At 33.4% G+C, this 526,761-nt stretch overlaps 10 protein-coding genes and 6 long non-coding RNA genes across 57 annotated transcripts; 5 read left to right on the top strand and 11 right to left on the bottom strand.

The window, feature by feature from the left end:
* Positions 1-35,347: 35,347 nt before the first annotated feature.
* LOC100881701 (uncharacterized) lies at positions 35,348-67,449 on the top strand. 4 transcript variants are annotated; one of them, XM_076534628.1, is made up of 7 exons: positions 35,348-35,770; positions 56,920-57,040; positions 57,159-57,512; positions 57,588-57,680; positions 58,850-63,907; positions 64,027-64,850; positions 65,410-67,449. In XM_076534628.1, the coding sequence occupies exons 1-7, from the start codon at positions 35,735-35,737 to the stop codon at positions 65,527-65,529; spliced, it is 6,606 nt and encodes a 2,201-aa protein (XP_076390743.1). In that variant the 5' UTR covers positions 35,348-35,734; the 3' UTR covers positions 65,530-67,449. The 4 variants fall into 4 exon arrangements, with proteins under 4 accessions (XP_076390743.1, XP_076390721.1, XP_076390730.1 ...); XM_076534615.1 differs by having other exon boundaries at positions 35,349-35,770; positions 58,850-60,379; positions 60,443-63,907; positions 64,027-67,449; XM_076534620.1 differs by having other exon boundaries at positions 35,350-35,770; positions 64,027-64,982.
* Positions 67,450-67,597: 148 nt separating this feature from the next.
* On the bottom strand, positions 67,598-86,700 carry LOC100881810 (uncharacterized). 3 transcript variants are annotated; one of them, XM_012279309.2, is made up of 4 exons: positions 86,495-86,700; positions 73,568-73,718; positions 69,796-70,009; positions 67,598-68,203 (listed from the first exon to the last, which is right to left on the bottom strand). In XM_012279309.2, the coding sequence occupies exons 1-4, from the start codon at positions 86,513-86,515 to the stop codon at positions 67,831-67,833; spliced, it is 759 nt and encodes a 252-aa protein (XP_012134699.2). In that variant the 5' UTR covers positions 86,516-86,700; the 3' UTR covers positions 67,598-67,830. The 3 variants fall into 3 exon arrangements, with proteins under 3 accessions (XP_012134699.2, XP_012134697.2, XP_012134700.2); XM_012279307.2 differs by lacking the exon at positions 86,495-86,700 and adding an exon at positions 77,155-77,345; XM_012279310.2 differs by lacking the exon at positions 86,495-86,700 and adding an exon at positions 77,155-77,319 and having other exon boundaries at positions 69,796-69,994.
* LOC100881917 (RYamide receptor) lies at positions 83,501-100,263 on the top strand. Of its 2 annotated transcripts, XM_076534703.1 has the most exons (10): positions 83,501-84,538; positions 90,878-91,001; positions 93,944-94,134; positions 95,863-96,011; positions 96,417-96,529; positions 97,027-97,241; positions 97,315-97,415; positions 98,546-98,636; positions 98,904-99,022; positions 99,391-100,263. In XM_076534703.1, exons 2-10 carry the CDS (start codon positions 90,893-90,895, stop codon positions 99,647-99,649), a joined length of 1,347 nt encoding a protein of 448 aa, XP_076390818.1. In that variant the 5' UTR covers positions 83,501-84,538; positions 90,878-90,892; the 3' UTR covers positions 99,650-100,263. The 2 variants fall into 2 exon arrangements, with proteins under 2 accessions (XP_076390818.1, XP_076390824.1); XM_076534709.1 differs by lacking the exons at positions 83,501-84,538; positions 90,878-91,001 and adding an exon at positions 93,419-93,868.
* Positions 100,264-103,549: 3,286 nt separating this feature from the next.
* ave (sterile alpha motif domain-containing protein aveugle) lies at positions 103,550-104,875 on the bottom strand. Of its 2 annotated transcripts, none has more exons than XM_076534786.1 (3): positions 104,615-104,875; positions 104,025-104,138; positions 103,550-103,926 (listed from the first exon to the last, which is right to left on the bottom strand). In XM_076534786.1, exons 1-3 carry the CDS (start codon positions 104,615-104,617, stop codon positions 103,750-103,752), a joined length of 294 nt encoding a protein of 97 aa, XP_076390901.1. In that variant the 5' UTR covers positions 104,618-104,875; the 3' UTR covers positions 103,550-103,749. The 2 variants fall into 2 exon arrangements, with proteins under 2 accessions (XP_076390901.1, XP_003700644.1); XM_003700596.3 differs by having other exon boundaries at positions 104,400-104,840.
* A 224-nt stretch (positions 104,876-105,099) lies between these two features.
* LOC100882025 (cell division cycle 7-related protein kinase) lies at positions 105,100-107,302 on the top strand. 4 transcript variants are annotated; one of them, XM_012279306.2, is made up of 8 exons: positions 105,100-105,293; positions 105,362-105,572; positions 105,659-105,752; positions 105,828-105,970; positions 106,044-106,199; positions 106,271-106,578; positions 106,719-106,818; positions 106,943-107,107. In XM_012279306.2, the coding sequence occupies exons 1-7, from the start codon at positions 105,257-105,259 to the stop codon at positions 106,787-106,789; spliced, it is 1,020 nt and encodes a 339-aa protein (XP_012134696.1). In that variant the 5' UTR covers positions 105,100-105,256; the 3' UTR covers positions 106,790-106,818; positions 106,943-107,107. The 4 variants fall into 4 exon arrangements, with proteins under 4 accessions (XP_012134696.1, XP_012134695.1, XP_012134693.1 ...); XM_012279303.2 differs by having other exon boundaries at positions 105,101-105,293; positions 106,700-106,818; positions 106,943-107,302; XM_003700676.3 differs by having other exon boundaries at positions 105,105-105,293; positions 106,044-106,158; positions 106,248-106,578; positions 106,700-106,818; positions 106,943-107,302.
* On the bottom strand, positions 107,142-111,486 carry unc-45 (unc-45 myosin chaperone). Its single transcript, XM_003700597.3, has 5 exons — positions 111,116-111,486; positions 110,133-110,580; positions 109,678-110,007; positions 109,149-109,589; positions 107,142-109,065 (listed from the first exon to the last, which is right to left on the bottom strand). Exons 2-5 carry the CDS (start codon positions 110,553-110,555, stop codon positions 107,437-107,439), a joined length of 2,823 nt encoding a protein of 940 aa, XP_003700645.2. The 5' UTR covers positions 110,556-110,580; positions 111,116-111,486; the 3' UTR covers positions 107,142-107,436.
* A 3,477-nt stretch (positions 111,487-114,963) lies between these two features.
* On the top strand, positions 114,964-466,593 carry LOC105661785 (uncharacterized). Of its 18 annotated transcripts, XR_013039150.1 has the most exons (5): positions 114,964-115,154; positions 115,640-115,785; positions 289,422-289,780; positions 289,860-289,969; positions 291,860-292,308. XR_013039150.1 is itself a non-coding variant. In XM_012279318.2 (4 exons), the coding sequence occupies exons 2-4, from the start codon at positions 115,764-115,766 to the stop codon at positions 311,812-311,814; spliced, it is 222 nt and encodes a 73-aa protein (XP_012134708.2). In that variant the 5' UTR covers positions 114,964-115,154; positions 115,640-115,763; the 3' UTR covers positions 311,815-311,963. The 18 variants fall into 18 exon arrangements, 3 of the variants coding, with proteins under 3 accessions (XP_012134708.2, XP_076390867.1, XP_012134705.2); XR_001095029.2 differs by lacking the exons at positions 289,422-289,780; positions 289,860-289,969; positions 291,860-292,308 and adding exons at positions 437,429-437,607; positions 465,111-466,593; XR_013039152.1 differs by lacking the exons at positions 289,422-289,780; positions 289,860-289,969; positions 291,860-292,308 and adding exons at positions 437,429-437,607; positions 440,998-441,136.
* Hr39 (nuclear hormone receptor FTZ-F1 beta) lies at positions 116,283-153,562 on the bottom strand. Its single transcript, XM_003700598.3, has 8 exons — positions 152,918-153,562; positions 127,020-127,545; positions 126,346-126,782; positions 125,852-126,190; positions 124,789-125,467; positions 123,203-124,086; positions 122,173-122,464; positions 116,283-121,755 (listed from the first exon to the last, which is right to left on the bottom strand). The coding sequence occupies exons 2-7, from the start codon at positions 127,357-127,359 to the stop codon at positions 122,198-122,200; spliced, it is 2,946 nt and encodes a 981-aa protein (XP_003700646.2). The 5' UTR covers positions 127,360-127,545; positions 152,918-153,562; the 3' UTR covers positions 116,283-121,755; positions 122,173-122,197.
* Positions 158,033-191,958, bottom strand: LOC100882687 (GTPase-activating Rap/Ran-GAP domain-like protein 3). Of its 11 annotated transcripts, none has more exons than XM_076534633.1 (18): positions 181,602-182,125; positions 172,592-173,251; positions 170,624-170,690; positions 168,556-168,639; positions 167,829-167,910; positions 166,876-166,994; positions 165,243-165,307; positions 165,107-165,173; positions 164,678-164,780; positions 164,098-164,196; positions 163,452-163,664; positions 162,624-162,895; positions 161,901-162,213; positions 161,188-161,630; positions 160,684-161,020; positions 160,307-160,393; positions 159,961-160,230; positions 158,033-159,590 (listed from the first exon to the last, which is right to left on the bottom strand). In XM_076534633.1, the coding sequence occupies exons 2-18, from the start codon at positions 172,906-172,908 to the stop codon at positions 159,337-159,339; spliced, it is 3,192 nt and encodes a 1,063-aa protein (XP_076390748.1). In that variant the 5' UTR covers positions 172,909-173,251; positions 181,602-182,125; the 3' UTR covers positions 158,033-159,336. The 11 variants fall into 11 exon arrangements, with proteins under 11 accessions (XP_076390748.1, XP_076390754.1, XP_076390762.1 ...); XM_076534639.1 differs by having other exon boundaries at positions 172,592-173,204; XM_076534647.1 differs by having other exon boundaries at positions 172,592-173,042.
* On the bottom strand, positions 208,287-214,541 carry LOC143264778 (uncharacterized). Its single transcript, XR_013038707.1, has 3 exons — positions 209,423-214,541; positions 208,784-208,854; positions 208,287-208,720 (listed from the first exon to the last, which is right to left on the bottom strand). It is a non-coding gene; the product is annotated as an uncharacterized LOC143264778 (long non-coding RNA).
* LOC143265055 (uncharacterized) lies at positions 228,317-279,068 on the bottom strand. Its single transcript, XR_013039166.1, has 3 exons — positions 277,597-279,068; positions 230,598-230,891; positions 228,317-230,432 (listed from the first exon to the last, which is right to left on the bottom strand). It is a non-coding gene; the product is annotated as an uncharacterized LOC143265055 (long non-coding RNA).
* Positions 289,455-293,197, bottom strand: LOC143265052 (uncharacterized). Its single transcript, XR_013039163.1, has 3 exons — positions 292,740-293,197; positions 291,750-291,865; positions 289,455-289,573 (listed from the first exon to the last, which is right to left on the bottom strand). It is a non-coding gene; the product is annotated as an uncharacterized LOC143265052 (long non-coding RNA).
* LOC143265056 (uncharacterized) lies at positions 331,542-332,864 on the top strand. The gene is made up of 2 exons (XR_013039172.1): positions 331,542-332,293; positions 332,396-332,864. It is a non-coding gene; the product is annotated as an uncharacterized LOC143265056 (long non-coding RNA).
* Positions 398,436-401,761, bottom strand: noc (zinc finger protein no ocelli). Its single transcript, XM_003700600.3, has 2 exons — positions 401,078-401,761; positions 398,436-400,705 (listed from the first exon to the last, which is right to left on the bottom strand). The coding sequence occupies exons 1-2, from the start codon at positions 401,162-401,164 to the stop codon at positions 399,350-399,352; spliced, it is 1,443 nt and encodes a 480-aa protein (XP_003700648.1). The 5' UTR covers positions 401,165-401,761; the 3' UTR covers positions 398,436-399,349.
* LOC143265053 (uncharacterized) lies at positions 441,165-454,938 on the bottom strand. 2 transcript variants are annotated; one of them, XR_013039165.1, is made up of 4 exons: positions 454,294-454,938; positions 454,015-454,108; positions 443,571-445,203; positions 441,165-441,289 (listed from the first exon to the last, which is right to left on the bottom strand). It is a non-coding gene; the product is annotated as an uncharacterized LOC143265053 (long non-coding RNA). The 2 variants fall into 2 exon arrangements; XR_013039164.1 differs by lacking the exon at positions 441,165-441,289 and having other exon boundaries at positions 441,478-445,203.
* A 25,426-nt stretch (positions 466,594-492,019) lies between the features above and the next one.
* LOC105661783 (uncharacterized) lies at positions 492,020-501,735 on the bottom strand. Of its 4 annotated transcripts, XR_013038494.1 has the most exons (4): positions 497,661-498,193; positions 495,617-495,879; positions 492,230-495,203; positions 492,020-492,123 (listed from the first exon to the last, which is right to left on the bottom strand). It is a non-coding gene; the product is annotated as an uncharacterized LOC105661783 (long non-coding RNA). The 4 variants fall into 4 exon arrangements; XR_013038498.1 differs by lacking the exon at positions 497,661-498,193 and adding an exon at positions 501,653-501,735 and having other exon boundaries at positions 492,020-495,203; XR_013038495.1 differs by having other exon boundaries at positions 492,020-495,203; positions 497,159-498,193.
* Positions 501,736-526,761: the final 25,026 nt, after the last annotated feature.

The following is a 526,761-nucleotide window of genomic DNA, read 5'->3' as shown; positions in this document are numbered from 1 at the left end:
TTGCCTGACATTTAAATTAATATCGAGGTATGTACAACGACGTCAGGAGTTAACACCATAGGATGTGACATTTTCCTTTAATTGCAATTATTTATAACGATACCGGGATAGCAGTGCAACCATTCGGTTGAAATGTGAACAACCGTGTCAAGGTGGTCTCAGAGTTAGTAGAACGCACTCTTATGGATAATCGTTCTTCGCCATTCTCTTTGACGGACACAAAAAGTTTGCCTTGAGTTTCAAACGAGCTCATTCAGTACGTTGTGATTTCAATGTCTCGATTAGGCAGATTGTTTTATAGTTATTCATAAATGAACAATCAAACAGGTGTATCGAACGTTGTCTGAACTCTATCCCGCCATTTTATCATCGGTGGTGCACAAATATTTTTATGTACATTTTTAGTATTTTTTGTAAAAACAGAGTTGTAGATCAAATTAAATTAACAGTTATATTAATTAAATTAATAGTTTGTATGTTCATTTTTAGTATTTTTTGAAAAAATAGACTTGAAGATCCAATTAAATTAATAGTTCGAATAAAATATTTAAGAGAGGTGTTCAATTAAATTGGAAAAAGGAGATCTCAGAACTCAACGTAAATGTTGATATCATATTAAAGTAGAAATGAAGTTATTAACCCCTTGGCTACTGTGGGCGCCTATAGGCGCTTAGAAATTTTGTGTTTGTATTACTGAGAGCACCTATAGGCGCCCACTTTTATACCAACAGAGTTTTTTCCTAGCGATTAAAAAGTTTTTATAAAAAAGAGTTATGACGGCGTGTTATAACATTTGTCATTTGTATTATCCTTTGTATATAAAGGAAGGATAAAAAACTGTATAGAAAGGCTTTAGCTTTGCTTTTTATAAATAAGAATATCTAACTTTTTATTATAATAAATAAGACCATAATCACATTTCTCAGAAAAAATCACCGTAGCGAAAGGGTTAATAATTAAACAATATATGAATAATTAAACCATATTAATAGTAAAGTAAATATTCGATTTTACGTACGTGCATTGTTATTGTACTTGAATATATTTGGTGTTATATCCTACTCCTCCCGTCGTTATTAATGTTATTATAATCATAATTATTATTAATTATAACATTGGTAATAAATAAATTTTCAAATATTGTAAAATATAATGTACTCTTCACAATAATATTTCAATGAAATTATAAATCTCAAAAACGCTTTATAAAATGTTTCCCTTTAAAAGTAGCTGCATTTATTGTAGAAAGAAGGAGAAAATCCGTGCTTGTTAGTAAAATTCTTATCAGCATGAAACCCTTACTTTGGAGATGTATTATTACTTCAAAAGCTTCCAGCGCTACAGAATATGTGCCAGATTCATCGGAAATTAAGCAAAACCTCTTAGCTAGGACAAACAACAGTTATTACACAACTGAGATTATAAGAATATTTAGAATGCTAAGAGATAATTGTGGGCATAAGCAATCTAATAAAGGACGCAGTAAAATAAAAAAGATACAGAGAAAACAAACATCGTGTATCATTCAAGGATGCTTCCTTATGTTGTAAAAAAATAGACTATAGATTTATATGAATGTTGCCAAGGATCAGTCACCATTAATGGCGACCAAGAAAAAACACAAATTTAATTAATTACTCTTGCTCAGAGTATTTACCGAGTTTCCTCTAATATCACAAAGACAACAAAAAATGAAGGCTAAAGAACAATACGATTATATATAAATAGGAACAATGACGCATCTCTCAATAGAGAACTTGGCAATGTAATGATTGGTTAAGTAATTGTTCAGATAATTTCTTTTATTTGGCCTTATAAGCATAGATATTTAGCTTGAGAAGAAATGAGGCTTTGTAATAAACCCTGAATCAGAATGTATGGACGTGTGATAGAACGTCAAGATGTATTTCTTTTTAAATTAACCATTATGTTCACATGACCGGGTAAAATGAACGAAACATACGAATTTAACTGATCAATGATGTATACGATTTGCATGCTGATAAGAGATTAGGTGATTAATTCGATTGCCAGCCGTGAAACTCATCGAGCAACACGATCTTCATCACGAAGATGATATTAAAGATGTATTCTGTGTCCCTAATGATTTTGCAATAGTTCATGTTATATCGAAGCTAGTAGGCGGTCCATTCTTTCGTGACATTAATATATACTCTCTTTGTTCTATCGTCCAGTAATAGCTTAATGCCATTTCGAGTAGTTCGCCATCGATCATTGGCTACTTATCTTCGGACAACTGATTTTCTTCTTTAAAATTTTTTGCATGGACGACATCTTTATAAACTTTCCATGTATCAATTCGAATATCTGGGAAAATTTGTTGAGAGATAAATGTTGAAAAATAAGTGATCGATAATGAATGTCACAGGAGTACAAACGTGATCAACATTAATCCTTTGGGGATTCAGTTTGATTGAGATATCAAAGTTTAATTTATTATACCTTAGATTTTTGATATTTTAGAATATCTTAAATTTTTGTCTTTATTTTATTTTGCTTGTTATTTAAAATAGAAAGATGGTAAGTGGAGTATTCCAAAACCTTTGTGGGTCGAGACCCACTTTCGAAAATGGTAATTTTCTGTGTCTCATTCGCAAGTATTTTCCAAAATCACAAAGTTCATTTTCATTTTCAACACGTTTATTTTCAGTGTGAGAACGTGTTATGTTTTAATAAGAATTTTATATACGTTATGTTACCGCAATTATAATACTTTCGAGGGAACTTGATATTCATGAAGAACCAAATAAGAATGGACATGACCCTACGAAATTATTTTCAATTCCCGTACGCCTACACATTAGAAACGTATCATAAATATTACCCAATTTACATAACATGGTATTCATTTTCTGTAAACCTTTGAGAGTTAAAAGTAGTGTAGTACACATTCATGATTTTTATCAGTACATATTATTATGTTAATTTAAGTTTTTGGAGTTCCACTTTTAGAATTATTTTTTTAATAAATTCTATGAAAATAAAATTAAAATAAATGCGTGATAATTATACAGTATAAAATCAAGTTCAATACAATATATGTAATAATATTTAATAAATTACTGATTGTTAGAAAAAATTCAATTATCACATTGATTTTACTAATTTACTTGATGTTTTTTTTTATTTCTTTCCAGTTTCTTGACTTTAACGAAATAAATGTTTTATGTTGATATTCGTTGATTGATTTCAAAAGAGTTATGGCTTTCTCTTTTTCGATCTCATGCTCTCGAGTGCATAATTAACAATTTATTCTTGTAAACTGCTATGTAATTATCAAACTGTAAAAAGTCAAGGTTGTACAGGATTTGTACACAGCATGCTGGATCCTGTTTTAAATTAATCGTTATGTAATTCCTAAAGGTCATTGTTCGTAACAAAAGATTCGGGAAAAGGTGTGTTAACTATAAGAACAAAGTAATATTTCCTACGAGGTGAAATATCGAACCTTGTAATGTAAATCGATAAAACAGAATTTTTGATCAGTTTACTGAAAAATAAAGTCTCGTACGCAGAAAATGAAAAGTTTATAATTCAATTCCCATTTTTCCATGAAAATTTCATTTCCTGCATCTGTGAAATGCAAAGGCTTGAAAGGTATACAAAAGCAATTGTGGTAAAAATTAAATTATTCTCTGTAGTCAAAATTCTCGTAACGTAAAAGAGGTCTAACTTCGTCGAAACAATTTGCATGTTGCGGTTTTTTTTCGTGATTCTCCAAAAATTTGAATGCAACGCGTAACAAGAGAATTTTAACCGGTTTCGTGGCGCGAATCGCAAGGTTTCCCTCGAATTCGTGGGTCGCAGGCCACTGACCAACACCACATTCTCCTTTTTTGCAACTGAACCAAAAAAACGGAACAAGCTTGCGGATTTTCCTGGTCCAAACTGGTTTTGAGTGCAGGGACCTTTTTACGATTGTGGCCCGCTATTTTAAGAGCTGCATCAAGGGTTATCGTAAGATGCGGAACAAGAACAAATGGATCCTTTTTCCTGTCGACCAAGAAACATTGTTCCGATAGGATAGAAGCATTTTACATTACAATTTTTTCTTTTTTAGAACGTGAATTACAGAATTTGCATGAAAATTAACAAAATTAACGCATGAAGATTGCAAAAATTTCTGCATCAACTCAACAACAATGAATTTAAGATTCATGTTTAAACGAACAATTCAATTTACAACGAAAGCTTTCTCCGGACAAGAAAACAGTCTGTGAGCATGAATGTCAAGGTTGCTTGCTGCTCTTGATCTTCGGATAAAACGTGATGTAACGTGTCTATAGACAAAGAAGAACAGGCCCATAAATTTTCCACCCCCGAGTACCATCGTTAGAGATACGCAATGAAGACGATAATTAAGACAATCCAAATGCATAACGAAGCCACAGTACAATAGCAGATATATCTTGCAAGCATGTTAATCATTGAAATATTCATGGCAAATGATCGTCGATATTGTTACGGTGGATACTGTTGTGTGTGATGTATTCCGATGTATTTGTACAGTTAAAAATTACTAAACAAACATTTCTAGTTCTCGTGTTTGCTATGATTATTTGTTGTTTATAGACGTTATCGATTATTCATGGTAATTGAAATATATTAATTTAATGTATTATTATTGTCGACACATGGATGCAGAGTAAAATTAATTTTTAAGCTTCTGAATTAGCGTTGAAAGTCTTTGTTTCCAATTATTTGCTTCTCACGTTTGATTACAGTTCCTTTTTCCTTGAAGACGGTTTTCCTTGAACACATGGATTTATATAAATTATATTTTGATCACTGAAATCTATAAATAATCTTGAAAGATTAAAACCGAATGGCTTACAGACGCGATTATCATAAAATCGCAATTTAAACGGTGATTCGAGCAAACCTGCATCTCAACGTACATTTCATCAGCACTCGAAGAAAGAAGGAAATTAGCAAGCCATCACCAAAAGAACATAAACAAATTTCTATCGTAAATCTTCGCGAACAAATGACATGTCCAATTCGAATAGCAAATTCTCATCAATCACGGACGATCCCACGCGATTACAGCAACCAGAAAATGAAATCACCAGGTCTTGCGGACATCACGACCTATGTCGACGTCAGACTCTAATTTTAATCGTATCTCCTGCTACCCTTTTCATACGTTTACACTTGACTTAACTGTCCTGTAAAGATCAGTTTAGCGTCTAACAGGTAATCGAACAATAGACAATTAATGTTCTCGGATCACGATCGTAGCCCACGCTCGAGAACTGGCACCTTTTCAATCTTTCTGACGGTAATTAGTCGTGACTTTGTGCATCTTTGCATCATTCGCGAAACCAGACACGGAGCGAATGTCACAAGACAACGATGAAGAAGAAGATCCGGCTGCTTTTATCTACTCATCGGTCAAATGGCCGCTCGGATTCGATCGCCCGGTCGATTATAACAGGTTGATGACATCGCGATTTCCCCTAGGCGTTCCTTGATCTTTTACCGTAAATCTTCGTTTCTGTCGGACACATACTAAACATGTGATATAGGGTGCAACCATGGACATCGATTTTCTGTTCATGAAACAGATTTAGGTTGTAAATGTCAATTGTTTGCTTGCCTGTGTAATTGAAGGAATAGATACAGAGAGGTCGATCGTTTTGTCAATGTTGACAGAAGATTATACGTTATTGCAAATTAGCATAATGAACGAGCTACTCCTCAATTTCCTCTCTTTTCATTGTTCACAAATCAGTGTTCACAAAATATGAACTCGTTAAGTAAAATCTTTTCAGATTTAAACGTTCTATAATTTCAACTTTTTCGCAATGTATTAAGCAATTCATTAAATTGTTAATTACAGAAGTTACTAATTTATGAAACAAGTTATCAAACAATTTATAAGATAATTTATTAAATAATTTGTCAAAGTAATCGAAGAAGTTATCAAAGAAGTTATCTAACCTATCACATTATTCTAATTTAATTCTTAAATTAGATCTTCACTATTCTAAACATATTATCAAACAATTCAGCGAAAAATTTGTTAAACAATTTATTGTTTATAATAGATTAGATGATGAATATGAAAAATATTCCTAAAATGTTAGTATTCGAGGCAATATTTAAGTGGAACAAAAAACTCGTGAAGAGAAAGCACAATGCGTTGGTTCGCAATAAAAATTACGTAGGTGTACAGAGTTTTACAATCGATTTTCTGGTACGGTATTCTAACGGGTCGTTTGCGTAAACTACAAGTTTTACGACATGTTTAGAGACCATGCAAACACGTAAATTTCCATGTCAGTCGTAAGAGAAGAGTCGTGTTCTCTTGATACCCACAGAATTTTTCTTTGTATCACGAATCTTAGAGGTTTATACAAATTTATCGTTTTAATGAACGATTCATGGAAATATGTACCTTTGTGCGTAATTTTCTTCACGTGGTTCTGTAGATTTGTATTTGTTGAATTTCCATATTGAAAGTGGCAAAAATAAATACATTAAGAAGTCGATAATGTATGCCGATATCGGTAATAAGAAGTCGATAATTATGAATGTTAGTTTATCGATTACTTACATGATGCCACTCGTTTTAATTTAGATTCTCAAATGTTAAATAAAATAATTTTCATATTTTTTTTCGTTCTTGTTTCTTTGTGAATTTTCTATATTGCGCATGCATATAAAATATCGTGTTATATAAGTGTCCCTTTCTCATTCTTTCTTGAATAATAAATTTATAAACTTCGTTAAAAGTTATTAGCGTTTATTTCTGTTATTCTATTTATATTAATAATTTCACTTATTCGTTAAAATCCATACCATATTTCCATTAGATTTGTATTAAATAAAATACATACGTTATGCAAGAGAAATGTTTGATCGTGAAAGGATCTGATCCGCATACGAGTTTAATTCTCTACAAACTGATAAGCGGATTTCTCTACAATTGTTAAAGCTTTAATAAATCTAACTTAGTTGATTCAAAAAACTCAGTACAGAAAGTTTATAAATGATAATAGTGTTCCCAAATTGCATAAGAATTTTACTGTTTTTTTATCTGATTTTGGAATGTCGGAATTTTAAAATTTAGAAATTTGGAAATATGGAAGTTTTGAAAATCTGATAGCGTGAAAATTGAATACTGAAATTTGAAGTACCAAAATTTGAAAACTGAAAAGTTTAAAACTTTGAAGATTTCAGTATCAGGAATTCATACTTGAAAATTTCAAACTTTCAGAAATTGTAATTTAAAAATTTGAAGATATGGTAATTTGGGGATCTAGTAACTCGAATACTTGGAAATTTTGGATTTTGCAAATTTCAGAATTTAAAAATCTAAAAATGTGTAGGTCAAAAAACAGTCCAATAAAATACTTTTGTAACCTTCTTGCAAGAAGACTAATTATTTTCAATTATCCATAGCAACTCCGTGTTTCGCATAAGAATCGAACAGATTACGTATAGACGAGTTTAAATTAATGAAACTTTGATCGAGAATTTATATAAGCATTTCTCCTTAAGAGCGTTAATCTCGTTTCACCGTGAATCGCACAGATCGATTGTATCGATATTGTCGGCTGGTGAACGGTCGACAATGGCAGGTGTAAAAGCGAACTCCTGTACATAAATTAAGACACAAGCGAACAGCATCGACAGACCGACGAATTAAAATGCCGCACACTATACCTCGACACGTGTATTAATGACTTGACGGCTGGGAAGTTCAATGTTTTCCTTTGATGTTGCTTGTACTACGACTTGTACTTGCAAACGAGGGAAGCATTAGAAAGTGACTATAATTCACTGATCCTCCCACGAGGCAACCGTTTTACTCGATATAATATATCAATTATCGTATTAATCGACGTAATGAATGTCATAATACTACATCCTATTATTATCAGTTTCTGTTAGTATTTAGGTTAATTATTATGTATCTCGTTCGTGTAATTATCCGATATTTTAATGTGGATGCTTTTACGGACATGTCAATTATCATTGTTCTTATGGTTTGATTATTTAACAATAATTAGAACTGTAATATGTTGATGGTTATTGTTGTCCAGAGGTATATTCGCAAATGCAGAGATTTAGGGATTTGGGTACGTAGAGATTTAAGAATTTAGAAATTTTTGTACTTTGGAATCTAAAGATTTGAGAATCTGAGGATTTTTGGATCCAGAAATTTGGGGATCTGAGAACTTGGAAATGTGCCAAAATTTAGGGATCAGCGAATCTAGGAGTCTAACAATACAGACATAAGGTACACCTACAATAGAATAATGAAAACGATTAACTAACCATAAACGACTTGCTCTACATTGTTAATCAAAATTGTCTGATAATCGTCAAAAACGTATTCCAGTGGAGGCGCTTATTATTCGCTCCTTTCATAAAGTGTAAACACGCTCTCTACCCGGAATAAAGAGACAATGAAGTCAGCCAGGTAGTGGAAGATTCAAATGATTCAGGTTCATTCCAGGTATTATACGTGCCTTTCTAATTAGAATTTCGCAGAAGCAAGTTTGAATACGTCACGCGGTCGACCCTTGACAATTTCACGGTTTCCTACATCACAGTTGGTTGACTTTCATCCTAACATGGAGATGTTGTTGGGAAGAAGGACGATCAAGAAAAACCGCATTGTTAGCAAGAACAAGCCGCGCATCACGACTGTGATTTGTCGTTTACCATAATCAGCCGAGCGTATTATAATCGTTTGGACGTGGCGAAAAAATGAACGATCGTTTCAGAATACCAGATCCTCCCCATCTTTTTCCCTTTGTTATGCGGTACGCGTAGATAATGCTTCATGGTGGAGAAGGCTTTGTGGCAGTCGGCAAATATCCGAATGCAATTTAATTTCCTGTGACCCGTCAGGTTAACGGATTCCGAGCTCATCGAGGGTCACTAGTGACCTTAGATTTTTATATCTTTGGATTCTTGCGTAGACCTCTATAATCTCTATGTAGACGTACAGATCTCTATGCAGAGGTACACCCCTATGACATCTCTCTACTCTGTACAGATTACTACCTCGTACTCCCATAGTCCTAGAATACTTAGTATTTCAGATCTCTATTTAGTATTCTATCTCAGATTATTTAGTACTCTAGATACGTGTATGCCTAGATTTCTAATATCTTCGAAACATTTAGAGTAGATTCTTATATTAGTATGCAGGGTGTCTCACAACTAGTGTAGGTTCCTGAAATGGAGAGGCTGCCGTGGTTTTGAATAAGATTTCCCTTTGCAAAAATGGGGTTTGAAGCTAGGTTTTTGAACTATTAAGGAAAAACATGGACCAATTAGAGCGCAAGGATTACGCATGCGCAGACGCGAGAGTATAATTCAAAATAAATTCAACACAGTAATAATTCAAAAACAAAGTTTCAAACCCCATTTTTGCAAAGGGAAATCTTATTTAGAATCACGACAGCTACCTCGCATTTCAGGGATCTACACTACTTGTGAGACACCCTGTATACTCCTATGTCTCTGTGTCCCTAAAAGCCTAGACTCTTAAATCCCTAATGATATACATAAAAATATATCTGTATAAAGAATATATTACTATATTCAAAATATAGTATATACAAACTATATACTATATACTATATACAAAATAAGATACTCGAAAAGCGTTGCATGCTGGTGCATCTGAAATAGAGATGCATGAGGACTACTGAATTTCAACGAGATCAATTGAAACTGATATCAAAGAGGTTACATAAAGAATAAATGTATATGTTAATAGATCAAAAGAGATTTTTATTATTTAGTTAATGTGTGTATTGTTATATTTTTTTGTGAAGGCAAAGGTTAGGAACATTTTGTTCATTTTTAGGAACTTCAGGAGGCTTTACAGTTTGGGTATTTTGGTATGTTGACAATTGGGAATTTAGAGATTTTATAATGGAGACATTTAGGTATTTGGATGAGTACGAATTTTGGGATTTAGGTATTCGGTCATTTGAAAATTTGGAGATTTAGATATTGCACAATTAGGAGTTTGGGTAGTTTGGTATTTGGACGGTTGTGAATTTTGGGATTTAGATATTTGGTCATTTGAGAATTTGGAGATTTGGGTATTGGACAATTAGGAGTTTGGCTAGTTTGGTATTTGGACGATTGCGAATTTTGGGATTTTGATACTCGGTCATTTGAGAATTTGGAGATTTGGATATTTGGACAATTGGGAATTTGGAGAGTTAGGTATTTGGACGGTTGCAAATTTAGGGATCTAGGTGTTTGGATATTTGAAAAGAGAACTTAGGTATACTGATATCCTGGCATTTAAGAATTTAAGTGTTTGGTTATTTGAGAATTTAGAGATTTAAATATTTGGACAATTGGGAATTTGAGTTCTGAACCATTGTGAATGTAGGAACTTAAATGATTGCGAATGTAAAGATTTAAGTATTTGTACAATTAACAATTTGAGAATTTAGGTACTCTGATATCTTGGCATTTGGGTATTTAAGTGTTTGGTCATTTGAGAATTTGAAGATTCTGATATTTCGACAATTGGGAATTTAAGTTCTGAACCATTGAGAATGTACTTGAATGATTGCGAATTGAAGGATTTAAGTATTTAGACAATTGACAATTTGAGGATTTAGATATACTGATACCTTGGCTTTAAGAATTTCAGTGTTTGATCATTTGAGAAATTGGAGATTCAGGTACTTCGACACTTGAAAATGTCTTTTACAAATCCAAAAATTCGGAAATATAAGAATTTAGAGATTTGTCACCGATAAAATAAGGAATTTATAAATTCTACAAATTAGAAATATTGATAAATTCTAAATATGCCCAACAAGAGTATAATTCTTCGACATCGATCAAATTATAGACTTGAATTATAGACTTGATTCTAGACCGAATAAGAGAAAATTAGAGAAGAAAGATGGCAATTGTGGCGGTGAACAAACGTATCCTGATTACTAATGGAAATCGGTTTGACCGAAGGTGAAAAGATGGTTTCGGTTCGCGAAACGAAGAAACGAACGAGTCTCGTGGCACGTATCGAGGTCGTTAAAGGTTCTAGGGGAAAAGGTTAATTATCCCGAGTCATCGCGAAGAATTCCGGAAGATGTTTGGCAACTGTGCTTGGCGTAGAAGCGAAAGTCTTACTCCCATTGGGCTGCTCGAATCGAGGTTACTGGTCAGCCTGCAAAACAACTGTTTAATGCCTTTGTAGCTAGCCTTTCGGCGTGATATTGAATAATACTCGCGTTAAACGTGCACGAGTTAATTGCCGGTAATGACCGTGTTACGACAGCTTCCGCTTTCTATGGTACACGCCCCTTCAGTCGCTCTTACGTTCATACATTTTTTCACTTTTCCCGTCTGTCTGGTTGGTTAAGCGATTTTTATCTTGCTGGAAGATGAACAGCTTCGCCCTTGACCCGAAAATATTTCCGTATTTCAATCGGTAATTTAATGAAGATTTTAGGATACTGTTTTGTTATTGAATTTTTGTGAAATACTTTTTGAAGCTTAGGGGAGAATACAAAGTTCAGGGAGGATCTACTGAGATTTTAAGGAGGATATAGATTGAGTCTAACGATGTGGATTGAGTTTAAGGAAACCTTAAGACAATAATGATGGGACGATCAGTCAGGTTCATAATTTGAAAAATTTTCAATTTCAAAGTCTGGAAGTTTCAAGATGTGAAATTCTAGTACTTGTAAAATTTTGAATACAAATTTTCAGATTTCCAATTGTCCAAGTGACCAAATTAGAAAATCGAAAATTTCTAAATTTTAGTCTCCTAAGTTTGAACATATTCCCAGCTCCAAACTTCCAAATTATGAGATTTCTAACCTATCTACTTCAACAATTTAAAATCTAAAAATTGTTATAGAAATTTATAAATTTTTAAACACAGAAATTTCCAAATCATCAATTTTTTAAATTGCTAAATTTGAAAATATTTCATTCGACGTTTACAATAAACAGCTCTATAATCATATAAGATTGTTTATTGTATTTATGATACAATATGATTTCATATATATTATGCAACAATAAATTAACATGATAAAAAAAAGCGTGTCTGGTTTTTTCAACCGAGAACAGCGATCTGACATGAGCTTAAACTCTTTGTTAGAGAGGAACATAAAAATGAAGAAAATAAAAGTGATGAGGAAATCCCAGCTGACAGGTAGCAATCACGCAATACCGTAAATTAGCTTTTTAAAGTATGTAACAAGCTTATGAATATAATTTACTCGGTTATTTACTGTGCAGATTAGATGTAGCTGTCGCTTCAGGGTAATGTTCACGCATGATATCACCTTCAATTTATTTGAAGTAAGCATTCCGTATGTATTCTCCGGAAATAGTCACTTTACTAAAAATATAAATTTTGATAAACATTGTCCTGATGTTAGAATTTAGGAATTTGGGAATTTTAGAATTAGAGAATTTGGTGGTTGAAATTTTGAAAATTGGGAAATTGGAGAATTTTAGAATTAGAGAATGTGGTAGTTAAAATTTTGGGAATTAAGAAATTGGAGAATTTTGAAGATGAGAAATTAAGGAACTTAGAGAACTCATAAATTAACAAACTTGCAAGTTTAGAAATTTGACAACTTGCAAATGAGGTATTTAAAATCGGTTGAAAATTTGTAAATCGGGAAATTAGAGAATTTTGAAGATAAAAATTAAGGAAGAGCACTCATGAATTAGCAAATTTGCAATTTCAAAAATTTAACAATTTACAACTGAGTTATTTAAAATCTTCTGAAGTCAAAAATTGTTGAACTTGAAAAATTTATTTATGCTATCAAAAATTACTGAATTTTCAAATCTGCTTGTTTGTGATTCATCGTCGGCCATGGCGCCCCCCAGGTGAAGTTGCACCATAGAAGTTTCACTTCAATAAAATAATTAAATGCTTTCAAAAATATTAAGACACAACCCTCCCCTCGAATACGTAACAAGATATAAAATAAATCATCTAAATTTCTCATAAGACGCCGAGGGGTTAAATCGATTCTTCTTCGGTATAAGTACAATGTTCACCCTTGTCCGTCATTAGTTATCGTTCGATTTTAAAAGTGCAATCGTTACGTAAACCGAGGAGGAGAGTCGAGTAACCGTACGCGTAAGGTGTATCATTAATCGCTGAAAGAAAGTCACATTAATTAATCTCATGTAACATTATTCAGGAAAGAAGCAGGAAAAGTAACATGCTATCGGAGTGCCACCTAATAAATATGTAAAACGTTTCGCTTTCTCGTATTCGATATTACGAAGCGTCGAACCTATCGATTTCATCGTCCGCGTACGTGCACCCGTATATTCTTTTTCTGGTATTCGACATTGACATTTCGAGCGTAAAAATTTGGGTTGAACCCGTTTAGAATCAACCGTGAAAATATTTATCCATCAAGTTCACCGATCCGTGAACCAGCGGGGTGAACGAACCCCGTTCTTACAGCACGCATGGAGTACACGCGAATCCGTGTGGGTTTGTTAAAAATTCACGCACGGGGGTCAAACGTGTACCGCATATATCGTGACAACTAGTAACAGCGTGTTTTCCGCTACGAAATATTCAGCCGCGTATCTCGTGCGATCACGCTTCCTCATTTAATGCGGACGTGTTCCATCGCGGTTTAAAGCGCGGGATCTTCGAGAAATAAAATTGTAGGAATTTCGGAATTTCTGAGAGATGAGATCGCTATCGATTTAACTGTTTTGTACCGCGAATTGGGGAGACGTTTATAAGTTTTTATAATATTAATATAAAATGTAAATAGCATGAAAATGGATTTTGTTATAATATATTTCTGAAAGGATACACTGTGAACATAAAAGTAAAGTATGGAATTATTAATTCTTTAAGCAAATCAATATTTTATAACGCACTACTTAAAATGTACATTACAATTCCTGTAAAATTGTACTTTTATTACAATCTTTTAATAAAAAAGTAACTGAAATAAAAATATGTGGTAAACATAAGAGTAAAGTATGATTCCTAAGAAAATCAATATTTTATAATGCATGTACCTTATAATTCGTATAAAATTGTACTTTTATTATAAACTTTTAATAAAAAATATCTGTATAACTCTTCATAAAATCTGCTGGCAAAGTTTCGCGTAAAAAGTTGTAGCTTACTTCGTATCCAAAAGGAAACATCCAATTACAGTTTCGTTTTTACTACAATTTTTTCATAAACCATTTTAAAGATCGTTTATTGCGTTCTTAATCTCGTTTATAAAATATTCTGGCAAATTTTTGTGGAAAAAAAACTGGGACATTACGTCTGAAATTGTGAGATTCCATCCGAATCGACAAATTGAATTTGAGATTACAGAACTTTTCATTAGCTGGAAACGAATTTACGTAATAAATAATCAGAATCGTGAATATAAACACGCTTCAAGATTTCTTCAAAATTCCATACGTTGAGTCCTTATCGTTCAACGTGAGAAAATGAGAATGTACTGCCGAAAGTGTAGCAACGTGTAAATTAAAGAAGCAGATACTTTGTTTCCTTACATTATATTATCCTTGACATTAATTAACATAGCTTTTAGGGAATTGAGTAATCTGAACTAAGATCTGTGGAAGAATTTATGGTTGTGCGCATATTATGGTATTTCTAAGGTTCCAAGAAGAGGTATTTTTATCCTCTTCTTGGAACCTTAGAAGTAAATATGAAAAATAGGAAATATGCTGGATTATATTTTATGACAAAATATATCATAGAGCAAGATGGTATTTTATTCGAGATGAGATACATAACCACTGAATTATTTCAAACACTTCGTTAATTTTATAAGTAATCTAAGAAATTTTATTTCATGTTTAATTTATACTTCCTTAATTTTATAAGTAATCTAAGAAATTTTATTTCATGTTTAATTTCAATAAATAATTTGTAGTATGGAATTCTTGCATTCTGTGAAGAATAAATAAAATATAAATTTCATACTTACTGAAATCATTGAAAATTGTAATTATAATTTTTTGTGCCTCCTAAGAAACGATATTATATGATAATATTTTAAACAAATTTTCAATGCAGAAAGAATTTATTTATTATTCTAAGAGTTCAAAAATATTGAATTGAAAATATTAATATTCCTTTCCAACATTGAAGAAATCATGCAACAAAGGGTTAACGAACGTGATTCACCTTAGGCAAAAAATGCTTACGCCACTGCGTATATAATTACCATTTTTATGATTTCACCACAAATTATGGGACGTTTTGTATAAAAAGGAACAAAGAATTCCAAGAATGATAAATCTCCCGAAATTCGTGTTCGAAGTGTTACACCGTCTACGAATTTTAAATCGTCTCCCAATCTTAATCCCTATTTCAATATAAACTACCGAAAATTCCCACTTGAAATTCGTCATCGGCAAAAAAAGGAGTCGAAAGAGTTTCAGCTACCGTACTACGCATTCCAGAATGTCTCATCAGTTTGTAACATTCATGTATTTGCTAAAATTCAGCTCTCACGTGTCGTCGAAAATCTGCCATACAGAACTCCGCTGATTCGAAACAATAAAAAATAGAATGATTTGTGAATTTGTTCAAATAAATTGATTCAAACAATTTTTGTGCAATGAAATTTCAACAAAACTATATGAATTGTTGAAATTGGACTATCGCTTCCGAGTATTGATAATAAAGGTTTGTTTAAATGGTATGTTCTGTTTTTTATGTTGGATAAGGTTTAATTGGTTTTATCAATGATAGGATTTCTGCACTGTTTCGAGATTATTTCGCATAATTTTTTGTACGTTATTTATCATGAGGAGAAAATGAAGAGAAATACTTCCTTGTGAATAAAAAGATATAAAATAAAGTATACATAAAATAAAGAATACGTAAAGCATTCGTGGAGCACCCTTCGGGTATTTCTGGTTCACCCTTAGAGCATTCTTAGAGCACTCTAATATTTGTGATAATATTACATATAATTCTTTCGATCACACACTTAAAATTATATAAACTATAATAAAAAGATTATGGGTAGTACAGTTATTACATAGATCGTAGTTAGAGATTGTTTCCTACAGCTATCGAAAGTATTTAGCGTATGTTCTTGTGCGTTGTAATTTTCCACCTTGCTTACTACTCAAGGTATTGTGTTCGTGATTATGACAGTATTTGGCGCATATTAAAGTTATCTACGTTTGAAATGCCGGAAAATTAATCCTATCCTTCCAGAAATACTAAATTCAAATATGCTCTATTTCAATGTTGTATACGTATAATCCTTAGAAATTTAGGTATTTGGTATTTGGGAATTTTCAAGTTTAGGGATTTTACAATTTCCAGAATTTGAAATTTGGCAATTTGAGGTGCTGAAAGTATGAAATTTTGGAGTTTGCAGCTTTTGGATTTTGAAAATTTGTAGAGTTTAGAATGTACAAATTATAGGGTTGTGAATAATTAGGAATTTTAAATTGAAGAATTTTGAAATTGAAACATTTTTGCACTTTTGAACGTTTGGAGTTTTGGGAATTTTAGAATTAGACTACAGTAATCATTTGATATAAGCAAAAATGTCCTATACGATATAAGCAAAAGTCCAAACCCGAAAGATTTGCTTATATCGAATAATTATTGTGCATGGAAATTTGAATTCTGAAAATTTGCAAACTTACAAAATCTAAGTGTGTGAAAACCTAATATTTTGAATATAAAGAAACTTATTACTTCAAAAATTTGGAAATCACGAAATTTGCATACTTGGAAATTTGATGACGAAATAGTTCAGAAAATGGGTTTTGAGAAAATCAAGATTTTGAAAATTTGTATTTGTACTTGAGAAACTTTTGAACGAAAATTATGCAGCGATATTCGGACCTGCTTGCAGTAAACTTGAAATCCATCACCGCAGATCATGCGTGCCAGTACATATGTAAAAATTCAGCGACACCCAACGTTCGAAAAACGGGCTCCATAAATAAAATCTGATCCGGGTCGTGAGACGTAACCTCGGTACGCGCAACGAATTGTTAAGTAATTACGCATTCGACCGTAGAAAAAGAATACCTGACTGTGATTCTATAAACATGGATTTTTCAAAAAAATCGCACTTGATCCACTTATGCGAAATGTGCATCAAGATTTTGTATTTACAATAACCGTTTTCATAAAATGCATGACATTTTTCCTGAATTTTCTAATGCTTTTTGAATAAATAGCAACGTGGTTGAAGGAATATTATCTGTGTACATGTTTATTTCTACATCATGTGCATTGATGTATGCATACATAAAATTTTTCAATCTGAATATTTGCACGTTACAATGTTTAATATTTCTTTATTTGCATGTGTAGGATGTATTCTGCAATTCGTAGTTCTGGAATTTTTATATCTTTGATTTTTACATATGCAAATCATAAAATTTATCTTTCACTCGCTATGTATTTAAATTGCAGAGTTTGGAAGTATGAAAAGTTGCAAATCTTCCAATTCTTCATTTGTGAATTTTTAAGATAAATTTTCCAATTCTCAAATGTCCATATTTACGAATTTCCAAATGTACAAATTACAAATTTACAAATGTACAAATTTACAAATTTACAAATTTACAAATCTACAAATTTACAAAGTTACAAATTTACAAATTTACAAATTAAAATGCATACAGATTTATGTCTGTATCGTAATAGCCAACAAAAAATGGAATATAAAATGTATTTAATAAATTCTATCTCTGTGGTGTACTAAAAAGTACATCTTTATTATATTATTAAATATAATCTCTGTACTATCTAGTTATGCTAAGTTATCCCAACTGAGCACAATTCAGCACCACAAGGAACAATTTTGCTCGTTTTGAACGAATTATGCTCATTTTCGCACGATTCAGCCTCTAAATATAGATAATACTAAAATACTAAAGATAACATTAATAATATAATATATTAATAAAGTACATCTATATTATATTATTAAAGTTTGTTCCAGTATTTTTAATTACTCATTACGTAAATGATCCAAATCTTCAATACAATTTTTTAATTACCATAATAATTACAATTCGCAGAAATTTATCCATCTTCCAAAGAATATGAATGGAACTGCAATTTAAATAAAATTCCCTTTGACATTTTAAATCCTTTCAACTAAACAGACAAAGCAAGTTAATATAATATGCACATATAAGTTGAAGCCTGCACGTTTAAGAATTCAATTGTATTTTCGTTTGAACTAATTTATCAAATTAATCTTGCTCTCGAAAAATATCGTATCACAAATACAAATTTAATGCAAAGGTATGTTTCACAATCGAGTGAGTAATTATAACACATGACGCTAAATGAATTCTCATTAATGCAAAACAGATGGTATTATGCTGTTGAATTTTCATTTCAATGAAATTAGCAGAGATAATCGTATTGCGAGGTCGGTAATCAAGTTTGCTCGATTTTTATCGGATTTTCGTATGTTAATAAAGTAAAATCTATTTCTTGGCTATTGTTTTTCTGATATTATAATTTTTGTTCACACGTATAAAATATAGCGGTTCTTTTAGAATTGCATTTTCAATATTCATAAATCAAGTGTAATTAACAAATTTTAAAGAAGTCCTTCCAAGTCGTTTTTCTTAAATAATAAATTCATTTAGTCTTTTCAAAGTTATTGTGTTTTTGTGTTATTTTAAATATAATCTCCTATATTCCATCAAATGCGAAATCGATTAACTTCATTGAGTATAATTTATCGAAAAAAGGCAACGACCGCGTGAACTGGTCGTCCTCCATACCAAAACTCGAAAATCCATGTTAATTAAAATCTCAGATCGCGATCGATCAAAATAACGGAATCGTCTATGAGATAGAGCACGGTGATAAATAGTCTTACAACATCCCATAAACATGTACCATTTTAACAGGAAAACATAATTTGCCCGAAAATTGCTCGGATGTTCTTGAAAAACATAAACATAACGGTATTTGATTATTTTTATTACCTGTTTTGCAGTTGTTTCTACTTCTATTTCGACCACGCTAAAAAAAATACATGGCTCGGGATCGAATTGCTGAATTATAACCTCTATATCTTTTTCTCATTGACGACATGGAAATGTCGTCAAGGTTTGGATTATCATGATCAGTAATGGCCCTCGATGAATATAATTAACTCTTATATTATTTGGGATGTAGCAGTCGTTAATAGGAGGTGCAGGCGTGTGAATGCTTGCTGCAGTGAAACTGTAATGGAGCTGTGTGAAAGATTGCTGTAATACCACATTTAATTTTTCTATTGCATATTTGTCGACTGGACTGAATTTTTGTACCTTAAAATTTGTATATTTATTAACCTTTTAATTTTGAAGATTGTAAACTAACGTTGAATACTTATGAGGAAGTTCAAAAAGTTGAAAGTTTGTAAATTCACAAATTTGAACGTTTCTAAATATTTATATTTGAGAATTTGTAATAAACAAGTTAAAGAAGTTGAGAGTTTGTAAATTCACAAATTTGAACGTTTCTAAACATTTGTATTTGAGAATTTGCAATAAGCAAGTTCAAGAAGTTGAAAGTTTGTAAATTCACAAATTTGAACGTTTCTAAATATTTATATTTGAGAATTTGTAATAAACAAGTTAAAGAAGTTGAGAGTTTGTAAATTCACAAATTTGAACGTTTCTAAACATTTGTATTTGAGAATTTGCAATAAGCAAGTTCAAGAAGTTGAAAGTTTGTAAATTCACAAATTTGAACGTTTCTAAATATTTGTATTTGAGAATTTGCAATAAGCAAGTTCAAGAAGTTGAAAGTTTGTAAATTCACAAATTTTAAAATTTGAAAAAAGTTTGTAAACCCCTTGAAAATTTTAGAACCTAAAAACCGAGATCTTAAGAATTTAAAAACCGAGATCTTAAGAATTTAAAAACCGAGATCTTAAGAATTTAAAAACCGAGATCTTAAAAATTTGAAAACTTGATGATTCGAAACCATGAATACTTGAAAATGATCAAATATCTCTTGAAATTTCTAAATATGAAAATTTGGGACCCGATCTCTACATCGGCGTTGATTTACACATATGCATAGATTACGCTTCACTTGTTGCTTTCAACCCATGATGTCGCATAAAATATTCTTTCCCGGAACCGATCGATTCAATCGATGAAGAAATACACTTTATTTACAGTTAAGACCGATAAGCCAGACAAGGAATTAAGATCACGTTGCTGGTATTTTACAAGATAGTGGTTGTTAATAACAGTAACTGGAATTTGCTAAAAATGGAATCGTCGAAACATTTACGACTCAAAAAGCAAAACCACATCGTTAATTAATTCGAAAAATTAATAGAAAATTGCAAGGTATAATTATGATGAAATTCTGTGAGTCGATAGGTAATTTTGTGGACATAAGGATTAATAACGAAGTTATGATGTTTAATGAAACAATGATATTTCGGGAATTTGAGCTGATTGCAGGAGGTTTCAGGATTGTCAAGTACACACTCTGCGGAATACATATTGACATTATCGATTTCCATGACCTGTGAAGCTAAACAATTAATGTACATGTTTACAATTCCCCAGATATTACGCTCTTTTAAACGGGACTTGGTTTTTATTATTTTCGCTATTGCCCGTCAACTGATTCAAATTATTACGCAAATATTTTATGTAACAACGTATATTAAAAATAATTAATACAGATACTTTTTCACCTTTCTCTGCTCACATACATATTTATCAAATTTACATTCCTCATCCACAGAATTTTTTTTAATAAATTATATTTTGTATGTTTTTTGATTGTAAAAATCTAAGTTGTTCTATGTCATTCAGGCTTTCATATTAACAATTATAACAATTGATTTATGGCTACATTTACAAAGAAAACTGATTTCGAACATGTATACATTACTAATCAAATATTAGCCGAATTTCTTGGATGTCGTAATTGTAAATATAACCTAACAAATATGCGACTTAAAAGAATCCTAATTTATATTTGTAAAACAATTCAACTTAGTCGTCTACATAATCAACCTACGTGACATAAATCTTATTACATAAAATTTATCAATGTGACTAGATCATCCGAATAAGGGTGGATCTTCGATTTCAAAATCCCTAGTAAAACGTCCGTTTTCCCTAATTACACACGACCTAACGCATCGCAGTCTTGTCAGACTTGCAAAATGTCGTATGTCATGCGAATAGTAAACGAACATCTTCCTCTAATAAGGCGCTATCCTGGCGAACAATTTCCAGGGAAAAGGTGCAAGAGGTGAATTAGCACCGATGACAGCTTGAAACGTGTAGGACTTAAATGTTTAGGGACCTGAATCCATTCCTGGCCAGGTCAAAAGAGGAACGATTGCGTGAACGATCAATGTGACAGATTGATCAATCGCTGGCTCATCCATCCTTACAAGTAGCGTCCTCAACTCTTCGTGACGCATCTCACTTTCAAACTCGATTTTATTGAACTCTTTTTTTTCATCGCTGCATCCAACATAGTAGTACTGTTGCAAACTGGGCTTATTTAGCTCTGGACGTAATTTATGATAATTTTCTGTAAGATGCGTGCTGCTCTGTTTTTTTACATATGCAGTAGGTTGCTGTACACCAAATTGAGGTGTTAATGAAGACACAAACTTCACTTTGGTCAAAAGTGTATGCTAATATTAGGAATTCGAGCAACACCTTGTCTGACAAATCTTAACATTTTTATCTCACCTTTTTAGTATAAACTACGGTGATTGAGAAGTGTGTCCATAAAAGTCATAATGTACTTTGCAATTTGTTTCGGCTACAAGCTTAATGTTTCTGACTGTTTTAAAATTATAGAAATTTAAATTACACTCCTTTCATCTACTACTTAATTTATCAAATATACCAAGAATGGGGTTCTCAAAAAATGTATTGCCTCAGTGCGAAGTATGTGGTAAATGTATTTTTAATTTATTATTATAAGTATAATTTCTTATAAGTTATAAATAAATGAAAATGTATACAGGGTGTGACATATTGTAATATTATCCTAGAAACAATATAAAATGTATCGTTACAATTTGTTATGAGTTGATCTACTGAGTACCCTAAACTGGTCATCAAACATAGTCTTTGCCATTCAGCAATTAATACATATTAGAAAGTCCTCCACGTTTTTGTACATCAAAACATTACGCTTTAAGAGCGAAATGAAATAAGAAATCTTGGAAACAATTTTTCAGATCACCTGCATGTTTTTCTCGCATCAACACGTAATATCCTTATGCAGCTTCCACGTCAACATCTGTTACAACCGACATACTTTACGAGCAAGCAACGAAATTTAGCGATTGCATCGATCAACCGTAAAATATTTAGGAGTTTCACGGAGCACATCGATCTGTTGGAAGATTTCACCAAACCTGTTCGCCCACATGAACATGTACATGTCAGGCCTTAACCTTCCTTTGGAAAGACAATGATTCAGGTGCAGTGATAACTGATATACCAATATGCGTTTCAGAAGAGTTTATGACGTCAGATTTGTGAATTTCGCGTTGAAAATGCGGGCAGGGTCACGATTAATTATTAATACATATTTTCTTGCTGGTATGCAAACTTAAATCTGCAGGTAATTACGTTGTAGTAATTAGGTGTCAAAGTACATTTATCTATAAATTTTCATATTCATACATTTTTTGATTTCTTGGTTACCAATTTCCAAGATGTAAAATTTTCAAATTCTAAATTTCTAAAGTTCTGAGTATTTAACTTCTTAAATTTAATTCTTGCATTTACGAGATATAAAGTTAGAAATTTTTAAACTTTCAAGTTCCCAATTTTTCATTTTTTAAATTTTCAGGCTCCCATATTCATAGTGTTTCAAATCGTCAATTCTCAAAATTCCAAATTCCTAAATTATCAAATTCTCAACAACCCAATTTTTTAAATTAAGAAATTCCTAAGTCCCCAAATTCTCAAAATTTGATTTTCGAAATTCACAGTTTTGTCAATCTCCAAATACTAAATTTAACAACTGTAAGTCCAAATATTATAATTTTCCCCTCCTCAAATCCCAAATCCCACAATCGCCAAATCTCCAAATTCCAAATTGTACAATTTTGTCAATTACCAAATTTCAACTTCTCAAATGTGTAAATTTCCCAATATCAAAATTTCATATCATAATCTTTATATAAAACGGCTTAGCTGTTTCCAGCCGACAATTATGTGAGAAGATGCCAAGGTGTACCCTTACACATATGGTATCAAAATGTTCATCTATGGCCACAGGTGTGCAATTTGCGTTATTTTTTGATATCCACTATCACTGATGAACAAGGTGATGTCAAAGATGGCATACTATGTTAAAAAAGAAACTTAAAATATCTTAGAAATTACAGTTTTTTTTAATCATTATATCCTAATATTTTTTTATTCAGAATATTTCAGAGAATCGATTTATCTAAGAAAAACTATATACATAATTCCATTTTGACAACTTTGTCATTCCTCGCATTGATAAACAATAAACTCACTTTACTCGCGTAGCGAGTGTACACTGCTAATTTTCCAAATCTGAATTCTTCAATTTTCAAATTCGCAGGAATTAACAATGTTTCAATACACGATATTTGCCACGTTCGAAGCTACAACCTGATCAATACGTCGATCAGAGTGAAATATGCGTAACAAGACCAATAATTGCGACTGGTTCTTTCTTTATTTCATCCGCGAAAGTTACTCGTCGGTTATGTGTCAAACCAGTTGGCTCATGTAAATTACTTCGTCGGATATTATCGAGAAGAGAGGAGAGTATCGTTCTATCCAAGCATCTCAGAGAAAGTGATTTGTGTCATGATGATCGATCGCATACGATTCACGGTTAACCAGAGATACAACGGGCTTCTTATAGCAATGTCAATGAAGCAATGGCGGAAAGTTCAGAAAAGTTTCTTCAACTATTTTTATTCATTCATCATAGTATTTGAAACATCATTTGGTGTATTTCATAATATTGTATACATACAGGGTGTCTCATAACTAGTGTAGGTCTCTGAAATGGAGGGTAGCTGACGTGATTCTGAATAAGATTTCCCTTTGCAAAAATGGAGTTTGATGCTTCGTTTTTGAATTATTAAGGAAAAACACGGACCAATCAGAACGTTAGGAGTATTACGCGTTGGATTACTACGCGTTGGTTAACTACGCGTTAGATTACCACGCGTTAGATTCCTATGTTTAGAATTACCATGCGTTGCATTACTACGCGTTGGACTAATACGCGTTGAATATCCACGCGCTGGATTACTACGCGTTAGATATCCACACGCTAGATTACTACGCGTTTGATTACCACGCATTAGATTCCTACGCTTAGAATTATCACGCGTTGCGTAATTACGCGTTGGATAACTACGCGTTGAATATGCACGCACTAGATTACTACGCGTTGGATATCCACACGCTGTATTACTATGCGTTGTATTACTACGCGCTGGATTACTACGCATAGGATTACCACGTGTTGCATTCCTACGCTTAGAATTACCACGCGTTGCGTTATTACGCGTTGTATTACTACGTGTTGAATATGCACGTGCTAGATTACTACGCGTTGGTTATCCACGCGCTGTATTACTACGCGTTGGATTACTACGCGTAGGATTACCACGCGTTGCATTACTACGCGTTGGATAACTACGCGTTATCCGAAGCTGTCACTCTCGCGTCTGCGCATACGTAATCCTCGCGCTCAGATTGGTCCGTGTTTTTCCTTAATAATTCAAAAACGAAGCTTCAGACCCTATTTTTACAAAGGGAAATCTTATTCAGAATCACGTCAGCTACCCCCATTTCAGGAACCTACACTACTTGTGAGACTATATTATTACATTCTTGTCTGAAAATAAAATTTAATTTCTTAGCTATAAACTACACTTTAGTTATCGACTAATTTTTATAGAGTATTATCATGATTAGTAATATCACTATGCCTCGCCTAAAGAAATGATGCTGATCTAGGGACGTTTTATCACCTTCGTAACTATAATTAAAATTAAGTTTGAACAGTTATACCATTATATTTCTTCTAAAATTTGAATTGTACAGTAATATTCATTAGTTATAAACATACTTGAATAGAAAATAAATAATAGTGTTTATGAGATATTCTTAAAATATATAGAAATACAGACTGTTAAAAATAAACTACATTTACTGAGAAGATGAGAAGGTTATTTTTTGAGGGGTGAAGGTTTAATCAGCTGATGACTGTATTCTTTTCAAGAAAGCATTCAAGGCGAGTAGTCCCGGAAAATGGAAAATATGAAGCGTATCATACTGCGTTGTTGTTTGGCAATTAAATATTGATTCAATCCTCTCACTAGCTTTCATAAAAATACTATTTGCTTTGATAAAAACTGAGGATCGTTCTTCTTTAAATATTCTCTGTACGGAAAACGTGGAGAGAGTTAGCTTTTCAAAGCTTCGGAAATGAAGCGGGTATTATTAAAAGTACCGTGCAAATGTATTTTATAGGAACAAAAATCGAAAACGGGGATTGCTTTAGCATTACTAGAATTGAATGATATTATTTTAACATTGTATCCTCTTTCTTTTTTCGTCCAATTAAAAATATTTGCATTCATCACTAATTCAACAGCACGAACGTATTTCGTTACTAACGATCCGTCGAGGTGATTCAAAAATTTATTAATAAGAGGAAAAGTAGATTAATGAGATACCATGAAAATTGTACCGAATAACAAAATTAAAAAGTGATTTAGGGTATGTATAAAGTAAACATAATGGGAAATTATTTTTCGAAAATTGTCAAGAATTGATAATTAGCAAAATTAGAAGAGTTTTAATTTGTGGTATTGTCAACACCGATTAATTCCTCGATCTCTAAATTATGAATTTTCCCTGGTAAAATTTAACAATTTTCCAACTTGACAAACTTTCAAATTTCAAATGTCAAGTTTTTATGTACAAAAATTTCTATGGCGTTCGCGTAAAAATTATAACGAAAATTTATGTAAAATAGTCGATTAATCTTTACTCGGTACAGCGCTCTTCCCTATTTCTATTCATCAATGAAATAAAGCGCGAAGGATTAATATGCATAATTTCTCAGCAACGAAATAAAGAAAAGGATAGAATAAGAAACTTTCTAGACTCACGTAAATGGGATTTAATGCGATACGATACTCGTGAAACGAGAGTGTGCCTAGTAAATTTCCGCATGCCAATAAATTTGGAAGAAATTTGGGAAAGGTGTGAGCCGAAGAATGTGTTTTGATATGGGATAATCCAAACGCTGACGTAAGAATAATATCCGCAATACGCAATCACTTTCTCTGGCAATAAAATTCATTGTCAAAAAGAAAAAACAAGAAACATTCCGACAAGGATTCTCTCCATAAATTATCGCATCAATTTGTCTAGCTAATTCGATAATTAATCGTTGTAGAAGTTGACTGAAATTTTCACTAATCACCTGACTCGTTGAAACATTATCTAATATTACATTATTATTACATATTATTTACTTATTATATATAATTTTGTTGTTATATATTATTGTTGCTGTTCTTACAACTTTCCGTTCATGAACGTTTAATAACGTATGAAATATGCTACATTTATACAAATTTTTCAATAATTTATTCCTATTGAATGTAAGGTATGTTATTATAAAGTATTGTGTATTAAGTTTTAATTACGTAGGTTGTCAATCTTAAATACAGAAGGAAGTATTTAAATATATACTATCATTTGTCCGACAAAGATAAAGTATTTCGACAAATTCATCATGTAAGTTTAAAATACAGGGTGTTTCACAATTAGGTCCCTGAAATGGGGGGTAGTTGTAATAAGGAAAAACAAGGACCAATCAGAGTGTGAGGATTACGCGTGAGCAGACACGGGAGTGACAAGTTGGTAGATTACCACGCGTTAGATTCCTACGCTTAAAATTACCACGCGTTGCATTACTACGCGTTGAATATCCACGCGCTGGATTACTACGCGTTAGATATCCACACGCTGGATTACTACGCGTTAGATTACCACGCATTAGATTCCTACGCTTAGAATTGCCACGCGTTGCGTTATTACGCGTTGTATTACTACGCGTTGAATATGCACGCGCTAGATTACTACGCGTTGGATATCCACACGTTGTATTACTATGCGTTGTATTACTACGCGTTGGATTACTACGCATAGGATTACTACGCATAGGATTACCACGCGTTGCATTACTACGCGTTGGACTAATACGCGTTGAATATCCACGCGCTGGATTACTACGCGTTAGATATCCACACGCTGGATTACTACGCGTTAGATTACCACGCATTAGATTCCTACGCTTAGAATTGCCACGCGTTGCGTTATTACGCGTTGTATTACTACGCGTTGAATATGCACGCACTAGATTACTACGCGTTGGATATCCACACGCTGTATTACTATGCGTTGTATTACTACGCGTTGGATTACTACGCATAGGATTACTACGCATAGGATTACCACGCGTTGCATTACTACGCGTTGGATTACCACGTGTTGAATAACTACGCGTTATCCGAAGCTGTCACTCTCGCGTCTGCGCACGCGTAATCCTCGCGCTCTGATTGGTCCGTGTTTTTCCTTAATAATTCAAAAACGAAGTTTCAAACCCCATTTTTGCAAAGAGAAATCTAATTCAGAATCACGTCAGCTACCCTCCATTTCAGGGACCTATAGTAGTTGTGAGATACCCTGTACAAACTTGAATCAATCGAGTAAATTCGATAAATTACAATTAGAAATAAAAGTGTTTATTAACGCAGTAAACTGTTATTAGCGCAATTTAATTAAAAGATACATTTCAATCTATAGCTATTCGCTATTTAATAAAAGTCAGTTGTTAATTAGAACCTCGATTAAAATGAACTTTAATTTTTTATTAAAATCTCCCAAATTTAAGATTAAACTTCAGTTAGATGTCTTAATCAAGAAATGTTTAATTGTCGATTGCAATTTAATCAATTGATTCTTCATGTGTAAAGACGATATTGAACTGCAATCCTCAACACAAAGACATTCTTCAGTTACTATCCAATTATTAGATATTGGATACCTTAATTACGAAATGTTCAATTATGTATTAATTCTACAAAGAGTAATTGGGAACTTCGAAACGTATTTAAGGTATTGTTAATTTGGTAATTGCATTCCGAACAGGTTTCCCGATAATTCCATTGAAGGCAAATCATCAAACGGAAATTAGAACGCGAAAAAGGAGCTTTTTCTTTCGGTTGGTACGTGATGGCAGGTCGATCGAGGACGGAACAGATGGAGATCTCTATCACACGAACGCGTAAAAATTCGTATCAGTCGTATCATGAACCACGTTACGCATCCAGCATGCAAAAGACTATGAAAAGTCGAGTCGGAATGGCAAGAAGTAGTAGAAACTTGAGCGGGAAGCTTCAATGTCGTGGTATAAGGTCGAATTACAATGGGTTCTCTTCGTATGTGGGCCAGTGCTAAAAATTGATGTCCGTTTTGTTGACCCACGTGAAAACGTGGCTTCTCCTGCTCGTTACTGCGCGACTTACTGTTTTTCAATATTGCGAGAAAGTCAAGAGTACGTGATAAAAGGCGTGTTCGATCCTAGTCTACGTGTTCGATTTAGATAGACAGTTGATTTATCATACTTCGAGTGTGTGAGCAAATTCTGAGATTTCCTTTTCATTTCGTTCATTTTGTTTGTTTCAAATTCGTACTTCGATTTTATTCCGAACTGCACGATAGGTGGTTTATGTAAATTTTATTGTTAAATAGTTAACAACTTATCAGATAGATTTGTTGAATTTTAATTTATTTTTGATTTAAACATTTTCGATATAATAGGTAATGTATATGAACTATGTTAGAAAATAATATTTTTTCAAATATCTTGAATTCAAAGACGAGGTGTACAAAAATTTTAAATATCAGGAAGTGCTGATTTATTAAAAATAATATAATTATTTTTCACATAGTGAAATTCTAAAATTTGATTTATCTCTGAAAAATGTTTTAACCTTATTCATACAACCGATCCATAGTAAACTTAAAAATACGAAACATTACAGATTCTATTATGAACTTTCGTAGGTCCAAAGAAATAGTCTGTACGGAATAAACAAACCTCTATTATCCTCTATTGCTTTCTAATTTCATGGTTGTCGAATAAAAGAGGGCGAGAGTAAAAGAAGACGAGCTAGGTAAAAGGTCGCTAACGTGTCTTTCTATTTAATTCAGATGACACCTCTTGCAAAATTGCTTGAACTTTAATTTGTTGTACAAAGCCACGTGTTCGTGTAGAAAGATAAACTATTGAATTATCGATTGAACTATCCATATTTAATTAATTTAAAAATTTTGCTCAGTTTAAAAGTTTGAAATTCCGTATTTTAATATTTTCTGAGAACCGGTACCTTTTCTCCTGTGCAGTACCGGTTCGCAACTTTGGGAAACGATGATACAGATGACTGCAATTAACACGTGAGTTGTGCATAATGGGTATACGTAAATGCAGGTAGTTTGATGTAACTTATGTGGACACTGCGTTTCCAGGAGATCCGTGTGCATCTTGCATAACTTGATTTTAAGGTGTAAACCTTGACTTTAAAACTGGCCACAATGACACTAACATGCACGGTGACTGCACTTTCTTCGTGACGGAATAAACCTTCTTTCGCGGAAACTGATGACGTTATCAATTAGCGGGTTTTGTAATTACTTCTCGGTGGACGAAGATCAATCGTAACCCAGACCTTTAGGTGTTTAATACATTCAGGTAACAAGTTTATTTTATTTGTATTTTTTTGAAGTTTCACACTTTTAGGATGTGTTGATGAATAAAATAGGTAAATTCAAGTATAAATCTGACATTCCTAATTTACAAGTTATGAAGATTCTCAAATCACTAAATCTCTCAAAACGTTATTACTTAAAAATATTGGCTAACTAACTGAAAACAGTTCTGAAATCACCAAACCTCCCAAAACGTTATTACCCACAAACATACCCAACAATCTAACTGAAAACAGTTCTGAAATTAGCAAATCTCCCAAAACGTTATTACCCACAAACATTACCCAACTAACTGAAAACAGTTCTGAAACACATAAATATGCATACACATATTATCTCAATCGTAATTTCTCTTAGAAATTATTTCTCATGCCATTGTAACACGCTAACCTATATTACTCATAATGTTGTCTGTGAAAATTGATCTTAAATAATTCAACAAGCGGGAGAAGAAGCTTGTTGAACAAAGAACAGACAATGCGTCAGTTAGTCATCAATTAGACGTCGATTGAGATATTGTCGTGTTACTCTACAAGGGACACTATTAGCGAGGTACCATAAATGGACTGGCAATGACAAGAAATATACTGAATTTATTAATTAACGATACACGAAGTCAGATTCCGTTTCTTCTGTTCTGAGAAGTGGAGTTAACGGTGCCTGAAATGGCGCTGAATTATTTCTTTAATGGCCGCGACAGAAGGAAATAAGCCTTGCTTGAAACAACCAGGAAATTCTGGATTAAACGTTTAGATTAAATCTAAACTTATCTTAATTTAAATAAACCTTAAGTCTAAATTAATTAGGGAACTGTAGTCGTACATACAGCTATGCTTCACAATTCTTTTTGTTAAATAAATGACAAAGTAACCAATTAGAAACAAGCATATTTTCTATTAATTATTGTTACAATAGTATTGATAATATTAATATTATTGATAACATTGATAACATTGGTAACATTGGTAACATTGATAACATTGATAATATTGATAACCATTTTCTGTTTAAAAAATTTATTTGAAGAATTAATAACAAAAAGTTACAATAAGATGGTATAAATTGTTTAATTCAAAGTTACAATTTCTTTGTAATCGCAGAAAACATTTCCAGCGATTTTACTGACGATGAAGATCGCAATTCATTTTAGAACTCTTTGGTACAAGATGGCATATTCCTTTGCAAGAAAGCGATTCATAGACTGAGGAACGCTGTACCAAAGGATTTAATAAAGATGTACGATAAAAAAGAAACTTTAACTTCCGATAGGGACGTACAGTTCTAGCCTTGAGCCATAAGTTACCGCTTCAAACAAGTTGAGGCTCATATCAGAATTGCTAAGACCTCTTTTAGTCCTCGCGCACGAAACAGAATTGTTTTTACAGGGGAAAATATAAATAACGAGGAAAGTGAGGCTTTGGAGTGTCAAACTAAAATTTACACTTAAATCGAAGGGAATTTATTTTGAGAAGCCTATGGCTTATAAGGAGTATTTTTCTCGAATAAGACATGTTTGATTCGAAGGATTTGACAACTTGAGGAATTGAAAATTAGGAAATTTTTATTAAACTAAATTAGGAAATTTTGTGAAGTTAATTTTATTAACCTACTTACTTCATTAACCTTAATAACTTAGGTTATTTAATAAGAATGTTCGTGTTCATTTTACAACTTCTTTTCACGATTGTCTTGGCATGATGCACCTGAATACACCTGATGTTCAAGTGCATGCAATATGGAACATAGAGAAACCTTCTACACATAGAATAATGCGTTCCTGTTTACGTAACATTTCAATCGAAGGTCGAATCCACGGTCTTCCCTAATTGTATACCCACCAAAACCGATGAATCGAATATATTGAATTTCCGAGGGAATCTTTAAGGAGATGATTCATCGTCGTCTCGTTTTATCTGTGAAATATCTGCAGTCCTTGCGAGCCTGGAAAGGCCACGTTATGGTTCGAATCACGAATTTCGCATTGTGAATACAGTCAAAGGAATTCTGAATGGTTCCGATAGTTTTGTGACATAATCTCTACAGTGCTTTCTTCACTTCGTTAGTGTATGAAGAGTTTGGAATTTGAAACGTTATAGACTTACGGAGTGTCTGATCTTACGATTTTTATCCATAATATAAAATGATAAAGTGATATTTGAAACGGTATAAAATGTGTGAAATTTAAAGTATTGCTGACCAGAAAATTTGGAGAACATTGTACAATGTAAAAAAATATAAAAAGAGAAAGCATGGTAAGATTCATTTATTTGATAAGGTAGATAGAAATAAGAATTTGAGATATAAAAGTAGGTTGAGAACAATGAAAAAGAAAAGGAAGCTATACGATAGTCGTCAAAACTTTCTATGCCACCCACTCAAGTTAACAACGACCTGTATCGATACCATAAAACTGCTTATAAATTCTGAAGGTTTCGATAAAGTAGCACAGAAAAGAATTAAAAAGTAAATAACCAAAGCATTTCATTTGATTCATGCAATAAAATCAAATAGATTGCATTTGTGAATTATTGTTCCATTTTATTTCGGTTCAACTGTGTAGCATGTTATGAAACATAATTTTAGGTAAAATTGAAATGGATGAATAGGGAATTACTGTTGCGGAAAGTAATTTAATATGCACATATATGAATACAGAATATATTCTGAAGAATATAGAGTATTTGGAGGTGTAGAAATGTGGAGAATTCAGGGTTTCGAAATGAATTTGGATCTAGTTTAGGTTTTCATGTTTTTCACAGTATGATAGAAAAATAACAGAGCTTTTTAAATAAAAAGAAAAGAATTAGTTATTTTGCCAAAATTAATTTTTTTTATTCAAAATACATTCTTTTCGCATCAATCCACCGCTGGGTACGCTTACACAACGTTAACATAGATTTTTTTATGTCGTTTTGCGGAATCGCTTCAAACACCCTCGTCACAGCTGCTTGGACTTGTGTAACAGTGTCATAAAACATTCCTTTCATAGCTATTTTCCGTTTTGGAAAAAGGAAGCATGGAGATAAGTTAGGCGAATTTGGAGGATGTTGGAGCACACAGACTTGTTTTTTCGCCAAAAGTTCACGAACAGCGACAGTTCTGTGACATGGTGCATTATCATGCAACAGAAACCAACTTCGCGGCGCTCGATATTCGGGTCTCACACGAACGATCCTCTTCCACAAACGTTCCATAACACCGAGATAATATTCGCCATTAACATTTTGTCCCTGTGGAACGAATTCCCGCGGTATAATTCCTTTAGAATCGTAAAAGCAAATTAACATTGACTTCTCTCGTGACTTCTGGAATCGCAACCTTTTTGATTTTGGAAAGCCTGGAGATTTCCACGTAGCACTTTGGCGCTTTGTTTGAGGTTTATACTTGAAGCACCAAGTCTCATTACTAGTTACAATTGATTCCAGGAATGTACAGTTTCGTCTAGCTGTTTTAATAAGATCCTCGCAATATTCAACGCGAGCAATTTGTTGCGCTTGTCCGTGATTTTGTGATACGGTGACGAAAGGTTCTGTCGCATTAAACGCTATAAGTTCACAATTCGTTGCTCGATTCCAATAATGATTGTTGAGTTTTATAGGGGAGGTATACTGTTTTCAGATAAAATATTGTTTTAATAGATGGTGCTAGTAGTTTTCGGTAAATTTAAAAAGTTTCATTACTTTTCCGATATACTGCGTAAATTCTAGAAATGATAAAGTTTTTAAATGTAATTTAATTGATCATTAATTTTCTAAGCTTGAGTGAATGGAGTATTAAATTCAACTGCTTAATCTTCATTAAATAGTCCAGTCAATATAAATTGTTTGAATAAACCAAGATTGTTATTAATGTCTCGGCCGCACGAAAATCGCAAACGAATTTATCGTGCAATTAAGCTTCTATTTATCACGGACATTTTTTCTCGTGAAACCTCAAAAAAGAACCCAAAGTATTCGACATATATCGAGTCTTTTCATTCAAACATAAATAGAAATAAATCGCATCGTGCAATTAAGCTGCTACTTATCGCCTTCCGTTCGTAATTTCGGGGTCTGCAGAAAAAGAATGTCCAAGAATCCACTCTTCCTCTAATTAGAAGTATCTTATGTCGGAAAATAAAAATAATTATTGATCCTCCTCGTTTACGTCATGCAATTATCTTTCTATTTATTGCAGACTATTTTACTAGAATTCCGAGAAGGTGTAAGTACAAGACGAATACTGTAAGTTAAGACAGAATTACAGTTAAAATCCGAAATAAATTTTGTCTCGAAATTAAGCTTCCTTTTATCGCATTTTTGCGTCGAGTTTACATAATTGGAAGAAGAAAATCCGTAAAGAATAAGGTCTAACTAGAATAGATTCAGAGTATTCAACAGTCATTTATCTTTCTTAGCCCATAAACAAAATCGGAAAGAAATTGCATCGCGCAATTAAGCTTCTATTTACAGCGCGCCTTCCTTCTCTCCAAGCCCGAATTTTAAAAAGAACAGCAAGAAATAAGTGGCCAAAAATTATCCTATTGATCATTTTCCAGGCCTATAAAATTGAAAATAAAATGTGTCTTACGATTAAGCTACTATTAACTACATACCTTACATCTTCCTTTTCAAGCTTTAAGACACCCAAGAAGAAATAACCCAGATTGACCTTTTTCACTTAAGCCAGGGCACAAATTCAGAAATAAATAGTGCTGTGCAATTAAGATTCTATTTACCATACGTTATATATCTTCTTTTGTATATTTCATTCTCAAGCTGAAGCTTTTAGCGTGACGCACAAGAACTGGCTTAAAATCACCTGTTGATCACTTAACGGTACTTCGCAAAAAAATCTATTAACGAAATTAAAGTTGGGTCTCGCAATTTAATCAACCACTTCGAAAAGGGGTTGTCACCACTCCTTTTAGTTAATTTAGGATAAATTTTAGTAATTTTTATGACCCTATTTTTAGAAGTATTTTATGAAATATCAAATTTTTAGATTTTTCAATTGCTGAATATCTATATTTGTAAAATTAGGAACTGTTGAATTTGTATTTTAAATTTCTAAATTTTCGAATTTCCACATTTATAGAATTTCTAAATTATCCTAAGGTTCTCAAATTTCCCAAATTTCAAATCGTCCAATTTCCCAAAAGCTTAAATCTTCAAATTTCTGATTCCAAATTGCAGAGTTCCCAAATTTCCATATTTCCAAATTATCGAATGATCAAATCCCTAAATTCCTTTTTCAAATCACCCCATATACACATACCAAGTTCACAAATTACCAAATTCGAAATTAACAATTTTCCAAAGACCCAAATCTCCCAAATCCTTGAATCCTTGAATCTTTGAATTTTCATATCCCCAAATTCGAAATTTCCACCTATCCTGTCCATCGTAACTTTGAATCCTCAAACCCTGAATCTCCAAACTTGCAAGCAGTGCAAGTTCACTCACAAAGATTGCCATAACCTTACAGAGTTACAACCATAAAAAGGAAGCTAAAATCATTGACCGGCCATCGAATCGGCACCGATCGTAAAATGTGGCCAGAAGCGATATGTCACGAAGGTGGTCGATGGCATCGTTTCTCGTTCGCCAAACGAGGGGTCCTCGAGACCAACAGGGATCACGACACCGTGGTCGGGAACAGGTGGAGGGGATAGAAGAGGCACGCAAGAATTATCCCTGAAGAGTCGAAACGGAGAAGAATGGGGAAAAGAGAAGACATCAAGGAGGATGGGCACCAAGTTGGTAGGTTGGTCTGGTTGCCGACCCCCACCCTGTATATAAGCCTTCTTCTGCCGGCTTCGTCTTCAGTCTTTCGGTTCGAACGGCACACTGCGTGTACAATCCGAAGAGATCATCATCTGTTCGAAACTTGCGATTCGTTTGGGACAATGGCTTGTTAACGGAGCCAACGCGCCAGGATGCTCGGCCGTTTGCGCGCCGCTTTCTTCAGCCTGGTACGTGCCCCATATACATACACAGGATTACGCTTCGCGAGAGTGCATCTGCTCGATTAGACGACGATAGTGAGATTAACGTTCGATGACGTATTGGTATGTCACAGTTTGTTAAAATAGTACGTCAAAACTGTGCAGGTACACGTATGTGCCGGTTAAGAATGTACTTCAAACGCATGTATCTTTCGCGATTCAGATGCTATGCAGAAGCATCCATTAGGGTGATACTTAAAAGTCAAACTTTTAAATGTTGCTAAGACTTACAAGTACTAATTAAATATTATTCCATTTGCCATGAGGAGGCATAGGTGAAGTTGTCTTACCTTGTATGAGATTTTAGAATATGCTTATTTGTATTTTTAATGACGGATGCGTGTAACAGGTAATTTCTGAAATTGTCAACATAGCACCAGAAGGGGATACATAGTATTTATTCATAATAGTTAAACAATTTTTATGGAAGTATTCTTGAATCAACATTGTCTAATGAATTAATATGAATGTAAATTGTAGATTTATTTCGTAATTTTGAAAGGTTTACTTTGTATTCTATTGGTAAATAAACATAAGTATGATATGCAATAAAATAATTGCATATTTTCTCTCGAGAAATACTTATAATAGCTGAATCTTCAAAATTTATTTGAAAAATATCAAAGATATTATTTTAGACATGTTACTTATACGTGTAATTAACTCTCATAAAAAAATATTTTTTTTTATCAAATAAGTACTACCCTAATTTATAAGCTTCAGATTCTACCTGAATAACTTTTTAGAAATTGGTTCAAACAATTTGAAATTTTGTGAGAAGTATGACAAATTAGACTATTGCGTAATGTCTGAAGAGATGACAACAGTTAGAATAGCAATTTTTATTTATTTTGATATTCATGTGTTTACACCTTCTGTAATTGCAGTTAGAGAGATACTACAAATTGTGTGGAACGTGTAGAATGTTTCATACATGGTATTTGGCCGTGTGTGGAATTCCATACTAGAAAATTCGAAGAGCATTTTTTCAAGTTTGCAAAAAATCCTAAGCATTCTTATTTTCACAAATTTTTTAATTCTGAAATTTACAAAACTACAAATCTACAAATTTACAAATCTAGAAATTTACAAATATACAAATTTGCAAATTTACAAATTTACAAATTTACAAATTTACAAATTTACAAATCTACAAATTTACAAAACTACAAACTTACAAATATACAAATTTGCAAATTTACAAATTTACAAATCTACAAATCTACAAATCTACAAATCTACAAATCTACAAATCTACAAATCTACAAATCTACAAATCTACAAATTTACAAATTTACGAATTCTTAAATTCTATAATTTAATTATCGAATTTTCAATTGAACACTGATACCAAATATGTGAAACTAGATTCACGTGGCAAATTCCTTGAAATTAAATCAGTAACAATGAGGTTAAGCGTCTACGTTAGGATCTCCTGAACCTAACCTTGATCAAATTATCTCATACTGTTTAGATACATATATGTTACTACTAAACCTGAAGCAGACACTTTTCTAAAAATGTTTTAAATCTATTTTATAAATATTTCTTTTCATGCTTGACGTGTTAAATTAATTTTTCACAAATATTGCGATGAAATTAACTATTTGGATGTAAAATATAAATTTCCGCTCAGTAAGAAAGTTTGTTATATTAACAATCAGTTGGTTGTTCCTTGTTTGCATATCAAACATGATATGTTTAAAATGAAGTTAAGTGAATATTAGATTCCGCTCTGGTAATGAATTTACATATCGTAGAAAATTGAATTGTACTTTAAATTAAATGTTACGCAAATGTAATTCTCAAACATTTCATCCAAAGTTAAACACAATTTCAGTACGATTGTGCTGCGTATTATATTCGCAATTAAAAGCATGCTTTTTCATTGTAAATTCAATAAATGTAATTAAAACCTTCTGATCAAAAGAAAACCAAAATCAAAAATATCGAAGCAACCAGAATTATATAATTTCAAATATTAAGTATTTTATTTGGCACATCAATCACGATGACACTTTCGTTTTCACTGGAAGTGAAAATTTTTACCGGAACGATTTCTCACACTATTCATTAACGTGATCGCAAATCATTTTCCATAAATCATGCAAGCGGACATTAGATAATTTACCAGTAGTTATATAAATTTATAAATTTTCAAGGAATACAATTTTCAAATTTTCTCATTTTTAATTTCTCAAACTTCGAAGTTTTCAAATTTTTATATTTTTAATTTATCAACCTTGAAATTTTCAAATTTTTTCACTTTTAATTTCTCAAACCTCGAAATTTTCAAATTCTTCAATTTCCAATTTTTCAAACCCCGAAATTTTCAGTTTTTCATTTTCAATTTTTTCAATTTTTTAATTTCCAATTTCTCAAATCTCGAAATTTTCCAATTTTTTCATTTTCAGTTTCTCAAACCTCGAAATTTTTAATTTTTTTAATTTTCTATTTCTCAAACTCCGAAATTTTCAAATTCTTCAATTTCCAGTTTTTCAAACCTCGAAATTTTCAAATTTTTAATTTTTAATTTCTCAAACCTCGGAATTGTCAAATTCAGGAAACTTAAAATTTGTATATTTAGAAATTTTCAAATTAAAATATTTAGGAATTTTCGAGTGCTATAAGTATTTTGTGTATACAAACATATAAGTATATTAATGACTTACCTAGTGATTGTCCTAACTCAGGTCATTGACCTAAATGTTTGACCTAACCCAGAATTCAAATACCCAATAAAAGGCAGTATTAAATTTGCAGCAGGGCTCGTAGAGACGAGTATCAACAATCTATGATTAAGAAGGCAAGCGGTGAATTTATTAGACACATAAGAGACAATGATCGTGCGTCGATCTCTTATGGTATGCATCCTGTAAATATAGCGATGATAGGCGTTTACACCTGCGCGTTTCTTGCATGAAAGCGAGATTCATGCCACGTCTCGACGAAATACCAACGAATTACGAAATAAAGGCATACGTCGATTCGACTGCAAATAGAAAATCGCAACCGGGTTAGCGATGATTCTCATGCATCGTCCACTGCAACACGTGTCACTTTCAAGACAAAAGTGAAAATAGTTGTCCCTCTTCGTTTCTAGTTTTCCTTCTCCTTCGTTAAAGTCTATCAATGAATATTATCAGCTTTTTTATGGAAGCACAATGGCTACTTATGCGAATTCAATGGACATTTCGAAATAATGAAATCATGCAATTTGCATAAAACTTGAATACTTTTAACGTGGAGCTTGGATTTCAAGGACTGTTAATTATTATACAGGACGCAGTGAGAATGAACATACAGTAACTGTGTTTATACAAAAGCTATCAAGAAAAAACGGAAAACTTTAATCGGACGTATTTAGAAAATTATGAAATTATCAAATAAAATGTTACTCGAAAAGAATATCACTTTATGTTTGATTTTATCAGAAAATTAATTACGAAGGCATAGAAGATGGCATAAAAGTTAACACAGAGGACAAATTTAGAACATGAAATGGAGAACCAGTTGTTCCACATTGCGAACTTTTCAGCAAATCAGAAATATTTGAACCGAAAGATGAAAATGTTTCACTGAGACTGTTGAATGTTTGCAGTATTTGTAGGAACGATGTATAATTTTTTAATGGAATTGTGTATCATCCCACAAAAGAAAAAACTTGATAAGTGAACATTTTCAAGATCAATTTTTCTATTGATTTTTTCCAAATTGATTTTAAAAGATAAGAAGATATATTTTTGTGTAAACGTATGGGTCATTAAACTTTCAATAGATGATAAGTAACATTCGATTCATTGAACATCGTACACGAACCAAAGCGAAGGATGATTACACTGACATAATGGAAGAGTCGGTATCGTAATGGCAGGGGCTCGAGCACGCGAGAGTTTCATTGATCTTGGCACTCGTTCGCGATGTCGTTGCACTACATTTCATTCATAACTCTCAATGCCGCGTAATAGTGCTATTATGTTCAGGTGCAATGGCGTGTTGTTGTTGGAGCATGACGCCATTCATTCGAACGCTCGTCGATTGCCCTCTCATCGAGATAAAACTCTAATATGTATAATAGCAAATATTGATATCGTTAGCTGTAATTATTTTTATATTTTAACTGTTTTCCAAGAACAATAAATACAATATTAAATATCCTGCACGGATAAAATTTGTAGGTGTACATATTGTAAAATATGGGAATCATTATTATTTTGATGATACGTAATAATTCATATACAAAACTAAATAATTATCACATTATCGATGTCGCATTTTACCATAAATATTTTCTTTTTTTATTATATTATTTCTTGTATTTTACTCTTCTTTGCGAAGCTTCTGATTTGGCGCGCTTTTTAAATTCATCGCAAACTTACTAATGTATGTTAATACGTTATTGCTACATTTGACTGCCATTTTATTTTTGGTCATTCAAATATTACTTTTAGGAACTTGTATTTGCAAGTTCGTACAAGTTTACACAAGTGTACATAGTTTAAATAAAAACAAGAAGAAAATGTTAAGAGTTCATGTATTAATTAATTTTCATAGAATATGCAAATAAAGTATTACGGAAAATAACAGGGCACCCTGTACACGTAATTTATGAGACTTATAATAAAAGTTTGACGCGCAGAGTCTTAGAAAAAAAATAAAGGGCTTGTGAAATAATAGTCAATGGCTAACACAAGATCTGCTCATCTGTTAGAGAACTTCCATTACGAATAGATCCCTTCTATCGAAAGTCTGGCAATGATTGACGACTACCGGTTGAACTATAGTCTGCTCCGGCTCTATCTTCAATCAGTAGAAATTATCTCTAGATACAATCCGTTTCTACTGTTTACAAATCCAGCTAGATACAGCGTTTAACTCTTTGATACGGCTAGTTAAATACAAAAGCTCAGCTAATTTGTTCCGGTCCGTAGCTGCCCGTTTGCCGCGCTTTTACGATACCGCCAATTGGCAAATTCACCTGCGCCATCAGTTATTAATTCCAACTAACGTCTTTATGAATTCCATTCAAATTCGTGTCTTTGACCTCGTAATTACGATCATTCACGTCAGTACCCTATAGAAGATGTGATGGATAGTTGGCGTTTGATTTCGTATCGCATATTGAGAACGGCGAATTAAGCTTAAGAGAGATGCTATTAAACGTTCTGGAATAATTTATATGCTTGGAAACTATATGCACTTTACAAAGCAGCATTCCTAATTCATTGACATGAAGAAAATATGTATGAATTTGAAAATTTCAGAAATGAGGGATTTGTGGATGTGGAGATGGAAGAATTCAGGAATTTGAAAATTCCACTTTTTAGATTTGTGAATTTACAGATTCGAAATTGGAAAATGTGGGAGTTCAAAGTTTGAAAATACCAAAATTTCGTGTTTGAAAATTTCTGACATTAGAAAACTTGACTATCAAATAGCTATCAATCGATTAGGAAGTATCGAGAGTGTTATTCGCTCATCAATCTTCTACAGAGTTACAGTATATAGAAATATAAGGATCATTATACAACAATACAGAGAACAATCTTTCACAAACGTATGTGCTCTTCTCATATGTCCGAACAGATGATGACATATGTGAAGTGTATGTCCAGTAAACATGCTAACAGTAGCATACCTTCAGTCATACTAACAGTTTTAAAAGGTTCAAAGAACATTGTGACCTTAGAAATCCATTATCTTTTATAAATTCATAAATGGTATTTATGAAACAGGTTTCTCTTTTATATTTTCATATATTTTACTTATTTATAGAAAACGTTTACATCCCTTAAATGTCACATTAAGTTAAAACCTGAAATTATTCGACTGATATATTTCAATTTGATTTAAAATTTTGTATTGGATTCATATTTCGATTTGATATATTTCAAAATAATATTCGTCTTTTCCAATTTGTTAATTTTTTCACAATTAGACTTTCATAAAATCACGAATTTAAAATGATTACTTGACCTAATGAGACCTAACCATTTCGAAGTGCTGCATATCATTAACAGCAGTAATTGCATAAAATTGACAAAAGTGCTCGATCAAAATAGGTGACTAACAAGTTCTACCTGTTCCTTTGACGCTATTGAAGCATCAAAAGGTACAAAGAAATTGCCGCTCGAACGCCTTAATAGAAAGTAATTTGTAATTTGCAAACGCACCTGGCTGCCAATTCGTCGACGTGTCTCGGTGAATGTAAAACGTTTAATACTATGACTCGATACAACGAATATAACAGAGGTTTCAAGAGACCGTTCAGACACATTTCTAAAAGGTGATCATCAAAGCCAGTAATTATGTTTTATGATTTATAGAGTGTACGATGATCGATACGCGACGAGATCGCGATTACCCTTTTAAACACCGCGCCGTGTGGAAAATATCAAATAGCAATGAACTTTCCAACGCAGTTTCCAAAAGTTCAAATTACTCGAAATTAAAATGTTTCAGATTTCAATGGTACGAATACCTGAAATTGATTGTTAAAATTTAATTACTGCATTATTTTGTCAAAGTTTTGTTGCACTGCGAAGTTAATTGCTATTTCATTCTATTTCGTTAATAAATTGCGGTAATATTATTTCATCTGAATAAATTAAATCGAGTAATGGCCTAACGACATTTCCAATGCCATAATAATAATCTTCGTACCAATAACATAGCAAGGAAATTCAATTATATAGAACAGTTAAACGATTGTTAATTAATTTTGATGGAACTAAGTTATAGATAAACGGCGAAACTGTTTAAAGAAAATTAAATATTATTATTTTTAGCAATTCCATAGTGACCTAACCTCTATAATCAATCTAACATTGATACAATTCTTTGATTAATATTAATTAATAATTTTAGATGAAATTTTAAATAAAATTTTAAACAAAACCAAATCTATGTTGAGATTTAAATTTTTGTTATATTTTGATCTGTCATAAAAGAAATGTAATCCCTAAAAGTTAAAACCACTTGAGTAGGATAAAATTTATTATATTATAAAAGGATTAAAGCTGAGATATTTTCGAACAAGATAATAATCGCGAGTGATTAAAGGTAAGTTGAATCTCCACGTGACATTAAGTCGTTCGATACGATACAACATTTGTTTTAAAACAGCTTACTCAAGAATGTATAGATTAGTATAATTAATAGTATTCAATTACGCGCTTATTAAGCAATTCTGTGCAATTTAGCTGCACAACGTCCATGTAACAATGTTAAAAGGTTAACTGCAAAGAGAATTCTATCAGGGAAACATATCAATCATAAAATGGTATTGTATCCTCTAAAGATATCTTTGAGTACTATTATTTCTAACTATACAATATTGATTACAATATCCACTATTATTTCTGACTATACATCGCATTGTATTCTAATAAATATCCCACATATCGATTTCAATAAAGAACCCGTATAAACGTTAACTACCTTCACTCGAAAAATTAAAAACATTCCATTCCCTTTACGTTTTACTGAAAAAAAGAGCTGCGTACGGAAAATTGCAGACCTATGTCCATTCAACTCGCAAAAGAAAGGATTCCTATAGTTGGAATTTTGTAAAAAGAGGCAATATCTATAGAACAATGAAAAAATGTATAACTACAGATTGAAAAGCTTATTTCTGTCAATATATATAGATTAATATCATTAATGGAAAAATATAGGTTCATTGCCATTGTCAGAAATATAAAAATTTCTGACACCAAATGAACAAAGAAAGTACTTTAAAGTAAATATTTATTTTTCAGATAACATTTCAAAATCCTATATCTACAATTTGTCTGTATCTTCCTTAAAAAGAAACCAGTGATATAGTTGAACCTTCGCACACTTGTTGCCACTCCGTGTTATCCTGACAATGAATCCGTGTAGATGATATCTAACCTAACTTTCTTTTCGTAATCCTCCCAATAATGCAAACGCCTCCATCTTGCCTGAATAGTACCCCCGTAAATGCTGGCCTTCTGATATTAAATTACTTTTTTCTCCCGCAATCGACCATTGTTTCGACGAACAATTAGTACGATTACGTTGATGAAGGAAGGAAAAAGGGGGAGAATGTCGCGTTCAATGGCGATTGCGAGATCAACGAATTATCTTGATTTTTGGAACAAACAATCCCTTGGTGTTTACGCGTCACTGTTTCAAGGACTGGAACGGTTCCTGCGAATGACACAACGTGCATGTACTAACGCGTGTGATTCACCTATTACAAAGTTAATCTTTAGAAAATTCCTAATGTTCCTTTTTTATACAGATGCTGGTCTGGAAGCTTTACTTTCTTCAGTTTTCATTTGGTCTTTTATCAGCAGTCTGTAGCATATTAACTGATCAGACGATTTTTTCTAATTATTCAAGTATATTCGTGTGAACATACTTCACTTTATTTGAATCGAAACGAATCTGAATGAGATCGTCAATAATTCTATGTCCAAAATTATATACCAGGTTACAAGTTTAAATGAGGTTAATTAGAATTTCAAATGATAATATAATGATAATAAATGAATGATATAAGTGTAACATGTAAAATATAGGAGTGTTATACAGGGTGACTCACAATTAGTGTAGGACCCTGAAATGGAGGGTAGCTGACGTGATTCTGAATAAGATTTCCCTTTGCAAAAACGGGGTTTGAAGCTTCGTTTTTGAATTATTAAGGAAAAACACGGACCAATCAGTGCGTGAGGATTATTACGCGTTGGGTTACTACGCGTTGGTTAACTACGCGTTAGATTACCAGGCATTAGATTCCTACGCTTAGAATTACCACGCGTTGCATTACTACGCGTTGGACTAATACGTGTTGAATATCCACGCGCTGGATTACTGCGCGTTAGATATCCACACGCTAGATTACTACGCGTTTGATTACCACGCATTAGATTCCTACGCTTAGAATTATCACGCGTTGCGTAATTACGCGTTGGATAACTACGCGTTGAATATGCACGCACTAGATTACTACGCGTTGGATATCCACACGCTGTATTACTATGCGTTGTATTACTACGCGCTGGATTACTACGCATAGGATTACCACGTGTTGCATTCCTACGCTTAGAATTACCACGCGTTGCGTTATTACGCGTTGTATTACTACGCGTTGAATATGCATGCGCTAGATTACTACGCGTTGGTTATCCACACGCTGTATTACTACGCGTTGCATTACTACGCGTTGGATTACCACGCGTTGGATAACTACGCGTTGAATATGCACGCACTAGATTACTACGCGTTGGATATCCACACGCTGTATTACTATGCGTTGTATTACTACGCGCTGGATTACTACGCATAGGATTACCACGTGTTGCATTCCTACGCTTAGAATTACCACGCGTTACGTTATTACGCGTTGTATTACTACGCGTTGAATATTCAACGCATGCGCTAGATTACTACGCGTTGAATATTCAACGCATGCGCTAGATTACTACGCGTTGGTTATCCACACGCTGTATTACTACGCGTTGGATTACTACGCGTAGGATTACCACGCGTTGCATTACTACGCGTTGGATTACCACGCGTTGGATAACTACGCGTTATCCGAAGCTGTCGCTCTCGCGTCTGCGCATGATCCTCGCGCTCTGATTGGTCCGTGTTTTTCCTTAATAATGCAAAAACGGAGCTTCAAACCCCATTTTTGCAAAGGGAAATCTTATTCAGAATCACGTCAGCTACCCCTCATTTCAGGGACCTACACTAATTGTGTGATTCCCTATATATAAGTATTATATTCTATATTATATCGTATTTCAATTTTTCTCACATTAATCATAATAGCACTATAGTTGTAATAAACTATGTTTGTTCAAACTACGTTTATGTGTACGATGACTATGTGTTATCGGTACCAGTAGCACTCTACTGTTTTTTTGATGTTCGAGTATACAAATTTTGTATAGACGGTAACTTTCTCCGAATAGAAACCGATCTGAATCACCCTAAACTTGGCTGAGCGCGTGTATCTGTTCGAATGAGGCTGGTAAACTCGAGATAAACGATCACTGGGCCAGAGGCCTGGCTACGAGCGATATCGACGTGTTCTATTACACAATTCGTCGTTGACTTTCACTGGACGATGATGCGCCGATTCCTGTTTCGCGATGCACGAGTCACCGATCAAAGATTCACCGATTAAAGACCCATTTACAGAGATGTGAATAAGCTTTTGGTTCACTTTATTTCGCAATCGGTAATAAACAATATCACAGTTTGTAATGAGTTCATGAATAATTCTACTAATTATCGAACGTACGTGTGTCTTCTTATAAAATGCAGAAAATATGAAAGGGATGTTACCACTTTAAAATTATTGACAATTTTTTCCGTCATAAAAATTCCCTTTTTGCTGTGCAAACGTGCTTATAGCTTACACGTATGTAACGTTGTTTAATATTTTCGTTAGTTATCTAGATTAATGTAAATACTACATGGAAGCTAGAAATAAGTAAGAAATATCATGTAATATGTATTTTGAATTCGTTTCGATGTCCTCTAAAGCTATGAATAAAAAAATGTATGTTCCTATTTAAAAAACTCAAGGTGACCTTGACTTTGCCAAGAGAACAAACTGTTTTCAAAATTTGCTTTACTAATATCTATTGCGCACGTCATACCTTGCAAATATTGTTCTAAACTTTTTTCGTAAGGTGGCTGAAAATGGTCAGTAGTGGGAGAAAAATCGTTAGTAGCATTACTGGTAACACGCTGTATATAAAATTTAAAATTCTGTTAAAATGAAAGAATTGGAAATGAAAATTCTTTTAAAACAATAAAATCAAAATTTAAGATTCGATTAAAATTTAATTCGTATTGGCAGGTATCTCGGACCCGTTATCGACATTAAAAGGAATTCATAAATCAGTTAGATAGCTTGTGAAAAGAAAGGACGAACAATTTACATAATTGATAAGATACTTAATGAAATATTAGCTAATGAACGTGTTACGTAAAAGGAAAGGAAAAAGTAACGGGAGGAAGTCTGAATCTTCCTGACAAGGTAGATTAATTTCAGATTTATCTGCGGCAGACGGTGGTTAAGCAAAATCTGTATGTAAATCGTCGAGTAAACGAAAACAGAGAACAAGTTTAAATGAATAGAATACGACGCGTAGGAATTTCGAAATCCATAGACGCAATCTTCTGAAGGAGCACTTTTTTCTCAGCGAGAAATTATGAGCATTTCGCACGCTTTAATTAATGATATCTGTCAGAGTGTAAGAATTTCAAAGATCGCAATCTTTTCATAATTGTCTAACGCGATTATCTTTTGCAAGGTAATTTTGCAACAACGAAAACATTGTTGTACGTCCTTCGTATACGATCACTGAATTTTTAAGAATCCCAAAGACAAAAGTATATTTTACTCTCATAATAACCACAAAAAATATTTCCAATTGAAAAAGATTATTAAAAGAAAAAATATCTTAACATTGCATGTTTGAAATATTTCGTAGCTAATTAGCTACAAACTTTGTTCATTAAATAAATTTATAGCAAAAGGATTTTGTAATATATTATTTCGTGCAGCACGTTTGCAACGAAGGCAAATATTTTTCAGTAATATCCGGAACACCCTGCGTACAATGCATTTTAATTAAAAGATAAGGTACGCAAAATGTTTGTGACTGTTATTAATTAAATAGTTTTTACTTGATAAAGGTTTTTTTACTTGATATGCAATAACGCACGTTGTTGCCTGAATGCTTTTACTATTAGATCGAGTCATAAGTAACTTCCGTTTTTTTATCAGACATTTATTTCGTTCTCATTAAACAACAAAATTATATTATTTTATTATATATTCACCACTATTTTCTATAACCTTCTCCCATTTTCCTGGTAGTTTATCAATTCCTTCCTTGTAAAATGTGGTTGGTTTGGACTGGAAGAAGCTTTCAACAGCCTGCCTGACTTGCTCTTCAGAATTGAAGCTTTTTCCATTTAAAAAGTTTTGTAAGGAACAGAAAAAGTGGTAGTCTGTCGGGGCAAGATCTGAGAAGTAAGGTGGATATGGTAAAACAGACCATCCAAGCTCAAGAATTTTTTCTTGAGTTACCCTTGCTGTATGCGGTCGCGCGTTGTCGTGTAAAAGAATGACATTTCTGCGATTGACGAGTGCAGGGCGCTTTTCTAGGAGTTTCTCTTGCACTCTTTGCAATTGCTGAATGTATTTATCCGCAGTAATCGTTAAATTTGACTTCTACAACTCATGGTGACTTATACCTTCATAATCTCACCATACACACAATAAAATCTATTTAGCTGCATCGGAAGTTACTTATGACTCGACCTAATACTTACAAGGACTGTTAGGACAATATAGAGAACAATAGAATACATAATATATACAGTTTACATATTTACATAAAGGTGTCGCTTACATATATGAAATGATAAGGTAGATTCCTTCTATGAATACAATTAGCTATTACATTTACTTTCCCAACAGTGACTAATTACGTCGTAACGAAACATTAACTCGTGAAACGTTAAATCATAGAAATAGCAATGGTAGCAACATGATGTATTATTGTCGTACTTGTAACTTTCAATCACTGATATTTGATTTCGCCAACAATTTATGCTACCGAGGCATTTTTTCTAACTAATTGATTCCCCTTTGATAGCAGAGCAAGTCATAACATCGGATACCTTATCTCCCGTAAATTTCTCATCGATACGACGCAACATGATGCAATAAACGCATAATATCCCGGTTCCCGGGCCGCGTTATTTAATACGCACTTACCACAAAATTGCTTTTCCAAGGATCGACAGGCTTTCGATCGCTCGAGGTGATCCTGGGACTGTCCGTTGCTCACGTGTGTCCGCACGAGGATTCACCATTCTTTGCGATTTTTTTATGATTAGGCAAGGACGAACGATACGTGTAATTTCAAATGAACTATTCGATAATCTATATTTGATACAGTCTCCGTGACATGATCGATATGCGTGGAGAATCTTTAATGTGGTGCTTGACCGATCAGGTGTCGCAGAGGCCAGGATGGCGTTATGGGGTTGAGATGCCGAAACCAGAGAATTCAAGATTTTTAAAACTTTTAATTTCTATACTTTCAAATTTGTAGGCTTTGCAATTGTGGAATTTGTAATTTATCGAATTTCTAGATAATCGGTCTTTTAGATTTTCAATATTTGAAATTTCTGAATTTTCAAATCTTCGATATTTCAAATTTCCAAGTTTTCAACTTTACGAACTAATAATAAACTTGTAATTCTCCAAATTACCGAATTGCTAAATTTCCAGATTTCCAAATTTTCAACTGCAAATTTTCTAATTTCCAAATTTCCAAATTTCTAAATACCTAAATCTTTAAATTATCGAATTTTTAAATTTCTAGATTCATAAATTCTCGAATTCCTAAAATTCTGAAACTCCAAATGCTTGAACACCTAAACTTCCAAATTTCTAAGGTTTCAAAATTCTAAACGTACCAATTTCTAATCTTTCAAATTCTTTAATTTCTACATTTGTTAATTCCTAAATTTTTAAATAACGTGTAATAAAAATTCAAAAATTTCTAAATTCTGAAATTCATAAGTACCTAAGTTTCTAGATTTCTGTATTCTTAAATACCTAAATACCTAAGTGCCTAAGTACCTAAGTGCCTAAGTGCCTAAGTGCCTAAATACCTAAGTACCTAAGTACCTAAGTACCTAAGTACCTAAATACCAAAGTACCTAAGTACCTAAATACCTAAATACCTAAATACCTAAATACCTAAATACCCAAATACCTAAATTTCTAAATTACTCAATTCGATAACATCGGAAACAGAGGTTGTAGATACCCAACATACACGTGGCATCTGCAAATATTTCTAAACATTCCTACACTCTCCCTACCCCAAATTCTCCCCAAGACTAAAATTATATTCCACGAATATCCTAATACATGCTCCTTTTACGCAACAAGACACATTTCATAGCATCATGAAATTCTTTCAGCGATATTCTTCGGCGATATTAATCTTGACAATCGTAGAGGGACATAAACGATTAGAGTCCAATCGCTGATTTACCATTGTCCACTAAAATATCCCGACGACACGAATACCAGAGAGATTAAACATAGCCGGCGACGTTTGATTCATGACACAGGGCAGATCGAACGTTAGCATATATTAACCTTTCCCATCGCACAAACGAAGAAGAGGCATATCCGTGTGAAACGTCAGGTCCGTCAAGCGGGTCCGAGAGAAGACGACCTGTACCCGGGATTCTCACTTTCCCTTTTCGTGGGTGGAACAACACACGATCGTGAGATCATCGATCGTAACAGGAACATTCCTATTCGCGTCACTTTTGACAATGGATGAATTTTTTAGCCCGAGTGCTTCCCGCCTGTACGACCGGTTCATCGTCCCTGAACGTTCAGATTTCGTACCTTCTCGTTCATTATTCATGGGTGAAACTACAACGATTGATTTCTCGAACACGTCACCGGGGGAAGTAATTCGAAAGCAATTGATTCGACTGACGGTCGAAACTGATCAATATACGAACTCTCCGAACCGGAGTCGCATGTTAACCGTGTAATTTGTCCAAACTTTATCTAAATATTTATCAAGTATTTCCTAGCTCAGATTTATTTTGCAGGTTTTATGTTGACACTTAAGTTGTAGGGTTGCAAGGTGGAATAGAACGGAATTAGGGATTCAGAATTGTTTGCATTTGAGAATCAGTTTGATTTCGAGTTTCCAGGTGCGGCTTTACGTTAAGAGTTGACTTGTAGGATTGCAAGGTGGAATTAAACGGAATTAGGGGTTTAGAATTTTTAGCGTTTAAGAATTTGATTTCAACTTTTGACGATATCGGGGTTTTAGAATTCTGAGACATTGGGATTTTGAATTTTCATAAAAATCAAAAATTCCAAATTTCAAAGATTAAAAATTTCTAAATTCTAAAATTCTAATGTTTGAAGTCTCAGGAAATTCTAAGTACCCAATTTCCAAAATTCCAAAGTAAACCCCATAATTTTAAATGAATATTGCAAAATTCAAATCATATAAAATGTCCCAAACTTTCCTAAACTCTCATAATTTAATATTCCCCAAATGTGTGCCAAAATGTACTTCTGACGTTCTTTGTACGCGTACCATTGTATCCACAATGGCATAAATCGCAAAGCACATGTTCTACGATGCACCATTAATTAAATTCAGTAGGTTTGTTGACGGGGATTGAGTACGCTAAAGTAGCGTTTCAATTATCTTTCACGATACAGACTATCATCAATCATGAATTTGCGATTACAAACTGGGTATCATAAGTTACGCGGTAATGTAAGAAATAAAAAGCAGCACGTTAATCACGCTTTAAAATAGTACTTTCGTGCATGAAGTTGCATATAAGTAATTGCCATGTATTATACTATATGGTTAATGTACTAATAATCAATATATCCAGTCATAATTAACAACGCAATTTATATGTTGCGAGATAAAAAACGATAGAAAATGCAGTATATCTTTCGGACATAATGTACGCGCTACACGCAATCAGTCCATTGTAGTTATTGCAATAACCTAAACCGCATTGCAAAGTAATCAAATTCCCGCCGGAATGTTCGGTATTTCGAGCTTGCTTCATGTAACTAATGAAAAGTTCCTCGATGCAGCCATAATTCTTTTTTTAAACATTTTAATTTGTGAAATTCCACGATTTCGTTAAATGAAGTCTTTTATTATTTCAAAATATCGTGCATTTTTACGTTATTCGCAATTTCGAACATGGAATGTATGTATATTGTAACGATGAAACGTACGTGAATTTTTTAGGAATATGAAATTTTATATTTGTAGATTCTTGTATTCTCAATTTCGATGCTCCGTGTTTTCTAATAGGTTGTACTTATTTCCGTGGATCTCTCCATCCTTGGATCCCTTTAATGTTAAGATTTCTACAGTCTTTAGTTTCTTTAATCTTCAATCTTTAATCTTTAATATCCACATATCCCTATATCTACATATCCTTATATCCACATATCCCTATGTCCGTATATCCCTACATCCACATATCCCTATATCCCTACATTCCTATACCCTTGTACCCCTACATCTCATATCCCTATATCCCTATACACCTATATCCCTACACCTCTATATCCCTACACCCCTATATCCCTACACCCCTATATCCCTACGCCCCTATATACCTACACCCCTATATTCCTACACCCCTATATCCCTATATGTCTATATCTCCATAGGCATCATTCTCCTTGTAAAATGTAAAAAATAATTTTTTGAATGTAGCCTAGTACGTATTACAGTAAAATATTGTCAAGCAATTATGTTTACGTTGAAATTCCGTGTTTAGATATTGTCAGGTTGTGTAAAATGGTTTTTCTATCAAATCCTCAAGTTACATTGCAATCTTCAATTTTTCTTTTTCCTGCAACAGGTGCTTGTCAACCGCTCAATAATTCTTTCACCATATTAACAAGCAATTATATAACATGATCACAAGATGAAGCCATAATACGTGAACGTATCGAGACATTATTCATTGATAATTTACATGTTAATCGCATCGACGTCCGATAGTTTTACCAGAATTGCGATAAAAGTGCTTCGTCGTAAACTTACAAGAAGTTCATTAAAACTCGAAAGAAGTTCGACGACGAGCATGAAGTAATAAACTTGATAATTTCAGAAGACATGACTTTGGTGAACTGTGTGCGACGCATGCTTGAAATGTCACTAATAAGTTTAAAGGACTAAAACTGTATATTATGCAAAGAGCCATATTTTTACCTCCGCTGTAAAATCGAACGTCAGGAATGATGTTGATATATGATTAATAGACTTGGTGATTTTCGACTTTGCTCCGATTTCATTGATCAAAGAAACAAGATTAACACAAGGTTTTTTTAGGAATTTTTTTAGGAAAATTACAAAAACCGTCAGCATTTTTATTTTATCTCTTGTACTAACTTTTATCCATTCAACGAGGTAAATATATTATATATTGAAGTCTATTCTCTTCAAAAGCTTTGAAATATTGAAATTTGCTACGTGGTATACCTATCTCTACGGATGTGCGTCAATTTGACGCGATCGTAATGTAAATAAAATTTTTAGTAATTAGTTTTACCCATACAAAAATTACAACAATAATAAATATAAATGTAACGACAATACCTTATAAGCGACGGACTTCGTTATTCCGGAGTCGCACGCGGCCAGCTCAGCCGGTATGCCGGGTTCGGACCCGGTGTCGCGGCACAAATCGCAGTTCGCAGGGTAGAGGGAACTAATGAGTGTAGAATATTGAAGCAATGTACTAAAATATTATTGAAGTGGTTATTTTCCTTTAAATATATGTATTCATGCGTCAATTTGACGCGTGTTCGTAGAGATAGATATATAAGAAATGTCCGTAAACCTAGTATTAAAGCAGTAAATAAATTGTTTATCTATATAGATTTAGTCTAATAAAAGTGAAATATTTTAAAGTTGTAACGATTTTGAAGAAAATGACTACCGCATACTTAAAGAATTGATAATAAATTCTTGTTATATGACCTTCTCAGGGATATTCACGCATGGTAATAAAGATCCCTCATTATTGCATATTAACTCATTGGGACTTTGAAAAATTACCACCTCGTAATATCAAAGAGAAAAACCTTCTCTGTATATTGTCGATTTCAAGAGTATTTAACATTCTTAACTAAAAAATTAGTAATTCCTTTCTCTTCAAAATTTTATATTAGAAATCAAATGAAATAAATGAAGTTGCATATAGCTCTATTTAGTAATAAAATAAAGTTGCAAATAGTATGTTTAATGGCATTTAAAAGAATTCAAAGGGATCTTTTTCTAATTCCACTTAATAACAGTGATATAAATATTTACTATAATTCTCTACAATTTCAAGGAAATTTTGTTTACAATTCTCAAGAATAAAATATAAAAAATTACAAGTTTTTATTTCTATACATATCTAGTAATTTATATCAATTTTAACTTATTTATTCTATTGTTAAATATCAGTAGGTAAAATTTTGTATCCACTGTAGGTTAATATTACTTTAAGTGCTAACTTGAACATTACTCTAAGTGCTAAGTTGGATATTACTCTATATAAAAAGAATCTATTTCTTTAAATAGTCTATTTAATATAGTCTGTTTAATAAACAATTTACCTTTAAAAATGCACAACCGAAAGAATTATTGGATCTTGACACACATTTGTCAAACATTTTATTACGAATTGGTCGAATGATGCAATATTCCCCTAGATGGATTACTTGACCTTTGATTTTTAATTATTCCACACAGTGATGCGAAGAAGGACAGTTTTCGCGTAATAGTACGAGAAAGACCTCGCGGTAGAATGACTTTTATGGGCCCCCTGACACCAAAAGATTAAAAGCCATCGTCAAACTCGGTGTACAACAAAAAACTATACAACCTGCACTAACATGGAATTGATTGATTAATGAGAATAGACGAGTCACGATTATTCTAACTCGAGGATTTATTTCCTATTTTAGTAGTGTCACGTCGTATATTAAATGACCGATTTCGAAACGTCTGTAAAACGTCATTCGCTGACATAAATGAACGTTAAAATAACACTGCATCTATATCACATTAAAGACTGAAGTTTAACGAAAGTTATTGCATTTGATACCTTTGTCACAAAATAATAGATTCTCGGTTGCAAACATTGATCGATTGTAACGCTTTTAAGAGCTAACAAAAATTGATGATGTGCCAATTACTGTTTTTAGTTTGAAACTCAAAGTTTGTTGAAAATGTTTGTACGAACCTTTTAACAAACTTTAAGCATTAAATTGATACACAGTATGTCGGAAAAGTAACGGAACTTTTTAAATTTAAGGATAAAGTACTAGCGCCATCTATTAAAACAATATGTTATCTAAAAACAGTATACCTCCCCTACAAAACAACAATCATTATTGGAATCGAGCAACGAACTGTAAACTTATAGCGTTTAACGCGACAGAACCTTTCGTCACCGTGTCACAAAATCACGGTCAAGCGCAACAAATTACTCGCGTTGAATATTGTGAGCATCTTATCAAAACAGCCAGACGAAACTGTACATTCCTGGAATCAATTGTAACTAGTGATGAGACTTGATGCTTCAAGTATGAACCTCAAACAAAGCGCCAAAGTGCTACGCGGAAATCTCCAGGCTTTCCAAAATCAAAACGATTGCGATTCCAGAAGTCCCGAGAGAAGACAATGATAATTTGCTTTTACGATTCTAAAGGAATTATACTTCGGGAATTCGTTCCACAGGGACAAAATGTTAATGGCGAATATTATCTGGGTGTTATGGAACACTTGTGGAAGAGGATCGTTCGTGTGAGACCCGAATATCGAGCGCCGGGAAGTTTCTGTTGCATGATAATGCACTATGTCACAGAACTGTCACTGTTCGTGAATTTTTGGCCAATGTTTTTTTATATCATCAAGCTTTATTAGAATTTAATAAGTTGCACTAATTCCAAACACCAAAAAAGTTCAATAAAATTATGTGACAAATATAAGATATTAAATACAGGCAAAAAATTAGGAAAACTTGAGAAATTTTGTAATCAAATTATTGTGACTATACGAGCCCGTCGATAAAGTTTCTACCAGACGGTAAAACACCAGATAACTTTCAAATTTTATTGGTATTCGACTTTCACCGAAACGTAATTGATTCTTGATCAAAGAAAGCTAAGCCTAAATAATGTAAATGTCTCGTGAATATTTCATGTATTTTAAATTCGAAGCAACCGTGGTTCTCTGTAATTTCAGTTGAATTGATACGCAATTTTCGATTCGATACGCGTTGCTTTGTTCATAAAAATATTGCACTTTTAGGATGAAACATAGTTGCATAAATATTATAAGACACGGATTAAGCGATTGAGCTGACATTTAAAATTATGTGTCACGTTGTTGGATAATTTCTACTAAACTTTTAAAAGGTGAACAACATTAATTCAGCTAGGGACAGTAACGCAAACGACAAGTCCGGATAGCATTTTCGATACTTTACTATGTAATGAGCTCTTTCGATCTAAACTGAGTGGTGTTTAGATAGTTAAAGCCACTTTACGATTTGAATAAGAAGTAGATAAAATTTCAATATGTCTAACTTTTTCAATTTTCAAATTCCATTTGTTCCTCTTCGTTTCCAAGCGCCCTATATTTTTATACTTTTAACCCTTTGTATTCGTATACCACACTGCAGGAGACAACACCAAATATCTTTGAAAATAAATCGACTACAAAGAGTTAAACTCCCAAAGAAATAAATTTCAAAGTTTTCAAACGACTAAATCCTCGAGGTACAAAATTTTTTAATATAAAAGTCTGGATATATGAAAAGCTTAAAGTTAAAACATTAGTAAAGTTAAACACCTAAAATTTTTACAATACAATATCTTTCATATTCAAGCTTATCAAATATTGAAGATAGAAAATCTGGCAGCTGCAAATTCTTTAATTTCGACATTGGAAAATTAAAAAATTGAACAATTGAACAATAAAAAAATTGAAACATTGAGACATTAAAAAATTGTAAAAGTGGAAAATTTTATCATTTGAAAATTTGAAAATTGGAAAAGTGGGAAATTGGAAAATTTGATCATTTGAAAATTTCAAAATTGGGAAATTGGAAATTTGAAAAATTGAAAAATTAAAAAATTGAACAATTGAACAATAAAAAAATTGAAACATTGAGACATTAAAAAATCGTAAAAGTGGAAAATTGGAAAATTTTATCATTTGAAAATTTCAAAATTGGAAAAGTGGGAAATTGGAAAATTTGATCATTTGAAAATTTCAAAATTGGGAAATTGGAAATTTGAAAAATTGAAAAATTGAAAAATTGAGAAATTGAGAAATTAGGAAATTGGAAAAATTGGAAATTCGAAAATTTGAAAGTTGAAATCTGATTTCAATCTGAAAGTTGAAATGTAAACCAATGTTACAATGAAAATTTGAAACAACCTTAGCCATTAATGCCTACTAATGAATGCAACTTCAATCACCGCTAATTACCTAGATAATTAACTGACAGTTTATTTGTAATAGGTGATTGCCACATCGCTGTTGCAATGCACTCAGCAGCAAGGAAGCAGGCAGAACAGAGAAGTGGTACTGAACATCAGTGATGATCAAAAAACTCAATACTTGAACCAAGACTTCTACTCAAGTAAGTATCCACCATCACTATCGCAATGAAACGAGTATTCCGGTTTGCGAGTAAACACAATACAATAGCTATGAAAGGGTTAACATAATTTAAAGAATGTCGAAAATTTGTTTACCAGATGCATATAATTATGGTTACGAAATCAGCCCGAGTGGACAGTTTCATCACGAAGTACGTGGGCCAGATGACATAACATATGGATGCTACGGGTACATAGATCCATATGGAAAATTGAAAACAACGTTCTACATAAGTGACGGGTGGGGATACCGTGTGGTACAACCCGGCAATGCAGTTGAATTATTCCATCACGAGCATGAACATCATCACGATGATTCGAATCATGAAGACCATGGCGATCATGATCATCACGATCATCATGGTGTAATTACGGAATGGAGGGACTTGTTTTTCCCTGAAATTTGCAGACACTTTGATGGCACAGGTAGCGGTCCAGTTAAACCGCCTGGAGGTAAGTAAAATATACGTATTCAAAGCAAACATCAAATTAACATGTTAATTGTCAACACATGAAATATGCATACAGGTCCGGGCACGGATGGTTCAAGCATTGGAGCAACACCGGTACGACCAGGACAACCTCAATATCCACAACCACCAGATTATCCTGCACAACCCGGTTAGTATTTAATGAAGGAAATAACAGGTTCGTTAAGATGGATTAAAAAATAAACCTTTCACGTATACAATTAAACAATATGTATATCGCGATCCAGTAAAAGGTCAAAACCGTCTAATAAGGCTTTTCTTCTAATAAGGAATAAAAGATGTTACTCATATAACAAGAGGGTATAACACACAAAGCAAATAAAATGAATACGAGGTGTGACACAAAAGTAACGAGACTAGTCCAATAAATCATTGTACCAGCAGAATCAGTTTTCCGTGACATTATCACCTTCAAAGTAGTCCCCTTCAGCATTCGCACACTTTTGCATTTGGTGCTGCCATTGCTGGTAACAATTCTGGAACGAGGTTTTTGGAAGTCCCTTTAGGAGATTCTCCATTTCTGCCTGAACCTCTTTAACTGAGGTGAAATGGGTTCCCATTAAGCAAAATTTAACTTTAGGAAATAAAGAAAAGTCTCATGGAGACAAATCAGGTGAATAAGGAGGATGCCCCATCACAGTAATATTTTTACTGGTCAGAAACTACTTGGCAGACTGTGCCGTGTGAGCGGATGCATTGTCCTGGTGCAACCACCATCCATCGCTTCATAACTGTGGCCTTTCTTTCCAAATTTTTTCACTAAATCTTTTTAGGACTTTAATGTAATAGTGTTGGTTAACAGTCTGACCACTGGGAAACCACTCAATCATTACAATTCCATTAATGTGGAATTTTGATTTTGACATGCGTGCTTTTTTGGGTTTTGGGGATCTTGGAGACTTCTACTCCATTGACTGGCGCTTACATTCTGGGTCATAGGTAAAAATCCAAGTCTCATCACATGTTACAAAAGATTTCAACAAATTTTACAAAAAACTTGATGTTTATATGCTGTTCGATTTTTACGTTAGACATTTTTCCGGCAGAATGCAGTAGCACGTGTTTACTAAATAACGTAATACTTCCAAATGGTATGACCGATTCAATCGAAATTGGCAACATGGATAGAGGAGGTATGAAGGATGATGCCACAAAAAACAATTGCTGCCAATTCCATTATTTTTTCAAGCTACAGACCTAGTCTCGTTACTTTTGTGTCACACCTCGTATGTCAATTGAATAGTACAGACTTGGCGAAGAAAGACTTGGAAACTATACCGACTGATGTTCAATTTCTAGGATATCCAGGATATCCAGGAACGCCTGGAATACCGGGAACACCAGGCACACCTGGAGCACCAGCCAAACCGGGAACACCACCGCAACCGGCATATCCTGGCACACCTGGAACACCAGGAATACCGGGTATACCAGGAACACCAGGTACGCCAGGCACATCACCACAACCTGGATACCCAGGAACACCCGGAACACCTGGACACCCTGGAACACCTGGAACACCAGGGACACCAGGAAATCCACCACAACCTGGGCATCCTGGAACACCTGGAATTCCGGGAATACCTGGAACACCAGGAACGCCACCACAGCCCGGACATCCTGGAACACCGGGACATCCAGGTACGCCAGGAACACCAGGCACTCCAGGAACGCCAGGATTCCCACCAACACCGGGACATCCAGGTACACCCGGAACATCAGGCACACCAGGAATTCCAGGATTTCCACCGAAACCTGGACGTCCAGGAACACCAGGACATCCAGGTACGCCAGGCACACCAGGCACACCAGAAACGCCAGGAATTCCGCCAAGACCTGGACACCCTGGTACACCCGGCACCCCAGGAACACCAGGAACGCCAGGATTCCCACCAACACCTGGACATCCAGGTACACCCGGAACCCCAGGAACACCAGGAACGCCAGGATTCCCACCAACACCTGGACATCCAGGTACACCCGGAACTCCAGGCACACCAGGAACGCCAGGACTCCCACCAACACCAGGACATCCAGGTACGCCAGGCACTCCAGGCACACCAGGCGTACCGGGAACGCCAGGAATTCCACCGAGACCTGGACACCCTGGTACACCCGGCACCCCAGGAACACCAGGAACGCCAGGATTCCCACCAACACCAGGACACCCAGGTACGCCAGGCACACCAGGCACACCAGGCACACCAGGAAGGCCAGGAATTCCACCGAGACCTGGACACCCTGGTACACCCGGAACCCCAGGTACACCAGGAACGCCAGGATTCCCACCAACACCTGGACATCCTGGTACACCCGGAACTCCAGGCACACCAGGAACGCCAGGAATTCCACCAACACCAGGACACCCAGGTACGCCAGGCACACCAGGCACACCAGGCGCACCAGGAACGTCAGGAATTCCACCGAGACCTGGACACCCCGGTACACCCGGAACCCCAGGAACACCAGGCACGCCAGGATTCCCACCAACGCCTGGACAACCCGGTACACCCGGAACCCCAGGAACACCAGGAACGCCAGGATTCCCACCAACACCTGGACATCCAGGTACACCCGGAACTCCAGGCACACCAGGAACGCCAGGACTCCCACCAACACCAGGACATCCAGGTGCGTCAGGCACTCCAGGCACACCAGGCGCACCGGGAACGCCCGGAATTCCACCGAGACCTGGACACCCTGGTACGCCAGGCACACCAGGCACACCAGGAACGCCAGGAATTCCATCGAGACCTGGACACCCTGGTACACCCGGATCTCCAGGATTTCCACCGAAACCTGGGCACCCTGGTACACCCGGAACCCCAGGTACACCAGGAACGCCAGGATTTCCACTAACACCTGGACATCCTGGTACACCCGGAACTCCAGGCACACCAGGAACACCAGGAATTCCATCGAGACCTGGACACCCTGGTACACCAGGCATTCCAGGAACTCCAGGTTACCCTCCGACACCTGGGCACCCTGGTACACCACCACAGCCAGGACATCCTGGGACACCAGGACATCCAGGTACGCCAGGCACACCAGGCACACCGGGAACTCCAGGTTTCCCACCGACACCTGGACACCCTGGTACACCAGGCATTCCAGGAACTCCAAGTTACCCTCCGACACCTGGGCACCCTGGTACACCACCACAGCCAGGACATCCTGGAACACCGGGACATCCAGGTACGCCAGGCACACCAGGCACACCGGGAACTCCAGGTTTCCCACCGACACCTGGACACCCTGGTACACCAGGCATTCCAGGAACTCCAGGTTACCCTCCGACACCTGGGCACCCTGGTACACCACCACAGCCAGGACATCCTGGGACACCGGGACATCCAGGTACGCCAGGCACACCAGGCACACCGGGAACTCCAGGTTTCCCACCGACACCTGGACACCCTGGTACACCAGGCATTCCAGGAACTCCAGGTTACCCTCCGACACCTGGGCACCCTGGTACACCACCACAGCCAGGACATCCTGGAACTCCGGGTCATCCAGGTACGCCAGGCACACCAGGAACGCCAGGAACTCCAGGATTTCCACCGAAACCGGGACATCCAGGAACACCGGGACATCCAGGTACACCGGGAACTCCAGGTTTTCCACCACAACCTGGACACCCAGGAACACCAGGAAGACCACCACAGCCAGGTCATCCTGGAATTCCAGGCACACCGGGCACGCCGGGAACGCCACCGCAACCAGGACATCCAGGAACACCAGGAATCCCACCACAACCCGGACATCCTGGAACACCGCCACAACCTGGTCATCCCGGAATACCTGGAACTCCAGGATACCCCGGATATCCTGGAACACCGGGAGCACCGGGAACGCCACCACAACCCGGACATCCAGGAACTCCAGATACCCCAGGAATTCCACCAAGGCCTGGGTACCCTGGTTTTCCTGGAACGCCGGGTACGCCAGGCACACCTGGTATACCCGGTACCCCTGGAATCCCACCACGACCTGGACATCCAGGAATGCCTGGCACTCCAGGTACACCCGGTACACCTGGCACACCGGGTATACCAGGTACCCCTGGAATTCCGCCACGACCAGTACATCCTGGAATCCCAGGAACACCTGGAACTCCTGGCATTCCAGGCACCCCAGGTACACCAGGAATACCGCCACGACCCGGTCATCCCGGAAAACCAGGAAAACCCCCACACCCTGCACACCCCGGAATACCTGGAACACCTGGCATACCGGGCACACCGGGAACTCCTGGATTTCCACCACAACCGGGCCATCCCGGAATACCAGGTAGTCCAGGATACCCTGGATATCCTGGGACACCGGGTACACCCGGAGCGCCACCGCAACCCGGTCATCCTGGAACACCGGGAACGCCACCGTATCCCGGACACCCTGGTACACCAGGCGTACCACCACAACCTGGATATCCAGGAACATCACCACAACCCGGACATCCTGGAATACCTGGAACTCCAGGCACTCCAGGAATACCAGGTACACCAGGAACACCACCGCAACCTGGACATCCTGGTACACCAGGAATTCCAGGACACCCTGGATATCCCGGTTATCCTGGTGCACCAGGAGCACCGCCTCAACCCGGATTTCCTGGCACTGACGGCATACCTGGAACACCTGGGCATCCCGGAGCACCATCACAACCTGGATATCCTGGCCATCCTGCATACCCTGGAAGTCCCGAAGGTCCTGGTACCCCTGGAACGCCATCACAACCTGGATACCCTGGATACCCCGGTTACCCTGGCACACCTGGTACTCCTGGTGTACCTGGAAAGCCTGGAAGACCCGGCAAGCCTGGTAAACCTGGCAAACCCGGCAAACCTGGCCATCCTGGTACTGTGCATCCGACTCCTCCGTACCCGGGTGAAGGTAGTACGGAAACGGTCCCTGGAAGTCCTTCATATCCCCCTTATCCTGGTTCCCCTGCTGAGCCAGTAACTCCGTCCTATCCGCCGTACCCCGGACATCCTGGTCCTGTTGGACCACCTGCTTCTCCCGGAACGCCTGGCATACCCGGACACCCAGGTAGACCAGGAAAGCCTGGTAAACCTGGCCACCCATCCCATCCAGAATATCCTGGTAGTCCTGGAATACCTGGCACACCTGGATATCCTGGAAGTCCCGGTGTACCTGGTTCCCCCGGAATTCCTGGAAAACCTGGAAAACCCGGTAAACCTGGAAAGCCTGGAACACCACCTGTTCCATCGCATCCTGGCCATCCTGGATTTCCTGGTCATCCTGGAACTCCAGGTACTCCTGGAACTCCTCCCACACCGCCCCACCCTGGTACTCCGGGTACACCAGGCATTCCCGGTATACCTGGAACACCAGGCACACCAGGAACGCCGCCAATTCCACCATACCCTGGTACCCCCGGTACCCCTGGTATACCAGGGCATCCTGGCACACCTGGCACTCCTGGAACTCCGCCAGTACCTCCATATCCGGGCACTCCAGGGCATCCTGGAATTCCTGGTCATCCTGGAACACCAGGTACTCCTGGAACTCCCCCCATACCGCCCCCTCCTGGTACGCCAGGCACACCCGGCATTCCCGGTATACCTGGAACACCAGGCACACCCGGAACGCCGCCAATTCCACCATACCCTGGTACCCCAGGCACTCCTGGCACCCCCGGACATCCCGGAACCCCTGGAATTCCTGGAACGCCGCCGATACCCCCATATCCTGGCACTCCTGGTCATCCGGGAACTCCAGGTACTCCTGGAACTCCACCAATTCCACCATATCCTGGTACCCCAGGCACTCCTGGCACCCCCGGACATCCCGGAACTCCTGGAATTCCTGGAACGCCGCCGATACCCCCATATCCTGGCACTCCTGGTCATCCGGGAACTCCAGGTACTCCTGGAACTCCACCAATTCCACCATATCCTGGTACCCCAGGCACTCCTGGCACCCCCGGACATCCCGGAACCCCTGGAATTCCTGGAACGCCGCCGATACCCCCATATCCTGGCACTCCTGGAACTCCTGGTTACCCTGGAACCCCCGGTACTCCTGGAACTCCTGGTCACCCTGGAACCCCAGGTACTCCTGGAACTCCGCCGATACCGCCTCGCCCTGGTACTCCGGGCACACCAGGCATTCCCGGTATACCTGGAACACCAGGTACCCCCGGAACGCCGCCAATACCGCCATATCCTGGTGCCCCAGGAACTCCCGGACATCCTGGAACACCTGGTATTCCCGGACGTCCAGGCATTCCTCCTACTCCACCACATCCAGGAACTCCTGGTCAACCAGGTAAACCTGGTCATCCTGGTACTCCAGGCTATCCGGGTTTCCCTGGAACGTCACAACCAGGTATGTAGTTTCATTAAATTCTTCATTTATATACCAACAAACAGTATTATAATACCATATGCTGTGACTAAAAATAAGATAAGAGTTCATGGTCATTTAGTAAGCTGTAATGATTTTAGGTCATCCTCCGTATCCAGGATATCCACCGTACCCTGAAGGTCCAATAGGAGGTGTTGGTCCCGATGGTCCCAACGGTCCATGGCCGAATGGCCCAGATGGTCCCGCAGGTCCAGGAGGTCCTGAAGGACCTGGAGGTCCCGGAGGTCCTGTTGGTGGTGTCGGAGGGGTTGGAGGTGTAGGCGGCGATGGAGGCGTTGGACCTGATGGGCCAGACGGTCCGTGGCCAACTGGGTCTCCTGGTCCTGACGGACCATGGCCAGGCGATCCAGATTATGTCCCTGGAGTAAAGCCTACATCTCGACCTCGACATGAAGGGCCTGTCAAAGTAGAATACCCTCTAAAATATTACGAACCTACTACACCAGCTACCGAACACTTCGACCAACCATTTTACGGAAGCTACGGCCAAAAGCAAACAGATCGACTAACTTCACACTCCAAAATTGCGTCAGAATTTACCAAGAACGAATCGTTGGATGAGACTTACGAGAAGAACGTCGAGCCCACAGCTCCAGTGTATCCAACTAAAATAAGCAGCCCGTTCGGTGTGAAGGATACGCGATTCCAAGATCAATACAGAAAATTCGGTTACCATTCGGGTCAAGTAAATCAAAACGCGGACGAAGTTAACTCCTTGTTGGAAACGCAGCGGAAGGAGGCCCAGAAGTATTCCGGTCAAGAGAACAAAAGCAACGTCGACGGTGTGAAGAAAGTCTTTCCCGCGGAAAAACCTCAAGGCCCCTACAACGCGAAATACTTCGGTCAAGAGAAATACCAGGAAACTTCCCGTGAGGATCGCAAGTACACTCAACAGGTTACTAAAGTGAGTCAACCTATTCGATATAATCCGATCGTTCAGGTAGAGACAAACAAGTCCACATATGAAGGCACCGGTGGTCATCCAAATGTAAAGTATCAATCATCAAATGGGGGCAATGCGGCACTGATTAAACAGGTAAACGAATTATCCGAGCCGATTGAGCAAAATCCCGGGTTCGGTGCAATAGGAGTTCATCCTCCGACCAATGCAAAGCCCTATCAGCAATCAGTAGGGCCAGACCCGCAAACCTGTCCTTGTTACCTTCTCGATACAGCCAATGGTACTATGAGCACCACAAGCACGACATCCATTCCCCTCATTGGTCAGCTTGGCTTTATTCCCGTGGTATTCGTACCATACTGTCCGGGCGTTGACGAAACGGACAGTCAAAACATGAAAGACATGTTCCCCTCCGCAATGCCTATACCGTACGCGTGCGACGCATGCAATTCGCAAAGCGGAAAGCTCGAAATGAAGCTTCTTAGCCTGAATCAGCTTGGCAGCGTAGAGACTTTGAAGGAGGCGTTGCGGCAAGCGAAACTTGGATTTTTGAATGTTTCAGTTCGGGATCGAACCGACAGGCGAAGATCGAAGAGTCGGAACGTCAAGTGAAGAGTGCGATTGTAATACGCGGACTTCAGGTCGACCCACAAAAATTTCTCGACCACGCGGAAACGCGTAAACGCGAGAACATGCCCGTCCATTAGCTGCTGGACAGCTGACGGATGGCCACACGCGATCCAAAAGTAAGAACACTTTGGGGATAATCATAATCTATGTATCGGTGTAAAATGTTAAAAATTTTAGAGATGGGTAGCAAGGTGTTGGATGGGCAGTTAACACTGTGAACGGTTAGGTTCACGCCACATAGGTGGCGAGTTCAAAGGAGGAATCAGAAACGAGAAGGTTAATTCTCACTTTACAGCTTCATGAGATACCACAGCTTTCTACCTTATAGCGTTTGTACCCGCCATCTAAAGTAGTGATTAACTGCTTGTTCAAGACTTTGATGGTACTAGGGTGTATACGAGGTGCGATCATTAAGTTCCGGGACTGGTCCTGTATATGCAGATAAAGTCACCTGTTTCAAATTTGGCTACTATCCCCTTCAAAGTACACCCCTTGGGCAGCTATGTACCGACCCCAGTGCCTCTGCCATTTTTGGAAAGCTTCCTAGAAGTCCTTTTGTCGAAGCGTGTCGAGCACCTGCTGCGATTCGCGTTGAATCTCGTCCACCGTGTCAAATCACCGCCCCCTGAGCTTTAATTTGATTTTGGGAAACAAAAAGAAATCACAGGGTTCCAAATATGGTGAATACGGAGGGTGAGGAAGGACGACCATGTTCCATTTTTTTTTTGTCCCATTGTTCCAATTTAGAGTCCATCGTGATTTCGCAAAAGAGAGCGTGCGTATGCTACCATAAACTTGTATAACACAGAATTCAATGAAGATATCGCTTCCAAACTTCGTGTCATATGTCTCGAAGATTGTTATTCGTATGTCCTGCGAGCACAAGTCAATCGTGTGAACCGTTTGGTCACAGCAGACACAATCCCGGAACTTAATGATCGCACCTCGTATAATAACCAAGATCTCCCAAATTAAAATTTAGAAACTGATATTGTTCATCACTGATTTACAGTTTGAATTGAAAAAAGTTTTTAGCCATTTCAAAAATTGTGAAACCCACTTGTGCTCCAATGTCAGAAAATAGTAAGATGCCAACTTACAAGCCTTGTATCTTCTGCTTCTTCCGTTTTCAAAATGACTCTTGTTACGAAGAACTCTGATTACAGTAAATTTGAACTGGTAAACCTAAACATAGTCGAAATCGGAGCCGCTTAACGAGCATTTTCATACTCATGTGTGGGTTATGGTTATCCTAGGGTATTATAGTACGGCAATCAGTATAACAATCCTTGTGCGTTCGTTTTCAGTGCTTTAATTGTGTTAAGTGTTGACGATACTTTTTATCGTTATCAACTTTTCTTCAAAAATTTTTTAAACTAAACATATTAGATGCACAAGGATGAATTATACTTTTTGGGAATTTTTCTTCATCTCGCCAGGTCACTTTTAAAGGCTACATTTGTATACGTACCACGATGTGTTTGGAGGTATTTTTTAACTATGGCTGCTATAAGCAGGAATTCGTCTCATCATCAACTATTTAATTTCAAGAATACTGTTTCGTCTCACTCGATGTTGATCACGTATAAAAATAAGAATCACTTTTCATGATTACACTTAATACATTGAATGTAAAATATGTAAACATCGTGCGAAATGAAAATCGTCCATTGCGTTATCTGGTTTAATGTATGCTTGAGATTAAATATCGATCATACAAGTGCTAATACATATTTTTATAATCCTTATTGAGCACGTACAGAATAACCGATCGAATTTTTGACATACGTTTCTTTCTCAAAAGTCGTTATCGAAATCATCATAGCTAACTGTACATGCTCGATACGTGTTTTAACAAAATAATTATATTTTTTATGTTGGATATAAGGTACGTACTATCTTATTCGTTAGCATAGAATTCGACGAATTTTCACTAAATTATACATAATTGTATATATTATATATTAATATTGCGTTCATCCGATGTTCCTTTACGAATATGAATCATGTATTTTTATTAAATAAAACTAATCATTAAACATCTGAATCATTCACATCACAAATATTTTTACCTTAACTTTCTCATAATGTTTCATAAATAAAATTCTGTCCTAGACGAATCATAGTTTTATTCTCTAAGTTTTATTTATTATTATCAATAATATATGTATATGTACATTACTTATTAATAACGGTGAAAAATTAATAAAAATTATTAATACAAATTGAAATTCGTAATTAATGTACGTTTCGATGCCACATATACAGTTGCACCAGTATTAATTAATACTGCTGTAATGTTGCCTTCTTCGATATTGCGACAATTCACAATATCTCTCTATCAATAACACATTTAGGAATAACCTCTGTATCCTGACGGATAACCAGCATAACTGCCACGGTAACCCGAAGGATCGTAACTGCTTCTCAAGTTGTACGAGGAACCATAATTCGATCCTCCATACCCGGTGTATCCTGTCCCATACCCATAACCGTCTAATCCACCGTATCGACCATAACCGCGTACGCCGTATCCATAGTACCCATCATCGTAGACACCTGAACCATAAGTTCCTGGACCATAGCTATTACTGTAACTACCATAACCACCTAATCCACTCCCGTAGCCACCGTATCCTCCGTTGTATCCCCCGTAGCCACCAGATCCATAGCCTCCATATCCTCCATAAGTCGGATTGTACCCGGCGTTACCATAATAACCGAATCTGAAAGCAGTCAAAGTTCAATTGTTACAATTTGACAGAAATATGAGATTAATCGGAAAATTCGTAAAATGAACTTTCACACATATGTATATTGTAACAACTATTTTCTACTCACAAGGGACATTACCCAATCGACACACGCCTATTTTGATGCGCTTTGAGTATCATATAGAACGCAAAAAAATATTTGACACGTATTTCTTTTTATCGGCCATCGTCCATGCTGAAGGTGTGAAAATAGCCCCCAATGTTGGGGTGCAAAACATGTTTTCTCAAATATCTCAGGAACTATTTTATTACACTTCGCACTATTCAAACTATTACACTTCGCACAAGTACAATTTACGCGTTAACATCTTCCATGCGTCGAATACTGCCACCACTATGCGCCCATAACGCGGATCAAATAGGATATCTGACATGAGCAGCATATTTTTATGAAGGCATCTATGGACCTTCAAATTCTTTTTTTAAATAAATTAGTGTAAAAAATGTAATATAATACAATTTCCAGAATATTACGTATAGAAGTCAGTCGTGCACCGAACGGAATGTATAAAATGTACGTATAACTTCAACGACAGTAATATTTTTTCCACAAGCGAAATTAAAAATTCCAATTTATCCGTATTTTTTCTTTGGACCCATAGTTTATGTATGTGAAATTTGATGAAAATGGTACAACGTTTTATTAAAAAAATTTGTAAAATAATGTTAATTTTTAACATATTTTTTAAACAAATAAATTTTTGAAAAATTCACTTACGCCATATTATTGGCCTTCTAAAACAGAAAAATTTGCACTTTGAATTTTTTGTCTAGGCCGAATAGTTCCTGAGATATTTGAGAAAATATGTTTTACAACCCCCAACTTTGGGGGCTATTTTCACACCTTCAGCATGGACGATGGCCGATAAAAAGAAATACGTGTCAAATATTTTTTTGCGTTCTATATAATACTCAAAGCGCATCAAAATCGGCGTGTGTCGATCGGGTAATGTCCCTTGTCAATATACTCTTGGAACGATCATAAGAACAATTATAAATATTTATTTTGATATTCCTCTGGCACTATTTAGTTTTATTAAACACTCTGTATGTAACCTACTATGTAGGATGTATTTATACATACTATGTATGTATTTATGCACTTTCATTATGTTTTATTTTTCAAACACAATTCTCTTTTTCTCTTTCTAATTACTATTCGATTAATACAAATAGTACCTAATATTTGTTTAATACTACTTTCATAGCAAACGACAGATGACACAACCTAAATACAAGATGGCGTCCTATGTACAAAATGGTCAGTTCGGACCTCCCAACTGTTATGCCCTGTACGATTAAAATATTCAAAAAAGAATCTATTATTATTTAAAAATGTCGTTATCAATGGCCAAAAATGAAATTTTAAATTGTCCGACCGATTGTCAGAGATTTAGATTGTCTGAATTGACTTTGTTCATTTTTCTTTGCAACAGTCTTTTCTCCGTTTCAAGCAAGTGAAATATCCTCAAGAATCTACCTCACTTGACATTTTTACGAGAGCAATCTATTATATTGAACCCTGAATTGTGTTCAAAGCTCACCCTATATGGCCACCTCCAATGATTCCTGGCCCTCCCAGTGAATATCCTCTGTAGCCTGGATTTACGTATCCTGGGCTCAATCCTGTACCACGGTATGCTGTACCAGGGCTATAAATCGAATTTCCAACGCCCAAGTAACTCCCATAAGGCACACCTCCGATGTACCCAGGTTGACCATAGTCCTTGCTAATGTGGAATGCTGGAATCAATGGATCTTTTAAGAAAATTAATTTTTCTCAAGGAACATTAATAGATGATTTAATTAGTAACGTGTTCTTGTTAAATTATTTTGGGATTTCAATTAAGTTTATGTCACGCCCAGATTGTGCTTTCTGCGATTCTATTTCATATAATTATTCATTTCTTAATTATCCAAGTAATTTGTTTCTCAGTGAGTATTTGGAACTTGTGAATTATAGAACAACAGATTGTAGTACTTTGGGTTTTCGGGACGTAGAGCTTGAAATTTTCAAGATTTTAAGATTTTTTAATTATAGAGTTGGAAGTTTCAAATTTTCATAGTTTGGGACTTTGAAATGCTGTGATATCGGTACACAAGAATTTTGGAACTTTGGGACTTGAAATTTTGGAACTTTGGAAAATAAAAATTTGGTGAATGTTCAAATTTTGAAGTTGCCAAATTTCTTAAACAAATCTCTTTACAAACAAGACAATTACTATTTTAAAACAGTTTAAAATAAATATTTTCGGAACCAACGAACCGGTATATCCTGAAAATGGAGCAGCAAGTTCTTAATACTAATGGAATTGCTTTGTTTTGCGTCGTACATGATCATGACAATTAATTATAAAATAAAACATACTTGCAAAAAGATGTTTCGAAATATGTCGTTCCATGTTAGTAAAAGAGTCTTTAAACGTTAAATAGCATCTTTTCTTCTACCAGATAAAAAGATCTCACTGACGTAAGAAATATGCGACCTAGGAAGGTTATTTTACAGATTTTACTGTGTACACAAAAGAATAGATAATAACTTAAACCTTGAAATGTGTTGAAGAATGGTAGAATGCTTTTTCACACATTTGCGTTCTCCATCCATTGCTTTCATGTTGACGGAAATGACGCGATGTTGAGCGATGTATTCATGAATCATCGTACATGCTTTTCTTCGAGATACATTTGAAATTTTGCATAAACACTTTCGAAATTATTATTTGTCATTCAAGTTTATGCTCATGTTGGCTATTGGTTGAATATAGGACACGGAATACGTTTGTATAACTAGAAATTTGAACTTTTTAATCTTCTAAATTTCTAAATTCCTGAATCTTTAAATTTCTAAATTCCAAAATTCCAAGATTCCAAGATTCTAAGATTCCAAGATTCCAAAATTTCAAAATTCCAAAATACCACGATTCCAAAATTCCACGATTCCAAAATTCCAAGATTCTAAAATTCCACGATTCCAAAATTCCACGATTCCAAAATTCCACGATTCCAAAATTCCACGATTCCAAAATTTCAAGATTCTAAGATTCCAAGGTTCCAAGATTCCAAGGTTCCAAGATTCCAAAATTCCACGATTCCAAAATTCCAAGATTCCAAAATTCCACGATTCCAAAATTCCAAGATTCCAAAATTCCAAGATTCCAAAATTCCAAGATTCCAAGATTCCAAAATTCCACGATTCCAAAATTCCACGATTCCAAAATTTCAAGATTCTAAGATTCCAAGATTCCAAGATTCCAAGGTTCCAAGATTCCAAGGTTCCAAGATTCCAAAATTCCACGATTCCAAAATTCCAAGATTCCAAAATTCCAGGATTCCAAAATTCCGAGATTTCAAAATTCCAAATTTCCGAAATTCCAAGATTCCAAAATTCCAATATTCTAAAATTCAAAAATTTCAATATCCCAAGATTCCAAAATTCCAATATTCTAAAATTCAAAAATTTCAATATCCCAAAATTCCAAAACTCAAAAATTCCTAAATTCTAAATTTCTAAATTTCTAAATTTCTAAATTTCTAAATTTCTAAATTTCTAAATTCCTAAATTCCTAAAATCAAAAATTCCTAAATTCCTAAATTCAAAAATTCCTAAATTCAAAAATTTCTAAATTTTTATGTTTCAGTAACAAATATTGCACATATCCCTATAAAAACAAAATTAAGACATAAATTCCAGAATAAAAAACAGTCGATCATCAAATAACGTTGTACGTTTCTCAACAATAAATTGATCTCAACATAAATATCAAGATAAAATAAGAAATTATTATTCCAGTCCGAAAGTCATAATACAATAAATAATAATAGTCTACAAATAACCAGATATAAAAGCAAACGTATCAATACCCGATATTATCGACTCTCCGACGAATCCTTAAAATTAATAAATAGGTATAAAATCAAAAACTTCCTATTTCAATAATAAATTGCGATACTTGAGAGAATAATGCATCTTAACCTGAAAAGAGTATTAAAAGATGCAATGTATTTTTTTCGATAGAATCTTGGAAACAAAAGGCTGCGTTCTGTAAGAATATCTGTAAGTCTATCGTTCGTGGAAAAATGCGGCACTAATCAAGACACATGCATCACATATGCAAATTCCGTTTTCCCGTTACGTGAATCATTCTAACAATGATCTAATGCAGAACAACGATCAGCAGCATTAGAAAAATACGGCACGGATTAACGAAGAACCTTCGAAGAATCTTGTACCATTAGCATGTTATTATATCGAATGACACTTTTTACAATGAAATCTGTCTGAGGTGCTCGATCGTGGGAACGGTAGTGACACACTTATTTAATACGTTCGCTGCGAAAATGTTGGATAACGATCGATTACGTCTAGGAAATAGTCGGCGGGTAATTTTGCTCCGAGACGAGACGAGTACACGAGCTCGCGTAATTATGCAGTTATCGGTATCCTTTGAAATCAACTATTTTCTTGCAATTCTTTTCATTTCTCCTCTCGTAATCGTGACTTCTGTAGACTTCTGCCATGATATGACAAATGGAGACCAATTACTTTTAAAGAATTCATTGAAACATCTGTTCAGAAGGATATCATTAAGAAGTCTAATTTTGGTACATAAAGTGCATCATTCTCGATGTTTGCGAAGAAGTGTCTTTTAATAATTTGGAGCTTGCAAAAAATATTCATTAGTGGTTGCCGTTTTTGAGATGGATACTTTCACGATGCGCAATAAAAGCTCCCTGTTTTTCAGCGTAGAACACACACAGGTATATCAGGGTATTAATTTCTGTAAATGATGTTCAGGAAAGAGATAACATTTTCGGTATAAAAGCTTCCTATCGTGTGTAACAAAAAATATTTTTAATCCGACGAATCCGTGTGTAGGTCTGTAGGTAATTAAAAGCGGATCAGGAAAAAATTGTTATTTGAGAAAAACGTGTTTGAAATTTATAAAATTTTCAGTATGAGTGTAGAAATTTGAAAACTGCAGCTTGCGTTTGTACAGCTATATTTTCACAATTAGCGTATTTCTTATTTCTTTTCTTCTTGTTATTCCGAAATATATTTCGACACTCTATTGTTAATACTTTTGTTATGTTTACATATAGTACTAGAAAATCATGTAATTACAATTTATAATTTTTCTTTAATTATTAAGTGACATTATTTGTCAATACAAATGTATAGTTAGCTGAATTATAAAAGCATGTGTAATTAAAATATCCTAAAAGAACTAAATACCTAATTTATCCTAAAAGGACCAAAAAGTATGATTGTGAATTCGCAACAATTTAAAATGGAAATTAGTCAAATTGTATACTTACTTCGATCGCTTGCAGAAGCTGTTAAATCCTTGTCACTATCCTTGAACGCAGGGCTGTTTATGGGGGTTAATTTTGTGGTTAGCTTCGATTCTGACCCTTCAATAGCACTACTGCCCAGAGTAAATAAGCAAGTAAGCGATAATACCTGAAACTGGAAATGAAACTTGTTAGTATATAACAGTAAAATACTTATATTATTAATTAACCCCTTGCCGTACTTTGACGAGTCTCGTGACGCACTTAGAAATCAACTGTGACAAATCTTACTCAAATGTTTAATACCCTTCAACTTGAAATTTAGGTCCGACAATAACTTGCATAATTAAAAATCGCTGAATATAAAATACTCATAACGTTTTAATTTTCTTTATTTGTTTTAACATTATAGCTAAGAATAATTTTGACTGACGCATCTGGTAAATAAGTTGTACGGCAACAGGTTAATTAGATAATTAGTGGCCAACTTAATGTAACCTAATAATTAAGAAACTTTTAATAACATCAGATTGCATTATTATATTATTAGTTTAGCTGTTTAATAATTATCGCGTGGTATATTGAATACAGCTATAATCTATTGCTACAGTACATGTTTAAGATTAAACGAGAATTTAATTATTATGCAGAGATGCTTGACAAGAAATTTTAATTAACACAGTAAATTAACAAAAATGAACGCTTATTTCCTGTGAAAAAGGATTTACGAAATCAAAGGAATATTGGATTTTGCCCTTTGCCTTTGTTGTCCGGTTGATCGTTTTAGAAAATCAATCTTTTCTTTATTTAAAACTAAATATTGTAAAAATATGGCCACGTTTTTAGGGAAAGGAGGATTACTTCCTTCGGGTTAAGTACACTGTACATTTGCGTAATGGTGGAGATAAGAAATGAATTTAAACAGAAAGTGAAACTCTTCGTTTCCGCCGTTTCTTTTTATCCTTAAATTTGGATACCTGGCATGATTCATTTTTAATCTTTATTGAATAGCTCTATTTTATTGTAATATTCAAAATGTTAGGCTATGTTTACTTTCAGTCTTTTTAACACTAGATTTACGGACATTTCTTATATACCTATCTTTACGAATCTGATGCTTGAGCAAATGCATATATGTATTTAAAGAAAAACAACCACTTCGAAAGCCATATAAATAAACGCTACAAGTAAGAAATGAAAATAGGTGTCTACATCATGTTTCTATTGTTATCAAATGTCATAATTCTAATTAATGATTGTGTGTAATAATTAATTCTGTCTTTAGTATCTTTTAAATGTGTATCTTTGCATAATGCTAAAATTTGCATTTTTGGGGTTGAACTGTCAATGGCAGCAATATTTTGATTCATGAAATCTCAAAATCTGAAGATGCGCATAAATCTTGAAGAAGAATAAATTCAATTTTGAATTTTTAATGAATTCAAAATATTTATATTACATCTTGTGATATCCTAACTGCGAGAAGAATAATAAAAATACCCTATTGTGAGTAGATTAACACTAGGTTTACAGACATATCTTATATACCTATCTCTACGAACACGCGTAAATTTGATGCACGAACGAATACATATATTTAAGGAAAAACAACCAGTTAGAAATATAATTAAACACTACAAGTAAGAAATGAAAATGTGAGATATATATTTATAGAAAGTTTTTATTATTTAATAATATTTTAGTACATTACTTCAATATTCTACATTCATATTCTTACTTCCCTCTACCCTGCGAACTGCGATTTGTACTGCGACCCCGGGTCTAAACCCGGCATACCGGCTTAGCTGGCCGCGTGCGACTCCGGAATAACGAAGTCCGTCGCTTATAAGGTATTGTCGTTACATTTATATTTATTATTGTTGTAATTTTTGCATGGGTAAAACTAATTTACTAAAAATTTTATTTACATTACGATCGCGTCAAATTGACGCACATCCGTAAAGATAGGTATACCACGTAGCAAATTTCAATATTTCAAATCCTTTGAAGAAAATAGACTTCAATATATATTTACGTCGCTCAATGGATAAAAGTCATTACAAAATAAAATAAATGCGAACAGTTTTTGTAATTTTCCTAAAAAAATTTAAAATACGTCAAAGTGACACGTCCCGTAAATCTAGTGTTAATCTTTGAACTGTGATTTAGACTTACAAAACATATATAACAATATTTTGATTAAAGTTAGGGGTAGAAATTTTTACACGAAAGGGTTAGGGCTCGAAAGTAATATTAAATATTATAATGCACAGTTTAAAAATAATTATGTAGTTATTAGCTTATATTATATATAAGGATTATGAAATTAAAATTAACTGGTTGTTGCCTGAGGATTAACTCTTTGGGGTCAAGTGGGTAGAAACTGCCCAACTTTGTTTAACCGTTAATGCATAGTAGGATACAACTCGTCTCAAAAAGTTGACGTTGCTTTCATGTCAAATAATTGAAATGAACATTGTTTTGTTCATATTCAAAAAGTTCTGTGCAACTTTTTGTTTATTTCCTCCTGCTCCGTACAGTTAATGTACAATTAATAAATAATAGTTAAAGTAACTGAAAATTAATGTAAAATATTAAATGAGGTACAGAATTAATGTTAAATGAGGTACAGATTGTAACCGTATGGAAATTGAGCAATTAAATTTAATTGAGTAGTTTTTAATTGAATAATGGATGTTTAATTGTTATTACCTACGAAGGTAAAAAAGTATCTGTTAAATACAGGAAAGAGTTAAATCGAGATAAAAAATGTGGCACAAAAGACCTAACCTCTGGAGAACACGTTTTCTTTTAAATTTCAGAAATTCTGGGAATTTTAGGGATCAGGAAACTTCAAAATTTCAGAATTTGGAGATTTGAAATTTTGGAGATCAGGAAACTTCAAAATTTCTGAATTTGTGTTTTTGAAATTTTGGGGATCAAAAAATTTCAGAATTTGGAGATCAGGAAACTTCAAAATTTCAGAATTTGGAGATTTGAAATTTTGGAGATCAGGAAACTTCAAAACTTCAGAATTTGGGGATTTGAAATTTTGAGAAACAAAAAATTTCAGAATTTGGAGATTTGAAAGATATTATTTTATAATTTATATTAATTACGATAATTTATTACATATGACATTTTCGTGATTTTGTTAACTTATCTTCATTTAATTATCTGACTACAATAAACACGTGATATCAATCATCAATAAATCCTCATAATTAACGTATACGTTAATAATGAATGTATTAAATTTTCCACTCGACATTTAAATCACTCAAAATATTCTTCAACCCATTTCAAACTTCCAACCACGTTAAATCCGCGATATCAGTGACCTAAACGCGACACTAAACGTATCCAAGAAGATATATAATTCACTTAATAATGAAAAAGCATATGAAAGAGACTAGAAAAGCACCTATCTACTTATGTGTATTTATCCATATCTATCATCCGTATTTAGTCAAAGGAGGAAGAAGAAAAGTAATTACAACCATTCAATTTCCTCTCGAAAAGAGCCCTTTGTTAAAATCTCATTCCAGCCTCCTACACAAAAGCTAAATTTGCTAAAAAAAGTCTGCAAGCTAAGGAAAAAGGTTACTTACAAGATGAAGAAGGACCTGCATTTTTCTCTCGAACGAAATTTCACACGAAGACACCTGGCGTGGGAGACGATGTGTTCAGATGTGTTCTGCTCGACCGACGTCGTTTGAAACCTCTATATACGCGTTTCTCGAGCCCCTCCTCGTTTTCCTGGCCAAGCTAGGTTTGTTTAAGCTTGAGCCTTACTCAGGAGACGACGTTGACAAGGCCGTTGAAGAGAATCGCTCTGTGTTCTGCGCGACACGCCTCTGTTCGACCCATGGGAAACCGCGTTTCCTTCTTTCCGAACATACGTGTATGCGAATCTATGTACATATAGTTCAAGAGGTATACACACCATAAAACACCTATGTTATCCTTCGATTTCGGCTACGTCATGCAACGAGGACGCGAAAATTGACTTCAAGTAGTTCAAGATCAGGAAACTGACTGATGAGCTTCAGAAATCTTCGAAGATGGCGAACACGACACTCGATGACGCGATAATGATAACTTTCTGCTTTTAATATTGGGTCGAGGTTGATAAAATTTAGATGAATCGCGTGTGAAGTGCTTTTTAAATCGATGGAGATGGGAACGATTGGAAAAGGTTGCACGGATATTTCCAGGACATCACTGGATAATTCCTCTTTATATTCTTTTTAAATTTGGGGTTACTAAATATCCAATTTCAGAATTTTCATATTTCAAATATAATATAATCTTCGAAATCTTAATATTTCTAATTAACCAGTTTCTAGATTTCTGACGTTCTAAATTTTTAAATTTCGCAATTTTTAAGTTTAGTCCTTTGGAAATTTGAAAATTGCAAGTTTCTATATCTTCGAATTTCTAAATTAGAAATAACTTTTGCATAATTTCTAAATTTCTAAATTAAATGAATGCGGTAATTCGAAATTTCTTCACTTCTTAATTTCCTAAGTTTCTCAATTTCTTCATTTCTTAATTTCCTAAATTTCTCAGTTTCTTCACTTCTTAATTTCCTAAGTTTCTCGATTTTTTCATTTCTTAATTTCCTAAGTTTCTCAATTTTTTCACTTCTTAATTTCCTAAATTTCTCAGTTTCTTCACTTCTTAATTTCCTAAGTTTTTCAATTTCTTCATTTCTTAATTTCCCAAGTTTTTCTATTTCTGCATTTCTTAATTTCCTAAGTTTCTCAATTTTTTCATTTCTTAATTTCCTAAGTTCCTCGATTTCTTCATTTCTTAATTTCCCAAGTTTCTCAATTCCTTAATCACTTAATTTCTTCACTTCTAGATTATCAAATTTGACAACCCAAAAATTTTACAAAATGTATGACAAAATATCACTTATACGCAACTTTGTGTATTAATGAGTGAATCGAAGAGCTTTTTAATTTACTTTCTGCCTGATATCATTGCCAGACAATTTTCAGCAAACATACAAAAAACCGACGACTCAAACAGAAATAACTACCAGCTATTTACACTGCGACTGTTAAATTACTGACCACTATTTACTTCTAAGTTATTAACTGAGACTAATTACTATTTGCCAGGGTTGGTAAACGGGCTACATACACAGGAAACATAAAACGACGTCACTGGTCATATGTTTTTTACAGTATCAATATAATAACGTACAGTAATTAATGATGCTGGAAGAGACAATGGATACGTATTTTACAAAAAACTTCTGAAAAATACATTTTTATAAGACATTAAGTATGAAGTTGATTAGGCAAATATTGCTTTCTAGAGATCTATCATAAATCACGTGTGGGAAGAAGTCCAATTTCCTTTAGGGTAGATTTTTCTCACAAATTCTTTTTGATCGTGTAGGACTATGCAGCGCAAATAAATGAGGAGAAACAAACTCCGTGAGGAATTGGAAAGTCAGAATAGCTGGAAAAAAAGATATCAGGTTATGATGGATGATTCTACCTATTCTACCGAATTCGACAAATTATACGTATAGAATTAAACATTTGCGTCTAAATAATATATGTAGTTTTTAATAAAATCATTGAAAGTGATGAATTAAAGTATTACATGCATTAGAATTTAGGAAATTTTGTTATCTAATGATGTGGAGATTCAGGAGCTGCCAGATTATGAATCTCGTGAAATAGTGATTTCGGGATTTAAAGATTTGAGAATTTGAGGATTCGGAGATTTGAAAATTTTAGAATTGGAAAATTTGAAGATTTGAAAATTTCAGAATTTGGAGATTTAAAGATTTGAATATTTGGAAATTTAAAAATCAGAAAATTTGGAGATTTAAAAGTTTGAAGATTTGAAAATTTAAAAATTTGGAGATTTGGAAATTTAAAAATTTGAGAATTTGGAAATGTGAGGATTTTAGAATCTAAGGATTTGAAGATTTGAAAATTTGAAAATTTGAGAGTTTGGTGATTTGAAAATTTGAAGATTTGGAAATTTGAAAATTTGCATATTTGAAAATTTCTGTGTTTGGGAATTTATATAATATTTGGGAATTTGGAGATTCAAAAATTAGGGAATTTAAATTTGAGAATTTTGGAATTTATGGACATGGAAACCTTAGAGTTTAAGAATTAAAAAATTTAAGAATCTTTTAAGAATCTCTAAGTTTAAGAATCTTAGAGTTTAAGAATTAAAAAATTTAGAAACCTCAGAAATATGGGAATTGTGTTTGGGAATATAGAAACTTGAGAATTTTTGAATTTAGGGATTTAAAACTTTGAGAATTTTGGAATTTGGAAATTCAAAAATTAGGGAATTTAAATTTGAGAATTTAGGAATTTGTGAATATAGAAACTTGAGAATCCCAGAATTTAAGAATTAAAAAATTTAAGAATTTAAAATTCTGAAAACGTAAAAACTTAGAAAGGGAACGTAAAAATTCAAAAACCTAAAAATTTGAGAATATAGAAATTTGCGATTTCCTCGCTTTCTCCAACCGAACACATAATTATCCCTAGTAAAAAAATGCTAATTATGTAAATAACGAATAAGTTTTAGACAATGTCCGTAAAGCTTATTTTATTAAAAAGCTGATATAGTGAAGAACATAATCAAGAAAATAATCAAGTTAAGCAAACTCGCTTTGCTTAAAAGTCAATCCGAGTATAAGGAACAGTTTCCAAAATGTTTGTTTAAATAATTTATACGAACGAAAACCAAATATGCATTTTATGAATACTGCTACCAACCTACTATTCCATTTTCCGTTAATATAGATCATTTTCGTATAAGACGACTTGGCAAATAAAATGCAAATATATTTAAATTTTCTGCCATTCATAATTAAAGCCTATGCTATTCCATGGTTGGAACTACACAGTTTTGTTCGTGGACATTCAATTGAGAAATGAGCCACTTGTAGAAACTGAATATCCTTTCAAAGACATTGGGTTGCGTCAATATAACAATTAAAGAATTTATACTTGTATAAAATAGATTAAAAAACAGTACATTCATATGATAAATATTCATGTGCAATAACGTGTTGTATCATTATTAAAAATCTGGAAAATCAAGTTTTCTCTTCATCAAATAATATCGTTCGAAAATTGTGTTAAAAGAAAGAAGTACAAAGAAGTATAAAGAATTCCTTTGGAGAAGTATTTTCTTTCATTGTACCGCAAAATATTGGCAATCGACGCTTACAATGTGCGATGTTTTGTTCCATAAAGTTGGTACGTAACAATGTCAGAAATTTCACAAAGTCAATCGTTGAAATGATTCTTTCGGTCGATAGCGATAAAGTTGACCTAGAATAGCTCACTATACAAAGACACTGTTACAAGGTTTACTAAAAAGTGTTGCAACAAGAGGTTTGATGTGACAGACACGCCTTACAATACTAACACCGTAGAGTTGCTTAAGTAACATATGTCACGAATGCATACGTCTCGTGGATCCGGTTGTTTTGTCACATAAATGTTGCATTGTTCTAAAATAATCTTTGTTCGACGTACGCTACCGATATACACTGGTACATATAAGGGACTGTTACGTAACCAATCACTGTAAATTTTGCAACATTTTACTACAATAAAAATACATTATTTCCCTTCGCCTCCGGTAACGTCATTTATGATGTTTAATAAAGTTACAGCTCTGCGACTTCGAGGTTCGATTTTTCTCGTCTTAAAGTAGTTTCACGAACTAAAGTTTCATGAACATTTCGCAAACTAAATACTTTTCTGAGTGAATCACCGTATTGCTTTTGGATTTAAAGGATTATACTAGTATGAACTGTAACTGTACACATTTCAAATTTATTGACGTTGCTATTATTTAATCTATAATATTTGTTAAGGTACATATCGGGTCAATCGACAGATATGAATTTTCATTCTGTTCAAAGTAAACAATAAATTCTATAAAGAACTTAATATATATGCTGAATGAAACGAATCTCCAACGGTTAGTTTAATCCCCTAACAGAGCGTGTCCAGTAAACTCAGCAGATTGATTTACATTTGGTATATATTGGTATATTTACTAAAAACTCTTTGAGTTTAAATGGATCTACTGTATATTTAGTAAAAAGAAAATATGTGATATTAGTAATCGTTCAGACCAGCCTATTTACATTCGTAAGTTTTTTGAAAACACGTAGGTAGAACCACTTGATCAAAAAATGACTCGGCTAACAGTTTAAATATGCCGGTAATATTAAAATTCGATCAGCGCCATCTAGCGGGTGGTGTTTTGAGGCTACTCCTGGTAATAGGATCACAGAAAAGCGAGGAGGTATCCGGAGTATTAGGGTTCATGCGCATCGGCACGCATGCGCAATAGAACCAAACTCGCGCCACCTCTAACATGGCGTCCAATAGAATAAACTGAATTAATAGTGAATCATATAGATTAACCACTGGCTTTCTCAACACCCTTTATACACTTTTATAATTGAAAAATGAACAATTCAATTCTAACATTCTCGTATAAAATTCATTAATACACTCTCGTAGTAATATCGTCCTTAGTGACAATTATTAATAAATAATTACCTTCAAATAAAATCATACCAAATATTGTGTGAGAAAATAGATTATAAATTGTAGATCATGTTACGATGATAAAAGTAAATAAATTGTACGTCAATAACGAGTAATTAGTGTTTCTACACCATTAATTTAATTTATTTTGTGAGACGCCATGTTGTAGAGGCGGCGCGAACTTGGTTGTACTGCGCATGCGCGCAGACGCGCGGATACTTCCTGAATATTCCGGATACCTCTTCGCTTTCCTGCGATCCTGCTACCGGGAGTAGCTTCAAAACACCAAACGCTAGATGGCAATGATCAAATTTTAATTTTATCGATAGTTTCAGAAATGAAAAATTAACGCATTACCGACCGATCTCGGAGACTTTATTTTGGAGTACGTCGCTGCATCAGTTGCAGAGATGTACTCGGTATGAATTTATTTTGCATAATTATCTTGTGCATTATACAATACTCTATTTACATGTCATGCATATATTATACATAACAGCAGTAAGAATTAAAAATACAAAACCAGCTTGAAATAATCAATTTTATGTGTAAAGTATTATAATGAAAATATCGGTATGACATTTTTTAAATGTTATGGTATATATTTATTTTCTGTGTTTTATCTATAATGTTAATATTATATACTCTGGTTTACATGATATGCTTTGCTATACTTATTCCTACAATAATTTACTTTCATCAGGCTAACGTAATTTATGGGAGAATACATGTAATGTGTGAACGTACGTTATACACATGCAAAAATATTGGCTTTCCAGGTTATCGGAAATATCTGAAAGTTCGAAATTAATCTTAGAGAATGCTACGGTTTCTATTGAGAAAACCTTGTTGTTCCCTTTACATTATGAAAATACATTGTTCGTTGAATTTGCAAAGTAGTAACGTTAAAGCAAAAGCTTGAAAGCATTTCTTGCTTACATCCCAGAAATCTCATTCAGTCTCATTTTTCACTAACAAACATTTTACGAAAATGAACACAGAAACTCGATTAAGAGTTCGAAAGTTTCAAAGAGATGCACACTTTCTGCAAGACTTCGTTTCTGTTCGCTTATCCCGATTTTGCGGCAAATCGGAGCTCACGCGGTCAAATTCGCATCGTTCATTGTTCGGTCGAAAATAAATGTTAAAGTCATTCACGAAGATCTTGAGGCCATCGTTAAACCATTCACGATTTGCAAGTGCACAGAAAGAAACGAATTGATCGGAAAGCAGTCGGGTTAACGTTCATGGAAGACGAGATTACTTTCAGAGAGACGCGCGATAGGGTCACGAACAACGGCGCAGGTTCCACGACGATCTCCTTCCACCAGGAAAAGCCCGCCGAAGTCGACCGCCCCACCGTGGACACCCCCACCTTCTAATTCACAGTGTTCACCGCGAAAACCGACCGCATTTCGTCTCCAGTTTTCGCAAAGCGTGTTAGCACCAAAACGCAACCGTCCACGCGTTACCGTCTTCCGCGTTAAAATCTTCGTGAAGCGTTTGAATTTCTTCGATCTCATAATTCAAGGCTAATCTTTCAGCGACAAAGAGTCATAATTCAAATGCAAAAGATGGACAGATTAACGGAACCGAAGGAATCGAATTAAAGAGACAGCGAAACCGGTTCACTGTTTTTTAGGTCGTTGCGCAACCGAGTCGGCCAAGGTTCGCTGACAGAAACGCTGACGAATAATTTGATCGTTACTGTCTCGAATGGATGATCCGGAAACAAACGGAATTTACAAACGGAACGAAATCGTACGCGCTTGTTACTAGGGAATCAAGAAACTGAATCCTTTGATCCCGCTGTCGATAGCCGAACGTCGAGCACAGCTGACCAAATATACCGTTTGTCCGCGTACACTTCTGTTTGCGTGTTTTGTGAGGAAATTGCATGAACCCGTGTTTTTTCAAAAAGCCAGCATTGTAGTATTTGTGACACCGGCAATTAATTGTGCTCAGGGACTCTGAAAGTGTCAGACTTTGATTAAGCTCTCTCGTATCCTTGGTGACCATGCTGCAAGACGAAACTATGTTGAAGCTTTTAAGCTCGATGCAATTGAAACTTTGCTTAGAATTCGAGCGCCACAGCTCGTTGTAATTATCAACATCTTAAATTTGGTACCGTCTCGCTCTTCCCCTTTTGGTCATCAATTTCCGTGACACATATCGACCGGTTCGTTTGATATCGAGAGTTACCCCTTTGACAGTTCTTGAAAGCATGCGAGGAAATTATATAGCGCGATCAAGTTCTTGAATGAAAGATCACAGAAAATAGCCTTTTGAGTTAAAATGCATAATGTCAGAGTAATCAAGAATTAAAGAGGATTGAGTGCTATTGTTGGTGCAGTAAACCGATTTCTAAGGGAACATTGTTGAAGTACTTTAAGAGCAATCTCTGAATGTTTTGAAGAATTCACTCGGCCGTTTGGTGAGTAGTATTTGTTGCATAACCTCTTGTACCGCTAGTTATAAAATCCATAACTTTTCGATGACTATTACATTAAGAGTACTTTAGTTCCCAAAATTGAATTGTTAGAGCATTCAGTTGTACAAGAACTTAACAAGAGCTTGTTAATAATAGAACTACCGGTTTGACATATCAGAATTCGGAAACTGAAAGATTTGTAAAGGGAATTTGGAAACTTGTAGTTTCAGAAATTGTGTAATTTTGTAATTTTGGAACTTGGTAATTTAAAAATTTGAGAAATATAAAAATTTGGTAATTTCTTAATAGTTCAATTCTTACGTTTAAAATTTTCGAACGCAGTAATGTGGAATATATTTGTAAAATGTTATTTCAATATGAGGTGCCCCAATTTGTTTTCACAGAACAGTGCTGGTATACTTTACAAGTAAAAATTATACTTTACGTATAAAAATGCTTGATTAAAAAAATTGTACCAGAAATCTCTTCATCGGAGTGCATCTACAAAAACTAACCTAACCTACCCCAATTTGATGTATTAATGTGCAACCCATCTAAGGTGATACAAAACAAGTTGGAAGGAGTAGGACTTTGTCTAAACTGACAATGAATAATTACCCCATTACTTAAGCATTATCTCAGCTAATTAACAAATGCACCAAAAACCTTTTGCTAAGAGTACTTAGTAAAGTGTTTTCGTATCATTCGATATCACTATAAATAAAATAATATGTACTTAATGATATTTGCACATCTCATACTTTGTATTATTAATTTCGTGTCGATGAAAACATAGTCTAATAAACGTTAATTTTTATATAATATAAACATTTGAAATTTGAAATCGCTGATGAAAAATTGATTTTGTCGCACGTAGTTCGTTATCGCACACTGCAGGTCTGAATAAAAACATCCCATTTTTTCAGTCGACAGCGTAGATTCCGCGAGTAAAATACGAAACGCTCGTGCCATGAATCTCGGATACGAAAAATATGATCTTAGAAATTCTTAGAAAGGAAATAGCTTCTCCAGATACGGTACCGGAATTTACGGCTTTCCAATTATATCCATTTGTCTTTTGTGACTTTCATTTTATGTCATATCCTTCACGAAGAACATCGAAAGGATCCATATAAAGAATAATACAAACAATGTTCTTGTTTTAATGCAATTATGTCAATAAAGTAAAATAATGGTAACATGTATTTATTCCGATGAAGTTGAGTAATAAAATAGTAAACAAAATTCATAAAATTAACGAAAATGAAGTGAAATTCTGTAATTTTGATGCGTGATATTATTTTGATGCTTCATGTCATACTTTCACGATAATCGCAGACTAATGAGAAGTGCGAAAAAAGGGGAAAATAAAGAGAAGTCAAACGATTTTGCATTTTATCGATAGCATAATCAAATATTGAAATACAAAAAGGTTACTGCTTTCTCACCCAAAGTTTTAAGTTTCTGGGCTTCCTTGCGAGAGATTCTTACAACACACTTAAGAGTACCTTCAAAGGAAAAAAAATGTTAACTTTTACTTGAAATGATGTAGGAAAAATTGTAGAAAATAGTTGCAAATATGAAAACACAATAGAAATTCATCTTCAGGTTTTAATCGACAAACGTGTATTATTATGAAACGCTCATAAACACGTTTAATAACATATTTTACATTCATTGATATATTCGATTACCTATCTCCCTCAGGAGCTTTTAAACGCTACAAAATAATGATACTTCACATTAGTTGGCATTTAGCGTCAAACGGAAGCTCAACTACTAATTATTTTATGTTTAGATGATTAAATTTTTTACCTTTTGCATAATATTGCAGCGTGCATATCTACTCTAGAATATATGTCCGAAAATTTTTTCGAACATTAAAAATAATTGCTACGTGATTGTAAAAAATCCAAATATTTCAGCACAATTTGCTGATAATAATATAACTTAACTCACGTTTTTGAAGTCAGGATACATCGAAGTCTTGATCGAAGTTGTAGCAAAACGTGCGAAACAAAAGATTTACTTCATTCCAAACGACCTTCGCGCGTTGTTTTTCGGACAAATGTTTATAAACCAAGATTACAATGCAATTCAATATGACAGGGATCCTCATTTTCGAAGTACATCGTTTCAAAATGACGTGGTTTCCATTCCACGAGACTGCATGAAATCTTTAAACGTTTCGAATCTGTTAGAAAAGGACAATTACAATTACAGCATAATTTTGGTAAATTAAAGGAAGTGTGGCTAAATTATATTGTAATCTGTCAAGTAATAAAATGTAGTGAAATTCCATAGAATTCAGAAACAGTCATCTTCTGTTACCATTGCATAACATTCTTCACCATAACGAAGATTAATGAAGAATATTGGTCATAATAAAAAGTAAAATCACCTGCCCTTTATAACCGATTAAGGTTATAAATTAGATAACACATAATTACGCAATAATACGCATTAGTATCTTATCGTTGCGGGTTCTTAAAAGCAAATGTTTTTTATTCAAATGAAGCTTAATGTTTCGTGTGATCCACATATTTAATTCACGTTTAACGTGCGTTTAGCTCGTAATTAAAAAATTGTTTCTTTTAAATGTAGTTGTTTGAAACAGTCAGTTTACATGTTTGCTCGGTGAAGGGCATTACTTTACTTTGTAGCAAAGAAATTTTCTTAGTACATATACATCAAAGACGTTTTTGATGCAAACTCGATTACTTACTCCGTTAATTAAAATAAACTGATTTATTTCATGCTGAAATATACAATATTAAAGTACCGAATTTTAAAAGCAGGAAGTCGGACGTACCTTGATGATGAAGTACGCCTAAATTCATTATGAATGAGCTAGAACTAAAATAGCAGTAGATTGAGTAGACAACATTTAAAAAACAGATATCTACTATTTCGAGAAGTTATTAAGGCAAATAAATTAAGCAATTTTCTATAATTCGTAAACATTGTTTATCTTTAACTTTATAATAATGTACTTCATAATTATTAAAATACACAATTTTTATATCAAATATGAACATATCGAACAATTTTGAAATATCTTGAAAGTTGCAAAAATGAAAAGTAGGTTACATTAATTAAAGGGAAGGAGCAGTACTAATGATTATGTATAATTAAACATTGTGGCAGTACTAATTAAACATTGTGTAAACTTCTATTATAGATTATGGTTCACATAAAAGAGAAACCAAGTGCACATAAAGAATAGTACAAGTCTAGAAATCAATGAACAATTGTTTAAATAAAGTGGTAAAGTAAATAAAATAGTAACTAAAAATAAAAATAAAAATAGTATATAAAAATTAAGTAAGGAGCAATAGAAAGTTGTGCTATACCATCCAACTAACTTTCATTTAAAATGATTTAATGTCAATCACTTGTTAATTTTTTTTTAGTCGTTTAAACAATACATTGCCCTCCGTACTTTGTATTACGTCGCCCACATGGTGTAATCGTGTTATCATGCACAAAGTGCATATTGTACACAGGGAGCCATGGCGATAACAAGGTATTGTCGAGACGTCTCTCCTGTGTCGCATATGCATACAATACATAAAGGCTCGTTGCTAACCAATATGATGATTACATTACGTTCGATACACCTTCCTAACAATTATCTCATTTGCCCCTTTTGTTTAGTGCGATCGCTATTCCCTTGTTCATGAATAATTGTTGAGCAATTTCAGAAAAAGAGGTTCGTTGTATACGTATATACCATTATTGATTAATGTTTTACATTACCTAATGTTATATATTCGTACATATATAACTTAGTGTTAAAATATCTGGAAATTAGGGTGTTCATCTTGAAATAAAATACTATGCATATTTATATTATGTATCATTCATAAAAAATTCTGTCGATAACATTAAAATTCGATCATCGCCATCTAGCGTTTGGTGTTTTGTAGCCGCTTCTGGTAGCAGGATCGCAGGAAAGCGAAGAGGTATCCGGAGATTCAGGAGGTATCCGCGCGTCTGCGCGCATGCGCAGTACAACCAAGTTCGCGCCGCCTTTCCAACATGGCGTCTCACAAAATAAATTAAATTAATGGTGTAGAAACACTAATTACTCGTTATTGACGTACAATTTATTTACTTTTATCATCGTAACATGATCTACAATTTATAATCTATTTTCTCACACAATATTTGGTATGATTTTATTTGAAGGTAATTATTTATTAATAATTGTCACTAAGGACGATATTACTACAAGAGTGTATTAATGAATTTTATACGAGAATGTTAGAATTGAATTGTTCATTTTTCAATTATAAAAGTGTATAAAGGGTGTTGAGAAAGCCAGTGGTTAATCTATATGATTCACTATTAATTCAGTTTATTCTATTGGACGCCATGTTAGAGGTGGCGCGAGTTTGGTTCTATTGCGCATGCGTGCCGATGCGCATGAACCCTAATACTCCGGATACCTCCTCGCTTTTCTGCGATCCTGCTAGCAGGAGCAGCCTCAAAACACCACCCACTAGATGGCGCTGATCGAATTTTAATGTTATCGACCTATTTTTTACGAATGACACATAGTATAGGTATTATTATTTTGGAGCGTTTTATCACAAAAATGTTCTCTACTATCAATGAGAAAAAAACCTCGGAATGAAAAAGAATAATTAGTTCAATTTTTTCGTCAAACGTTCGATTGAATACTACGCAAATAACGATCGTCAAAGGTACAAAAGTTGTAGTTAGAAACTCAATCGCACAACATATAGTTTGAACCTAGCACACATTGACCATCGCCGCTATTGAAATGTGCGGAATTCTTCCATAAAAAAAATTCGCCGACCTCAACTGACGATCGAAAATGTTTGCCGAATACTACACATCAAATATCCGAACATGCTTGTTCATCCGTAGATACAGTAAAGGAAATTTTCGTTTAGTTGAATAAAACAAATGCAAATAAATAGCATAGATAAAAGAAGCTGCACATACCATATTTTATTATACTATTTTGTATTTATAAAAAAGATGTTTACACGAGAATAACTGTTAGCAATTGCATTTGCAGTTGTTTGTACTTTTTATATATCTTATCAATAAATAACATCTTGTTGAATAAAAACACTATTTTTCTCAAAAATGTAATACTGGCATTTATAAAATTATTTATTTGAGCCCTTTATTTGTCAAGTTTTATACTTGACCTAATATCTCAGTTTTACATAAAAAGTTAATGCAATTATTTTTGTCGGAACTATAAATTGATACGCACAAGGGTCTTTTCGCGGTGCTTTTATGTCATCGAATGCATGTTTCGAATTCTGTATCTACATATGCAAAGTTCTCACATTTACATGCAAAGTTTAGTATCATTCGACCAGGGAATAGTATAAAGAATTCACCTCCGAGCATATTTTTTCTCTTTTTCGTTCTAATGTGCAAATTTTCATAAATTCGATAAAATTCACACTTAACCGGATTACGATAACCGGAAATTGGAGAAAATGGAGAACAATAAAAAGGCACAGAAGATTTCAGCCGTCTTATAACCATGATAATACTTTATCAAACAGTTTTTCCTACACTTGACCATAGTGATTCCATTAATTTTTTCTCGCGGTTCTATCGGAAATCTGAAATAAAAAGAACACTGGAGTCAAGGAGTGGTTAACAAATGATTCCACGGACGTTCGATTTTTAAGATTTCTTTTTAAAGATCTATCCAATCTTCTTCAAACAGTGTAAAAAAGCTTCTCTCTAAAGAAGCTTAGGTCTAAGAAATAAAAATAGATACTGCACTTTCTCAACTTGATTATCTTGAAGTTCAGAAATTTTGGAATTTGATAACCTGGTAATCTGAAAATTTAAATGTCTAGTAATAGAAATTCCGAAAAATTTAGTTCAATTCTCGAATCCATTCTCCATATAATTGACCTCCATTTTCGTGGACAATGCAATTTGCACATATACTCCATATAAAACCGTGAATGGATTTTAGAAAATGTTTACTCCCCTTTTATCTCTGGAATTATTGGAAATTGCCCACAAAAGAAAGTCCGCCTCTCGAAAGCAGCAATATGAAGTTCTATGAATAAATCATTACTTCTCCAACTTGACACTTAACGATCTCGCTTTATTCCTTGTCCGTAACGAAATTTTTCTCGCTTGTTTGTTTCCTTTTTGCCGGCTTTCATATTGCGACTTTACTTTTAAAAGCTGAGACAATGCGACGCGATGCATAAATAATTGTGAAGTATTAGCACTTTGGTTATCGAATAAAATATCTATTTTAATTAATATTAATAAAAATTGATATTAATACATTAATAATAGAAATATATTATTTCTGATCTATTGCAGGTGGGCATCATCATCATGAATCATTCCTGGTTCGAAGAAGGCTATAAGTTTAGAAATTCCGTAATATTTACATCGAACGATACGTTCCAGTTTTACCAAAATATTACAGTGTACGAAAACTTTGGTACGAAACATAATTACTACTGATTAAGTTGATCTTAAGTCAATATTATTATAATCCAGTTATCTGTAATTACGCTTTTATTAATAATTATCGACATAAAACACAATTTGTTTCTATTCCAAAGTATTATCAAAATATTACAGTGTGCGAAAACTTTGGTACGAAACATAATTACTACTGATTAAGTTGATCTTAAGTCAATATTGTTATAGTCCAGCAATCTATAATTACGCTTTTATTAATAATTATCGACATAAAACACAATTTGTTTCTATTCCAAAGTATTATCAAAATATTACAGTGTGCGAAAACTTTGGTACGAAACATAATTACTACTGATTAAGTTGATCTTAAGTCAATATTGTTATAGTCCAGCAATCTATAATTACGGTTTTATTAATAATTACCGACATAAAATACAGTTTGTTTTGCTGCAAAATTCCGGAATTAAATTAACAGTTTATCAAAATATTGCTCTGTTAAATATTTGTTGTAGTTGAATATCTTTTGATCGCGAATTAAACGCTTTACAAGTTGATTTTACCCGCATTTTATACCTGTAAAATGAAGTTTAAATGCTGCATGTGTCAAATATTTGTGGTAACAATTTATTGTTCGAAATACGCAAGCTCTAAAGTGAATAATTTAAAAGATAGGATAATGCAGCAATCAATTTCATTTTATTTTTATTTCATTTCAGAATGAAATAGAATGAAATTTCAATCAGAATGAAATACTTCAAAAACGGACAAATGATATAATATACAAGGTGTCCCACAACTAGTGTAGATCCCTGAAATAAGGGGTAGCTGACGTGATTCTGAATAAGATTTCCCTTTGCAAAAATGGGGTTTGAAGCTTCGTTTTTGAATTATTAAGGAAAAACACGGACCAATCTGAGCGCGAGGATTACGCATGCGCAGACGCGAGAGCGGCAGTTTTGGATAATGCGTAGTTATCCAACGCGTGGTAATCCAACGCGTAGTAATGCAACGCGTGGTAATCCTACGTATAGTAATCCAACGCGTAGTAATACAACGCGCAGTAATACAGCGTATGAGTAACCAACGCGTAGTAATCTAGCGCGTGCATATTCAACGCGTAGTAATCCAAGGCGTAGTAATACAACGCGTAGTAATACAGCGTGTGGGTAACCAACGCGTAGTGAATCTAGCACGCGCATATTCAACGCGTAGTAATCCAACGCGTAATAATGCAACGCGTGGTAATTCTAAGCGTAGGAATTTAACGCGTAGTAATCCAGCGCGAGGATATTCAACGCGAATTAGTTCAACGCGTAGTAATGCAATGCGTGGTAATTCTAAGCGTAGGAATCTAACGCGTAGTTAACCAACGCGTAATAATCCTCTCACTCTGATTGGTCCGTGTTTTTCCTCAATAACTCAAAAACGAAGCTTTAAACACCCTTTCCGCAAAGGAAAATCTTATCCAGAATCATGTCAGCTACCCCCCATTTCAAGGACCTACACTAGTTATGAGACATCCTATACATACTTTAAAATGAAAGAAATTCAAAAATTTCATTTTTTTTAGAGTTTGAAAAAATTTAACTACTACAAAGTTTCCATTTCCATATACGGTAATATATCGCAAACCAGTTATAATGCATACTTTAAAAATAATTGGAGTATGCATAAAAAGAATTGTTCTACTACTTTCGAATGTGTTGCATGTTGATATTTCTATTTTAAACAAAAATACCAAAAATTCAAGGGAAACGTCCAAATTTAATTTTTCATTTCTCCACAATTCTCGGAAATTTCGCAACGAAGAAATTATTAACGTAATGCTTCTAATTAATGTAAATGATATCACTGTTAACACATGTATCGATCAACGATGCAGACAACGATAGATACGCAATGTCGAAATATAATTACACTTGGACGAAATGGAACGCATCGAATAATTCATTGATAGTAATTACGATTAAATTATTGGAAATTCGAGGACTGTATTTACTCGAACAACGTATTAAAACTCTTAAGTACAAAGGAGATTTAAATTTGAAAGCAATTTAAAGTTGAACGATAAAAGGAAAAGTTTGATTTATAATCGACTATTCGAGGAATCGGAAAACAATTTGAGAATAATCGCGCAAGATAAACGCTTGTACAATTAAAATTTAAAGAATTAGTTACTGTATCATTTCACGTAAGAGAAGTCTGCATTTTTAATAACGCATATAATGCGTTAGGTGTGACTCGAATTAAATGAAAATAACACCAATCGTTACTTTATAAGTAAAAAGCATTTAGTTAATTAAATCAGGTTTGTATTAGAGGTAAAACAACCTTGCTTTCATGATATTAAATTACTTTTTATGAACGAAGTAACTTCATAACTATGCAAAGAATATGACGATACTTTTCATTAATTTAACCCTTTACGCCCTTTAATTATAAGACATAAAAATTTAAAAGTCTAAGAATTTGAAAATTAGAGGTTGTTGCAGTTATAGGAATTTAGAAATTTGGGAATTTCAGAATTTGCAGACTTACAAATTAAGAATTTGAGAAAGTGAAAATTTAGAAACCTGGGGATGTAAAAATTGTAAAATGTGAGATTTTTGAGAGATTGAAGTTGTCGAAAGGGGTTTTCTAGAATCTAGAAATTTAAAATTCGAAAAATTCGAAAATTATATTTGTGGTTTTAGGAGTTTAAAAATTTGGAAAATCCGGAATTAGATTTTAGATTAAAAAATTTGCGAGATTGAAAAGTCAGAAAGTTGAAAATGTAAGGAATTGGAATTTTTTGATTTGGAGATTGTGATGACTTCTAAAACTTCTACAAGCAACATTTTTCTACCAAATTACCAGATGTGTTTAGAAATACCTCGCGACATGGTACACCGACTATAAAATATCTAAATTACCTCAACATAATTTTAATATCATAATTTCTCTTATTTCTAATTTTAGAAGTACCAACTACTATTCTCGTGGTTCTCAGTATTTTGTACGGAACTATATCCTTTTTGGCAGTGATTGGAAATTCCCTTGTCATGTGGATCGTTATTTCAACGAAACGTATGCAGAACGTGACAAATTTTTACATAGCCAATTTAGCACTGGCGGACATCGTTATTGGTATTTTCGCAATTCCTTTTCAGGTAAGAAACTCTATTTCTACGTTTTTATGGCTCATGATTAAATCTGTACCTGAAAATAGTAAAACTTCCAAAAATACGTCCGCTATTGACGTTTATTAATTATTCTCATGAAAAGCCATGATATTTGATGATGGAAAACCTTTCCAAATTGCTTACGCGCCAAGCTTTTATTGGCAAAAAGAGATTGCCAAGAAATTAATTATCGTGGAATTCTATTGGCATGATAGCTAAATTAACAGATTAATAAAGAATGCATAATTTAACGTACACATTTGTGTGTAGAAACCATTATGAATTCTTTATTAAAATAATGCATTATTGATCATCGCTTTTATTAAATAAACGCTGAGCAAGATCGATCTCTGCTCGACCGAAGATATGTATTCCTGCCAATTAATCATTTCGTTGTAGATAAATACCATCAATTAATGCGAGGAATAACTGTATTTAATGTTAACCAGTTGCTTCTGTATACACAGTATGTCGGAAAAGTAATGGAACATTTTAAATAAACAGAAAAGAATTAGTTACTGTGCCAAAATTAATTTTTTTTATTCAAAATACATCCCTTTCGCATCAATACGCCGCTGGCCACGCTCACACAACGTTAAAATAGATTTTTTTATGTCGTTTTGCGGAATCGCTTCAAACACCCTTGTCACAGCTGCTTGGACTTGTGTAACAGTGTCATAAAACATTCCTTTCATAGCTAATTTCAGTTTTGGAAAAAGGAAGCGTGAAGATAAGTTAGGCGAATTTGAAGGATGTTGGAGCACACAGACTTGTTTTTTCGCCAAAAATTCACGAACAGCGACAGTTCTGTGACATGGTGCGTTATCATGCAACAGAAACCAACTTCCCGGCGTTCAATATTCGGGCCTCACACGAACGATCCTCTTCCACAAATGTTCCATAACACCCAGATAATATTCGCCATTAACATTTTGTCCTTGTGGAACGAATTCCCGAAGTATAATTCCTTTAGAATCGTAAAAGCAAATTAACATTGTCTTCTCTCGGGACTTCTGGAATCGCAATCTTTTTGATTTTGGAAAGCCTGGAGATTTTCACGTAGCACTTTGGCGCTTTGTTTAAGGTTAATTCTTGAAGTACCAAGTTTCATTACTAGTTACAATTGATTCCAGGAATGTACAGTTTCGTCTGACTGTTTTGATGAGATCCTCACAATATTCAACGCGAGCGATTTGTTGCGCTTGCCCGTAATTTTGTGGCACAGTAGTGAAAGGTTCTATCGCATTAAACGCTATAAGTTTACAATTCGTTGTTCGATTCCAATGATGATTGTTGTGTTTTGTAGGGGAGGTATACTGTTTACAGATAACATATTGTTTTAATAGATGGCACTAGTAATTTTCCTTAAATTTAAAGAGTTCTGTTACTTTTCCGACATACTGTGTAATATTTGCAAATATTGTGATAATTAAAAACAGAAAGTTTACAGAGGAATTGTTATAATTTCATAAATATCGTAAAGTACATCATTACATAAACATTTTACTTTGATATTTTTCATTGAAAATTTTTCGAAATGTTAAATAATCATCTGTTTAAAAATGTAACTCTGTTCCATGGATCACGTTTAAATCAATTTTATCAAATAAGAGTACTGCTTTTGTATTCTATATTTAATTTTGCAAAGATTGCATCGGAAAAATATTATTGTACAAAGTGAATAGTAAATGATAATTTATTTCATTTCTTTTCAAGTTCCATGCCGCTCTGCTTCAAAGGTGGAATCTCCCTTACTTTATGTGCGCTTTCTGCCCTTTTGTACAAGCGCTCTCTGTCAACGTTTCAGTTTTTACACTGACTGCGATTGCAGTTGATCGTCATCGAGCCATCTTAAAACCCCTCAGGTATGTTTGCTAAAATCTACTTAACATGTATTATCGAACCAATCAATACTGTAAGGCGAACGGAACGCTAAATTGTGTTCTGCGTTTTGCTCTACAAAACGTAACTAAAAGTATGTTTGATATTATACAATGAATAAACACAAAAGGATGGAAGATGAATAAGACATTATTTGAATATCTACATTCCAATTATGATGTACAAATTGGACAAAGGATCAAAACATAGTACAATACATAAATGAATTTAATTTTCATTTCATCGTCCATTTATTTGGTTAGTCGTATGTCTCTTCAATTTTACGAATGAAAAATTGTTCAGGCAGTCAAAAGAAGACAAATTTGTTTTGCTTTCATCTCATTTAGACGGAACGCTTTACTTCTCAAATATTACATTTTTCTGTTCAGCGCAAAACCAAGGAAATTGACCGCCAAAATTATCGTCGCTGGAATTTGGTTTCTTGCTGTGTGTTTGGCTGCGCCAATGGCAATTGCACGTAGAGTTGTGATGGAGCCAGAAGGTCCTTGTAACAAATTCAATTACTGATACAAGCATCAATCAAATATAAGCCAAAATCAGTCATGAGTTTTCTCTGAATAATTTTCATAGGTCAGTGAATTCGTCTCGAAATGAACTGCAAACCTAACTAAACGAAAAATGATACCTCAGAAGATAATCTGTGAATAAAAAGCAATCTCAGCTAGATAATATCTGTGTTCATAATAACATGAAAGTACTAGATAATAGTAATTGTTGCTTGATTATTTCAATAATAATTTAGTAAATTGTCTTCAAATATGACATTCTGTATGTTACTAATTCTAATGTTCCTTAAAGGCCCATTCTTTGCAATATATCGAGATCTTATGCATGTCAACAGCCAATAGTCTTTATGGCATCTGATGTAACTTTCTTCAAAGAATTATAACATACTATCATTTTGGTTTATATTTGATTGATACATTTGATCCAAGATTTAATAACGAAATGTGCGTTCGATCGTTTTCTTTTCAACAGGTCGAGGTCGATATAAACCGTTCTGTAAGGAAGTAAATATGTCCAAATCTTCAATATTAATTTACTCAGCGATATTATTTTTTATGCAATATCTAACACCTCTCTCAGTCATTTCTTGCGCATACGTGAGAATGGCATTAAAATTGTGGAGCAATAAAGCACCAGGAAACGCTGAAGATTCTCGAGACGCAACTTTAATGAGGAACAAAATGAGGGTAAGATCAAATTAGTAAAGACACACTCTACATTTGTATTATTCATCTAATTTTTAAGTTCGTTTGATTTCAGGTAATCAAAATGTTAATTATAGTTGTAGCACTATTCGCAATATGTTGGCTGCCGCTTCAAACGTATAACTTCTTTCGATATTTTTATCCACAGATTAACCAGTAAGTATAACATTATTTTTTATATGGAAGGTCAAGATCTGTTGATACAATAAAAATGGTTTCTCTTAAAAATGGTATTCTGTAAATTGGTCAAATAATCCCAAAATTCTTGTCAAAAATGTACTATTAATTCTTACTTTTCTATAGAATTTGTTATAATTATGTACTAGTCACTGTAATCATATGTTTATGAACTACAGAATGTTATCTGTAATACTACATATGATTTTTCTCCCACTTGCAGCCACCTTACGAAAAAAAGTTCAGAACAATATTTGCAAGGTATGAAGTAAACAATAGATTAGTAAAGCAAATTTTGAAAACAGTTTGTTCTCTTGGCAAAGTCAAGGTCACCTTGGGTTTTTTTTAAATAGGAACATACATTTTTTTTATTCATAGCATTAGAGAACATCGAGACCAATTCAAAACACATATTACATAATATTTTTATTAACATATTACTCGATTTACAGAAGAAAAAATGTGAAGTACATAGCTTTTGACTTTGGTAGTGAAACCATTATTCGATTCCGAAGAGATTACTGAATGTAACCACATGACTAGAATGTAAGACAAATACACTTTATTTAATTACATGTTCAAAATGTATGGCGCCTTCCTTCACGTAATATTCCAGTCTTTTACTTCACACTTCCACTTCTGTAAATAAAAATATCATGTAATATGTGTTTTGAATTCGTCTCGATGCCCTCTAAAGCTATGAATAAAAAAATGTATGTTCCTATTTAAAAAACCCAAGGTGACCTTGACTTTGCCAAGAGAACAAACTGTTTTCAAAATTTGCTTTACTAATCTATTGTTCACTTCATGCCTTGCAAATATTGTTGTAAACTTTTTTTCGTAAGGTGGCTGCAAGTGGAGAAAAATCGTGAGTAACGTTACAAGTAACGCCCTATATATTCGTTACAATATAGATATTAATATTAACTAGAACACTATACATATTTTTAAATGTAGAAGAACACATTTTTTACGTTTTCCCTTTTCTGTCGTTATTTCTCTGTATATTTGTGTACATAATAACCTCGACTTGAAAATGATGTCAATATCGTATAACAAAAGAATAAACTGTATATGTAATAAACAGAAAAACAAAATTAAAATTGCAGATATGAGTACATCCATTACATATTCTTCTCGTCCGACTGGCTGGCTATGTCAAACAGCTGCTACAACCCATTTATTTACGGAATATATAACGTAAGTATTAGTCAACGCTACTAAAATTTGGAAAATTATAAAATTAGTTTGACAGTTAAAAAGTTGGAAATTTAGAAATTAATAATACAGGAATTTTAATATAAAATATGAATACATTTTAAAACTTCAAATTTTCCAACTAACAAATATGAAAATGAATAAATAGAGAAATTACAACTTTTCAAACTTAGAAACGTAATAATTTGGTAATTTATCAATGTCATTAATAACGCATTATTATGTGACTAAAGCATCATTTTATTAAAGGAAAACTTCAGAAGAGAATTTCAACAAAAATGTTCATGTATATTCCAAAGACGGTTAAACAATACAGCAGGCGATAACGTAAACACGGATAAGACGCAAAGTAGCCGAACCTCAGTCAGGTATGCTTTTTAATATCTGCTTATACACCTTTTTAATATCTCCTTATATTACATGACGTGAACATTTCGTGGTAACTAAATTTTCAAACGAACGTTTACATAAATTAACAATTTCATGTTTGCGCACTCAAATATTTGACTGAAAATAAATCGAAACCACTAGATCATTTGCTTTTAATTAAAAATACATCATTTTATTTTATACAGAAAAACAATTGTTTGATGGACGAATTTCTGAACGAATACCGATAACAAACGTTTTATTATTGAAAGCGTTTCCCAAGCGTTATACTTCAAAAAATATTTCATCAAAAAAACTTTTATTAACAGAATTCAATTGATACAGTTTCAAAATGTTCATATCGCAGGTATGAATGGAAACGAACAATTTCTAGCAGTTATCCAGTTGTTTCAGCATGTTACAAAGGCGCTACAAGAGAAGAGCCTAATGAATCGCTTATCGACGAGCATCAAACGAGTGCGCGAAATAAAAAAGGTATTGGCTATTACATTCGTAGTAGAAATCACTGTTCGTTACCATCGAACAGAAACGAGGAATTATCTGTATTTCCGACGCGGAAGCTCAAACATGTTGAAGATTCAGGAGTGAAAGAATTATGTTTGTAATGATAGAACTTAAACGAGTCAATTATTTATGCGAGTAACGTAGGAAGATCCTCTTTACCTACACCGTGAAGTTATCACGATTAATTTTATGCAAACGAAGGGACGATTCATTTTCTGCACGACGAAAGAAATTTTAACTCTTCCGGGGCGTATAATAATTCTTGCAACTCTCAAGAATGTATGCTTTAATTTCATTGGAATTTCTTTCTTATTTTTTAACTATTTACAAATCTTAACATTTTCGTTACCATAAAAGACTATAATCACTGATGGAATCAAAAGATTTACATTTAAAAATAACAAGTTTACATTTAAATTGCATTTTTATATTACAATTGAAAGTGCAAATGTTTGTACTAAAAAGTATCATATTGCAAATTTTATGCATGTCGAATATTGAATTAGTTAATTGAGTATTAAATATATAAATGTTTGATCAAAATGTTGTCTTCAGAGACAACCTTGGCAAAAGGGTTACAGAGAGAGAAAGATTAACCATCGACGTAAATTTTCTGTGGAATCCATAAATATACAGGGTGTTCGGCTACTGGTGGGCATAATTTCAGGGGGTGGTAGCTGGGGTGATTCTGAACAACTTTTTCCTTTACCAAAATGCTGGTTAAAGCTTAGTTTTTGAATTATTAATGAAAAACACTGACCAATCAGAGCGCGAGAATAGCGCGCGCTCAGATGCGAGAGCGACGGATGCAAGCGTGACGGTTGACCCTGGTCGTGAACAAACAAATCGCGCGATATCGGTAACATAGTTACCATCATCGGTAATATGTCAGCCGGTAAGTAGTTATAAAATTCACAACTATTAATAAGTATAAATTTATTAACGAAACTAATTGTATGGATGAAGCGAAAATAAAGGTAAAGATCAAGCGCAGTTTTTTTAGATAATTAAAAAAAATGACTATTTGTTTAACGACATAAAATTAAAGAATATTTGGACGCTTACCTCATGAGTGAATTTACGATGCGAAAATTCTTCATTAATTTTGAAGTATATCGTCGTATGACAAGAAACCTATTTACTCGCTAAAATCCACAAGAGCATATCAATACCCGCTCTATGGGATTGTCAAGTAAAAAGGGTGACTGTCATATTTGATGTCTTCCGTATAATAATAGTACAATTTCCGAAATCCACACTAAACAAACACACAATCACATAAGCACCACGATTGTCCAGTCCTTAGTATCGAAACGTTAAAAATATCCACCTTTTTTACACATCAATTCGTTTACGAAAGTTCCTCGCCATGTACACATTACACATTATGCGCGATGAGTAAAGAATCAGTTATTGCAAGATGTATTATTGCGATCGCATAACTCGTATTACCGACAATATTAAATTTATTTATTTATTTGTTTTGATGAGTCGAAAAATTTATGTTTATGACACGAATTACTTTTAACGAATATGCACAGATGCGTATTTGCACGGAACATTTTACTATAAAGTTTCAAAATAAACAAACATCACAAAAGAAGAGCGAAACAGTGACTCTATCTCAACGGGAAAAAAATTCCACAATAACCTAAGAAGCTCGCTCGTCGAGAAATGTAACCTGATCAGCCTGAGGAGGGGTATAGTGCCAATGCCAGTTTTTTGTTTCTAAAATTCTGTACAAAACGTCAGTTGGTTGTCGATAATCGAACGAGAGTGCTTAGAAGAGAATGGTGCACATTTCAAACATTAAAGTAAATTAAATATTATCGGTAATATGTGTTATGCGATCGCAATAATACATTTTGCAATAACTGATTCTTTACTCATCGCGCATAATGTGTAATGTGTACATGGCGAGGAACTTTCGTAAACGAATTGATGTGTAAAAAAGGTGGATATTTTTAACGTTTCGATACTAAGGACTGGACAATCGTGGTGCTTATGTGATTGTGTGTTTGTTTAGTGTGGATTTCGGAAATTGTACTATTATTATACGGAAGACATCAAATATGACAGTCACCCTTTTTACTTGACAATCCCATAGAGCGGGTATTGATATGCTCTTGTGGATTTTAGCGAGTAAATAGGTTTCTTGTCATACGACGATATACTTCAAAATTAATGAAGAATTTTCGCATCGTAAATTCACTCATGAGGTAAGCGTCCAAATATTCTTTAATTTTATGTCGTTAAACAAATAGTCATTTTTTTTAATTATCTAAAAAAACTGCGCTTGATCTTTACCTTTATTTTCGCTTCATCCATACAATTAGTTTCGTTAATAAATTTATACTTATTAATAGTTGTGAATTTTATAACTACTTACCGGCTGACATATTACCGATGATGGTAACTATGTTACCGATATCGCGCGATTTGTTTGTTCACGACCAGGGTCAACCGTCACGCTTGCATCCGTCGCTCTCGCATCTGAGCGCGCGCTATTCTCGCGCTCTGATTGGTCAGTGTTTTTCATTAATAATTCAAAAACTAAGCTTTAACCAGCATTTTGGTAAAGGAAAAAGTTGTTCAGAATCACCCCAGCTACCACCCCCTGAAATTATGCCCACCAGTAGCCGAACACCCTGTATCTATTCTCTTTCGTAAATAATATCTCTAACCATTGCTCAAACTTTTTAGCTGTACCTTTTCAATGTACTTAATTGTCCGAAATTTCAAAGAACATTTGTCTGAAACTTATTGATGTGTAAATATGCGTATCATGTGCTATCTATATGTCATTTTTTTAATTAATCTCCTTACAATTGATAAAAAAAGGACTTACAATTATAGAACACTTAATGAGAATGAAATTTTACCGTTTAAATGAAAGCAAAATGTAACAAGAATATGTAAAAATAATTGTGTAATTAGAACAATTAACATACTATTATTGAAATTTATTAGTTTACAGTGAACTCGATTTTGTTTATTAAGATAATACATTGATTAAGGGACACAGCTATTAAACTGAATGTAGAATATCTACAGAATAAGTATGGCTGTGAAATTTTTATTAAAATAATGACTTTCAACCCACGTGAAAGTTTTATACAAGTTAATTGTTATAAGTTTAAAATGTTTCCTGTGTAAAGAGGCTTTATTTTGAAACAAACAAAATAGTTCCTTATAAAGTTATAAAAATTAGTTTGGATAGTTTTGAAAAGCTGTAATATTAATATAGAACATTTTTGTAAATATGAAACTTTCTTTTTTATTACCGAAAATATTTTGTTTTAGCTTGAATAAGATGACTTTTATTATAATAAAATGTATTGTTAAAAATTATATTTTTAATTTGACGAAGTTAAAATTAATAAAGAATTAAAAATGTTGAAAATTATACTACGGTAAAAAACTATATGTATTTACATGTTATAGAAATAAGGCACAGAATAATTTATTTATGGCATAATGTATTATGTGTGTCCATCAATGTAATACTGTTGACAATGTATATGTATATTATATGAAATTATAACAAACAGGGTAATTAGAATCTCAAATAACTAGAAATACGAAAAAATTACAAATAAAATAGACATAATGCATTACTGTTCAAATATAAACAATTACTAATTATTGCAAGTAATGTATTTAACACAAGTAAGAAATATTTCTAGTCAATAAGGAAGTGTTTGTTCAAAAACAGCAAAGTGGATAACAATGTGTAATAATATAATTATTCTTGACAAAAATTATGTATTTATGTATAAAAGTGTTGTTGTGTTATGATAAAATTTTATCTCTTAATAAAACCAATTTTTGTTTAAATAAAAGATAATGAAATACAAATCATTATAAAATATTGGAAAATTTGTATGTACATAATTACCTTCCTTACAAAAATTAAACAATGCAGTAATATTGTTTCCTATAATTTCTATTCCAGCTCCTTCATTGCATTAGTATTTTATTTAAAAAAACAGAAATACAAATAGAATATCAAGTACTTTATTAAAAACATGTACAAAACTACATTATTTAATTGATACAATTATTTTGAGAGATTAAAATATTGCTAATAATATAATACCATTTATAAAAATGATAAAAATTATCTAGTTAGTAAATATAAAAAATAAAGTTCTAGTCCATTTTAATTATTAGGTATAATTAGTTTGATAAGCTTATTACACTAATCAAAGTTCATGTTATTGCGGCGTTCTATATCTTTAATTTCTAACATATCTGTCTTAAGATGCAGTTTCATAATTTCTCGCCAAATATCCATTCTGTGTTGTTCATTGTCAATTCCAAGCCTCAATAAAATATTTTCATTTATTCTTAGCAAAACTCGTCCTGTGATATCATGCTTAAATAAACATCAGTAACATTGACCATGTTCGAGGTACAAAAATGCAATAGAAACATATATCTATGCCGCAGACCTTAAATCAATAAGATACTTACATATAAAAATTTCTCATGGTATAATTGATAATAATCGCTACAATGTCTCCTTAACCATTTTTGTACATCTAACACATTCCACAAATAAACTGGGCGAGGTCGTGCAGTTTTATTCTGCAATTTTTTTATATGTATTTTGTTAATGTAATATTAATTTATTATAGTCAGTTTCTTGTTAACATAAAGGCTGCTCTACATGCTGATTCTAGCATTAATGTATGCTGCTTCCAAATCTAATATGCAAATGGAATCTACATATACTACGATTTGCATCGTAAAGCTTGGCAGTTAGTGCATGAATTGAACATGTTTCAGTGTATAGAACAGCCTTAAGCTGACTTATACCAACAGTCAATGACTAATACATTCACATACCTTTGGCTTATTAGTAGAATTTACTACTTCTTCTACCATTATAATTCAAAATACAAAATTATAACAAGTACACATAAATTAAAAAAACTTGTAATTAATAGTATGTAAATAAAAGCAGTAAAAGTATTCTATACAGATTATTTGCATCCATTACATGTACAGGTTACAAACATTGCAACATCATAAATTTCATAAAGTGTAAAAAATATGAATACCATTTAAATTTTTATGATATAAATGCACTAAATTACGCCGTAAAAATCCAATGCACAAAAGTGGTGCAAAAACAATTCAAGATGTTTGTCATCATAATATTAGTGTGTGTCATAACATTACATCAAGTATCGCCATTTTACTACCAGGCAGGGTATGCATTACAAAAAGTTACTAAAGTTAAGAAACTACGTAAAATATCCTTTTGTAATCCAATTGATGATGAAACTTGTATTTCTAAAACTTCATGTATAACATGACTAGTAATCTTTTCTTTTGTATACTTCCCATACCATCAATTCTTTTTCTTATTCACATATTTTTGGCCACTATGACCCGATTTGAACCCTCGATGGAAACGTAGTCTATAAGGGACAACTCCAAGTAAAAATGGGCTAACTGAAGTTAACTGAGTTGCGTGTAGCAAGCATGTTCTGTCGTTGAACGAGCCATACTGTATTATTTTATGTTTTTCTTGTCTATATACATATTTCTATATACAATGTCTGACAGTTGTAGGTTATTATATGCATAACAATTAATTAAAATGTTGAATGGTGAAGTTAATAATTTGTTAAAATAACTGACCAAAAAGGTGGTACCGTATTTGTAAAATTATGTGCACGATATAATACATTGAAACTATGGAAAACAAGACTCAAACACAACAAGATGACAATAGTGAGAAGCTTATTTTACTTTGCAAAATTTAGAATACACAGAAAATAAAATTAAATATATAATTACAGAGACTGACAATGCTATTACTAAAAATACCATTCCATTAATAAAGGATTTATTTCATGTGCATGGAAAAGTTGGGGAAGGGACTTTCAGTTCTGTGTTTTTAGCTACTTTAAAATCTTCTGATGGTTCTAAAAAATTTGCATTAAAATATTTAGTTCCTACTCGACATCCTGAAAAGATTGAACGAGAATTACAATGTATGCAACAGATAGGGTAATATAAATTTGTAATATTGATTATTAATGTATAAAATATATAAAAAATGTCATTAATTAATATATAAAAAAATCTTATTTTAGAGGAAAAGACTATGTGGTTGGTTTAGAATTATGTTTACGTAGTTTTGAAACAGTGATATTTGTGATGCCATATATGAGACATGATAAATTTTCGGTAAAATGCTTTTATATTCACATTTAAATTATTTTTTAATGATCTTATAATTTTGTTGTTAATGATTTTAAATAGGAATATGTACAGAATATGACTGTTCAAGAAACAAAAGATTATATGACAGCATTATTGACTGCATTAAGAAGGGTTCATCAATTTAATATTATACACAGGGATGTAAAGCCCAGTAACTTTTTGTATGATAGATGCAATAGAAGGTGAATATAAATAAATTATTGCAATATAGTATTACGATAATATACAATTTATACCATTTTTTTTTATTTATAGGTACTTATTAGTGGATTTTGGATTAGCACAAGAATATGTACCAGAGGAAAAACCTAAACATCATAAATTAATTAACTCCGATGTGCAGTCTGTTAAGCGGAAAAAATCAGATGAAGTATTAATTATTTGCAATAATAAAGAATATATTTCTATGAAGTAATGTTCATTATATATTTTTAATATGTGTTAAATATATGTTTTTAGAATAATTTAAATTTTTCTCTCAGTACGAGAAAAAAAGTTACAGGAGAAAAATGTTGTTGTTTTGGAAAACCAAAAATATGTTCATTATGCACATCAAGACCAGAACAGACAGCTCCAAGAGCTGGTACACCAGGATTTCGTGCTCCTGAAGTTTTATTGAAGTATCCTTCTCAAACACCGGCAATTGATATCTGGGCATGTGGAGTGATGATGCTATGCATTCTTAGTGGTACTCAACCATTTTTTCATTCTCCAGATGATTGCACAGCTTTGGCAGAAATAACAACTATATTTGGGTCTAATAAAATGCAACAGTGTGCACAAAAATTAGGTATAAAATATAACTGTTTTTTGAATTCATATTTTAAGGCACTTCAATTTTTTTATTTATTTTTTTTATTTACAAATTTTATTTATTTTTCATACTTTGAACATTTTGTTTACTAATTCAGGAAAAAAAATTATCTTTAGCGAAGAAATACCCGGAATTGATATTGTGTCCTTATGTCAGAAATTACAAAAAAGAAATAAGAGTTTATTAAATAATAGCAATCATAATTTGTATGAAAAGGTATTTTTTAATTTATCATTTATTTTTAAATGTTATTATAAAATTACAATAAAATATAAAAATTATTTGTAAATAACAGTGCTTAGAACTATATATCAAATAAATATTTATTAAACGTTTTAAGGTATCATCGGGCAATCAATTTCCGAAAGAAGCTTATCACCTTTTGTTGAGTTTGTTGGATTTAGACCACAAAACACGGTTTACTGCAGATCAAGCTTTAAATCATCCATTTTTTAAATCATAATATGTATTTATCAGAATGAAAAATAACGCTAAGCTTACTATTTTTTTATTAATTGGTATTGAAAAGATATATTAAATGAACTTTGTACATATACATATATTTGTATACAACCATATATAATACATAATTACTTATACAAAATAAATAGTTTTCAAACATTAAGTAAGTAAGTAATGTGTTATGCAACAATATTGTATAATATTAAGTTGTTAATAAATGCAATATTTTTATAACTTATCTATATCTAAAAAGGGAAATACTTAAATACATATTGAGTCTTTTGACTATGCTATTTACTATGAAAGACAAGGCACTTAGTCACATAAAATATATTGTTATTGCACACTTTATAAATTAGCGTATACTGATATTTATTCAACAGTTTCCAAAGTACTTGTATTTGCCGATGTTTGGTTGTCACTTTCATATTTCCTAATCAGTTCCCATTTGGATGCAGCTTCTAATGCCTCAGCTGCTAGTTTCTTTACTTGTTTATTTTCTACTGTATCACTTTTTGTTAGAGCCATTAAAATTTCCATAACATCAGTTTCAATTAATCTTGCTGCAACATCCTTTGTACTTTTAATCATGTTTGAGACAATAACAACTCCTCTATGTTGTAAATCAGCATTAGGATTAGCAAGTAGAAAACGTAATGATTCTAACCAGTCTTTCGAATCAAATATTTTTATACAAGATTTAATACTGGTTGATGTCAGCATTGCTAGGGCTCCTGCTGCTGCCATGCTTGTTTCTGTATCTTCGTCCGCGCAAAGAATTACCAAATATTTAACTCTGTCATTTTCTTGTTCATAGTATTTTATAGTATCTTCGCACATCATTAAATTATTTACAACTTGAACAGATGCACGTTTTAACATTTCATGATCTTCGTACATATAATTCTCAACTTTCTGGAAACCTCCTTCTTTCAATATTCGTTTTCTAACGTTATCATTGACACCGGCTAGATTACACAAAGCCATTAAAGCTTCAAAATTTTCAAGTGCACAACATTCTGGATTCAAAAGATTTACAAATGGCCGAACTACTTCCATTATTCTTTGTCCAGGAAATGCAACTTCTGGATTTATCGTAATTCCTAAACGCGCAAGAGCTTGCGATGCTTGCTTTTTTCCCTTATCTGTTCCATCTAAAGCTAATGGTAACAGTGCCTTTGCTCCACCTTGTTGTACAACGATTCCTCGTACTTCATGTTGACTGCAAATTGCATTAAAAACACGTGCAATTAACTCTTTACTATTTTGACTTTCTGTTTTAGACAGTGCAACCAGTGCACTTGTTACACCAGCCTTAGCTAGTGTGATTATTCTCTTGTTTACGAAATCTATATCATCAAGCTCATGTTCTTCGGGTATATGATGTTTTGCAAATTTAGCTAATTCTATCATTTCCGGTATAAGTTCCTGTTTATCATAAGCATTACACAAATTTACCAATGTTGTAACAACACCATAAAGTACTGATTGATCTCCAGTTTTAGCAACTTCAATCATTGCTTGAATCGCTTCTTTGTCTTCGATTAATTTTTCTTTAACTTCAGCATCGAACGTAAGATACGACAATCCTTCTACTGCCCATTTTCTCATATCTTTTTGTTTCTTAGGGTTAATTAAGAATCTTCTACACGCTTCAGCTAATTTCTTCGTTGCTCCGTCAGCAAACGGCCTTATTGTGGCATCTGTACCACCTGAACTGCCCAATTTACACAATCCTACCAAAGCACGTACTCTGATAGAATCATCTTTGGATTGGTACAATTTTTTTAATATATTCACGCCTTGATTTATAATCGCAGTTGCTTTATCCTTTTTCGATGCAGCAGCTACAATACATTCGCAAGCAACCTTTTGTTGCAATATATCATCTGTGCCTGCCATAACAAGTATCATTTCTAAGATACCTTCTTTAGCAATTATCGCATTTCCAACATCCAATGGACCAAGTAGTAAGGTTGTTAATGCAACTACAACACGAACCTGTTTAAAAAACAATAAAATTTCTGTTAAGTACCATAAAAGAGATTCTTATTATATTATAATAATGTAAGAATAGTAATTACCTTAGACTCTATATCTGGTGTAAGCAACTTATCTTTAATATACTCATCAATAGCAGTTCTAAATTTATCTTTCGCTGCATCATAATACATATTTTCATAAATCCTTGCCAAACAGACACTAGTTACAGTTCTAGTAGACGGAGTAATGTCCATGGCAGATTCATATTTGTATTCTTCAAGCTCACTCGCTACTTCCATTAAACGTTGCAAACCACGAAGTTCGATCAACCGTTCTGCCCAATTTAACGCGGTATAATGAATATTTCGCATAATAAGTTCTATAATTGCATCTCTAGCTAATCCAGAAATTGTTCTGCTTGTTGTGCTGTACAATAAACAAGATAAGATCGTATCAATCTCCTTATTATATTTATCACATAATTCTTTTTTCGGTTTTGAATCTGGTTTATTCTCCATTCCACTGTAGGTATTAAGTATAGTCTGTAACATAGTTTTGAATCTAGTTAGTAATAATAATTATTTCTACAGTAATAATAAATTTTTATATCTACTAGATATATATACCGACCTGTAAACAATATTGAGCAGCATTTACCCTTTCTGAAATTTTACTGTTAATCATTTCTAAACACCAAGGTATTCCTATATCTTTTAGAATTTTTTCAGTTCGATCAATATGATCTTTACATAATTCTGCAATGATTCGAATTGCGATTGTTATTATTTCTTCATTTTTCTCAAGTTTGAGCATCTTAATTATTTTAGAAACAATTCCATCACTAAACATCACTTCTGCTCCTGCTCTTTCACGAGCAAGAACAAGTAAATTATTCATAGCTGTTTCCCGTTTTTCATTATCCCCTTTCATTTCAAAAGCTATATCCATCATTTGTGATACCTATAAACATATAGTTGTAAAATAATTATAATATACATACAGATGTTTTTCAATTACTTCCATATTTTTCCGGAAGATTTCATAATTAGTCCAACATATTACATAATTAATAATGATATACAAACCTTGGCACTGACACGAGAGTTTTGCCTGTATCTTTCTTGAACAATTTCATGCAGTCTTGCAGCTATAGGTTGAATTGCTTTATTGCCAGGATCAGCTGAAATTATATATCTTGCATCACGATATGCTTCCTCATATCTTTCTAATGCATCCAATGCTTGACATCTACGAAACAATGCCTTAGGATCATTTGGACATATTTTAAGTGCTTCATCGCAATCTTTAATTGCTTTATTGTATTCTGCTTGTTTTAGATATGCAGCAGCACGATTCTTATAATATATTGCTTTTTCAGAATTTTCTTCATTTGTAAGCTTTAGTGCATTTGTATAACAGCTCAAAGCTTCTGCCCAATTTCCTTTATTAAATTCTGCATTGCCCTTCTCCTTCCATTCATGTGCACTTATATTTGTTGTTTTTGTCATGATGAACTTTTTAACTCAAAAATATCTGTAATAAAGAACAAATTTTAAACAGACATGCATTATACAAAATAATACATTTTATAACTTCAATGTTAAACTATATAAGGTATCTTATTTTTTTTCATGCACTTCAAGAGCTTAATCTATAGATAATAGTTAGAAAATAATAATATGTAAAGTTTGTCAATAATACTTTAATACAAAATTACAAAAATATCCTGTATGCATGAAATAGGCATTAACATTTTATGATAAATTTGAGGTATTCCACTGAACAGATATCAACCTATTCTTTGCAAGAAAATGTTTTTTCTAACACAAAATAAAACAGTTCAAAATTAATAAAATAAAATAGTTAAAAAATTAATCATTTACTAATAAATTTTGTAAGACATTTGTTTATTTTTACACATAAATTAAATCATCACAGTTTACTGAGAAAAAACTGGAGTATCTGTATATCTGAATTAATTCATGTTAAGCATTAAATAAACATGCTCTTTAAATTAATGATTTAAATTACTTAAAAAGATTATGAACAATATTAATAAAATACTTACTAAACAATGATTATTATTTATTGTATCAAATTCTTAAACGTATTGAAGATTCACTCGCTGAATGTAGGTTAACAGCAGCTCTTCCCAAAAACTGCAACGCGATACTGAGACTGGTGCCGCTTCCACATCGTATTAAAAAAGACATAGAACTGCCCAGACGTTACTAGATTGTTCATCGTTTATTTTAAGCTGTTTATTTCACAGATTGGATAAAAATACCGTCGTTGGGTAAAAATAGGACCATGCTACTTAGTGCATATATGTAAGAATGTATACAATTTCATGGAAGAATGGAACCGTTTCGCGCAGCTCAACTGAGCTGAGAAAGCTTCTACAATCTGTGCTGCCACAACGTGATACATTTTTCATTTATACAGTAGACAAAATGTATGTACCTAGAGTTCAATTCTTAGAATGAAGAAGATATACAAAATAAAGGACCACTAGATGGATTGTTCGGTCTTAGAAATATCATAAATGCGCATGCGTGTTATAAAATTTGCAGAACAAGATGCGCACAACGAACGAAAATTACTCGTTCGGTAGCCTGTTCTCCAAATAAAATTGAGTGTTAGGTAGACTCTACTTTGTGAGTTAGATTAGGTTCAAAATTAATAATTTATACATTAATGATGTATTTCGCGTTAAATTAGGCTTGAGTTAGATTAGAAAAGTGTTAGAATGAATTAGGAACACTAATCTACCGGTATTTTATCCAAAAATTACTGCAGAGAAGAAATTCTGGAAGATTCTGGAATTTTTGCAAGTGTTTCGTGTTAGATTAGGTTTAGATTAAGTTAGGAGAGGATTTGCATGGATTTGGAACGCTAACTTAATTATTCTTGTTCTGCGATGTAATTTGATGCATTTGGAAGGTAATTAAACCAATGTAATCATTATTTGAATTTTTTCAAAAATTGAACATGTGGTGCCATCTCTTCGGCGAACAGAGTGAAGTACACACTTTTGAAACTGTAGTTTATTTAGTTCTTACATTCTACCGCAAAGTGGCACCACATAAGCCGGAAATGTAGAGTTCTTCTCTGTATTTTACAGAACCCTACTCTTTCGACGTGAAAAGGCAAAAATGAATTGAATTCTGCACTTGAATTTTATAGTTTATTATTTATAATATTTATTATTTATAATTATTTATTATTAATACAAAATATAATCGCGCATTTATTCAATTGTTGCACGTCCCACGAGAGAATGGGATTTTTTACGCGCCAAAATGCACTTTTGGCGGACATTAAATCGGATGTGTCGTCATAGGAGATATGGTGATCATCAGTCAGTCAAGTGCCGTGTGTTAAAAAGAGACCTGTTATTAAAGCCGTTGGACATGAAGAGTTCTGTTTGCATTTGTGAAGAAGTGTTTAAAGGTATTGTCGCTTGGTCGTATTCAATATTATTTAAAAAAACAAAATCATTCACTATTTATTCGGTAATTAAACATTCACTCAAGAACGAGTGTTAAAATAAGAGGCAGAATCAATTTCGATAAAATTAGTTACTTTTATGAAATCATAAATTGATTATACTAGGTCTGTTTGATTGAGGCGCTCCACGCCTAATCTAACAGTGTTGAGCGAGCGAGTTTTCACGCTAAAGCAAAAATATTCAACCGTGTCATCCGGTTGAATTGGTTGAATGGTGTAAAAGGAAAACGTAGACAAAAAAGTTGAAAAGTCAAGTACACAAACGCGAACAAATTCAATTTTGCATTAGAGTCTACGGAGATATCGTTTTTCGGTGATTATTCCTCCGTGACATGCGCGGGCGGCGCGCAGGAGGAATATACACGATATTGAGTATGCAAAATCGTTAATTACTCACTTTCTGAGCACAGTCTATGAACTTTTATGATTAAAAAATGTTCAGTGATTTCCTAGCTACTTTCTCATATCACATACGTTCACATTTTTATTGTAAATAATTAGTTATTAATTAATATCCAACACGAAGTCGGCGGAATACATCGTCCGCATCAGCTAATATGAAATAATTAACAACACATTTTCTAAACACAGTTTATGCACTTTTATTATAAAAGAATGTTCAGTGATCCCTCAGCTACTTTCTCGTATCATATTTGTTCAAATTTTTAATGAAATTAATTAGTTATTAACTAATAACCTAAGGCCAGCCACGGTGACAAGCGGTATACACGAGGTCATTTTGAATAATTAATTACACGTTTTGTGGATATATCTTGTGCACTTTTATGATTGAAGAATGGTTAGCAATGCATTATTTACATGGTTCGATAATAAAAGTTCATAAATAACGTTCGGGTAATGAGTAATTAATTATTTTGTGTCAGCATTCCGATATGTACTTGAGCCGCCTATGTCAACTCTTCTGCGCATGCAAAGTGCAATATTTCGGCACTTTGGCGACGTAGTATGGTTCCTAAGGCATTTAGAAACAAATTTCTATTAGGGTTTGATGCGTTTTGATGCATAATAAAGCCAGGAAATGAATTTTTGTCGAATTCGGTCCAAAACGGTACAGGTGGCGCCATCTAGCGGCGAGCGGCGGAACTACGAAAAACTAAAATCTCGATTTTCTCGAAAATTAGGGACTTTTCCGAAATTCTGAGATATACAAATTGTTCCTTGTCGCCTACGGAATCGAACGAATATAATTATAGCCTGCTAGGACCATTATTAAAGAAAATAGAAAAATAGTCCATTTCATGGACTAAAAAATTGCCGTCCACCTAGCGGTGAAAGTTGGAACTACAAAAATAGAAAATTTCGATTTTCTCGAAAATTAGCGAACTTTGAGCACTTCTGAGGCTCAGAAAGTGTTATGTGATCGCATTAGAAGCCAAATAATGCAATAAAAGTTTCCTGAAAGCTTTAATAAAGAAAATAAAAGAAATGTCATTTTATGGAGAAAATTTGTGGCGCCATCTAGCGGCGAAACTGCAAACTAATCCGAAAAACCGTATGTCCGGCACGCAGTAAAGGGATCAAATAAAAATTGATTTTCTGAACTTAATAGGCAAAAAAATGAATAACTTATTCAACAAATATTGCTTTAGAATGTCAAAAGTAGCATACTACGTCTTCAAAGTTGCGAAATATTACTTTTTATAATTTTCCTTAACGCGTGTACGGGCATACGGTTTTTCGGTCTAGTTCGCAGTGTCACCGCTAGATGGCGCCACAAATTTTCTCCATAAAATGGCATTTTTTTTATTTTCTTAATTAAAGCTTTCAGGAAACTTTTATTGCTTTATTTTGCTTCTAATGCGATCACATAACACTTTCTGACCCTCAAAAGTACTTAAAATTCGCTGGTTTTCGAGAAAATCGAAATTTTCTATTTTTGTAGTTCCAACTTTCACCGCTAGATGGACGGCAATTTTTTAGTCCATGAAATGGACTATTTTTCTATTTTCTTTAATAATGGTCCTAGCAGGCTATAATTAGATTCGTTCGATTCCGTAGGCGACAAGGAACAATTTGTATATCTCAGAATTTCGGAAAAGTCCCTAATTTTCGAGAAAATCGAGATTTTAGTTTTTCGTAGTTCCGCCGCTCGCCGCTAGATGACGCCACCTGTACCGTTTTAGACCGAGTTCGACAAAAATTGATTTTCTGGCTTTATTACGCATCAAATCGCATGAAATCCTAATAGATATTTGTTTCTAAATGCCCCAGGAACCATAGTACGTCGCCAAAGTGCCGAAATATTCATTTTTCTATTTTCCTTGTATGCGCGTTCAGACCCTCATTTCTTAGGCTTAGTTCACCCGTTTCGCCGCTAGATGGACGCCAATTTTTTAGCCCATATACTGCACTATTTGTAACGGTTTGCTACTGCGCATGGGCTCAAAGTTCAAAATTGACCGTTGATTTCCAGGAGTGTATTTCAGCCCAGAGTTAAATATTTTTACCCCTTAAACCTGGACGGCTCAAGTTGGTCTCAATATGTCCAAGAATATTTTTTGAACGAAGATATATGTATAAAACTGTATATTTATTCTGAAATAGTGTTTTTAAAATGTATGTTTGAATATCTAACGGTGAGTGTTTTGCAATATTCGCAATAACGAAAATTCCAAGCGCGAGCAAATTCAATTTTTACATTAAAGTCTATGAGGATCGGGTTTTTCGATGATTATTCCTCCGTGGCAAGTCCGATTTAAAATTTTTTTTCTATGTCCATCTGGATGTGCATACGCATGTGCGTGCAAAATTTGATGAGAATTGGTCGAGTTGTGCAAAAGAAAAACGCGGACAAAGAAGTTGCAAAGTCAAGTATAAAAGCTTCGCTTGCCTTCGCCTCGCTCGCTCAAAAATATAGGATGACAATTCCTATATTTTTGTGAAAATTTAATTAACATTCAAATAAATGATTTTGATTGAAATTTGCTTCACGCGTTTATTCGCGAAATTTCGCACTTCTAAAATCGGTACCCGGATACCTGGTTACCTAAAGAGCATGTAAAGATTCGCAAAACTTTCAACTTTAAAATTGCTTTCTGATAATTTTATTTTTGAATTACAGTGAAAAATGAAAGTTCTCAAGAAAAGCTGATGAAGTATAGTCTTCCTATTTTTATGGCGGGAACGAGAATAATTAATCATGGAAGCAAAAATGGCTGCTCTGGTACCGATTGTTAAGGGACAAAATGGCTGACGCTATCTCTCAAGGTAAGTACCTTTGAAATTGTGTAGAAAATATTAGAAATTGAAATATTACAATGTATTGAAAACTGAAATATTACAACATATTGAAAATATTACAAATTAAATTTATTTTTAAATATTATGAAATGAATTTATTAATGAATGAATTTATTATTAAATATTATGAAATGAATTTATTAATGAATGAATTTATTATTAAATATTATGAAATGAATTTATTAATAAATGAAATTATTATTAAATATTACAAATTGAAAGTTTGAATGAAAAATGATAATGCTTTAATCGTACATCTCATCGAAAGCATAGAAACTTGTTTTTCAGTTAATTAATCAAAATTAATGTCAATGGAGAAACGATTTATTAATTAAAGCATATTTTATCGTAATCAAACAATAAATAAATGATTTCTCTTCTAAGTGAACGTATACTTCGATCTAACAGCCATTGAAAAAATCCGTCGAAACAAAAATTTCACTGGAGCTAATCAAAACACAATATTTTATAAAAATTTCTTTATTTTTTAATGATCATGTTATATGTATAAAACTATCCTCTAATTATGTAGTTTGAATAGCCATCTTTCTATGTGGGGAATATGAAGTATCCGTGTCGTTATACTTTCACAATTTGGTTTTTCTTTTCGATCGATTGATTTGTTAATCATATACTTTTTACAATAATCTAGTAATGTACCCGCACTAAAATTCAAGTGTAAACATGATTTAAACAAAAATGTATTATCAACAATGTATAAATTAATATTTTTAAAAATAATTAATGCAAGTCAGTTCGTCGTAAACAATAAAAGATGATCAATATTTTCTTATATTCTTTTAATCAAATTTCCTGTTGTGTTTGATATACGCGAGCATTTCAATTATATCTAGGGTACGATCTTTTTAATTGCAATAGGCGTGTATGTATTAATTATTGTTACAATCTATCGTATTTAAACTCCCTGATAGATATGCAGGATGTCTCATGAAACCATCGCAAATCAGTCTTCAAATTAAAAAAAATTTAATTCAAATTTAAAATTTAGTTGAACAATATATTCAACTCAATTCTAATATGTTGTCAACTCAAAGTATACAAATTTTTGTTACAATCTTGTCAATATCAGTTTAACGAGGGTGTACTATAATCAATCTCTTGCACATGCATCAAAAATCTCTTTTTGAGAAAATTAATAAAACTCAATTGCTGAATGAAGAAACCTTGAGTTCCTTTTATAAGAATAGTGGTAGTTGAAATGTTTGAAACACTTCTATATAATTTTACCCCACGAAATTTTTGTCCTTCTACCATTTTACAGGTATAGTTTAACCCAGTTTCATGAAACACCCTGCATATATATTACAAATTTCACAGCTTTATTTGAATATTGTCACAATTGGCAACAAAATTTTGATTCATTATCCTTTTTGTACAGTACGATTAAAACTTTTCGTATCAAAGATCCATTTATTTTCCTTCCGTCACGGTTAGGTCAACTCCATGAGCATAACCAAGCTAACTTTAAGAAAAGGAGGAAGACTACAAAATTTAATCTGAAAATTTCATCAGATTTTGTTATTATCGTATAAACGGATTTTATACAATATCTATAATAAAACCACTTTATTTCATTTTCAAACTTTTCCAAGAGCAACATTTTATTTTCCATTGGAGTGGTAAAGAGAATTCAATTTGTTTTGGACGGAGGAAGTGCTTTCTTGGCCATACTCATGTTTAAAATGTATAACATATTTTTTATCATAAAATTTTATTCCAATGTTGCTTAACATTTTCCATCGTGTCATAATTCAGCAGGAACCATGCTTGTACATAAATGTGATGGTGTCTCTGTGTAAATGGACCCTTAAAGTCAATTTATACTAAACCGTAAAAATCACCGTAACATTACCTCTTCACATCGAATTCTCATCTATTCGAAATAAAAAATTTTTTGCTTGAAATCGATGAGAAAATTAGATATACACGTTAGAGTGACATTATGGTCTACCATAAATTGCTTTCTAATCATATGTACGAAAATAATGAGCGTATTGTTATCAAATTTCCGATCGATCGTCAATTTGATAAGACCATTTGAACTGAAATCGTTGCAATAGCGCAACAAAATTCATTTAGTCAAACAATAAACATCCTGTAAACGTTTTTTTTTCTTTTCTTTATCAAACATAGATTAGTTATTTTTTTTTAACAAGTTAAATATCAACATCTTTATAAACTTATTTTGTGCTCTTCCGTTTAAGTCGATATTATCTATAGTTATAGATTCTCTCTCTTCCTCTCTCTCTCCCTCACTTTATGCGCACTTTCTCTTTCTCTCTTTTCTTTTCCTTCTTTCTTTCTTTATCACACGTTCATTTGATCTGGCGATCGTAATCTTTTTCTCTTTCTCATCCATCTTTCATGCATTCATTACAAAAGATATTATTCTGCATCTTTGTATTTACAACAATGTTTACTTTGCATTTCCTTATATTTCAATTGGTACCGTATTAATTTAAGATAAATTTCACTCGTTTCTTGTTAACAATTTCTTGACGAATTAAGTTACAATCATGATATAACGAAAAGTATAATAATCCTTGTCTAATTATGAAACAGCACCAATTAAAAGTGAAAGCAACTAAATATTGCTTAGTGAATTCTTTTGCAGCTATAAAATATAAATATTACTTAATTCCTGCTTCTGTCATCGTTATTTGATTGTTCATTTAATATGTAATAAAAAAAAAATTATGCGGTCAGTTTTGAATAGATATTCATAATACACACTGTAAGGGTGTTTAAAAATAATTATACTTTTCGGTTTGATACTGTTTGTTATTTGGTAGATTAAATTCATTAATAAGTGAAACGCAGAAATTGGAAGAATTAGTCGATGTTTTTTAATAAAAAATTTGCTTCCTCTTTTTCGTGAGCTTGAAACTTATGTTATTGAAGAAAAATATGTGGAATTTATGCTTGGAGGTTTGATAAAGTTTTCGCAGACTCCTTATTTATTATTAATCTTAATCAGACTGTCAATTATTAATTTTATATACGTATTTACATTGTTTTTATTCGCTTTTTGTATTTAGTTTTTCTTGTTTCTATGTTGCATCACAAATTACAAAAGGATTAAAATACTAAATTTTATTGAAGGCACAAATATTTCATTTTTTATAATACTTCATTAATTACTGTCTAGTAATACTTCTTTCAACAGAAGAATTTCTCATAAACCATTGCTAGAAATTTAATTTTAAATTCCATGGTTCGCATACCCATTTCAAAATCTTGTATATCTTTCAGCGTAATACATTCTTCTTTTTTTAAATAATTACAATAGCAGTAGCAAAGCAATTTATTTTAAAGTTTTTGCTTAGTAAGTTATTACATATTATCTAATTTGGCATTAGAAAAGTTGACCTGCCAAATGTATATTTATATTTAGATCCTTTTCATTTATCAAATAAGTAGCAAAAATTGTTTGATAAAGTTTTCTTGGATTAAGAAAGCTTGGAGACCTAAAAAGAAGGATTCACGTGTATAATAACGATATACAATTACACTCTATCTGTATTTTATAAATATATTTAATTTGAATCGCATCATTATTTTAAAAAATTGTTCCCCAGCATATATAAAAATTGAAATATTTAGAAAGTAAACTGTATATTTGATGGCTATTAAATTACTATTTTTTCTTTAAATGTATACAGTAAATGTCTGATATTTCGTAGGAAAAATTTTTTACAAATAAAGTGCTCTACTATGCATACCATATTTATGCTCACACAGTGTCTCATTAAAACAAAACACAAAACGTTACATTAAAAATTGTTATCTTTAAAAAATATATAAAAATTTATTAATAATTATCGATCGTTATTAACTTAACATTTTATTAAATGATAAATTCAATACTTCGTTTATATTTAAATTCTGTTTTCATTTTTGAACTGCACTTGAGAAATATGCATTTTTTAATGTAACCGATGGAAGTTATGTTCTTTATCGCATTTAATGAATACACTGTGTACAACAAAGAACGACTTTTATATAAAGAAATCTAATATAAAGATGGGAAGACGATTCTTATAAGTTACATTACAGATCAAGTATTGCATATTGCAACATTCTTCTTAATGAATCAAGAGAAACTTAACTGCTGCTTTAATAAACAGAATAAAATGTTGATATGACAGTCTCATAATACCAACGACAGAGATGAGTATTCTTTCTTTTAAACACGAGACTTTGGCTCCATTCTACAACTGATTTACTTAAAGAAAAACAAACAAATTTATAAGTATTTAGATTTACAAATTGCACAACCTTATAATTAAAACAGTATTTTTTTTATAACATTTCAAACAAATATTTCAAATCCAAAATAAAGTATTTGTTCGTTCTTTTTTTTAATACACTTTATGTACTTTAAGAAAATTTTTACTTTTCGAATATTGTAAATGTAATTTTACATTTATATTCAAAAATCACTCTTTTCCATTAATATAATAAATCGAATGTATATCAATTTAAATATTTTACAATCAAGCGGATTGTCTGTGGTTCATGCCATGCGCGAGGAATGTTGATTTCATTTTAATTTTACTTTCAAGTAAATAATCCACACATAGATAATAAAATTATTTACTAAAAGAACTGCATGCTGTCGTCAAACAATTCAAGATTCTGTGCAACAATTTGTGTGACTGCACAACTTTCAACAATTGTAATAATCTTTTTATTACAAATCATATTTATTAAAATTTAATAAAAATTTTTCTGTATGGAAATAATGAATTACATATTAAAAATATGTATTTCTGTGTAACGGCAGTTATTTACTCCATACGTATAGCCTGAATAACAGATGCGTTACTTGATTGCGAAACTGGTTTGATACAACAGAATATTGTAAAATTTTGCAACAAATAACCGTCAACTTTATAAAAATCGAATATACATATAAGAATTTCTACAAAACAGAACATAATTTCGAAACAAATGTTTTCAAACAAAATTTATTTACAAAAAGAAAGATTGTCACACGCGTTCTTCGTGACAGAAAAAAGGAAATGTATGCTGGAGCATACAAAATTTGTCATCCGTCGTTGGCGCGTTATTAAAACATACGAAAAATACAAAATATGTATTTATACGATAGATAAAAACCATAATGCTCTGTTGACAATATGTTAGCTAAACATTATTATCTAATAATTATTACACGATTAACTGCTCTATAAGCAAAATGGTCAACTCATGATTTAAGTACACTTTCATTACCGGGATATAAGACATTCTGTGCCTTATTCTTAAGTAAACGCAGAACAATACAAAATACTGGTTGTGTTATTATTATAATAATCATCAAGTTTAAAACTTTGTATTCACGGTTTACTTGAACAGATTGAACCTATCTAATAAAATTTAGCATTTTTATGCTATTTGATACCAACTCCCTTTCTCTTTCTCTCTCTCTCTCTCGCTCTCTCGCGCTCTCTCTCTCTCTCTCTTGCGCTCGTTCACTCGTTCTCTCTTTCTCTCCCTCTCTCTCAATCTTTCTATCTCTGTACATCAATATTATTGTAAAAGTAAATGCTCTGCATCTCTCCTTCGATTTATACTTTCAGTCTGTTTTGCATAAAAATATGCATGCTGAACATTTCGAGCATACCATAGGCCGCTTCGAAATTTGTGTATTTCAAAGTGGGTTCGCATTATGCAATAACCCGCATGGAAGCATTTTAAATAAAAAAAGAACAAAAAAAGAGAGAAAAATAGTTTTTCATCCGCTGTATGTGACAAGCAGTCAACCTCTAATTAGTTCTATAAGAATGTAGTCCCTTCACCCTGAACTAAAGTATCATGGACCATAATGTTTATTGATTTCTTTCTAGTTTTTCTGCTCCTTGATTATCTAACATATCCAATTCCCTAAGCTTATGAACTCTATAAGCATGGAATCTGAAAAAATAGAACAAAATATTATCTCTAGGTTAATTTTTATATGTATATTGTCTACTATATTTATTATTTGTTACTATTAATTGTACAGGGTAATTCACCTGAATGTCTCATCTACATTACTTGTTAGTTACATTAATACTTGAAATCTGTAATGAATGAGAGAGTCAGGAAGTAAACATTTATGGATATAATATCCGTCAATGCAGTCCTTTTGTGAATAATTAATTGTCCTTAAGGAACAATATCTTGATAATTATTAATTACTGAGCTCATACTCTCTAAATAGATTCTACACAATACCTTTTTAACTTTTTTATGAAACAAATAATGTAAGGCATTAAACTGAATTACACTGTATAAAATATTATTTAGCAACTATGAAATCAATAAATTATTGCTTTGCAAATAACTCACGGCATTATTTAGTACTGGTGATAATTCAGTGATCTCCTCTTAATAATTCCATCAACAAATTAAACGAGCTGCCTTCACCTTCTGCACGTTTTGCAGTTAACAATTCTTTTCCTGCCTGGCATGTTCTTTGTAAATCTGGAATTCTTAACAGTAACTCGCCAAATTTGGCAGGCATCTCTGGGTACCTTGCTATGGTATATTGTTGTAATGCCTGTAAAGCCTTTTCCTGAGATGCTCTAACCTTTTCAGGTTCCTTCAATTCACTTGTATCACTGGTCAACAACACTATCACCTTTATGCAACAGAAATTGAGAAGAAATTTATTAAGTCTGAAATATATATTAATTCAATGTTAATAACATGGTAATTCAAAGTAATAATTAAATCTGTAATTACAATAGTACAACTTACAACTTACAATTTTAAAAGAAAAAAAAAATTTCAACAATGAAATTAGTGATATGTATTTACGAGGAATATTTGAACAATATTATTGTTTAAAAATCAAAGCTCTGTTAAGGGAGAACAACACAGTGATGCTTATATAGAGCGTGTTCTTACTTTCAGAAGATATACAGGCTTCATTGAAATGTCAGTGATAAGGTTTAAATGTATATGTATTTGACACCTCTTAAGAATCAACATTTACTGATTATAAACATAGGAATTTCTTTGAATATACGTGCGTATACACGGCACAGCGATATGAATGTAACACGTGTCTTTGATATAACGTTATCAATTCAATTTGTATTTTCAGCCCATATTAAAATATACATAGGATAGTTTGCTTGTAAGGTGCTATTTGAACAATAATATTTTCTATTTTGTTTATAATTTAATATTAGTTAAAACATTAGTTAAAAATGCCGATGTTTGCTAATTGTCACTGTGTTTTCCCTTAACATATTGTACAATATATCTTTATTTAAAAATAATTGAAAAGAATATGAAAAGGTGTTTGAAGTTATAAAAAAAAATTTTTAATTTTATTTTACGATCAGTTATGAATGTTTTATTGAACAATTACCTTCATCGCTACATATTCGTACTGATCCACTCTTAGCCTTCTCAAATTGTTAGTAAATGCAAGCATCCTCTCGATGCAAGTCGCCAAGCCAAGCTGTCTAGCCTGCTCTAATGTAATCGACTTGCCCAGAGACACTCTGATTTCACCGGGAGTACTCATACTGCGAAAGCAGCACGAGAAGAGCAATAGCTCGCACCAGGAGTTAATTAACAGACAGATTTGATCGTCAATGGAAATGTTTTTAAACAGCGGCAGACTCTTGCACCATTTCACTATTTTATACAGTCGATGATCAGCAATGTTACAAAGGTTCGATAGAAAATCAGGATGCTGGGTAGAATTGCCATTCGTATTGCTACCAATCTGGGAACTACTAGTAACAGATGTAGCTCGTTGTTCGTTATTAACAGCAGAAACATTAGAACATGACCTGTCGTCTCTCCTGTTGTTGGAATTTCCATTTCCAGCTGTTCCATTGGAGGGACACTCAACACTTCCGTCACTTCCTGTTCCGGATCCAGAACCAGTCCCGGAACCAACTCCTAATAACATCGAATCGTTATTTCTGGTAGCATTCATTCCAGCTTGAATTCCAGACATGCGATCATTGTCATTGTAATGCCACAGATGTTCTACGTCCATAATGTCTTGCAAAAGTTGCGGCACCACCTGTATCTTGTGCGAATGATTCGAGTGATGTCTACTGGGATAGTGATGTTCACTTCCCGATGGAGCTGGACTACAATTCCCTCCCGTGGCCAATTTGTCACTAGTCATACCGCTCGCAGAATTACTCACAAGACTTGCTGGAAGAGTGTACGTACACTGATAGGTACTTCGTCCGCCCCTGGTGCGATCTTCTCTAATAGCCTCAAGCTTCATACCTATTAACAAAATTATATTTTGTTTTAAATAGAAATAAAAATATATTGGAGTTTAATATTTATCTTATGGGTTCTTCCTATCGCTAGAAGAACCCATTGATGGAACCTAATTACTATGTCATTAGTCAGTCTATAGGTACTAAGATGTTGAAAATTAGTCTTGACATCTATATCTAACTCTATACGACTATGTAGGATGTGATCACCTATGATTATAGCAGTGAAATCATTAGATCTCCGCATGAATCTAAGCTTAATCTAACTTTAATCATAACTTTTGAACAGGAGGGTACCGACGATTTATATCCCTAACGATCCCTCGAGTTATAAGCTTCTTATTGATGTACCATACTTCCTGCAAGCTATTGTCCTAAATACTTCGGCTAGATTACAATTCTTATATAAGTACATGATTACTAACGAGGTGAAGCTAATAAGATATTATTTAGGAAACTGAAATTTATAGCGTAGCATGATATAGATATAGCAATTAATTAGTGTCTCGATTTCATGTATAATTTATTTTTCGTAAAACATAAAATCTCTGGTATTAACTCTTTCATGCTGAGTACGTATGAAGACATTCATGTAAACTGATTTTTCTGAATCGTTATTGACATAATACATCATTTGTGTAATCTTCATGTGCAAGTATATTGAACTAAATATTTAACAACTAAAGATAATGTTCTCTGAACATACCCATATTGAGGCACTTGTCAAAACGACAGGCTGGGCACTTCTTTCTGGTGGCAACGGTCACTGGACAGCCCGCGCCTCTAAGGCACACATAATTTTTCCGGTTTTGGACGGTGCGTTTAAAGAATCCTTTACATGATTCACACGAGAAGATTCCATAATGGAAACCGCTGATCTTATCACCACAAATTGGACATGGACTATTGATCAGTTGTTGTCTAGTGGAGATACTGGAAGGAGCTGAGGGTATTCGACAGTCTTCTTGATCATCAGGAGCGGTATGTCCTTCAGGGGAGAGTTCAGAACCCGGTGTGGAGGAAGAATAATGATGAGCAATGGACGAGGCTGTTGCTGGCAGATGAAGTGGACTTCCCTGGGCCACCTGGTGCTGATGATGTTGCGGATGTCTTGGTTGTTGGACGGGTGAATGCGTAGGTGGGCTAAGAGAACCGTAGCTGTAACAGCTGCTTGATGCATCCGAATTGTTCCTCGACAGAGAATGCGATAGTGACAACGATAAAGAGGAAGTTGAATTGTTGAAGCTGTGTCGCGAGAGAGAAAGCGACGAAGACGGTACCGGACTTCCTGCTCCTAAAGCAGAATGGCGAGCTGCGTGAGGGCTCTGTGTTGGCGAACTAAATACGCTGTATGCCGAGTGAATTGCGGAATCTGGAGACGGCACCTAATGAAAATATTTAGGAGAAATATTAACAAGTGTTAAATTTATTACATTACTAGTATCACGAGAAGCAAACTTTAACATAATTTTTATCTCTTTACGTTAAATATCAATAAATATTAAGTAACCAAGAGGCGTCATTATGATTTTTGATGACCTTAGCTGACCCATGTTTTTCTATATAGAGTGATGTTCTGAATATCTTTATGAATATTTAAGAAATGAAACTGTCTTACACAGTTTACTTAATTAGTTGAATTTGAAAGTGACTGAATTTAGTTTGTCACCGTACAGTGCTGAAATTCCACACGAAAAAATCACTAATGACACCCCTAAGATGACTGATTCAAGAAAATCTATACACTCTATCAAAGTGATTTCTGTTACCTGTGATCTCGTATGACTATGTTTAGTCAAATGATGTCTAGGATTTAAAACTGGACTGTGATTTGGAGTAGAACTATTGTAACCACCCAGTAGTTTCCCTACGAGAAGAGGCAAATCATTTTGTTGTGTTTGTTCAAGGTTCTCTATGTTGCGTTGTTGTTGTTGTTGCATCTGTTGACCATGTGCCAAAGGTAATCCAGTATCATGAAAAGAACCAAACGCAAATCCAGGACTAGACCTAAAGTCAGGTTCTGGTTTTATAGGAAATTTTTGCTCTATAGGGCCCGGACTCGCACCGCAAACTTGGACACCTTCCATGGATGTGTCCTCATGTGTATCCTACAAAGAAATAATTGCAATCAAACTTGAATCTAGTTTATTCTCTGTTTATGTATGGATCTAGCAATGGCTACGTTCATAATAAACCAGAATTATGAAAACGACAAAATTCTAGAAATTAAAGGACTATATTTTAGTGTGAAATTCAATGTTACCTGATTTGTAATTGTATTGGAAGACATTTCTTGGTCAGACAATTCACCTTCCCATGACATGGGTCTCTCTGGTTGTTGCTGGGAGATATCATTTCCATCGTAACAACCATTTCTATCTTCGGCATCTCCGTCACCTATTTTCTCTCCACCCTGGTTCCCCGGCACGTCTCGTTTCTTCTTCGTACGCAAGTTCACTCCACGAAAATCAATCTTGCTTATTTCTACGTCGCTATCTTCTGCATCGTCATCCGCAGTGTTTTGAGACTGAAGGACATTAACTCCAATGCCAATCCCGATGCTGTGCGAGGCGTTATTGATGCCGATCCCTGTGGTGGATACAACATTCGCATTTCCACAGTCCAATACGGAGCCACAGCTTGAAACTACGGACACTGTGACGCCATTCTGGCCGGTTAGATACTTACAAATGCCTTTGCCTAAAAATTAAAAGTCGAATTTATATCTCAGCATTTTAAGTCGCACTCGTTATATAATTCTATTTTACGTGGCACGCAGACTCTTCATATGAAGTTAGTTTTACTTTTATCTTTTTGTTAGTTTAACTAAAATTAGTGGCGATGAACCTTTTTGCAAGTTTACATAATGCCAAATTCGGATACTTTTAAATTTAGAAATGTTCAAACGAACAGTGGTTTTCTGGCATAATTAATTACCATCGTGTATATCCTGATTGTTCGGTACGTTAATCGTGGTGACAGAAACGTTCTTTCCTGTTTCCGTGGAACGGGCAGCCGTGATCGTACACGAAGGTCCGCTAGGAGTCGAGGAACAGCAACTTGTCGAGGAAGTAGTCGAAGTGGTAGTCGTCAGGGAAGAGGTAGAAATGGTGCAGGAGACAGAGACGGAGGCGGAGCTGTCTGGAGCAGTGGAAGTACTGGATGAGGAGACGGATGCACAGGAGTTCGTTTTCCAGGACTGCGAGGCTGGCCACCAAGCGGGGCCTGGTCCTGGTCCTGGTCCTGGGCCCTCGCTGGGCCCGTTTTGCTCCGACATCCTCAGCTCGTTATTCTGTTACACGCTCGTGACGCGACCCGAAGTCTTTGAACGGTCGCGAAACCTTGCGGCATCCTGGGAAGAACCTCTCTAGCTGCGCGGTTACCAGTCTCCGCGGCCCTTGAGCAAACTGCCAACTTCTTTGGGTCACATCCGCTCGAATTCGAACATAGGGAAAGGCTCTGCCTGGAAATGGATAAAAATTTATTGGAAAATAACTTTTACTTTTAACTCTTTCTATTACCTATCAACTCATTCACAAAATAGATCAAGAAGGGGGTTCTGAATAAAATGTATTACAAGTGGGGGTGCAACAGAGTATGTGACTATTTATTATAAATAGTAAATAAATGAAGATATATTTAACCAATCCATTTATCTGAATTATTTATGAGGTCCAAGAGAAATATGATGCCGAGTCACATTCGACATAGGAGTGCAAAGGGTTAATATGATGCATGGTTTTTCATTTATTTGCAGTTATATGACAATGAGAAATTTAGAACAAGGAGATGGACTGTACAGTAGATGTCAGTAAAATTTTGAAAACAGTGTGTGGAGCACATTTCTTCTTTTTACCATATTTTAGATGATAAGACAAATTCGAAATGCATATTACTAATATTTTAATGTGTTACTTCTGTCGTGGAAGGTAGAATAAAGTGCATTAAATAAAATGCATATTTCTTATGATCTCACGTGGTTACATTGAGTAATTCCTTCAATGTCAAAGATTGTTTACACTGTCTTAAAGTCAACGACAAAATATTTCACATTTCAAGGTGACCTCGATTTCGTCATGAAAATAAACTGTGCTTGAATTATTTTTTTACTGACACATATTGTATGCACCATGCATCTCATGTTCTAAACACTAAATCAAATCATTTGAGCAAAAGATCATGCATCGCGTTACAACTAACACTGAGAAAACAATTTCGAAGTTACTGCATAAGGTGAACGTTCTCATTATGAGTTATTTAATACTGAAATGACTCATAATATTCTTTTACTTAAATTCTGACTTAAAATAGTCAGAATGACCGGTTTACAAGTCCCTTATTTAAAGAAATAATACAGGTTTAAATGTAGGTTAATGTAAGTTTATTCTTGTTTAGTCATTTGTTTATTAATTTTCTTAAGATCGTTTTTAGTTCTAAATAAATTGTATGTCTTATATGGAGGTTTAGCATTATCGTCTTAGCTTATAATATGAAGTCAAACTTGTGACGCACATTGCAGTTTAAATATGAAAAACTTAAATCCTATTTGCTCAAGGATTGAGTTTTCAGTATAACACCGAGTATAATTTGAACAGTTAAAGATTTCTGAAAATGTATATAATCTTCCACAAAATTTTAATCCGAAATGTTATATAGTAATGAACAATTTCAAAATACGGCATAATAATTTTGAAAAGAATATCACTATTCTTGTTTCTACACTGATTCAAAGGTGTACGTTAAGGTAGTAGTGTTGTATAATTTTCAAGCACCCTATATAGTGACCACGGTGAGTGCGCAGTGTCTGGATGATCAGTCAATTCTCGGATTGCAATCAAGCAGAAATCAACCATTAAGCAAAATAAGCACGTGCTTGGGACATCAAGGAAAGACGCCACCACAAAAATTTCCTACTACGGAATTAATTAATCGCACTTTTCGAACTCTCAGGTCTTAAAATTCAAAAATTCCAAAGTCATCTCAAAATAGCTCCAAAGTCCATCTTGGAAATTGCAAGGTTTTAAATTTCTAAAATTCCAAAGTCTTAAAAACCAAAATGTCTCAAAATTGTCTCATTCAAATGTTTTATTCCAATGTCTCATTATACTACAATTTAAAAATTCTAAAACCATGAAGTTTCAAACTTAGAAAACTTCAAAATCTGAAAATTCTAAAATTTTTATAGTCTGAAATCTGACGTTCTAATATCTTGAAATCATAGAATCGTAAGAACCTACAAATTTATAATCCTAAAATTCTGAAACTGTCTGCGTATTTAGAAGTTGAAGTTAAATTGATTTGAAGCAAAATTCATTTAAAAAAAAGCGTAAATATGTATCACAAAACTTTATGAAATACAAGGTGTCATGAGTTAAGTTCAATGCAGAAATCGACAGAAACAGAAAAGATTTTCGAATAAAAGCAGTGATCACGATCGAAGACATATTAGGTTGCAAGAGTTTACCGACCGTCTAGGGAAGCTATGGAAGTGATTGTACACATCCAAGTTCTACTAGTGTGCACAGACGGTCGTCCCGCAAGGCCGGTCCACTTCCGGTCCGGCAAAGCTGAAGGCTTTAATCGACCTTCATGCGGAAACGCAAACGCAAACACGCTGCGTACTCGCACCTTTTGTTTGCAGCTGATCACGCAACACGATATAATGCACCAGACGGAGAAAAACTGGAGCAAAATCGCCTTCTGTATCCGTTACAACTGCTTAATATGTTAACACCGTTAATTATTTCCAGAAGACACTACAAAGGCGTAGCTTAGTACCCGTTAGATAGGAGCTAACGTACTCTGAGACACAGTTTAAACGTACTACATCTTGACATTAGATCTACCTGCACATAATGCACACTTAAAAAACTATAATTAACTATTCCATCTTTTTTGAAAAGATGAACGTTCACTTTCTAAAAGGTGAACAGTAAATGAGAAAGATTGAACTTTAAATAAATGGAGTTAAACGCTGATCAAATGCATCACTGCAATTCTGCAAATTATAATAAACACGATACCATGAATATAATATTTAAAATTAGAAGATTTATGATTAAACATAACCCATGTAATTTATAGACTATAAAATCACGTTACGTGATTTGTGAAAAGTTTACAGGCGCAAAGCAATAAATAGTTTGCGGACCTCGACATAAATGCAAAACGTTTTAACTTTTTTTAAGGAGATAGATTATGAATCTAACATATGTGACTAACATCTTATACAACATATTGTAGGAATTGTGAGGTACGAAGGTAATAGTGCAGGTGTGTGTGCATTATGCAAGCGTTTGTAAATTGCGATTTCGAGAAAAAGTAAAGTTATTTCTTACTTCAGTTTACTGAGTTTGCATACAGTCCACAAGAAGTGAACCGTATAATAAAAGCGAAAGAGTAAAAGTACTGGTTAGAAAAATTGTGAAAAAATTGATTTAAAACTGCAATATTATACGTGTATATAGTAAAATGATTGTGTAAAGAGAACATAAAGAATGTGTTAACACATGGCAGGCTTGATATTTTATTACTAACATCCAGTCGCCAGCTCTGCCATTTTCAAACTATTGCGTTGACCAGATGATTCACGAGAAACAGAACACCTAAATATTTTTGTTAGATTCGAAGATAGTGTTAGAGCAAAAAATTATACTGTTCAAGGAGACAAATACAGTGATTTAAAATAATTTTCTAATTTTCCATGCCTTTTGAAGGTCAATTTTTAACAAGGAAAATGTATTTTTGACTTCGTAAGAGTTATACAATAACATGAAGTTACTTTTCTCTTCATTTAGACAAAGTTTTATTTAGAAAATATTTTTAAAAAGCAAAATGTACTTTTGACTCCATAAGAGTTATACAATAACATGAAGTTACTTTTGTCTTCATTTAGACAAAAGTATTTGTACTTAATATCACATATACTTAATTTTTGTAATTTGAAACAAGGAGTCGGAGATGTGACATTTTTAGGCATTCCGTAAACTCAGTGTTAAAGAAAGTGCTTGGTATTAAAATATCAAGTAATCAAAATTTTGTTTGCTGGCGAAAAAATTTATTTATTAAAGAAATCTCGAATGTTAATCAACAAAATAATTTCCATCATTTTCAAAAGGCAATTGTTCGTGTCCGTTCCTAAAAAAAGTCCTTCGCTTTTTAATTGGAAAACTTTGAAGTCATCGAAGAAATTTTGAATACTAGGTACCCCTAATATACATATAAAACGATAAGTTCCGGTCGAGTCAAAAGTAGCTGGAATTTTCGTGGCGAATTAGTCGCTCGAAGAAGATGAAGAGGATTAAAGAACACGGACATTGAGCATCAGACGATTGTATTGGCACTCTTGAAGGTTCGTAGAGGCCACGACGATGGTAGTTACAACTACGGCTGCGACGCCGATGGTAAGGTCAAGGCCCTCTACAAACGCCCTACCCAACTCCAATGTACCTTCGTGGTCACGTGACGTGACTCAAGGTCTTTTCTCCCTACTCTGACTGGCACACCGGCCATGCCACCCGCCATGCCATCCACCGCGATGCACCAACATCGCTCTTTTTCGTATATTTCAGCAAATGCACAACTTCGACTTCAACTTCTTGCGAAATTCTACTCTTTGTGTACAACAAACCGCTCTTAACTGTTCCTTTATACCGTAGAAAAATCAGGTGTACAGTTAGATGCTTGAGCACACGCTGCAAAGGGATCATTTATTCGATTAAGGAGTCTGTTCGTAAATGAAATTAATCCAGGGGTTCAGCGGACTCTTCAGAAAAGTATTTATTCCAAAAATTAAGAGATGCAGCATATTTTAACGTTTAGGAGATTGTTTTTTCTTGAAACAGAATGGGGAGACAATGAATACTAAACTTGGTTAAAAATGTCAGAATTTTAGATTGATCATTCTACTGTTGGTAGATGAAACAATTTTCATTTCTTGAGGAATTAATTTTCATTTGTTGATGAATTAATTTTTATTTGTTTTATATTTTGGAAATTAGTAGGGCTAAAGTTTGATAGCAGGGAAAGGAAGTTTCTATTATCGCATAGGTTGTTATGACACACGACTTTTATTAACGCAATGTGTAATAGTTACAGAAGATAATATGTTCCATGTTAAGTGAATTTCGATGAAAGAAACTAACCATTTTAAAAACGCTAATTTGGTAAATGTATACAGTTACTGACGGTTCCTAGTCAATGTATACATTCAATGATTTGGTTAATAAACATACGTACAAGAAACGAAATGTATATTTTGCATAGCAAAAGCACACATATACATTTCTAATTTATTAAAAGAAAAAAAATGCATTAATTTTGAAAAACATTTTTGCTAGTAATTATATGAATCATTTAGATACGTAAGATCAAAGATTATTGTATAGAAAGGCACAAGTATTAGAATATTCGTTTTTGTGATACTCGGATTTATTATAAAAAAATCAATCTTAACGTATCAATAAGAATTGATCAATAGGACGTATCATAAGAACGTGTCAATAGAGATTTCATAGTGTTTTTTTATTTCTAAAATTTGTAATACTAAAAGTAGGTCAAGATCGTGAAGATTAATGTAAAAAGTGGATTTCTACTAGTAAGTCTCACATATTATAAAAACGCATAGTCACTAAAGAAACAAACTTGTTATCACCTAAAGTGTAATAATGACAAATCTCATGAAAAAGTCAATGTTTACAAGATGACCATTTAATAGATGTTTTTCGTAACTGAAATAATTACTATGAAAAACTACCATTTGAGTTAAGAAATAATTTTCTAGCTCAGCGTATTTCCGTTTATTTTCAAGAGATTTGTAGTTGATTAAAAGCAGAAAGTTTTTGGTCCACTCTGTAGAGTAGACAGATATAATAGACAACATACTAGAGATCTATGTATTGTATAATAGACACGGTATTGCAGACATACATAATAGACATATACTTTTTTGACGTTACATGCAAGGTATTATTAATGTTCTCTGTGTAAAAGGCAGTAACGTGGGAATACCTATCGATATCTCGTAGACATTCCATTCCATTCCCATTTCATGAGTGTGAAACTCTATCAGAGGAGATAAAACAAATTCCAACAAATTAATTTGTAGTATTACAACTTTAATCAGCTGATATTTGATATATGCAAAGAAAAAGATTTTAATTGGGGCTTCATAGGAATTTTAAATTAATACGTCCACAAAAACTTATACCAATACATGTACGAAAGAGCTTCGCATATTCGTTCACATACAATAGACCGATGCAAAAGGTATTCTACTTTATCGGTTAATCGCACTATCTGAAAATGAATTTTCCGCTTGTCTATCGTGTGATAGAATGTTCGTGTCTCGATAGAAGGTGTAAGCATGGCAGGTGACGCGGAAGAGGGATCGATGACCTTAGGAGTACACGCTGGCTCTATTTTGAGCAGGTCGTATATTGTGCTATAGGCCTCGATCGAGACACGGAATGACCATGAAAGAAATACGGGAAGCCACGTTTATTTTCTTATTATGTTAGTCTCGTCATTATCCACAAAACATGGGTCAAGTGAAACGTCATTTGTCAGACAACACTTTACCAAGATATTCTGTCAAGAAAGTAGATTATGGACTTACTGTCTGACGACACTATTTGCTCAAGTTAAATTATTTAATCCAGTACTAGATTAATTTCTCTAATTAATGTAGAAAGGTTAAGATCTCTAATTGTAGAAAGAAAGATTTGCCATGGCGTAATTTCACGAAATCGGACGTTTATTTTATGATAATACATGTAACGACTTTGTAAAGAATTTGTGTAGTAACAAAAATAACGAAATGTATAGTTGTATATTTCTTAATCGTGCGTCGATCATTAACCTCCTAAGTGTAACGATTCGTCGTTAGACTGATCAATTTTTAGCGCATAATGGTATATTTATTAAAAAATCCTTACTTTTAAATTATTCTGTATGCAAGGTGTTACTTGTAACGCTACTCACAACTTTTCTCCCACTTGCAGTCACCTTACGAAAAAAAGTTTAGAACAATATTTGCAGGGTATGAAGTGCATAATAGATATTAGTAAAGCAAATTTTGAAAACAATTTATTCTGTTGGCAAAGTCAAGGTCACCTTGGGTTTTTTATATAGGAACATACATTTTTTTATTCATAGCTTTAGAGGACATCGAGACGAATTCAAAACACATATTACATGATATTTTTATTAACATGTTACTCGATTTACAGAAGTGGAAGTGTGAAGTAAAAGACCGGAATATTACGTGATGGAAGGCGGCATACATTTTGAACATGTAATTAAATAAAGTGTATTTGTCTTACATTCTAGTCATGTGGTTACATTCAGTAATCTCTTCGGAATCGAATAATGGTTTCACTACCAAAGTCAAAAGCTATGTACTTCACATTTTTTCTTCTGTAAATCGAGTAATATGTTAATAAAAATATTATGTAATATGTGTTTTGAATTCGTCTCGATGTTCTCTAATGCTATGAATAAAAAAAATGTATGTTCCTATTTAAAAAAACCCAAGGTGACCTTGACTTTGCCAAGAGAACAAACTGTTTTCAAAATTTGCTTTACTAATATCTATTGTGCACTTCATAACCTGCAAATATAGTTCTAAACTTTTTTTCGTAAGGTGGCTGCAAGTGGGAGAAAAATTGTGAGTAGTGCTACAGGTAACATCCTGTATTTTCAATAAAAAGATTATACGTCGTGAAATATGTAATAGTTGCCCGTCATCTTATGTTTCTTTTTTAGGTTTTCTATTGACCTTTAAGAGATCTACGGAATGAAATGTCAAATCAGTTATAAAAATTCTTCAATGTTTCGATTGCATCACAGTTTTTGCTGTAGAAAAAACTATGGTATATTGCTGCTGATGGTGGTTTTTTATTATTGCTTATTTAACATAGAAGTTTTGCTATTATCGATGAATAATATCAGTACCTTATTGCTACATCGTTGAGAATTAATATCGTTAATACTAATGGGAATAAATGAACATGTGACTTTGTATATCATTTAAATAAATTTATGTACATCATTCTAATAGACTTATCTCTGTCTAAAGTCTAAATCTAATCTAACTAAACAACATACATAATTCTATCATAAAAATTCTAAAATTAATTCTAATTAATTCTAAAATCAGTTTTTATTCAACCTTCTAACCTAATCGTGCTCAAATAAGCATAATTAGATTTGAATGATAAAATTATATATCAAACTAGGTTAGATTATGATAAGCTTTAGATTTAAATAAGGCTGAGCCAATTAAAATGATAAAATCACGCACTAAATTCTGCTTCGGTCATTCTTATTCAATTGAACGGTTCTTAATGGTATTATCGATAATTATCGATAACAGTACTTCTATCTTGCAGTTGTAAAAAAGTCTGTTCAGTTTTTTAAGTCTTATAAAATAAATAAGTGGTACGTAGGTTAGACTGTGGGTCAACCACTATTTCTAGTTATGGAATGCGCAAAACGAAGATTACTATGATTAATATTTGTTTTTGCTTATGATAAATGTAGTTAAATTTTACTAAACTTTATTTTCAATTTTTAAGTTTTAAAACTTGATAAATGTGACTGATAATAAAAATATTTCTAAATTTCGAAATATTGCTAATCTAAAAAGTTATGACTGTTTCCATAATTTTATACTGTTAATTTAAAATAGCTAAATTTTAATTATCAAATAAAGTATGTTTCATAGAAAGACTTGCATATCGGTAATGTGAAAGGTTGTTTCTATCGAGAACTGTGTACACTTTCTAAAGCGATATTAACGAAGGATAAATGTGTAGACACTTGTTTTCAGTACACACTAGAATGTCTACTAATTTAATGTTAGTCACATTAGGCACACATTTTCTAAAAAAAAAATACTAACATCTGCATTTTCTACAAATAAAAAAGTAACATATATAATTTTCTTTCCAATTAAATTAAAGTAAAGTCATCAATTTAAGTATTCTACAGATTAACAGTTTAAATCAACTGTTAATTAGGAACTCCTTATCGTCTCAATTTATTACGTAACTTTTACGAGATTTATTTCCTTCGTTTTATTTTAAATTTCACACTCGAGGTAACCACAGTTCCGCTATTTATTGCAAAGTTACAACTTTCTTTACAAGAATTCACAATTAAATTTCTTGAATGGTATTCTAACTATGAATCACACTATTACATTGAATGTATAAATTTTACAATTTTAACAAAAATTTATGCAATTTCTCTTTCATTTTTATCGTACTTTACACTTACTTATGTACACACTATTTATAGAACAAATAATATGTATTTAAAAATAGTTTGAGAAAAAATACTATACCGAGACAGAAAACTCGTTTATTTGTTTTAAGTTGCTTTTTATAGCTATTAACACTCTTATGGGTAATGAGAGTTACATATACAATCTTTTTTGTCAAATTTTTTTTACATTTCTGATCTTTCTGACTTGTATACACATGTCAGTAATTGTAAAATTCATTTGGATGCAATCGATTTGACTTTGAAAGAATCATTATTATATTGAATCTGTAATTTTTCGTTTTGAATGAATTTAGATAAAATTAGATAAACTCAGATAAAATTTGATGATCTCAGATGAATTTAGATAATACTAGATGAATATAGATAATTACTAGATGAATTTAGATAATACTAGATGAATGTAGATAATTATTAGATGAATTTAGATAATACTAGATGAATGTAGATCATTATTAGATGAATTTAGATAATACTAGGTGAATGTAGATAATTATTAGATGAATTTAGATAATACTAGATGAATGTAGATCATTATTAGATGAATTTAGATAATACTAGGTGAATGTAGATAATTATTAGATGAATTTAGATAATACTAGATGAATGTAGATCATTATTAGATGAATTTAGATAATACTAGATGAATGTAGATAATTATTAGATGAATTTAGATGGTACTAGATGAATGTAGATAATATTAGATGATACTGGACGAATTTAAATAATATTAGATGAATCGGGATAATATTAGATAAACTTAGATAATTTCAGATAAATTTAGAATTTGAATAAAAGAATTTGAATTTAAGCTTGACCTGGAATTCATAGGAATCTATAAATGAAACCTGTGATTTTAACGTTTGCACAGCATAAAAATGATCAAATTTATTAAAATTGCAAATGTTTAAGAAATAACGAAATTCGTTGCATTTTAAAAAGCTGATATTTGCAGTTACATCAGTGAACAGAAATAAAAAAAAGAAACGTAAGCTAACATTGTTTCGTATTTCATACAATGGATTTTCACGTGTATGCAACAAACAAATATGCGAAGATATTGCATTAGAAGCTTTCCTCGCCACTATGTCACGTACAATACATATGAAAAATACTGGATTCGACGTGGAATCTTTCTCTCTCTGTTTCACTCGAACAGTAGGCGCAGGTTTTCCTTTCACCCGAGCCAATGGTCCCAAGTAACCCTAACTGCGCACATGTTTAATATCTTTTGAACACGGATACGTAACCTGAACACATATTTTCTGTACCTGTGCGAGGTTATGACTGCGTGCCAACATCAAACATTCACGCTCCTTTATCGTTCTAACGCGTGAAAATGTTTTGGCCAACCGCATACTTTCCCCATCGCCGGCGCCCTTTGACTTTTAACTTTGATATTCGGTTTTACGACAAACTTGTAATTCGGGTCATTGTAATCCATGTCTAGAAATTTTTTCGTAGATATGTTAGGAAATTTGACGACATATCGTTTGGAGTAGTCATAACAGAGATACGAATTAGTCTGATGAATAGCGTTTATTGATGTTAATTTTAAATATGCCAAATACGATAACATATTTAACTTCTTTTTTGATAGTTTTTCATGTGTTATCAAATTTGAGATATAACCTATATGAACATAGACAAAAATTTAATAAAATTTTTAAATTATATTTGATAAGCTAGAAATTTCTAATACAGTAAATTTGGAAAGTTTGATATTCTAAATTTGGAGAGCTGGAAATTTTTAAGTTAGTAAATTGGAAAAACTGTATTACAAAAAAATACATTAACCATTCAGATTTTAAAGATATGTTACAAACTCTTACTTTTCTTTTAAATTTTTCTATCTTTCAAAAAACTATAAAATTTACAAAAATGCCTAAAACCACTTCTTATAATTAAAAAAGAAACAAAACAGAAATGTAGCGAACGTGTCAACAATAACATATAATATTTGTCAAGTTGAGAAACCAATTATAAAATTTTATTATAAGTTTAAATTTTTAATGAGACAAGTTTAAATAATGAACTTGTTCCCAATGAAAAAGCACCAATTAAAGAAACATATTCAAAAGCCCAGAATATTATTTCCAATTAAATTTTAAACTTAAGAAGCACACGTAGCATGAATTCCATAAGAAAGATGGAAGCGATTTACTGAGCGACTTCAATAATAAAACCTTAAGAAAACAGCAATATTCCTCGGTAATTTACATCTGCTGATTAACACTAAAACTACCAAAAATCTTACAAAATTTTTTAAAACAATTTTTTTAGAATCTTTACTAATCTTCATGAAGATAAGGAACTAATGTGTATATTATCATTTATTTATTTATTTTTCAACTTCATTTTTAATTTCAGAGTAAGTGTGCATTGCACTCCGGTAGGTTTAGTGTTAGCCAGACAGCTATTCAGTTTCTTATATAGTACTATTTTCCTGCTTATTTAATATCAACGTAGTATTAAAGGATGTGAACTTCCCTATAAAAAAAATATAAACTAATTTGTCAGACCTGTCAGTTATTTTGAATTCGACTATCGCGATTCAATGATCTGAACAGCTACGCAAAAATATCAAGAATGTTTATTTTTCATTTGGTGTGTGCCTCATATGGAGCACTCTGTACGTACACAACGATCGAGGATATTCAGTGGTCTGGTCTGGGTGTCAATTAAAATTATTATAGCCGGTCGAGGAGCATTTTTGAGCAGTATCAAAAACCGGTTCGGTTCGAGATCGGCTGCAACTGGCTGCTACCGTCTCATATACACTACTGCATTTTGTTTTCGCTTGCACCAATGAGATTGAGTCGAAACAACTTTGTAGCGGCAAAGCAGCATTCTCGGCAGAAGATACTTGAAAATGCAGAATATCGAATAGAGTACAAATTATTTTGTTCAGGTATGAACTTTTTAACTGTGGGAAGTCTTGGAGAATATTAACTTAACTAATGCTGAAGTGAATCTTTAGATAAACGATTATGGACGTAACAAATGAGCAATAAGAGCCTGATTGAAAAAGTAATAACGAGGTTGCAAGATCTACACGAGTTGTGTACTTACATATCTACATTTTAAGATTGAAATATTTGCAAACTTAAGTATTTGAGGATTTTTAAATTTTGATATGTGAGGTTTTTGAATATTTAAATGGTCACATTTTGGAATTTCTAAATTTGAATATTTAAATGTTTGAGTGTTTGAAAATTAAAAATTTCTAAGTTGAAAATTTAGCAAGTTTGGAATTCCTAAATTTTTGAATCTTTGAGTTATCAAATTTCTAAATATTTAAACTTTTATTCCTCCACATGTCCAAATTACTAAATTTCCAAATGTTCACATTACCAAATTTTTAAATTTCTACAATTCTAAATCTTTAAATTTCGGACACCAAAGTTTGTCGATCACTGACTTAATTATGAGAGTTTAACTAGCATAAATAATTACCTAGTACTAGTTTAGTAATATCAACCCCTATTAATGTATTACCTCCAGTTCACGCTTTACACACATGTTCATTATATCACTCCCAAAATTACATAACATTTATAAAATTCCGATATTCCAAATACAATACAAATCAGATAAATAAATTTAAAACTTCATTCAATTAAATAAACATTCAATTTCATATATTAAATTGCACCAATAAAAATTGCCCACATAAAGTCATACATATTAATGAAAATAATCTTTTTATTATAACACAAGACATCAACTTCGCGTAGGAAATTTAAAAAGTGGTTGGTATTTTAATACCCAGCCCATATATGCAGGTATCGATCATGAAATGGTGTTTCATTCATGAATCGATTAAATGAAAATCCACCTTAATCTGGATTATCCCATTGAATGTCGTATTTAAAGTCGCACGTTGGATTATTAATGTTTACTTGAGCAACAGTAAAATTAATAACCATTATGGGTACCACATATTTCCTTCGGTTAATTTTATAAAATGCAAGTTGCACCGCAGACGCGATTCAAGTTAAACCTACACGATCTCGCATACCATTCACGATGTATTCATGAAAAGGTGACAGCTTCCTGCTGTTTCAGTTGCTAATGCCTTGTTATCTGCCTTCCCATACTTTTGCTACAAGTAATTGAACACCGATAAGAATTCTGTTTAAGTTATTTAATATTTCTCTTGCAATTTCTTCACAAATTTATCTTTTTCATTAATCTACACACAATAGAGTATTTTTATTATTCTGTTCGCAGTTAGGATATCACAAGGCGTAATATAAATATTTTGAATTCATTAAAAATTCAAAATTGAATTCATTCTTCTTCAAGATTTATGCGTATCTTCAGATTTTGAGATTTCATGGATTCAAATATTGCTGCCATTAACAGTTCGACCACAAAAATGCAAATTTTAGCATTATGCAAAGATACACTGTAAAGATAGCATTTACAAGGTACTAAAGACAATTAATTATTACACACAATCGTTAATTAAAATTATGACATTTGATAACAATAGAAACATGATGTAGACACCTATTGAATAGCAGCAAATTTGGAATTTTTATAGTCGCGTCACTAACAATGGATATGATGAAACCAGATATGAAGACGTTCGCATGTGTCATATATCTCCTATCCTAATGGAACAACTTTTGGCACAAAAATGTATTCATAGTGAATACTGATTGCTCAATTTTAGAAAAAAAATTGGTACACAAGTGGTATTTTGGTTTAAGTGCACGAGTCGGGAAAGTCTTACAACCTCGTTGTCGCTTTTTTTTATTAACATACATGCGCATACGTATGCGGTGAGTCAGTTACGAACGGGTATAAGTTATCTCGTATGAACTATGTGTTCGCAACTTTTCAGAGCTTACGACTCTCGCAATACCTTGAATACACACGAAGTAATGTTGACTTTTTTGTGATCAGATTGTGACACGATTTGGTGACATAGAAGTACCATAAAACATCATGAAGCTTAAGGTTCAAATAAGACTACATGTTTTATATTTTACATACAAAATGGCTGGTAGAGGATTAATTTTAAAACAAAATGTGAAACAATTTGATGACACAAAATTGAAATAGCCTTTACATTATTTTAGATCATTTTACATACATATCAATTTAGAGCTTAATGTCTGTTTAAAATAGACGTTCACACATTTCGTCAATGTACGTATAAGGTACAACTATGAGACGATTCTCTGACAACCAATCAATTTATACTAAGAAAGATGTTGAATCATCCAACAAAAAAGTTCATGAAAGATCTAAAAAAGATCAGAAGAAAAACTCACACAATCATTTGCGTGATCGTGAGTGCGTCGAGCTTCGAATTAACGTATCATACCGACTATCAAATTGTCAATGCTGACACAGGTCATTTCATATGCATTAACCTAATAGCAGGAAAGTATGTGAAGGTAGATATTTTTAATTACCATGAACGTTAGAGATATTGTATACGTTCTCGTGGTGTATCGATCGAGTAAAAGGTTAAATATAAGTAAAAATGTAATTGGAAATTCGAGGAATTCAGAAAAGGTGAATAGAGAAAAGAAATAATAAGAGAAGAAAGAAGGAAGATTGCTGTTGAGTAGCTACAAGCGAGCGAGGTGCGGTCAGGCCAGTACGTCGGGAAAGGTTCATCAATATTCATAAGTCGCACTAGGCCTATCCGCGTCTCAAGGATCCAGGGAGTTTCCAGTACACCCTCCTTCTCCCTGCATCTTTTTTTCTCTTTTCACGTGCGGGGTGTGGAACTGCATATTCGTGAGTAAAGGTATTCATGCTACATACAATTCTGTAATGTGCACGTACGCGCATACACCTATTTACATTACACCCAAGATCATTATATTATCATTTCATATTACTGGTTTCGTGTTGTCTGGTATGCTATGCGAAGATACATTTAAATATACAAGGTGCTTCAGAAATAGGTGACTGAACTTTAGTGATCATCATTATTAGTAAACATAGGTCTAAAATACTTCTTACAACTTCAGCAATGATTAAACTAGTAAACATTCCTACACATCAATGTTTTAGAAACTCCAAAACGGAAATGTTTTAGAAACTTCAGTTTCGAAACGTGTATACTTTTTATTTTTTTGAAGAGGATTTCAACACTGGCACAAGGGATTTCGTATTACAATACGTGTTGTACCAACGCTCTAGGAAAGGTCAGAGACGTTAATTGCTGCTGCGTTTTAAATTTTATCGCATGAAAAAATAGACAAAAGAAGCGCGAAGCACTGTTAGCAATCGAATATTTAGATTCTACTTCGGTAATTTAACTGCTTTGCATAAATGTAATTTATCCATAAACTGTACCTAAAATCTCTTTACTTTACATATTTCCATTAAGTTAATCACGTCAATAATTTTATGACTATGCAGCAGAAAAGCAATTCATGTTATACCTAATATCTTTGACATGCTTATTAAAAATTAATGCATAATATTAAGAATAATGCAGTATAATATAAGAGTGCATAATATAAATAACAAGAAAAAAGAGCAACCGTTTTATGTAACTTTGTGAGCGTCAATGCTTTCGTTAGCACACCCTGTATAGTAAAATAGTGTTTACTCGCTCGTTTACTTATCCACACATTACACACATATCGCGTTGCATGTACACATAGAACAGCTCGAGTATGCACATATAACATAGGTATACACTCTACGATCGTGATAAGATCGAGAAACAGCTTGCGCAATCTTGAGTAGCGATTACCACGAGAGTCAGTGTTGTGGACAGACCCTTCGTTGCCACGCCGCCGGTTTCAGCTGCATGTTGCACTCTGTATCAACATCAACGAAGTATATACCCGTTACCTTGAAAGCTTTAGGGCAGAGACGGGCATCAGAGAAATCTCGCGAAGCAACATGATACATTGTAACCCAAACAAACAAGAGTAGTTTGTTATACGGTAGCCTCTTGTTAACGAGATCGTTAACAATTTGCCGGATCAGTTCTATTCGAAATATGGCGGATGAAGATCAATGAAAGAGGATCGTAAATTAAATCATTAGAAAATAACTTGATGACTACAAAATATTTCTTTGTGCAGCCCTAAATATTTCACCTTCCTTACAAGGTTGTAGTTTCCTTAAACTACTCTTGAAAAACACCTTATTTATCTCATTAGGTATGAATGTTAACAGCCTCGTACTGCAACTAATTCTTGAACAAGTACTATTAAACAAGGACAAGTACTGAAGTCCTTGGACTATTCAGTTTTTAATAGTTAGTGAGACATTACTGATGTTTGAGTTGGTCGAATAACGTGTAGCACTAACCTGGCCTTTTCTAGAGAAAGAAAGTTACCAGCTTGATACTCCACATTTACTGCACATTATGGTTAGATACGATCTTTTGGGAACGAATGTGAAATCGAACATGTGAACTATTTGACTACTTACTAAATAAGTACTAAACTAAATATACCAAATCCTCGATTCATTCGTTCCGAGTTTTCTTGCGAAGAGTATGTCACTGCGAGTCGATCTGCTTTTCAAATATTAGTTCAAAGGAAAATAAAGTTCTACACGTTTAAGAAAATAATATGTGGAGGTTATTTATTCATATGATATTACAGTAAAGCATATTGTGTACATATATAGGCGGAGTCTTGTAAAATGACGATTTTAAGAAACTCAAAATGACTGCAAATCTGTAACATTACTACAAACTCGTAATTCACTGCAAATTCATAAGTCGTAACTGTAAAATATTTTCAAGCTAATGTTACTTCCAGATAAGTGTTGTAATTGACTTGCTGTTTTATCGAGATAGTTCACCTTCAGTTAAATGTCCTAATATTGCCTTTGGTTGCAGTACAAAAATTTTGCATAAAAGAGTATTAAGAGACATGGTGTCCAAAATGAATACTTACCAAGATATCAAAATAAGTTTCAGTTCAAGTCTAAACTGTTGTCCATTACTATCAACATACTTTCGTAATCTGATTACAAGTAAATTATTACAAGTAACTCATTTAAGTATCTCTGTGGCTTACGCACGAATTCTCACACATTTTCAAGTGTCAGCGGTAAACTTCATTTTTCCCAGAATAAATTAATGAAGCGATGTTAAATCTGGCAAACGGGCTGATCAAATAGTGCTACCACCACATCAGCGATTGGGAAACATTCCATTTAATACCTGCTGTGCATGTCGAGCATTATGTGCAACCCATCGTGTTGATACATTCTTAAACGTATTAGAGACGGTACGTCTTTTAATAGACCTGGTAATACGGAAGAGTGGAATATGTTTGATCCATTAATGAAATACGATTCAGTGGTCTGCTGACCAATTATGTCAACCAAACATTGATACTCCGGTGATGGTGGATTTCTTGAAGCTACATTGAGCAGTAGTGCATATTTTTAAAATTTACTTTTCCACGATTTGTAAATATTGATCTGACTATTCACAGATTAATTGTACAAATGCATTTATGTCTTATATCGTTGCAGGAACCATTCACTTTGTCAAAATTTTGTCAAATTTGTCGCAAAATTTATGTTTATCAAGGTCCGTGTAATTTTTGATGTATTGATAAGTGATATGGATGAGATTTCTGAGAAAGAAGAATATTACTCTAACTGATACTGGAATTGCGTGAGATTTATCGAGTACCGATATGTGGATTATGAATAACATACTTCAACAAAAGATGAGTATTCTTTGTATTATACAATTTTATTAAGTTTTTATATATTGAAGAAACCTTCCTTTAGCATTTCACTGTCTTAGAGAAATCGAGTGAAATGGCTCATTTTAGGATATTTAATTTTATATAATATTTTAGCTCCCGCGGCGCTTTTATTGCGCGCGCCATAAACGTTTATCACATTTTTCACAATGACTAAACATGTCAATAAAAATAGCACATAATCTCACAATGACTTCAATTTTTACTATTTCTGAGCTACGTAAAGCGACAATGAGATAGGTGTTTACTGTTAACAGTATCTGAAATCTAACAAAGGCTGTGTTCAGGAACATAACCCGTCGTCATAAACGAGTTGCATTAGTCACAGTGACTAAACCTTTCTAACACAAGATTAGTAATTTGCAAATATTTCGATAACGATTGATTTCAGGTCCTATCCTCATACCTTCAAACAGAATTTCATGCTTCAAATCCAAGAAAAATATTAGGCATTTTAAAATACTGAAATCAAAATACCTTAAGTAACAAAAAAGCAATTGTTTCAAGGGTAAACCTTGAATGCAACTTCTACATGGAGAATATTTGTCTACACTGAATAATTTACGAGTTGTTTGAAGTCGTCACGTTACGAGACTCACCCTGTGCATATACCACATGATACGCATGGAATAGTGAGTCGAAAGCCGAGGTGTAGGGGTACCAACTTATGGTGGGGAAAGACCCATGTAAAAGTGGGGATTATGCAGCTATGGGTAGGGGGAACATTTTGTGATATCTTCTCTGCAATGTTCATTTACAAATGTTTCTTCACTTTTTACGTTTATTAAAACTGTGTTGTTTGAAGTTTTATCAAATCTTGAAGTTTTATTAAACTGAGACACTCTGTATAACAGATTTAAGATGCTATGTTAGACGAACCTTAGATTATGAGATCGTGTAATCCCCACGTAAAATTTTTAAAAGTTAGCCATAATGCGTGTTGATATATTGTAGTCTTTTGTTGTCTTATCAAGCTTTTGAACAAAGCAAATTCTTCTGCGCTTACCGTTCTAATAAACGAAATAATTACTGCAAGGAACCAGCTATTTGGAGAACTGCATCTGCAATTAATCCAACACTAACCTGACCAGTACAACCGATTATTATAGTTTTCACCTGGCTAGCGTTCAACTGTTAGGGGCATTGTACTAATAATGGCAGTAAATCGCGCGATTTACTGCCACGTGAAAATGTACCTTTTGGAATAAAGCAAAATCACCGAACATTTTGTAGATAATCTCTTCTGTAGATTATTTTTTATATAAATCTGTGGTTACTAGAGTAGACCTTTTTCTACTACTAAAAATTACTACAGTCAACTTTTTAATCACTTTTACGTGAAGATTTAAATTTAATTGGATAACGTAAGCCTTTGGATTCTTACAAATATTTAAAAGCAAAGGGATTTTATTTTATTATCATGACTGTAATAAATATGTAACGGCGGATTTCGTTGCCGATATCTAATCAATATTGATGAGTAACAATAGCGATAATGCTAACAAAATATCGACAAAAGAATTGGTCATCAAATTCAAATATTTTAAAGAATACTGCAATTCTACTGGAATTGTTTTGTCATGGATTATATCAAGGATTTATGAAATAGTCCCTGCTCAAAATAGAATATATACATTTCTTTAATCCGTATTAGTTGAAATTGATGCAAGTACATTTTAATTTTGAAGGAACAATGGTCAATATTATATTTTCCTTCCGATTTTTAGGTCTTAGGTTTTTTCCAACGATATCGATAAAAAATTTAATAAATTTTATCTCGTTTTAAGAATACACTTCAAGAAAGTGGATCGCAAATGATTTGAAAGACTTTGAAAAGACGCATTTATGAATTTATCAGTAATATCAGATAGCAGCATACGTTTCCATGAAGTTCGAAATATCAACGTTCAGCAATGTGGATGAGTAATAATAATGGATTTCCATCAACAATAAATCCAATTGTTTATTTATTTCATGTCAGTAAAGGAAGATTTATGTCCTCTAAGATATTTTTAAAAAAATATTTTAAAGACCTAAAATTTTTTAAATTGTAAAATGTTTCCGATTTGATCATTTTACACTATTAATATTTAATATTAATTCTTTACCTTACTAGCAGTTAGTAACAATCATCCAATTTTATAAACGTACTTTTCACGTATTCTCTGTATTTTTTTCATATCAGTTTCCATCAACAAAATGAAAGACTAACAATATTAGTTCGTTATCAACCGAAGGTAACTCAAAAAAAAATATTTTAAAAATTAAAGCAAACGCGGCAGATAATGTTACAAGACTGATTTCTTATTGTAATTATAATTACAGTTCTATTCTCGGTCAACAATTTCGTAGATAGATAAACATGATTCACCAGCTATTTTGAAATCAATTGTGCTTATTGACTTTGATAACAAACGTTATATAAAGTGCATAACTGCACAGGTAGCTGAAACATGAAGCTCCTCAAAAATGTCTAGTTAGCAATAACTCTAAACAAAAATTATAATTTATTATCCAAATAAAGTACACTCAACAAATTTTTGCACAAGAACGGTTTTATAAAAATTATAATAATTTTATAATGATTTCACGTCAAACGAATACATATTTTACAATATGTGTTTCCAAATGGTTACACAATATTTTATTATTTAGAACAGTATTTTTTAACACGGTCAAACGACAAGTCTGTCGTGAAATGAGAAATACATGACTAAAAGCATTTTTATAATTACCGGTACACATATGTTAGCACACTGCATACATTGCATCAAAGTTGACTCAAGGCGAAAGTATTGTTCATCTACAGTTAAAAAAAACCGTGCAGGTTTGTCACGAATTTTGACAAGAATCTTTTCACTGCAGCAATATGCATACAAGATAAAATAGCAGTCTTTAATGTGATGTCGATAACGTTATTGGCTGTATAGTCGTATACCGCTACAGGCTAACGCCCCATCCATTCGATCCCGTTTCCTTTTTTCTGTAACCGTCAGCCTCGAGCAAGCGATTTTCTCGTGCCCCACTCCTATTTTTCTCGTTCCCTCCCATTCGTTTTTATCCCACATTTTCGAATTACCGTATTTTCCGTTTCTGTATCGACAACCGAACAATTATCTACGTTAAACTGACAAGGAAATCTCACGACCTTCGGAATACCAATTTCGTTCAAACTTTGTACGATTGTAGAGTACATCGAAAGTCACCATTTTGCAAAATCATAGCAACTTTCAGAAATAAGAAATTTCGCAGTTATCAAGTACTTTAGCTTAAAATCGCTGGATTTATTAATAAACGTATAATTTGATATTAAAAATAAGTAAACGATAAAACGTAATTGAAACATTCTTTACTTCGATAAAAATCAATATGGACTTCAAGAGAAGCATTTTAGTTTAAAGTAAAGAACTTGTAAACTGGTCATTTGACCGGTTTGGTAGTTTTAGTGGTAAATCGAGTGCTGTGAGACTCGCGAGATTTATGTAATTTGCTGATAATAATTAAAAAATACAATTTTCAGATTCGACTGAAAATGAAATGGAAGAAACATGTATTTGCTTCAATTTTCTGTGAAAGAAGGAAAATTTATATTTCTCATTTTATTATATTTTAAAGAGTCTAAATTAGGAACTCCTTGAATTTTAAATAAGATTAAATTATTTGATGTGGATGTAATTTTTCAAACTCTATTTTAATATAATTCAATATAAATAATAAACCTTAATTTTTTCTCGATTAAAATTAATTTTGCAATTCTACAACCAGTTCACTTGCACGCCGCTATTAAAATTAAAATAATAAATCTTCCAAAATATTTTGAAAATTTAATCTCATAGTTGAACTCATTAGACTAGTAAAATACTGTAAAATTGTAGTCTTGGTAAGATAAGAGTTTCTACAAATTCTTTATCAGCAATTAAGTGGTTATTACAATTTTTATGATCTGTACATCAGATAATTACAACGGTAGACTTCCCGTGCGTTATTCATATATGATTATTTTCTCAATAAAAGCATGTCTTATTAATTTTTATGGTTTTCTGTTATTCCGAAAATAAAACGGGAGAGAAAGGCACAAGTGGTGGGAAACGAAGAAAAAGAAAAAGAATTGCTGCTAGACAGAAAAAAAGTGGATAGTAAAAGATAAGAGAATAGTTAAGCGCATAGTACAAGGGAATTAAGTTTCTCACGTTAAAAATTGAAATTATTTGAACGATACGATAGATGCAGATTTCTCTTAATGAACGTTGTTTCGTTATTTAAATCCAGCAGGAATGTAACGCAGGTAAAATGTCAGACTTTCGTTCGAAGTTCCTTGATCGAAGATAGTGTGTCTACGCGTTAGATTCCACAGTTCGACCTTCAGTTTGATAACGCTAGGATAACGTTTCGACGAACGTGCATTGATCATCGCAAGCATAGCGAACTTAACGAAGTCAAGTGAAATTTTACGCAGTGAAATAGAAGCTTGCAATAAGACTATTTTTTACACGATTTTGAAAACAAATTTTGTGTAATTTTTAATAAAATCAATTTTTATGATAAATAACAACAAAATTGTGAAAATAGGTTTGTTATTTGCTTTATGTTTTTTGTACACTAAAAATATTTATTTTTATGATACAAATTGAATCACATACTTTATACAGATTTTATGAGATATTTTCGGGAGGAGGAACAACATAAAAAATTATTTTTGCAATATTTTTATATTATTTCTAAGTTAAAGGTTTTTTATTTACTGACAGTAAAAATGAATTCCTAAAAATTGATTTTGGTCAAAGTAGAATGTCTTCTTAAAGGGATTTAACATTTACAAATACACTAAATTTTAAAATAAAATATAATAAAATTTTTGAAAAATTTTTATATTATTTCTAAGTGAAAAATTTTTTCATTTACTGGCAGTAAAAATGAATTCCTAAAGATTGATTTTGTGGTCAAAGTAGAATGTCTTCTTAAAGGGATTTAACACGTTTCCAAATACGCTATATTTTTTAAATTTTATTGTGACATGTATATGTTACACGCAGAACACATGATTATATAGTAGACTTATCAATAATACATTTTTCATCAAGCGCTACGTATGTATAACAGGGTAAATAACTTTAAACTATGACCTGTATACTTTTACGATTTCCCACCTACCGATCATATGCATTATCGCAAAATTATAATGCTGTATTTTGAAATATACATATGTATGAAGGTATCTTCCGTTAACCGAAGTGCGTCCTTATTAAAAAGAATTATTGTACATATACATTAGGAAACCCTTACACCTAACGGAAGTTATATTCATATACTTTAAAATAATTTTGCAAGTATAATTCTCGAATAATGCATGTAGGTACAAAATCATGCAAGCGTGATTTTTTAATCGGTTTCAGAGCCATCTGTTATAAGGAGAGTTTGCATGAAAAAAGTTTGTCTAGTGGAGACCTTAGGTGATCATATATTGTCAATACTAATGGTTAATATAAATTTCTATATAATTTTCTTAATTTTTGTGTTACTAAAGTGTTAAGGACCTAAGTCATCAATGTCTCTAAATTCAGAAATTCCTAAATAATCTGATATTCAAATTTTTTAATCTTAAAATTGTCAAATTTTGAAGTTTTAAAACTTCAGATTTCCAAACTCTCAAGAACATAAATTTCTAAATTCCAAAATTGTGAAATTTCCAAGTTTATAAATACTCAAATTCCTAAGTTATCAAATCTCTAAATTCAGCGATTTCTTAATGTTCTAACATTCAAATTTTTAACTCTCAAAATTGCTAAATTTCCAAACTCTCAAAATCATAAATTTTTAAATCTCAAAGTTGTGAAATTTCCAAATTTATAAATACTCAAATTCCTAAGTTATCAAATCTCTAAATTCAGGGATTTCTTAATATCCCAACATTCAAGTTTCCAGCTTTCAAAATTGTGAAATTTCCAAATTTTAAAACATTAAATTTCCAAACTCTCAAAATCATTTCAAAAATTTCAAAGTTGTGAAATTTCCAAATTTCTAAATACTCAAATACCTAAGTTATCAAATTCCACTCCTAAGTACTTAAATCCTCAAATTTTCAAATCTTCAAAATAAAACATTGCCAAGTCTTCAAATTCCAAATTTACCAATTCGTAAATCCACAAATTAAATCCTCAACATATATATCAATAGATCCCTAAAAAATGTACAATATACTGCTCCTTTAACATCTCCACAATATAATAAACATACAGTTATTTAGAAAATTGAGTATACACTGGCTGAAGTCTTATCTGTTCAATTAACAGAAAGGAAAATATTTTCCCGCAACGTGAAAACAATTAATCATTAATTAACAACTCAAACATCTGTATCACTTTATTAATCAAAACAGTACATTTTAACGTCACGTTGTGCAAGTTTACATTCAATTACATTAAAAATATCATTTTTTATAAATATTGCTCTTACAAAATTAATATAGAAACTTAAAGGAATCGTTGAATAACCATTGTACAAATCCTTATATGGGAAAAATGGTTATTATTAAACGATTCTTGTTCAATAATGCACTCATTTATTGGTTTCTTATTAATTGAGCAAATAAGTTTCTAGTACTAATAAATAAGACTAATAATAAGTTGATAGTACTTTCAGTTTTCAAAGCGTAAGTACGAAGCATTACATATAGCATGTACGCATCACAATAAATTCACAAGAACAACGTATTTTTAAGGCCGTTAGAGTATTAAGTCCCCTTAACGGGTTCACATATAACACGGAACGTTCATATGCAGCGCGTTACAAGAGAAAGAAGTTGGTGGCACGCGATCGAAGAAAATCCCCAGGCACAAGAATCTTGCGTTGAGGAGCACTGATCTGCAGTTGTATATCGTTGTGTTACCTCGATGGTGGGGATGGAGGTGAAGGGTGCAAGAGGAGGACGCGGAGGGGCTCAAGGCCGGTCACGCTGTCAAGCTAGAAAGCCTGCGCGCCGAAATATCAACATGACTGTCCAACTCGGTTAGCCTTGCCTGCTGCTCCGATTACCTCGCCGCGTTCGTAGACACGCGTTTATATCGTGTTCCAAACGCAATCGGCGGAAATCATGAAAAATTCGTGTGAATTCCTTTCGTAAAAGTAGAAAAAGACAGGCGTTAAATCGGCACAAAATAAAGGAGGGAGGGAGGGCGGAGAGACTAAATCGCGAGGCAGAGAAACGGAAGACACGAAGTTTTGGACAGGTGGTACGAGCTACGGAGGCTGACAGCTGATAGTTCGTGACTCTTGTATCGAGGGAAGTTACGAAACTCGTTACCACGGGAAAGGCTACGAACACGGCTTACAGGAAAGAAGTGGAATATACATCGGTGTGCGGAGCGTGCGTGTCGAATGCCTCCGCGGCTCGCTGGCAAGAAAAAGAAAGAGGAAGGACATAGAGAGACAAAAGGGACAACCGCTGAAAGGGAAAGACAGAGAGAGATCCGAGCGATCGGCGATCGATTGATCCGCGATTAAAATTCGCCGACTGTTCAATTATCGGGTGGACCACTGTCGTCCGATAACGCGATAAAATGATTTTCTATCAATGAAAACACGTTTTGCAGAAAAGAAAGACGTAAGGGGAATGAGATAAGATGAGGAGGGGGAGAAGGAGGAAGAGGAGGAGAAGCAAAAGAGACGAGAGGAACGATGAAAGGAAAGGGGATAACGAAAAGGAGGAGGGAGTTGAGGGGTCATCGAGAAACATAACCTCTGTACGCGTAACGACGACCGACTACTCTACCCAAACGATTTTAGACTTTACCTTCGTCTCTGATATACTTACTTCCGCGTACCCGCGTTTCTTACCTTATGCTCCGTGCAATTCGACGCCTGTGACGACGATCGTCCGAAACTTTCCTGTTCACGGACAGCGTCTAGGACACAACACTCTTGACAGTTTTCCACGATGATGTACGTTGCTGATACAGTTCTTTTTTTGATTGGCACACGAGGACAGATAGACCGATAGATCACACAACACTACCGACACTTTCGATACGCGACACTACGATTAACCTACAATCGGGCGTCTTCGTACGAAGTAACAGGCAATTGTAACAGGCTTGGCACACCTTCGCGTCACGTTACAACGAGTTACAACGAGAGCCACAGGCAGCTATAAGCACGGGCTACCTCGAACTCTCCGTCTCCGTCTCTGCTGTTGACTGGTGGCTACCTCACCACAAGCTCGTCTCGTACCTGTGTCTCTCTTTCTCTTTCTTTCTCTTTCTACGCTCGTGTGCGCCAGCCATTAGTACAGTGCATCGCCACCAGATGCTCGACGTTGCTGTGGCCGTGCGTCGATGTATGTGATGTAGTTGAATCTAGACTGGAAATTGATTTGAAATGGTACTTGAAACGTGTGTACAAAATAACAGAAACTGGAGCAACCGTTTCAAGTGAACTTTTTTTATACTGTTTTATCAACCAAGTTAAGCAAAACGAAGTAACAAATTACGGCAATGCTACAGGATAAAACAGTTTATTTAGATAGTTCTCAGATAATTCGTATTTACGATTTCTTTTCAAATCAAATGGATACTATCCGAGGAAGTGTTTGAAAGTAATCTTTATTTCGACCAATAAAAGGAATATAACAGAAAAAATATAAATTGTATATTCTTCCGAATGAAGGACGCTAATAAATTATAACTGAAATATTTGGTTATAATAAATTATTAATGTCGATTCTCAACTAACGTGTTTTAAGCAATTAATTCGTTTGTGATCGAAATTTGACGAAAGATTGTTGGAATGTCAACGTCGGTTAAAAGTTAACCTGTTTAATTAAACGTTCGGCTAAGTACACTGAATTTACTTTCCAAATGTTTTAGGAGAAGTTAACGATGTTTATAGGACAGATTATGCTTGATTGATTCAGGAAGAAAGTTTGATGGCTAAGTGTAATTAAAACGTTTCTAAAACGAACAGCATACACATTATCCGACAGCTTGATTCCAATATGGCGGATGCATGATTTAGTCTAACCAAAGGCGTCGCCACTAAATCAACCTGATGTCTGACTCACGCTCCTGTATCGCTTGTTTAAACCACTTTTCTTTTTTAAATTTTGTTACTTGCTTTGTATTGTTCATTGTTGGACGAATGATGTCATAAAGCATAGGAAAATGTTTTTGTGCATTCATTTTATTTTTGGCACTTTTTTTATATTTTTATTTGATAAGCTTGTTTCAAATTTGAGGAATTTGTTGAAAAAGGATCATGTACCACGATATAAGTTTACATAAAAATTAATTTTCTCTTCATTAGGATATAAGAGCTGGTTATTGGTACAGAAAAGTAACAATCGGTTGAGATGTGACACATATCTTTCATTCAGTGAGCTCTTCATTTGTCAATTTGGCTACAAGTTAATTTTTACTTTGTATCTCAATAAAAATTGTAATTTTAATATCTGTTACACAGGAATTATTAAGAAGTATACTTTTACTTCTTAACACGATATCTTTCAAATTGTTATCAATATTTGCATCAGAATACAATTTTATGTTTAAAGGTAGATTTATAAGTTTTCCTATAAGTCTATATAATGTTACAAATTATTTTCTCTGAAATCACAGCAAATACTGATTTTACTTTTATTTAAATTAAGTGGATCAGAATGACTAATTTGATGTATAAAATATTATTTTAAGGAAAATGCAAAACAGTCAAAGAGGACTCCCCTCTTTTTTTAAATGTAAGTATATACGTTTTAACATAGATTGTATTATTCATTGGAGGATTTTATGGAGTATTCAATGTGAAAATATATTAAATTTACGAGGACGATAACCGCAATTATTTTCGCACCAACTTATTTGCATTAAATACTTCAATTACGTATACAATACAAATTTGACTAATCTGCATTCTTATCAGTAAAAGCAAATGTGAATAATACCAACGAAAGGAAATTTAAAACTACATTTGAAATTACAATTATTTCTTCTTCATAATCGTTAAATCAGAAATACTTAAATCGAAGGTGTTTATTGAATGTCTGATATGAAATTTATTTGTGCATCTTTCTTCTCGTTCTTGTGCAATAACAGCGGAAACTCGCTGAAATTTAACCATGTTCAAGGTAGAAGCACCTTTTTTTCTGCGAACGAGAACATTAAGAGGAACTTGAGTCTCTTCCCCATTTAAAAAGAAAGATAAGATTACGGTTATTATAAGGTTCGATTGACGGCATAAGTCAGGTAAACGTGAATGATCGTGGTTCAACGCTCGAGACTAACCGGGGTCACCAAAGCATTTTCCTTTAGCTCTGCTTGACAGCGATTGGCATCTATAATAATTCTCGGCAGCGCGGCAAAACAGTTGCGGAATGCATTTGATTCGAACCCGTTTGAACGCGTTTCAGGAAACGTGAGCTATAGTCCTTTCCAACGTGACACGAGCCTTGATTTGATCTTTCTCGTTTCACCCTTTTATTGTTCAATTTATTACGTGCCCCGTAAAGTATTCAAGGTGTTGAAATGAATCGATTCTATACGCAAACTGAACTTGAATGTCCGAAACAAAATTCTAGATAAAAATAACCTGGAAAATTTGCATTTTTTAAGTATTTACTTAGTAAGATATACTATGTAGCTTTGGAAGCATTTACAAATTTCTACAATTTGATGAATTGTACATTTTTCATATCAAATTGATTTTTCATAATAAATTGAAAATTCTTTAGGGGAGAAAAATATAAAAATTTTTCCCGAAAAAAAATTTGTATGAACTTATTTAACTTTGAAAGATATGATGATAAAGAAAAATATGTCAAGAACAATGATGTATTTTAGTGGCGTGCTCTTATACCATTAATCAGTGGTATGATTTCATTAGATCTGTATCTTTTTAATTGCTTTTTATCATATCGTTAAATCTTTATAGTTGCGATGGGATCTCACTGCGCGTGGGGAGAACACTTCATTCTTTTATTTAAATATCAGTCACTTATGTTGGTTTATACATTAAAAAATTATATTGTTTCTAACGTACACTCATATTTTTGTATGTCGAAAATGTATCCTACTGAAACTTTATCTCACTGTAAAAACGACAAAACTGAAATTAAAATTGAGGAAGATAAACCTAAAAACTTATTGATTAATCTTTCCAAAGTTTTTTTGACAATTTCAAAATAATGATAAGGGATAAAATTCACTGAGCTAACTCATCAAAACTTTTTTGTCTTCAAGCTCATAACTGTATTAGATTATAGTGCTTCATTTGTTAGTAGAACAGGTTGTCAATGTACAGGCGTACAACTTTTTGATATCTTGCCAAAACCGTTCATCTTCAGTTATATAACTTGCAACATAGTTATACAATTTCCCTTTCTCATAAGAGTATTATTTATGTCAAAAATAACAACTTAGTGAAAAAATAATTTCTCCCCGATTTTTTACAGGAAATATTCATTATATAAAAATACTGTTCTAAGATCATTTGAACAATACAGAATAATATCAGTTTCCTGAAATACTAAAAAGCTGACTAAGAACAAAATGGAGGTAGATAATTAGTTAATATCTCGGTTGATAAATGTGCGCTCCGAAAATACGTGTGAATCGGGGCATACCCCTTTCACTCGGATTAATCAGCCCCTTATTCCTCGTACGTGCTTTCTTATAAAGCACGCACAGTACTTGACGGGTTAATTTGATGTTATATTGCCTTCTATCCATAATCTGATTGATTACAGCCGAGAATCCAAACGCTTTCAACTTTCACTTGCTTCGTTTAAAAATATATTGTCTCCTGATTGCTTCCATCATCGATGCCATCAGATCGATTTTATTTTTATGACAAAAGCGACGCCATAGAAACTCGCTCAGGTGATCGGCAAAATTCTCATGATGGAAGTGACCTCTTTCTCTCAACCATTTCTTTGCCGGTCGCCATTTAGACTCTAGTTTGGTGTGGGTGCCATTTTATAGTTAAATTACTTAAATCTAATGGAGACGAAATATCAACACATAATTCAAATTGCAACGTAACAGAAATTTATTAGAAATTAAAGTTATATACCCGCAAATTCCGTGCTTGTGATTTATTATATTTGTATATCTGCAGTTCCGCATAACTTTCGTATGGATTGCGGCCGGTAAAAACACTTTCTTCTATGAGTGAAATTAACGTTGACATTTCTCGATTATTATCATTCAACAGTCATTAGTCGTGGTGTCTAGCGTTTCTATTACCCTTTACTTCTCTTGTTGCGCTTGTACTTTCGTTTTATAAATTTTTCTTCGTCAATTTTTTTAAATATGGTTCTTATGAATTGAATAAAAAGACTTACACTTTTGAACAAAATTTCACCTTAAAGTTTGTTCTTTTTTGTGGAGGAATATTCATAGTATACACGACGTGTTTATGGAGTTGAAGAATTGAATTAATATAAACTAAATATTTTGTGTAAATATTTAGGTTGGACGTTTTTAATAGAAGGGAAAAATCAATAGCAATAAGGGATTTTTAGGATGAATTAATTCACAGGAACTAATGAAAATTGTAATATTCAAACGGAAAAATAACTAATGTACAAAAATAGGAATATCGAACTTTTACAACGAATTGGAGATAAGAATCTCTAATTTAACGAATTCCCAGTTTATATGTACAAAAAATGTTCTGTTAATTCTCGACAGACAACCATGCCGATATTATTGCGGTCGTTGTTAAAGTAGAACCCTCTTTTAACGCGAAAACACGGTATGCTGCACTATCGTACGAGAAATCTTGTGCAAGTCTTAAAAAACTGAATAATTTGTTAAATAGTTTGACACATGTATTTATTATTTATTGCAACTGTGAAAACATAAAACTTATCGGACAAGGGCTGTTGACAAAGTTTTGAAATTTTCAATGTTCCTAAAAATAAATATAATGGAATTATGTCACGGATTAATGTTTGATACATAGCTTTTTATCTTCCTTTTATTTTCAGTAGATACATACATGTAGAAACCGAACAATCTCGAGTGACAGAAAAATATCGCTAGGCGATACAATGGCGTGAGAAATTTCACAGCAAAAGATCAACGATAGTATACATTTTATTAGCTATTTTATTATGTACACGTATAGGACGCAATTCTCGTGGCTACAATTTGTTTTAACACATTCTGTTCCCAGGTAACAGGTGCAGCGGCCGCGATAAAAGGTCGTAAATTAAATCATTAAGTGGTAAATTAATCCATTTCAAGATTCCATATTCCACTTTACGTTTCAATACAGGGATACACTCTACAAAACACTTCTTTGTGCGACCGTGACATGGTACTTTTTATCCTCCCTTTTGGAGTTGCATTTTTTCACATTTGTGCGATTTTACGGCCCCTTTAAATATCGCCGCCTCTTTGCGCTGCTTTTTAAGACACAGTTGGTACGGAACGTGTTAAAAACAACCGTAAACTTGGCACAGCTCGTCAGACGAAGGGGTGTCATTAAGTTAAAAAGACGTTATTAGAAATCAAAAGGATTGTAGTTTCACTCTAGTCAAATGGACTTTAATTTTCTGAATTCTCTTAATTTATTATATCTGCTGTGGGAAATTTCTGAATTTATTAAGTCTAATATATGTTATTGTTAAATGTCTAAAAGTGAACTTTTATTCTATCACAAGTACATTTAAAATACAATGCTTTAATTTTCTCTTCATCTTATTTTCAACTTTTTGTTTTGAGAACAAACTAGTTTTTGTTCTTTTGTAACTGACCCTCTGGCGAAATTTTCTTAAGTTAAAATTGAACACAGCTGACTCATTTCTCAATCTTTCCTTCAATCATTTTCACGCTTTTATTCTATAAAAATGAGATTAAATTATTGGAAGAAAATATAAAGTACACGTTTAAAAATACATATTCCTCAGGTATGAATAGAAAGTACTGTAAACGAGTCCGATCTTTTATCTCAATGATACCCCTGCAGTCAAACTCAATACTGTAATCCAACTGACTTGTTACTGTTCCGAATGTTTAATTCAAGACCGGTGACAAATATAACACCGTATCGTCGACAAAAAAACATTTATCTAAAAGAAAGTTAGCATCAGTAGTCTTTCACTTAAAAGACGCCAAGGGCACTTCTTGCATGTAACATCTCGATTGCTCTCGCAACGGCAGTAAATCTAGCTACACGACTGCATTTCCTTTTGTTCTATCGAGGCACAAGCGTCAGGTACCTGCTATCCATCGAAACCTCTGTAAATCATCGCGATTCATTTATTTCCTGATCCGTGGTGGTATCAGATTCGTTGGTGTCGGTGTTGGACTGCTACTGCAAGATCTGCTCAATGCCCGATGAGGCTCGACGCTTAGGAAACTCTTGTCAGCTGCGCCAGTTGGTGGAGCGGAGACTATTTCCGGTTCCGCTGGACTGGGACATCGTCTTTGTGTACAGCTTGATAAAGAGCTTCTCGATAATGTCTGCAGCGGTATTTGGTAGATTCTTATTGGTTTCCAATCTCCGTGATTGTCTGCAAAAGTATAGGGTATGCGTATAGACATATCATTTGACAGATCTAGCATAACCAAGTTGTGATTTACGAGTCACGTTTAGCTATACTGACTTTCCTTCTGTATTGTAGACCAACCTTCATACCTTGCCTCTGCTATTTCTCGATATTAAATTTTCGAGTTACATATGTATTTATGTTACATATAGTGACTTGCAAACCGATTCGTGGGGATTGATTATGGGGGGAACTAAACCAATTGGTAGTAATGTGCAGCTGTTGTCGGGAAGACACTTGATCATGCTTTAGGTTCTGACCGTTCTGATTTATCGTGTTTTCATTACGCCATGAAGCAGCAAGAAATGAATCGTTTTTAGTAGACGGTACATACTTTGTAGATTAGATCGAGACGACGAAGATTGTGCGAAAGGAGACGGACTGGAAACCGGTTCTTCTTTGTCCGGAGGCTTAGTGTCCAAACGAATTCTTTCGCATTTGCCTGGTAGAAATTCCGGGGCCGTCGTCGAGAAGAAGATATCCTGTTTGGATGTGATTAAATTCAAATTGGGCATTGCGATCGTGTGCACTAGGTTTCCATTGATTATTAATCGTATCTCCATGGTATCGTTGGTGAAGGCAATCACGTAAGGGAAGGCACAAGCTGAAAATTGAATATTACTGAAGTAAACGCGTTATTTGTTGATCAGATTATTGCGCGAAGGAAAATTTAGGTTTACCTATTGCGGCCGGCACGGAATTCCAGTTGAAATCGAATTCTGTTGGCGCGGTACTCTCGTCCAATATCTTTTGAAAGTGGCAGGTGTCTGTGCAGAGACGTATCGAAATAATACATTAATTTTTAAATTATTAACATTGTACAAATGTTTTTCTTCTGTGGAAAAAATTTGTGATCATCAATGAGAATCCCTCTAATGTAAGACTGGTTTTTAAAATATACCTTAGAAACCTCAAGAAGTTCATCAAGTAGAAAAAAGTAAAGAGTAGATGAGGCTAAAAATATTTCATGCATTCAGAAACAATACAATATTATTGCATTGGGAACCATAACAGAAAGTGAACCAAATTGTACTGTTTATAAAAGCTGTTCACATACTATTATAACAAAGTAGTAGTTCGGGTTCCTCGTCCTCGCACAGGTTCAACGCAGCCACCAGATGAGGTTTTGGTGTTCCTTCGATGTGAAGAATTCTTGTGCTTCCAGAAGCGGAGATCAATTCAAAATGGTGTCGTACGCCACAGCATAGCGTCCATTCATTATTTGCATCCATGCTTTCAATTATTGTCACTATAGAGGGGGTTTCGGTTACGTTGAATTCCTTCACGAACAGAAAACCGTCGATGGTGTCCGTGTCGGCTGCAGAACACCATGCAGTCCACGCTGCGCTGTGTTTCCATTGAAGAACCGTTAAACGCCGTCCAACTACTACACACTGAAATCACATTACCTGGAAATTAGTACTACCTACAACTAATACTAATTTCAAAAGTAAATTCAAACGTGATTCAAACATAAACTGTTTCATACAACACCCACAGTCTTTTTGAAAATATGAGTCTGTAAAAATAATTTTTTTAGCGTATAAAATATGAAACGTACCATACGCAAATGGGAGCCACCAGGCATAGTAATACTGTATAAATTACATCCTCGTGTTCGCGGTAGTTTTCTCTCTTTTATATGTGCCCGTCCTCTTACAGCCAATGGTCGAACACGAACGTGAGTACGACGAATGACGGGTTTGAATTTCGCAGTGGCTCTCGTGAAATTGTCACAGTCATCGTCTTCGCTCTCGTCCACGTCGTCCTCGGCAGTTTCCTCTTCGCCGTTGTGTTCGTGATCCTGATCATCCTCGCGGTTATTCATTATTTCAGCAACTCTATTCATCGTAGTGTTTTCAAACTCTTTTAAACGAAACACGTAGACGTGGCTCTCTTTCCCTTTTTCACCGGTTCGAAAAAGTAAGATGCCGTGCTGCTCTACCACGTCTAGCTGCTTGATCTGCACGGACTCGTCGAAGATCAGTCTGTGCGATAGGCTGTCTGAAATAATACTTGAAATGTAGCTTCTGAAGATATTAAACTAAATACAATTCAATAGTGTATGTTCATTGGAACTTGTAGCGCTTGAAATCATCCATGGGTGGCTAATGATATTTCATAATAAACCTTGTACAAGACGTCACACATTTAAATTAAGTTATTAAATATTTATTTAAATTAAGTCGAACATTGTTACCGAAAGCAGCAATAAACTGATGGGAGCTTATATGGTAATTTTTATCAGAATTTCGAGAGATATGCAGATCTCACCTTCCACAAGGAACGTGCCATTTTCGCTGGCAAGAATCAGCTTGTTATCCAACCAAACGTCACCGCAGGCAACTTCATGGGGGAAGTCCGGATAAATGCACCGTGGTTCCCATGGTCTGGGTTTCAACGGACCCGCTGTGGCCAAAGAAGTTGGTGCGAGACCTCTAACGATCGCTTCCAACTTCAAAGCCTGGCCAACTTGCACCATCTCCACAGCCCGTGTCTCTTCGCGACGTCGACCTGGAGCCTCCACCACGTCCGACAGTGTTCGTCGGTTTAACATGCTCTGTGAAAATTCGACCGTGTTTCTATTCTACGGGAGGAGAGGGATCAGATACTAAACTAGAGTTCTTTCTGTTTTAATTTTCTTCTACATCGATTGCTCGTAGCTGAAACGCTTACGATCGGGCGTAGTCAGGTTAGGTTAGGTTTAGTTAGGTACAGGTATTAGTGCAAAATCGGTAAATTATTTTAGAAGGATTTTACTTTACCATAAAGGATACTAACTGTGAATTATTTCAATTTTCATTCAGGGAAAAACAAAATGCAACTTTCTCTCTAGTGTAGGGGTAAAAGCTACTTCTTTTTCTTCTACGGAGGTAAGCACTACTGTCTGACGCTTCCTGACTACGCCTACGAGTAAAAAATTCTGGTACATCTGCTTGAAATTTCTCGGAAAGGAAATTTTCTAACTGGATAGGTGCTTTCAGTGAACAAGCTTACATTGCTCTTACTCTCCTGGGAGTGCTCCTGGTACATGTCTCGTAGCAGGGCGTCCAGCGTTCTCTCACGCTTCTGTGCGAACGTCGGAGTGTTGAATGTGGCCTTTTCTCCGTTTATTAGTTTCACTAGAAGGAATTCCCTCAAAGTGTAAGGATCTTCGAAGACTGGCGGACAGGGAAGACTGGGTCCAAATAGGGGTACGCTTTCGTCGCAGTAGATCGCCACTCGCCATCCCCTGCTTGTTTCTTCGGCTGATACCACGGCGAATACGTCTGTACGTTGATAACATTAGAGTGATTTACAAATTGTTATCGACCAGATGAATTAATAATTTATCCTTGTCAAACACAATTGAATAGTCATGAAAGTTTCACTTTGCTACTATGTAACTTGAAGATTGCGATAGGTTTCTGTGTGTTAGGTTACTTTTTTATGCCTCATACAGTATTTTTATATTTATGGTTTTAATTATGAGTATCACAAAATTAGAACAGTATTTATTATAAAATTGTGTTGTCAATGGGTTCGTGTTTAACGCATTTAAAATTGATGTTAAACTATCTACTAATCAATAATATTTTTATTTGAACAAACCTTCTGTAATATTCATTTTTGATATTAATTGTGTCTTATTCATTGTATCTTAAAATTAAAGGTAATTTATTTTTTATATCAGGTTCATTTCGTTCATTTAAACGCAATATATGTTTCCTCTGAAGGAGGACACGTATAAATTTGAAAAATATTTAATTACTTAATTAAAGTAATAAAGTCCAGTTTTCGAGTTTGTTATTTTTTGAAGAAGAAAAGAGTTCACTAAGAACTCACGTGTAAATTGACTTCTGATGCAATTTGGGTTGAAAGTGTCTATCGCTTCGGGGTCGTCCGTGTAAATGATATTAACAATATCGTTGCCGATGTGCCGTTTCCTCTCGAGCTGTTGTGGATTGTCTTTTGAGTACGGAAGCATTGTGCTTACGTGGTACATAACTTCATGTCCTGCGTACACTGTATAATAACTTTCTTTTCCAGTCATGTCACCTGCAATGATACATAAATTAATGGAACATTAAAAGCAATAAAAGAAGGAAAACTGTGAAAAATATTGTCTGAATATATTGATTGAAATGATTTTTAAATAGCAACTTGAAAATGTTTAAATTATTTCAATTGTTGATCAAGAGTGTAAAATGGGATCTCAAGGGGTTGAAACGTCGTGATTAAATAATTTATTATCCTTAAATTTTAACATAATTTTCAAAAAGTACTGTGTTGAAAGAAAGTAAACGCTAAAAAAATTCCTTGCGTTCGAAGATGCTGAATAATATTAGTCTGACATTAAGAGACCTCGTAAAGATCTTTTGTCTCTAAACGAAAGGTGAAAGTTGCTTTATACTTTAGAAATCTCTATTTTTTATTGTATATTTTTATAGCGGAAGTCAAGGAATTTTCAAACTGATAGAAAAGGGGATACCTTTCACGTCCAAGCCACCTCGATACTTGTCCCAATTCTTTAATCGTATCCTTTCGCCGAGGATTTCGAGGAACTTATCGAACTCAGGACTACCCTTTTCTGTAAAGAAATACATGCAGATTTGTTTTCCTCTTCAGCAAACTGTATTTACAGTCAATACTATTTTCTATCTTGTGTTAGTTATTTAAAAAAGTAGTGTTAGCAATTGAGACTGTCAAGCTGAAGCCACACGAGTGATACAATAATTTGATACAATGATTTGATTTGAAATAATGTGATACAATCGTTGCTTAAAATAATAATCTTTTATACAAAAACGTTTTTATATATTTCAACGTTTATCGAACCATTTTGAAAGTGAAATGCCCCAATTCCAAGATAATGCAGGAAACACGAAGCATCGAGTATTCACACGATTCATTGAGTATTCTTGCTAATTCTGAATTTTTCATTTAAAATTACAATCTTCGTGTACAGTTTGAAAGTACGGCCGTCGAAATTAGCGTTCGCCGGACGTGCTTTTAAACGCTCGTATGTGCTCAACCTAAATCGATAAAATTTAAATTTTTAATGCATTTACCGTTAGATAACATCTCGTCGTCGGTGGTCTGTCCTTTTTTCGCGTATATTATACCGAACTTGAAATTCACCGAACCTTCTTGTTCTTCTAACAGCAACAAATCCTGTAATATGTAATTATGAAGTCTAACTTTACCTGATTTTCAAACTTATCGATTTCTAGAATGAATTAGACTTTTAAATTGTTTTAAATTTCTTATTTTTACGAGAAGTCCAAAAATGTAATCACCGATTTTAGCTTTTGAACACGGATACTTGTATGTTTACGAACATACTTAAATAAATAATTAAATAATAATAATTTATTGTCTAACAAATTTTTGATTTCATGCACGATGCTCAATAATTACAAGTTTATCTCTTTAATAGGATTTTTCGGTTAAAATTATTATGAACGAAGGGTTGAACTAAATTATGCTAGATCACTCACTTTTTGTATCTCCGGTGCGAAAACCTCGCGCGGAGCTTTGTCAAGCTTGTCTAATCCGAAGAAGTTACTGAAATCCAAATGATTAATCACCAACTACCTACAATTAAATTTAAAGTAATGGATCGATGATATTTACCTTAGGATCTGCCTAATTGTCATCGTCTTGTTCGCGGAGTACGGCAGCGATATCTTCTGTGCACCCTACATTGTGTGCCATAAAAGAAATGATCGTGAAAAAAGAATTTTACGTTTCTTCTAGGGAATTTGAATTCAGCAGGAAAATATTTGAAAACAAAAGGGAGATCTTGTTAATAACATTGCGTTGGTTAACCAGAAATTTCACATATTTTTAATTAAAACCAAATTTAACAATTTGAATGCAATAAAGCAGATCAATTTTATTGTAACTTAAATATTAAACTTTTTAGTGTTGGATAATGATATATTGTTATTGGCAACATTTGCGAAATGCAATTTGTATTCATTTATTTTCTCTTTATTTCGTAAAATGTTCTTTTTTGAATTTTGTAAATTCTTACTTTCTTAATCCTCTCAAATCTTACGTGATTTTTTTAGTTTCTTTTAGGTTTTCTTCATTTAGGTACAATTTTTTTGATCGGCACTAAAAGAGTTAACCTTTTAACCTACAAGTTTTTTGACAGGTGCGTCAGTCAGAGCTGCCTAATTATTACTGCAACGTTACAGTAAATAAAGAATATTGATATGTTAAATATATTTTGTTTTTAGCTATCTTTAATTATAAAAACTGCAATTGGTATCATACTCAAAACTCGATCTTTATGCAAATACGATTTAGTTTTGTCACATTTGAACTGTGACGTGCGTCACGAATCTGACTCGTAGTTATAAGTCAAGGAATTAGCTTTCATACATAAAAATGTTAATATTAATCTTTTAATTATTATTCCTTCAAAAATAAAAATATTATTGTCACAATATTGTTGTTCTTCAAGTTATATGAATATCATTGTATTTTAGTGGAGAAGATTTGACCGTGTACGACCGCAATGTTTCAAATGCTTGCGGTTTGAAGCTTGTATTCCTTGGTGTGACATAAAAAACTTTTGTTATGATCCTGAATTTTTCACATCATTATAACACCCTTCATTCCTTTTTACTACTTTTTGCTGCTAAAAGCGTTGCGAGTTAGAAAGATTTGGAAACCACTGACTTAAGGTATATAAACGGCTCGTGAGATTTTAATATCGATTATCTCGAATACTGGCCAAAGTTGCCACTTAACCTTATGAACTTGGGGAAGAGTCCACTTGAACTACTATTCTACAAAAGCGCATCAAAATCCCGGAGTCTCTTTCAGTCTCTATTCTTTCTTAGTTTTTGACATAATTTGAAATTTATGAAATTAACATGTTTTTCATTTTTTATTTCACCGCTGTTTAATCACATTTCAATGTTTTTAATGGAACAATAATTTATTCGAGAGAGTTCATATAATAATTGGGTGGTAAAATCTACAGGGTAATTATTATTGTTTAATCATAAAATAGTTTCAGTTCTGAAAATTTGCATTTTGTTCAAAATCAAAATTTTTAAGAACTGGAACTGTTGATTTGAACATTCTTTTTACTAGTTAGTAATAAATATTAGTAATTTATATTAATTCCTTTGTTAGAGGACACGATACTATATTTACTTGTATACTATATTTACACAGCATAATTTTTCAATATTAAATAATTTATTGAGAAAACAAAATCAAATGCAGAAAAAATAGTAGCGGTACTCACAGTTTTTGTCCATAAAATCACTCTGTAATGTGGCACACTTTGATCGCTGACTTCACTGGTGACAACCGACAGAAACAGAGGATTCCTCTCTTGATCAGCAGCGATGTAATTCTGATGCACTATAGAAAAGTTTTAGTTTAGTTTAGTGTTCTCTGAACTGTAGCCTAGAATCTAAAATTTTTATGAATTACTAATTCCTGCAATCAACGAATTTTTAGTAAATTTAATTTTTTTATAAATTTCTCTAAACAAATTGTTTTTGTGAAAAAAATCTAAAATGTAGTTTAAAGAATATTGTACAATTAATTTTCTGATGTCGGTTTTTTATCACAAAAAAAACAGCTTTGTTTTATTTCAGTTTGAAAATGCAAAGTTGAAATGTTCAACTTGATATTTAATGTGGACAACTTTATGTGTGTCAATATTAGGTACTAATATTAGGCATTAATTGACGAAAATTTGTGATTTGATTGATTGATTAATATTTAAAACTGATCTCATAAATTATTAGCTCTTAATAGAACTGATAATAAATAATACAGATATATATATATATACAAATTTACAAATTATCATCAGAATTATTTTCAACGCGTTTATCTTTGATATTTGAATTGTAAATTCTGTTATCATGTATAATTACGTATAATTAGCTTCGAACGAAACTCAAAAATGAATGTCTTCTCCAGAACAATACAAAATATCTCTTTTGATTCGTTTTTGTGCTGAAATTCATTCATTAACATGAATTAAAAAATGTTTCAAATAAGAGATGAGATCGGTTCTTTCAATGATTATTCGACAGTTTTTATACTATACGTAAAATATATTAAAATTTGTGTGAGTATATTCAGTAAAATCTAAACAATACAAATATCATTTTTAACATTTAACATTACTTAAAGTATTAATTATGGACAAGTTTTAAAAATATAGAGATATGCTGTACTCACATTTTCCGAGGAAATACTTAAAATACCAACGAGTTTGGTACTCAGGATTTTCCAATATCGGTGTACTTGGTGATCCGAACATCTGCGTTCATTAAAAGCCAATTACAATAAATTATAATTTATTTTTAACGAAAAGTATCTATATTAATTAAATGGGTATTTGACTGTGAAATAATAAGGCAAATATTATAATCCATATATCTCTAATCTGCTAAAAAACGGTGTTTTTAATAAAAGTTATCTAATTTATCAGTGAATTATAAATTACAGTAAAATTGTTTAAAAACTAGTTTATCAGTAAAAGATAATGAAACTTATCAAAATGATATAATAATAATTTTAGATTTCATAGCATCGTAATTGATGTCAGGACAAATTTAACAAAGAAGAGCACTAAAAAAATAAACCACAAAAATGAAAGATTTTTAAGACCAGAAAATTCCTATAATACTATTTTCTTTAATCTAACAACCTTATTTAGCATATTGCTTAATCCACTACTGTCGATTATGTTGTACAAAAAAAATATAATAGATCAGCAAAATATTACTGAAAATTATATAGAATTAAAATTGCAATATCTTATGGTTTAAAAAAAATAATGTTTAAATCAAAGACACTTGCTAGGTAAGAACACAAAGAGAAAGAGGCGAAACAGGAAGGTACGAAGGAAGCACTTAAGCAAAGGAAGAGAAAAGAGAAAAAGACATAATTACACGTTTCTTACTTCTTCTTTTTCTCCAGGAGAATCGCCATTTTCGACTCGAAATCTTCGTCCATTGTCATAGCCGTCTTGTTCAATCTGCGGCAACTAAAAGACGATTTAAGACCATGTTAGTGATCCCTCGAATCTGTTGCTACTTCAAAGGCCGTGTTCCAATTTCAAAATGGCGCGTTGTTATGCACGGAAAGTCGAAAAAATGAATGCCATTTCATGACCTCCTTTTCCCCACTCTTCTATAATTAACTTTTATTGTGCCTCATCTTGTCTGTCTCTATTTTTATCAACTATGTAGTTGGTACTGAAAGGGTGAGAACAGTTCTCAAAGTTAGGGTTGTAACTCATATTCGAACACTCTAACGCTGTTTATTGTACAGTGGCATAATTTCAGATCTCGTATTTAATTAACCTTCGTATTCGAACTAAACTTCTCTTGATCGCAAACTTCTCTCCTCTCAAATTATGTAAGGGCATCTCAAGAGTTAAGGAGTATTAATATAATAAGTTAACAAATTAAGGACTGAAATAAGTAATGAATAATTCAATGAAAAAATCGTAGCTCTTGAAATCAGTGTGGACTGTGGCATGAGAATCTTTGAATAATATGCAAAATTAATCTCTTCCCGTGCTTTGACGAGTCCCACTCGTGACGCACTTGCAACTCAAATGTGACAAAATCTTATTGAAATTTTGAATACTCTTCAACTTGAAATTTAGGTTCTACTATAAGTTGCATTATCAAGGATGAATATAAAATAGTTACATTTTAATTTTCTTTGTTCGTTTTAATATTATAGTCCTGAATGGTTAGTCTTGACTGATAAATAAATGGCACGGGAAGGGGTTAATTTAGTTCTGAGTATCGAGCTGGAGTTCTGTTATTGCTGAACTTATTATTAGTATCGAATATTAGCTGTGTCTATCACATTTGAAATAAACGTCCATGTATCGTAATTCGTAAAAGAGATGTAATACGCAATGATTTGATTTCGACATGTTACGTTAACATGCTCCAATCACGTGTGTATAGATGAAGCATCAATTGACTGTTGCATCTGACAGAAATCCATTGCATCTTATTATATGTATCAACTTCCATTATTAAATACGCAGTATATCTTTCAATAGGTATGCTTTTAATTATTTCTATATTTTGTATATGTAATGCACTTTTCATACAGAAATATTTTTTTTAACAGGTTCTGTGTCTTGGTTTTGAACAAAATATTTCCTATTGTCCAACAGTATACTTTATGTGTTGCAGTTTGTATTACTGTTTACTTTGCTTTCAGCGGTTTGACAATACATATAAGCAACATAAATAAGGAAAGTTAGAATTAAAGTTAGTAATAATAACACTAAAACCAAGAGAGATAAAGTTCAGAATTGTTTGTTTGGAAAATAAGGATTTATTGGTCAAAGTGCTGAACATGAGTCTTGCTATCTTCAAATGAATCTTGATGTTCGAGTATTCTAACAATTGTACTGTGATTGCTGTAAGAATTTACAGTACTAAAGTAATTTAAATGTTGTAGTTCCAAGTTTCATCAATAATTTTTAGTATAACCACTAATAAATGCCATATTATTTCAAAAAAGCGTAGCAAAGTTTAATGATAGTTGAAATTAGTATCATGATATTATTGCTTACTTTATTCCTTCATTTTAAATTTTAACACTAAACCTACTGGCCTATAATATGTAATTTATAATAAGGATCTTGTAAAACAGTCATTTGACCTGTTTAGTAGTTTTAGTGTTAATAATATTCACTTATTATTTAATGCAATCTAAAAAAATTATATCATCACTTTTTCTTATTTATTTCCACAAAACTTCAAATACCAGATAAAATGTTTCTGTACAAATGTATGCTTTCAAATTTAATAATTCTTGTAAACCCATTGTTTCTACCGACAATTACCAAATTAATTAAAAATATCCGTTTCCTTAAGAGGAAAGACATTTTACCTCGAAGACGTATAATGAGTAATTTTGTTATAACCGTTCTAAACTCTTCTTAATTAAAAGCGAAACACGACAGGGGTATTAATATTATTCCGAAGTGTACTTACCATTTCAACGCTGCCATAGTATCGTCTTGAAAGGACTCCTCTCCTCGAAATTGTATCCGTCGTAGACCTGCAACAATTATACACGCTCAAGGATTGTTAAGAAACTTGCTTTGCAAATTCGCATTGTATTATATATTGACAAAAAGCATGAGCAACAGAAATGAAAGAACATGTACAATCTTTTCGCAAAAAAAACTAGCAATAAATAGAATTTATAAAAAAGTAAGCAAAATTTTTTAGTTTACGTGGTTCATAAAAATAATTTACATTCTGTAGTAAATGCTATGTAAAAATAAATTACTAATAGAAGCAACAGATATATCTTCATCGAAAAGTGCAAATAAGTAAGGCTTTACCATTTTTAAAAAGCTACTTTTTGTTCATAAAAATGGTGTGTTAATAAAGTTAATTACAGTGAATATGCAAGAAAATGTTACCACAATTGTAACTACAATTTATCATTTTTGCAAGCAATAACCTTTGATATATTTTGTCCATAAATAAACAAAAAGTTTTCTTTTTAATTTTGACACTTTTCTGATATTAGCGATTTTGCAGTAGAATTAAATATTGAAACAAAAAATACATAGAACAGCGAGATTTGAACTGAGAACTTTTAATTTACAGATAAAATTGCAGATAACCATTCATATATGTCAATATGTTACACTACAGAATGTATAAAGAAGAATTAACTTTAATTTTTAATATCTCTTAAACAATTTTCTGTCTTTAAAAAAGGGTATCAGTACGTTCAACTGGATGAGCACTATAAAGTGTCAAAGTGTCATTAATAAATGATTGGAGTCATTAATTATACCAGAAGAGTTCACCTCATTAATTTCATTCGAATCATGCCCAATATCGATTTTCATGACTCTTCAATTCTCCTCATTGTTTCTAGTATACTAATATATACAACTTCATAAATAATACTCCGCATGAATTTCCAAGGAGTTAATTTACGAATAAATCATCGTTCAAAAAAAGAGGTGATAAAGTTGCAACTGAGTTACAGGTCCGCAGTTGCAGGTATAGTCATACCGTTACCTTCAACCATATTTTACACAACATCATTTCTGAGAAACCTGATACATCTTTCATTCTGTACAATGTGTAAAACCGTGCTGCGAAGTAATTTTTCACGTTGTAAGAAGACTATTTTTAACATTCTTCATAACCAAACTTCTGACAGACTTCTTTATTTTTCAAGGTCTTAGATTTTCTTGTTTATGGGTCATTCCATGCTAAATCGATCACTTTTGGACCTCACCATCTGCGATTTTGTTCTAATGAAAGTATGTTGTAGTTCACGTGAAATTAGGGGGAGTTTAAGTCATCATTTTGCTGTTTTTGTATTTGTTAAGGAATAACAAGCCTTCAAAGTTTGCAATTTTTGCCCATTTTTGCGAAAATAGGCTTCACTTACGAATTTTTTTCTCAGAAACTAGTCAACCGATTTAGCTAAATTTTTTTTTGTTTTATTCACAAAGGATTAGGCTATTGTTAAATATTTTTTGTGTGTTTTTTTCAATGAGGGGCGCAAAGGGTTTAAATTTAAAGAAAAGTTGGTTATAGTTCTTGAAGCTTCCCCTTTAAAATGAGCCCTTCAGAATAGTGGAGCCACGAATTGGCAGAATTAAGAAAAATATTTAAAAGTAGCCCAATCCTTCACGAATAAAACAAAAAAATATTTAGCTAAATCGGTTCAGTAGTTTCTGAGAAAAAAATTCGTAAGTGAAACCTACTTTCGCAAAAATGGGCAAAAATTGCAAACTTTGAAGGCTTGTTATTCCTTAACAAATTCGAAACATATTCCGATTGGAGCAAAATCGCAGATGGTGAAATCCAAAAGCGATTTGGTGTCCCTTATGAAAGATACCTGACTTTTCTAAAATAAACGCAATGTAGCATCATTGCTAAGAAAAAAGCGAAAGCAGTAGCGATTGAAAACAGCCAAAAACGTACACATGGTGGCTGGCCCGTCGTTGCAGATGTTTTTGGTGCAAAGCTGACAAGGCAGACACGCAAACCGATCTCGATCTGTTTCGGCGTATCATTTCGTGACCGATTGGCAACGTTTCCTCTTCGCTGTCGCTTTCTGTCACCGAACTCGCGTCTCCGGTGCTCACTCTTCTTCCTTTGCCGTGTTTGCATTTCTCCACAAAGGTAGTCGTCGATGAGGTCGAGGTCGCTGACGAGGGTGCTGCCGTTGACACGTTCGTCCCACTCGTCAACGAGACTCCTCGTAAACGCGAGACCAGTTTTATGTCCAAGCACAACATCTTCGTGCAGTCACCGGTTTAAATACTGTTTCTCTGCCCTTTCGGGTCGATTCGATACACCTAATGAATATTCTTCAACCCTGAAGTTCGGCTGGCCTTCAAACGCGTTTACAGTCGTTTGAACCGATAAGTCACTAGCTCGTGCAATTTAGTGTGTTCGAGAGTTAGTATCGCGAGGATTTGGGTGGATATAGTCGAAAAAATGTAATTTGATCGTAAATCTCGTTGACCGGTAAAGAACGTGTTATGTTCACGTTCGATACTTTTGGTGTACGTACTCGGAGCTTGAAATTGAACTTTAAGATATTGTTCAGAGTTTAATGTTTTGGTTCCTTTGTTGAAACTAGTTTGGGTAAAATTGTATTATACTTTATATTTTAGGAGGTGATACCTGGTTATTAGTATTTTGGATGACAAATTCGTATACTGAATTCTCAATAAATCTGAGAGTTAGATTATGAGAAAAATAGTATTTATTGGTATTAGTTAAGCAACTTAAATATCCTCACATATGGGTAGTTTATTTTGAAAGTGGTCCATTTACATTTATTTTGAGAAAATTAAAGATTAGCATGTCAATGAAAAAATATTGGTTAATCAAGGCTAGCAATTCAGCAATTTTACTGATTGATCTATATGTAATTTGATTATACAAATTTGTTTTAGGTGATTTAACTAAAATAATGTATATTCATGTAAATGGACTTACACTTTCAAAATAAACGGTTCTTATATTAACTTTAGCCTGATGACATATTTTTTAGTTTTTATAAACGAGAGCTGGCTTTTCTTGAAAATTCGCAATTTTACTTTTCAAATTTACTTTGTAATAATATTTCAGCATTAAGTAAACATGTTTTAAAATAATAGATTGAAAAGAAAATTGCACTCTTTTTCTTGGAAAACACAAAATTTAGTTGATAGCAATCCCTAATATAAAAAATCTCAGATTACTTACCCATAAGGGTGAATAAATGGACAGAGCCCTATGGAGAAATAAAAAAAGTATTTTTGATCAAATAAGCACGATCAAGTGCTTGTGAGAAAAATAAACCAGTTCCCATAGGGATAATATTTTTGGGGAAGAGGTAACCCATAAGAATTAATTTTTAAATAACGTAAGAGGCAGTTGAGAGTATTTGTATGCTTGCTTGTACAGACCAACCAAACTATGGATGGAAGCCAATATGGTATTGACCTAACTCGAGAAGTACACTCGAGTACAGTGTAGGCTTCTTTTGTATAAGAAAACATATGCAAACTTCATTACTTCAGAATTCCTACATTGCTAAATTTTTGTTTTTACAAATTTGTAAATTTGTGAAGCAATGAATTCATAAATCTTCAAATTATTAATTTCCAACATTTCCATATATCAAAATTCACAGATTTCTTCATCTCCACATACCTAGATCCACAAGTCTCAAGGTTCCAAAATCTTTAGGCCTCTAAATTCTTAGATCTACAAATTCCTACGTTTCTAAATTTCTAGATCTACAAATTTTTAAATTTCCAAGTTTCTATATTTGCAAATTTGTAAGTTCATAAATTTCTGTATCTCCGAATTTGTAATTTTTCTAAATTTCTAGGTCCTTACATTTTTAAGTTTCTAAATTTCCAGATCCCCAAATTTGTAAGTTTCCAAATTTCCAGATCTCCAAATTTTGAAGTTTTCAAATTTCTAGATCCTCACATTTCTAAATTTTGCTATTTCTGGATTCCCGAATCTTTGCACCACCAAATCACTATATTGTCATAACCATAAACCCCCCAAATCTCAGAGTCTCCAAATACTCGCGTCCTCAGATCCCATAGTCCCTAAACACCTTACGTAATAAATATCAATAACAACCCAATACGATATTAATAATGAATTTTCTACATCAAATATATCCACTATTTTGTCCACTTCCATTAGAATTTTATGAAAAAAGTAATATCTCATAACTGGTTTAATCTAAAGAGACTCTGGAATCAATATCTTCCTTAAATCTGAAGCTACCTTTCTTTCTAAAGTTAGTTGTAGCTCATTCCTACAAAAAAATGCAAAATTATACAGAAAATTTTAATTACGTAACAAAAATAGATTTCCATAACATTTTTCACTGAATTGCTTTTAAATATGTTGCAGAACTCTTGCACATTAAATATGTGATGCATAGTTGAATGTCAACAACAATTGAATAAAATCAGATGTAATATGTTTTTAAGCTATTTCCTGACTATAATGCACGAAATTTTCCCATTATTTATCCAAGCTATGTTGTACAGTGTAAAACGCTATACTGAACAGCATTATTGTATATGCATCATCGACCGATAGCGAGTCTCCTAAATTCCTTTTCCTGTACACTTGTTTGGCAAGCAACGTGTGCGATCCTTTGACCTCTTCCTGACCGCATTAACCCGAAGGTTAACAGCGTCGACAATGTTCTACGGTATTGGTGGCGTCAATAATAAACTTCCATTATTCAAACCTTTTGAACATCCTGGTTAACGGACATCGATATCGTTGACCGAATTTTCTTGTTCCGGGGGTCTGCAACCCTTTGCAACAACAAGGGATATGGAAGCGGAATCAATGACACTGGCGGGAGAACGACGACACGAAAATTAAAAACAAAACTGTGTGTGTGATCGCTATATGCTTTGCAAACTTCTGCATTACATAGAAACTACTACTTCTGTACATGGAAACGTAATACCGATACAGGTAAAATCGAATTAGAACTTCTGTCAAGTCTGTTCAATTTTTGATGTGTTGTTCTTGTGAAGATGAATATATCTTTAATATAGTTTATTATACTAATATAGTTTAACCCTCTGCGATCGTATTAAATTTGGTCATGGGTGTCGTCCAGACGGAATTAATTTCCCTTAAACGAGCAGCAATAACATAGTAAGATGATAAAGGATAAACAAGATTTATTAATTCTTTTGTGAATTTACCATCAATATAATCGATAGAATTGCTCACTTTTTGCATTCACGTCGTTACATTTGCATTTCTGAAAACATTTTCATTCAAATGTAACATCTAAAATATTTGGAGAAATCTTTCCTTTCGAAATGTATTTTTAAAAAGTGGTATGTTAGCACATGTTCCATAGTCCAATAATATTTTATATTAGGATCTGGTATAGTACCCATGTTAAAGATTACATCCAAGAAAGCTGTTGACTCTTCTTTCGTCACATCGATCCAGTTATTCCACGTTGATCGATCAGATAAGTTCTGCTGTTCTATTTTATTCTTGGCATATTTATTTGATTCCGATACAATTGTTTCAAGTAGTGTATCTGTGAAAAGGAGTCTGAAAAAGTGGATAGGTTCGGTGCAATGATCAGGTACATTAGGCCCAACAATCTTAGATCCCGTCGAAAAGTTGGTTTTTGATTGTGGTTGAATAAAGTATAAGATTAGTATGGTTCTTTGCTGAGGTGGCTGAGAGCAGACGTACGAACGCAAAGGGTTAAGGGGTGAGAAACACTTAATACAAGAGGTCTACATGGACAAAGGTAAAAGTGATACAAGTTGCACTCGATAATATGTTTAACAGATTATGTTTTCTTATTTATTGTTAATTAACGATCGATGGAATTGCGAAACTATTTTGTCCCGTGTTTTGATGCTCGGAAATAGGATTCCCAGCCTATCCTATAAGATTCCTACTTTGTGTAACAAGCCTTTGATTTGGTCCACATTTCAATGGAACCTTGGAAAATCTCGGTTTACTAGAAACTGTCGGAAAATGTAGTTCATCTCATGTTGATCAAAGGTTCCTATGGCAACTCGATTCATTGAGCTATATTAGCTTTAGGAGTCTTGAAAGTCGAGAAACTGTCATTATTACTAAAATCAGAACACTCGTATCTCGAAGTCCAAAAATAAATCTCGAGTAACAGAAATTTAAACATCGGAGGAAAATGGGTTTATTCTCTTTAATCGATATGACGATGTTGATCAAATCTATTTGATGCTGATGTAGTTCCCACCGCAAACATATAGCATTCTTACATTCAAAAGTCAAAATTAGAATATTTAAAATCACTTCTTGAAATTTTTATTACACGAAAAAAATTATATAGAGAAAAAGATTTGAAGAAATTATTGAATATTTTGGTGAGTTGACGGATTTTTAGCAGACACGTTTTCTGCAAAATCACATGACTTTTGAAAATACGACCTAAATAGTGTTCAGCATAGTTTCTAATCTAGAATTTCAGTTCCGTTAGTGTTTTCTCGTAACAAATAGCTGTAGTCGCAAATTTTGAAATTTCTAGACTTTCAAGTGTTGCACGAGAAAACTTTTTCTATACTGTCAATTGCAAATAGTAATTGTATTATTTATAACAAGTATACTTATTAGTATTTATCACAGATCTAAAGTTGATGTAAGAAGCTCTAAATGCTATTTCATATTTACTATCTCGTGAATGTTTTGTAACATTCGTATTCTTAGAATGTAGCAATTAACGTTGAACTGTATTGGTATCAATTACAAGAAAAAATTGTGAAATTAAACAATTATTTGCTGTAGATTGAAAGAGTCTTATTACAATCTTGCAATACAAGACCACCCGTGATGATAAGTGCAGAAAGAAGATGGCTACGGTATAATGGAAATTGCTACCTCAGATTTTCATTTACTTAAATTGCTATAATCATAATTTAGGTTAGGAGAAAATTGAACGAGGGTAAATAACAATGGAATCTTGTTTTATAAATGAATTCGAAGATTTTTATAAAAATAGAAAAGCATTCCGGATTGTGTATAACAATTAGACTATATTAGTCTAATATTAGACTATATTAGAATATTTATGTGATAGACATTTTTCTATAAAGAAATTTTGATTTGTAAAATATTTCTTCACTAGCACAATTAACAATACATGTAATTGTGCTTTAAAAAAGCACATGTCAAAAATTATTAAAAATTTTATAGTAACATAATACTGTAAAAGTATTACAGTAAATGAAAATTTGGATTATTTTATTTCGTCCAAAAATAATAGAAATTAATTTTATTTAGATTTATGAAAAACAATTGTCTTCAAAACTACATTTCAATTGTGACATTTGTAAATAACTTGCAATTTACAAATTCTTTCGAAAATTTCTGATTAAACTATAAAAAATTCTAAACGTACAAAGAAATTTTTGTAAGCAAAAAGTTTGACATTTTTTTCAAATGAAAATACATCAAGTTTAAATTTGTTTAAATTTAAATATACCAAATATCAGCAAAAACAACCGAATAAAATTATATTTATTTTCATAGTATATCTAACAAATATAAAAAAGAATTTTTTATTTTTATGATTGACGATTTTTATTTCCTAAATGGTACACGAATACGAAGCAACATTTTTTTATTATTTTAACAAGCAATGCACAAGCCCATACTGTGTTTCATTCGTTTTATTTTTTTGTATGCTTCTTGCTCCTCGCTTTTCCTATCAAAATTAAAGGAAATCAAGATGAAGTAGTGTTCGCTTTGACTGCGATTCCTTTCATTTAGATTCTAGAATTATCCTTGCTAAAGAAACTATGTACTTATACTTATAATTTCACGTAGATCAGATATCAAACCGTCCACAAGATAGAATATAGGAAACGTCTTTCAACTTTGACATTTTAATTAACGGATAAAATGTAACAAGTAGAGACAGTCGCTTATTTCGTTCACCACGGTAATTAATTTCAATTTTTCCAGCAAAAATGTTTCTCAGGAATATTCGTAAAAAATACTCGGTAATTGCGAAATATTTTTCCTTTCACCTTTTTCAAGTTATAAGCTCATAACCTTGAAATTTAAATAGTATTCAAACGATAATCTATTAATTTGTTTATAACGTTTTATTATATTTATTTGATAGAGTAGTTGTATAAAATCCTTGAACAATTTACAAGAAATATGAAAGTAAAGAATGTTCTATCTTAGGTCTTCTCTGTGCATTTTATAAAAGTCACTCTACGATCCATCACAGTTTAACTTCAATATTGAAAACTTTATTTCAAGTAAAGTATGATATAGAGTGTATTCGATCAAAAGGACTGTTTATTAATACTTTTGCATATTTTTATGAAAATGACTTGTACTTTTAAATTTGTATCTGAATGTCAATAACTAGTTGTCAAATTAAATTTACATTATTTAATGTTATGCAACATATATGTATAACATATGTAAGATATTACATATGCAACGTATGTAAATAATAATGTATTATTTTTGCATATTTTCACGAAAAGGACTTGTAGTCTAAAATTTGTATCTGAATGCCAGTAAATATGCGTCAGATTGAATTTATATTATTTAACGTTATGTAACATATATGTATAACGTATGTCATATACTACATATGTAACGTATGTTAATAATAACGTATTACTTTTGAAAATATTTTCATGAAACGACTTGCACTCTTAAATTTATCTGAACGTCAATAACTAGTTATCAGATTAAATTTATGTTATTTAAATAACACTGCATGTAATAAATTAGTAATAATATTAATTAGCATTAGGATAATGTAGAATCCTTTCCAAGTGAAAAATTAGAGGAGAGTGCCATCGCGTACTACGAGATGCTGGTAGTTAATTTAAAGCGCGCCAAAGAATTAGAAAACCTAATTAACTGCGGAAATCAGGTCAAAGTAAAATATTTTTTCATGAATGGTTATTAAAACAACTAGTTATTTCATTCTAACTAAATATTTCAGAAATAATTATTAACGTTATGTATGCATTGAAAGTACAAAAAATAATAAATGAAACTCGACTAGCAATTTCTCAGATAAAAATTCATCAGTACAGCGTGCTTTCATGGAAATAGGTGAAAATTGCAATTTTTTAATTTTCTATTTGGTAAATAAATTCGAAGTCTGCAAAATGATGGAAATTCCTCACGGAAACTTTGTGCGAAATATATTACAGTTCTTTTTGAACGAAACGTATAACTTTCAGGTCAAGAAGTAATTTATAGTAATTTTTCATCAGGCAAAAAACTAATTTTTCATCAGTTATTTTTATACAAATATTCAATAAAAAATTATGAAATATATTGCTTATCAAACGTTATTTATTGCAAATCTTCTAAAAGTCTATTTATTATTAAATATAAAAATATTAAGCATTTGATGAACATAAAATAAATGTTACAATACATGAAAGTTTTAAAATGAAATATTTGTACTTTGCTTGTGTTACATTTTTTCTTGAGCGCAAACTTTATTGAAAACTTTTCTCGAATTTATTACGTAACTTCATCTGCTTCTTTCTTTAATTTTAACTTTTTTAATCTCCTGATTTTGCGACGCTTCTATTACTCTTGAATCGCTTTTCTTTATTTATGGAATAAACTTACTTTTAGTATTACAACAAAAATTCAATTTCTTTTATATTATTTTATCATTTTTATGTTAGTTCAAAAATTAGTTATACGTGTAGGAAAAAATTGAAACTAAATAATAATTGATCATAGATTTTTAACATCAATATCATACATATAATAACAAGTCATTGAATTAACAAAACTAAACAATTTTCATGTCATGAAAAATCGTAATACCAACTACTTGTACACATAATACATACAATTTTTAATTGTCAATTTTCATTTTAGAAATCATTGCGAATATTTGTTAATATTCAATTTAAAAGATTTATTTTATGAAGTGATATAAAGTTTATGTCTGTCCAAATATTAATTTCTTCAAGATAAAAAATTATACAACGCATACCAGTATTTCTACGTATAAAAATAAATGAAAAATTTGCAATACAAATTTTTATCGAACTTTATTTTCAAGACAATCTGAAAGCTTCTTGAAATATTTATAACAAAATTTATTTACGACGGGAAAACAATTTAACAGATAATTCGTTACTTTTGATTATTGATTGATAATAATACTCATTACATTATAAATTAACACTGATTAATTATTTAATTAATGATTAATAATACACATTAATATTTAATCATGTATTAAGGATTACATAACATTATTCAATAACAAAAGTTAATATATTCATAATTAATCAATTATATTGTTATTAATTTACAAATCTATAAATATATCTAAATATGTAATGTAATCAATATCGAAAAAATATGTTAATATGTTAATATAAAATTCCATAAAATAATTTTGTCAGTATACCAGTACTGTTTACCGCGCATTTAGTCGTTCAATTAATTAAAATGTATCGAAATTATTTTCCCGGTAAACAAATTTTGTCACAAATATTTTGTAGAACTCTCAAATTCTTTGTGGCTGCACCATTAATACTGGGTCACCATGCATTAATTTAGGTAGATGACATAACTCGATCAGGGGGTTAATAGCCTTACGCGTGACTTGTACTCATGATCGTTTTCATGAAGTAACTTGCAATTTAACCCTTATGATTCGATACTAATTATGGCCGATGTGATTCATCGTAAGTGTATAAATTATAACCCATTCAATCTATAATCGAATTATGCGCCTATTACGTACAACTTCGTTAAATTTCGTACGATAAACCTCGGCAAATAAATTGCAAACTTCGTAAGCCATTCCAATACGAATTCTTCAAATATTTGCTAAATATTCTCAAAGTCTTAATTCAAGAAACAGTACCAAAATGAAATTATCAACGATTCCCGAAAACGTGTACTTATTCTAAAAAAAAACTGTTACCTATTTTATGTTGTCCGTCCCGTTACCATTACTTAACTCGAAGTCGCAATCGACACCAAAATTTTAAGTCTCGGCTATCAACTCTGCTTCGATTGAATTCGTAAGCAAACGTGTACAGTATCCAGCGCACAATCACCGAAGATGCAATCGAACGTTTTATCGGTGCGCATTGTTCGAAGCAAAGAGGTTATTGCCACAAATTCGAGCGGGGTCCAAGCAACGGATCAAAGAGGAATTTTCGGGACAACACACTGTTTCCGAATACGGACCACGACCTCGATTTCGAGCGGCGATTGAACGCGCCGTTGTCGAAAAGAAAATTATAAGGGAAGAACAAAATGCACGACGATTTTTACAGAGTATCTAAACGATTGAAATATAATCGATCACCGACGGGTTCGTCATGGATTTGTAACCCTTACTGACTGTCAGGACACGACTCCTTATGAACGAAAACGGAGCAAACCACGATGAGAGAGCTCGTATTCCTAGCAACACGACGACCCGACGACTGGCGCCGCGTCGTCGAACTCATTGGCTCTCTTTTCCGTCCCTCTCGACGTCATCCTTCCATTTCTCTCGCACTCGTTGTTTTAGCACTGTCCTGTCTCACCGACTCGGTTTTCTCTTTCGGTTTCAACGCGACTCGTGTCTGCCCGTCTTCCTTCTTCGCTCTTTTTTGGATTCTGCGTTTTCGACGCTGTTGTCCTGTAGCGGCGCACATTCGAACCGGACGGATTTTTCCTAGTTTTCTCCGCCGACCTGAAACGTCAAAACTAATCCCTGTCACGGCATCACAGAGTTCTACATTTAAACATTCAGAATTGTATACCGCATTCTGTTTTAGGGCCTCCTTTTAATATATGAACAGCGGGAACAAGAGACTGTAAATGCCACTTTTTGGAATACTGCTTTCTGGTTATGAAAAGAGTATTTAGACGAAAGAGGATGTTACGGAATTGTGGAGGGAAATCGCTATTATTCGTAGTTCTTATTAATAACGGGTTTTTAGATTTCGTCGATAAATAGTACAGAAACAGTTTCGGAATTAACATTTAACATACTAACGTACAATACACATATTAAGTATTTGAAGTTAATAATAAATTAGAAAAATATATATACGATCGATTAAATATAATTGAGCATAAACATTAATTACTTATCTCGATACAAGTCAATACAGATTTCAAGATATCTCGACAAATGTGATTTAAAATAACAAACTTGTAAATCGATTATTTGACTGGTTTGGTGCTTTCAGGGTTGAAGTAAATGACTCCATAAGAAAGTGTTTAAAAAACAGTCACCTTTTATTAACATGTACAGGTTTTTGTATAATTGCATTACATTTGTACATAATAACAGTAAAATGCTTGTGTTTAATTTTTATTACACAATAACATTTATGTCAAAATACTTAATTATTTAGAACTTTGACCTTACCCATCGCCATTTCTTTGAAACGTGTTGCCAAGGCCGATTACTCTAAACCTTTTTTTGTGTACTTATATAACCGTTGCTTGGCCTTATTGTAAAACTGTCCTCAGGGGTTTTCCTTTTTTCCCACATTTTCTTACATGCTAAGAGCGACTTCTTACCAAAAATCGATGTTCTGCCGCAACGTCGCCATTTGAATTCTAAGTAATTTTACAAAAACCGACCCAACGATAACTAATTAATTTCATACTATAATGAAATTATAGTTAATTTCATAATTATTACACAAACTCTAAATAATATGTATACTATTAACTCTTTGTCCTATTATATACAGGGTGTTACCTGTAACGCTACTCCTGATTTTTCTCCCACTTGCAGCCATCTAACGAAAAAAAGTTTAGAACAGAATTTGCAGATTATGAAGTGCACAATAGATACTAGTAAAGCAAATTTTGAAAACAATTTATTCTGTTGGCAAAGTCAAGGTCACCTTGGGTTTTTTATATAGGAACATACATTTTTTTATTTATAGCTTTAGAGGACATCGAGACGAATTCAAAACACATATTACATGATATTTTCATTAACATATTACTCGATTTACAGAAGTGGAAATATGAAGTAAAAGACCGGAATATTACGTGATGGAAGGCGGCATACATTTTGAACATATAATTAAATAAAGTGTATTTTTCTTACATTTTAGTCGCGTGTTTACATTAAGTAATCTCTTCGGAATCAAATAATGGTTGCACTACCAAAGTCAAAAGCTAAGTACTTCACATTTCCTCTTCTGTAAATCGAGTATTATGTTAATAAAAAGATCATGTAATATGTGTTTTGAATTCGTCTCGATGTCCTCTAAAGCTACGAATAAAATAATGTATGTTCCTATTTAAAAAACCCAAGATGACCTTGGCTTTGCCAAGAGAACAAACTGTTTTCAAAATTTGCTTTACTAGTATCTATTGTGCACTTCATAACCTGCAAATACTGTTCTAAACTTTTTTTCGTAAGGTGGCTGCAAGTGGGAGAATAATCAGGAATAGCGTTACAGGTGACGCCCTGTATGCATCCCACACGTGACGCACACTTCATTTCACATGTGACAAACCGGACTCATATCTTCCCTGCTCATTGGCAATTCTTGATTTCACAGATCGTAATTTGAATTGAACCAAAAATTCAAAGACAAAATGCACTCAACATTTTAACTTTCATTAGTTGTTTTAGTGTTATAGTAATAATTAGCTAGCTGTGAATGACGCAACTGCCTAGAAAGTTGTAGGTTAAGGGGTTGAACATAAATCTTTTTACTGAATTGTTAATTTTAGAGGTTTTCCTTTTGGACAAAGAGAATTAAATGTAAGGGCACACTATGCAGAGCATTGCCTACAATTTATTTATTTTTCAATATTTTTTTTATAGCAGAAATATTGAATTATCCTCAGAGTATGCTCTTTACAGCAGACTAATGTTTACTGATAAAAGTATATTGTTTTTAAAAAAATTCACAACAAAGTCATGTTTTTTTATGATTTTCTGTAGGCGTCCCCTTTAACTGGTCGAAATAATGTCGACTTGTTTATACATTGTTTGATAATTATCAGATGTTTTTCTGATTTAATAAAAAGTTGTTTGATTAGGGGAGATGCACTGACCACTTTAGATTTTTTATTTCAAGTGGTTTAGATGAAGGTCAAATTGAAATATCGTGGTTTATAATATAAATGACCAAGATTATTCTTCGATTAAAGGAATCGAATTTTTCTTAAATTTGATATTAAGGACTTATAACCAGAAAAAATACGGAGGATGTAATTTGTGGTGGATGAAAAATCGTCGTCTAAATAATTCTCTTTCTTAAACAAATACCTCTTTGTTGAATTTCATTCTTCAAAAATTGTCGTGAGAAAAGTACTTTTAACAATGCAAAAACAGTATTTAACATACAAAAAGAGACAAATTATTTACATTTAACCTATTTTTATAAAACTTTTTATTTTTAACACGGTTGTCAAACTTCTCTTTTATTTTCTCACGCAAGAGATAATGCAGGGGTTTAATACATAATTAAAGAGTAGGTGAATAACATTGAAAATACATATATGTTTAATGCAAATTTTATTACTCTTCATAGTAATGAAAATCTTCAAAAAATTGTCAAAACTAAAATTACATAACAGCATGGTAGAAACACACATAACAGAAAGATTCTTTAAAGACGTATTTAAATCAAGTTCCAAATTGACAATGTTAAATTCTATCAAGGAAAATCATGGAAATTAAAGATATATAAAATAGTAAAAATATACTTATTTCTTTTAATTTTATAACTTTTGTTCTTAACACTAGATTAAAAATAAAGTATAGAAACACATAAGCAAATACTCGGACATTAACCTCTTAGCCTACAATTTTCCAGACAACTAATTTCACAGCTAACTAATTATTCCTACAATATTAAGGCAACTAAAGAAAATTAAAATGTTAAGTACACTTTGTCTTCGGCGATCCTTGATTACACATATTATAATTTTAATTGAACCCAAAATACGTATATGTTGTATGCAGAGAAGATATGAGTCTGGTTTGTCACATGTGAACTGTAGTGTGCGTCACGAGTGTGGCACCATATTGTAGTGTAAGGAGTTACCTAACATATACAGCCATTGTCTACCTCAACAAAATATGACAACCCTTGCAACAAATGAGCGGCAAGAAAATTGTATTACATAAAATGTGAAAACAGAGACCAGTCATTTCGGATTGATAGTTCCAGTGTTAAATCTCAACTACTTTCTCTAAGAGTGAATTTTCCCTATATTTTTTGCGTTCTTCATCTCAAATAGTTGTATACATGGAACACTTATCAACATTTGGCTAATTTTGAATTAGTTAACCCATCGATTCAATTTCTAGTCTCGTTATTTTCTGGTTGAATAGAAGCAACGAGCTCCACTCAGCGTTAATTGTATTTTAAGCTCAGTTTCTGTCGAAAATTGCCCGGGTCGTAACTTTTCCTTGCTAGGTATATTCGCGTATAATCTCTGCGATCAAGTTTTCCTATGGTGTATTATCATTCTCGTACTCGTACCCCTCTGTTGTATCTTTTCTAACGTACGTTCCGGTCTCTGTCTACATATGCAGTAGGGACCCACTGCGGTCGATTTCCACTTGGTCGAGCGTGATCGAAATTGATCTACGCGACACAAAAGAGGTACCGACGGTCGGGACATCGGTCGGTCCGATAGCAAAAGAGTTAATTATAAAGAGAGGCGAGCGTCAAAATCCGATACGTCGTCATTAACGCCATCGACCGATGAAGCCTTGTGCGCTCGCTCGATCGCGAATACAACGATCAATTATCGGAAGGAGATCGATATAGGCCAGATAGCTTAGATGCTCGATTTCATATTAAAATAAAAACGGACCGGTTAGTTTTTATTTCTGGAAAGACTAGTCGCGGAACGATGTGTACGTGATACTAAAACTGATTTTCTTCGGATCGATACGCTTTATCAAATGTTCTTTTTTTGGTCAAAAATGGTTTCTTGTGAAAGAACTGAATCTGACACAATGGTTTCTTTTAATTTGAAATATTTAAATACCCACAAAATTGGACCTCCATAAGCTACAATAGTCTTATTTATTTAATAACATTTTTTTTGTAAATCAAGTTTTTTTGTATATGCAATATGAAATCATAACAAGTAATTAATCATTGATGAGAGAATTTTTTTTTAAACAAAGAATTAAGATATTTGTTCCAACAAAAATAAAATAAATTTCATCGATGGACATACATGTGTACCCATCGTTAATCGATAAATGGTTGAATCAGAATAAGTTTCTACAAACATGTAAAAATTGTCGTTAAAAAATATTTAACACCAAATGTAGGTCATACTAAGTTTTTCAAGTGCAACAATATTTATAGAAAAATTATAAACCACAGAAGTTAAGATTATTAGTGCGATTATATTTGGTCTGATGTCTCATTTATTAAGCATTACTTGATTTGTTGATTTGATGTAATTATTTCTGATGTCTTTTGTATCATTTCATTTTTAATGACGTGTTTCTTATTACTTTAAAGAAGTAAATATACTTTTTGCGAAGAAAACGATATACACATTTTGTTTGTTGAATTGATTACTTTAAAATTACATATATATGTTTGTAGTAAAATATTTTATTAAAATCTATAAATTGTGTTTATAAATGTAAATCTTGATAAAAGAGCAATCTTTGAAATAATAAATAAAATAATGTCCACTTCAATGTTTGAAGGTTTTGGTAAATAGATTTCTTTATTTGGTATTCTTAACGAAATGAAAGAAGCAGTAGATTACTAATGGCTACATTTATCTTACGTCGAGTTTTACGAGACACCAACTACAATGGAGGAGCAGTTGGTAAGAGACCCTACATTTTTGAGATCAATAAATTTAAACGTTTGGAATTCGCAAAAAATGTATAAATTATGATCCACGTTTTTGGAATAACGCAATATTTTCTGATAGAATAAATGAAGGTAATTAAAGAAAACAATGAAATATGAAAGATATTTTCTTATTTGAATTAATCTATGTTTTACAGTAAGCTTCGATACAACTATACATACAATGATAAATATTATGAATAGTATAATAATAATTTAACTTTTAAAGTAAAAAATTATTCAAATTAATATTTGTTTTGTAGTAAATTATAATACAACTATATTTATGATAAATATTATTAATAGTATAATAATAATAATTTGACTTTAAAGAAAGAAATGCAAAGATAATTTTTGTTTGTTTAAATAATTTGAAAAATATTTTCTGACCAAATCAATACTCAATTACTGATCAAATAAATTTAAGCATATAAAATGCAAAAAAGATTATCGAAATATCATACCGATATTTTTATTTATTTTATTTACTAAATGGTAGTAATTGGCGATATATTTTTGAAATAAAACGTACGATACGTGTCTAGTTTATCATTTTTCGATCTCGATGTCGGAGAATTCGTTCAAGATGAAATATGATGTAGTGCACGTGAAATTGAGAGGGTTTAAATCATTATTTTGCTAATTTCGAATTTGTTGCTTATAATACCTCGTAAAAGCTGGTATTTTCTAATTATCCTCTCATTTGACATTATTATTTTAGGTCATGTGAATACTCTTGAGAAAAATCATATACGTTTGTTGTAAAATATTATTTGTTATAATATGAGATAAAGTCTCTACTATCTTATATTTTCTATTCAAAATTTGTTCACCATGTAATTCTAGTAATTCATTTATATACACATAATCAATATAAATATCCTAACAATTTCTTTTTTATCTTATTAGAAATTTTTCAATTTGAAAAAGTATGTTACTTTAAAAATAAAGATCGACAGTAAGTTTCAACTATATAATTAAAGTGTTAGGAATTAATTTGCTAACATAATTGTGTCTTTAGATACTCGCAATTTTTTTTTAACTTGTTACCATTTTTAGAATAATCAGCATCTCTGAATTTTACATGACATGTACAATAATACTATTGCACAATTAAAGGTTTTTTTTCCTTAAAATGAAGTAGAAGCAAAAGTAGAAAAGATGGAAATAATACTTCCATATTACAGTCAATCTTTTAAATTTCTCAATAAAGCCTGGAAATTTAATTGACGGTTACTCATTCTTTATTAGATTTTGTTACAAAATATTGTAACGAAATTTTTCTTCTATAACTACCACAATTAATCAAAAGTTGTCATTGTTCTTCTCTACCTTGCGCGTAAATCCCTTATCGCAGGGAAATATCGAGTTTTCATTGTATATATCTCACGGTATACATGATTAATGGCTAGGAAATCTATTATTGAGTGTCGTATAGCTACAGGTGGGAAAAAGTGATTCCTGCTGGAACAAATTAAAATTTACTATGAAAATAACAATATTTCATTTATTATCCATTATTTATTCAATGCCAAAAAATTATTACAAATAGTTGTCAAAAAATTTATTCTGAACCTTAAGTACAGAATTGATTGTTTCGACAAATATTTCTGTAGAAAAATATTTTTTTAGAAAAGTGTTATCGAAAGTATTAACGCCATAAAATTATTACAAACAGTTGTAAAAAATTTATACTGAGCAATAAGTACAGAATCAATTTCTTTCGACAAATATTAGGTATTTCTATAGAAAAGTATTTTTTTAAAAAAGTATTATCGAAAGTATCGAACTGAGCTATTCTCTTCTATAAACAGTTTCAACGTCAGAGTTCATAGCTAATTAACCGAGCGTTAAATAAATACGGATATTTTAATCCAGTCTAAATATGGATCTATATATAATCACAGTCCCCAAGTAAATTTGTTCTCGCGTACAATGTGTTAAATCAAACCTACTTAATCATATTTACTTAAACGAAAAAATTGCATACATTTTTCCAGCAAGTTTATATTATTTTGTCCTGTAATTAATAAATTTCTTAAAAGTGTCCCCGTTATAGGACCTTTCTAACAACTCTTTTAAGTTATAAACGGTTGTTGACCATCTTTTGTTGTAAACGGAGATATTGACGACAGATGGAAATTGTGGAGAGGGTGAGACAACGTTTCATAATCCAATAGATCGAGTTTTTGATGCGTTAACTGTGATACGTGTAGGTGGGTTATTATATAAGAGTATCGGACATCTTCAACTTATAAAAGTTCATTGTTTAACAGATAATTTATTGACATCCCTTCCAGTTCATGGAGGTACTTCTTTGTTGTAATAGTTTTGCCCTACATTCGAGAATTTAGCACAAATATCACTTGCTGTTGATCATCGTAACTGTTATAATGACTTTTCTCTGATATAACTTTTTGGGATATAACTTTTATAAAGTATCTTGATGCTCGTAATAAATGTCGACCGACGTACACAATATTTAATTGTGCGTTAAAAGTCGGTTACACGCGTGGACAATTCTTCCTTTTCATGGAAATATGTATTTAAATGCATACAAGCAATTATTTTTCTAACAATTTAAAATCATTGTTTTATCATGTGTTCATTAATTACGAATAAGGAAGGGAACAAGTAGTATAATCACAGTTCTGCTTTGTCGTTGATACAATAATCTTTAGCTGTGTAGGTTTTGTTATTTATGTAATGATTTTTAAGATATCAATTAACGGAAAACTGAAACTATACGTTTTTCTTTTCGTAATAATATGCATAAACATCCCCTAATGAAGTAGACTTAATCACAGACGTAAGAGAGTTAGACATAACTTGAAATAAAAAATGACGAGAAAAACGATGTAAAAATTTGTGAATGCAACAAAAAATTAACTCAATTCGACAAATAGTTACTAAAATAATTTTGTATGAAAATAAGTAAACACTCACTGTAAATATTTGAGCTTTTAAACTAATTTAAACTTTGTGAAATTAGAATTTAACCCTCATATCATAATTTCATGTGTACTGTTTTATATTTCATTTGAAACATGCAATAGTTGTGTAGTAAGATTGCACTAAATAATTGCTAGCATATTTTTTTTGTAAATAAAAGTGGTTTGAAAAAATAAAAATATTCGTATGTATAATAATTCATAATAATAATTAAATGTAGATCTTGATCAATAATAATTCTCTTAAACAGTTAATATGTGAATATGTGAATATGTTAATATGTTAATATGTTAATATGTTAATATGTTAATATGTTAATATGTTAATATGTTAATATGTTAATATGTTAATATGTTAATATGTTGTTATGTTAATATGTTAATGTGTTAATATGCCATATAATAAAATTTCAGTCACATAAAAGATTTGTAACTAAAAAAATCAATATGAGAATACTATTTCCAAGACTATCAGAAACCTTGGCTGTATTAATAGAATATTTGAAAATTTAAAAAATCCTTTTACCTTAACATCACTGTAATGTTCTCATTTAAGATCCATTACCGAGTACAGCTCTCCTGTATCACCGTATTTTGAATATTACATCTCTCCAATCCAGAGGGTTCAACATACACCTTTGCTTCTTATATTTCATAACCCTTGTTGGACTTGTCACAATTATACTACCTCAATTTAATTAGATCGTTTGCAAATAAAATTCTTCTGGGTCACATGAAATGTCCTGATAGTAATGAATTATTTCTTACATAATTTAAAAAACACTCAACCTTTATCTGAACACATTTTTCACTTTATATGGTCAATCTAGTTGAACAAATCTTGACGTTACCCAATAAATCTTGAAATTAATTCTGCAAGTCTATCAATCTATTTTATGGCTGCTTAAAAATTCCCTGCATTTGTTAAATATTCATACATAACCATTTATTTCGATCTTATTTTATCTTTATATATGCTAAGGGGTGCCATTAACAAAATGTACGACTCAAATTTTTTCTCAACAAAACATTTTAGTCAACATTAACCTTTTGCACTCGAAGATCATTTTGTTTGCAAACAGCAGCTTTAAAATATTAATTAAAATGTTAAATGAGTTCTTTTGAGGTTATTTCTTTACTAATAATTTCCACTATTGTCTATTTCATGTACATCACACGAGCACTATTATAGAATTAGTTAAATAATACTTATTTCAAATTATTTTATTAAATTGAATGGTGCCTGAGAGCGCAAAGGGTTACCGTTGTGGTCATCTGCAAAGACCAACTCAGATAATTTAGCGACTTACCGTGCCGTCCACGGGAGAACTTTGGTACCCTCCAAACTGATACTTCTCAGTTCGTATTTGGTTCTATGTCGCAGCGGAGAGCCGGGTACGGTAACAGTCGTGTGGAGAACGCTCCTCATGCTCTTGGAGCTGGTTCCAGTAAGCGCGTGCCTCCTGCCGGATGCACCCTCCCGTGCCGACTGATTCGCAGTTCTCCTCAGGGAACTCATCTCCGATATCAAGATTTGTCAATTAACAGTTTTCACATTCTTCCGAAGCCTAACCCGCGGCAAGAAACCTTCACCGACAGTATTTTCACCGATCACACTTCAGCAGAATCCCTTTTACTGTGCTTCAAGCGTACTTGTAAACTACTAGGATAACCGGTTCAGCATCGTGAATTTTAGTGGAACTTTCGATGTCCATGTCGAATTTCTCTCGCGAGTCCGAATGTAAGAATCGGTGAGAGCTGCAACTTCATCGCACGTTCGGTTGCCAAGGTTTTTATCGTTGGGCCGACGGACAACTGAACCGTTGGATGAACCGACAACCATAAATGACTGCGCCACCTTTCAACCCCACCATCCAACGTAGGTCGCCACCATAACTGGTCGCAAGCATCGTATCTTGCTAACCCCACCATCACCACTCTCATCGATGCTTTCCTCTGATCATTGGACTTTTTTTCCCCGGCCGATACCCTCTTTACATCTACGTGCTTCACTGATTCGGGATCGATCTGCGACAGATCCGACCGGCTCCGGTTACCGGCTAGTTGCCTTGTGCGATCAAGCGAAAGCACGTATACTTTCGCGCGTTCTTGCGTTACTTAAACTTCACCCGAGGTTGCCTTCTATTATATTAAAAGACATACCCTAGCAATTGGACTTTTTTTTTAGTTACATCACGTTTTTCTAATTATAGCGTGTTCATTCGTTATTCGACTTAACTTGATGAATATTTTTAAAGTGCGATTTTGTCACGAAATTTGCAGTTTTTCGATACTCATCACTTTAATAGCCGCTCATGTGTTGATGGTTGCTTTAATAATTATCTCACAAAGAAGGATACTAAATTTGTTATATTAAATGTATCGTAATTGTTGTTGTTTTGTATCGTTTTGTTGTTGTTTCGCACATGTTGAATTATTTCATGAATTTACATAAAGTTTTGTCAAATTAATTCTTTAAAAATATTGTCTGACGATATTCGACTGCGTAGACGACCATTAAAGTGTTGATAGTTTGGTAATAATAAGAATCAAATGGGGATGGAATAAGATAATATGAACTTCGATCAGTTTGTGTTTAAGGAAGTTTAGAGTAAAAAATATTTGTTGTGGAACTCGTAATGGAATTCTATACCTCTAGGTTCGGTACGTGATGGTAAAATTGACCTCCATCTCTGAATTTTGGGACAAACTTTTTTATATTATCGCTTGAGAGGGTAACAAATAAAGATCGGTTTCTGAGCGATCGTTCTTCTTGAAAGGTTCATTGTAGATTTTATTGGTAGCACCAGGTAAATTATGGTGAGAGCAAGAATGAATAAGTAAAAAGTTTCATAGGAGATAGGAAAAAATGAGTAAGAAGAAGTATAAAATTTAATATGAAATTTTGTTGAAACTTGTTTTGAGAAAATCAGTTTTAAAACATTTCTCATGTATGGGACTATATTGTCATAATCGTCACAACTAAATAGTTGTATACTTTATTCACACGATTTAATTCAGTTACTGTTCGAGATTCGAATTTATTGAATATTCCAACTTGTTTCGGGTAAAACGTTAACATTTAATTCTTGGGTACAACCGCGTTTTGTTGTGATGTTGAAAATCATGACTGGCTTGTGAGCGAAAGTAGAGAAACACTTAAAATAATTCTGATCGTGAATTAAAATATAAGTAATTACACAGGTGAACTTTACATTCAAGTTTACATTCTTAATTCTAAATTATCGACTTGATATATGAAACACATAGAGACACAATAATTCATTGTAAATTAATTAATTTGAAACATTCAAAATATTTCGAAAGCCTATATTTTACATATGTATTATTTAAACTCTAATTCACTTAAAGTATAAGTTACGCGTACTGTATAATTTAACACAATTTTAAACAAATATTTTTAAACTAAACCTACTGTATTATATTATATACGATAATCAAACAAGCAACAGTAGGAAAAATAATCAAATTTAAAAGAATTTATCAAACCTTTTAGACAGAATCTTTTAGAATTGATATTTATCAAAAGCATAAATACGTTCCATTATAAAAATTAAAAATTTCTTATTTACAAATTTTATTTTAGTTTTTTGAAAATCATAGATATAACTATACTGAAATAGTACTGCAGGCGCCATCAAGCAACCAAGTATACAATTACTGAAACGAAAAATTGCATTTTGTTGTAAAACAAGGAATTTTTACGTTCAGCTGACGATCATAAATACAGTGTTCATTCCATATAAGCAAAAATGTCATTTCCGATATAAGCACAAATGTTATCCCCACCACTGGGGGGAAGACCCCTCGAGACGCCCGAGGTTCGCTCGCCGGGAAATGTAACGTGACCCGGGTATTAGTGTATCCGTGAGACAATACCAATGCAAATATAAAACTTTTTTATTTTTGACTTTTTCGTTATCAAACTTTTACCAATTAATTCTTGACATTTTTCCGATTAAAATGAGACCAAACACGACATAATTTAGACTATATTTACTGGTTTAATTGACGATAAAAGTTTCTCACGTCGAAGAGGATAGCGAGTCAAAAAGAAAGAGACGCTACGATCGTGGCAGTCGGCAAAGATCAAAAATCTGTTCGATTGTTTGCAATACTTGAGCATTGCTAATTTTTTTATTTTCCATCCATTTCTTTATATAACTTTCTCCATCATATTCGCGACATTTTTCTGATTAAAATGAGACCAAACATGACGTAATTTGAGTTATATTTACTTCCAATATCTTATTAGAGTAAAATCATCGATGTACGCGTAACACTTGAAATTACAAGTAAATATGTCCCGAAGTATGTCGTGTTTGGTCTCATTTTAATGAGAAAAATGTTACAAATATGATGGAAAAAATTTAAACAAAAAAAAATAAAAAATAAAAAAGTTTTATTTTTGCATTAGGAGTGTCCTTCTAGTAGGTCACTGTTTGTTTACGTTCGGTCTCCATCGCTCGAAATGTAGCACCTTTACGATATACGCAAACGGCGACCGTGATATTTTTCTCTTCTGTCCTTTTCTACGTTCGGCAAGACATCAATCAATGTAGGACCTGTACGATATAAGCACAACTTCACTCCCGAAAGATTTGCTTATATAGAATATCCACTGTAGTTCTACGTGTATCATAAACTCAAAAAGTGGGGGGCTAATGAGCATAGTAATCGACGCCTAAAACAATAATCAATCAATCAAAAAGTGCGGTTATGATTAATTTGAAGCATTATATTCGACGCTAAAAAATTATTATTATTTATTAAAATAAAATCGTGAGTTCTTAAAGGAATCCATAAGCCTGTTACATATAATGACATTCACAATACAACATTACGTTTGATTGTTTAAAAATATTATAAATATTAAATATAGACCTAGGATAGTCAAGTTTAAAAAGAACCAGTTAAGTGTGAAATATAGAAAACACTTACAAAGCAATGAACGCAGGTGTTTCAAAATCTTAACCACAAAAATGTGCGGGCCAATGATCGTAGCAGTCGAGGCCTTTATAAAATTAATCAATCAAAAATGTGGTGATTATTAGAGTCGTTGATACAGGAGAATTCTATTAGTATAGTGGTTATCACCAGAGTCGTCAGTAAAGAAAAATCCTATTAGTATTGTGGTGATCATCAGAGTCATCGGTAATGAAGAATTCTATTTTCACAGCCGTCGCTTAAGAAAAACCCTATTTGCAGTTATGAAAGAATGATCGATGTTTTAAATTTTAAGCAATCGTCGTTATCGTGTTCAATTTTACTTAAAAAAAAAATCGTTTTTAATTCATTCTGTTATAAAACTTTTAATTAGGAACATGTACGGAAATTAAAAAATCCAGAATTATTTTAAATAAGTCAGTAATATTGGTGGAGTTATTAATTAATTGATTAGTTAAATATAGGAAGACAATTTTTATATTTTGTAATCAATTAATTACTATTCATTCTGTAATCAAACTTTCGTTCAAGAACATGTATAAAAATTAAATTCAAAATCAATTCCAATAAAATTAGTTATTGTTGCAAAGTTATTAACTAATTAATTAAATATAGGAAGACAATTCCTATGTTTTTATAGGCAGTTCAAAATAATTCGCACACTATACTGTACCTCGTCGATGATACAGGGAATGATACAAGTCTGGCACAAAATGATCTTTCGAATCACCAAAAACTAATCTTACAGATGTCTTCTTTTGCAAAAACAGCGGATTTGAAAAATTTAATCGATATATAACATTTTTGTTATCTTGATTCCGATATTACACAAGAAAATTATATTTGCATTTGAGTATTTGATTCTTATTTAATGTCCACCTGTTGGAAATCTAGGTAACTGCAGCCTTTTATCTATCCAACGTATATTACGTTCGCAATCATCGAAACGTATCCAATTATGGTAACAAGACTACGCGAGCGGCGCGCAGGAGGAATATACACGATATTGAGTATGCAAAATCGTTAATTACTCACTTTCTGAGCACAGTCTATGAACTTTTATGATTAAAGAATGTTCAGTGATTTCCTGGCTACTTTCTCATATCACATATGTTCACATTTTTATTGTAAATAATTAGTTATTAATTAATATCCAACACGAAGTCGGCGGAATACATCGTATGCATGAGCTAATTTGAAATAATTAATAACACATTTTCTAAACATAATTTATGTACTTTTATTATAAAAGAATGTTCAGTGATCCCCCAGCTACTTTCTCGTATCATATTTGTTCAGATTTGTAACGAAATTAATTAGTTATTAACTAATAACCTAAGGCCAGCCACGGTGACAAGCGGTATACACGAGGTCATTTTGAATAATTAATTACATGTTTTGTGGATATATCTTGTGCACTTTTATGATTGAAGAATGGTCAGCAATGCATTATTTACATGGTTCGATAATAAAAGTTCATAAAAAACGTTCAGGTAGTGAGTAATTAATTATTTTGTGTCAGCATTCCGATACGTACATGAGCCGCCTATGTCAATTCTACTGCGCATGCAAAATGCAATATTTCGGCGCTTTGGCGACGTAGTATGGTTCCTAAGGCATTTAGAAACAAATTTCTATTAGGGTTTGATGCGTTCTGATGCATAATAAAGCCAGGAAATGAATTTTTGTCGAATTCGGTCCAAAACGGTACAGGTGGCGCCATCTAGCGGCGAGCGGCGGAACTACGAAAAACTAAAATTTCGATTTTCTCGAAAATTAGGGACTTTTCCGAAATTCTGAGATATACAAATTGTTCTTTGTCGCCTACGGAATCGAACGAATATAATTATAGCCTGCTAGGACCATTATTAAAGAAAATAGAAAAATAGTCCATTTCATGGACTAAAAAATTGCCGTCCATCTAGCGGTGAAAGTTGGAACTACAAAAATATAAAAATGCGATTTTCTCGAAAATTAGGAACTTTTCCGAAATTCTGAGATATACAAATTGTTCCGTGTCGCTTACGGAATCGAACGAATATAATTATAGCCTGTTAGGACAATTATTAAAGAAAATAGAAAAATAGTCCATTTCATGGACTAAATAATTGCCGTCCATCTAGCGGTGGAAGTTGGAACTACAAGAATACAAAATTTCGATTTTCTCGAAAATTAGCGAACTTTGAGCACTTCTGAGGCTCAGAAAGTGTTATGTGATCGCATTAGAAGCCAAATAATACAATAAAAGTTTCCTGAAAGCTTTAATAAAGAAAATAAAAAAAATGTCATTTTATGGTGAAAATTTGTGGCGCCATCTAGCGGCGAAACTGCGAACTAATCTGAAAAAAACGTATGTCCGAACACGCAGTAATGGTATCAAATAGAAATACATTTTCTAGGCTTAATAGGCAAAAAAATGAATAACTTATTCAACAAACATTGCTTTAAAATGTCTAAAGAAGCATACTACGTAGTCAAAGTTGCGACATATTACTTTTCATATTTTTCCTTAACGCGTGTTCGGACATACGTTTTTTCAGTTTAGTTCGCAGTTTCGCCGCTAGATGGCGCCACAAATTTTCTCCATAAAATGACATATTTTTTATTTTCTTTATTAGTGCTTTCAGGAAACGTTTGTTGCTTAATTTTTGTTCTAATGCGATCACGTAACACTTTCCGAGCGTCAGAAGTACCCAAAGTTCGCTAATTTTCGAGAAAATCGCATTTTTATATTTTTGTAGTTCCAACTTTCACCGCCAGATGGACGGCAATTATTTAGTCCATGAAATGGACTATTTTTCTATTTTCTTTAATAATGGTTCTAGCAGGCTATAATTATATTCGTTCGATTCCGTAAGCGACAAGGAACAATTTGTATATCTCAGAATTTCGGAAAAGTCTCTAATTTTCGAGAAAATCGAAATTTTAGTTTTTCGTAGTTCCGCCGCTCGCCGCTAGATGGACGGCAATTTTTTAGTCCATGAAATGGACTATTTTTCTATTTTCTTTAATAATGGTCCTAGCAGGCTATAATTATATTCGTTCGATTCCGTAGGCGACAAGGAACAATTTGTATATCTCAGAATTTCGGAAAAGTCCCTAATTTTCGAGAAAATAGAAATTTTAGTTTCTCGTAGTTCCGCCGCTCGCCGCTAGATGGCGCCACCTGTACCGTTTTGGACCGAATTCGACAAAAATTCATTTCCTGGCTTTATTACGCATCAAAACGCATCAAACCCTAATAGAAATTTGTTTCTAAATGCCTCAGGAACCATACTACGTCGCCAAAGTACCGAAATATTCATTTTTTTATTTTCTTTATATGCATGTTCGGACCCTCATTTTTTAAGTTTAGTTCACCCGTTTTTGAACGAAGATATATGTATAAAACTGTATATTTATTCGGAAATAGTATTTTTTAAATGTATGTGTTGAATATCAAACGGTGGGTGTTTTGCAATATACCCAATAACGAAAATTCCAATCGCGAGCAAATTCAATTTTTACATTGAAGTCTATGAGGATCAGTTTTTGCGGTGATTATTCCTGCGTGGCAAGTCCGATTTAAAATTTTTTTTTCAATGTCCATCTGGATGTACATACGCATGTGCGTGCAAAATTTGATAGGAATTGAGTGGTGCAAAACAAAAACGCGGACAAAGAAGTTGCAAAGTCAAGTATAAGAGCTTCGCTCGCTTTCGGCTCGCTCGCTCAATAATCTTTAAAATTAACTTAATTTTCAAGTTAATCCAATAATACTTTGGAGTTAAATCGAAATTTTACGTATCAAGAAGATTCAGTCGCATTAAATGAATTAAAATGAGGATCTATATTACTCACCTATTTACATTTCCTCACGTTGTTTTGCAGAAAGTTCTGCGTTTCTCCAGGTGATAAATAACAATCGATCAAACCGTGTCGAACATTTTATTGCTTTTAAAGTAATATTCCTTTTCTTCGCTCTTTTTTCTCATTTACATTTCTTGCAAAATGCTGTTTTACCTCAAAACAGAACGTACATTATCTCATACAGCATGTCTCAACAATTAAAGACTAAATGTTCTTTTCAAGAGAATTTATTTTATTTTTAATAGACATTGGCGTATACATTTTCCTTGAAAAATATAAATAATTGATCAGAAATATTGAAAAATTCAAAATTTACCTGAATATTCTCAAATTCATTATTATAAATGCAAGTCTGAAGATGTCTAGTAAAAAAGAATTTTGAGTACTTCAATCATGGGATGTTTTGTTTAAATCTATCGATTCATGCAAGTATAAATAAATATTTATTAAACGATAAAAACCATTGAAAGAGACATTGAAAAGGCGATGAAAACATTCCTCCATTTTGACTTAATAAACATTCGACTGTCATTATTGTTAAATATCTGCTACATAATAATATTTCTTAACTAACTATACAAGATGGCTGTAAGTGACAGAAATATCGTGAGCAACGTTACACCCTGTATAATATTTCCTAACTTACTACATAATAATATTAAAAAAAAAATAGTATTAATTATCCAGGAAGATATATCAAACTAATCAAGGAACTCACAAATGGCAATAAAATAATGCACTTATAATTCGTTCCGGAAGCCACGTATCTGATACGTACCATTTTTCTTCGTCTCCGAGAAATAAAATACATTAAGTTTGGCCATCTGTTTCAGAAATATCCTGTATGAGTGTAGATACGTAATCCATTCAGGTTGAATTTAATAGCACGTTTAGATGAGCGTTCGCCTGTTAACCGGTCGCACTTACACGCTTCTGCATCACATAAATTACCAAGGACATCCGTGCCATTTACAAAGCTGAGCCTTGATGAGTCAAATCGCCTGATTACCATATGTTTACCATGCGCCAAGTTCTATAGCAGCTGACCGCAATAATGTTGGATAAATTATAGACCCGTAATTCATTCTGGCTCTCGTAGGAAAAGGAAACGCTCGTGAAGTTTTCACTCAGTCGTTGGTTAATCGTACGATTTCTCACTTATATTAATACACCGATGTGTTCATTGCTATACTCGTACACCGATCAAACTGCACTCCCCGTATCGATCTAAATTCTAACGATATGCCTGGAAGATAAAATGTATGCACCGGGTAGAAAGCAATATCATAAAGTGTTACATCTTATTACAGTTTGCTACGATTGCCTCAACGATGTCGTGTAACGATCTTTGTGTATTACAAGATTAAGTAGCGCATGGCTGAACATTGCTTCTCTGGGAAACTGGTTGAACGCAGAAAATTCTTTCCAAATGTCGACTTATCGACTAGATGATTTCATCGCAATTTTGCAAGTTTTGCACGGGTTTTAATAAATAAATTGCGTGAGGTAATTTTGAAAATTAAGCTCGGTTACTTGTAAACACGCATGTGAAAATTATATGAAAACCACTTGCAAATTTGTAGTTTCAAAAATCAGCTTAAACAAGTTGAGCTATCACTCGTACGTTGTCTGAGTTTGGAACTTTTCAATAAAAATTTCAAAATTTCCTGTTGTCTCTTCAGTTATCTTGTGCCGGTTCGGATAAATGGAGTTCTACTGTTTTCGAGATAACAGGAATTACTTGAAATAATTTATTCAGCAAGATTACTTTGGAATGTTATTTCTTACTTTTCATTCAAAATAATCTGTGTCGAGATCTGACAAGACCGTGGCACATTATAACAAATGGTATGCATGTATCGCGTAGATAGCAGTGAAAAGAAGTGGTACAACTTATAAATCTAAACGCAGTTGTCTGCGATATTTATGAGGAAGTACCTAGGCGGCAGTTTCCGTCATTTATTAGCGCGAACTTATCTACGATTGGTTGGCTGGTTCGTTGCGATTGGAAACGTCGAACGTGGCTCGATATAAATTACGATCACTATCTCTCGCCTAGTCACTATCCATACTACTCAGATGCCCGTTCGAAATCCTGCTAATCCCGGGAGCGACTATCGATAACCTGGTTATATTTTGCCCGTCAACTCCCACTTTCCTTTCGAATCTCGTTTATCTGTCATTGCGAAACAATACCTGTGGATTAGTCACGATGAAATTCAACTGAGTTATTGGACAGCTTTTTTAAACAAAATTGTACAGGCTGTTTATACTTAAGAACATTTAAATGCTTGAGAAAGAAATTTCAACCCTTTTGTTGCACGTTTTTCATTTCGAAAAGTTCGAAGGATTTAAGTGTTCAAAAAAGAGATTTTAAATTCTTTCTTGTATGATTTTTTCTGTTTTGAAAGACTCAGAAAATTTAATTATTTGAAAAAACATTTTAAACTCTTCGTTGTATGATTTTTTCTGTTTTGAAAGACTCAGATGTTATTTAAAAAAATATTTTAATATCTTTGCTGCATGATTTTTTCCGATTTGAAAAATTAAAGAGATTTAAGTGTTTAAGAAAGAGTTTAAACTTAAACATTTTAGAATTTCTACAAGCAATAACAGTAAATAAGCATTTTCTATTTTAACAATTTATCTAACCTCTTCAAGAATCATATTTTAAGGTTAGAAAAAATTATTTCATTTTTGAGAGTAATTATTCTTTATTCAGTTTGACTCTACTATAAAATAAATTTTGAAAGAATTTATCATCTTTTCATTTATCTCATAATTTTTAAGAAATAATGGTATACGCACAAATAATGGTAATACATACATATGGAATCTGGTTTAATTTAAGCGTTCATGTTAGTATCCTTGAAGAGATTGAAGGAAAATTACATGTCATAAATCTGCAACATTACTCTTACGAAAAATTTGATTTACGAACAAATCCTCTTTTATAAACCAAACAAATAAATCAGTTATACGAGTGACATGAGATCAGCAAAATTGATAAAATATTGAATACTGCTCGTTAAATTTCAATTACGAAAAGCTAATATATTTTATCGGTACAATTTTTACCTAAAGTAGTGTAAAACGTAGCAGCAAATGATTCAACAGTTACAAAGTGAAAAAAGGAACGATACATCCTCGAGGTGGAATATCGATTCCCTAGAATGCAATCCGTTTCGAAAGGATTTAGCGCAACGCCGTTTATTAGCTCCTCCTTATTTATTACTGTTCATTCATTTAGATTGGGAATGCTGAATACACGGATCGAATATAAATTACGATCGCTATCAGCTATCTTGTCGTTACGTGTGCTACTCAGAAACTCACTCGAAGTTATGTTTACCCCGGCAGCAAACTTTATCACGTGAGAATTTGTTAAACGTTCATTACGTCAACCTTTATCCTTTTAATTTCGAATTATGAAGACTGCTTTATTTATTGTTAATTTATTTCCTTCACTTTTCATTACTGCCAATTTTAAAAGGAAACATTTATAATTACAAAATTATTATTTGCAAAATATAAGCTCTTTAGTACTCTTAAGAAGTAAAATAAAATTTGATCTTTGATATTGGCAATTTTTTCTTAAACGTCCATATGACGTTACGTCATATATATAATTTTTTATTATTAATTATAACTCCTTAATAAAACATTGAAGAGAATATGTTCATATAATATTTCTTTCTTACTTTTGCATATAGAACACGCTGGTAGTTTGAAAGAATTGGAATACCCTGTATATTAGAAATAAATTAAATTGCCGAATAATTGTAAATCAGCATTTCCCCAAAAATAAATAACAACAAACACGAATGTAAAGAACTGCGATAAAGTTTCGAGTTTACTGTTGAACACATTAAAAAACGTGACGTAAAAGTAAGAAATTATGCAGGAACTGCGGGAAGATTAATATCTTCGATTATACCATTAGATCGATCGTTCATCGTGTTATCTGTCGGCGACATCTGTTCCCGCGTAATTAATGTCAAGCGTCAATAAGAATAATGTCCGTTAATGACAGAAACTATCGAGTAAATTAAATTTTTTCCCAGTCGCATAACGCCGTCATCTCGACCTGAATAATTTATAAAATATCCGTGACGTGGGTCTAACAATAAGTCGAACCGGCGCGGCGTTCGCTTTAAGCCTCGAGGGCTTCGGCCTTTATAATTAGGCAACGAAACGAATTGTGCTTGACGTCCATATTGACTACCTAACTTCAACCTGACTAACGAGCTTTCTTTTCCTTCCTACACAGACACGGACACAGACAGCTATACACACTTGACTGCTAATAAATCGTCTATCCGTATCTTCGTCATTATCGGCAAACGTTTAACTTGGACGGTCGTAGGTTTCGCATACATTTGATCAAGTCAGCTTATGATTTATATTTTGTTAGAACTCGTTGAAACTCTGTGACAGTGGTATTGTCAGAATACAAAACGTTCTTGTCGATAAAAGATAGTTCTGCTGATGAATGAATATTTATTGCCTGGGAAATGGAGACGTTGAACATTTTTGGAAAATTCTAAATTCTCTCGAGAAATAATATTACTATTATTTATAGAAAGCGTGGTATTGATTTAAAATACACAGAACAGTGTGAAGAGATATTCTTATGTCTACACAAATTTTTCTTTTAAAAAGAGGATATCAATTTGTACACTTTATGAAATAATATTCTTAACGTCAATTTTATCTACCTATCTGACTTTTTTTGAAGTTTGAATGAATAAGTAAAGTACTTGTTTCAAACCGATTATGTTAGAAGAAAAATAAGTTACCGACTTAAATTAACTATTTAAATAATTTATTAAATAACAGACGGTTTCTTGCTAATTGACGTAATTAAGTCGTTGTTCATATGTCTGTTAAACGATAAATAATTTTCCAGAAGACGCATATGAACATTATTATTCCGTTTATCCCGTAATAAATTATAACATATTATTGGCACTTTTGTGTTACGTAATGCTTCCAATGTACTAATCGCAATAGTTATTACGTTCCTTGAGTGGCATTACCTTTTATCTCTATCTTACGTAACGCGAAACATTTTACTTTCTAATCGTATTGTCAGCTCGATACTGGCTAAAAATCCATACAAGGGTAAACCAAAAAATTATTTGAAAACGTTGCAATGAAATCTTACTTCCTTTATGTATAAATTAAATCAATTATTATTTTATGTAGTAAATTAAGAAAACGACATAATAAATCTTGGTACTTTAAAATTATTTTATTTTGAATTTCACAAAAATTTCTGTTTGTTTTTTTGGTTTTTGCCTTTAAATCTAAAATGTAACATTTATGTATCGTTATTGATATATTTTACTAATATATTAAATTGTGATAATAAAATATTTAGTGTTAAATAATTAAAAGCTATTAAATGCAACAATATCAATTTTTTTAAATTTAATTTCAATATTGATGTCTTCATACTTAAAATTCCCAGACACGTTGGAACCTTCAACATTTTCATTTAAAATGAACGATGAGACTTCCACATTATTTCTAGAGCAATCAATCATGTTCGTTAGCGTACGATAATTTAAAAGCTGTTCAATTTCATATTCTAAATAAACAAATCGTTAAGTAAAAGAAGCATGGTCTGTAAAATCAGCATAGTTTTGCATCAGCGATTACAGAGCACCGTATATAAACCGGCAATGCGGGAGAGTTGTTACTGACAGCAAATATGGCCGCCACCGTGGGTGCCTGGGGTTAGCTTAACAACTTCTCTCTTACCGGGCAATGCAGCACCTTTTTGTGAATCGCTCGAGCATTATTAATCGCTTGATGTGGATTTCAAACTTATTACGCCGGCTGACATGACAGACATCGCCTGAGGCCGCCTTATCTCTCTGTTCTTCACCCACAACCACATCACCGGCTAGTCTTCCCTTGCTTCTAGTGTTTCATCTGATGTTCGAACCAGGTGCTTGTCCAATTGTATCCACGCTCGTTTGCTTATGCTGCTTCAAAGTCGCGGTAGTTATTACGCTCACTGCTTTTTTTCTTCTTGTTCGTGAAAATTATCTCTGGTCGAGGGAAATAACGCCGGTTAGATTCAGAAGGCCAAGTAAAGGTGTACGTAGGAACACCTGCAAGGTGCTGGTGAAACGCGTTTCCATACGTTGGATGCTATCAAGGTAATTAATCGTAATTGATACGCGCGTACGAGTGCTGATTACACGGTGTAACGTGAAATTAATGTTCGCACATTGTGAGCTTCCTTTTGCGGAATCAACGCGACAGCGTTAGCTGAACATGTAGGTCGTTCTTTGCTGATACTGATCTCGTGACTGGTGTCCATTCATTATTCTCGTGTCTTAATTGTCTAAAGATGGTACACGCAGTTATAAGCTAACGCTAAGGTTCTTAAAGTATCACAATGAAACTCTTGGGTAAACATTAATTGTTTAATATATTCTGTGCTACATGGGATTTTATGCATTTATAGACGTGGTTTCAATTATATTAAAAATGATTAACATTAAATCATTAATGACTTGATTTTAAATTTAAATGGAAGAGAATAACAAATGTAATCACAGTTCTTTTGTATAATTAGACATTATGTATTGGGTAGAAGGTTTTATTTGAATTAAATATTGCAATAGAATTTTTGGACTTAACTTTAAATATTTGTTATAACTTCAAGTCTCACGAGATGTGTTAATCTTCGAACAATAGAATTCTGTTAAATCTCTTAAATCTCTTAAAATCTGAGTATTTAAGGATAAGGTAGGTTGTTTTCTTAAATGTTAAAATTTTAAGGATATAGCATTATGTGTGTAGTTAGAGGGAAGACAAATTTATTTAATTATAAATTTCATCGTACTATTTTAAATATTATATCTATTTTTACATACAAAATATTAATTATTAATTACTGACACTTGTAGTTCAATTATTGTTTCATTTAAGGAGACGAAAGATTCAGATTCTAAAACAAAGGCAAAAATTATATTTTTCACTCTTGATGGATGTAAAATTGCATATTTTTGAAAATTTCAATGAATAATGAAAACAAAATATTGCAGTAATTATGGGAAAGTTTTGTATTTGTTGCTGGTACCTGCATATATTTAACTAATAAATATTATACACTGTGACTTACATTAAATAATTCAAAGCATATGTATATGCTAGTCCCTTGATGACCATAAATTTTTTGACTTAATTTCCAGAACTTTAAGTATTTTTTTATATACATAAGAATAGCTCATTAACAGAAATATTTTTGAGGGTCTTATTTTAAGAATACTGTAGAATTATTTATTTCCAAATTGTAATTAGTATTAAATACAGTAAACAAAATAATGAACAATGTTAGGTCCTTGCGACTTTATCGACATTGCTACAGAAAGTTCATTCAGTGCCCGAGAGATGACGGTGTACACAAAATTGTTGTGATTCTACTTTATTGTGTAATTTGTAAACAAAGTTTGAGCGTGATTAAATTATGACTTAAACTTACGTTTTGAGAATTATTATTCATTAAAAATATCTAAAGTATAATCACGTATTTGTTATATGAGCTATTTATTTACATTGCACGTTTAATTTAGTGTTGCATTTTTCTTAAATCTTAAAAATTGTATCACCAATACATCAATTTTTAACAACTTTAAAACAGATGTCTATCTTCCTTTATTTATTGAAGGTTTCTATACTTCAATAATATGTGAAAATTAATTGGACAGAAAATTAATATACTCTTTGACCCCTTAGTCTTGAGTCTTTATGTCTAAGGGTAACTGAATGAACTCATTACTAGAGGTTATATACTTCATTCTTTTTACCGTAAAATACACACACAATAACTAATACTTCATGAATTTATATTCATATTCGTTTATAATATACTTAACAAAATGTATCAATACGTAATGAATGTAAGTAATTAATGCTCCATACATATACTTTACATTTATTATAGTAACCTAAAGATAGTGTCAACAGAAGAGGATACAGATAGCATATAACTTCTAAAAACATAGGTTAAGTACACAAATTAGGAAGAATAATTGAAACTATTTAGCAAAGACAGCCAGCTGCGGATGATCGCAAGGAAATTGGTAAGAGAAATTATTAAACTAAATCGAAACTGCCACGGCAAGGTAGAAGTCATACGGCTAACTGGGGCTGCCACGGCTCGACAGGACAAAGCAGGATACAGGAGAAGGAGAGTAGGAGACACCCCAAGAGACGTGTTCGTAGCAAACGCCCACGAACGGTGACAGCCAGCGAAGATTTATGATGCTATAAAATATCATTTGTATTTGATGTCAGAGCGAGGGCTTGATTAATGCACTGCCGGGCGCACAATGAATAACTGACGTGTTGTTATAGTAACATCAATCTGAAAGAAGCGCGGGGTAAGCCGGTACCCTGTTGATAAATTGTGTAGATTGGAGTTGCTGTTGCCGAGATACGATCAACGAGCCTTCTACGATTCAATCGTTAATGCTTCTTCGTGCATTACTAAATTATTCCTGCAAACAACCGTCTGTTATTAAGTTACGGGGAATTATCGGAATTATACCAGTTCTTACGACCCCTGATATTATTCTACAATCGATCATTTCTTTTGTAATACATTAACAGTGTCCGATATTCAACTTTTAAAATATTGGAACATCTGGTGGAGACTTGGTTAAAATTTCATTACATTTCGGGGAGCTTATTAGTTTCAGGGATGAATATAGCAGCAAATTGATCAGTATGTATATTGGACTAAATATTGTGTATTTAGTGATTTTGGGTATGGCACAATTTAATCCCTTGTGATCACCCATTTTTCTTTGTCGAGCTTTAAAATGAAACATTAAAAGTTTCTGCACTTTCTATGCAGATGCATCAATTATGGAGGATTTGTGTTAAAATTATTAATAAAAAAAAATGTGCATGTATAAATAAGTGTAAGCAAATTTTAAAAAATTGAATACATTTATTAATGTATAAATTTTAAAATAAAAAATGACAATCACGTCACAATGTTAATAGCATGTTAATACAATGTTAATTCAAGGTCAATAAAACGTTGAAACGATATTAACACATTATAACGTAAATATTTATTAAGTAATGCGTTTTCGGTGACTTTGATTTTTGATTTTATGAAAAACCTTGAGAAACGATTTCTGAACTTCTGTACATAAGTCAATGACAAACAGAATTTTCGCCATATTATATCCTAAAATGGTTTATTATAGTAAAAAACAAGATAAATTCAACACATATAGACCTCTTTATTCTTAGTTTTCAGCAAATTCCATAATACCATGAGATTTTCAAGCTCGTCCATAATACTGAACCTCCAAGGGGAATATTCGCCATAACCTCATGTTCCTAAGCTTCCAAAGTGAAATGTGTGTCGTGCGTTATCCAAGTAATTACGTTTATGATTTTTATTAAATTAACTCATAAAACCGTAGTATCTGGAACAAAATTGTCATATTTTATAAAACATAGCGTGACACTCAAAGGCAATAAGGTGATACCTCAACTTATACTTCAAAATTGGGACATCGATACTTCTGCAACTGAGAAGACTCCGTACAACCTACAAAAGCTATTTTTATTTCGTTAAATACATTATGAAGATATATATTTCTTTTGCCTAAAAAAATTCTTAAAAAGGACCTATTTAACACCTAGAATCATTTAATAACAGTAATTCTGTTTAATAACAGCAGCATTTTTTTAACCATGACTTTAAACACTACTGCTACCGATATTTTAAAATTTGATCCCCCATAAATATCTCGCAATAACAGAAAATGGACTTGTCCCACTTTCAAAATAAACGGTTCATACGATTGCGCAAACTAGCTTGAAAACACCGCAATTGGGACGCATAAGAGAAAAACTAAGCACCGTTAACAGAAAATGATGGATGAAATTCTCGCTTTGTAATTGAACGACGTGTCACTTAGCAAAAGGGAGATACTGACAAACTCATAGACCACTGCGTGCTATGGCTGGTCGTGTATCGATCTCGTGAACAGCATGAAAGTGTCACGAGGTTTACAATATCGTCGAGACAGGGAACTGCGTTCGGTTGTGCCCCTTATAACACGATCATTAATCACCTACCAACAATGATTTTATTCGCGGCGAGCGGTCTGTGTGTAACGTACCGTAACGCACCCCGAACGCTGGAGACGATACATCACCGCGATATGTAATATCGCTCTCGGCTCCACAAAGAAAGAGAACAGAAGAGGGCTGTCCTGTTCCGACGTATCGCCATCGACCGGTCGTCGATCGATCTTGCCGCGCGCGCCACTTTCAAACCGTGAAAACGCTCTCGCCACGGAATGCTAACAAGAAACCACGAAGCGTGAACGAAGATTGATTTCTCGTGCGCATTGTATTGCTGTGATTTATACCTTTTCTATCCATTTCAATGTTGTCATGCATATTCAATCGCGGCTGAAATTCTTCGGTGAATGAAAAAAGGATTTCCACCCCTCGTATCAAGTGAACGGGGCAAACAATTAAATGCTGAATAGTTTTCAATACTTTTAGTTACTTCAATTTTTACAAATTTTTGAGATTAACAATTTTTAACTTAATCTAAGGATATATGGCCAATGACACTTCTGAGGATTTTTGGGGGTGTGAGAATTGGGAATTTATTAGCATGGGATATGGCAAATTAGGATACTTGAGAATGTAAAAATTTGAAGGCGTGGAAATTTGAAAATATTATAATTTGCAATTAAAATATTTAAAAATATAGAAATTTGAAAACTTCAATCTGTTCACATAGCAAGTCACTGCAACTCCACAGCGAGTCTACCTTGCACTCGAGTGCTGGTGATATCTGCATTCAATTACAATTAACAACTCCGAGTGAAACGGATTACAGCAATGAGGCCCATGTTCCTCCATTAATACTTCATTAATTAATAAATATTTAATCGCGAACATTTCCATTACAACGTTCTGTATTTACCTATTCCAGATTCGTATTTAATTTATCGCCACCAATAACAGTTATCTCGAAAAAGAAATCCAAGTAACGTTGAACGGGGTGTGAATTATGGATTGATTTATAGTTAACTATCAAGTTGTCCAATGTAGCATAGGTTCTCCAAATTCGAAGCGTGAAGACAGTAAATGCTCGCTGTCACGCGATAAGCCTCAAGCGTCCATATCGAAAGCGTTTGGGGTTGTTTTATTGTATATGGGCTGATTATGCACGTAAATATTTCACTAGGGATGATTCTCGAAGAGTGGTAAAGGAAAAGAGGGGATACGGTAGAGGGGTACGAGACTGGTGGGGAAAATGACGGTAGGGAGAGGACGGGGATTTACGCGTGCAAGCCTGAACGCCCTTTATACGTCGTCGACGCCGTAATATATGACACCTATAGATCACAATTACGTGTAATGGCGCTCACTCTTGTATTCATGGCGATATTATTTCTGGTTGCCTTCCACGGTCGTCGTCGTCGAGCGTGTCCCTCTCTCCGTCTTACCCGTACGAGACTTTGGTCCGTATGCTAAGCAGCCGGTAATTCTAGTTTGATTTACTTGCCCGTCCACCCCGAAACTTTGCCATGGCCTCGCTTTCAACCCTGCCGGGAAAGTGATTACGCTGGATTGGGCGATAAGTCTTTTATGGTCTTTGTTCTTTACGAGTCACACGGTAGCCATAATTTACACGCCCTGAGCTACATACAGAAAGATTAGCTTATTTTCATCTTTTGACTCCACGTACAATTTTCATCGATCGATTTATTTCAGATCTTTCGATTAACAGCGAACTGTAGGGTGATGCTTATGACATAACAACTTTCTTGTATTTTGATATTCATGAAATACACATGAGATCCAATGTATTACAATATTATTTTTATACTTGCAATGCAATTTTATGAGGTAGATATTAAATTTTAATCTGTAACCATTGTCTCCAAAATGAAGTTCCAAGTACAAAAATTTAATTTTACATTTTTGCCTTGTACTGAGGATTAGCTGCATATACATTAGTTATTTGATACATTATTATACATATGACGCTATGTACAATTTATTCATAGTGTTATCTATAGATGCAGTTATCTGATATGTCTCCTTTCATAGTTAGGGGATGTTTGTCTACGTTTATGGCTGTACCCCTCAATCGTTTGAATTGGGAAACTGACTATTAGTGGGTACTCACCTAAAACAACCAAACCTAATACTGAAATATGGCACCAAATGAAATACACTAAACGTCATCGTTGTGTTTCGATATTAGTCAAGTACCACACTGAATGACTTAACGATACATCTACTTGAGAGTACTCAATTACAATTAGTTTCTTTCCCAATTTTATATTCGTTTATTCATATTGTATTTATGCCTCCACACAAAGCAAAGGTTAAATTTATCATGAGTGATATGTATTATTGTAACGAAGGAGTAAAAGTTCAAATGTACATGCTAAATGTCATTGCATTGATAATTCATGAAAGTTCAGAGTGCAAAATGGTAGAAATCAATAAAAAACGACATCAATTTTAGGGCTGTCTGTGAAGGCATAGTAACCAAATTGAAATAAACTAACCATCGCTTTCCCGATGACAAGCGATACGTCACTGTGACCAATTCACAATAGGGCATTACACCCCAAGACCGGGACAATAGTTATCTCCGGTCTGTAGAAACGTGTACGCGGTTATTATTCGCACGCGCACATGTGTCACCGCCGACGGCGACAAGTAGCACCATTGGTGCTGCCCTAAAACGTGGCTTTCGAGTAGCTGTTACGGAAACGTCGCACGGAACTTCACTCAATTACCGTACCGCTTAAAAGCACTTACATATGATGGTTAACGAACGAACTGTCCTTTGCGATGTCTTAAAACATTTTACTGAGTAATTAGGTGGAACGAAATTAGCGGAAACGTTGACATAAATGTTAATCGAGTAGCACAGTCGAACTTTCATTACTCGAAAATCTTTATAAGATTAGAATTTGTGAGGTTTTTACAACATAATGGGTTGGTAAGAGTGTTATAGGAATGAGGTTCATAAGAGTGCTGAGTTTGAATGAGAAAGATGTCCCATTGATACATTGAGTAAGACGAATTACATATTGAAATTATATATGTTATTTATTCAATATTATACAGAAAGAAATTTCTTCCTTCTATTCTTCTATTCTTCCTTCAATTCTTCCTTCTATTGCGATAACCTGAATAGTTTGAAATAAAACGTTAATTAGAATTCTACCTCTGTAATTTGAATTTAGAATAGTTTACTAGTTGAAGTTTATCTCCAATTTGAATTTAGAACAGTTACGCTATCACAAGTCGAAGCTCTACAAGTCGAACTTCTAACTTGTAACTTTGCATCTTGAAGTTTGTACAGGGTGATCAATAGGTGGTGGTTCAAGCGGAAAGGTAGTTATTCTACGTGAAAAAAGAAATTATACAATAAAATTTGTTATAATAGGAAAATTTTAAAAGAAAATTTAGAAAATAGTGCAGATGAATTAGAATAAATTAGATTTATGAATTAGATGAATTTTATTTTCAGCAAGACTATGACGCGAAAAATACAGCCTATATGCATAGTGCGTGAGTGGTTGTTAATACCAATACTCCCCACAGGTTAGCAACTCCTCCACAATTGCTTGACTTAAATCCTATCGAACATGTATGGACAAAACTAGAAAAAAATGTGCGAAAACATGATATAACGTCGAAAGAACACTTGAAAGAAATATTAAAAAGAGAATGGTGTAATATGGAACCTGACTTCGTTAAAAGTTTGGTGTTGTCAATGCCCGATATATTACGTGAAGTGATACGCCGGAAGGGTTATCATACAAAATATTAATTTATAAAATTCCTGCTAAAATAATTGTAGTAATAATTAAGTGTACGAATACTTTTGTCTTGGTGATTTCTTACGGTCTCGTAAATTTCATGTCATTTCAAGTTACTACATGATGTTATTGCCTTCGGTTTTGGGTCATTTGTTGCTGTAAGTAATGTTTAATATACAGCTATATATGATTAAATATACTTAATAATATATCAAATATTCTTGTTTTTATTTCTATATTTCAAGTGTACGAATACTTTTGTCCTCCACTGTACATGTCATGTAAAGAAAGCTTATACTGCACTCAAGTGTATTTCAACCTAACCTAACCTAACCAAGAACTTCATAACCTAATCTACTGATCCACAACTTCGCACATAAACATAATTGCGTCAATAATAATTACAGTAGACTGATATTCTACATTCAGAAATGAAATAGCATATTTCCTTAAATTTAAAAGAACAAAGTATACATCATACTTCGAAAAGATAATTGGTACATAGGACAGTGATCTGTTAAATGTTGGAACAACCGTGAGGAAAAAAGTGTGCAACCCTGCCAGGGTCATGTATGTTACGTACGTTTTAGCGATACGTGCAGACGCACAAACGAATCATTCACGTTTCCCGTAAATTGCGGATTCATGGTTTATCGGCGCGCGGCCGAAACGTTTTACTGCTCGGTGATGCGCGATAACGCCGCGCTGACAGCGGAATGTTCCGGTCAAAATGAATCCAGCGAGTACACGCGAGCCGCATATGCGGGAAACGTATTCCCCTGTGTTTTGTTTTTCGCAAGCGTGCCTGGAATATTGGATGTACCCAATGGCGTAGGACGAAAGAGCACCGGGAACTAACGCCATTTCCTCCAGAAACCGGAAAACAATTTCTATGCTGACGGCGTCGCGCGACTACTGTTACGAAAAAGATTTCAGTCGATTCGTTACCATAAAATAAAGTGAAAGAAACACTTTTATAAAAGGTTCCTTATATTAAGTGGTTAGGTTTCAATAAATAGTTTTCTTCTCGTTCTAACACTTTAAGAGCTTAGAAACTTGGGAATTTTTCAGATCGATTATGATCTGTTGATAGTTTTACTCTCGCTTCGAAAAGTATACCTGAGAGTGTTTATGTCGTTAGACTTTCAACGGTTCTACATGCTGTTCTCACTTCCTGTGTGTTTATGACATTGGCGTTGCAATAATTTGCAGTTAATTATGATATTTCTTGTTTCAGTATACATGCGTTATACGTACAAGTTAGCTTTGGTAGTAGTCCAGGTAATTAAACTGTAACGACCGTAATGGTTACAGTAATTTGAAAATGTAGTGTTTAAATTAATTGCAAATTTCATACATCTCTACGTAATTAAAAAGAAACTTTGTTTCACTATCCAATCAAAAGTGAAGAATAATTTCTGTGACACATATGTATACGTGTGATAATGAATACGTTAAGCAAGGTAGTACCTATAAATATTATAACAAGTTTTGAATGCATGAAGTTTAATCCATTATAAAAGTAATAGTGTGTCTAGTGCCCACGAAATCAGAATTCTCACATTGGAATTTTTATTCGCTAAATAATTATTCATATATACATTATAATCTAACTGCAGGTATCTTGAAATTTGAAACACAGGTTTTCAATGTAAATTTACTGATGTATCTACCATAAATCTAGAGAAAACCTAAGACATAGCTATCATAAAGTATCTAATATATTCCTAGAATTAATATCTGAGTCTCAGAGCTGGTGTGTATTAAGTCCATATTTGAATACTAATTATTCTCTGCATGTTTTTCGTATTAAATTATTCGTGTAAAAAAAAGTATCTCGTTCCAAGTCGTTTAGTTCTTAATGCAATTAATATAAAAATTATTTTAATCTTGTTCCGAAATAATTAAGGATTATCTTGATATCTTGTTCCAAGATCTTTTCTCCTTTTTTTCCACTATACAAAATTTTCCTACAGCAAGTTTTGTATTAAGTTATCTTCACTTATGAAGAATATTTAGCTGCGTTCCAATTTGTGCTTCAAATAAAAGTATTAATGAAATATGTATTAACAGCAAATTGATAAATTATAACAAGTTTCATTGTACCAACGGAGAGATATTCAGCAACCAACGTTAAATTATGCGGGTTGGTAACGCGCATGGAAACCGCATTAAAAATATTCTTTAATTTATCATGTATCATATTGCTATCTGGTAAAACATAAATTATTATTCGCTCTTAACCGAATTTACATCGTTTTGTTTGATTTACACGTAACAGTTATTAATTCAAAATTCAATTAAGGGTTTACTGGTTTTATTAAACCTGTAATGTTGCCGGTTAAACGAAACTGTTTGATATTTCATAAGTACTGGTAAATGTCTGTCCGCAAAGAACAATCACTGCTGTGTTTATTTTTAGCAATAGCTGCATTTATCTTTTAAATTACAAAACTGTGCAGGGTTTTACAAACGTGCGATTATTTGAAGATTATTTGAAAATGGTCAAATTCTGTTACTTTTTCGACATACTCTGTATTTATCCTAAAATAATTGTTACATTTTGTGGATGTTTCAAAGATAAATTCGTTGAAAATTTAATAACTATGCTCTATTTGATGTAAACTGAATTTACGAACTGTACAGTGTGTTTCAAAAATACTTCAACTTAAATTGCTCTTTCATTATGGATTTTTCTTATTTTAAAATTTACGTTAATTACATAATAAAATATAAAAATACAGCAGGTGAAATTTTGAAACATTACTTCGAACACTTTCCGTTAAAATAACACACGATGCTGGAATAAAGTTACGTGACAAGTTCGCGCCTAATTACACGAAATTGCGGGTAAGATAAATAAATGCTGTCAATTAGCAAAAGAAAAATATACAAATGTTGCAACTCATTTCAAATTGGAGGAAATAATATTTTTCATCGGTTAACTGATCGAACCAGATGGTTCGGTCTTAAATGCCCAACGCACTCAATAATCTTGTACTCCTTTCGGATGTGTATACTTTCAGAAAATTTATATTAAGATATCGCTGTAATCATCAGCTATTAAATTTATGCGAATATGCGTCAGAGGAAACATGAAAAAGGTGTGTACGCGATGGCTTTCGCGAAGACATGCATTGACATAAGTAGCTAAAAAGTTTTCAGTTTTAAAGGTTGTGTAACACCAGATTTATTTATTTCTTCATTTACTTACTTTCATACTTTATTAGCTGCATGATTTCAGCTCATTTTTATTTTGAAAATAATAGAAAGAAATAATTGGTGTGCAGAATTCAAATAAATCAATTTTAAATAATTTGGTGTCGTGTTCTAAAATTTACTGAAATTAAACTAATCACTCAAATCAAAGTAAAAGTTTCCTGAAAATATTGAGCTATTTTTATTTAAATACTTATTAATATCCATATATTTCATTAATGAATTCTAAAGGATCTTTTTAATAATCATTACATAAGACAGACATAAAAAATGTTCAATTCTCCATGAACACAAAGTGAAAGGCGTCTATTTATCACTGATAGTTGCAGTATCACATTAATACGTATCTAACGTAACGCAGCTCCTAACTTGAAGACAAACGATCCAATCTGTTAAGAGTTTACCACCCCTTGACATGTGCGCTTTCGTATTGGGATTATACAGGTTGTCTCACAAATGAATGATATGTTCGAAGGAAAAAGCATCGTAGACTTCGTCAACAAAGAGTCAAAGTCACATTTTATTTAATATTTTCAATTACAGTGGATAATGCCATAATATACATATGAATATAATATGTTGTGTACTTTGTTATAATGTGTTATTTTTAGAATATAATATATTATAATAATAAGTAATATAATTTAGTACAATATAATACAGTATAGTATAATGTATTATAGTATAGAATAATACAATATAATATAATTTACAATACAGTACATAGTATGTTTTGTTATAATGTATCATTTTTACAATATAATTTCAAATGTGCATTTACATTACACGTATGGTAACAATTATTTTTTAGTAGAAATACATATAACTAAAAATATAAACTGAGTACTTCAACATAAGTCGAACACTACATTATGCAAAAATTACAGTTATTTAATATTCTGACATTTTGACCATAAATTCATAAAAATCGAATGCCTACGAAGTACGTCGTTTAAATCGAAGTCAAGGTTTGGTTCAATCACCGAGGCCTCAAATATAAAACACTTAACATACAATTACCACACCTGCCTTTTAATATTCCAAGTATTACTACATATTGAAGATAAAGTATATCATTGTTAAATTAATACTGTCACATATTTTTAAAAATCTCTTGAATTTAATAATTTGTCTACTTACTGTACTCAATACGAAATAACCTGTTTTTGTTGAAAGGTAGCATGGCAGATTGAAATAAAAATAATGTATTTATGATGTTATGCAATTGTAATGAAATAATATTTAATATTCCGTTATTTGAATTAGTATCGTCTAAGAGATTAGATAGCCTTGATCTTAGCACCTTACAATGTTATACAAGAATATATCAAAAGAGAAAGCAAGAAAATCTGAGGTGGATAAATTAGGTATTTTCTTCTAGTTACCCTTTCTAATATCGCTGCGATTTATTCTATGGTGAACTATAGTGCATTCAGATGTCAGGAAATTTCACGTACGAGTATGATTTAAAGTTATAAATATTCAGAACGGCGCTTCATTTGATGATCCTTTGTCCACAGATTTCTGTATACTGAGTCACCATTTTGTGCAGAATACCTGAATCTTAACCAGAGTATTAATCGTATTTAATTATTTATAAGTCATGTCTCTTAAATTTGATATAAAAAAATAAAAGAGGTAAAAACCTTGGAACAAAATACCAATTTAAAATAACTTTCACATAATTATATTAAAAACTAAACGACTTAGAAGGAGATATTTTTTATCACGTAAAAATCATACAAGGTATATTTTTTCATTAAAAGTGTACTTAATACACTGTGACTCAGAGATTTAGATATTAATTCTAGGAATACAAATACTAGGTATATCAGATACTTTAAGGCAGCTATGTTTTAAGGTTTTCAAGGCATAATGGAGGATACATCAGTAAATTTACGTTGAAAACCCATGTTTTAGATCTGAGAATACTTGTCCTTAGATTATAAGTTCTGTATACATGAATGATTATTTAGCGAATGAAAATTCTAATGTGAGAATTCTGATTCCGTGTGCACCGTCTAATGGTGAACACTAGACACACTATAACTTTCACGACGGATTAAACTTCACGCATTCAAAACTTGTTATAATATTTATAGGTACTATCTTGCTTAACGTATTCATTATCATACGTATACATATGTATCACAGAAATTATTCTTCACTTTTGATTGGATAGTAAAACAAAGTTTCTTTCTAATTGCACAGAGATGTATTTGCAGTTAATTTAAACACTACATTTTTAAATTACTGTAACCGTTGCGGTCGTTACAGTTTAATTACCTGGACTATTACCAAAGCTAACTTGTACGTGTAACGCATGTATTCTGAAACGAGAAATGTCTTATAATTAACTGCGAATTATTGCAACGTAAATGTCATAAACACACAGGAAGCGGGAACATCATGTAAAACTATGAGAAGCTAATCATAATTGGTTTGGAAATTCTTCAAATTTTTATGTTGCGAATTTGCAATTGACGAAAGGGGTTCTAAAATTTTGAATTCTCAAGTTTTTAAAATTTAATGTTCAAGTTTATAGGTTTTCAAATTGGGAGATTTTTAGATTTAATAATTTTTGAAATTCTCTATTTAAAAATTCTCAAATTCTCGAATTCTCGAATTTCCAATTTCCCAAATTCCCAAATTCCCAATTTTCTAATTTTTCAATTTCCCAAAATTCTTAAATTCCCAATATCCCAAATTCCAAATTTCCAATTTCTCAATTTCCCAAATTCCCAATTTTGCAATTTTCTAAAATTCCCAAATACTCAAATTCCCAATATCCCAAATTTCCAATTTCCCAAATTCCCAATTTCCAATTGCCCAATTTTCCAATTTCCCAATTTCCTAATTTTCCAATTTCTCAATTTTCCAATTTCCCAAATTCCCAATTATGCAATTTTCTAAAATTCCTAAATTCCCAAATACTCAAATTCCTAATATCCCAATATCCCATATCCCAAATTCCCAATTTCACAATTTCCCAATTTCCCAATTTTGCAATTTCCTAAAATTTCTAAATTCCCAAATACTCAAATTCACAATATCCCAAATTTCCAATTTTCCAATTTCCCAAATTCCCAAATTATAATATTCCCAACTTTCCAATTTCCCTAATTACCCTAATTTCCCAATTTTCTAATTTCTCAAAATTCCGAAATTTTTAAAATTTCTATATTCCTAAAATTCCCAAATCCCCAAATTTCCGAATTCCAAATTCTCAAACTCCTACATTCTCAATCCACCAAACTCCTACCTTCTGAAATTTTCAACCCCCTCAATCCTCCACCCTTAAATATTCAAATTCCCTGAATTCCTTCCTTCCCAATACACAAACCCTCAAATCTCCAAATCCCCAGATCTACAAAATAACCTCCAAATGTTCGAAGGGCCTACCTAAACCTTAACTCGGCCCTGACTATTCCGTTGCGAACTTACATCAAAATAAAAATCGCACATTTTACAGACCCGCATACTCTATTCGATGAAAATTGATCACCTAGCAAAACACCCATATTGTTATAAGAAAATAGCATGTCGACTAAAAAATCCGGTGTTATTAATTCGCATTAAGTTAATAGGTGCAGGTGAGAAGGAGACAGATGCAAGAGAGAGAAAGGTAGATCGTAAACGAGAGAGTGAGAAACAGTGTGTAACTGTGTACACGTTCTCGCGTGTCTGTGTGTGTGTGAGAGAGAGAAACTATAGAGGGGAATAAGGTCACGCCAGAAAGTGAGTAATGAAGGCGGTTTATCTCCGAGGAGTAACTAGCGGTGTTCGTGTAATGGGGGCATTCATCAACGCGATCTCACATCGCCTTTCCGTTCGCGTTTCAGAGTCTCATGACGATTTGCACTACGAACGGACGGTGAGAAACGGAGCTGAAACGATTTCTTTCTGTGCGCGTCTTGGAAAACCCGTTGCCACTTTGCCAGGTAAGATTAATGTCGTCGAAGCGGAGTTTTCGGCGCCATTAATTTTTCTGGCACATTTATTAATTTTCCTTGCCCTTGCAATCGTTCAGCGCAGTTTAAGATCTCGACGTTAAGCTGACGGCCGATCCTACTTATTCTTATAATCTTCTTTCGCATTCTTCGAATATTCCTCATTTCGCTGGATATTATGAAATTACGCTCAACGTCCAATTCCGTTTATGAAATGTTGATAAATAATGGTGTCTACAATTTTGGCCCACCTTGCGTTTCATTTGTGCGTTCGCACGGATTGGTGAAAGTTTAGTCATTAATACAGATTTTGAAATTATCTCTTGACAAAAAAATATGGAGATTAATTCTCCAATTTAAGCTAAAAAATCTGTTAATACTTAAAGTTTGCTTCGCATCTCCGTTTAGGTTAAACTTGCAAATTATACTGAATAGGTCAATGTGGATTAAAAGAGTAAATAAATAAAAATATTTCCACCTTTTTAGTTAATGTTTTTTCCGATGAAAATGATTAACATTTGTACTCGAAGGTTAATGCGATATCATATAAACAAATTAGACGCATCTGCAGTCCTGTCATGAATAATAAAACGTAATTTGCGTTGTCATCCAAATTATCATTCAGACTGTTAACTCTTCTGCAAATTACATTTTATCTCGGACTGAATGATTAATCGGAATTTAATGCGACATTAAGTAATTGAATAAAAAGAAGAATTATTCCTAATTGTACTATAAATCATCGCTTAGAGAATTATTAGTCAATTTCTACTTTACGTAATGAGTTGTTCGGGAAGAAACCATTTTAAAGACACGATTTAACATTTTGGTATTAACAGGGTAAATATTGATAAAAAATGTTAAAATACACCTTTGATATTTTAAAAATGCCTATGTGCCTTTGACATTTTTAAAATGTCTGTTAAAATATACCTTTCACATTTGAAAACATTTGAAGATTATGCGTATTCGAGATACGCAATGCTTTTGAATAGTCCTGTACTTATTTCGTTCTACAGGGTGTCTCACAATTAGTGTAGGTCCCTGAAATGGAGGGTAGCTGACGTGATTTTGAATAAAATTTCCCTTTGCAAAATTGGGGATTGAAGTTTTGTTTGTGAATTATTAAGGAAAAACACGGACCAATTAGAGCGCGAGGATTACGCATGCGCAGACGCGAGAGCGACAGCTTCGAACCTAGTGGCTGAGCGCGCGTAATCCTCGCGCTCTGATTGGTCCGTGTTTTTCGACGTCAGCTACCCCCTCCATTTCAGGGACCTATACTGTGAGACAGCCTGTATATTAATGTTAGCGTTGAAAAAACGAGATACTTGAGTTAAGAGGGATTCTATGTTAACAGGGTATTCTGTACTTAAAGACTTTCGTATTTTGTAAAAATTAAATTTCTAATCTTACTGTTTTCCATTTGTAAAATTTCGTTAGAACTTAGACACTTGTCAACGAATTTTGCGAAATTTTTTAATGTACAAATTTAAATTATATTTTGAACAAATCCGATACAATGTCCAATAGTGTAAAAAATTAGATATCGGTTTCGGTATCGTTATTTCAGCCGTAAGTGATATTAACATCTATCAATTATTAACAAATACGATAAAATTGTCGAACTTGCTGCTACATTTTATTGTACAAATTTAAAAAAGAATGGCTTTCGGGCATTTATCGTTAATATCGTCAAAACGAGTAATAAATATTTATAAGTTATTGACAATTCATCGATGAGTGATATTGGAGCAACCGTGTACGTTATACATAAAACTTCATACCGAACATTTAACCGAGAAACAAAAACACCGTTATCCAGTATGGTGCGCGTCATTGTCAGTATGCGACACCAACAAGATAACAACAATGATAATAATAACAACAATAATGACGGAGCATCTACGAGCAACGCGAAATACACGCGCGGAACACGCAACGATCACAGCGGGCAGCCATATTATTACCGTCTTTTCGCAGTCCGCACCTCTGTAATTATAATTTTATTTTTATGGACATAAATTATACAGTCTGCCTAGCTGTGTCATTATATGGCATTTTAATTCAAGGCTGTAGACATAATGGTAACCCGCGCCACGGACTCGTTGCTCACCTGCCAGGTGAGGAGAAGAAGGAAGGGGTAAAGGAAGGGGTTTAAAGGGAGGGGCATTATGGCGGGGAGACAGCCACTTTGCCTCTCTCGTTACTCGTACGCTGTTACGTTTATTTTGCTGCTTCCTCTGCACTCTCATTTCCTTGCTTTCCGAGCTGACGATCAATCTGCATAACGCTCGGCCTTTTTTCAATTTGAATTATTACTCCGCTGTACGTTCTACGAATTGAAAACACGTCAGGCTGTTCCTTTACGATGTATAGAATCTCAATGTTACGATAATCTATATTGTTAATACTGTCAAAATCTGTATTGTTAACACTGGTTTTTATACTATTGAGAAAGTCCGTGAATACTTGTAATTTCTTTAGGAATGTTTGTACAATTTTGTATGTGAGATACGATGTTATTTCTGTGAACATTTACAGTTGAGATATTTATGAACATTTATGCAATTTTGTACGTACAATAAAATTATAATTTTGTGAATATTTATAAATGGGTTATTTATGAACTTTTATGCAAACTTATGTATACAAAACAATGGCAATTTCGTCAACATTTATTATTAAAATGTTTTGCTTAATTTTTGAGAACTCAATAAGATTGATTTTATAAGAAATAAAGAATAATAAGAAATTTTGAAATTTAGGTTTGAAACTGTTATAAGCAAATTTAAGAAGCTGAATTTTTTAAAGATATTATAGAGCAGTTTCTCTATAGGATGTTTCTTCAGAAAAGATTTTGTGATAATTGAATTATATTAAATTTGTTTTACAGAATTGTGCAAACAGATGTTATCTGCATTTTATTCAGAATTCACTGTTTTATTTTACAAACGATATGAATTATAAATATTTGTTTCTAGAACCGTTTACCGTTTACTAATTTACTATTAATTAAAATAAAACAACTAAAAAGATAAAATTGTAAAGTGGGTTTCGCATTGCGATTGCACGGCATCAGTTGCAATCTATATCTTAATAATATTTTTTGTGGTTGAAAATTCAATTAAAACGAAAAAGTAGATAGAAATCTCGGTAATTTTCATGTACTTCCGCTTCCTTATAGTCCTAATGACCATAATCACGATACCGATTAGATCGAATGACGTTTCATCGGAATATAATAATTACATAAATGTTTCATAAACGCAGATGAACTGTTTCACAACAAAATTACGAAATGAAAAGAAGTTTTTGATGACGGCTATTATCGTACATAACGATAATAATTAAACATAATAATAAAACTTGCTAAATAGCTTTGCACTTAACTGGTAATCATGAAAAACGTATTAAATTTTCATCGACATCGCGTATGTTCTCTCGCATTCGTGAATGTGTTCGACACCATACAACCAAATGATATCCGTCAAATGTTACATGACTGTAATTTAAGCGCAATTTTAAAAACGTAGTACAATGTTCCGAGTCCTAATAATTACGTTGAATAGTTGTGTATCGGCCCGTTGTTATGTTGTTACGACCGACGGAATTATACTTAATTTGCAGCTATAAGTACACCTTACTTTAGTTTACTTTTGACAGTAATACATAGTTTCTCGTAAACGCTTTACTTCGTTCGCTGAATTCTTTTGAAAACGATTATACAAAATTCGATGTTCTGTTTCCGGATTTTATATTTAGACCGGTTTGTAATCATTTTAGACGCTCCTGGCGATTTGGAGAAAGAACTTTTGCAAAAATCTTCGCTACTTGTTAAAGAAAGATGATAGGTTATGAGACATTAATGGGAGAATACTTGATTATATATGCAAAGTTAAAGTAATAGTTTATTTTTTAGTTCATGTTCCCAAGTGCAAATTTTCGTATCAAGAAAATAGACGAGGTACAGGTTTCTTGAATAACTGCTTATAAGAATAACATTTTAATATTCAGAATAACAGTGGAGAATAAAAGTTGAAATAGAGAGATAAAAAGAACAATATTTTCAATATTATTGAGTATATTTAATCATATATAGCTGTATATTAAACATTACACTTACAGCAACAAATGACCCAAAACCGAAGGCAATAACATCACGTAGTAACTTGAAATGACTTGAAATTCACAAGACTGCAAGAAGTCGCTGGGACAAAAGTATTTGTACACTTAATTATTGCTACAATTATTTTAGCAGGAATTTTATAAATTAATAGTTTGTATGATAACCCTTCCGGCGAATCACTTCACGTAATATATCGGACATTGACAACACCAAACTTTTAACGAAGTCAGGTTCTATATTACACCATTCTCTTTTTAATATTTCTTTCAAGTGTTCTTTCGACGTTATATCATGTTTTCGCACATTTTTTTCTAGTTTCGCCCATACATGTTCGATAGGATTTAAGTCAAGCAATTGTGGCGGAGTTGCTAACATGTGGGGAGTATTGGTATTAACAACCACTCACGCACTATGCATATAGGCTGTATTTTTCGCGTCATAGTCTTGCTGAAAATAAAATTCATCTAATTCATAAATCTAATTCATTCTAATTCATCTGCACTATCTTGTAAATTTTCTTTTAAAATATTTAAATATAAATGTTTACCCGTCATTTTATGTATTATTATTAATATAGAAAGTATTAATAATATAAAAAATATTGCTTTTATTTCTATATTTCAAGTGTACGAATACTTTTGTCCTCCAGTATAGATCCTATAGTGATTTGAAAGAATAGTAAAATATTCAAGGCTTTTTTACCCGCTATTCTCACATTTTTATAATCTGATGAATCATTAATAATTATACAACAAAAAATTGCTAACAAATGCAAATTATAGTTATAACGAAATAAACGTTATGTTTTAACATATTCGAGATGTAAGCGGTATTCAAAGTGTTAAATCTAATAAGAAAGCATTAATGAACGATAGAAAACATTAATAAATGTTAATATAATCTAATTTGCAAGCGCGCAAACACATCGATTAACGATGTCCGGTTCGTTCGTTTATCTCGCAATAATTCAACGTCGAATGAAAGGCGAAAAGGACAGAATAACAATTTTTGTGTCAATTATACAATTGTCCCCTTTTTGTATCGTAAAATATCGAACGATTGAACCTGTAGTTTGCATATCCGGTTTATGTTTCAATCTGGTTCCATCAATATGAATAAACACCGGTACGTGAGGTAGCTCGCTGCTGCATTAATATGTATTGCCAATAAATCGATATCGATAATTAAAATCTGTGCTTGCCAGTAGAGGCATCGTATACACGTTTATATAAAAGTTCAATTTGTTACATGTAACTGCACGAGATGACTATAAATATTGCGTTACCCTTTTTAACTGGGGACTGTAAATCCATGTGATTTATGCTCAGTTCGTCTGTAAGGGGTCGAGAATTCTATATATCACCGCGCAACGTACCACGTCGCAGGCTTTTCATATTTCTTTCTACTAGATAGAACGACAAATGCTCACTTTCCTTTACATTTAATTAACTTAATCGACGAGTATCAGATTACATCAAAATTGAAATTACATACATTCTTGCGAAATCGAAAATTAATTTCTTTCTTCGTCAAATTAATTAATTGCTCTTATAATTTAAATAAAATATTTTTCTTCCTTAGATATTACTGATCCATCTCTCTAAAATAGGAGTCCAAAACAATTTTTTAAAAATCAAACATTCTACAAGATAGGTTATGTACATATGAATTACTTCAGCAAACCTCGAATGAAATATTTCCGATCACTTTATTCACAATAAAATATTTCCAATCCGCAATAATTCATCCAAACAAAAAATTACTGTCAAAATTATTTAATCCTATCCTACACAGCTATAAAAATTCAGCCATTTTTATCGCAGTAACTTTCAGACGGTTGTTACGCATAAATTAACACAACATGATCATTAAAGTAGCGAAAACAATTCCCGGACCACCGTGGACGTATCGAGCATCTGGAACGAATGTTTCGCAGGACATCGTGAATCGAAAAAAAAAGAATATATTTTTACTGGCAGATGCGTGCTGACGTCGTTGTAACGGGGCCAACGGGTTTGAACATCAGTCACGAAAAAGAGAGATTAAAAAGAGAGAGACAGAGAGAAAGAGAGAGAGGAGAGAAGGCGAAAAAACGTCCGAGTAGATGGGTTGCCCGAATGAGTGGGTTGAGCGAGTGAATGACAGATAGACAGCAACCAGACAGGAGAGTGACAGCACGGCGGCGGGCTGACAGCTTGCCACTCTACCGAGCGTTCGTAACATCGAGTATTACCGGCTACCGTACGTGTTGATCCTTGTCCCATTCATCGACAAAAAGCGAACGAACCTCCGATTTCGTACCACCTCGGCTGACAGGACCGATGATCATTTTTAAGAGGACCAGCATCGTTATGATCTCGCTCGAGTTTCATGATGGCTGGCCATCCAAGATACTGTGCTCGCCGTGACTATCAATAATCTTTTTTTACGGCAATTTTTCTTATGAAATTAAGAGAGTTTGATCTTGACAACATTGTAAATTGATTCGAAACGTTCCTTCAATAAATTAAGACTAAACTTTATTTTAATGGACGCTGAATTGTCCGCTTCTTTGTATATTCTAATAATAATTGAAGAATAATTCTTAAAAATTTTAGTTTTAAGTTTGTGAATGCAACAGTATAGTTTTATAGTGTATTTGTCAGTTTATTTTTATGTAATATTGATCTTTATCCGTGATTTGTTAGGCGTTCATCATCGTTTGAAAATGGCGCCACAGGTGACCGTCTTGGCGCGAAAATTCAAATGTATTCATTCGATATCTTTTGCCGGTGTTAATTTTTTAGATAAATATTTAGCTAAATTCTAAATATTATGCAAGCAGCAATTTTTAAGATCTATTAAAATTTTTTTAATAGTCATTTAATACGCAATAGTAGTACTATTACAATGTTATAAAAAGTATAGATACTGTAAGCTTATGTTGCAATATTTATTCTGTAAATTAAAATACGAATGCCATATAAATATCCACGTTATAAATACTTTAGTAACAAATAACAAAAATATGAAAAATAAAGGTAAATGTCTTGTACATTTACAATTTTATACAGTAAATAATAAATATTATTTACTTATAGCTTGTATCTTTGTTACTTTATTTTTTATATTTCAGATAATATATTAACACAGAATCAAAACTTCTAAATTTTTAACGTGAACTGCACAATAGGAAATCGCTTCAAAAATAGAATAGTAACTGCTACCACAAATATAACATAAAATGTGAAGATGTGAGAGCTACTGCAGACATTAATCGAGCAGGTCACGTCAATGAAGCAATAATTCAAACATCTTATTTGACGCCTCACTGCTACTTGCCTTATATTCGTCTATAAAATACCGTTTTCTTAACAAATTTTACAATATTTTTCGTAAGATATCATACGCATTCACAGTACTAGAAAGGTTAATTTCTTCGTTTTATTGCGCACCATTTTGTAGATCGTAAATTTCGTTTAAATAGGATTAGCACGTTCTGCTTTTCAAATTGGCCGACGTTCGTTCTGTAAATAAAACGGTATTTTCACTTTTATAAACGTAATTTATTGGTTTTGAAAATCACGTACGCAAAAGAGTTTACGAACTGTAGAATTTTAGGATTGTTTGCTACAACCATTTATTTTTTACAAACGTTTTACATCGTCACCGCGGTGGCCACTCACAGACACTGAAATATAAATAAATATATTGTTCTATTTTCTTTGAATTCTTTTTCGAGGTTGTGTGCTGTCTATAATGTACATTACTGTGAGCAGTTCATGTGTTTTGCGAAGTACAGAATAGGATTTTATAACCGTGATACGATCAAATTGTATACCCTTAATTAAAGCAGTACATTATTCTTTTAAACTCAATGCAATTACTTTTCAGATTATACACAATTCGTTTTGCTTATTACCAGTCAAATATTTCAAAACAATGAGTGATATGAGAAAATGTTTTAAACAAAAAATATTTTGTATCAAATGAGAATCCTGCACATTTGATCTTGCGATGATCTTGAAACGTGATTTCTGTTTTTTAAACAAAATTATCTAAATGTTTTATAAGCGAACCCACGATCTGATGCGATAATTTAGATAAAAATAAATTACAAATCCTATCTTTTAATCATGTTAATTATTCTGGTATCTCATGAATTATAAATAAATGTTATCTGAAGCGTTATAAAAATGTATTTTATGAAATAAGGACAATATAAAACGTCAAGTTCAATTTATCAAAGACTAAGTTCGCTACAAATTTCATTAGCATTTTATAATTAAAATAAAAAAACTATTAATCTTCGTTTCACGAAGGCAGAAGTGTATCGTGTACAGGAGGCTTACTATCTCACAAACGAGCAATTGTATAAAATAAGGAATGCCAGGAACGTTAATTAAATACTTGTTTAATTAACCAAACTGAATGAATATATGAAACAATAAAAACAGTAAGACATTTTAACACGAACAGAATCATTCAGCGAAACAGGGTTATACTAAATTACGCACGCGAAACAGTCATTAAGACACAATCCGGATGTTGATTGCGAAGAACTGGGAATTAACGCACAAATAAAAAATCGATATGTGATCTCACGCGATCGTCATACAGAGAATTAAGCAGAATACTACGTGCAGTCGAATGAACAATTCTGAATGATATACGGGGTGCCATGTAACTTGTACAACGGAACAGGGGCTAATTACGTGAGAAAATAAGTCGACAATAAAATGCTTCCACATAAGGCTTGGTTTTTGAGATAATTGGAATCGTATATTTATTTACGAAAGATAACAATTATATTCAATTACAGTTTTATCCATTTATTGACTATATTTCACTCACATCAATATAATATTCAAAATTAGAAGATCTTTGAATAAAATCAATGCCTGATTTTTAGCAATGTCCTAATTTTTAATACGAATGTAGCAACAAAATCACTTCAATACTAAAGTGATACTCTATCCAGTAACATGACAAAAAAGCATTAATTGCTCTTATGCGAATATGTCTGTCGAAGTGTTAAATCCAAAAGCAGATATCGATTTCGTTCTCTGTTTGACTAAATGGTACAAACTGGCTGATTATTGTCAGATTATTTTCGGTGAAATGGGTCGCAGAGGACTCTACATCTTTTTTCGAACAGAATGACATAGTTTCTTCTACATAAATCGATGCTTTCAAGAATTCTATATAAAGAAGTATCAAAGTACAATGTTAAAAAATTCAACAGTCTGAGATATTTTAAATTCAAAATTAAGAGGAATATACATTCATATTTATATATAAAAGGAATTGTATATGAAAATTTTTACGATGACGAATTTTTATGTTCAGAAAAGTTAACTCAATAATTGTTGTACCTATAGTAAGGTCGCGCTAACTGATCGGACGCGATCAGTTACCGTGAGCGCAGTTCGAGCGAACGAAAATAAAGAATCGTATAGTGATTGCGATCGATCTAACCGCTGTCCAGGACTATGTATTTATGTACTACGTTCTGTTATACTATAAAATGTATATGGCTACATAAATCGAGACCGTTACACGTTTCTTTGTTCTTGTTCTTTCACAAAGAACTGCAGATAGCCTCAACAAGGGATTTTAACGATCAATTAACACTTCACTGTAAAGTCTAACCTAGAATTCTAATTCAATTTCGATGTCTATGAAAAGTCTAACTGAGCTCGACTTTGATAAGGAAAATATACCACATGTATAATATAAATAAAGTTGATCTTACATAACAAACGTATGTGAAAAGAGAGAACAGCATCAGAGAAAGAATTTTGTAGGGGCGGTATGCTGTTTTCAGATAACATATTGCTTTGATAGATGGCGCTTTTCCTTAAATTTAAAAAGCTCCGTTACTCTTCCTACTGTGTAGATGTTTCGTTATTGTATTATGCTTAGCAAAATTGAATCCCACATGTACACGTACTTCGACATGTGAAATCCCTTCGAAGTGGCATCGATTTCTCGGTTTTCTGGTTGCTAGGTACTCGCGCGAGTAAATCGCGGCGTATCATTGTCTCTGCAACAGGCCGTGAAAAGGGCTTTACCGAATCTCTGGCAGCATTCCCGGAAAAGTCTGCAGGAAAAAGCCGGCAAGCGAAACCAGCGAACAGAAGCGAAAGGAAGGAAGATGACTGCTCGGTTGAGTAATGGATCAATTTATTTGCTGGCTGTAGCTACGTACCGAGGGTAGTAGATACGTATATAGGTGGCGTATAACAGGCCAGAGAAATGGCTACGTTGGATCCCCCGAGTGTCGGGTAGAAAGATGTGGCTGCTGGATGCGGGCCTCTAGGAGACGATTTCACTATCCTTCTTCGACTAACCATCCTTTCTAACTGTCTCTTCTTTTCTAACCAACGGCACCCTTCCTTTTCGTCTTCTTTTTCCAACGCGTTCCACGGCAGTCTCTTTCGCGAGGAAGATCGTATTTATTTCCACGGTGGTGAGAATGGATAGCATGCCGGTGATCTATGTCCTGGTGCAGACACATCTCATTTACTCTGTGAAGCATAATTCCTTAACACTTTTTTGGGGAAAAGTGCTCGTATATCTTGGTTACGCCGAGAAGTCGCGCAAACTCCAACACGCCTGGCACGCTTGTACTCGCACTGTATCTTTCCTCGATATTTTATATTCTGACTCTTTTGGCTGGCAACTCGGCTTTGATACTCGCACCGAACATTATGGACTAATTACTATCTGCACAAATATTAATTAATTAAAATATGCCGATGCATTCAGTTGAAGGAAGAGCTATTTCGTATTTAACAGTAGGTTACACTTATTCAACTTATTTATCCACGTGTTCTCCTTGTTGAAGTTTAAATTTCATTCTATTAGAAAAACAGTGTCAAGTATAATGTAGATTTTCATCCGTTATAGACAGAAGATATAGAGACTGATTCTTGTGATATTGTATTACATTATTTTTATAAAGATGAGAACTCGAATCTTCCTATCTCAACCTATCACTAATCCATCTATTTCTATGAAATCATATTTGCAAGAATTTGTGTATCTCCTAATCACACATGTTCAGTTCCTATGAAATACCACACACTTGTGAGAATTACAGAATCCATCATGAATTTCAGCTGAATTATACCACTCATGTAAATTAGAGAAAACTCGTCTCACGATTCTATTTTAGTCCAAAGAAGAATTAATCAGTGCAAAGTCGGAAGTGTTATGAATCTCTTGGATCTTAAACTTTTGAACAAATTAAACTGTTTGCAAATAGGGCAATTTTTAGTTGCTATGTAATCAAGTTTCCCGAAGTTACAATTAGGTGGAATCAGTAAAGTATGATTACTGTCTACTTTATCTCTTTAACCGGTGAGTATTCTCGAATTGGATATTTCCTGCTGAATTCATTAATCTATACCACTCAACATACCAAACTGTTAGTCTTATGATTATGAACAGGTTCTCGTGATCGTTCGTCGGTTTTCTTTTTTATGGTAGATAGATAGGTGGTTCTGTTATCGGTATATAATTAGCGTAAATAGAAAGCTGATATACGACGCTGGTGTGAAAACTTACGTTTAAAATTCAGTGACAGATATCCTTGTTTTGTGGTAAAAGGATTATAATTATAGTTGTCGTGCGAGAAATATGACAAGTTGAAAATTCTGTGAGCACGATTCTTTGATTAAATCTGAACACTTCTGTTTGTCTATGGAGTTTTCATCACTGTTGATCATTATAGATCTTATTCAGAATTGAAAAATAAATGTTATAAGTACAATATGAAAATTGTTATAGTTATATTTATAAACTTATTTTAGGCAAAAAGACTTGGTCAATAAATATAATTTTTACTTGCTAACTGAGGTAGTGACTGATAAATTTAAAAGTGGTGAAATACAATGAAGTTGATATAAAATTATTTAATGGATAAGACAGGAAATAGTCTGCATAAATGACCGTACATTAATTTGTATATGATAGTGTACACATACTACGTTAACATCACATACTAGTAAATATACCAAAACCTATTTTTGTGAAATTCTATTTCTTGTGAAATGTTAATTTTTAGACATAGTTCATCATATTGAAATTTCATGTTCATTTTCAAACCCAACTCCACAAACTATTGCAATAATTAATTCAGTAATGGTTCAGTGCATTAACAATTTAATAACCATTTGTAATAGCTAGGCTGTGGGTGTTTATGCATTTATGACACATCGGAAGCAAAATAAACATAAATGTAATCCGTAATTTACGGATCTAAATTTCACGATTTATATTTTTCTTTCATATATCATATATGTATAAGCATCCGCAGTCTGGTAACACTATTTATTCATTTCTATCATATTTATACGAAGTTCGACACTATTGACAAGCTGTCAAATATCGTCAACTCTCTAATAAATTAGATAAAATTCATGGGTAAATAAAATTTTGATGTGACATTAAAAGTTATCTTTGGTAACATAGAAAACGTTGCTAGATTTATCATAAATAAATCAAAGATTACTATTATTCGAAGGTTGTATAAAATAAAATATCATGTATAAATGGTTAAACAGAAAAAGGCAATCGTGTGTCGAATTAGAAGGCTGATTTGTCGATTGGTGAACGCTGCAGGTGGGTATTTATGTAGCATCCAGAAGTACCAGCATCGCGATCATTAATAAATAACGGCATTATGCAAATGGGCAATTTGTCTCCGCGTACAGTGTGGCAGCACGAGCCCCCTCCTCCACTGTTGTAGTCATTTTAAATATAAATTGAAAGTACAAACGTAACGCGTGGCAATTTATTTCGGCTGAGTGTCACGGCGCGGTAGAGCGGCGGCTCACATTTATAATGAGAAAACAAATGATGCGTTACGATGTGTCCGCGTGACTGTACAACCGTGTATGAGCGCAATGATGGCCGGCCATTAATTTATCGCGCGACATGACACCACGAAACTAGGGCTCTCGTCAACGAGTTTTTCATGTTAATGTCATTTTCGTTGTACCTTCTCGTTGTACGTATTTTATCATGCGCCTAAATAGAGACACGGAGTCTATCTCCTTATCCTTCTTCCGTGTCACATTAGACGCTCATTCGTTGCTAACCAACGTCATTTTCTTCTCTTCTTTTTTCATGCGATGGATCAACGTTTTCAAACTTGTGGACATTTTCGAATATAGAGGAACTTTTACCAAGATAATCTTCGTGAAATAATTCGTTGTAAATAACATACATGAATTAAATAGTTAGGTTTAGGTTTACATATGTATGAATCAAATTATCCTGTACACGTGTATGAATAAAATAATTTATACATATATCTGTCAGGTAATTATGTTTGCACATATATGAATTGAATAATTATTTATACACATACGAAACAAATAATTATTCGTTTACTCAGATTAAATTTCTCGTTATTTACACATGTAGGGTGATATTAACTATTTCGTAATGACATGTATTATTGCATATTAACATTTAATATTTCATTGATCATACTTGATATAAAATTATTTCATTACTTGACATAAAAATTAATTTTCATGGTGTAAAATTTATTAAGTTTTCAGTGAAAGTATTGATTTCTCATTTAAACGATTGATAAAAAATATTGTTACAGAGAATTTGTATTTAAATTTTGAAAATTAAAAATCGATTACTGTCTATTGTACTCTTGATGTATCGACCATGAAAAGTCGATTTTACAATTAAAATTTATTTAGTCAGGTATCATCTATTATGATACAGTTATCGCTACATAACCGCATTTGATTTCTTAATTCATTTCATTTCGTCATTGTCAATGAATAGTTAACGAAATTGACGGTCGAAAGCCGTACAGTTACGAAGATAAATGTTTGCAAAGGATTTTGCAATGCGTATGACACATGGTTGGGGACGAATGATGGAATCACAGGTTTTTCGTTGCGATACCATCAACTCTATCTGTACACGACAACTATATCAAACAATGATGGTAAATAACATGCAATAAATCTCCCTGTGACATTTTCACCATTAACAGCCGCGTGTAATACATCAAGGTTGGCAAGTATAAATACGCTACACCGCAAGGACTGTTGTATGAAAAATAAAATTCTGTTGGACAAAGTAAAATATTTATTGGAAAAAGTTTTTTTTTTTAGAATGGTCGCATATTTCATCAAGAAAGTTCGTAACTGTTGTTACCAATTCTATTTCGATTATAATTGTCTTTAACTCAAAATGACAATAATTAACAATCGAACATAAATTCTTTTATGAACATAAGTTCTTTTTGATTCTTTAAAATTTAAACTGTATGTTAGTTTAAAGATCACAAAAAATATGGGACAAAATAATATACGGTAAAAATTAACTCATTATGTGTGGACATGCTATAAGTTTTTAGCAATTTTTATTGAGAAATAGTTACGATGTGGAAGTTACAGAGCAACGTTATATAAAAATAACAAGATAAGGAAAGATAGTTATAAAAGAATAGACATCTCTATTATATAAATTTTTTCTTGATTTCTGAAATAATTAAAAACGGAAGGAACGATAATAATCGCATGTAATTATTTTAACAATACTCACTCTCATATGACAAACAACAACGAATCTCTGTACGCATGTTTCTTCGCTAAATAGTGTAAAAATAAAAAATAAATTTCTTTGTTAAATAGTGTCATAATAAAAAATAAATTTCTTCGTTAAATAGTATAACAATAAAAAATAAATTTCTTTGCAAGAATACATGTATCATATTTTGTTACGAATAAATAAAATAAAATTTTTAAAATAGAAATGTATAGTACATGTGAGAAATTATAAAGGGTTAACTGTTTCCGAAAATACTCGAGAATTTGGTGTTCAACTAAAATTTTTATCATCTATTTAAACTCGATTAAATCTCATACGTGTATCCATTTCATGAAGCAACTTGTATGCAGCACCAGTCTGGCACATTATTCCAGAGTCTAGATTAGTTGTTACCCAAAGTTTGGTACTAACTTCGAGCCTAATAATCTCCAGATTATACTACAAACCGCGTACGATGGCTTGTTATACCGCATTTAACAAAAAGATGTTAAAATCATTTAACTTATAAATCATGCTTCCAAAATCTGGTCAACATTGTTACAGAATAATCTGTTTATTAACCACTTCATGAAATTATATCTATTTTTCCTGCATCTCTTTAATTTGCTTTTGTTGCAATAGAAAGCTGATTAAAAATAATATCAATGTAAAATTCTTGTTTGCAATCTGTATTATTGATAAAAAATGATAAGAAAATGATTGATAAATATGGTATGATACGATATTATTGATAAATATGATATGATATAATATTATTTATAAATATGATAAAAAAAAATATTAAGACTAAACATGAAAGGTTTCAATCTAACATTATTTTTTAAATTATTGAAGGTTAGAGACAGGTTCCGAACTTATATAAAATTTAAATTTATATTTGAGAGTATGAAAAATAAAAATAATTTATTTTTAGAGTAAATACTGGAATTATCGGTACAGTATCTGTCTCTTGTTTTATACTTATACCAATTTATAAATCTATTTATGCTCGCATTTAATAGCATTCATTTTAAATTATCGGAAATCAGAGATATAATTTAATGATATTTTTGCAGCAGCATTTAATGTGCTGGAAAGCAAATTAAGTATGATTTACTGTTCGAAGGAGGAAATTGTATTATAATTAATATTATCTTTTCCTGCTTCTCTTATTCCATGGGTAATTTCTCAAATTTGAAGTACGCAACAACGAGGAAAAGAAAGATTCTAACGTTAAGGAATTCCAAAGAAATGGAATTAACGCGACGTGATATGTATTTTGATTCTTATCTTGATTGAAACGTACTCCTTATATAATTACGTTGCAACGAATGTATAGATATCACGGAAACTGATGATTAATAACAGTAAATAACGGGTTGTTTCGATATTTATTCATAATATCTGTCACGACTGGCAACGTAAACGCACCATGACCTATTTACTTACATTTCCGGCGTACGAAGACTGCAGAATGTTAAATAGAGATTTTCAAAGTGAAAAAGAAGACGGCTAATGCGAAAATGAATCACCGCTTTTATCACGCCTCAAACATGTACATCATTACGAATCGTGTAATGGAAGATAAATTATCTTTCACGAATTAATAGAGTGTAAAATATAAAATAAATCACGTGGAATATATTGCAACAATACAAAATGATAATATCGAAATAGATGCTGGAATACCAGTTCCAATTAATGTCGCTGCGTACATGCGATATACAATTATTTTTAATGATCAGTTTGTGATTTATTTGGTCATCAATAACGATTAAACGGTTTGAACGTTACACGAAATATTAATATTCACCGGGAAATCAATTTCACTGAAATAGTGTATTTATTAATATGTGAATTGTAATTCGTTTTAGAAGGATTGGCAAAATCGAGGCAGTAAGAAATTACAAAAATATTAGTTTTCATACAATTTTTAACCAGTTTCACTTCAATTGTATATTCTTGCAAACATAAAATTAGTATCATGAAAATGATTAACCGTGCACTAATAATAAATGAGAAACCTACTACTTCATGTACTTTATTATTTTCTATAATTTTCTGTATTAAATTAATCGTTTTTATGATTCGCAGAGAGTTTAAATTTCCATTACTCCGATCATCGTATACAGGGTGTCTCACAATTAGTGTGGGTCCCTGAAATGGGAGGTAGCTGGCGTGATTCTGAATAAGATTTCCCTTTGCAAAAATGGGGTTTGAAGCTTCGTTTTTGAATTATTAAGGAAAAACACGGACCAATCAGAGTGTGAGGATTATTACGCGTTGGGTTACTACGCGTTGGTTAACTACGCGTTAGATTACCACGCGTTAGATATCGACACGCTGGATTACTACGCGTTACATTACTACGCATTAGATTCCTACGCTTAGAATGACCACGCGTTGCGTTATTACGCGTTGGATTACTACACGTTGAATATGCACGCGCTAGGTTACTACGCGTTCGATATTCACACGCTGTATTACTAGGCGTTGTATTATTACGCGTTGGATTACCACGCGTTAGATTCCTACGTTTAGAATTACCATGCGTTGTATTAATACGCGTTGGAGTAATACGCGTTGAATATCCACGTACTGGATTACTACGCGTTAGATATCGACACGCTGGATTACTACGCGTTACATTACTACGCATTAGATTCCTACGCTTAGAATTACCACGCGTTGCGTTATTACGCGTTGGATTACTACGCGTTGAATATGCACGCGCTAGGTTACTACGCGTTCGATATTCACACGCTGTATTACTACGCGTTGTATTACTACGCGTTGGATTACCACGCGTTGGATAACTACGCGTTATCCAAAGCTGTCGCTCTCGTCTCTGCGCATGTGTAATCCTCGCGCTTTGATTGGTCCGTGTTTTTCCTTAATAATTCAGAAACGATGCTTCAAACCTCATTTTTGTAAAGGGAAATCTTATTCAGAATCACGTCAGCTACCTCCTATTTCATGGACCTACACTAGTTGTGAGACACCCTGTATATTCTGTGAAATAATAATATTCGACTAGTAATTACTTATATGTACAATCAATTTTAATAGCAGTAGCTTCATATTTCGTTTTAAGCCTGTTTAGTACATCTATAATGCCGGGATAATAACATTCAAACAAAAGAATTTACTACACGTATTATCATAAATTATACAAAACCGGTATGTAGGATAAGCGGATACAGTATACGAAATCCTGATTATAATATTAAATTATTCTCCAAAACGTCCATTAATTGTCTTATTACTGCTAAATGCATTTCTTCCTATTCCATATTACTTGAATTTACTTCCTTCTCGGTATAATTTTATACTTCTCGAACAATAACTTCGAGGTGGCCGCATCAATTTGAAACAATATATTTTTGTAAACAATGTGCCAGTTTTTTCTTCGCATTAATTAAAAAAACTCATATGGGCATATATGCGACTAATTTATTCAGCATGTCTCAATTAGTTTGTTCATCACCTGTAATTATTAGTTTGAAATTTTTAGCGGGCAACAAACCCATTTCTTAATCCTGTTGGACACAGAAAAAATGTAAAATCCGCCGAGTCTAATTTGCATGACGTTTAATTTATCATCGTCAGTGGTTTAGTTGATTTAGTAATATCCACCTTGCACACAATTATCGCTTCGTAACGGTTCTATGCACGCACTAACGATACAGCATGATACGCTATCTACGTAGACACAATCGTGAATTACTATTATTTTAATAGACCGAACATATAGTTAATTGCCTGGATATCGTAATTATTGTGAAACGTTACAACGATCTACACTATACCGAAAGATACTATCTAAATATTACTCGCTGAATATTGAGCATTTGTTTAGCTTATATATGAAACCTAATCCTCAATAACGGACTTACTCCTTTAACCAGGGTAGAATATTTTTCTTTACGGTTTGTATCCTTTAATTACTTCACTAAATCAGTAGATTGATCTGTTGTTTTATTTATGCACATGTCCACGTTTCTTGCACCTCTTTAATTAACACGTTGACCGTATGGACATATGTGACCAGCATTTCACGTTCAGTTAAACTAATTGCTTGCAGAAAAAGCACTTATGAGGGCTCTTAGCATTGAGAATGATATACAACAACAGATTAAAAGATGAAGTTGAAGGAGTACTCCTGTACTTGTGTCATATGTGACATATGTGACTAATACTGCAGCTGAATTAACTACTTTTAAGAAAAGTAAACGAAAGGAACATTTGAGCTGCAAGTTTGATATACTAGTAAATTAAAGGACTAAGTACCTTTGTTCTTAATAATCTGTATTATAATACAGATAATAGTGTGTCTGGCCTAAATGTGAGTTTGTGATCAATGTATCAGCTTAACATCGTTGTACAAATTTATTAACCTAAAATATGGGTCAAAAGTCTACGGTGGCCATATCGTTCATCGAACCACAAAGCAAATGAAAACTCTAACAAACTTTTACTCTGTGACATTTATACGAATTTTTAAATGTAACTTCATATGTGAACACAACTGTATCATCATAAATATGTCATCACATGGAAAATTATTTCAAACGTGACATATAGAATTGTTTCTAAAATCATGAATTTAACGTTTTTAATCATTATTTTGTTAAAGTTTCTTTATCGATTCCTGTAACACCACGATAAAACAGAAAAGTCCATAGTTTGGTTGAAACATACATAGGGTGTATCTAAACATTCGATACGTTAGCGTCGTGATGTCTGGAAATCAGTTGTTAGTAATTCAAATGAATTTTATACTAACATTAAACATTTGTTTCGTTCCCGTCGAGAGTAGTAATTAATTGCTCCAATCGGCAAAGGCATTAAGAAAACACGGGCCGCTCGTTAAGTATGCATCGTTGGACGTTTCCCTCTAAGGAAATGTGGACGTTCGGACAGTAACGGTTGCCAACAGTGCAGAACTGCTGGATTGCATGTACTGAAAGGTTACCGGCAATAAAATACTCCGTGTCTAAAGGCTATTAATGTCTCGCTGCAACGCCAGGCATCGTTTCCATCGACACTTTATTTCTATGCGTACTCGCGTCAAAGGATTGAGGCCTTTCTACCGTGATCTTGTGGCATTAGTCACTGACTGATTGCCGGTTTTACGGGGAAACGTTTCAAAACCTTGCCGGGAAATAACCTCTGTAGAAATATTCTCACGGAGCCCCCACTCTACCATTATCTTGTAACGTTTCTAAAAATATCAAGTGACGTTCTTTCTTTTAACAATGGCAATTGATAATTGGTGAGGAGTGAAAGTCAGGTTGTGGGAAGTAAAATTAGAGAAGCATCTTTTTATCGAATTTTATTTATTTATAAAATATTTGATCGATAATTATTGAAAGGTAGTAATAAATCAGGCTCTGAATAATAAAATTAGAGAAGTAACTTTGCATTAAATTTTATTTGTTTATAAAATATATAATCGATCGATATTTGGAAAGTGGAAGTTATTCATATCAGTTAGAGAAGCATCTTTCTATCATATTTTATTTATTTATAAAATATTCGATCGATAATTATTAAAGGGTAGTAATAAATCAGGCTGGGAATATTAAAATTAGAGAAATAACTTTCCGTTGAATTTTATTTATTTGTAAAATACATAATTGACCGATAATTATTAAAGAGTAGAAACAAATCAGTCTAAAAGTACGAAACTAGTCAAGCAACTTTCTGTAAAATTTTATTTATTTATACAATATATTATTACAATTTACTTACATTATTTATATTGCAGTTTACTTAAAAAAAAAAGTAAAAAATTAGAACATTTTCATTGATATTTACTGACATTGATCTTCATGTAAATACTATTTTAATAAAGAAAAAGTATTTTCCTAAAAAGTGACACTTCAAACTTTTTGTTTTCACTTTTCGATTCCTTGCACGAAGAATGTCAATGAATTAATAAATTATTGAAAGCTATTGGTTTTATTTGAAGTTATATAATTTTAGTAAATGAAGTGTTCTATGTAATAGTAACAATGACTGGATTAAAATATTAGAAACTTGATGAGGTTTGCATTTCTCAGTACTTATGTAATTGGAAAGATTGTAAAACAAAATGGAAGAAGCTATGATTTTGAACTATACATCTATAAATTGCATTACAGAATTACTGATGCATCGAACAAAATTTCTACATATAAATCATATGACGCATTGTATATGATTGCCGAGAATCCCTTGATTAATCGACACAATTTTAATTGGATAGAATATTAACAACTCAGCAACTAAATTTAATAATCGTTCTAAGTGCACACGTAAGTATTACAGATTGCTAGTGTGAGTACATAAAATTTTTCACAATCTATCAATCTGTTCTAAATAAATGAAGATTGGAAAGTCTTATAAATTAATTGTCTTGCTATTGTACTTTCACACCTTCTTACAAAGCGCTCGCCTACTTTCATTAAAAAATACAATGGGAATGTATTTTTTCTAGCAGCCGTGTATTGTTCTTGTGAAGGTAAATTGTTCAAAGCGTAAAAGTGTATCGAGTATATACTAAAGTCGGATATTTGAACAATTTTACAGATAATAAAATAAAATTTGTAAATTTAATAAATGTAGAAAATTGCAGTGTTTGTAATATAGGTGTAAAAATTCAAATACACGAGTGATTTCGAATGCAGTTATGAAGTTAACATACTTGGCAAAATTGGAATACTTCGGAACAGTTAAATGTCTGGGAAAATTAAAATACTTTGGAAAAGCTGGATATTTGAAAAAATCAAATATTTTGGAAAAGTCGAATATTTGGGAAAATTCAAATACTTCGAAAATGTCAAATATTTGGAAAAATTCGAATACTTCGGAAAAGTCGAATACTTCGGAAAATTCAAATATTTCAGAAAAGTCGAATACTTATGAAAATTCGAATACATCGGAAATTCGAATATTTCGAAAAATTCAACTACTTCTAAATATTCAAGTACTTCAGAAAATTTGAAAACTTCGATAAATTCCAATACTTTTGAATACCCGAGTATTTCGAAAAAAACCGAACACTTTAAAAAACTTGTGTCCTTCGGAAAATTTGACTACTCCATAATATTCAAATACTACGTAAAATTAAAGTATATCATAAAATTCGAAGTATTTGACTTTCAAAGCCGAATTCCATCGATATTTAAATGCTGTTTACAGCCGTAGTTTGTACACGAAAATGGCGGGCTGGAAGTGAGCAAATAAATTTGCCACGAATACGCAAAGAACACGATTTCCAAATGTTGAATCCCCATTTTGTGTAAATTACATTGCATTAAATTTACTGTGAAGCACGAACACGATTTATAGAAGCTGTTGAAACATTATTTTCGTGCGCGCGTATCGCTCGACGATCACAGAACGATCGAAACAACTGGCAGCCGTTTGGCAGCGATTTAGGTCGTGAAAATTTCAATCACGCCACGCATTAGGGGCATTCAAATCATTCAGATGATTCGACGGCGTGTTTTAAGCCGGGCATCAATCTGTTCGGTTCAGTTGAGGCGCGTCGCGATGAAAAGACGAATGCTCACGCGGATAGGTGCTCTGGCTGTTCGCCAACCTATGGTTAGTACGTTTATTCCGGCCAACTGGTTTGTGCAATGCGTATCGGAGATTCGCTTTGGTCGCGGCTAGCATACGACTTTTATTCTCGAATGGCTTCAAGTTTATGTATCCGTAGAAAATTTGTTTGTACGAACGAATCGTTCTCGGTAACATCGTGCTTTGCATCTTGTCCTCCTTGCGCTCGAATTTCGTTCGCTAATAATTTCTACTCGAGAGTATTTTTGCTACTCTAATAGTTCAAACTTGTAAACTTTGATAAACTCTTTTGAAATTATTTAAATATTATTAATCATTGTTAGTTTCTTTGAGATCACATGTGTAACCTTATTTTAGTAAAAAATTATGTAGTTCGTAGCTAATGTGAGTCACCTTTCGAGAGCACAAGGTTTCAAGTTTCAGTCTTTTTCCCAGCGCTTATTTTTAATTTTGGTATAATAACTTAAACAAATGCTGCCAATCAAATTTTTACGAAATATTTTATTTGGAGTCTACAATTTTATGATACAATGATAGAGTCTTAATCAGAGTTGCAGTGTGGCGAAAATCAGCTTGTAGACATTTAAAAACAATATGGTCCTATACAGTAGTATGCAGAATGGAAGATCAGTATCATGGCGACTAATACAGTATTAGATGTAGACTTGAAGTTGTTTATGTAATATAATCTAAAATGTTTATGTAACCATTTCCATCGATCTACAAGCTTGAAATTGATCTTCCATGCTATTTTGCCATATTTTTATTGAACCACGTGTTTTTACGAGGATATTCAAACTATCCTCATCAAAGAGGATGTAATTCACATTACTTAATCAGATAAATGACAATTTAATTTTCCGGAAAAAAGAAGAAGAAGAATACACAAAATTTGTCCATAAATTGTTACAGAATTATAATAACTATTTAATGTATGAAATAAGTAATTTTCATGTTACACCAAAGATGTCTGATCTGTACATGTTCCTCACCGTGTTCCATCTTTGATTATTCTAATACTCCTGCTAGCAGTTAATTCTCAGTTATCGAGTATAGTAGCATCTTATGTCAAAGTGCCAAGACCATTTTCCAATGAGTACGCTGGCGTTTACATTGTGTGCAGTTTATGTGACGGAAACGTTAGAGCTTATTACCGTATTTTATAACTACGGACGGTATGGAATTGTTGTCACATCATAAAGGACATGCAACTACGCTAACACAATGATACAATCAACTTCTGTGCATTGTAATGGAAATCGTTACCTATTTCATGCATAAGATATTTCCTCATAATTCTGTAACAAACAAACTGCATAATATTTTTGCCTGTATATTAAATATTCACAATTTGTCAGTTTTCAACAATCTGAAAATATAAAGAAATATATTTTGTGGAGGTGTTTCAGAATTGTAGACAAATATTGATAGTATTGTCATGTGGGGGTTATGAAATAAGACGTTTACGAGGGAGATTCTGTATGAAGATTTTCTATTTACTGAACAATGTTACTGACAAAATGTTAAATAACGAGTCTCAATTAAAAATTGTATTTATACTTGTAAACACTTTTGTTAGTAGTTAAAATTACTCTATAAGATAACTCTAGTTAAAATAACTCTATCAAGTGTAAACTCGTGCGTCATAAGTGAGAACTCAATTGAAAACTCAGCTCACATTTACACAGAGTCAGAGAAAATATGCTATTGTAATATATAAATGATAGAAAAGTACGCATTATATCATTCAACTCTTCCTTCAACACTTTTTCCATCTCTTACTAAAGTCTAAATCAGTTCTAATTTTACGACATACCCTGTATAGTGATTTCACTTATGCAAAATCTTTTTTAGGATGTTATGTAAAATTTAAGCATCACAATTTTTGCGTTATATTGATTGTTTCGGTAGTAACTAAAGAATAATTGACGATGTTAAGATGAAAAGAGCACAGGAGAAGCGTTTTAAAGTAGAAAGGTATATTTTTATACACATTAGTACACTCTGCTGTGACAAACACTGGTTCGAAGCGGGCCTTATCGCGCCACCGTTTGTGTTTCCAACGTCCAGAATAACTTCAGCCCCGACAAACTGCGAACGCGTTATGCACTCGAAACGTAGCATCGAGGTCGCGATAAATTTTTCCGCGTCAAGGGTAGTGGGTGTATCTTCTTTCAGAAAATTGTACGGTCGCTCGTAAAGATAAGTACTTAATTCCCTGTTTTGCCGGAAATTGTTTTCCTTCGCAAAGAGAAGTCCATTCCACTTTATGAATCGCTCGACGAACTTCATACAATACGCAAAAGCTTCAAACGATAACAAAAAATTATTTTACGTAACATTTCCTGTTTTTCATTATCTGCATTTAGGTTTCATTTGAATTTAGGCTCATTATCTTTAATCTTAATCTATTTATTTCTTAATCTTTGACGATCGATATTTCTAATTCCAAAAATATTACCATATACTATTACACATGGAGGAAGTGTTTATACACTTTCACTTAGTGATAAATTTTTACATTTTTCTAAAACACTCATACTCCTATCTTTAACTTCTCAAATTTATTTCAAGCACATATTTAAGATACAATAGAATTTTATATTTTAAAGTACTTCATTCAAATTTACTGTTGTATTCCGTAGGGATCAGGGTTATTATATTAAATAATCTTCGATTCCAAGCTAGTCTTTATTAATGCGTACAGTAAGACTGACTGATATCTTGTCGTGTAGACGTACAAGAGTTCGCTTTGACTGACTGACTGACAATAACTTTTACTTTTAGAAAAATGAAGGAATATATATATATTTTGAAGAGTGGTGGAGGGAGTTGGAATTTGTAAGGACGGGGTTCAAAAATGACGCATAGGACAAGGTTGAGGATGATGTAGGGCTGATTGTTGACAGTGTGAATCGCAGTTAAGGATGAGGTCATCGGAGATATTGGATAGTTGGTTAGGATATCTATATTAGTTTAGGTTGGCATACAACATTACTAAAGTTAAATCAGTTTGAATTCTAGCGAGTTATTTAATTAAATCAAACTAAATTGCAATGAGTTATTTAATTCAATCAGATTAAACTGCAACAAGTGTTCAATGAAATCAAAGTAAACCACGTTGTGATTTATGCTCAACTAATGTTTGCAGCAATGTTTAGTTAAACTGCACCTATTTAATGAAATGAAACTAAAGTGAGTTTTTTAATTACGCCAGACTAACTCGCAGTGTGTTATTCAGGTCGATATCATCGATCAAAGCACGTTAGAATATAACCTTGACGAAAAGATAAAAATATAAAGGTTATACTGATAAGTGGGTTCCTGCAGTGCATACTGAAACATTTTTAGACAGTCTATAAATTCTAATTTAAAATCAGTGTCGGAACAAAAGATCCTGGAGAGCCACCATTTCTCAAAGTGTTCCTCGCATAGCTCATTCGTTTCGAACATTTCTCTAACACCGTGCTGTGGTAAACAGTTGCGTTCGTCGTAAGTCAAGTCATCGTAAAATCTTCAGCATCGCTTGTCGCGGTGTTTATTAACTCGGGATGACTTGACACGACGAATATAGTTAACTACAGATCTCCACTTTTCGGTATCTAGTATTTATTACCATTCCATGTGATGCTTCTAAACAATGAATAAGTGCGACATTTATAGGCACGAGTCAACAGATGTCGTTTACGTTATTATGTATTATGCGGTTTCAATAACGTGTGACGAGTGAAAGAATTGATCGTTGTCTTATACGAAAATATACCGAAATTTAATCAGCACTGTATAAATACCTGTCTATTATATGGTCTAGAAACAGAAAAATTGTATACAGAAATCAAGAAGTAGTTATTTTCAATAATTCATGATTTTTGAGAAAGAAACAATGATTATAAATACAAATACTTTACAAGTAATCGTTCAATAAATAGCTGTCCTATAAAAAACCGTTAGAGCCTCTGGCTCGCATGCATTGTTTACACTTGAGTGCACACCCTACTGTCACCTAAGAGGTATATTTTTAAACAATTTTCACCCATTTGTTTCCGTGTTAACGTAAGCAAACGTAAATAAGAATTATATGCGTACCTAAGAGATATTTGCAAGTATCTTTTGGTTGAAACTTTTAACGAAAAGCAGAAGTTTTCTATTTCAATCTAATTCTTTTTCGAGAAAATTGTTGTACAAGAAATTCATATGAAAATCTATGTTATTCAATTAAATCAAACGTCTTAAATACACAAAACATTCTTTGGGTCCTTAATTCCTTAATTCCTTGGGCCATTAGACATTCGAACACATATTTCTCAAACTTACTACTGCTGAGATTCGGCTGAAGAGATTGACCATTTCCATGAATAAAAGGTTTATTAGTTACTTTGGCTACTTCGAAATTTAACTAATTACAATTTCGAACAAAAGTGAAGTGCAAAAATGTGGGACTTCGACTTCACAGTTAGGGATTTCTATCTAACTGGGCTTTGGAGTATAGGGTGCCTCACAACTAGTGTTACTCCCAGTAAGGAGTTGTGGAAGAGGTGTTTTATTCTAATGGAAGAGAATGACCAAATAACGTACACAATATGTTTCTGGAATATGTGCCAGGGTGTAGTTCAAACATTTAGCTTGGAGATCGCGCTTAGCCACACTATACCAACGTCATTTTATCACAGACTTGAACAACAAACACAAGTTGAACATAATTCCTTACACCTAGTAGCATAAAATACCACAACACATTATCTATTATTACGACTGAAAATATAAATTAAACTATTAAAGTTGAAAACGCGTATGTACTCAAAAGAGTTCAGACGTTTAAGAAGACATTACCGCGACATTATACAATAATCTTTATGCACTAATGTATCACGGTTTTTAAGTTCCTACGTTAGATGTTGCTGAAATACGATTTCTAGATTCAACGTACAGAAGCGTATAAGAAATATCTGTTCGATGTGGCAAGTTGAGATGGCAGTTAAATAGCGTAGCCGGGTATTTAGGAGCAGGAGATTCTGAAAATGCATAGCTTGTACGATGTAGCAAGCATTCGGCATGTATAACCCTTGGTTAAGGTTAATCCGTTGGTAGCGTCGCGACGCTGTGCCTAATGGCACGCACCACGACGCCAATATTTTCAGCCAACCAGTCGTCGGGCATCCATTCTGACTAACGGCGCGAAGGGGAGACGCGTTACTGCGATCGCGGGCAACTTGAGTGATGAAGTGAGTGCAGAGTGAAGCCTATTTTTGTGCTCGCCGACAAACAACCTCGTAGATCTAGTGTCACATCGTTAGAGCACCACGAAAATACCCTCTATGCTCGACAGAGAAAACCGATGATGGTTACTACCTTTGTTTCGAAATGTTGCTGCCATTTGGACTGCAATGTTGCTTTACGCTGGATGAGGACGCTTAATTAAACATGAAAGCTCTATGCATTCTCAGAACTTTATATTTGTAAATTTTTTGAATTTTTTGAGCTTGCAAATTTTCAAGTTTTCATATATCCAAATTTCTAAATTATGTAAATTAAGTTTTTATATTTATAAATTTTTTAAAATTCTCAACACAAGTTTAAAAATTCTCAAATTTTTATATTTACAATTTTGTGAAGTTTACAAATTCTCAAGTTCTCGTATATCGAAATTTCTTAATTCTTTAATTTTTCCAGTTTTTGTATATTCAAATTTCTTAGTCTTTTAAATTTTCAAGTTTTGACATACACAAATTTTTTAATTTTTCAAATTCCCAAGTTTTCAAGTATCCAAAGTTTTAATTTGATAAATTCTCAAGTTTCTCAATTTTCTAGACTACAAAATTTCTATATTTCCAAATTTCTTAGTTTTCAAATAAAAAAGTCTCCAAATTTCCTAGTTTCCAAATGTCCAATCCCCAAATTTTGAAATTTCCATTTTTTTCAAATTTCCAGAATTACAAAACTCTTAATTTTCTCCATAGCCAAATCCTTACATCACCAAATTCTTAAACACCAAACAAATAAATTTCTGTAATTCTAAAATTACCAAATATCTGTGTTCTAAGTACTCAATTCCTAAATCCTATAATCCCTAAATTTCTAGATAAAGTTTCTAGACTTCTGCATCTACATGTCCCTAAATTCTAAAATTCCTTAATTCCAAAATCTCTAAATACCCATATGCACAAATTCTTCCCTATAAAACAGAAATAAATATTTAGCACACCAGTATCAAATTTTCTTTCAAAAAAAAGAAAACTAAAATTACACAATCAGTAAAATTAATATTTCAAGATAAATTCACCTAGCACCAATTTGATGAACTTTTAACGCAATTATTACTTTAATATCTACTTATAAATACAGCTATGTCTGCCATATCGATAAATTAAGTATTCTTATGAATTCTTATGAATAATTAGTAGTAATACCATACTAAGAATATAACATTCTTTTTATCATTTATAAATTAAAAATTAGCAGCGACCAGACTTTAAATACGCGGATCAATTTACAGAAATAAGTGATAATTAATTTCCAGCCATGTGCGCAAGTATTCCTAATTGAACGATTTAGTACGTGTTATGTTAGTTCAATTTCATTGTCTGGAATTCTTGAGTTTTAGTTTACTCTGAAGCCATAATATTTCAGGCTTCCAAAACTCTTAATACCACATATAAACGTATGGCTAATAAAAATCTACGATTAAAGTTTGAGTAGGCATAAAAGTCGTCATCTGCATCTATTTTTTAATTGATCATAATTTATCGTCGACGCAAAATGAAACGAAGGACAGGAGTAAATTTTACTACCTGGATGTTTCTGTGTCAACTAAATACTGTTGGACTCTAACTCTAACCATCAACAAGTCACGCATCGTTACTTACAGCGAATAAAATTAAGCTAACGATGTACTTCATCGTAAACTCTCTGGGTTATTAACTTTAACTTGCTGTAGATTATATCGTGGAATTTATTTAGTACCGTTAATACACCGTAGGGTTACGTATCGGCGAAGACAAGAACAGAAAGAAACTCTGACAGGAAGTACATTCAACAACAGAAGCATGTAGCGTAAAATATATACAAACTGCCATTTTCAGAAATCGTAAAAAGTAACGTTAATATATAATAAAACGGAGGATATGAAAATTCTATGAATCTAATATAAAGAATAAGAAAATTGGAAGATTATTCGCGTGTTACGTATCTCCACTATTAATACTCTTTGGTTACAGTGATTATTGCATAAATTAACGAGTTCTCTGATAATAATATATGCTTTACCTTTGCAAGTCTAAAGCTTACGTTTACAGGTAACCTTGCAAGTCTAAAGCTTAAGACTTCTAAAATTTTTAGACTCCATCTTTTCTCAAGGCTCTCCAAGTCACCCTTGAAGCTTATCAAAATACTTGAAAATTTTATTAGTAGTATTCGAAGGTTGCAAGATAAAAGTTATCGACTTTCGAGCAGGATTGACGTGTCAAGGTTATTGAATTATGTGAATATTAAAAGCTATACTTTCAAATGATAGCTTATATTGCTCTTTGTAAGAAGAGATTTCCTGAACAAATCGAAACAGCCGTACCTCCTATATCAGGCTTTCCAACCGTCTCCCCTTCTGACAGTTATTACAACGTTTGAAGATACTTATTCTAGGAAGTTATGGCGAGCAGCTGCGCACTTTTTTCGATCGTTTGGTTTTCAGCCTGAAAATTATTATGTACCGTGCGGACTTTATACGTACGTTGTGGGCATAACCTGCCGTCAGGGGAAGCCTTATATATGTATATTTTCCAGAGCTAAGTGGCGAGGAACTAATGATAAACACGACTGTTCACGGCTATAAGGGGAAATTAATGTTCCGGACGTAACGGTAAATGGAGTAGAAAGAAGACAAGAAACTGGGAGATAAATGGTGCTCGTCGTCGTGAACCGAAGAATAGTGCCTTTTACGAAAGACTAACGAACCAGGTTTTGCTGGAAAATCTGAACTTACCGCTAAACCATTTTCTTGAGAATGATAAATTTAACTTTACCTGCAGGAAGAAAACTTCTTAGCTAAAATATTATATAATTATTGCGTCATCAAAAAGTGTCGTAATTATGAAATATTAGCTTCACGAATAGATTTGTTTATTATAGTTCCTTGATATAGGTAGCATTTTTTTTGAGACATATTTTAATAGAGTGAGATATGACACTTACACATTTTTTGAAATTTATTACTATGTATTCAAAGGAGATATATGATACATTTATCACATTTTAGTAGACTGTTTATTCAAATCTTGCTATAATTTGATGTAAATGAGTTTCATCTATCTCCAATGTATTTCAAATACAAGAGTACTTTCTATAATGTAAGAGAAATGTCAACAAAATATAATAGTAAGTAATAAAGAGAAAGTACATAAAATATGACATTCTAGACAGCACATCTTCAAAATTTATAACAAAATTTTTATTATATACTCATAAAAATCTGTATACACGCACGTATTTAATAACTTATGCTATAAACATCTAAAATTAAATTTTGCTAAAAAACAATTTAAACAATTTTGCCAAAAAAATTGTAACAAAAGAACAATCCTTAATTGTGATAAATCTAGATCTAGCATAGGTACATAGCGATTCTAAAGTTTTGACCAATATTTTTAATAAAATGAAATAAATAATGGTCAGTAAAGGTAGTTGAGTATATTGACCTGAAGGAATAGTTGTAATAAAAATATAAAGAAAAGGAACATAATGATATAACGTGACAAGAGTTATCAAAGAGGTTTTACCAAATTGAAAATGGATGCAAGTTGGAGGGTGTGTGTGAGAACGAAATTTGGATTGATCACGCAGCTTCTCGCTGAGAGTAAATGCGCAAGGAAGTGATTGCGAATGATGGACGATCGGGTGCCGAGGGATGATAAAGTAGTAGCGTGTGGTGGAGCATATCGACGGGAAACACCCCCATCTATCAGCCCCTTTCCACTCCGCGGTAATCACCGGCTGCCAACCAAAGTCAGACTACAAGTAAGATCTTTTGTTAGAGGATGATCTCACTCTATTTCGATCGATCTAAACGGCATCACGTCATGCTGTATCGAAAATACCGTATCAAACAATGCGATAAATTCACAACAAGAAATCCTTCACAGGAGAAAAGTAACAAACTTACACTTTTAGTAAAAATGATATTGGACCTATTCAAAATTGTATTATTTTTAGTAAAAACTATATGAGCCTTAGTACAAATTGTGTCACCCTTAGTAAAAATGATATTGCCTCTATTACAATTATAATATTCTTAGACAAGCTTATATTAGTCGTAGTGAAAATTATATCATCCTTGCTCAAAATTATATCAGCCTTAGTAAAGATTATATTAGCCTTAGTACAAATTATGTCACCCTTAGTAAAAATTATATTACCCCTATTACAATTATATTATTCTTAGTCAAACTTATATTAGTCGTAGTAAAAATTATATCACCCTTGCTCAAAATTATATCAGCCTTAGTAAAGATTATACTAGCCTTAGTAAAAATAATGTCACCCTTAGTAAAAACGATATTTCCCTTATTACAATTATAATATTCTTAGACAAACTTATACTAGTCTTAGTAAAAATTATATCACTCTTAGTAAAAATTATATCAGCCTTAGTAAAAATTATATTAGCCTTAGTAAAAATTATATTACCCCTATTACAATTATATTATTCTTAGTCAAACTTATACTAATCTGAGTAAAAATTATATCACCCTTAGTAAAAATTATATCAGCCTCAGTAAAAATTATATTAGCCTTAGTAAAAATTATATTACCCCTATTACAATTATATTATTCTTAGTCAAACTTATACTAGTCTGAATAAAAATTATATCATCCTTGGTAAAAATTATATCAGCCTCAGTAAAAAATATATCATCTTCCTTAAAAATTACATTAGCCTTATAAAAATTATATCACGCGTCTCTAAATGAATAAATTTCCAGCGAACGTATCATATTTTATTTTCTGGAAGTAACTATTCATTTGTCAATAAACTACGGAGGAAAGCGGAGTAATTCTGGTTACATAAGTAAGCAACGCAATGAAATTTGAATAAATTGCACATTTGTTAGTTTCTTGACATTAATTGATAGCTGGAAGTGTCTAATTTGTATTGGTATGGCCAGGAACGCGTAAATTTACGGCGTTACAAAATTAGAAACTTTGAACAAGGAATTTAACTGGAATTATCCCATTAGTGAAGTAATGTTGTCCATGATTTTTCTTTGTAAGAAAGGAAAGAAAACTGATATATGAAATTTTATTGAGATTGTTTTAAAATTAATTATTATACGGATTATGTACGTGTGTTTGTTAGGAATGTTTTATGTATACATAAGTACTCATTAATCACGGCATATGCACTGAATGCATTTTGCACCATAACATACATAATGTATAGAGCAATAAATAATATTCTGTAATATAAATAATATATACTATTCCCATTTTATATTTATTACTGTGAATTTATTATAAATATAAAGCTCTTCAATTTTTTTTAAAGAAAATATGGTATTCCACAAAATCGGCTTATGAATTGTTTTAGCTACATTTGTGCCTTTCAATAAATTCTCCGTTTTGCTTTCACTCTAGCTTTTTATACATCCATTACATCTAAGCCAACAAAAAGTAACGTTGAATCTTGGCTCGAGTTATCTACTTTTTGCCAATATTACTCTACACATGTTTACATATTTAAGTAACACTCTGAACTAAATTTACAAATCGCTAAAATATGAATTTGTAAAAATATTTTTCTGTTCAATTATATCGATTTTAGTAATCTATAACTATTATAAGTATTAGTTTACCGCGTTTAAAAACTACTGTCACAAGATAATGATGTAAAATGAACACTTATGAATTTTTTAAAAAATACTTTCACAGTCATAGAAATAGCGAATATTGAAAACAAAATTAGAAAATTGGGCAATTTCTTTATTAACAGCAAGTATGTTAAACATAATATTAAAATGACACAGCAACTGATAACATTTATACTAATAAATGATATTAAAAATTCTTGCACGTTAAACAATGTCGAAAATTGTATACCAAAAACATTTAAATGTAATAACTTTAAATATTAACGTATTCAAAAACTTCTGAATGGGAGTGTACATATACAGGGTGTTACACGCAATTGGGACATGGTGTACCAAAATTACTAGAGATGGAAAAAATGTCACGCGACAAAATTAAATGCCGTCAAGTAATAAGTGCCGCAATTTTTAACATGAAACCTTTTACTGTTACGTGCACGAATTACTGTAATTTTTCGTTTGCTACAAAAATGGTACTTTTGCCTCAAAATTATTATTTCATAGTTAGTACAGTTTAAAATTTAGCACAACACTTCAGCAGATGTTACAAATTATAACAGGTGTTCAAATGGTGATTTTGTTGCGTTTTACAAACTTTTTTATTTTTTTATCAATGTCTTTTATTATGAGATAGATAATTGAATATTAATGTTGAAGCGCGATATTTACAATATAGCACTATATTTTCAAATATGTTCGTAAAAGAAATTAAAGGAATCATACGTTGATTGTAGAAGTGTTTTGATGTGTATACTCGTATTGTACAAACTTGTGTGTAAACTTATAAACTTATTTTACCATAAAAAAGATGCTGAAAAAGAAAAATAATTCAAAAGCAAACTCAAGTAGGCCACGTATGCAAATTAATGTTTATACCTCCTACGTGGTTTAGGTACTACAAATTTGTGATCGAGTTTCACAAGTTATGAACCACCCTATATGGCACATCTTGAAAGCGAATTGATGTGTATCTGCCTATACTTGTAGCAGACGATCACGTCCAGAGAGTGGGGCATATATACCGTTAAAGTATGCAAAATCCAAGTGTCTTCAGCATCGCATCAATTCTCACAAGAGAAGTTCTACAGGTGCAACGTGAATTGATCGCCGAGCCTTTGCATACTGATAGAAACTAAGAACCTGGCACCAATTCATACGCCCATGATATGGGAAGGATATCGAATAAAAACAAATTAACGATCCGATAAATTGTTGATCCTGCATTTACCGTTATACTTAGTTTGCTGTGAAATTATTGAAAATCATAAAGTCATAATTTAAGCAAACGTGAAAAGGTCAGAAAAGTCGCACTTATATTATTGCTACATGAACTATATTGCTGCTACATATCAAACGTGTTCAGAGTGATAGAAATTTAGTTTTTTTTATGAATGGTTCTACTAGTACGAAAAGTAACTAAACTTAATTTATCTGCTTCCCTCAACATCATTTCTGGATCATAGTTTCATAGTGTCTCCACTAGGGTGAAACCTCTAACACGGCCTAGTACTTTAACTAGCCCATATTTAGACCATTTTCTTCGCAGAAACTCTTTCTACATTTAAATTCGTAGAAGACGTTTCCTCACTTAGGTGTCCGTATTCGGAGCCGTCTACGGACACTTAAGTGTACATTTCTGTATTTTCATAGCGCAACACAGTCCACGTGGCTATGATAACAACAGAAAACGGAGACTGCAGCACTCGACTCCCAGGGGACAACTTTAGATAGACCTACTTTACATCAATATTGCCCAAGAGTTTGCCCTGGTGGCAGTGATCTTATCGCCCGTGGCAATGTCATACATGCTGAAAGAGGAATAACATATGAAGTACTGAACCAGGTATCTTCCTTTGTTTATGTTTCCATTTTTGTCATCGCTGCCCTGAAGCTTATCTCGTAGCAAACTGCACCGCCGTAAACCACCACAATACTACATTTTGTCTTGGAGTTTCGTTTCAATGTATCGCATAGAACGTTAACATTGAACGAAACACTTTTTTATGTGGACACGGAAACTTCGGGTCCTTATCTTGCTTACATTGTTGTCTTGGCGATCAGGTGTTATGTACTTTGGCTACAAAGGGATTTTACAATCTCGCTATATTGTCAAGGAGACTCTGCTATCGTCCCGGGGCATATTTTTAAGGCACTGTGGTGTCTTGAACGTTCGGGACAGCTCGTTGACAGACGTACCTTAAGGCGCCATCCGGACGGCAGCTTCACCCAGTTTGCCTGATGCTTCTGAGTTGAATATGGCAAGAAGTAAATGCTTCTTCTATCTGAGTTTGCAATACACTGAAATCCATATATATAGGCTTGCAAAACTTGAATGATCGCTTGTCACGAACAAGTGAACCGTAGACAATTACGGTATACAGAAATGACAATAAAGAGTGGTGGTAGGGACGAGTGTAACGTAGGCTTACTTTGGATTATTACATTTATGTTTATGAACATTTTTAAGTTATCAAAGTTTCTAAATGTACAAATTATTGAAATTTCAAGTTCTCAAACTTTCAACTGTTCAAATTGTCTGAGCGTACAAATTGCCAAATTTTCGGATTTCCAAATTCTCAGAGCTCCAAATTTTCAAATTTCCAATTTCTTAATATTCCTAAACTCCTCAATTCCCAAATTCCCAAATTCCCCAATTCTCAAATTCCCTATTTCCCAATTTCCCAAAATCCCTAAACTTCCACATTCCCAAATTTCCAAATTCCCAATTACCTAAAATCCCTAAACTTCAACATTCCCAAATTTCCAAATTCCCAAATTCCCAAATTCCCAAATTCTCAAATTCACAATTTCTCAAAATCCCTAAACTCTCACATTCCCAAATTTCCAAATTCTCAAATTCCTAAATTCACAATTTCTCAAAATCTCTAAACTCCCAAATTTCCAAATTCCTAAATTTCCAAATTCCCAAATTCCCAATTTCTCAAAATCCCTAAACTTCCACATTCCCAAATTTCCAAATTCCCAATTTCCTAAAATCCCTAAACTTCAACATTCCCAAATTTCCAAATTCCTAAATTTCCAAATTCCCAAATTCCCAAATTCACAATTTCTCAAAATCCCTAAACTCTCACATTCCCAAATTTCCAAATTCTCAAATTCCTAAATTCACAATTTCTCAAAATCTCTAAACTCCCAAATTTCCAAATTCCTAAATTTCCAAATTCCTAAATTCCCAAATTCCCAAATTCCCAATTTCTCAAAATCTCTAAACTCCCAAATTCCCAAATTCCCAATTTCTCAATTTCTCAATTTCTCAATTTCTCAATTTCCCAATTTCCCAATTTCTCAAATTTCCAAATTCCCAAATTCCCAAAATTCTCAAATCACTACATTCTCAAACGTTCCAATTGTTACACTTTCAAATTTCTAAAATTTGCAAATTGTTAAATTACGAAATTCTAAAATTCTTTAAACTTCTAAATCTTCGAATTTCCAAATTTTTACACTGCTAAACCTCCACATCTCCAAATTATTAATTTCAAAAATTACTAAGTTCCCAAATATCAATCTGTTCGAGTTTTCACAATACATACACCTATTAAAACTAATATACAAAGTCTATTAAATTTCATCTGAGTTTCACAAAGAAATAATAAAATCATTGATAAAAGTAAAATAAGTATTTTAGTAGAGTTTTGAGGGTTTGATGGCTTCATTTGTTAAGTGTAATATTGTTCCAGCTTGTAGCTGCAAACCAATAATATAAAGCAATACGTACATGCGATAGTCACTACTCGGTTACTTAACATTGTTTAAGACAAATAAACACTGACCTAGGCTCATTGTGTTGCAACCGAAGTACTAAAGTCGAAAGTTTATACTTTGAGTGAAAAATAATTTTTGTAGCACGTGTACAAAATTTTAGATGTACAGTGATGTTCAAAAGTATTGAGAATTACTCTTTGTAGCAAAATAAATGGAGAAATAAATAATATTGAGATTTCTTATAGGCATACATGAATAATCATATTGTTTATTATGCATTAAGGACATTTTAACATAATTGCTATTTCAGAGAGTAATGTTCGATTAATTTTAATTACCATCAACAAGGAGTTAAGAAATATTTGGAACTTCTCCCTATGGTACAAGAAACAAATAAATAAAGAATATTTCGATTTATAAATAATTATATTGATTATAATGATAGGGGAAGCGTTAAGAAATACAGAAATGGTTTTCCGCCATCTTTCAAAATGGCGCCGCATTGGTAAGTGACTTAACCTTATTCTAAATGCAGTTTGACAACAAATAGGTTAATAAATAAAATAACACTTAATATACATATTCAAAGATTTTGTAATTGTATTATATTTTAATATTTGCATCTGCATTATTTATAAGTGATATTTGTTTTCCATATTATTGTAATACATGTGTGCCATTTATGAAAGTATATTGAATGATGCTTCATGGACATAAAATGATGTGTTATTAAAATTGATTGTCTTGTAATAAGGTTATGTTAGTTATAAGGTTAATACGTAATAATAATGTATAATAAGGTTACGTTGCTTATAAATTAAATTTCTGCATATGCATTTAGCTGAAAAATCGATATCTCTATTTCATGACTCTAACTAGAGTCTATACGTTTATTTAAAAAATTATTTAATATTCTAAAATGCAACTTAATTCTCTGCACTTAAGCACACAGGTACCATAATTTCTAATAACGATCACCGATTTCTCCGATAATCGTTATCTTTCTACCCGAGAATAACCTTCCAACAATATCTTATTCCAAAAATACCCCGTATAAGAATATTATAAAAATAAGTGACAACTTTTGGAATGTAGACGCGGCGGGAAACATAAATTCCCTACTGCAACCCGGACGATCGGATTAAGTACTCGTTTCCTCGCCTGACAGCCACTGAATTTACCGATCTTCCGCAAGCCTGAATTCTTACGCGACTATCCACGCTGACTGTACGCGTCTACACGTACCAGCTGAAACGTACTCGCGTACGTAGAACACGAAGATCAGCATACGTCGCGTATTATTTACAATTGGCGGCGATTTATGTCTTTGCACCGGATGAGGGCAGGCAAGCAGGCATGGAGAATGTAGAAAGAGAGGAAGAGGGAAACAGCGAGAGGGAGAGAGGGAGAGAAAGAGAGAGAGAGAGAGATCGCAGCCGCCTTGCCAGCCAATTCCCGGCGGCCCGCTATATTTACGAGGCCCATAAAGTAGCGGGCACGGCCGCGTATATTGCCGCGTAAATATCAGCTTATGGAAATATAGAGCTCAATATCTGCCTGCCTGCCTGCCTACCTGCCTACCTAACGCGTTCCGCAGCTTTCCTTCCCTTTCCATTCAAGGACCATCCTATGTCGGGGTAGTTTTCGTTCAGCTCGTTGGTAATCGCGCGTATCTTGCTTGGGAAAAATTATTTCTGCTTTCTCGACACCCTTCCTTGTGAAGCTACTTTGACGCCTTTACAAATTTATCGCCTTCTCGAACCTTCACTATTTTTAAACGCACTTTTTATTTTTCATTTTTAACTTCTTTAGCTGGATATTATTGATACGAAATTAATGGAAAACAAACGTAAATTCCATTAAAATAAAATCGTCATTATGTTTCATTAATAATTTTTGGAATATTTTTTTATTTGTGTGTGTACATGAAGGAGGTCCATTAGGTGGGACTTTCTCGTTATTATGTGATTTAGTAGATATTTGGATAGGAATTCTACGTTTTTGTTATTGAATCATTACTTACTTTTATGTAATTTTATTCTTTACGTTTGCTGCAATAAAAGTCGATTTCAGAATCTACTGTCTTCTATATCTTAAGTTTGTATATCCTCAAATTTATCTACATCCTCTTCTCTAGTTCTCTATATTTCTCAAACCTCTATATTTTTCATTATCTCCATATTTTACAATTTCTATTCTTCTTACATCTCTACATTTTTAAGAACTCCCTATTCAAATCTAACACATTGTAAATGCTATAATAGAAAATTATTATAGTCTTAAATCACCAAAAAGAGCTATAACAGTGAATCATTGAAAATAACTATAATACTGAATTATTAAAAATAAACTACAATAATAAACTATCAAAACGCGCTATAATAGTGCGTTATCAAAAAAAACTACAACACTAGATCAATAAAGAGAAGTCGAAAAAAATTAATAAAATACAAAAATTCATAAAATCAAGAACCAAAAATTTTAACACCATTATTACTTTGTACAGTAATAATTCAAAAACGTTATCATCGCACATCTCTAAAAAATTTTCAATTTATAATTAACAACCTTAATTGCAATTTTTTTTTATCAGAGATAAAACACATCCTGCAGGTTGCAGTTAAAGGGAAGTGCAAGTGTTATTATCGAAGAAAAATGCATGCTACCTTTTTTGCTACCTGTTCGTGATGGGATTACATTTAACGCAGGACAAATTAACTTATTATTTCGAGGCGTAACATTATTCACTCTGTACAGCGGAACACGCGCAATTAATCAATGGAATCTCCAATCTAGCATTCATTAACATTAATTACCATTAACCGCTGTCTGTGCCAATGACTAGAAACACCGCTTGTCGGTAACATGATCGGTAAGCGTTAGATCAGATGTTTCTTCTGCTGTTTTTATAATACATACATACATACGTAATTAACGGAACAAAAAATGTAACATGGCGAATTAAAAAATACCTGCCTATTATGATGATGAGATTTACATAAAATAAATCGTAGGTTAAGATTCTTCGAGAAACCTTTTACATTATTTTAAGAAAGTAGGACATAAAACTGAGGAAGTAAAGTTCCCTAAAAATTTCCTTGAGGGCTCCACAAAATTTTAAGACTAATAGACTTGAAATTATGAAGGGTCTTTTGGTTGTGAAAATTACAATCTCCTTAATTTTTCAAGATGAAATTATTTTGCAAGATCATCTTATTTTTTTAAATTAAATTGCTCCCGGTTTCTAACATTACGTGGTATTCCGTATGATAAGAGCTTCTTACGTTTGGGAGTACATTAGAAGTTAAACATAATGATCTTCATTGAAAATAGGTAAAAAGAAGTAGTATCGGAAAAATTCTGTGGAAAGTAGATAGACATAAGGTGAGCGTAAATTCAATCCCACAAAACAGTCTGTGGAGGTCTATAGTCAACGGAGGAGAACGCGACGAGAACGCCTGACGCTGGCTGACACCATTAGCGCAGCCATCCGTCACCATTAACACAGATGTCCGTGTGTTTCCGCGAACATCGCATTAATCACACCTATCCACATAAATTTCCGCCAGTCCGAGCCGAGCAACGAAACCCGAGCGCTGCCTGACACCTTAATGGATGATAAATCAGGAATTCATTAAGGGAGGGGGAGGACGGACGCGATGTATTTATTAAATCGAATTCGACGCTAGCAAATGGCTATATTTTAATCTATCCGGTGTCACCGGTATCCGGCTTCGGAGTCTTTCGTGATCCTTTCATTTCAATTAATCTTGACAGCTATTTCGATGCTTAAAAATCGAGACACGCAACTAGTCTTGCACTTTTCAACCTAATTTCAGCACGTTGTTCCGTGTGATACTTTTCAAAGGAACCAGTTTTGACAGTATCAGAATTCGATTGATTATAATTAACTGCGTCAGTTTAAACCTATTGCCTGTGTCAGTTTAAACCAGTTAACCGTTTCGGTTTATGCTGATTAACTAGTCAGTTTGAATCGATAGTTATTGATCACTTTTCTTGAACACTCTCGTGAGAAACTTTCAGGAGTGTTATCTTCACACTTTATGAACCTTTAAGATACGACGTGTTTCAAATTGCGAAATGATCTGAAATATAGTGTAATATATAAGCGACGGTACATCGGATTATTCTAGAAAAAATTTAATTGCGTTTAATTTAAGATATTCGGAAGCGTCAAAATACGTAAATTACGTCAAGTAACGGATAATCTGGTGAAGTTATTCCTGTTGCTCGGTCGAAGCTCTTAAGATTTTTCACTGGATGGTTACGCAACATTATGCAAAAAATAGTAATAGACATCTTTCGTTAATTGTTCTTTGAAATGTTAGAATTAAGAAAATAATCTTACATTAATCTGCTCTTAGTAACAAGATCTATCTTAAAAATTTTAAGAAATAAAATATCTGAGCAAGGAAAAAGTTGAAGTAGTGGAATTGGCTACCTAGCGAAATTATGGAAAAAATAGTAATAGACATCTCTCGTTAATTGTTCTTTGTAATTATAGAATTAAGAAAATAATACAATTATATATAATATAAAATAATATAAATCCGTTCTTAGTAATATTAAAAAATTCCTCGACAAGGAAAAAATCTTGAATGACTCAAAACTTTCTACTCATGAATCAAGCTGAATTTACACATTCCCATTTTTGATAATTATCACGGATGATTCATCTACAGTGAATGTGAGATATGAAAGCCTATTTATACCACTTCGCTGGTATAAATTTACTGAGTCAATTTAATAGATACTAAAATGCGCGGTTCTCGTGAAGTATATTAAACTTGAGTTCTGTTCAACCTCAATAAATAAATTATTTAACGTTTTCGTGTAATTTATATGCTTATGTATAATTAAACACTGAAATGATAATGTAATAATGATGTTATTAGTAGTTCGTATATTTTATAACAGCAATATTATTTTATTACTGTTTATATTAAAGTCGTATCAATTTTTTTTCAGAATACCTAATTAAGATGGCAAAATTTTTTACGAATTTATTTTTAATTTTAAATAAGTGTTGACAATATGTTGCATTTTTTCTGGGATATATAAAATTTTTCTGATAAAAAAATTTTTATGAATGAAAAGTAAAATTGTTACATTTTTACCATTTTCTACGTGATAAATCTTTTGTTCCAATTTTATATCAGTTAAAAAATTTCAAACACTATTACAAATGATATACATAGTAAAAAATTTTCTCAATTTCAGAAATGAAATTTATAGCTTAAATTAAATTACAATGTCCTATTTTCAAACATACTCTGCAGCTAATAACCCATGAGCGATTGATACGACTATAAATAAATAAGTGAAAAAAAATAAATAGTAATTTATTCATAATATTGTAAGGAATTTTGTTATACAACTGAATTTGCTGAAAAATTAAAGTCAGTAAAAAATGAATGATACAATCATAGAAAGTCACTTAATATGTAATGAAAATGGAAAGTAATGATTGTATCGAATACGTGGAATCTGTAATATACAGTACGAACGTATCGTGCAAAGTTGTGAGAACAACAGTGGGGTAATAACTTCAGGGGTTTCAAGTTCAGTGAGGTTTAATTTCGGGTAAAGGCTGATAGCCGCTATGGGAGGTTGCTTGTTACATCTTCAACAAACCGGTGGCCAAAACGGTAACACGCGACAACACGCTTGGGAAATATGTGCCAGAGTTTCAATCAAAGCCGTAATCCTAGGGATTATACAATTTCGTTTTCTAGTGTTCCAACAAGTTCGCTATTTTTTACAATTCCATGAAACAAGATCAAACAGACGTAACGTTTAATCAATTTTGTGTTCCCGGGGTTAAACCAGTCGATAACAATCGAATTGAATTTCGCTTTTTATGAACGTGTTACTGTAAAGGAAATATGTAATTGAATCACTGCGAGTTCATGGTATTTAATGATCGTTAAAGTAAGAATAACTGAGACAATTAAATTCACCCTCGTTGAGACACTCTCCTTCGACTCTTAAACTTTTCGTTTTGATGAACGTTCCGCCCAATAATTATCACCGTCAATTACAATAAATCCCCTAGAGAGAAGTATCGATATTCACTTCTGTAACGAGGAAGAAGTAGAAAATAATCTTTGTTGATATACAGAATTAAAAGTAAATTTTGAACACCGACTCTAAATTACTGTACTACAAATTATAATTGAATTATAGAATTAACAACAAACGTAAGATTAAGTTTTATCACTAAAACTAAAACTGGTCTTTTAACCTGTTCAGAATTTTTTTATTTTAAATAATAATATTTATTGAAATGCTTTCACTGAAATATCTGTTGATTTTTGCCTTGATAAAGAATTAATTCATATATTAATTTATATTGTATCGTTTATTTATTTGTCTATTTTAATTTTAATTTCAAAGTTATTATAGGTTGGTAAGTTTAGTTGTAAATATTTATAGTTTAAACAAGCAGAAATTTAAATACACTTCAGAAGTATCATTCTACATATATCACATCGTAAATCAGTAAAAAGGAAATAAAAAATTGGCGATAATATTACTTTTCCAGTAAAGAACACAATCTACAAAAACTTTCAACATTAACAAGCGTCGTAACACGCGGAACTGTCATTAAGAAACCATTCTACAATTAAAAACAACAAAAGAAGTTTCGCTTTTATTCTACCTTGTAAACTAGTGCGAAAAATATATTTTCATTTCAAGAACACCTGGACATTTTCATGAATAATCTACGCATATATAACCTTATTAATAGCCCTCATTAATAATCTAATATTTCAATAACCTTACATGCAGAATAATTTCAGAAAATAATTAATAATAAGAGTTGATTTTAAAGTATCATTACTCATTTATTCAAATCGAAGCATAAATACATTATAATCAGTATAAGTACAGTCTCGCTTAATACACGCGCGTTTATTGCGCGATAGGAACACGTGTTGCTCACATGCATTATTCACACATTCTCACTTTTCCTGCTCTATTACATATCACGTCACATCGAATCAATGAATAAATAATTTATGAAAAGATCGGACGTGTAATTGACTAACTTTGAATGCGCACTTCCTGGAATTTTCAGTTTATAGAACGAAAAAGTTATGTTGCTGATAGCAGCAGCTTTATCACAGAATACGTGTAAACATTTACTAATAAATAATACGAGACGTTTCACCGAACTTCTGCGTCTACATTTGATTACCATATTAACCTGAAGATGATTTAGCTATTAACTGATTTGAACACTATTTGTTTATAAATATATTATTACTTCTCTCATTCTTTTATAATATTTTTCAACCACAATGAATGTGAACGCTTGAATAATATTTTGATTGAAACAAAAATTTGTAATGTCCCACAAAATAAAGTTCATTGAACTCCCAGAAAGTGAAAACAGAGTCAAAAAATTAAGGACAGAAAGATACATCGAAGTTCCAGAAACGGAGGACAGAAAAATACATAGTAGTCCCAGAAACTGTAGACAGAAAAATACATCGGAGTCCCAGAAACCGAGGACAGAAAAATACATTGAGTCCCAGAAACCGAGAACAGAAAAATACATTGAGTCCCAGAAATTAAGGACAGAAAAGTACATCGAAGTCCCAGAAATCGAGGACAGAAAAATACATTGATGACAGGTCCACTCCGTACATCGTTTGTCTCCACTTCAGCACGTACAAGTCCAAATAATTCTCCCGAAGCAAACTATGTGAAATATTTGAACAGTACAAAAATCAGTATCACTCTACTCAGAATTGACAGCAGTTCATAATCCTCGTTTCAACAGCTGCAGTGCTCATTGCACGATAGTCAGTTCAGAACATAAATACATTTACACGACGTAGGTGCCGACTGATTATAAAGGTTTAATATTGCTCCCCAAGCATTCGCGGTGAAGTAATGCAAGCCGGCTCGCAAAAGATACGAGGTTGAACACGAGAGAAGGACGGAGGCCGTGGTACATTGTCGAGAAGAAGCGAAACAGAATAGGAGGGAGAAAAGAAAGGAGTGCGACCACGTGAAGCGGACAACTAGTGGTAATGGAGCCGAGAGCCGACTGTAAATAATGCGGCTTATTGTTAAATCGCCGCGGTCCCAGCATCATTAACTCTATCGCAGATCGCCGTGGCGCAGCGGGTGTCGCGGTAACTCTTACCTCGACCGAGTATATGCCCGTTGCGAGTACAATGCCGGCTAATGATGCCTCCACAACGGTGTGTGGAACGAGAAGAGTACCGAAGGAACTGGATGGAACCGCAAAAAGAGATCCAGCTACCGCGCGGACGAAGACGGATGATGCATCGAACCAGGCGACGAGGAGACCGATCAGAACAACTTTCTTTCCTTTGCTTTTTTCATCTTTTAACTCCATTTATTGACGCACTGATGCATTGACGTACAATCTGTCTTTTGGACGTCCAGTGATCTTCATACCACGTTATTTTCAACTCGATCTGAATTTTCTTCTTTACGATATTGCCTCGTGTAACAAATGTAGACATAAAACCTGATTTTTATTTGTTAATTACTGCCTACAATAAAAACAGAAAATTAATGATTCAATTATATTTTATAGCGACCATCACGGGGATATTGAAAGTAGTTATACTTAATTTATTAGAGTATTTTTATGAAGATTGCAAGGATGTCTTAATAACTTTAAATTTTTATTTTACTCTGTTTTGCAAGTATTTCATTATGCTGTTATCTTCGATTATTTTGTGATGAGTTTACTATCGATTTTCTTTGTAACAATATTTTTTAATTTTTAAGATTTTTTATTGTATTTTGCATATTTCAAGATTGTTATAATTTGACAAGTAGAATTTTTTGAAATTTAAAATTATTTTGCAAGGTTTTTATGAAGTCATGTTACACATTCTTCGAAATCAGTTTTAGATTATTTCGACTTATCTTTTGCCTTCAATCATTATAAATGGACCTTCAATAATAAATCTTCCCTTTTTCAAACAGTAATTCTTTCTTTACTCATCTCAAAATTATCTCATTTCTAATAGATTTGAAATTTGGGATCTAGAAATTTTAGGAAAAATTAGAAATTTAATTAGACATATAGTAGCTCAAGTTTGTGGACCCAGATTTACGTGTTCGTAGATACGTAGCTCCTAAGGTCCTCAAATTCCTATATTCCTACATTTCCATATACATAAATCCCTAAATCCTGCAGTGTCCAATGCCTATATCTCTAAATTCATCTCCAAACTTATAGCCTACTAAATTCCACTTCCATATTCGTCTCCAAATTCCAAACTTCTCAAATTAGTAGCTCAAATTCATATATCATCAACTCAAACCCAAGTTTCTCTATCTCCAAAAATTCCTAATAAATGTCTTCTTTTCTCCATTGCATTTTTCCTAGAGAATCTAAATTTGACTGTACTAAACAGAAATTTTTAGAGTTAATACCTCGAATTAGGCATAAGTCTCCAAGTGTCCCGTCGTTAAAGCGTTAAGTACTATGTAGTTGGTCGCCACTGTATATCACATAACACAGTGGCAGAGGTCACAGGAGCAGGAAAGACCGCCACAGGGGACAACCCTTCATCACCTTCGTCAATGGTGGTGATTCTCCTTCCCGTTCTCCCCTTTAACCACATGTAACGCCATCGCGCCTATCAACTCACGCTGAGAGCGTACCCGCCGCTAATGAACGTCTCAATACTCACGCTGAGCACCTTCATCTTTCGAACCCCTGCACCCGATGAGCATCAGTCTAGTTTAGTACCGTATAACATGTTGTGGTTAATCATTTTCAGATGCTGTCATCGCTCTCGTTTCGGCTCTCCCCTTCTGCACCCCCTCATGCACCGACGATCAATATTAATGGTTACTAACGATGCAAACCGGTAGAGTATGGTAAAATGCCAACCGGCATACGAGAATTTTAACCGAAATACTTTTTATTATCAACGCCTTTTAATCTGGAGGTATGATCATTTAAGCGTTCGATGATTGATGAGATTTCTATCTCTGTGCTAGTACTACTGTTGCTAATATTAAATACGAGTGTTTCGTGTTGCTTTTGTTAGACAATCTTAGGCGTAATCAGTGTCTATCGATATTTACGCATGACTAGTTTATCAATCAGTTTTAGTCCTTATCAGCCTTTGTCAGGGTTTCATAATTTTAATTATAATTTATGGTTGTGACTTTTTTAGTAGGTGAAATGATTGTGAGTAATTATGGATGTCTTTAATAGATAGAAAAATTAGAAAATCTTAATGAGGACTGAAATACTGGTTTTATTTGATAAAAATATAAAATGATTAATATCAGTAATGAAAAAGGAAATGAGGAAGAAATACTGGTACAGTTATGTTCAATGTCACCTCAAGGATAAAATCACAATATTAAATATTAAATAAATATGAGTATTTTTTAATACAAATTAAGAAAAGGGTTACATTGAAATTGCACTCTTTTACATAAATACAAATATTGCTTCCATAAAGAGAAAAATTTACTGAGTTTTCCTGAGTAAAGCAAAAGTGAACATACACTAACAAAAATTATTTATAAAATTACTATAATTAATTGGCCTTTCAAGATTTAATGTAATAAAACATTTTAAATGAACAGTGAAGAATAAAATATTTTATGTCTTTTTAATATTAGAAAGATTAAATATCTAGATTGACACATTCTATTGTATTATATTGCATATGGTTTTCTCTGTTGAATTGTAACGAAAAATGTAGATGTTGTAACATGTACAAAAGCAACATGTTGAATTTTATATATTCAATTTTATTACTGTTTAACAGTGGAATGAAATAAAAACGATATCGTTATTATAGCTTTCAACCCTACAGTACACCTCAAGGGTGAGTTTCTATTGCAATATCACGTCTAGAAGTATAGGTGGCGTCTATTGGCTACGTTTGTTACAATAGCTCCTTCGAGGATTGAAAGTTTTTCGATTTCGTTCCTACGTACCATCACAGGCAATATTATTGCTTGCTTCGGTTGAGAATATACATGGTGTGTCTTATAAAAATGATCTTCAAGAAGAAATGATCCGAGATATGTATGTGTAATCATACTACTATGTATTTACTCTATGTTACATTTAAAAACTAAGTTACTTAAAAACTTATAGAAATTAACATGATTTGCCAGACATTTTTTATATATTAACAAAAAGTGAGTATTTCTAAAAGATTATATTCTTATATGCCCAATAATAGGCTCATTTATGCTTGTTTAATGTACTAAAAATCAGTCTATTATTTCTATCGTTCTTGATAGTATTTAATCTCCAAATACAGCAAAATAATAAAAATCTGTTGTGAAGAACATGTTGGATTAATGATAAAATCCCATTAAACTCTTGATAACAAAGTAATTATTTCTTGCTCCTGTCTTTCAAGCATTGTTGAATCTTCATTACAAATATCACTAATTCCTAACCTTCTTCAATAGTGATAAACACTATCCTTTGTTAATAGCAATAAACATTTCAAAAGATCATTTACATGTCCAATAACAGGACTTACCTCAACAATGGTCGTATTACCATTGGCACATGTAATGACATATTACACTGATCTACATTGTACATTGTATAATAATACATTGCAGTATGGTTACATAAGAACATCAACTATTACAAATCCTTTATTCTCCCCATCTTTCCACACAAAGGTGCAACAAAGTTTCCTACAGTAGCAGTCATATCTAAGAGGGTTTAAGGGTATGGTTGCGTTATTAATATTTCGCCAGGAAAACGTCCGCTCGGTCGTTCCAAGAAATTAAACGAATGGCATCATTTGGCAAAAGTTGTACCGTTATATTTGGCCAGCATGTGTAAGGTAGTCTGGTGATATTACGTCGAGCTACCCGCGCTCTTTCTTCGTTCCATCACCAACTGGCGTCCCTTATTCGCCAGACGATGTCCGCGCCAAACACTCTCGAAACACCCTTGAAGATACGCGTTTCTGCTTCGCGTTAGAGAAAGAAAGCGTGAAGCCGAGGATCCAGAGACGATGTAAGGAGGGTATCCGAAGAAAGAGCAACCACAATTTCGACGTGCAATCGTGTCTCTATGAGAGAGGAGGAAGACTGGGAAGACTCCTCCTTGGAGGAGTAAGGAGAGGAGAGTTTTTGCAACGGTCAAAGCTGACCGCAGCTCTGGACACAGCAATACTGAGTTCCCAGTTTGGCATTTTACGAAGCCATTCGAACAAGATGGTACGTGATAATGGTGCCTTATAGGGGAAAAGCAATTTCTGCCTGCAGATCCGTGCTGTACCCACTTGCCTCCAGTCTCGTGCTCGATCTACGTTACGACATACCGTTGGATTTGTTCCTTCTCACCTCTTAATGGTTAATATTATTGCCAGTCGGTACTTTTTCGTACTACATGGCCGCTAAGCGATTAGTAATATTCCCTTATTCTCTTAAATAGTACTATTTTATTTACCAGCAAAAATTGACTTTCGGCCAAATGTATTTAGCAAAAAACTTTTAGCTGTGTAGCTTTACTCGAGTCGCAAGGACGCTACAAGGATCTTATACTTTTTATTTGTTTTAGTCTTTTTATTATTTAATACATTGTTTAACTTTGTCGAAGATTTGAGCTGACTATGTGGCAATCACTAATTGATTATTTGAGATGTAATAGACTGATTATGTCATTACTGAGTGAGTGTCACATGTTTACAAGTTCTTGAATACAGAAAACTCTCAAAATTTATAAACTTCCAAAACTTTCAAGTTAATCTGTCCTTACCCTAAAGAAACCTACATATCTTTGCGAGATAGATGATCGTCAGCATGTTCTCATTATAAAATTGTAAAATTGTCTATAAAGCAAAGTCAATCACAAGGTTTCTTTAGCAATGATACACGTTGTTTTCAGTAGTAATATTACGTAGAACATGTACAGAATTTTCGAAGGACATAAGAAAAGATTAACCTGTGGATCAACGTTCCGTAATTCGATCGAAAACGCGAGTTGACATTGCTGATATCTTTGAATAGAGAAGACGGGGCGCAGAAAGGACGATGAAGGCTTTTAGCGTAAGTCTAGTTTATGAGTATCGCTACGAACGTTTGTTACACGACAGCTGTCGGCCGTCAACGCACGTAAAGAGCAACGCGTAATATTTCTCCTGCAGTCGACGGTACGACGCCTACGCTTCGGCTTTAGCCATAAATCCGCCGTTTATATCAGGCAGATAATGTGTTTATCCTTTATCGACAATATAAATACTCAAATCTCGCGAACAGAGCTTGCATTATCGTCTTTGAACGTAGTAAAAGTCTTTTATTCACGCAGACATTAAACAAGCATATAAATTTCGGGTAATTTTAATACAACATTTAGCGTAAGTTAATCACTCTGTGAATATACTATTACAGTGTTGTTCCACCAACAAGAGCATTAAGATCCATTAGCTGCGTTATGGCAGCCTTCTCTTTTCATATTTGATGTTCACTTAGTCGTCATTATATTGAATAGAGCTTTAGATGAACAATAGTTAACGAACTACACTTTATGGAGACATTACCCGAAATGAGTTCTGTTATAAGGTTGACTAACATCTTGAAATATAAACTGACGTGAAAATATTTCACGTGAATGTCGGATCTCTAGGGTTAGATTTGATGTAAACAAATTTTTTACGAGTGGGTGGAACGACAAACGAAGGTCATTTATAATGGAATTACATTCTTCGGTAGATCGATCCTTTGAAACTCTGCTTAGAAAAGCCTGAAAGAACAGTGTTACAGTTCGAGAAATTTTCAACATCGAAATGTCTTACAAATTATAAAATTTGAAATGTTTTACAAACTACAAAATTTGAAATATCTTAAAAACTATACACTTGATATTGTAATTACTCGTGAGAAAAATGTGTAGTTCTGATTTAAAGAAAAAATGATAGATATTTGTTAACCTGAAAAAATATTTGATAAATTAATTATCCCTGCAATATCTACATGATGTGAACTGGATACGTAGAATAAAGCGTTTCACAGAGACAAACGACATCTTTTGAACGGAGCCTTCGAAATCGGTGCAACCGAATGAGTAGCAGTAGCGGTTAGCCACAGGCATGTGACCGCCACTTCATATCCGGTGGTATAAAACGGGAACGCGAACGCGGCCTCCAGTTTCGTCGGTATAAGGTCCCACACGAAAACTTTGGCCAACCTCCCCAGCGAGTTACCCGAACGTTTATAACCGTCTCCACTCAGTACGATATGTCTCAGAGCCTCTAAGCCAGCTCGATCTTCAGGACTCGCGCTCGGGTTCGACGAATGGGACGAAGAAGGTGGTAGCCATGCAGCAGGGGTAAAGAGCGAGAGACAGGGAGGGAGGAAAGGCTAGCAGATATAAATTTCCTGATATTCGACCGTTCGTGTCGTTTGAAATGGGGCAGTTTTCTCGGAACCTAATGGTTATTGCCTTTCTCGGCGGACATATTGCGTTCCATCCAGTGCAATGTGTGCGGCCGATATATCAGGGCTCTTCGCTCTCTCGGGTCAGGCTCGCTCGGATAAGGATGGCTGTCGGGGGCGTGGACGCGGAGGAGAGACAGAGAAAGAGGGGAAGAAGAAAAGTGATGAACAGAGAGAGCAGCAGAGTCGACGATAGGGAGAAAGAGGGGAGCATAGAATGGGAAGAGAAGAGATGTCGACCGCGCAGTTACCGGAAACCCCTCCGCAACGGAGCAGCAGTCCGCTCGGTGGTCGTGCCCTGCCAGACTGCAGACGGGAAGTGGCCGAGGTGTGGCCGCGGAGTTGAATTATTACAAACTGCCCCGACATTCATACAGGATGCATGCTCCGACCCGTGCCCGTAAATCTTTGCCGCTACGTCAGCCCTTGACTTTGCACGCCGTCTACCGACCGGCTGATGTTATTATCGTTGACTTAAGCGTGAATTGAATAACGCGCGTTCGAACTGTGGTTAAGTGATTTTTGACCCATTGACCGATCTTCGTCAAACTAGAAACGACTGTGTCTTCACACATCGCTTATAACGTGTTAATTGCTTATTTTAATTTTTATGTGTACAATACGAATCTGTATTTTGAAGGTTTCTAGAAGAAATTTTGTCGTGGAGGTATTCTTAAGTTTCGAAGTTTACAAATATCTTTGTTTTCGAATTTCGGTTTCTGCGAATCCATTGATTCTCGCATTGCGAGGTTTCTCAATTTCTGGTCTTCCTTTAGGTTCACAAATTCTTATAGTCCCATGTTCAAAAGATGCCAAGTTCCCAACACTCTAAAGTCCTAGATTCATAAATTCTTATAATCCTATGTTCTTAGACCTCAACATTTCTAGCGTAAATCCTTAGACTCAAAAACTCTTGTAATCCCTTATTCCAAGATCACTAAATTAACGTTCTAAATCCCTAAAATCAAATTCCTAGCGCTCCAAACTCCTAAATTCACAAATTCTTATAATCTCATATTCTCAGATTCCTAGGTTTCAACATTCGTGGAACCCCAAATCCTAAAATCATGAAGTGGCTCCAAATTTTTAGCTTATCCTGGAATTTCCAAATCCTCAACAATCGACCAGTGATAGACCTTTCCCCCTTGATTGCTGTATTATCCCTAGGGAGACCAGATTCTTGACTGTGTCCCCTGGTCATCCACAACAGTGAACATTTTATTTCACCACAAAGGATATAACAGCTTATTTATAACATGGAAGATACGCAGGAGATAATAGAAGAAAACAATGAAATATTGTACATTTCATCCAGAATCTTACTGGACCAAAAACTATTTAATAAAAGATAAGATTAGCCGACTATATTAATCGATATCGTGGACCAAAGTTATTTTCAAAATTTATTTATACAATAAAATAACGGAAAGTTTGTACCACAGTTCAGTGTAAATAGAAGTTGAACGATATATCTCTGTTACGTATAATTACACGTACAAGAAATTAAGTAGTAGTTAATATTTTTGTGATTCTAAATATTAGGAAGAAAATATTGACGCATTCATTATAAAAGCACTTCTCAATAAAATTCAGTTGTTAATTCTGTTTACACACAGGAACAAGTTTTCTAAATAAATTCGCTAAGATATTCTCATGAAATTTCTTTTAGAAGAACAATATTTTCGTTTCAATTCATTCGGCATTTATTGTCTCACGCCACAAGGTATTATTCATGCTAATTTTACCTCGCATTAATGGACTGAATTCCTGACACGTGAAAAATCACCGACTATCGTGATTGCAATTTTCAGCATGTAGCACATAAATTGCAGAGTGATTGCACGACAGGCAATTAGATACGTCGACCAGTTTTAATAAACTCAGTAAAATTATTACCGACCGTATTGGCACAGACCGCGACTACAAACATTTGGCACCAATACTAGTTTCAACAAAATATGTAACTAGTACTCTTATCGTATAAATCACACGAAATTTTCTTTTGTATCATTGCTTCGTTTAAACGTTTCGCGTTTGAAATAACATGGATAACGACAGTAACACGCTGCCAATGTTATACTGATATTACATATTTTATTCTTAGCTTGTTATTCAACGATATTCTTTGTCCGTTGTGTCGGCGTTTGTTTAAGCATTTGTGATTTAACAACTACTTCAAACGATACGAACATTGTTCCATAAATTAGTTTTTGATACGACATGAAAAGCGAGAATACATTTGCAGCAACTTTTATTCCTGCTCGTTACTTAATGTCACGAGGGTTTTATAACGTTGTATACTAATTAGTACAGAAGAAATAAATAATCGTGATATTTTATGCCGCTTGTAAATTACCGTTTGCAATAGTAGAAAAGAATAGAAATTGCTAATGTTATGCTTACATTGCATGCTTTACCACTATGTGGACGATGAACGTATACATTTGAAGAAAACCACTATGCTTACAAATTCATACAGGTTAGGTAAATACCTGCTTGTAACCCTGGCACGGATAACTGTAGGTGCAGGTATTATGTATCGCATAATTTGAAAAGAAAGGTGTTTAGTGTCAATGAAAAATTTATTATGTGTACATTGAAACTTTTGATGAATATTCTGTTTAAAGTTCTCCTCATCCTTAAAATTGTGTTGAAATATTAATTTAAGCATATCATAGTTAACGGAAGAAAAATATCTAAAAATATTAATTAAATTATTATAGATAATATCATAGATGATTTGTTAGGATGATCATAATAGTTGAATTGTTTCTCATTTTTCATAAATGAGTTATTATAATGTTTCATTAATTTAGCACTCTTCTTATATATCATTGACAATTTATACTTCATTTACTGATTCCAGATTTTGAATTAAGTTTTTGTTTTTAGAACAAGCTTATTCCATTGTTAGTATAAATTTATTATTTAAACTATTTAAAAAATATTTTAAAATTAAATATTTTTTAATACAAGTTGTTCAGTTACAACCTGAGAGTTTTCTAAAACTGTAAAAATTCAGAGTTTAAAATAAAAAATATTTTGTTAATCGTCATGATACACGAATGATTAAATCACATTTTTCAGAATTGCAATAAAATTATTTTTACAATTTCTTTTTCCAGTTATCTATATTTATATAAGAAAATGACATCTTGTTTTTACAGCATTGCTTCATATATTCTTTTAGAGTAATAATTTATCGTCATCAATTATTAATAACTTATTGTCTGACTCTGGTATGAATAAATAGATTGTCGATCGTTAATACCACATAACAACAGTTTTATCTACGACGAACTTACCTACTGACATTCTTAACGATAATTCCACTATTAAATTATCATTTGAAGAAAATAACGACGAAACACATTAAGTAGATAAGTTTTATTGACGGTGACATTCCAAAGTTTACGCGCCCTTTTTTTGTAACTGTCCCATTACATTCTGAATATATGGTGATGCGTTTGACATTTTTTTGAAACTGTAAATGCGCATCTTGTACAAATATTTTACAGGATAAATATGTATATCTTGAGTTTACTAGAGAAGACAATATTTTTAACATTTTCATTATTGATATGTATTTAATATAGATTTATATTAATAACCTTATTTATTATTATTCATAGGTATTTATTAATATTTGTGTTTTCAACGTTCTCAGCTTTGTATTAACACACCGAATGTATAATAAATATTGTGACTGTAAATACAGGGTGTCTCACTAGTGTTGATCCGTGAAATAGGTGGTAGCTGACGTGATTCTGAATAAGATTTCCCTTTACAAAAATGAGGTTTGAAGCTTCGTTTTTGAATTATTAAGGAAAAACACGGACCAATCAGAGCGCGAGGATTACGCATGCGCAGACGCGAGAGCGGCAGCTTCGGATAACGCGTAGTTATCCAACGCGTGGTAATCCAATGCGTAGTAATACAACGCCTAGTAATACAGCGTGTGAATATCCAATGCGTAGTAATCTAGCACGTGCATATTCGACGCGTAGTAATCCAGCGCGTAATAATGCAACGCGTGGTAATTTTAAGCGTAGGAATTTAATGCGTAGTAATCTAACGCGTAGTAATCCAGCGTGTGGATATCTAACGCGTAGTAATTCAGCGTGTGGATATTCAACGCGTATTAGTCCAACGCGTAGTAATGCAACGCATGGTAATCCTACGCGTAGTAATCCAACGCGTAGTAATACAGCGTGTGGATATCCAACGCGTAGTAATCTAGCACGTGCATATTCGACGCTTAGTAATCCAACGCGTAATAATGCAACGCGTGGTAATTTTAAGCGTAGGAATTTAATGCGTAGTAATCTAACGCGTAGTAATCCAGCGTGTGGATATCTAACGCGTAGTAATTCGGCGTGTGGATATTCAACACGTATTAGTCCAACGCGTAGTAATGCAACGTGTGGTAATTCTAAGCGTAGGAATCTAACGCATGATAATCTAATGCGTAGTTAACCAACGCGTAATAACCCAACGCGTAATAGTCCTCACGCTCTGATTGGTCCGCGTTTTTCCTTAATAATGCAGAAACGAGGCTTCAAACCCCATTTGTGTAAAGGGAAATCTTATTCTGAATCGCGTCAGCTACCCCCCATTTCAGGGCTGTACACTAGTTGTGACACATCCTGTATATTAAAAATTTTATATATAATCATAACTGGATAAATTGTTGCTATCCTCTAGTTTAATATAACCTCTGGGTTAATCTTTGGGGTAATATAATCTGGTTAAGATTAATCTTAACATCTTAAGTAAAATTAACTAATCAATCTTAATACAAATCTTCAAAACCTTAATACATATCTTGAAAAAAGTTATAACACTTGTGCTATTAAAATGTTTTACGTACAGCGTATTTTCATATGAACCCTCTATCCCCAGCACCACCATTTTCTCTAAAAAATACTATCATGTTTAATAGCTTTCAACGCGCTAGAGCTTATTAAAATCTAACAATAATGAACGTTGCGAAAGCTTTCCCTGTCGGAAGTACTTCGTGCACGAACAGTTAGGAAGAGAAATAATCAGGTTAAAGAGATTCCAACAATTCCAACAATTTACCGCTACTGATACTGTTCAGAACGGTAAATTCTGAACGGTTATGTATTGAAAGGGTAAAATAGAAGCTTCATATGAATCAAATGTTATTCTACATCTTGGATTTTTTTGTGGAGAACCTTATTTGCTTGTAGCAGTTATTGATCACTGTGTGTAATTGTAAACTTCGAGTTGCAGAGGTTGCAACGGTGAAAATTCGATTTACACGGTGATCGTTGACTTGTAAATGTCTTACTACTCTTTGAATTAGAGAGGTATGGTAATGCAAATAATTCGAGTTGAAGTAATTTTAAATGCATGTACTTAGAAACCCAGAAAGTAGGCAATCCACAAAATTATCATATTCCTAAATTGTTCTGTTCAGAAATGTAGAGGTTTATACATTTAGAAATATATAAATACAGTTTAGATTTACAAATTTACAAATCCGCAAATTGACAAATTCATAAAACCACATACCCACATACCCACAAATCCACATATCCACATATCCACAAATCCACATATCCACAAATCCACATATCCACAAATCCACATATCCACAAATCCACATATCCACAAATCAACATATCCACAAATCCACATATCCACAAATCCACATATCCACAAATCCACATATCCACAAATCCACATATCCACAAATCCACAAATCCATAAGACTGTAAACTCGACAGATGTCGCAGCGAATGTTACTCTCATCCTAGCTATCAAAGTTCAGGTTAATAGGCGCATAAATATCGAAAAGCATTAGAAAACAAAGAAGCAGCATTAGAACGCCCAGAGAGGAGTCAAGTTAGGTAAATTGTAGCAATCCAGTTGAAAGTATCATACAATTTCAAGTTTCACCGGTAGAAGAGGATGATGGAGTCAAATGGGGTTGGCAAGCACGTATCGACAACCTGGTCAGTGACGCGTTCAGTGGCAACCCCAAATAGAAAGAAAAGAGAGAAAGACGTCGGTTACCTTCTCCGTATCTCTGAGCCCGGGTTTCTCGATTTCTTCACTTCTATCGAGCCTCGCACGAGCGCTTTTACAACGGTCAGCGCTCTTTGATGCCCGAACAAATCTCAGCGACAGCTCCTCGCATGCAGTCCAATTTAACTAAATCCTTTCCGCTTTTCCACGACGAGAGAAAGAGTGTACGGGAAGGAAAGTTGCGGGACAGGGAAGGAGAGAAGCCATACGTGAAGATAAGATTGGAAAAGTTGTATGAGGGGCAACTTTAACAGCTATATAACCATTACGGTGCCGATAAAGTGGAATCTAGTGTCTTAACGGTCTGGAACGAAATTCCGGATATAGCGTCGTATATTCCAATGGAGTTAAACACGACGTTCAGATACTAGTTTTCTACTCGTTGCCATGAACACTGTACACGACTGCTTTATTATCCGATAGATCGAAAGAATGGCAACGTTTTACAAACAGATAGAATATATGTTTTATGTATGTCTCTGTCTGTGGAACGATGTAACCCATAACAAAGTGTACGATGACTTTGGTCAAAAATATATTTCATAACGAGTCACGGGAGATATATTATTCTCTTTACAATTCGGACAATGTGAGTCGCTTATGAACGGAATTTTCAGAGCATTAATGATGGTATAAATGCTGGGGTTATATTCTTATTCGTGCATAAAATGATGGCTAAGGAATTGGCTTTTACTATAAGGAATTTAATATAAGGAGAATGGAATTAGAAAAATCTGAAATGAATTTTGAGAGACATATTGGGACCTTTGGGATTTAGGAGTATTGGGACTTGGGAGTGTTGGGACTTGGGAGTATTGGCACTTGAGAATATTGGGACTTGGGAAAATTCGGACTTGGGAGTATTGAGATTTGTAAAAATTTGGATTTGGAAATATTGGGACTTGACAGTATTGGGATTTGGGAATATTGGGTCTTGGGAGTAATGGAATTTGGGAATGTTAGGCCTTGGAAGTATTGGGGTTTGGGAATGTTGGGATTTGGGAACATTGGGACTTGGGAGTATTGGGATTTGGGAAAATGGGGACTTGGGAGTATTAGGATTTGGGAAAATGGGGACTTGGGAGTATTGGGATTTGGAAAAATTTGGATTTGGAAATATTGGAACTTGGGAGTATTGGGATTTGAGAATATTGGGCCTTGGAAGTATTGGGATTTGAGAAAATGAGGACTTGGGAGTATTGGGATTTGGGAAAATGGGGACCTGGGAGTATTGGGATTTGGAAATATTGGAACTTGGGAGTATTGGGATTTGGGAATATTGGGCCTTGGGAGTATTGGGATTTGGGAATATTGGAACTTGGGAGTATTGGGATTTGGGAATATTGGGCCTTGGGAGTATTGGGATTTGGGAATATTGGACCTTGGGAGTATTGGGATTTGAGAAAATGAGTACTTGGGAGTATTGGGATTTGGGAAAATGGGGACTTGGGAGTATTGGGATTTAGGAATATTAGGCCTTGGGAGTAATGGAATTTCGGAATATTGGGATTTGGAAAAATGGACACTTGCGAAAATTGGGAATTGGGAGTGTTGGGATTTGGAAGTATTGGCACTTGGAAAAATTGAGATTTGGGAATTTTGTAATTTTAAATTATCGTACGATGTAAATCAAAGAGGATGAAATAAAAAAGATTTTAAACTTTCGAATAGTTTGTACGAAATTATGGGAAGCAAATTGCAAAGTAAGTTGTATAATTGCATACAGAATATTTCGGAAAAGAAAGTTTAAGGAAGTATAGTTACTTCGTTTCAAAATCTTATGTCAGCGAAGTTGGCTTTGTCTTTTCTCGCAGGAGAGAAAGGTCGCTTGTGCTTTCCAGATTCGTCGCCAGAGGTCTCCAATTCGTTCCACTGGATCTCTAAAATTATTTTTTCTTGATATTTAACATTATTTATAATTTATTTTCATATCTGGCTTCGAAATTTCTTTTTATTTTAAATTTGAAATATATTTTTATTCTTATATTGTATTGTTCTTGTGTTATAAATTGAAACAAATGGCGTAAAGCATCAATGCTCCATATTACGCTTCCTACATTACCCTTCACATTTATTTATTAAAAATACAGAGACTTACTTATATAATCAAAATGAATAATATTTACAATACAATTTTTCAAGTTTCTTATTTTGACTGTTTACATAATTTTCTATTTTATAACGCTTATATCAAGACCTATATACAAGTTCCACTTATCCTAAATTTTAGTCAGCGTTAATAACATTATACAGTAATTCTAATTTACCTTGGCACTTGATAAATTTTGTTTCGTTGTCCACAAAAAATAAAATATAATTTCTTAATCCCAAGAAAGTAATTACATATCTCAAACAAATTGGAGGTACATTCAAGAACTAAATTAGTGTTACAACACATCGAAAAACGGAGGCTACCAATTAAATGTTATAACGAGAATTGTTGTAAATATAAGGAACAGTGGTACGGTGTTTATGCTGCAGGCAACGTTCACCATAACTCACCTATGGGACTGACAGCTTGCATAATACCCGCGAAATTGGTTTTATAAGACGACGCCAAGCACTGCTTCACAACAATGCCATAAACGTTCCGCTTAAATTACGACGCAGTGGCGTAACAACATTCAAAATGAACGACATTCCATGGAATATACTTATAGGCATTCATGCTTTGAACAATTAAAAAGTATGAAATGAATCATACTTGCATTGTCCATCAACTTCACTCTAATCCTTTTTTCATTCTTATACGAGTTACTGTTTTAACGTCTGAATTAATTCTGTCAGAACAGAAATTTGAACTTAAAATTTATTATAAAAATTCAAGAAATATTTCTAAATATATTAATTTTGCAAAAACATTGATTTTAGTAGTTTCTTATAATTTATTGTTGTACTCAGTTATTTCAAGAGTAAAATATGCTCTATCACGTGGTAGATTTTGTCAAATTTAACTATTCTTAGATCATTCATTTCTAAAGTAAAAAACATTGCTATTTAATTTTGAAGTAAACAAAAAATTGACATGTTATTTGGTTTCTTCAGTTATTAGATTGTTTTAGTGCTTATTTACTTAGATTGGGGAGAGACATATGCTCTATCACATGTTACGATAAGATTTGATCAAACCTAATGCCTCTCAAATCATTCATTTCTAAAATAAAGTACATTGCTATTCAATTTTAAAATAAACAAAAAATTGACATGTTATTTGGTTTCTTCAGTTATTAGATTGTTTTAGTGCTTATTTACTTAGATTGGGGAGAGACATATGCTCTATCACATGTTACGATAAGATTTGATCAAACCTAATGCTTCTCAAACCATTCATTTCTAAAGTAAAAAACATTGCTATTCAATTTTGAAGTAAATAAAAAATTGACATGTTATTTGGTTTCTTCAGTTATTAGATTGCTTTAGTGCTTATTTACTTTGATTGGAGAGAGACATATGCTCTATCACATGTTACGATAAGATTTGATCAAACCTAATGCCTCTCAAACCATTCATTTCTAAAGTAAAGTACATTGCTATTCAATTTTAAAATAAACAAAAAATTGACATGTTATTTGGTTTCTTCAGTAATTCGATTGTTTTAGTTCTTTATTAGTTACATCGAACGAAAAAGACAGTTTAATATTCGAAAATACGCATATACTACACTGGCATCATTTACTGTGCAAACGTCTGATATAATATTGGATATGGCACCGGAAATTGAATACCCTTCACATTGACAGCTATCATTTATGCGTGTATGAACTTTGCAATAATATCTGTTATCGATCTCATATTTAGCTTGAAGTATTCATACAGGATTTCTATTGAATGACAACAAAAGAAATAATTACGAGTGAAAGTTATCGCGCATGTGGCATCAAAAAATAAATGGACTACTTTTGAACGTATATGTAAATTATAATTTGGTACTGTCATATTATAATGGACTTTATAGTTCGGATGTAATTTCAATGTTTCATTTCCATGACACTAGTTTGAGATAGTTCTGTTATCTTGAATGTTAACAGACGTCCAACAGGGAATGACAGAAAACTGTGTCCGTGTTTTTGATGAAATATACTGATTTAATTTGGAAGATTAAAAAAGATTATTGTGTTAGAAGAAGGCAGTAATCATTTTAGAGGGCTGTAAAATTCAAATCTATTTGTGTAAAATATATTGTATTGACTTTTGACTTTTGTTTAGTTATATTACAAATTTAGAGATTTATGAATATTTAAATTCTTATATTACCAAATCCTAATATTACAAAAATGCAATATTTCCAAATACTTAGAAACCTGAATTCGTGTATCCCCAAATTTCAGGATCCCCAAATCACTGCATTCTAAAAACCAATATTCCCAAATTCCAGTAGACACAAATTTCTAAATCTACAAATTCCTATATTTCCAAATCCCAGGACTCCCAAATTTCTGTATCTTCAAGCTTCTGTGTTCCTGAATCCCAATATTCCCAAATCCTAATTTTCCCAAATTCCAATTTTCTCTAATCCCACTTTTTCTAAGTCCCAATACTCCCAAATCCTAATACCCGCAAGACCCAATTTTCCCAAATCCCAATACTCCTATGTCCCAATTTTCCCAAATCCCAACTTCTTCAAATGTCAATATTTCTAAATCCCAATATTTCCAAATTCTTAGATCTCTAAATCTCTACAACCACAAAATCCTATATCTTCGAATTCCTGTCTTCAATTCTTTCACCTCTAATCTCTCTATCTTCATATGGTATTCAAAAATCCTCAAATGCTTACACTATCAAATCCCTAGATCTCTACATCCGTAAATCCTTGAATACCTAGATCTCCAAGTACCTCTATAAATCTCTCACATCCTCAAAAATTTCAAAACATCAAGAAACGCGAGAACTCCCCACCTTTGATTACTTTCCTTTAAAGAAAAATTTACTCTTGATCATGAATGGCACTGTTTGAATACACTTCCACGAACAACTAATCCCATCATTGATTTGAGCAAACAATTTCATAATACTGTTTTGCTCGCATCTCCAAAACAATGCCATGTCAGAAATAGTAAGTTTTAATGTCACACAAAACTGACATTATATTTTAGTGACATGATAATAAAAATAGATACTTGCAGAGAAATTATATTTTTTCAAAATTAATTAAAGTAGCTGCACAACCATGTATATGTAATATTATTATCAACTGAAAACGTCTTCTATATTTTCAACATTTATTTCCAAATCCCAATATTTCTAAATTCCAATGTTCTCAAATCCCAATTTTCACAAGTCTCCATTTTCTCAAATCCCAATATTCCAAAATCTCAACACTCCCAAGTCCCAATTTTCTTAAATTCCAATACTCCCAAGTCCCAATATACTCAAATCCAAATTTTTCCAAGTCCCAATACTCCCAAGTTCCAATACTCCCAAGTTTCAATACTCCCAAGTTCCAATACTCCCAAGTCCCAATACTCCCAAGTCCCAATACTCCCAAGTCCCAATACTCCCAAGTCCCAATACTCCCAAGTCCCAATACTCCCAAGTCCCAATACTCCCAAGTCCCAATACTCCCAAATCCTAATACTCCCAAGTCCCAATATTCCCTAATACCAATTTTTCCAAGCCCAATATTCTCAAGTCCCAATACTCCCAAGTCCCAATACTCTCAAATCCTAATACTCTCAAGTTTCAGTACTCCCAAGTCCCAATACTCCCAAATCCTAATACTCTCAAGTTTCAATACTCCCAAGTCCCAATACTCCCAAGTTCCAATACTCCCAAGTTTCAATACTCCCAAGTTCCAATACTCCCAAGTCCCAATACTCCCAAGTTCCAATACTCCCAGGTCCCAATTTTCGCAAATTCCAATACTCCGAAGTTCCAGTATTCCCAAATCCTAATACTCCCAAGTTCTATTACTCCCTAGTCCCAATTTTCTCAAATCGCAATTTCACCAAATATCAGTACTCCCAATTCCCAATTTTCTCATACTCTCAAACCTCAATATTTTCATAGTCCTAGAACTCTTCCTTATTTGCTTTAACCAGTTAACTGTGGCGATCTTTTTGCAAAGCGCGCACCAGTGTGTGTCTCGATAATCAAGCGATGATGAGTTAGCTCTCAAGAATTTATGAAACCATCTGAAATCATTTACACTTTTTATTTGTTTATTTCATTTCGTGTTGACCTCTAAACATTTTAAACATATTACAATTTACGAATATAATTTAGTTTTCGCCAAAATTACAATTTGAATATCAAATTGTAACAAAATTTTACGCATGACGGATATAGTCGTCATAACACAAAATTCTGCCACATCTCCGTGACGGATATAGTCGTCAAACACACTTAACTGGTTAAATTAGAGACCCCTGAAAAGATTACAATAAAATTAACTGATTTTAATTATATATTTGTTTCTTTACAAAGATCCTCCAATAAATGATCGTCATATCCATCAGTATTTTAAAATAAGGTTACTCAACTAATACGTTGATGTAGATTGATTTTCGACCAGACCACTATGACAACTTCAATTTTACCGAGAAATAGCACGATTAATCATTTAGCGTTATAACTATGCGTAGGTGAAATCGTGCAGGTGATGTCTCACGTACAAAAGAACCTCACCACTCGCGTTGAGTTATAATCTCTCGTATCATTGTTTTATGACGGAACCATAAACAATTCAGACGCACGGGCGTTATTCGCTGGCGAGGTAAGCAGGCTCAAGCCGTGATTTACCGAAAGTCGTAAATTTTTTCACTTACCGTGGATTAGATAGCACCGCTTGAATGTAAATTCATCCGGACAGATCTGTGCCAGCCACAGTTACAGCCAGAAACTTTATTTTCTCCCTATAATGGTGTAGTTTTAGCCATTTCTGCCCTTGAATTCTACGTTGACACGTTATTTACGTCAGGTAAACACTTATGAGTTCAACCTTGCTTTATTTTAGTCTCTTCCTGATTAGAGCTTTTAAATAATTTTCTTCTGGTTTATTTATTAAATGGTTATTTACGAAAGCTGATAACATGGAAGAATGTGCATTTTACTCTTCTTTTTTGAAATGCAATTAAATTCGAATTGGTCAGAATAATTGGAATTATTTTAATTGTTTAGGATTTAGTTATATCGTATTATTGCAATTTAAATGTGGACCGTATTGCGAGTTGACATCGTAAATTTTTATACTTCAAAATTTTTATACAATGTAGTTTTTGAATTTTTAAAATTTTTAAATATTTTAAGTAGTCAAATCTCCAATGTCATGAATCTTTAAAACTCTTCAATTTTTAGTTCTTTACAATTGCAGATTTGTGACAGTATTAGATTTGAAATTTCAAATTTTCTAAATGGAAAAATTTGCAAGTTTGCAGATTTGTAAAGAACCGAGTTAGCAAGTTTCACTATTTCCAAATCTGAAGGTTCCCAAATTTTCAGACTTTCAAATACTTAAATTTCTACATTCCTATGTTGCCAAATACTTATGTTCCAAAACTGCTGTGGACTCATATTCCTTTGCTCCTAAATTCCTACGTCCTCAAATTCCTACGTCCCCAAATTCCTACGTCCTGAAATTCCTACGTCTCCAAATTCCTACGCCCCTAAATTCCTACACCCCAAAATTCTTGCGTCTCCAAATTCCTACGTCCTCAGACTCCTATGTCCTCAGATTCCAACGTTTCCAAATTCCTACGTCCTCAAATTCCTATGTCTCCAAATTTTTATGTCCCTAAATTTCTACGTCCCTAAATTCCTACATCCTCAAATTCCTACGTCCCCAACTTCCTAAGTCGCCGAATTTCTACGTCCCCAAATTTCTACGTCCTCAAATTCATACGCCCCAAATTCCTACGTCCTGAAATTCCTATGTCTCCAAATTCCTACGTCCCTAAATTCCTACACCCCCAAATTCTTGCGTCTCTAAATTCCTACGTCCTCAGACCCCTATGTCTTCAGATTCCTACGTCCTCAGATTCCTACGTCTCCAAATTCCTACGTCTCCAGATTCCTACGTCTTCAAATACCTACGTCCCAAGATTCCCACATGCCCAAATTCCTACGTCCCCAAATTCCTACGTCCTCAAATTCATACATCCCCAAATTCATACGCCCCAAATTCCTACGTCCGGAAATTCCTATGCCCCCAAATTCCTACGTCTCCAAGTTCCTACGTCCCTAAATTCCTACACCCTCCAAATTCTTGCGTCTCTAAATTCCTACGTCCTCAGACCCCTATGTCCTCAGATTCCTACGTCCTCAGATTTCTACGTCTCCAAATTCCTACGTCTCCAAATTCCTACGTCTCCAGATTCCTACGTCTTCAAATACCTACGTCCCCAGATTCCCACATCCCCAAATTCCTACGTCCTTAAATTCCTACGTCCCCCAATTCCTATATCCCTAAATTATATGAACTTATTCATAAGTTTTCAAATCTCCAAAAGTCCCCAAAAATCAACGAATTAGTAACCTTCGCATAAAAACATTTTACAAGCACGAAATAAATTTACCTAAATTATTTTTCATTCAACAATTTCAAGTTATGGACACATAACTTGATGATTGTATACCTATATTATTTGTTTCTAAAAAATCGTGCATTTACAGATGTGAAACCAATGAAGCCTCACGTTTACAATTAACATAAGTACTTTGCATGATGTTCATATTGACTTTTAATAAATTCCTTTATAAAATGTCGTCTATTATAATAAAATCTATTTCGTGATGATGTTGCATGATGTTCATATTGACTTTTAATAAATTTCTTCATAAAATGTCGTCTATTATAATAAAATCTACTTCGTGAAATGTGTTCACATAATATTTACTAACAAAAGTCGTATAAAATCATAGAGATTTGTGTATATGTGTATAGTGTTCCTCTTGTTTATATGCTGCTTCGAAAGATTTCTTGTAAAACGTGCGCAATACATTTCACATGAAAAAATTTAAAAAAGCTAAAAGTACATTAAAAAGATGAAGTTTAAGGAAAACTACAAGAAACGTATAAAATTAACTTGTTCGACGTATACAAGGAAAATTTGCATAAAATACTTCTGTACAAAAAGAATAACGTTTTTGTTTACGCCTTCTTCTTTTTAACTTTATGCACAGCATTTTTTCGAGGCTGTATTTGTTTTTGTTTTAAATAATTTGCTTATTTACTACCACCGCACTTACATATATTTTCGTTTTATTCATTCGACCTTGTTTTATAACATGTTCTTAGACGTAGATAATTTTTAGCCGCGTGGAATAAAACATGCTGAGGTATCTCGTCAAATATGTAACTGAGCCATTTACAACTTTGGCATATATTAGAAACAAATTTATGCTTGACAGTATCGAATAATTTAGCAATGTTCAAGACTCACGTCACTGTTTGCGCGACAGAAATGGGACATCGTCGAGTTAGCGATTAATAACTAAATAAAAGTATCGTAAAAAAAATAATTTCTACTTTCTTATACAAGTTGTTAAAAAAATTTCATTAAAATTCAAACCTTGAAAAAAATTAAATTTATGATTATTATGATTTATGTTTACTGAATGTGAAATATATTGGAAACTCTTTTGAAGTGAAATTAAAAATAAAGTATTATATTTTATTGTTCTATCAAATTCTTCTATTAACACTCATATATTTCTGATGTATATTGAAACTATCTCAATTACATTTACATCAATATAGTTTTTATAAAATTAGAAATAAATTTAATGTTTATCTCTGAAACAATTACTATGACATTTCTATTTATTAAAATACTTCAAAAATAATTTCCATTGTTGCCAGAAAGATCTTTGTATTTTTCCTTCCAATTCATTGATTGCCCGGCTTACGGCAGTTAAATTATAAACAGAGGATTACTTCATTCAGCTTTTGTTTTTATTCCATGTTGGAAGTGTTCCATTATATTTATTTGCATTATGAGCAGAAACAAGATGTACACCTTTGTATTTTTCCTTACAGTTCATTGATTGCAAGGCTTACCTTGCCGCAATTAAATTGTAAACACAGGATTACTTCATTCAAGCTTTGTGTCTTTCATTCCTTACACCAAAAGTGTAATATTAAATATTTTATATACTACTTATAGTTACTACTTACTAATTGTAAGTGGATTTTATTTAATCGTTGTTACGTACCTCTGTTAATAATTGTTAGAAATTACTTTTATTTTTTTTCTCATATTTCACGGCTGTTTTTTAACAAACCTATCGCTTTATACTTATTTTTGTAGATAATAATATGAGTAAGATAAGCAAAATGGTTTTCATAGCTTAGATAGTGATTCCCTATAAAAGTACTACAGGTATGTTTGATACTACTAATAACTTCTATCAATAATGTGCAATAAGTAAATTTTACTGAAACACACTAATAATTAAAAAATCACCCAGAGTTTTTTCCTAAAACAGTTCTATCATTTGAACGAGAAGGACCATCTTAAAAACACAAATAAAGCAAAAATACAAGAATGTGCACGCAAAAATTTTAATAACAGTATTCCCATCTTTAAACTTTAATAGTAAACTCGCATTTTCGTTCGAAATCGATGAATATGTATGAAATATTTTATCTCGCATAGTTAGCACCAAATATTATGTAAAAATATTATTCCACACGCCACTTTTTATCGCTTACTGTTTTGCAGTTTGTAATTCCTGTTTACATGTGACCTACACGTTCTGTTTTTCAAACGGGAAAATGTTAAATCCATAAATGCAGCAGTCTTGTCGTATTTGCAAGCATAACTCGTTAGTTGTTGAAAGAAAATTCAGGGATCAGTTAGGAAGTTTATTTAACGTCTCTGAACAGATAGATTGCTGTTATTGATTTTAGGTCCAAACAACTAATTAAACCTATAAAATTTTGCAAATATTTTCTTGTGAAACAAGACAATAAGGTTTATAGAATCAACGACAAGGATTCATTTATTTACGAATTTTGCCTTGCGAAGCTTAAATCAAAAGTCTACATTTTGTCTGTAATAAAATACTCGTTCGGTTTAGACAGTATTTTTGAGACTCTGACACTTTTATGTTGATACATGTATTATCAAACGTAACGTGATGATACAGAAAGGTTTTCGTAACAGGTTTATGCAATATTTATTTGCTATGTCTGCTAAATGTTCGATTTACCAAAGGTAAATTTCTTTCGTAACTTTCCATGTATATCATACGTGTTTGGATACACTCAAATATGACATAATTTTAAGCAAAGTTTGATACAATCATTACTGTTACTTTACACAATTACACAGAATTAATAATAATCAAACAAGGTAATATTTATCATCAAATAAAAAATAGTAAACGCATGATTTAAAACAAATATATTTTATTCACTAGAATCATATTTCTTTTCAAGGACAAAAATAAAAAATTATACGATGAGATTAATATTTCAAAATAAATTAAGCTAGCATCGGTTTGATAAATTGAGCAACAGAATATAAACTTTTAATATCTCAATGTAGCTCTCGGTAATTAAAAATATTTTATCAATTTATTCAGATCGTAAATGTTAGCGTCACTGGTAAATAAAGTATTTTCATGAATTTCTATGCATAATAATATATTTTAAATTATAAATCAATTATACAGCAGACTTCAAATATACAACACATACAAAAGATAAATTTTTCTGAAATAATTTATAACATTTAGTTACTTCATATAAACATTTAAGTGTTTCAGAAGAGAATATTTTATGTTAATGGAAATTCTTTGAAACTTTTAATTTTACATTTCATGTGGAATTTTTATAGTTTACTTTTACATTTTGTTTAACTATATTTCAGATTACCTAAACAGCTTCCAGAACTCTTAGGGTGGTTCTCTTCTCTTGTTCTCCGCCATCTTGTTTGTGTACATCTGTCTCAATCTTGCAATAATCGACGATACGACCAATTCGGTGGAAAACAAAAAACTAATATCTATTGTGCTTCACACCCTGCAAATATTGTTCTAAACTTTTTTTCGTAAGGTGGCTGCAAGCGCATTATATAAAAATATATTTTTATCCACGTAGTGAGATCAATTAACGATAAAAGCTACACGAAATTTTATATCCTCCAACAATAAAGTAATAGATCGATATTACAGTGAAATGTCGAAGAAGACAAATTGTATGCCGGTTTATCCGAGTTAAAAGGAAAAGGTACAATGTTCCGTCATATTTCAATCTTGAAAGTTCACCAAACAATTGATCCTGTTTCTACACCATTTGCTGCTCACAGAATCGTCAGGAAGCGATGGAGAGAGAAGGGACGCGTGTTCAGAAACATGTCCACTTTCGCGGGATAGGAGAACGGGCTCGAAAACTACCCGGAGATCGGTGTATAGTAGAGTAAGTAGCGGCCATGATCCGGCTGTATGCGCACAGCGTTGTAAGTTCGCTTGCAAACGACCGAATTATTCAAATGTTCGCGGTTGCAAGTGGTTCTGCGTTACCGTGGCGACGACAACTGCCGCGTTTGCGAAGTCATCCACCGATGGCATTGCCGCAATTTTCGAGTATCCCATGGCGATAAATTGGCGCCGATATCGCGACCAATTTCCTGAATACACTTAACATGCATGCTGATACATGAATGTGTCCAAACAACGTTCTATGTTTACAGTTACAGTGGATTTAAATTACGCGATATCTCTTTACAGAAGATCATCTGTTATTTAAAGTGCGCTGGATAAAGTGTGTAAAACACGTACATAATTTAAGCTGCATGTTTTTTCTGTTACACGGAATGATAACGTAAATTACGAGAGGATTTGAACTCTGCTTATTATCTTTGTAACGGGTATTTTTCGGCTTGTCGATGAAATTTCTGTATCATTGTTCGAAATGCAACGTGCAGAACGCAATTGTCATTTAGAACACAGGTGGCGTTTACAGTAAATTGAATGTAGCTTATAACTACTTCTCCTTTGAGAGAAGTTATGAATATTCCATACATTTGTGAACTTTTTAAATTTAAAAGGTTTTGCGAAATTATTCAGTTCGTTATCTCAATAACTCGGCTCTTTATTTGAGAAATGTTTCACACAGCTTTCGTTGGAGTATAAATAAAAGAATAATTCATATGGACAAGTGAAATTGAACTCAAGTTATCTTGACGTTACGAAATTTGACAGTGACACAAATGGAAATTGTGATTTGATTTTAAAATGTATTCAACCGTTGAAAGCAGAGAGATATCGATTCTGTAAGATATTTTTTAGAATTTAACAGAAGTGCTACTGCCCTTGGTAACTAAACGTTTAAGTCCTACGTTATAATCAATTATTAAAGTAGTACAAGAAGAGACACTAGTTTTATACCAACTTTGCAGTACATCTTTTAATATGTTTTTTAAGATTCATTGAAAATATTATTACCCTTCGTGACTGATCATTTTGGTCTTAAGTTACAATCAATTAACAAGGCAGTACAAGGAATGACACCACTGTTGTACCAACTTTGTAGCACATCCTTCAATATGTACTTTAAGATTCTTTGAAAATACTATTACCCTTCGTAACTGATCATTTTGGTCTTAAGTTACAATCAATTAACAAGGCAGTACAAGGAATGACACCACTGTTGTACCAACTTTGCAGTACATCTTTCAATATGTACTTTAAGATTCTTTGAAAATACTATTACCCTTCGTAACCGATCATTTTGTTCTTAAGTTACAATCAATTAACAAGGCAGTACAAGGAATGACACCACTGTTGTACCAACTTTGTAGCACATCCTTCAATATGTACTTTAAGATTCTTTGAAAATACTATTACCCTTCGTAACCGATCATTTTGTTCTTAAGTTACAATCAATTAACAAGGCAGTGCAAGAAGTGACACCAGTTTTGTACCAACTTTACAGAACATTTTTTAATATATTCTTTAAGATTCTTTAAAAGTACTACTACCCTTGGTAACTAATTGTTTCCACGGCAAGTCAGGGTCACTTAACAAGGCAGTATTACAGTCAACAAAGAACAAACGGTGAAAGGGAAAGCAAATTGGTGAGTGCAATCTAGGAGGATAGCGGTGATTTAGCGGGGACGTCGTACGCCAGATTACCCCTGCAAGCCTTACAACGCCTAACCCTAAAAGGGAAAGTTGACGGAGAATCCGACACTTACGGCCGCCCACATTGCAATGAACGAGCCAATTAATATTGCTTCCCTCTTGTACTTGCCACTGCCCTTGACGCCTTGCTGGATCATCCCCACGCATGGTTGAATAATTGCAGGAACACCTAAACGAAGGTTCTGGTTAACCGTCATTATCGGCTGAGAAAACTCCCAAACAATCGGTGATGAATGATCGAAACTTGGAGGATGAATATATTACTTGGTAGACAGGATGATTATGCATTTGTGATATACGGTGAGAGATATTCGAACACTCCAGATATTAAAGGAACATTAAACAATTTTTCAATTATATAAATTTAAATATGTTGAACAGTTTAGCAATTACAATGATGTTTAGCAATTACACTTGTATCATCCCTTGAAATGCTGCGTGGCTATATGTTTGGAGAGGTGAATTTCCGAGACTGTATTTGACTACACTTATTTGTTTACCTTAGAAAATACCGTCATCTCTATTTATTTCGTATAATAGTTTTACAATAATAAATGAAAAAGATTATTTGAATAGTCAATAATAACCGAATATGACAATAGCAACATTAATCACTGTGCACATATTTATTTCTAATCGCAAGGGTTCTTTATTTCTTTTTGTAGAGTATTGCAATATCGCACTCAAGTACACTACTGAACAAAATAATAGGAAATTTGAAGTTATCAACTGATATCTCGTAAAATAACAGTTTTTAAAATTCCACGTAACAAATGCAGTTTCTAGGGATCGAATTTACATGCGACTACGGAATAAAGAGAAGATAAGATCGTCCAGTTGAATTACAGTAATTGAAAAACACATTGTAATCAATTGCAGCTGACATTTGTCAAATGGTACGTTACACGGTGGTGAAATTAGTAGACACGTTGATGTTAGCATCCTCTATCGCTCGTGGCATTGTTTTAATGCTCTGCGTGATTCTGTGCCAGTCTGCATGATAAGGCTTCCTAATAACCAGTCGCTCACACGTCTGGTTTTACCTTTCTCATCCTCTCGTAGTCCTCCGACGTCAGCCCACACCGCCGACATCGCCAACACCAACCGACCAACCAACCGACCCCTTCTCTTGTGAACTGCGAAACTGTGGCATGTCGGCTTCGCATCAATCTTGTTAAATTACCCGCCCCGCCAGGAGTCGTTCTCTCGCTCGTGGATTGATAAATTGCCCGATCTCGTCTTCCACAGACACGTAACGTTCCGAGTCGCGACCTCAAACCCGGCTACCTCGAAATGTACCGAAAATCAAATTAACAAAACCGTCGTTTACATTTTTCAAAATTTTCAACGATTCGCGTTTCGAGTTTTCTGTTATACTGCTCTTCGGCGATCCACCCTTTGCTAGGGGTATTCTTGCTGTTGACAGATGGCAACTTTAGGAACTTACTAGTTAGCAAGTTTAATAAATATTTTTTGAAGCTACTTTTCTAATATTAGTTTTCACAATTATTTGTTTTATTATGTTTATACATCACACGTGCAACAGACTGCTTACCTGTATTCTTAGTATGTAGATAGACTTAAATGAGAAATACTTATTTCAAATTATTGTAATAAATCGAATGGTAAGTGAAGCTTTTCAAGATTAGAAGGTTAGGTTAGGTTATATTTTTGATAATATTTTAACTAATAATTTTGATGTGTAACATATGAGGGAAGAATTACGTATAGGTTAGGTTAGAGTGTTATTAAAAAAGAGGACCAAAGGATCTATGCTGATGAAGAAAATGTTAAACATAAAATGATTCTATAATATTCAATACGATACTTTTCTTAATAGCAAAATAGTAAAATTTCAATTGTAAAGTAGACTTGAAGTATAAACAAATTTCAAGTTTATCCTTGACAGTTTGTTAATAAGTTTAACTAATATAAAAAAAGTTTTGAAATTTAGCATAGTACACTATAAAAACATTATTTTCAGTAAATAATATTTATATCAAAGGTCTAACGACTAGCGGAGTGAATCAGGGTCCTCTAGCGGCGAAGCTGAGAAACCTCAGCGATTCTTGTCTCTTCTACGAAGATTTCGTAATACAGGATTTCGAAGAAGCAACAAAAGGATATTTTAAAAAACAAAGTACAAAAAAATATTGTCAGCGAAATTATTACTGTCCTCATTCCAAGAATTTGAGTTGCAGTAACATTTTTGCATACAATATTCTTTCTGTAATTATGTAGCGTGTCACAGAGTCCTATTTTGCAATGTTGCTTTCGAAACTTCAAATAGTACATTTTTGTATACTTTCGTTTTCTTATGAAACTTATTCTGTTTCGAGAACATCTATGAATACAAATTTTACTTAAATGAAGACAACCAGAAGATTTCACGGCAATCGTTGGGTTTTTAAATGAAACCACAATTTCTTTTTACATAAATCATTTATATATGATACTTTATGTAAAACAGTATTAAGACATAATTTTAGAAAGATGAAAATTCTTAACATTTCACTAATTGTTGATATTTTTATACTTTACTCTAATGTACTTCTATGTACAGTTGACAAGATTTTGAATAGAATCGATAATTTCAAAAAGATAAAAATTCGTGACATTTCACTAATTGTTGATATTTTTATGTTTGACGCTAATATACCTCTGTGTAGAATTGACGTAAATAACGTGATTATATTTAGAAAAATAGAGTACATTTAAAAATCTCAGATGTTACATAGTCAGGACTTATATTCACAGTAAAATGTCCTTAAAACAAGTGCCCTCCAAGTTTTCATTTGAAATATTTTTTGGAATAACAAATTCTTTCAAAAATAATTCCATGGATCATTAAAAATGATACACCCTGCAGATTATGGATTGAAATGAAAACAAATATATTGGAATGTCGATGTTTCTTTTACTGAAAGCATTTATAAAAGTTCCGCAAGAGAATTCCGATATCAGAGTTTAAGATGTTAAAGCATTTAAGGTAGAATCCAAGAAGGTTTTCCAAAAGTTCATAACGAGTACAAGGATGGAATCGTGCAGGGGGTTCGCTATTACTTCGAAGCTTTCTCATAGTACCATCTTACCTTGCTTCGAGAGTAATCTACCTACCTATCCCCATTCGGACCTGTCCTATCACTTTCAAGCCGGTACGATGAAGATAACTATCAGCTCGTTACATCTTTCGGGAACCGCGGCGAGCGTGTTGTAACTACGGGCAAGTACTACCCAGTTGGATCACGAGATGAGATAGAAAGAAAGCCAACTAAGCCATTGCTGATAGCGTCTCTAAGCTTGCGAAGCTACCTGGCCACTGGCTAATGGCTGATCCGCGGCTTTAGCGCGACAACGCGACCGTGTTTGAATCGGACCAACGAAATCCTTACATATGGCCAGATTCCGTGGGATTAGGAAGGCGCGAACCCATTGTGCTTGCTCTGTCTCACTTTCTATTGACTATCTCCTTAATGTTTAGTATAAGCTACTGTGTACTTTTGTCAAACGATGCACGGAATGGCCATTTTGGTTATCACGGAATCTTTAAACCTTACAATTTATCTGAACGATCTCGGACTATTTCAGTCGGATACTTGTTTACTCCTTCATCGAACCTTCTTAATCTTCGAAACTTTTATTTTAGCATCTGTAGGATTTAGAAAACTTAAAATTTAGGTTATCGTTTTGACATATTTTTGTTTTCGCGTAACTGTCGAGAAGAATAATCGGAGCGATCTAACTAGAATCTAGCAGTATTTTATATTTCCGTTGTCGGATGCTTTATCCGAGAAATGTCTGGCGGATTAATTTACTTGTATTTCTTTAAAGACAAATCTTCGTGCATTAGACACGTCTGAATAATAAATGAACTACAGTGGATTGGTTAATGAGTCGGATAAATTTGCGGAATGACTAAACGTCGGATTTTCTATTGAACAGTTTTCCGTTGAACAACTCAAGGTACTTAGTAAAATAGTCGACACATCATCGTTGTAAATGCTCATTACTCAAACTTACCGCGTTCCATTTATCTCAGTTTTAAATCGCGGGAGGATGTGAACTGCGTGACGATGTCGGCGGCTCAAGATTTCTCGACACTCGACATGCATTATTCACGGTTTCATATTGAAATTGCACAAGACACCGGAACGTTCTTACTTTAGCCTCTGTAAATATATTTATATCCTTGACGGCTGTTGTTAAGATTGATTAAAACTCGCTTTTAGAATCGCTGAGGTTGCGTATATATCACCGACGTTCATTGAATACCAAATTAATAATGATTTCAAATGCTTTATTTTGACGTGGATTAGAAATTCAGAAAAATTGCTTTGTTGGACTTAAATATTAATCAAATTGTAAGATAAATGATTATCATGTAAGAGGTTCTTCAAAATTCTTTAGTAACATATAATAATTTTTGCAGAAGAACGAAGTATCATTTAAGACATATTACTAGAATTGATTGCATACAAAGTACATCAAGAAATAGAAAAATACTGTACATTGTAAATTTTGTGGCATTCTATATTATTTTTAATATCGATATTTATTATTCAATTTTTTTATATTGGAGAACAAATTGTCACCGAGAAAACCTCTCCACTTCTGCATGGTAATTCAATGCGTCTGTAACTAAATTTAAATTTAATTCAACTAAATTTACGATTGAAACAAAAACTGATAATTGAACGTTTCAAAAAGTACAGTTACAGTGAAGGAAACTCTTGTTAAACGTAAATAAAAATCAAGGTGATGAAATTAAAAAACAAGAAATATTTCGTCAACTTTATTACGAGCGACTATCACAGCTATTTTCAAAACGAACGAATAAACAAAAGTTATCAGCTAAAAATAAACACCACATTGACAAAATCGACAGAAAATCGAATGTCAAATCTTGTTAAAAATAGCATTGAGGCTATTCGTAACATAGAAACGTGAGCATTATTTTTCTCTCGAAGTCTCTCACAGCGTATTCACGCACGATTGAGTAATATCATTGACCATTCCTCAGGTAGGATGACGTATAGCCATTAACTGGTCTAGTGTCTTCTAGTGACGTAATACCAAGGTGCGTCCCCATACCTGTTTCGAATAATGCTCGCAGCGAACAATGACGTGCGGTGATGTATGTGGGTCGAGCAGCTGTTGCTCTCGACAACTGGTTCCTCACACTCCTATGGGCGCTCACAATGTCACAATGACGTGTGAGCACTTGTGACAGCGTCGTGTGGGTACTACAGTACTACGGTTCGAGTTTGTATTACAAGCGCTTGGTTGCATGCAAGGGTGGCGCGACTCTTGACGCTCCAAACACAACGTATACCGCATGCGCATTTCCAAACTACCGACACGGCTATTTCTTCGAAATAATCCATTTTTAGACCTACAACTTTCTATCGCCGAAAATTTCAATTGCTATTCTGAAATATACAGGTTTATGGAGGTCACGCAGCTGTATTTCATAAATAACCGCTATATAAGTTCCTGCGGTGGTTAAGAATCTTAATTCCATGCCTAAAGTTCTCTAAGTCTATAGATAAATTAGACAGGATAAGTTATACTTGAATATTTAATAGATTTATAAGTTAAGAGGTTACAAGTTTGCATTTCATAAGTAACCGCTCCATAAGTGCCTGCAATCATTGAGAATGTTAATTGTATGTCTAAGTAATGTCCTCTGAGTCTACAGGTAGAAAATGTAAAAAAGGATGAGCCACTATATCTTAATTATCTCTAGAGTTGGTAAAGACTTAAGAGTTAAGAGGTTACAAGTCTGCACTTCATAAATAACCGCTCCATAAGTGCCTGCAATCATTGAGAATATTAATTGTATGTCTAAATAATTTCCTCTAAGTACATAGGTAGAAAATATAAGAAAAAATGAACTACTATATCTGAATTGTCTCTAGATTCGATAATGACTTAGGAGTTAAGAAGTTACAAGTCTGTATTTCATAAATAACCGCTCCATAAGTGCCTGCAGTAATTGAGAATGTTAATTGTATATCTAAATAAAGTCCTCTAAGTCCATAACCAAAAAGTGAAAGATGCACCACTTAATGTTCCCTCGATTAAAAGTTAAGAGTTTACAAGTCTTCATAAGTGACCGCTCCATAAGTGTCTGCAGTCGAATGCCTAAGTAAGACGCTCTAAGTCTAAACGATGGATGAATATATCAAAATGGTTTCTAGATTTTGCAATAACTTAAGAATTATGATAATTTACATGTAAAAGCATCGATTCGAAGGGGGTTAATCTTTGCAGACAACGTTCAGGCTGATTGGCGCGGAACAGTAAGTGGTTCAATTTCGGGAGATACGTCACGTAGACCTGTCCCGATGTCGGTTTTAATGCAGTATGCTTTGTAAAGCCTCGCCAGCTTTGCCCTTCTCGACACCATGCACAAGGCTGCTGCAGGGATGTATTCGCTGGCTATCGAGTCTGGATCACGTCACGTCGTGTCGGATCGCGTTACGCTCTCGACACTGATCGGAGATTAGCACCGCTAACCTCCTCCCCTTCTCTTCCAACAATCCCCTACTTTTCCCCTCTCTGTCCGCTCTGGCGACCATACGGCATCCCTCCGATCGCATTCAAATCACGCACAAAGAGCTCAACTTGAGAGCTTCTCCCGTAACCGCGCGCTAGAGCCACGCTTATCTGACAGCCGTATCTAACGGATTTTTAACGACCTTTTGTTAGCCAAAAAATGTATATAAGCTCCTGATAGTCGAGTACTGTCCCGTGAAGGAGACAGCGTGCGGAAACGATGATCAGATATCGCACCGCTCGAACCTTTTTGAATATCCCGCTTTAAATCGCTGCCCTTTCAGAAGAAACCAGCCTCTCTTTGTTTTCCTCTGAATGTGGGTTTCGGGAGTGTGCAAATAAAAATTGTTTTTTATACTCCAGAGGGGCTATTTAACGAATCTTGCATTCTTAGAAGTTTGATCCTTTATTGATCAGACGATAAGACTGTTCGATTATTATCACCCGCAATTTAATAGCAATATTTCAGCGGATGCTGTTTTCAATTGGAAATAATAAAAGTTCAGAAAACAATTCGAAAGTTCGGTGTTGACAGACTGCTACTTTAAACGCGGCAAATGATAAACGATTTTTGGTGGCGAAGCTTGTCGTTAACTCCTCGTTTCAAAGTTGCTCGTTTAACGTCGCGTCGAGTTCTCAAGATGGCGCTCTGAACACAGGGGGACGATTTCGCGAGAGTCGTTAGCACGGTTCAGAGCCACGCCTTCTTCGACGAGGTTGCCTCCTTTTCCGTTCAAACGTGTCATGCACCACAAAGAACGGAAGATACTTGAGACGAAGGCTTCGGCGATGCTTGAAAGATCCAACAAGCGAGAAATAATCACCTTATTATTGAGAGTTTAATGAGACTTTAGTCGCCATCGAGTGTCATTAATCCACCACCTTCGTAATTTGTTACTTTCATTTGGAGCTTGCATGCTAACAATAACAGTAAAAATACTAGACTGATCTTTGTTACCTATAATATACAAAATATGGATACATTAACAACCCCTTGATTTGACCTTAGTAGACTTGCTAATGACATGCACCTGTAATTGCATGTTTCTCGTTAATTTTAACTAATTCTCTCATACATTTCTTTTTCACAAAGTTGATGACTGCAGAAGTACTTATTTAATCATTTTCTTAAAATCCGTAATTATACTTGTTAACATTAAAATAGACCTCAACTTAAAAACTTCGGTGATTTTGATGGGAGTATTTGTCACTTTTAATGAAAGTTGCTAATAGAAGGTTACAAATTATATTTGCTTAACTTAAAGCAGTTATTATTTAAAATTAGTATTTGAGAAAGTGAATAACCACAGTGTACATAAACTGCGAAACAGTTTTTGAAAATGATTCGATGTTGATTCTTGTTCTATCAGCGATGAAAAAATAGTACGAACGTTATTGGTTAGCGTATAGAATGAAAAATGGGTTTGAATCTGGATGGAAGCGGGTCAAGTCGAAATAGATATAGATAGATTGGTAGGCAAGCATAGAACGATAGAATGGGCCTATGAGTTCGTCCGGTAAATAGCGTGATTGATCGATATTATATTCATAACAGGCAACGACTTGTCATCAATCATAGCCCGTCGTGCATAACTGCGGCTCTCTGTAATATACCTGCCTAGCTGGTATAATACATTACGCTTCCACTTCGTACATTCAGTACACCGGGTGTTCAAGAAATCTCGTGCCACACCTATATTTATACAGAGAATTTCAAAAATAACGTGCAAATTGCAAATGTTAATAATTTCTTAATAAAGGTTTTGTAATCGGTAAAAGAATCTTTTATTTCATGGCGCTATTCTTGAAAGATCCTGTATTTGTTAATTTATCATTGTTATAAAGATATACCGGGTGTACTTTGCAACGACATCCATGATTTTCAACATTGAATTATCAAACTGGTAAAATGATCAATTAACAAGTTTCTTATTCAAAAATTTGTTAAGGCACTTTTTTGGAAATCTAAGATTTTTGTGGAGATAAGTAATTGATGTGTATATTCAATTATGCTATATGGTTTGTTTTTCTACTTTATTTTTAATTTTAAATTATATGTTACACCCTGGTTTAGTGTTAAATTAATTATTTACGAAAGAGTTCTTTCTGCTAGTTTTTGTAAATTATTTTTGGGATATAATTTATAAAAATGTGTTTATTTTGAATGTATTACTTGAACACGATATTTTTTATTTGAAGACATACAATTTTTATTGAAGTTAAAGTACACTATTGAAAGAACAGTTTTTGTAATATTATTTTGAATAACATTACTACAAAACATAATTTTTAAAATAATCATCTTGTAACTAAATAATGAAATAATAAAAATCTGATTAATAATTTAACTGTGTTTTAATCTTACCAAACATTGATTGCTTATCATTTCAGTTTCATGAAACATAATTACAAGGGCGTTAACTGTGTTAAGAAATCATAAGAAATTAGTTATATTGAAGTTGGGAATGTTACTGCAGGAACTGAATGCATTGACATTTCCACGAGATAAACCAACTATCCATTGTATGAAACAATACAATCTTTTGCAATTACACATAAAAATCTTGTTAACATACATTTTACAAAGTTAATGATTTTATTTGCCAATTTTGAAATGAAGAATAGTAAAATTCAAATAATTATATAAAACGATTATTATTTCAACTAATAGTATGAAACGATTGTTATTTCAAATAATCTTGATACAGATTTAGATAACATATGTAGACGATTTTGGGTGAAAATTTTATAACATCATTGAAACGAATAGAACTAAATCATTCATTGTTCGATATAAGACATTTTTGAAATTGACAAGTTTGAATGAAGCAGTTCATCTTTTATGAGGAAACGTCCCTTTCTCGGTTAAATGAAAATTAGAGCAGGTATTTAGAAATATCTATATCAAAGTTTTATAGAAACTGGTATAGATTTTCTTTACAACCGAAGGAAATAAGCTACAATTTATACCCTTTTGGCAAATTTTCTTTTATAGAAGAAATATATTCTTTTATAGTGAAGACCATCAGTTCTTGAAATGCTTTCTTTTATTAAGGTATTCGATTAACAAAAATAATTTGTGGTTTGAATTTACACTATGTACAAATCGTGTCTTAATTTTGAAATAAGTATTGAACAAATGTGTCATTTTTTTACACTAGTTAAAATGATGTAACATTTATTGTATATTTATTGTTTAAAATGGTGTAAGTTATGTATTGTGTCCGATAAGTTGACATGTGATCAAATAAAGTTTACTTTGCATCCGATTGCCAACTTACAATTACTTCAACACATAATGGTAAATCTAAGCAATGTTATTTATATGGTACTTAGTCACTTGAACATTGAATTAAAAACATCAAACGATAAAATAAAAACAAAATAATTATGAATGAATAAGTAAAATGATCTAGAGAATGAATAAAAGTAGAATGATATTAAAATAATAACTGTTATTCGTATGAAGTAATGTAGAGTAAGAATGAAAAAAGAACAAACCAGTAGCCCAGATAGTTTTCTTTCAATTAGCTGTTGGCAGACGCGTACTCATACACAAACCCATATGTTGATATTGTAACCCGTCAAGCTGACACGTGACAATGAGTTTAGTGCTGACAACGGTAGTCTTTCCTTTCCCGCTACTTGAAACCTCTCAGGTAATGCGATCCCAGCAGCCTAAATAAACAGGTTAGAATAAATAAGAGCTATTCTGAACGTCAGCTCACTGTTTGCCTAGCTGTCAGGGAACTGGAGGGCGCTCTCTCAGTCTCGAATGGATATCGAATCGGCCGTTTACAGCCCTCTTCCTGCCTCACATACCCCACTGTTCACTATTTCACTGATATTTTTATCAGCGAGCCATCGTCATTCATGAAAGTCTTTCATAAAAATCAAACGAGTATGCTGTCATTTATAGTCTTTATCTGAGGTATACAGGCTGACTCAAAAGTTATGTTACCAAGACTCTACATCCAATAATAAACCAAAAACAAGGATAACTATTAGCTATATTCAGCCTTATTTTTTCGGAAAATGAAGTTGAACATTCCTTAATACATTCTTAATAACTATCGATATATGATCTTATTTTACCAAAATATTTAAAAAATAAATGAAAGTGTTAAGTGTTTCATAGTGATCACCTAAACATGACAATTTCTGATACCTGTCTAGATAGACAAGTAGATGTCCTATGTTGGTTGTTAAAATTCAAAGTTACATCTCAGTGATTTGTCAACGGCAATAAAAATAATAATTTCATTTTGTTTGATCTAACAACTGATTACTATTATAACTAACATCATTAACTACACTTAGCCTACACTTTCTGGACAGTTGTATCACGGTCATAATAACAAGAAAAAGGTTAAAACGTAAGGTACATCCTGCGATCTCAGATAATTAGAATAAAATGCAAACTTGAGAAAATGAGTCTGTCGCGTTTGAACCGTGATATGACAAGATATTACAGAAGCTAGAATTATTGGAAATTTTATAAATCCGATAATCTGTATTAAGTAAAGTGTATAAGCAAGACGATCATAAATCTGTGACGCAGTATCAGCGATCGTGATCGACAACATCGATTTTCCATTCAATCATCATCAGGAAGGAAGATAATAAAGTGGAACAACGAAAGATACGGATAAGGTATCGGCGAAAGAAGCAAATAAAATTGACAGTTGATGTCTGTCTGCGTGTTCCACTCACTCGTGGCTTCTTCTGTAGTCTGTCTGTCAGCATGACACCGAGCGACGCCTTCTTTATTATACATTCAATTATTAGGCGCTGCGCATGACAAGCGCTATTGCATATTTATATCCACCAGCCGAGGCGAGTTCAGTCGGATAAGGGGTTCCTGACAACCCGTCACGAACATACGTTAACATTCTTAATAACGCTCTCTTCTCTGCACTGGGTGCTCCAGAAATAAGTAGTCAAACTTGATATGATATACGAAACGTTTAACATACTTACACAATTTTTACAACGGCTATAATTTCATTCGATATACTGTTCATAAATTATTGAAAGCTAGGTAATTCTGTACGAGCAAGGAATGCAATAAAATTTGAATAAACCGCACATTTGTTACTTGATATTAATTAATTGGAGTCCAGTTCGTGTAGTCAAGAAATTTATATTATTACAAGTAACAGAGCCTTTGAACACGTAATAAACTTGTTAAATTAATAACTAACTTTATTGATATTTTTTTTTAAATCTTCACATATGCAAATTTTGATCTCATGTGCTTTATGTGATTCAATGGAACACGGTTAACTAGAATTTATTGTAAACTAACAATTTCGCAGAACACTTGCAAGCGAAGCTAGTGTTCTGAGAAGTAGTGATTAGGAGACTGCCATAAATAGACCCATTTGACTTTAGTTTGGACTGAAGGATGTAATACAAATTGTCTATTTCATGCATGTCTTCATAACATGTTCTGATGCAAATGTAACAATTCTTTAGAATAATGTATTTTTAAAAATTGTTTGATTATTTCGATTCAAAAAATTGTCTGTGTTTAATAATAAGTTATTTATACGTTTCAATGAAATTAATATATAGTTTGTTAATATCAAATGCAAAAATAATGGCAAAGCTGTTAGACGAAATCGATATTGATGGTGGACATTTTAACTTCGTGTATTATAGTATTGTAACTTTTTAAATGGTGACATTTGTAACTTTAATATACCACATGTGCAATAGTAAAGTGTGTTTTATAAGACACTTTCTATTTATTTAAAGTCAGAAAATTTTTATAAATAAAATACAATTATGATTTTCATGTGCTACATATTTTGACCATGAGAACCACAATCTCCACAACGTCTCACAATCTTTACAGGGTGTCTCACAACTAGTGCAGGTCTCTGAAATTGGGGGTAGCTGACGTAATTCTGAATAAGATTTCCCTTTGCAAAAATGGGGTTTGAACCTTCGTTTATGAATTATTAAAGAAAAACACGGACCAATCAGAGCGCGAGGATTACGCATGCGCAGACGCGAGAGCGACAGCTTCGGATAACGCGTAGTTATCCAACGCGTGGTAATCCAACGCGTAGTAATGCAACGCATGGTAATCCTACGCGTAGTAATTCAACGCGTAGTAATACAACGCGTAGTAATACAGCGTGTGGATATCCAACGCGTAGTAACCTAGCGCGTGCATATTCAATGCGTAGTAATCCAGCGCGTAATAATGCAACGCGTGGTAATTCTAAGCGTAGGAATTTAATGCGTGGTAATCTAACGCGTAGTAATCCAGCATGTGCATATCTAACGCGTAGTAATCCAGCGCGTGGATATTCAACGCGTATTAGTCCAACGCGTAGTAATGCAACGCATGGTAATTCTAAGCGTAGGAATCTAATGCCTGGTAATTTAACGCGTAGTAATCCAGCGTGTGGATATCCAACGCGTAGTAACCTAGCGCGTGCATATTCAATGCGTAGTAATCCAGCGCGTAATAATGCAACGCGTGGTAATTCTAAGCGTAGGAATTTAATGCGTGGTAATCTAACGCGTAGTAATCCAGCATGTGCATATCTAACGCGTAGTAATCCAGCGCGTGGATATTCAACGCGTATTAGTCCAACGCGTAGTAATGCAACGCATGGTAATTCTAAGCGTAGGAATCTAATGCCTGGTAATTTAACGCGTAGTAATCCAGCGTGTGGATATCCAACGCGTAGTAACCTAGCGCGTGCATATTCAATGCGTAGTAATCCAGCGCGTAATAATGCAACGCGTGGTAATTCTAAGCGTAGGAATTTAATGCGTGGTAATCTAACGCGTAGTAATCCAGCATGTGCATATCTAACGCGTAGTAATCCAGCGCGTGGATATTCAACGCGTATTAGTCCAACGCGTAGTAATGCAACGCATGGTAATTCTAAGCGTAGGAATCTAATGCCTGGTAATTTAACGCGTAGTAATACAGCGTGTGGATATCCAACGCGTAGTAACCTAGCGCGTGCATATTCAATGCGTAGTAATCCAGCGCGTAATAATGCAACGCGTGGTAATTCTAAGCGTAGGAATTTAATGCGTGGTAATCTAACGCGTAGTAATCCAGCATGTGCATATCTAACACGTAGTAATCCAGCGCGTGGATATTCAACGCGTATTAGTCCAACGCGTAGTAATGCAACGCATGGTAATTCTAAGCATAGGAATCTAACGCGTGGTAATCTAACGCGTAGTTAACCAACGCGTAATAATCCTCACGCTCTGATTGATCCGTGTTTTTCCTTAATAATTCAAAAACGAAGCTTCAAACCCCATTTTCGCAAAGGGAAATCTTATTCAGAATCACGTCAGCTATCGCCTATTCAGGGACCTATACTACTTGTGAGACACCCTGTATAAAAACCACATAATCACGTAATCGAAAAGTATAAGTTCCATGGTACATTTAACATGATGAATTAGTAACAGTAAAACAAAACCATGCGATCAATATCAGTATTAGATTAACAGTCGGGAAATATAAATTAGGAAACTACATTTCAGAACATTAACCTCTTACGTGAGGAGAGTATACATCAGTTATGGTAAATGGAACAAAATATGTCTGTTGTCACCAAACTGAACGTGTCACGTTTCACAGTTGTCTCGACTTGTTTTACAGAGTGATGCAAATTTGTAGCTAAAAATAACAATTTTCTGAAAATAACAGCACGGTTATCGATTCGACTCAGTGCGGACAATAGACATTTTCTTGTCACTTCTAAATACTTTGAAAAGTTAAGATTTTCGTGCAATTTGCAGTGTTACTAGAAGATGGCTTTTAGCGCCTATTTGAATTATTTAGTTAGCAGATATTTTGCTCGTCTTTGATTTTGTACATCGTTGAACTGCTTGAATTATTTAGTCGATTATATTTAACGATTCAACTAACCGTTTCAGGTAGGCAGTCGACATAATTTGTAAATATAGAAAACCTCGTACAATATTTACAATATTCATGCAAACAATAAAAGGTACTTCGACAAATTCGAAGAAATATATAATATAGTTCTTTTTCTAAGCAAAGAAATTCGGATATTTGCTATTAAACGTTTACCGATAATTTTTCGCAATAAAAACAATATTAAGCGTTATAACATTTCCCCATTTAATGGAAATTGGAGTTGTTAACTTTTGCACGTTATACTTTAGCTTCCCTTATAAACAATAAAATACATAAAAACAGCCTATTACTAGTTTAATAGCACACTATAATGCGATCGCATTATTTTAATAACGAATACCATTTTGCTTAATGAATACTTAAAATAATAACTTGACATTATTAAATAAAATTGATACTATTATTTATGTTACTTTGATATTGATATGATTCCTTTCCAGAAACATTCCCGTATAGACACGCAAAAATGACACAAAGACACAAAACACGGGTTTATTTCGTTAGTAACAGTGTACGCGCAGAAACCGTATTGCTGTAGTATAATTTCAATGCACGAGGAAACTATCAGGCTTTATAACCTGTTTATTACGATAATGCCATAAATTTGCATCGCGTGTTCTCTGTAACCGCTTGCCGTGGCGGATGTCATATTACGTTAACTACAGTAGTTAAATAGGCACTCCGGGAATAGGCCAAAACTGATGTACCAAGGAATTTGCCTTATCCCTTTATGGTTTAATGAATTTCAAGCGTATGGCCATTTCGCTGGTAATCTATAATCAATAAATGCGAATGAATAATATATTACAGCTTTCATATTCTAAGTGACGTATAAAGTTTCTATAGTTTTATGAATTGGAAAAAGTACTTTCGTCTGTGAAACGTCAGATTACAGTTATATGTATTATGACTTCTTATGTTTATTTTACTTAATTAATAATTAACCTAGAACTTAAACAGAAAGAGTTAATCGTTTAAACTTTTCTTTTTATAATAATGTGCAGAAGTGAGATTTAATCATAAAAGTAAGGAAACTTGATCATCACTGTTTTTTAAGTAGATGTTCTAAATCAAGTAAATTAAGAATACGAAATTGCAAATAAAACAAAAATTAATGCATTTCAGTTATTAACTGCCAAGATAAATTATCATGAAAATGGAACAAGATTGTAAAATTTGAATGTTTACACTTTTTAAATTAATTTGAGATAGTGGATACATTCTTTTGTTGTTTTGCATAATTTAGGAATTGTGAATTCTTTTGCATAAATCAGAATAAGAATTTAAAAACGGGCATACCAGTGTTAGGCAATATATTCACGGTATAACAATTACGTTGCATTTGTGCAAATAGGGAAACAATAGATGTGTAATTTTGTAAACATTGCAATATGTGAAAACTAACGGTGACTACACATCACCCATATGTGCATGGGGCTTTCTTTAGAAATTCATCGACATTATTAATAATAATTCTCTTTAAAAAAAGTATAATACACTTTAGAAGTATAATAGAAGTATAACGCAAACAGTATAATTATAGAAGTATATTAAAAGTATAACACAAAAAGTAAAATTATTGAAGTATAATAGAAGTATAATAAAAATATAATACAAGAATGATGAACAGTAAAAACTTCGAGAATTTTCAGTAGCCTTGGTATGTCAATCAGCATGTTAACACGTTTCTTCTTAATATCATCATAAATCTTCCGACGAAAACAGTTAAAAAATTAATTGAAACGCTTCAATACTCAAATATGACAAAAAATCTGAAGTATATTATAGATAAGTGTTTGAATCTTTCAAGTATTTACTTTCAGATGTTACTATCCTTGTGTTGATTTGGACTTTAATCGGTTATGTAAAACTGTGACGCTATTCCGATAAATTTTTATCATAAAATATGGACCTGCAAATCGTGTGACCAATTCAAACAACTAATCGAATATTCATAGACTGAAATAAGTGAAATAACTATTATAATTATAATACAGAGTGTTACCTGTAACACTACTCATGATTTTTCTCCCACTTGCAGCCACCTTAGGAAAAGAAGTTTAGAACAATATTTGCAGGGTGTGAAGTGTACAATAGATATTAGTAAAGCAAATTTTGAAAACAGTTTGTTCTCTTGGCAAAGCCAAGGTCACCTTGGGTTTTTTAAATAGGAATATACATTTTTTTATTCGTAGCTTTAGAGGACATCGAGACGAATTCGAAACACGTATTACATGATATTTTTATTAACATATTACTCGATTTACAGGAAGGGAAATGTGAAGCTTTTGACTTTGATAGTGTAACCATTATTTGATTCCGAAGAGATTACTGAATGTAAACACGCGACTAGAATGTAAGAAAAATACACTTTATTTAATTACATATTCAAAATGTATGCCGCCTTCCATCACATAATATTCCGGTCTTTTACTTCACATTTTCACTTCTGTAAATCGAGTAATATGTTAATAAAAATGTCATATAATATGTGTTTTAAATTCTCTAATGCTATGAATAACAAAAATGTATGTTCCTATTTAAAAACTCACGGTAACCATGACTTTGCCACCTTGGTAACACCTTGTATATTAATGCACATGCTAATATACTTTGTTTTTTCAAAAAACATGGAATTTGTCCGCTAATATTACCAGATAATCACAGAAAAATTAGTTATGGAAAGTTGTGAGAATCAGCTTTCTACAATTAATCTGTTACACGAACTGTCCATAACGTATTTGAAATGTTTCGAAATTTTGCAAAACGGAATAAGGTTTATTCGTATTCCTGGCACAGCAAAAATCCGAGCCAAGGTAGTAGCTTTTTCGTCAACAAAATGGTGAACTCCGATCGTATATCAGACACCGCCCACGGCGACCGTAGCACCATAAAAAGAACAAATACTTTCTTATTTTCCCTGGCCATGGCCGCCTGCTTTGATATACGATACGTTTGTACCGTGTCGGCCAAAGCCTTCGAAAGCCGACCATCTACCGAACAGCATTTTTATGCTAAACTGGTCAGTGCGACTGACAAGAATTGACAGAATTCGAAAAACAGCTGACAGTCCGCCATGGGACCACTTCTCTTCTATCCGTCGTCGGTAAATTTTCAACTGTTTCTTGATCACCTTCTTTTCATCCTTACAAAACGAATCATTTGTTGTTTCTAATGTTATGCATACAATGGCTGTCACTCAAAGTCGTACTCTCGAGTCATTCTTTTTTAATGAAACAAAAATCCTTACACATGGGACTTGCATAGAGATATGTAGTTTAATGCTTCCTTACTGATTATATAATGAAACCTTTGGTACTGTTCCATAAAATATGTTATTACATGCGAAAGTTAAAATTTGTTATTCATAAAAATTGGACAATGTTGGTAACACTGAACTTTTGAATTCTTAATTTTCTTGCGCCAAATTTCTAAACATTTAAGTTCCTAAATCCCCAAATCTCCAGAACTCTTAATTCTTAAATTCATTTATCCCCAAATTTTCAAATCTTTAAATCTTCATATTCTTAAATCCTTAAATCTTCAAATTCCCAAAGTTCCAAATCCCCAGATTCCCAAAGTTTCAAATTCTTAAATCCCCAACCCCTCAAATCCCTAAACACCCAAAAGCCCAATTCTCTACATTCCCAATCTTCCAAATCCTTAAATACCAAATACACCGTATATATAATGGACGAAATGATTAATACGAACATTATTCATATTAGTCATATTTACCCAGCCATTATGAATAATGCAAACCAAATCTAACCAGATATTATAAATAATAAGCTATTAATCATTTGAACTGTAACATATACAACGTGATTCATTTAAATAGGGCCACATAAATATCTCTTTCAGCTACAGTGACACACTGAATATTTGGTACGTCATTTAAATTATATCATAGAAGCAATATATCACACAAATAAATTTTTTTTTCAGAGTAACTTTTATCTTGTACTAACATTTTCAAGTAAATGCAAAGCTGATTCGATGAGATCGAAAAACAAAGAAATTACACTAATCAAAAGAAGAATACAGTTAAACTTGCTCTATTTTTATTTTTATTATTGATTCGCTTGTCATTTATAATTGATAGATGTTGAATCTTCGTTTTAATGAAATTAGCAAAAATAAATGTATGTAATGAGAAGTCGATAATCAAGTTAAAATAAAATCTATATATTTTTTCGTTATTGTTTTCCTGATAATAATTTTTCACACATAAAAATTGGCTTATTTAGAATTTCTTTTTAATTATTCATAAATCAAGTTTAATTAACAAATTCTAAGGAGGTAGTCGTTTTTCTTAAATAATAAATTCATTTAGTCTTTTAAAAGGTACTGTACTTTTAAATATAATAACCTCCACATATTCGATAAATAAATAAGGGAGATTGAATAGGAACATTTTAAATATTAATATTCTTTTTGAATAACTGCATTTATCGGATGAACAAAAATAATCGACAAAAAGTAGTTTAACTTAATCGCATTATTACGTGTCAGCAAATAGTTTGCGCCAAAAGAAAGATGTAATCGCAACATTAGCATCGATATGTTCGTCAACTGTTAAAACGGTATTACATCTCAAAGAAGCTTATACATATCCACCACGCAACATACAGGGTGTCCTATTTCAATCAGCGTTTTAAATATATCGTTTACAAAAATATTATAGATGATAGTAGTGAGATGATGATAGAAGAAAAGTGTAGACGATAGAAATGAGAAGATTTTAGGAAAAAATGTTAAACGGAAAATATAATTTATTTGAAACAGATTAATATCATATTAAATACATTTTTATTAAAAACTGTATTTAATTGAATTAATATGTAAATATATATTAGCAAAGTCATCGACACTTTTCACGAAAACTAAGTACATTCTTATTGACCTGACTCAGTAATTGAGTACTTAAGAATAATTGTATCACACATGAGAACGTAACCATTTAACATGAACAATTACTATGAAATACAAAGAAATTCATAAACAGAAATATAACTATTCGCGTAATTATATTAGTTCTTTTATCCTAAATAAAACTATATTAAAATTGATGAGTGTCGCTTCAAACGTTTAATAAAATTCATTTTTTAGTAATCTTATATTGCATCTGTTTCATTATTTACTAAATAATCATTATTTATGTCCGCAGTTATACTTTAAGTTCACTGAAGACTTGAAGAATTTTAATTTAGGTAAAAGTCATGCTATTATGCTGCTGGTTTATTAAATGGGTCTTCACTTAACTATTTCATTGCGTAAAACTATGTGTAAAAAATATTGATAATCAAGATCTCCATAAAAAATATCAATTAGCATGAAATTGAAAAGAAATATAATTTTAGATACGTAAAGAAATGAACAGTAAAAAAATTGTTAAAATAATGTTAGCTTTGTATTCTCCTCCCACATTTGTATCATCAAAAAAGTTGAGATATTAAACGCGGTAAAGTTAGACAGGACACCTTGTATATGTGAACATGTAATATAACCTTAGTTAATCTTACTTAGGTAACTGCTTTCAGGACCAGCTTAATCCTTTGTTGCCTGAGACAAGAAAAACGGGGAACCTTAAAGTTTCTTGTAGCGATGACACTGGAATGAGTTCAATATAATGAACAATGAAGATAAGAATTTTCTATCACTGAAAAATTGGTTTTCCGGAAATGGAGCTTAAACGCGATTAGATCTATAAGAAAATTTTAGCTCTTACGCTTTAACAAGTGTACTTAACAGTAGAAATAAAAAGTTGGGTACTTTTTAACTGGAAATATTTAATTTGTTTTTTAAGAAACATGTTTGAACAAAAATAATTGCAATATTATAATTGCAAATATTTGCATTTCATTAGTATTTTCATATATAACCTACAAATTTTAGAGCAACAAAGATACACAAATGGCTTATTTTAGATACTTTAATATTTTATTTTAAATAAACTTTTAGATGTATCTAGATGTACTAAATAAAAATGTAACCTAATTTATTCCTTTGGAAAATATTTATTTTCTAAATACAAATCTATTTTCTATTATACAACTGAATATCCTTAAATTATCAAATAAGGCATTACATGTTGTAAAAATTAATAATTTCGAAATTATTACTATGTAGTAAAATGTGGTAAGTGCAGTAAACTATATACAGTACGAAAACAGTAAACGATACATTTAGTAAATAATACATTTACCAGTAATAGTAATTTTTATACTCAGTTCATATTTTCGCTAAAATCATAGATGCATTGAATAATAAGTATGTATTTACTGCAACAGTGACATATGCACTTAATCAAGCGTGACAATGCCTTTAAAAAGTGTATTTTTCCCGGTGCCACAAACTTCCGAATAAGTTCTTTTGAGGTCGACATTTTCCTTTAACCAGTGGGTTTGCACCTTTTGAAGTTGTATATTTCAGGTTGGCTGTCGTCGTTGCCAAACTATGGCCGACTTTCATTGTATGTCAGCTTACCGACAGGACAGGGGACACACGAATATCGATGTATAGAGCGAGACCTGAACTAGAAGCAATCTCGGCATTGCATCGACCAACGGATGATAGGTATCGACCTGGATCAACATGCTTTTCCTGTGAAGCGCCACCGCTCCTGTCCCGTTCTATCCTCCCTTCGTCTTTCGTTCTCTCTCTATCCATCCAACCGTCTCTTTCTCTGTTTCCTTTACTTTCTATAGCACACCTTCCTGTCTGTTCACCGCACGTCTCTTCCTAGTCTATAACCCAGGGCGTGTGTGTACACGCTTCCACGGACAGAGAGAGAATTATTATCCAGCCACTCTACTCCGCTACCTACCGTGTTTCTTGATTACTATCGGCGCAGCTGCGCCCACAATTTGTGTTCTCCGTCAACCATGCGTAAGCGAGCCGTCCGTCAACGTCGTGCCCATAACGACGCCAGCACCCTCCGCTAAGACGTCGTTGATAGTTTCGTATAGACGTGTATCCATCATAACTTCCGTTGGATTCTTTCGCACAGGGAAAGTCAGCGACGTTTCGTTAACCCTTTGATTGGGGTGTTGTCAGAAAAATGCACCTCGATATTTGCATGACTGCGTATTATTAGCAAAATTCTGTCAGATCTCTGAAGAGAATACAGGGTACCTCTAACGCAACGATATTTCACACACTCGCACTTCTCTGACAAAATGAAAGTCAGGAGCAAGATGGAGTGGTGGATTCTGGATATGGGGCGCGCGACAGATGTGTGTAAAAGAAATTTTGAAAACAGTTTATTTTCATGGCGAAATCGAGGTCACCTTGTGTGTATCAATACTTCTGATCCTATACGTATGCGTTTCGTATACTTAGATCTGTGACAGTATATGTACGACTTTTGTATATTTATGGATCTGTAAGTGTGTATATTCCTCTTTCATATGCATTCACAATACTGTAAGAATGTACACGTATGCTTTGTATATTATTGATAATGTTTATATACGTCTTTTGTACATATGTATGGATTTAAGAGCGTATGTAATACGTCTTACTTCGTGGCAAGTAAGATGACAATTTCTACTCTCTTGACCACTTTAACAATTAATTGATACGTGTATCTATTAGTATAAATAAAATTATTATTATTAGTCTAGAAATTAATTTCTTTTAAATTATTTGTAAGAAACAAATTTCTCTTTCAAATTCAGAATTTTCTGAAATTTGTGTTCTCTAAATGGCTGTATCGGATATTATCTTCGCTATAAATTACGTTATATTGTTAATGATGTTAATTACCAAGAAGAAATAAATGTGCATAATCTCATAGCCATTACTACCCAAAGATATGTGTGACAGAACTCTGTCATTTAATTTTAAATACAAACTTACCGAACCTTCTCATTAGCAGTTAATAGCTTCATGCAGAAAGATATCAGGACATAATTCATAAGTTTAATGAGTTTCATTACTCACTTCCGATAATGAAATCAGCGTAATAAACTTGCACACGAGTGCAAAATATTTTCAATTTCCTTAGTTTATTATATAAATTAATTTTATTCGAATAAAATGATTCAGCGTTACTCGTTTGAATATACGAGGAAGTGATAGAAAATAGAATTCGTCGTATAGGGGAGATACGATAATAGTGTGTAGGGATTAGAATGTAAATTAGTTCGAAGCTCTGTCACAATGCAACCTAATCTCGTTATATTTACAAAATATGATGCTGATGGACTGCTTGTCAGTCACTTTCGGTGATAGGAGATGGCACCCATTAGTTAGGGAGCGGCAGCTGAATAGGGGACCGGAGTATGGTTATTTATGCCATAAGTGTCTCCGGAAATCTCTTTCTGGCTCGTACAAAAACCCAGATGAACTGTGATAAATTCTGTTTTGTATTTTAATTTCAAATCTCCGAATATGTATTAACATTTCAGGTTATCTAAACTTCGTTTCAGACAACGTTATCTATAAGTTCCTTTACAGGAAGTTTTTCATACTTGATGTTATTGCTTTCTGTTTTGGGTCATTTGTTGCTGTAAGTGTTATGTATAGTATACAGCTATATATCATTAAATATACTGAATAATATAGAAAATATGGTTGCTTTCATTTTTATATTCCAAGTATATAGATGCTTTTACCCTTCACTGTACGTACTATTGTTCGATCTATATTTGAACACACATGTCACATATGATATATCTTGCCACATTTATTATTTATAATTACCAATATTTTCAAGTAAATAAAATTCTTAATAGATGATACTCGTATGAAAATTTAAGCGACAGAGTATTAAGTACAATCATCTTCATGCTGACACTTAACTATTGAAACTGTCGTACTAGATTTGACTCGACATTTGTGAATACATATGTTCAAGTTGATCCTATCTCCAAGCATTAGATAACCAAAATGTGACCGAAACCGTGATTAAAACTGGCTTCAGCAGGTGCTGTTAATGCTCGTGTTACGTGAATGGTCCGGAAGGCACATCCGATAGAAGGTTAAATAGCGACAGGCGCCATGACACGCAACACTGGCCGAGCAACCAACTGTTTCTGGCCAACGAATGGAGTTACTACACCGCGACAACTTGACATGTTTGTACAGAGGCCACACGATGATCATACGAACATTAACAAATAGCTTACTACCCGCAGGTTACAGGTTATACACTCGACCAATACACGCGTGTCTTCCAAGGGAACTTCGTCATGGACAGGTGGTCATGATTCATGATTCACACTGTCCACCATTTTTCTCACACAATTTTATTTTTGTAACGTGTGTTCGAAGTGTTGAAACGAAATTGCTACTGACAAGAGTGAAACACTTTTAATGGAAATTTATGGTATTTATTGGGATAAACATGTCCAGACGATTTAGTTGTAACTTATTTTATTTTGAATCAATGAGATCAATATCTTTGTTTTTAACCATATGAGAGGTTGAGTGTTGTTTATCAAGGTTGAAAGTTATTTTATGCAAAAATCAACAAGGTTTGATATAGTTCTATAAATAGCTTTAATTTATAATTGTTAAATGCTTCTTGTATTAATTTTCGAACATCTAGTTTTGATAATTAATCAGAATCAAGTTACAGAGTTCCAGCAATTATGAACTTTTGTATTTCACTGCTTTTAGGTTCTTTTACGACACTCCTTCAAACTTTTACCAATTTAAAATTAAGCCAGCAGGTAGAAATATTATTGGTTCTTTATTAACAAGCTAATTGCGAGGGTAAGATTCTCAATAGAATGAAAGTTAAACCACGTATATCTGTGAAGAAAATTCGAAAGCTAACATCTTCACGGGTTTATGCTAGCGTGAAGTAACCAACTATATGTCGTGTAAGAAACCACAAACTTTATACGTTACGATAAAACTACCGCATCAAGGAGAATAAAAGGCCTTCGAGGAAACATTACGAAGGAGGAAAATACGTAGGTGAGACGCTTAGAAAGCTCGTAAAAAGAAAACTTGAAGCAACAAACGCAAGCAACCATTGTTCATATGAACATGTTATTTATTCGGTGTTTATTAAGTCTTTCAATATGAAATACAAAATTCTTTGACAAAATATAATTTCAATAACAAAATATCTTGCATTTGTAATTTTATTAAAACAAGAACATCTAGTAATTTCTTTCTTTTCCCAACTTTTGGTCGTTTGGTCCAATTCCAAAATAGCTCTCCTACATTATAAGGTGTTAAAAGTCTGCTACTGTATACAAAAATTCACTGCGTAAATTATTCAAGAAATTTTATTACACGGAGTTATTCCCGTTCCTCATAAATGCGAGACAATATTTTTTTTAACGTCTACTTCACACGAAAAAAAAATCAGGTTTCAACATAGGTATAATAAATTTGCAGAAATACACCGTTCTTTAGAAATAATACATTTAAAATAATACAACGATAAGTACATTGTCGTTCAATTTGTTACTTAACGAGTTAAAAGGATGATCTCGTTTGGAGATATTCTGTGCAGGTCGTAGAAGATTATACGATTTTTCAGACGCATATACGACGAACATATTCGAAGAAAAATGAGACTCAAGCTATTTGGTATCCGGGCAGAAGTCCCACTTCAGGCAGAATATAATTTCTCTTTATTGGATACGGTATATCGTTTTTCTCCTCAGGGGATAAGAGCACGGGAGATAAAGCCAAAATTCTTTTGATATCGAAATACATTGCGGAGAGGAAAGAAAAGGTGCAGGACAAAGGGGTATGTCGTTCGCGAAACGCTTCCTCTCACCCTTGTGTCTCAAACTACCGGAGTAAACTGTATTAGCCGGCGGCATCTTGATATCATCCAGAGAAACTTGCCAACTCCTTTATACAGACATTTATTTCCTGGCGCATCTGTTACGGCCAAGTGGCAATCTCGCAGATTGTACTACTTTGCTTTGCCTCGACCTACGTTCTTTGCTCCCCCTCAACAACCTCAAATAACCGAAGGAAAACATAATCGTGAGTCATTCGTTATTCCTACGCGATCTGCTAATTGCATTTTAGAGACTTTCCTCCAAATTCATTATCTGTTTTGTGGGAAACTAGGTTATGCTAGGTTAACTCTTCTAGCTTCACATACAGTTACGTCAATATTCGAACAATACTTTATTTGTCACTATAGGAAGGTATTTATCATACTGCTTGTTTTATTATAGACTGAAAGTACAGTGGACCACAAAAGTATTCGTACACTTGAAATATAGAAGTAAAAGCAACAATATTTTCTATATCATTAAGTATATTTAATCATATGTATATTAAACATTACTTACAGCAACAAATGACCGAAAACCGAAAGCAATAACATTATGTAGTAACTTGAAATGACTTGAAATTCACGAGACCGTAAGAAATCACCGGGACAAAAGTATTCGTACACTTAATTATTGCTACAATTATTTTAGCAGGAATTTTATAAATTAATATTTTGTATGATAACCCTTCCGGCGAATCACTTCACGTAATATATCGGGCATTGACAACACCAAACTTTTAACGAAGTCAGGTTCTATATTACACCATTCTCTTTTTAATATTTCTTTCAAGCGTTCATTCAACGTCATTCATCCTGTTTTCGCACATTTTTTTCTAGTTTCGCCCATACATGTTCGATAGGATTTAAGTCAAGCAATTGTGGAGGAGTTGCTAACCTGTGGGGAGTATTGGTATTAACAACTACTGACGCACTATACATATAGGCTGTATGTTTCGCGTTACAGTCTTGCTGAAAATAAAATTCATCTAATTCATTCTAATTCCTCTGCACTATTTTGTAAATTTTCTTTTAAAATATTTGAATATAAATGTTTTTCCACTATCTTATCTAGTATTACTAATATAGAAAGTAGTAATAATATAGAAAATATTGTTCTTTTTATTTCTATGTTTCAAGTGTACGAATACTTTTGTCCTTCACTGTATAATAAACAATTTCAACTGCAACTTTCAGCATGCCATGAATTTCTTCTTCTACAGATTCATTCATTAAATTTATATTCAGGCAACACATTCATATTCGTCTATCTATTAATTTACCTATAATGATTTTTACTTCTTACTGTGTCTTCAACTTCAGTTAACTTTTAATAATTGTTTCATATTTATATTTAATCGTCTTAGAATCGTTTATAATTGATCGTCTTATACAAAGGGTCAATTTCGATGCACGTTTGAGGTTAGGTGGCCCAGAATTATATTAAAATATGATTATACAGTATTTCAAATATTAATTAATTACAGTAGGAATAATATTACCGACGTTAAAACAGCAAATTAAATTTGATAAGAAAAATAATTTGGCAAAATGGCAGTCGAGGTCTGAAACGCTTCGAAGAAAGAGAAACGGAAACGTGTTACATTATAGATACTACCTGTCTCGATCATTCCCTGAAAAACATTAACCACAACGCCGGCGTACAATAAAAGTCATCAAGAGACGGTAGAATACATTACAATTTCCAGGACAGAAATTTATGACCTGTCCGACCACCCCGCCCAGCAATCATCGACAAAAGTATGGTCTGTCCAGCACGCTTCGGTTCCTTTCGTACAACCACAAAGACCGGGAAGAAATTAGTGCTATTATTCTGTGAGATGCCGCTGGGATGGGACGAAGCAGGAATAAATCTTATTTTGTCGTATGTCAATACCGATCCCTACCTAACCGAGATGTTAATCAGCATTTAACATGAATGATTTCTTTCAATTCTGAAACTGTTTTCTTTGTCAGAACTGATTTATCACTGAACGGAGATGAAGCAGATTACTGAACATGAAATTCATGAACGTGCATGAAATAGATCAAATAGACCTTAAGAATTTACATATATTACTCGTATGAAATCGCAGTTTATGAAACTTTTGAATTTTATAACTATACTTAAGAATATTAATTGGTATTCAAATTATGGGTTGCAAAATAATTGATATTACAAAATAAAACTCACATTTTTGTTTATTATTCTTCACCATATTTTACTAAATAGATAAGCTATAAAAATAGATAATAAACTCAGTTAAATTAACATTCAATACCTGTTAAACTGCAAAGTCCAGTCGAGGGTTAATATTCGCCGAAGGATGAGCAGTTCTGACTGGTGACAAAACCACAAAAGAAATTAGTAACATTATTCAGCTGACAAGGCGCAAGGGATTGCAAAGCGGGAAGTAAATCTTATTGTACCGGTATACTAGGATCATTAGTTATGATCTTTGTGCGAATGAATACGAAGATTAGTTGGTAGGCGTTCGTGTAGGCGGGTTGCTGAAATCCCTCGACAGAGTCGAGCATCTGGAGAATTCTCTTCTATGGAATTTACGTGGAATAGGTGAGAAGGGTTACAGTCGGAAAAGTGTGGAAAAATGGGGAAGCTCCCGGGACACCCTGCTGTGGTCCGCTAATGGGAACCTTCCGGGTACATTCGTCTTTTTTCATGGACACTTTGACGCGTTTTTGCTTCCACCTGGAACGGTCAATCAGCTGTTTGACGGTCGTTCCGCCATATTGGAGAGAAACATTAGTTACACTGAATCTTTATTTCCTTATATTTCTTGGATATATTTGTTTTTTTAATGCGTTTGTAACGTGCACCTTCAACTCCTCACACTTATTTCCTTATATTCCTTGAATACAAATATTTATATTTTTAGTCGAATTTTTAACATACACCTCTTCGGTCAATGTCATCATGGAACATTATTACGAAGTTACAAAAAAAAATACAAAAACACAAGGTATTTGAATTCTTAAAAAATGGCAGCCTTTGCCATACTGTTCAAGAGTATATAAAAACTTGATAAATTATTTATATAATTCAGTATACAGAGTATAAGAGTATATAGAAACTTTTAAATATGAAACGTCAATGATTACGGAATTCTGAACTGACCCAAAAAGGTTTTGTAATAATGTTTTAGTTCACATTTCTCTTGTAAACGTTAATAAATTGATATCAATATAGAAGCGATAAATTTTGTTAACATCTTGTCCGTATTTTTTCACGCCGTAAAATTATCCCACTCAACTTATTCGTTCATAAAGATCGTACTCCTGGTTGCCGGATTAAGTTATGAGAAAGTCGAGCTGTTTTCCTAAAGTAGTTGACCGTATCTCGCGACACGATCGATGTGTGCGTCGTGTAAGAGGTAGAAGAAACATGTACCACTGTCGTTTTATATCATTCAACTTGTTCAACCTACATGAGAACGTGAAATAAATTGACGCAGCTCACCGTGGAATACAAAACAACGATATGTAACGCGATCGTATCGTAAACTGTAAGGTGTCGAGCGATCAAGTCTACGCTAAATACCTCTTTCACTCGATATACGCATATAAAATCAAGCAACTATACATATTTTAATGCATTTATACTGTGACCGGAAAAAATAATCGTAAAAATGTTCTGATAACTTTTCTGATCGTGCGAATAAATTTGTGTGTATTTAGAACTGTGATAGGAAACTTTGTGAATGATTTTTATAACTTTGATGTGTTTGAAGCTTTAATTTGGAATTGTTTTTAAGGAGGGTCAAGGATAGAAAGTTTGAAACTTTTAAAGTTGTGAATTTATGGGTTTTTTGATTTTTAAATTTGTGGGTTTTAGAATTTCAGAATTCACAAGTTTTTGAAGATTTGAGTGCTTACAATTAGGTTTATGAATTTTCAAGTCTTCAATTTGCTCAACTAACCTAATTTGAAAATTTAAGAATTTTCAAATCTCTAAATTCTTCAATTTCTAAATCTCCAAATTCCCAAATCTTGAAATTTCCAAATTACTAAATTACCAAATTGTCAAATTGTTAGATTACCAAATTACCAAATTACCAAATTGCTAAACTGTCAAATTATCAAATTATCAAATTCTCTAATGCTCCAATTTCCTCTTTCTCTAATTTCCTAACTTCCCAATTCCCTAATTCCCCATTTTCCTAATATTCTGATTTGCTAATTCCCAAATTACTAAATTTCCATATTCACAATTATCCTAATTCTCAAATACCATAATCCTCGAATCACAAAATTCCCAAATTCTCAAATTTTCAAATTGTCAAATTACCAAATTCCTTAATTCTCTAATTCCCAATTTCCATAATTTCCAAATTTCTGAATTTCTGAATTTCTGAATTTCTGAATTTCCAAATTTCTAAATTTCTAAACTTTACGATTCTCAAATTCCAAATTCTTAAATTGCTAAATTTCCAAATTTCAATATATTTATCGTTAATATTTGATATGTATTACCATAACGAAATAAAATAATTAACAGTCATAATCATTAATTACATATTGACAGTACATATAATTTAAGAGTACTATTATTGAAACATGATATAATAAAACAAATTTATGCTAAACGTAAATTTTCAAACTATATAAAAGTTACAATTCATATAACAATACTTTTCAAATCATAATCAATGAAAATTTGAAATGTTTATTATACTAATTGTAAGAAAATGTTATAGTTTACATTGAGAATATTGCGATATGAGAAGTGTGTATCAAATATACAGGAGTTTCGTATTTTCATAAAACTGACATCAAATAATAGTAAGGTTACGATACGATAAAAGTAAAGTCACCTGATATTCCATTACACTCCGTTTGCGACACGAGATCGAGAAAGTTGTAATGACGGGAGTCTGTGCATGAAACCGAAGACTTCCTGACATCGAAAACGTCAGTAGATATTTGGTAATTTTAATAATAATTTGTAACATTTATGATTAATAACTGTTGATGTGTAAATTCTATATCATACGATAAAATTTTCTAGTTTCCAACTTTTTAAATTTTCAAGCTTTCAAGTTTTTACAAGCTTTGAGGTTTTTACAAGTTTTCAAGTATTTACAAGTTTTCAAATTTTCATGTTTTTACAAGTTTTCAAGTTTTCATGTTTTCAAGTTTTCCAGTTTTCCAGTTTTCAAGTTTCTAGGTTTTCAAGCTTTCAGGTTTTCAAGTTTTCAAGTTTTCAAGTTTTCAAGTTTTCAAATTTTCAAGTTTTCAAGTTTTCAAATTTTCAACATTTCAAATTCGCAAATTCAGAAATTTTGAAGAATATTAATTCGAAAGTTTTAACATCTTTAACTTTATAAAACCTCAAATTTCAAAATTTTCACATAGCCATCTTCACAGATCCCCAGATTTCTGTATTTCAAAATTCCCAATGTCCTAAGTTTTCAAGTCTCCAAATTTCAAAATTCCAAGCATTCCAATTTTCAAAAGATCAAATTTCCTAATTTACTACATTTTTAAATTTACTAATCCTGATATCCCTATATTTCCAAATTTTCAATCTTTTACATATCTAAACTTACGAAACCCGAAATTTTCAATTGTCCCAATTTCCAAGTTCTAAAATTTCAAAATTCCTAAAAAGTTTCTAAAATTTTATATTAACACTGAACCTACCAGCATATGTGTACCTCATGTGAAATTAAAAACGAAGAAAAATAAACAAGCGACTAAACATAAAATCCTACACACAATTAATATTATTGAAAATTATCAAAAATTTCAAGAAAAATATCTTAAAGAATTGTGTTACTAACAAGTAACGAAACTTGCGAAGCAGTCATTATAAAACTTTAACACTAAATACTAAAACTACCCTCTGATAGTTTTAGTGTTAAAACCTCCAAAAACCAATATGGCAATTCCTCAACTCCATCGCAATCCTCCTACGATATTTTCCATATCTCAAATATTCGACACGTGATATTTGCTCACGACAGTACACAAACGCTGAATATATTGTCAATGCGTTTCATCTTCGAAGGATTAAAAGCAATCATCTCAGAATGATTACCATGTACTCCGTAAATGATTTCAGGACATACAGAGTGAACGACCATGTCAAACTTCCATTGGCGACTACCGTACTACGCCAACGACGTTTCGACGATCAGCAATCTCTGTTGGATTATTATGCCTGTCCATCAGCTATGATCATCGCGAACACGCCGGTATGCCGACCTCATTAGCTGCTTCGAGTCCGGCTTAAGCCAATGAATAATGGGGCCTCGACACAGTGCCGCTGTCATGCTCGCTCATATATTTCTTGAACGATTTATCGTTCACCTTTATTGGCCGTTCACTAAGTACGCTTTACAATCCTGCTGTCAGACGATGAATTTTTACGCCGAGTGACGCTTTACGATGCTCGATGCCTAAACGAACGAGCAAATACTTATGTAAGTCGGAATCGAAACAGTGGGAAATTTTTTTAGAAATAATTGCGGATAAATACTTCGAATCGATTATCGCGAACTTTGCTGCTTTGTGTGTCGCATGAAAATGATGAAAATTGAGATTTAATCAAATTTGGTGACCTCTGTTTTAAGTTAGGTTTTCTATACATAATACACATATTGGATTTTCTATATGTAATATACACATATTAAATAATTGCGAATAAATGTTTCGAATCGATTATCGCGAACTTTGCTGCTTTGTGTGTCGGAGGAAAATGATGAAAATTGAGATTTAATCAAATTTGGTGACTTCTGTTTTAGGTTAGGTTTTTTATACATAATACACATATTGGATTTTCTATATGTAATATACACATATTAAATAATTGCGAATAAATATTTCGAATCGATTATCGTGAATTTTGCTGTCGTGTATGTCGCATGAAAATGATGAAAATTGAGATTTAATCTTTGGTAACTTCTGTTTTAGGTTAGGTTAAGTTAGGTTAGGTTTTCTATACAAAATATAATTAGATTTTCTATACAGATGACGTATTTTGAATTTTATAAAAGACTTTCAATAGAAAGATGAGTTCAGATATAGAAAAGGATCGAACTCTAACCGAATTTGTATCTGAAGAAAAGTTATTTCAACATCTTCAGTGAATTGATCATGTACCTCAGGGATTTGATCAAACCCCTATTTTTATCATCTCTTTGCACCATGTATATTTAACAAATTCAGAAAACGAAAATTTAACGTAAAGAGAATATTTAAGCCTTGAATTTGTGACCAAGACCAAAGTCTTGGATTTGTGCAACGTTGTTATTTCAAAATATTAAAGAGGACATTTCAAATGTAGTGTGATATTTATGGCAGTGTTTATTTACATTGGTGGTCACTTTGCTGGCTAACAAAGTTCCACAGTTCAGACTATTATTAAAATGATCTATTGATCAAGATTTGCGTTGAAGTTCATTATATATGTATTAGATGTTTATTAAACATTTATGTTAATAAATACATATTAAATATGCTAATGAATGTGTCGATATGTTTGAATAAATCAGAAAATGTGAACTTCGCAGAAGTTGTAGCAACGATATTTATGTTCAATATTTCTATCTATTACTATGTTTAATATTACTAAAATATTTTGAAAATTTTTTCTCAAAAATTGATTACTGTTACATATATACTCGACCTGTGAAAATTTATGAGCAATGAATGCTACGAATTGAAGTAGTCATTAAATAGAATTATTAACATGCCTTATAATTAGGATATGATGCAAATACAGATCATTACAAATAGTTTCTGTCCCCAGATGATTGAAAGTAGCACTAATAAATAATTTATAGCTTTCAAGTTCATTTTGTAATATACTATATAATTTACATATTTTTTTCATATATATTTTAAATGTCTAAATTGAAAATATAATCTGCTTATGATTTTCTTAAAAATTGCTGGAGCTATTCACCTTTACTATGTAAAACCCTTAACCTATAATTTTTTTATATAAAAATATTAATCACTTAATCTATCATTTTTTCAACATTTGCGTCAGTCGGAGTTAATTACTGTTACAATATTAAAATAAAGAAAGAAGCTTGAAGTGTTAGTCGTGTCTTGAATTCAGTGATTTTTAATTGTACAAACTGTAACTGATATGAAACTCAAAACTCAGTTGTAAAGCAAATAAAATTTATTTTTGCTATATTTGAACTATGATGTGCGTCATGAGTGTATCTCGGTATTACAAGCAAAGGGGTTAAAATTGATATTATAATTTCATTGAAATACAAAACAGGTTGATCACATTTGTGGATAGTATTCTGATTTTATGACATAAATTATTGCATTTTTTCAAAACTGTTTTATAAATTGTTTGAATATGTTTTTTATATATGCCTTCAGAATCCTTAATTTGCTTACATAAGGTTTGGTACAAGCTTCAAAGTCGTAATGAAAAGTGACGTTAATTCAATATGTGACATTGATTACGTGTTTCAATCATTCAATGTGTGATCATTCAAACTTAATAGATGTTTTTTTTACAAGATTTTCATACATATGAAATTTAAGTAAATTTAAATCAATTAGTTAATGATTCTAATTTTTACTAAATTTAATTTTTAACAAAATGAAAGAATTGCAACTTTGAAGATATTACTAGTTACTATTATTTAATTACGGAGTCTTGATGTTAAACACTAAATTATTTCACGAATTTTTAAAAATAAAACAATATGAATTTTTGTCATTCTAGTTTAAATATTTTTAAAAAATGATCAACTTAAAAATAACGTCAGGAGCATACAAATTCTAGGTATTTTTTATGCACTTTATTTTGGAAACTAAATTCTAAAAGAGGATTTAATTACACCGCGCAGTGAAGCAAACAATTCTCCTGCGGAAAACATAAAAGAAAACTGTTGGTCCGCTTTTGTACGGAAGCAAAATAGTTGAGTAAAACGCGCGAAATTCGTAGCAGTGTTCATTGCACACATTTATAGATTCTAAAATATACGTCAGAAGAAAAGACGATATAACTGATCACTTTGCATGTTCCGAATTACTTTCTTTCTGTACCGAAAAAGAGCGAGTCAATCTTTCTTTTCCACAGAAAAGATATTTATTCGGTTAAAAAATATCTGTAAAAATATCTTGCAACGAAACACGTAAATATTACTGTTTGAACTCAACACATCTTCAGACTTAAAATTCTTTACACCAAAATAATTTCAAACGAACAAATTTCCTTGAAATTAAATTTCTGATAAACGTTGTAAATGAAAAATGGTTCATTAGTTCGAATTTACTGCATAAAATTTGTAATAAATGGCTGCTTATGAAATATTTAAAGAACGTGGTGAAGTTAAATGATTAAACTTTTAATAGAGTAAAGAGTGAATTTATAGTACACAGAGCAATAGAAAATAAACTTGGGCATTATTTCAAATTTTTGGTCCAAGTTTCGTGAAACGAAAATATTTATGAATGAACAATAAACTCTAGTAAATTCCAATAAATTTGAATTTGAAGTGAAAAGTTATTCGTTTAATAATTAAATAATAAGTCATAATAAAATGAATAAATAATAAATCATAGTAAAATGAATAAATAATTAAGAATTCGTATATGTACTACATAACAGATGAAATGAAGTTTTATTTGAAACAAAATCTTACTTCAAAACGTTTCTAAATTCTGAATCATTTGATCACATATTGTTAGGTTAAAATTAAAATAAAAATATGAATGATATGTATACTACCTTACACAGCGATCCTTTATATCAAAAAAGAGTTACCGCAGAGTTTAACAAAAGCTTAATTTCTCTAATTAAAAATAAGGAATCCAAGACCCGCCATTTTGACGAGTTCCGAATCCAGCGTTAATTTGTACAACTTTAACGGACACCATGTAGGGGCACAACATTGCAGCGCATATTTGCGATTTATTTATTGCACTACTGAAGCTGCCACGATCCTGTTGCATGTCAGCAATTGTCAAGAAAGGTATACCGGTTACGAAGATCACGGTCACGCTGGTATTCCGGCCTCATTAGCTGTTCGGGACCGGGCTTAAGCCAATGAATAATGGGCTTCGTCCCAATGCTTCTGCCGCTGCGGATGCTCGTATTTTTCTGCACGGACTTATTGCACTGGTCCACCAAGTCACGATTATTTATACTGCCAGTTCAAGAACAGCTTTCTTGCCTTTTGTCAGTGAATAGGTGGTATACATCAAAGCCAACAGAACTTTAGATTTCTCTGACACGTTACGATTCAACAGACTAAACAACAATTTGACAAACTTAAACAATCGTATGTTTCATCTCACTGCTCAACTTCTAAATATTTTCCTTCTGTAAAATTAACAGAACGTCCAAATTTTGGTGGTGGATATACAGACGGAAAATGTCACTAGGGGTGGTAATCACTCTAGGGTTTCTCTGGTAACTCTGGAGTTATTCTGGTACTGTGAGGATCTATACTACCTATATTATTATAATATTGAATTCTGCATAATACAGATTCTATCTATGCTATTGTACTTTACTATGGATTCAATTTTAGTAGAATTTATAATATTTTTCTGGTGATGTATTTTCTTAAATAGAGGGTTTCAATGAAAAAACTGGTTAAACTGGCTAATTGGTGATTAAAAAATTAAATCGTTTTACATTCTTCAAACATAAAGCACCTCTGAAAATTCATTTTGAACTCGCTTGAATAATCTCACAAACGATCTAGATTTGTGAGCCGCTCGTCTTAACAAAGGAATACGAATTAGTGTAATTTGTAAAGAAGACAGATTATGTGATGCTTAAAATTTTGTCATCTGTACAGCCTTCAACAAAGTTTTTCAAACAAGATAATTAAGAGCGCTCGTGCTCGAATCCATCTTGAGTTTTCTATCGAATTTCAATTTTACTAACTTCTGAAAAATAATATATAAGAATTTGTTTGAGATTAAAAAGGTAACACTAAACGACTTAATAACATACACCGTGTGTTAACAGACATTACGCAACACGAGATACCAGTTTGTCAGCATTCGTCATTTCGCAAGGAAACTATTGATTTCACGCGTTCAGCGATCGTTCATCGTGTCAGTAATTTAATGGCAGTCGTGAATAAGCCAAAGAGTCTCTTACCGCTTCGATGAACGGACATGGCAGTCCCGAGAAATTACTTCTTTCACATTTCATTTCGTGCTCGTTCTTCTGGGTGATGTCCAAGATACCGCCCACGCTACATCTATAAAAGCCGGCTGATATATCGCCTCGTTAATGTTTCGCTTCATCAGATGTTATGACTGAACATCTTTCACCCTGCCACTGGGTGGTCATTTCTGACTGCTCTTGTTGCGAAACCCACTGTTATAAATTATAGGGAACCTCTGTGCCGCGCATTTCGTCGTTTTGACCACATACGATCGCTTCATTTTTTTAGAACTTTATTCGGGAAAGCAATTTTTAAGCTTTTCCCTCTGCATCATTACGCTTCGGGTAGAACCACGTAATATTTTAATCGATATACACGTTTGTCTGTTTTACATCTTGTTTTGGACGGCGCATAAATAAAATGTCTCGGTTTTAGATCAATCATGTGAAACGTGAAGAGGAAGTCTAAATATTTTCTATCACTTTTATACATTGCCAAGTCTGCTAAATATTTATTAAACGCAACTTCAATGTATACATAAAATTTTGTTTTAATATTTAAAATATTTATTACAAATATGAATGTTACTTAATACCGTTTCTTCAATATTATTTTTCATTTTTTACTTCTCATAAAAAGTCAAGTATGGTCCCTACGTTCAGGTTGCAAGACAATCACTTCTAATCCACTATAAATATACTGATACGTTGTATAAAAATTGAATTCAACTAAAACTAAACTGAATTTAATTAACTATTGAATTCAAATAAAAAAGTTTTTACAAATTGTAATTGTCATTACAAAATTTTAACGAAACAGGTGTTTATAATTTTCGACGGTCTTCGTAATCTGTGTTCATTTTCTGAGCTGAAAATGTATTATAATGGAAATATTCTAAGGGGATTCAAATTCTACTTTGTGTATTCAAAACGGTTTAGAGCGATTGTCAACCGATCATTAATTATGTGATAAATGTTCACTCCGCATTCTGGAATTATCATCCTTCCCATCCAATTTCCTATTGATTCCCTGAACTTGACAGTCAATCTATGCGCATTACATAGGGGTTCGTCGTAGAGAACGTATTCGAGGGTGAATGCCTTACCCTTCGCTATACACATGGATAGGAAATGTGTATACACATGGATATTGTATGCACGTGTGTACGTGTGTATGCTCGAAAAACAGCGTGGGCCACGATCTCTGTAAAGGCGTCGCCGTTTAGATAATAACGCGCATTTTATCTCCCTCATAAAACCTAATTTATAGCCACATCCAAGTCTATAGGCGTGTACGAACAGCCATCGGGAATAGGAAGAGTTCTGAAAGAGACAGTGCCGTAATTTTCAGAGAAGGAGCTTCTCAATCCTCGTTGGCTGAAAAACGATTTCATCGCTTTTGAAATTTTCTACCTCGAGCTCTCACTTTTCTCGTTGCGAGGAAACAATCGGAGTTAGATATTATTTAAAATAATTTTAAGTTAAAAATTTTTAATAAAATTTAATATTCGAAGAATCAAACGTAATTCTTTCTTCGAACAAAAAATTTGTATGCAATGGAAATTCTGAACGAAATCAAATTTTTTCAAATAATGAGTGATTTTTAATACAAAAATATTTTCACTTAAAATATTAAATTAAAATTTAATGAGAAATGAGAAAGTTTGAGAATTTAGGTATTTAAAAATCTAGAAATGTGGACATTCGAATATTTGAAAATGTATGAATTTGGAAATATACAAATTTAAAAATGCAAAAGTAAACAAATTTATAAATGCACTTTTATCTAAGGAAAACCTCCATTCCAAATGTGAAAGCAATAAATAGCAATTTTTATTATCACGAAGCACTGCAGAAGTGCATACAGGTACATCTTTCGTGAGACTGTCAGTACAAGAATATAAACATTGTACGTACAAGCAACATACGTGTATCCCCACAATAATGTGTTGTTATTTATGCTAATGCGAGCCAATTGAATCTTAAACATTCTAAAGTTTCGCTTAAATTATAGTGTTCGATCGTATCTTATTAAAAACTGTCCAAGTTGAAAATTCACGGTTACAGTACTGGACGAAGACGTAAAAGGAGGTTACATCGGGGAAGGTTGCTGAAAGTGAATAGCTCGGTAATGTTATATCAGTGTTGAAACGCTCCCTTCGGCATTTAGGTGACGAAAAATATGGACGTCCGCGCGTGTGTGCGCGCGCGCTTTTACGACGGCTGAATGCAGTTACCGACGATAAACTGCATACGTGTTTACCATATAATCTCCGATGGATGGCTATAAATTCGTGATTTACTCTCATTACCGCGCCTTTGAGTGTTACGACTTGTGCTTACGATACATAACCGCTTGGATAGTTTAATTTATTCATATTGCGCGCGCGAGCGCGATTTTCCGCCGCGACGTGTTCCACTTTACCGACCGAATAAAAGTTGTCCAATAACGCGTACAGACGCTTGCTAATAAATTGCACGTTGCACGGTTTTCGGGAAATTTCATGACACGATCTTCTTTTCATCTCTAATTGCATGTTTATCTATAACAAATGTTATTATTGTTTGCTTTATACAGGCTGTTACGCTACACACGATTTTTCTTCACTTGCAGCCATCTTACGAAAAAAAGTTTAGAACAATATTTGCAAGGTATGAAGTGCACAATAGATATTAGTAAAGCAAATTTTGAAAACAGTTTGTTCTCTTGGCAAAGTCAAGGTCACTTGAGTTTTTGAAATAGGAATATACATTTTTTTTATTCATAGCATTTCCACTTCTGTAAATCGAGTAATATGTTAATAAAAATATCATGTAATATGTGTTTTGAATTCGTCTCGATGTTCTCCAAAGCTATGAATAAAAAAATGTATGTTCCTATTTAAAAAACCCAAGTGACCTTGACTTTGCCAAGAGAACAAACTGTTTTTAAAATTTGCTTTACTAATATTTATTGTGCACTTCATACCTTGTAAATATTGTTCTAAACTTCTTTTCTTGAGGTGGCTGCAAACAGAAAAAAATCGTGAGTAGCATAACACCCTGGATAATAATGTTACCAAAATTGAGAATTGAGTATCAAGTTTTATGAATTTAATGGAACATATAACATAAAAATCTCCATATGAATAAATCGTATAAAAATAATTTGCTGTGTTTAGATGTCAAGGTAATTTGGAATAAATGTTGTAATGTGTAGTTTGGTAGTTCATCAAACTCTGATATGCAAATATAGGGATATAAGAAAAATATCCATTACATTTAATTTATGCGGTTTAAATTTGTCTTTTATTTCATCTTTAATTTATGACTACTTAGCACACAAAATATTTAATGAGTATATGGAACAGAGCATAACAGGTTTTAATGATCTTAAAATATGTTATCAATGACGTCATTTTGAACGACTTTTCTTTGTATATAGAACTTGGTTTTAATTTCTGAGATGTTTGAAAAACATTTACAGTGTGTTAATTATTTCTGAAAGGGTGCTTCACCCATTTCAATCGCCTTGAAAAATATTTCAAGGAAAAAAAAATCTGTTGCTATATATTATTATATATTTATAGTATACATGGGTATATCCTATTACGACATATTACTGATCTGATTTGACCATGTTGTGTGTTATTATAGTAAATACATGATAGCAGCAAATGTAGTATGTTTTGGACAACTGTTCACATGTATGCAACCACTTTTCAATTTTGATCTTTAAGATGTATTTTACAAGTGATACTTTTTAAAGAAAAGATAAGGCGATACTATAACAGATATTATAGCAAATATGATAATAGAAAGTGCCAATCAAAATGTGATTTTAATCGAAGTTTTTTGTAAATATCTCTGAAAGAACATACAATGGTTACAGGGAAAAGAATGTTACCCCTAGCAATATATTGCAAAATGACCTTTTTCTATACTCATAAGTATAAAAAATATTCAGTTATATATTTTTGAACCAAATAAGAAATTTTATCGTTCCAATGATTTCAAAGTAACTTTTTCAAATGACAGCTAAGAGCGATTCGAAGATAATATCAATGAAACGCGTACAAGCAAAAATTCGCAAAAGGTGAGGTACAAAGTATAAAGAAATATTTACTCCCATATTTTCGTGCTAAATAAGAAATTTTATCGTTCAAATAATAATTTCAAAGTAATTTTTTCAAATGACAGCTAAGAGTGATTCAAAGATAATATCAATGAAACGCGTACGAGCAAAAATTCGCAAAAGGTGAGGTACAAAGTATAAAGAAATATTTAGTCCTATATCTTCGTGCTAAATAAGAAATTTTATCGTTCAAATAATAATTTCAAAGTAATTTTTTCTAAATAGCTATCAAGCATGACTGATGGTAAAAGCGGTATCTCACGAACGAATAAAAGTACAGAAAAAGTGAGGTTAGGTTAAAACCAGCGGTGGAAGAATCGTAGTAGAAGAGAAGAATACATCACGTTCCCAGTTTATAGTCCGATACGCTGGTAGGAATTGGCACCCGTGCTGAGCTTTCCCGCAAAATGCAACGAACGCAGGGGTACGAGGCAACGAGATACGAGGCGTTATGGCTCTTCCTGGCTCGTAACCTCTGGTCATAAAGCTACTGCACGCTAAAATATTGTCCGCCGCCACGTCTCCACGCCTACGCGTCTATCCGTCGATCTATCTTAATGCTATTATTGTAATTTATTAGCGCCGTTCACGGAGAATGAATCGATACGACGTATTCGTTCCGAAAACGGATTACGGATAATCTAAAGCGATCAACTGTAATGAGGTTATTAAATAAACGCAATACCAGATGAAATTGCTTTATAGCCATTTAATTTATTTGCTATGCGTAATCTAAATTTCCAAATTAACTTATACGCAACTCTTTCCAGTATTTTATTGTTATAGGAATATTTAGTTGCGAATTTGTTGCTGGTAAATTCGAACTGAAATTCAAATATTTTATCCCTTTGCACTCCAAGATAATTTGACTGCAAACAGCAACTTTAAAACTTACTAATTAAAAAGTTAAATGAATTCTTTTGAGGTTATTATTTCTCTACTAATAACTTCCATTGTTGTTTGTTTCGCTATGTTTATACATTACACATGCCATATTATAGAATTAAAAAACAGAGTCAAAAAATGCTTTGTTATTGCTCAAATTATTGTCTTAAAAAAAATGTTGACTGAGAGTCACCTCTCGAGTTCAAAGGGTTAAAATGATTCATTGATGTACACCTTCAGTTGTGTAGCATTTCATAAAAATAAAACAGTCTGAAATATTTAATATAGGAACGTTGGAAAAATATTTTTTAAATTACGTTTTGAAAATAGTTTTTAAATTACATCGCTTACAGGTGTAACTGTGCTTATGTCGTTGTGAATAAACCAGTGCTTTAAATATCAGTTGAAACGATATCGTCTAATAAATTAACGATCATTTCAGGTAATAAATTATTTCGGTGAATTAACTTTGAACATACTTATGTGTGCTATTTTCAGGCTGTTCAACGCTCTTTGTATGATCCAACGATTTCAACTGTGAAACGTTTGGCACGTTCAACGTGGAGGAATATAATAGGAGCACAATTTATGAAGCACTGTTTTCATACAAAATATTCATTTTGGCATTCTGTACGATCGATGAAGCTGTTTATTAAATATATTTACAAGGACAAGGTACACAAATTGTACGGAGGAATTTGAGTAATAAATTGTATGTGCTTCTTAAAGTGCATTGCGAGAACGACAGTTTTATTGATAGTACATTTGCATAACAATAATTGAAATGTTCATCCTTCGTATTACAATTAGTCTTATTAAATGTAGACAAATTATTAAATTGATGGGATATTGGCGCAGGTGGCACTGTAATAAATAGCGCGAATCAGGACGCATAGATGTCATACTAATTTTGTGTGATAAAAGAAAAATGTTTAGTTGTAGTGTTGGAAATTCAGAGATTTTGAACTTTTATGTTTTCACTTTGAAAATTTAGAAATATAGGGATAATTATAAAAATATTAAATTTTAGTTGTTACAAATTCTTAAATTTTTAAATACTTAAATTCTTTAATTCTTTCATTTCTGAGATTTGGAACTCATGTTCACACATTTAGAAATGTAACAACTTCCTACTTTAGGGATTTAAAAATTCAGAAACCTAGAATGTCAAAACATTTAATTTCTAATTTTCAAAATTTAAATATACAAAAATTTTAAAATAGAGAAATTTCAAGTTTTTGGAGAATTTGCTAAGTTGTCAATTTAGAAACTCAGAGGTTCTGAAATTTAAGTATTCAAGAATTAAAAATTTTAGAAACTCAGAAAACTCGGAAAAATCAGAAAATTCAAAAAACTTAGAAAACTTAGAAAACTTAGAAAACTCAGAAAACTCAGAAAACTCAGAAACTTAGAAACTTAGAAACATACAAATTCAGAAAATAACAAATTCCAATACTCAAAAATTAAAAACCATAAAAATCCCAAATTCTCAAATTGCCAAATTTTTCCGTTGAACGACTAACTACCCAACAGTGCCCGCGAGTGCACGTCACTTGCCCATTACTGCCACGTGAATGCGCATGCGCATACGCAAGCGTGTTGTTAAAACTTTGCTAAAAAGATTAATTAAAAAATTAATTTGTTGCGTTGCAATTAAAATCGTATGCGACAAATTATTGCATTAACAGGCCAGGATAGTTCGAGTCAAAGTTCACGATTTAGAGAAGATGTAAGGCGCATGTAAACGCACATGCGTATGCGCAAGCGCAAGAACGCACGAGCGGGCGCGATATTATTATCCAGTGATTCATAGCGCGCATTCATAAACGTTCCCAAGCTGTATAACGGCGCGGTATACAGCGGCATGTATCGATTAACCTCGCTTCCCGACGGGATTTACAACCGGCGACTAAATTATTTAAAGTCTTCATTTGTAACGCGATGGATGAACGGACACGAGCTGGAGACCACGTAACCAGTTCTTCTTCGGGCGACCGTGTATGCTGCTGGTACAACCGCTGACAAAAGTTCATTACACTCAGCCCTTAACCTTACGAAATGAAAGTTTGCTTTTTAAGATTAAACCCTTTAGCTTCCTCGGACACTTATTTCGAAAAACTCTGTACGCTCGGTGTAATCTACTTTTGGAACTGGATCAGTCAAAACTTGACAACTAATTGCATAATCACTTGTCTAAGAAAATATGCAAAGATGGATTTCTTTATAGACGAGAAGACAACGGACAGACTGTACCTGGAAAGTGTAAGAGCGGAGCTGTGGAAAAGTGAAAATGGGATGATTCATATAGCCGCATTATATCAATGAGCTTTTGCTTATGAGTATACGTAACAGAGATCGTCGGATTGTGTGGCGTGCTGCGGCTGCCACCGTCCACGCCACGTACGTTGAAATGCTCCTGCAAAGGAGTAGGAAGGTAGAAGCAGAGGAGAAACTGATCGGACAAGAAAGAGATAAAGATGAAAAAGTAAATGGAGAAAGAGAGGAAGGAAGAGAAGAGAGAAAGAGAGAGGAAGAGAATGTTTCAGGCACCCATGGAAGGCACGTAGTGCACAACGTCGGCGAACTCGTGTGTGTTCCGTGTTCCAAATGCACGGAACAAGCGCTGCTTGTCCGCGGCCACCTGAGTTATGATCGCTCTGTGCCCACCCTGCCTGCTTGCTTCACTGCTCGGCTGCCTACCTCCTCGCTTCTCTAACTGCCCTCTTCTTCTTCACCCTTCTACTTTCACAGCGGCCATCTTAACTCCAGAAACCGGTTGGCTCACTTACCATACTCCACATACACCGCGGATACACACGTGTGAACCCCGACTGTACGGTGTTCTGGGACATCGCTGATCGCAGCGCCCTCGGAAGTCCTTTTGCGTCTAACCGACGTTAATGGCCCGCCGTGGCGCGAGTTCCTTTGTACCGTTTAATAACGTCGTTATATTACAGCTGTCTGGATAAATTGATTTTTAAATTCCGACACACCGACCTTCACTTTTATCTTCGTGCTTCTTATCGATGTTGCTCCTTTATATTGGATCTAGGCTAACAAACATTTTAATAGTTAAGGTACGTAGCTCCGAATCCTATCTCATTCTCTGCGCACTATTGTGCACATGGTCCTGGGTTACTCATCAACTCTGAATCATACACCTGATCCATTAGTCCTAGCAATGTCTAAGAATTTCTATTGGTCTTACCACTATCTCTCAAATCAAATTTTGGAAGCTTTAAAATAGTACATCATTTTTGGCAGTATTATTTGCAAAAACCGAAGAGGAGAACCTGACATTTAGCTCTGGATTGTTTTACAGTACATGGTCGAATATACGATCGATGTTTGGTCATATCCACAAAGGAAATTTGAGGATCGATATTATCTGACTCCAATTACTTTTATATACTATAATTGTACACCATTGCACAAGTTAAACAGTAAAATGTTCGAATAACTCATTGTCAAACCAAGGAATTCCCCGTACATATTTCGAAACACAGAAGAAACATTCCACTGTCAGCGACTCGCAAGACAATTCTAGGAATTTATTATTCAACCAAGTGATTCGATAAAACTGCAGAAAAAATAAGAAACGATCACGAAGAAGCATGTAAAATCGTTATTTAATAAACTCGAACGATTGTACACATTGTCTCGGTAAAGGATAAGACACTTTAATGCTGGTTTCGATAGCTGGACAGAAGATTTATCTTTCATTAGAGTGTCATTTGCATTGAATAGACACGTTATGAGCGAACGGGTTGCTTATTAATTGTTTGTTCCTGTTCCTTGTCCAGTCAGTGACGCCGATACTGCCTCGGCTTGACACTTTGACAGGCTACGCTGTAGATATTACAGAGGTTTGTAGCAGGAGCGTATCAAACCGCGGTGTGCGAAAAGGTGTAAGAGAGGCAACCGCAGCCCACGGCAACGAGGCGTGGTCGCCGCAATTACCTCGATAGAGTTACAAGACTCGTTTCATGCTCTCGCACAAATTTATTAGCCCCATTCGCGTCAGTTTAATTACGAACACGATCCGCCGTGATTCTTTCTCCTTTACCTTCCTCTCTCTCCTCCTCTCTTTTCTTCTGGTGAAAGCGTACAGTCGTTGCTACCACATTATGACGCTCGGAAACTTTATTTGGAAATTGCACGTTCGCATTTTTGCAACGAGTCACAACTGAAATTATATTAATTTTGCATGACTAGCGACTCTTTTTAATTCTTTTGATCGTCTTAGGGCAGGTCTGACTAACTGCTCTACCGGGAACACGACTTCCACTATTAGCTAGTCTGTCCACCCACTATCACTCACTCTATTCCTTTACAATTTAACTGCCTAGTCACTTCGGCAAAGTTAGGTATGGTGGAAGTACGGTGACATTCATAGTTAATGTCACTTGGAATTTTCATGGTTTCGTGTAAACCACAATCCTGTCACTGGACAGATGTCAGAGGTTGATTAGTAGGTACTGGCAATAACAATAGAGATATGTGGAAATAACGAGGAACACTATGCATAAATGTTTTACTATATGAAACTATTGAAACAATTAGAAAAAGGTTATTAACAAAGTTATTACTAATTTCTTTCCAAAATTCGTTTTCACACATGAAGTGTGAATTGGTCGTTTAAATAGTTATGAAAGAACACAATCCATTTTATAAGATTCCATGTAAATGAGCATGTTTAAAAGAAAAAGATTAATATTTTCGTTCATAATATCTTGCTAATTATTTCAACAAGTAATAACAGATTACAAATTACAAAACAATATCCTTCAAAAAAGAGTGTGGATGTTGAGAGCTATAATAGAAGCTGAATTTTTCAATGCAATTCAGGAAATTGTATGAAAAATAGAGCTGTAACTATATAAAGACATAAACAGTATTATGTAAATTTTAAATATTTGTTATAGCAGTGTAACGAAGCTGCGGGCTATGAGCCTTGATATCAATTGCGTCTATTTTATACCCGATGCATTCCTTGAAACTCGAGTAGTAATTAGTTTTACCGCTAAATGCTTAAGGAACTTGAGAGGTTACTAACTGCTTTCCACCTACGCAGATCTGCCTCCTCTTTCTCTTCTTTCAGTATATATACCTAGTTCGCTCCCTCTCTGTTAATCTATCCCCTGTTCCTTCCCTTTCCAGCAACTTGAATCCAAGTATCGCCAGTTACCCTGCTTCAGCGCTAATTGTGAGCAATTAAGCGAGGCAAAGTCACGAGGAATATTATGAAATTAATTATATCGTGAGATTGAAGTCAGAGCCGGTGTGCAAGGTGTAGATAAGCATTTAAATTGACGCGCTTCTGAGGTATTACGTAGTATAGCCTGTACAAGTAGAACGTTTCCGATAAATTTGCATTTTATTGCCGTGCAGAAACAGCTTTTACATGCACGTACGATAATGTCTATTAATGAGTTAATTATTTCAAATTTCAGAAACGTTTTTCGCGACCGAAGCAACAAATTTTGCAATTATTGCCTATACGCGTAAATGCTCGGCATAAATTTAAAGCTTAACAATTTATGGCCGTACGATTAAAATAAATTTAATCGTTAATGCGATTTCGAGCTTTCTCAATGATTCATTTATCATTTTATTACGAATCGAACTGTTCTTTCTTCGATTCCATGAAACTGTTCAGACTTTAACTGTTCAAAGTACTTTTACTTTCAAATTGAAAATGAAGTAGAGGAATAAATAGATGCAGAAACTAACGTATACAATTTTTTATTTGAATAAAAGATAACAGACATTTCGACAGAAGTTTTATGAGGAAAAGAGGCATTTATATAATTATGTTCTAAGGTTATAAAGTTTCATAATTAGATATTGAATCTTACAGTCTTATTGATCGTACTGCTAATATGTTATTTTCATCCAGTAACATTACAATGACATCACTTAAATGGCAGTTACTAAAATAAGCTAAAATTTATTCAGATATTAATGATCAAATTCGTAATAACATAAAATTGCAGTTACCCTTGCTAAAGTTAGATCGCAATTGTGTAACTGGAGCTTCAAAAAAAGGCGAACATCTTGCATATTTAACATGTTTTTAAATAATTGTTGCCACTCGAACGAACTGACACAATTCCTGCAAGGATACACAAATATTTTAAACCAATTATTCTATAACTATTGCACCAACTAAACATTTATAATAAAAGGAAAATATCGAGACGTGATAAGAAATAGGGACATTAACATTACATGAATCGTTGGTAGTCGAAGACTTCTCCAATGTACTTTTCACTAGGTTTATTTCTTTGTATAAGATAATATTTATTTGTATAATATATTCAATTATATGTAACAGAATTATAACATATCCCCTTTGCGAGATTCAGCAAAGTATGAACCTTATGTAAGACAGTTTCACCCGCAAGACCGTTTCAGAATTACCCAACTGGCAAAATAAATAAAGGTTCCGAATAGAATTCAAAGGGAACAGAATCATACGTTAAGTAAGTACAAACAGGAGTAAACATAGGTGAAATGGAGCTCAAAGTGATTTAGCCGACATCCCGGATCAAAAACAAGCTGGCCACCGACCCACAAAGGTGAAAAGGTAGTAGGAACATTCGAGAAGGTTAGTATAAGCGTGGCAGTGGACGTCGAATCGCAGCCCCTCCGCACCCGTAGAAGACAAATCGTCCCCGGTGGGTGCAAACGTCGTAATTATCGGAGGCGGTAATCTCTTGACGTGGAATGGTAGGAGGAAGAGGAAGAGGCGCTCAGTGAAAACTGCGTGACAGAGTGGCTCGGCCTGTTCACCCTTGGCGTCCTCCGAGTTGGCGTACCCTTTTGCCCGAAGTGTCGGCCATACATTACCGCCGTTAGAGCCCGCCGGCACTATATTATTCCTTGACATGGCGTGGCGTGGCGTGGCATACTGTAGAACGACGCGCGGTATGAGCAGAAGAGAAGCCAAAAGAGAAAGAGCGAAACGCGGAGGAGCGGGGCATAGGTGGCTCAAAGAAGAGAGGAATAAAGCGGAATGGTAGAGGAACAGAGTAACAGAGACAGAGGAGCGGTACACTCGACTGCTGATAAACTACCCTCCACACTCGCTTCGCAGGTATAATAAAATTATATCTGGCCGGCTGTATCGCGATTCTGGCTGCGAGCGGCAAAGTCGGCACAAAGTTGCCGTCTGCGCGCCTACGGCGGCCGTGATAAATAACACCATGCTGGCCGAGAAGCGGCGGGCCCCATGTGCACCGTCTTGACTGCACGTCGCGCCATCTCGAATCATGGTTGCCCCACGCTATAACCAAGCTGGACCCCTTTCAAAGCTGCCTACTACACCATGCTTGGACTTCGAACTCGTGTATACTATGTATTACCTCTCCAAATGGCACGAGGGTTCCTTGTTTTGACATTTCGAAAAGGTACCCATTTCAGGATTTGACGATATTGTTGGGATCTCAGAGTAAGTTCAGAGTAACTCATTGTCATAACTACAACTCCAAGGTGTGACACTAACGCTAGGGTACATGTTCCTTTCTTCTTGCAAATCTGAATCTTTGGAGTTTCGGTAGCTCTAGTACAAGTGAAGGAGAAGGTTACTATTGAAGATGAATATATTTTGAACTTTCATAATAAACTCGGTTATAGAACACTGAATATCGTGAACGAATGGTTATCCAACGATATTACTGTTCACTGTTCTATTCGTGTTGGACAGATACTGCCTTTAACCGTGTAAGTTCTTGTTGATCGCTTTTCAACCAAAAACGACTTACGCTGCCGGTAATATACGTTAAAGCACTGAACACGAAAATGTGTTTCTGTTAATACGGTATTTGTACGTGTTCAACAGCTGGTTAGTAGGTTAAACTAAACGGTACGCTAAAACCTTACGCTTCATAACGGACAATCGCACAGTGACATGTCACGATGTGAAAGCACCCATTAAACCTCAACATTTCCCCGCTAGTGGCGCCACATAAAATGGCCAGTCCGAAACATGCTTAACACTTCTCGTATCCGTATCTTCAAAGTCCATCCTGTTTCTTCTCGTTCCATAAGCCTGGCAACGATCACACCACGGACAGAACTATCGCCAGAGGCTGAGCGGCGTGCACTTCTCTGTGCGCTTCGCTTGATTCGTTCATAAATTATAAGTCTTAGGGACGCGGCTCTGCTTGAAATACTGGTACTGACATGCGTGGTGGGACGCGGATGTATAAACGCGCCGACGAACTGGAAAACGACGCGCCGGCTTTCGGAGCAGAGATGTCTGAAACGTTCGTTCCAGTTAGCGTGGAACGTCGTATATGCGACGTGAATACGACATCGCGTGACAGCCCGCTCGTACACTCCACCTCGTCGACTTTATCGGACGCGATACCGTGATTCAGGCATTCGACGATGGTACACACCGTACACCCTGGCACTTCACGAAGATGAATTTATCCCTTTTTGAAATACGCTCTTTCCAACTGTATACTTCACCGAAACATCGATATTGTTGCATATCGATTAACACACGGTTTTTCAAAAAGAATTCACGATAAATTCTCATGGAAAATATTGCACAGAAAAAATGCATCGAACTATCGATAGACAAAGAATTTTAACGCTCTAGGATTTTATGGCGTTTTTCGTCATGATATGAGTGTGGATTAAGGATGAAGGGTACAGGATGATCAACTCCTTGACGAGCCTGATTCGTGACTCACAATTCAAATGCCGTAATTTCTACTAAAATTTTTAATACGCTTCAATTTGAAGAGATCAATTTGCATAGTCAAGGATGAAGGGTGCGGAGTGCAGGATTAACTCCATTCTTTGAATGACGCACTTCTAATGTGATAAATCCTGCTCGGATTTGCCATACTGTTTAATTCGAACTTAGGGTCCAATTATAGTTTGCATAATCAAGAACGAAGGGCGCAGGTTGGTCCACTCTTCGTCATACTTTAAGTGACGCACTCGCTATGCTCTTCAATTTGAAGTTATAGTTCAACATTTGCAAAGTCAAGGATTGCTGAAATTGATATAACATTTAACAAAATTTGACAAAATTGATATAACATTTCAACTTTATTTGTTTTGATATAGTAGAAGTGGATAATGCTGAATGACGCGTTTATTATTATTACTTCTGATAAATTAAGAGGTCAAGAAACCAAGTCGAGGATAAATTAATGGTGTTTGTTGTAGCATAAATAATCAAGTTGGTCATTCATACTTTCTGCTAAGTTTGGCCCCAAGCTTTTAGCACGTGATACGCGTCCTTTTACTCGTTTTGACATACTGAATAAATCCTATTCATTTCTGGAAGTCTGAAATATTCATGAAACTGTTGGTAATCGTGCAACATAGCAACAAAGTTTTGTACAAAAGTTTGGTATAAAATTCTGATAACTGATTACTAGGTATTTTGGTTTTTCTTGAAAGGCTGATTTGTGGGATTCATAATACGTTTATAAGGCTTTATGCATTGTTTATGAAAGAAACCAATAATCCCGGGTCTAGAAATCCAAATCTAAATTGACAGGGTGGTGGAAAATCTCCAATGAATCGACCCATCCGTCAATGTTCAAAGTACGTTCAAGATCCATTACCAAACGTGTCTAACGATTAGCAAATACCGTCGTTGCCAATGACAAGCAAACAAATCGCGGATTATCCGGGAACATATCTCCCCAAGGGGTACTTACTAACTACAACGAGCCAGCCTGTACACCCTGGAACGTGATTTCTCTGTCGTGGCTTATGTCACCCTACCTTTTCACTAATCTGTCAGGTGAGAAAGGCAACACCAGCTTCCTAGTGGGAAAGGTCTTTAAGGAACATACGCTTGAGTAGTTGCGAAGAAAATAACTCCGATAATACCTTTTTCAGAAAGCCTTGAAGATTTTTAATTGAATACACATTTAATCAGCTGTGAAATATTCAATAAATTTAATCTACTACGAAATGTCCACTAAATTTATTTTTAAATAGATTACGAAATGTTATAAATTTTAAATTTAACTTGACTACAAAATGTCTAATTTTTGACATTGAGCTTTCAGATTACTTATGCTTCATAGATGTTCTGTTAGTATATGCAGATGTTCTCATTCTTCAGATCTTTATGCACTGAATGCAAATCCGAAAAGTTCTTTCATTAACTCTTTTTGACAAATTCGATTTTAGCAAAATATGTAAATTTTCGATTGTTTTGAACTAGTAATGGACAGGTCCAAATATCATACTAGCTAGCATTGTGAATTTCCCCAGAGTCCGACTGCAAATAGAGCTGTTGCTAGGTGTAACGATAATTAGACCTGACTCACGTCTTACATCTGTTTTAGCTCAATTCATTGCAAACGTTGGAAATCTAACGGTAACTTGATAGGAAAGAAGAAAAGCGTAGACAAAGTATTTACCTTCGGGTGCTAATAAAATAAGTGGTCTAACGTTCCCACTCTATAATTAGAATAACAGTTACAAGTTAATGCTATATTACTAAGAGGTTCAGAAACGAACGAATACAGTTATTAATAATAACCTTTGCAATCACATGTACAACTCTCCCACATCCCTTATTAAATCACTGAATTCACTGCCTAAACTGCCTAATCTCTGCCTATTGAAACACTTCAACCATCGTTATTTTTTAAAATACTAAATATTCGAGGTAAGAGATCACAGTGAAAGGATTGGCTGCACATAGTTCCAAAAGCGGTCTTGACACGATGTCCGTAGTAGAAAGTTTGAAAGGGTGCACGTGAACAAAGTTAACACAGTCATTTCGAAAACTCTTCCGTCAAACATAGCAAGTAAAGTGGCAGGCTAAACGAGACTCGTGAATGCTCCACGTATTATATGCATGGAGATAATATAGAGCCTCAGGGAGGTGGTGGCTGACTGAGTTTATTCCGAAAGACAACAATAGAATGCATCGGTAGAGCGTATTGTATGCAGGAGGGCGCGGTATGGTTCACAATACCTGCTGCATTATGTATCTCATGCCGGTAGTTATCTCTGTGTGTTGTAATTCTAAACAACCGTCTATACACGCGCTTTGTGTGGTGGCTATAATCTCAGTGGCGTAGCATGGGTCACTTATGGGTGGTCTAGATCGCTTCTAACAGCTTTTACCTGTTATTTTACCAAAATATCTTTAAGGTTTCCGTTGTTTTCTTCGAGATAGAATATTCATGGTTAAACAAACTTATTCAGAGTTTACGAATTTAGTGATAATTTTATTTTGTTCAAAATGTATATTTATGATTTATTTCTGTTATATACTTTCAAGTTGAAAATTTTGGTGTTATGTAAAATTTTAGTTGACGTTATAATTCAATCAGTATTAAGTGTTTTCATATTTAAGGTCGATTAGGAATATTTCAGTCTTGTTGTTTGCTTTCCCTGCTTCGACATGTATAGCATTTTTATAATTTGTCCATTGATTTAAACATAATTAAGTAATTCTTGATGTAACTTATTCCACAAGTACTTTTCAACTATTAAAACAAAAGAAATTATAAGAACTAAGATGAATGTTCAGCATGAATTTATTGAATTTCTGAATATAGCTGAATGGTTACATGAATATTGTTAAATATGAATTTTGTGAATGACTCTATCAAAGAACGAATTTGTAACACGAAGTTATGTGAGTTTGAGTAGTTTTGAGATATGCTAAGAGTTGAATGTGATATAAAATGAAAGTGAAAGAGCTCTCATTTCATGAATAGAAACAAAAGTAAAATAAAGTTTTAAAGACTGCTCAAATTTTGTTACCAATTAACGTCCCTTTACAAATATTTTCAACTCGAGATAGCAAAGAGACATTATTTTTATGTTTCACAGCAAATGCGTTCGTCTGATCTCGTTCTTGTTCATTTATAAGAATATCCGTGTTATAAAAAACTAGCAGTCAGCAGTGAGTAGGTAGATACCCTCAATGTCGCTTACATAAACCGTAATAGGAACAGAGACAGAAATACAAAAACGGTGCTTTGAGAACCATGAGAAAGGAAGAAAATGGGTGCATAAATCTGGACAGTCGAGGGAACATCGTCTAGCAGCTGGTTTCCGTCACTCATGCGGTTCCTTTGATCTTCCGCGTGTCTACCCTCTACTTAAGTGAGTTTTCTTAACTTAATTTCAACTCGCTCGATGCACGTAAATCGCTGCAGTTGCAGGGAAATGTCAGTCAGCAGGATTTTTGAATTCGAAAAACTGAATCTCCTGTTTTACGAATTTTTCGCTGTTTTATTTCAACTTGTCATACATTGCGCACTGTGTTTTGTAACATTTGATAGCTGTTTTATATCGAATCTTGTATAGCAAGAAATCGAATATGTATCGAATCTTATACGTTAAAGAATTATGGGAAAATTTAATTGGAAAAAGCTAATTAAATATTTTTTATTAAAGGTTAATTTCTTATTAAACTATTTTCTTAATTGGCCTTAAAAAAACTTTTTGCATAGTTCCAAGAAGAGTTATTAGTAAGAAAGAAATATTATAATATGAATTTATTAAAAATTTAGAAATACAAATTTTATAAAAAATTGCTTCCTCAAAAAATATAAATTATAAATTTTATAATTTATGAATATTTACAAGATATGAAGATTAATCGCAAAAATATGCAACTTTCTTTAAGTATTAAAACGTGCAATAAAATTTTTCAAAATTGAGAACACATGAATGAATGTACAGAATCCGAAAGGATGTGTAACAAATGGGATCAGACACAAATTATACGAAATGTGAAAAAGATAGTTTCATCGTCTGTATTTAGAGACTCAGGAAATGATCGTAATAAAGTCACAAAGATAGATGGCAAGACACGAGTAGAACTAATGGGTAGGTTGCATAATCAAAGGCATGTAATGCCAACACCCTCTTTAATTAAGCCTCTTCTCTAATCCTCAAATGTGGGACGTTCGTTGGCAGCAATCTACAATGTCGCTGACATTCGAAAAGACACGAAACAAGCCGGACACAGGTGTGTCATTTATCATTCCTATAATTAAGGTCGGCGTTTCTTTTCTTTAATTGTTTATCTTCACATTCGCTACATCCTGATTCGGAACGAGCGTAACAAATTTTGAGAAAATATTAGGTACGACGTTTCGAATAAAAGAATTCTTTTTTGTGTAATATGTGTTGGTATAATTTATGACATGCCTTTTCACTTATTAATAGCACCATTTTATAATCATTGTGAATTGTATGTAAACTAAAATTCATTTAGGTTAAATTAGGTTAGAAAGAATAGATTTATTTTTTGATGTTATACAATGAATTTTAATTTTACTATTAAATATGTGACACAAACTATGAAGTGTTTAATTTCGAAATTAAGAGTTCAGTTTACCTGTATAATGTAATAAAATACATTATTGACTTCTCCAAGTAAATAGTAAATATTTTGAAAGTTCAAACATCGAGCAAGCAAATAAAATTCATTTACGTTAAATTAGGTTAGAAACAATAGATTTATTTTTTGATGTTATACAATGAATTTTAATTTTACTATTAAATATGTGACATAAACTATGAAGTGTTTAATTTCGAAATTAAGAGTTCAGTTTATCTGTATAAGGAAATAAAATACGTTATTGACCTCTCCAAGTAAATAGTAAATATTTTGAAAGTTCAAACATCGAGCAAGCAAATAAAGTATTGGAATCCTATTCGTTGGTAACAAAAAGCAGTCCTATTACCATAATGCGCTCTGGTAACATGAATTTCACGCAAGTCTATTCCAGCGGAAGTGAAGTCACGTTCTGTAACGTCACAATGGTTCGTAAATATGTCTGGATTCTGGTAAAACCCCCATTCACCCGAAATGTACAATGCAAACGTGTCAGGTGTTGGTGTCAGATAAACGGTTCAGTTAACAGCTAGACACAAGTCTGAAAAATTTCGGTTTAAAGAGAAAAAACAAATTTATATTTCTTTTTCGTAAAAAACCTTGAAAGATTTATAGCAAAACATAGGATCCTTTCTGTTACAATCAATTTATATAACCTTTTAGATTCAACTATGACAAAATAACATTTTGTACTTATTAGTTATAATTTATAATTGAAATATAAATTATAATTTATGCGTCTATAAATTACATTAGGAAAGATGGAATTTTTGAGATATACGCTCACGTAACGTAGCGTTATATGTAACACCATGTATACAAAATACAAGGTAGTTAAATTATAGAAGATAATATGTACGGTAAATTAAATTGTAGAAAAGAATACGTGACAATCGACATAATAAAAGATACGAATTTCGCAGGTCCGTATCGATGATATTAAAAGTATTATTAATAGTAATCCTATCGATAATAAATTCAACGACAAATTATAAAAATTGAAATACGTCAAAAAGTATTATGTCGTTAACTCTTTTTAATCTGTACGTTATATTGCAATTTTCCTCAAAACGTTTCTACGAAGACAATCCGGATTAACAAGGCTAAAGTACTTTGTATTCCAGCTCACAGTAAATACCTGCTTAAAGAACATTTACGTGCAATAAGATAACTGACATTATCCCAGTTCCTGTGAAAGAATTAACAGCAAGGATAATGAAAATCAGTTGGAAATCATGACAGCACTACGTAAACGTACTAATTCCTTATTCCGCACCATTCACATTGCTTGCGTTGTGAACAAATAGGAAACTACAAACGAAAACAAATGCTAACTATAAATGAAACAGGAAAACCGCCTACGACTTCTGCAAGTCTAAAAATTCTAGTTTTTATTTGCTTTTACAGACCTTTTTAATTGTGTTTGCGCGATTCTGTGTTTACTTTGAAGTTTTAAAATGGATGCAGTTTAATTTTTTATAAAGTAAGGTTGATAAAGTGAATACTATTTAGAAACTGGTTGAGGCCAGTATTTTATGTAGCTAGATCCACGTTAGTATTAAATATTTTTCCTTGTGGTTTGCTCTTTGATTATTTCATTAATTTGCTTTTTAAACTAAGTCAGTAATATACAAAGTCATAAGTGTTAGAGCGGAAAAGTATCTCAAAATCAAAGCATGTCTGAAAAAATATTAACATACTGTTTAAAAATTGATAACTGAAAAATAGCACCTTATGTGTGTAAATTTACTGTCCACCTTAGTGTCGAATATTTTCTTTTACCTTCTTTTGTCTAATTATATCTACTTTTTCAACTCATTCAGTAATGTACAGGATGTGGCATAAGTGTTGAAGCCATGAAATATCTCAAAATCAAAACATGTTTGCAAAAATATTTCTAATTATAGTTGTACTGTTTTCAAAGATTTATAAAATAAATAGCTCAATCTGATTTGGAATAGAAGTTTTCATAACTTTTTACTTATTAAACTTCACTATAATTTGTTAAAATTAATGAATTTAACATTTCAATGTTTCGGTAATCTTATGCACAGTAGTCCGCGATTAATTGACGCCACTCAAATCAGTATCGTAACAATTTGTGAGGGTAGTTCTGAGAACTACCAGCTATTATTTTTGTTCGGTTCATTCGCTTCTTGAGTTCGAGCATCGAAGATGAGGCCTCCTGTCACGAGAGTGTGAATGACATGCAGTAGTCTAAATTACTCTACACGTATAAAACAATTTCAAGTATCTGCCACTCAACCATCTTCACTAGCACAACTGATACAACATTATACATATAGTAATTTAGTACCTCCTAAAATCTTATTACAAACATTCTTAAACTAAAAATGTTAACTAAGATAATATTAATAACTAGAACTCAGAATGCAAATCCCAAATTTCCCAAGTTCAAAATTTTCCAGACCCAAATTTTTCAAATCCTAAATTTCCCAAGTTCCAAATTTCCCAAATCCAAATTTCTAAAATTCCAAATTTGTCAAATCCCAAATTTCTCAAGTTCAAAATTTCCCAAATCCAAATTTCTCAAATTCCAAATTTCCCAAGTTCCAAATTTCACAAATCCAAATTTCTCAAATCCCAAATTTCCCAAGTTCCAAATTTCACAAATCCAAAATTTCTCAAATCCCAAATTTCCCAAGTTCCAAATTTCACAAATTCCAAATTTCTCAAATTCAAAATTTCCCAAATTCAAAATTTCTCAAATCCCAAATTTCCCAAGTTCCAAATTTCACAAATCCCAAATTTCCCAAATCCCAAATTTCCCAAATCCCAAATTTCCCAAATCCGAAATTTCCCAAATCCCAAATTTCACAAATCCCAAATTTCCCAAACCCCAAATTTCCCAAATCCCAAATTTCCCAAATCCCAAATCCCAAATTTCCCAAATCCCAAATTTCCCAAATCCCAAATTTCCCAAATCCCAAATTTCCCAAATCCCAAATTTCCCAAATCCCAAATTTCTCAAATCCCAAATTTCCCAAATCCCAAATTTCCCAAATCCCAAATTTCCCAAATCCCAAATTTCTCAAATCCCAAATTTCCCAAATCCCAAATTTCCCAAATCCCAAATTTCCCAAATCCCAAATTTCCCAAATCCCAAATTTCCCAAATCCCAAATTTCCCAAATCCCAAATTTCTCAACTCCCATATTTTTCAAATCCCTAGTTTCCCAAATCTCAAATTTCCCAATTTCCAAATTTCCCAAATCTCCCAAATCCCCTAATCCGGAAATACCAAAATTCTCAAATTCTAAAATTTCCAACCATCAAAAGAACCAAACTCCTAAACTTACCAACTTCCATCCTAAATTTTCAATCTTAAAAAGTCCCCAAAACGATTCCAAATTTTCCCCTAAATTCTTATTCCCCATACATAAACCTTACTTCGTCAATCACCAAATATCTTTAAACTTCAATAATATTTTGCTAAATCCCGAGACTAATTAAGTTGATCAAGTTAGGTGATTCACCCTGTAGCATGCAAGAGAGTGAAGGAACTGAATAAGTAGAAAAAGTGTAGAAGGAAGAAGAAGAAGAAGAAGAAGAGAAGGATAAAAAGGGAAGAGACAGATTCGCCTATCCCGTGTGCCTGTCCCGTTTGTCCGTGCACTGTCGGCGGTATGCTTCATGTCGAGCTGACAGCTCGTATCTACATTCTGCCCGCGAGAATCTTTATAAGCGTTCGTGGGCGAGTGACGAGCTCGATGACTGGCGGGCGTGACGCCTGCTGCCTTGCCTGACTCTGCTTGACTGCCTTCCTTCGTACCTCGTTACGACGTGCCACGGGGGCTGACACGAAGGGCACGGGGAAAGGAGTTACGATGCTTAGCTATTGCACGGGACAAGCGTTCGATCTGACAGTCATGAATTTCCGTCGGCTTTCATCGTCCTTTCCGTCAGCTCTCTGTTAGGAACTGCTCCACTATGCCTTGATCGGCTTGTTCTACACGCTCATCTGTTTCGACCCACCCATGTCCTCTTGCTGTTATTGTCTCTCTTCATCTACCATATTCTCTTCCTCTTCTTTCACTGGCGTCGTCAATGTGCATCTTATCTGCATTCGTCCCGGCTAATTAGTTCGCTATTTTTATTTCTACTCGACATGATTGTTTCAAGAATTTTTTTCCACTTTTTAGTTGCTTTGAGGTTTTCTTTGTTGCTTAGTGAGGATTGCAAAAATATTTTTAACTATAGCTGTACTATTTTCAAAGACTTATCTTAATTTGATTTGGAAGCTTTTATAACTTTATATTCATTAAACTTCAATACCTTTGAGGAATTTTTTATTTATTGATTAAGTTATCTTTGTGGATTTTTATTTGTCGGCTCGAAATCTTCAAATTTTCGAATTGAAAAGTATTCTACTTGTAAGTGCTCACGGATACACTTGCACACTTGCCATGTTCTCATTAGCACAGTTATCCTTATGATAACGTGCCTAAAGTCAATAAAGGAAATTACATGAAGCACTATAGCAATCTATAGTTCACCGATCAATGTTAATCGTTAACTATTAAGCACCGTAAGAAAGAGTCTAAAATATAATATTATAAGGAGATCTCATACAATGTTTTGTTTCTAGTTAGAAAATTTGCGAGGTGACAAACTCGGCCAACGGAAACGGGGATAGTAACCCTTTTATTGTGCAAATTGGCCGATTTAAAAGACGACCGCATATAAATGCTCGTTTTCCGGAACTCCTCGGCTAGCGAAAAAGGCGAAACACCGAAGTTTCAGTTTGTTTAGCGTATATGAGATAAGCCAAACGCATTTCCATAAACGTAGCGTCGCCTGTGTATTTTTCAAGGCATATACGTGGCTTGCTGTTGCCGTGCTTACGCTGTGACTTCCACTCCAGGTGCTAAGCATCGCAATGGCTCCGTGAAAATGGAGTTATTTTATGTCGAGCTTACGAGAATCGTTTCAAAGAAAGGCTGCTTCCGCAGCAAAATGGTCACCGTCTGTACACACTTTCAAATTTATACAAGCTGTTACGTTCGTCCTCATCGTCAGCTCTCTTTTCTCCTCGACTATGATCTTACGCCAGCAATGGTTACGACAATGGTCAATTTTCGTCAAAATGGCGCAACAGAGGAAAATTCATTCCTACGATATATCGTACACGTATCAAGTCGCTGTTATTAATAGTATGTTTGCGGGACGCGTCACTTTGACACATTTCGAATTTATTAGGAAAATTACAAAATCGTTCGCATTTTTATTTTGCCTCTTCGTAAATTGGACGTATAATAATGTAATCGTTTAATGATATTTATTCTTTAGCAATATATACAGATTTTTCCATAAGATAATAGTTCTATGTTGGTCCCATTATGTTTCTAAGTAAATCAGTTTTTAAGTGTAACTTTGAATATTTATCAAAAAAAATGAATAAAAATAATATTAGATCTAATGTAAAATTAATTTTTTCCTATATAAAAAAATCGTTATCTTATTAGTGAATATTATAATTATTAAAATACCTAATTTTGATGCAATTTAATTTTTATTATTAAAGATGATTTTCTATGAAGTTTTTATAAATTTGTTAGGAACCTCAAATAGATGTCTAAAATAAATAATATACCTGCAACTGATATATTTTAAAATATATTGATGCATTTGTTCAATGAAATTGATGAGTTTAGAGAGATGTATTCAGTAACATATTAAATTTAACTGATCTTTTAAACCTCTATAATTCAAAGATTTTAACTGGTTCTCTGAGATTTGATTTATCGAGATTCGACGGTATTTGTGCTTACGATATGAATTAATATTGGAATCAAAGGGGGATATCCAAGTAGTGTAAAACAAGCGAACTAAGCGTATAAATGCGAGATAATAGTAGAAAGTTTCAGGAAGACGCGCGCAAAACATAATTGTTCATAGCTACTAAGAATTAATGGCTGTAAAGCCGATTAGATAAAATTGAAACGAATATCATAAATATGCCGAGTTATTCCTGAACTGCAAACACGATGTGCCTTATCGACTTTCTACTCGTAATTCAAACGAGCAGAGCGTATAAATTTCCGCCAACAATCAATAATGTACAGTAATCTGAAAAGCATGTTAAAATAGTTCGAAGGCATTCGTTACGTACTACATACTTTTCGTTTAATTAAAAGATTTGTTGCCTCAATGTATGAAACATTTTATGCGTACAATTAGACGTACGTGACTATTACTATAAATCTTACGTATTAGAGAGAACTGAAGTATGCTTAATTCTACTTTAATTATATCTTATCTTCAGACATATACACCGAAGATCGTAAAAGGTTTAACGAGAAATTACGGCTCCTATGTGCGTGTACGTGAAATAACTTTACGAGAGAAAGTTGCTTTTCAAAGGTGATGATAGGCCAATTGTTTCTTGCAAGTGACTTGAAAGTCTTCGACTGTTTTGAAAGTATTGTTGACACGAATGTTTCAAGAGGTAAAAACTACTTTCAGATAACGTCACGAATTAGTTTACGAACTTTATTCAAACTTAAATACAGAATGTTTCAAGAATTGTGATACAATTAAAACGGATGATGTGCAAAAATAAGTTAAACAATCAAAACTTATTTACATTCTAATTAATCATTTATAGTAGCAAACGAATTTTTGGGGGCTCTCCATGTTGACGCAATGATATACAACAGATTAAAGAATAAACTTAAAAATACCTTTGTTCTTAGTAATGTGTTACATTCGATCAGAAACGTAAATTTTTACTCTGACGACCAACGTGCTAAATTAACGTCATTAATTTATGAACCTGAAGTAAAGAAGTATGTCAAAAATTTGTTTTAGCCATCTCGCTCATTAAACCACAAAACTGAAAATCTCTGACAAGTTATTCGTGAATTTGTTTAATTCGCAAATTATGCTATGTTTATTTCACAATTATTTTATGAAGTTACTTAACAAACTTCTGTATCGTTTCTTATCGCATAAGAGAGATACGACAAAACAAAAGAATTCATCTGTTAAAACATTCGAAACAATCGATGCATTAGTTTAGAAATCAATTGTCATTCAAATGAATTTTCTATCAGCAGTCAACTAATGTCTGAAACATCCGAAGAATTCTACGCGCTGTTGACTTTGAATAATGACCGCAGTAATGTCGAAATCAGTAAATTTCGAAGAACTTTCGAGAGATAGCGTTGAATGTCTATTGTAATTCGAGGTGAGTAAATTATAACCACGTTGCACGGTCGACTGTCAACACGTGTAAAACAAAGTCGTCGCGTCAAAGAGTCATGCCAGCCTGGCAGAATCCCATTGTGCGTACATACGCGTTACTGACAATCGCCACGTAGAACGGCGAGGCGAAGGGACTGGTAGGCACGGCGCGAATAAATAAAGCTATCTCAACTCGCGTTTATCATTTGCTATCCGAGCGGTCCTCGTAAATCTGCCCGACATCCAGCCAGCCAGCCAACCTTCCTACCAGCCCGCCTGTCTGCCCCCAGTCGATAAGAGTCGGCCACGGGGCAATATGTTGCATCTCACCCCTGGACTGCGCTTCATAGCACGAGCACAATTATGCTACAACCGCTTTTAACCTCTCTGCAGCCGTAGCTATCTTCTTCGCGATACCTGCCATGCTATTCACCTTCTCTCAGCTTACTGTCTTTCCTATAAATACGCGTCTCCGGGATTTTACGCCACTTTCGGATATTGCAGGGATCGAATTACTAGGATGCTTCGTATTATCGTAGCATGCTAGGATCATATAATGCTAGTCATATTAGTGACAATATAAAGGTCACCTTTGTTTCTGGAATAATGTTGAGATTGCGAAGAATTTAGATACACTGTATGTTGCTTGTGGAATAACTTCCTCTTTGGTTTTTTGTGTATTTATGAATAAAATGGTGGTATGTCGCGAACATCTTGCATACAGGGTGTGTAAGTCGGGACGGGTTATATCTTGAAGAAGTCAAAAAGTTGCTAAGAATTTATCTTTCTACGACTTCATTTTCTAAATGAATGCAACGGTCCAAAAGATATAGGTGCATCTCTGTTACCATGTAGCAACTTGTAAATGTAAAGTAAACCTTGAATGTAATGTAAATGATATGTAAAGTAAATGAACATCAACGGTAAAGTAAATAATCATTAAATGTAAAAATTTGTTTTCCTAACTTTGCAAGAGTTAAACGATTCAGAGCAACTTAACCTTTATCGATACAAGTTAACTTTATAAATGTAGATTGCTTCACATTATACTTTCGCGTTCCTCTATAATCAGAAGGCTAATAAAAATGTTAAAGACTTGCAATTTAAATAGTGCTTATAGAATTAAAAATCCTTGTAATGGAAAACGGGTTATAAAAAATAAATTCTTTTAGGTCACAGAGTGATGCAGCGTTCATTATACCTTTCATCCACTACAATTATCGAATCGTTAAAAAAAATATAAATGCTTAACACTTGCTTCATTTGTTTGTTTCTTTAGCTCCTTGCACGTATACATTAAAAGCTAATTGGAAGTAAATGAATCTATACTTTATCGGCAATAAATCGAGTTGATTTAAGACGCTATTATTTAGCGGGAAGGTTAAATCAATTCCTTCACACGTCTACGCGCTCAGGAATAATGAATGTGATACACCCGAGGCGAGTAGCCTATGCGAATGTTGCGACACGTCGAAAGTAATAAAGTCGTTGCACAATCTTGTAATCGCGTTAGTCATTGTGGGAACGGCAATTATTATCTTTCCTTCGTCACCTGAGCTACGTTTTTCTTCGCAACATCATTGTACTCCGGTCTTAACGCTCGTTAAAACGTTCTCCCACGTTCCTCCGCGAACTATCGTAGCTAATGTCCGAGCCTGTTCGACGCTAATTTATGTAGTTGGCAATATACGACATCGGTTATGAAGAAGTGCCGAGCAAGTTGATGCTGCACCGCCTGCTCATTTTTAATGCTAAGCAGCGTTTTCATTGCTTTTTCAAAGTAATAATATAACTATTTTAACTAACAATAAGTTTAACTTTTTTCCAGTTTAATTTAATTTTAATATCCTTTGTGCGAAAGCACCTGTTTCGACGAAAAAAGTTAATATAAAAGAAGAGAGAAGAAATAAATAAATATTGAAAATTGAAATTTATACAATTATTTCCTTTTTCATCCCTTTTTTTTATACACTCTGCATCCCTTCTGTCCGCCACTAGATGGAGACTTACAAATACTATACGAATGTGGTACGAGTAGCGTATACCACATCAAAGAAGAAAAGGATTACACCAATCCAATATATCACCTATTCTAACAATTCTCCCCTGAAGTATAGTGTTTACTAATGTAAATTACAGTTTGAACGAATCTAAACACTCGATCGCGGAAGCCGAAGCACGATGTTTACGATTCTAAAACAGATCTACCAACGAAATAAAATAATTTTTGAAAGCAACGTCGAACGGTTGCACCTGTGACGCATAAAGCTGTTCGGTGCACGGATAAAGCATGAAAGATGTCTGGAAAAGAGGGACACAACTCGTAAGTCGAAGACTTAAAGAAGCACGGATGAACGCGCTTTGCGTTCCATCTTGAGTCGCATACATACGTGACTCACTTGACATCCTATCGATGCAACCCTCTGAACGTCCTGGTCGTATTCTTCGTGGTTAAAAAAAGAGCAAGGAAACGAGGAAAAGCAAGAAAGAGGAGGAAAACGGGGAATGATAAAACGAAGAGGACAAAAACGAACGAGCAGTGTGACAAACCTTTCAGCGTCTATTTTTGTTAGTTCCGCTGATGGCTTCCTATGCATTTACCCTCCTGTCCCTCGATGTTACGGCTGGCTACATACGATCCAATTCTTTTTACAACATAGTTAAATCAGTATGAGATGAAAGGCAAACCAGAGCATGTAAGATCGAGCGATATTCACGCAGACTGCACATTATGTCGCATTCACACTGTGTATGCTTAGCAACTTCCGTGTAAAATAAACTGGACTGAGAAACGTATTCCACGCATCCTCCGTCAAATTTGATTATTGTGAATTTTTATCACTAGCAAATTGTGATATTTGTTCACGTGCTTAACTGAGGTTTACCCTCGAGAGATTTATGGAATAGAGTTTCGTGATCGTAACGCGTAAATGTCGCATTCTACAAAAAAGTACTTTGCTCCTTGGCTAAAAAAGGGTATAATAGGGAAAGCTATTAGTGTAAAGGCACAGATTAAAGAAAGATATTTAAAAACCCATAAAAGGTATTTAAGTAATGTACCTTTCATTCAGTAGTTGTACTTTCATGCTCAAAACTAAAAAATATCATTTCTACTGCTAAACTTGACATATTTTTTTTATCAGAGTCTGATGCTTGAATTATTGAATTATTAACTATATTTTATTAGTTGTAGAAAATATAAAAGTTACTCGTGTTATTGAAATTAGAAACATTGAAGTCCTTTTATACGAACAATTCTTTTTATTACTAAAATAGATATTAAACGCTATTTTTTCTTCCTCATTCTACTAATGTTTTCATGTAAGTGTTCAACATTGCTACACTCTGAATACTACAAAAAGTCAGTCTGAAGCAGGGCTTAGTTTTTAGACGGTAAGACAAAAGAGTTGGGGGTGAAAGAGACCCAGCAATCTAGAGTCTAGACTCTAAACTAAGAAGATATGAAAGAAAAGTAAGAACGGAAAAGAGAAAGAGACAGAGATATTCTCTTTGATCCGCTTAGGCAGGCTATACCATCAAAGTAATCCGATAATAGATTACTTCCAATACGTACATGTGCTTGCTTGTCCAGTAGACTCACGTTAAAATCGTATCATGTGGGTATATCCGTTTGTAGCCACTCGTGTCTACACGTATGCAGAATCAACTGCCGCATCTACCGTCGATTTATGCGGTCAACATCGCAATATGTACCTCACTCAAAGTGAATCATCGACCATCTTGATTCTTGGTTGACGAACGAAAATAGCGAGCAGCAGGCAGCGAAACTTTGTATGCTCTATGATCTACGATGAAGTTCACGATTATCCAGATATTTCTCCGAAAATTTCGAAGCATTTACGTGCCAAAAAGTAATTCATTTTATTTTCAGCACACGCTTGTATTTCTGGTCAAAGTTGCTGCGAATAGTTGGACGATTCTCCTGCAATTATTCTTGTTTTATTTTATTACGTGAATTAGGTTCATACTAAATTAGCTTGAAATTAGCTTAAAATTTCATTAAATTAAATTTCATGAGATGAATAAATGTATAATATTATAAATACACATATGGTATTTTCATTTTGAATAAAAACTTTTCTAACAAACAATTCAGAATTGCAAAAGTAACATATTAAAAAATGATATATTAATAAAATGAAATTATGATAAAATCTCATTTCAAGTGAAAACATGTTCAAATTAAAAATGGTGTTCACCAAAAATTTTTATTACAAGATTTGCGCCAACATTTAAAGCGATTACTGATTTCAGCTTTAATATCAAGGCGTGTCCCTTTTAATTAAGAGCATGACATAATGTTAGAGGTACGCAATCACGAATTCGATTACATATTACGTTTCAACATTAATCACGTTCAGTCAGTGATTCCTGTGGTTATTGCAACGTAGTAGAGATTAATTATAGTGTCGTGGTGAAAGACAGAAAAGTCGAGAGATGACAACAAGGAGTTTCACATGTTCCCGTGGCTGCAACTGGCAACCCGTCAATTAGCGCCGCGTTTAAAGTTCGTTCAGACCGCTCTTTTTTCACCGTTACCGCGAAGAATTACACTTGCGTACAGCTGTCAGGTCGTAAGTCTCGTTTCCGTTAAAACTAGTTGCCTGTTAGCCGCTCGATTAACGATCAATTAGATATGTCTGACAGCTGTTAAAGAGATTCTGATAACAGGACCTACAAAACATTTTATATCCTTCTCTTGGGGTAGATAATTCAACCTTTCATGACTGATAACGTCCAATTTTGGACCTTGCTGATAATTTACAATTTTTATACGACTCATACAGAAAACACAGTTTATCACAAAATTATGTCAGATGGTACAATGTGTTTTTAGTATTCTTCGAATAATTGTGAAATATCTTTTAGAATTTGTATTTTGAAACACTTTCACGTTTTATGGATGTTCGAAAGGTAATAAAAGTTAATTGGTATGTTTTATTTATAATTCAATATAATGTAAATTGTTGAATTTACAAGTTTGCGTACATTTCTTAAATCTTAATTTTTTAACAAATTTTTCATATTTCTAAATATACATTTTTAAAATTAGGAATTTTATTTCTTAAATTTTCAAGTTTACAAATTTATAAACGTGCGAATTTCGATATTTTTACATATCTAACTAAATGTCTAAATTTCCAAATTTTCAAATCTCCAAATTTCCAAATTTCTAAATTTCTAAATTTCTAAATTTCTAAATTTCTAAATTTCCAAATTTCTAAATTACCATATTTCCATATTTCCATATTTCCAAATTTTCAAATCTCCAAATTTCCGAATTTCCAAATCTCCAAATTTCCAAATTTCTAAATTTCTAAATTTCCATATTTCCAAATTTTCAAATCTCCAAAAATACAAATTTCTAAATTTCCAAATTTCCAAATTTCCAAATTCCCAAATTTCCAAATTTCCAAATTTCCAAATTTCCAAATCTCTAAATCCCCAAATTTCTAAATTTCCAAATTCCCAAATTGCCGAATTCCCAAATTCCCAAATTTCCAACATTTCCAAATCTCCAAATTTCCACATCTTCAAAATTCTAAATTTTACCATTCCGAAATTTCTTAAACTCCTAAACCCAAACTTTCCAAGTTTCCAAATTTCTTGGATACTGAAATTCTTAACTTCGTAAAAATTTCCACATTTCTGAAATTTTAAATTAAATTAAGATCCAATCACCGTTAAGGTAGTGGTATAATTGCTTCCTGCGTTTCTCCTATGAAAATTTACAGTGTCCCTAAGATTTCCCTAAATGTCAATAAATCTCCATTAAAAAATGGCTCCCTAAAAGATTACTAAAAAATACACTTGATATATATACTATTATAAATATTTTTAATTCACCCACTAAATTTCCCATGTACGTAATTATTAGAAATGCTACTAATTCTTCCAAGTTAATCTCAAAGTTTTACAAAAAAACCTTTCGTGTAAGTCACGTATAACGTATAGTAATTTTCTCTAAGAAAGTATACCACACGATTACAATTCTGATAAGTCATATATTACCCGATAAGATTGATATATTCGAAAAGTTTTAAAGAGTAAAATGATTTTTTATTTTAACGATCTCGTGTTAATAATTCGTAGCAGTAAAGTGAAAGCTCGAGTCGATAAACAGAACACCGGTGTCATTAATAATAATTGTCGTTACACACGGTGGTTTTCACCGTAGCAATTTGCTAATGTAACTCGCAATTACAAAACAAAACAACGAATAAAGCTACCATATTTCTCGGGTGATAAAAAATGTAAACTTTCATGATCGAGGCTCGGCAATTCATCGAAACGGAGAGACGTTACCATAATTTACCGTTAAAACGCATTACCGAGGCACATTTTAACACCTTTCCCAGAGAAATCGTATTTGCATTTCTCTCTATTTTAATTGCTTCTATCGGTGTTTCTTTCTCGTAAATAGCCGAAGCGTCTTTATTCGCGTGATTTATGTAACACGATCGTTTAATACACGTCCACGAAAGCTACGTATGCGTATCTCGCCGTCATTCGAGCAGCCATCAAGAGCTGTCCAACATATTTCTTAGGGTAATGTGTGCGTGCACTTTTCTAATATCCGCGAAACACACGTAACATAGTAAGGTATAGCTGTCAGGCTGTAACTCTCGTTTCCACTAAGGTTACTTGCCTGTTGCTCGTTCGATTAACGGTCGATTAAGCCTGTCGGGCAGCCGTTAAGTAGATACGAGAAAGAGCCAAAGATATGAAATGCGAGATACTTTATAATTTCAGATAACGTTATGAATGGTAACGAGCTCTGCCCGCCTTTCATGGTAGATACATATGGTGTAGCCAACCTGCAGGACAGCTCGTGCATTCCTCTCGACCATTGCCATAATCGAATGGAAACTAATGAAGCCGAGTGTTATGCAGCCATAAATTATTTCTTTCTTTCTCCTGTTTTCCTTTTTGCACAATTCGTATGTCTATCGGGCATAATCACGCCCCGAGATCGATGTGCTACGAAATTGAAGCTGCCTTTACATTTTATTATTATAATTTTATGAATTTCGATAGACCTTCTGTTGCTGGGGAGTTTTATGGAACGCATAAATTTTACGATATATGACGGTGTACGAGCCGATACGATCTTGTTACGTCGTTCCTATTTCTAGTTGCTACATTCTCACGCTTACGTAAATATTCAACGTGAAATTAATTAACGGGGAGAAAATTTATGATCGACGATGGAATCGTTTTGTTTTATGAGCCATCTCTCGAATTTATTCGCCTCCATTATAGAAAAATTAAGATTTCTCGTCGGACGCACCAACTTTTCGAGACTGGGATTGCTGAAATCATGCTCGTTTTAATTAACTGAGAAATAATGATCAACATTTGGTGATTTATTGCTACTTTGGTCTAATTGGACGTTCGAACATTTTATAGCTACTGTGTTTCGTAAATTACGCATACTTCTAGCTTTTACGCTTTTTAAATCACGCTTTTGTGTCTTTTAGATTACGCATACTTCTAGGTTTTATGTTTTATAAATTACGCATACTTTTACTCTTTATCCTTTTTTTTTATTACGCAGACTTGTAGGTTTTATGTTCTTTTTAATTACTCGTATTTTTAGATTTTATGTTTTTTAAATTACGTATACTTTTAGATTTTATTCTTTTTAATTATGTATACTTTTACGTTTTATATTTTTTAAATTATATATACTTTCACGTTTTATATTTTTTAAATTATATATACTTTTACGTTTTATAGTTTTAAAATTACATATACTTTTACGTTTTATATTTTGCAATTAATATATATTTTTACATTTAATGTTTTTAAATTACGCGTAATTTACATTTGCTTTTTTCTGTATTTCAAATGGAATTATGATTGACAAGCAGTGTAGTCTTTTTATATACCCTTGTACACTTGATAAGGGCTTATTATATATTGCATAGAGGATCAGTCAAATTTGTACATTATATATGAGATTTATACGTAAATCTATATTATTATTATTTTTGCTTAAAGAAAATATTGGAACAGTTTGACCATAACAACAGAAAATATCATAGCAGTATGTACAGTAACATTAGTGGAATAGTATAGCAATATAGCGAAATATACAGGGTGTCTCGAAACTAGTGTCATCCCTGAAAGGGGTGGTAGAGCACGTGATTCTGAATAAGATTTCCCTTTGCAAAAATGAGGTTTGAAGCTTCGTTTTTGAATTATTGAGGAAAAACACGGACCAATCAGAGCGCGAGGATTACGCGCGCTCAGCCATTAGACTCGAAGGTGTCGCTCTCACGTCGGGGCGTGCATAATCCTCGCGCTCCGATTGGTCCGTGTTTTTCCTTACCTATCGGCCATTTCAGGGGCCTACACTAGTTGTGAGACACCCTGTATATACTGAAATAGTGCAATAAAAGTATAATAGTACATCAGAATAGTAGTATAATAGTATATCAGTATAGTAACACAGTAGAATAGTAGTATCGTAAAAGAGTAAAATAGTAATATAGTAAAAAAATGAAATCGTAAAATGATGAAGTAATGAATTATTAGAATAATAAAATAGCACAGTAACATTTCTAAAATAATACTATAATATTAGTATACCACTATTTTATTATTCTAACAGTGTACTTATTAATTTTATTTCATTTATTAGTTTTATTATCCTAATATAGTAATTACTCAACAATGTAACAACGAATGGTGCATTAATACAAATATCACACTTAATAACAACACAAAACCACTCACCTTTTTTATTACTTGAATTAATTTTACACAAATTGAACTCCATTCACAGCTAGAAATGTAAAATATTTCTAAAGCTATTTAATAATTCCAATATACTGATAACACCTAAACGAAAAGTCTTAATACAAAATTTGTTCCCAATGGAATAATATTTCACGCAATAATGAATTTCCCTAAATAACATCAGTTAATTTCCAATCGTGCGACCATATTCACAAATTCACATTTAATGTTCTAATGGAAAACGAAAATTGTAAAAGCACATAATACTTGTACATATGGTCGAAGCGAAATATTCTTAATGGTGCAGCGGCAATAAACCAACCTTCAAACCTTTTAATTAAAAACTTCATAATTAAAATACTCCATTTGTATCAACTTTTCTGTACAAAATATAGAAAATTATTTTTAAAATTTTGCTTTGATTCGAAGGTAAAAAAAGAACACATCTTACACATTAATTAAACAACAGTAACTTAATTGATTTTTTCTTTCTGTTCTTGGTGAATCTTTTCAATTCACACAGAATATTAAACGTTATGAACTATGATAAAACACATAATGTGTTGATTTACTCAGATATGGAAAAAATATGTTGTAACGTTTTGTAGACGAGAAAAAATAACATCATCCTCGAGCCTGCTGTCATCATTGTCTGTGGAAATATCTTCATCGCTAGTCAACGCTCATTTAAGAGCTTCATAAAAAGGCTGTTTATTAGGTGGGACGCAGTTGGTGGCTAACTGCATTACGTCGTTATATTTTCCCTTTTTCAGTGGCAATGGAGCAGTGTACACTGGATCCTGGGGTTCAGCTTATAGACTGTACAGTCGAGAGCAAATCTGGTTTACCTAGGCAAAATATGACGAAATATGGAAAAAGAGGGAACCGACTATTCGGACAGTAATAAAACGTTTATTTACTATCACGTTCGCAATGAAAAGTGCACCGAATGATGTCGAATTTTTTCTCACGTGTATTACACGTCGTAAGTAAAAATCTGTGGAAAATGGAGCTGCAATACTCTTGCTGTAATTACAATTTCAATGATGAACTCATAAAATTAATAAATGAACATTCACCGAAGCAAATTATTATTGCTTAATAGTTGCTGACTCAGCCATAAATTCGATTTCTACTTAACCGCAGCCAGACATCTGCAATAGGGATATTTTATTTTTACAGTTTAATATCGTGTACTCGAGTACCTCGGTTATTACGCGCGTTGCAAATGGCGATGTTTTAATAACTATGAATACTCGTTGTATTTCGCGATTATAAATGAAAAATGGTATCCTATACCGCGCTACAACTGTGAAGAAATTTGTAGCAAGTTCTATTATTTATCACCTTTATAAAGCTAAAAGCATTTAAAAAATTGTGATCATTCAAATAATATAAAAATTAAAAGCTTCTAAAATTGTTTTAGCAAATGGTAAAAATGTATATCGATTCTGAAAGTAAGACAATCGGTATGATTTTTCAAAATGTAAACCGTGTCAATTTTTATAAACATTGCTTTCAAACGGATTACGAATCTCTAATAATGATTCACCCCTTTGTTATAGCAGCATTCTCGTTCTACGTTGTTTTCCAATTTCTGTAAGTCTTAATAAGTCTATAAATCACGTTCGTAGATAATTTCGTGGAAATTATAGAATAATTCAGGCGAAAGCATTAGCGTGGTTAGAAAGTACCCTGGCTATTGTACTCCGTTTAAGCCGCTCTTTCATATGCATAGCATGTTCCGCGTAGGTGTATATCGTGTAATCAAGAAATTAATGCTAGCACTGTTACACTCCCTTTCTGTGCAACCATTTTGCAAATATTCTGTCTGATACTCGCTCATATAGTTCTATCTATACGTTGAAAAGTCCCTTATATCCTACATAAACAAATCAAATTGGATAAGTTACAAAGCTTGCACCTAATTAACACGGCCATTTAACGGATATTCTAACCAGATTTTCTCTAAATAGAAAACTCTGCTTCAGATAAGATGTTATTCATTTCCTCTTTATTTTGTCCCATTCTTCGGCTACAATTTACAGTGGAGAACAAAAGTATTCGTACACTTGAAATATAGAAATAAAAAGAAAATTTTCTATATTAAGAACGATTATATGTAGCTGTATATTAAACATTACACTTGCAGCAACAAATGACCCAAAATCGATGGCAATAATATCATGTAGTAACTTGAAAAGACTTGAAATTCACGAGACCGTAAGAAATCGCCGGGACAAAAGTATTCGTACACTTAATTATTGCTACAATTATTTTAGCAGGAATTTTATAAATTAATATTTTGTATGATAACCCTTCCGGCGAATCACTTCACATAATATATCGGGCATTGATGAGATACAAAGCTCAAACCTAAATGAGCACACATTTAACCCCTTGTCCTACAATATCGTATCACACTCGTGACGCACAGTTCATATGTGTCATACCAGTCTTCATCTTAATTTAATTTTGGGCTTAATTTTAATTATTGTCTTCAAGGATCGCTAAATACTTTTACCTTCCTTCACATGCCTTCACATTGCAACAATTATTTGTGCTTGACAATTGCCTAGAAAACTATAAGTTAAGAAATTAACGAACATCCAAACTTTTTTCTCTAAATCATGCTGCGTGCAAGAAAATTCATTTCCAACTAATTTTTCCCGTGCAATCACCCTTGTACCACAATTTAAAATCCAATGTACGTGCGTGTGCATAAAACGTGAGTTAGTCTTAATATGTAGAAACACCTAAAAGAGGGTTAACCGTTGTGAAGAAGCGCAAGAAGAGTGAAATGGCTAGGCGTGAAGCGAAAATCGCGGCAAGACACATGAATCTCTAAGCACGGCAAAGCGGGTACGTGAACTGATTGCTCGAGGTGGCGCGTCGTTACGACAGACCGGTGTCTCCATACATCTATCCCCGTCCTCTAAATCGTCGTGTCCCGTTCTTTGTTTAACTCCTTTCTCGCCTCCCCTCGGCGAGCGGAACGAACGTATTAGGTTATGGACCTCGCTTTTCCAGGCGCGCAAGTTATAAATGGCCGTTGCACGCCAAGCTGAAACGTATACACATAGTGCACGGTGGATTCTCCAGCACGCGGAACAGAGATAGAGCGAGAAAGAGTATCGAGGAGGGAGAAGAGGTTAGGCAGAGAGTTAGAGGCGGAAGCGAGATCGCGACATAGCAGCGAGAATTGGAAGCGGGGCTAGTTGACATAGTCGATGGAGGCGCGCGGGCTAGTGGACTCGGATTTATGAGACCGTCATATTTCGCAAGTTGCGAGCCGGTAATTCCTGGCCGTGCGGCGATTTATGGCCGCGGTGTGTCCCGCTTGCGCCATTAATCCTTCCCTTTCGCCCTGAATCGAACTTCCACCTATCCTATAGTCTTCTCCTCTTTCACTCTCTGCTCTCCTCTTTTCCTCGCTCATCTTGTCCCCTTTCGTTTCTTTCTATCCAGCTGCGTTGCCTGTCTTTTTCAGCCGAGCTCAATTTGCCAAAAGTCGTCGACTGGTCTTATTTCTTAATTAATTTACGATTAAACGCCTATTTGCTGTTTGTGGGAACTGCGGCTTCCAGTTCTGAACTGTGCTATTAATTTACCGATATGTTGGGAAATTAATATGAATGAAAATATACGGATAAAGTAATTATAAGGTGATTTAGTCGTATAGGAAGATATACGGTTTCATCTGTGTAGAGGGTTGCATGAATGAAAATGAACACGTAAAGTAATTATACAGGATGGTTCAATCGTATATGGAGACGTATATATGTTCATATGCAGGGTTGTATGAATGGAAATGAGTGGATAAGATAATTATACAGGGTGGTTAAATCATGTACACACATCTCAACTTGTAAACACATTTGTATGTAACATATAGAGTAGACGACATATGTGTACATATGTATAATGTAGACGATACTATTTAAAAGTTCTATTTGTGCAGATTTGTGCAGATGATGAACAAAATGGTCCATGTCAAAATTCCAACTTGTTTGTACTATATCGATTCATTTTCTTATGTTATATAATAGTAACGTTAATCGTTACATAATTGAAGGAAATTTTTATTGATTTGTGTATTGTTATATTTAGCAAAATTATCATATTTAGAAGTCAATATACTAGTAATTTTAATTGATTTGGAAACTGCTCAAGGTTCCTTAAAACACGTATATTTCAACAAATTCTGTAAAGTCTACAATTTCTTTGTCATAACGATGTCAAGTTTATTAGATAATAAAAAAGACGTTTTAACAATTAAAACCTTGACATTACTTTATAAGCTATCCTGGTTTAAATTGGGTTAACCTACGTTATGTTCCACATGATGTTTTAACCTATCAGGGTATTATATCCTACATGACGTTTGAAGCTAAAGTATATTTTGTAGATTTGTGGTTTCTTTTAATCTAAAAAATAATGGAAACCTGATCATTTCTGAGAAAAAATTAAGATAGGCAATTGGACTTAAAATAATATTATTATTAATTTTAAGTTTTTATTGAACGCTTCATGTCATGTATATTTGCAGATTTCATTAAATCAAAGCAGAGTATTTACTTGAAAAATTACTAGTAAAACCTTTTACTTGTTTTTATACATACTGATCAATCTTTTGTATTATGTCAAAACGACTTCATTAATTATTGTTTTACAGCTGTAAGAATTTTTAGCGTTTCATCGTTCACCAATGACTGATTGTTAATAATAGTGTTCACTTTCGTATAGTAATTAATTCAACAGTGCAGTTTCTTCCATATTGGAAAGTAATATAAATCTTGTTAATTAAGATGCTCTTTCGAGATTTTAATTTGAATATTTATGAGACTTTCCATGAAATTAATTGAAGGACGATCATTTTCATGATACCCATTCTACAAAATCTCATAATATTTTTTGTTAAGTATTATTTCATAATTCGCTTTTTTTGATAAAATCGGAAAATACTTACGTTGAAAGAAATAAATTTTTTTATCGTATACAAAAATTTATTATCATCAAATTTAAAAATATTTCTAAGTTTTTTAAACGATATGAAAGAGTATCTTATTTGCCGCATTTTACTCATTTCATCGATGTTTATCATACATACTATGTTTTATATTTCGTAATGGTAATCACACGAGCTTATGGGTTACACAACTCAATTTAATCCAACAGTAATTATTGTTTTAATCAGACAGTAAAATATAGTTCACGATTAAACAGATGAATTTTTAAATTGACAAGATATTTAAAGCACAGCTGTATCTGTTTATAAATATAGACCGCTTCTTATTCGATCATAAAAGAAACATCGTTAGCACGTTAATTGAATATTCTAATTAAAATGACTCGATGTTTGAAGAGTTTCATCGTCAAAATAAATCGAATCTTCCGAACGATCAATCGATCAATCACGATCGATCTAATCGTTGCTATTGACGTTCGGATAACGTGAGAATAATGAATTACCATCGATGTTATCATTTCCCATCCTTTATCGCTTGAAATTGTCACCGAAAATAACATCTCGTTATATCGGGCTTATCTATTCATCGTGACAGCATGACGTGAATAACAGAAACTTACCTCTCACTTTTAATGAAAGGTGATATGCATCGATTTTATTTCGAGAATCTTTATAAAACCGCAAACTTCGATAGTTCGCTAATTATTTATTCCAATACCAGTTATATCGTTATTGAAATACTACCACGTTTATAGAAATCCGCGAATGGTACCTTAATGAAAATCAGTGCAATCAATATAGATTAACGTTACTCTGAATTCTCTGCGATAAGCTCGCCATTTCTGCAAAACTACGAATAATTTTATAGCCGATTCGAATGCTGTCTCATGCTAAATTAATCAATTATCGAGTAAACGCTATTATACTCCGTGACTTGCGAAACTTTCAAACTTCAACGTTTAAACGATCTTACTAAAAATACGAACCTGCTACGTTAAGAGATTTTTTTTCTTTATAATTTTCTTCATTTGTCAATCTCGACGATCGAGAAGCGACATCGATTTTAATTCCAGCGTAGATACTTTGTTTAGAACGACGTTTTATTTGGGAAAACTATTATTGAAATTGTTGGGGTTAGGTTAGGTTAGGTTCATTTGTCAATCTCGACAATCGAGGGGAAAAATTACATCGATTTTAACTCAAGCTTAGATACTTTATTTAGAAAATCGACGTTTTATTTGGGAAAACTATTTTTGAAATTATTGAGATTAGGTTAGGTTAGGTTCATTTGTCAATCTCGACAATCGAGGAGAAAAATGACATCGATTTTAACTCAAGCTTAGATACTTTATTTAGAAAATCGACGTTTTATTTGGGAAAACTATTTTTGAAGTTATTGAGATTTGGTTAGGTTAGGTTCATTTGTCAGTCTCGACAATCGAGGAGGAAAATTACATCGATTTTAACTCAAGCTTAGATACCTTATTTAGAAAATCGACGTTTTATTTGGGAAAACTATTTTTGAAGCTATTGAGATTTGGTTAGGTTAGGTTCATTTATCAGTCTCGACAATCGAGGAGCAAAATTACATCGATTTTAACTCAATCTTAGATACCTTATTTCGAAAGTCGACGTTTTATTTAGGAACACTATTTTTGAAATTATTGAGGTTATCAAAAAATAGCTACTGATTGATTAAAATGTTCAGATGGTTATCGAATGGCTGCCAACGAAATAATTCATTCTGAATATTCGTGTCAACGATCTTCTACAGAAACGGTGTTGTGGACAGTCGTGAGACGATGATGTTGCTAGTTGCTCATCAACAACAGACATTCCATTAGGATTGACGTCTGATAAACATAGGTACAGACGAATTAGCAATTCTAACGGTTATTAAGAGACTGTCAAATCGATGATCGGCTTTCATTTCAACGTCTATCATGCACTTCTCTTTAATATGTATGCATTTGCTCAACGCGAAATATGCGAGGATACATCGTGGTTAAATTATAGAGCTTGCTAAATATATACTGTATCGAGTTTAACGAATTTATTAAGAACATATTAATTTTAAATCGATATGAAAAATTTTCCAAATTTTTTATTTGTTATGAAATTTAATTTGGTTGCTTTGAAAATCACAAAACTGTTGATTCTAAAAATGAAAGTTATTGTCTCTTATATTTCTTTCGCAATTTAATTGTATTAAAAAAATGTGATTTCTCTATAAATTTTTAATTGTAAAATACAAAAAGTAAAGTAAAATTAATCTTTTCTTTTGCTATTTATTATTAATGGATTAATAGTTGTAACTGTGCTATTAAACATAATACTGAAAATTATAGTTTATTCGACAATTAATTTTCCTTTATATTTGAAATAAAATTTATAAGAATAATCTATAATATTCCCAAACTTTCGTTAGAAATCCCTCTCTGTACATTTTTAAAAAGTATGAAAAATTGTAATAATTTAAAAGTATAAGAATAATTAATAATATTTCCAAACTTTCGTTAGAAAACCCTTTCTGTACTTTTCTAACAAATATGACAAATTTTAACAATCTAAAAGTGTAAAGTGTAAATCTTGAAAAGCATAAAAGGCGTAAAAACTCATGAAATATTACTATTGGAACATTAAATTCTTGAATCTAAATTAACATAATTTTCTATGTAACTTGAATAATCATATTAGACAGTCTAAATAAATTATCGAAAGCAATAAAAACTAGTCTCTATACATTATTAGATAAGGAATATGCACATTTGAAAGATTAAACGTATTCATGTCATACTATAGTATAATATTTGCATACGAAATGTGACATTGATAATGATTCAATAATATTATCTTACATCAGCTACCTCTGACTTGTTCAAACACCGATATGATAAATGGCTTGTAAAAGATCGACATTCCCAAAACTTCAATATATCGCAGAAATCAAGGTGTCTATTATATGGTGAATGATATATTTACAAATTTTTAATATTAAAATCATATGAATGTTAAAAGGGAAATATTACAATATTGAATTTGAAAATTTAGTTTTGTAATTTTGCATCTTTGTAATTTGGTAATTTGATGAATTGATCAGTTGATAAATTAATAGATCGATAAATTAAGTGGGTGAGTTGATAAGTTGATAAATTGGTAAGTTTGTAATTTGGTAATTTGGAAATTTAGAAATGTAGAACTTGAGAAATGTAGGAATATAGAAATGTGGAAATATAGAGATCTATAAATCAATTTAGAAATGTAGTGTAATTTAGTAATTTGTTAATTTTGAAATTTAGAAATTTGGAAATATAGAAATTTGGAGATGTGGAAATTTGAATATTTGGAGATTTGGAAATTGAGAAATTTGGGATTTGAGAAATTTGGGATTTGGGAAATTTGGGATATGTCTAATTTAGAATTTGAGAAATTTGGGATTTGGGAAATTTGGGATATGTCTAATTTGGAATTTGAGAAATTTGGGTTTTGAGAAATTTGGGATTTGGGAAATTTGGGATTTGAGAAATTTGGGATTTGGGAAATTTGGGATGTCTAATTTGGAATTTGAGAAATTTGGAATTTGAGAAATTTGGGATTTGGGAAATTTGGGATTTGGGAAACTTGGGATTTGGGAAATTTGTGATTTGGGAAACTTGGGATTTGGGAAATTTGGGATATGTCTAATTTAGAATTTGAGAAATTTGGGATTTGGGAAATTTGGGATATGTCTAATTTGGAATTTGAGAAATTTGGGTTTTGAGAAATTTGGGATTTGGGAAATTTGGGATTTGAGAAATTTGGGATTTGGGAAATTTGGGATGTCTAATTTGGAATTTGAGAAATTTGGAATTTGAGAAATTTGGGATTTGGGAAATTTGGGATATGTCTAATTTGGAATTTGAGAAATTTGGGTTTTGAGAAATTTGGGATTTGGGAAATTTGGGATATGTCTAATTTGGAATTTGAGAAATTTGGAATTTGAGAAATTTGGAATTTGAGAAATTTGGAATTTGAGAAATTTGGAATTTGAGAAATTTGGGATTTGGGAAATTTGGGATTTGGGAAACTTGGGATTTGGGAAATTTGTGATTTGGGAAACTTGGGATTTGGGAAATTTGGGATTTGGGAAATTCGGGATTTGAGAAATTTGGGATTTGGGAAATTTGGGATATGTCTAATTTGGAATTTGAGAAATTTGGAATTTGAGAAATTTGGAATTTGAGAAATTTGGGATTTGGGAAATTTGGGATTTGGGAAACTTGGGATTTGGGAAATTTGGGATTTGAAAAATTTGTGATTTGGAAAATTTGAGATTCGGAAAATTTGGAAAATTTGGAAATATGGGTATTTGAAAGTTTGAAAATTCCAATCATCCAAATTTCAAATGTAAAAAATTTCCTAATCTACAAATTCCAAATTCCTAAACCTTCAAATCCACAAAATCCTAAATTCCCCATCAATATACTGCCAATGAACCAAACATCCCCCAAAATACCTACAATACAATACCCATCTAATTTATCCATCAACATTTTCCTCTATACCAAAACGTCTCCTTAAACATAAACATTTTCCTCCACTTCCAAAAGAACCTAAAACAAAAAATCGTTAAAGTTGAACACAAATACTTTGTACCCTGCAAGTTCGCAATTCTATCAATGTATAAGTAAAGAGCAACCAGAAAGGAACTGTTAGCGTAGTTAGAAAAACGAAATGAGGCGCAATGGCTCGGCGAAATAATTAATCTAAACGATCGGCACGTTGTTGGCGCTTTCCGTAGGAACGAAACGAGCGAAGAGGAGCCAGTTGCACGTCAAGTATGCGCGGAATGAAAACTGTCAGTAGCCTGACACGGCGGACTGGTTGGGGGCGACAGCTCGCTAAATGCACAACCACCCCGGCCTGACTCTAGTCAACGTCTGCATACCATCTACCTGCCACTGCTCTGCTTCTACAGAGCCCGATATTGTTATCCACGGCGTCAAAATTCCCCTTTCTCTCTGACTGAAACGAAAAAAAAACAATATCGTACCTGTAAACTATATGTATACATAAATAAATGAACGAAAAACGAATTTTTCTGGATGCGTGCTATTGACGTACACCGAATAGTTCATTAACCTTGCACAACAGAAAAGTCATTCTGTTTAAAATATCAATAGTAGCTCCGTCATATTAATTTTCTGAACGAAACTGCAGAAACATTTATTTTCTGTTATTAAACCACAATGTTAATTTTCTAATTCAGAATGTTAATTTGTGGAAGATTGCTTTTTACTTTCTGATATTAGTGTTCACAGAAATTAGAGATTCTGTGAATAAGTAAAACCTTTCTGATTTTGCAATTTGTCCATTTTCAAACGGTACCTCAATTTCAAAAAAAAAATTGTAAAATATAAAGTAGCAGACAGGGACTATAAAGTAGTATACAACATATAGAACATGTGCAGGGTGTCTCGTAGGTAGTGTTACTCCCTGAAACGGGTGGTAGAGGACGTCATTCTGAACAAGATTTTCCTTTGCAAAAATGGGGTTTGAAGCTTCGTTTTTGAATTATTAAGGAAAAATACGGACCAATCAGAGCGCGAGGATTATGCATTCGCAGACGTGACAGCGGCAGCTTCGGATAACGCGTAGTAATCCAACGCATAGTAATACAACGCGTAGTAATACAGCGTGTGGATAACCAACGCGTAGTAATCTAGCGCGTGCATATTCAACGCGTAGTAATACAACGCGTAATAACGCAACGCGTGGTAATTCTAAGCGTAGGAATTTAATGCGTGGTAATCTAACGCGTAGTAATCCAGCGTGTGGATATCTAACGCGTAGTAATCCAGCGTGTGGATATTCAACGCGTATTAGTCCAACGCGTAGTAATGCAACGCGTGGTAATCCTGCGCGTAGTAATCCAACGCGTAGTAACACAACGCGTAGTAATACAGCGTGTGGATAACCAACGCGTAGTAATCTAGCGCGTGCATATTCAACGCGTAGTAATACAACGCGTGGTAATTCTAAGCGTAGAAATCTAACGCGTGGTAATCTAACGTGTAGTAATCCAGCGTGTGGATATCTAACGCGTAGTAATCCAGCGTGTGGATATCTAACGCGTAGTAATCCAGCGTGTGGATATTCAACGCGTATTAGTCCAACGCGTAGTAATGCAACGCGTGGTAATCCTGCGCGTAGTAATCCAACGCGTAGTAACACAACGCGTAGTAATACAGCGTGTGGATAACCAACGCGTAGTAATCTAGCGCGTGCATATTCAACGCGTAGTAATACAACGCGTGGTAATTCTAAGCGTAGAAATCTAACGCGTGGTAATCTAACGCGTAGTAATCCAGCGTGTGGATATCTAACGCGTAGTAATCCAGCTTGTGGATATTCAACGCGTATTAGTCCAACGCGTAGTAATGCAACGCGTGGTAATTCTAAGCGTAGAAATCTAACGCGTGGTAATCTAACGCGTATTTAACCAACGCGTAGTAATCCAACGCGTAATAATCTTCTCGCTCTGATTGGTCCGTGTTTTTCCTCAATAATTCAAGAACGAAGCTTCAAACACCATTTCCGCAAAGGGAAATCTTGTTCAGAATGACGTCCTCTACCACCCCTTTCAGGGAGTAACACTAGTTACGGGACACCCTGTATAACATAGAAATGAAATCAGGAGAATAACAAATTTTAAAGAAAATTGCAAACTTACAAAAGAATAAAATGTGTAAATATTGAAGTATAATAGTAATGAAAAATTTAGCTAGCAATATATATTTCTGTGAATTTCATGCATTAAACGATAAGAATTTTATAAGCGCAAACGTTGTTTTCGAAAAATGAATGTGATAAATTTATCGCAATATTCATTCACGTCTTGTACAACTTTTCGCGTGAACACGTTGACGTGGTTGATATTAGTGTAACGTCAAACTTATAATTGGCGTGTCCCGATCGATATTTTAATTTATCTAAGGGGAATGCTCCAGTGATGCTGTCAGTATACTTAACGAGTATGAACAGCTTGCCGAACCGGTGAGTAGAAAATTGAAAACGTGACGCCAGTTATTCAGATGTCACATACCTACATCGTCCAAACTGTCAGGAAGTAATAAGTAAAAACAGGTGAGTTGCCAATTACTTTAATTATTTCTTTTGCGATTAAACGAGTTCGGCGACGTCAAACAGTAGTTTACATCTTGCGCTTCTTGATATAGCTGTGACAGAAGTGCAGGTAAATGAAGAAAGTTACGAACCTTTACTAATTTTTTTTAGAATTCTTCAATAACTTCAATGAACGATGTATTGTAATAATACGTTGCATGCGTAGATATGCAAAGTTTAAACAGATATGTAAATTTTACATGTGGACATGCGAACATCTAATGTTTAATGGTTATATAACGGTATATTAAATACAAAATTCTAAACGCAATTTATTCAATATAATAGGTTGCATAACGGATTTTAACAAGTAGATTTTCCATTGAATTTTTATTGTATTGCAGTTCAATTTGTATTACATTGTACCTTCAATATTTTTATCAACATTCACTGAAAAATATAATTTACAGCATGGTGATAATTTATGGGTTCCTTTTCTGTAAAATGACTCCTCCTCAGTTGGAAAATCTGAGCAATGTCACCAAAAAATTTTCGAACATTGTACTATTATCATAACATTATAGTAATTAATAGTATTAAAGGAACATTTCTTTTGAGCGGCGCTGTATAAACGCCGTCCGTAACGTAAGGGTTAATGCTCGAGTCTCGCGGACAATCGTAATACTTTCACCGTCTTTGGTCGTAGTAAAAAGGTAAAGAAGAAGTTCTATGGAACGGGGTATAGATGTTGAGGCAAAGAAAAGGAGGGACAGCCAGTTGATGCAAAGCCGACGAGACACGATCGAATCATGCTGGCCCATTGTCCCGCGGTAGATTGGCTGATTTTGTCGGGACGTTTGACGGAGCTCCACCGCTGTTGTGTTCGAGATTGATTGGCAGTGATAGGGCCGATCGACAAGTACGGCCAAAACCGGCACAGAAGCTCAATAAAGGTAATTAATGGTTCGACCGGATCGAGGGGAGAAGATCATCATTCCTATCTTGCAAGGAAACACCGACGAACCACTTTACCTTCTCTAGAGTTTACGTTTGTTTGTTGCTTCACCGTGTTTATGCCAGTTTCATGAATAATAATACTTCATCATCTGCGTTAAACATTCTCGTACCGGTAATTGATCTTTGCGAGGGGAAATCGATTTTATTACATGAGAAATTCTTGTTCAAACTAAATTTTATATTGAATATGCGATTTTTTCATGTGAACCTTGAGATGTTTCGTAAACAAGGCTTTTTGAAAAATAAAAGCTGGTCTTTTTGATTCGAGTGATTCAATAATAAACGATGCAATGAAAAATTCTGGAAATATAAAACATATTTGCTGCATTTAAATGCATCTCATTGGGTTTCTAAAAATAAAAAACTTTACAGATTATTTCTGTAACTGATCGACTAATACCAGTCCAATAGCTTGTTATTTATATTTGATAGATTTTTTTTACAGAAAATATGTAGATTTGAGTGAATGTGGCTTTCAGGTCTAAATTTAAAACCAATGCAATACTTTTATATATTAGTAAAATTATAGTAGTACTAAATTTGCATCTAAAGATAATATATTGACGTTTATATAAACTTCTTTCATTGATTCCAAGTGTTGAATCAATTTCTGAAGTAAATCCAGCATATTGCGGGGTACTGTATATAACAGACTTCGTTGTGTACTAATGAAGTTTGACAGTGTAAATTAATCGATATCGTGTGATAGTACGAATATTGGAAATGCTTGGAGGATCATAATCATGTAGTCTGTTCTCATTAACAAGCCAGAGGAAAATTGGCTGTGCAACAGGTGCGAGATCTCAATGTAATTTCTTGAAATATCATTCGATATTGATTCTGAATTAATAAAATTAAGAATTGTCATAATACGCTTATTATCATAGTAATATTTATGGAAATATTAGTTATTTCAAATTGTATCTTTTTTACAACTTGTATCTTTTACGGAAAATATTTCGAGTTAAAGTAAATGCAACTTCGTTTTAAAAAAAAGTGCATTTGCATTTTGTGGGTCCGTTGCATAAAAAGAACGAAGTCGCAGAAGAACAGATTATCATACCATTTTTGTTCCCAAAATTTTCCCATGTCTTGCTGAATTCATAACCCATTCGAATTGACTCACCTTGTATAATTGGGAAGCGCAATTTTCTAAAATTAAATATCTTTCCTTTTTTAAACTGAGACAATTTTAAAAATATTTGTCATTTTTATAAACATAAGTTGCTATTCTTTTTACTTTCTGTCCTCCATTTTACATAGTTAATAAAACTATTATTTTAAGCATCATAACTTCAAAAGGACTGTCAACAAATTATTTCTTACGACTATTGCGACGTGTATACGTCACAAGCGAATATTTGGTCGATTAAATACCAATATCATTGATCGAATAATCGAAACCGCAAATAATTCGTCGACAGCGAAAACAAGGAGGAAAGGCTATAGAGTGAGTGAATTCGTTGACGTCAGAATGAGCATACGCGTGAGAAGAGACGAACCGCAAAGTTCCCTCTGCCACTTTGTTCGCTAAATAGTAAGTAAAATCGACGAGAAAGGCGCTCTGGTCGTGCTCGACGTTCCGTAACAAACGAGTCCCCTGCCATTTGTTTCAATCATCTATGGACAGAGATAATTACGAGTAACGTCGAATAACGCTCGTCTCTTCACCGGTCGGTTTCTACGGGCAGCGTAACATGATGCAGAACAGAGCTGAAGGAATCACGTTTAGCCTAGCTATAGAGCCAGGTCTGAGTTGACATTACTCCAGACAGGATAGTTCCTGTCAGGCTACATGGAGACAAACGAGCAACCGGCAATCAACTGCTGTTAGCCCCGTCCGACCTTTCGCCAACCGCCATCTGACCGTTCCTTTTTGCCCCCAGAATCGTTTCATCATAATTTATTGTGATACTGTCATGTTAATAACTCAATTTATTTCGCTGGAAACTCTATTATTTTTATGGTCGAGCCTCGGGACTGTCGACGTAAGCTACGGCCGATGATCACGCAGTCTGCCCGAACTTTGTACCATTCTTTGTCACGGTGACAATTAGTTTTTAATGTAATACGAGTAATCTTCAAAATTGATGTCACTTTTTTAACGATTAATACGTTTCAACGGAGTGATGCGCAGAATTTCTTGGTTTGTAAATGGACATCCAAATATATATAATCGATAGTCTCCGGAACGGGTTGCGCAAAAGCTCCCACAGAATGAACGCTTGAATGATTAACCAATTTCAAGTATTATTGGCTGGAATGGAATGTGACGTCATTTCATGCGTTTTTAGGTAAAGGACAATGGTACGGTATATATAGTGGAGGACAAAAGTATTCGTACAATATCATGTATTTTAATAAATACAATAATTGTGTTGGCAGGATGTTCTCATCAATGTAATAATTAGTATTGCTGCTCCTGACAGCAGCAATTTAGTAATAATAGATAAAATAATGGATAAACATTTATATTTAAATATTTTAAAAGAAAATTTACAAAATAGTGCAGATTAATTAGAATGAATTAGATGAATTTTATTTTCAGCAAGACTGTAACGCGAAACATACAGCCTATATGTATAGTGTGTCAGTGGTTGTTAATACCAATACTCCCCACAGGTTAGCAACTCTTCCACAATTGCTTGACTTAAATCCTATCGAACATGTATGGGCGAAACTAGAGAAAAATATGCGAAAACATGATATAACGTCGAAAGAACACTTGAAAGAAATATTAAAAAGAGAATGGTGTAATATAGAACCTGTCTTCGTTAAAAGTTTGGTGTTGTCAATGCCCGATATATTACGTGAAGTGATACGCCGGAAGGGTTATCATACAAAATATTAATTTATAAAATTCCTGCTAAAATAATTATAGCAATAATTAAGTGTACGAGTACTTTTGTCTCGGCGATTTCTTACGATCTCGTGAATTTCAAGTCATTTCAAGTTACTACCTGATGTTATGAATATGAATATCAAGTTACTACCTGAATATTTTATTTATATAATATTTTATTTATAAAATATTTTATTATATTTATGATATCTTTTATTGCCTTCGATTTTGGGTCATTTGTTGCTGTAAGTGTAAACTTACTGTAACTAGTAAGGGTTATTTCTTGAGATTTCTTGAGAGGTTTCTTCAGAGTGGAAATAAAATCACTTGTTATTCATATTCCTAATACAAATAATTTATATTCAAATAATATCTAAAATCTTTATAAACAATTATTTAAATTACGAAATCACTATTTCTTTACACTGTTCTTGAACTTAATTCACCTACCAATTATACTGCAGGTATTTATTGTAGTGGTATTATTACACTTTTTAATTCAGCATATAATTACTCGCTAAAAAGCATGAATCGATTAAAGTCAATATAAATAAATTTTAAGGAAATTAAAAACAGAAAGTAACATTAGCTGATTCATAATTATTATCCGTATGGAACGAACGTTTCATTCGAGTGCGTAAGGAAAATGTTTATGCTTAATACAAGCTTGTTAATTACAAGTAGCATTGCCACTTTAATATGCAGTTACGATAAGAAATTCACGTTTGCTTTCACCTTGGTCAAAGTGACGATCAAATGATCGCGCAGCGAAGCGTGTCCATGCTGGAGATTTAATTAAGTGGACGCGTCGTGAAATTAATTCGCCAGTAGGTTAGTCGGAATGTATGTACCGATGAAAAATATTTTTATGTTACAAACATTCCTACCATCGAAATCAAATGAATTTCAACGTGAATCAGAGACTCTCCATTAAAAGATACGCTGCTGAACAAATTAATAGCGCATTTCATACGATTATTCATTTGAACAGTTTTTAACCGGTGTAGTTTCGTTATTTTTTTATCTCTTTAACAGATCCAAAATTATGTAATATTGATATTATTTTATACTAGGATAAATTGAACAAAACAGATAAGACGAACAAATAAATGTTCTTTTAAGTACTTTTTAATTAAACTTATTTTATCTTTTCGTTTTGCGTATGTTTTTTATCAAATAGGGCAAAATTATTTTAAATGATATTTTAAGCAAGCGATTCTATGGCTTAAAATTAAACAAATTAATGTCCTAAAGTAGTAAATTTTGGAAGGTCCAAAGTTCCAATTTTATTACAAATTACAATATTGCAACTTCACAATATCACAAATTACAATATTACAACTTTACATTATTATAAATTACAATACTACAAATTACACTATTACAAATTTGTAATTTTTCAATTTATAAATTACAAAATTTGATACTTCTAAATTTCTGTATTCCTATTTATCTAAATTTCTACCCTTCAAAATTTCCACAGTCACTAAATCACTAAATTTCTAAATTTCCACAATCTTTAAATTACTAAATTTCCACAATTGTCAAATTGCCAAATTCCTAAACTATTAAACTTACAATCTCAATCTATCGCAAGTTTGTAACCTTCAAATTCATAAATTAAAAAATTTGCCATTTCTACAGTTTCAAATTTCTATACCTCCTTTCACAAACAGGTAACTTCACAAATAGGAAACAGGACAGTATTTTTCTTAAAACCTTGTTATAAATGAAAACACTAGCTTTAAAAGATGGATCGGATTTTAATAAAAGCGTTCTTAACGGAGAATTGCGATTTCATACAGAAATGGCTCGCATATTACTAGGGATTGCTACTCTTAATATAAAAGTTGATTTCATTTCGTCTTGTAATGTATTTCGCGTTACGATGTCATACGATGGAACGCAGTTTCGAGCGTGTTTCGCCGAGCCGCGTCTGCAGCCTATCTACCAGCATGCTACGCTTGTAATTACATTAAATTATTGGATCGAGCATGAAACAGCAAGTTATCTCTCAATCTAGTCGACCACAAAGGGGCCGACAGAGTAATTGTGATTGGTGTAACGGAGCCGACTGAGTAACGTACTTTACTCACATTTGGTTATTATATTGCGTCCCATTAATGTATCATTAATGGAATAAAATGTAGCCAACTTTGTTCTTGGTAAAATTCTATACTGGTACTAATATAGTGTATCCTCTTTTTGATCAATGCGTGGTTAATGACAGTATCATATAGCAATCAATTCTTATATATTTATATGGTTAATTTATTTGTAATTACATTTGCTGTATTCTTCGTCAGATCATAAACGTAGGCACACATAATAGTTGCAGTAATATTATTTTTGGAATATTCAAATTAAGTGGATGCACTCAAATATCTCCGTAAATATTTATGATACAATGATTCATGTAAAAATTTCATGATTTCAAAGAGAAAATTGTATGAAGTAATTTTCTTCTACATAGACCCTTTGAGGAGATATCAAGATCTATTTGATTTTTTGTAATTACATATTTTTTAGTACATCGTTTGATGCAACCCTGTCATTCTCTATACAAAAGTAATAAGTCACTTGTGACGAGAAAAACAGAATACAATGAAATTTTTAAATTTCATTAAAAATTTTGAAATTTTTTATAAAATTCGTACGTTCTGCAGGTTTAGGGTACACAAGGAATAGTCACATTTAGACAAATAATAAAGTAGAACAATGAAACTAATAAATACAAAAATGAAACGGTGTTAAAAATATTTTGTGACACTCACTTTGATGAATACAAGAGTTTTGGTTAGTATCGATGAAACTGGTTTTTGTATGGAAAAGATATCATTTTGGTAGTATTCCGTCAATGGAAATATTTATTTAGCACACGCCGGTGAATATCTTTGAATAAATTGATTATGTTCTGCGTAATTGCATTAAAACGCCAAAAGGATATTCCATTCTGCGTCAATTTAAATCGACTTCTAACAAAAGCGAAATAAACAAGATTCACCAGATCCGTTCTGAAAATTCTACAATTCCAAACATTTTGTCGATGACTCGTAAGATATACGTTGTTTATAACATTTTTCATTTTATTTAAATTTACATCGTTGATAAAATTAGATATTTTTTAATGCAGTTTTTTAATGCAACACTGAATATTCACCGAAAGATTATAATTATGTAAATGAAAACGAATGTTTTCCCGTTATTGTACAGCTAATTACGTGTTATACAATTTTATGAATTACAATGTCTCTTTTTTTGAAGATTTCGGAAGAGCTATTTTTGAATATTTTATGACCTGCAGAAATAACGTGTATAATAACTCATAAAAATCTATAATTACGCAAAACACAAAGAGAACAGCTAAATTAACACGTCAGCAAGAACAATTTTTGAACCAATAAATAAAATAATATTTCATAAGAAGTAATTTATGAATATTTTATGAACCCCAGAAATGCAAATAGCTCATATAAAAATCTACAATTATGCAAAGCATCTGAAATAAAAAACAATTAACATCTTAATAAAAGAACAGTTTTAGAAACTCTAAAATAAACAAGAAATATTTTCTAAGCCAAAACACAAACGTATTTAAAAGCTCATCAAGAAATCTGCAAATTATACTCATTAACGAACACCTCAATAAGACGATGTTCAAACGAAATTCCCGTAACCGCGATGTTTTAAGATTTGGACGAATAAATCACTTTAATTATCCTTCTTAATGAAACGAAATAAACAATTAGTCGCTAATGGGAACGTGGTTCGCTAATGGGTACATTTACCTTACCGCAGCAATGATGATCCTCCGTGGTAGCTTACCTACTGAAATTGCCGTGAAACCAGTGACCTTCGAGGCACCATAATTTCATATTATATGCGTATCATAATTTCCAAGTAAAATGCTAGCGACAAAAGCAGTGTAACGAGGTGCTCGAGAGGAGATGTAGGAAGTCGCAGACGCTAGGTTGGATGGGACATTGATGAGGAAACTTCGGCTGGTTATAGCCTTGCTTGGTGATAAGGAGGCAAGGAGTTGCTAAGTAAGAGGAGGTATTGCGATACGCGCCGAGGGGTTAAACCCCGAGCTATCTCTTACCTCGCGTTATCCTGCGAGCCCGTATATATCCGGTCGTGTCGAGGGTAGATATACCTCCGCGTAGAAGGCCGCCCTCTGTTTCTTATCACGTCATTTCATAAGCTACGACGGTTCGATCATATACGTGTAAATGGCCGCTAAAGTCTTGATCACGATCAAATTATTTTTTCTACTTTATTTGCGCGGTTATGTACGATTATACGCTGTACACGGTATTTTACTTTACTCTAAAATACTAGTTTACCGTTTTTAGAGTAACTGATTTTATAAAAGATACTGGTTACAAGATGAAAGTGAACATTTTTAAGGAACGTTAAAATATTTTTGATGTTTTTGGTATGAAACTTTTCTTTATAGATTTTTAACATTTTTCATAGTAAGCTCTTTCTAACGTACACATACGATCAATGTATGAAAATTAATTCCTACGCTCAAATGTGAGATATTTGAAGTCTATTAATATACTTGATGCAGGCAGCAAACACATCGCCTTAAATTACAAAAGTAGCTTTTCCTGAAATCTGTGTTGCTTTTCATTGCAAGAAAGAATTACTGTGTATACTCAATTATGTTTCACTTTATTTTCAATTTCAAAGTATATATTACATACCTGTCATTTAGTGTTACGCCAGAGCTCGATAAATACAGGCCTAAAGTATACATATTACACAATTAAGATACCATTCCCAAATACTATTCATTAATTCCATTCGCAAGTACTATTCATTAATTTTAATAAAAATTTCATTAAGTATACTTGATAAGTTAGAAAATTCAATATAATTAAAGTAAAAATTGTTTAACACAAGATATCAAACATATAATGAAAGGAAATACTCAAATTTTCTAGCGCAAGTAGTAGTTAGCTCGATAAGTTTGAAGCCTACATCTTAACTAAAGTAGTAAAATCGAGTCGTTAATATTCAATGCAAAACGATAGTTACAATTGAATCGAAGCGGCGATTGCCTACGTTGTCAATCCCGACATATCCCTGTCCTAATAATCGCGTTCGCATCGCCGCCGAGCATCTATGACACTTATTTCATTAGCGTCAAATAGAATTAAACAAGCCGCAGTCGGTGCAAGTCAACCGTAGGGATGTATGAGTGGCTTAAGTGATTCCAAGTATGGCAATTCACAATGACTGGATTCAACGAATTCCAAGCAAGGAGGAAGCCGTTTCATCGAACTGCAAACATGGATAATACCTCCGTTGATAGTCATTTTATTGATTCAAATTGATTCTTTTGCTCGAATTCGAAAGCGATTAACCCCTTATGGTACTTTTATTGTTGACAAACTTTGCTGAATTCTTTCTTAGTTATTATTTTTTTTTATTTATTAATATTATTTTTTATTTTACTATGTTTATGTGTTGTGTAGTTCATCTTTACATATGCAGATGTAATGTATTGAATTAGTAAATAATTTGTTTGTTTATTTATTCTTATATTCTATCTATTCATATATAGTATATACATATATGTGTATACGGGTGTCTCACAACTATATTAGTATTCTGATACACCATTATACTTTTATTCTATTGCTTCACTGTACAGGGTGTCTCACAGCTGGTATAGGCCCCTGAAATAGGGGGGTATGTAAGGAAAAACACGGACCAATCGGAGCGTAAGGATTACGCATGCGCAGACGCGAGAGTGACAGCTTCGGATAACGCGTAGTTATCCAACGCGTGGTAATCCAACGCGTGGTAATGCAACGCGTGGTAATCCTACGCGTAGTAATCCAACACGTAGTAATACAACGCGTAGTACTACAGCGTGTGAATATCCAACGCGTAGTAATCTAGTGCGTGCATATTCAACGCGTAGTAATCCAACGCGTAATAACGCAACGCGTGGTAATTCTAAGCGTAGGAATCTAATGCGTGGTAATCTAACGCGTAGTAATCCAGCGTGTGGATATCTAACGCGTAGTAATCCAGCGCGTGGATATTCAACGCGTATTAGTCCAACGCGTAATAACGCAACGCGTGGTAATTCTAAGCGTAGGAATCTAATGCGTGGTAATCTAACGCGTAGTAATCCAGCGTGTGGATATCTAACGCGTAGTAATCCAGCGCGTGGATATTCAACGCGTATTAGTCCAATGCGTAATAACGCAACGCGTGGTAATTCTAAGCGTAGGAATCTAATGCGTGGTAATCTAACGCGTAGTAATCCAGCGTGTGGATATCTAACGCGTAGTAATCCAGCGCGTGGATATTCAACGCGTATTAGTCCAACGCGTAGTAATGGAACGCATGGTAATTCTAAGCGTAGAAATCTAACGCGTGGTAATCTAACGCGTAGTTAACCAACGCGTAGTAACCCAACGCGTAATAATCCTCACGTTCTGATTGGTCCGTGTTTTTCCTTAATAATTCAAAAACAAAGCTTCAAATCCCATTTTTGCAAAGGGAAATCTTATTCAGAATCACGTCAACTACTCCTCATTTCAGGGACCTATACTAGTTGTGAGACACTCTGTATAATCATATATATTATTATTTGCTAATTAACTATACTATTTTGATATTTTTGTCAATTACTAATAACAAAAACAGAATCATTTACTTTATTCTTTTAGTTACAGTATAATTATTTCTTACTGAACCAGGTTGTTTTGATATTTTTAGGAATCATAATAAAAGATCCTGTAACAATAGTAGTGTTGTGTGTTTATTTTATTCTTTTAATTACAGTGTAATTATTTCCTAATTAACTGGACTGCTTTGAGATTTTTATAAATTACTAATAATGGAAAAGTAGCTGTATGTTTATTTTATTTTTTTGGGCTGTTTTGATGTTTTTATGAATTATAGTAGAGAAATGCAATAACAAAAATCCTTTTTAAAGAACAAAAATTCTTTTAATTATATTACAATTATTCCTTAAGGAAATAGGTTGTTTCGATATTTTTATAAATTACCAATAAAAAAATAGAACTTGTCTGCTTATTTTTTTAAATTACAGTATATTTTTTAATATACCAGGCTGTTTTAATATTTTTATAAATTATAGTAAAGAAATGCAATTGCAAAAAAATGTCTGCTTCTTTGATGCCTACTTTTAAATATATTAAAATTATTTGTTAACGGAATAGGCTGTTTTAATAATTTTATGAAGTATATTAAAAGAATGCAATATCAAAAAAATTTTTTCTTTATTTTTTTAAATACAACATAATTATTTACTAATGGACTGGACAGTATGAATGTTTTTATGAATTACCAACATAAAATAATAGATGTCTATTTCATTCATTTAATTACAGTATAATTATATGTTACCAGACTATCGACGTGATTATAAACTACAAATAAAAAAAGTGCTCGGTGAAATTGACGTAAACGATGAAAATACAGCAATAACAGAATAAATTCGATATTAAAATTCGAAATGCGTCGTCTTACATTTCCATACCCGTTCGCAATAGTATTTCTTTTGAGGCCATCAGCGATGTAAAATTTTCGATTTTACGATCGTGTTCCCTAAACGTAGCAATTCATTCGATGTTACATCAGATAAAACCTATCGTATATATTTACGATACTATTAACGAGTAAACATCCGATAAAGATCCTGATTCCAATCGAAGTACCTCGTAATTCTTCTGTTTATCGATCACCCGAGCCAATTACATCTGCGAAAAAATAAAATGCTTCGATCTTCCAAATTCAAGAACGATTTAATGGCTTTCTATGTTTCGTTAACGGCCATTATTTGCGCCCCGAAAATCATCCTAATCTGCGATTAAAATTTAAGCAGATTCTTCGGACGTTTAAAATGACGTAACCGAATGATTTCCGCTTGTCAACAGGTTGTTAAATTCGCAACAAACTAGCGTATTCGAAAATCGAATAAATTAACGATATCGCGTTTATTTTATACCGTTACGCGAAATAAACAGAAATCGAGCGAAGTAGAAAAAAGTGGTTCTTTATAATTACTCGATGTGGAGATTCATTTAAAATTCAACGAATGGATCCTCGGAAGATATCGTTGTTTGCGTGCTGGTGTGTCGTAGTGAGAGAAAGTCGGTGAATTACCACCATAATTCACGGAGAATAATGAGGACTTAATTAGCCGTGTGATGTAATGCAGACGCGGTACGGAACGAAACGAAACGAAACGAAAGACATATCACGCTGTGCGCTACTCGTAAACCAGCAATTCTTACGATTAATGCGGACATTGTATTTGCGTTGTATCTGACACACTGGGTTTATGAAGTGATTAGCCAGCAGGAACGAAGAAGCATCTACTAAAGTTGAAAACTAACTTTGCTGTTCTTCATCGGATCGCAAATATCTTCTGTTGTCGGTTTCTACGATTTTTATTTGAAGGTCTGTTTAATTGCTTAGAAATAGCGTATAATAAATATCAACATTGTGTCGTTCTTAAATTAAAAAACCACACATATGATATGTGATGTGTTAAAAATAATAGAGTTGCTTTTCAAATTTTAATTGAAAAATTTTAAGCTTTTCAAATTTAGGAGAAATTGTACAATTTTATAATTTGGGAACGAGGGAATTTTTTAATTTGCAAGTTTAGAAGCATGGAGGCTTTAAAATTCAAATTTAGGAATTTAAGAATTTAAAATTTTCAAGTTTGAAAATTTAGAATGTTGAAATTGTACAGAACTAAATATGGAAATTTCACATTTCCAAGAATGGAAATTTTTGACTGTAAAAATTTACAAAATCTAAAAATATAGAAATTTCACATTTCCAAGGTTGGAAAGTTTTGATGGTGAAAATTTAAAAATCTGAGAATATGGAAATTTTTTCATTTTCGAATTTGAAAATTTTTTAATTTAAAAATGTATAAAATCTGAAAGCAGAAACATCAAATTTTCTATTTTAAAATTTCCGCCCCCATCTAGAATACTCATTGGAAAGTTAATAAAAATAATAGACGAAATAGTAAATATCCTATGTATCAATAACAAAACTACAAATGAGTATTAAAAATTTTTAACTAAAATCTACTAATGATATACACTAAAATTTAATACTAATATCGTAAGCTAAAATTTAGTAGTAATTACAAATTGTTACAATTTATAATTTGTAATATTGATACAATACGTTAAATAACAACAGAAAAATATAACAAAAAGAGTCTCTTGTCCCTGAATAACATTTTCAAATAAAATAATATTTTATCTTATATCATGTTTAAAGTAGTACCATAAAATTTTTCACCAAACATAATAACAGATTAATCGTTCACCAGAGCGATATATTTACTCGCTGTTCTTATCATTCGAACGTTTATAGTTGAAGATTAATACTTATATCTTAGGTTGCTCAAAGCTTCAATTATTTCATTTCGAAATGAAATACGACCTTAAAAAAATTACTTGGAGCTAATATCCCGTACTTTATATTTATCTCCCGAGCTACAGACAATTGATCATTATTTTCAACTTAAAGACAAAGCAAAAAGGTAAATGAATGATATAACGAATCATCTTAAATAGCTCTTTATCTCAACAACAATCAATATACATTTTGACAAAAGTTTCTGAACAATTTCTCTGACTTAAAATAAGCAATCCCCCATTTTGGTTACGTAAAGCCCTACCCTATCCGTCAAAATGATTGTCTAACATCTTTCTTTTACAGTATATTGTAGGGTGTCCTTGAAATCAAATCGATTTTCGTCAATGTAAGAAATGTGTACAGATGTCAATCCACGAGTTGGCGTGAAGAGACCCAGGATAGATATTGAACATATGTATAATGCAACATACTCATCGTGACTGATGTGTTAATGATCTTAGAATCGATGCAATATTTATTGCTGCAAGGCAGGAACCTTCAAGGGTAGATCTGCCAAAAATTTAATAATTACTCTTCTAACATAAATACAATGCGTAGTAATACAGCGTGTGATTATCCAACGCGAAGTAACCTAGCGCGTGCATATTCAACGCGCAATAACGCAACGCGTGGTAATTCTAAGCGTAGGAATCTAACGCGTGGTAATCTAACGCGTAATAATCCAGCGTGTCGATATCTAACGCGTAGTAATCCAGCACGTGGATATTCAATGCGTATTAGTTCAACGCGTATTAATGCAACGCATGGTAATTCTAAGCGTAGGAATCTAACGCGTGGTAATCTAACGCGTAATAATCCAGCGTGTCGATATCTAACGCGTAGTAATCCAGCACGTGGATATTCAATGCGTATTAGTTCAACGCGTATTAATGCAACGCATAGCAATTCTAAGCGTAGGAATCTAACGCGTGTAGTTTTAAGTTTTAATAATTACTCTTCTAACTTCTAAGCATTAAAAGATTTCATAATGCTGTTTTTGTGGGTCAGTTCAATTTTTATTACTTAAATTGCGTAAATTAGGGTGTTTGTCTAGATTAGAATAACATTGAAAATATGTTGAAATTATATTAAAAAAATGTTAAATATATTATTCCGTATTTATATAGATTTGGATACATACAGTATTTCCTAAAGCCAGCAAAGAAAATTAAAAGGAGAATAGTAGCTTCAAAGGTAAAAGGCGTCAACTAATGGGTTGACATCGGTACCCTTATATTGTATCGATCGTTTACCTACTTTTTCCTCTTCATTTTTTATTACCATTTCATTTTTTATTAAATAAACTTGTATTATACACCAGTAGGTTTAGCGTTGAAACAATTTTTCCTGTCACTGCAATGGCATCTATTCGCTCATTAACATAGCGAGTTATTTTGAAATCGAATAAATGGCGTAGTTCAGAGTGGAAAGATAGGAGTTGTCTTTCATTGAAATGCTATGAGCACACGAGACTCATCGCGGCTGCAACGGTCAAATAAGGTGAAAAACCAAAAGCGTCGATCAATTATCATTATTCATTATATTCACGGCTATTCATCAAGCGAGAAGGGGACACGCGGAACTGGAGGTTCATCGTAGAGGAAGCCGCGTTAAAAAAGGTTAATGCTATCCCATTAAGAAGGCCACGATATACGACTTGTGCAACATTATCAGCCATTCCAGCGAAACGGTGGTTGCCTCTTCGTTCAAGACACACAGTCGACTCGGCTGATCGCTATGCCACGCTGTCGTATTATGTAAATTCTTGACATCAGCTCTGACCCTACAATTAGTTATTCGCGTACGTAAAGTTTCGTGAAGATTTCCTGATACGTTACCCATTGGAATTCTTAACGATCACGTATCGACGCTCCTGTATACTTTGCACCACCGATCGCGACGTATTTACAAATTTTCTATATCTTTCACTCTCAAACTTACTAATTGTACATTTTTTATAGTCGACCTTATATTTGCTTCACTCAGGTTGTACAAATCAATATCTTTCGCTTTCAAATGAATTCTAGATATCGGTTGCGCAATGGTGTTGATAAAAAATATATTTGTTTGGTAATATCGGAAGAGATTAGTTAACATCATGCATGTAAATGTAATGATAGTTAAAGAAATACGGTATGTTTATTAATATATTTTTATACTTTAACCGAAAGCTTGAATAACACTACCATATACCTACCATGTGTACCTACTAATACTACAGTACTATATGTGAATTTTGTTAAACTCATTTCATAATATTCTTTCTATATCTCCATGTCCATAGATCTCCATATCTGTAGGTCTTCAGGCTTCTATCTCAAAATCTCAATATTCCAAAATTCCTATATTCCAAGATCTCCACATCTCTACATATACTGAATATCAGCATGAAAGTACTTAATAATGAAAGAAAATCAGCTAATGACTCTGGTAGTTTACGAAAATACTGATACTTAAGTAAACGGTTGAAATAATTTGCGATCCAATGAACGCAACCGAAATGACCGCAATTAGTGTGACTGTTCAGCAAGAATAAAGGCGTAGTAAATTTTGATCACATTTGCGTCGATCATCGATCGTATCCAGTAGTTGGCATCAATCTTAGAATCCATCGATGTACACGAACACGGGAATATTGGAGTATTCGTTCCGTATGGAAAATCGAAGGGAAACACGAGGGGTTTCGGTGTTTCAGCCGAACCGGCGCGTAGGGTCATCCTTTACGGCGTTTCCAACGAGCTGTCCGACGATCGAGAAGATGAACGCGCATAGTCAATACGAAGTCAACGTCTAGAGACGTGTGGACGTGTACGTCGTTGAAGCAGACAGACAGAGAAAGAGGATGGAAGAATAGCCAGGACGGCAGAGAAGGAGGAGTTGGCTAGAAAGAGAGACGTAGATGGAAGTGAGGTCGAATAACAGGGTGCGCTCCGATCAACATTAATCACTATCCGAAGCGAGTAGATAGCCATCGAATGCTCGCTTTCTGAAGCAAGGTGAAGGGGTGGCTGATAGATGGAGGTGATGAATGGCTCCGTGACGCGAGGCGATCCATCATCTCGGGGCCGACATCACGGGAGCTGCCTACCGCGAGAGCTAGCAGGAGAGATTTCGCGCGAGAGGTCACCTCGGCTAATTCATCATCCGGTCCGTCGCGTTTCCTCTCTCCCTTTCTCCCTCTCCTTTCTTCTTCGCCCTACCTTCTCTTCCACGTGGTGCACGCTCGAACCCTCTCATCCCTTTTCCACCCACTTTTCTCGCTTCTTCTTCTTCTTCGTCTTTCTGCTAACCCCTCTTGTGGTTTTAGTTTTGCTAGTTTTCGCGGTTTCTCTGTGAAGCACAGAGAAATAGTCTTAGTTTCACCTTGCTTTAACCGTGATGGAAAGCTTCTTTTTCCTTTTGGTAATCGCGTGAGACGTCGTTAACGCCGTTACTTTGACGGTTACGTGATAGATGAACGACGAGAGAGATGCATATGTAGTTAGCGCTGGGTATTTGATACTCTATCTTGCTAATTTTCAAATATCTTGCCACTATGGCGGTTTCGTTGCGGAATACGAAGATAGAACGCTTTGTTCATTCCACGTTGCGATTTTTAAACTATTGGACATTTTTAGAAGCTGACGTTTCTGTCACTTTGTGGTTATCTGAGACTTTCAAAATATTTGATACAGGGTTTTAAATAGAACGGAACGTTGCCATTATTTAACACTTTGTCAAAGATATTTTTGACGTTGGCGACTCTAGAAATATCTAGTTCATCAGTTTGATGAATTCTTTTAAAATTATTTTCTTTTTATTACTTGTCATCATTGTTTCTCACTTGTATACACTCGTAGAGTTGAACTGAACAGTGTCATTATTTAACACTTCGCCAAAGATATTTTTGCTGTTGGTTACTTTGAAACTTTCTAGCTTATTACTTTGACAAATTCTTTTATAATTATTTCTTTGCTATTAGTTGTCATCATTGTTTCGTTCGTATTCGAATATCCTACCATTCTAGTTTCTACAATTCTCGTCCGGTTCATAGGTGTCGATGCTGACAATTAAACCTCTGACACCATAGATTTTTCTCCTCCAAAATAAGATAAAGTGGTAAAGTGCAAACTGGGGACACGTTTTGTTATATGGAGAGAAAGAGACAAGAAATATGCGTGACTATTGAAACGACAAGTAAGAATTGATTCGCTACACGGTGAACGAAGAAATGCTTTGAATAGAGCCAGCCACAGGTAGGTCGCATCGTCGAAATTAAACACGTTCATACGCGAACAGTGGCTTGCGCTCGTGCTGGGTGTAAATGGAAGTAACAAGGAGGCACAATGCATCACCGTCCTCGGGTTAATTCTTACATGCACCACCACCGGTATGGGAACGCTGCGGGAGACGATGCCACAGATACCAAATTCGACTATAAATATTTAATCATTTGCATAATGGTTTGTTTATGTATCATAGAATCATCATTTTTTGTCTCTGGTCGTATTCTACTCACGCATTCTTATAAGGTGTAAAATCCTGAAATCTGGAGAGAAAATTTATAAATTAGAAAATTAAGGATCCTAAAAACTTGTTAACCTATAAATCTGAAAATGTAGAAAATTAAAAAATTCCAAAGAACATTTAAAAATTAAAAAATTGTAAAAATCGAGTACCTAAAAATGAACCAACCTGAAGCAATACTTAAAAATTCAAAAATGAGCAATATTAAAATATGGGTATTTAAACATTTTTAAGATTACATCCAAGTCCATGTCACCCTGTCACACATTTGACAGGTCCTGATTGACCCAGGATTCAACGAATTAAACTGTTTGAAACGCATTGAAAGTTAAGCGTTGAAACAGTAACCCTCGAACCTTGAAAAATATTCAATTTTCCAGGACTGAAGCGCGAAGCGTCATAAAACCTTCGCAGCAACGTTTGACCTATCGATTTCGTCTTGCACAATTTCCGCCGAGGGGGATCGGCTTATAGATGAATTATAGTTGCTCTTTGCTGTCGCGCCATTCACCGGTGATGTATGACTCGGCGGGAGACGGTAGGTAGAAAACATCCACGATGTACGGCCTGTTAATAACAGCAAGAATGAACGAACGAACGAACGAACGAACGAACGGCTGCAGAACGCTGTACACAGATGCCGCTGGCGGCTAGACCCCCTTTGTGTTTTATTACAAACGATACGTCAGCCACGATGTATGGGCTGCTTTTATCTGCGGCTTGTTATTGATGTGCTAAATTGTCTGTTCTGACTCGTAAGACTGGCCAGGATCGGCTGATAGACGTCTTTCGGGGACGTGTTTCCGACGACAAAAAGATTTAGTCCAACGACACCGACGGTTTCCTTTCGGCGATATTGCTTCGACAAACTTGTCCACCTCTCGAAAAATCGACAACTGTTTATTTTATTATTGCTTCCGTTTGGATGCGGAAAATATAGCTTATGTTGTATGGGACTCGAGACAGCTCTAATCAATCTGTTTGTATGAGAATTGAGGTTTGAGCGTGTTCGAGTTTTGTGGTGTGTATGGATCGGTAAATTCACAGTGTACCTAACATTTCAGGTTTCTTTATTTATTTTCAATTATTTATCTGAATGTTTATAGGTACGGGGTTGAAACAAAAATGACCTCATTTATTATGGTACTAATGATGCGGTTAACTAATATTCAATGTTTTTATGGCTATGAAGGTCTTTTATTTTTGCTTCAAAATTATCAAGACTTGATGAAAACTTGTTGAACATTGACTTATTCAAAATTTATTAATTTAAGCTAAAAAATTTGTTAAAATATTTTTTTTTAAATACATGTTGAATTACAGTGAACAATTTCTGGAAATATGTTGTACAGAAACATAGATCAATACATCAATTTATATTTAATTCAATATTCACCTATTTCTCTACTTTATTTTCAATTTTAAAATACTTACAGAAATTAACATTAAAGAATCCGTAAATGTTTATTTTGTAAGGTAACTTCATATTATTAATCGATTTTTAAATAAGATTTAATAATGTTAATATCATTAGAGAATTGCTTCTAATCCACATTTAGTTTTTGATATCCGGATTCAGTTCAGTTAAATATGTGAACACGTAGTGTGTAATACCGACCAAAATTGAGGGTAATTCCAGCCAGGTTTTAACACTGCTTTTTCCTGGCCTAGATATCTTGGTTGTATAAAAACCTACGATGGAAGTAGAATGGAGTTGGGAACATTTATTGAAGACCATGAAGGCAGCTAATAAGAAAAAGGTGTCCATTCATAAGAAAGCAAATTGTTTGGGATACCATATTCTACTCTTTGAAACAAAATTAAAAACATAGTTTATACTTATATTAAATTTACTACACTGTATTTAAATATAAAAGTAGTGGGCATCAACTTCTTTTGCAGAGAAATGGTTCCAAATTTCAGTAGAATAAATATAGTATAATTTGTATAAATATCAAGTAGATCTAGTATTAATATTACTTCCATATTAGGAGTTATATAATTTATGATGCTTGATATTTAGATAATCTCGGTTCAAATGCACTGCAATACAAATACATATCAATTTTCATTTGCAACCTGGTTTCTAAAATACTACAAAGAGCTCAGAATGTACAAATGGAAATAATTATGGTAATATAAAAAGAGTTTGAAAATCATCTATGTGTTTGTACACATTCAATATATAATATTTAAAAATTAACATACTCAAATTAGTTCATGTCTCAGATATGTAATATTCAATATTAATTGATACCTCACGTATATCATTTCCAATACTAATTCATGTGTGATATGATATTCAGTATTAATTCATATCTCACATGCAATCACAACGTACGTCGAAACTACATAGCAAAGCAATATATCGAAGGTGCACTATAAATATTTATTGCGTTTGCCCTTACGAGAGTACTTCACATAACAAATGGAACAACGCGACAGTCGTGAAAGGTAACTCACATACGTGAAGTTACACGCTCTTTTACAGCAAAACATTTTCGAATACCACATTAACGTCACGCAGGAAGCAATACGAGGAGCAGCTGTCCGAAATATAAATTAGAGAATTAACAAAATTACCAGTTAAAACTTAGCTAAAGTCACGCACAGGGGATTGTTTCTCTCTTCTTGCTGTGGAATAGCGAACTTGAGTGTTGGACTAAAATAGTCTCATTAATCTTCACAAAGGAAAGTCTGGACCATCTTTAATCATTAAAATTCTAATAAAATTATGGAATTTTTCATTAAATCTAATTTAAAATTCCTTTATCATAATTTATGTACATTTAGGTTGTCTTCATTTTTACATTGATTTTATAAGGAGCATTTGTAGTTTGTCACATTATACTTTTTCTATGCACTCCAAAAATGCAATATGTGTTTCGTGGATAAGAGTGATATCAATGATTTGGATTTTGAGTGAAATTTTCAGAAAAATCAAACTTTTATTGTTCTATGGTATACTGGTAAAGTAAGTTTGGATATTGGTTTCGTAAATTCAAAGATACGTACATTAGAAATTGACAATATTGCAATTTGATATTGTAAACTTGAAAATATGAAAATCTAAAAATTCAAGAATTTAGACTGGAAATTTAGACATCGAGAAAATCATGTGTATAAGAACGGAGAAACGAGTGGATTTGTAAATTTTCAAGCTTATATATTTTACGTTAAAATCTGAAGATTGAATCACCGCGTACACTAATTCTCACCACGTTGCAACCGATAGTATTATTTTATTTAATGACATTAATATTCTACGTAAAAATGTCATTTATCATTAGAATTTAGCAATTAATCTTAACAGTATTTTATTTACGTTACCAGCGGATGCGACTCTGACAGTATGTATATTTACACGGGACAAATAAACGTGCCAAGAGAAAACTTATCTTAAGGTTATCTCTCTAATGATTACCCTTCAGCAAAATGTATTGTGCTCTCAGATATAAGAAAAGTGATTCAACAACTGGCCACACGTAAAGTGGTAAAACACTTCTTGTAGCGAGTGTAGATCGAATCGCGAAGATTTAATATCGCTTGGTTCGATTCACGTACACGTAAACAGTCTAATTAGTACGAGCGAATCGCTAATTGAGATTCAGCGTTGCAGGTAATGATAGCGGAATAACATGAATTCCGATCCATGGAACGAGTCAAGAAGACAAAATACAAGGAAACTATTCATCCCGACGGTTACAATCACCGAATATTTCATTTTGCTGAGCCAGCTGAGCCTGCCACCGCCTGTCGTGGCACACCAGCGATGGAAACGACGTTCGCAGAGAGGGTAGAGCAACTTCTTCCCCTCTGCATGGCTTTAAAAACCTTCAACCACCCACTCTGTCCTCCCTTTCATCCTTTCTCGTCGGTCTTCTCCTCCCCGCAGGCACTAAGCTGCAGATTTATGCGCCCCGCCTTGCAGTGCTGATATCCGAGAACTCGCGACCTGCTCCGTCCGTAATGAAAGAAATAAATTTACTCTCCTGGCTGGTCCGGGGATTGAGACCAACCGTTCGTGCGCGCACACGAACATCAAGCACCCTGGTGGTGCGAATCAGAAGCCTGGAATTTATTCTCTTCTGTTTCCCGTTTAAACTCTGCTCTTCATTTTCAACCTCCATTATTTCCTGCCAAATGTATTTATTCTGGACTACGATTTGTCGAAACAACGCTTTCCTCCATCGATAACGCCGCTGTCGAACTCGTTTAAATTATCTCAAGTTTAATACCACCTTCTATTTTTCCTTTCAAATCTATTCGCTTCTTTCTACCACCTCGATAGAAACTTTACTGCGTCGCTATGCGGCCGCTTGGTAAATAGCCGTCAGATAAGCAACTGTTAACTTCGCTTCGTTCCTACTACGTATTACTCACGTAGCGAGATAACGAATGGAATGTCATTAATCACGAAACATGCGAGTGCATATATTATTAAATATAATATTTGTTTATGAGATTATTATTGAAGTGTCCTTATATAATATACGTGTGTAATTATTAAAATGTTTCAATAGTTTTAATATTTTCAATTATGAGTTATTTCATGCAAAGTACATACAGAATTTTGTAAATAAAAATGTGCCACGAAGGTAAGTAGCGATAAAGTTGCATTTATGGATAAGATTGTTAAAGAATATGTTTAACGTGAAGCATCGAGATATTCAAAATTAAAAATTATCTCGTAGTTTACGTGTATTTAAAAAAGAGATACAGTTATCTAAACGTAATCTATTCAAAGCAGCGACTAATTAAAATATAACTAAAAATTATACTGTCATGTGTTTCTTTTTATTTATGTATCACATATATTACTGTAACGTACTAATCTAAGAATTTCAATGTAAAGTTCAGAATGTTTTAGTTAGAAGTGCAAAAAGAAAATTTTTACGTATAGAAACAGTTTGTCTGATAAGTAATTGTTTCCTCAATGAATTCGATTGTTTAACGTGCAACAAATGCGCACTTGGTCATAATATTTTCAGTCGATCGATATTTTGTTTTGTAACACACAACAGATGTTAGAAAGATTTATATTGTAAATACGAAACTGTTTTTCGTTGCTACAATTAATTTCCGAGAAAAACGCAGATTTCTTTTTGTATGAATTTTTTATTGTAAACGAAGTTGTGCAATTGTTTATGGAAAATAATTCTGCAAATTTTAAAAGTGATGTTAATTTTTGTTGCATTATAAATATTTAACTGTGTATTAAACCATGTGTATTAAATTATATTATGTCAGAATATTATTTTTTTTTTTACTTAAAACATAATTGATTCTGCATCTTTTTTATTGTATGATGCTAAATACAGTGTGTTATTATTGCTCGAATTTTATCGCGAAAATATAGAATGGTATTAAGTTTGCGATCGAAGCGGAAATTTATTTATTCTAATGATAATTGCATGGAAACTTTTAATTTATGAAATTTTAACACTACATTCTACAAAACGATTAAAATAATGAAAGAGATTTCTATAGAATGATTACGACTATATCATTTGCACAGATTAAAATGAAAATCAATTAAAGTAAAAAATTATAAATAATTCAAAGGATTATGAATTCAACTGTCTATCTAATATAATCCTTTTCGTTACCAAATTCATATTTCTAACACGGAAATGTCATAAAACAATTAAAATAAAAATGTGTTTACCGGCCGAATTTTATAAAAAAGTTAAAGTATCAGAAATAGTAGTCTCATTTTGAAAAAGTGAAAATGGAGGAATTTTGTACGATTCATTTTATCTAACACCTTACGGACGCGACGCGACGGGGCGATGCGTTTTCGTATTATAGAAGCAGAAATTTAACTTTCGTAATGAAGTGAATTCTGAATCGATCTCATTTAATGGTTCTTCAGTATGAGTCGATTATTTCATTGATACGTTTTCGTAATAGGTCCCCTACGATCCTTAAAATAGTGTCATCAATGGCAACAACATTTAAACTAAACCACGTCATTCGTCACTAAAGAATTAAAGTACTATAAGGGACAATATTTCGTCAATTCCCAATTGAATGATCGATAAAACTTCGCTAATGGTTCTCTTCTACCGTATTCAGAGCAAACTGAATAAATAACAACCTGGAACGAGTCCCGTATTTTCAGCATAGAATATGCAAAATTCACTGAAGTAGATTTAAAAAGAAAGAAATGATAAAACAAATTTTAGTGATTCCACAAACATTGTTTTTATTAAAGCGGTATGGAAACTCAACGATATTTACAAGAAATATTTACAGTGCAAATAATATCTATTGTACATTACATAGTAATTTACATAACGAACAATGAAAATTGAATGTGTTTTTACGAACAAATTTAGAAGACCGTCAAAAAGATTCTCTTTACAATAATTTCGTGTTGAAAGTTTTACGAAATAATTTCGTTCGTCTTTTCATCCAGTTGAACCATTTCTACAAGATTCTCCGATACAAACGATACGATTAAGTTAGATATTACATATTTCACCATTAATACAGCTTAGCTATCGTCGTTAACATTATCTTTTTATTATTTCCTCGAAAAATAGCGTAATATCACAGTTATATCGTGGACATAGAACATGCACGACCGCGTTTCTGTAACAGAAAATAATTCACGAGTATCGTGATACACACGGGTCGATAATTTTCACCTTGCGAATCAGATCGCGTTAAACATCGAAACAATATAGGCACAGGTAAATTTCAACTGTTCACAGAACTATCATTCACACTACTACATTTTCAGAAAACATACTTTATAGAGGTTCAATGATTCATCCACGGTGTACACGTTCCTCCCTAAATAATGATCAAACATCAAAAGATACATTAATGCAGGATCTCGCGATAAAACGTTAATTTGTCAAGATATTTTTATAAACTTTAATCGTAATCTTGAATTTATACACACAGGTTTATATATATATGTATATATACATACATACGTATATATATACCTTTTTTAAATAAATTCATATGATACACGTTTTACTTATTTACACAACAGTCTGTCAAAATGTCATTTACGAAAACTCTCTCTATGTTACACTATGATTCGCTGTTCACTGATAACCGTCGGACAGAAGAAATCGCTTTAAGGATGTACCGCGGCTCCAATTCGCTGGCCATAAATGGCGTACGGAGAGTAATAAGGTCCCAGCGCGTTAAAAGCGCTGTACGGTGAGGCAGCGAGCGATGCTGGAAGAGGTCCTGTCGGTGGTTTACCATATGGATGGTATCTGGCGCTCAGAGGGCTCAAAGATGGTGTCGGGTACGATCCACCGCCTGCACGATGAAGAGCAGCCGACGGCGAAAGCAACGGATGAGGATGTGGGTTGCTGAGAAGAGCAGCCGAAGAGGACGCATGATCGCCGCCGGTCAAACTGGTATGGCTGCGAAGATGTTGGAGAAGCTCCTCCGATGTAGTGAATCGTTTACCGCAGTATGAATCGCCTGCGATCCAATTACACACGTACGGTCTGCCGCCGGTTAACGTGGACGGATAGGAGAGCGACGGAGGAGCCATGGGACCCAACGACGACAACGCCATTGCCAGACCGTACTTCTGATGGTCGCACTGCGTGCATCCGCTGGGACAAGTTCCAGTGCCCATCATTAATTGAGCGCTGTGCATGCTGTATTGGCAACCGGTGCAGTAAGGGTCTTTGCAGACTGGCACCAAAGCCTCTCCGCCAGCCGGGGTCTTCACGCGAGCGTAACTCAAATACGGGTTTCCACCGGTTGGAGTGGTTGATGGATAACCCAAAAGAGCCGCCGTCGCGGCATGATGATGAGAGAAAGGTGATGCACCGGCGAACGGTGGTCTGAAGGCTGGATTCTCTGCTAGGCCCGGTGGACAGCAAAGTGGATTGCTGGAGAATCCGGTGAGGCCGGGCTTGTAAGCGCCCAGATTCGAATCCTTGGCGTGGCTACCGGATAAAATCTCCATTCCGGATCTGATGATTGGACTGGTGCCGTTGTTGTTGCGTGGCGATCCGTCAGTTTTTTCACGGTCCACCGGTGTCTTCCTGTCCGCCAACGGAGTGGTGCTCACCGTCGCTTGGCTAGCGGGTGACGCCGACTTCCGTCCGACGGGCGTACGATTTCCAGAGGACTTTTTCTCCGTGTGATTATTATCACTCGCACTGACACTGTCTTGGCCACTAACACTGTGAACACTCGCTTTCGATGCTGGTCTACTCTCGTCGGTAGATTTCTTCGAAACAACGTTGGTTTCGTACGGCTTGAAGGCCAACGACTTCCCATCCGACGGGCTGCTACGGGTACTTCGCTCCAATTTTGCAGCTGGCGGAGATTTCGCGTTTGCACCGCCGTTCATGTTTTTGGGAGTTTTATCCAGAGGAGAGATTAAGGGCTTTGTCGGGGAATCGGCACCAATTTGACTGCATGTCTGCGCCAGCAAAGCTAATGGACTCTTCTTCGCATCCAACTGTAAAGTAAAACGTAGAAATGAGAAAATATTGTAGGAATCGAATTTAGAGATCGAAGAATAAACGTATGGAGCGTCAGGTTCGAACGCGGAATGGAGTGTCGGGTTCGAACGCGAAATGGAGTACAGCAACCCGTCGGATAGCGCGCGCCGTCGGAACGCGGATGAACCAAGTTCAATTTATATATTATCTTCAACTTGAATACTCAAACGAATAATCTCAAATGTGTTCATTTGAAATCGACATTAACATGAAAATGTTAACATGAAAATTAACATGAGAATTGAAATTATTTACTTCTAAAATAATGCTCCGATTATTACCTCGAATGCAACAAAAGTGAAGAGTTTTGCAGAATGAGCGATACTAACCGTGGTTGGAAGCGGAGAAAGATAATCCGGTTGTAGATATTGATTATGTCCAGTAGTCAGCATACCGCCTTCCTCTAGGACAACCATTTGGTTTAACACTTATTAAACCGATCACTGCACAAAATCACAAGTATATTCCCACAGTGCACGGTTAAGAAACAATCTATTAGTCCGATGAACGTTTTGAACGCCGCAACACGACCACGGTTGTACGTGTTAATTAATCGATCCTTCCACAATGCGAAATGATTAAACGCAAACGACGTACACCCGACGAAATCCAGGAAAATAGTGGCAGCTCTCGACGGAGCTGTTCAATGCACGAAGTGGAATGCGACCGCAGCGCCGCCTGGCGACACGACATCGTCTTTTCCCCTCCTTCTCTGTTAACAGTAGAGTATATAACCTGTCCTCTACTGTCATCCCCCACCGTTGCAAGCGGTAGGATTATGGTGGGAGAATTGCGGTGGGGTTTGGCCCTGTGTGGGGTGTGGGAAGGCATTCTAATTCAACACGCCACCCATGATGTTGGCCCGACGATGACAGCTCCCATCCCGGCTTTGATATTTCACCGCTTTTACAGCCGCCATCCCTCCCTTCTCTTCTTCGTTCTCTCTCTTCTACGCTTCCGTCCTTTACTCTCCGCGCCTGTTCCCTTCCTGGGTAGCCGGGCATAGCTACCTCGACACGGAATCGTCCCTGCCAGCACGGCAACCCGATATTTTATACCGTGAAACCTGTCTGTCTCTCCGACCGACCCCGCTTAATAAGCAGCTTTCAAAATAGAAATGTAATGGGTCGGTGGGGAAGGGAATGTCGAGTGATTGATTGCTCGCTCAGCGACTTACCGACTTGCCACAGCCCACGGGGTAACGAATGACAGCCACTTAAGCGCTGTTTGCCTACAGTTTTGTAAAAGCGTTTTAATTATCGTTCCGACCGCACCTTGACTTTGTCGCGCGCATCCACTCACTGGATACTAAGCGATCCTTGCTACCAATCTTTTCTTTCGTTTTTATACACCGATATATGGGCCGATTTCCGGATATAGCACCGTCAATCTAACAGCTTATATGACCGCCAGCTGTCTTTACCAATTTCTGAAACTGCTAAGCAGACTATCGGATTGTAACAGGAAACATATATTTTTAAATTTTTATTATGTTATTAGATCTGGACACGTATGTTTGGGATTTGTACTATGAAAATAATACCAAACATGACTAGCTTTTCGGGTTTTAAGCTGAACGATATAGCTGAATTAATATTCTGTTGAAAAAGCGAAAGGTTTAATCCTAGTATGAAGACTAAGAACAAATAGTGATAAAACTAGTGAAAAAAGATATTGTTCTTCACTAGCAGTACTCGATTAAAAATCCTTACATTATAAAACACTTATTTTTTATAATTCCCTGATAAAAATACCACATGAAATAAATAAAAATTTCTTCAATCGTAATTATTATATTTTTTTTGACAAAGTTTAATTTTCATCGACTTCGTATAAACTAAAAAATAATTTCGTACATATAAATTATCAACTTAAATGCTGTTCATACAACTTTTACATCGGTCGTTTAATGAGCAATAATTTAATACGAGAATGAGATATGATAAATAATGTTTATAACTTTGTAGGCAGCCATTACAGAGTAATTTCGTAATACTACGGAAAGCATTGATGTTAAGGTTCTGAAATATTCATTGCGTATTAAAGGTTACTGTACACTCGCCAAATGTGCTCGTTAAAAAAATTTGAATACCAGCTGCGCTGGAACTTGAACGTTACGCGCGGTTAAGAGATTGCAGCCGTTTCGCTTTTAGTACAACTTCGAGCAAAATATAGTTATTACGAATTATAATGGCATCATGGCTATGTAAACTGTAAGCAAGAACAGCATTAGGGAAGCTTGGTTGAATATTAGTTGAAAAATTCTACGTTACAATGATGTGTAATTAAGAAACTAGTATCAAGAACGTTTATTTTCACCCTTTCTTGACCCGTTTTCTTAGTCGGTAATGGAACAGTTCTAAACTATAAATTACTTTCTTTTGTAATTATAATTACATTAGGGAGAACTACATAAATTTTTACAACGTACGATAATTATTCGTAGTTTAATTTGAGATTTCTTTTCTTACACAGGATTTTTAGATATCATTTTTAAAACGCTTGAAAATATTTTATTAAAAAATTTGATATCATGTCATACATTTGCGGAATTATATTAAAAATATATTTTAATATGTAAGAAACACCTAAACAAAAATTCATGCGAACTTTTAGTATTTCTGATTTATTAGTAACACTTGCATAAAAATAAATATCTAATTTTTTACAGTAATAAAATATTACCGATTGCACAAAGGATTAAAAAGGATTCTTTGAAAAAAAGATGCAGGGGTTATAACGAGCGTATTGAATGTATTTCCCTTCGTTGAATTTTCGTTTTCAAGTAAACAGTCGAAGACAAGATAATATTGAGTCTATCAATCGTGTAATATTTCCCAGAAGAAATAAAGGTTTCTCGGAGATCTACTTCCCCGGAATATTTGTCTTTGTTTCTTTGCATCTTTCTCTTTCCTACATTCTCTTCCTCGTGCTCTGTTTCTGTGAAGTTATGGCGCCGTTAATACCCCAATGGCAAGTCTTTGACGTTTTGACGCTGACGGATGAGTTTACGGCTAATATAGTTCTCTTTCATCTTCGCCGCTCCTTCTGTCCACGTTTCGAAGATTTCTAAACGACAGCTACAAACCGGATGAAAATTTAGCTTTGATGTCTTATTGATGGATGCACCCATATAAACAATATTTATCATGTACATATCACAACTCAAACGTTATTTATTAATTGATGTAGAACATCTGTGATAATATTGAGATAATTGTATACAAACACACTTTATTAATAAACTGCTTTCAAATTTAACTGAGTGCAAATGATAATATTTGCACTTCAGCGAAATATCATATAGTTTAATCAAGATTGGGAGAATTCCACTCAAAATCATTTTATCATCATATAGGAAATTTAGTGGACATATTTTTAATTTTAACATGAAAGCACTATTTTAAATTTTCGTAAAAAAATTAATAATTACAAAGGTTCACAATATGGATTATATTAAAAAATTGGGAGATGCTTTATACATGACTGATGTCACAATCTAGGTCATAGACAGTAGAAGTATTTGACTTTTTTCAATATTTACCTGTATTTAAGATTTTCATGTCTCACACTTTTTTCAGACCTTTGAAAGCTTAAGACAGTAAACAAGGGTTAAATGCAAGCCCAGTGTGGTTATGTTCCATACACAGAACTATAATTTATGATACAAAAATGTCACTCAGAACATATAGTATTTATAACTACGTTATATTTTATATTTCTGTTATGACATTTTAATATTCTATGTAATTACCATTGCCTCTGCATGAAATTCGTAGATGACATAATCAATGAATTCGAGGAGAAGTAGGTAGTGCAGTAAATAACCGTAAGAATCCACCTTTGTAAGGCAAAACAGTACCTACATCGCATTCTGTGCAATTTGTTGTGACAGCCTAATAATGCTGCAGACCATTGTCAACCCGGATTAGGGCACTGGTTACACACCGATACCTCGCTCTAAGTGGGATCAAAGGATCGGAAAGGGTCTACTTTAAAAGTTTTTATAAAGGACATCATAAAAATTTGAAGGGAAGACAGGGGATTCGTAATAATCGTAAAAGTAATATAACTTAACAAAGAATAATATCGAAGTGTACCTAATAAATCTTACACGTTTCCCAGTTTTGCTTATTCACTAAACGACAGATGGGGGAACACTTGTCTTTCATATTTTTCTTTTTTAATATTTATCTACTTTCATTCTTCGTAAAACAGTATTCATATTTTTTCAATTTCTTTTCCTTCCAACATTAAATTTCTGTGGAATATTAAATTTATATTAAATTTATGTTTTTAAAATTGTACACATTTTTGTTTATGGAGTAAAAGTATTTTCGAAAAGTATACGGTATGAAAGTTTAAAATTTCCTGTAAAGTTGCTTCACGTATGACGATACGAATTTGCCTCGAAGACAATAGATATTAGAACGATAGATAGCAGCATGAGAACGCTGACAAGCGGATAATAAAGGAGGCAGTCAGTCATTTTGAGAGATGGTCGTAGATTAAGATGGCGAGCAAAGAAGGGGGTAAGGGAAGCTACGGAAAAGTTGCTCGGTGAGCCATGAAAGGGAAAAAGATGAATGAACGCAAACGCAATTGGCGTGCACAAAGGAGAAACAGAATATGCAGTCGATAATAAATCATAGAAGTCTTCTTTCTTCCTTTCCTTCTCGTTCCTAACCTCTTATACACCAAATTCAAAGCGTGCCATTACTAGAAGATGCTTCGTGATTATCTACATATCATTGCATTCGAATGTAACCCATTCTTGTACGTATCAACTTCCGATAAAATGTGACCCGAATGACATGCGCATTTATATTCAAATTTTCAGGTATCGATGTTTTATATCGCGTTTGCGCCAAGAACATAATAAGAACTTGCTCATGATTTTAGGACGTTTAAAATAGTTCGTTCACTTCCATAAATTTTAAATCTTAATAATGATTATTGTTAGGGTTCTCCACTGTTATATATAGTATTATAATATTGTATTACATTTTGGCCTTATCTATACTGTTCTGAAGAAAGATATACAGAGTGGTTTGAAAGTCAGTATAGAAATGAGAAACATTTTTAAACATATTCATTATAAGTCCATTGGATGTCTATAGCAAATCACTTCTAGAACAATAGAAGAATCGTTGTGATATACACGTTGTAGAAAATTAATATTTCTTACATAAAAATCGGGAGCTGTCCGTATATCTTTGAGGACCGGTTGCAGGGTGCCATAGTTTGATGACCGTTGAAGAAACTCTCATGTTAAGTACCTTTACCCCACTGCTCATATAACTTTTTGCAAGTGTTATATTCAAAGGGGTCGCATGATCGTGCTTCTGCCATTGTGTGACAATCGATGGGCTGACCAAGAGAAAGGTGAAGAGAGTTCCAAATTCAAAAATTTAACAAAATTAATGTTTTCTACGTGTATAGTATCTATGTATGAAAATATAGGGGATGAAAATGTGTAGTGGGCCAGATCCATGAAGTTTAGTGACCGGCCTCAGAAGAGGGCTTCGTATTAGATAACTCCAGCCCGCTGTTCATATAATTCTTTGCAAGTGTCATGTTCAAACGGGTCGCATGATCGTGGTTTTGCCGTTGTGTGACAATCGATAGCCTGACCAAGAGAAAGGTGAAGAGAGTTCCAAATTCAAAAATTTAACAAAATTAATGTTTTCTACGTGTATAGAAAAACCGCTATCTATGTATGAAAATATAGGAGATGAAAATGTGCAGTGGGCCAGATCCATGAAGTTTAGTGACCGGCCTCAGAAGAGGGCTTCGTATTAGGTAACTCCAGCCCGCTGTTCATATAATTCTTTGCAAGTGTCATGTTCAAACGGGTCGCATGATCGTGCTTCTGCCGTTGTGTGACAATCGATAGGTTGACCAGGAGGAAGGTGAAGAGAGAGAGGGAAAAAGAATTTACGTGGCAATAATAATAATAGTGGGCAGGAGTGAGGGAGGTATGGAGACGTAGACAGAAATACGAAGCTGGTGCAGCACAGACAACTCGGCAAGGGCCTCGTTGCCTCATGTTTAAATCAGCGATAACGAGAAGCCTTGGTGACATATGTCACTGTCGCTGTCAGCCGGCTACACAATCAATATAGTCACCCACCCGTCCGTTCTTTCGTTCGTTCGCGTTCGTCCGTCTGTCCGTCTGTCCGCCAGCTAGCTTGCTCTCAGCCTGCCTGCCTGCCTGCCTGCCTGCCTGCTTTTCAACCTTCACATGCATAGACCGTACTCCAGCCGATAATATATTCGGTACGTGACTTCGTATTCGACAAATACAAGAGCGTCCTCGGTCCGGTGCGGCGCGACGACTCGGCCACGACCCGGACCAACAAGCATTGCCAACTACGTATGTATCTTTGCCGCTGGCCAAAACACATTTACTTTTATGGAAAAACGAATTCACGTAATAGGAAGCTTTTCTAGTCTCCAACGACTACTTTCGTTCCTCGTTTCCATTTTGTTGCTGAATAATCGTTCTATGGAACGTTTCCCGTTACCTCGTCACCGTTTATAGCCTTATACTATTGTTTCGCATCGAATTTATGGCTTTGTTCCGCTTTTATCAGTTAAGGACGAGAATTTGTCGGATTTATGAAACACGATGCAGCTGTGCAGACATCATTTTTTTACTATGGCATTTAAGTATAATATATACTTAAGCTCTTGACATTTAAGCTCTTCGTTTTGGAGATTCGGTCAAATAGTTCATTATCAAGAGAAAATTGAATTCACTGTGACTAGCAAAAATTAATTTCTTTTACACAAAATATTATCAACAGTAAATTACATGAATTTAATTCATTCTTCACACACAAAATCACTCATCACATTTCATACATTAGATCTAAAAGATGTCGGATTTTCAAACATTGAAGTTTTGATATTTGAAAATCGTCAAACTTATCTCAGGCTTCTTTCAAATTACAAGTAAGAACAAATTAAGAAATTGAGAATAAATATTATTTCTTTCGTTCATAATTATTTCCAAATTACAGAAATTAAAAATAAAATAACTTTAACGACAAAGAATTGTAGCTAGTTTATGAATCCATATATTCATTTCTCTACTTTAGTTTCAATTTAAAACTGAATCGAACTTACGTAAAAGAGAGTTAAACAGTTACAAAGATATTCAACTTTAAGTTCAAGAATTTTACATATTCTTGCGACAATCATGCAAAATATGCAGTATCTCCATTTCTTTTACGTCAAATTCTCAATGTACAAAATATTTTAAACAATTCATGTACGTGCAGAAATGCGCACTTAAGTTCTTTTGCTCATTTAAGCGTTTGCCGCTAACCTCATCAATTTTTCAAAATGGCATCTCGAAATTACCTTCGCACGTGCCGTATATCGATACATTGAATTTGCAAAAGTCATTTGCAACAATCATTCGATTCTGCGGATATTTAAGTAGCTTCCGTGTCAAGTTTATTTATTTAAAAATTTAAAAGGAAACTATATTACAAATATACTGTGTTGTGGGTTTTAGCTATTAGCTACACATTTATAGTTGATTTTGATTGTTAGGAAGAAGAAAATTTGTATGATTTTCGTAGAAATCTTTTAGTCGAACAAACAGTTGTATTTAACTTGCAAACTGTAATGATAAGTAATTTATTTATTAGTCTGATATTTTTACGAGAAATATATATTTTATAAATGTCACCAGACATTCATTGATATTCAAGAAATTATTTGTCGCTGATGCTATTATTACACTTTTGTTAGTCAGAAAATATACCAGACTTGCATTTATTAAGAGGAAAATGAATTAAACATCTTCCATATTATTACGCGCATGAAAAAGAGTATGATAGATCTAATTATACGGTGTGTTTCTATTAATATTCTTGGTATAAATAATGCGAATCGAGTGTGTGCAATACAACGTTCAATTAGCTTAATCAATGACTTATTCAAGGAAAAAGACAAGTGACATTTGGTCAATCCTCGACTGCTCTATACACGTGTGAACAAACAGTTTTATCAGTCTCAATCAATAAAAGCTTATCGATTGAACGACTTGTTGAAAATCATTCAAGATAGATGAAGGAAAATAACGAAAAATGTTAAAAAATAAACGTCAACTGTTTAACAATCGTATGCATTTGTATAAATATTCGTAACAGCGATATTAATTTTAATCTGTCGTAAATCTATAAATTCTAATTGCCTATAGCACAAACGTCTGCCTGTATGCTTATAAATATGAATGAACCGAGGTAAAACACGAAGTGCGGAGATATAAATCATGTTTAGCATACTCAAAGGCTGAACGCTTATGTAAATCGTATTAATTTGTGTGATAATAGTTGGGTCAGCATACATAATTGTAACAAGTATGTACGATCAGATGGCACGCCTCATTGACCTGCATGCTAATGTATTTCCTTTTTAACGCATTTATACAATCAATTTAACCTATATTTCACAACTTAGATTATAAAAAAAAACGATTGGAACATATGTAAATTGCATCGGACGATAAGTAATCTGATTAAGATTAATGTTCTCAAGTTTTCATTAGAGATAAAAAATAAAAAATGGAAGTCGTTCTTTTGTACGATTCCGTTTAATCACATCGATTCTTTTTATAAAAATATTCGCTAGTAGTTTTAAATATCGGGAGGGTAGAAAATTAACAAAAAGATTAGAAAGAATGAAATTCAGTACAATTTGTGATTAATCAAGTTTAAAACGTGGCACAAATCCACTTTGTAGAATCGGTTCTTTTTATAGCCAGGCTTTAAGCATTTCATTTCACGCAGATATTCCGTACGATACTCGCGTATCATAAGATACATTTGCCGGATAGAAACATAATATTGCAAGCTGTCGAATCAATGAATTAGCCTGGAGTGCCACTGTGTCACATCTGACGAAAAAAAGGGTCATTCGAAGGGAAGCCTCAGGTATACGAAATTTATTATAGGCACCGTATACCGGTATCCTCGAAGCTCCGCTCGAAACTATACCCCAGGGATCATATTTTATGTTTTAATCTCTCCATTGTTCCAGGTATAACGGAGTTTAGAAGGAAAAATAATGCCTACTCGGAACACACAAAGCTGTCGGCCATAAAACACCCATGTCAGGTCACCCAGCCAACGCGCAGGCGTGCACGACCTGCATTTTTATGTCCGCGGCCAGATCCGCGTACAGATTTTCTCAAAAACGCCGGATAAAAACGTGAACGAAGAGGGAAAAAAAATATACGTGAAACGTAACGTCACAATGGTATCCAGCTGCTGCATGCAAACTCGTTACCTATGGTCTGCCCACCTATCTATTTAAATTCTTTTCTATGTTTCTACGAACATCTTATTGTTCAGTCAATTTATTCCAAACTTGGATGTAAATAGCATTTCTTTTTACAAACGATAGACTCTCGATTAGAAAGGGTTTCAGATGTAATAAAAGTGAATTATTTTAACGTAACACCTTGTATGAAGAACGTAATCTTACGTTACAGTTGTTTCGCAACTGTAATAAAAACGTTTTTAAAAAGTAGTCTTCTCTTACTGTTGAGGAATCATGTTATAAGTAAAACAGTTCTTCAAACATCAGACAACTAACTCTACATTTCCTAATTTTCGTTTCATTTGTATTTGAAGATTGTGCGAATATGTAACTCTAATGTTAGACATAACAATCGTTTTGTATTAATTTGATGTGCCAAAGTTGGTGATTAAACACGAGGAACATTCTACTTAAAATTTTGAAATTAAATCAGTTTCTTCCTGGTTTCAATAATTATCTACTGAAACGCTCTCTGTTATTTTCAACTAACGTCAGATTTTAAATGTGGAACGCTATTTTCGATAAGAAAATTAAAATTTCTCTTCCGTCACGCTGTAGAAATCAGGAGACAGGGGATTATCAATATGGTCAATTTGGTAATTTCAGTTCCAGAAAATCGACATTTTGGGTTCCCTATTTATCTGGCGCCTGTGATCATCACGAAGGTTAACATATCCGATGCCTTTAGGGTTTGCTAGATGACGTTATGTCGTTCATCTATTACTAATTTACTCTCTTGCTCGAATCCCTTCTTCTCTACGTCCTCGCTGGTATTATCAGGGAGGGCACCCTGCCATTATCGTAACATCCCAACCCTATCCTCTGGGATAAAACCCGGGACCGCTAATTATTTCGGACAAAATGACCCAACGGCCACCACGTAATGACAATGCTGGCAGAACAGACGCTCTACACGAATCGTGTTATTAAAATAAGAAGCTTGATGATACGTTTCTGATGCTAACGTCGACACTAAATTGCTTCTCGCATTGATGATGAATCACTGAAGGTACCGCGTTTTTATAACGATTAGCATAAATATCGTTAGCGACGTTCGCTTCTCCCAAAGTTTACCTTCGAATAAATAAATTTGGCAAACTTATTCAAGCCTCGTTCTGGTAATTTAATCACGTATATTTTATTTCATACATAAAGTATACATCAAAATTAATATATAAAATACATAAGATATATTAAAATTGATATACGTAAGATATATTACATACAAGATATACAAGATATATTACATAAAAGATATATTAAAATTCATATACAAAATATGTATCTAATAATATGTTGATATGTAAAATAACATATGATTGTATAAAATAAAATTGATATATAAAAAGACATCTTTCTGACCGTGGAATTAGGCATAATTGTTTCAAATTACATATAAGGTGCTTTTCTTAAAATTTCTCATTTTTATCAAGATAAAGATTTGTGTATTATCTGTTTATTTACTTACAATTTCAAATTATGTTACACATATTTCAGATCATGTGTTACACATTTAGCGTTAAATATTCTATCAACTTCTGTATCGTATTCTTTCGGCATTACTTTCAAAAGATGTTCCAAAGTTGTTCCATAGTTGTCTCATGACGGTTGAAAGTTTCTATGGAAATAAGGGACCGGAAAATTCGTCTTCAGCTTCTTAATGGAGCATTAATATTGTTCTACCGGAGGGTAGTAGCTTCAAACATGGGGATAATATGTCTTTCTCAAGTTCGTCCCGAATTTCGAAAGAGTCGTGTGTAATCAGAGACGACATCTTGTCTCCGACGGTAGGAGAAGTCTTGGCGTCTCGTCACTCGGCCGTCTGCTTTCAACACGATGCCTGTCTCTTATTCGACGCTAGACATCGCCTCCCGCACTCTGCACCAATATGCTGACTCTCTTCACATGAGAAACCATTGAAACGTGAAAAGCTGTCGTGACAGTCGATCCTAACTGTTTTGTTACGATATTACTTGCAGACACAAAATATTGCACATTTATTACATCAATTAAATCAACTATATTCCACGTCTTATTTCACTTCGTTCAGTTGGTGACAGTATCTTGGGGTATATTTATGATGAAATGTTTAACGTGATAACTGTAGCATATTCTGAAAAGAAATATTTTGCGGTTTAACATTTATAACGTTAGAGTTCATTGTTAAAGTATGAATTAGCGTCTCTTAAACAACAAATGTAGGAATAGTACTGTGTAGAAACGTAATTATATTTATGGAGCAGGTACTGATCATTCATTGCTACAATTTTAAAATAAGGTTAAGATGTTATCTCTATTTTGTATTCAGCGAATCTTAACTTTTCAAATTGTAATTGGACTTAAACTTCAAATTGAAGCGCACTAAAAATTCGAATAAAGTCATGGTTTATCGCGTGAATTAAGGTTTATCGTTTGAACTACAAGTCACAAGTGACTTCACGTCATAAACCAAACAGTTCTTCGAAAAGTATAATTAATGAACCGACATAATAACCTAAAAGAACCTCGATTTTGTATTTTTTTGATGTTAGAATTCATTCGTTTTTTTTTAGAGAAAATGTCAAACAGAGCCAGCTAACGAAATATCCTGGCAAATAAACAGGACGTACAAGCATTAACGGTTTTTTACGCACGTTTTTACACAGCCCTCCTTCAAAGTCAGCACGGTACATACAACGCTGAAATTACCGGCGACGCGAGCATAGGGCAAGGGAATGTCGGGTTTTGAAATATGACAAACACACGTGTGTTGTCCATGGGTAAATTTTGTTTATACTCCAAGTTGTACGGGTTGTGTTCGCCGCGTCGGCACAACGTGCTTCTTTGATGAGGAGAGACGAACCGTATAAGAGTCATAAGCTTCACACGACATTCGCGAAGGAAATGCACTCTGACTCTGTTTACTCAATTTGTAACTATCTTTACGTCAAATTTTATTGCTAACATTTATTTGTTCGTGTTTCATTATAGTATAAAATGTGCATTATTAGTGGCTTAGAAGACATAAATAGTTATATGGAATACATAAGAAATATTGACATTAATTGATTAGTTGATTAGTATCAACTTACTTTGTTTGACATGATTAATATTCTTTCTAACTCTTATAGTATTGTATTTATAATACATAATACTATGCAATACAACATTTAAAATTCTATATAATATCATATTTATAATACTACATAATACTATATTTATATTTATAACACTATATATATAATACTATAAAAATTAATCTCTTATTATATTGTACATATTTAAAGGTTCTTTTAATTAATACCATACAATATACATATGTGTTTAACTGAATTTATGAACAGTTAAGTGTTCCTAATTTTTGTGGAACATTAGTGCATACTTTTAACACATTATTTTATCGAAAAGAAGATTTTTTACTAGATCTAATTTTCCATGCTATTAAGTTGTTCTTCCAAAATATTTAGACATGTAATATACAGACGAACAATCCATACTAACATAAATGCAAAATGATTCTAACTCCTTGTACATATCTATAAATGAAAATATAAGGTGTTTAAGAGATCCAAGACCATACATCAAGATTTTTGGTATAACATTCGTAGTGCTTGAAAGCTGAAGTTGACTTAAATTGCTCGGAAACTTAAAGTAGTTTCCAGTACCCACCATTAGCTGTACCCCATCGTTACTAACAACAATCGCATCTGCCAAGGCGTAAAACACGGCTGCTTCTGAGAATCTCGTGTAATTTATATTTGTCATTGAGATGCATGCATAAAAGCGGATTCGCGTAATAGACAACATGACATCGCCGGCGACATAGAACGCGTTTTCGTCTTGATGTACGATACCTGGCGTATGACAGCCGTGATTTATCAGCTACCGAATAGTTCGAAGCCTGCTGAAACTGGAGAGGAGTTCGGTTTGAAATATTTCCTACGAAACATCGGACGCCTTTTTCATTCTTTCTTTATTGCTGTTTTGTACCGTTATACTGAACGAATGATGATAACATTACGGCGCTTTGATGACGGTAGTATGGTACAATCAGTTATCATGTTCTTATTGCATTACAATCGTACAACCAGTATTGACATTACCACGGTGCTTTGATGACTGCGGTAGTGCAACTTGGTACAATCACTAATCATATTTTTACTGCGTCAAAATTAGTAATAAAAAAAATATCAGTAATCATATTTTTATATCAAAAGGAAAAGGTATTCAGAAAACATACATTCCTATTTATTTATCCACTGGTATTCGCAGCTGTGAAAATGTGTTATAAATAACATCTTGTCTCAAGTGCTTCGAATCACAGTACCTCGTCGCAGATTTTTTATAATTATCAAGTCTCGTAAATTTTATTTTTAGTTACCTCAAGATCTACTCTTCGTCACATATTAAAAAATATTTCTAAAAGTTTAACCAAACTTAAATATCTACTGTCTTGATAATTAAAAACTTGATTTTTTAACAAAAGCATTTCACACATTAAATTCTCTAGAACCATTTGCTATAAACAAAGAATATGCTTTCATCGTTCCAGCAAAAAAGTCAAATTTGTTCTTGAAAATTGAGGTTCTGGAAAAACGAGGGTGAAACCTTTCGTGAACGAAAATCGAGGATCTAGATATTGCTAAATATAAAAGGGGCCGATATTTGTTGGACGGCGTAATTTATGATTTCAATGTGAACAATTGGAATAATTTTATTCATGGAATCGCGGGGCTATCTTTGTCGCGCGCGAAATCAGAAGTTATGCAATTACGAGAGAACGTTACGAACGGTAGTCACGAATCAGAGCGTCCATTTGTCTCTAACCAGCTGACGAACGGAACGCGTGTATATCGTCGCCTAACACGCTACCTACCACGCTGACAATGAACGCTGTTTGCCAGCTTGAATGAGACGCGCGATACTTATCTCCGAGACTCTTGTCCGCTCCGCGCCTTCCTATCTTTCATCGCGAACGTACAATAATTTAAACCGATCCTTTTCGCCCCTCGTTGACCGAGGCTCTGATGTCCTCTCGTGTTTGATTCTACTATTTACTACTCGATGTGTGAATGAATACTTGATTAACGCGATCTTCCTCGAAATAGTTGGACAAATAGCCGTCGTGGAATTAAGAGCGAATCTCTCGGCGGGAATTTTAGGTGCATCTTTTGAATTTGCGAATTTAGAAGAGAATTTGGAGAATTGAGAGGAGAATTCAGAGTTTTAGAATTTGTGTTTGGAAATTTGGAGAATTATGGAATTTGGGAAGTTGGGAATTTGGAAATGCGAAGATTTGGGAATGCAAGAATTTAGAAATGTAGAGACCTGAATTTGGGAGTTTGAAGATTTACGGGGACTTGAGAATGTGGGGATTAGAGAATTTATGACTGTGAAAATTGTGGAATTTAGGGATTTATCAGTTTAAGAATTTGGGAATACGAGGATTACAAAATTTGGAAGTTTGGGAATTTTTTAATTCATAATACCGAGGTCTCTATGTCCCAAATTCTTAGCCACCTAAATCTCTTGATCCCAAATACCTAGATAACAATATCCACAGTTTTACAGGTTTACCAATCTTTAAATCCCCAAATACTTATATCTAAAAAATCCTACTTCCCCAATTTATAGATCTGAAAATCCCTAGATCCCCAAATACCTATATCTTCAGATACCTACACCCCTTAATATCTAGATGAAATACGTAGATCCCTAAATGTGTATATTTCCAAGCTTCTAGATCCTCCAATACCTAAGTCCAAAAGTCTCTAGATTCCCAAATACCTAAGTTCCAAAATCCCTACATCCCCAAATATCTATACCTCTGAATTCCTAGATTTCCAAATACCTAAGTTCCAAAATTCCTAGATCCCCAAATATCTATACCTCTGAATTCCTAGATTTCCAAATACCTAAGTTCCAAAATTCCTAGATCCCCAAATATCTATACCTCTGAATTCCTAGATTTTCAAGTATCTAAGTCCCAAAATCCCAAGATCCCCAAATACATAGATTCCAAAATTCCTAGATCCCCAAATACTTAGGTCCTAAAATCCCTAGTTTTCCAAATACCTAATTCCAAATTTCCTAGATCCCCAAATATCTATACCTCTGAATTCCTAGATTTTCAAGTATCTAAGTCCCAAAATCCCAAGATCCCCAAATACATAGATTCCAAAATTCCTAGATCCCCAAATACTTAGGTCCTAAAATCCCTAGTTTTCCAAATACCTAATTCCAAAAATCCCTAGATCCCCAAATACCTAAATCCCAAATTCCCTAGATCCCCAAATATCTAGGTCCCAAAATTCCTAAATCCCCAAATACCTAAATCCCAAATTCCCTAGATCCCCAAATACCTAGGTTCCAAAATCCCTAGATCCCCTAATCTAAATTAAATACCTAGATGCTCAAGTACTTCAATCTCCAAATCCTTAAATATCTAAATCCCAAATCTGTAAACCAAATTCCTAGATTTCCACATCCCCAAAAAGAATCCTAAAGAATCCCTAAAAACGAACAAATATTAAACCTGACATCAACGAACTAATATCAGCTTTGCTTTCCAATATTTTTTTGTGGTGAATCGCGACATACTCCAACTTAATTAACAGAAAAACCTCTAACAATGTATGATTATAAACGTACAGAGATCTCCACTATAATCATAACAATTTGACAGAAATTTTGAAACAATCGAACGTCGAATGAACGCAGAAGTAAAGACAGAGTGAAAGTTGGACAGCAAGGTAGGCAATCACGTTGAAAACCGATGTTCCGTGGGATTAAAACGCGAAACATATGGCTGCGTAGGGTCGGTCGTCAAACTCCTAAATCATAGATGTCAGCTATGGCGATAGACAGCCGCGCTATCCGCGACTCGTGAAACCGAGGTGAGCAAAACAGCTCTAGAGAGAGAGAGAGAGATAGAGAGAGAGAGAGAGAGTAAGAAGGTGAAAGCACAGCCGTGCCGCGGAGTGACAGGCGGACGTAGTGAGAATGACACACTCGTTTCCATTTGAGCAATTTCAGCGCGACACGAGGCCGAGACGCTGCAACGGCCACGGTTGTCTTGCCATCCGGGGGAAGGGAGGGAAGAAAGCCGACGAAACGCCACGAACAAAAGAGACGAGACAGGGTCTGTGGGGTGCGCAAGCTGTCACCTGCATCGTGTTCTTGGCTCTCCTTCTCTCTGCTTCCTCGTTCTTCTTCCTCCTCTTCTTCTTCTTACAACCAACTTAGTCTCTCCTTTTAAGCACCTTCCACAACGGTTATGCTTTACAGCGATGCAATCGGTTTAATTGGTAGGTTGAGGTCGATTTTTGGATTACAACATATATATAAAATTGATATTTTTCAATTCTGAAATTCTTATTGGTCAAGTTTTACATTTATTGAATTTTTGAGATTTTGAACTTTGAGTTTGGGGTTTGGAGTTTGGAGCTTGGAGCTAGGAGATTGAAGTTTGGAGTTTTTCAGTCTCCCAATTTCTAAATTTTTTACATTTTAAAATTTGCAAATTCCTAAATTCTCAAATTTACAATTTCCGAAATTCCCAAATTCTCAGTTCCCCAAATTTTTCAAATTCCCAAATTTCTGAATTTCCAAGTTCTCTATATACCCAAATTCCTTAAATTTTTAATTTCTAAATTTCCAAATTCTCTAAGTTTCTAAATTTCAAAAATTTGTTAACTCCCAAATTCCCTAATTCTCAAAACCCCAAATTCCTAAATTGTCAAATTGCCAAATTCCCAATTTCTCAAAATTCTCTAAATTCTCCATATTTCCTAAATTCTCTAAATTCCCTAAATTCGCAAAATTATAAAAATTCTCCAAATCTCCTAAATTCTCTAAATTCTCTAAATTCTCTAAATTCTCTAAATTCTTTAAATTCTTTAAATTCTCTAAATTCTCTAAATTCTCTAAATTCTCTAAATTCCATAAATTCCCAAATTCTCTAAATTTCAAAATCTCAAAAATATCAGAATTTCTGAATCTCTACGTTTCAACACTTTCAACTTATCAAATCCTCAAAACATTTAATTTTACCATTTTAAAACTCCTAAAGTACACAAATTTCCAAATCCTCAAATTGTCAACATTCCCCAACTACTATTTCCCAAATCTCCAATTAAACAAATGCCTGCAGATAAAATATGGTCGTGACAATATAGGTTTCACCATGCACGTTGCGTGGCACTACATTACAAATGTCACCGCTCAAACTGATTTAATTTCATGAGATCAAAATCGCAACACGAAATCCAATGTCATACCAATGCGACATCTGGTTTTCACGACGACAAAAGTCACGATATTTCGTGTCGCATATAGTGATACATAAAATACGTATTATATATTAACTCTTTTTTTTTATAACCATCATCGTAACCGAAGGGGAACGAGAAAGGGCACTACCCCAACATAAAAGGCTGCGGTTCTTTTTCCCTACCCTAAACATAATAACTTATACCCTTATAAAATTTTTTTTCTAACAAAAAATTAAATTGCAGTCGTTACTGTCATTTACTGGAATTATGGGCGTTTAGTGAGTATTTATTTTTAAATTGATAGCAAAGTAGAAAAATAAATGAGAAGTGATATATGCATTGGGTTATTCAATGATTCCTTATCGTAACAGAAGTTCACATACATTTTAATAACAGACTTTTAATAATTTCTGCAATTTAAAATAAGAGATCTAAAATCAGTCATTTTGACGGATTTTGTGTAAGTCTAGGGTTAACGATGATTAATATTGAATACACAAAAATCTAAAATCGAATCAAGGTAATATAATGAGTAATAAATCACAGGCTAAAATAATAAGAAACAAATAAGTAATACGATGACAAATTTTTCTTTTCTCTAATTTTTAATCCTCTTGCCTTACAATATCTGCTACATGTGACACTCATGTTTCAATTGTGACAAATCTTACTGGAATGTATTTCAATTTATTAGCTCTTCTAAACACCTGAGCCTCTTCAACTCATGAATCGACATCGCGAATTAACCCTCATCCGTTTACAGCGCCGCAGAAATTGGCCAGTCTGAATCAGCCTTTACCTTGTTTTCCCTTACTCATTTTTCTATCGTTGAAACTCCGCTCGTCCTTTTCTCGATCCTGTACCGAAGCTCCGTTTTCCTTCGCTGCCATATTCGTATTTCTCTTTCTCAGTCTCTTCCGTGGTTCGTTTCTGTCCGCGACTCTATCGTGTTCGCTGAACGACTGGTTGCTCTGTAGGGGTACAATAGCTACCGGCACTGTCCTTGTGTCCCTGTGTCACCGTGCAGCATGCCTAATCACCCTTGGGCAGCCGTCTGCTATTGAGATGTTTAATTAACTCTATTGTGATCCTTTTTCGGATCGTGATTCCTCCGGTACTGACGATTATTTTCAACGGCGTACCAACGCCAGAGGCGTCTTATCCACCGGGAATCACGGACTCTTTGTGTCTTTGATCTCACGAACGTCGGAATTGCCTATCTCTCCCCTTCCGGTTGCTTTTATTATTCCACTAATACCGTCGCTTATGCGATTATTTGCGATGAAACTGCACTTTTGATAACCACGGATAATGGAATTGAATGGGTAATTGTTAATATGTATGTTTCTTGTTTTGTTGGAAGATCTTGATACTTTTGTAAGTATTGTAAAATGTCTGAAATGCAATTACTCACATTCGGTCACTATTTCTATGTTTGATGGTAAGATAAGTTCATTTAAATTCATTGTAAATACATCACCCCATTTTGCAATATTTAGTTGAACAAATCTTTTCAAACAAAATTTTCAAGTCTTGTTAATATTCAGACTCTGGTACGCCTTCAAATAGTAATATTTAGAAACTGAACTGAAGGTTTTATATACAGTAACATTTTTGTGTAATAACATTTTTGATCTGAAGCATAGTTTTCGAGAAAGTCGAAGTTGAATATTAAGTACAAGTGCATTGCTCTATAAGATCCGCCATCTTATATTTTGCAATTTTAATTCATGATCAGTAATCTCGAAAATTGCAGTGCAGATATTTTTTGCGAGCAACTTTTTCAACCGTAATTGAAACTGCAATGTAACTCTTTTGCGCGATGCGAGCGCTATGATTAAGCCGCCATCTTGAATTTCTTCAAGCATCAGAAAGAGAATAATCACGCATTTTAAACCCTGACATGTTGCATTAATTTTTTGATTGTGAAGTGATTGATAGACGTAGCACATTCTATTTATATCTACAGATATTTAGATGTAGATATTTACATCTACAGATTTATTTGCAGGTAAAAAAATTGTTTTCTTAAGATTTCATTTTAAGATATCACTTTATTTTATAAAATAAAACGGAGTTAAATTTATTTTTACCATATGCATTATTCGAAGCGAATAAAATATCAGTAATGAAGTGAAAAATCTTTTGAAACAAGCTTAACAGGGTGAGTTTTTAATTAAATGAAAATTTCAGTATATTTAAAAATCTGTGAAACGAAACACAATAAGGGGGACATATTCACGTAAATGTCAATAATATTTTATTATGGCTACCCTAGTATTTCTACAGGTTTACGGCACGAACAAGGAAGACCGTCATAATACGCTTCAATCAGAGGTGGTAACTAGATTTACTGTTTAAGTGCAGGTTTTTTCGAGTTAAGCGTTGATTGACGATAGAACGTTACTTTTACAACGGTTCGTTCATGATTGCAGCGGAAAAGCAAATTGCTTGTCCCGTTATACTGTTGAATGGAAAATTTAAGAAAATAGTAGGCATTTCTTACTACGTTTATTTATCTTTATAACACGTTTTAATCTTCAAGATGTTTTATAGTATGGAGTTTGTAAAAGTCATGGTGTAGAACTAGGTAACTCCGCTCGTAGTATTTACAATACAAGCTTCAGAAAATATATTGCGTGATAAATTTGACGAGTACATTTCTAATAAATTTAATTCTATTTGAAAAATATTATCCGTTTGAAATAATTTAATCCAAACTTATGTTCATAAGTTTAAATTGTTACGTGGATACTCAGTCTTTTTTGACTTATACTGTTTTTAAGAAAAATATTTAAATGTTACTATAATTGTGGAGAAAAATATTTATTGTAAAATTTTGTCAAATATTTATTATATTTCATGAAAACGAGTACTTTTGTCCTCCACTGTATTTATAACTACAAATATATATTCATTCAAATACTTTTTATTATATTTATTTAAATACATTTTAAGCTATTTTTATTTCTGAGGAAAAGTATTTCTTTCACTTGTAATACAAACTCAGAGTGTCAGTTAGAATCAATAAAACAATTGACATCTAATTTCTATTTTACGTCAAGAATTTCAAGTAGAATTTGTTTTGTTCTGTTTGCATTTGTACATTACATATCAAGTATTCAAATGCTGTATCACATTCCACATATTAAGAATAATTCAGGTAAAAAAATATTTTCTTAAGCAAACATTTTAATTGTTCATAAGATTCCTAGAATGGATTTGTATTTTTTGGTAAACAAGTTGGCCCGAATTTGAACAACCAAATGGCCGACACAGCCCACATTCGATTACATCGCTCTCTTTCCAATGCAATAAATTCATCAGTGTTTTAATTTTCTGAATTATATTACACGATATGACACCGGTAATCGTCTTTTAGATTGTCCGCGATTTTCACTGTAACCAAACCTAAATGTACGCATATTATGATATTATAAATTTTCAAAGCGACCTATCAAGCTACATAACCTATGTATTCGGCTTGAATCCAACGGCGAACAACAAACTGCTGGTTCGTATATTTTAAGAGTTGATGCTGGTAGACGTATTATGTCGTGGATTTCGATTGCACAGCTACATTTCGTGCGGGCACATTGAAGATCGTGGAATACTGGTTCCATAATAGCCAGCGCCGTTTAGATACGAACGTCATTTTGTGTCCGGGACTGGAATGCACTTTGGCTTTCGGTCATATTTATTTTCGTATCTGCTTCCTCTCTTTATTCATCTATTTAACCGCGTTAAATGGCTCGCGATACAGCCCGTAGATTGTGACACAAAGTGTCAGTCAGAAAACAGAAAATTGCGAGGACTAATAATGAAATGTTTCGCCGGATTGAACCGTCCATGCTCAATGAAAACTGTGTTTTATCATTTTCAAACGACGACGAGGTGATTTTGAAATACGATACAGAATAAATACTGATATCTTTCCTCGATGGTTAGCGCAATATACGAGGTAATAAAGTTGCGAATTCTTGTTGCTTTTATTAATCTGAGAAAACACGTTGGATAGCTGGCAATTTATTCAAGCTTTTTATGAAAGACTGTCCATTGTTTCTGCTCGTGTTTTGCTACTTTGCAGTTTCAGCTTCTTTGTGTCGAATTGACACAAATGCTACTTGCGTTAATTCTGTTAGAAACAGATTGAAGTTATAAATTTCGAGACTATTTTAGGCGAGACAATTGAAACGAAATTTATGTGCATACGAAATCAAAAATTCAGTGTTCATTGTTCTGTAATATAAATCTTGAGAGTTGCAGTGCATTTATTGAGTAGGCTTACTACTATAACATACTACATTTCATAATTTTAGTCTAATTTATATACATTTCCGACTTCATTCTCTGCTGTACAGAATTAATCCCAGTATATCAATATGTAACTGAATGTAATTTGTAAAAAATTGCAAATAATAGTAATTACATATTGATGAAAAATCAGCACTGATCATAATAAAATTAAAAGTAATTTTAGATAATTTTAAAATAAAATTATAGTATTAGAATTAGTATACACACATCGTACACGTGAGCTGTAACAGTGACGTGTAAAAATAAAAGACCATTATTTTCGAATGCGTAGCAATAACTTAGACTTAGCTAAACCAGTTCAAGGATACAGCAGAAAATATTGTGAAGCATAAGCAATAACTACTGTACGCCTTACGTACAAGATATTACGTTTAAATATTACGTTTTGAAATAATAGTTACGGGCATTGCCCAATGTCGTTAGACTATTCCTTATTTTCGATAGAAAATATTTCTATTAAAAAAATGTAGAGAATTTATACAATTTGTAATATTTTACAGAGGTACTGAAATTATAAAATTGACACAAAAATAGAGAAATATTTTCTAAATTTTATCAAACTAAAAAATTTTAATTTATAGTAGAAAATTTCTTATCGAATTAATTTATGTAGGATATTTTCCTCGAGGCAACAAAGGAAAAATTTAAATATGCGCGTTTAAAAATAGCAAAAGTATCTAGCTGTTGAAAGAGTGTTTTATATTAAGAACCATCTCATAAAATATAAAATGTAGAAAACAATTTTTTACGATCTTTCCAATTGAGTTGAAAACATCGACAGGATCTTTTCTTCGGTGAGCTCCATATTCGACGACAAAATGAATTTTTTCGGAGAACAGGTGGTTGTAAAAGATCGCATTGCTCGAATATATTTGCAAGCAATCAATTTCTTGTCGAACGTCAATTTAAATTAACGTGTTTGACGTCGATTAAATTAGAAAATCGTTACCTTAAATATCATCGTGTATCTGACTATGTACGTAATTGCAACGTGACAAGAATTTTCTCATCGACGTGTACTTACTCGTGCATTGGAATCAGAGTGTACAGTAACAGCGTACACCTTGTTACAACTTTTTATTCCGATCTGTGCGTGCCCATTGCAACAGCTGTCAGTATCGTGTTTGATAAATGTGTTCAAGTGTCGAAGATAATACGCGAGTCTTAGGCGGAATTATGCAACGATACTTCTATCTAATCATTGAATCATCCAACGTGTTTAAGTGGTAAATGTCATTTCCATAAATGACAAGCTGCCAACACGATAATTAAACAGCAAATTGTGAACGTACCAGATGTCGTTTATGAATGCAGATAGTAATGGCAATAAAAGTTTAATTACGACGTATTTATAATGATTACAGCGTTATTACTGTCTGACGGTGTTATTAACGTTATGCGAATTGATACGAAGAAAATGTTAATTAGCGAGATTTATTTAATTCTGAAACGGTTGCGCCTTGATCAATATTTGCGTGCACGGTTTTATTTATCCTTGCATTACCGATACTTTTAATACACACCACGCTCATTACATGTCTCACTATTATCTATGTAAAGCAGGTAAATATTACCAGCTGTCACGATCGATCAAATATCCTTCATTACTTGCTGTAATCATTAGTGATGTGGTTGACGTTAACTGAATTTCAATATTCCTTCTTTTTGTAGTATTCATTCGACATGATTTTTTGCTTTATTTTGCGTATTTTAATATTTAATGACTTCGAGGTATTTAGCACGAAACGGTTTAAGTGCAAGCGGTAATTTCTGTTTTTATGGGGTCACATTTTAAAACCTTTTTTGTAATATAAGAATTTATCGAGTTATAGTTGTAAAATAAAATAATTGCATTTTAGTAATAAATTCGTAATTTGAAATTAGAGGCTGAATTTATAGCTCTTCAAAATTAATCTGCTTTAAATAAAAAGGCAATATATTAACAATTTAATACACTTAATTTATAATTTTAAATACGTAATTCAAAGCTAATTGCTACAATATTAAGATAAATGAAGAACGTTGAAATATTATGCATTGCATTATAAAAATCCTCGAATCTGTAAATTATAAGTAGAATTAAGCTGAAAATTTTACCATATTAAGAATACCAATCAAGCTTATGATATTGAAAATATAAATCGCGATATCATAAAGCAAGTAGTTAATTACGTGATAATTTATTATTATTTAATTTACCATTATTTCATTAGTTATCTATTACGAAAACTATTCAAAATAAGCATCAATATTCGTCCTTACATTTTAGCAATATTTACAAATATAAAATGTATCTGTCGTTGTTTCGCTTGATCACTCAGACTGTAACATGTTACGTGTATAACTTTTTACGCACATATGTATAAGGAGGTTCAAGTAAAACGTACATAGTAAAATATTTTAAAAATTCACTGTGACAATTCAAAAAATCATTTTCCAAATGCAAATAAATATTATCATACGTGAGATGTGCTGTTTGACTGTAGATTATTATTACAAAAATAAGTATGTACTTATATGGTATTGTGTGATCATAAAATCAATTGGGAAATTCACAAAATGTATTTACAAATAATATAGGTACAATAACGATTTCAGTTAGAACTGAAAAAATATTTAGTGGAGTACTAAACATTTATAGTATACTTATACATATGCATACATATGTAATGCATTAAAATGTGTTATATTATTACTCTTTCTAATTACAAGCAAAATATAGCCTACATTAGCTTCTATCAAGGTAGTTTCCAAGGTACTATCAAAAGTAGCAAAAATAATATAAAAATTATTCTCCTTTCACGTAAGACTATTCTTTCAAACATTAAAACTCACATATTTCCGTAACTTCGAATAACTTCTAAGAAAAATATTTGATCCAATTTTCCACCGCAAATAAAACTATAAAGTGTTACATAAAAACATGCTATGTCCCATCACTCGGCAACAAAATGGCGGAAGATGTCTCACCTCCTTCCGCAGTTTGATGTACTTTATTTTGAGTTTCCCTGTACGCACGAAGCATCGTGTTGCCTCGTAAAAAGTTAAACGTATTACACGTCCACGCTGCGGCTCTGACCACGTTGACATTTTGTGTATAAGCACGCAATATAATTAGCGGCCATAACCATAAATAAGATAATTTGCATGTATTTTGTATAATAAAGCTATTTTACGCCGAGGCACGAATCTCGTGCTTTATGGCCACCGGTGTAAAACGACGGAAAAAGAAATGATACGTGTATAAATATTCCCTGGAGATACGTAAAATTGCTCCACACGAAATCGGGAACACACCGCGAACGCGTTTTCATCGCGGGTCTCCGGAATTTATAAATCCTAATTACCGACGGAGCAACGTTCGCTCTTCCGCTTTGCCCACGTCGCTACTTGCACGAACGGAATACATGACTCAAAAACGCTTATATGTTTCTTTGTTTGGAATACAAAAGATACGCTTTCTATACACCTTCTCGGAATTGTTTATAAAATACTCACCAACCTTTTATTACCGTCATTATAATGTCTTTCCGACGTTTTGTATTTGGAATATTAAACATCATTGAGAATCAGGAATCATGTGTAGGAATGAATAATTCACTCTTTTTATAAGTTACTCTTTAACTGATTTATACAATATTTTATTTAGAAGTAGATGGATATTTTTAATGAATGATAGTAATTTTGAAGTCATTTATCATATTGAAGTCGTATTTAATTTATAATATAGAAGTCACGTGTAACACTTGCATAAACGTATGATATAATTTCATATATGAAGATTGTTCATTTGAAAGTATGTTATATAGGGTTTTTATGAAAGGATACCACCTTATGAAGCGACAATACAGTTTTCTTTTAATAAGACAGTATTTTGTAGGAAATTTCTTTTAATGTCATTCAGTAAGGTTTTATTAATAAATTCAGTACAATGTTGCAATAGAAGAAATAAATAATATGTACACGTATTTTCAATTTTGTAACATTAAAAGGTCTTAATGAATGCTTATTTTTCTAATAACCCCAATTGCTTTATTTTATACTTTATTTACCAGAAGAGTTGCAAAGAATTGTCTCAATTTTAACTCAGAATTTTCTTTTAATTTTATACGAACCCTAAAAGTTTATCATTTTAAACACAAAGTTTTATACGAACCGTTAGAAGCGTTTCACGGACACTTTTATTGAAGTCTTAAAGTACAAGTTTAATATGCTTTAAAACATCCATGTGGCTTTTGCAAAAATCCGTCACGGTGAGAAGGTCAGTCGTGTAATCGTTGCAACGATCGTATTCACGGAAAAATTTAATATGTCATCCATACAAATAGCCCAATTTCAAGAATCTTAGCGGTATCCTGTCCTAACACGGCCAGTAAATGCCTGGTTATATGAGAATAACTGTAATGCACCAGGTTTCTGAGGATACATAAATTTCAGGGGAATGATAGAGCCAGAAGCGCTGTTACGCCACTGTCGCCAGCAATGTCAAGCAGTCAAGCAGTCAGGTAACTTGTCTAGCATACAAATTAAGAGTATAAACATGTCTTCATTATCTACCGGATTTATATTAAGAATACATCTATGATTTATGGGAAGGATACATCTATTACTTGTCAGTACATTTTGATATTTTATCTACATTTATATTTGATATTTCATTGCTGTTGTTTATTCTTTAGGTAAGTTTAAAAATTTAAGAAAATTTGAAATTCTGTTGGGGTTTAGCGCAAGTGATGGAAAAATCGTATGTTGTATTGGGAATGCAACTACATTCGGAGTGAAAATGTTCTCTTTAAAAAATCATGGGTTTTCATTAGTTCAAATGAATTTTCATAACTTTTTGAATATTGTACATTTTTTATCTTTGTACTCATTGAGACTGTAAATCAGCATACGACTTACGTACATTAGAATAGTTTCTTCCAATTTGACTTAAATCTATCTTTTATTAAGGGCGTGTGAGATGGACCAACTTTTTAAAATGGAAATGTTTTAATTTACATATTTATGAATATCGACATTTCAAATTTGTAAGATTCTAAATTTCTAAATTTTTAAAATGAAATATGATAAAGTCTCTAGATTCTTAAATTCATAAATTGAACATTTTTAAATATAAAAATTCATAAATTAAAATTAATTTAAATTAGAAAACTCAAAAATTCAAAATTACCTAAATTAGAAAATTCGCAAATGCAAAATTACCCAAATCAGAGAACTCAAAAATTCAAAATTATCTAAATCAGAAAATTCACAAATGCAAAATTACCCAAATCAAAATATTCATAAATTCAAAATTACCTAAATTATAAAATTCGCAAATGCAAAATTACCCAAATCAGAGAACTCAAAAATTCAAAATTATCTAAGTCAGAAAATTCACAAATGCAAAATTACCCAAATTAGAATATTCATAAATTCAAAATTGCCTAAATTAGAAAATTCACAAATGCAAAATTACCCAAATCAGAATATTCATAAATTCAAAATTGCCTAAATTAGAAAATTCACAAATGCAAAATTACCCAAATCAGAATATTCACAAATTCAAAATTACCTAAATTAGAAAATTCACAAATGCAAAATTACCCAAATCAGAAAGTTCATAAATTCAAAATTGCCTAAACCAGAAAATTCACAAATACAAAATTACCCAAATCAGAAAGTTCATAAATTCAAAATTATCTAAATCAGAAAATTCACAAATGCAAAATTACCCAAATCAGAAAGTTCATAAATTAAAAATTGCCTAAATTAGAAAATTCGTAAATACAAAATTACCTAACTCAGAAAGTTTATAAATTCAAAATTGCCTGAATTAGAAAATGTACAAATTCAAGCTACCTAAACTAACAAATTCATATACTCACAATTACCTAAATTAGAAAGTTCATAACTTCAACATTCCTAAACATAAAAATTCATAAATTCAAAAGTTACATAAAATTTTGTACGAAATAAAACTTGTCTGAAAAATCATATAAATTATAAACATGAGCCAAAATGTAAAAATGCGCTGTAACTTTTATAAATGAACCTCCGTCACATTTTTATTCATCCACCCCTTCTTTTTCGTCATAAATAATCCATTGCACGAATTACTATTAAACAAAGTAAATATGCAAAAGATTTGATTAAACTAATTTTCTCTAAGATTCTTTATTTTAATACTCATTTTACCAAATACTGTTTAGTCACTTTCATAAATATTCTTCTAACTGTACAACATCCTAATTATACCGTGTTTATATATAACTCATAATTTATTTGATGTTCTCATTATTGGAACACAATTTAAATTCCACATAAAGAAAAAAGATAGTGTCAAAGAAAAACGAGATGCTTCATAAATTCTTATTAAAGCGAATGACGTGGGAAGTTAATCTGTAAAAAGCAGCGGTGGAATTTTGATAAGCATCAACGAAGAAGCAACGGAAACGGAAACATCGGAGGTACTGTGTAGATTTATTTTATCTTATAAGTGGCAGGGTAGTTAAACAGATTAGGTGATAAATTAACTGCGAGCGTATTATGAAAGCATTTATTCCTGTAATGGTAGAGTAGAATGAAGTTGAAAGCAACAACTTAAGCGTTTTAAAAGACAGTATAGATATCTCGAATATTACGAATTCGTATCATTAAAACTTCCATAACGTGTGATAAAAAATAACGATTATAATATATTACAATTAATTCTAAAATTAATATTAATAGTAATTCGTATATAGTAATTTTGAAAACTTAGACTTAAATTTGAAGTGTAAACATATTCACAACGTGTTTCAGTGTTGTATTCTATAACATTAAATTATCATATTATTCTTAATAATATAATTGAAAATAGTCGTCGTTAAAATTAGTCTACTGCTATTGTCAATTTTTGATTAATAAAAGAAAACAAATTAATAAAATGAAAGTTGACTTGGAATTTTTTTTAACTGCTTTAATGTCAATTTATATCTTCAAAGTGTTTTAACATGTATTAGAAATCTACTAAATATTGTAGAAATCTACCGGTATAATATATTGTAGAAATCAACTGGCATAATACATGGTAGAAATCTAATTACTGTGTAAAAATAAAATGGGAAGTTTTGCTATTGTATTAATTAAAAAATATTTACAATTAAGAAAGAGAAATTGAAGAAAACAGATGAAAACGAAAACGGAAACAGAATCATCCCAGAATCCATTATTCATTCCAATAATATTGAAACCTATTAAAAATAGATAATTATGATAATAGATTAAAGCAGAAATAAATTTGATTGAATGTTAACCGTCATCGTTCAGTTCATTTTTATGCAAATGAGTGAAGGGTGAGTGAAACTTTGTAGCTCAGAGTTTTAATGACCTGAATAATATTACACCGCTTGTAACTTACAACATTACGATTATTACCGACTGTCAGGCAGATACAGCTTAATTATAGCTAGAAAATGCACGACAGCTTATAAAAACACCGTAATATGTCTAATCTGAAATCAGCGGTCGATCTTTATCAGTAATTTCAGTCGCTTAATTAAAAAGAAAAAAGAAAGAACGAGGTGTGTACGACGCGCAAGTGTACATTTTAAAAAAGCATACCGTAATCGTAATCTGAATCATCGAAGCGTTGGCTTGTTGCGTGTGACACATGGCGGTAAAGCAGCAATTAGCCGAACTACGTCTCCATCAGCACTCGAGCCGATACACGTTGCTTCATTAGGAGATAATGAAGCGCTCGAGTTAATAATTTCCTGTAAAGATCCGTAATTACCTACGTGATACCCTGAGGTAGGGGAGGAGATAGGTGGCTGTAATGACTCGAATGTTAATTGGGGCCACAATAAATATAATAAATATGATCTCATCATTACTGTTGCATCATTCAAAGACGAGCTTTATTCTCGATTTACGCCTGCTTGTTTTTTACATAAATCCATTATCGTGTTATTTAATTTCACTTCCAGTATATTCGATCTAAACTTTCCACGAAATTAGCCAATTTTATAATTACAAAATTGAACTTTCAATATTCTTTTGTAGCATATCCAAACATGCTGTTAAGGTGATAGTTTCACATTCGTTTCTCTGTGGTCATCTTGTTTGTGTATATTAGCATCTGTCTCAATCTTGCACCTTTGAAAATTCGACTTTATTAAACTTGTGGTATTTATTGCTGTCTAAAAGTACCTAACTACCTTGTGATGAAGTCTACTGATGAGTGCTGTACTCGTAGAAACTTCATTTAGAATTTTTGAAGGTGAAAGATTAAGAGATGCAGATGTACGCAAACAAGATGGCCGCAGAGGAACGAATGCCACGCTTAATGTGTGAAAATTGTTTTGATGAATCTATCAAAGGTGCCAATACTGATTTTTTTTTTAATATATTTCTTAAGAAGATATTTTTAGTACTTTGTTATTTAAAAATACGTAGAAGCATATATTTAAAGATTTTTTATATTAGGATTGTGAATTAATTTAAACCTCTGTTAGCCATACTTTCAAGTACATCTGTATTATTCACAGTAAACATTCCATGGCGATATTACAAGTTACCTGACTTTTAGGTTTTATTTTGAATGTCAAATTTGATGTATGAGTAAATATGACATATAATTAAACCAGATGTACGATAGTAATTTGAATAACAATGTTCCAACATCTTTTAATTCAGCTATCATCTTCATATTGTTAAGATGAATCCTCATGTTGATAAGAATTTCCATTATAAACTGAAATAATATTAATACAATTTGATGTGTTGGTTATTCAATTATTATAAGTATGTAGATCAATTTAAAAATTGCTATATATTTTTATAAAACCTTACAATATTTTTAGTTTATAAAATATTATGAAAAGTTTGCAATATACTATTTTTAGGATGTCAATTTTGTATGACTTAAGATTTAAGTATAATTTTATGGAGTGATGTATTGAATATATATTTATAATTATATGAAGTATAATTTTACTATTTACATTTGTAATTATCAGGAAAATAATTTCACTGTTTACATTTAGAACCATATGGAACGTAATATTAAACTGAAAGGATGAAATGGTTGAATTGAGCACATAAATCAAATTCATTTTATAAAAGAAAACTTCGAACTGATAATAAAAAGTTCAATTTTACTTCGAGCGATGGTTTCCGACAAATTGCGCAACATCACATTTATTGCAATTTTGTACACATGGAGGTGTACATGTTCAGTGATATAACAGTTGTACTGTTTCCAACATTATTATTAATATCTGTGCTTATTTTAAGCATAGAGTCATAACGAAGTAACATGTGGTTAATGTATGTATTTGACATTTAATGTTCGTCAAAAATATGTTGTTCACAGAAAGTAACTATTAAAATCTGAATAAATCCGTTAAACAGAATTTTGTTTAAAATATTTACATAAAGGCATGAAGTATATATTTATTAACTTTAAAAAATGTATTAATAATTAAAAAGCAAACCACAATTTTTTTATGAAAGTAAATAGACGGTAACAATTTCTTTTGTCATGGAATTGTGTCAGTCATTGAATTTAAACTTTTGTGAAGGATAGTTGTTCTAAAGATTTATTACCGAAAATTTATTAAAATTTATTAAAAATATAAGCTAAACAATAGGGAGAAAATATAAGTTAAAAAATAGCGTAAACAGTATAAGTTAAATAAATTAATACATTCTTCTGTTATAATTAAAAATGTGCCTTCAGTTTTCTTGAACTGTAAATGTTTCAAATAATTTTATGTATTTCCATTTCACTTCAAGTAATCTTTCGAAAATTTCACCAGTATTTTGCAACATTAAATTGAAACGATATCGAGGAAACGAATGCTTTCATATTACAGAAAAGTTACGGTTGAAATATTCTTTTTATACAATCTTGTATTAATAATTGACGTAACAAAGTGAATCGTACAATGGAACATTCATTTCAACGCTGCAGTTGATATTTTAATGTCATCGACAAAATGAAATAATAAAGGTAGTATGCGCTTCAAAATTTCTTTACGAATGAAAGCATATTTAATCTTTTACGTTACTAAATAAAATGAAAAAAACTTGAAATCAATATTAATTTACAATTAACATTTTGTTTAAAAAAAATGGCTAGTTACATTGAAGTTGCAATGAGATAAAATATTGATATGTGTATACAATATAATTTTACTTTTAAAAATTGTTCATATTAATGTAATATTATGTAATACTTATAATAATACTAGAAGTCATTTTATATATTATTTATAATAATATTAAATGTAGTTTTACACATTATTTACAATAATATTAAATGTAGTTTTACACATTATTTACAATAATATTAAATGTAGTTTTACACATTATTTACAATAATATTAAATGTAGTTTTACACATTATTTACAATAATATTAGAAGTAATTTTAGATATTATTTAAAGTAATAATAGAAGTAATTTTACGTGTAGTCTTTTCATGAAGAAATCTCCCAAAATTAAAAACAGAAGAGTATAGTAAAAACCGATAAACTTTTCCCTATTATTTCAAAACAAATTTTACGAATCTTTTTAACACAAAAAACACGGAATCGTAAACAAATTTCTTGATTACGAGTAACGCCGCGGTCGAACATAAAGTAAAGGTTAAAAGATACAAATATATGGGTACGTGACTTCAAAGTTGCACGACGTTATAGAAGGTTAACGTAGAAAACGTTAGCAACATCAACAATGAATTTAAATGGCCGCGGCAGTGTTATATGTATGCGGTATCGCTATTAAAGGTACATCGCGCGTAGAAATCTTAACTGTTTGCTATGCTGCGTTAAGGTTTCATAACCGTAAGCGGGATAACCCGGTGGTTCAATCGTTCTCAACGAGGGGGAAAAAAGCGAAGTTGGAAAGTTAGGCTGAATCGAAGCAAAGCATCGTGTAACCGAGCTACGTGTTTCCAGAGGCATTATGAAAGAAAAAAGTAAAGAGGAGTAGAAGGGAAAAGAAAAATAAGAGCAAGCGCGAGAGCTTCCCTTCGCAGATTTTTCGTGACAAGATAAGCCACGTCCTGTTTACTCTGGACTGCTGTGGCGTACGAAGATGCTCGTTAAGGCTTTTAGTGGCGGCGCATCGCGCGAGCACCCACAAAGTCGTATATCACCCGGGGGTACACCTCGGTTTGTACTGCTACCTTAACTCGCCGCACGGAAACCCTTGCAAAGAAAACAACGATTCTACATTAACCCTCGTACGACGAACACTAGCTCATTTCAGAGTCACTTTACCATTTTTTTATCCGTCGATCATACCGACCACCCCCTTTTACAGGGTGTCCCTCGACGACTAATTTTATCGATGTAAAATCCCCGTCGTTCATTGCATAGGGAAAATTTATGAATTACTGAGACTGTTTGTGCAATTTGGGAAATTTTTTTGCGGTATGAATCCCAGTTGGGTATAGGCTGCTTCAATTTCTTAGCAACAAAATTTGACGTATTATTATTCGTTAACAAATTTTTTATTAAAATTTACACTGTTAAAAAGTTGGAATTAAATTACAAAATGAGAATGGACTACTTTGTTGTTTGATATGTACGGGGTGTTTCAGTTTTGTTCGCATAATTTTGTAAATATATTCTATAAATGAAATAAGGAAAAAATGTTCATATGAACATAGGATCTTGAATGCGTTAAGAGTTATTGAAAATAATAAGAAACTATTATAGTATTGACGGCCATTTTTGCATATGGAACATGTTACACATTCTGACGAGTATTCGAATTCATTTTTCTCTGAAAGATGTTATTTTATATTCTCCACTTCTCATGTAGAATCATCCCTTTTCTCTCCAACATGATATCCTAATAATATAACATCATAATATTACTATAAAGTAATATTACAAACTTTGATTTACTGACATAACTAACTTTGACAACTAAAAAAAATGATCAAGATTATACAAAAATGTCCGTATTACCATTAAAAAATAATAAACATACTTTCGTGAGTAATTTTAAATTTGGGACCGTGTTACAGAAAATTTGTAATCAAAATTGTTTATGGGTTTGAGCCAAAGATAAAATCGAGCGTAGCTTGTAAGGTGTAACACAATCCTTGCACGAAAAAGAAAAAATTCTGTAATGCAACTAATATTCATGAGGGTATCGCGCGAAAGTGATCAAACGAGCAACCAAGCTACAGAAGATCGGAGGCGTTTTAACCACGTAAAAGACACCGCCTAGATAAATATGCGTGGTGTGCTGGAGCGGATCGCTTAGTACGTCCATTACGGGTAAAGATTTCGCGATCACCAGACTATTACTAGTCGTTGTTAACTTTTTCGCTAATAGCAGCACGCATATAAAGCAGACAACCATTTACGTATACAGTGTTTCGAAAACAAGTTCAGTAACTGCGACTAGATAATGCTAAGTACGGATTAAATAATTCTCGCCGAGTATGTCAAGAAAATTAATATTCTTTATTCTGCAGGAGGTGTTCGAAGCACGTGTATTAAGATTTTTATGACGGCGTCGTATAACGTTAATGAGCACTTATAAATAAACTTTGGCTAATTTAAGCTATAAAGAGGTGTGAATAAAATCATGCAGATTAATCTACTGTAAGAAGATTATTGGTGAACAAGGTGCAGAAAATTGCGGATATTAAAGAAGGAAGGTTGTAAGATAATCCTTTCTGCTACATGTAACGAACGACGAAGTCGATTTTTAACGATGTCAGAATTTTTTAGAAGATTTATTTAATATAGTATCATCTATATTTTTGCATGTAGGAGTGCAAACACTGTTTTGTGTTATGTCTTTATTCATCATGAGTGTTTTACCTCTTGCCACTAATGTATAGCAAAATTACATACTAACATGTGTTGCAATAGCAAGAATTAAGATTGCAATATAATGTTAAAAATTCTACTACGATGCTTGTACTGTCTATATCATCAATATTCTCAAAAAATCTATATTGTCAAAATACCTAGCGATGTAATTAACAATATAGATAGAATTTGACAAATAAGAGATAAAGTAAATCTCCATACCTTACAAGAATTCGTTACAATGATTGTCCGGTATAAAATAAAGAAATATGGAGGGAGATTTGCAAGTTGGAAGGTGCGTTCGAGGCAAGTCCTGAGCGGGAAGGAGAGAAAATGGTATGATGTAGAAGGGCTATAGGGTGAGAAAAGGGAGTGAATAAGGAGGGAAAGAGAGAGGCAGGCAACAAGCGAGTATACTCCTCGAACTGCAAGATCCAGGATCCGATATATCCAGTCGAGGTGAGGTACGAAGCAATAACTGGTCATGTCGCCCAGTAATTCAGTAGCCAATTAGTTAGACGGCGGCGGGAGAGTTGGCGAAGATGTCTATCTGGTTTCGTACCAGGCGGCTGCACCGGCGAGCTGTTGCAGCTTCCTGCACCGTTGCACCTACACGAGTATGTGGCGTGCTTACACATACCTCTATAAGCAGAAAAGTGCAACACGAGTAGAAAGAGCGCCTCGTGAGGGGCCTCCGCAAGAGACAAGCGTGTACCTCCTGGAAACCGATTCAACGGTGATTTCTGTTCTCCTCTGACAAAGACCGATCTAAAAGATATATTGGACATATATTGCGGTAAGCGCCGCAAATATTTTCACCCGTTACACCGAGAGAAAAAATCTTCGATAAAGCTGTACGGTTCTCTCCTTTTTTCTAGCCACCCCATTACCGCCATGCTCGACGAAACGTAATTAGATAAATGTTGTAACAGATGTCTTAAGTCAAAATCGTAAGTACCTCGCATAATCGCTTATTCGCTAACATAAATCATACCGCCACTATTAGACCACTAATGGCCGGTACTCTATGAATGGAATTCATGATTCTTCCTTTCAAATGCGTTTCTTTCAAATAAAAACACGACGATGAGTATTTCTGGCTTTCGGGGTTCATCCTTTTTTTGATACTCGTATCATGACAGTGTAGAATGGTCGTTTATTTATTTGGTAAAATAGAGGGCTGTCTCATGAGCAAGTTAAGGTATTTGTTTATTCGTACGTGGATCAGACACTTCAAACTTAATGATCACATATGTAACGGTAGAGCAGAATTAATAGTTGTTTACTCATTTGATAAAATAAAGGACAGTCTGGTGAGCAAGTTAGGCGTATTTGTATCTGTTTGTGGATCAGATACTTTTTGATACTTAATGATCACAGCTGCAGTTTGGGTAGAATTAATAGGTGTTAACTTATGTGATAAAATAAAAGACTGTTTGGTAAATAAGTTAGGCGTATTTGTTTATCTGTTTGTGGATCAGATACTTTTTTGAAACTTAATGATCACAGGTGTAACGATAGGATAGAATGAATAGGCGTTTACTTATTTGATAAAATAAAAGACCGTCAGGTAAGCAAGTTAAGCGTATTTGTTTATCTGTTTGTGGATCAGATACTTTTTTGAAACTTAATGATCACAGGTGTAACGGTAGGATAGAATGAATAGGTGTTTACTTATTTGATAAAATAAAGGACCGTCAGGTGAGCAAGTTAAGCGTATTTGTTTATCCGTGCGTGGATCAGATACTTTTTTGAAACTTAATGATCCCAGTCGGAACGGTAGTGTAGAATTAACGATCGTTTATTTGTTTGATAAAATAAAGGAGCGTGTCGTAAGTTAAGCGTATTTGTTTATCCGTGGATAGATCAGTGACGTTTGCGTAAAAAATCGTGAGAGAAATCGGCGAAAGATTTCCGAAAACGGTCAAAGATTGATCTTCCCGCACGGCGGGTACCGTTTAATGTTTCAGCTGCGAGATACCGCAATGTCGAAGCAGAAGGAATCAACGATAAATCTTGGAGCCGCGGTATCGAGGGCTGGTCTTCCGAATTTAAGAAAGTGGATTTCAATTAGCCCGAAGACTTTGGAGGCGACCGGCAGCCGATAAAATAACGAGGAGCCAAGCCCTTACACAAGCGTCTGAGAGAGGTAAACCAACACTTTCTTGGCTCTTGGGTGAATTATGCTCTCCCCGGACCGTAACTTACCCACACGGAGTTAATGCGTGCTTGTGCAATCTTGCCTGCCACAGTCCAGCCTACCTGGGCTAATGAGTAGGTGTTTGTTGGACATTCTGACACGTTTTACGACTCACCAGATTACTTCCCCTCCTTTACGCCCCGCCTCCTCTTCCTGTTAGCCGATAGATAGAGCCGCCGGTTGTTGCGAGCGTGCCGCCATCTACAAAGATCGGAATAGGACAGAGTTGATTTACTACGAGCAAGCTGTACGATTTCATTCGAGGATATGCCTGGTATCGCCAGCTCGTTACTCTTTCCATCTTGTCGAACGAAATCGGCTACCCGATCAACTCAAGCATTAAAAATTACGATTGATGCTGATATAGTGACTCGACTCTTTCATTTTTTTCTTTCGAACTTTACTACTGGTCCATAAGTTATACCAGCGAACGAAGAGGTCACATTTTAGTGTATGTTCCTAATATGACACATCGAAAGATTAATCTCTCTTTTATGGTTACATGTTATAAATGATATCTTACAAAGGGACCTTCTCTGAGGAAATAAATGAAACTTATAATATTTACGGAATTTGTCTTCCTGTTTACGAACTGTTATTCATTCGAATACTTGATAGTTTTGGAGATATTTATTATTGAACTTTCAATGTTAAATAGGAAGTAAAGTGCAGGCAATATCTATATCCTAAAATATAGAATTTGCAGGTCGGAGTGTAAGGTTCGATTCACAGTAGTGCAGAATTGTTTTATTTTCTTTTTTTACACATTTATTGTAGAATTATATACAAGTAAAAAATATATTCCAACAGAGTACAGTTGCATTTGTTTACGGCCATCTTGTTTGTTTACATTAACATCTCAAACTTACCTTCCAAAATTCGACTTTATTAAACATGAGGAATTTATTGCTGTCCAAAAATACCTGACAACCCTATCCTGCGTGCTGTACTCGTAAAAACTTCATTTTTGCAATCAACGAGCCTCATGATAAAATTTACGAAATCGACTTGTCTTGCGCATCGCATATACAAAAGTGACAAGTCGATTTCATAAATTCGACCATGAGGTTGATGATCGCAAAAATGAAGTTTTTACGAGTACAGCACTCAGCAGACTTCATCACAGGGTAGTTAGGTATTTTTGGATAGCAATAAATACGCGTGTTTAATAAAGTCCAATTTTGGAAGGTTTGAGATGCTAATGAAAACGAACAAGATGGCCGTAAACAAGTGTAATTCTCCGCCGTTGTGAGATAAACTTTATATATGTTTTCTGCAAAATATTGTCATTCATAAATATTTACTTACAGTTATACAAATATACATGACGTGTACATTGCGTCATATACGCCGTATAAAAGTATAAAATATACTTTGAGAATAACAAAAGATCTTCACGGTGCTTACACATTAATGAGATGTAAATCCCTAAATATAAAAGCATTATTATATTATTTATAAATAATGTAATAACTTTTATTAAGAGAGTTTATACGAAAATCAATTAATAAGAAATAATAACATTAGTTCGAAAAATTGTTTTATTTTTAAGTGAAGGATATCATACATTTATATCATAGGAACAATCGGTAAGAGCAAAGAAATAATTAGTAAGATTAATTTAAATATTTATCGCTTTAATTACGTTTGACGTGTGCAGTTATATATATAGCAATTTGTCACTTTTTATTAGTCAGTCTCGTTTCCATCTCTTCAAAGCGATATAAATTCATTTTCGTTATTTTCGGATTATAACTTCATACTTGTATCCGAGAACTAATTCATAATTTATCACATTTTTTATCGAAATAGCTGTTCGGAACTTTCAATTAGATCTTAATCTTGTATATCAGTTCATTAAGTGAACGTATAAACTAACTTTGCTGTTTTCTGCTATTAGATGTGATTTATATTTCATATCGTTAATTATCTTAATTACAACTGCATCTCTTTGAAAAATTACTTAATTTCAAATAATAATAATCTTTTTGCAATTATCTTATCTGTTAAACTTTTATTTCTGTTTTTATATTTTCGCAGTCTTTTTGTAGTACATCTTAATACTTTCTATCTGACTATAATGAGAGATATTGGAATCGAATCCTATACGCTGAAAGTACTTTTTCATATTCATTTTTCTCATATTTTTCATATTTTCGTACGACAATAAATATTCTACAGTAGAATACTATTCAATAAAAGCAAAAATACTAAACAGCAAGAATAACAGACCTTATACAATATTATAGCAAGATAATATCACTGATTCTGATATTTTTAAATATTAACAATATCGATTATCTTCCTAGATTTTTTGCTGAACTGAAAGAAGTAGATTTTTTCCCTTGTAAAGTAATAATAATTCAAAATTGAATAATTGTCGTTCTACATTAACCCCCTACACTTTAACTTGTGACGCATTCATAGTTCAAATAAATCTTACTAAAATTTTTTATACACTTCAATTTGAAGTTGAATTATAATTTACATAGTCAAGGATCATTGAATACAAAGTAGATGTAACATTTCAACTTTATCTCTTTTAGCAATGAATAATTTTGACTGACACATCTGAGAAATACATATCATGCAGGGATTAATCACATAAATTAATACATTGACTGCCACACTGTAGCAATAAAAAATTTGATTAGCTAATATTTTTTAACAAATCTTTAACAACATTTTTTAACAAGGTAAATAATAAGATAAACTTTCAACAAGTTTTTTGACAAGTCTTTAATAAAATTTGTTGTAAACGTTCAACAAGATTTTTAACAAATTTTTTATAAATGTCTACCAAAATTTTGTATACATCTGCAACAAGATTTTTTATCTTTAACATTTCTGTTAAACCTTTAACAAGATTTTTAACAAATCATATCAAATATTTTCACAATATTTTGTTACAATTATTATTCACAGTAAATACTTGTGATAGATTCGTATTTAAATATCACCCATATATGTACAATAAAAGTTAACACTAGTGTTATGAAACGCGTCAAAGTAACGCGTTTTAGATTCATTAAAATGGCTGCAAATGGAAGAAAAATCGTGAGTAGCGTTACAGACAACACCCTGTATATATCGTTGTTTTATATATCTTTATTTAAAATCTAAAAGTAACTGTATTGAACGTTCGTAAACCTAGTGTTAAAGTAGACGTAATAAAAATGTTGTGCTTTGACTCGTGTCGAATACAAAGTTTGAACAACATGTGTCGGCCTGACCTAGTGCCGCCAAAAAGGTTACAGCATTATGTACCTTGGTCGACTAATCTGATCGTCGAAGCTCGTCTAAATAATTCTAAATAGCCGAGTGCCTCGTTCTTTTCAGTATTTCCTTCTTATCGAGATGCTCGCCGCAGTTCCTCGAAGGAAGGTCAACGCGTTAACATCGGATGCGCTATTTCGGTTCGCGCCGTATCCGCTCGTAAAAGTCGCCCAAGGCGTGGGCATCCATCCTAATTAACAACCATGGAACCAGCTACGGGACCATCTGATACCGTGTCGAGAGAGTATAATCCGCTCCTTACCAACACGAAGCACACGGTCAAGCACTCTTTGCCGTCGTAAACCGTCTTGTCTGTTCGGCTCCTCTTGCAGTTTCAATGCGATAACTTTGGCGCCTAGAGCGGGAAGAACTTCGATTCAACGAAAATTTAAAGGGCTGTATCGAATTTTTAACAATTCGATTGCACGAAAGTATGACTTCTCTACGGACAAATGAAATGGACTCGTCTTTACGAAATAATATCGCGATTAAGCCGCGAGTACGAGTCAACAAAGTTATTTATGAACTTTATTTGTTATTTTGTTTGAAGTAATTTTTTGACATTTTTATTTGTTATTTTATTTAAAGTAATTTTTGTCTGTTATTTCATTTAAATTAATTATTTGTTCTCTATATTTGGTATTTCACTTCAAATAAAAAGTATTTAACTCTAACATATGCAGTGTATATGTATGGGTTTGGAAAAATTATACACGTAAAAAGTAACTTATTCTTGCTTTTGTTTACTTACAAAACATATTTCATTGAAGTACACATTTATGTTCCCATATAATTCTTCATAGAATAATCGATAAAATGAAACTACAAGGTTCCAAAGTCGTTGAGAACAAAATGTTAAAAAGTTAAAAGATTAAAAAACCATCCAAATTTATGGCCTGAATAACTTTGCTCAAATTTCCCATCATTTATTATACCCTAATTTTGCTGTATTCTCTGTCAAATTATTTTAAAAATTTATGTAATTTCTGAATATGAAAATTTGAGTTTTTCAACGTGTTAAAGTGGTCACCCTTAATGGTATAGCTCTGATGTCGTATTCCTCGAATTGCTCCGCTTAATTCGTTGATTTATTTAGGACACCGTTTACTAAGTGCTTCGCTACATTTCGCAGTTACACCATCAAGGATTCCTAGAATCGTGCCAACTCGGCCGCAATTTCCATTCAATAAACGTACGATATTTTCGCTCGTAGACGACACATCCGACATTCAAGAACCTTACGTCCCATTCTCAATGGTTTTTCTGTTATAATTTCTGTTGAAAATGGTAAAACCCCTTTAACAGCTTATTCCGGTTTCATATTCCTTTTTGTGAGCAAAAGAAGACAATTGACAGGGATTCCATATTGAACAAAAGAAAATATTGATCGTATATTTAAAAACTGTTCTATTACCTGATATATCTAATCGTATAGCGAATAAACTATGTAGATAAACTACAAACAATTTATTTACTCCTCCAACAATTTTAATACTTCTAGGAATAATTCACTAGTTTCTGATTCTCGTTGCATGGTAAAGGATCGTACACGAATACATATTGCAAAACAAAATACATGTTTTGTAATGTTTATTTATAATTCTACAGTAAGAGATTATGATGTTCAGAGATAAATTAATTCGAGAAAAGGAATTAAACGCAAAACGCATAATACGAGTCTTTCCGTAATAAATCATACAATATTGAACCTCGCAGCACTGCACAAATTTTCAGAGTACACATCGCAACAGTTTATTTATTTATGAATTCAGTGAAATGAAATAACGCGAAGATAAATCGCATCCAGGGAGAAAATCGTAAGATTGATATGTATGAACCTGAAGAAACCATCATGTTCTATCGTAATTGGAATATAAATTATGCGAAAAGTAGAGATAATTGTAGATAATTGCATGATAGGCCTTCCTCTTGTTTTATTGAATTTAACACACAATAACTGTGCGTGTAAATTTGCGCGCGAAAAGGGTACGTCGATAATGCATTCGTAGCATATTGCAAAAGTTACGAGCGTTGTGCACGACCTTCGAAACACCGATTTAATTCATACTTTGCATAACTACGTGCAGCATAGGTAATAATTTCGCAAAACCATAATAACCTCTCCAAAACATGGAAGAAATTTACATTCATAGTTTTCGCAATGACGGTACATTAACGTTGAGCATAAATTCTTCGTTTATTCCAAAGAGTTGCGTGCTATAATTGCACGAAATTATTACTCTTGATGTACTTTATAATTGTGCGAAGTTTCAACGAAACTGGAGGTCTCCATTTTGTCTGACGCTGCGCGGAGCGTTTGCGCGCGAAATTCAAACGCGGTAACCGATACTATATGAGGGAAAGGATCATAGAAATATAAGCGGTAAATTGGAGATACCGGGTCGTAGATTGGTCGCGCGGTAATAAATTTGAGTGGGTAGTGTTCCGGTAATTTCTTGTCGATTCGATCGTGCTCGTCGAAAATAAAATAAAACCCGCCGGTGCTAAGTCAGTTATAAACAAAGATACAAACTACCGTGACTCGCGGGACCGCGACTCACGCATGGCTGCCGGCGATAGATGCAGCCAGTTCCGCTTTATGATCCCATAAATATTTCAATAGGATCTTAAATTACCTCTTCGAACGAAGTCTGCGACTCCCTGAACCGCTCGCTGCCGTTGCCTGCTACCGGTGCTGTTCCCTCTGTCTCTGCTGCCTCTGGATATACATTTACCCGGCCGAGTTTTCGGTGGAGACGTTACTGTTATTTATGGGCTCGTTTATCAAGGTGGCACCCCTTTCTCCCGTCGTTGCTTCGATACAGACTATCCGCCAATGCGAAGCCAATCTTGAGATATATCGCCCCGATACCGATCCGGCTCTCTCGAACCGGAGAGAGTTTCGAAGAGGCGGCCAACTTCGTCTCTCTGAATCGCCCCTTTCAACTTTTCGACCTGGAACTTCTTTCGATGATGAATACTGCCGAATCGTCATTCAACGTCAATTAATTCTGAGGTTAGTTTCGATTTCCTTGATTAACTGCTACTGAAATTTTTCTATTTGATATATTTCACGATCCTTTATGCTTCAGATATAATTTTCGTTCGCAATTGAAACACATCGTATGACAAATGATGTAGTAACATCAGGTTTTGGATTAGAAATGTGTTATGTTAATATCATTTTTTATTCTAATGTCATTTCTTAATTATAGGTCTTTGAATTCGAAGTTTACTGAATCTCAATTTCTCCAAATACTTATGAAGATTCCTAAATCTCACTGTCCTCAAATACCTAGGGCTTCAAAATCCTGCGTCCCTAAATTTCTGCGTGCTTGAATTCCTAAATCCTCAAGTACCTAAACCGCTAACTCTCCACATTCCCAAATCCAAGTCTCCAAACTTCAACTTCAAAACCTATGATTTCAAATCTCTGCGTTCTCAAATTTGTGGGTGTTCGAATTACTAGATTTCCGAATTACATCCGCAAATTCCTAAATCACATTCCTAGCTCCACAAAATTGTACAGCTTCAAATACATGACCAAATCCCTATATAGCAACATAAAACCTACAATCGTTTCTAAATTCTAAACCTTTCATCAAAAATCCTAAAAACGAACGCCTCTCTTGATTACCTCTAAGGAAGCTTTGCTCTTGACTGTACAATTCCTGTACGTAGATGAAAACGAATGGGATCGGCGCTTAACAGCGAAAGTTGGTATTGGTCATAAATCGTGTTATTGTCGTACGAGAGAAATTAATCAGATAGAGTGTCGATGTGTGGGATTATGTCAGCTTTCGCGTAAACGGTGCGGTTTCGTCAGGCCCAGATCCCCGATGTCCTCTGTCGCGTTGCCGCTGCGGATCGGAGGGTTGGATAGTGTTGGCGGGACTGGAATGGATCGTCGGCCTCCAGGGTGTAGGTGGATACGTACGAATTGAGAAAGGGTAGGTTTCCTCTCTGTCTGCCCCATCTAGGCTTTCTGTTGCTCGCGTTTACGCTATCTGCTCCGCTCTTATCCCGTCTAGCTCGTAAAGCGATCGGGCGTTTATTCGCCACGCTGTCGGGGACAAAGTGGGCTGAGCTCCCTGTCGACTGCTGCTATTTGTCTTCCGACAAGGAAACCTAAAACTACGATCCTTTCTCGCCCGCTACGTGAACACTATGAAAGGTTAATGCGGATACGCTATGAGATCGGACGCCTGTTTGCGAGATGTACCGTTCAGCTAAGATTCCACGTAGCAATTCCCGTGTGTACGTGACGTTCTGCAAAACACGTGTAAATCCGTTGATTAAATACTTGGAAATTTGATTTATTCGGAAACATTTGATAGACCGGCTACGAACAATATACTGTGATGTCCGGATATATGAGCACCGATCGGGACGCTGCATGGTCATATATCCGGAGAGCGGGATTTCAGGGAATTCACCGATCTTATCTGATTCCAATTACTTTCATAACTCAGTTTCTTTTCATACTTCGATTGAAATATTGTTCGATGAATGTGGATGTGAAAGAACTTCACCCTTGGGTGTTTTATAAAATATTTTAAAAAGGATTATTTAAATTTAATATGAAATAGCAGTATATAGTTTCTTTATGGCGTTGAAGTAAAGTTTAAGTAAATGTAAAGTCATATGTTTCAATAAAATATAGATTTGTTGTATCGATTGATTTTACAATTCTTTTTCGTTTATTTATTACTAAGTTTATTTTACTTATTGTTATTATTTGTAATAAATTTGGGAAAATGGGAATTTGGGGATGTAGGGATTTGGAGGTTTAGGAACTCGAAGATCTACGGATTTAGGGATTTTGAAATTTGAGGCCACTGGAGTTTGTGGATCTAGGGATTTAATATTGAAAGGGGATATAGTGGTAATGGGAGATTTCACGAATTTAACAGTAACGGAGCTGACGAATTTATTAATCTAGGAACGTAGGAACCTAGAAAAGGGATTTCTGAATATGGAAATTTATGGATTTGACAGTATAGGAATTTTGAAATCCAGAAATTCGGAAACTATGAATCTAGTGATATAAAGGCTTAAGAATTTGGTACCAGGAGCATAGGGTAGCATCAATCTATTATAAACTAATTTATCATTAACTTCGTATAATCAATAACTAGTAAAATAACGAAATTAACAATTAAGGAATGTGTCTGTGACGCCACCCCTTATACGCAGGCAAAAGTGCCTTATAACTGAATATTCCTATCATACATAAAATGATGCATCGTTTACAGAACTCATTTTAACGATATGCAAAATATATAAGTGCAACGAAGATAGTTGTAATAATTGTACGTTAATATCATCTGCAGATTGCAGATTACTTTTGTCTTTCTTAAGTTATTATTCGTTCAATTCTTGTTTTTCAGCAAACACGTATTTTGCAGGCTTTCACATAATCTTTATAACGTTTTCTTATCCAACAAATATCTGAGGACTATTAAGGAAACGATCCGTAAATGCATCTTTGCCATTTCCTGACTCGAATACTTGTTCGCAATCACTTCTATGTAATTTACTGTAAAGTAACGCATCATCAAATGCTTGTGCTAAAAGAACAAATTAAATAGACCCGTGTAGATGAATAAATAAGATCGAGAAATCTTGGGAATATTCAGAAATTAATACTGCTTATCGAATGTTTTGTATACAGGGTGTTACCTGTAACGATACTCACAATTTTTCTCCCATTTGCAGCCATCTTACAAAAAAAAATTTAGAACAATATTTGCAGGGTATGAAGTGCACAATAAATATTAGTAAAGCAAATTTTAAAAATAGTTTCTTCTCTTGACAAAGTCAAGGTCATCTTGGGGTTTTTAAATAGAAACATACATTTTTTTATTCATAGCTTTAGAGGACATCGAGACGAATTCAAAACACATGTTACATAATATTTTTATTAACATATTATTCGATTTACAGAAGGAGAAATGTGAAGTACTTAGCCTTTGATTTTGGTAGTGTAACCATTATTTGATTCCGAAGAGATTACTGAATGCAAACACGCGACTAGAATGTAAGAAAAATACACTTTATTTAATTACATGTTCAAAATGTATGCCGCCTTCCTTCACGTAATATTCCAGTCTTTTACTTCACATTTCCACTTCTGTAAATCGAGTAATATATTAATAAAAATATCATGTAACATGTGTTTTAAATTCGTCTTGATGTCCTCTAAAGCTATGAATAAAAAAAATGTATGTTCCTATTTAAAAAACTCAAAGTGACCTTGACTTTGCCCAGAGAAAAAACTGTTTTCAAAATTTACTTTACTAATATCTATTGTGCACTTCATACCCTGCAAATATTATTCTGAACTTTTTTTCGTAAGATGGCTGCAAGTGGGAGAAAAATTGTGAGCAGCATAACAACACCATGTACAGTGTAAAGAAGAAATAGTGGGACACTTTTGTTTTTATAATATACAATCTTTAATGTAACGGAGAACTTCGACGATCAATATATGTAATGTTGACAATATTTCAGGATTCTCGCGGCATTGTCAATACAATATTTCAATAGTGCCAATAAATATTGAGAACCCTGAAATATCGACAATATATGTATATTGATCGTCCAAGGTCCCCTTTAGAAAATGGGAAATCTTATATATTGTATGCTCAAGATGAATAGAAACTGTATTATGGGTAGAAGTAAATAAAACACCTTCTTTAACTTTCAAGTTTTCGATTTATAAATTTCAAAATTAAAAATTTTCACATATTCAAACTTTCAATTTTGCAAATTTTTTCAAATCTCAATCGATAACCCAATGAGCGTGATATTGTTAAAATAAATGACAAATGTGACAACTTTTTCATTAATTTAAAGAATTACCTGATGTTACTAAATAAAGTCATTAATACCACTAAAATTTGTTATCAGTCATTCTTCATAATTTATTTAAATTATACGACTTCAGTCGACAAAAGAAACAAATAAATCATGATACATAATATAAATAATGAAGACAAGCATATTTCAGTGACATTACTAATTACATTCACGGAATGTACAATTACCAATATGCTGTTTTTGTCATTTTTCACATCGCAAACAAGTTCTTAAATATTTAAAAAATGGTTTAAATGTCATTTTCTTAACAAGAATAAATTTGTATCTACATTTTCCACTTACTTTTGTACGTAGATCATCTCCTTTTTAGTTGTGTCTGAACAGTGTGTATAAGCATGAATATTTCTGTATAAATGCGTATGTTTCTATTCCAAAATATTCGAATTAATTTAACAAATCTTCTTTTCTGATCCGTTAAACGTGAAAGATGAAAATTTCGCGATGACGAAATCGCGTTTCTCGGCGAACAGAATTGCATCGACATCAAGCATTGAAACTTCAAAGCGACGAGTCATAAACTGTCCAACGGCGGAATAATGGAAAGCCAGAGAAAAGACAACTGGGCAAGCATCGCCTGTCTGGGTTAGCGGACAAAGATAAATAAATAAAGGAAACGGCATTTGCGCACAAAGGGAAGCAATATCCCTGTCTTTAGTCTTGTACGGTACTCGCTGGTGGATGGGAAACTAATAGCGGTTGCGGTAAACAAGCCGGTTCTGTCATGGAAACATCGTCTGTTTCGCAGACTTTCCTCTTATCCTTCCATTTCTTCTTCTCTCTTCCGCCATCTTCATCGATCCACCGTTTACTTTCATTTCGCCTCTCTTTCTTTCGCTAATCCATATCACACTCTCGGACCACACGTGGATGCAAAGAAAATACAGTAAAATAATGTATCTTAAAATAATATTATAATATTAAACTGTGCAACACTATCTTTATTACTATCTTCACTTATTACTGTCTATTATCGATCCTTATTATGATACTGAAATTACCTTATTTTAAAAACTTTTGCATTTAAATTACTAAAATAACTTTACTATTTTTGTTACTATCTTACTCTTATTATTACTTATCGATCCTTATTATTTGCTGAAATTACCTACTTAAAGAACTTTCGTATCTAAGTTACTAAAATAGCTTCGTCATTTTTGTTGTGGAGTGAACATATCAATGTACATACATCTTTCTATAAATTTGAATTTGTTTTGTTGAAAGTGAAATACACTTTGTGGTTAAAAATAAAATTCAAAATTTAAAAATGCTTCCAATTTAAAAATGTGACAAATATTTTATCTATGTTCAATTTGACACACGAATTTCTGTTTGATGTTATTGTAAAACAATAAATTCTTTGGTACTCGATATAAGTTCCCATCATTTTGCTGTATTTTCTTTCGATTTTCTTTCTGCTCTACACACATACATTTCTCACGCTATAAGTGTGTCAGTTAGATCATTGAACTGCAATTGTAACTAAATAAGAAACATATCATTCGCGAGACAGCTCGTAAATTACAAGTCGTGAAAGATAACTGACGCGAATGTATTTTCGTTTATATATGCACTGCTAATTGTAGCTTGACGTGAGATTTTTATTAACTCAAACTAGAGTTTTTAATTAACGAAGAAGAGTCTGCGAACCGTAACTCTAAATTGTAAATTCGTAATATTTTTTAATTATATTGTTATTGATTCATTTTGTACTGGAACAGAAAAACCTACTTTTTGATTAATGAAATGCACTGTTGAGTTTGCTTTATTTTTAAGCGTTCAAACTTTTATCGTAAGTGTAGAAAAATTGAATGATTCTTTTTATAAAAAATTGTGCATATTTGTAGATTGGATAAAGGAATTAATTTGTCTAAGACCAGTCATGTACTAATTGGCTGCAATAATAATTGTTCTGTAATCTTATCGCAATTAATTAGTTGGGTAATTCAAGCTTTTATGCTCTTAATAAAAATGGCAATTTGCTCCTGTACTCTAATAGTGGCGATTTTTAGTAAATGAAATAATTATTCAATATTTATTATTGCAAATATATTTATTTATAAACAGGCTGTTGCCAGTAACACAACTCACAATTTTTCTCCCACTTGCAAAACATTTTACATGAAAAATTATTAAGGTACAAAACAAAGAAAACTTGTTCATAGTGCATTATGTAAAAATTTTTAAATATTTATTATGAGCCATTTAAAAAGATTCCTAACTTATTTAATAGTGCATTTAAAATTCCCTGATATCGTAAAAACAGTTATATAAACAGAGGAATACTTGAGAAATAAATAATTGAAACGGTTCATCATTTCTGCCAATCTTATTTTTATTTAAAATAATTTTTTGATCGCGAAACGTATGATCAAGGAAGACTTTATTAATCAGTTAAGCTTCATAGTAAATATACCGTGAAATCGCTACGTGTATAATAAAAAGAAAACGGTTAATAGAACCGTTAGCATTCTTGAATCTTACGCGCTGTTAAATATCAATCAAAGTAAAGTTCGCTTCAAAGCAATGTAAGAGCAGCCTGGCAGAATAGTCTTTTATAGAATTATGCACACTCATTAGCACGTAATAAACGGTAATGCGCTTCATACTATCTTTACATTGTCCATCGTACACTTCGTTCAACAGTTAATGCATTCTCTGCTTTTGCTATCGACACACAGCTACGTTAATGTGCAATTATCAGATACTTTTTGCAAAGGAACATCACAAGTCGAGGTGAATATTAACATGAACATAAATCAAACAGCCTTGTTCACATTATTTATTCAATGGCAGTTCTAATGTAACGATAGCTTTCGAGTTTTTTACTTTAGGTAGTACTGATGTTTTTTTGTCTTTTTAACATTATGAATGCAAATTATCTAATTATTATTGTTTCAAATTAGTATTTCAAATTATTCTACATTAATATTTCAAATTATTATTTCCAAATTACTGTTTCAAATTATTATTCCACATTATTATTTCAAATTACCATTTCAAATTATTATACCACAGTATTATTTCAAATTAATCATAAAATTATTATTATAATTATTTGAAAAGAAGACCGTTGTTATACGATGTACAAAATTGACTTTTTCAAATTACTAGCTGCTTGCAAATATTTTGATGATTATTTATTACATATTCATAATTTGCAAAACAGTAGATAGAAAACGCAACATATTTCTGTAATGTAAGTAAATATACATTGGTGACCAACTATTTATTCAATTTCATTAAAAATAATATATTAGTCAAAATTTAAAAATGTTGAAGTCACAAGTATTTCATTTATTGTTTCAATTATTATACTGTTCAAGTGCACATTAAATAATACAGATTTTAAAAAGATAAGTTTATTATTAATATTAAATTTTAGTAATGGGGGTGGTTTATTATTAATATTAAATTGTAGCAATGGTGTGGTTCGTTGTCCACATTAAATTACAGCAATGCAGATGGTTGATTGTTAATAATAAATTATAGCAGTAGGAATGATTTATTATTAATATTAAATTGTAGCAATGGTGTGGTTCATTGTTCACATTAAATTGCAGCAATGCAGATGGTTGATTGTTAATAATAAATTATAGCAATGGGAATGATTTATTATTAATATTAAATTGTAGCAATGGTGTGGTTCGTTGTCCACATTAAATTGCAGCAATGCAGACGGTTGATTGTTAATAATAAATTATAGCAATGGGAATGATTTATTATTAATATTAAATTGTAGCAATGGTGTGGTTCATTGTTCACATTAAATTGCAGCAATGCAGATGGTTGATTGTTAATAACAAATTATCTCAAAGGGGATGTTTGATTGTTAACAGTAAATAGTAGCAACGGGGATGGTTGAAGGTTAGATGTAAAAAGAAAGCAGTTCAGAAGAAGGTCGAAACGAGCAGAGCATGCCGAGGTTTTCAGACATTATCGAGATTGAGGATGCCAACGGCAGAGGTCGTCGGGTTGGAGGGCGAGAACTGAGTGATTTAGTGGGGTGGCTACTCGACGAGTGACCGAGATAACCTGCCTGTCCACGGAACAACCCCATTTGTCCAACGTCTTCCGCTACAAAACTGCTCACCGCCCTCCAACCTCATGTCCTTTTGAATAATGATCGCACTTTGTCAACTAACGCTTCGTTGATAATGCCAGATAAGTTGCATGTATCAAAGAAAGCGCTGATTAAACTCTTTATTCTTCTCGGTAGCATAGGGGCTGTTAGTGCACTGTAAATATATCTTCCGGAATGATTTCTTTAATAAACGGTTCTTACAAAAAGCTTCGTGTGACTAATACGTAGGGTAACTTGGTGTGATATCTTGGGAGTTAAATAGATTACAAGGTTCTATGATAATCTGATTAAGTTGATTCAGAAATAAGTATGACAATATCTAACTATTGTAGATTTATGATAAAATTATGAAATAATTTATGGTTATATTTTAATATTGAAATACGGAAGTGTTTAAGAATGGTACTTCACATTAGTGGGAATGATATAAGAAAAGGGTGGAAAGTTTCTTTATGAAACATGCGATTTTAAGGGATGTTTGAAAGGTTACGAAATTCATTTATTAATGTAATTTATTATGGTATACTGATTAACTGTGGGACTATTCATAGAAATGTATAATCTACGTCCTAAATAATTAGTGGTCAGAATTATTTCAAGATAATTAAATGACGATAAATATTTAATGCCATGAGGTCAATTGCACAGAAATAAATGAAATAGATACGTGTTACCATTTCTGAATTAATTGAATAATTATTAAAAACTGGCATATTATATCGAGTTATCAAGTTTTATTTTGATTAATACGAAACTTCTAATTTAAATAATCCAATTTATAAACCGAAAGTTCTGCAATTTAAAAGGTAACAATTTAAGAGATAAGAATTTTAACAGAATTAAAAATTACTTTTATTTGAATTAGCAGATTTTTTATTTAAATTGTTCTACAATTAAGAAAATACAACTTGGAAAAATTACAATTATAAAGTTGAAAATTAACAATTATACTTATGTTAAAATGTAATCTTTCAAATCAAATATTAAAAGTTTCATGTAACAATTTAATTTGAGTGAATTGTTCATATTTATTTTACACATCATGAAAGTTCTCTGATTCTAGTAAATTCAAAATAGATTTACAGCAACTTTTTCCATTTAACAAAATTAAAAGAAATCATTCATTATTATAAAACGCGAACAAAATATTCCCTAATTTAATACTTAAAGATGTCTATCGCCTCAAGGATATAAATTACTTTTGTTTCAACCTTATCAAAAACAACTCGTATCTCTCAACGAATACTATCAATCTTGAACGATAAATCCGAATGTTAGATTTTAAGTATTTTCTAAATATATTTACACATTATTGTCAGACGGCGAAATTAATTAATAAATCTTGACAATAGAATAGATTTATTTCTATTTAATCAGTCAGAAATTGAATTGATTACAGATTAACTCTTTAGAAGGTAATACTGCGTAATTCCAAGAACACTTCAGAAACAAAAATTTTTATCTCTAAACGCGCTTATTACAAGCTGTACATAAAAAAATAATAAATTAACATATTTACAAATCAGTAGTAATAATCAATCACTAATTTACCTTAATTCAATAACTATTAAAATTAGAAAGGAAATAAATTTATTAAAAATTCAATAATACTAAATAATAATAAATCAAAGAATTGAATTAAAAAATTAGTTGTACTAATTATCTTTATCTTACAATATTTAGTCACTATTATGATATGCATATGTATAGAACATAAGCTAAAATAAATATTCATAATGTAACATTCATAATGAACTCACAATAAACACTCATAATAAACTTCATAATAAATTTTCGTAATGAACTTTTTGGTTAAAATTGCAAATCTGATCAAGAAAAATTGTGTAACTTGATTCTCTTCATCTTTATCTACAGATAGCAAATTCTGGAGTACTTCGCTAGAAAACTGATAAGTCAAGAACTTGAAGAGTGTATCTAATTTTGCTGTGTCAACACGTAATAATTTACTTCACGCCTGCATATCTAACGCTAAATTTCATATCATCCAGTCAAAATACATATGTATATCGAATATTGATATAATCGACACCGCAAACCATTATACTTAATTAAGAAAACAAGACAGAAAATTATAAATTAAAAATTTGAAAACAAACCTGCAGTATATCCGACAGATATCCACTCGTCCATCACCTCGTGTAAATACTTGGCTAAATACTTTGTACGTTTCCAAATACTTGTCTCAAAAATCTGAAATTTAAAACAAAATTTGAAGGTCGAAGTCAGCAACTGTTGGTCCGTTATTGATGCAGCAATAAGTAAGCGAAGGCTGTGCGATTCGATCGAAAAAGCACGAATCGAGCGCATACCGCAGCAACGGACCGCCATGAACATTATCATAGAAAGCGAGCGAGCGTCGATCAGAGAATACCAACCGTCGAATAAATATATCGGCGGTTTCGAGAGGAAATATATCGCGGCAGAAGGAGTTGGCTCCGATTGTCGATGTTCGGTGCACGAACGGTGAGGGCACAAGCGTAGCCAGGACGAGCTCCGAAGCTGAAAAGCAACGAAGCAAAGGTGGAGCGGTTTGGAAGGACGAGATCCAGCTCGAGCGGAAAGAAGAAACGGAGCAAGGGAGAGAAAGAGATAGAAGCCGAGCAGACGAGCGAGGTGGGCCGTGGATTTATATCCCGGTCAGCCACTTTGAGCCATCAGCGGCTCGTTTGAAGTTCAGCCGCAGCCGCGCAGACGTTATAAAGACAAACTATGCCTACGGCACCGTCATGCCCCACCACTTCATACCATAATTCTTCAGGCCGATCCTTGAAACGGCCACTCGATCTCCACGAGAGACGTACTCCTCTGCCCTCCCTTCGACTTTCGTTTCTCAAGTGCACACATAGCTTCTCTTTCAACGTGCTGTACACTCGGATGCAACCTACACTTCCTTTCGACACGCGGGGAAATTTCATGATTTTTCATTTTCAATTTCCATGGTTACACATTTCAATTTGTTAATTACACGATTTTAGTAATTTAAGTCATTAGATCTTTAGATCCATTGAAGTCCATAGATGTCTTCTTCTCAGGTATCTCCGTTTCCCGACCAACAGGTCCAGACTTTCAAATACCTAGATAGACAAAACTTAGAGATGTAAACAAATAAATCTAAGTTTCCACAAAATTCTAGGCTTAAAAACTCTAGGTCTCCAAATTTTTAAATCTTCAAAACTCTAAATGTCCTATGCTTTAAATCCTCAAATACATAAATCTCAAAATCTATGAGATTGTCAAATCTCTAGATTTCTAAAGCTCAAGATTTCCAAATTTATAGATATCAAAATCGTTATATCTATAAATTCATAAATCTTCAAGTACACAAGACTACAAAATTTATGAATCTTCAAATGCCCAAACTTTTAAATCCATAAATCTCCAAATCTGCAAATCTCTAAATCACCAAATCTCTAGCTGTCTCACTCCTTATATCTCCACATCCATAAAAGTACAAATTCATAAGTCTTCAAAATCATAAATCTCCAAATCTATAAATCTAAAAATCCATAAATTTCTACGTCACCAACTTCATAAAACTCTAAAACTCTAAAACTCCAAAACTCTAAAACTCTAAAACTCTAAAACTCTAAAACTCTAAAACTCTAAAACTCTAAAACTCTAAAACTCTAAAACTCTAAAACTCTAAAACTCTAAAACTCTAAAACTCTAAAACTCTAAAACTCTAAAACTCTAAAACTCTAAAACTCTAAAACTCTAAAACTCTAAAACTCTAAAACTCCAAAACTCTAAATCTCTGGAACTCTAAAAGTCTAAATCTCTAAATTCTCGAACCTGTTAAATTCCAAATCTACAGATCTCCAAATCTGTGAATCCCCAAATCTCTAGATCCCCAAAATCCCTAAATCCCCACATTTCTGGATTTCATGATCTCCAAATCCCTAAATCCACACACTTCTAAATCTCTCGATTCTCAGATCTCCAAATGTCCCCACATCAAAGTCCCTAGATCTCCAAATTACTAGTTCCCAAAATTCCTATAATTCTCCATCTATAGATTCCAAAATCCCTACTTCCCCCTACTTCGACATTCTCACCCCGTCCAGCTATTTACAATTCCTGTAAAATCATGAGTTCTCTAAAATCTTGCAAAATCGTTAAAAATGAAGGAGCAAAGGTTGCCATATTTTCCCTAGGGTAGCCAGATTTGCTGTTGACTGTACACGGCATCGGCAAAACCACACAGACTCTTGGTCCCGTACGATCATCTCTTTCTCGCTCGGGTTCGCCACTTCTCTCCACTCGTTTCCTTTACGGTTAGTGCCCGAGGGTAATAAAGATGGTTCTGCTTATGTACAACCGGCAACTGGAGGCGGAGCCAGGCTGCCCTCTGTGGGCAGGACTAACGCAAATGACTCTTCCATGCAAGATGGCGTAGGCATACGCCGCGCCACGCCGTTACGTTCTCTGTCCGCGAGGCTGCTTTTATATTTAGCATGCAATGTGTACAGCCTGCGCGGCGAATGCACACACCGCCATGCTATGCACTCTGTCTCCGCCAATCTATTCTCTCTGTTTCGCTCCGCTCTGTGCGCGCGTCACGCGCTTCGATACGCTCCGACGACTTCGCTTCAACTCCACGCTTTTTTTTATCCCTCGATGGCCTTCACACATCGCTCCTTTCTGTTAATGGCTCGTCGTTTGGCAATGTTATGTCAGATCCGCTGATATGTTAATTAACTGAATCAGACGTTCATAATGGCCCAACAAACCCTCCTACTTTTATATCGTGACTAGTCGTTTCAGAACATTTATGCTGCACCGGTTAATAAACATTAATACAATCGATAAACGTTAACCAAGAAGTGTTACAACGGTTATCTTTACTTCGAGTGTAAGGGGTTAAGAGGAAAGGTTTCCGTAAGTGTGCGCGACTCAGGACTTAACGCGCAGTTGCGGCGGGAGGTCGCATTTTGGAGCCCGTCTCGAGCGAACTGTCAGCATAAGGAACCTAACGTCGGTACTGATTAATATTAGGCTCGTTATATTACAGCTTACTTCTCGAGATCAGTTCTCAGAGAGGACCATTTAACGAAGACATCTACCAAAAGCAAGTAAAGTGGTTTTATTGTATAATCAAGAGCAGTTTTGACTTTGAAAAGTAACCAAAAGGAAAAAGGCATCTCGTTAATTTTGAGGGACTCTTAAGAATTTGAACATTTAAAAAGAACGTTCAGCAGTGCTCTTGCATTTACTTATACTGCATATTGCCTTTGATTCTAATGTTCAAAATTTCTCGAGTCGCCAAATACTTTTTCTTGTTAATTTTCGCTTGTAGAGAAGGAGGCTTGATCTCTAATTAATTGTGGCAATGTACACTTTAAGCCTTTCGCTACCACTCCATATCGTTACACTTAATGTCCGATCACGAGATATCACGGATACCGATTATTCACGCATAATACTGTGACTAGATTTGTCGATACGATTATAAGCATAATGCGATAATCACGCAAATGATACGATTGCAAATAACTTTGAATAATCTTAAGAGATCAATGTATGATTTTTTAAATGGAGTGTGGGCTTAGTTGTTGTAGAGTATATTTAAAATGGAATATGCAGCTAGCTGAAATGGGGTAAACTTAAAATAGACCTCCACCTAAATCAACGCATGTGATCCTATTCATAAGTGACACTGATAAATAAAAAGTTTTGGAGAATTAATGAGGTTATTGAATGTACAGGGTGTTCCGTAAAAAGCTGCTGAAATCAGTTACTATTTTTGGAAACGCAGATATACAGGTTTTGAAGTGATTGAATTTTTCAATTTCCTATTTTAATGTCTACATTTGAAAATTTCAATCTTTTATATTTACAAATGAACAAATCTATGAATTTCTAAACAAAAAACTAAATATATTTCTAAATTTTGAAATATTAAAATGTGTTGGACAGCTACTTGAACTAATAGATACGTGTTTGTGACTTTAAAGGCCTGTGCGCTTGTTTGATGCATTCTGTTAGGAGTAGAGATACGTTCACAGGTTTAGAACATTTCCGCTAGCAATTTATAATAAGCTTAATTTTCGTTTAACCATATTAAGAGCAGTATCATTCAGGTAACTCTAAGATTATTTTTAAATATCCAACAAAATGATTGAATCTTTAAAATTAAGGACTCTAATCTTCATAGATCTCCGACTGACCACATACCGTGCACGCTGGCTTAAACGATATCCAGGAAATGGCAAATGTTCCCGATAAAACAACAGTTGCCGGTTTCCCGAAAGAAACCAAAGAACACCGATATCTAAAACGAGAAACGCTAACGATTCTGTATACGTGGACAAACCAGACACAACAGTCGTTCTCACTTCGAGGAAGTATTCCGCGTCATGAAGAAGGCAGTTGACGTTTTTCTGAACGATCTCTGATATTCGAACGAGGCAGGAATTCGCATTCCAAGTGCGGAACAAGCGTGTCTCGAATCGCTTGATGCGATTTTTCGTTGACGACAAGGATGTCGTCTACCTTAGAGGTTGAAAGGATACAGTTGAGCTGGAGACGTTCGAAGAAGTTTCCAACTGCTAATGACGTTAAGGGATATATACGTATCCCTCCGATCGAAATCCCCGTAAATCTTACTGAACCGCCTAACCGTTCTCTTGATTCATTGATTCCAGTAAGGAAAAGCAAGTTACTGAATAGGGGAATCGCGATTGCTTTACAAAGGAAACGACCTCGTCGCTCTATGATTATCTTGCAAGATTTATCGAAGCGGTGTAAATTACTGCGACAAGCTTTTTACACGAACCACGATGTTGTCGTTACCGCCATAAAAAGATGTTAATTGATCGATGTAACGTCAGCAACCAAGTTTTCCTAGTTTCAAACTATGTTGCGAGACATTTGTTTTACTCGAATTAAGTTTGTACAGAATTTTTATAAATCGACTTACTGTAAATTCTTTTTATATTCCCATCGAACAGGATAGGTTCCTAGCGGGGTAAACGGAGCATTCATCGTATTAGCAATATATTAGGTTTGTTAAAATATTTTTTTCTTTCATAGTGCAGTAGATTTCATTGACTAGCTACAGTGGTGCAGATAGAACAAAAGATCACTGCAATTTTTTTAGTGTTAGTATAATACAATTTGTAGAATGATGGATTTCAGTTTTCCTAAATAAATTCGAAAAATTTAGAAGGAATCAGACTTTTATTTATTAAATAATTTAATAATACTTGACAACATTTGAAAATTTATAACAAAATATTTCCATTGACAATTTAACTAAATTAAATTATTTAATTTTCATGTTTCACTTAATTAAATTATTTAATACTTTGAGTAATGTAGGTGTGCACAAAATGTATTTCAGAAAATTGTTATAGATTATAATCCACATAAAAATAGTATAGTATAACATAATAAAATAATAGGTAAAATGAAAAAGTACATATAATACAAAATTGTTATATAAGATTTCCTTAAATTTTGATTGACACCGCTTTCTCAAAGAATATGTTTAAAATAGATGCAAAAATTAACTTTACATCTTCCCTTATAAATAATGTAATTCCTCAATAATTGAATATTACTCAACTAAACTTTTACAAGCTGAATTCCAAATATATTTCAGAACATTTTTCACTAAAGTTCACATTTAGAGGACTTTTCCGGAGTCAAATTCTAACTTTTACTGCACTATCAGTTCTCGATCGACGTCGTTTGCTACAACACGTGTTTGTAATGGATAGTTCGAATAAAGAACTTTATTTATGGGTCATTCTACGTCAAATCGATCATTTTTTGACTCCGACGTCAGGAATTTTGTTCCAAATGAAATATGATGCGCTATACGTAAAATAGGAGCGGGATTTAATTCATCATTTAGGTAGTTTCAAATTTATATTAAAAATACAGCTATGGAGATATGGACGTTCAGACAACTCTGACCTAAATGAAATTTTTGTTTGTACTTTTTTCAAAATTAATTTTTATTCAGACTATTATTGTATAGCAAAAATACGAATAGTACAGATACAATAAATAAACGAATACAAAAATCAAACATAAAAGACATAATCTCAAATTGATTTATTAAAAATTAATTTCGTTATTCTTATAATTACATGCAATTTTTGCACAATACAATTTTTACGATACATAAATTTTGATTTGCATAAATTTTGCGAATACACATATTATACAAATTGTTTACATTTAATGTTATATTTGTATTTTTATTCATATGTGATGTTAAATTTCATTAAACACATTCTACATTTGGTGGTACATTTTGTTAAGAATATTTTATATTTGATGTTATATTTCAATAAAAATATTTGATATTTGATGCTAAATTTCGTTAAGAATATTTTATATTTAATGTTATATTTCATTAAAAATATTTTATATTTGATGCTAAATTTTGTTAAGAATATTTTATATTTGATACTATATTTCGTTAAAAAAATTTTATTTTCGTTGTTGCATTTAACTAAAAATATTCTAAGCTGGTTGCTATATTTACCTTCGTTAAAAAATCTAATTTAGTTCAGGCTAAGAGACTTCTACTGCTTTTTTGAATAAAAGATCGACGTGTGGGTCACTCGTGACTCGACATCCGCCGGTAGAGGTTTAATTATTCCGCACTCCTTTAGTATATTAACTCCACCGTTGTGTGATCAGCCATAACATTGAGTTTATACTAAATACATAGCATATACGAACTACATGCGAACGTATGTATTATACGCGAACTACATACACATAATTCAGATAATGGATGTAACAAAGAAGGTTGTGTTCATCCATCATATTAGCCACAAAATGCAAATTACAACTCCTGCTGCTGATACAGGGTCCCGTGTCATTACAAGGGTCTTCATGTAGATTTTAGCGCGAACATCGTCAGGTTGTACATGTATGTCTGCAGTGACTAGCTATTTTCGCTTTCCGGCAAGCCCGTTGTATCAACGCTGTGTACCGTAGTCCGGACAAGAAAGGACGAGCGAAAGAGGGGCAGAACGCAGCGTAGGACGGCCAAGACAGTTTTATAGAGACGAATTCTCGTCGTAAAAACGTCACGGCCACCTCCGCAACTCCTGCTTGTCTTCGCGAAAGCATTACGAGAGCCGGAGGATTCACAAGTTAACCTGTGTGTTACCTTTCCTCCCTGCGTTTTACCGTGAAAGACCAACGAGTCTCTGGTTGCTCGAGTCACGATGTAGGCGTTGGCTAATTCGAAATTTAGTTCAAATATGAGACCTATCATCTATTTTCCTTTATATTGGTCATTTATATTAGTCATTTTTACTAAAGGTTCAAAGTTTAAACTAAAAACGTCGTGCTTATAATAAAATCAAGTATGTAAGCCAACTAAGGAAAGTATGTACTCAGTAAGTTCAATTACAAGGTTAATCGAATTAAATTCACGTTAATGTAGTGAGTGATTGAAACAAAGTCATGCAGTTATAGGTTAGTCATTTTTAGTAAAGGTTTAAAATTGTAACTGAAAACGATGTGCTTATAATAAAATCAAGTATGTAAGCCAACTAAAGAAAGTATGTACTCAGTAAGTTCAATTACAAGGTTAATCGAATTAAATTCACGTTAATGTAGTGAGTGATTGAAACAAAGTCATGCAGTTATAGATTAGTCATTTTTAGTAAAGGTTTAAAATTGTAACTAAAAACGACGTGCTTATAATAAAATCAAGCATGTAAGCCAACTAAGGAAAGTATGAACTCGATCATACCTTTCATACCTTACTCAATCATGAGTTTGTAGCAATCTGTGAGTAATACAACAATAAGAAATATTAAAGTTATCGGTGCGAATAGAAATAGCGTTTGCAGCATGAAAGCTTGCAAGTCGAGGATATCTACCATCGTGAGCGCACGTGGTAAAAATTCGTGCCATATGTGCTTAAAAAGCATTTTCTCGGTTCCTATGAAACCTGGAATGATTATTCTTTTATGGTTATATCAGAAGGAACTGAAGTGATTTCTATCGTACAAGAAATATGAAAACCTTAATTATACGTTTTGAGATATTTATTCTGAAATATTTGTGATTTCTTTTTCTGTTGGTAATAGTTCAGAATATCTTTCATGAATTTTTTATTTTATCCTGAAAGTAATAAATAAGCAAATGTATAATTATATGTAAAATATTAATAATTATTGTTGTAGTTGCAATAATAACATTAAGTATATGAGATTATGTACCATCTGTATAAAACTTGATATGTCGTTTTAACCAATTGTAAAAATAACGAATAACAATTAATTAGTAACTGGATATTAATAACCAACTGTTACTATGAAAATTATGTGATACAAGGAACAAATTGTGTACACGAAACTATAGAACTGATCTGTAGGTCAAGGTTTTTTGAACATGTTTCTTACTAGCCCAAATGTAAAAACCACGTGATTATCTCAAGTCCTGATAAGGAAAGTCGTAAATATGTCAGAGCATGAAAGAACACGGAATTTGATCGCCGGGTAGCATCGACACCAATTGAAAATATATGTTATTCAGAGCCACGTGATATCAATCGTATCGATTTTTCATATTTTGATTTACGACCTCCTTGACTGCTGGCGAAGATCGCTTTGTAGTTGCAGATAAGCGAGGAGAGTGGAAAGAAATTGTGATAAGAAACGAGCTAAATGGAATACTGCAGATCTGTAGTCGTTACACTGATAACATTTATCCAGACTAATATAACTGTATACTGCATAAAATTATTCAGAGTAGTTCAATTCTCAGATCGCGTGCAAACCTAACATGAAACCCCAACTTCTTTTCGGTACAAAGCTTTCATAAGTCATAGAAATTCTGTTTTATTTCGTAATTCATAGTGCAAGCGTATTTTATCCACACATTGGTTTTAAAATTAACTAAACTTATACTGTTACATATTTGTGTATATTGCAGACAATTTAAGTGATTGATACTGAGCTGGATTGTGCAATTTAAGTTTTAAAACTTCTTAATAGACTCTTTATACAAATAATATTATATAGATTTAGCATAAATAATATTTTGGTGAATATAAGAAAATATTGCTTCTTCACTTAAAAATCCTTGCATTTGCGAAATTGTCGCTGTCTTTTCTCGCAGGAGAAACGAGGATCGCTGAAGTTTCTCAGTTTCGCCACCAGAGGTCCACAATCTTAATCCTTTGCACTCCTTAATTAATTTACAAAATAGATAAAAAAAGAAGTCTCAATAAAATATATTGCAACAGTGCAAAATTTGTAACAAATATCTTTTTCATTTATATTAGTAGCAAAGTAATAATTAAATAAAATATGTTTAACCAGAACTCAAACCAATAATGTTTACCTTTCTGATTGGAACACATCATATAGTCATTGTGTTTTTAACCAAAGAAAATAAATTTATTGCAATTTTTATTTATTACAATACAAACGACTGGGTTGGGCAAATTATAATAATAGCAACAATGCAAAACTATGTAAAATGGCGAAATATGCCCGTCAATCTTTATTTATATATTACAAAGTATTTGCAAAGAAAATCAGACTTGAACAATTTTAATTATTTCACAAAATCGATATAAAAATATGGGTGAATGAATTCTCCACATCCAAAATTCGAAATACTATAATTTACACTACGGAATACATGGCAATAACATATTTGCATGTCCACCATTTTGGAGTATAAGAAACAAATTTCTGTTTTAAATCTCTTTCAAGATGGTTTCTGCACTTTTCACGAGTGCATCTGGTTTCTTTCGAAACTATCTTAAGTACTTAGGGTCTGTCGAAACACACATCGTGTCCAAGTGCATGGGGCCTAGAATTTAGATCTGTCATAGACAGCAAGTAGTAAATTGACCCTGAATGCTCATTCAGCAGCGAAATCAAAGGCGAACGTAGACCTCAGAAGAGGGTAGCTCCCCACTTTAGTTTCTCGTGGAAGCGTAGCCGAATTTTAGGATGTTACCACGTTTTTCGCATCCTGTTTGTTAGTTATATTTAAACATTGCGAATATATTTCAAACATTATTCTCTTGTCTTTTCTTTTACAGTGGATAGTCTGTTGACTTTGTCGACAGATTTGTAAATTTTACTTTTAAAAATACATGTATCCTAAATTTTTGAAATTTTCCAGAGTGAATATGTTATAAGGATTGCTCGTTTGATCAAATATTCAATTACACATCAAGTATCCTTCAACCCACTCTACTTTAAAAAACAAAAAGATCAATTTCAATTTAGTTATATAACTTATTACATTATTATAAATGCGTAAAAATAAATCCCAAATTTAGATCATTACATAAATTGCGATAAATGCTTAAAAATAAATACCCAATATTTAGGTCAAATACTGAAAATGACGCCATCAAAATTGGAATACACATACAACTACATCCAAAAAAGTATTGCTTGAATTTATGGGTCAAAACGATAACGCGATATCTGTTAAAAAAATTGACAAGACTTATCAACAAATATGGCAAACTGATAGCTCCGCAAAATTTCTTATATTTCTGTTTGCATGATCTAATCCATTCCATACATTTATCTCATGCGAGCTATTTATAAAATTTATTACAAAATTACTATTCTGGTACCGTTAATAAAATATGCGACAGTTTTCCAGAATAAGTACAACGAATCTTCTCTATACGTCATTCGTATTCAATGCCATTAATTGTTTTCGATAGAATCAAGAAGCGTAAGCTGAACAGAGATAATGGCCGATAATTCCCCGAACATTTTCATGTACGTATAATTGTCGCATACTCCGACGACAATTAATCGCGGAGCATTTATCGGTGTTTTGTAATAACTCGAAAGAGAAATACAAATAAATAAAGGAGAAATTCTTCTTCGATTAGTCGGTGAAAGCGTCCATTCTGTAAACGATAAGGCGTAATCTGAACGGCGTATCGCTTGTAAAATGAAAATAACCACGTATGAGCGGTATGGCAGCCGCGATATAAATTATCCAAGCAAGATCCGGACGTATAATGACCAGAAGAGGATCATTTTTCATGCGACTCGTTGATTGGGTATGCACGAGCTACAGCCAAGCATTTATCACGCGTGGATTAAACATAATTTAGCACGCGATTCTGTGTCCCAGTGATACGAAGTACCGGTAAATTCCCCGGCCGGGCAAAAACCGTGAGTAAAAACATCCTTCTGCTAACATTAGTTTCAATCGTCTCTCGTTATAGAATGCGAGAACAGGCGGCCGAGTAGGACGAACAAGGGAGGAAAGGAGTCCACGGATGCGCGACAAAAATCGTGGAGGAGCATCACTGTTAAATGTTAACAACTGAAGAATGCCAAAGGAGACGCGGCTCTTTGATAGGCTACTGCTGATGGCGGAGGGTAGGGAGACCGAGCCAGGTTTAAGACACATGCCTGCTTGCTAAGTAGCGGCTTCTGCTGGCGCGTCTACGTGTCTGTTCGGCCTTCTCGTCTCTTGCATTGCCGAAGAGGACGAAGACAACGACGACGACGACTGATGTCGGTCCGCTTTGCCGTGGCCCACGGCTCTTCGTCTACGTCTCCAGACGATTGATGGCCCTCGTGCTACGTGCTCCTCTCTCTCCACCCTGCTGCCTCCCCCTCTGCCCCCAACCCTTGCTCTTCTCTTCAACGCTGCCAGCCGGAACCGCGGTCGTTCCGAACGTCTTACATTTATGGAATATCTTGAAATCTCCGTTTCACCAGTCTCGACGACCGGCAATCAAGCGATTGTTTCCGCTGTTTTGCGATCTGATCCCGCCAGCCTTTATCTCCGCCAAGACATCTGACTCCTGCTTGGACACCGTAGCTCGTACCGTTTCAACGATAATAAGGGATATATGTAAATACTTCGCCGGGCATTGACAAATTTAGCGTACCGCTCGGATATGCTGACACCGGCTCGCTTTTACGCACTACGGGGGGAAAATGGTTCACCGTATTTTTCGTTCGTTCAACTTTCTGTCCTTTGCCTTAATAAATATTATTCGTCCATAAAATTTATGTCTATTTAATGTTTACTGCCATGCAATGTTCGTATTTTAGGACGTTAACTTACACGTCTTTGCTTGTAAGTCTTTCGATGGTACTTTGAAGAATACATTTTCGACTTTATACGGGGTGTCTCAAAATCCTGCCTCATATTTTCTTTATATTTGTCCTTGATTTAAAAAAAAATTAAATTTGAAAATTTGTTATACTTGTCAATATTTGTGTATGGTAATGAAGATGGCTATTTCAACACTTGTTCGGTTCATTCAATTTATGGACACTGTAATAATTTTTATGTATTAATAAATGTAACTATTGATGAAATTATTGTTATCAGTCAATGTTATTGATACTTGCAATTAAAGTTATCATCACTCTGTATTTTAATACAAAACGTAGATCAAACTAAAGTATAACTTGATTCCTTATGGACCAAAAATAAACAAGCTCTAATTGTACGTATACTACTAACAGGTACCTAACCGTACCTGTACCTGTAGAAAATACTATTATCAAATGACATACAATGCTATAAATGTGTCTTAGAAAAAACGTTATAAAGCGTATCATAATTTTATACGTAAAAATGTACACAAATCGCATAGTGCTCAAAACAGAATGACTGTTGGTTACATTTGTAGGAACCGTTTCTAATGGTATTGTACCCTTCGTAAGAAATAAATCATGTATAACCATCTCGTTGTTGAGGGCACATCGGTGGCAACGATAAATAATTTTTTTTGTATCCCGTCGACAACCTGTCGTCCATGAAAAATTCTTGTGAATCGTTTAACATTTCCTCCCTTTTCTAACGTGGCACAACCCAGCTCCACCTTTTCGTCTTCACCTCAACGCCCATTCTCATGCTACGTAATGGGAAGTGGCGGGGTCTCCGCGTTGAATCTGACAAGCTTTTTCTGGTACAATAAAAGTCAGAAAGAGGCAATCTATTACCTTCCCCCTGCAGTCTTTCTGAGAGGAAGAGGACTGACTGAGCCGAAGCTTCAAGTTGGTCGGTGCCCTTTGATCTACTTTGCCTTCCGCCCGGCTACTGGAATTTTCTATTTACTGTTTAAGGTTGCCTATTATTGCCGTCTGTTGTTTAGTTAATTTATATGCCATGGACACACGAGCAGATTGATGAGTCTCCAAAAACTTCTGAAACGAACCGTTGCTTTATTCTTCCTTTCCTTACATAGTTCCAACCCCTAGGTTAGTTAGTATACTAATACTGTGATGAAACTAAAATACGCAAGAATTAGTGTTTACGTTGTATGATGATCTTAATTATTGTTCAAAGGTGACATAAAAATTTGGAAATTGGAAGTTGTCAAATTGTACGTCTATTTTATATTGCAAACCTTCAGTCCTCAAATTTTTATGTAATTGTCAACTTTTTCTATTTTCCCCACAAAAACTCTTGTCGCTATATCGAGATGAAAATTAATTTTATATTGTAAATATTTTGAATTTGTAACTTTGCATAAATACTCGTTAGCAATAAAGTGGAGAATACACATTCACACGTCGATGAATAAATATCTTCACGTCAGGTCATCAACAGCTACGGTACAAAACATCGGCTGAAGCTCATTATCAAGACTTCTCATCTTTCGAGTCAGTGAAGCGTGAACGAAACACGTGTCGTTTACAGATCAAAGAGATTTACGACCACGTTATATTTTTGCAGCTACTGCATTCTACGTAAATAAGGAAAACCGTAAAAAAACAAGTATGATTGTCAATTGTCTCCCCCAAACCGATTCGCGATAATTAGCTATAATTTATCATTTAAATATATTTCCCAGTAACAATTTGTTCTTGACTACATCCAAAGCTGACATAGAAAGCTGTGAAGTGATGTGTAGCATGATTCGACATCTTTGGATCAGTGAAGATAAATAAAGGCTCCTGCAAAAAGTGACCTCGACCTTGAAATTGAATGTCAAATTTTTTATCCTGTAAAAAGATAAAAGGTCTCAAATGAACCATGGCTCGGAACTGTTTGGCTGAAAGATGTTTAAGTTTCATTACTGATAAGTTAAGGTTGAAGAACAACGGAAGCACAAGAGATGCTACATGGAAAAGTAAGTAATTTTCCACGGAGTTCTTTCGACTTTTCATTTTTAAGAAAATAGACTTTGATGATGTGTCAGATATGCATAGTTGCGATATTCAGACGTCGATAGTTTGCACAAAGTTAAAGGGAAGGAAGGAGGGAAGCTTCATAGAAATTTTCATAGCTTTATTTTTTACGTTCTTCTGCAAGCACTTCCATTATCTTACCTTGATTCTCCTGTGTATCTTTAACTATTTAAGCTACAATTTCCTAAGAAGATCACACCTAATTATTGTTCGAGTATGTTGTATTATGCACATCCTATATTTAGCCATGACTGAGTAAATAAGATCAGAATTGAACTCGAAATTGAATTGGGATGAAAGGACGAGTACGGTGACATATGGACTAGCATGTGCGTTATGTTATCAGAAGGTGAGGGGTTAAAATAATTTTTCAGCAAAGTAGTTGACTTTCTCATGTTTTAGACTCTAAAGCTAAACCTCTAAAGTTTAGAGGGTGATGCTCTAAGAGCGTAATAGTAAGCTTTTGCTGAAGTCACAGACTTTATGTTCTGACGATCAGAATACAGAAAATGAAATGTCCCCTGAAATTTGAAGGTGAACGCGATTTTTAGAGGAAGCAGATGTAGAGGTGTAGAATGTATAGTGTTACTTCTTATACACCCTGTACATGTGTAAGACGGTGGCTGGAGGTAGGAAGAACGAAACCGAAAAGAATCCGATGCGTTTGGTAAAAGCGAGGTCGTAGATTTCGCGGCGCCGTTGATGTGACACGCCAGACTCCCGCGTTCCAGCAACCCTTCTTCTTCTTCTGGTCGGTGCTGCGGGCTTCGATACCCGTCCATCACGAGCCGTCATTAAGCTCCGACCAGATTCCTATCTGAGCAGACAGCTGAGCCCCGATCCGGACCAGCGAGTAGAGCGTCGGCTCCCGCTGACCGCGGGCATTAAAGCTGCCGACGGAAGAGCAGGGTCAAGGCTTCGACAACCCCTCAACCGTCCGTTAGGAACCTATCGATCAGTGTCGTCCGCTTCTACGCGTCGACCAACTACTCCCGCGGTTAGATTTGCGGAAAGCCACGAGGAATCGCTGAATTTCAATGACTGACGGACGTCGAACGTGATTAGTGCTCCTTTGATCTTATGTCTTCCCCTGTTTCGCAACGAACTGCGAATCGCACTGAGCTTACCCTTATGACTGTGGAACTACGGCGTACGTCCTAATTCCAATTCCACGTGTTTCATACGAACACGATTGTAGTAACGTATGTAGAGTAATTATTGTAGTGCTACGCGGATTTTGGAATAGCAGCAACAAAAGGCTAAGGAACCGTTACTTGTCTCTTAGGGTTTCATGTCCAGATTTTCAAATCACGAAGCCTTCAATAATTGCAAGGTCACAAAAATTTAAAACATCTCAAATCTCAAGGAGTACGTACACCTTAGAATTTGTAGCTCCCTGAATTCCTATGTCCAAATGTCTAGATCCTTAAATCCTTATGTCCCAAATTTCTAGATTCCCACATTTTTAGGTCTCCAAGTTCAATCTCAATTTGGTTATACAAGTAGGTTTAATTTTTAAATTCTTAAATTTCTTGAAAATCTGAGGGTGATCAATATCCTAAACTCCCTAAATTTCAAGATCCCTAATACATCTCCAAATTCGTACATGTTCAAATTTCCACATACCCAAATCCCTAGATGTCAGTATCAATATATTCCCAAACTTTCAACCCTCAAAACACTATCGTTTTCAAATTTTAAATTCCCCAAATCTCCAAACCTCAAGTCCTAAACTACTAGTATCCTCAAAGTTCACAAGTCCACAATTTCCTATGTCCCCGAATCCTTAAATTCCCATATCAATAAATCCCCAAATTACAATGTCCCCAAAAACTTATGCCCCAAAATTCCTACGTTTCCATATCCTTTCTCCACCTCCAAATATTCAAATCCTCAAAAGTCCATAAAAATCCATGATTGAAAGGCTTTCTCAGTCATACTCCTCAAATTTTCCTTACAATAATCATATTTGACACTTAACTCAATATTTCTCTTTGTATATACGTACAGCTATCGGTCACGGCGGATGTAATTAAAAGACAACGATTGAAACAGTGTCTAAATTATTAAGAAAGATATCAAAGCGTTGTGAAATAATGTTTTTGTTTATGCTTCGGCATGCACGCACGGAAAGATAACGCGACTATTTTATTGTGACGCGTCTAACGTGGTCAATTGATCGATCACGAGGTTATTGCAGTCTCCAAGCTGTTGACAAAACAATAAATTATTTCCCTAGACAGACGGGTAAATAGTGCTGCTAAAAGCAACAAAAATAGTCGGTCTAGACGCGAACTAATTATTCAGTCTACTTGCATTAGTTGCTTTCCTTGGTAATATCGCATAATAAATCTGTATTTTATAAATTCTATTCGATTATTGAGATGAACGTGTGTCAATGAGGAGTAATTTTAAACTCGGATTTGTTTAATTATATATTGTTTCCTAATTGTGAAAATGTTCGAGTAGGTTATGTATTATAATATTATACTTTACGAAATTGGTATGTAAGTTGTAATATGCTAATTAGTGGAATGAATGAGTACTTTAGGATAAGTTTGATATCAAGTTTCTAAATTTCCAAATTCCCAAATTCTCAACTTTCTGAACTTTCAACTCACCGAATCTCCAAATCCTCAAATTCTCAAATCTCCAAATTCCTAATTTCCCAAATCCCCAAATTTCCAACACACCAAATCTCCAAATCCCTAATTTCCCAAATTCTCAACTTTCTAAATTTCCAAATCACCAAATTCTCAGCTCACTAAATCTCCAAATTCCCAAATTCTCAAATCCCCAAATTTACAAATTCCCAAAATCCCAAAATTCCAAATTCTCAAATTCCCAAATTCCTAACTTCCTAAATTCCCAAATTCCCAAATTCTCAAATCCCCAAATTCCCAAATTCCCAAATTCCCAAATTCCCAAATTCCCAAATTCCCAAATTCCCAAATTTCCAAATTCCCAAATTCCCAAATTCCCAAATCCTCAAATCTCCAAATCCCCATATTCTCAAATCTCCAAGTTCTCAAATTCCCAAATCCCCAAATTTTTAACACCCCAAGTCTCCACATTCCCAATTCCCCAAATTCCCAAATTTTTCAACACCCCAAATCTCGAAATCCCAAATTTCCCAAATTTCCAAATTCTCAAATGTCCGAATCTCCAAATCCTCCAAATCTCTAAATTCCCTAATACTCCAAGTTCCCATCTAAACCTTCCCAAATTCCCAGACCATCCCTCCAAATCTCAATATTTCCTAAATCCACATTCCACAAAACTTTTTCAAAAATCCTCGCTACTTGCTAGATATCTGTACATGAAAGATCGAAAATTTGGTGAGATACGTAGTTCGGTCAGAAAGGTACGTCACCCGACAAAAGCACGGCGTAATGTTGTGGCATGGAATATGGAAGTTTGAAACTACGATCAGGTAGTTTCAGACAGGCTGCTAATGACGAGGCGTTAATTCAGCCACGCGAGAAGGAAATGTCCGCGGCCTGGTACGGTCATCTCGTCGCTCGCTGTCAAGCATTATGGAGGCTTATGCATCAGAGTGATGAACGATGTCCCGCGGCCGTGGCACGTTAAACGAAAAGGAACATGGAAGGAGAGCATCTGCACGCGATACGTGGAACAGGTCAATCCTTTAACGCCGTTCGAATAAAAACCTCTCGTTTATTACTTGCCGCTTTCGTGTTTTCACCGTCCAGTCCAACATTCTTTCGAAACTACTCCACTCATAATTTATGGCTCTTTTGACTCGTTGATAGCTCTACAATACCCATAATGGCGGACATCTTCGAAATTGCATCCGGTTGCGGGACTTCGACAAAATAATGATAACGCCTTGTTGTCCAGCAATTTTCAGCAAATTGCTTGTATTAAATTTTGTGTATTGTTCTTTAATGTCTACTGCGTTGTAAGATTTTTTTAGGTTATGGAAGATGTAGAAGTGTTTTTTGTTTGATTACCACGTCGCATATATGGCAATACGAAATGAAATAACAGTAAAATTACTAGAAGTAATATATGGTAATACAAAATAACATGAAGGTAATATATGGTAATAGAAAATAGAATGAAAGTAAAATTACTAAAGGAATCAAGTGACACCATCACAAGTTTCTGATTTCATTTTGTTGTGATTGTTTTCTTGAAGTCTAGATGAATATGCATATCAATATGTATATTGACTTTCTTCAAGATAGAAAATTAATGTATACATGTATAATAATTTATGCTCTATTTGTTTATTTTTCGACATCGTTTTAATTCCAAAGTGTACTTTACATTAATGTATCATTAAATCAACAAAAGTTGTTGTGTCATATTATTAAAAATACATATGTGTCACATTATTAACAGTAAACAACACTATTATTATAGTGAATGGTTAAAACGATATTTTTCTTCGGAATTGTCAATTATACAAGATTTATGAGATAAATAATTATTAATTTATTATTGTTTGAACAGTTTGACACTTCGTACGTATATTCATTCGTGTTTCCCAACGACGTAGTAAAATCCTTTGACATGTCTTTATTATTTATTTATTCTCTATTATTATATAAATTACATTAGTTTTTCCAGAGCCATTTTGAATGGCTGTTTGACGTCGTTGCATTTATTTAAAATGCACTGAACTAATTTTAATCTACATGAAAATGACTGTCTTGTGAACTAGGAATGTGAGGAATAATTTTTAACCAAATGATGGCTGTACAAAGATGAAAAAGAAACTTGTAACTTTGGGTAATAAAATCGAAACTTTCGGCATTAGGGTTCGGTCTTATCCTTTTAAAATAAATTGAATCCTAAATTAGTATAGAATCAAAGTTAATTTATTGTTCAAACTCATATAGATATTCATAACTTCTATAAAAATGAAACACTTTTTTAATCCCAGCATAAAATTTGTTTAAATCCACAAAATATGATGAATATGAAGTTTTTAAAGAATGAAATTAATATAAAAAATGAATTTAAACTCAATATGCTATGAAATCCTATCAAAAATACGTTGTAAATATAACAACGCGTCGAAAGAGGTTGTTTGTTCGATAATGTTATTTTCTTCATATCATATTTAGTATTACACAGTACTTATCACTAAAGTTAAATAAATATTGTGTTAAAGTGTTGCGAATTTGTATAGCCTTCGCTATGTAATAGTGCTGTACAAGCTTCTTTAATTAATCTCTATCGTTCGTTATCAATCGTCGGACAAAAATAACATAAAGACGGATGTTTGACTCTCAAGTGATAAGGAAGTAATAAATCTCGCGTTTGACGTTTTACCGATAATACGAAGTCCCCCGCAGATGGGTGCCATAAATTAAACGTGTAGATAACATTTTAACAAATCAACAACAATTAATATAGCAATAAAAAGTAATATCTTCCTCTTATCCTCCAATTATTTTTAATACTAGAAATTGGGATCTAATATGGTTCATAAATATTTTAAATATTGATACTTCTTTTACCTGGATAGATAGATGTTACACAGAATAAATTCGAAATAAAACTTTCGTGTTATTTTTTAAAAAATATAAATATAAAAGGTTGTTACTATATCGCTATCTTTCTCCCACTTGCAGCCACCTTACGAAAAACAGTTTAGAACAATATTTGCAGGGTATGAAGTGCACAATAAATATTAGTAAAGCAAATTTTAAAAACAGTTTGTTCTCTGGGCAAAGTCAAAGTCACTTGGGTTTTTTAAATAGGACCATACATTTTTTTTATTCATAGCTTTAGAAGACATCGAGACGAATTCAAAACACATATTACATGATATTTTTATTAACATATTGCTCGATTTACAGAAGTGGAAATATGAAGTAAAAGACCGGAATATTACGTGACGGAAGACGGCATATATTTTGAACATGTAATTAAATAAAGTGTATTTTTCTTACATTCTAGTCGATTGTTTACATTCAGTAATCTCTTCGGAATCAAATAATGCTTACATTACCAAAGTCAAAAGCTAAATACTTCACATATTGGCCTTTAAAACTCTTCGAGTACTTTTTAAATACGTGAAATAAATAATTAAACTTTTATTGAAATTATGGAAACTTGCTACTTTTGCAGAAGTTCTTGATTTTTAACTTAAATTGACTTTTATAATTATTATATAAGTAAACTTTCAGAGAACGATCTAATTGTGTTAAGTAATTTAAATAATAATAAAAAATGATATTTTTTCAGTTAGCAAAAATACAATAGATCGTAATTTATTTCAAACTGTTTATTTATAAGCTTATATAATTGTCTTCAAATGCACAACTTCAAAGTGACATTAAAGAATATGAATTTACATAGGGAATTATAATAAGACTAATGATGGCTCTAAAATTTATCATTGGACTGTCTTATAATGACGTGTGAATGTATAGAAGTGGGCAATAAATACCTCCGTCGTCTGTTAAGAATCGTGGTGCATAAATTATGTTACACCTTGTACAAATGCTAAGTGGTAAATTACTCAATTTCTAAATATCAAACTTTCTAAACTTTGAAATCTTCAAATTTAGAATATTCTAAATTTTTAAGTTTCTAAAGTTTCAAGTTTTTGGTTTCCAAATTTTTATTTTCAATTTTTAAATTTTCTATTGTTTACATCTCCAAAATTTTTAATTTCTAAATTCTTCAATTTTCCAATTTTCCAATTTTCCAATTTTCTAATTTTCCAATTTCTAGTTTTCCAAATTTTTTAATTTTTCAATTTCTAATTTTCTAAATTTTTCAATTTTTCAATTTTTCAATTTTTCAATTTTTCAATTTTTCAATTTTTCAATTTTTCAATTTTTCAATTTTTCAATTTTTCAATTTTTCAATTTTTCAATTTTTCAATTTTTCAATTTTTCAATTTTTCAATTTTTCAATTTTTCAATTTTTCAATTTTTCCATTTTTCAATTTTTCAATTTTTCAATTTCCAATTTCCAATTTTCTAAATTTCTGAATTTCTAGGTTTCCAACTTTCTACATTTCTAAATTTCTAAATTCCCAACTTTCTAAATTCCTGAATTTTCAAATTTCCAAATTTCCAAAATTCCAAAATTCCAAAATTCCAAATTTCCCAATTTCCAAATTTTCAAATTTTCAAGTTTCTAAATTTCTACCTTTTAACTTTCCAAATTTCTAAATTGCCAACTTTGCAAATTTTCAAATTACTAACTTTGCAAACAACTAAATACCCAAATCAATCACTAAATATCAAACTTCCCAAATGTTTGAATCTCCAAATTTCCGCTGTCCCATTGATCCAAATTTCTAAATTTTTAAACTTCTCAATTTTCAAAATTTCTATATCCCTCCAAAAAATCTGAAAGATCCCAAATTCCTAAATGTCCAAATACTCTCTAATTCTAAATCTTTAAATACTGTGCGATTATTTTTACAACATAATATGTTGCTAAGAGTGCCATATGAATAAGGTTGGTAAGAGTGTTCATTGAGTGAAGTTGGTATAAGTGAGATATTTTATAGGTTGATATAAATGTTAAAAAAATAAGAATCGGAGTAGAACAGTTTTCTTTGAATGAGAAAGACGTCTCCTTAGTATATTAAGTAAAACGATTAAATATTGACATTATATCTGTTAATTATTAAATATATATTAAACATCATATAAAAAGAAGTCTTCAATATTTTCTGTCACAAACACTTTCATTTATCTCAAAAGTGCAATCATCTTACGAGTGTCCCTAAATGCTTCAACACTTCACCTGTCCATCCCTGACATATCTACATCGACACATCTCTCCAATGTCACATTCACACCTCTCTCTTTCGCGAAAATCAATAACAATCGCAATTGACAAAGATGTCCTCAGAATAGATCGATTTGCCATAAAAAAATGAGCAATGATAGGTTTCGATAATAGCGATTAGCATATTTGTGTGTTTGCGTGGAATTGCAAAATGGCTAACGGACAAGCAGTAAATCAAGATACGAAGCTCATCGGGTAGCCGTGTGTTGCGATAGTTATACGAGCCATCCATCATCATTTAGAGGTGGCATCTATCAGCGTCACCACTCGTGAAAGCGATAATAACGATTCCACGGCTTAGCGGCTTGCTTTGACCCAAGACAGCGTCCACGATCGTTAATTTACAGACATCATTCCATCCACTGTTCCTTTCCATTTCTACCTTCACGTGTCCTAGGTATCCCAGAATAAGATGGATTCTGGTTAATTGAACAAGACGATTATATAACTTGTCATTTGACTGATCAGCCTACAACAGGTAATGGTGGAACGTGATGCCTGTTAGTGAGCTTGTTTCTACTACTGTATTTTTATATCTATAGACGTGAGGAAATCTGAATACACGAAGGTATTTTTGAAGAACATATTGGAATGTATTGGGAGATTTGGTGAATGAATGTTGCTGGTTACTGTCGGATTTGATGCATTATGAACGAATTCTTTTTATATTATTATTTCTCTACTAATAATTTCCGCTATTGTTTTACTATGTTTATACATTACGTCATATTATAAAATCAGTTAAAAAGTGCTTATTTCAAATAATTGTGTTAAATAAAATGGTAACTGAGTCATCTCTCGAGCGCAAAGAGTTAAACATAACCTCAAACTTAATATCCTTCTACTTATATTTAAATTTTTAGTATATAAACATAAATTAAATACAAACCAGTATAAATAAAAACCGCAAAATATACTTGAAACTATTACATATTTAGTACAGTTACAGCTATTAATTTTTTTGCCAGTAATGTATCCGTACTAATTACCTGTAACTGGAAAGGTGACGTACAAAGAAAGAGTAATTACTCCAGAGAAGTTGATCAGAATATCAGTCATGCTTTGTTCTCCGTTTACTCTGTCGATGGAAGATTGCGGTGCGTCGTCAAACAAGTAGGAAAAGAAAGGGAAGAAAAAGAAGAAGAAGAAGGGCGAAAAGCAGAGAATGGGGCGGGTTGGGTTAAGCATTGTGCGCTGATAGATGTGTCAAATCCGGGCTGTATTGTGCCGGCAGAAATAAATGGAACCTAAGTGAAGAAGCAAAACACGTGCCTTTGTTGCCGGTCTACTCATCGAAGGTAATTTAAAGCACCTTTCTTTGGCAATATCCGCGTCAGTCAGCCACAAGATAGTATACCAACATGTGCTGCTTAGTAACGATCAATCCATTGTCTCGGTTCTAGATAGTTACTTAAAAAATTCGAAATTTGTATATACTGGATATTACATAATTTACTGGATATTACTTGTATTTTCACTTATACCAATATACCACTTATATTTATTTATGTTTTTGTAGTCTCTTGTTATATTTTACTATTCTGTATTTTCTCAATTCTGTAATTCTAATTTCTGAGTCTCACAATATTCTCTACTTTGTAAATCTAATTTCAAAATTTTATAATTTTCTCTGGTTCTTAACCCTAATTTCGAAATCATAGAATTTACTCGTCTGTAATTTTAATTTCTTAATTTTAGAATTTTCACTGCTCATTCTAATTTCCCAACTCTAGAATTTCCTTCACACTCTAATTCTAATTTTGCAATTTTAGAATTTTCTCCATTCTGTAATTCTAATTTCTCAATTCTAAATTTCCTCCACATTCTAATTCTAATTTCACAATTTTAGAATTTACTCCATTTTGTTATTCTAATTCCTCAATTCTAAATTTCCTCCACACTCTAATTCTAATTTCTCAATTTTAGAACTTTCTCCATTCTGTAATTCTAATTTCTCAATTCTAAATTTCCTCCACATTCTAATTCTAATTTCTCAATTTTAGAATTTACTCCATTCTGTTATTCTAATTCCTCAATTCTAAATTTCCTCCACACTCTAATTCTAATTTCTCAATTTTAGAACTTTCTCCATTCTGTAATTCTAATTTCTCAATTCTAAATTTCCTCCACATTCTAATTCTAATTTCTCAATTTTAGAATTTACTCCATTCTGTTATTCTAATTCCTCAATTCTAAATTTCCTCCACACTCTAATTCTAATTTCTCAATTTTAGAACTTTCTCCATTCTGTAATTCTAATTTCTCAATTCTAAATTTCCTCCACACTCTAATTCTGATTTCTCAATTTTAGAATTTTCTCCACTCTGTAATTCTAGTTTCCCAATTTTAAAATGTTCTCCACACTCTAATTCAAATTTTGCAATTTCAGAATTTTCTTCATTCTGTAATTCCAATTTTCCAATTCTAAAATTTTCTCCACACTCTAATTCTAATTTCTGAATCCTAAAATTTTCTCCATTTTTTAATTCTAATTCCTCAATTCTAAAATTTTTTCCTCTCTGTAATTCTAATATTTTCATTCCTTAATTTTCAAGAAACAAGTTGAGTTACAGTAAGATATTTCCTTTCTATTTTTCTTTCTTTCGATTACTTTCACAAAAAACATTTAAATATCTAATATGCACTGTGTCTTTCGCACTTGATGTCGGCAGACACCTCAGCAGACTTCTTCGTCAGTTCCACATATGTCCACCGCTGTTGCCGTCCACATGATCTATTAATCATGCTCTAACATCACACGATCGATAGTGATAGTATTATGCATGGTTCACGCAGAACAGATTGACATCAAGCGTGAAAATTGCTATGTACGCTCATATTGAAGCGTTAAATTCAGTACACATGTTTGCATTTCAGCGTGAAAGTCACTATACACGTTTATATCTAAGCATAAAAATCACTATACGTGTCTGTATCTAATCTAAAATACTTGAAAGGTATGCATGTTTGAACCTAAATGCGAAAGTTACTATACATATTGGAATCGAAACATAAAACTCATTATATATGTTTGAATTTAAATGTGTATGTTACTATACATATTTGGACACAAACATGAAAGTCATTATACATATTTGAATTTAAATGTGAAAAACACTATGCAAGTTTGGATCAAAATACGAAAGTCGCTATATATATTCGAATCGAAACATGATACTCATTATATATGTTTGAATTTAAATGTGAAAAACACTATGCAAGTTTGGATCAAAATATGAAAGTTGCTACATATATTCGAATCGAAACATGAAACTCATTATATATGTTTGAATCTAAATATGAAAGTTACTATACATATTTGGGCACAAACATGAAAGCCATTATACATATTTGAATTTAAATGTGAAAAACACTATGCAAATTTAGATCAAAATATGAAAGTTGCTACATATATTCGAATCGAAACATGAAACTCATTATATATGTTTGAATCTAAATATAAAAGTTACTATACATATTTGGACATAAGCATGAAAGTCACTATACATGTTTGAATCTAGATATGACAGTCACTATGCATGTCTGGATCAAAATATGAAAGTCACTATACATATTGAAATCAAAACATGAAACTCATTATATACATTTCAATCTAAACGTGAAAGTTACTATACATATTTGAATCTAAACGTGAGAGTCACTACACATGTCTGAATCTAAACATCAATGTCACCATACATATTTTATATTAACATAAACGTGTAGGTCAACGTACAGTTCTCAATGTAAGCGTGTATCACTATACAAGTTTCTATCCAAGCAAAAAAGTCACTATACATCTGTACTTTCGTCACAGACCAAGCTCCTTGCTCGTCCTGAGAAAATCCCACCGCCTTACTCCATTATTGAAGAAGCGTCTCATTCGTTTTTTATAAATGCACGCCGGGATGAAAAGTATAAAGGAGAAGGGTAACCGACAAACTTACAAAACTGTGCTGTGAAATGGATAATAAATTCAGCGCGGAAAGATCGATGGAAGAAAGAAAAAGGTAGATACGACGGTATAGAGCTCTTAAGCGAGCAAACAAGTCTAAAATAACATCTGAGCGTCCGTCAGAGGGATATGTATGTTCGTTCGAAGCGAATTCTTTAATGTATCTCTTCGGTACGAACCGTTCATTTAGCGTGCGCATAACTCAGAATGTTTGTCGTTGCTCTATGATTAGCTTCTGCTCGGAGGCGCACACGAGCGAGCGGGGTCCAAGACGAAAAGAGACGGTCGAGAGGAGAGAACGAAGGTTGGTAGTTGCACGTCATCCAAGAAAGATGCATCGTAGCGCTCACGGCGATGTTGAGAAGATCGAGAGAGTGAAGGCAATGCCACAGTCTGCCACCCTGGCGACACGGCTGGGTGCAGAGCTGAAAGCGAGAATTCTCCCGCAGCGTGGAGACGCGGCACTCGCTCCGCATAAATCATTCTGCTTCTGCTTGCAACAGGGAGGCGAAAATAGATGGAGCTCCCCTACTCCTTCTCCTCTTCTGTCGCATCCACCAACTCTCTCTTCTCCTTCTCTTTCCTTCTAACATCTACTATGTTTACCTTTGCATACAGGGTGAGTCTAGTAACGTTCACGACCTCGAGTAACACGAACTGACTCTTATTAACAGTTAAGTCTGGGGATCTGAGCTTGATTTTTTGGGGATTTTTAGGTGGTCCTTGTTTATCTTGTTTTGGTCAGAAAGGATGTTTGTCTTTCTATTTGGTAAACATTACTTCGTACTTCATGGATTTTTAAATTAAAAGGCTATATTTTGTTGTATTGCTTGTTTAGGGGTCTTTAGGCTAGTTAAGAGTCGAATAAAGCAAGATTTTACATTTTCGCTCTAAAAATTGTTTGACTCTCAAGTCTGGGGACCGACTTACTGCGAGTATGATTTTTTGGGAATTTTTGGAACCTCTGACGGAAAATTTATATAGTCTTTAAACTAATTAATCTGTCGTACAACAAATGATTGCGTTAGACAAATACCCTGGTCAGCTATACAAGTAAAAATCCAATATGGTCGAAGTCTATTGATATATGCAGTTGGTAGTTCTGAAAGGAGGCGATTTTTTATATATTTTACACTGCAATATCTTCTACAGAATGTAGAAATTTGATACATTGTATAACATGAAAGATATTATAAATTCTTTGAATAATTATTTACACATTCCATTATTGATCACTTACATCTTAAAGAAATTTCTAATAGCTACTAATGTTATTCCATCACAAACTTATTATAAAGAGACACAAGAGTTAATGAAACACAGTAAAAATAAAGTACAAATACTTCACAACAAGAAAAATAAAAATTCTTTCTCCTCGTTACATTCTATTCATTTATTTTGTAGGTAACTCAATGTGAAACGATAAGAAAAATGTCAGAGGTATTAAAGTAGTTCCTCGCGTGATAACACTTTGCATAATGTGCATTCGAATTTATTACGTGTAAAAGTAAAATTTACCATCAACTTCCATTAATTTGAAGAAATTAACTTTCTACATTTCTCGATTAACTTTTAAATGAACGTAAAAATTACAATATGTACAAATCTGACAACTCATTTCACAAGTTTCATATTTCAAACGAAAGTTTCGAAAGAGAGTGTACCCTGGTAAAAATTGAACTAAAATTAAAATTTATTTATTCAGTCTGTGTCAATTATTTTTATACGTTCGAGATTGTTTACGATGCGATAAGTTAGAACTTATTAAAGATGTTTTTAAGTTAGAGATATTTTACTGAAGAACATGTATAACGCTGAACGTAAGAAGTATGCATACATAGGTGTTTGTTTATATCAGAAGATGTAAAGTAAAATAAAAAATATAACTGCGACCTCCAAATCTACTTTCAACTTCAAGGAAAATTCTACACAGAAATAAGCGATGGTTGTAAAATATTTGGTATCGAACTTGTCAACATTTCTCCGAAAACTTTTTACGAAGCTTTGTTATGGCGGACCCTTAAACCCCGAAATACCGGAAGGTCGTACTTTGCCCACCAACCGTGCACTTGCCAAAAAACCTTGTTGCAATCGTGTGCTTCGTTCGGTTCCGAAGAAGTAGCCTCACGAAAATGGATATCGAACCTCGAGGTCGCAGCTTTGCGCGACCTTTAGTTGGATGTCCCGTGGTGTGGGCCGGATACCTGGTCGAGGAAGTCACGGAAATATGTGGGAGGTCTTTATTCAAGAAGAGAGAAGAAGAAAAAGAAACGGACTCGTGTATACTGAAATTGCAGTGTACAAAACACGCTTTCTCCGGCATTCCATGTTCTTGCTTCCAAATTTTAATCATTTTTGATATTTGGAGATGTTCCCGAGAAGTTTTTGGTTTTCAAGAAATTTCATTTGACTTAACCTCAATTTTATTTAGTAATTTAGCCTATATTTTATTTAGTAACTTAACGTAAATTTCATTTAATAATTTAACCTAGATTTTATTTAATAACTTAACCTAAATTTCATTAAATAATTTAATCTAAATTTCACTTGATAACATAACCTAAATTCCATTTAATAGCCTAACACAAATTTCATTTAACAACTAAACCTAAATGTTATTTAATAACCTAACATAAATTTTATTTGACAGTCTTGAAAGTCTTGAAATGTTAGTAATTCTTGAAAGCCAAGATTATATTTCAATAAATGTAAAGAAGTAAACATTCTAGATATAATACCTTTCACGTGAAATAAATGAACGACTTGGCAATTTTGGAACTTCAAAGTTGTTAAACTTGGGGATTTGAAAAATGTAGATATTATACAAGAAACTTTGAAAATTTGAAGATTTGAGAACTTAAGAATTTGGTCATTTAAGAAATTTAGAAATTTGAAATTTATGAAAAATCAGGTATCTGAACATTTGGAGACTCGAAAACTTGAGTTTCTAAATTAAAAAATTTATAAATTGAGAGACAATAGTTTGAAACTTCGGTAACGAAAATTTCAAACTATACGAATTAAAAAATTTAGAAATTCAAATGATCCAGAAAAACGTTGCACTCGAATACAGCAAGGAAACTTCCTGAGGGAAAATAGCGACGTAGTACACGTTAGGTATACTGGTGCAATAAAATGATGATGAGGTTGCATTGAAAAAGGATAAAGGCCCAGGGACAGAGAGAGACCGTAGCATACTGTTAGACGTTAATAAATCATCCCGCACGTTCGAAGCGATCGGTAATAAATCGTTAGCCACGAGCCAAAGGGAAGCCACACGATTTTGTCACTTCGTTTGAGCGCGATTGAAAGGATGTGGATGAAAAACGGTGACGGTGACAAGAGATCGAGAAAAATCAATTCATACCTGGTTAGTTTTCTCGAACGAGGCACAATCTAGGAGCGTTGCGTTTCGCTTGTTTCCAAGGCTTATTTTCTTTGTGTTTCGGGACCGTAAGCTGTTTCCTTTCTAGCAGAATGCTTGCTGGGCTCTCTATCCCCAACGTTCACGCTGAGCGAAGCGTGGTGCGTCATAAATCTTCGCCCTCTTTTTACGTGTTTGACCCCCGAGCAACTATACCATTATTAGACGCAGCTTTCAACTTTATCCCACTAAGAATTTTACGAAACCACACCGTAACTAAGCCTCCATACTTCACTTTGCGTCTTTCGCCTTCTGACGTTTATTGACCGGCTACGAGTTCAGCCCCTCCGAAATCCTAGTTTTCTTTCCGAAAACGCATCGAATTTATCGCCTTGTGTCAGCAGCTTCCATGTTTCACGTTTCCGTTGCCGTGTCGAGTTTCTCCAACTTGTGCCTTTGATATTTAAACCGTGTCACACAGAAATTAGCGATCAATTTAAGGAAATTTTCCGGGGGGGGTTGAAATGTGTCGCTTGGAAGATTACGGGCAAATTATCGCCTAACAACTAATTTTCTACAAGAAATGATTTTTTTCTTATTTTGGGTGCTTTAAATATTTTAGTGTTTTTTAAAATACTTTTTGCATAATTGAACTACATGATATGACCTTTTTTAGTAAATGCAAGAATTAATTTATCAGATAAAACTTTATGGTTTGATGACATTACAGTTGATGAAAGTAGTGAAGAAAAAATTGTTACTTTTCACAATTTTTTATCTGAGTCATGAATTTCCGAGTCAATGAATTTTTGAGAAAATTTGAACATTTCTGAACGCTCAAAATTGAACATTTATAAAAATGTTTGTTTACAGTTAACAAATATTCTATATCAATAAATGCAATTATTAATATCAGTAAGACTATAGTTATAATCATTCATGTTTATTAGTGTCACTAAAAGGTTATCTTCATTACTTACCATATAATACATATTGTTACTGATGTGTGTTATTATCGTCGACTAAATTACGTCAATAATACTATGAAGGATAACTGATAAACTTTACTGGTAATGGGTGGATTTATTTAATAATATCAATCAATGAAAGAGTTACATGTTTTATTTTCTTGTGTGCTAAACACATTTTTTACGATTAATTAAAAACTGTTTAAGTTTCTTTGAAAATAAAGCTGCAGACAAATTTTGTTGGTTATTTTTGACCTACCTTTTTATGTAAATTCTCTCCCTTTTCGGTTATACAAGATCTGAAACAGCATATGTTATTGCACGCAGTTTTACAATTTAACATGAAAGTAAATTAGAATTCAAGTAAAACTTCTATATTCTCCACTGTATGTTTTCCTATTCTTATTACGTGTTAAGATGACCTCATTTAACGCTTTGTTTTCTGAGAAGTTATCTCGAGTGTTAAGCTGGTATTACTGTGCTGTTTAAGTGTATTATCAGTTAGTATTCCTCATAACACTTGAAATCCATTCATAACATGATGGATTTGGTTGGAAATGTGATAAGTATCTAATACACGCACACAGAAGTAAAAACATGAGGGATACTGACTAATAAAACGTCTTATAACATTGATTGATTGTTGAATTAATGAGAAAATGATTAATATTATGATTTTTCCACTGTAAACAAATATTTAACAATATTTCCACTACTCGCTACTAGGAATATTTTGTATCAATGAAACATTTGCTTTACTTGGAAATATTTAGTACATTCAGAAGTTAAAATTTAATTTAATATTGTATATTATTGGGTGCAATATAACATTCTTCGACAGACAAGAATTTCATTTGTTTATTTTAATTATATAGGAAAATGAAACTAGTTTAGAAAGAAATTTCATTTTTTTTTAGGGAGAAATAAATTAATATTGTTTCTTCAGCTTAATTTCAAGTAAAATAATATTCGTCGAAATATTTGTTATCTTAATTAAACAAAATAAAGTGGACATTAGATGGTTTCGAAGAATACAGATTACATTTTATCCAATTCACTCTATGTGTTACATGTAGTGGGAGAAAAATCGTGAGTAGCTTTACAGGTAACACCCTGTGTATTACGCAGTATTCATTAATTTAAAACCGTGTAAAAATTGAAATTAGCATGATCGATATTTATTTGATAAATTGCCTTATTATTCATTTAATCGCTGCGACAATGTAATTCGATAATAAATACAAGCTTAAAATAATTTACAACGAATACGTGTAAGTACATCGTTTCGAATAAAAGTGTCATGGAAAATCTGTGGTATAAAGTTAAATTTCGTTGAAGCACAATCAGAATGTAATTAAATTGATTAATGTCATGAGTGCTCTGTATCGCGAACACGTAAGAATTGTCGTTTCGCAGTTGCCCGGAGTATTTCGCTCGTAATTCAATTGGGGAACGAATTATTTCGAAAGTACACGTCAGCGACAGTGTTTCTTAAATTGATTACAACCTACAGTTATCTGTCTTTAGATTTATGTTTTCACATTTTGGCACAGAGTGTGCTTGGATGCAAGGAAACGTGCATAATTTGACAGCTGCGCGTCGGAAATAAAAATCGATGTTGAATCTGTTTTGATTAAGGCACAATATCCTTGCGAATATTCTTGGACCGACTTTGATCGTGTCATATCAATTTGGTAAATGTTACTACCGTTTAGCATGAAATATTAAACCGATTTTAATCATATTTATGTCTTGGAATATATTTAGATCTATTTTAGCGTATTTAACATAGAATGTATGTATTATAAAATCTCGAATAATTTTCTAAATGCAAATGTTTCAAATAAATCAAGTAGTCGTTTTAAGTTATTTTGAAGCAGTTGAAAATTTTATTATGAATATTTTACGTTCTTATGTGTCATCAAAATATTTTGTTATATTTATTATTCATAATTTCAAGCCACTAATAATTAAATTTCCAATTACATAACTGAAATAATCTTAAGAACATAGGTTAATACATCTTTAGTATCATAGAGAATTCTTAATGGCACTTTCGTATGAAAATTTAACGCTGACTGCCACGTCATCCATAGGTGAGGCCTAAATTTCCTATGAATCACCTGTACTATTAAGAGTTTGCTCATTTACCTAATAGGAGACACATTAATTACTTGCAACTATGAATAATAAAAATACTGTGAACATATCTCAAAATTCATTAATCAAAAATACCCGGTAAAATTTTCAATTGCCAGTCATATGTGGACGACGTGGCAGGCAAAGTGTGAACGCAGCAGCAAATCAGAAAAGAATAAAATGTTACAAAGGGACTTTCGAGGCATAAATGTTCGACTACATTATAATTTGAAATTCAGTGTTAATTGAATTGTTCGACAATTTGCAAAAGAGATTGAATACCCGCTAGCTAGCAGGTTTAAAGCATCGAGGCATGGAGAAGCGGAGGGTGGATTTAGTTCTGCCTCTCTGCTCTACCCTCGTTCCGAGTAACGTCCCGAGTAATATTACGATGACAGTAATTGCCGCTTTGATCAATGCAGACCCGGCAACGTGTAGGCAGCCCGTCACGCCACTGGGATTCGACGGGATCCTTTCCGGCCTACTCGACCATTTCTGACGGCAGATGTACCTTGCACACTGCTTTATCTCCTTACACGATCTTGATTCACCGGCTTTATCGATCAGTTTCGTTCAGCCACGGGAACTTTCCTAATATCCCTTGACTTGTTTCCAATCTTTCGAAATCTTGATTCGTCTTGTTTGTAACATAATAAATGTTACGCAGCCGGCTCGATCGATTGCTGCGATTATCAGTCGATGAAACGTTAATCTATGGATTAATTTCGGTTTATCGTGAACAGCAAATGATAATGAGTTATCGAAAGTTCTCATTATCAGTAGTTTATTGATCGTTTATAAATTATTCTATGCTTATTGCACATGGTCAACACTAACCGTAGCAAACCGAACCGGTTTATTTCTTATCAGAATATTTGTTAAGTCTCGGTTGATTTTTATGGAAGAGCGTGAATATTCAAGCATATTTTGCTTCATCCTTTTTTTATTTCAAATTATGTCTAATTTCTAGAATTAGTAAATGATAATAACTGATAGGGTAAATGATAAGAAAGCTCATAGAAAAGTTCAATATAAAGACTACTACATGACCTCAGCTTATCTTTGTTATAAACTTCGTAAGCATGTTTATCCCACATTATAATAGCTGAGTATACAAATATGAAAATATTTGTTTTGAATTTAATGAAATATCTTGAGCAATCGTTTGGAAAATACGTCGCATTTTTTAAGTGGGCTGATTAAATTGGAAATAACAGCAATGCCAAGTGTAACTATTTTCCTAGATTATAGTGCACGCAAGAGACAAGCTGTACATTAAACGAAGATTCAACCTTGAAGCTGATAATATATATTATATATAAATACATATATGTGAATATAATTATAATGTTATTATCTCCAAACATGGGGTCTCTAAAAAAATCCCTACTATGTCCTTGGTGAACAAGGAATTAATTTTGTAATTTATTTTTCTTATATTTTTGGAAATTCAACATATTTCTTCGTCCATTTAGACGAAGTACATTTGTCGGTTAATTTGCATATATAACGATGGATGTGTATAATGTATTATGAATGTGTTCACGTAAACTACGATGGTGAAGAAATAAATCTCGTATGTCCAATTAATGAAAAAATAGAACGAAAGTAAGTTCTCCTATTATAACCTCATTTTCAGTGGCAGCCATTAAAAGTGTCATAATATGAAAAATCTAATTTTAATAATAATAAAGTGACTGTCTAAAATTGTCACTACTCGATCAAAAATTTCCAGCCTATAAAATTTCACGAAATGTATAAAGCTTCGATCAAATAATTCTTTATCCCCTAAATCGCCTAAAATCGAAGTCTCCGACTAACAATACACATCTCGTTTGATTTTCATCAATTTAGAAACGGCCTGTTTCTCTTCTGCTACAGACTTATAAACGTCGATGGTTTTATTTGGAATAACGGTAAATGTGTATAATATCGAATAATCACAAACTGTGAAGATCTCGCTATCGAGTCGATTAAAAGTTACGACGGTGGAAAATCGCCGATGCTATTAGGAATCGGCAAATGACGATGATGCAAGCGTGCAGAAGAAAGAACCGTTCCTTTCTCTTTTCCCCCTTATAGCAGTTTTATTTGCGGCGGAATAAATAAAAATTTACGAGCAATTTACAGAGGGTCCTCAGCCAGGTCAGGGGGATCCATCAATTTACTCCGAAGTGCTCGTTTGGCGCGCAGGCTACAAAATCGTCGACGAAGTTCTCTTTATGAAGCTAGAATAGATTAATGCTCTCGTTTGTTCGGTAATGGCCCCGATAAATTATCTTAATAGCTCGAGGCGGCTATAAATATATTCCTCGGTTCCTGCGCTCTTACACTTGTTTTCCTGCTATATCGCGCTCTCTGTGTCTCTGCACACGCCGTCGCCATGTTTTCCGTGTCACTAATTCTAAGAACGGGATACCAAAGGGAAAGAATGGCTTGGGCAGAGGCGTTCGGTGTAAACGATGTCACTTTGCTACCGACGTGAATTATTTCTGCTTATGTACCGCGGTTTAACTGCTTTGGATGCAACTGCCACCTCGTAATTTCTTTATCAAGTATAACTTTATCTAACCCTCCTCTGTAATGGAGACGATGCTCATAATCCGAACTTAATAATTGTACAGGGTGAGGCAGTACTTTTTTTGTGTTTGGAAATGGAGGAAACGTATCAAATGATTTATTAGGTCATTGGTATAGGGTGCGTAGAGGGGTGTTAAGTTGAAGACGAAATTTTCAATTGAATTGAATTTTCATAGTTGGACATTTAATCTCCGGAAATTTGGAGATGTAGAGGTTTAGATATATGTACAGAAATTTAAACATTTAGGATTTCAGTAATTTAGAAACTTGGAAACTTGGAAACTTAGAAACATAGAAATTTAGAAATTTAGAAATTTAGAAATTTAGAAATCTAGAAATCTAGAAATCTAGAAATCTAGAAATCTAGAAATCTAGAAATTTAGAAATTTAGAAATTTAGAAATTTAGAAATTTAGAAATTTAGAAATCTAGAAATCTAGAAATCTAGAAATCTAGAAATTTAGAAATCCCGAAATCTAGAAATTTAGAAATCGAGAAAGGTAGAAATCCAAAGAAGGAATTTAAAAATGTAGAAATATAAGAATTTTGAAATTTAGAAATGTAGGTAGGTTTTAACACTACTTTCTTCTCATCCAGATGTCACGGATTTATAAAAAAAAAAATACTACGAAGAAGGCGAAATGGAGCCACGAAAATTTATTACAGGCCATAAAAGTATATAATGAAGAGAAATGACCATTCGTAAGGCTACCAATTATTCGAGATAGTATAGTCTCCTCAAAAAGTGTATTAAAAAAGGTATTAATGATATTTAGATTAAATTGACAATAAATATAAAAGTTTAACGATATTTATTTCTATTGCAAAGGATTCCGAAGAATTGGTAAACTTTTTAAAAATATTTAACAATGGATTATTTTAAAAAATTCATATGTAATTTATGTAGTAAATTTTAAAATAAGAATAGCATCGTAACAAAGTTTGTAACTTAAAATAAAAAATTTATGAAGCAGTCATTTGACCAATTCAGTAATCTTAGTATTAAATGTGCATTTATGTATCAAAAATTATTCCAACTTCCCTATAATTGTAAATAACCAGGTAAGGTCTTTATATTCTATTAAAGTACGAAGGGAATAGAATGATTTAGCATCGGCACGGTTAATGTACACGTTTCGTCGGGAGACAGCGCGCGTACCGGTATTTGGTTGAAATTAGGTTGGTAATGCATCAATAGTCGGTCTCGGTAGCTCTTAACGCCGTAAAGTTGTTTGATGGCACCGCTATCACCCCTAACAGTTCCTAACAGTCCAACGCACAGCTCACGTTGCGCCCCGGAGTCTAACATTGCAACCGTGAGTTATTCACTTAATGCGGCCATTACGCGCTCCTCGATGGCGCTTCATCCTGATTTACTTGACAAGCATTTATTGCTTCTATCTCGGCTAGTGATATTAAACCCTCTTGCTCGCATTTCCTACCTACGTACCCTACACGTTCTGGTATTGGCTCGAAAAGTATACTTACGATGATTTTCGAGCCTTAGCCCTTCTACTTAACTTTAAAGTAAGCTCGTTTAAATTCTAATCGCCCGTTTAATTTCGGTGTCTTCATCTTCAGCAATTTAGTTCACGAGACTTGGTAAGGGTAGGTAATGGACGCAGACAGAGGGGAGCACAATTTCAAGTATATTCAGATTTTTAATTTTTATATATAAAATAATTATCAGCAGGTATAATTTAACATTTTTTATGGAAAGGTAGAATTTCTAAAAAGTTAGTAAAAGTTAGTAAAAAATTATTCAGAAAGACGTGTGTTATACATGAGATATGTTAAAATTGAGATCACTGAAATAGTGTGCTCTATTCGGTATATTCAGTGATGTTTATAAATTAATAAATAATATTATACACTTTAATGTATATTGACTAATACATTCTGTCATTGCATGCACATTAAGTATTACTAATATGACAATTCAGAAACAGGGCAGATGTATCCTTACAGAGTGTAATTGCAGAGTGTGTTGTAATTATCTTTTGCACTTAAAGGCTGCCTTACACAAAATCTTAAGACCAAAATTCGGCGATAATGCAAATATCTTGACACATTACTAAACTGTCAATGCTTAAACAATTGCAACCTTATGTTATTTAAAATCCCCACAATTACATAACTTGAATAACCCGACTACATGACTATATCCGGCGGAGCTGTTAAAAGACGCATTTAGCGAAAAGTAGAAACCGTATAAATTTTGAAAACGGGCCTACAGATTTCCGTTGTATACGGAACTTTTGATGAAAGCTTTGCTAGCGATGCTTGAAACTCTGAGCGTAGATTTTAGCCGGTGGTTGGCAGTTCAACCATCCTTTGCAACGTGTAGCATCCTCTCGTAGCGCCTCGGTTGAAACCTCGTAAACCCGGGAACGACCAATTAAACGAAACGAGCAGCGCACTGATGCACTCTCTGGCTGGTTGCCTGCCTGCCGGCATTACCTACAGGTTATACGACTCACGGAATTACCCTCAAATTACACAGTTGGTGCCGATGTGTGTACTTCCCCCTCGCGCTGTTCTGTATACTTACGGTTGGATAACAACCGGTCTGCTAGCAACATCGCTACGATCGAGAAAACGCTCTTTCCTCTCACTATCAGACTCCAACAGCTCAAAACACCCGCCAACGACGATTCTAACGTCCCTAGCTAAGCTATTCTTACTTGCTCCCTTGTTCGATCGACTGGTCTCCAAGAAAGTGACGGTTATGGAAAGTATTCGCGCTTCGATTTGACTTAACCATGTCGAACCGTTCCGAGAACCTATAAACTCTGTACTCGCTCGTTTCAACTCCTTTTTAACTGGCAGACCTTCTTTGTTAGCACCGACTCTGTACGCAAACCGGGACAAACGAGCATGCTGAGAGACTTAGTATGTGCACCAGAAAGGATTATAGAGTATGTGCTCAGGTGATAGTACATCGCGGTTTCTAGCCGGATGGATGTTTATGTAACGTATCATTATTCTACTCGATTTATAGCCCCAGAATAAAAATTTATGCAAAGCATTTTAAATACTGAAGCTTCATACGGGTGCTAGGCGGGATGTTCATGCGGGACCGGTTGAATGATTGCTGAGGGTTTTACAATAAAACTATACAACACAACTTCTTGAATATCGTTTATTCTTCAAGTAGTATTTTATTCTTAAAATAATGTTTATATAATAATATAATTACTATCGTTGAACGACAATTTTACAAATCACTAGTCCCTTCTTACAAAGAGACAGAATTTCTCAGTTTGTCCGCCAGAGGTCCAAATCTTCCTAACACAAGAATTTTAATTTGCAGAGAATGTTGAAAATTGATGTAACGAAAAAATTCAATGGAAAGAAAAGGCGTTAAACGTTCGATTGATTCCCTTATACATACAAGAGGGGAAAGAAGTCCTCCGGTGGTTTCTTTGTCCATATGAATTTCCGATTCAACGAAGCGCCGGGTCTCTCGAAAACGTTACAGCAGAAACATCCACGTCGTTCTCGTCGAATACATTAGTGATCCCTAGCAGGCGACGCGGCGTAATGAATGTTTCCGGTGACAGCCGACAGCGGAGGATGCCTTCCGCGACAAACAATGCGGTTCTCTGTTCATCGAAACCGCTTCCACCCCTCTTCCGTGTCTCTTTCCTTTGCTTTCTGTGCCGCCAAAAGAATTCGTCGCCACCCTGTGCGGTTTAAATTCATGTGGTGTTTCTGCGGCCTCCGCTTCATTCTAACTTTAATTGACTGATATCCTACGGACCGAGAATCTTCAAATAATCGTGAAAAAACCACGACTGCAACAGCATTTTCCAATATCCTTCTAACAGAATTTCGTACACTGATTACGGATTCGGATACCGATTTCCTATATGATCGTTGACAGAATTGATTTCGAGAAAATATGTGTACCTTTTGCGGGGATGTGATACGAACAATAATGTCTGAAACGTGTGAAATGAAATTAAAATTAAAATATGCTTAATGGAATGTGGGATAAGTGTTTATATTTATTTATAGTAGATCGAGCTTTTACTCCTTGACATAGTTTGTCGAGTCTAACTCACGCAGTTGCAGGGTGATAAATCTTACTCGAGTTTTAAACACGCTACTATTTGAAGTTTCAGTACAATTATAATTTGCATAGACAAGGATCTGAATACAAAACACACATTTCAACTTACTTTATTCACTTTAATATTTCTGTCAAAGGTAAAACCTCATATTACTTTACAATTTTGACTGCGCCAAAAAAGAATTTTAAATCGAAAGTTCTGTAGAGAGCACATTTATGCAGTATATGTATACTTTTATATATTTTCATGGACTTGTATAAATGTGACTACTGTGTTGAATTTTTGTGATATGTCAAGAAATGTGAGGGGTATTTGTACCTTCTCTGTAGGGCAAAAGATTCGCTGAACGATTACAAGATATCTAATACCTGACTGTGGTCACGGACCGACGTAGGAATAATGCGAGCGATGCAAACAGGAGAAACTGCTGGGAATGTTGCAAAATGCAGTCGAATCGAATCTGAGCGCGACGAGGGTATGGAATTCTCGCGGACCGGCTACAGATATAACCGGTAACAATGGAAATGGACTCGCTGGGCATCGGTGGTCCCCACAAGTGGTTGAGCATTCCAACATCGAATCGTTGTTGGAGTTCGAAATGTGAAGGTACACGTATTGTGGAACGAAGACCACAAGTGCAGTTTCGCGCCCCGTTTCTCGTGTGCATGCATACCGCACTGCCAACAGATCGGCTAATTTTCAACGACGATATGTTAAGACCCCCTACAATGTAATGGATGCAAATCCTCCGAATACGATATCTATCTTTCGGTCTTTCGGTTACGAAATGTACCATTGCTGATCTTCAGCCTTTCGATGTACCGCTGTGGTTTCCGTTACAATGCGAACAACCCGAACACTTGAGTACTGATAATGTCATCTGCTCGATTTTCTGATGCTGCAAGAATACCTTTCTTGTTTAATATGCAAAATAATGTAAAATTATTTTTAACTTCGAATGGCGACTTTCATTGCCAGGTCTACTGAAAAGAATCTTGATGTGATTGATATAGTATCATTTTGAAAAGTGGATTCATTTAATGTTTTGTTTTTAATAAACACCTTCTTATAGATTTTAAGATACATGATTTTAGAACGTGGAGATCTTGAAAACATAGGTAACTTGTATTATAGGAATCTTGATAGAGATCCTGTAGTGACTTTGACATGAAGATTTATATAACTAGAGAGTCTACGATTTAGATACTTGTCCGTTTAGGATTTTGAGCATACAATAATTTAGTCTTGACTGTACCAGAAGTATTAACGAATAAATCGACCATTTCATTCACAATGAGTCATTAACGTCATCCAAAAGCGAACGATCAATTGAAACGTATGCTAGCGTCATCCAAGAATACTGGTGCAAGAGGTTAATTATGGCGTTAGCGTTGAAACCTGGCTGCTGTTCAAATTGCTGGCCAGCAAAAGTTGCGTAGATATAGCCGAAGGAGAACCGGTCGAAAAGTCAGGAAAGAAAAACGATCCTTCCATTGTCCATTACACGATCCGCGTCTAGAGCCTCGATTCCGCCACGAATACCTCGAGATTCATGCCATCCCCATGCTTGGATCATGTAGCGAAGGCCTTTAGAGACTCCGTAGAGTAGAGAGTCGTTGATCAGAGGCGAGGTTATCTCTTGTCTCTGCATGAGGCGGCCAAATGAAAGGCACCGACAACGTCCAGCAGCGGACCATACATCAACTCGTGGCTTGAGTAAATAAGCGGTACCCTGCTCCATCTTCTTTCTCTCCCTATATTATAGGGACCCTATATGCTTACTATCTCGTTGCCTTGCTTTCGAGTGTTATACCAGGGATCCGTGGATTTTATCTACGTGTTCTTTCGGATACAGGTTGTTTCTGATCTGATGTACAACCGAAACACGGAGGAATACGTGGTAAAGACGGAAAATAATACACTTTTTATTCTGCTACTTTTTTGCAAAATGAACTTGGAGTTTTGAAGTATTTGTGTGAAAATTTGTTCACGGTGCAAAAAATGACAAGAACTTTTTTATTAATTTTATTGAATAAGTCTAGTCATTAATATCTTTATCAGTTATTAATACAGCTGTAATTTATGAACAGTTATTAATACTGTTTTAGTTTGTTAGCGCTCATTCTTCGTAACATTACTTATGTACACTGATGTTCGGGTACATGAACACTGTTTAAGACCACGTGGGGCCATATATCCGGAGGGAAGCGTTTCGAAAAATTGACCGATGCGATTTAACTCCAACTGTTTTCGTTGCTCCATTCTTATCAAAATATTATTCCTAGAACATGACTGTAAAAATAACTCCTTAATTAGCGACCAAACTTGGATATTATTGAAATAAAATATTTGAAAAATGATTACTTAAATTTAAATAAAAATAGAACTAACTTGTCCTGTTTTCAATTGTACTAAATCGATATCCCCTACACATGAAAGACATTTTTAAGAGTTTGAGATATAATTGAACATCGCACTATTCAAAAATGAATTAACTGTTTAAAAGCGAATAAAAGAGCATGAAATAATGTAATAAATAAAATGTTACGTGTACATTAGCATGAGCCCAATATATGAAATACGGAATACCGCGGCATGTGTAATAAAAGTCTCTAAAATAAAGTAGCTATCTGGCCAGCAGATAAGCCGGTAATATGTTTCTGAGTAAACGGTCAGATTCTGATAAATACAAGTTATGCGCTTACGTGCAATGTCTTTTCGGTCGTCCAATAAATTAAAGCATTCCTCTTCTCTATCCCTTCGTTTCTCTTCTGTCCGCCATAAACGAAAACCCAGAGGCCGTGAACAGGGTGTTAGTATGATTATAATTTATTCTTGATTAGCGTTAATCCTAACCCTCTCTCTTCTTCTCGCAACATCAACTTCTTTTTATTGGGTCATTCGTTTGACAGTAATTTACGCTTATGATTGTAATGTCGACAGATTTATCGAACGTTGCCATGAAAATCTGAAACATGAAATAGAACGGTACATAAATTCAATTAAGGACAGCGTGAAAGTATCTTTCTGGATAGAATTCTCGTAGAAAGTGTACAATTTTGTCGACTGTTGTGCCACTTCTGTTTCTTTTATCTGCTTTGTGATTATAGTAATTTCGTGTTGAGTCACAATTTAATGGTTCGTGGCTGTAAATTGCTTTCGACGCAAAATTAATTAATTACATGCTCTTTACATTGTAAATAATAGTTATCATTTTTGTAGGACAACTTAATATATTTTCAATCATAGGATGTTCATTTATTCAGCTGTTTTAATTTTGTACGATTTTAATTTGATACGTAATATCGTTTTTATTAATATAAGAATTGTGAGTTACGCTGTAAAGCTTATTGGTTATAATACAATATTATAAATAATACATAAATGTAAAATTAAATTAATTATAAATATTAGGACTTTTTGATGAACGAAAATGAATAGTGAGAGAAGAAAACATCCGCAAATAAATCTTACAAAATATACAAGAATTAGAAATATATATTTAACTGAAAAAACTGAAAATTGAAAGGATCAACAATATTACAAGATAAATTAAGTTACATTAATTTTTATCTTTATACGATGAGTACTATAATATTTCGATTAACCGCCATTATACAATCATTAGATATTTTTTGCTAAGTTAACGTTATCTGTAACGAAATATTAATTGCGGTTGAGAAAAAAATAAGCATTAATTTCATCCCGTTAAACCGTCATCGGATTTGATTAATGAATTCCCCGCCATTATCGAACAGTGATGGATAAAGGAGATATCGCGAATATAAATAATTAATGAATTTATTTACTGCTTAATGCTCGCGAAAAAAAAAACTCTCTTGGTAAATACTACAATTTATGTCAAACCGTAGTGCGCGTTAACATTTATTTTATAGTCACAGTTCAAAGCAATATCTTCTGTCAGCATAACATTTTCTCTATTTTATTAGAAGCATAAACGGTAAATCAAGATAAGTACAATTATTTTGTAGATTCAGGCGATAAAAGAACTCGTTTTTCAAGGTGAAAACAGTTTATACATTTCCATAGCAGGTTCGATCGTGTACAAAAAGATTAAAAAATTATGATAGTGTTTATCGCGCATGAAATAGCTACAATATGTAACAATATACATATATGTTGCAAAATCTTGATAAATAAATAATTCATTTTATCAGTGATAATGTTACATTTTCTACCGTGTTCATAATTTTAATCAATACTTATATTGACGGAATTATAAATACCATTATTATTAACAATTTCTTTTGCATCCGAATAATCCTTGCAATTGTTCGAATGTTTGCTGCGTATAATCTGTAGGATCAGAATAGAATAATTTCGTTGGTTGATAAAATTCTGAAGACGTTTATTCGAGAAGAAATCAGGCTTCCAACACAAACTCATAAAGCGTTCATCAATTATCGTCGTATTACATAAATTACATCGCATCAATTTTCGTTCGTGCTGTTCGTGACCTGCTATTTTCTTGACAGCTTAAAGTTTGTCAGTTTCATGGCGTTAATCGAAATACAACCGTACAGTCTCGTACGTGTGTAGCTTTCCAAGAGAGATACGGGTATTCCGCATGTATCTGGACCGAAGGCGAAACGACATTAGCCGCTGTTATCCGTTCAAACAAAATGTCAAAGTGCCAAATGATAATGCAGAGAAGATAAATCAAGCATGCTGAAAAGATGACGGTGATAAATGTAAACCCGTCTGTCAGTCGGCCCCGGAGATAGTTACCGAGATACACGACGAGTCGTGACTGATGGCGATGTCGTGAGATGTGGTATCATAATAATTCATAAAGGCCGAGGCCAGAGGCTTAATCGTTGATTAATGAAAGGACAGACTTGTCCCGATCTCCTTCTTCCTTTTTCTCGTTCCACTGTTATTTCTTGCTCTTTTTCTACCGCTTCGCCGCTGCTGCTGTTTCATCTTCTTCTTTCCCATCCTTTCTCTCTTCTTCTTTTTCTTCTTCGGTGATGGTGCTGCCGCCTGACGTATGTATATGTACCAACGGAGCGAGACGAGTAATCCGACATGTGTTCGTTTGGGCGATAGAACCAATTAATGTTGCGGCGGCCACGTTGTCCCGTCGAGTCCATAACTCACCGAGCAACCTCCTTCCACGGGATTCTCCAATACGGCTTTGAATCTACGCTGACACACGCAAGTGTTCGAACAGCCAGCACGTTCACGGCTAAATTATTAAGCCATTTCATAGTTGATGTCCTTTTCTACCAGTCAATCAAACCGGATGAAAGAATCAATAATGTGCGTTACTTTTGATCGGAGAACAGTGTAATATCGAACACGATGCTCTTTTGTAGGTAGAAAACATTTCCCAAAGTGTCCCTTGGGACAATTATGACCTGCGAATATTACAAATACAATCTGCAATATTAGCACGATTTTGAATTTGTAGAAGTAATTTACATTTTGACAATTACAAAAAATTAAATTTTGTTGTGTTACGATGAAGAATTATTTAGTTAAAGAAGTACTATATGTCATATATCTTATTATTATATAGATATTATATATTTTGTTATTGTACAGATTGCGTACTGTATAGATTGTATACAGTTTTGTCCGGATATATGGCCACGAATGTGTCCGCTTATATGGACTCGAGTTAAAAATAATTCTTAGAACCACTAACTTCAATTAAACTTTATAGTAATTAAGTTATTAATCTTTCTTTATTAGAAATTATTTTGTTACTTCTGTTTAATTATTTTAGAAATGTACTAATAAACAGCATGTACTAAAATGTAATTGTTTTTATAAATAAAGAATAGGTAATGTTATAAACTTAGAATAAATCTTTTCCTCATAACTTTTTATAGATTTCAACATATTTTCCTATAACACTTTGTCATCCACCAAATATTTTGGGATTTACAATTTTGTCCAACTAGCAAAAATTAAAAAGAATCTTGGGAATTCGTGGTTTAAGGTAAAAACGCTATTCGCTATAATTCTTCGAATTTATCGCGCATCCATGTTTGCGTGAATTTTTTATTATAAAATAGAGTCTGATAGGGAAACTGTTTTGTTAAAAATACACATAAAATGAATAAACGTGTCATTTCGTTACTGCAAAGTAGAATAAAGGATTCTTCAAATTGACGGAGAAACAAAAATTATACAATACAAATACACGAATAACCTCTTTCCCAAATATTAGTCATATAAAAATTTGCCTTAAAGGCAAATTTTAAATATCTGTAAAACTTGTATATTACATTAGTAAACAAATATACATAAATAAATTTACTAATAATTTCTGAAAAATAGTTGAAAGAATAGTTGTTCCTAAATTGTACATAAACGCTGATACACTTGAAATTTTACTGTATAACTATATAATTGTGCAACTGTATAATATTATAACTGTTATAACTGTATAACTGTAACTGTATAACTATAATTTTACAGTATACCATATTTACCATATAATTACCATGTAAGTGTATTATTTACATACTTAAAACCTATCGTTTGCAATAATTATAATCTTGTAAAAGAACCGTGGTAAAGAGCGATTACACCTTTATCGGCTACACAAGAACACACGTATTTACCGCCATCTGAAGTTATTTTCAATCAACTTACATGTTAAGTTCATTTAACTTTGAGTAAATTACAGCTAATATTAGTCTATACACATTAAATTGCAATTGGCTACTAATTTGAAGATTTCTTAATAAACTACTAATATCTGATACAAAATTTCATTAAATAAACTTCTCTTTGGATGCACAATATTTTTATTCTTAGTTGCAACGGTGACTTCCCACGGTACAATATGACTGAAAGTGGATGACCTTTTTTTGATCGTTTAACACTACTTTCTTACTATAAACTTACTGTTTATGCTGTAATAGCATCTTGATTAATCTGTAATAAACCTTGATTGGATTGCGATTACCTACGATCTTAATCAACATCAGAGTTTTCGATTAACCACAGTTTTGTCCGACCTCCCTTTATAGATATCTTATAAGTCTTTCTGTAAATGTCTCCTCTTCAGTTCGTTCGATTTCAAGCTCAAATAACCGATTCCGATTTATGAAACTATGAAAACCGTTAATCGAGCTATTGTATTCGCAAATAGTGTGATATTAAAAGATTTCTTGTAACCGAACACACGGAGTTGTTTACTCGATGTTGAAGCGAAGGAGGAATGTTCTTTTTTCAGTCCTTTTACAACTTGTAAAGTACGTACTATTCATTTACAATAATTACACGTGTTTATGCCAAACATAAATTGTAACTTTTTTCCAGCTTACGTAAAACGAAGTGATCATGAAAACAGATAAGTACATTCAGTGATATTTTATGCAATAACGAGATTTCTTAATTAACGGAATAATACGTTAATTGGAATTAATTGACCGGTGCTTTCGTAGAAGTAACTGTACTCAAATCCTGTTTCAAAGAAATGCCGCTGCCCATTACACGAATAATTATCCATACCAGATGCATTAAACTATGCACATTGTTTCATATTTATTAACGCCTAAATGACTTGCTTAGCATTCCTTCACTGGAAATTCAAGAATTTCTCTAGTCTTATATTCTTTACATATCTCGTATCAGCGCGAATTGATTTAATTAAATATCCTTATTCGTTACGCTTAGTTGGTGATTAGAACCGGAATCCATTTTTTTTTCACTTACATATCGGACTATCGAAAAATCAACGTATCTATCAATAACCCGAAGACAAGATTTATGGAACGCGTACCTCGTATTTTTATCGATTTACGTGTGCTACATAATGCTATGTGTTTTGTAAGATTAAAAAGATATTGACAGTAAAATTTCTGCGTTTTATATTGCGGTATAATGTTCACTTGATTAGATAAAACGAGTTAAGCGATCTGTTATAGTGTCGTACAAATGTGTCGAAAGTCAATCCTGAAAATATTAAGAATTTAAAGGCAAGAGACTTCGCAGTTATGATATACAAAAGGTTTCGAAAAACTGCAAAATTTTATGAGTATACGAATCATTTCACACAAAGACTAATATCTAAATCGTAAAGATACTTTCAAGACACAAAAATACTAAAGTAATATTTAAATCATAAAGATATGACAGATAGATATACGGACATAAAGATACCAAAATGGTATCTTAGAGATACAATAAAAACATAAAGGTAAGATCTAAATCGCGAAGACACTATAAAAACATAAATATACTATGAAGATAATCCATTTAAATCTTTTGCAATGTTAATGATACAAATATTTTATCTGATGTGAAATTTCAATGCCATCAGAACAGACTGCAAGGTATATTTTTGCTCAAAGAAAATCTTGTAAGAATTTTCAAAGTTAATGAAATTTTCTGCGTGTAAGTATGTACAAGGTGTTAATGATAATGGACCGGTGTTTCTTCGTATTTAATAAAAAAGAAGGAAAGAGGAAATGTAGTGTAATTTATTAGCAACATCTATATGGATTTAACATTCACATTATTTACTGATAAATGGAGATTTTTTAAATGTAATTTTATGTTTCAAATGTAATGTTCGTAAATAATGTATTTTTTAATGTTATACAAAGTGTACATAACAAAAGTTTATTTGTTTGTATGTTTGCGATATTTAAAGCCAAGGACTGAAACGAAAGAAACAAATTGAACATTTTGTAATGTTGTGTTCATTAGAATAAATATAAGTAGTTTACTGCTAATTGGTACTTGCTTTTTGTACGAACCTGTATATAATAAGCGTTCATCTAATCTGTGAAATGTTTTCTTATCTGGTAGACGTCTATGAGAGAACGATTCGCGTATAAACATCTAGCTTTGACTGAATTAGATTCAACAAGGCCATACATTAAGTGTATGTCTACCATTTCTTGATACGAATAATTATTCATTCTTGTTTACTTAATTACGCGCTTCTGACTTCTAACACACAGCGAGTTAGGGAATCGTGACGTACTTCTAGCAGGAGAACTAAACGTACAAATAGAATTCTGAAGTAATATATGACTGGTTTAGAGATTTGGAAGTTTAAGTACCAATATTTAAAATTTTTCAAATTTTCAAATTTTACACTCGATTGTATATTTACAAATTTTGTCGTTTTTATACTTGGTAATTTGAGAATTTGGAATTTGGGAATTTGGGAATTTTGAAAATTTGGATGTTTGAAAATTTGGATATTTGAGAATTTGAATATTTCGGAATTTAGATATTTAGAAATTTATATATTTGCGAATTTGAACATTTAGGTATTTGGACATTTGGCAATTTATTACTCTATTTGTCAATAAAAAGTGATTTCAAATGCTTTCTATCACTACAGGTACACAATTACAATTTTTTGACTATTATTTTTCAAAATAGAAGAAAACGAAGCACTAATCAAATCAGATCATATTTAATGCTTAACAAACATAATTTTACATAAATAAAGCCATTAGAAGTTACTATACTTCTTCCACAGCATTACAAATACTAGTTCTCAATACTTTTTCGCGCCAGTGATTCACTCAAACCCATCACTAATCTACCACACCATTCAATAATATAGAAAGTAATATCGGTTTTTACTTCGCAAACCAGCGTCAGCTGTGTTCAATGCATGTGTAATACCTTTACAATCATAGTCACGTCAATAAATTCCAATTAACAAAATAAGAAAAACAAGTTTCTTTTATTTCCACATAAATCATGACACAACTATTTTCCTACATTTTTCCTCCGAAATTTCCGACTTATCTTCATTCTTTCGATATGAATACACAAACCACAGATTCACCTAAATTCCACGCCATGAATCATGATTTATTATCAGCTAATCACGAATTTACGTATCCATGCGACCGAAACAATTCTGGTGCTCCACGCTCTGATTAATGTGGATGAACCGGAATTTATGGACAACAATTGCGATTAAACTCCAAGGTTTTGCTCGAGCAAATCTTTTCGGCAGAAATACGTTTAACGTTTTCTTGAAAATATACAGGGTGTTACCTGTAGCGCTACTCACGATTTTTCTCCCACTTGCAGCCACCTTACGAAAAAAAGTTTAGAACAATATTTGCAGGGTATGAAGTGCACAACAGATTTCCATCTTTGCACAATACATTTCCACTTCTGTAAATCGAGTAATATGTTAATAAAAGTATCATGTAACACGTGTTTTGAATTCGTCTCGATGTCCTCTAAAGCTATGAATAAAAAAAATGTATGTTCCTATTTAAAAAACCCAAGGTGACCTTCACTTTGCCAAGAGAACAAACTATTTTCAAAATTTGCTTTACTAATATCTATTGTGCACTTCACACCCTGCAGATATTGTTCTAAACTTTTTTTCGTAAGGTGGCTACAAGTGGGAGAAAAATCGTGAGTAGTATTAAAGGTAATACCTTGTATACCGTGGGTTAGGAAACGATTCGAACTTTCAAAGTATCAGCACATACCTAAGGATATAGATAGGGAGATTATAGGTAGAAAGAGAAAGATAGAAGAAGGGGAAGCGAGTAAAACGCAGGGCTGCGTGCCTGCCAGTAATCACGCGTCGGGATAAAGTTATTCCGGGGCATAAATAACCGACATGTCTGGAATAAGGCATTAATTTATGTTATTTATCGCCCATTACGCAGCAAAGAAACATTCGCATGGGAAATAATGTATCATTCTCAACACGCGTCTGCGATGAACTCGGGGAATCGAGAATGATTCAGAATGCCAACGAACGGACAAACAGCCATATATATACGTGTACATGTATGTATATACATTTACCGATACATGAAAGCATTTGACAAGCAGTATGTTCACCGTATATTAAAAGTGACATACTTTTCATTTTCTACGGCTGAGATATTTCTCGCGATAATCACCTTGGATTAACTCGCAAAGATGGAATTAATATATTACGTTGCCGTCGAAATTGCAACTTTAGGCAAAAAATCGACGCAATAATTCATTAACTAATAATATTACTAAGTTTACGAGATGGAAGTTGTAATTTATAGACCACTGTTTTATAATCTACGATTTTACGAGTTAAAAGTTGTATCTAATTGCAACCATGTTGCGGTCGTGAGCGTTTTCTTTGGTTGAAGTTTGTACTTGATTATTATATCAAATGGTGTCAACGAATTAACTGTGATAGTATGGGACATTATATGTTTGTTATGCAAGTCAATTATTTTCGTTATAAGTAATAAAAATATATCAAGACTTTTTTATTTATCTGTTAAGTACGTGTAAATGTAGTTAAAAGTAGTATATCGTCAAGTATGTAATATTTAATAGGTGAATGTATAAATTACTGTGGACTTTGACAATGCATTTTGTTGACTAATTTCTCATAGCGGAGTAATATTTCAACGCGTAAACAATGTTTATGTTTTCGAGGAATTAGCATTTTTTTAATTTATAATTTCAACTGTAAGCAGATTTTAATACGTATAGAATTGATAGATTTTGAAAATGAGTGTTTCTATTATGGTGGTTTTCTTGTTTAATTAGATTATGAGAAGTAAATTTTTGGGTCCCACTTTTTATTTTAAAGAACTTTCGAATTTTCAAAGCTACTATTTCTACTATTATATTTCTAATTTTTAAATTCTCAAATATTCCAAGTTTCAAATTTTTAAATGTTCAAATTTTCATATTCTCAAATTGTCTAATTCTCACATTCTCACATTCTCACATTCTCACATTCTCACATTCTCACATTCTCACATTCTCACATTCTCACATTCTCACATTCTCACATTCTCACATTCTCATATTCTCACATTATCCAATTCTCATATTGTTATATTCTCACATTCTCACATTCTCACATTCTCACATTCTCACATTCTCACATTCTCACATTCTCACATTCTCACATTCTCACATTCTCATATTCTCACATTCTCACATTCTCACATTCTCACATTCTCACATTCTCACATTCTCACATTATCCAATTCTCATATTGTCATATTCCCACATTCCTCAAACTCCAAACCTACCCCTAACTTTTCAAATCTCTAAATTCCTAAAAATCAGCAATTAAATGACCTTTAGCCCCTTTGTTGCCATATTTTCCCTAATAAAATTAACTCCCAATAAAATTTACTCTATCTGTACACAATTATCACCTGTGCTTCAAAATCAGTGTCCACATAAACAACAACCTAACTCTAAAATCTTCGCAATTCACTCGCTAAAGTGTATTAATAAATGAATTATCACGACTGTTATCATTCTAAACAATAAATATTTGCCACCATAAGAAAGCCTATACATATATTTGTTTTGCAGGTGTCGTGACCAGCAGTTACAAAGTTACCTAAATGATTATAAGACTTGCAAGCTAAAAGTTCGATCGCGAACCTAAATGAAATGCTTGCTGCCAAAGAACGTCCTTCTTTTTTCCCTTTCTTTCTGTGTCACGGTGATACTTTGCTCGATATAAATTACTAGCAAGCAGCTCCAAAGAGAACACAGTTACATGTAAATCGTAGAAGGGTTATGAAATTCAATTTAGCATGCGATGTCATAGAATTGCAGCACGTAAGATGCAAATAAATCAGCCTCGCGAGAGAGGCTATACTTACGTTTCAGAACGTGTTCCCGATAAATCTCAAGACGTTCGATCTTGCTAGTCTAACTAAACATAGAATGTGACTGTATAATACACCATTAACTTGATTGCGAATTGTACGTCTGAACGGTGATATAGTTTAGGAGTTCTGATAAACGAGTATCCATGCAATTAAGGGAACGCTTGGCATTCTGATGTTTTGTCTTTGCCAATCCGATAATGCGGTAACTGCGCTTGATATGAAATTCCGCAATATCTCAATGAATTTGTCAGAGGCCATATAAAACATTTCATTGTGAACATTCGGAAAGTGTGTCGCAAAAGTCTCTGAAAGGCAAGCTAAATAATTACGTTTTAGATAAGTTATAAAATATTTCCACGATTTATCATTGACGTTTATTTTTCTTCGTAATGTACTATCAAATTTATTCGCTTCGGATAATTATTTTCCTGTTGAAATGCGTGCGCACGCAATATGAAGCACGTTGATTGTACGTAATGTGGAACGTGTTCCATATTGGGTACATGTTCGTTGATAATATTGCGCTGTATTATAAAATATGTTTTACCATTTTAAGTACTATTGTGATAATGGAGAAAAATGAGTGCACTGCACTCACATGTGAGAAATGTGCTCAACACACAGAAGACAAGTATCGTATAAGATAAAATAAAAAGGCTGTGAAATACACTTATTTATCCTTTGTATTTAAACAAATCTTTATAATAGAAATGAATTTTTTGAGAATTTAAGATTTATAATAGAAAAATTAAGTTTTTATGTAAAATATACTTGATATAAATTCAAGAAGTAATATTAAGTATTCCAATTAAAAAATGAAAGATAACCCCGGTAAAAAAGCAATCCAGCAGCAAATCAATTACAGCACTAAATTTTTCCGCGGAATTCATGCAACTTCTATTCGAAAACTTTTCGCCTACGCTGAATGATTAACGAGTTAAGTTATCGCGTTACGAGAATCATTCTGTACGCTTAAAATATTAGCAAAGAAGAAATAAACGATTTCGAGCACTTTCGAAAAGCAGTGTGACGAAATAAATGTCGGATGGAACAATTTGCATATGAACGTTTGGCCCGAAGAAAATAGGGAAGAGAAAGTGTAGAGGTTTTTCCATCAGATCTCGAAACGGGGAAGAAAGTTTACAGGCAGGGGCAATTCCATAGGGACGGTTCCTCTTTTTCTCTTCCTTCAACCGTACATCGATTCGTTTGTCAAGTAACTTTCGAGTCTAGGGGTAAGCCAATATTTCACGAGCGGCGGAACCAAGATTGAAGCTAGGAAACGGTGGGAAGGCTGCTGACCACAGAGAAGATAAATTTGTTCCGCAATTGAGACGGGCGTGCCGTAGTAAATCTTGTCTATTAGCTATCTCTTCTTCTCTCTACCGCAGGTATAAAACTATAAATCGAGCTCGGAAAGATACCTCCGTATTGAGCTTGACCACGAAGAATTTCATGTAAAGAACGAGAAGTTTTCACCTAGTACCGTTCGCATCTTTTTCATCGTGCTACATGTTTTGCCAACATTTTTAAACCGATTCATATAAATTCACCGTGTTTAATACGTAACGGTGCTTTGTTTATCTTGTACACTTATATCCTTGTTACTGTTGATAAAAAGTGTGCTAGAATAAACGGACAAAGTATACTGAACACTCAGAACGTGTATTGTGATTCTCTGTTCTTCTTTCGAATTGGTTACTGATTAATTTTTAAGAATAATTACATATGCATGTATATATTACTGATGCAGATTTTTATATGTGTAGTGTAATAGGTTGTACGTTAATCTTCAATTGACATTTACATTGAGCTCAAACATATATTCAGCATACGGTATTACTGAGAATGTGGTCATATTGCCATGTTTGTACATACCATCTTGAGGAAATCGTGTCGTTCGTGAAGGCAAGCAAGCAATATGGCGACAGCAGTAGTAAAGGCTTTATACGCATGCGTGAATCGGTACGTACACACACATGTATTTATATACATACATATCTACGTGTATGTACCTATATTGTATTATAAATACAAAAGAGTTCAAATATAATACTCATAGACTATAATATATTAAATATTTTAAGTACAATATTTATTTTTATTTGTCTATGAAATATTTTTAGATTACATTTTTTATATACAACTTAAAAAAAAAAATTGTATACAGTTGTTTCTTAAGAACTTATAAATAAGGAATGTTTTGGTAAGTTAAAATTCGTGACCATTTATGGAGCATGCGCAGTACAGTTCCCCTACTTTCGACGCCATATTAGTTTTCTGACTTCAGTTTCTCTTTTGGTATATTATTTTGTCGTGTTCATTTGTTATTTAATACTACATTCTCAGACGTTCGATGACCACTTTTAGATCGAATGTAAAGTAGACGAATGATGGACATAAAGTGGATACATAAAATTACGTATCTACCTAAAAAGTTGCAAGAAAATAAGAGATAATTTGAAATGTAAAAATTACAATGTACAGTTGTACAATTATGAAAAATTCAAAATTATGCACCGATATTAACATTAGTAGAAATGCAAAATGGAAATACTAACGCTTCCTGACAGTCTTGGCATATTTATTCTTCAAGTGGACGCATGACGTAAACGTACTCGTTCAGAATAGGACTTCCCAATGACGCGCGTGTCACCGGTATTGAATACTTTAACACGATAAGAAATTTGTTCCATTTCCTGTGAGATCGATCGAAGATTCAATTCCCGATTCGATTGGCCGAAAGGACAGTGTGGTGATCGCAATAGTACAGAATTAACGACTCTGCTTGACGCTAATGCGCGGCTACGTGGTTTCGCCAATCAGTCGCGAAGACACACGTGTCGTGACTCGGGAATGATAACCGATGATTTATCCGTGACAGGTTGCAGGTACCGCGGATGGATTATCGTTCTGATTGCAAAGTATGAAATAATTAGGGAGCGGACCGTCGACCATCCATCATTGGGCAACGATGGCCGCTTGTCAGGCGGCGTTCATTTATCATACTCGCTCAGCTATCACCCTCTTCCTATTCCCATCGCGTCGGCAATGTTGCATTGTTCGTATATCGGACGTAACTGTCCGTTACTGCTAATTACCTCCTGCCCCTGCGAAAGATTACGCAGTCAAGGTATCAAACGTATTAATGTCCGCGTACCTTCAGCTGCACACACGCACACGTACAGTCACTCGCATAACACAATATTTTACATATTTTCATTACTTTTTACTGCATTTACGAAACTCGTTAAAATTACCGATCTTAAATTTCTTTATCACCAAATCTATACATATTCTATATCTGAAATTACTGCATGACTTGTTTTATATGTCAAATACTTTTATAAGTTAGGCAACATCGCAATAAAAATTTTGAAAACTAGAATGTAAGAACACATTATTTTGCGAGTAAGAAAATGTTCATTTGAAGATCACAATGCAGACATTCGGATGCAGTGTTTTATAGGTTATAAGATATAAAGAAATTTGATAGGCTATAAAAGTAGAGAAAGGCATATTATTAAGAAAAACATGGATGAACTTAAAATTCTAAGGAATTTAGAAACTTTGAAATATAAAAGTACACGCACTGAGAAATCGAAGAAATAAACTACAAATATTTGGATGCATAAATTAGAGGATTAACTACCTCTCACTGCTGTTTCGGTTCTCATAAAATACAACCGCTATTTCCTAAATTGAATGTTGTGACAGGAAGATACAATTACTTTTGTACTCAGACTGCAATCCCGTCATAAACGATGGCCCTTTCTTAATTGTACTTAAGTTTATAGCCGTGTTTATAATTTGTCGAATATGCCCATTGGTAATAATTACAGGAAGTGCTCAATCATGTCTTTACCTGTTCAAGCTAGGTAAAACTTTCCTGTCCAGTGCATTACGGTTGTGGGTAATTCACAATTCTGGAAACATTTTTATTACACTTTCCCCTAAATTTTTGTCGTCGGTAGACCTGTGCATAACTTCCGGCCATTACGTTTCAGCTGTCGCTCGTTCGTATCGTTAATCTGACAGTTGTCTAACACTTCCACGTGTTTATTTTATTAATTACGTTTATCTGAGATCACTGGAGATATGATCAATTTTAATTGAAGAGTTTGTTGGTACATGTGTTTTATACGTTACATTTTTGGATGTTGGGCGTTAAACAGAGGTTGAAGAATAGAAAGTCAATGGTGTATTTACTGTTAGCATAAAGCCCATTGTTATCGAGTGACAGCCTGTCTAAACATTCTTAGGTATTTGACTTTTCCTTCGCGAAGCTTCTTTTGACCTGTACCGGTTTCTATGCTCGGTTTTACGCACAATGAAACGAGAAATCGCGGTTTGAATTGTAGTACCTTCTTTCCGTTATGCTTTAATACCCTGAGGGTACTGTAATAGTTCATAGTCTACAACACATGTTTCTACCTGAACTCCTCTGTTATTTTCGAACGGTTTCTTTTTACTGTATTATTGCTCTGATTTAAATATACGAAGTTTCGGTTATAAAATAGGGATAAAAAGATTTGAAGAGAAGAAAAGACGCAAAAAAATTGTGTTTATTATACGTATTTCACAGTTACTAATTAAGTTTAATTTTAACTATTTTATTAAAAAACTGAGTTGGTCATTATTACAAACCTTCGAATTCAAATTTAAAATAAAACAGAGATTCAAAATTTTTTAACGAAAAATTGGAATAGAAAGTAAACAAAACCCTTTCAGAAGTAACACAGTTTTAGAAGTAAAAAAGTTTGAAAGCAAAAAGTAATTTATAATTCGAATAGATTTTTATTCTGATCAAGTTATATTTTTATTTAAGTTGTTATATTTTTGTTAAATTTTTTTTATATTTTTATATATTTTTGTTCGAGAAAAAATTATTCTTATTTTTAGATGCTTTCGTACAGGTCTTATATTTGAATTTATTCAAACATGTCCTCAATCTGTTCTGAAAAAACGTATATTATTTTATTTCTTGGGTAGCTAAAATTATATACATTGAATTAAATAATAATCTGTCTGGTTCCAATTTTATATCTTTAGACGTTTTATCCTTTATTTGCTGAAATCAGTAACAAATCTTATTATCAAACATGGATCAATATTAAATTATCTATTAATCCTAGACTTTTGAGTTTAGCAAGCGGAAATACACGATAACCTTATCTGTAAACAATTCACATCAATCCTTTATTACATGATATCCTCAGTGTTAAAAACAAATATATTTTTGAATTCTTGCAAGTAATAATGATAAAAGAATAATTCGTTAATGATCGAATAATGAATTTATTTCATTGAAACAACAGATAACCTTATATTAACATTTTATATTAATACATTTGTATTAATTGATTTAGGCAATTAAATTATTAAAAAAATGATTTAAAAATACTTTTATTTCACCCAATTATTTTTTCTACGTTAAAACAACAATTAATCGAACTAATTAATTCATCTTCCAATTTTTCATTTCGTTTCAAAGAAAATCTGCTCACGTTGCCTGTCAATATACAAATATGCTAATACTGATAAAAAATTTGATATATGTTTAAAACAAGTCAAAAAATTCATAAAAATAAATCTATTCAATTCTCACGGTATTGATCAAAACATTCCAAGTAAAGGTCAGGTGAAAATTCCATCACTCTAACCAAACGAGAGGCAATGCATTAGTAGTAGTACTCCTCATTTTTTCTACAAGATTTAACCACAATTCAGCACAGTTATTACATATATTGTTAAAAATTTATAACTCAATTGGTCGAGGTAAGAAGTAGTAGTACAAGTTTTCGACACGAAATGCAATAAAGGTCAATAGTGCCAGAACACCTTTCGCCAGTTACAGCTAGAATGTAGAATTTATGGCAGTGTTGTTTTACAAGTCCTACACCGATTTACGACTTTCTATTTGCATTCGCCGAAGACACACAACACCGTTTCTTTATGACCCTTTCTTCTTAGCCTCGTTTACCTCTACCTCAGAATTACGGTCATTACAAATAGACGGATTTTACGACGTGCCTTGATTATTATTAGTTTACTCGACACAGATTTCAAAGAGAATTTTTTCCCCCAGTAAATAACATTACAAATCATAGACAGATTCCAGATAAGAAATATTAATACTGCGGCTTCGTGAACGGAGCATTACTGCACCTATTACTACAAATCTTGCATGCAAATTTCACATTCGTATACGAAGTATATAATTTTGAAACTCGGTTCTAACTTTCCTGTATAATAACATTGCATCTAAAATTTTTGCCATAAAGATTACTTTAGACAATTTTCATTACTTTGATTTCCTTTTAAAGAAACCCATGAAAGAATAAACATACTTTTAAACGGATTGGAAAATCTTTTAATATTTATTTTATATACACCTATATTTGACAAGCTACATTAAAAAATAAATTATACACGAAATAATAAGCGTTTCACATTTTAATTTAATTTCATCAATTTTTATATTATCGATACGTAACTTTGTTAATATTTCGTTGTACAATTAGAACGTTTTATATGTGAGTTCCGTCATTCTCGTTTCTAGGTTTTCAGGTAGGTTAGATCGAAAATTAGAGCTTAGTTTACATTAGTTCCGTGAAGAACGGCCTTTTCTCTTTTGAAACAAGGCCGATGCCAGCAGCGATTCAATGTAGAGCTAATAATTTGAAGAACCACCCTCTCGATGTGCCGCCAAGCAAACAATTCAGTCCGCCGTGTCTAATTGCCGCCGATGATTTCCAAATTGCCCGTCATCTTGCAACTAATAAATGGATCCTTTAAGTAGCACAAGAGCCGACCATTAGTTTCGTTGAAGAACGAAGGTATAAAGAGCCGTCTGTCTAATTTACTTCCTGCCGGCGCCGGAGCATCACGCTGGTCGGCACTTTTGTCGGTTGAACCGTTCATGAGAAACCTTGTTGATCTCTTTAAGCATTTGTCGAATATTCGGAGGGGTCAGCGGGAAGGGGGGCATATCAATCTTAACAATTTTAAAATGTGACATTTTCTTATACACTTACATTCATATTTGGACGTCGCGGTATTTCTGTATTTATTGTATGAGGCTGATACTGTTTATTTTACAAAAACATAAATCGTTGTACTTTAAAAATATATACACAATTTCTTTTCTTAACTATAATGTTTTAATGTATAATACATTTTAATGAATGTACTATTTACACATCACATTAATATTTGGTCATTTAATAAAAAATAAATTTATATATAAAATGTAGGCAAATTTACAATTTTAAACTTCTGTTTATAAGCTTTTTGTTTAATAACCTCATGTAATCTGGGCTAGTAATTTATCTAGAAGTGTAGTTTGGGAATATTAAAAATAATTTTTTTCAATATGTGCTTAGAGAAATGAACTCATCATGACTTATTGCTAAATCTATACATACACAGTTGCAACTGAACGTTCGTTGATGTAAGAAAGTATACATATTTTGATTTATAATCGTTACGCCTTGAAATGGCGTCACAAAAACGGAAGCACCTTATTTCAAACAATAGTAATACAAGTGGAGAATAACCAGGTAACAATTTATTATACAGTACCGAAAGGGTTAAAGAGAATAAATTTTCGTGACATTCTACACCATATATCCCTCAACAGTTTTCAACTGACCTGTCGCCGTATTTCATGGAACGTTTTTATCAACATCATAGGGAATCGATGAAAGTTAAAGGATACTGTAAAGCAACGTATCACGAGAACCTGATGACAAGTACTAACATATACTGTTATTTCATCAAATAGTGTCAGACTTTCTATACTTCAGAAGTGATTTAATAGTCAGTACAAAGGATCCATGCAACCTGAAGTAAAAAAATAAAGGGAATAACAATTTTCGTGACATTCTACGCCATATATCCTTCACCAGTTTTCAGCTGACCTGTCGCCGTATTTCATGGAACGTTGTTATCAACATCATAGGGAATCGATGAAAATTAAAGGAGACTGTAAAGCAACGTATCACGAGAACCTGATGATAAGTACTAACATATACTGTTATTTCACCAAATAGTGTCAGACTTTCTATACTTCAGAAGTGATTTAATAGTCAGTACAAAGGATCCACGCAACCTGAAGTAAAAAAATAAAGGGAATAACAATTTTCGTGACATTCTACGCCATATATCCTTCACCAGTTTTCAGCTGACCTGTCGGCGTGTTTCATCTAACGTTTTTATTAACAGGAAATCGATGGAGGTTAAACGAGGCAGTAAAGCAACGTATCACGAGAACGTGATAAGCACGTCTGGCCAATTGTTTACGAGAATGCGGGAACCGTGTAACGGTGCAGGCTAGTAAGGCAACCGGGGTGTACTTCGGCCTGAAACACCACCCGCGTCCCTGATGGCTATAAAACTCCCGGAAACCATGCGCGGTTCGTCCGCCTATTCGCTCGTTCGCCCATTCGGCCGCTGTCACACACGCTCTTTCCCGCTCACCGGGAGTTACGAGGCTGTAATTTCACCGAGGGCGTCTCTTTCGCCCTTCCTGCTTTATCTTCGCCTCTCCTAGTATCCCAACCACTCCAGCTAGCCTATTTACAGGTTTGCTCGTCTCTCGTGCCACCGTGAAAACGCTGTCGCCAACAAACTTGAACTTATGAGCCTGCTAAACTCGCGAAAGCTTTTTACAATAGTGTTTTCCACCGGTTCTGGGGATAATAATTTGCACTCACCGACGATCTTAGTCGAACACACCTCTCGGTATCCTCGTAAGAACGCTATCTCCCGATCGTTTTCCAGAAAGGTTAAAACTAGGATACTGCTGAGAATGTTGCGGGTACATTTTCGAACGGGAAACGAGTACAGTGCGTCGCATAAAGAAACCTCTGGCTTTTATTAGCGCTAGGTTTACGAACCTGTTCAAATAGCGGGTCTTAAACTTATTTTAATCGTGCAAATTATTGAGAATCTTTTGTTAAAATGTAACCTACATCGGTAGAGAGTCATGTGATAGCTGATACTCGTATTATTAATTTTTGTAATTTTTTCAATGTAAATATAAGCGAGTACTAAATGTTTGTAAATCGAGAGTTAATCTAATTATTAATTACGTAGCATTCGTATTTCATGAAAAGACAAAAGAACAAGGCTATATGAATTCCCATAATTATTCACTAATTTTAAAAGTAAAAATAATGTGTCATAAAAATGTAAATGTATATGAATGTTAATTGTGATCGTTAACGACAGTTAGATGACACATCGATAAATAAGTTCATTAAAAAAAATACATACGACGTTAAAGTTGACTAATGGACACGTTATTAGCTGAATTTATCTGCATGCAAATAAAAAGTTCCATTGGAAAGAATAACGATAAAAATATTCGAAAATATTTTAAGCCATTACTATTGACAAATACATCGTCGTTGAAATTACACGAACCTTTCAAAACCTGTACTTTTGAAAACGAAGAAAATATATTCACATATTTAAGAATATTTAAAACGAAAGGTTAACACGTTTTAAAGAAATGCTAACTGCACCAATTTCTATGCAAATTACTATGTTTAAATATAGTTTTTTCGAGTAAATAAATTGCAATACAATTAACGAGTACTATCTAAAAACGAAACTCGTACAGTCAAATTAAAATTTTTCGATTGTTTAAAAGCCTGTTAATAAAAGACAAGCAGAAAACGCACCTGCAACATTGTATGACGAAGATACCGGAAACGAAGGCTGTCTAAACAGGCCGTTTCTTTGCGTCAAAGGTTAGGGAACGTGGCAGTTTATAAATAATGACCTTGTCCATAATCGAACAGCTGTTCAGTAGTGTGTAAGATCACAGGGCTGCCTAAAAAGCATGTGTATCGGGTATCATACAGCTGAATGCCGTGCCATCCAGTGGCACAAGCCCTGACGAATAGAGTTGATATTGAAAGTGTCAGTATGAAATATTCGAGTACCGATCGTGACGAATAGGCATGAAGGCTGAAGGGACTCGACACTGCTTTTGTACGGAGCATAAAAGGACGCTGTAATTCGATGAAATTTATTGAATTCTATATTTTCTTCGCTACGTGATGTGAAGTTATTACAGTTTTTCTTACTGCAACTCTCGTACACTGAATTTATGCTCAAACGTCTGCAATTTTAATATTCTTTTCTAGAGTTAGTTAAACAATACTTTAAAGTATGATTTTTAACTACCCTTAAATAGATTAAATCGCTAAAATGTATTATTAATAAATATTCTTTATATCATTAGTTATGTGTGTTATCGTACATTTATTACTTTCAAACATTACAAGTATCAGTATATTATTATAAATAATAACAATGCATTCTAGCGATGGCATATCAATTTATACCAGTCATAAACTATTAAATAAAAAAAGCAGTCGAAATCGACTTTGCGGCAAATAAATATTAAAAATTTGAATTTTTTCGAAAGCAAAAACAAATAAATTCCATATTCTTATTTTTTCACATAGAGTTACCCCGTTACCATCACCACTGCAATACCCTGTATAACACGATGATTTTATGGAACAGAAAATTCAAGATGCCAATAAAAGTAAGCATAAAAGTCGCATTCGATTTCTCGTTCTCCAATCTTTATCTTCCACGAATTCCAATAATTTCTTTACTTAACGACGCTAAAATATTATAGCCATAAAATAACCTCTCAAGCAACTCACAAAGGCAGTGGAGTATCTAACTGAATGTGCTAAGTGATTAAAGTTGTTTCTTTAGGCAACTGGTACACGGTAGCCGAAGTGTTTCGACTGACAGTACCGATATCGGTTTAGCGAAGAACCAGTAAGACTGCGAACGACAGCGGAGCCATCTGCAAATACAAACTATACGGATAACGTTTGCATAGTCGGTTACCAACGAATGCTACTGTATGCATAGGACTGTCGTCGGCGAGGACATATGTATGGCGTAAATAAAGTAGCTACAGGCGCTAACTTCGCTAAGTGTCCTCCCAATCTGTATGCGTTATCCATTAACGTATCGCGCGAAGGGGAGGGCTGACAATCCAGTGGCCACCATACAAAAACCAAAGTTCTTTGTCCACCCTAAATAAACAACGCCAATCCCACTGATCCGTATTGGACCACTCGAATACTGTTGTTACGCGAGTCACTTCCTCCCGTTAACGAATCACAATTATTAAACTACACCATATTTTCTATCGCCAATGAACGGGAACTATGTAATTTACCTTCTTGCCTAATGTCGAGAAAGAAGAATGTTAACTTAATTGAAATGCTTTTAGTACAACAATGGAAATAGCTTGGGAATGTTCGAATTTCATTATAAGGCCTTCTGAAGCATCTTTTGGGTCAATAGTTGTTTTAGAAATGTATCAGTGTATTTGGAAATTCATATGATGGAATATTTTTTAATTTATACAAAAATGGAGATTTAAACTTCATTAGAAAGCCAAATTTTGAAACATCTTTAGGGTCAATAGTTGTCTTAAAAACATGTCAGTATTTTTGAAAATCCATGTGAAGAAATATTTTTTAATTTATACAAAAATAGAGATTTGACATGTAACTGAAACTTCTTTAGAGACAGTAAATGTTTTTATTGTTATGAAACTTGTTCAAACTCTACGTTGCAGTTACTGGAAGTAGAAGAATTAGTCAAAAAGAAATGAAAACTTCATCCTGAAAATTTTACAGTAAAATATTATAGGCATTGATGTTATATCTAATTATTTTTTGTTAAGATAAAGCAGATATGAGTGTGAGAAATCACTTAATGCGGCAATCAGAAAAAGCTACCACACTCATATCGCATTTGACCGGCCTCAAGCTGTCCCTTTTTCGCTCGTTGGCGACACATGCTGACATAGTAGCATGATTATAGTACATGGCTGTCAGGCCACGATACTTAAAAGATTAATGGTCAACATTTTGAAATGCCTACGCTATTGCATAGAAATTCATCGCTTGCTTCTATTCAAGTGATACATCAAGTAGCCGGCGATAAACTCAGCGGCACTAATGTATGCATCGCGTACGTGAGGTGTTGGAAACATATGGAGATTTCAGGTTTTTAAGTTAGGAATTTGGGGAGTTAGGAATGTAAATGTTTGAGGAATTGGAAATGTAGAGATACCTTAAGTTTTATGTTTGGAAATTGAGAGAATTGGAAATTTAGAGAATTGGAAATTGAAAGAATTGGAAATTTAGAGATTTGGGAATTTAGAAATTTGGAAATTTAAAGATTTGGAAACTTAGAGATTTAGGAATTTAGAAATTTGGTAATTTAGAAAATTAGAGATTTGGAAATTTAGAAATTTGGTAATTTAGAGAGTTGGAAATTTAGAAATTTGGAAATTTAGAGATTTGGGAATTTAGAGACTTGGAAATTTAGAGATTAGGAAACTTAGAGATTTTGGAATTTAGAAATTTGGTAACTTAGGGATTTGGAAATATAAGAATTTAGAAATGTAGAAATTTGGTAATTTAGAGAGTTGAAAATTTAGAGATTTGGAAATGTAGAAATTTGGTAATTTAAAGAGTTGGAAATTTAGAGAATTGGAAATTTAGAAATTTGAAAACTTAAAAATTTGATAATTTAGAACTTTGGGTTAAAAATACTGTTAATAAGTTCAAAAATTGTGACTTCCTGCCTTCAAAATCGAGAAATACATTTTACCTCTAAAAAGTTCGTTAACTTAGAAATGAAAAAATCGTGTTATTTCCAAATTAAAAAATTGGCTATCCAACAGCATCCGTCACTTGCCCGTCAGTGTGCTGCGCCCTTGAGTATGCAGTTGTCCATCACTGTTCCATTCCACTCACTCTCTACACATCTGCTCTGTCTTCGTCACACGATGTAATTAGTGAATACGACCTCTTTGGCTAATAACAAAAATGCGTATGTCTGTGTCTTTATAACTGTACCAAATAAGTCAGCTTATTATATCATCAATCAAACCCGTGTTTCTTATAAGTGTCAACTTTCCAATTTGGTACGGTACATTGTTTCTCATTGTTTCTTGTAAAAGAAAGATATTTTTTGCGGAGTGACTGTTCAATAAGTGGTTATGCCAGGGGGTTCAAAGGCGGGGTTTTCCAGGAAACGCTCACTTGTCGAACAGCTAATGACACGCATACCCTCTACGCAGCTCAAGTGTTTACTGGCTCGATGTGGTTATATACAGGGTGAGTCCTTAATAGTTTTGATCACGTTAATTAATCGTTTACGTGCAAGGGAGTTGGAAATTTGGAAATTAAGAAATTAGGGATTTGGGATTTTGGAAATTTGGGAATTTGGGGATTTGGGGATTTGGGGATTTGGGGATTTGGGGATTCTGAGATTTTGGGATTTGGGGATTTGGAGATTTTGGGATTTGGGAATTTTGGGGTTTTGGGGTTTTGGGGTTTTGGGGATTTAGGGATTTGGGGATTTGGGGATTTGGGGATTTGGGGATTTGGGGATTTGGGGATTTGGGAATTTGGGGATTTGGGGATTTGGGGATTTGGGGATTTGGGGATTTGAGGATTTGGGGATTTGGGGATTTGGGGATTTGGGGATTTTGGGATTTGAGGATTTTGGGATTTGGAGATTTGGGGATTGGGGGATTTGGGATTTGGAAATTTTGGATTTTTGGGGTTTTGGGGTTTTGGGGATTTAGGGATTTGGGGATTTGGGGATTTGGGGATTTGGGGATTTTGGGAATTGGAAATTTTGGTATTTGGAGATGTGGGTTTTTAGGGATTTGGGGATGTGGGTTTTTGGGGATTTGGGGATTTGGGGATTTGGGGATTTGGGGATTTGAGAATTTCGGGATTTGGGGATTTTAGAATTTTGAAATTTTTGAATTTTGTTAATTTAGAGATTAGAAATTTAGAAATTTGGTAATTTAGTGGTTTGGAAATGTAGAAATTTGGTAATTTAGAAAATTGGAAATTCAGAGACTTGGAAGTGTAGAAATTTGGTGATTTAGAGAGTTGAAAATTTAGGGATTTAGGAATTTAGAACTTTGCTAATTTAGAGAGTTAAAAATTTAGAGGTTTGGAAATATAGAGATTTGGAAGCTTATAAAATTAGAATTTTAAATGGTTTTTTAAAGATCAATCGTACAATAAAGATACTTCTGAAGATACTAAAGTATTTAAATACTTTTGAGGTAGTTAAAATTCAACATTGAATATTATCACTTAATGCAACATGTATATAATTCTTTTCAATATTTCATACTGTAAAGTCTCGAATCTCTATTTTTCCTGTGTCTTTATTTTTTACTAGAAGTGATCTAATTTCATGAACACACATTTATTTTTGAAAGATTTTACGATTACGCATGCGCGTGTGTGGCAACCTTTCCTTACTTGACGTCTACTTATCGAACGGTCACCGAACCACACAACTTGTCCATATCTAAAGATTCACACTCTATTAATTAGACACATAAATAATGTTCGATTATGCATACAAAATTATTCTTAAACTGGTAAACATTAAGGGGTATTTCTTTAATGTCATTATTTTATGATTCGTTAACGAATTCATTCTTGGCACAAAATGTTTCCCACATACCAAGTTACACCCAGTAGATGTAGCAAGGGTACCTAGACGGATATTGGATTGCACGATGAAAGCAGCTCGTTAAATTAGTTTCTAATCTGTCCGATCTCTGAAAGCGGCGAGTTTCAGGCTTCATTCCCGTCCGTCTAATCATTAATCTCTGCCAGCAGATGCGCCGCCATCATTGATTTAAATCACCGGTACGTTGGTTAACCCTTCCTAATCTAGTCTGCCATTCTGGACCGACTTGACGTCTGATTCGATCGCCAAGATGACGTAACAGGATAACGCATATCCGCATGTACAGAAGTCGGAACAACACGTTCCATATTTCGATTTATCGCCAATTCGAAGGAACATGGCCAAGTGATATATGGCCTGCCAGTTGCTTATGAATTATAAACAGTTTAAAACGAGACGTACGAAACTTTATTTCTGGTATACGCATTATGTGAATAAATAAAAAATAATGCGTTTATCGATGAAAAGTATACTTGAGTGCAATGTAGGTTTTTTTGTATAGAGATAATTTTGAAGAAGAGAGCTTGCTTCGGAGTTAAAAGATATTTATACTTGAAATTTCAACATTTCTAAGCTTTCAAGTTAATGTTTAAATTTCTTAAGATTTGGATTTGAAGATTTTTAAGTATCTATTCTTATATCCTTAAATTACAATATTTCAATGTTCTTATATCCTTAAATTCCAGAATTCCAAAATTTCTAAATTCTCAAATTCCCAAATTCCAAAGATTCCAAATTTTCAAATTCTTAAATTCTCAAATTCTCAAATTCTCAAATTCTCAAATTCTCAAATTCTCAAATTCCCACATTCCCACATTCCCACATTCCCACATTCCCACATTTCCAAATTCCCAAATTCCCAAATTCCCAAATTCCCAAATTCCCAAATTCCCAAATTTCCAAATTCCTAAATTCCTAAATTCCCAAATTCTCAAATTCCCAAATTCTCAAATTCCCAAATTCCAGAATTCCAAAATTCCTAAATTCCCAAAATTCCCAAATTCCCAAATTCCCAAATTCCCAAATTCCCAAATTCCAAAGCTTCCAAATTCTCAAATTCTCAAATTCTCAAATTCCCACATTCCCAAATTCCCACATTCTCAAATTCCCAAATTCCCAAATTCCTAAATTCCTAAATTCCTAAATTCCCAAATTCTCAAATTCCCAAATTCCAGAATTCCAAAATTCCAGAATTCCAAAATTCCAGAATTCCAAAATTCCTAAATTCCCAAAATTCCCAAATTCCCAAATTCCCAAATTCCAAAGCTTCCAAATTCTCAAATTCTCAAATTCTCAAATTCCCACATTCCCAAATTCCCACATTCTCAAATTCCCAAATTCCAAAATTCTCAAAGCACTAAAATTCCATAATTCTCAAAGAACTAAAATTCCTGAATCCTAAAATTCCAAAATTCCAAAATTCCAGAATTCCAAAACTCTCAAAGTACTAAAATTCCTAAATCCTCCTAAATTCCAAAATCCTCAAGGCTCTAAAATTCTAAATTCACAAATTCATAAAATCTTAAATTCCCAAATCTTCAACTCTTCACATTTCCACACTTGATGCTTTATAAATTTCAAAAATTAACCAACAGGAAACCTACAGATGTTTTCCTTCAAAATAAGATATACTATTTATATTTTATACAATCATTAACATTTATAATCAATCTAGTATTCTATAAAATTGCTACATAACCTCTTTGCTTCTTAACATTTGTCACTGAACACTTCAACGCATGCTTACGTATAACTAGTCACGTTTTACATTGGATTGCAAAGAATCGAAGTTAACGCGAATTGCACCTATCATTTATTCGCACCGCGCAAAATAATTCACGCGTCAAAGGAAATCACTTCTCATTGTATGCGAACGATATTTCAACGTAAAACAGGTTGACAAACGATGAAATTGTGGTAACAAAAAATAGAATTCTAGACCGTCTATGGAAATTTTAACTCTTTTCATGCACCATATTGCTTTCTTGTACGATGTAATTTATGACACGGTTTGGAAAATTGATGGCACGTTGTCAACGGGTATATATTACTCGGCGAAAGCATTGATCATGAACTTGTGGTGAATAAAAAATGTCCCACAGGATTGCGCACGCTACGAAGGGTAACAGGAAGGAGACAATGAAAGGGGAACCGAGTGCAAAAGTGAATAGAAAATCATACGGCTTGAAACTGAAATTCAATTCTTCTGTTGGTATACGTAACAAAAAGTCACGTATACAATCGATGCAAATTTTTTAAGAAACGTTGCCACCTCGAACAATGCCTCAAATATAACATTTTCTTTCATCAATCTTTTGTTTAGAAAGGAAGTTTTACTGTTCATAAAATAAAGAAACACTTTAATGAGCTGAAAACGATGAACCATATCGAGGTTCTTATAATTGTGTACCACTGCAATGTTTCGAATCATTAGCAGAAACTTGTTAGTTCAGATAGGTACAACAAAATTAATATATCGCGATGAGATGGTATTTATTGTATCGCGAAATCATAAATAAAATTGATTAGTGCAATACAATGAAATTTAAATCGTGTATAATGTATTTTAAAAACACTGCAAATAGACAAACTAATGAGGCTTTACACGAGCTGAGATTATTACATGAAGGTTTACTATTTGTATGAAAAGTACCACTAGTGCAAAAAGTTGTACACATCAATAAAATAAATTCCAGCAAGGATTTCAAGCTACTGAAAAATTTGTATAACTTGTCTAATTTCTCTGCTATCAAATTTTGTTGTTGATTACCTACTTGTCTGATAATATCAACAATTTTCATAAGTTCATATACCATATTAGTTAGTCGAATTTTCAATTACTTCATGGTCAATATGTTTTAGGTAAAATTAGTGAAATATACATAAAAGACTTCTTTTGAAACGTTGATAAACCTCATTTGTTTCACAGACTCTTTGATACTGTATGTGAGTTTGACATCAGAGTGAAAATGGTGATAAGGAGAATAAAGAGTCATCAACCGTCGGCAAGTACATAGAGGCATCTTTGAAAGTGAGAAGTCCGTAGGAAACGGCGTGGAAACAGGATGACAGAGGAGCGACAATCTTTCGATGAAAATTTTGGTACACGCTCTTTGCGTGGCTTGGAGCCGTCCGTAGACTTGTGAGAGAACTCGGTACAGTAAATCAAGCCCGAGAGTGAACTCTCGCCGGTGGCAAACAATGCGCGGCGTGACGAAGGCATTGTCGAGTTTACGCCCCACGGGGTGCTCTGTGGCTAACATCCAGAGCTCAGTTCACTCACCATTCTGGAAAGGGAAGGGAAGAGAATGGAAGGTAGAAAGGTAGGGTAGGGGTACCCCATCAATTACATGGGAAATTGCGCTCGCATTATTTATGTGCGTATACACCGACAGAGTCTGCACTAGGCCACGCTACGTTATGCCACGCCACAGTTCTCTACAGCGGTTATCGATGGCCCGACAAAGAGAACATAAATAACGCCTTTTGCACCGACACACGTGCGTGATTCTAAGTATGTATAGAGGTCACTAGACGCGCAGCACGCGATTTTAATACGGGGATAAAAACACGGACGATTTGGGGTTGGATTATGTTAGCGCATAGGAAGTGCAGCTTTGGATGGATTGAATTTTTCCGGCGAAGTATGACCCTACTTTCGCCCCCTTGCTGTAATATATCTTTCATACATCTTGCTATCGCATCTCTGTTAAATTATAATACATATCTGATCTAAATAGTCGCTGATCAAAATTCCAGAAAGCAACGGAAATAATGGAAAGTTAACTAACGAACGACAAACAAATAAGTAATGAAAGATAAATACATACATGATGAATAATAAATAAATACAGAATAAAAAATAAATACATAAGAAATAAGTAGTGAACAATAAATCAGTAAATAAATAAGTAAATTAACAAGTGAACAAATAAGTAAATACATCAGTAAATAATGACTAAAATAAAATAAAAACAAGAGGTCTGCTTACATTAACTCTTCATCTCGTTAAAAATCAGAATCAATTATGTAAAAGTACATCTTCTGTAATTTAAAATAAGAAACCAGAGAACCATCTTGGTTCAGCGTCGTGTTGAACCGCGACTTCGACTAATTGCTTGTAATTCAGTATGTAAAGTGTCATATGTAGATACATCGATAAGAGAAATTTAAATGGTATAAAGAAAAATGATACAGTAGAATCTAACATGTCAGATGATAAAGACGAAAGGAAAGAAAGAGGCGTGTAATATGGAAGAAAGATGGATATACGAAGCTGCCGAACGAGGTGACAGCTGTCGATTTCGTACAGCCCTTACACAGAATGCGCAAGCGGAGTTGCAACATACTAGCCATAAATAACGTGCTCGTTTCTGGAGCATAAAAGAGGAAAAAAAGAGTCGGAACAGAAAAGGGAGGAAAGATAGTGGGGGACAAACTTTTTCTTCGTCTTTTTTTAAACTTAAGCCTTATTCTCAGTTTTACGCGCAACCCTGCATTCTAAGATCAGCAATATACATAGGTCAGAATGGAGAAGTCTGATATGAAGACCTCTACATAAGAGACTTCAGCTTAGGAAGAAAGCTTTTACCTTGTAACTGAAGTGAAAACTTTAAAAAACTTTTAAAGTAAAAATAATTAAACGGAAGCTATTTGTTATACAGTATGTGCAATGGAAGGAATTATTAATTATTCAGTATAGGTGATTTTTTTCTATTAATATGAAGTTTGTATCTTGCACAAATAACCTTATCTAGTTTACTTTCTTTATTATTTTTGAACACCACTTTGATTTTATTTTAAATTGTATTAAGCGACTTTAACATCCCTTGAACAATAAGACACTATAGTTGAGCTACCTGAATGATCAGATCAATAAAATATTTTTCAACGTCACCTTAATTTTTGAAAAAATTGTATTAAGCGTCTTTAACATCCCTCGTATAATAAGACACTATAGTTGAGCTACCTGAATGATCAGATCAATAAAATATTTTTCAACGTCACCTTAATTTTTGAAAAAATCGTATTAAGCGACTTTAACATCCCTCGTATAATAAGACACTATAGTTAAGCTACCTGAATGATCAGATCAATAAAATATTTTTCAACGTCACCTTAATTTTTGAAAAAATAGTATTAAACCATTTTAACATCTCTCGAATAAGATATTATAGTTAGGCTACCTAAATGATGAGATAACTATGAATTTTCTGATTCGCATAAAATGTCTGAAAATAGAGTTTAACAAGTAACGAAGAGCAGTAAGCAGGAAGCAATCCTACGGGACGAATCGTGCTCATCGACGACGTGGCGGGATTAGTTGATTAGCTGTACGTTATACTAATCGTGTTTACGCTTCAGCTGATCGATGTGCGGTGAGCGGAGGATGATTATCTACTCTCGACTAGTTTCCTGCGGAGACATGTGAGAAATCACCGCCACAACGACCAGAACCTATTCTTAGAAATAACTTTGGATAAGTATCCTCTTTAACGACAAAATATATGGGGATGATAGTTCGTGATTTTCATAGATTCTCCATCATTCGAAATTTCTTGGCGATTAATCAATTTACGTACTTTGAAATTTACGGTGCTGAAGTTCTAAATTACTATAATCGATGCTAATATCGACGCACACATAGCCTGAAAATCTATTTCCATTTTTAAGGAACACTTGCCACAAAAAATCCGATAAACGTTAATAAGTTTCGCATGACCACAAATTGCGATTCACCCTCACTTTTTTAAATCTTATTTTCATCACATAACAGGCGATTTCAAAACAAGTAAATCAATCTGTAAACTGAACGTGTTATGCAAAGTTAAATTAATATCGAGTTATGTAAAAATTGAAATATATATAAAAACGTGAATAAATAAACTTGTTCGCGTGTTGTATACTTCATTATACTCAACGAAAAAGTAGAACTAATGTTAATTTATTAAACTTTCACCCTATAAGTGACAGTTTGATTGAAGATTTATAGGTTGCGATAAACGAAACTTTCTTCAACGATGTGTATAATATTTTCGTATTAACATTACGTAAAACGAATAGGCAAGAAAAGGATAGATTCGAAGTGTTACATATACGTATGAGAGATTGCTTGTAGGATAAATATACCGGATATGTTTTAAATGCATACGTAACACCAGGTCGAATGCATATTGTAGTGATTAATGAATTTGGCTGAAATAGATTGAAGTGGTAATGGCAATGGGATACGTTCGCATACATGGATGGGTTTCGTGCTATATCGAAATGCATATCAATTGTTTCATGGAAATTCGAGTGTTACAATTCCCTTCATTACTATTCACAGAATTATATGATTGCACCGCACGTACACGTGCAATGCAGACAAATTGATTTACATAATTCGTATTGATCACGGAATTGTGTGTTATTAACTCAGTTAATTTAATCTGCCGCTTCAAATGTGATTTCTCGACAATTCTGAGTTTAATATAGGGTGTCGCGATTTAATTGAGGAGTAGAAATAAAAAGAACTGTAATTTGGATGAAATTACTTTTCTTTTAAAAATTAATGTTTATATGAAGCCACATTTCGTAAAATATTATTTCAGTAATCTAATTGGAGGTGTTATTGTAATTCTTTGTATTTTATAGCTTGTTCAACCCTGAATACAGAATAAGGCTTTTATAATTATTTTAAA

Source organism: Megachile rotundata, chromosome 1, assembly GCF_050947335.1.
Source record: "Megachile rotundata isolate GNS110a chromosome 1, iyMegRotu1, whole genome shotgun sequence".
Classification (NCBI taxonomy): domain Eukaryota; kingdom Metazoa; phylum Arthropoda; class Insecta; order Hymenoptera; family Megachilidae; genus Megachile; species Megachile rotundata.
This window is presented reverse-complemented; position numbering and strand designations above follow the sequence as displayed.

Bases quoted from the DNA above. Each gene is read 5' to 3' on its own strand.
- ave (XM_003700596.3), bottom strand. From the start codon at position 104,438: ATGGTAGAAGAAGTAGTAAATTCTACTAATAAGCCAAAG. The intron at 104,139-104,399 runs GTATGTGAATGT...AAAAAATTGCAG, and splicing joins ATTCTACTAATAAGCCAAAG to AATAAAACTGCACGACCTCG. The intron at 103,927-104,024 runs GTAAGTATCTTA...TGTTTATTTAAG, and splicing joins ACCATGAGAAATTTTTATAT to CATGATATCACAGGACGAGT.
- LOC100882025 (XM_012279303.2), top strand. From the start codon at position 105,257: ATGGAAAACAAGACTCAAACACAACAAGATGACAATA. The intron at 106,200-106,270 runs GTAATGTTCATT...TTTTTCTCTCAG, and splicing joins AAAGAATATATTTCTATGAA to TACGAGAAAAAAAGTTACAG. The intron at 106,819-106,942 runs GTATTTTTTAAT...AAACGTTTTAAG, and splicing joins ATCATAATTTGTATGAAAAG to GTATCATCGGGCAATCAATT.
- noc (XM_003700600.3), bottom strand. From the start codon at position 401,164: ATGGTTGTCCTAGAGGAAGGCGGTATGCTGACTACTGGACATAATCAA. The intron at 400,706-401,077 runs GTTAGTATCGCT...TTTACTTTACAG, and splicing joins TTTCTCCGCTTCCAACCACG to TTGGATGCGAAGAAGAGTCC.
- Hr39 (XM_003700598.3), bottom strand. From the start codon at position 127,359: ATGTCGGAGCAAAACGGGCCCAGCGAGGGCCCAGGACCAGGACCAGGA. The intron at 126,191-126,345 runs GTAACATTGAAT...ATTTCTTTGTAG, and splicing joins CCAATACAATTACAAATCAG to GATACACATGAGGACACATC. The intron at 122,465-123,202 runs GTAATTGTTCAA...TGTTGCATAAAG, and splicing joins ACGAATATGTAGCGATGAAG to GTGATAGTGTTGTTGACCAG.
- unc-45 (XM_003700597.3), bottom strand. From the start codon at position 110,555: ATGACAAAAACAACAAATATAAGTGCACATGAATGGAAGGAGAAGGGC. The intron at 110,008-110,132 runs GTTTGTATATCA...ATATGTTTATAG, and splicing joins ACTCTCGTGTCAGTGCCAAG to GTATCACAAATGATGGATAT. The intron at 109,066-109,148 runs GTAATTACTATT...TTTTTTAAACAG, and splicing joins CACCAGATATAGAGTCTAAG to GTTCGTGTTGTAGTTGCATT.
- LOC100881810 (XM_012279309.2), bottom strand. From the start codon at position 86,515: ATGTATCCTGACTTCAAAAAC. The intron at 73,719-86,494 runs GTGAGTTAAGTT...TTTCATTTCCAG, and splicing joins TGTATCCTGACTTCAAAAAC to TTTCAGGTATTATCGCTTAC. The intron at 70,010-73,567 runs GTAAGTATACAA...TTTTCTTAAAAG, and splicing joins AGCTTCTGCAAGCGATCGAA to ATCCATTGATTCCAGCATTC.
- LOC100881701 (XM_076534606.1), top strand. From the start codon at position 35,735: ATGCTCGGCCGTTTGCGCGCCGCTTTCTTCAGCCTG. The intron at 57,041-57,158 runs GTAAGTATCCAC...TTTGTTTACCAG, and splicing joins GAACCAAGACTTCTACTCAA to ATGCATATAATTATGGTTAC. The intron at 57,681-58,849 runs GTTAGTATTTAA...TTCAATTTCTAG, and splicing joins AGATTATCCTGCACAACCCG to GATATCCAGGATATCCAGGA.
- LOC100882687 (XM_076534633.1), bottom strand. From the start codon at position 172,908: ATGTTGTGCTTGGACATAAAACTGGTCTCGCGTTTACGAGGAGTCTCG. The intron at 164,781-165,106 runs GTGAGTGATCTA...TACATATTACAG, and splicing joins TCGCACCGGAGATACAAAAA to GATTTGTTGCTGTTAGAAGA. The intron at 162,896-163,451 runs GTGAGTTCTTAG...ATCAACGTACAG, and splicing joins CATCAGAAGTCAATTTACAC to ACGTATTCGCCGTGGTATCA.
- LOC100881917 (XM_076534703.1), top strand. From the start codon at position 90,893: ATGAATCATTCCTGGTTCGAAGAAGGCTATAAGTTTAGAAATTCCGTA. The intron at 94,135-95,862 runs GTAAGAAACTCT...TTTCTTTTCAAG, and splicing joins TTTTCGCAATTCCTTTTCAG to TTCCATGCCGCTCTGCTTCA. The intron at 98,637-98,903 runs GTAAGTATTAGT...ATTTTATTAAAG, and splicing joins TTATTTACGGAATATATAAC to GAAAACTTCAGAAGAGAATT.
- LOC105661785 (XM_012279315.2), top strand. From the start codon at position 115,764: ATGGCTGACGCTATCTCTCAAG. The intron at 115,786-289,859 runs GTAAGTACCTTT...TGCTGCTCACAG, and splicing joins GGCTGACGCTATCTCTCAAG to AATCGTCAGGAAGCGATGGA.